The sequence below is a fragment of the Pseudorca crassidens genome, chromosome 12 (genome assembly GCF_039906515.1).
Source record: "Pseudorca crassidens isolate mPseCra1 chromosome 12, mPseCra1.hap1, whole genome shotgun sequence".
NCBI lineage: Eukaryota > Metazoa > Chordata > Mammalia > Artiodactyla > Delphinidae > Pseudorca > Pseudorca crassidens.
In genome coordinates, this window is record NC_090307.1 from 64,427,325 (window position 1) to 65,000,253 (window position 572,929).

General features: G+C 47.7%; 7 protein-coding genes, 1 long non-coding RNA gene and 1 pseudogene across 20 annotated transcripts; 6 read left to right on the top strand and 3 right to left on the bottom strand.

The window, feature by feature from the left end:
- Positions 1-15,650: 15,650 nt before the first annotated feature.
- Positions 15,651-326,019, top strand: LDLRAD4 (low density lipoprotein receptor class A domain containing 4). The gene is given in 8 exon segments (XM_067699835.1): positions 15,651-16,037; positions 59,772-59,863; positions 162,746-163,208; positions 203,911-204,051; positions 305,113-305,264; positions 318,050-318,100; positions 319,172-319,639; positions 319,641-326,019. Coding segments are annotated over 6 exon segments (969 nt in total). The 5' UTR covers positions 15,651-16,037; positions 59,772-59,863; positions 162,746-163,111; the 3' UTR covers positions 319,701-326,019.
- FAM210A (family with sequence similarity 210 member A) lies at positions 316,021-369,362 on the bottom strand. 8 transcript variants are annotated; one of them, XM_067699826.1, is made up of 11 exons: positions 368,735-369,362; positions 347,534-347,717; positions 343,875-344,388; positions 337,589-337,700; positions 335,340-335,635; positions 330,288-332,986; positions 329,794-329,859; positions 322,889-323,597; positions 321,170-321,371; positions 319,714-320,568; positions 316,021-316,830 (listed from the first exon to the last, which is right to left on the bottom strand). In XM_067699826.1, exons 2-5 carry the CDS (start codon positions 347,682-347,684, stop codon positions 335,402-335,404), a joined length of 1,011 nt encoding a protein of 336 aa, XP_067555927.1. In that variant the 5' UTR covers positions 347,685-347,717; positions 368,735-369,362; the 3' UTR covers positions 316,021-316,830; positions 319,714-320,568; positions 321,170-321,371; positions 322,889-323,597; positions 329,794-329,859; positions 330,288-332,986; positions 335,340-335,401. The 8 variants fall into 8 exon arrangements, with proteins under 8 accessions (XP_067555927.1, XP_067555929.1, XP_067555928.1 ...); XM_067699827.1 differs by lacking the exons at positions 316,021-316,830; positions 319,714-320,568; positions 321,170-321,371; positions 322,889-323,597; positions 329,794-329,859 and having other exon boundaries at positions 330,288-330,384; positions 330,605-332,986; XM_067699828.1 differs by lacking the exons at positions 316,021-316,830; positions 319,714-320,568; positions 321,170-321,371; positions 329,794-329,859; positions 330,288-332,986 and having other exon boundaries at positions 323,477-323,597.
- Positions 369,363-369,407: 45 nt separating this feature from the next.
- Positions 369,408-395,926, top strand: RNMT (RNA guanine-7 methyltransferase). 3 transcript variants are annotated; one of them, XM_067699840.1, is made up of 11 exons: positions 369,408-369,470; positions 371,942-372,400; positions 374,802-374,937; positions 378,054-378,179; positions 380,642-380,757; positions 381,804-381,985; positions 382,511-382,675; positions 385,668-385,785; positions 387,195-387,296; positions 388,226-388,259; positions 389,273-395,926. In XM_067699840.1, the coding sequence occupies exons 2-11, from the start codon at positions 371,984-371,986 to the stop codon at positions 389,290-389,292; spliced, it is 1,416 nt and encodes a 471-aa protein (XP_067555941.1). In that variant the 5' UTR covers positions 369,408-369,470; positions 371,942-371,983; the 3' UTR covers positions 389,293-395,926. The 3 variants fall into 3 exon arrangements, with proteins under 3 accessions (XP_067555941.1, XP_067555938.1, XP_067555939.1); XM_067699837.1 differs by having other exon boundaries at positions 391,388-395,926; XM_067699838.1 differs by lacking the exon at positions 369,408-369,470 and adding an exon at positions 369,832-369,856 and having other exon boundaries at positions 391,388-395,926.
- A 6,199-nt stretch (positions 395,927-402,125) lies between these two features.
- On the bottom strand, positions 402,126-403,660 carry MC2R (melanocortin 2 receptor). Its single transcript, XM_067699836.1, has one exon. The coding sequence runs from the start codon at positions 403,564-403,566 to the stop codon at positions 402,673-402,675; it is 894 nt and encodes a 297-aa protein (XP_067555937.1). The 5' UTR covers positions 403,567-403,660; the 3' UTR covers positions 402,126-402,672.
- A 5,032-nt stretch (positions 403,661-408,692) lies between these two features.
- Positions 408,693-409,917, top strand: LOC137203512 (PRELI domain-containing protein 1, mitochondrial pseudogene; annotated as a pseudogene).
- Positions 409,918-454,539: 44,622 nt separating this feature from the next.
- Positions 454,540-464,167, top strand: LOC137203516 (uncharacterized). The gene is made up of 2 exons (XR_010933159.1): positions 454,540-454,678; positions 455,651-464,167. It is a non-coding gene; the product is annotated as an uncharacterized lncRNA (long non-coding RNA).
- A 309-nt stretch (positions 464,168-464,476) lies between these two features.
- DGCR6L (DiGeorge syndrome critical region gene 6 like) lies at positions 464,477-474,825 on the top strand. 2 transcript variants are annotated; one of them, XR_010933158.1, is made up of 6 exons: positions 464,477-464,652; positions 464,739-464,899; positions 467,577-467,718; positions 470,849-470,949; positions 471,816-471,956; positions 472,488-474,825. XR_010933158.1 is itself a non-coding variant. In XM_067699844.1 (5 exons), exons 1-5 carry the CDS (start codon positions 464,543-464,545, stop codon positions 472,569-472,571), a joined length of 597 nt encoding a protein of 198 aa, XP_067555945.1. In that variant the 5' UTR covers positions 464,487-464,542; the 3' UTR covers positions 472,572-474,825. The 2 variants fall into 2 exon arrangements, 1 of the variants encoding a protein (XP_067555945.1); XM_067699844.1 differs by lacking the exon at positions 467,577-467,718 and having other exon boundaries at positions 464,487-464,652.
- Positions 473,524-492,542, bottom strand: PRODH (proline dehydrogenase 1). Of its 3 annotated transcripts, none has more exons than XM_067699842.1 (14): positions 492,252-492,542; positions 488,353-488,561; positions 484,550-484,584; positions 484,039-484,188; positions 482,158-482,222; positions 481,842-481,958; positions 481,341-481,420; positions 480,722-480,803; positions 479,548-479,640; positions 479,313-479,459; positions 478,629-478,804; positions 477,934-478,032; positions 474,174-474,232; positions 473,524-474,064 (listed from the first exon to the last, which is right to left on the bottom strand). In XM_067699842.1, the coding sequence occupies exons 1-14, from the start codon at positions 492,522-492,524 to the stop codon at positions 473,877-473,879; spliced, it is 1,773 nt and encodes a 590-aa protein (XP_067555943.1). In that variant the 5' UTR covers positions 492,525-492,542; the 3' UTR covers positions 473,524-473,876. The 3 variants fall into 3 exon arrangements, with proteins under 3 accessions (XP_067555943.1, XP_067555942.1, XP_067555944.1); XM_067699841.1 differs by having other exon boundaries at positions 474,144-474,232; positions 492,252-492,541; XM_067699843.1 differs by having other exon boundaries at positions 473,524-474,232; positions 488,353-488,544; positions 492,252-492,372.
- Positions 492,543-519,250: 26,708 nt separating this feature from the next.
- RTN4R (reticulon 4 receptor) lies at positions 519,251-543,590 on the top strand. Its single transcript, XM_067699845.1, has 2 exons — positions 519,251-519,534; positions 541,887-543,590. Exons 1-2 carry the CDS (start codon positions 519,513-519,515, stop codon positions 543,308-543,310), a joined length of 1,446 nt encoding a protein of 481 aa, XP_067555946.1. The 5' UTR covers positions 519,251-519,512; the 3' UTR covers positions 543,311-543,590.
- Positions 543,591-572,929: the final 29,339 nt, after the last annotated feature.

The following is a 572,929-nucleotide window of genomic DNA, read 5'->3' on the forward strand; positions in this document are numbered from 1 at the left end:
TTCCCTGTTTTGTTTCCTCTTTAGATTTTTCATTTCATGCCCAGGGAAAGATCTGGGACAGGGAATCCTGTAAGTCTTTAACTGCGCCCTGAGCCCACTGAGCACTGGGCCGTGTTCCCATCTCTGACGCCCGTGGACGCTCGTGCAGACGGGAGGGGTGCGGCGCGGACGCCCCGCAGGGGCAGGCACGACCTCGGAGCAGCATGGGCTGTGACACGAGGTGAGGAGAGGCCGGTGGTGAGAGTGTGGCTGGAAACGCAATCCTCCCAGGGGTGTTATAACCATTACTTCTCCTGCGCCCGGTGCTGACCCCAGAAGATGCACGGACACATGTGGAGGTGATTGTGTGTTTGCTCCATGAGCAAGGCTGACCCAGGCCCAGGGCCACTGTTGTGCTGACCTGCCCTCAGGTCGGTGGGAAGCCCCACGCTGTTCGCTTGAGGAGGTCCTCCCTGCGTTTGGGATGACCCACAAAATGGCTGTTCTGTGGGGTCGGCCTGAGGAAATGCCACGTTGTAGACTTGGCTGCATGTGAGACTTGCTCCCTGAGAGCTGTGAGGCCAGCAGGCACAACGCAGACCCCGCCACGCCAGATGCCAGGGTGCCACCCACAGCCGCCACCATTGCCCTTGTGCTTTCGGGCACAAGGGCAACTCTGCGTCAGCTTCTCTGGAGCCATCTTCCTAAACTCAGGGGAGACCCGTGTGCCACCAGAGCTGGGCCAGCTCGGATCCTCCTCCTTGGCCTGGTCCCCCCTCCCTTGTGCTTCCACAGGCCCGTCCTTCTTGGTAGGGGGAGGGGCACCTCCCAGCACTGCCCCTCCATGGGGCACCTTCCCTACCTGCCTTCCAGGTGCTCGGGGAAGGTGCCCAGCCGACTGATGGGCACCTATGCCGAAGGCGGTTCACCTCTGAAGCCTCAGTGGGTAAAGTATGGGGGTGTGGGGGAGAGGGTTCATGCTTTGAACAAGTGGATGCATCCACTGAGCTTCTGTGTCTAAGTATTTCCATGGAAATATCAAGAGCATATGGATAATATTACTATCTTACAAATGGATGACAGGTTGCTTCACACAATAATGTTTTTATATCTCAAGTCAAAAGCAGGTTGTGCGAATGGAGAAACGCTGGAAGGGCTGGTCAGGAGCAGGCCGGGACTGCTCAGCCCACTGCTGTATGAGGCATGGCCCTGGGGGCTGCCCAGCGGCCAGTGAGATAGACAGGGAGGAGGCGAAATGCACAGGACAGTGATGTAATTGTCGACCTGGGATTCCAAGAGGGTTTCCTTTAAAGATCATAAAAAGAATTCGGTAATGTGACTGGATTACATGACTGATACACAAAAATCAACAGTTTTTCTATATAAGAAAATAGTAATGGAAAAAATAAAACCCCTATGAATAAACGTATAAAGAAATGTAAAATTTACGTGAAGAAAACTTTAAAATCTCACTGGAGGTTACAGCAGGTTTGGGCAGGGGGTAATGTGTCCACATTGCTGCCGGGTGCTCCTCTGTAGCACGAATACCCCTTGAGATCTTACTAACGACAGGACTGCAAGTAGCTGGGTGAGACTAGCATGTGCAGGATGAATCCGAAAGCCCCAAATACGTACAGAAATTCAGTGCAAGGTAAAAGTGGCACCTCAGTAGGGAAAAGATGGGTTATCCCAGATTAGCTTCCGGGTGAATCATAGGTTAACAATGAAAGTATAAAAGTCCCAGGAGAAAATATGGAAAACAATATCAGTTATTAATTTCTAATTTTGGAATAAAAACTGACAGTCACATAAGAAAGAGATCAACTCAACGACATACAAATTAAAATTTTCTGGGTGGAAAAAGCATAACCAAAATCAAAAGATAAATGACAAACTGGGAGTCTTAATGGACACATTGGCCATTTCAGTCTTTCTGCTGCAAACAGTGACACAGACTCTCCATCTGCAGCTGTCACTTCATGTATTTCCAAGGACACCTGTCGGGTAAAGCACTGAAGCATGGACAGCGGGTGGAAGGCAGGGCAGGGGCAGTATAATTTGAGTGGACATTGCTGACTTGTCTCCTGCCTGTTTTTCTACATCCTTGCCAAAACAATGTTAGCAAACTAACTTTTCCTACTCTAGTAAGTGAGTAATTGCGTCTGGTCTGATGTGCGCTGGCTCTGACTCTGTGGGCAGAGCCCACCTAGGCAGGTGCAACGGGTGGCTGCCAGGAGCCACCCTTCCCCTGCTTCTTTTGGGAGCCTCCAGCAAAGAGGGTGGACCTGCTCAAGGCCACTTTCTTGGGGTCCCCTGCAGCTGAGCCCTGAGGAGACCCCTGTGGAGGGGACCCACCTTCCTGTGGACACCAAATGTGCACGGCAGATGGCTCTGGGAGTGGCAGGCAGAGGGTGACGCCCGGGCCCCCCTGGGTTCTGTCCTCACAACCCTGCCCTGAGGCGGGAGGAGGCCTGCCTTCCACTGGCCTGTCTCCACTTCCCACCAGGTTCAACTATTAACTATTTTTGTAATAAAAAATGTTTTAAAGAGGTAAATGTAACAAAGGAATTGTTTTAATAAGAGATTTAAAAATCCAAACATCACTTTTTCTGCCAATATTCAGTAAACTTAATGGAATATCACTTATTAATTAGGGTATTGACAGTAGTCTTTCTCAGAAGGTTTTGAAATGACACCTCACAGTAAAGTTCTACCTTTCCTTCTGAAGAAGCTCAGGCGTGGAGACCCTCGAGGTCCTTACAGGTGTCGCGGCCTCTCAGCAGATGCTCCCCCTCGGCTTTGCTGTGACGTGTGTTTCAGTTTGGTGTCCAGGAAGCAGGGCCGGTCCCCCAGGGGGCCTTTGTGGAGTAGGTGCCAGCGGGTCTGAGGTCTGAAGGTTTCCTGTCAGCCTCACCTGTAGGGCTGCCGCCCGCACCTGCCCTGCCTCTGGGAGGAGGAGGGTTAACCAATCCTGTGCCTTCTGTTCACTTGGGATCACTTGGTCCCACTACAAGTTTGCTTTCCCCTTTGTTATTTAATGTCGATGTTAAAGCCACTAAGAGGGTTGCCTGTTTCTACGCCGAAGTCACTGGACATGAAGAGAGCCCATTTTTATATTTTATATAAAATATATAACGTAAATTTGTATTTCTGTATTTTATAGGTTTAAGTATATTTTTAAATTTCTATATATACACGTACATATCAGGATAAAGCAAATAGATTGAGGTTGTTAGCAACCAAGGTTTTTAGTAGAAGACAAATGTGATGTTATAATTCAAAGATAAGTCAAGATATTAAGTCCCTTTGAAGTTAAATTTAAATCAGAAATATTAGCTTGCACTCATGATTTTTTAAAAATCCATATTTCCATCCTTCACTGAAAATGCCCAAAGCAGTCTTAGCTCATTGGCAGTAGCGCCCCTGGAAAGAGACATGGGACACGTGTGCCGTGGCCACACGCCTACAGTTGTATTATTTTAATTCTAATCTTGTTCTGTTAAACTATGAAATGAAGAAAATTAAAACATGAGGTTAATATTCAAGAGTGATTATGTTGTATATACAATATAAAAATTGATCTGTTGTAAGTTAGTGAAAGTAAATAATCCAAGACTCAACACTCATTTTTTATCATTCATACTGATTAATTGGCAAAATTCAACTTCATTTTGGTTACGTAAGTGCAGACTTTAAGGAAAATACTCTTCATCATCTGTTTAGAAGAGTGCAAGTTAATTATCTAAAGGATAACTTCACTGGGCATGATTTAATTTATGTATATATGTGTTTGTTTATTTCCCTAAGAAGAGTGATTAGAAGTCCTATCAATTATAGAAATCTCATAGTCTGCTCAGAGAAAATAACTTGTTGACTTTGGTAGAAAAACAGCAATTTCTAGTTATTACATAAAAATAAAGCCAGAAAATAGATGTAGTAATGGAAATAAAGAGAAATATCAAAATGGTATAATTGACAAACAGCTGGAATACCACTACCTCATACCATATGTACAAGTAAATTCCAGATGGATTGAAAATTTTAATGTAAAACCTATAAGATTAAACTGTATTAGATTTTATATGTCTGTAACTTTGGATGGGAGTGAACTTCCTAAGCAGGAAAGGAAACCCAGAAGTTATAAGGGAAAGTCAGATAAATTTCTTTTAATTGTTGTAAAATATGCACAACATAAAATTTACCATCTTACCGTTTTTAAGTGTACAATTCAGTGGCATTAAGCACATTCACATTGTCGTGCAGCCATCACCACCATCCATCTCCAGGGCTTTTCCATCTTCCCAACAGATGTATTTTAACACACAAGTTTAACATATTGAACAGCAAAAAGACACCATAAATAAAGACAAGAGACAAACCATATGTTGGGCAAAGACGTTTAACAACACTTTATTTCTAGCACCCCGAGTGCTAGAAATCCTATAAATTGGTAGGGAAAGGCAATCCAATAGAAATGTGGATAAAAGAACATAAATAGACATTTCACAGAATGATAATTTTAGATGGCTAGTAGACATCTGAAAATTGGTTGAGAAAATGCAAATGAAAGCAAGAATGAAATACTTTTTTTTTAATCCATGAGATTGAAAATTAAAATGTGTCATGCATCCCTACATTGCTGGTGAGTGAATTGCTGGAAATTGGTATGGGAAATGCTAATTATAGTAATAAATACCATTTTTTTAAACTCATCAAATTGACAAAAATTAAAACGAATAAGAAATATCCTTTGCTGGTAGGAATGCAACTGCTAAAACTTTTGGGGGATGTAATCTACAAATACCTACTAAAAATTAAAATCCTTTCACCCAGCAATCAACCTTTGGGAGTCTATTTTATAAAAATGAAAGCACCATTACATATAGCTATACGTATGTATACATATACATATATGTATGTACGTTAATACCACGTAAGAGATGCAAATACAGTATCCTGAAAACATCCTACTGTGAGAAGCTGTGGAGGTTAAGAGCCCTGTCGGGAGAGAGAGGCCACAGGCCCTGCAGTGCCAACAGGTGAGCAAGAAACTGTCTTGCACCTGGGTCATCCTGGCTGAGTGCTCCCCAGATTCCTGGCCCACGCAAATGTACACAAAATAATGTTTTAGGGTACTTTGTTATGCAGCAATCTTGGTTTCTATAAGGAAAAAGTCTCTTTCTGCTATTCCCTCACATCATTTAGTTCCTTTTTATAGAACATGTGAAGGTACTTTTTTTTAACCAAAAATCTCTCTCTATTTACTAATGGAGTCAAATAAGCAATTTACATTAGGAAACAAAGGAAAAAGTTATTAAGTTTTATGTAAAAAGTATTATAGTGTTGATATTTGGGGGAAAAAACTCATAACCAGAGGCAACAATCTTCTTTTTGCAAAATAAGCTACATGGCCTATTTGGTAGGCAGTACATTGTAATTGCTTTGTTTTTATTATCCCTTTACATGTTTTAAAACTTTGCCAGTAAAGCTTTTCTAATAGTGCTGAAGAGACGTTTTTCCTGCTTACTTGGCAAAGTTTGCTCTCTGAATAAAATAAAAAGCAAAAGTTGTGTTGATTCTCCTCCTCTCTCCTCTTGCTCCTCACTCTTCCTCTTTCTTTTTCCCTCCTTACCTCTCTGCTTTCCCCAGAATCAATCAACCAGAGTTCTCATTTGCCAGCGACAGGACTCCACGCCGCACTCAACACAGCGGGGATTTGTTGGTGCATGTTCTCGATGGCGGAGCCAGAACTAGGCTTGGACACAGACAGGGGGCCTGGGCACAGGGAACACAGCTGGGGCCCAGCAGACCTGCCCCTTCTGTGATGAACTGGACATCCAGTTGTGTCCACTTCCTTAAACCCGCATGTAAGCCCCATGGGAGCATCTGATTTGCCTCACCTGGGGTAAGTGTCGCCCCCATGGTGAATGGGGTGGGAAGGGAAGATCTCCAGCAGCAGGCATGATGAAAGAATATCCAAAAAGGAGATGGGGCTGCCGGTAGGAAGGCACACAGATGGCCACTAAAAACGTAATTTCATCAAGGTTCTGCTTAGAAAAAAGCAACCAAAAATTGAAGATGAACATAACTTAAGACCCAGAAATCCCATTCTAAATGTCTATATACTGCGTGTCTAAACACTAAGAAGTCTCCCACCTGTGTGCAAAGAGACATTAACAAGGATGTTGATTGTAGTAATGGAGTAAGAGTGGAAAAAAATGGCAACTCTTAAATGTCATCAAGAAGAATGTGATCTATTCACGTAGTGAAATACTATTACCAGTTAAATGAACTAAAACGATGTGTCAATTTGAATTTTTTTTTTTTTTTTTTCTTTTTTGCGGTACATGGGCCTCTCACTGTTGTGGCCTCTCCCAGACGCATAGGCTCAGGGGCCATGGCTCACGGGCCTAGCCGCTCCGCGGCATGTGGGATCTTCCCGGACCGGGGCACAAACCCATGTCCCCTGCATCGGCAGGCGGACTCTCAACCACTGCGCCACCAGGGAAGCCCAACTTGAATAAATTTTGACGCGTAAATGAGTGAAAAGGTCAAATGTACACTATGATAGCATTTATATAAAGTTTAGAAACATACAAAGCCATATAAGCATGTATATAGTTTCAGAATATGTTTATATGCAGCATAGGTATAAAAACCTGGATGGAGAGGAATGGACCGATGTCCAGAGACAGTTCTCTGACTTTCTACATGTCAGCACATCTTGCAGGCGAGGCCCTGCCTGCCTTGTGTTCTGCACTATCTTTAGAAGGATGTTCATGTAGGTAACAGACTTGCCAGACAGAGATGTGTCTCCTTCAGCTCCTCTCCTGTAACACAGCCCACTGTGCTGGCAGGTGCCATCTGGCCCTCTTGGCATGGCCCTGTGAGAATTGGGGCTCAGAATATTGGTGCAAAAATGCTAATACTGCTATTGCTGTGGGCAATGAATGGTCCCTTGTCTCTGACCCTGGAGTCGCATGCCTTCTGCCAGCATCCAAGAAACTGTAACAGGCGATAGTATCAGCTTACAAATGGGGTAAAATTTCAGATTCTTCATAACTGTTGACAATTACCTTCAGGCTAAGAGTTGTCTCTAGGAAGGGAGGAAGGGGCCTGGAATAAGAGGGGTCAAAGGGAGGTTGTACATTTCATTTCTCAAGAAAAAGCTCTGAAACAAACATGGCCATGTGATAGTATATATGCCCTTATTATATTCTCTATATTTTTTGGTATGTCTGAAATATTAAATTAAAAAGTGAACTTACATTTTAAAAATCCCAGAGAAATGAGTTTTTTTAAACAATAATGAGTTTTCTTTCTTAAACCTGTAATCTATAGATTGGATCTCCTTTCTTTTTTACTTCGTATTACTTTTCATCATGTTCATCTCTGTGTTTTTTCTCTACTTTCTAAAAATTTTGCTTCAATTTTCTTGTTGAGATGAAATTTACATAAGATTAGCCATTTTAAAGGGAACAATTTAGTGGCATTTGGCACATTCACAATGTTGTGCAACCATTACCTCTATCTAGTTCCAAACTATTTTCATCTTTCCAGAAGAAAACACTACTTACTAAGCAGTTACTCTTCTCCCCTTCCCTCAGCTCCTGGAAACTACCAACATGCTTTCTGTTTCCATGAATTTAACTACTTTGGATACGTTTTAAAACAGCATCATGCAATATGTGACCTTTTGTGTCAGGCTTTTTCCATTTAACATAATGTTTTCAAGGTTTAGTCACGTTGTGGGTTTGAATTTCTGTCTGGGGTCATTTGCTTTTAGTCTGAAGAAATTCTTTTATTATTTCTTGTAAGGTGGGTCAGCTGCAACAAATTCAGTTTTTGTTTATCTGGAAATGTCCTATTTCATCATCAGTTCTGAAGGATAGCTTTGCTGGACATAGAATTCTTGGTTGACAGTTTTCCTTTTGAGCCCTTTGACTATGTTATCTCACTCCCTCTGGCCTCCATTGTTTCTGCTGATAAGTTAGCTGTCGATCTCATTGGGGCTCCCTTGTAAGTGAAGAGTCGCTTTTCTCTGGCTGCTTTCAATATTTTCTCCTTGTTTTTGACTTTCAGCATTCTTGCTATAATGTGTCAGTTTGTGGATCTCTTTGAGCTTATCCTACTTGGAGTTTGTTGAGTTTCCTGGGTGTTTAGTGTTTTTTTTTTAATACATTTGGAAATTTTCAGCTCTTTATTTCTTCAAATATTTTCCACTCTTTCTGATACTCCCATTATGCATAAGTGGTTTGCTTAATGCTGTCCCATATTCTTCTTAGGCTCTGTTCATTTTTCCTCATTTTTTTTCCTCTCCATTCTTCAGATTACTAATCTCTATCAACCTACTTTCAAGTTTGCTAATTCTCTGTTTTATCAGCTCAAATCTACTGTTAAGCCCCTCCAGTGAAAGTTTCATCTCAGTTATTGTACTTTTCAACTCTAGAATTTCCATTTGGTTGCTTTTCTTAATATATAATTTCTATCTGTTTATTGGTATTTTCTATTTGATATGACAATGGCATCATACCCTTCTTTACTTCTTTTTTTAATTAATTTATTTACTTTTGGTTGTGTTGGGTCTTCGTTGCTGTACACGGCCTTTCTCTAGTTGCGGCGAGTGGGGCTACTCTTTGTTGCAGTGCATGGGCTTCTCATTGCGGTAGCTTCTCTTGTTGCGGAGCATGGGGTCTAGGCACGCGGGCTTCAGGAGCTGTGGCACGCGGGCTCAGTAGTTGTGGTTCACAGGCTCTAGAGCACAGGCTCAGTAGTTGTGACACATGGGCTTAGTTGCTCCGCAGCATGTGGGATCTTCCCGGACCAGGGCTTGAACCTGTGTCCCCTGCATCGGCAGGCGGACTCTCAACCACTGTGCCACCAGGGAAGCCCCTGCTTTCATTTTTAATCTCTTTCCACATCCAGTGCAACACGTCCTCAGGACCGTGTGAGGGAACATCTTTATGGTCCTACTGTGCTGACTCTTCTAGAAGCCCCCAAATGTCAGTGCCCCCATCAGGCTGCCCGGGGGCCTCGTCCTCCTTTTGCATCACTCTCCAGATCCCATCCTGCTGCCCTACACGAAGTTGTTGTGGACACATCAAGGCTTTGAATTGGTTTCTGTCAAAAAGGCTTGCCCGCAGAGTTCAGAGAAAGGAAATCTTCACTTTGTTAAAGGCCACTGGGTCTCCTGGGCCAGCAGCTCGAGCCCCTGGCCCTCCTCTAAGCTGAGCAGCTTTGGGGCTGCACTCTGGATGCGGGGGGAGCGGCGGTGAGGTCCCAGCATCGTCCTGGGGCTCCTCTCACACCCTACATCCGATCAGAAGGACCTTGGAGTGGCATAGTGAGTCCTCGGGCATCCGTTGTAGCTCGTGCTTCCCGCCCAGTGTCCACCAGCTGGGCCTGAGCTCCAGCCTCCCTGCCTGGGCCTCTCACAGTGACCTGGCCCAGCTATTTGTCGGCCCCTCTCCTGGTGGCTCTCAAACACTCGGCCGCATTCCCCCGGCCCCGGCCCCGCCCAGCAGCCTGAGCCCGGACGGTGCCGGTTCCTGGGCACCTGGGTCAGCTGACAGAAAACCAACCTCTGTGTTGGGACGAGTGTGTGAAGAGTACAACACAAGGCGGGTGAGGACAGGGGTGAGGGTGCCAGGGGAACAGGAGAGGGGACTGGGCAAGAGCAGCCTGGCTCCAGAGCCAGAGGCCAGGGTGCCGGGCTGGGGGCAGGACTTTGGGTTGGGTCCCAGGAGATGGGAGCCCCCGGATCTCCTAGTATGGCCTGGTCAGGCTGCCCATGGGGACTGAGCACAGAGAGGAGGGGGAGGTTCGGGGCTGCTGGTGGGAGAGTCGGTGGCTTGGACGAGGGAGATGGGGGTTGCTGCTGAGGAGCACGCGGATTCTGGATGTAGCCACCTGAGTTTCCATCCAAACTAAGTCCACAATCCAGCCAGGGGAAACTTTTAAAACTCAGAAAAATAAAACCTGAATCATTGCACATCACTTCCTCGTTTAAAACTGGGCAGGAGACTGGGGTGTGGGGAACCCCACCCACAGGGCAGCAGCAGTCAGCTCTGGCCCTGCCGCCGCTGGGAATGAAAGGTTGAGGAGCTAGGTCTTCGCATTTCTCCGGAGAAGCAGAAATTTGAAATCTTTAGGTGAAATCTTCCTACTTTTACCCTTTAAAATAATGGAGGTCAAATGACACATGTTTTGAGGATTTGACTTCTGCTCATAGGAGGCAGTCACGAAGTTTGCTGGATGGAAAAACTGATACTCCTACAGCTTAGGTATCTTTATTATTATTGTTGGTCTTCAGACTTTCCCCCTTGACACAGCGGAGGGAAAGTATATGGCAGTGGTGGTGGTTATGAGGGGAGGGGTGACGGGGAGGGAGGTGGGGACGACCCCAGGGTGGGGGATGCTTCAGATCCTCTGCCATGGGCTCCTTGCTCCGTCTGCAGTCGCTGGGCCCTGTCCATGCCTGACTCTAGGAGGTGAGGATGGGGAAGGGGTGGTGGTGAGGGCAAATGACTCTGGAGGGACTGGATTTGCAGCCCGGGCTCTAAAATGATGGGCTCAGAGGATGTTCCTGCTCCTGGCCCCAATCTGGAATCAGACACTGCTCGTTGTGAATGACCAATACTGAAGCATCCACAGTGGTTTCAGCAGCAAGTTATTTTATTGGTTTTAACTGCTTTTTCTTCCAATAACATTATGCTACATGTGTGTGTGTGAGGGGAAAGTGATACCCCAGCGTTGGAGACGCCAGGATGGGCAGCCACTATGGACTGTCCTCCAGCCGTGGTGTGGCAGAAGGACCGGGGCCCAGCTCCCCGGACGTGGTGGTCATGTGATTTGACACATCATTTAATATACGTGAGATCCAAGGTTTGCTTTAAGGATGAAATAAGTATGTAACTTCTGGTCGGGGTGCCTCTGTGCTCAACAGAGGGCATCGGCACAGAATTATTTTAACATAATGGACCTATTTCTTCCTCTTGTACAACAAAGACTCTTACCAGAATTCCCAAATTCTACTTTGATTTCGCACTGATACTTTGATATACTGTAAATAATATGCTGTCAGCCATTGAAATATGAACCTCTCAGCCTACAATTCACCCTGTCCTGAGTATTTACAGGACTAAGATGAATTTTAGGACTGCTTCAGAAGGGCAGCTGCTCATGCCCAGTGATTACGGGAACGTGAGGAAGTTTGCCGAAGAACCTTTCCAATCAGTTTACTGACACCTGAAAGGTCAGAAGGAGAGATTAATTTATTTTTGTTTCCTGTTAATCAGTCTCCTTGGATTAAACTTTGCAGTCATTTAAAACCTTTCATTATGGTTTTAATTTACATTTCCCTAATGAGAGAGTACCTTTTCACGTGTTTACTGGCTATTTCATACCTTCTTTTGTAAAGTACCTTTCAAATAGTTTGACTGTTTTGGGGGGACACCTTTCCTTAAAGAAGCTAGATTGGGGGTTATGTTCTCCGCAAACAGTTGATCTCTGGCTGAGACGGGGAGATACCCTGGCCCACGATTCTGTGTCGGTCAGGGTTGGATCACAAAAGCAGAACATTTGTAAGTGACACGGAGTCGGTACTTACTACAGGCAGTAGTGGTAGTGAGCAGCGCACGGAAGGGCACTGAATCAGGGCCTGGCAGGACTGGCAGGTGGGCAGGAAAACTGGCTGTGAAGGGGGGGCAGGGATAGACGGGCACTCACAGCACCACTTGGGCCCACAGAGCAAACAAACCCTGTCTGTCTTTTGTCCCTTCAGCCTAAAGGACACAGGCGACTGGCAGAAGGTGCTGGCGTCCTTCGCCACGAGGCTGTGAACGCACCCCTGACCCAAGACAAGGGGACGAGGGGACACAGGGAGAGCAGGTCAGGGGTGTGCGGGCTGCGTGGTGCCTGGCGCCCTGCGTTCCTGGCAGGTCCTGGCCACTGCTCGACCCCTCCTTCCGCGTCGCCCACAACTTTCTCTATGGCATCCCTAACCTGCCTTAGAAAAAGACTAAAGAGGACAATTCAGGTAATACAAACTTTAATGTTTTATGAAGTGGACCTTTTAAATTGCAAAATGGGGCAGAAGGCAAGAAGCTCTCACAGGATAAAGAATAGAGAACGAAGAAGAGACAAAGAGGAAGCACGCAATCAGTGGGGGCTGCAGAGCCCGCCTTGTTTGGGGTGAGGAGGCCCAGAGCTAGTAGTGCATCTGGGGACGGCTGGCTGGATGCCCTGCATTTCTGGTCAAACGAGTGCTTGTAGGATATGAAAGTCATCTACGTTTCGGTGTGCTGACAGGTCACCCCAGGCATGAGTGTCTCCATCTTCGGCCTAGAAATTTATTTCAACACTTGCAACCCCAAGGAAGGGAATTCCGGGGAGCACGGACCCCTGTGGCTAAGTTGACCCAGTACAAAGTCACCGGAGAGCCTGTCCTTGCTGGCAAGGATGAGAAAAGGTGAAGGAAGCTGATAGTTACTGAGGACATTTTGGGCCAGGTTCTGTGCTGAACACTGAACTCACTGACCATTTGTACCCCGCTGACTGACCGTGTGTCAGAAAGCAATGTGCTAGGGTGGGGGCTGCAGCAGCCACCTTCTACCCAGCTGCTGGTCACTGCAACGGAGAGCAGGCCCCAAACTCAGCAAGGGACCAGCCAGCCCTGAGGGGCTCTGCTGGACATGGGGGAAGTGGACGGGGGTCACCACGGCACCAGAGGAGGCAGAAGCTGTGAACTGTTGTGGCTTTAACAGACCAAGGAAACTTCACTACACTTTACTATCTGCAGGTGGTTTGAAAATAACGTTCATCGCTCAGGAGTTGTTCCATCATTTTTGATAACTGATGCGTAGCAGCCACACCTAAGTGCATCTGGATGGACAGTCTTTGAGGTGATTGTTTACATCTTTTACTTGCCGTATTCTTCCTTTTCCTATACCCGCTCCCCTTCAAAGAGAGAGAACAGATGTTTTTTGTTTGGCCCAAGGAGAGTATTGCAGCAAGGCTGAAAGCAGAAGTCGCCTGCAAAATATTTTCCTTTCTGTCTTTGGTGATTTAAAATCTACACTCATAGAGGGGGGAGTGAGGTTTGTGGGTCCTGGAGCAGTGGGGGCAGCCAGATCCCAGAGCGGGTATTTGCATGGAGATGCGGACATGGCCAACCTCACAGCAGATCAGGTGAGGAGGGAATTGTTATCTACAGTTTACAGATTGGACACTGAGACAGTTTGATGGTGCAGACAGCACAACAAAATGTGCCCGTGACACGGCTGAGACACACGGGACAGAGGCCTCCCTCCTGGAGCTGAGCTCATCCGTGTCCCGTCCCATGTATTTATCTGGATGGGGTTTCGCTTCCCCAGCAGAATTATCCTCAATGCAAGCATCTCTCACTCCTTCTCCATTTCTTATTAATTTAAAAGGTACAGCGAGTAGGGTGGATCTTTTTTGGATAGCTTGAGTCCCATCCAAATGTTATACATGAGATCCAAATAACCGAATTATATTCTCCGATTCACATTTATCTTGCGGTTGGTTGGGGCCCTCAGAATCTTTTTTCAACATTTGCTCATGGTTACCCTTGTATTTTTGTCTCCTTGGATGACTGACCTTCTTCTGTAGACTAAGTACAGTCGGGATTTAATGGACACCAGGTAAACTGCAGTGGATTTATACTGAGAAAGAATGTTTCTCACATCCCACTCCTTGAAACCATTTTCAGTTGATTTCCACCCAGTTTAGTGATATTTTACCTCAATATTATTTCTTGTCCATCACAATACGAGGCTCCATTCATTTCCCCGATCTCTCTGGGGCCCTTCCTAAGCAGCAGGTGCAGTTCTGGCCGCCACGGACACATGTGCTCCACTCTTCGGAGCAGAAGCAAGTGCTGCTCTCCTGGCCTCTGCCTGGGCCCTTAGCATGAACACAAGAGGTTACTAACGGTCAGGTGAGCTGGCGGATTTTACAGAGAGCAAACGTGCATCCAGACGCCTCTGGCTCTGCCACTGCTGTGGCGAGTGTGTGTGTGTGTGCAGGGCTGTGGGAGGGGGCAGCTGAAATGCAGAACAAATATGAGGACAGCGTTCCTCCCATAGCTGTTTTCCAGAAATAGAAACAGAGACCTGCACTTTCTAGTTATAAATTAGGGAAGACAGCAAGAAATGGGAATGCAGAATGAATTAAGATTCATCATAAATGGTAAAGCTGAGGCTAAGATGTAAAATTCGGGTCTCAATTTAAGAGGGTTAAATCGTACGCAAGGAAATGATGCCCAAGTGAAATAGAAGAACGAATTGTTTCCTGTTCTTGGAAAAAACATTTTCTCCACTGTCCATGGGCAGTTTCAGGTTTAGAAGGAAAACGCCATTTCTCTGTTGACCTCAAGAGGGCAAGAAAACAGTTTCTCCAACCCCATAGCTGCTGTTAGTTGGCACATTAAATATAGGCTAGCAAGTAGATGCTTGTCAAGATTCAGATTACCTGTATTAAGCACTGATTAGCTCACTTCTCATTTAAAGAAGTTTTCCGTGGAGGCCAGATTCAAAGCTGTCCCACTGCTGTAGACACTCCTCATTTGCCTGGGGCCTGGGACTCCCTGGGAGCTGGGCTGAGCTGAGCAGGAGGGATGTCAGCGCGGCTGTAGGTGGCAGTATGGTTCAGCTCCCGCACTGTGCATAGCCAGTTCGGGATTTTGTGGTCTGGAGACAAGTTAATCTTTCACAGCCTCAACTTTCTCATCTGTGTAATGGGGAAGACTAGCTGCCACAGTTGTCCTGAGGATTGAATTAGATAATCTCCGTAAAATTCCTAGCACAGGGCCTGGCACAATAAATGGTAGTTAATATTGTATCACCTATGAGCACTGATCAAATCCTACACAGCAGTTACCATCATAGCTGAGGACAGCTGAGGACTGTTTAAAGGAAGTTGAATTAAGCTAACATTTCACTAACTAAAATGTTACTGATAAGTTAATGTAGATTTCGAAAGATTCTTTTCTCTGATATTATGGAAGCATGAGCTGGTCAACTTTTGGCGGGGAGGTGGAGACATTGAAAATTAGCTGCTTTAATTAGCTGCCCTTCTGTTATACCAGGCCTGAAACCCCAGACTGGTATATTTTGATATGTCTGCTGGGGGGTTAATTTTGGCAATTAATTTGTCTAATTTTGGTGGCTGTAATAAAGCTGGGTTAAAATGCCCGTATGCTGTGGCAGTAACCAAACCCCTATCAAACACAGTCAGGTTGGCCAGTGTGAATGCTAGTACTTCTGGAAGACAACATGTATACTGTCCGCACTCAAGTGGAGTTTAAGTCCCAAAGGCCTTCCTAGGAGAGATGTAGGTCCTCCAAGGAGAAAGGGTCGCAGTGGTAAGAATCCACCTGAACTCCCCATCTGGGAAGGGGCTGACTAGGTGGGGATAGAAGGATTCATCCGTCCCACTAAAGGCCCTGCAGCCCTACTGTGCATCTCAGCTAGTGCCAGAAGGCCGGCTGCCCGCGGCGCAACCCCCCCCCCCCCCCCCCCGCCGCCGTCGTCTCCCGGCTCCGGGATGGAGTTCCCCGTCCGGCCGGCGGTGGGCGCACGCCCAGCGAGGCCGAGCCGAGCCGCGTGCGCAGCCGGGGGTCCCGCGGCCCGGGCGCCCGCTCGCCCAGCTCGGTGCCCGCGGCCCGCGGAGGTCAGCGCGGCCCGCGCGGGGTCCGGCCAGCCCACTCCGCCCCCGCCCGGCCGCCGCCGGTCCAGCTTGGAGGGGGATGGGGAGAGCGGAGAGGCCGGCGGACAGCGAGGCAGACGGCGCGGAGGCGGAAGCGGCACCCGCGGCACCGTCTCCCGCTTCCCTGCTCGGCGCAGCGGGCCGGCCGGCCGGCCGGGCCGGGAATCTCCTGCGAACCGGGGAGGAGCTGCCGCCGCCAGGCCGGCTGAGCGTCCGGGGAGCGTGGAAGGGGGCGGGGAACGCGGGGAGCCGGGGCCGATCCCGGCCCTTAAAGCAGCCCCCCCCGCGCCCCGCGCGCCGGCAGCCTCACTACAGAGCCGCGGCCGCAGGTGAGTGCCGACCCAGAGCTCCGGCGTCCGGCCAAGTTCGATGCCGCGCGGACCGGGGGCGCGAGCGGCAGGACTGGGCGCCGGAACTGGACGTCCGCGAGCCAAGCCGTCGGCGGGCCGCCCCCCACCCCCGCGAGTCCCGGCGGCGTCGCGGTGGGCACGGCGGCGCCCGGGGCGCTCCCGGGGGCGGGCGCAGGAGGGCGGTCCCCACCGCACAGTCTGCTTCCCGGTGCCCCGCACGGTTGTGCGCCACCGCGGCGGGGGACGGCGTCTGCGGGCAGGTTGTGCGGGCATTGCCAGAGTTTGCGGGGAGGGAGGCGCAGAGCGGCGGGACCCTGGACCCCGCGTCCCGGGCACCCCGCGTCCCGGGCACCCCGCGCGCTGAGCAGGGCGCGGGCCGCAGGGGCTCCAGCGGCGGCTGGGAAGCAGCTCGTCCCGGCGCCGCTGGCCCTCAGGCTGAGCCCCGAGCCCGCAGGAAGCGGGCGTGGGCAGAACTTCTGTGACCCTCACGGCGGAATAAACAGGAAGCGACGAGCACCCAGCCCAGCCGCCCTGCCTTTGTTGTGCGGTCTGCGGGGCGCAGCGCAGAGGACGCCTCCCGGGACCCCCGCCGGCCCCCCGGGGGCTAGGCGCGCCCCGTAAGTGCGTCGCCCGAGACCTGGGCTCGGTGCTGGGCAGCTCGCCGCGCTGGCCCCGAAGGCAAATCCTTGGTTTTAAACTTCTTTTTTTTTTTAACTGGTAAAGGAGGAGGCTTCCGATTAGGCGGAGGTTTCTGGAGGACGACGGGGACCGCAGCGGGGTGGGTGGCACCTGGAGAAGGCGGGTAGGTCGGGCCGCTTCCCGGGTGAGCGCGCGCGGGTTGGCACAGCGGGAAACTCGTAGCGAGCTGGGACCCAGACGCAGGAGTGATTACTGAGTGCTGGTGGACACATAAACTAGCGTAATTTTTGTTTTCCCCAGAGACTCTTTTAATTAACTAAAATTGGATAATCCTGATTTGCTTCTTTTCTCTTTCTCTGTGTTCCATCTACTCCCTTCTCCTTCTCCTTTCTAATTTTTTTTTGGCAACTTCGCATTCCTGGACCCTTCGCTTGTAGTTCAGTGCTGCTTTCTAAATGTTAGTTATGATGGTGGTAATATTTTTGGATGACCTACTGTGTGTAGGTGTTGTGGGATGAGGTGAGGTAAGCTGCACCGTGTTGATTCCAGAGCTGCTGTTAGTAGGCTTCTTGCAGTGGAGGTGGGTGGCGATGGTGAGCCACCCTGGCTCTTGGAAATATGTGGTCCTGTGGCTGGCATGGAGGTTGGTGCAGCCCTGGGGGCTAGACCAGGAAGATTCCTTTTAAAATGGTCCTTCCGCCTGTTTGGCTAGCTAAGAGGGTGTTCTCCTAGTCTGTCTCCCCTGAAGCTGCAGGACAGTGTGAGTTACAGGACAGGTCCTGGAGGATCTGCACTGAGAAACTGCCATTGCATCCAGTCAGGTCTGCATTTGCATAGGAGTGTTTAGTCTTACCAGGACTTGTATTGCTTCTACTGTCACCTGTACATTTGCCCTTGTACTCTGCACTGTTCTCTTGAACATGTTCTTTATGTTCAGTGAAGGGTCATGTCAAATTTGAGTCATTGTACAAAGGAGTAGATCTGATTATTATCCATGTACATGTATTGAATTATAATAGTTGGTTTCCTATCCTTGGATGCTCTTTGATGGCTCTTGCAAAGAAGTGCTTTTTAAAACATGGGGGTATATTCCTCATTATCTTTGAGAGCTTAATTCTTTTAAGAGCTTCACTTTGCTATTGACATTGAGCACACTGTTAGGAATTAGGGCTGAGACTGTAAGTGCCAGTAAGGGATTTGCTGCAGTGGACTTGTAGCTGCCTTCCTCCCTTATTTTAAAAGCCCCCTCTAATTTCTTAACATTCTGCTGTTACCCTCGAAAGAGTCTTGGCTGTGGTTCTAGTTTGTGGAGGCTTGTATTTACGATGGAGAAGGCTTTTCCCAGCAGGTATTAGGGCTGTCTCTAGAATCCTCTCTGGGGCCCTTTGCATGACCACAGTCCTGCAGAGGAACCCAGCCAGTGCCAGCTGCTTATTAAGGGATTTTGTGCCCATTTGTTGGCGTATTGTTTGAGTCAAAGTCTCCTGCCCCCACTTGCCAGAGTATATAGACAAATATTTATTCCCACCCCCCCCCAATGCTGACAGTGCTCTAAGAATAGTTTTCTTGCCTGGCGCTGGGAGCAGGACCCGCCCGCCTGCAGAGGTGTTTACAGTTTGGGCCTGGGCTGCAGTGTGGGTTGACTTAGCAGCCTGGCATAGCGGCCCGCATCTCCTGGGACGTGCTTGGCTTTTCCTCAGGGCTGTTGGAGGGTTGCCTCCCAGCCTGACAGGAGCATAGGGAGGTGACGGTGACTTAGTGCCCTGGGTGCGGTTCCTGGCCTGTGGTCCAGCAGAAACCCCTAAGCTTGTCCAGATCCCTGTGCAGTCACCCCCATGGTCTGGGCAGGAGGTCATGGCTTTTTGTCATCACGTAAAACCAACCACTCAGCGCTCAGGGCAGGGACACTGGCAACTGTGACTGTTCAGATCTTCCTGGCGGCCCTTTGCAAGTTTATTCCTATCTTTCTTCTGTGTCTGGGCTTATGGCGTCTCTGTGATGTGTCTGTTCTTTTGGGTGAGAGTTAATAGAGAAGGAAGAAAGAAATGAAAAGATCATTCCATGTTAACCTGGAAAATTTTTAGAAACGTTTGACGTACTTCATATAGATTTGTGGCTATTCAATGTAAACGGTGTGGAATGCTACGGGGTCCCCAGTGCCCTCTCTCCCTGCTTCCACCCCCTCCTTTTTTAGGTCACAGAACACTCTCCTGGAAGCCAGTATTTTCTCATGTCAAAGTGACTTTCTGCCTACATGGGATTTGTTAGCTTAGAGTTACACCGTGACCTATACCATGGGTGTGATGGAAAGTGAATCTTCAGTTTTTAAATAGCAATGTATAGCTTCTGACTCCATCTGAAAATTTAGGCCACAAGACCTGCCATGTATTAGGGAGATTTTTTGGTGGCGTTATTAGCTTTATTTTTAGGCAGCTAGGGGACACAGGTGAGCACCTGTACTATTAATTGCTGTAGAAATATTGGGTTCGTATTTCCCATTAATACTGTTTTTCTCTCTATCATAGGAGGACTTGAAAATAATGTTTGTGTTGTCTCCTATCCATGTGATTTGAGTATGGATTGCTTTTCTTTGAATTTCCACTAAAAATGGTACTTTGGCCTTTTAAGCTGTTTTTGTAAGGACTTTTCTTTCCACCAGGCTTGTTTTCCAGATAGGTCTTGGAAATTACGAAGAACATAGCTATAATTTCTCCCTTGATTGGCAGCAGAGCGCTTTCCCGGACAAAAATAAGGCTGCTCTGTGCCAAATGGTTGACTTTTCTAGAATAAAAACTCTAAAGGGTTTGCAAAGAGTCCTCTGGTTAATATATTGGCATTCCCAGAACCCACTAAAACCCCGGCAGCCTGCCAGACACCACTTAATGAGGACGCAGAGTGTCTGGCTCAAATCCCCACGAGCAGAAGCGGGTGGAGGCTGCTGTCCACACCCTTTATTAATTTTTAATGACCGTACTTTTGTTTTGCAGATTTTGCTCTGCACCCCCTCAAGACCAACAGACACGGGTGCCACCCCTCCCCCACTCATTTACTCATTTCCTTGGCATTGGAAAAGTGTTGAGACTTTCAAGGTTTAGAATCCTGCTGAGGGATCATTTCTGTTTGCATGAGTTCTTTTGTGGTTGGCTTTCTTTTTTTCCCATTCTTTCTCTCCCAGCCCTGCCCCCACCCGCCTTTATTTTGGAAGAGGAAGAGAGAAAAGGAACAGAAAAGGAGATAACTTTTTTTCTTATGATGCTTTATTGTCTGCTGGAAAAAAGAAGCACTTATGAAACTTTAAGTTTGTCAGACAGTTTATATGACAGTGCAAGTTGGTGCTTGCCAAGCTTCAGACAGATTGCTAACGTTACATGACGGGGATAAATAAATTACCGCTGTGAGCGGTGGGCAGGGCCTTGGGCACCCAGGAGCATGCAGGATGTGCAGTACGTGGGTGTGTGGAAGGTCTCTGCGCGCTGCCTGGAATTCTGTGACTTGCTTTGGAAGCGAAAAGGGTGTGTCTCTTGCTTTTATTTTCGCCAGGGCTGCAGGCGGCAGAATCCAGGGAGCAGCTCTGTATTTTTCCCGGCCTGGTGGCCCTGCCTCTCGATGGCCCCTTACCCCCATGTCTCCCCTCCTCTGCATCAGGGGACATGGCACCTCGTCTTCCATCCAGGGTCCAGCTTCCGATGAAACTAAACTTTGGCTGCTGTTCTTTCTGCAGGTGCAGGCATTGAGAACAAATTGTCTGACATAAGTGTGTGAGCTGCCTGGGAGGGGGCTGGGTGACACTCCTTGGGCACAGTGTACTTTCATCCCTGGCGTGTGGATAGTCAGCTGGCAGAGTGACAGGTGTAATGAACTTAATGGTCTTGCTCTAGTTGCTGGCGGACACACTGCTTGTATTACAAAGCCACCTCCTAAGTTGGGCCCTGGCCAAATGACTCGCAGGATCTTCTCTGTGCAGACAGGATTCAGAGCCTGGACTGGCTAGGAATTGGGTGGGTGTGAGCGACATGGTCCCTAAATGGACCTAGAATTTCTCTTTAAAGTAAGCCTGGGGGCTTACCTGCTGGCGCAGTGGTTGAGAAGTCCGCCTGCCGATGCAGGGGACGCGGGCTCGTGCCCCGGTCTGGGAAGATCCCACATGCCGCAGAGCGGCTGGGCCCGTGAGCCATGGCCACTGAGCCTGCGCGTACCGAGCCTGCGCGTCCGGAGCCTGTGCTCCGCGACGGGAGAGGCCACGACAGTGAGAGGCCCGCGTAACGCAAACAAACAAAAAAGAAGTAAGCCTGCTCTGTCCAATTTGCAAAAAGGCCCCATCCCATCCTACCCCCCCACCCTGCTATCCAGCCATATTGTGGGGTGTGGCAAGGTGCCCCCCCATCCCTGGGGTTGTGGATTGCAGGCTCCCAGTGCTGCCTCCTTGGTTCCCCAGAAGTGGACTGGGCCTCTGGTGGCTGGTCCATGGCCCTGGGACCAGCAGCCTCTGCACAGAGTTGGGAGGGAATTTCGAGAGTGAAATCCCACTGTTCGAAAGGCGGAAGGCCAGGCCGTGCTCGGGAGGGCTCCCCCGGGCAGTGGTCAGAGCGACAGCAGCACCGCCCCTGTGCCAGGCTGTCCTTAGTGTTATATTAGCTGATTGAAGCCCCCCAGCAGCCCTGGGACGTGGGCACCGCCACCATGCCATTGGCACACAGGCAGCAAGAAGCCTGAAATGCCAGAGTGAAGAATCGCTGTCTCGTGAGCAAAGGTGGAGGTGGCCACGTCACGCTGGGGCCTGGGCTGTGACCCTGGGGCTGGCCCTTCCTCAGGGACCACTCACGGCGGGCGGAGGGAGACCAAGTCTCTCCTCGTCCCAAGCAGGGCCCAGGGCTCCTCCTTCTTTCCTACCTTTGTCCATGGCTCTGATTTACACCCCACCTCCCGGCCCCACCCCCATTTCTAAACCCTGCTCCTGTGCCTGTCCTGCCTGTGCTCACAGCCTTGGTTTCAAGAATTGGGCCATTGGTGGCTCTGTTTTGTCCATGTTGAACCTCGTCATCCCAGGAGGAATCAGCCAGAGAGTTGATGCCTGTGGTCCTGGGCTCTGTGGAACCACCTCCGCTGGTCTTCTCTGGGTGAGGTTTGTCGGATGTCGGTCCTGTCTTCCGAGGGGTACCCGAGGCCTGCGGGGCTGGACTGAGGTAGCCCAGGCCCTCCCGGCTCAGCAGGATCCAGCAAGTCCCTGAAAGTGGGGTGAAATGAAAAGATGATACATCTCTCAGATTCTCTGTCTCACTCCGAGGGGGCGTGGATTAATCAACCACATGTATCTGCGTGCAGTTCTTGTGTTCATCCCAGACAGACCTAAGTGTTTGAGGTTATGGGGCCTGAAGTGAGGCCCCAGGAGGTGCGGATGTCCAGGGTCCTGCAAGACGGCTCCCCAGCCCTTTGCAAACCTTCCCACGGCAGCAGGTGGGACCTGGCCTCTTCACACCCCTGAGTGGCTGCGTGATGCCGTCCCCTCTGAGGGGATTGTGGTGGCCACACACTGTGGGGCCTGGTGGGCCTCTGTCTAATTTGGTCCCTGGGGTGAGGTTGGACGGGTGCTCTTTTGCGTTGGGGGCTGCACTGGCCTGGGAGAGTTCCTGTCTGGTCCCCCTGTCAGGCATATAGGGGCCCGGGTTGGCCCTAGACCGGGTTCCACCCTCTATTTGAACCTGACTTTATTCCAGAGATTCTTTCAGGCCTGGCTGAAACCAGTGTCATGGATGTAGTCTCTGAAATCCTTTTTTTTCCTGATTATATACTTATTGAAGATAATTAGGAAACTATGAAACGAAGAGGAAAAAAAAAAAGAAACAAGAAGAAAACAAAAATGACTACAATTACCTATAATTCCACTACCTTTAGAGATGACCTCTATTTACAGTTTTGTAGATTCTTTCCAGACTTAATTATAAAATCATGCATCAAACTTGTATACTTTTTATAAACTTAACGTTCCATCCTGAACATATTTTCATGTAATTTAAATATTCTCCAAAAATACCACTGCTGATGACTATTAAATTCTACTCTGTGGTTATATTGTTTTTTTTTTTTCTAAGCCCGTTTTGGGACGCTGAGGCTGTTAGCAGTTTTCCCTATTATAAATAATTCTGCACTGGACATTCTGATTACGTCCTTTGGATAGCTTCCTCAAGGAGGAGGTGGTGGGTATAACTTTTAGAGGCTCCTCCAGAAGTATTACCAGTTGCTTCTCAGAAAGGCTGGGACACTGCACACGGACACGGGGGTGACTGTAGTCTTGCCAGTGCTGAATATTGTTATGAAAAAAATCTTTTCAAGTTTGGCAATGAAATGGTATGTTTAAATTTTTCTTCCCATTCTTCTGTTGTGAAAATCAGGGCGTGGCATCTGGGGATACACAGGTGAAGAGAGTTTTGCTGTTGCTAGAGCTTTGCTGTGGGCAGATGCAGTGATTTTAGTGGATGCTTCCAGCATGGAGATAAGACCTTTGTGCTGTTTTAAATTCGAATTAAATGTACTCAAGAACTTTGTGCTATTTTAAATTGGAATTAAACCTGCTCAGGTAGGTTAAGGGCACGAAACAGTCTAATAATACATTTTAAAATAAAATTACGGGATTTTATGGCCAAAGACTATGCTTGGTCTTTCCCCAACATCCTCACCCTAACCGGCTGGGTAACGTGGGCCCCGGGTGGAGGGATGAGGTGGGGGAGGGGTGGCTCGGCAGCAGCTGCTTGAGGAGCTGTGTGACACTTCCCTCAGTCCTTCCTCTCCCTTCTCAGCGATCGCTTTTTGAGATCAAACTCTTCCCTGGCCTTTTGCCCAAGGATACCAACATAAAATTCATTTTCTTACTGTTTCACTCGATGGCTGACGGGGAGACACCTGGCCTGGATGCCCTCTGCTGGGAGCCTCTCCCTTGGTCCCCTCTATGCTTTCGCAGACTTCTGTTTCTAGCCTGAGGGTGTTGGCGCCCACACTGGCTGCTCTGGAAGCTCCAGAGAAGGAAAACCATCTCAGTATCTTCAGTACATTGCAGTTAACTAAAGTTGGTTTTGTTTTCCTCGAAAGGCAGCCTTTTTGGCTGAAAGGTTGGGAACAGCTGGAGGGAGCAAGACATGACACCTGCATCTTGAGGTAATTGAGCCCCAATTAGCTTGTTCTGGTCACACACACCTTCGTGCGTCGGTGCTGGGGCAGGTGTGGGTGCTTACCACGCCCCGGGGTGCATGCTGGGAGCGCCCGGCACTGTCGGGCGTGGCCTGGTGAGCAGAGAGTATGGTCCGAGGGGCCCAGGTGGGCGCTGGTGCTTGGGTGAGTGACCCCGGCCCTCCAGGCACAGCCTGTGGGGAGCACCCTGGCCGTTGTCTTGTCTGCTTGGTCCCCCTGCTGGCCATGTGGGCAGCCACACCACGCTTTCCAGGTGCAAACACACCCTGCACGTGGCTAGCAGGGCAGACGGGGCCAAAGCCCTGGAGGTGGAGCGAGCAGAGGAGTTCCCAGGGAGTTGGTCATGGAATAGATGTCATGGAATAGGTTGCTGACACCCCTTGTGTCCCTCCGCGTTGTTTGCTGCTGGCTCGTGTGTGCGCGGCTCACACACTTGGGTTTAATCCAACCTGGTGTGCTCCTTCAGCAGGATGATAGAATGCTGGAATCTTCCAGTTGGAACAGAGGGCCTTTCTGGACATAATGCAGCATGATTTCAAGGTTGGGTAATGTTTACAGCTGGATGGCTTGGTTGAACTATTATATTTCTATTACTTTGTCTATTAAGATAAATATTGCCCCCTTCAGAACTTAGCTTTCATCCTACTGGTATTTAAATATAAGAGTCACAATTTTTTACTTCCAAACTAGAGGTAGGTCCTGGGATTGAACTTTTTTTTTAATCTGAAGAGTAATGTAAAAATAATAAATATATATACACAGTCATAACTATATAACTTATGTAGTAAATTTAGTCCAGAGAAAACATAGTGTTTATTTCTGATAAAAGAAGTTGGCTGTTCCGTGGATTGGAGATTTTGTTATTTGATGGACCTCTGTACTGAGTGCTTCGTGTGAATGTTCACGCTTTTATTGTTATAACGTGGTTCATACAATGGATTTTAGGAATTGGGGCACATTTATGTGCCTGAGGGAACGGCTCCCGTTGTGTCCTTGGCCACCCAAAGAAGCAGCATCAGGGCCGTAGTGTGGGCCTGAGCCGCCCAAGGGGATTTGTTGTTCATAGCGCGCATACGCATCACCTCCTGGTTTTGAGGAAAGTTTTGCTGTAGGGGGTTGCTTTTGTCTGTGGCTCACAGCCCCCCTGCCCAGCCAAGCCCCTGGAAGGCTTGTGACCTTGGGGAGGTCAGTTTGCCCTTCCCTAAAACAGCCATTTTCCTGCCTCTTAGGTTTGCAGGGGATCAAACGAGATAAGGCTCATGTAGACCAGCAGGGAGGGGCCCAGCGCTGCCTCAGTGAGAGCTCGGTAAAGTGTGGCTGCCTCCAGTCAAAGGAGCATTCGGGAAGCACCCACCCAGCCTGTGAGGCGGGGACCCCGCTCCTTCCCCCAGGACTCAAGGAGCAAGTAGTCTGGCACAGGAAGCAGCCAGCAGTGAGGACAGGCACTTGTAGCCAAGCCCTGGGTTTAAGAGCGGGAAATGCCATCTGAGCCGTTCGTTCATCGGGAAAGATTGTGTACCTGGGGGAGGGGGGGACAAAGGCCGCTGGGCCTATGAGCTCTGACGGCCTCACGCGCCCTCCCTCCCCTCCTCCTCTGCTCCACGGGGCCCCGCGATGTCCGAGCACACGGTCCGCTCTGGGCAACCTAGGAGACTTCAGGGAGAGGCTGGCTTTGGGCTGAGAGGTGGCCAGAGACCGGTTTGCGGGGCGGACAGCAGGGAGAGGGTTTCCCTGTCCAGGGCTCTCAGAGCTGTGCACGCTGGGGTCTAGAAGGCACAGACAAGGGCGTAAACCTCAGTACAGTGTGTGCGGGGCCCTGCTTCCGTCCTCACGTGTGTAGTTTATAATCAAGTACGCATGACCCGTGTGTGCTGCCCACACTTCTTTGCTCATAGGAGGACGTGTGTGAACAGTTGGGGCCACTGTTGGCAGCGGGACCGCGTGTTCAGGACCTGCCGCGAGGGAGCAGCTGTGGTGGGGAGGGCTGGCACCGCGGGTCCACAGTGACCATGTGGCTCCTGTGTTTAGGGCTCTAACACACCCCTGCGGGAGGGCGCAGGGAACCCTATGCGGTGGTTCGTGTGTAAGGGCTGGCGACACAAACTCCATGGCCCCTCCCCCAACTTTGCAGCCCTGGCTCCTGTGTGTGGCCCCTTTTCCTGAGTCTCCAGGCGGTGGGAGCCGGGCGGATTTTGACGCGATTTGGTAATGTGCAGTGCCGGCAGGACAGATTTGTCGAGAGCTGACCGTCCAGAAGGTGAGATGATTTACTCAGTGGAGCAGGTCAGTGAGTACATTGGGTTGTAAGGCCGAGAAACGCTGGTTCTCGTCCTGCCCAAGCAGAACGTGGGTTGTGGCTGGAGCTTTGCTGGTGAGACCCCATCTGGACAGGCGGCGGGAGTGGGTTTGGGCTGATGTGGCGGTAGAGGGGGCTTTCGGGGGAGGGGCACAGGTGGTGGGAAGAAGTGGCACTTGACCCGTGACCGTGACCTGCGTGGTGGAGGGTGGAGAGGCAGGAAGAGGGCTTGCGGATGAGCATGAGCAGAGATGGGACTCGGAGGCGTGTGCGGCGAGGCGCCGTCACTGTCACCAGTGGGGACCGTCGTGGTGCTGCGGAGAGGTTGGCAGACTGAGTCTCTTGCAAAGTTTCCGCCCATCTTTGCTGAAAACCGAATCAACCAGCCATGTCGGTGAAGAGAAATGGGTCCCTCGGGACACCTGATTGTTTGCCCTGGGGGCCCTGTCCTGGCCTCAGCTCTCCAGTACTGGGTACTTGTTCACATTTCACAAAATGCGAAAATGTTCGTGCTCCACGCAGCTCACACCAGGGGGCCAGGCTTGTCACTTTCATATGGTGACAGTAGTGGCTTCTATTTGCAAAACACTAACTTTTTAAAGCTCTTCACAGACAGCATCTAATTTCATGATCCTTGGCTTTAAGGAACAAACAAATAATGAAGCGCATGTGGAAGTGTAATTGATCTCTAATGCGGCTGTTTGCTGAATGTGGGATTCACATCAGAGTGTATCTTAATGTGCAAAACCTCCTGGGAAGAGGTGGCTGGCAGTCGTTCAGGCCGCACGGCGGGTGGTTTTTTGAAGGGACAAGGCTTTGCAGCTTGCTGGATGGGCAGGAACCTGGGCAGCATGATTTTGAGAGGTTAGGGCAAAACACTAGTCAGACTCAGAAGTACAAGGCCATTTGAGGGCTGTGCTGAGCAGTCGTTTCCCCGTGGTTGTGCAGAAAAAGACATGGGGTGAGGCGAGGTGCGTGGGGCAGCCGCTCTCACCTCTGTTCTTAGAGGAAGGTGTGCTGGTGGCCCTTTGTGGCACTTAAACTACAGCAGGTCCTGGCAAACCTGGAGTGTCGCCCGGCGGTCGCAGTGGAGCCGACGTCCAGCAGTGTGTCCAGTGTCCTTCAGCCCTGGCTTCTTTTCCCTAACATGGCGTGGCTGCTGTCCTGGTGTCCGTCTGTTCAGCTGTGGATGCAAGTTACTGCCGGTTCTGTCTCTCCGCTTCTAGCAGAGTAGTTTTCGTGCTGCGTTGGGGCCCTTTTCAGGTGCCATAAGGCAGCCCCAGCCCTCACGGTGCCCGGCCTCCCCTGTGCCTTGGCCTCCGGCAGTTCTTCTCCACTCAGTTCTCCTCTTCTATGGGCACCATGCGTCCTGTCCCCTTCTTGGACCCCAGGCGGAAGCCACGCTTGCTCTGCAGTCTTCTGCTCTCTCGTCTGCAGTCCCCAGAGGTGCCATGTTTCTCCCCCAGTCCAAGTGTGTCCCAAGCTGGTGATGGAGGCAGAGGCTGCAGGGTCTCCTGCTTGGACACCCACTAAACCACTAATGAGGGGTAGGTGTCGCTCAAAGGTTTAGGCAGGAAGGAAGTGCTTTCCGCCCTCCTTGGGGTACTGAGTCTGTGGGATCAGTAACTACTGCAGAGGGTCAGCAGCCCACGGGGCATTCGGGGGACGGCCCGACCCTGAAGGATGGTGCGGGCAAGATGGCCCCTCCTTGCTGAGCCAGGCGCTTGTCTCCTGTGTTGTTTGGATGTTCTCTGCTGTTGGGTGGAGTGGTGACTGTGGAGAGAAGGGGGCAGGCGGTTGGCGGGCGTGACGGGGACAGTGAGCAGAGCCTGGCGAGCCGGCGGGGGGACCGAGTGCCCCTTATCTGAGCCCTCCTTTCTTTGACTCTGCCACTGACTCTGGCGTGGTTTTATTAACAACTGCCTTGTGACAAGACGTGGTTGGGTGCTTGGTGATGTGGCCAGGAGTTGGGGTTGGTGTCAGAGTGGCCCTCAGTGCGGTCTCCCCCTCATCTGTCAGTGGGGAAGCTTTCTGATCCCAGAACCTCCCACCCACGCCTGGAAAGCTTAGAATTCTGTTGTGTGGATTGAAGTGGGCTCTGTATTATGTGGAGGCTCTTGCCCCAGACTCTGACTTCACACTCATGCCCGACTGCCCAGTGGGGATCTCCAAGCCTGTGTCTAGAGCCATGTACTTGCCCCTCCCCACCCAGTGATTAACACACACATCTTGGAGCCCTCCTGGGCTCCCCCAAATCTGGTCACTTGTCACCGCCGCTAGTAGCTCAGCGTGTCCCTTCCATGGCCTCATGCGGGGCCTCCCGACTGGCCACTCGCCTCCCCGCCACACAGTCTGCTTTCAGCCCAGCGGCCGTGTGAACCGGGCCAGGGAACCTGGGATTCGGCTGCTCCGCCTGGCCCGGGGGTCTGGCCGCCATCCCCTGAGGCTCCTCACCATCCAGCTTCACCCACAGGGCCTTGTGGTTGCTGCTGAAACCCACCCGCCAGGGCTGTGTGTCTGTCTCTCACTTCATTCAGGCGTCTGTTGGGCATCCTGCCCATACGCTGTCCTGGTTTCCTCTGTTTGTGCAGGGGGAGGTGCCCAGGACCGTGATGCAGGACTGGGGAGCGCGTGCTGGACGCGGCAGGACGGCAACTCCTGGGGGCCAGTGTGGGCACCGGGGGTCCCACCACAGTCGTCAGGGGTCAGGCCGGGCCTCCCTGCAAACACACGGTCCTGCCGGAAAGGCTGAAGCAGAGCTGCAGGCTGGGGGGTTGAGTGGGGTCTGGCACAGCTCAGCATCCACATTGTCCCCCTCCCCTCGCCCCTCAGGTGTTTCCTCACCTACATTAACTTTTATTTTACCATTTTCCCCCAAAGTGACCTACCCGAGAGAGAAGCGATTGTTTGCCTGACCTGATCTCGCTCCCCTACCCGCCCTCCCCGCCAGTTTAACCCGCTGGCCAGATAAACTGCAGATGAATGAAATATTATCTATTTGTTTCAAGCAAATTAATCAAACTATAAAAGATCATCAGACTTGTTAACTTTATTAAGATCATCATAGGTAGAGATTTTCCCTTTAGACAAAGTGTCTTTATTATTTTCTTGGTTCTCCTTAGCTGTCTTCTTCTGTTCTTGGGATCCGGAAAAGTTCAAAGTAGAGAAAATTATCATCTGTGCGTTGTTTTTCCATCTTTTCAAAGAAGACTAAGTTCTTGACAGGTACTTGGGAGCCTGACTCATCCTCCAGACACCTGACTGTGCTTTTATTCTGGTGTTAGATACGTCTTCTTGAGTTGTGTTTTGTTGCCTTGGATTTAAAATCCACAAGGATGTGAAAACTAAGTATTTAGTGGAACAAGGAAAAAATCCTGAATAAGACAAATTCCAGTTAGTGGCAAGTAACACTGTGGTTCATTTCTGCTGATGGATTTCAGCCCGTGTGATGTGTCACCACACACTAGCTGTGCCTATGGTGAGGTGGGGGGTCTCCCCACGTCCAGGGGACACATCTGCGGTCCTGCCCCGACCAGCGGGGGTGGGTTGTCTCGAGTACCGATCTCCACTTTCTGCCTCCATCAGGAATCTGGTTGGACTGATGCGGGCACACGTGCCTTCCTCTGGAAAACAGGCTGCAGGGAGATGCACCAGGACCTTAAAAATGGATGTCTCCATTGTAGCCTCGAGGGAGATTTTGAAATCCCATCTTTTTACCTTTTCCGTATTTGCTACAATGATCTTTTTTATAGCAAGAAAATCACCAGTGAACTTGATTTCTTCAGGCCATGGAACAAAAAGTCAGTTTCTGAAAAACTGTGGAAAACAATGTGATGTGTGTCTTTTTAAGCATCTTGGAAGCATGGAGGGAGTTGCTATGGGGACGGTGAGGTTTACTCTAACGGAGAGCGGCTCCATCTGGCACCACACGTGCCCCCAGCGCCCTACGTACAGCGGACTTTCTCCTTGATGTGAAAACAATTACATGCAGAATCATGATTCCATCTTTTCCCCTCAAATCACCATTTGGCTTTGATCTAAGAGCAGCCTTTCCCTGCTCTGTGCCTGGGTCAACTGGGGTCACCTGCGAGACCGCCCTGCCTGCCGTCTGAGACTCCATCTTCGCTGCTGGAGCGTCCTGACTGGGTGCCCAGCGTCCGGTGTGGGTAGAATTAGCTGCTGCTTCTGCCCCCGTGCTGGCATCTGCACCCCTCCCGCAGCTGCTCAGAACCAACATGGTCCCACCTTGATCTAGAGAAATGGTTGTAAGTGTCTGTCCTGGGTCACGGTGGGGACGTCGTGACTCGAGCAGTAAAGTTGTTTCCTGTTTGAGGGAGAGCAAGGCAGAGCGACACAGAGAAGGGGGAGGGGCGTCCACAGCTGCCCCAGAGGAAGAGGCTAATGAGCAGGTTGGAGGCGGGGGTCCTAGAGCCCCGGTGGGGGACTCCCTGCCCCCCTGTGTTGGGGCTGTGCTTGCTGTCCATGTGGGGTGTGGTCTTAGGTCCGGCTGAGTTCCGGTTCCCCCTCCTGGAAGGTGGGGTGATCGTGACCCTCAGGCGTCTGCTTCAGGGACTGGGGACTGGGCTTTTGGGAGGCGCCTTGCCCCATGTCCTGCCATCGACTTGTCCTGTGCTTCCGCAGTGTCCTTCCCATGCAGATGCCCTGGTGGCACCCACTCCTCTCGTCTAGACGCCATCTACAAAGGAAGGCCGTGGTGACCGACGGGCTGGGGCAGGGACTGGCCAGCATGCCCTGTCCTCCTGCCTTGGAGACGCCGTGGTAACTTCCTTTGGAGCTGCAGGGTCTGGTGGAACGAGGGTGATTCTGCTTTAATGGGAAAAGCAACTGGAAGACATTCAGGAAATGTGGCTTCTTGTTCCCAGCCCCTTCCTTCAGCGGACACTATTGCTCGACCACCCTGGGTCAGGCACCAGTCACTCAAGACCTCTGGCCTCAGTTTCCCCACTGAGAGCCCCGTGCCAGCCTCCCCCCAGCACTCCCCACACAGGATTTCTCTTGATGGATTTTGTTCATTTGTGGGGCTGCGTTGTGTGACGATCATTCGCATTTTACAGATGAGGGCACTGAGGCCCAGAGAACGTTAGCAACTTGTCGAAGGTCACATGTTGTTAAGATCTGTCTCCAAAATGAGCGGCTGCCGTGGAGTCTGGTGCTCCCCGGGGAGCCTGCTTCCGCAGAGCCCCGGTTCCTGGGCTGTTTATGTAGGAAAAACGGGTGTCAGGGCGGAGCTGCTCGTGCTCCATCCTTGCCCATGCAGCATGTGCTCTGGAAACCCACCCAAACCCCAGGAACTGCTGGGAGGTGCAGACATGACAAGGCTCCCAGTATCTGCCTTTCCCGAGTTGGAGGGGCTTCTGGTCACGTTTACACTCAAGCACGGGACGGATCCAGGGTTTCTGTCATTATCTGGGGCAGAGACCAGAGGCAGAACTCTGAGGACGCCTGCTGAGTTCACAGAGAGGCAGAGACTCTGCTGTCTGGCTCATCCCCAAATGTGTCACGTCCTGTTGGTACCTCCTTTGCTCACCTGGGAGGACACTGGAGTTGCCTTGCCTGCAGTCCTGGATGTCCGTCTCTGAAGCTCCTTTGGATGGAACCGAGTTCTTTATTTGGGCGGCAGATTTTCACACAAAAGGAAGACTTCTGTATCTTTGCTGAGTTTCCGTGATAAACTGGGTTGTTTCAGAGTTGGTGGTTAGTCAAGAGCAAAGGTGAGTGAGAGAGACCTTGAACCAACGGGCAGTGCGAGGGGGCGGCGCGGGGCCCACCGACCAGGTTCCCGTCTGTGGAAATGCATACCCAAGGTGCGGTACTTTAAGGGTCCTGCAGAGACCGAACAAGAAGACCTCTGGGGTGGGGCTGAGACCGAGCCTGTACTAGGAGTGTGGACCCAGCGCTGCCCAGCACAGCTCCTGAGTGTGGATGAAAGGTGTGTGTCCTCGACTGGCTGGCTGGCGGGGGGGGGGGGGGGGGGGGGGGCCTGGGGGAGGGGAGCAGGGACTGGAAATGTTGACGCAGCTAATCCAGTGAGAACAGCCTCCTGGGCTATGGGATTTGAGGGAATAAAGAGTATTGATGGGACCACTTAGAAGTTTAAACAGACTCAGTTCTCCTTTCCCCCCATGTTTTGTGTAAGGATTTTGGTGGCTTCTAAATGAGCTGCCCTGAATGGCATTGACGCCCTTGTAAATTCTAATTAGCTGGTGAATTACTTAGTATGAATTTTGATTAGTTAGGATGAATTATAGGTATTAATGAGCAAATGAAAGTTCTGGTGTCCAGGGGGCTTTGAATAGTCTCAGAAAGGCTGTGCTCTCTTTGCACACTGCGTTCTTTACCCTTAGAACCCAGTGTGGGGTGGGGATGCCTCGCTCTCCTTGCTGGTTTGCGGGGCTCCAGAGCCCTGTGTGCCCCCCGCCCCCCAGTGTGCCGCGTTGGGGGGCTGCTTCTAGTGGGCTGGTGAGGAGAGCTCAGAGGGTATCAATCTTCCTTCGGCCTCGCCATGTTCCAGACAGCCTTGCCCTGTGTTTAAAGAGGAGTGGTTTGAAAGACCCGAGCCAGACCCATTTCAGTGATGGAGACGGGTCCCATGCGTGGCCAAGGAAGGTGTTCTAGGAGGTCACAGGTTCATTTACACGCAGAGCAGCTGGGGCGGCCTTGTGTGGTCCAGTTGCAGGTGCTGGGGGTGCAGGCTCCTTGGCCCGGCCCCTCCCACGTGCCCTCTGCAGGCTCTCACTCCCCCCCACCGCCCCGCCTTCCTTTGCGTTCTCTGGGAGGTGCTGCCTCCCCGCCCCTTCCCATGAGGTGCCCCATGTCAGCATCCCAGGCCGGCATGTCCCTGCCCTCCCCTGTGCTCAGAGTTTGACCATAGTGTGTGTGTGCACGCCTGCTCACACTGTTGTTTCCCACTTGACTGTTCTCATACCTGCCTTCCGCACAGACCACGACCTCTGAGCCCTCTTCTATATTCCAAGTACCCGACGCAGGGCCTGGCGCGTAGTGTGTTTGCAGAGATGCTGGAGAACAGATGGAGGAGACACGGCCAGCGCTGGGGATCAAGGCAAATGGTGGTTTTCTCGTGATTTCTGCCAAAGAAAGCATCAGCCTTGCTTCAGGCAGACCTGGTCCGCGCTCCTTCCTTCGTAACCCTGTTCACACCTCACATGTGTAGCGACCCGAGGACAGTAAAGTTCCATGGGGGCCACAGCGGGTCCTGTGTAATTTCCCGCCGTCTGTGGTTGGCGAGCTCATCCTGAGTGCTCCTCAGGGGTGAGTCCCAGCAGGTGTCACATCCAGCATCAACCTGACGAAGAGGTTCTGATACTTAGAGAATTCACATGGGGCAGAGATCCCACCCAGGGATGGAGGTGGCAAAACCTTGGCAAAATTGACTTCCTTGTGGTGAGACGGTGTCTCAGGAGCAGAGCAAGCAGCCGGTGGATTCAGGCCCTGAGGCCTTCCTGCCAAAAGGCTGCTGTCTCTGGGTCTTGATGGTCAGCCAGCCTTGCAGCTTCTCACCCCAACCGACTGGTGGGCAGGTGCAGGGGCGACCCTCGGAACCTTGGGGTCCCTTCGAAGTCGGTGCCAGCAGGGGCAGTTCCTTCAGATGCCTTGCTCCATCCTGGCCCCCGTTCCCCTCACACCGGGCCTCCAGAGGCTGGTATCCTGGGACCTTACTGAGCACTCTCACTGGGGGCCCAGGTTACAGAGATGATCACCTGCTGTCTGCTGTGTCTCCGTATTTTACTGTCATTTAACATGAATGTTGCAGGCGTCATGGTTCAGACTCTCATGTCCACAGAGGTAGGCTGGGCTCTGGGGACATGGATGGGTATACACGTCCCGTCCGCTACCTGCAGGAGACAGATGTCCGGAAAGGCTCCCGTGGCCTGCCGCCCTCTGATGTGGGCATAGGGCTCAGACCCTGTAGTCTAGCTGGGGAGTAGCTCGTGTCGTGTCTCTAGAGGATGCATTGCGGAGGTCTTGGCCTGTCCCTCTTGCACTGGTGGCATTCTGTTGATTTCCTTGTGCACGCCCAGCTTCTGCTAGGAGTGATTTAAAGATAGCTAAAAAAATACGCATAAACTTAAAATCGTAACAAAAGATGGAAGGTTTTAGGGAAGAGAAAATATGAGTTTGAATAAGCAAAGTACTTCAGACATGTTGACTTGCAGGAACCCTTTATTTATGACTGTCTGGGAAAGTCCATTGAAACAATTCTGTTTAGGATTTTGGTATTTCAAGTTTTACTCAAGAGAAGGAAATGTCAGGTCACCGCAGCACCAGTTCACATTTCTTCTACAGTTTAGGAATTGAGGTTTGAGATGCAGAGGCTGTTTAATTCCTTCTGGTGTTGTGGTTTCAGGCCTGGAACTGTTTGGGTGATTAGTGATGTCTGATCATGATGGGTGGGGGCACAGAGAGGCAGGCAGGAGCTTCATAACTTTATTCAGATGCAGAAGCACCTTCAAGCACTTCCTAATGATTTTCATTGAGAAATGGATCTTTCAGAACAATGATACAGAGATTGTTAGTATTTTACCTTTAAAATATGATAGTTGTGGCAGAGATGTCTTTTATGTGGTAGGTAGAAGAAGTGTTTTACTTGACTCTAATAAAAGCAGCTTTCCAAGTCGTTTAGTTCAGTCTCTGGCCTTTCACTTGGCTTGATATCCGGTCGGAGCCCCGGTCGCCCCCCTTTGCTCAGGGAGCAGCAGCCCCAGCCCCCATCCCCGAGTGAGGCCTCGTCTGCTGTCTGGCGGCCCCTCTTCCGAACCCTTCACCTTTGTGTCTTTGTCCCCACACCCCTTGTTCTGAAGCCCCTCTTTGAGTGGCTTGGAGCTGCCCTTTACATCTGAGCACTTTGTGTCTGATCCCAGCAGCTCATAATTTCCCAACCACTTTACACCTGGACTTTCTAAGGGGCGAGGCCGCCTTGCTGAGGGCCAACTGTCCTGGCTTCTGCCACCTTCCGGCTCTTAACCTTGGGTGCACTACTAACTGTCCACTGGGCATAAAACCATCTCTCAGACAGTGTGGAGGAACAATGAGACAAAATATGGGCACAGCCCTTGACACTATGTCAGCATCCATTCATCCAGTCCACCCACTTAGCTAGCTATCGCTTATTAAACTTAACTGCCATAAATTAAATTGATGTTATGGTAAAGGCCCCAGTTTTCTCTATTACCTGCCCATTCTCCTCTTTTTGTTATTATAGTTACTAATTAACCTTTGAAATCTTTAAAAATTATTTATTGGTCCACATGGAGTGTATTGTGGTTAATACAATCACTTTTACACCTTCAGGAGTTGCCATCAAAAGCTTAGGGGTGTCTTCCTGATACACACGTACACACACATGCAGACGCATACATTCATGTATATGTTTAGATTCACACACACATACACACACAGTTGCGCACACGCACAGCAAGCCTTATGTGTGAGTGCACCTGTGTGGAGTTTGTACTTCTTGCAGAGCTCACGGGTGGACCCTGTGGTTGGGATTCTGTAGAACTGGTTGGAGTGTTCATTTAAGGTTACATTTAATAAGTTTTTAGAAAGCATGTATCATATGCCTCACTAGCAATTTTGTTAGGCATCCTGGGGAAACAAAAGAATGAAAGCTCATGAATTATCCGTGTCCCCTGGACCTTCTCATTTTGGGGGCTTTCCTCTCATGCACACGAGGTGCTGGGGCGGTGCTGTCGCTGGCTCACCTCCATGGACCGCCCCCCCCACTTTATTGGGTGGACTCTGGGGGTCCCGTAAGTGGAGCTGTGCCCGAGTCAGGGCCTCAGGGGAGGTGTGGGTAAGGGTGTTGGGCGTTTACTTCCCTGCCCAGGAAGAGCCCCGTGTTGTACCCGCCCCCCTGCAGTTCCACACCCTGCAGGGCTGACTGTACTATGGCCCCACCACGGGAGGGGGCCAGCCTGATTCTACCCAGCCCACCCCTGGTGGGTCCTCGGTCAGTGCCAGTCTCTGTGGGAGGTTTCAGGTAAGACAGGCCAGTGAGGGAGACAGGCCCACGCGTTGGATTTAAGCCATGTCAGTTTTGGGGCCACCTGAGTTTTTTGCTGAGTTTCTTCTGGCAGGAAGTACTACTACCCCTAATTAACATTCACACGGGCCTTGGCCAAATGCTTACTGCACGGGTAGCAAGTGTCGTTATCCTTGCTTCCAAATGAGGAAACTGAGGCTCAGGCTGAGTGCCTGCCCCATCTGCCCTGCCTGCCTCCCGAGGAGGGATGTTCAGCAGAGTTCCTGCAGGTGGGATGGGAGCCAGGCTCCCACAGGGGCTGAGGGACCGAGCCCTGACAGCTCTGCCCAGGGTGCGTGGGGCTGGCTGGGAGGACCGGGAAGGGGCCCAGAACCCAGGAGCTGTGGCTATTCTGCCACAGAATAGTTCTGCCTGGATTACGAGGTAGGTGCCTGCAGTTGTATAAGTAGATGCTCAAGAGCGAATTAAAAATGCGTTGTTGAAAATGGGTTCAAGTGTGAACAAAGATGGGCATGAAGGTTGGTCCCTGTATTTTTAGAGGCTAATTAAAGTGCGTGAACGATAAATCCAGATAACCCATATCGTCTAAAATCACCGTTAAGCATTCACTGAAGAACTCACTGCATAGGACACTGTGCTGGTGATCCGCAGAGAGTCCTGAGGTCGTGGCCGTCATGGCCATCAAGCCCTGCGTGCTTTTGCCCATGCTGAGAGCAGACTGTGTCCAACAGCTGGCCCCGGGGATCTTCGCTTCCCACACTCGTGCATTTCTGCAGCCCTGTGTTGGGACACGTGTGGGCTCTCCCATGGCCGTGTCTGAACCACTTGCAGAAATCTGTGGTCAGGTGTCTGTAAGGTGTTCCCTTCAGTCCCCCACATAATGCAAAACACAAATGCCTCAGCCCCCGCTGGACAGCTGGCCGCTGCTGACTGGCTGGCTTAGGCGTAAGAGCGGGCTGGGTTCTGTAAAGAAACGTGATCCACAGTGACAGAATCCCCGTTTTTGTCAGTGACTTGGAAAATTGGCCTCTGGAGCTGAGCCGTGGAGGGAGCTGTGTTAGGGACTGTCGTCTCCTAGTGCAGTGTTTGGCCAGTTTGTTCGGAGGCCCAGGTGCACTCCTGATGTTCTGTTAGTCACACTTAGAAATGAAAACATTTGCACTTAACCCTCAGGGTTAAACAGTCCTGCAGGTAGATCACAAGTGATGTCGAGATTTTAAAAACTAGGTTAGCTTTGTTCCTGAAAGTCTGTGATGCCTTTTTATCCACAAGCTCTTAAAAATTTTTCCTAACAGCAACTGCTTATTCATTGCAGGCAGGTACAGTGATGACAAACTCAGGATGAAAAAGGCCCAGGGAAACGCAAGGTCTCCAAACATCGTAACTGGAAACACATCCATTCTCACCACACAGACTTTCAGATTCCAACCTGGGCAGCTTTTTTTTTAAGATTTTTTTTTTTTTGATGTGGACCATTTTTAAAGTCTTAATTGAATTTGTTACAATATTGCTTCTGTTTTATGTTTTGGTTTTTTGGCCAGGAGGCATGTGGGATCTTAGCTCCCTGACCAGAGATGGAACCCACACCCCCTGCGTTGGAAGGTGAAGCCTTAACTACTGGACCACCAGGGAAGTCCCCAACCTGGGCAGCCTTTTAGGTGCCAGGAGGTAGTAGGAATTATGGGTTATGTTTTCAGGATGGCTGCAGGGTTTTAAAAGCCACATCCCTTCCCTTTCTACCATTACGCCTCTGCTTTTTTTTTTTTTTTTAAAGCTTTCTATCAATGACTTTGCAGTAATTGTATATTTACAGAGGAGTTGCGAAGGCGATGCAGAGTTCCTCTGTACCCTTCACCCAGCTCCCCTCAATGTTGGCGCCTGATACCACATCAGGCCATGGTGATTGCGTCACAAGGCACAAAGCGGCACAGGCTTACTTGGGTCTTAACCACTTCTTCTACTAAACCCTCTCTGTTCCCAGACTCAGTCCCATATGTGTGTGGCATTCAGCCACTGCTGTTTTTCATTCTTCCAACTGCCTTATTTTCAACTTCTTACTACGGTAAAATTTCAAACTGAATGTAGAGAAGAGCAGTGAGTCCGAGTTGGTCCCCTTTCTCAACTGCGATCGGCATGTGGTTTATCTCACTTCTGTCCCCATCAGTAATCATGTCCTGCTGGACGAGCTGGCCTCAAGCGAGTGACTGTGACCTCAGGGGTGCCCTTCCCGTGTGTGCGCAGGAGGCCTGTGGAGTCTGTGCCTGGCCGCATGCTCCTCGTGTGTCATCACGGGGCCCCTTCCTGATGCTCTGCAGTTGCTCCTGAAACACCTTGAAGTGAGAACCGGGTCGGATCCTTCCCTGCTTTCAGCTAGTTTCCAGGAAGAATGCTCTGAATGGGAGGGACGAGCAGCACGGTTTGCGGGCAGACACCCTCACTCCAGAGCCTTTGCCACGTTCAGTTTACGTTTGTTGTTCGGCGTGAGCACCCCCAGCTCCACGTCACTCCACTGTCTCAAGTTGTGTGATTGTAGGCGCCAGACCTCAGCTCAGAGAGGAGAGGTTCTCTCTTTAACGGGAGAACCGTGGCCTGGCTTCTGTGCCCACCTTCCCCAGGTGCCGGGGATCCCTAAGTCACCCTGATGCCCTTGCTCCGATGTGCTCCTTTTTTCTTGTGCTTTTCCCCAGTTATTGGCTGGTGCCTGACACAGACATCTCCCCCATTAGCATTATCTGGTAATTGTTTGTTGAGTGAATGAATGAACTATCAGCCTATCAGTAAATAGGTCTATAGGTTTAACTGCTAAGCTACTTCACACCAAGGTGGTAATAGCGATAGTGTTATCAATGTTGATCCCTTGGGGTTATTTACATTTTAAGGAGATGTAACAGTTCCTTTACCCAGTTGTGGAATTCCAGACCTTGTGCCCAGTGCCTGGAGGAGGCCAGACGCTTTTCTTACTGGTCTTTAAGGCAAGTTAGTGTTTGTATGAAAACTCAGCCCTGGTGACCAAAGAAGGCAAATTGAAAAGAATGCTTTTCTTGTGGATCCATAGAAATCGGATAGTCTGAAGGGGACTTGGGTCTTCCAGCAGGGAACAGTGCGTGTTGATGGAGTAATAGGTCTGCTGTTGTGAATGAAGTTTGACGAAAAGCTGATGTCATTGCTGAAGCTCATCTGCAGATGTGCGTTCGTCCCTGCTGTGGTCACTTACTGTGCTGGGGACCTGGGCAGCACCCCAGCCCTGTGCTGACTGGGGGACTGGCCTCGGGGGCCTTGGATGCCCACCGTGCGCTTTTGCAGGCCCTGCTGATGTTGCAACTGTGGGTGGAAACCCAACCTGGTGGGTCCTAGTGCATCAGGAAGGGGGCGACAAGGCCCGGCGTCTACACTTAATCATCTGAAGTGTCAGGAGTTCCTTATGGGTAGATGCTGAAGCATCTGTCACATAAGTGTGGGTCACACTGTCCTCATGGGACCGGGTCCACACCCCACAGGGTGGAGCCTTGGACGATCATGAGGCGTGTGGCAACCACTGAACTACATGGGGCAAGGAACTGCGATGCCATGGGCTGGTGTGTGAGTCAGGCGGGGTTGGGGGGGGCCCTGCATGGGGGGTGGGGGTCTGCAGGGGGGTCTGTGGAGGGGCTGTCCTTGCTCCTGGCATTGTGTCGTGTAGTCCTGTCAGGCTTTTCTTCTGTTTATTTTGTGTCTTGGCATTTTGCTCATTTTCCAAACCTCTGCCTGGGCCTCGAGGCCTCAGGGCACAGATGGTGTAAGACCAATGTGCACCCGGGGGTCCAGGGCCCAGGGTCCTGGCCTGCACGCTCCTGGCCACCGCCTCTTCTGGCCTGGGCCCCATCCCAGAGGGGCACCGCCTGGATGCACTGTCGGTGCCATAGGAGAAGGACGGAAGGAAGGAAGAAGCGATGGGCATTGCAGCCTTGTGGACTCAGGGAGCTGCCATCCTGGGGAAGTGGCCTCCCCTGACCGGAGGCAGCCTCTGTGGGGGAGGCAGACAGCCTCCTGTGTCTTCTGCCATCTCAGCAGGAACACGCTCAGGTCTTCACTGACAGTGTCATTTCCTCCATTTCTTTTTAGAGACTAATGTGGATCTAGAAAGAGGGATATTTAAAGCCCTTTCTTTCTTCTCCTTTTCCCCACTCTGTGAAGGAATTCCCAAGCCTGCAGGGTAAACTGGCATCAGGGTGTCTGAGACATCTTTCTTGTGACTGATTTGTTTTCAGCAGGCAGATTCCTCTGGGTTGATTATGACTGGTAAGGGGAGGTGTGGTGTGTTGCCCTGTAAATCCTGCAGGCAGGAAGGAAAGAGGAATGGATTCAGCGAAAACAGAACACCCTGGAATTCAGAATAGTCTTTCTAATATTCTCCTAAAGCCCTGTTGATCAGAATCTATCACGTTTTCATTTTCTGTAGGAATGAGCACACTTTCTTGACTGGGCACAGGGCTGTACCTGTCCCTTTACGCTCTGTGAGCTCAGCCTGCCTCAGAGCTGGCCGTCAGGTGGGGGGGCGTGGTGACCAGGCAGTACTGTGAGTAAAGGTGGACCTGCCCCTTGGGAGAGCCGGGAGGGCATGAACATGGGAGGGGTCCCCTGGTTCCCTGGGAGGGATGTGCAGGGGGGGAGAGCTGCCTGGGTGCCGGGCTGGCTAAGGGTTTCCCCTCCTGAGACTGTGCAGTGGATGATGAACTGTTTTCTCTTGGCCGCAGTGGGGAGACTGGCAGGGGGTGTGGGGAGGCTCTCCCGGGCACAGAAGAGGGAGGCCGGGTGCAGACAGGGCCGGGCTGCTTGGGGGCCGCTCGGCTGCCTGGGGCAGAGCCGGGCCTAGAACTCCAGCCGTGGAGTTTGTTCTCGCAGCCACGTCCAAAATTGTCTTTCCATTCGTGGCTGGGATGGAACAGGATGTGCGCTACTCTAGCCAGAGTGACCTGAACCAGCAAACATGCTCACAGGTAACGAGATGAGAACAGAACATTTAGAAGAAAACCCCCTGATTCTTTTAACTTCAAAACCTCTACTGTTAAACATAAGGTGGGTTTCCATGGCTGGGGGACAGGGCAGGCCTCCTCAGTGAGGCGGCATTTGAGCAGGGACCCCTGAGCGGCCCAGATGGCATTTGGGAAGATCCTAGGCCGAGGGAGCTCTGTGCAAAGGCCTGGAGGCCAAAGCTTGTCTGAGTGTTGCAAGTTGTGCTACGGGAGAGGAGCCGGGAGGGCGCCCAGGTGCGCGTGTGCAGGCATGTGTGTGTGCATGTTTGTACGTGTGCACTTGTGCATGCATAGTCCTGGATGGCCCCCAGGGCTCTGTGGAAGGAGCCGGTCCAGGCTTTGGGACAGCAGTGTCTTGTCTTAGGACTCACGGGGCCTCTGGGTGATGTCGGGACAAGGGAGAGGAGGCTGTCACAGTCTCAAGTCCAGGAAAAGGGCGCCATGTTCCCACACAGCTCCAGAGCCCTGCGTGCTGTTGGAATTAGAGCAGTGGTTATGTGTCAATGGGACAGAGATCCGGGAAGCGCCCCGAACAGCAGCGGGAGGCTGGGTGGATCTAAGTCTGCTTCCTTCCTCTGGAACCTCCTTCTCTATTTGAGGTGGGGCCTCTCTGTGTTGGGAGTAGAAATCGCTCCTCTTAAATTCAGGCCCCTTTCCTTCCTCTGTTATCTGAGTCACTGATTAGAAATGCACATTGGTCCCCACCCCTACCCACGGTCAGAATCTACCTCCTAACAGGGTCCCGGGGACTGGAGGGGCTGAGTGAGGCAAGTCCTGCTATCTCCCCAGGGATCCAGGCTTAAATCCCCTGGATGCCAGCGGGTCGTAGGGCTGCTGTGAGCAGGGACCCCCACGGCATCTCTGGTGGCCTGGCAGCCACAGATGCTTTGAGCCTGGTGAGCCGGAATGGGTGTTGGCACGCTGGAGGGAGCCCTCTCTCTTCTACGGAAAGGGTCAGGAGGGGGACTGCCCAGGGGGAGCCCAGGTGTTGGCACCTGTGTCGCAGCTGCACCTGCTGAGGTGAGAGGAAATTGCTGAAATGCAATAGCTGTTTGACGAGTGTTGGTGCGCTTATTTGGAAAACCTTGCCCATAGATCTCAGAACTGTTTGTTGCGCTTTCCTTAAACGTTTCTCTTGTCAGAATGATGAGAAAATTGCCTGTGTGGGAGCTCAGAAGTGCAAATTTGTTAATACCTCCTTTGACAGTGGTTTGTGTTCAGAGCTGTTTATGAGCTGTCACAAATCATTTCTAGTTAAAGGTGCTTCTGCTAAGTGCAGGAGCAGCGGGGAGCTGTGGGTGGGGTGCGGGTGACCTGCCGGCCAGGGGCCGGGCCCCAGGCCTCGAGGCCTAGTGAATTGAATGGTAAAGAGTGAAGAGGCCTGGCTCCTGTGGAAAAGGACTGTTTTGAAAATCTCCCTTTTAGCGGTCCCCAGAAGCCTGGTGTGAAGGCATGCATTTGAGATGCAGCCCTTCTTCTGATGGCCAGAGAGGAATCCCACGCCTGCCTTTGTTCCTTTATGGCCGCGTGTGTTAGACTGGCCTTTGGTAGAAGGTGCCACTCATGGTGGTGGATTTGCCCTGACCCACCCACCTGTTCATGGCAGGCATCTGCAAGATAACGTCCTGGGGTCCAGAGTGCAGCCTGGGGCCTCGAATGGTGAGAAACTAAGCATCATGAGGGGTGCTTTTTGTGGCTCTGGAGGCTTTATAACACAGATCCTACTGGAGGCGATTTTGCCTCCCCGTGTCAGGAGGACATCTTTGGTTGTCGTAACTGGTAGTCGGGACGTGTTCCTGGCATCTTGTGGGTAGAGACCAGGGAGCCTGCAAACGTCCTACAGTGCACAGGACACACCCACAACAAGGAATTATCCAGCCCCAGATGTTAGTACTGCCGAGGCTGGGAAACCCTGCTCCAGTGCTGGTGGCAGTTTTGACAGATGATAGCGAGTAAAAGTTAGCACACACTGGGCTTCCCTGGTGGCGCAGTGGTTGAGAGTCCGCCTGCCGATGCAGGGGACACGGGTTTGTGCCCCGGTCTGAGAAGATCCCACATGCTGCAGAGCGACTGGGCCCGTGAGCCATGGCCGCTGAGCCTGCGCGTCCGGAGCCTGTGCTCTGCAACGGGAGAGGCCACAGCGGTGAGAGGCCACAGCGGTGAGAGGCCCACGTACCGCAAAAAAAAAAAAAAAAAAAAAAAAAAAAGTTAGCACACATACATTGGCCAGGTAGCAGCTGAAAAGATGTGAGAGCTCCAGTGTCTGCTTCTATTCCTTGTTGTTTACTTAATATTCAGAAAAGAAATTCCATTGTCCGAAACCCATCTTTCTTTTTAATTTAAAAAATTTTTATACAATTTTTAAAGGTTACACTCCATTTACAGTTATTATAAAAATAATTAGCTATATTCCCGGTGTTGTACAATACATCCTTGTAGCCTGTCTTATACCCAATAGTTTGTACCTCCCACTTCCCCACCCCTGTGTTGCCCCACTCCCAAGCTGGTAACCAGTCACTAGTCTGTTCTCTATATCTGGGAGCCTGCTTCTTTTTTTGTCATATGCACTAGTTTGTTGTATTTTTTTACATTCCACATATAAGTGAGATCATATAGTATTTGTCTTCCTCTGTCTGACTTTACACAAATGTTTAAACATGACTAGAGGGAAGTTCAGGGTATGGACTCTGTCACGGGCGCCCTCAAGGTTAAATTCTTTCTCACAATTGCCTTTCCGTTCTTTTACCAGGTCCCTTAAAAGCTTTTGTGATCTGATTACACCTCATAGAAGTTTGCAGTTGATAAATTTGTTGTTCATCAATTCAGTATTTAGGCCAATAATATTTCTTTCTAGCCTGTTACTAAGGCCGTGGTTTGGTCTGTCCAGAGGCGTATTTCCTCTTTCCTTAGCTGGATACGATAGTGTTCAAAGGAGGCAGAGAAAGGATTGGGTCAGAACCACTGGCCTTTTAACCTCTGTAAAACAAGGTCCCAGAAAATGCTCTCTGAAGGAGACTCACAATTTTGTGCAGAAAGGGCAGGTCTGCCGCTGTTCACCCCTAGACACAGACAAGTGACCCCTGGGGCAGGGGGGTTGCAGTTTGTCATATTATCCTCAGATCAGGATGACCGTGTGTTCCTGAAATGTACTCTGGTTTTGGAGGCTGTTGTTTTCCTGGAGTGCTTGTATAATCCCATAACACCTCCTTCAATGAAAGGTGAATTTGCATAGTTTGTGGGTACTTCCTAATTTCTAATTGACTTTTGGGTAAAATGAACCTTAATACTGAAACGTCCCACAGTTGTAGCTCTTAGAGGGGCACTAAGTGAAAGGAACCACAAGCCTTAGAATGTTCTGTTAAGTGTGTCCTATGTTGTTATACACTTTTGATTCATTTTCTTCCAGTTGTTTCTTTAGCTTGTTTTCTGATTTTATATCTGAGTCATCTTTATCATCTATTTATATCCACCTTCTGTCTGTTTATCTATCAATCATCTCTATCATCTTTATCTGTTATTTATATCTATTTCTGTCTACTTATCCTGCCTGTCTGTCTGTGCTGTTCACACAACTCAAGGGGTACTCATTCCATCTTCCCCTCTAAGAGAAAAGGCTATACTTTATTTTTGAATAACCTCTTGAGAGCACATGCTGATTTTTATTGAAGGTCATTGCTTGGCCGTTGAGCGGCCCCTGTACTACAGCCGGTAGATGTGTCTTTGCTGCCTCAGCTTCTTTTTTTTTTTTTTTTTTTTAATAAGGCTTTTTTGTGTGTGTGTGTGGCTGCTTTGGGTTTTTGTTGCTGTGTGCGGACTTTCTCTAGTTGCAGCGAGCGGGCTACTCTTTGTTGCGGTGCGCAGTGACGTGGTGGCTTCTCCTGTTGCGGAGCACGGGCTCTAGGTGCGTGGGTTTCAGTAGTTGTGGCACGCAAGCTCAGCAGTTGTGGCGCACAGGCTTGGTTGCTCCGCGGCATGTAGTTTCTTCCCAGACCAGGGCTCGAACCCGTGTCCCTTGCGTTGGCAGGCAGATTCTTAACCACTGCGCCACTAGGGAAGCCCCTCAGCTTCTTTTGAGCACAACAGCTAACGTTTTCTCCTGGCTGACGCCCCTGGATGTCTGTGAACAGGGCACGCCCCCAGCTCTTCTTTGCCCAGGACCCTGGCTTGGTCATAAATGCTAACATGGATTAGAGCACTTGGCAAATCTTTCTCAAATTTGCTTGACGAATGGCTGAGTAGTAGTGGTTTTACACAAACTTGTTACACAAACACAAATTTGCACATGACAATAGTGGCAAATGGCGAGATGCTCCGTGTAGCATCTTGGACTTGGCCGATTATTTGTTGCTGCTCTTCTTTCTCCCACGATTTCCTTCCCTCTGCAAAGATGTCTTTCTCTCCAGGACTTGCCTTGTCTTTTTTGACCTTCTGCCTCATGGACAGGAGTCGTCACCTGCACCATCAGTGTGACGTCCCTCTGTCCTGTCACTTGACTAAAAGGAGCCCTCCAGCCATGGCTGGAACCTCCCTGCCGATGGGGAGCTCATCACCTCAAACACCGCCCCTTCAAGGCCAGTGCAGATGGGTTGAAACGTGCCTGTGATTCAGAGCAGGTTGGCTTTCCTTCCACGTGGGTCCCACAGCCGTTTGCAGGCACCACTGAGGCCCCAGTGAGCCTCCTCTTCTGGGCTGGGTGGCTTGCCCTCCCCGTTCCTTCTCTGGCTTCCTGACGGCCCTGCGAGCTCTCTTCGTGGATGGCTGCGCTCACAGATAGTGGGCCTCCAGCCAGGCGTACTGCGGCTCAGCATGGCGGGCACAGTGAGGAGGAGGCAGGCCTTATGGTCCTGCTGGTCCCAGCTAAGCCACCGAGGGAAGGATGTGGCCTGGAGACTGGATGGCTTCCCAGCTCCCTGGAGTCACATCCTCAGAGTGGGCCTTGCTCCTCTTCAAAAAGAGAATATTCAGAACATTAGACACACCCAGATTTAATGATAAGTGTAAAATCATTTTATAAAGCCAGAAATGAATGATTTTTGAAGTATTTGCCATTGTTCAGTTACACAGTGTCCTTCATGAGTGTAGCTAATTAAGAATGGACGTTTTTTATACATATCCTGAGCCCAATAACTTGGGTAAATGACATTCTTGGGCAGAGAAGCCTTTAACATGTGTTTTGTATTAGACAATGTGCTGTTTCCTTTCTATTCAGAATTAGGGTGAGTGTCAAGCATTGTTTCCTACTTTTCTCTGCAAGTGGCTACACTTGGATTGTGTGAAGTTCTGTAGCCTTTCTCTTCTTCCAAGACTGAATCTGGATTGATTTCTGTTTATGAAGCTTCTCGAGATCCTTGCTGGAGAATGTAGCTGGAGAAGACACCTGAGTGCGTGTCACACCTGTGCTGTTGTATAAAAGCATTTAAAGTACAATCTTCCTGAATCTGGAGGATCCCAAGGTGGCTTGTAACAGACTTGAGTATTTCAAAGTTGAGGCAGACGTTGGCAGGACTTGTCTGTGCAATGACATAAAAGCTTTCTTTTCTTTGGCCTGACCTAAAGCTGGGTACCCTAGCCAGGCTCTGCCCCCTCCTCCCTGCACGTCTAGTCTATCTCCGTGTCACCAAGTCCTGTGGTTTTACTTCTGAGTATTTTTTCACCTGACCATTTCCATTCTTACTCGTTACTGCCTTCGAGTCCCAGTGTTTCTTGCTTGGACTTCCGCAACAGCCTTGGGACAGACCACTGTGCCTTTTTTTTTTTTTTTTTAATTAATTAATTAATTTTTGGCTGCGTTGGGTCATTGTCGCTGTGCGCGGGCTTTCTCTAGTTGTGGCGAGCGGGGGCTATTCTTCGTTGCGGTGCGCGGGCTTCTCACTGCGGTGGCTTCTCTTGTTGGGAGCACGGGCTCTAGGCACGTGGGCTTCAGTAGTTGTGGCTCACGGGCTCTAGAGCGCAGGCTCAGTTGTTGTGGCGCATGGGCTTAGTTGCTCCACGGCATGTGGGATCTTCCCAGACCAGGGCTTGAACCTGTGTCCCCTGTATTGGCAGGCAGATTCTTAACCACTACGCCACCAGGGAGGTTCCAAGACCGCTGTGCCTTTGACCTCTAGTTTTTCTCTCCCCTCCTTGAGTGTCTTTTATGTGCTTTAGCAGAGGATCTCAGATTTCAGTGTGTGTCAGAATCACCTGGAGGGCTCCTTAAAATGCAGTTTCTGAATTGGCAGGTGGCGAGTGGAGCTTGAGACTTTGTTCTCATGTGTTTCCCAGGGAAGCTGATGCTCCTGGTCTGGGACCCCCAGAGCGACACTCAGCTGACCATGCGGTCACAGTGGCCTGGCTTGGGGCTCTTTCTCTGGGCCCCGCTCCCTCTGCAGCCTGTGGCACCCTGTTTCTCTAGCGCCACCCAACGGACCACACCCTTCCTGGCCCCTCTGTCTGGAGGCCACCCTCCTTGGCTGTGCAGCCGCATGTCGCCTGGAGAGGAGCGTGCTCCTCTAGGCTCATCTTCAGCGGCTGGAATGAGCTGCTCCAGACACTCAGGGCAGGGCAGGCCTCTTCCCTGTTTTTCCAGAGCAGTTACATCACCAGGAAAGGTAAGAGGGCCTCCCTCAGTCATTTGGGGATGGAGTGTGTACCCAGGATGTGAACTCCCCCCTCCCCAGTGGCTTCCTCGGTCTTTTGTGGGTCCTGGGGTCACCCAGGCGGGGTGGCTCGGTGTCAGTCCTCACTCAGCTGCCCCGAGCCCCGCATCTCCTCCCACCTCTGACTGCTAAGCTGCCTGCCTCCCTCCCTCCCTCAGGTCAGTTTAATTTGGGTTTAGACCTCTGTTTTCCACATGTCGGTATGTTGATGAATTATTTGGTGAGCTTGTTGAAATTCAGATTCCTAGAGATTCTGACTCAGGGGAGCTGAGACAGTGCCCAGGAGGTGGGGTCCGGGCCGGAGGGAGTAGCACTTGCCCAGACCCCACCCCCTTCTGGGTCCCTTTGGACCCAGAAGCATAAAAGGCCATTTTGCTACAAAGTGTTAAATCTTCCTGCTACTGGCTGGAGGCTGGAGACTCCCAAGCAGATGGTGGGCTCCCTGAGGGCAGGACATTTGCTTTATTCTTCTGCTCAGATAGTCTGGGCAGTGCATGCCACAGACTGAGGAAGGCCACACACTGGGGCTTTCGCCTTTTCTTTTCTTTCCTGCGTGATGGTGCTGTGTCCAGAGGCCGGAAGAATTATGAGGGTCTGCGGTGGCTGCCGACTCCAGGTCTGGGCTTCTGCTGGGCGTGGCTGAGAATGAGATGTTTTTAAATTGCCAAACAGTGGTCTTAGATCAAAGGAAAGCTGCCGAAGTGATGTTCACATTGAGATGGTAGCTGGCGACAGCTTGTACATGGAAAGCAGGGAGCTGCTTTAAAGTACACTCAGCCGGGAGGTCCTGCAGGGCTCCTGGCCCCTCCCTTCTTGGGGTTGCCTTCCGGCATTATCTACAGTTTCATCCCAACCCCAATGGGTGGGAGTCACTGACTTGGTTGTAGAATTGACATGAACGTAATTCTGAGTAAGAGCAAATCTGACTGCAATTGTTCTGTTTCAGTGAGATTGAAAATCTTCTGTGCTTACTGCCCAATAAATCCTCTTGCACATGGAATAACCTCATCTCCTGAGTCCTGGCCGAGGTCTTGGCCGCAGTCAGCAGGGTGCCTGTGGCAAGCGGGAGGCTAGTAGAAGCTCCTCGGACTGCAAGTCTGAGTTACAGAGATGACTTCTGAAATTGAGTCACGGTCTTCAGTTATACCTGTATTTGCAAAAAGACCCCAATAATTAAGTGTATTTGAAACAGCTTCTGCATGTGATCATGTAGAGTCATGCACTTTTAAATTATCAAAGAAATGTTTGTTACTTTTGGAAACTGTACTTGCAGCCCCTGGAGGCGTGTGCGCACACACAGGCCTGCAGCACAACAGTCACCAGAAGGTGGTCTGTCTCGCTTGTTTGGAAGCAGCAGCACCAGTCCCCCTTCACACGTGGTGGGATTTGAGCAGAACAAGGACAGTTTTCTCAGGAATTGTGGAGGTTTCCAGGGGCAGCCTACGCATGATAATTCACTTTCTAAAAACAACCTGTGCAGCTCAGATGCCTGGGATGCTTCCCTGCGCTCAGACCTGGCTCCTGTTGCCTTGTAGCTTGAGACCAGCCACCCTCCCTTCAGACGTGGGTGCCCCTCAGCCTCGTCCCCGTTCATCCTCGTTGTCTGTCAGCTCTCGGGAGGTTGGGGCCACCCCTGTGCGAGCAGCAGCGTCCAGCGGCAGTGCTGGGGCCCAGGTAGTGGCTTGCTTTGGATTGTGAGTCACTAACTGTTGGTTTTTTGTTTTGTGTTTTTTCATTAAAGTATAGGTGACTTACAATATTGTGTTAGTTTCAGATGTACAGCACAGTACTTCGGTTTTGTTTTTGTGGTGTTTTTGTAGGTTATATTCCATTATAGGTTATTACAAGACGGTGGCTACAATTCCCTGTGCTAATACAGTAAATCCTTGTTGCTTACCTATTTTATGTATGGCAGATTGTAACAAATTTATGGATGTCAAAGGGAAGAGGGAGGTGGCGAAGTATGGGATTAATGGATGTAAACTAACTGTCCTTTCTGAGTTTGGGTTTAAGTCTCGTGCAGACCAGGGCATTCTTTCACCAGACTTTTTATTCTCGTGCTTTTCAAGCTGAGCCCCCAGCGTCACGATGATTTCTGTGATCTTCGTCAGTGGCAGAATACTTTGTGCCTCTGGGGATGGGTGCAGACAGGGCTGACTCCTGGCCTTTCCCCTCAGTCTGTTCCTCTCCCTATGCCTCAGTTTTCTCCAAATGGGGGCATCTGGTCCCTTTCCTGTGGCTTTCTGCTCTTGGCTTGGCCCTCCCTTCCTCTCCCCTCTCGCTCCTGGTCCTGGCAGCCACTGTAACTGGGAAGTTGGCCAGTCGTTTTGTGTGTTAAGGTCTTGTGGTTGTAATGATTTTCCTTCTCACAAAAATTCCAATTATTTGAATTTCTCAGCTGTTTGGGTTCTGGCTAAGTGGATTTAATTTCATCTGAGGATCTGAAAACTTGGTGCTTATCTGAGTTTACTGTTGAAGACGCTGAGGAAGGGAGATTTTTGATAAGTCAGTGGATGCAAAATGTTATGCTTTCAAAACTACTCTTCCTTCTGGTACTTCGCAGCTGAAGCATCCCGCACACATCGCATCCTGCCCTTGGCTTGATTCTCTGTAACTAGCGTTGCTGTGCTAAAGTCACTTCCTGCTTTCCCTATCTCCCCTCCCCTCACCTATGTCATTAATCTTAGCTTGTACTGCTTTGTTAAAGGCTAAAGTAATGCACAGAGTAAAACTCTAAAACGTTTAGAAGCTATGCAGTATTATATTGTAAACCTGTATAAATTCTTAACAAAGTTAGTGGTTTGGAAGGATTTTCAGGAGAACTCCTTTAGCTAAAAGGTAGTAAATTCCTTAAAATAACTGAACTTTGGCTTATAACAAGGTCATTGTTTGGCAGTGTTCATGTTTTTAAAGCTTTCCAGAACTCAGAGGAGGAAATGATCTGAGACAATGTAGTGATTAAAATAATAAAGGTAATAAATTAACATTTGCATTATTTGCCAACGATTGATTTCCTTTCTTCCAACTTTTTACCCCACATTCTGAATAAATTGGACCATGTGAAGAACTAGAAGATTAGCTTTACTTTTTTTTCTGGTTGAAATCGGTTTTGCAGAAGTGGAAATTTGGCAGCAAGTATGGAAACTAGCAAATCAGTTTACAGTGTCCTGTGCTTAGTTTAATGAAACCCGCAAGAACGATGAAAGACTCCATGGCCTCAAATAAGAGAAGGCTGAATTGTGTAGGTTTTCTGGAATTTTATTTTTATCCTTATTAATTCAGTAGCATGTAGAACAGTATGTCCAGGCTCTAGTTGGTTAATAGTTGCTTCCAAGTGGGTAGAATTTCAACTTCAATAGTTATTTTTTGATGATCTCATGGAGAAAATGTTGGGAAATATTTTCTAAGAATAGTCTAAAATGAAGAGGAGTGTGGTAATTTTTTAAGAAAAAACTGTGACCTAATGGAATATAAGCAATTGGCTGATGACCAACCAGTCTTTACCACCAGACGTTGACCTCTAACGAACTTGACCTCTAATGAGGTAGTAGAACCATGTATCTATTTTCAATTAAAATGATTGATTAACATGGGAGTATTGGGAGCATCTGTATTTCTTTCACATAAAATGGGGTAGATGGACGTTTCTTTGAACAATGGTTTCATCATCAGCATACGTTTTCCAGCTGCTGCAGCTCTCGCGAGCCCATCTGATGGAACGTGGCTCACGTGTAGTGTATCCGAGTTGTTGTGTCTGAGTTACTTACAAACAGATGTCTCTTTTCATTCTTGGGCGGTTTATAGGTTTCTGCACTGGGCCTGGCCCTGCATTCTTTCACTCCTTCACCTGGGTGCTGACCTCCACTCTGGCCAGGTGGCCCTTCCATCACCGTCAGTGGTGCTCCCGTCACCTGAAGCCAACATGAACATGCTGTGGGTGTCACCTGAATACCTGCCTTCAAGCAGGTGCTCTCTGCTGAGGGGTCCGCTGTGCAATGAACACATATTATTAGGGGGCTAAGGGGGGGATCTTGACCTGACAACGACCAGGGCTGTCTAGTGCTTTGTTACTGGGTCACCGCAGTGGGACCCCTGGGAGCTTGTAAGAAATACAGACTCTTGGGGCTCACTGCAGACCAACTGAGTGTGAATCTGTCCTGTTCTAGGGTACAAAGTAGTGCCCATGCTGGGCCTATTTTAATGACCATTTACAAGTTTATCGAAGCATTGAAAGCCAAAGGCAAAGATCCTTTAGCAGTAGAATGTGTTTTCATTAAGTTATTTCAGGATACTGGATCCCAGACTTTATGTGAAGAGCTTATGCACAGATTATGCAGATGGGTGACTTCTGTTTGGCTCCTTTTTGCTTTCTGGTTAGTCTGCAGGGCTGTGCTGTGAGGGATGGTTCTTCAGGATACCCTGAAGTTTTCCTGGTAGACTGGAGTTTGCTGTTCTCTGTGGGTTGGGAGGGTAGGGGGGACAGGAGGGGACAGCTGATGTTGTGATGAACATGGGGTTATTAATTCATTAATAGTCATTAATTAAGTGCCTTAGTTATTTAAGTGCCCAACCAGGGTTTGAGAACTACCTCCCAACTAATTGGCAGGTCATGAACTCATTAGTTCACAACCAGCAATTAAAAAAAGTGACTTGCAGTGGAAGGTGGAATGTAGGTCACATAGTAAGGCTGAGTAGTTTCAGAAACTTTTAAGCTATACATGTGATAAGTGTATATAAATATTTACTATCACATATATATGCATGTGTATTTATATATTATGCATGTGTATATAGGTGTGTATGCATATACATGCACACATATATTGCATTAAAAATGAAAGTACAACGTGACTAATATTATGGAGGGGTTATGGAGGAAATATTACAAGATATAGTCTATGTAGTTTAATGAAGGAGAAAGACCAAGCATAGATGTTTATTATTGGCTCAATTTACCAAAATGACAAATTCGTATCTAGATAGCAGTGAACAGTAAACATTTTTTTGCTGTTCAGAAATGTTGGGAAATAGGATGTTATGATTTTCAAACCTTTGTAGTTAATATAGAACTAGCATAACTACCGTTGATAGACTTAAATATTTAGAATTCAGTTAGGTATAGTCAAGACTAAAATGATCTTGAACTTAATTTGCTTCATGCTGGTTTGGACACCTTTAGGACCTCCTGTATCTCTGGTTGCGGTGAAGGCTCAGCATCTGTATGAGTAAAGGGTGGAGAGGAGCCAACAGGATGCTGGCTCCCAGGCCCCCAGTACTCAGCCCACTGAATAGAGACCGTAGCCGCCACTAAGGGTGGAAGAGCCTGATTTTGCCTCTTCCCGTGGCCTCAGCCATCTGGCCCAGGGCCCGGTTGTTGAGCTGTGGAAGCCCTTGTGGAATGACGGCTCCTCCTTCCTCTCCAGTCAAAGCCAGTCCCTACGACTGCATACGAGCCCCGGGCCCACGGCCTCTCCGACTTCATCTCCGGTACCTTCGTCTGCGTTCAGTCTGATCAGCACCTGTCCTTGTTCTGGAACCTCGTCCCAAGACCCCCCGTCAACCTCTGGCCTCCTTCCAGCCTTGCGGGGATGCGCCCGCTCACCCCGCCTGCACGGGCGCCTCCACAGTCTGGCCACCTCCACCCCCAGGTGCCCGGGGGTGGGAGTGAGGCTGAGTCGCATCTGGCACTCGTGCACCTGCCTGCCTGATGCTGGTCCAGGGGTTCGGGTGGGTTTGGACGCGCTCGGGTTGCTGCTTCCCGCCTCCCGTCTCTTCCTGGTGTTGAGCATCCGCTCCCTCCCAGGACCAGGGACCTGGCTCATAGGAACAGCTCTCTACCAAGAACTGGGTTTGTTTTGGATGTTAACTATTAACAGAGGTCGGTAAAAAGTGGAGGACAGTTTTTATCTCTGGCTTATGAAAACCGGTCTTGACATTTTATTATGACAGCACAGGCTTGCTTGTGTCTGTCCTGCTTCCCGTTACATTTTGGGTTATCAGGGGAATGACAACCTAGATTTTCCTTATTTTCTGAGAGCACGTTGCAGGAAGTTTGGGACATAAGAGGTCTTCAAAATGCCGCTGCTTCTCCAGCCTGGGTTGAGCCTGCTGTGGCCCCAACCCCACCCAGCCTTTGGGGGTCAGGACTTTGGCCCACCCACGTGGTCCACAGCATCTGCATTTGGATGTGTGCAAGGCCTCTTGTACAGAGGACAGCTGGACGAGAGGTCCTTCCAGGAGGCCCGGACACCAGACAGCACGGCTCCAGGTCAGAGAAGGACCTTGACGTCCTGCGGTCCTCGTCACACTTTCGTTCAAGTGCTTGGTGATCTTTTGTGGAGGCGTCGGGCTTTGCCTTTCTTCTTCCCTTGAGTTTGGAAATCAAGCTTCTGGGGTTGGGGCGCCAACCCGCGAACTACCCCCGAAGCAAAGGGATGGACGGGTAACGGCCCAAGGGCAGGAAGATGAACAGTTTGAGTGGAATCAGGACTCGGACCCTCCTCCTTTTGATTCCTCACGCTGTGACCTCTACTCCAACACAGATTTTCCCCCACACTTAGTGACCTTAAAGATCTGTAAAGAGGAAGCTGGGAAAAAAACCCGCATTTGAGGGGACCTGCCGCTCAAACCCCTGTTGTTCAAGGGTCAGTTGTAAGCAGGAAGCTAACCCCCTTGGACCAGAACATCACTTAAAGGAAACCAGCATCTTTTTTGATGTTTCCTTAAGGTGCTCTTTCTGGCTTTGCTGAAAACTTTTGTTCTTCTGGCTTCGGAACGTTTACGTATGGCTTTTGGGATCTGGAAGGCTCCGCCCTAAGGGCTTTTAAGACCCTGCTGCGTGTGCGCAAATGCGTGCGCGCCCCCGTGTGCGCGCTCCCCTGGGGGCGTGCGTGTGCTTGCGTGCTTGCGCACGCCTCAGAAGCGCCGCACGGCTGCCATGTCGGCCATGGTGTGGCTTCGCAGTGCAGCGTTTCCCTGGTGGCCATGGCCTGGTTGCCTAACGGGTGGTTCTGGCCTGTGTAAGGTTGGGCGATGGAGCTTCTGAACAGCTCAAGGCAGTCGGTCCGGAGCGGAACGGAGACAGAACACCATCCTGTGCAGTTTCGCCTCAGGTGACCGGCTGTTTGCTCTGAGAAGGCCCGACATTTCTCTGGAGGCAGCTCCGGCTGTGGGCCCGGCCTGTGCAGGGGCTGCCCTGGGCTCGGCTTGGCTCCCAGGAGGCCGGCACCACCTCGGTCCATTTGCTCTGGAACAGCTTGGCCCCAGGGAGAAAACGACCCTTGCGTGGTCAGAGGACCGGATGCGGCCTGCGCCTGGTCCTGCGTCCGTTCGGGCCGTGCCACTGGCCGCCTCTGCCTTCCGCGACAGTTTAGGTAGGAGAGGCCTTCTGTTTCCCTCATCTCTCCGTAACTGAAGTCCACATCTACGGCTTCGTGCTCGTCCCCGTCCCACAGACCGGCCGCCCATGGCGGAGACCCTGCCCTTGTCCCCGGGGACGTCATGTTCTCAGGGGCCCCTCGTCCTGGGGCCCAGGATCCGCGGCCGGGCTTCTCTCCCAACCTCAGTATTCTGTTACCTTAGAGAAAGCGAGGAGGTTGTGAGGGTTAAGAAGGATCGTGCCTCACTTCCCCCGTGAGTTCAGCCTTCTGCCCCTCGTGTGGGCCCCTCCCGTGCGAGGGGCTCTGTCCGCGTGCTCCTCAGCAGGGATACCAGCGCCCCGCCGCTTCTCGCCCTGCTTCTTACCGGCTCCCCAGCTGTAGCCACTGACTGCTGGAAACGGGTCAGGAGGTGGCTTTCAGGAGGCGGTTTGGGGCTGGTGATATCCTCAGCCCCGCAGGACCACATGCAGGTGATCGGAGCACGGGGCATGGTACAGGAGGACCGCCGCCAGCTCCTTGTATGAGCGCCTGTGCTTACTAATTCTCTTGAGTGAACCACTCTCGCAAAGGCTTAGTTTCCTGGGTGTGGGCGTAATATTCTTGCGCAGTTTTCTTTCTCTGAAGCATTGGGCTTTGTGTGGAGCTGTGCTTTGTGAGATGATGGAAAAGGCCTGCACTTAACTAGAGATGAGTGTGGAGGGAACTGGGTGGGTTCTGTCCTCTGGGCCTGTTTCTTCCTCTGCCTGGGGAGGGGTTGCTCAGTGACCCCTCCTGTTCCCTGCTGTGGGTCATTGGCTATTTTCACACATAGAGATGGGCCCAAGAGAGTTAAAATTATGCCGAGAAGTGGTGAGTTTATTGAAATTCTCTGCCTCATATGTCATGGAACTGGTGTTTTTAGTTTTTCTTGGCTTGAGTGTGAGCATTCTGCTGCCTGAGAGGCTGAGCACCAAGGGGTAAACGTTGGAGATAATGTTCAGGTTTATTGAGTGATTTATGAGGGAGTAGGAATATATAATAAGATTTCTTTTTTATAATAAGATCTTGAATATAGATTTTAAAAGAGTATGATGTGCTTCTGTAATGAATGGAGTTTTTATTTTGTACTCCCTTCAGTAATTTAACTGATTTGAATATTTTAAAATCTCTCTTTTATTATACTAGTTCTTTTGACATCTAAAATAGACACAACTTGAGTTGCAATATTCTTTGTAATTAAAAAACCAATAATTTATCTCTCGAGGATAGCAGAAACTGGATGATTTATGCATTCAACTTTTATTTTAAGCAGAGCTTAAATAAAATCTTGCTTAAAAGAATTACAAATCAGCAGTTTAAAAATAAAAAATCTTAAAGAACCTTTGAAATAGGTTGTCATGAAGTTGACGTTAGCATTTTGTTTCAGAATTAGAGTCAGGGGATTTGACCTACACAGGTTTTTCCGTTGTGGTTGGGAATGAATTATCAATACAAATGGAAAATTAAGAGTGATTCACATGGGCTTCCCTGGGGGCGCAGAGGTTAAGAATCCGCCTGCCATTGCAGGGGATACGGGTTCAGGCCCTGGTCCGGGAAGATCCCACATGCCGCGGCGCAACTAAGCCCGTGCGCCACAACTACTGAGCCTGCACTCAAGACCCCGCAAGCCACAACTGCTGAAGCCCGTACGCCACAACTGCTGAAGCCCGCACGCCACAACTGCTGAAACCCACGCTCCACAACTACTGAAGCCCGTGCTCTGCAACAAGAGAAGCCACCGCAGTGAGAAAAGCCCGTGCACCGCAACGAGGAGCAGCCCCCGCTCGCCGCAACTAGAGAAAGCCAGCGCGCAGCAACGAAAACCAATGTAGCCAAAAATAAATAAATAAAAATAAATTTATTTTTTAAAAAAGAGTGATTCACACATTTTTACTTCGGAAATTTTCTTAGGGAATTTTTTTGTTTTTAACCTTCAGCTGATAGCTAAATGCCCAAGAAGGGGCAAGGATATTTGGCTAACGTGGTAACTGCAGAGCAAAATTTCTAAGCAGTGACTCAGGTTCACAGGTAAAATGACATAACCAGTCCCGGAGAAATTGTCCATTCATCATTTGGGGGTAGAATATGAGGCTTAGTATCTTCCACCTATTTTGACATTAATTTTGTGGCTCTGAGCTCTGCTTTGAAGGATTGCACAAATTCTATTGTTTTGGCCTTATTGCAGTAATGAGAGATTGACAAATCATAACTCTTTTTTTTTTTTTTTTTTTTTTGCGGTATGCGGGCCTCTCACTGCTGTGGCCTCTCCCGTTGCGGAGCACAGGCTCCGGACGCGCAGGCTCAGCGGCCATGGCTCACGGGCCCAGCCGCTCCGCGGCATGTGGGATCTTTCCAGACCGGGGCACGAACCCGTGTCCCCTGCATCAGCAGGCGGACTCTCAACCACTGCGCCACCAGGGAAGCCCCATAACTCTTTTAATTTGGCTTATTTAAAAAAATATATTAAGGGCATCCCACGTGCCACATACTCTTCACAGTCTTGGTGATGCCAGGGTCATGGTGATGTTGGTTCTTGCCCACAGAGAGCTCATAGTCAAGTAGGAGAAATGAGTTTTTGCTTATGGAGGGATGAGGCAGGTAGGAAGGGCTGTTTTGATGTGTTAGTTATGTGTGCATTTAATATATACGTATGTGTTTTATATACTCCTATATTTAATTAATTGCCAAATTAAATTTATTTGCCTTTGTTGCAAAACAAATGACCAAAAACTTAATAGCTTAAACCAATACTCACATATTATCTTAACAGTTTCCATGGGTTGGGAGTGCGGGAATGGCTTAGTTGGTTCTCTGCTCAGGATTTCAGAAGGCTGCAGACAAGCTCTCAGCCTGGTTGTGTTCTCTTCTGGAGGTGTGAGTGTGGTAAGAATCCACTTCTAAGCTCATTTAAGTGGGTAGAATTCAGTTCCTTGTAGCTGTAGGTCTGATGTCCCTGTTTCCTTGCTGCTGTCAGCTGGGGACTGTTCTTGGCTCCTAGAGGCCCTTGCACTTCCTTGCCATGTGGCCTCCAGGCCCTTCAGACATGGTCGCTCACTTCTTTAAAGCCAGAAAGGGAGTCCCTCACTTTCTAGTAGGCTGACGTGGAGTCTTACATAGCGTAACCTGATCAAGGGGATGGCATCCCATTACTTTTGTCATGTTCTTTTGGTTCATCCCTTTACTTTTGTCATGTTCTTTTGGTTCTGCCTGCACTCAACAGGAGGGAATTATGCAAAGGTGTGGCCCCACTGGGGGTCACCTTAGAATTCTATCGACTACATACATTTCTGGTTATTCCACTGACTTCTGTTCCCTCAAAATCAGCATTTGAATCTCAGGAAGACTGATGAGAGTAGTCCCAGTTGAATAATAAAACTATCATCCGGAAAGTCAGAAGTGGGTTGTTTTCTTCTCTCAGTATAGGTAAAAGTCAGGAGGACAAAGTAATGTCTGTAGGTTCACCACTTTGGTAGGAAGGAGTTATATAAAAACAGTGGGGTGTCTGGCTCATATGTTTGGGGTGGATGTCCACAGGAATTTCACAGGGGTCCTCTGGCTAGACGCAGTCATTTTTTATCTGAATGTCTTAGCATTGGCTGATCACTCAGGAGTGACATATGGCAGGAACATGCTTCGGGGGGGCAAGTCTCCTGGAGAGTACATTGCAGCACACAAACTAGACAGATGGTGGCTTATTCACCCTTGGACCAGAGTGTAATCCTGCACATTGGCCAGCTGGGTGCTGAGAGGTGCTTGTGCCATCTGAGGCAGAGCCAACTGAGTTTACCTGGAACTGCTTTGTCAGGCATGAGGCGGTCACCTGACATGACCTGGAGTGGCGAGAAGGACAGTGTACTCATCAGGCTGAGAGGAGGATGCTGGTGACAGGTTGTGTGAACTGGAACCAAACAGAGTCGGGAGGACGTCCTGCCAACAGGGTGGAGGGCAGGGGTTAAGATAGCCTAGCAGACACAATCACGGAAGTTGTCACCTTAGCTAGGTCTTCACTAAGCAGGGGTCACTGTTGCTCCCACAAAATTAAACATGTGTTTCAGGGGAGGAAAAAGTGCTGCTGGGCCTGCCTCCCTTTATAGTTAAGGATCAGTGGATCCATGTGGTCGACAAGATACTTTGGGTTCTTAAGACAGCCATATTTAGGATGTCTATAATTTAAAAAATCCCTAATCCAATAAAGACATTGTCAATTACATGTTCATGACCCCTCGTTGAAGAAAAAGCGTGTGACTTTGAAGGAACAAATGTGTGTCCTTTGATTGGAAGCTGAGAACCTGTGGCCCTGTGGCTGCTGGAGAATTTATCCCCAGTTCAGTCATACCCCGTACCCAGATTGTGTGCTGGGGGTCTTCTCTCTTCTGTTTATTATATGATGCTTATTTTATTCATTTTGGTATCTGTGCCTTTTATTGTGACAGTCCTCAAGTATTTTTCAGAACTTGGAGAAGGGGATGGTACCCTTAAAGAAACCAAGAAATGGTTCACTGGAATTCTTTATTTTTCCTTTCAGCAGTTCAAGCTCTATATCTGTAACATCAAAGTGCCGTCTCCTGATTGGACCGTTTTCAGGAACTCGCATCAGTTTTCATAACAGCTTAAAAGGTGAGTAGAGCTTGAGACTCTTCTCTTTGATAATGTTTGTGAAGCAGAGCTTGTCACAGCACTGACTGTTCTGAGATTGTGTCCCTCTCAAGAAAGTGGTCCCAACTCCAAGGTGCAAAAACTATCTTCCCAATGTAACTTTTTCTGATTGGAGGAAAGTTGCATGATATCAGATTAAATGTGACTTTTCTTTTTTGTTTAATACCCAAGTGTATTCATAGTGGGCTGTGAATGTATATAAAATACATATTTCTAGATTTACTAGAATATCTGAAGGAAAATAATCTTACTATTCAATTTCTATTTATTGCTGAGCCTGAGCATTTAATACCCAGATGTTTAAAAACATTTAAGATTGGTGAGAAACGGGATTCTTTCTTTCTCATTCTAAATTTTTTGTTCTGCTTGGTTTCCAACTTCATAAAATGGGAATAATCACGGGATTGCCGTGGGACGTGATGAGCCACCATGCTTCATACAGCACCTGGCATGTAGTGCACACTGAACGGATGTCAGCTTCTCTCTGTCCTGGCTGTTGTAACAGCAAGTGAGCAGGTTTTCCTCTCTGTGTGTTGGTAGCACACGTGATCTGTACTGTAGGGGGGCGTTGACCTCCTAATTTGCTGTGTTTGTGTTCCTGTGTGTTTCTTCTTGAAGGGTGGGGAGTAAGTGGCCTGGGGTATAAATTTCAGGGTATCTGGAAGTAGAAGCTTAGATGACCCACATGTTTTGGTCACCTCTGCGCATCCTCAGACCCAAAGCCCAATTCAGAGCCAGCCCCAGTTGGGGACAGTTAGTGAAGGTGCCTGGCGGGGGGTGGTACCAGGAGCATCCTACCTGCCTCAGCTTACCTGCCCAGCTTTACCCTTTAGCATGTCTCTTCACCTCTCTTTGCTTCTATTTTGTCAACTCTTAAGTATTTTAGTGATTCCTGTCCTGCCTAATTGCCAGGCTGTGGAGAACATCAAATGAAGAAATATATGAGAGTCTTCAGCAAAGTAAAAACATTCTATACAACATAAGGTTCTTTTCCCCTAAATTTTTAAAAAATTTATTTATTTTCTTTATTATTTTTGGCTGTGTTGGGTCTTCGTTGCTGTGCGCGGCTTTCTCTAGTTGTGGAGAGTGGGGGCTACTTCTTGTTGTGGTGTGCTGACTTCTCATTGCGGTGGCTTATCTTGTTGCGGAGCACGGGCTCTAGGTGCGCGGGCTTCAGTAGTTGCGGCACGCGGGCTCAGTAGCTGTGGGTTGCGGGCTCTAGAGCGCAGGCTCAGTAGCTGTGGCATACGGACTTAATTGCTACAGGGCATGTGGGATCTTCCCAGGCCAGGGCTCGACCCATGTCCCCTGCATTGGCAGAGGGGTTCTTAACCACTGCACCACCAGGGAAGTCCCTTCCCTAAATTTTTAATGTGCCAGGCATGACTCATTGTTTATGCCATATTCCTTACTAGAATGTAAGCTTTATAAGGGCAAGAATGTCCCTCCCTCCCACTTGTTTTTTCCTCCAGGGCTTGAAACAGTGCCTGCTAACTAGGAGGAGTTCAATGAGACTTTTGTCAGAGGAAATGATTGATGGAGATCCCCCGGAGGCTTTCAGAGCTTACCCAAGCCTTTTTATTCATGGTGATTGTTGGAAATAGATGAGGCAGTTGGAGAATCACAAGGGATTTAATGTGCTTCCTCACTAAGGCACACAGACCCTTGAACTTGTGTGGACTTTTCATAGGTTGGAAGCTTCCTGAAATTGTAGGTGCTCAGAACCATGCTGTACTTAACAGACTCCCTGAGTCACTGTTGGGTGCAGTTCCTACGTAGTTCTTTCCTGAGTGGATTTCACAGTCAGGGATATGCAAATGTGGAGCCCATTCAGTAGGGTCTCACAGGGTCAGTGGTAAGCTTCTGTGGGGGGCACTCAGGCCGCACGCCTCGCCAGTGGTCAGTGACTGATGGAACACTTTTCGTTCACGTGGTTCTTCATTACCTGACAGGACAGTGTGATGTTTGAGAATCCCTTACCTTCCCAGACATGGTATTGCTGAGGTGCGCCATTTTTCTTCCATAAATTGGCATACCCACCACCAGCTTGAAGCAGGAGGTGGCAGCTTGTCTACACCAGAGCCAGAGAGAGTGTGGGCACAGCGTGGTTTCTCATCATCATCTCAGATGTAGTCCTCTTTGACTTTGCCCACCACAAACTAGAACTGTCTTCATGTAGAATTCTACTGGGTAACTGAACACACCACTGATTCTGCCCCTAAGGACTATGCAGCTTGATTTGCAGAATTTTGACAGAAGTAGAAATCTTGCAAATTACATAACTACCCTATTCTCTCCCGTATATGGAGTTACCTCATTCTGTCAGCTATTTTAAGCAACTTTCAGAATTGGTAATGGAAAACTTTTTCTTGACTACATTACTGTATATGGATTTTAAATTAAAAGTAAAGTGCATTGCTCCTTCTGAACATAACAGTGGTTAAGAACAGATTCCTTTCTGCAGAACTGCATGTCACCTGGTACAGTACAGGTCATTTCCAGGTACATACTTGGGTTCAGAAGTGTTGTAAGAGCTTTCGCACCTCTAAGATAGGTTCTTACAGCTGATTGTCCTGGAATTTATATTTGTTCCGTTACTTGTAAAATTCTGTCCCTTAAAGCTCACAGCTGGACCGGGAGACATTCCTACATGCTGATAGGACAGACTGGAGGCATTACCACTCTGCTCTGTCTGCTGGGATGGGAAGGCCCAAGGAATTCTGGGCTTTTTGTTAACTGCAGAATGTGCCTGTCTTACTGTACAGTGGATTTTTTTGGACTTGGTTTTAAAATCGGGTTGGGTCCCCATGTCTAGGTTGTTATTAAGTGTATTTCAAAAATTTGACCTCCTTGATAAATATGAAGACAGGTCCCTCTTTGCCTTATCATATCTGTAAGGTATATTTGGAAACATGGCCTTTGGCCCGAATTCTGTGCTTTTACTCACTTTGTTACTCTGGCAAGTCCTAACCTCCTCTGAGTCTCAGGTTTTCTCATCTTTAAGTAGGATAGTAATTGTTTTGTGGAATTGTTGTGAAGATGCCTAACTTAGCATTCAGTGCGTAGTAGGAGCTTGATGAAATGTCAGTTATTGTTTTCCATCGAAATGCCAGCTCTTACCCAAGGACCATGGCTGGCTGGATCCGAGGAAGAGAGCAGGGGCGGAGCTTTCTGTCCTCTTGCAGGACTAAGGAGGTTTGCTGAGTAATTTCATGGGGCATCTTGCTGGAGTCAGGTGGATGGAGTGCCTGTGCCCTGGCCAAGCACAAAGGCGGCTGGGATGGAGGTAAACAAACCATTAATTCGAGCTTTTTGCACCTTTTCCTGTCCTCTTTGTGAGACTTAGACCCGGTTGGCTCTCAGCACAGATGTGAAAGGTTCAGATGGGGAAAGTCCCATCTCTTTTTTTGGTTTCCTTCAATGTCCTTAAGGGATCTGAAGTGGATGGTGAGGACCAGGGAGCCAAGTGGGAGTCCCGCATTGTGAGACCTGTGGTCCCAGTGGGGAGATGCTCTAGCAGTCAAAAAATAACCGTAGATACAGGTGATGCAACCTGACCTGAACTTCTGTCTTTGTGTTAAATTTAAACTTTCAAGGTACATCACAGAGGATCAGTAGTGTTGCGAGAAGCATAACCTCTGAGTGTAGGTCTCTGCTGTCTACACTGTCTACAGGAATGCTTATTTTCTCCAAATGTATTTTTGCCAGTGTCCAGTAAAGTCGATTAAACCATGAAAGGTTTGTGTTGGGAGTTCCCTAACTTGAAGGAGGATTTAAACTCTGCCTCACAGTTAGGTTGGGGTCATTCAGAGGCTGCACCAAGACATACTGGCTGTGTGAGAAGCTGGGCAGTGGTGGGTTGGTGCCTCTCTGGCCTTCCAGGTTGTCATCAAGGAAGTCAAGGTGAGCACATTGAAACCAAGGTGACACCAAGGTTTCCAGTGGGAGGGGTCCTGGGACAGATCCCAGGTAGACTAGTTCCAGGGTCCCTCTTGGCTTGTGATAGAGTTTCTGGGTTCTCTAGGCCTCATTCAGGCCCTTCCACCTCCTGCTTCCTCTCTCTTCTCCTCCTCCTCCCTTCCTCCTGCCCACCCCATGTCTGTGCAGCGTCAGGGGATTCAGATCTGAGCCCCATCTCACTGCTTTTCCCTCATTCTTCCACTTTAAGGTTAAGAGTGGCACTGAGAAAAATTGGAACTCAGCAAGGGCATCAGGGATGCCATGTGCTGTGTTTGAGTTAGGAAAACCCAGCAATGCAAAGAGGAAGGCCAGCAGGCAGGACACCACTTAGAGGCTGGGAAGAGAACCTCGTTACCTCTGCTGTTTCTGCCTGTGGCCTGGGAACTTGGGAATTTTCTCTGCCTGTGTGTTGGACGCTGTCCTTCTATTGTTAGACTATATTATTTTGTTATTAAGTAGACATTCAGAGTTGTATTAGAGAAACACCTTTATGTTTCGCTTTAAACTGAAACACAGCAACTTCATCAGTCAGTGCCTAGCACAGCGTTAAACTGCTAAAAAGCTAGCAAATTTTCCACCTAAAAATTTTGTCGGGGAGGTAAAGGTGGGGGGCATGGGGGAGAGTATAAAAATAAATCTTTCAGAGATCCTGGGTTGCTTGGTGGCGTGTGTATTTTTCCATGGTGCAGGAGGTTAGAAATAGCATTGCTTTTTATGGGATTCTCAGCAGCAGCTCAAAAATGTGGCTTCGTGGGCTCAATCTGTGTGTGTGGGTGAGACGGCTCCTGCAGCCCGTGGGGTGGGGGCAGCGCCTATCTGTCTTCCTGCCCGTCCGCCCCGGCGGGTGTCACCCGGGTGAATGGCGCTCACGTGTGAATGTGCTCGCCAAGGTCAGGCTCTTGTGAGGATGTGCCTGTGGCAGCGGATGCCAGCTGTAGCAGACGGAGCCTCAGTGATCCCCACAAAGTCACACTGGTGCACGTGCGAGGGCAGGTGCCAGGCACAGGGGTCGTGATCTGGGAGGGCGTCCTCCAAGGCTTCTGAGTGTCTGACTGTCTGGGCCTCCTGAATCTCTGTGAGATGGCCTCCCCTTCGAGCCTTAATACCAGCGGGTTTGGTGGGCCACCCCTTCAAAAGGAGTCCTGAAGGATTCTTGACATTTGTTAGAGTTACATAATTCTTACAGATGGAGGTCGGTTGCCCAGTGTTTCTCAGATTCAATGCAGGAAGGAAATGGAAGGAGGCAACCACTGGGCAGAGGCTTTTAACCCCCATGGGACCCAGGACATATGTGAATTCCTGGAAATTGTGCCTGTTCCTGCAGAGAAGGCCAGGGCTTTGATGGGATTCTCGGTAAGATTTTGACCTCCAGAAAGGTTAAGAGCTTTTGCAATAGAGCATAAGGTAAAGTTCATTTAACTCGGGAAGATCATTTTGGAAGCATAGTGAGTGTCGGGAGAGGGAGGTGTTGGCAGGATTGAAGAGGACGGGCAGAGGAGGAGAGGGGTCCGCTTAGTAAATTGTGTGACAACACAATTGGGGGTTTTCTTTGTGGGCTTTCTTCTTGAACTTCCTGTAATATTGTGTTGGGGATGGTTCCTGCCGAAGGCCGCTTGCCAGTGCTTGGTTACCTTCGCAAGCTTGGTGCTTGGAAGGGGGGCCGGCTGCTCGCAGGTCATCTGGGGTCTGTGTGGATTCAGCCCAGCATTTAATCAGCAGTTTCCCCCTCTTTCCCTGGATCTGCCGTGCCTTGTTCTCTAGTTTTTCTGGCGACTTGCTTGGGGGTGATTATGATAGGCCAGTAGCTGTCCAGAGGACAGTGGAGGAAACCTCAGGCAACGAGTGCTTCACCTCCTCATCCACAGCTCGCCGTGGCTTTGGTGCTACTCAGTGGTGCCCACTTCAGTGCCTTCTGTCTGAGTGGCCAGTCGCCTTTGGGGGACAGGATCGCTGGATAAGTGTGCAGATCACTTGCAAACACAAAGCGTTACAGCTGCCCGAAGACCGTGTGGGCGAGAGTGCCTCAGCCAGGTCAGGGGTGGTGCCCCTGCTGCCTGGGCCTCACGGTCCACCAGGGGCAGAAATGTTTCTCTTGAGTCCTCGGGTGGAGCCGGAGGAGCCGGGAAGGTTACCCAGGCACCTCTCTTTCGGAGCAGGATGTCAGGGGTGCCCTGGAGCCAGAGCAAATTAGAGCAGGGAGGACTCGTCCCAAACACGACCTGTGTCTACTTTTGCTTTTTAAAAGTTCCAAAGTTGCTACCTGATATGCAGGTTCTGTTCTGTTGTAATATTTCACCTATGCAGTTATATTCCAAGAATAATGATGCTTTTGGCTTTCTTTATTTCTCTGCTTGGATTGATCCATGTTTGCCCAGTGCAATGACTGGGCAGGGAGTTCTGCTTCCTGTGGTGCTAGTCTGGCAGCTGCCACATGTCCTGTCACCTCAGTCCCTATCTCTCGGTACCCCTGTTGACTTCATAAAAATAAGAGAATGTGCTGAGATTCTTCAGTCATTTGAGAAAATTTGTTTTACAGGTTCAGGTGGGTTTGTGAAGTATTTTTTAGTACTTTGCAAGATATAAGGATGCTTTTGAGTCATCATTAAAAGAACTTTTTACCACTTAGTATTGTGGTATTTAAATCAGTTGTCTATTATTTGATCTTTAATTGGTTCTCAAACATCCTGCTGCTCCCCTTTTTCAAAAAGTGTGGTGGAAAATATATAACAGAGAATTTGGAACCCTGTTGGTGGTTATGAAAGGTAGTGTTGCTGTGGAAAACAGTATGTTTTAACCATTTTAAAGTGTACAGTTTAGTGGCATTAAGTACATTCACATTGTTGTGCAATCATCACCTCCATCCATCCCCAGAACTATTTTCATCTTGAAAAACTTGAACTCTATTCCCATTAAACACTAATGCCCATTCCCCCCACTCCCAGCCCCTGGCAACCACTTCTACTTTCTGTCTCCAGGAACTTGACTGCTCAAGACCTGATACAAGTGGGATCATAGAGTATTTGTCCTTTTGTGACTGGCTCACTTTACTTAGCATAGTGTCCTCAAGGCTCATCCATGTTATTGCAAGTGTCAGAATTTCCTTCCTTTTTAAGACTGAATAATATTCCATGGTCTATATAGACCACATTTCGTTTATCCATTTGTCCGTCAGTGGACACTTGGGTAGCTTCCACCTTTTGGCTGTTGTGCTAAACATGGGTGTCCAAATATCTCTTCAAGTCCTTGCTTTCAGTTCTTTGGGTATCCTCATTTTAAAAAAATACTCCCCAAACTTATTTTTAAAAGCAAACTCTCGATTAGACACCATTAGGAATCCAAAAGAAAGATATGCTGAAGTATGGAGGTGATCTTAAAATTACAAGATTTGAAAATGTGAACTAATTAAAGGGAAGTGAAAGAATAGAATTGAGAACTATCCTTTCCTATAGAGGTAATAAATATTATTCGGGCCAGCAGGCCTCTTGTACATGTTCTGAGTGAAGCATTATTCCCTACACAAGACTCCAGGTAGGGCCAACTTCCAGGAACAACGCACTCGGCCTGCATGTTGCTCTTGTGTTGTCAGGGGTGCTGATGGGGAGACAGACAGGAAATGTGAAAAAAAAGGAAAAACGGGAGAATTTCTGGTCAGACTCTTGTTTTTCCTGAGAATTGGAAAAATTTTAAATTGTGACCTTTTATGGATAACAGTACATTATTTGTGATAAGAATTCCACAAGACTTTTACTGGAATGACTTCTAGAATCCTGTGCAGTGGGAAGGTTTTCTACAGTGTTAGCGCCGTCTGTGTGCATGGTGGGAGCCTCACCCTCCCTCCTGCGCCTCCATTGTCTTTAGAGCATGAATTGCCTGGTCAAATCAAGAAAGAAAGCTAACAGGTGAGAGGATAGGGAAGTTCGTCTCAATCTGGGCAAACCTTGGCTTTCAAAAGTGTGGGAAGACAGAGAAGCTGTTATTGGAAGAGGAGCAGTGGGACAATGAGCAGGGTCACCACCAGCTGTTGGTGATAAAGTTTATCTTTAACCCACATCAGAGCTCCAGCTGTGTGCTGGCCCTCTGGGGAGCTTGAGCACAAAGATGACTGGGAAACAGGCCCTGCCTCACAGAGGGACTCGTGATCTGATGGAGGAGACCCACAACATGTCCCTGGTCACAGTCCACAGTGACTTGCGCTCAACACGTGGTGCCGAAGGGGCCCAGGGCAGAGAGGGCCGTGTGCACCCTACTGGGAAGGTTTGTGGATACACTCACGGAGGTGGTGACGTGTGAAGTGGGTCTTAAAGCACCCATTGTAGTCTGCAGGTGGGCAGATTAAACATTTCTGGGTGTGTCTGTGAGAGTGTTTCCAGATGAGTCAGACTCAGTAGATGGCCTCCCCAGTGTGGGTGGACATCGTCCAGTCCGTTGAAGGCCTGCATAGAACAGAAGGCAGAGAAAAGGGGAATTTGGCCCTCTTGCTTCCTGCCTGCCTGCTTCAGGTGTGACATCCTGCCCGCGGACTGGGGTTTACACCGTCGGCTCGCCTGTTCTCAGGCCTTTGACACCACTGGCTTCCCTGGATCTGCAGCTTGCAGACGGCAGATCGAGGGACTTCTCAGGCACCATAATTGTGTGAGCCAGCTCCTCATGATAAATCTCTCTCTCTCCTCTGTGTGTGTGTGTGTGTGTGTGTGCGCGTGTGTGTGTGTGTCCGTCCTTTTGGTCCTGTTTCTCTGGAGAATTTTCAGCAGCTTCTTCATTAATCTGATTATGTTTATATTCTAAGTCTTCTCCTACTATCTCAACATCTACTTCTTCGCATATCTAACTTATTTTGGATAAAATAATCCTGAAGTCATTAGAATACTATCCAAACTTTGCTTGGCTAGAATTGATAACTAATAAAGATTCTATTTATTTGCTTTCTACAGTTTTATCATTTTCTTTATTTATTCTCCAGGCAAGTATTCTTAAAAAAAAAAGAAAAGGGTTTGTTTTAGGCATCTTTTTATGCCTTATTTCTGTATGACTGTGTGTGTATTTTCTTTTTTGATAAGAAGCAAAAATCACAGTATCTTGAAAGAGTTCTGTTGTCTACCATCAGATGTGTGACCTACTGCTTATTCGTGGGCAGCAGCAAAGCACTTAGTGAGATATAAAACTAAGTAAAAGTCAAATGCTGTGTATATTCTAAGAAGTTACCGTATACCACACAAATGAAAAAGTCTCTTATTCCTAAATTTAAACCATAGCTGATTTATACCAAACCTTTGCCTCTAAGGTAGGCCTGTAAGAATATAAGAGGGTACAGTCACTGGCATAAGGACTGTCACTGCCAGCATCAGTGGGCAAATCGGAGGCCTCGCTCTGCACTGCGGCCCCCTGAGAAAGTCAGCCCACGCAGGGGCCACATCTGGACCTGTTGTGACACACAGGGATTTTAATTTCCTGAGGCTAACTAAATTCTGAAGTATTTTCTCAGTTTCCAGGCAATAAGAACCTAAACAAAACTGAAAGGGACCGTGTATCAAGCGTGGATGGAGTTTGGGCCCCTCCAGGGAGTATGTGTGAGCAGGTGCGTGAACACCCTGCTCCTCCTCCTACCCCAGCCAGTCTGTGTTCACAGAAGTCCTCACACCTCGCAACTCAGGCTCAGCCTCTTGTGCTCCAGCAAACAGAATGATGAACAGTATAATCGGCAGCAGAGCACCTCTGCCACCAGGAAAGGCATCTGAAGGCAAAATCGGCTGTTAGTTTTTTCATTCTTTTTATATGTTCACTCATGCATTCACTCAGCAAATAATTACTGCGTACTTGATTGAAACCATACAGTATTAGTCCTGGCAAAGGCCTTTTACAAATGGAATGAAGTGGTTAGAGAGGCTGTGGCTCCGGCAGGTGCAGCGATTTGCTCGCGGCCACAGCGCCCTCGAATGGAGCTGCAGGGACCTGGCTCAGGTCTCTGGGGCCCTCGGGCATCTTTTGCCTCACCTCAGGCTCAGCCCTTCTTTCTCCCACAGAAGACCCTGTAGACTGGCCTAGTCTGAATCGCAGCTGCTCTGTTCCAAACCTTAGCCACTAAGATCTTAGGATTCTTGGGAACAGTGAGCATCACATTCAATGTAAATGTGGTTTATCTTTAAGAATTACTGAATTTTGACAAAGCAGTGTTTCTGAGGAATAGAAATGTGTCATCTCATGGCCAGTGTAATTTTCTCTTCCATTTCTCTTACAATTCTGTTTTTGAAAATCGTGCTTTTTATGCTTGAGGTGGACAGGGTGTCGCCAAGTAGAGGCCACAGCATAGGGCATTTCCTGTTTACCAGGGAAATATTGCCCCAAGATCTGTTGGTCTAGCTGATTATGGTACTTTTGAGCCAATCAGATGAAATTTTGGAAAATATCCAGTAAAATAAAACTTTCCCTTCTAGGGTACCAAAAAGAAATGCTCAGCGTTGGGTGTTTTAGTTTAGTCAGTCCTCATGCACTAGTTGTGTGCCATCAAGGGCTCAGCAGGTGATAAGGAAGTGCGGTGGGGTTCAGAAGTTTCCTGGCCTCAGGGAGCTATTTGGCTGCTGTTTGGCTGGATGGTAGAGTGGATAGAGAGAATAATGCAGCATTTCTGAAGGCCTGATGTTTTCCTTGGCTCATTGTCTTAGGTGTTTCAAAAGCAGATGGCAAACAGTAACAACAGTGTTGGGTGCGAACATAGGTGATCCGTGAGTAGGCTGCTGACATTATTCCTGGGTGTGTTCTGTGTGTATTTGTGATTCTGTGACCCATACTCTATTCCTGTTGTTTTCGCCAGCCACTTCAGGTGATCATATGGCTTGAGATGAGTATAGATGATGGAAACTTGAGTTATAAAACATTTTTAGCATCTAGAAATGTCCTTAGACATTTGACTTAGGATCAACAGTCTTGATCTAAGATTTTTTCTTTGCTACCCCTTTGCTTGTTCCCTGATCATTCCGGGGTACAAAGACCACTGGAGAGAGATCTGGGATCTTTCCAATTCAGGGGCCACTTGGGAATGGGATGACAGTGGAGGCAGTGTGGACTCTAGGAGGTCAATTCTGGGCATTGGTGGGGTGGCTCCTGAGGCAGATGCTTTGGTTCCTGGGCATTGGTGAGGTGGCTCCTGAGGCAGATGCCATATGTGCTTTGGTTCTGGGGCTTGGGCACCCCATCAAAGGAATACTGTGAACCTTCATTGCTGACTTCTTTTAAGGTAGACACATAATGAAAATGTGAACCTGAAATCACTGGTTTAGGTCTTGGCAAAGTTACGTATTTTTTGACAAGTTGGCATGGGTTGGCATTTCTTGTAATTCAATTTTACATCCTTTCTATGGTCTCTGTAGAAGTAATCAGTTTTCCAGTTCTGGAAACCTGGTCTTTTTGTGGACAGAGTAATTTGGTGGAGAGAAGACATTATTTCTAGGTTGCTGCTGGGAAGCTGTTGCCATGTAGACTACAAACTGTAGCTGATCCTATGTGTTGGTGTATGTGTGTGTGCATTTTCTCTAAGTCGGCAGTAGTTTGTGGCATTTTACAGATATGGAAATTATTTAATTAAATTTAGATGCATGGGGACTTCCATGGTGGTCCGGGGGTAAGAATCCGTGCTCCCAATGCAGGGAACCTGGGTTCGATCCCTGGTCGGGGAACTAGATCTCACATGCATGCTGCAACTAAGAGTCCGCATGCTGCAACGAAGACCCAGTGCAGCCTAAATAAATAAATATCTTAAAAAATACTTTAGAAAATTTAGATGCATGACGAGAATACCTACTCATGCAGAAGTTATGCAAATACATGCAAATCCTGTACAAATGAGCTGGCTTGGCTGGACTGGAATATTGTTTCACACCAGTCCTTCATTGTATCACAGAAGAAGAAATATGGGAGTACAGTTATCTTATGGTTCACTTTTGGATTAAATCATAACTTTAGGATACTTTTTCTTTTAAAAAGTGACTGCCTAACTAAGTAAGAAGTCTTAGATGGATGTCACCTTCCTTCTTCATTTTTTTCACATTGCATGTGAATTTTCAGGTGTCAGTATTATCTCGTTAGTCATTGTCATCTCTCCTGATCACCTTTGAAGCTACTTTTAAAATTTCCTTTTACGCATTTTTAAAAATTGCATTTTACCTTGCTTTCAGTCCCAGAAAATCACATGTAAATTGTTGGAAGCTTGCTTCCACGTGCACTGTTGGAAGCTTGTCCCATCCTTCTTAGGGATCTTGGAGGAGTCAGGCTCACAGGCTGGGGGCTGGAGGAGTCCTTTAGAACAAGTTCAGTGCTAGCTCTTTCTCAGTTTACACTAAATGATTTCTGAGGTTGGAATGACAGATTTGTCCTAGTGGCTCTACTTTTAACCTCTGGCTATTTAATTCTATGAAGTAAGCTGAGGAATATACATGTTAAACACTAGTTTCTGCCCATGCTGAAAGGGCTGATGATGGTCAAGGTGACTGTCACTTTGAGGCTCTAGGCTGGGAGCACATCAGAAGGATTGGACCAGAAATGGCTTAAATAGGAGATAATTATGACAAATGGTCTCTTAAAAAGTCTTAATAACTCAATCTAAATACATAGCAAGAGATTTTTCTCATCAGAAGGATGAGGTCTGTGGTATTATTATTAACTGGAAAGGAAGTTATGTCTTTTTCTTTAGAGGGAAAGAGACCACAGCTATCATATGTATTCAGAAACTTCATTTACAAGTAAGGAAGTGGAAGTCAGAGACCTTAAGTGACTTGCCTAAGGTCAGACCCTTAGTAAGTGGTGGAGTAAGCCTTGACGTGAGAGGCTTCATTGGAGCCTCTGCCCTTGTAGACCCCATCCTACACTGGAGGATATGGATGGAGGATGTTGTAAGGCCAGCTGAAAATGGTATTTTTTTTTTTTTTTTTTTTTTTGGGTTCGCGGGCCTCTCACTGCTGTGGCCTCTCCCGTTGTGGAGCACGGGCTCTGGACGCGCAGGCTCAGCGGCCATGGCTCACGGGCCCAGCCGCTCTGCGGCATGTGGGATCCTCCCGGATCGGGGCGCGAACCCGTGTCCCCTGCATCGGCAGGCAGACTCTCAGCCACTGCGCCACCAGGGAAGCCCTGAAAATGGTATTTTTAATGGTTGCTAGGAAAATTTTGGTTACACTCTTTTTTACATTGTAATTGATGTTAGAACAGCCTACCTACTTGTCTGCGTGCCAGCCCATTGTTTAGAGTAGTCAAAAATGTGTATCTTTTTAGTTTGGTCTTACATGGAATAGCTGTGAGATTGTCAGTACTCTCAAGGGATATAAAAGTGAATTCTGTCAGATTTGTTCATTAGTTATTAGAAAATGCTTAGGAGCAAAGAGCATTTTGGTAACTGGCTGGTCAGATTTGGGACATGCATAAAAATATAGTAATCAAGCACAGTGAAAATCAAGCATTTGATTTGTAGGTAAACCTTCCTTCCCTTAAAGAAATGAGCTGTGCAATCTTTGTTTGCAACTGAGGAGTTAAACACCAACGCTTTTCTAAGGGAAGTGGCTTCGACAGAAGCATCAGCAGTAGTGAAGCCCCTGTTGGCATCTGGACTTTGTAGAAGCTCGAGACATTTACTCTCTCGCTTGGAATTTTCCCTCATACAGGGGACCTTCCCTCAGCACCTGTGACCTTGCGTAATGTGCCCAACATCCTGGGGGGCTGTGATGAACCTGGTGACTGGGGAAACCTAGAAGTTGACCCTTCTGTAGACTCATCCCCCCGGAGGTGCCCGAGCCCTACCCAGGAAAAACCAGCGGCTCCTGCCTCTGGAGTCCAAGTGTGGGCACAGGGCAGCCTGTAGCTGGGATTTCACTCAACATGAAACATAGGTCCAGATGGCTTGTATGTGAGCTTAGACCTGTAGAAGTAGAATGAATTTTAAAGGATCAGCTGACACCTTGAAGTGGTCAGCACTGTATACTTAGTACACTGTGGAGGGGTGGGGGTCTGCTGGCTTCTAAGTGGGTAGAGAATCTTTATACTGTTGTTTTGGGTGATACCTGTTCTTGAATATCTGGAACAAAGGGCATAGCCACTGTTGTTTAATATACATATTCTTATGAGGCTCTAAGACTTCCCCAGTAAAAGTGAACTCTAATGTATATTTTGGTGTGTGTGCTTTTAATGATTGTACAAAAAGAGTTTAATTTGTGTTTGTGTGGAAGATTGAGCACTGCACACACTGACAAAGGCAGACATTATAAAATTAAAGTTTCAGAACTTGAAGTAACTGTGAAGGTCACCGATTCCATCTTTTGCATTGTACAAAGAAGAAAACCTGAAGCCTAGAGAGGCTGAGTGAGAACTCCATCTGATCAACACATTTCCACGGCTGAACACCTCTTCTAATCAGAGATGGATGTGGCAAGGAACAAAGTGTGGTGGACTGGCAGCTGGCCACTAGTTTGAGCTCTGAGACCAGCCAGTAATTATCTGCATGGCTTTGAGCCGCTCACCCCTCAGAGTCTCAGAATCCTCAGCCGTGAGTGCCTGGAGGCCCGTTTGTCTTCTCCATTTTTGTGTCCTCAGCAGCCACTGTGTGCCTGGCTGGAATGGGTGCTCAGCAGATGTTTGCTCGGCAGTGAAGGTGGCTGGAGAGCGTGTGGCACTCAGAGGAGTACTGGTCTCAGGAGGTGGCAAAGAGAAAAGATTTCTAGTCCATCAAGTTTATAAAAGTTGCCTGTTAGATCTCCTTCCTGGAGATTCTTAACGTACCTTTAGCATATTAGAGGCTCGGAGAAGTTTGACGGAAAAGAAAGCTGTAGTGTTGTTTAACCCAGAATCTCCTAAATTTCTCTCTCTCTCTCTCTCTCTTTTTTTTTTTTTTTTTGCTGCACTGCGTGGCATGTGGGATCTTAGTTCCCCAACCAGGGATGGAACCTGCGCCCCCTGCATTGGAAGTGCAGAGTCTTAACCACTGAACCGCCAGGGAAGTCCCTCTCCTAAACATTTTTGACCCAAGAACACTCTTCCTATGGCTTTGTTAAACCTGGGGGAACTTTTGCTGGAAGAGATGAGCTTGAAGGAGACTTCCTGCTGGAACATTCTGAAATTTGAGAGCTGGGGTGGGAGGATGGGACATATTTAGAGGCATAAGGAGGTGGCAGTAGGTTTGGGGCAGGGGTGGGGCGCGGTGGGTTGGTCTCTAAACAGGGCTCAGACTCCAAATTCTGCAGTTAAACCTGTAGGCTCTGCATCCATAGCACAAATAGGAATCTGGGGTGAGGTGTTCATCCCTTGAGTTGCACTCACACAGGGAGAGGTGTGCATCTTGTCCTTAGGGAACCGAGGGCAGTGGCATGAAATGACCATGTTTCTGTTGTGCTCTTGCACTTTCTCCTGTTTTTCTCTTTAGCAGATTGTTTCTTGAAAGCAGGACTCTAATCTAAATTCTGTAAAACTCGCTAGGCACCATTGCTGCTCATCCACCTACCACTCGGAGTAAGTGCTGAAAGTGCTGAGACACTTTGTCGAGATATGGTTACCTTTGCCCCCCTCCTTTCTCCATATGGTCTGAGATGGGCTCCACTGAGAGAGCAAGCAGGAGGGTCCCTCTCTGTCAGCCACACTGTTGGTGGGTTTGGTGATGCCGGTAGACGTGCCTAATCACGGCTGGTCAGCTCTCCCCTGGCCCCCACTGCTGTCTCTGGGGACCCATGCCCCAGCCCCCAAGGTTTGTCTCCACCTACTCCCCCTCCCAGATAAGTACATATAAATGTGATTATGTTTAGAAGCTGAAGCATTTGAATAAATCAGATGCTTTTGCCCAGCCCTAGAATAAAGGCTGTAGTTATTTTAACAACAACAACAGCAAAAATCCTGCAGTCTTCAGCTATTTCTGGAAGTAGACTGGTAATTAGCATGCCATTTGTAATTCATTGCTGTCTCCCTGCTGTTTGTTTCCTTGTTCCAATGCAGCCCAGTTTGGGAGACTGGGTTTATTTCATTTGGAAATGCGATTTTGTTGAGACCTCCAAATGCCATAACGAGATTAATGGTTTTCTGGAGCCGAAGTTTGCCAAACCTGGTGTTGGCAGCTTGGGGACTCGTTTCCAGCAGCTCTGCGGAGGGGAGTAACAGCTTGCTTGGGTGGTATTGACTTTCCAAGAAAACTGTTAGAAGCAACTGCTTCAGGATGGTTTGATGCTACCTGAGGAGAGTGATTCTTGAGGAGGAGAACAGGTAATTTGGGGGTAGGGTAAAGAGGCTTACATTGTTTTATTTGCTGCACTGTTATTCCTGGGAGATGTTTCACATTTGTAGTTTATATATTTACTGATGTTCGTGGAGGCCAAATGCAGATGAGTGCCTTTTGGGATTTTGTTCTCTGGAGTGAAAGGAAAATGTTTGCAGTGGTTCCTTGGAAAGGGGCAGGCGGGCAAGAGGCCCCTGCGGGGCCCCTGTGGCCTCTCCCTCCGGACTTCATGCTAGCCCTCCAGCTGCAGAGGGAAAAGAGGAAAATATGAAGTGACCGTTTCTATTTTGGAGTGCTGGGATCTGACTATAAGAGAACTCAGCCATGGTCCCAAAGGAAAGCTTTTGGTTCCTTCTTTTTAGAAGATTTGTTGGGGTAGTCTTTAATGAATAAAGGGGTTCTCTGGATTTCTCCAGGGTGTGTGCTGTCTTACTCTGCTTGCTCTGTTGACCCCAGATTTGCCAACAGGACAGGCGGGCGGGAGTAGAGCACAGAGCGAGCATGCCTTAGGCCCAGCTGTCTTGGGGGTTCCCATTTGTCTTCTCCTTTCCACTGAGAGGGAAATAAAGTAACTTTGCCCTCTGAGGACTTAATTCCTTTTTTCATTCATCAAAAGCTATTTTATGCATGAGCTAAATCTTTCTAAACTGACCCTCCTGCCGTTACTCTCCCCGACTCTACAAAAGAGGGAGTAAGTTAAAAAACAAACAAAACTCTCTAGTGAAAGGGATGCATATGTATTGTTCTGTGCAGCTCTTGATAAAACGGTTTAGATGTATGGGCGCTAGGTTCTAATAGTAAAAGAATTAAAATGGTCCTAGTTGTTCTGTAGGATACGATGATAAGAAGGAGCTAGCTTAGATTGTACAGAGGCCATAGGCAAAAACTATGGCCTGAAGTGTTGTTAGACAGTGCAGTTTGCCAGCAGGGAGAGTAGTTTCTGGGTTTTTAAGTAAAGGTGAATAGTTGGAAAGGTTTGAGTGCAGTTCTGTGGTGTGGGGGAAGATGTAGGCACCTGCGTCCTGGTGGTCGTCGTGGACCCCAGTGCAGAGGCTCTCCCACTAGGGGTGTGGACGGCTTCCAGGTTTCTGTGCTCAGCCCCAGTCTTGGTTGACATTGTTCAAGGCATTGGACCTTACATGTCCCTGAAGGTCAGCACGGTGCAGGCTGTGGGTTAGAGCTCCTGGAAAAGTTCTGGGTAGGATGGGTGTCTCTCAGACTCACTCAGTGTAAGGAGATCAGCCAGCTGCTCTCACGATTAACCCAAGAGGGTTCAGCTCTTTCAGGTTTACCTGGTGCAGGCTTAGGAAAAGGGATTCCTTCTGTTTTAGTTTCAAATTATGATATTCAAGAATAATTTATGTTTTCTGAAAATCCTTGTCATAGAAACAGACTTGAGGATAGAGGACTGGCAAACCAAGTACTGTGAAAGGATGTTAAGGGTCCCCTGCGGATGGGGGGCTGTAAACAATGTGGGAGACAGAGGGTCGTCTGAGGAAGGTGGACTCAGTCGTTTGAGCCGCAGCTTGCTGATGTGGAGTCTGGGTTGAAAGACAGCTATCATGTCATGTGTAAAAAACTATTATTATTATTTTATTTTCAATTAGGCAATATCATCTCATGGTTCAAAAATAAAATCAGTTGTCAAAAGGTATTGATTTGGGACTTCCCTGGTGGTCCAGTGGTTAAGACTTCGCCTTCCAATGCGGGGGGTACGGGTTCGATCCCTGGTCAGGGAGCTAAGATCCCACATGCCTCACGGCCAAAAAACCAAAACATAAAAAAAAAAAAAAGCCAGGAGCAATATTGTAACAAATTCAATAAAGACTAAAAAAAAAAAGTATTGATTCAAAGGTCTACTCTGTCCACTCTGTGCCTGTCCTGTCCCACAATCACTGTCATTAGTTTCTTACGTATCTTTCTAGAATCATTTTAATCATTCATGACAGACTTGAAAGTGTGTTGACCATCACCACCTCTGTTTATCTAGAACGTGTCACACCCATTTTCCTGCACCGCTTTTTATACTTAACATGGTTTGGAGACCCTTCACATCAGCACATAGAAAGCTTCCTTCCTCTCCTCTCTCCTCCTTTCCCCTCCCCTCCCTTTCCCCCTATTTACAGCTGTCTGGTGTCCCATTTAATAGATGCACCATAATTTATTGAACCAGTTCTTTATTGATGAACGTTTGACTTATTTCCAAATTGCTTATACAAACAAAATACAGTAAATATTTTATTTTGCTTAATTTCATTGTACTTAATTATGTGCAAGTGTACCTTTAGGATAAGTTACCAGAACTGGAATTGTCAAGTCGAAGAGCAGGTGCATTTGTGGTTTTGGTTGACATTGCCAGTCAAGCTCCCTGAGGTGGCACTAGCACACCCCATCAGTCAGCAGTGGATGAGGGTGCCTGTTTTACCACATCCTCAGGAATAGAGCATGTTACCACGGTTTTGGAGTTTACCAACCCGATAGGTGGAAAATGTGATCTAAATGTACTTTTAACTTACATTTCTGTTTTTATGAGTGAGTGTGCATCTTTCATATGAGTTTTAGAGCCGTTTGTATTTGTGGGTTGTTGTACTTTTTTTTCTCTCTTGGATTTCTAGGAGCGTTTTATATGTTAGAGAAGTAGATTTTGTGATGAAATTTGCAAATACTGTTTCCAAGTTTTTGTCATTTGTCTTTTAACTTTGATTTTTACCAGGCTGAAGTTTTTGATGTTTATGTGGTTATATTATCAATCTTTTGTGGCTTCTGGATTTTGAGTTATCGTTAGGAAGGAATTTCCAATATGGCTGCAGAACCACCCTGTTGTTTAGGATTAGCTGGTTTTAGATATTTTGTTGGTTTCCCCAAAATAACACAGGTTATTCAAGTTATATTTGCTTTTTGTTTCCTGTATACTTTGCTTTTGTCCTCTCTGCTAGACTTTATCTAATATAATAAGATATCTTTGCTGCATTTTTCCATTCCCCATAACTGGAAAGAGATTGTAGTTGCCACCCAGAGTAGAAACGCTGTCAGTCTGGTGGATTAGACTTGTTGGTGTACGTGGCCAGGAGGCCTGTGAGTGACTCGCCCTGCCCTCCATGTGCCCCCTGGCGTGGACAGTGCAGTGTCACTGGAGAGACCTTCAGCTCTGCTGGGGAGTAGGCTCTGAATGTGGCTCTTGAGGCCTCAGAATGCTGGTAACAAATACCTAACAAGTGGCTTTGGGAATTGATAAGTTGGATGAGGATGATTTGCCAATGAAAATCTAATTCCAGGTAGGTTGTTCTCTGTGCAGTCTGGTTCCAGTTTCTCTTGCAAGTAATTATTAGATGTGCCAGCCTGTTATGTTTATTACTTATAATTTTACTTTTCTCTCTGTGAGTTAACTGAGGACTTGGGAGTTGCTTTGTGGGGATGAGTCTCATAGGACATAGCACCCCACCTCCAGCAGGCTCTCAGCACTCTTAATACTATGTATTAAAGATGTTAAGGACCTTAAAAAACAAATTAACATCAGTCGGAAAACTGTTTAGATCTTGACCACTTAAAATAAGATCTTATGTAGGATCTGTCTCTGTGGAGTAAGCATTTTCTGCGACTTGGAATGTTGGATGAGAGTTGGGTCTCAGGGACACAGGGAGGGATGTGGGAGACATGGGAGAGATGGACTTTGGGATGATTGTATTTAAGACTTGAAAAACACTGGGTGGTCCCGTGCCTGCCTTTTTGAAGAATGATCTGTTGAGGACTCAGCTTGTCCTTGCTGGGGCTCCTGTCAGCCTGTCCTGGGCACTGTTGTGTCACCTGTAGTGAGGTTCTCTTGCTGTGCTTGTCTGTTAGCAGGCGGCCCTTTTAACTGTATATCATTTAACCAAATACAATGACAAAGCAACAGAAGGTTGTTTCTCAGTGTTAGGCTTTGAATTCCTACCACAGGACAGCCAGAACTAAATTTGTACACGGTTGAATGTCAGCCGTGTGGTGCAGTTACACGGGTGTAGTTGAGCAAGCCTCTGGTCCATCCTCTCCTGCTTCCTCCTTCTCTCACTCCCTTCTTCCTGCTGTCCAGGTAGCATTTCTCCACTGGTGAGCAAATTTAGGTAAAGTCAGTAAAATTCAGCAAGGACGATTTTGCTGAGGACAGCACTCCAGGCAGCAGCAAATTTTAGGGGCTCGGTGGAGGAAAGATGCTGGTGAGGGTGTCAGAGACGCGGATGATCAGAGGGAGGCGACGTGGAGTCCTGGTGACTGTGGAGGGCCGGGCAGGTGCTGTCAGCGCATGAGGTGCTTCTGAGAGGCACAGGTGACGGGGGACCTGATGAGGCTTTTTGGGTTTGGAGCTTAGGAGGGTGCCAGAGAGCTTTGCCAGAGCACTTCCAGAAGCCTGGCTGTGGGATGAAGGCTGAACATCCTGCTCAGTTTCATGATTTCCTGCCTCACAGACACTGTTGAAAGGAAAGGCTGACCCGTGGAGGCCATCGTTCATTCAAGAGTGTCCGTGCCTGCGAACTACTCCGTCAGTGCTCACAAAGTTGTCATTGGGTCTGCTGGTGGAATGTACAATTCCCATGTGATTTACCTCCAACCAACTGCCAAACATGGAGTTTAAAAAAATAGCTTCTATTTGAGATTTATGAGGACACCCAGGAGTGAATTTGGGTGGATTATTGCCCTTTGTCATGGCCTTCACTCTACAGGATGTATATTCTCCAGAGAAGCCCATCACTGAACTTTAAACCATTGATAGAATGATGACAGGTCACTGAATGATGCATCAGGACACGTCACAGAGCTAGATAAATGGCCAAGATGATAGTGTTTGTGGTCTTCAGACTGACATTACCCACTTCTTTACTATCAGAATGGAGAGAGGAGCTGAGGGTAGGCCCACTTGGGCTTGCGGTCAGGGCAGAGGGAAGAGCAGGACTGTGTTTGCTCTAATAACCAAAAGAAAGCATAACCCTTTCAGTTGCCAGTGAGCACTTCAGTTCTTTCTTGCTTTTACTTTATTCGATTTGCTTACAGAGTTCACCATTCATTTATTCATTTGCTAATTCTAATCCAACTGTTTTTGAACCTTTGTGATATGTACAGTGTGGTGATAGATCTGGTCAGAAAAAATATATAGGTAGAAGACACAGTTCTTACCCTCAGAGATTTTACAGTCTGATTTGATCAGAGAGGCCATGGGCACTGGTGTGGACCGATCAGTAAATTCTCCCTCAGGGAGGGTGGGTGGAGGCAGCCTCAGCCATGCTCCTTTCTCATCCCCTAGATTCTTCCTCTTCATTCGCCCAGACCTGAGTTCTTCCTCACTGGGCCTGAGGTTTCCAGGCTTCAGTTGCTGTTCCATCTGGAATAACAGCTTCCAGATGGGCCTTTTTTTTTTTTTTTTTGCGGTACGCAGGCCTCTCACTATTGTGGCCTCTCCCGTTGCGGAGCACAGGCTCCGGACGCGCAGGCTCAGCGACCATGGCTCACGGGCCCAACCGCTCCGCGGCACGTGGGATCTTCCCAGACCGGGGCACGAACCTGTGTCCCCTGCAACGGCAGGCGGACTCCCAACCACTGCGCCACCAGGGAAGTCCCCCAGATGGGTTTTGATCTAAGTCTTGTGTTTTGACATGTTTTGGTTTATATTATTATTATTATTTATTTATTTATTTATTTATTTATTTTTTGCGGTACGCGGGCCTGTCACTGTTGTGGCCTCTCCCGTTGCGGAGCACAGGCTCCGGACGCGCAGGCTCAGCGGCCATGGCTCACGGGCCCAGCCGCTCCGCGGCACGTGGGATCTTCCCGGACCGGGGCACGAACCCGTGTCCCCTGCATCGGCAGGCGGACTCTCAACCACTGCGCCACCAGGGAAGCCCCTGGTTTATATTATTTACAGTGGACAGTATGAGAAATATTTTTTAATTCTGAAATTAACATATTTACTTTGCTTATTCTTTTGTTTTACTTGGGAAACTTTGCAGAGTCATACTTTCATTAAGACGATTTGGTATATTGGAAAGGTGCAGGTTTTGGAACTAGAGAGATATAAATTCACATTTGTGTTCTACCGCGTAGCATTACTGTGGCCTTAGACAAATTATTTAACTCACTGAGCCTCAGTCCCCTACTCCACAAAATGGGGAGAGCAGTGCCTACCAGGAGGGCTATTGTTAAGATCGGAACAAATTAAAAGCTATGACTATATTTTCGGGGAAGGCAGAGGGTCCACATGACCTTTCCTGTTTTACATTTCAAATCCATTCATTCATCTATCCATTTTACTGTTGAGTCAGAGTTTATGGGGAGCTTCCTATATGCCAGGATCTGTGATGGGTGGGACACAAACACAAATGAAATTCTGTCCCACTGACAAAGAGATACTCAGGGGACTGACTTCAGTCTTGTCAGCGTGGGTCAGTGGAGTCCCCTCCGGGCCCTGAGACACTCTCTACCTGTAGAACCGTCCTTCATGGGGGAGGGTCCTTGTGTGTCCTGGTGACAACACCAGGCAGGGTGGCGGCGGCGAGAAGCTCTGATGTCCATCAATTCTCGTTATTCTTCCCGGTCGTAGGTGGCACTCCTTTCATTGGCCAGCGGAGGTGACTTTTACTCCAGTGTCATCCTCAGGAATGCAAACCACTGAATGGAATGCTGTTTTCAGTTGGTTATTACAGTGTTCTCAGGGGAGATTTCAGAATAACCTTTATGGAGGTCTTCAAAAGCTGACTGTGTTGGCGCAGTGACAACTGGCTGTGTGTCTGGTTTCCTTGTCACACTCTGTAGGGAAGGTGGTGGATTAGCCTGGTGGTGGAGGAAGTGCTCACAGGCCTGTCCAGAGGGAGTCCTGCATGGTCAGGTTGCTGTGAAAAAATCCTCCTAGTCGTTCAGGCTGCCTGGGCTAACCTGAAAATAAAAGTCCATAGGAATAGCTGTGTACTTAAAGGAGCTATAGGAGAGCATCATTTAAAAAAATTAGTTCAGGGGCTTCCCTGGTGGTGCAGTGGTTAAGAACCTGCCTGCCAATGCAGGGGACATGGGTTCGAGCCCTGGTCCGGGAAGATCCCGCATGCTGCAGAGCAACTAAGCCCGTGTGCCACAACTACTGAGCCTGGGCTCTAGAGCCTGCGAGCCACAACTACTGAAGCCCAGGTGCCTAGAGCCTGTGCTCTGCAACAAGAGAAGCCACCACAATGAGAAGCCCGTGCACCACAACGAAGAGTAGCCCCTGCTCGCCGCAACTAGAGAAAGCCCGCGTGCAGCAATGAAGACCCAACGCAGCCCAAAATAAATAATAAATAAATTTTTAAAAATGAGTTCAGGGTTAAAGATAACACTGCATAATTTTCCCATTACATTTATATGAATGAGATATCTTAAATAATCATAATTATAAAACCACTGGGGAAAACTCTAAGCCTCAGTTGCATTATATGTGTCTTATAAGACATTTTTTTCCTGCGGTACGCGGGCCTCTCACTGTTGTGGCCTCTCCCGTTATGAAGCACAGACTCCGGACGCGCAGGCCCAGCGGCCATTGCTCACGGGCCCAGCCGCTCCGTGGCATGTGGGATCTTCCCAGACCGGGGCACAAACCCGTGTCCCCTGCATCGGCAGGCGGACTCCCAACCACTGCACCACCAGGGAAGCCCACAAGACATTTTTTGACTGTTTAAGCCTAGAGCTTGAAAAAGATGGTAATAAAATAACACAAAGTTCTGTTTGTGTTTTTCATTTTTGTTTTTTACCTATGATCTTTTTACTGACTTGGTTAACAATGGTGGGGGTTGGTCTGCTTTGCATTCAGCTGCAGGGCTTGGTCTACACAGGGAAGGATTTTTGAAGGCTAAGTGCTAAAGAGGGCCACGTGCCTCATAGAATTTTGGGGCCACTGGAAGGGATCTGTTACTGCGTTCATTTTACACCACCTCTAGTCTCTGGAGGGAAGGACAAGCTTGCAAAGCTTTTTGTGTCCTTATTTGCACAGAGACTGAGTGAGTCAGCGTGTGGTGTCCGGCCTTTCTGTTTGGGTTAGGACGCTTGCCTTGCTAGCCTGGCAGCAGAGACTGGAGTCAGTTATTCCAGATTCTTACTGTGCCATAAACAGCCAGCTAGCAGGCAGCTTACTGAGTCCCCCGGGCCTCAGCTGTGCAGTGAAAAGGAGGTGGATGCGGGCTGCAAGTACCATTCAGACGTGGCGTTGAGCCGTTTTCTTCCTGTGTCAAGAGTGCAAATTTGGGGTGTTTCCATATCTGGGTGACCCTGATTTCCCCGAGGTAAACAGCTGTTTAAAGGACTGCCTTCTTCCCTGTCGGGGAGCATGAACTTAGTTTCCTTGGCACTCTTGTGTGCATTTCATTTGAATAAGAACATTTTGCACCTGTTGATGTACTGCTTTTTAATTGTTCACAGCTGTTTTCTTTGAATTTTTTTCCTCTCCTAAACCACAAGGACTTTGAGGACAGTGACGGTTTGTGACGGTTTCATGCCAGTCTGCATGGCTGTGTTCTTAACCCAGCTGCGTGCTGGGGTGGCCCGCTCCTCTCCTCCCTGCATATTTCAGTGCTTGGGTTCAGGAGAGTTGTTTCTTTTTCCAGTTTTTATGTCTGAGAAATCAGAAAGGGAGGAAAGCAGGAGAAATCATAATTGTTTTACTGTGAACTAAATGCAACCAAAAAATGTCTTTCCACTGCTCTCTATCCATGCTTTAGTAATGTGGCCTGAAGAGATTCAGCCCAAAGTCAGTATTTAAATGTCTGTTATCAGGTGAAGAAGCAACACCTTCAGGTCTTCTCTGTAATGATTTTGGGAATCAGTGGGGCTGAACGGGAAATATCTTGGTGCGATTTATGGTGGTTTTGTTGCATTTCCTAATGGCTTGGGATTTCTCAGTCACCAGTGGTTTGTCCCAAGGGACACTTTAAAAGAGACTGTTTTGACCTGACTCAGTGGAATGTTTTATGAATTAGAGGTAGCAAAGAGCTGTGAGTTGTTTTCTGGAAAAGTTCTAAGTAATTGTTTTTATATTGTTCAACCATGCCAAATAATTTATTTTAAAAGTGCTCTCTTAATTTTAACACTTCTATGACATGGCTGTTACTCTTATAATAATATATATGTATGTGTGAGGAATAAAAATGACTTAACTGTATTTTTTTAAATTTAATTTTGTTTTTATACAGCAGGTTCTTCTTATTTTATACATATTAGTGTATATATGTCAATCCAAATCTCCCAATTCATCCCACCACCCCCACCCCCACCCATCCCCCCACTGCTTTCCCCTCTTGGTGTCCATACGTTTGTTCTGTACATCTGTGTCTCTATTTCTGCCTTGAAAACCAGTTCATCTGTACCATTTTTCTAAATTCCACATATATGCGTTAATATACGATATTTGTTTTTCTCTTTCTGACTTACTTCACTCTGTATGACAGGCTCGGGTCCATCCACGTCTCTACAAATGACCCAGTTTTGTTCCTTTTTATGGCTGAGTAATATTCCATTGTATATATGTACCACATCTTCTTTATCCATTCATCTGTTGATGTGCATTTAGGTTGCTTCCACTATTGTAAATAGTGCTGCAATGAACATTGGGGTGCATGTGTCTTTTTGAATTATGGTTTTCTCTGGGTATAATATGCCCAGTAGTGGGATTGCTCAGTCATATAGTAGTTCTATTTTTAGTTTTTTACGGAACCTCCATATTGCTCTCCATAGTGGCTGTATCAATTTACATTCCCACCAACCGTGCAAGAGGGTTCCCTTTTCTCCACACCCTCTCTAGCATTTGTTGTTTGTAGATTTTCTGATGATGCCCATTCTAACCAGTGTGAGGTGATAGCTCATTGTAGTTTTGATTTACATTTCTCTAATAATTAGAGATGTTGAGTAGCTTTTCATGTGCCTCTTGGCCATCTGTATGTCATCTGTATGTCTTCTTTGGAGAGATGTCTATTTAGGTCTTCTGCCCATTTTTTGGGGTTTTTTTTTTTTTCATATTGAGCTGCATGAGCTGTTTATATATTTTGGAGATGAATCCTTTGTCCATTGATTCTTTTGCAAATATTTTCTCCCATTCTGAGGTTGTTTTTTCGTCTTGTGTATAGTTTCCTTTGCTGTGCAAAAGCTTTTAAGTTTCATTAGGTCCCATTTGTTTATTTTTGTTTTTATTTCCATTACTTTAGGAGGTGGGTCAAAAAAGATCTTACTGTGATTATGTCAAAGAGTGTCCTTCCTATGTTTTCCTCTAAGAGTTTTATAGTGTCCAGTCTTGCATTTAGGTCTTTAATCCATTTTGTGTTTACTTTTGTGTATGGATGTAGGGAGGGTTCTAATTTCATTCTTTTACATGTAACTGTCCAGTTTTCCCAGCACCACTTATTGAAGAGACTGTCTTTTCTCCATTGTATATTTTTGTGCCGGTACCATATTTTCTTGATTACTGTAGCTTTGTAGTATAGTCTGAAGTCAGGGAGTCTGATTCCTCCAGGTCTGTTTTTTCCCTTCAAGATTGCTTTGGCTCTTCGGGGTCTTTTGTATCTCCATTACAAAATTTAAGATTTTTTTGTTCTACTTCTGTAAAAATTGCCATTGGTAGTTTGATAGGGATTGCATTGAATCTGTAGATTGCTTTGGGTAGTAGAGTCATTTTCACAATATTGATTATTCCAATCCAAGAACATGGTATATCTCTACGTCTGTTTGTGTCATCTTTGATTTCTTTCATTAGTGTCTTATAGTTTTCTGAGTACAGGTCTTTTACCTCCTTAGGTAGATTTATTCCTAGGTATTTTATTCTTTTTGTTGCAGTGGTGAATGAGATCGTTTCCTTAATTTATCTTTCTGATCTTTTGTTGTTAGTGTATAGGAATGCAAGAGATTTCTGTGCATTAACTCTGTATCCTGCAACTTTACCACATTCATTGATTAGCTCTAGTAGTTTTCTGGTGGCATCTTTAGGATTCTCTATGTATAGTATCATGTCATCTGCAAACAGTGACAGTTTTACTTCTTCTTTTCCAATTTGTATTTCTTTTTCTTCTCTGATTGCCGTGGCTAGGACTTCCAAAACTATGTTGAATAATAGTGGTGAGAGTGGACATCCTTGTCTTGTTCCTGATCTTAGAGGAAATGCTTTCAGTTTTCACCATTGAGAATGATGTTTGCTGTGGGTTTGTTGTATATGGCGTTTATTTTGTTGAGGTAGGTTCCCTCTGTGACCACTTTCTGGAGAGTTTTTATCATAAATCGGTGTTGAATTTTGTCAAAAGCCTTTTCTGCATCTATTTAGATGATCATATGGTTTTTATTCTTCAGTTTGTTAATATGGTGTATCACATTGATTGATTTGCGTATATTGAAGAATCCTTGCATCCCTGGGATAATCCCACTTGATCATGGTGTATGATCCTTTTACTGTATTGTTGGATTCTGTTTGCTAGTATTTTGTTGAGGATTTTTGCATCTATATTCATCAGTGATAGTGGTCAGTAATATTCTTTTTCTTGTAGTATCTTTGTCTGGTTTTGGTATCAGGGTGATGGTGGCCTCCTAGAATGAGTTTGGGAGTGTTCCTTCCTCTGCTGTTTTTTGGAAGATTTTGAGAAGGATGGGTGTTAGCTGTTCTCTAAATGTTTGATAGAATTCACCTGTGAAGCCACCTGGTCCTGGGCTTCTGTTTGTTGCAAGATTTTTAATCACAGTTTCAGTTTCATTACTTGTGATTGGTCTGTTCATATTTTCTGTTTTGTCCTGGTTCAGTCTTGGAAGGTTATACCTTTCTAAGAATCTGTCCATTTCTTCCAGGTTGTCCATTTTATTGGCATAGAGTTGCTTGTAGTAGTCTCTTAGGATGCTTTGTATTTGTGCGGTGTCCATTGTAACTTCTCCTTTTTCCTTTCTAATTTTATTGATTTGAGTTCTCTGCCTCTTTTTCTTGATGAGTCTGGCTAAAGGTTTATCAATTTTGTTTATCTTCTCAAAGAGCCAGCTTTTAGTTTTATTGATCTTTGCTCTTGTTTTCTTTGTTTCTTATTTCATTTATTTCTGCTCTGATCTTTATGATTTCTTTCCTTCTACTAACTTTGGGTTCTGTTTGTTCTTCTTTCTCTAGTTCCTTTAGGTATAAGGTTAGATTGTTATTTGAGATTTTTCTTGTTTCTTGAGGTAGGATTGTATTGCTATAAACTTCCCACTTAGAACTGCTTTTGCTGCATCCCATAGGTTTTGGATCATCATGTTTTCATTGGCATTTGTCTCTAGGTATTTTTTTTTTTTTTTTTTTGTCTAGGTATTTTTTGATTTCCTCTTTGACTTCTTTAGTGATCTCTTGGTTATTTAGTAACGTATTGTTTAGCCTCCATGTGTTTGTGTTTTTTACGATTTTTTTCCCTGTAATTGATTTCTAATCTCATCGCATTGTGGTCAGAAAAGTTGCTTGATACGATTTCAGTTTTCTTAAATTTACTGAGGCTTGATTTGAGACCCAAGATGTGATCTGTCCTGGAGAATGTTCCATGTGTACTTGAGAAGAAAGTGTAATCTGCTGTTTTCGGATGGAATGTCCTGTAAATATCAATTAAATTTATCTGGTCTGTTGTGTCATTTAAAGCTTGTGTTTCCTTATTAATTTTCTCTCTGGATGATCTGTCCATTGGTGTAAGTGAGGTGTTAAAGTCCCCCACTGTTATTGTGTTACTGTCAATTTCCTCTTTTATAGCTGTTAGCATTTGCCTTATGTATTGAGGTGCTCTTATGTTGGGTGCATATATATTTTTAATTGTTATATCTTCTTCTTGGATTGATCGCTTGATCATTATGTAGTGTCCTTCCTTGTCTCTTGTAACATTCTTTATTTTAAAGTCTATTTTATCTGATATGAATATTGCTACTTCAGCCTTCTTTTGATTTCCATTTGCATGGAATATCTTTTTCCATCCTCTCACTTTCAGTCTGTATGTGTCCCTAGATCTGAAGTGGATCTCTTGTAGACAGCATATATATGGGTCTTGTTTTTGTATCCATTCAGTGAGCCTGTGTCTTTTGGTTGGAGCATTCAGTCCATTCACATTTAAGGTAATAATCGAGATGTATATTTCTATTACCATTTTCTTAATTGTTTTGTTTTGTTTTGTTTTGTGGTACGTGGGCCTCTCACTGTTGTGGCCTCTCCCGCTGCAGAGCACAGGCTCCGGACACGCAGGCTCAGCGGCCATGGCTCATGGGCCCAGCCGCTCTGTGGCATGTGGGATCTTCCCGGACCGGGTCACAGACCCATGTCCCCTGCATTGGCAGGCAGACTCTCAACCACTGCGCCACCAGGGAAGCCCTCTTAATTGATTTGGGTTTGTTTTTCTAGGTCCTTTTTTTTTTTTCTTATGTTTCCCACTTAGAGAAGTTCCTTTAGCATTTCTTGTAGAGCTGGTTTGGTGGTTCTGAATTCTCTTAGCTTTTGCTTGTCTGTAAAGCTTTTGATTTCTCCCTCAAATCTGAATGAGATCCTTGACGGCTAGAGTAATCTCGTTGTAGGTTCTTCCCTTTCGTCACTTTAAGTATATCATGCCACTCCCTTTTGGCTTGTAGAGTTTCTGCTGAGAAATCAGCTGTTAACCTTATGGGAGTGCCTCTGTATGTTATTTGTCATTTTTCTCTTGTTGCTTTTAATAATTTTTCTTTGTCTTTAATTTTTGTCAGTTTGATTACTGTGTGTCTCAGCATGTTTCTCCTTGAGTTTATCCTGCCTGGGACTCTCTGCGCTTCCTGGACTTGAGGGGCTGTTTCCTTTCCCATGTTAGGGAAGTTGTCAACTATAATCTCTTCATATAGTTTCTTGGGTCCTTTCTCTTTCTGTTATCCTTCTGGGACCCCTATAATGTGAGTGTTGGTGCATTTAATGTTGTTCCAGAGGTCTCTTAGGCTGTCTTCATTTCTTTTCGTTCTTGTTTGTTTATTTTGTTTCGCAGCAGTGAATTCTGCCATTCTGTCTTCCAGGTCACTTATCCGTTCTTCTGCCTCAGTTATTCTGCTATTGATTCCTTCTAGTGTATTTTTCATTTAGTTATTGTATTGTTCATCTCTGTTTGTTTGTTCTTTAATTCTTTTAGGTGTTTGTTGTTTAATTCTTCTAAGTCTTTGTTACGTATTTCTTGCATCTTGATCTTTGCCTGCATTCTGTTTCTGAGGTCCTGGATCATCTTCACTGTCATCATTCTGAATTCTTTTTCTGGAAGGTTGCCTATCTGCACTTAATTTAGTTGTTTTTCTGGGGTTTTATTTTGTTCCTTCATCTGGTACATAGTGCTCTGCCTTTCCATTTTGTCTGTCTTTCTGTGAATGTGGTTTTCCTTCCACAGGGTGCAGGATTGTAGTTCTCCTTGCTTCTGCTGTCTGCCCTCTGGGGGATAAGGCTATCTAAGCGGCTTGTGCAAGTTTCCTGAAGGGAGAGAGTGGTGGTGGGTAGAGCTGGGTGTTGCTCTGGTGGGTGGAGCTCAGTAAAACTTTAATCCTCTTGTCTTCTGATGGGTGGGGCTGAGTTCCCTCCCTCTTGGTTGTTTGGCCTGAGGCGACCCAGCACTGGAGGCTACAGGCTCTTTGGTGGGGCTAATGGCAGACTTCGGGAGGGCTCATGCCAAGGAGCACTTCCCAGAACTTCTGTTGCCAGTGTCCTTGTCCCTGCAGTGAGCCACAGCCACCCCCAACCTCTGCAGGAGACCCTCCAACACTAGCAAGTAGGGCTGGTTCAGTCTCCTGTGGGGTCACTGCTCCTTCCTCCTGGGTCCTGATGCACACACTACTTTGTGTATGCCCTCCAAGAGTGGAGTCTCTGTTTCCCCCTGTCCTGTTGAGGTCCTGCAGTCAAATTCCACTAGCCTTCAAAGTCTAATTCTCTGGGAATTTCTCCTAGTGTTGCCAGACCCCCAGTTTGGGAAGCCTGACAGGGGGCTCAGAACCTTCACTCCAGTGGGTGGACTTTTGTGGTATAAGTGTTCTCCAGTTTGTGAGTCACCCACCCAGCGGTTATGGGATTTGATTTTATTGTGATTGTGTCCCCCCCACCATCTTATTGTGGCTTCTCCTTTGTCTTTGGATGTGAGATATCATTTTTGGTGAGTTGCAGTGTCTTCTTGTCAGTGATTGTTCAGCAGTTAGTTGTGATTCCGGTGCTCTCGCAAGAGGGAGTCTTAACTACATTTTAAAAATTAACATAGGACTTCCCTAGTGGCGCAGTGGTTAAGAACCCGCCTGCCAATGCAGGGGACATGGGTTCGAGCCCTGGTCCGGGAAGATCCCACATGCCGTGGAGCAACTAAGCCCATGCGCTGCAACTACTGAGCCTGTGCTCTAGAGCCCACGAGCCACGATTACTGAACTCAAGTCCCGCAACTACTGAAGACTGCACGCCTAGAGCCTGTGCTCTGCAAGAAGAGAAGCCACCACAGTGAGAAGCCCGCGCAGTGCAGCGAAGAGTAGCCCCTGTTCGCTGCAACTAGAGAAAGCCTGCATGCAGCAACAAAGACCCAATGCAGCCAAAAATAAATAAATAAATAAATAAATAAACAAACATGAAACCCCATATATTTGATGGAAAAGTGTCATGAACTGTCGGCCCAGTGCACTTTAGAGCTGCTTGAATGGTAGCTCATCGTGTTGGGTGCACGTCACAGAGATGACCATGAAACCAGCTGTTCAACTTCCCATCAGAACGTTGTGCCCTCTGCGTCTAGGCAGCAGAACTTTGCTAAGTGGGGCACAGACTGGCTCTGTGTGACCCAGCAGAGCTGCTCACCTTCCTGGAGGATCTCACAGCGTCTTAGCTCACTGGCTTGAATAAAGCAAGCTTCACCGATTTTTTCTTGTGTATTTCCTTCAGGCCATAAGAGTTACTAATGAGGCACCAAGCCTTCAAAATACGAGTCTGCTGACTCCCAAAGTCCCATAGAACTCCTGTTTCTGTGATGTGTAAGGCAGGCTTTGTAGCCAAGTGTGTGCACTAGTGTATGTGTAGCACAGTGGGTTCACTAGCAGAGGGAATGGTGCTTGGAGCAATGGACCACAGGCTTGTGTGCCTTGGAGTCCATGGGGAAGAAGAGACCTGCTTGAGGGGTGTAAACAGGTCACTGCTGCTCCCCACCCCTCCCAACATTGAATTCATAGGAACACGTTCTCTGAGGCTTCTAGGTGGGTAGCCAGAGTCTGGAGTCGTGCGAAGTGTCCACAGCCTCCCTCAAGGGGAGGCTGTGGACCCTTTAGCTCCCAAGCTCTGAGACATTTCTCTTGCCAGGAGCTTTTTCACCTGGCCAGAAGGGAGTTGGATTCATATTCAGTTTTAGTTCCTTCCCTTTCCAGTGTTCCACGTGTGAATGTGGACCAGGAAATGCATTAAAAAATTCTCACTGTTGTCTTATGTCTCAGGGCTCCCCCAAATGTTCCCTTGGGATTCCTTCTCCTTCGCTTTTTCAACAACTTCAGAACTGGGGCCATATCTGCCTTCCCTGGCAGGTGGTGGTTAAACTTTGAAGACCTTCTTCCTTCCCTCGTCTTTGGGGTTGATGTTAATTTAATGGTACGGCTGTTAGGAGGCTCTGAATGACTTTCAGAAGGTGTTTTGCTATTTGTCCAGTCAGCTCAGACTTTAGCCATTTGGGCCTTAAAATAATCCAGTGGCTGTCGTCTTCCAGATATCTTCCTGCATTTTGACCCTATCTATAGGTAATTTTTGTTTTTCCTTTGGAATCCTCTCAGTACACACATCTCTTAGGCGGAGGGTTGTCGATTCACTTACCACATAGATGGTGACCTTGGGTACTAAGGGTGTCAGGGCAGCAGTTGTGTCCACTGATTTATAGAAAGTAAACATTGTCAAGTCCTTAGGAATAATGTCCTCAGAAACATTTCATAGATAAAGAGGCAGCGATGTGCTCAAAGTGATAAGACCAGTGACAACTGCTCAGCACAACTTGGTGATTAGAAAGACCCCTTCTTGGGTCAGAATTCAGAGGAGCGTCTTACCTTTGAGTAAATCTTTTCAGCCTATGGCTGACCTACCAGTGCTATTGTGTTGGGAAGTGAAATAGGTCGTATCGCAGTGTATTGTCTGTCACGAGCCTTTCTTGTCAAATTTGGATTGTGGTCTTTGGAGAAATAGGAATGTGTTTTCTCTTATTTTACCCAAACCTCAATCCACAGTACCTAGTAAAATAATGATATACTCTGATTCTGTTTTTAAAGGTGTTTAAATTGATTGCAGAGCGAAGTCAAGACAAACAAATCGCCAATTTTGTGATAGCGTGGCCTCGTGCATGTTATACAATAAGTACCTTCAAGTATGCACACCTTACCAACAAGGGATTTCTGTGCACACAGAGGAGAACCTTCATGTGTCAGACTGAGATGCAGATTGTGATTACCTTTGCTTAATTTCAGATTAGTGAGGGGCACCAGCCTTACCACAGAAAAAGGGGGAGAGAAGTCCTGGGCATAGTTGGCAAAAGGTCGGTTCCAGGAACGTACGCAAATAAGACCCTCAGAGAGCTTATTTTATTCTCCTTCCCTTCACCTCTACCTGTATATATAGCAGCCTGGAAGGACTCTCACTTGAGAATCACCCTTGCTTAAAGGATCCTGTGACCCTGTGATCCACCTATATAGACCTCAGGCTGTGGTTGTAGCCTTCTCAGTGCAGCCAGCATGACGAAGTGGCCTGCACATTTGCCAGCAGCGGCAGCCTGCTCCTTGCACCCTGGGGAGGTGACACCATGTCACAGCAACTCTGAGGAGTTCCTCTGACAAAGGCCCTTGTCCCCAGACAACTTTGTGACATTGAGGACCTAAAGCCAACTTGAATCCTTGGGCTTTAGGGATGAAAGTCAGTCCATCAAGTTATTCCCATATGTGTAAATGAGGATTTCTGCCGTGGTGGAGGACAGAATCGTGCTCAAACGACTGCTGACTCCCTTAAGTTCAGCTTCCTGAGCAGTTTATGAGAAGACCCTCAGGTGTGGGATACACTGAAAAAGTCCAGTCTTGAAAAACAAAGAAAATAAGGATTAAATTTCTCCATTTATTAGAAAATGGCATAGTCTGCCTGTTAGATATAAATGGGAAAAATTTGGCAAACCTTAGAACACAGTTGCTATGTAATATATGGGTTAAAATATTTTTGTATGTTAAATATTACTGGTGCTAAAATCAGTGTTATTTAATAAGCATCAACTGTGTAGTATATTACACAAAATATGAAAGCACATATTTTCTAGGCTCAAAAATGCCTTCATTCTTAAGACAAAAGTATAAATATATTTGTTTTTATATTATATATGGTAGGGGGAAAATACAAGATTATTTTTATCTGGCTCTGGAATGCTCATGTTTTTTTGGAGGGGAAAATGTAGTGACTTTTTCAGTTTATAGTTAATGTTAAAATTAATTTGTGTTTCTTTTTATACCCCAGTTGTTAGAGTCTTTCATTTTCTTGGTGAATGGCAGCCAGAGGGAAAAAACACACATTATCTTAAAGAGGCTATTATAAGACTGACAGCTGACATTTCAGAAAAAATCAGAAGACAATGAAATGATTAATCTTTTAAAAATTTGATGTATATTTGACTTAAAATATATTAGTTTCAGATGTAAAACAGTGATTTGATATTTTTATAGATTATTCACTGTACAAAGTTATTATAATATTATGACTGTATTCCCTTTGCTGTGCATTACATCCCTATGACTTATTTTTTTAATAACCGGTAGTTGGGACCTGTTAATCCCCTTCACCTATTTCACTCATTTCTCTTCCACTCACCCCTCTGGAGACCATTGATTTGTTCTCTGTATTTTTGAATCTGTTTCTGTTTTGTTTACTCATTTGTTTTGTTTTTTTAAGATTCAACATATAAATGAAAACACACAGCATTTGTCTTTCTCTGGCTTAGTTTAGTTAGCATAATACTCTCTAGGTCTGTCCATGTTATTGCAAATGACAAGATTTCATTCTTTTTATGATTGAGTAATATTCCATTGTATGTGTATATATATATATATATATGTATATATATACCACATCTTCTTTAGCCGTTTATCTATTGGTGAGCACTTGGGTTGCTTCCATATCTTGGCTATTGTAAATGATGCTGCAGTGAACATAGGGATGTATGTATCTTTTCTAGTTAGTGTTTTTGTTTTCTTCTGATAAATGCCCAGGAGTGGAATTGCTTGGTCATATGGTAATTCTGTGTTTAGTTTTTTGAGGAACCTCCGTACTATTTTCTATAGTAGCTGCACCAATTTACATTCCCACCAAAAGTGCATGAGGGTTCCCATTTCTCCACGTTCTTGCCAACTCTTGTTATTTCTTGTCTTTTTGATAATAACCATTCTGAGAGGTGTGAGGTAATATCTCACTGTGTTTTTTATTTGCATTTCTCTGATGATTAGTGATGTTGAGCATCTTCTCATGATGTGTCTGTTGACCATCTGTATGTCTTCTTTGGAAAAATGTGTAGTCAGGTCCTCTGCCCATTTTTTAATTGGGTTGTTTGTTTTTTGATACTGAGTTGTGTGAGTTCTTTATATATTTTCAGTATTAACCCTTTATTGCATATATTGCTTGTAAACATCTTCTCCCATTCAGTAGGTGGCCTTTTCATTTTGTTGATAGGTTCCTTTGCTGTGCCAAAGCTTTTTAATTTGATGTGGTCCCATTTGTTTATTTTTGCTTTTTGTTGCCCTTGCCTGAGGAGATAGACCCGAAAACAATATTGCTAAGACTGATGTCAAAGAGCATACTTCCTAAGTTTTGTTCTAGGAGTTTTATGATTTCAGGTCCTACGTTTAGGGCTTTAATACATTTTGAGTTTATTTTTGTATATGGTCTGAGAGAGTAGTCCAGTTTGATTCTTTCGCAGGTAGCTGTCCAGTTTTCCCAACGCCATTTGTTGAAGAGGCTATCTTTTCCCCATTGTATATTCTTGCCTCCTTTGTTGTAGATTAACTGACTATATAAGTGTGGGTTCATTTTTGGGCTTACTGTTCTGTTCCATTGATCTATGTGTCTGTTTTTGTGCCAGTACCATACTGTTTTGATGACCATAGCTATGTAGAATGGTCTGAAGTCAAGAAGCGTGATTCTTCCAGCTCTGCTCTTCTTTCTCAAGATTGTTTTAGGGTATTCAGGGTCTTTTGTGTTTCCATATAAATTGTAGAATTATTTGTTCTAGTTCTGTGAAAAATGCCACTGGTGGTTTTTGTTTTTGTTTTTGTTTTTGTTTTTTGTGGTACGTGGGTCTCTCACTGCAGTGGCCTCTCCCGCTGTGGAGCACAGGCTCTGGACACGCAGGCCCAGCGGCCACGGCTCACGGGCCCAGCTGCTCCGCAGCATGTGGGATCTTCCCGGACCGGGGCACGATCCCGCGCCCCCTGCATCGGCAGGCAGACTCCCAACCACTGCACCACCAGGGAAGCCTGCCACTGGTGTTTTGATAGAGATTGCATTGAATCTGTAGATTGCCTTAGGTAGTATGGTCATTTTAATGGTATTAATTCCTCCAGTCCAAGAACATGGTATCTCTTCCCACCTGTTTGTATTCCTTCAATTTGTTTCATCAGTGTCTTATAGTTTTCTGAGTACTGGTCTTTTACCTCCTTAGGCAAGTTTATTCCTAGGTATTTTATTCTTTTTGATGTGATGGTAAATAGGATTGTTTCCTTAATTTCTCTTTCTGATAGTTCATCATGAAAAAGAACACAAATAACAAATGTTGGCAAGGATGTGGAGAAATGGAAACCCTCGTACACTGTTGGTGGGAATGTAAATCGGTGCAGCTACTGTGGAAAACAGTATGGAGGTTTCTCAAAAAACTAAAAACAGAACTACTATATGACCCAGCAATTCCACTCCTGGGTATATATCCTGAAAAAATGAAAACACTAACTTGAAGTGATACATGCACCTCAGTGTTCACAGCAGAATTATTTACAATTGCCAGGATATGGAAGCAAGCAAGTGTCCATCAACAGATGAATGGATAAAGAAGATGACACACACATGTATACAATGGAATACTACTCAGCCATAAAAAGAAAGAGATTTTGCCACTTGCAACATGGATGGACTTGGAGGGTATTATGCTAAGTGAAATAAGTTAGATAGAGAAAGACAAAGACTGTATGGTAACACTTATTTGTGAAATCTAAAAAATGCAACAAACTAGTGAATGTAACAAAAAAGAAACAGACTTACAGATAAAGAGAACAAACTAGTGGTTACCAGTGGGGAGAGGGGATGGGCGAGGGGTGGGAGAGGAGGTGGGAAAGGGGGTGGGAGAGGGATGAGAGGGGATGGGAGAGCGGGTGCGAGAGGGGCTGGGAGAGGAGTGGGAGAGTGGGTGGGAGAGGGGACATATAGGGGTAGTAGATTCAGAGGCGCAAACTGTTACATATAAAAGAAGCTACCAGGATACATTATACAGCACAGGGAATATAGTGAATATTTTATAATAACTGTAAATGGAGTATAACCTTTAAAAATTGTGAATCACTGTATTGTACACCTGTAACTTTTATAATATTGTACATCAACTACAAAAAAATTTTTTTTTAAATCAGATAATAACCTTATGGAGTTTACCTTGTATGTGACTGTTTGTTTTTCTCTTACTGCCTTTAAAATTCTATTTCTGTGTTTCACTTTTGCCATTTTAATTATGATTTGTCTTGTATCTCGTTGGTTCATCTTGTTTGGGATTTTTTGTGTTTTCTGGACCTGGAAATCTGTTTCCTTCCCCAGGTTAGGGAACTTTTCAGCCATTATTTCCTCAGATATGTTTTCTGCCCCCTTTTCTCTCTCTTCTCCTTCTGGGATCCCTGTAACGTGAATGTTAGTATTCTTGGTGTTGTCTGAGAGGTCCCTTAAGGTAATTTAAAAAATTATTTTCTATTTTTGGTGTTTTGATTGGGTGATTTCCACTATTCCGTCTTCCATATTGCTTATGCATTATTCTGTATCACCTAGTCTGCTGTTGACTCCCTCTGGTGTACTTTTCTAATTTCAGTTATTGTATTCTTCACCTCTGATTGGTTCTTTTTTGTGTTTTCTAATTCTTTGTTGAAGTTCTCACTAGTGTTCCTGTGTTCTCCTGAGTTCATTGAACATTTTTTTAATTTGTATTTTTATTGACGTATAGTTGATTTACAGTGTTTCAAGTGTACAGCAAAGTGATTCAGTTACACATACATACATATATACATATGCATATACATATGTACACACACACTTTTTCAGATTCTTTTCCATTGCAGGTTATTACAAGATATTGAATATAGTTCCCTGTGGTATACAGTAGGTCCTTGTTGTTTATTTAGTTTATATATATATATGTAGTGTCTTTTTTTTTGGCTGCATTGGGTCTTTGTTGCTGTGCATGGGCTTTTCTCTAGTTGAGGCAAGTGGGAGCTACTCTTCATTGTGGTGCACAGGCTTCTTATTGTGGTGACTTCTCTTGTTGCAGCGTGTGGGCTTCAGTAGTTGCAGTATGTGGGCTCAGTAGTTGCAGCACGTGGGCCCTAGAGCACGCGGACTTAAGTAGTTGCAGTGTGTGGGCTCAGTAGTTGTGGTGCACAAGCTGTAGGGCACGCGGGCTTCAGTAGTTGTGGCACACAGGCTCTAGAGAGCAGGCTTATCAGTTTTGGTGCACAGGCTTAGTTGCTCCGCGGCATGTGAGATCTTCCCGGACCAGGGATCGAACCCATATCCCCTGCATTGGCAGGCAGATTCTTTAACCACTGTGCCACCAGGGAAGTCCTTATGTATAGTATCTTTTAATCCCAAATTCCTAACTTATCTCCCCCCTACCCCTTTGGTAACCATAAGTTTGTTTTCTGTGTTGGTGAGTCTCTTTCTGTTTTGTAAATAAGTTCATTTGTATCACTTTTTTAATGATAAGTGATATAATATTTGTCCTTTGTCTGACTTACTTCACTTAGTATGATAATCTCTTGGTCCATCTGTGTTGCTGCAAATGGCATAATTCCATTCTTTTTTATGGCTGAGTAATATTCCATTTTATATATATATATATATATATATATATATATATATATATATACACCATATCTGCTTTATCCATTCATCTGTAGATGGACATTTAGGTTGCTTCCATGTCTTGGCTATTGTAAATAGTGCTGCAGTGAACATTGGGGTGCATGTATCTTTTTGAATTAGAGTTTTCATCTTTCTGGATATATGATATGACCAGGAGTGGGATTGCTGGATCATATGGTAACTCTAGTTTTAGTTTTTAAGGGATCTCCATACTCTTCTCCTTAGTGGCTGCACCAATTTACATTTCCACCAACAGTGTAGGAGAGTTTACTTTTTTTTTGTTTGTTTGTTTTTTTGCGGTACGCAGGCCTCTCACTGTTGTGGCCTCTCCCGTTGTGGAACACAGGCTCCGGACGCGCAGGCTCAGTGGCCATGGCTCACGGTCCTAGCCGCTGTGCAGCATGTGGGATCTTTCCGGACCGGGGCACGAACCCGTGTCCCCTGCATCGGCAGGCAGACTCTCAACCACTGCGCCACCAGGGAAGCCCGAGAGTTCACTTTTTGATGAGCATTTTTATGCCTGTTGCTTTGAACTCTTTATTAGGTAAACTATCTCAGTTTCATTAGGGTTCCCCTGCCCCCCGTAGGTGTTTTTTTTTTTGAGGTATAGTTGATTTACGATATAAGTTTCAGGTGTACAACAGAGTGATTCACAATTTTTAAAGGTTATACACTCCATTTATAATTATTATAAAATTGGCTATATTCCTTGGGCTACACCGTATATTCTTGTAGATTATTTTATCCTAATAGTTTGTACCTCTTAATCCCCTACCTACTTTCCTTGTTCTTTCATTTCAAACACATTCTTCTGAAATGATTAACCTTTAAAGTGATGAAGAAAGTGTCAACTTGGAATTCACTTCCTTCTGAAAATATCTTTAAAAAATGAAGGCAGGACTTCGCTTGTGGTCCAGTGGTTAAGAATCTGTCTTGCAATGCAAGGGATGCTGGTTCGATCCCTGGTTGGGGAACTAAGATCCCACATGCCGCAAGGCAACTAAGCCCGTGTACCGCCACGACTACAGAGCCCACGTGGTCTGGAATCCACTCACCACAACTAGAGAGAAGCCTGTGCCCATGCACCACAACTAGAGAGAAGCCCGCGCACTGTCATGCAACTAAGAAAGACCTGATGCAGATGAAAATAAATAATTAATTTAAAAAATAAATAAAAATAAAAAATGAAGGCAACTGAAGGCCATTTTCATACAAACAAAGGCAGAGAGAATTTTCAGAAGACCTGTAGGAAAAGACATACTAAAGAAAATTCTTCAGGCAGAGGGAAAAATGGTCCTAAATGGATGATTGAAATGAAGGAAGAAATGAACAGTAACACAAACAATAAATATGTGGATAATTCTGCATGAATATTGAACATAGAACAACAACTGCTATAATGTCTTGTGGGGGTGTAATATGTATGTAGACTTAAAATACTTGATAATAGCATAAAAGATGAGAGTGGAGTTGAAGGCACTTCCATTGTTAAGAGAAGTTGTTAATGTTGTAATCTCCATCGTAATCACTGTGATAATCATGTATAATTAAGGTAGTAATAGAAGGGAAATTGAAATGGTAGGAAGTACTTAATCAATTCAAAGAAAGTAAGAAAGGAAAGATAGAGAAACAAACAGTGTGACTGAACAGAAAACAAATAGCAGCATGGTCGATTTTCACTCAGACATGAAATGCATTTAGACTAGATACTTTGTTTACTTGACAAAGATTGTAGATCTGGGTATTTAAACAAACAATTGTTGTTTAGTATAGGTATACCTTAAATAAAAGGTATTTGACACAGAAGGATTTGACAGTAAAAGGATGGAAAAAGATACACTATGCCAGTACACCAGCCAAAACAATGTTATAGCTGTACACTAATGCCAGATGAGGTAGACTTTAAGGCAGTGAACATTGCTAAAGATAGAGACATTTTATAATGAGGGAAGGTGAATTCCCAAGGAAGATAATTTAACCTAAAGGCAGGATCTGTAGCCACACAGGGATAGTCCTTAAATTTCTCCCAGATATACCCAGCTCTTAGGGACAGTTTCAGTCAGTAAAGACTCCCAACTTCTTCAGCCTTAAGCATAGTGCACACATCCCTAAAGGCAATTTGGATAGAAGAGACTTGCCTGCTCAGCTATTGAGATTATTTATTTATTTATTTTTAAAGGAGAAAGAGTGTTTCAAGTGTGTCTGAATTCATTTTGATGGATTTACAAACAGCATTTCTTCACTGGGAGGCATGTATCACTTAAAAAAAGTTAACAATTGAAATTGGTTATCCTCTATCTTTTTAATAAATTCACAACAATTAGAGATTGGTTGAGTAAACCTGTGTCTGTTCTGTGGCACTGCTAGAAAGACCTTACAGTATTGTTGATGTGTAATCTTTGAACATGGAAAATGTTAAAAGAAGCAAGTTACAACACAGTATGTACACTACGATCCCACTTGAGTTAAAAATGTGTCTGTTATATTCATATAGAAAAAAGTCTGGGAGAATGCACCAAAATAGAAATAATGTTTCTATCTGAATGAAAAGATTATGGGTGATTTTATCTTCCCTGTTTTCTGTACTTTTGTATTTTTTCCAACAAACATTTATTACTCAGGTGTTAAATATAAAAATTATTTGAGAAAAAAACACTTTATTATATGACACCAGCTATTTCTACCAGGAGAATCTGTCTTCTTTTAATCTTTATTAATGTACATAGTTAGATTTCACATTGTGTTAAATATTTTTCTGTTAATGTCATTTGGAAAAATAGAATATTTTGTATTATCACATAGTTGAATATCTGCTGTTTTGAATGAATTGACCCATTTGTACAATGTACCTGACCTCTCCTCATGTCCCTTGCTAAGCGGATTGTTCCTTTAGCTGTCAGTGTTAGGAGTTTTCTCTGACACAGGAGTGGAGCCCCTCAGAGGTGAGGCTATGCCCTTGTCTGTAGCTCCCAGTTTATAGCACCACTCCTGCCTTCCCTTCTGCCTGTGGCCATCTGCGTTTTGAGGCATGGAGCTTTAATTCTTGGTGGATCTTCAGTGTGTCCTCAAAAATTAGAATAAATGCCCATCAGTAAGGCTAAAAGTTCTTATTTTTTCTTCATCTGACTGTTAAATGGACCTGGATGAAAATGGGAAGCTTCGTGCTACTTTTTTTTTTTTTTTTTTGCAGTACGCGGGCCTCCCACTGCTGTGGCCTCTCGCGTTGCGGAGGGCCTCTCACTGCTGTGGCCTCTCGCGTTGCGGAGCACAGGCTCCGGACGCACAGGCTCAGCGGCCATGGCCCATGGGCCCAGCCGCTCCACAGCATGTGGGATCCTCCCGGACCAGGGCACGAACCCACGTCCCCTGCATCGGCAGGCGGACTCCCAACCACTGCGCCACCAGGGAAGCCCCGTGCTACTTTTAATATGATGTTAGGTGTTCCAGTGATTCCAAACCAATGTGGTGATGTGGTGTCACAAAGGCCACAGACCCAAGGAGGATGCTGGGTCCTGAGTTGTTGCTGGAGTTGTTGTCAAGTGGACTCGTGGGTGAACGTGGGCAGTGCTATTGCCACCCAGGTTAGAAAAGCCCTCTTGCTTCGGACTAAATCAGGTTTCCTCTCCATCAAGGATAGTGGTCCCCTCTTTTCTCTGGATTCAGTGTCCCCTTTTATCTCTGGGGGGACATCAGAAGCTTGTTTTTCCTGGTTCTGGTTACTGGTTCTGAGTGCAGCTCCCCTGCAATCGCATCTCCTCCGGGCAGCTGGAGTTCCACACTTCCTCCCGAAGAGCTCAGTTTGTATGCAGAGAGTGATGGCTGAAGGAACGTCTCTTCATTTGAGCATTAACGGCTTTATTGATTCCTTAGCCTGGCCCTGGCCCTAACAGTCACCCATCTTGGCTTGGAGTTGGAGGAGGACTTGACTATTGCACAAAGTTCTCAGGGTCTAAATGAGGAAAGCCCAGAACTAATAGGGAAAAATGCTTGCAAGAATTGTTGGTGGACTCGGGTCCTACTGCATCTGTAACACATCAAGCTTATTAGTGTGTGAGGTCATTCACTGGTTGGATTTTTTAAAATGCTGTTGCTGCTCTTATTCTTCATAAAGCCCTTAATGTTGGTTAAATATTTTACATGTATCGATTAATCTGTTGCTACTCCTCTCTGCAGCACCACCTTTTGTGTGTGTGGGCTTTATGGTTTATAAAAGCATGAATTGATCCTCACAATGAACAACAGCCCTGTGAAGTAGCGATGGGAGGTGTTATTAGTCCCAGTTCACTGACAGGAAACAGGTGTGCGGGGGTAGAATGGCTTGCCCAGGGTCCTACAGCCAGGAGTAGAGCCTGAGTTTTCTAGTTTTGGTCTGATGATACTTTGTTTGCAGATATCAAGCTGCTTCTGGACCCCCAGTGGATCGGGAAAGCTGGAGTTTTAGAGGTTGAAGAAAGCAGGAATTGAACGCTCTCCCTGCAGAGAAGCCAAGTTCATTACTCATTTGAGACACTTGTTAACATTCAGTTTAAGTGTTTCTTCCTAAAAGTTATTACTGGATTTTTTTAAATTAATTTATTTATTTTTGGCTGTGTTGGGTCTTCGTTTCTGTGCGAGGGCTTTCTCCAGTTGCGGCGAGCAGGGGCCACTCTTCATTGCAGTGCATGGGCCTCTCACTATCGCATCCTCTCGCTGCGGAGCACAGGCTCCAGATGAGCAGGCTCAGTAGTTGTGGTTCACGGGCCCAGTTGCTCCATGGCATGTGGGATCTTCCCAGACCAGGGCTCGAACCTGTGTCCCCTGCATCAGCAGGCAGACTGTCAACCACTGCGCCACCAGGGAAGCCCTACTGGATTATTTTTTTCATTGTTATCTGTTTTTAGATTTGCTTTTAATTTATGACTGGTGATACTGGATTTCTGTTTATGGTACTGATAGCTCCCTTTTTTTGGTATTGCAGCCAAGATCTTTAATAGAAACTAAATGAGGGAAATGTCTCCCTATGCGTACCCTGCCCTCCCCAGGATTAGTGGTTGGTGAGGATGGTTCTGAGCAGTCCTCAAGTCACAGGCAAACCCAGTGGTCACTGCTTCTCTGCTCCTGGCATAGGAAGTTCTTGGGGGTATGGTTGGAAGAGCTTGACTTCCTGTGTGGGCTCAAAGCTGTACTTTCCTAGGAGCTCAGGATGAGAAGTCCTGTCCTTGACATCCTTCTTGAAGCAGATGCAGCTGCTTCCGAAAGAGGTGTTCAGCCTTCACGGGTGCGTCTGTGCCCACTGGGGTGGGTAATTCACGCAGGGCTTGAGGCTGAAGCCAGTCAGCTACGGTACCACTAGCTCCGGGAACAAGAACTCTTCTTTTACATAATCTTATTTTCAGCCAGAAAGTGATTAGATTTATAGTAAATAGTACACTTGGTCTGTAGCTATTGTAGAAACAGAAAAGAGGGCACCCAAGTGACTGAAATTTTGGGAACCTTGAATGAAATGACCTCTCAGTGTGTGTATTTCAGGACGTGGTTGGTTTCTGGCTCTAAAACTGATGTGGTTTAATGCTCAGATCAGGAGGCATTACTCAGGATCACTATGTTGAATTGTTACTATTTTTTTAATGATAATTTTACAAATAAAAGAATTCTTGACTTATACTCCCCAGTGAAAGAGGGGATGAAGAAGAAAACAAGACCAAAAGAGCTGTATATGGCTAATTCATGGGCCATAAAAATATATATATATATATATATATATATATATATATATATATATATATATATATATATATATATATTTTAAATTTGGTCGCACTGCGTAGTTTGCGGGATCTTAGTTCCCTGACCAGGGATTGAACTTTCGCCCTTGGCAGTGAAAGCATGGAGTCCTGACCAGTGGACTGTTAGGGAATTCCTGAAATATTTTTGTTTTGACTTGAAACAGTGGTGTCCACATTGTTGCAGAATCAGTGTTACTTCTTATGCTGTCCTGGGATATCCTGTCAGTGACACGTGATTCTTACCCAAAGTCCTTAGTTTACATTACAGTACACTCTTGGTTTTGTACATTCTGTGGGTTTTGATAAATGTATAATGACACGTGTCCACCATTATAGTACCATACAGAATAGTTTTACTACCCTAAAAATATTCTGTGCTCTGCCTATTCATTCATTCCTCTCACCAATCCTTGGTAACAACTGATTCTTTCATTGTCTCCATAGTTTTGTCTTTTCCAGAAAGTCATAATGTTAGAATCATACAATATGTAGTCTGTTCAGATTGGCTTCTTTCACTTAATAATACACATTTAAGGTTCTTCCATGTCTTTTCATGACTTGATAGCTCATTTCTTTTTAGTGCTGAATAATATTCCATTGTACAGATGTACCACAGTTTATCCATTTATCTACTGAAGGACGTCTTGGTTGCTTTCAAATTTTGGTAATGTTGTATAAAGTGGCTGTAAGCATACATGTGCAGGTTTTTGTGTGGATATAACATTTCAACTCATTTGAGTATATACTAAAGAGTGCAATTGCTGGATCATATGGTAAGAGTATGTTTAATTTTGTAAGAAACTACCAAACTGTCTTCTAGAATATTGTACCATTTAGCATTCCCACCAGCAATAAATGAATGTTCCTATTTCTCTACATCCTCACCAGCAGTTGGTGTTGTCAGTGTTTTGGGTTTTGGCTATTCTAATAGATGTTTAGTGATATCTCATTGTTGTTTTAATTTCTAATTCCCTAATGACATATGATGTCGAGCATCTTTTCATATGCTTATTTGCCATCTGTATATTTTCTTTGGTGAGGTATCTGCTCAGGTCTTTTGCCCATTTTTTAGTCAAGCTGTTCATTTCTTACTGTTAAATTTTAGGAGTTGGTTGTATATTTTGGATAATAGTCCTTTATTAGATATGTTTTTTACAAGTATTTCCTCCCAGTGTCTGGCTTGTCTTCTCATTCTTTTAACAGTGTCTTTCACAGAGAGAAGTTCTAAATTTTAGCAGAGTCTAGCTTCTCAATTATTTCTTTCATGGATCATGACTTTGGTGTTGTGTTAAAAACTCATCACCATACCCAATGTCATTTAGATTTTCTCCTATGTTATCTTCTAGGAGTTTTATGGTTTTGCATTTTACATTTAGCTCTATAGGCCAATTTGAGCTAGTTTTTGTGGAAGGTGTGAGGTCTGGATCTAGATTTATTTTTTGCATATGGGTGTTCAGTTGTTCCAGCATCATTTGTTGAAAAGAGTATTTTTTCCCCTCCATTGTATTGTGTTTGCTCCTTTGTTAAAGGCCAGCTAACTGTATTTATGTGGGTCTGTCTGGGCTGTTTATTCTGTCCTGTTGATCTGTCTGTTTATTCTTTAATCAGTATCACACTGTCTTGAGTACTATAGCTTTATAGTAAATCTTGAAGTCAGGTAGTGTCTATTCTCTGACTTTGTCCTTCTCCTTCAATATCATGTTGGTTATTCTAGTTCTTTTACCTCTCCATATAAACTTTAGAATCAGTTTGTTGATGTCCACAGAATAACTTGCTGTGATTTTGATTGAGCTTTAATTGACTCCTTAGACTGAGCTGGAAAGAACTGACATCTTGACAATACTGAGTCTTCCTTTCCAGGAGTATGGACTATCTCTCCATTTATCTAGTTTTTAAAAATTTCATTCATGAGAGTTTTATAGTTTTACTCAAATAGATTTTGTACATATTTTGTTAGATTTATTCCTAAGTTTTTTATTTTGGGGGTGCTAATCTAAATGATATTGTTTTTAATTTCAAATTCTACTTATTGCTGGCACTAGGCAAGTGATTGACTTTTATATATTAACCTTATGTCCTGCCACCTTGCTATAATTGCTTATCAGTTTTCAAGAGTTTTTCATCTTTTTTTTAAAAATTTTCTACATAGACAATTTTATTTCTTCTGTCCCAATCTGTTGACCTCCCCTCCCCCTTTTTTTTGGTCTTACTAAATTAGCTAGAACTTGCAGTACAATGTTGAAAAGGAGTGATGAGAGAGGACATCCTTGCCTTGTTCCTGATCTTAGCAGGAAAGCTAGTTTCTCACCATTAAGTATGATGTTAGCTGTAGGTTTCTTCTAGATGTTCTTTATTAAGTTGAGGAAGTTCCCCTCTATTCCTAGTTTGGTGAGAATGAGTTGAATTTTGCTTCATGGCCTCATCTGAAAAAATTTTAAATTGGTGAATTAAGTTTATTTACTTTGTATTTAAGTTCATTATTGATATGATAGGTATATTTGGTTTAAATTCTGTTCCATTATATGTTTTTATGGTTTTCTTTAAGTCATTTTCATGTGACCTATTTATTTATGCTTATATGTTTGGCCTGAGTTCTGTCATGCTATTTTATGTTTTCTGTTAAGAAAATTTTAAGTCTCTTGTTATGGGGTCTTTTTAAAATTTATGTTTTATTTTTTGATATTTACAGTTGTTTGTATCTTTTTCTAGTAGTAACTTTTTTGATTATAACTTAATTAAATGCCATTACTCCTCTCTTTTGTTGGAGAGAAACTCCTACTATGAGCAATGATGTTTAGCACCCGTCTTCCTCCTTGTCCTATCTGTCCCCTTCTGTGCTTGATGTTAGTCAATTATATTATCTTATTAGTATTTATTTTCATATTGTTACCTATGCTTATCTGTCTATTACTTTTTTGTCAAATTTAAATATCTTTTGATTCTCAGCCACTAGGCAGTGGCATTACCGTGTCTCCTACCATCTTTCACTGCTCCCCTACACTGTCATAATTTTTGTTTGTTGTATCATTTTTACATTATCACACATTATAAAATTTACATTTGGCTTATCACTTTAATCTTTATATTTGTTTTAATCTTAGTTCTACAGTGAAGTGAATTCAGTTGCCAGTTCTTTTGTCTTTGCTTCCCCAGTTGTCTTTTGGGTTCAAGGGGACAATAGTTTCTGAGTTCCAATGTGTTCAAAACTATTAGTCTGTGGTCTTTATACTTGAAGGAATACCAGGCTGGATATGAAATCCTTGGCTCACACTTTATTTTCTTAAGTATCAATATTTTAAGAATTTTGAAGATTTATTCTACTGATATATGGCATTGTATATTACTGTGAAGAAGTATGAAGCCAGATTAATGCATTTACCTCTGATAGGTGACTTGATTTCTTTCTTTTTGACCAGCTGCCCCAAGGAGTTGTTTCTTATTTTGGAAGTCCAAGCTTAATAAGTCCAATTTTACTAGAATATGTCTGGATCAGTTAAATTATTCTGGGTCAGTTTCCGTGTCACATGGGATGTCCTGTGTGCCCTTTCATTACATGGATTTAAGTCTCCTAGTTCCATTGAAAATGAAGTTTGAGGGCTTGCCTGGTGGCGCAGTGGTTGAGAGTCTGCCTGCTGATGCAGGGGACGTGGGTTTGTGCCCCGGTCCGGGAGGATCCCGCATGCCGCAGAGCGGCTGGGCCCGTGAGTCATGGCCGCCGGGCCTGCGCGTCCGGAGCCTGTGCTCCGCAACGGGAGAGGCCACAACAGTGAGAGGCCTGCATACCGCAAAAAAAAAAAAAAAAGAAAGAAAATGGAGTTTGAAATTTCATACAACTTTTTTTCATTGTCTTTTTCATATTCAGACGAAATAGGAAACAGTTTTCTTTCTTTTATTCTAGATAAGGAAAGTAGTTTCACAAACATTAAGTAACTTGATCCTTTCAGCCAGCAAAAGGCAGAGTGAGGATTCAAAACTGAGTTTAAAAGCTTATGCTCTGTTACTGTACCATGGTGTTTCTTTAGGACTGGAAATATAGTCATAGAAGAGAGCAGTTATATGGTCAAAGGAACTTTAGTCTCATTGGATATTTGTCACAGAGGTAGATGCATCTAAGTAGCAAGTGATGGTCCTGGAACATTTTTGAAATTTCATTTAGTGGACCACTGAGAACTTCATGGTCTTCTATAGCTTCAAGTTTCCTCTCCTCTCACCACCCGCCCCCACCCCCACTTTCATTTTTTCGTTCCTTCTGTGTGACCCAAAAAGGAGACTACAGGTAGATAAAGCTCTTCATTCTCATCTTCTATTTTCTTTTGATTTTTCCTTTTTCAAACTGGACTCATTAATATGTGTTCTCCCTTTGATTTGTTAAAGGGGAACTCCAGTCAGACTTTCTGTGGAGCTGCGGGATGAGTGGGTAATATCAGATTTCTTTTCTTGTCTGGTTTCACAAGTTTAGAGTGGTTGAGCTTCCTGAAACAGAGAGATCTAAAAAGAGTAACTGCTGCTGTTGACTCTGACAGGCTTCTCAGTCCTGAACATTGCTGTGCCCTTCTTAAATACAGTGCTGGTGGATTTGTTTGTGAATGTTTCTGAGAGTATAAAGGTTACTCTCACACATATGTTTACTCTGTAAAGATAAGGTTCTGGTGAAAATAGAATTGGACTGTGCCATGTTCTCCATCTTAGTATTTCTGTGAAGAACAGTCTAGTTTTCAGAGACTATTGGTGGTTGTTACTCTATTTTAAGAAAAAAAGGCTTAATTGCTAACACTTAGGGTCATTGTAGGATCAGACTTAGTTGCTTGTACGTACGGGTCCTGTATACAAATTTTGGCTTGTGTTGTTTTTTTGTTTTTAGCTGGGTAGATTTGTGAGAGACTCAGGTGGACAGTAGACAGAGAAGATGATGGTGTTTCAAAACCATGCTTTCCATTGACTTTGTTTCCTCTGAAGAGGACAGAGGTGAGTCTAGGGTATTATTATTTTTTGTGGGTATGAGTCTGTTTTGGGATTGGATGAGGGAAAAGACACAATTTTTAAGAATTCATAAAATAATTTAAAATTTTGTTTATGCTTAATTTATAATACTTATGACATAGCTGCATATATCGGTAGGTAAGAGGGAAACATTTGATAGTTTTATTTCCCATATATCAGGGACTACTTTCCATTGCAGCTGAGAATAACATTCACTGATGAAAATAATGGCTTTTTAAAAATTAATGCATTATATGGTGAGCATGCCATCTCTTTAAATCTGTTTTCCTTTTATATATCTATTTCTCAATTTTGTGCCCTTTTCGTATATAATGGTAAAAAGTTAGCATAAAAACATAAGTAAAGGGTTTCCCTGGTGGTGCAGTGGTTAAGAATCCACCTGACAGTGCAGGGGACACAGGATTGAGCCCTGGTCTGGGAAGATCCCGCATACCACGGAGCAACTAAGCCTGTGTGCCACAACTACTGAGCCTGCTCTCTAGAGCCCGCGAGCCACAACTACTGAGCCCGCGTGCCACAGCTACTGAAGTCCGTGTGCCTAGAGACCATGCTCTGCAACAAGAGAAGCCACCGTAGTGAGAAACCCACACACCGCAACGAAGAGTAGCCCCCGCTCGCTCCAACTAGAGAAAGCCTGCGCGCAGCAATGAAGACCCATTGCGGCCAATAAATAAATTAAATAAATTAAAAAAAAAATAAAACTACATATGGCTAGAAAAGATACAGTGCCAAAGTGTAATGCTGAAATTTTTTTTTTTTTTTTTTTGCGGTACGTGGGCCTCTCACTGTTGTGGCCTCTCCCGTTGCGGAGCACAGGCTCCGGACACGCAGGCTCAGTGGCCATGGCTCACGGGCCTAGCCGCTCTGCAGCATGTGGGATCCTCCCAGACTGGGGCACAAACCCGTGTCCCCTGCATCGGCAGGCGGACTCTCAACTGCTGCGCCACCAGGGAAGCCCTGAAATTGTTTTTTAAAAAGCAATGAAACAAAACAAACAAACAAAAAAAAAATGAAGAAACAAACAAAGAAAAAAGCAATGAAACAAGAAGGTTTTTTCTTTTATTATTAAGATGATAATAAAAGATTATGAAAACATTTTGAAAATAGAGTAAACGATTTTAAAAAGGAAATAATCTTACTTCTTGGAGGTAACCATCAATGTTTTTTAAATTGTTAATTTTTTAACATTGTGATTAAATATACATAACAAAATTTACCATTTTAACTTATTTTATTTTTATTTTATTATTTATTTTTGCGGTACGCGGGCCTCTCACTGTTGTGGCCTCTCCCGTTGTGGAGCACAGGCTCCGGACGTGCAGGCTCAGCGGCCATGGCTCACGGGCCCAGCCGCTCCATGGCATGTGGGATCTTCCCGGACCGGGGCACGAACCTGTGTCTCCTGTATTGGCAGGCGGACTCTCAACCACTGCGCCACCAGGGAAGCCCCATTTTAACTATTTTTTAAAATATTTATTTAATTAATTTATTTTCCTTATTATTTATTTTTTTGTTTGTGTGTTGGGTCTTATTGGTGGCACTCGGCACATGGATCTTTGTTGACGCATGTGGGATCTTTTTTTTTAAATTCTATTATGGTTCACGGTCTGCTCAGGTTTCTCTCTAGTTGTGGCATGTGGGTTTTCTCTCTCAAGTTGTGGTGCGTGGGCTCCAGGGTGTGTGGGCTCTGTAGTTGTGGCGCATGGACTCCAGAGTGCATGGGCTCTGCAGTTTGTGGCACGTGGACTCTCTAGTTGTGGCTCATGGGCTTAGTTGCCCCGCAGCATGTGTGATCTTAGTTCCCAGACCAGGGATCTCACCCATGTCCCCTGTGTTGGAAGGTGGATTCTTTACCACTGGACCACCAGGGGAATCCCCCATTTTAACTATTTTTAATTGTATAGCTCCATGACATTTAAGTACATTCTCAGTGTTGTGCAAATACCACCACCATCCATCTCCAGGACTTTTTCTTCTTCCCAAACTGAAACACAGTTTCCATTAAATACTAAGTCCTCCTTTCCCCCTCCGCTAACCCCTTGGCAAACACCATTCTTCTTTGTCTCTATGAATTTGACTACTCCAGGGACCTCATCTGAGTGGAATCAGGTAGTATTTGTCCTTTTGTGTTTGGATGTTTTACTTAGCATACTGTCTTCAAGGTTCATCCATGTTGTACCAAATGTCAGAATTTCCTTCTTTTTCTAAGGGTGAATAATACTCCGTTGTATGTATATACTATGTTTTGTGTATCCATTCATACTTTGAAGGACACTTGAGTTGTTTCTACCTTTTGGTTACTGTGAATAATGCTGCTATGAACCTTGGTGTAGATATATCTGTTCAAGTTTCTGCTTTCAGTTCTTTTAGTTATATACCCAGAAGTCAAATTTCTGGAGCATATGGTAATTCTGTTTAATTTTTGTTTTTAATAGATTTTATTTATTTATTTATTTATTGGCTGCATTGGGTCTTCCGTTGCTGTGTGCAGTCTTTCTCTAGTTGCCACAAGTGGGGGCTACTCTTTGTTGTGGTGCGATGGCTTCTCATTGCAGTGGCTTCTCTTACTGTGGAGCACAGGCTCGAGGCACACAGGCTTCAGTACTTGTGGCATACGGGCTTCAGTAGTTGTGGCGCACAGGCTTAGTTGCTCCATGGCATGTGAGATCTTCCCAGACCAGGGCTCGAACCCGTGTCCCCTGCACTGGCAAGTGGATTCTTAACCACTGTGCCACCAAGGGAGCCGCTATTTAATTTTTTGAGGAATTGCCAGACTGTTTTCCACAGCTGTACCATTATTCATTCCTACCAGCAATGCACAAGTGTTCCTATTTCTCCATGTCCTTGTCCACACTTGTTACTTTCTGTTTCATTGTTTTCTCTTTTTTTTAACATCTTTATTGGAGTATAATTGCTTTACAATGGTGTGTTAGTTTCTGCTTTATAACAAAGTGAATCAGCTATACATATACATATATCCCCATATCTCCTCCCTCTTGTGTCTCCCTCCCATCCTCCCTATTCCACCCCTCTAGGTGGTCACAGAGCAACGTGCTGACCTCCCTGTACTATGCGGCTGCTTTCCACTAGCTATCTGTTTTACATTTGGTAGTGTATATCTGTCCATGCCACTCTCTCACTTCGTCCCAGCTTACCCTTCACCCTCCCCATGTCCTCAAGTCCATTCTCTACATCTGCATCTTTATTCCTGTCCTGCCCTTAGGTTCTTCAGAGCCATTATTTTTTTTTTTTAATTCCATATATATGTGTTAGCATACGGTATTTGTTTTTCTCTTTCTGACTAACTTCACTCTGTATGACAGACTCTAGGTCTATCCACCTCACTACAAATAACTCAGTTTCGTTTCTTTTTATGGCTGAGTAATAATCCATTGTGTATATGTGCCACATCTTCTTTATCCATTCATCTGTTGATGGACACTTAGGTTGCATCCATGTCCTGGCTATTGTAAATAGAGCTGCAATGAACATTGTGGTACATGACTTTTTGAATTACGGTTTTCTCAGGGTATATGTGCAGTAATGGAATTGCTGGGTCATATGGTAGTTCTATTTTTAGTTTTCTAAGCAACCTCCATACTGTTCTCCATAATGGCTGTATCAATTTACATTCCTACCGACACTGCAAGAGGGTTCCTTTTTCTCCATACCCTCTCCAGCATTTACTGTTTGTAGAGTTTTTGATGATGACCATTCTGACTGGTATGAGGTGATACCTCATTGTAGTTTTTTTTTTTTTTTTTTGTGGTACGCGGGCCTCTCACTGTTGTGGCCTCTCCCGTCGTGGAGCACAGGCTCCAGACACACAGCCTCAGCGGCCATGGCTCACAGGCCCAGCCGTTCCGCGTCATGTGGGAGCTTCCCAGACCAGGGCAGGACCCGTGTCCCCTGCATTGTCAGGCTGACTCTCAACCACTGCGCCACCAGGGAAGCCCCTCATTGTAGTTTTAATTTGCATTTGTCTAATGATTAGTGATGTTGAGCATCCTTTCATGTGTTTGTTGGCAGTCTGTATATCTTCTTTGGAGAAATGTCGATTTAGGTCTTCTGCCCATTTTTGGATTGGGTTGTTTGTTTTTCTGATATTGAGCTGCATGAGCTGCTTGTAAATTTTGGAGATTAATCCTTTGTCAGTTGCTTCATCTGCAAATATTTTCTCCCATTCTGAGGGTTATCTTTTCGTCTTGTTTATGTTTTCTTTTGCTGTGCAAAAGCTTTTAAGTTTCATTAGGTCCCATTTGTTTATTTTTGTTTTTATGTCCATTTCTTTAGGAGGTGGGTCAAAAAGGATATTGCTGTGATTTCTGTCATAGAGTGTTCTGCCTTTCTTTTCCTCTAAGAGTTTTATAGTGTCTGGCCTTACATTTAGGTTTTTAATCCATTTGGAGTTTATTTTTGTGTATGGTGTTACGGAGTGTTCTCATTTCATTCTTTTACATGTAGCTGTCCAGTTTTCCCAGCACCACTTATTGAAGAGGCTCTCTTTTCTCCATTGTATGTTTTTGCCTCCTTTATCAAAAATAAGGTGACCATATGTGCGTGGGTTTATCTCTGGGCTTTCTGTCCTGTTCCATTGATCTATATTTCTGTTTTTGTGCCACTACCATAGTGTCTTGATTACTGTAGCTTTGTAGTATAGTCTGAAGTCAGGGAGCCTGATTCCTCCAGCTCTGATTTTCTTTCTCAAGATTGCTTTGGCTATTCGGAGTCTTTTGTGTTTCCATACAAATTGTGAAATTTTTCTTTCTAGTTCTGTGAAAAATGCCATTGATAGTTTGATAGGGATTGCATTGAATCTGTAGATTGCTTTGGGTAGTAGAGTCATTTTCACAATGTTGATTCTTCCAATCCAAGAACATGGTATATCTCTCCATTTGTTTGTATCATCTTTAATTTCTTTCATCAGTGTCTTATAGTTTTCTGTGTACAGGTCTTTCGTCTTCTTAGGTAGGTTTATTCCTAGGTATTTTATTCTTTTTGTTGCAGTGGTAAAAGGGAGTGTTTCCTTAATTTCTTTTTCAGATTATTCATCATTAGTGTATAAGAATGTAAGAGACTTCTGTGCATTAATTTTATATCTTGCTACCTTACCAAATTCATTGACTAGCTCTAGTAGTTTTCTGGTAGCATCTTCAGGATTCTCTGTGCATAGTATTGTGTCATCTACAAACAGTGACGGCTTCACTTTTTCTTTTCCAGTTTGGATTCCTTTTATTTCTTTTTCTTCTCTGATTGCTGTGGCTAAAACTTCCGAAACAGTGTTGAATGATAGTGGTGAGAGTGGACAACCTTGTCTTGTTCCTGATCTTAGTGGAAATGCTTTCAGTTTTTCACCATTGAGAATGATGTTGGCTGTGGGTTTGTCATTTATGGCCTTTATTATGTTGAGGTAAGGTCCCTCTGTGCCTACTTTCTGGAAGGTTTTTATCATAAATGGGTGTTGAATTTTGTTGAAAGTTTTTTCTGCATCTATTGAGATGATCATGTGGTTTTTCTCCTTCAGTTTGTTTATATGGTTTATCACAGTGATTGATTTGCATATGTTGAAGAATCCTTGCATTCCTGGGATAAACCCCACTTGATCATGGTGTATGATCCGTTTAATGTGCTGTTGGATTCTGTTTGCTAGTATTTTGTTGAGGATTTTTGCATCTATATTCGTCAGTAATAGTGGTTGGTAGTTTTCTTTTTTTTTTGTAGTTTCTTTGTCTGGTTTTGGTATCAGGGTGATGGTGGCCTCATAGAATGAGTTTGGGAATGTTCCTCACTCTGCTATATTTTGGAAAAGTTTGAGAAGGATAGGTGTTAGCTCTTCTCTAAATGTTTGATAGAAGTCGCCTGTGAAGCCATCTAGTCCTGGGCTTTTGTTTGTTGGAAGATTTTTAGTCACAGTTTCAATTTCAGTGCTTGTGATTGGTCTGTTCATATTTTCTTTTTCTTCCCGATCCAGTCTTGGCAGATTGTGCCTTTCTAAGAATTTGTCCATTTCTTCCAGGTTGTCCATTTTATTGGCATAGAGTTGCTTGTAGTAATCTCTCATGATCTTTTGTATTTCTGCAGTGTCAGTTGTTACTTCTCCTTTTTCATGTCTAATTCTATTGATTTGAGTCTTCTCCCTTTTTTTCTTGATGAGTCTGGCTAATGGTTTATCAATTTTGTTTATCTTGTCAAAGAACCAGCTTTTAGTTTTATTGATGTTTGCTATCGTTTCCTTCATTTCTTTTTCATTTATTTCTGATCTGATTTTTATGATTTCTTTCCTTCTGCTAACTTTGGGGTTTTTTTATTCTTCTTTCTCTAATTGCTTTAGGCCCAAGTTTAAGTTGTTTATTCGAGATGTTTCCTGTTTCTTAAGGTGGGCTTGTATTGCTATAAACTTCCCTCTTAGAACTGCTTTTGCTGCATCCCATAGCTTTTGGGTGGTCGTGTCTCCATTGTCATTTGTTTCTAGGTATTTTTTTATTTCCTCTTTGATTTCTTCAGTGATCACTTCGTTATTAAGTAGTGTATTGTTTAGCCTCCATGTGTTTGTATTTTTTACAGATCTTTTCCTGTAATTGATATCTAGTCTCATAGCATTGTGGTTGGAAAAGATACTTGATACAATTTCAATTTTCTTAAAATTACCAAGGCTTGATTTGTGACCGAAGATATGATCTATCCTGGAGAATGTTCCATGAGCAGTTGAGAAAAATGTGTATTCTGTTGTTTTTGGATGGAGTGTCCTATAATTATCAATTAAATACATCTTGTTTAATGTATCATTTAAAGCTTGTGTTTCCTTATTTATTTTCATCTTGGATGATCTGTCCATTGGTGAAAGTGGGGGTGTTAAAGTCCCCTACTATGAATGTGTTACTGTCGATTTCCCCTTTTATGGCTGTTAGTATTTGCCTTATGTATTGAGGTGCTCCTATATTGGGTGCATAAATATTTACAATTGTTATATCTTCTTCTTGGATCGATCCCTTGATCATTATGTAGTGTCCTTCTTTGTCTCTTCTAATAGTCTTTATTTTAAAGTCGATTTTTTCTGATATGAGAATTGCTACTCCAGCTTTCTTTTGGTTTCCATTTGCGTGGAATATCTTTTTCCATCCCCTCACTTTCAGTCTATATGTGTCTCTAGGTCTGAAGTGAGTCCCTTGTAGACAGCATATATATGGGTCTTGTTTTTGTATCCATTCAGCCACTCCGTGTCTTTTGGTGGGAGCATTTAGTCCATTTACATTTAAGGTAATTATCGATACGTATGTTCCTATTCCCATTTTCTTAATTGTTTTTTTATTGTAGGTCTTTTCCTTCTCTTGTGTTTCTTGTCTAGAGAAGTTTCTTTAGCATTTGTTGTAAAGCTGGTTTGGTGGTGCTGAACTCTCTCAGCTTTGCTTGTCTGTAAAGGTTTTAATTTCTCCATCAAATCTGAATGAGATCCTTGCAGGGTAGAGTAATCTTGGTTGCAGGTTTTTCTCCTTCATCACTTTAAGTATGTCCTGCCAGTCCCTTCTGGCTTGCAGAGTTTCTGCTGAAAGATCAGCTGTTAACCTAATGGGGATTCCCTTGTGTGTTATTTGTTGTTTTTCCCTTGCTGCTTTTAATATGTTTTCTTTGTATTTAATTTTTGATAGTTTGATTATATGTGTCTTGGCGTGTTTCTCCTTGGATTTATCCTGTATGGGACTCTCTGTGCTTCCTGCACTTGATTAACTATTTCCTTTCCCATGTTAGGGAAGCTTTCAACTATAATCTCTTCAAATATTTTCTCAGTCCCTTTCTTTTTCTCTTCTTCTTCTGGGACCCCTATAATTCAAATGTTGGCTCATTTAATCTTGTCTCAGAGGTCTCTGAGACTGTCCTCAATTCTTTTCATTCTTTTTTCTTTATTCTGCTCTGTGATAGTTATTTTCACTATTTTATCTTCCAGATCACTTATCTGTTCTTCTGCCTCAGTTATTCTGCTATTGATTCCTTCTAGAGAATTTTTTTTTTTTTTTTTTTTTTTTTTTGCAGTACGTGGGCCTCTCACTGTTGTGGCCTCTCCCGTTGCAGAGCACAGGCTCCGGACGTGCAGGCTCAGCGGCCATGGCTCTCAGGCCCAGCCGCTCCACAGCATGTGGGATCTTCCCGGACTGGGGCACGAACCCGTGTTCCCTGTATCGGCAGGCAGACTCTCAACCAGTGCACCACCAGAGAGGCCCCCTTCTGGAGAATTTTTAATTTCATTTATTGTGTTGTTCATCATAGTTTGTTTGCTCTTTAGTTCTCCTAGGTTCTTGTTAAACGTTTTTTGTATTTTCTCCATTCTATTTACCAGATTTTGGATCATCTTTACTATCATTACTCTGAATTCTTTTTCCGGTAGACTGCCCATTTCCTCTTCATTTGTTTGGGCTGGTGGATTTTTGCCTTCCTCCTTCATCTGCTGTGTGTTTCTCTGTCTTCTCATTTTGTTTAACTTACTGTGTTTGAGGTCTCTTTTTCGCAGGCTGCATGTTTGTACTTCCCGTTGTTTTTGGTGTCTGCTCCCAGTGGCTAAGGTTGGTTTAGTGGGTTGTGTAGGCTTCCTGGTGGAGGAGACTGGTGCCTGTGTTCTGGTGGATGAGGCTGGATCTTGTCTTTCTGGTGGGCAGGACCGTGTCAGGTGGTGTGTTTTGGGGTGTCTGTGACCTTATTATGATTTTAGACAGCCTCTCTGCTAATGGGTGGGGTTGTGTTCCTGTCTTGATAGTTGTTTGGCATAGGGTGTCCAGCACTGTAGCTTGCTGGTCATTGAGTGGAGCTGGGTTTAACGTTGAGGTGGAGATCTCTGGGAGAAATTTTGCCGTTTGATATCACGTGGGGCCAAGAGGTCTCTGGTGGACCAATGTCCTGAACTCGGCTCTCCTACCTCAGAGGCACAGGCCTGACACCCGGTTGGAGCACGAAGACCCTGTCAGCCATATGTCGTAGAAGAAATAGGAGAAAAAAAGAAAGAATGAAAGAAAAAATAAAATAAAATTATTAAGATAAAAATTTTTTAAAATTATTAAAAATAAAAAGTTAAAACGTGATAGAAAAAAGAACGAGGATAGCAACCAAACCAAAGAACAAATCCACCAATGATAACAAGCTCTAAAAACTAAACTAAAAAAAAAAAAAAAAAAAACGGACAGGTAGCACCCTAGGACAAATGGTAAAAGCAAAGCTATGCAGACAAAATCACACAAAGAAGGATACACATACACACTCACAAAAAGAGAAAAAGGAAGAAAAAATCTATATATAAAAAAAAAAGGAAGAGAGCTACCAAATCAATAAACAAATCTGCCGGTGATAATAAACTCTAAATAGTAAACTAAGATAAACATAAAACCAGAAACAAATTAGATGCAGAAAGCAAACCCCAAGTCTACAGTTGCTCCCAACGTCCACCACCTCAATTTTGGGATGATTTGTTGTCTGTTCAGGTATTCCAGAGATCCCGAGTGCATCAAATTGATCATGGAGGTTTAATCAGCTGCTCCTGAGGCTGCTGGGAGAGAGTCCCCTTTCTCTTCTTTGTTCGCACAGCTCCTGGGTTTCAGCTTTGGATTTGGCCCTGCCTCTGCATGTAGTCGCCTGAGGGTGTCTGTTCTTTGCCCAGACAGGACGGGGTTAAAAGGAGCAGCTGACTGGGGGGCTCTGGCTCACTCAGGCCGGGGGGTGGGGGTTGGGGGAGGGTGGGGTATGGAATGTGGGGCGAGCCTGCAGCGGCAGAGGTGATGTTGCATTAGCCTCAGGCGCGCCGTGTATTCTCCTGAGGAAGTTGTCCCTGGATCACGGGATCCTGGCAGTGGCGGGCTGCACAGGCTCCCGGGAGGGGAGGTGTGGATAGTGACCTGTGCTTGCACACAGGCTTCTTGGTGACTGCCGCCGCAGCCTTAGCATTTCATGCCCGTCTCTGGTTTCCGTGCTGATAGCCGCGGCTCACGCCTGTTTCTGAAGCTCATTTAGGTGGTGCTCTGAACCCACTCACCTCGCGCACCCTGAAATGATGGTCTCTTGCGTCTTAGGGAGGTCCAGAGTTTTTCCCGGACTCCCTCCCAGCTAGCCGTGGCACACTAGCCCCCTTCAGGCTGTGTTCACGCAGCCAACCCCAGTCCTCTACCTGGGATCTGACCTCCGATGCCCGAGCCTCAGCTCCCAGCCCCCACCCACCCCAGTGGGTGAGCAGACAAGCCTCTGAGGCTGGTGTGTGCTGGTCTGCACCAATCCTCTGTGCGGGAATCTCTCCGCTTTGCCCTCTGCACACCTGTTGCTGCGCTCTCCTCTATGGTTCTGAAGCTTTCCCCCTGCCACCCCCAGTCTCTGCCAGTGAAGGGGCTTCCTAGTGTGTGGAAACTTTTCCTCCTTCACAGCTCCCTCTCAGAGGGGTAGGTCCTTTCCCTATTCTTTTGCCTCTGTTTTTTAGTTTTTCTTTTGCCCTACCCAGGTACGTGGGGAGTCTCTTGCCTTTTGGGAAGTCTGAGGTCTTCTCCCAGCATTCAGTAGGTGTTCTGTAGGAGGTGTTCCACATGTAGATGTATTTCTGATGTATTTGTAGGGAAGAAGGTGATGTCCACGTCTTACTCCTCCGCCATCTTGAAGGTCTCTTTTCTTTTTGATAATAACCAATCTGATGGGTGGTGAAGTGGTGTCTCGTGGTTTTTTGTTGTTGTTTTGGGTTTTTTTTTGTTTATTTGTTTTTTATGGGATCAAGCAAAGGCTATTTATTCAGAGCTTGCCATTACAAGTGAGTCAGCCACCCATCACTTGTGTTTGGCAGAGTCTCAAAAGCAGGCAGAGGAGAGGGAAAGCTTTATATAAAGCGAAGAAAGGTGTGCTGGAAGGAGGAAGTGTTGGCTTGGGGAAATTGTAGGTGGGCTAACTAGAAGCTGTGCATCATATGTGATTGGTTAGGCATATTTTGCTTTCCCAGTTGTTCCTCAGTTGATATCAGGGGCAAAAATTAGCAAAGCTGTCAGTTATTAATCAAGTCTTGGCCATTTTGTGTTGATTGCTATTGGGGTTGTTTGGCTTCCTGGACTGATTGCTGCAGACTGTAGATCGGAGTTGTATTTTTATTTTTGGTCTGGCTATTGTCTGTATATTCAATCTCTTGGTCCCTGCTTTTGACCATTCTCTCATTTCCTGGAGGTTGACGAATTCAGGGAAAGCCAAAGATCCAGATCTTCAGTGCTTGGAGTTTGCTCAGCTGTCTTCATGGTCAAATGTATTGCAAGATCTTCTTGCCCTTTTTGTTGTATCATCATGGAGATCATCTAGGATCTTTTCCACTTGCTCTATGGGTGGGTCAAAGTCCACTGGTTTACTGGTGCTCTCCTTTTAACCAGTCTAGAAGGATGTGCAGGTCCATGCATGCCTGTCCCGTGAATATAGGTAAATCCTCCCCTCCTTCTCCTCCTGAGGCAAGGCCCCTGCAGTGTACTGGTGGAAGCTGGATGCCACAGCCCCTCAGAACCCGGGAAGCCTTTGGGTGGCCCCTGAGCTTTTTTTGGCCCAGGGTTTGGGTCCGCTCCGGGGTGGCCCACCCCCACAGCCCAGTATTAGGCCAGACCCAGGCCCAGGTGGCTGGGATTTGTGGAGGGCGCACCTGCTGCCGGGCGGATGAACCCCGTGATGCTCACTGTGGTTTTGATTTGCACTTTCCTAATGATTTGTAATGTTAAACATCTTTGCATGTGCTTATTGGCCATTTGTATATCTTCTTTGGAGAAATGTCTATTCAAGTCTTTTGTTCATATTTTAATCAGGTGGTTTGCTTTTTTCTGAATTTTTGAGTTGTAGTGTTCTTTATATATTTTGAGTATTGTTAAAAAAGAGACAACAGGCCTAAAGTGGAGTCACTTGTGCTTAGTCCTCATCACCAAACCAAGACTTAATACCTAAGTTAATTACAGTTTCAGCCTCTCCCAGGAGTGGAATCTTAAACTAGCCAATTTTGAATTATCTGAGGTAATCTGACCAGTAGACCCCTGGCACCCCTAAAGTAAGGGAACCCCTGTACCACACTGTTTTAATTACTGTAGCTTTGTAGCTTGTTTGGAAATCAGGAAGTGTGATGAGATCTTCAACTTGGTTCTTCTTTTCCAAGATTGTTTGCCTATTTGGGGTCCCTTGATGTTTCATATGAATTTTAGAATAAATTTTTCTATTTCTGCAAAAACTGTCATTTAGAATTTAATACTGATTGCATTGAATCTGTGGGATCACTGGATTATATTGACATCTTGACAATAATAAGTCTTCTTGGGACTTCCCTGGTGGCGCAGTGGTTGAGAGTCCGCCTGCCGATGCAGGGGACATGGGTTCGTGCCCCGGTCCAGGAAGATCCCATATGCCGCAGAGCGGCTGGGCCCATGAGCCATGGTCGCTGAGCCTGTGCGTCTGGAGCCTGTGCTCTGCAACGGGAGAGGCCACAACAGGGAGAGGCCCGCATACCGCAAAAAAAAATGAATAATAATAATAAGTCTTCTTAAAAATATTAAGTCTTCTAATTTATGAACTTAGTATGTCTTTCCATTTATTGGTGTCTTTCATTTCTTTCAGCATTGTTTTTTAGTTTTCAGTGTACATCTACTTGGTTAAGTTTATTTCTAAGTATTTTACTATTTTTAATGCTATTGTAAATGGAATTTTTATCTTAATTTCCTTTTTGTGTTGTTCATTGTTAGTGTATAGATATGTAACTGATTTTTGTGTGTTGATTTTGTATCCTACAGCTTTGCTGTATTCATTTATTAGTTCCAGTAGTTTTTCTTTTTTGTCTTTATGTGGAATCTTTAGGATTTTCTACATGTTAGTATCATGTCATTTGTGAACAGAGATAATTTTACTTCTTTTCCAATTTGTATGTCTTTTATTTATTTTTCTTACCAAATTTCTTTGGCTAGGACTTCCAGTAGAAGTGGTGAAAGTAGGCATCCTTGTCTTGTTCCCAGTATTAGAGGAAAAGTTTTGTTTTCAGTCTTTCATCATTGAGTGTGATATTATCTGTGAGTGTTTCATAAATGGCCTTTATGATGTGTGGTATTTTCCTTCTGTTCCTAGGTTTGTTGAGTGGTTTTTTTGTTTGTTTGGTTTTGTTTTGTTTTTAAATCATGGATGGGTGTTGAATTTTGTTAAATCCTTTTTTTCTGCATCAGTTGAGATGATCATGTGGTTTTTTCCCTTCATTTTGTTAATGTGTTGTATCACATTGATGTTTATCAATTATGTGAATAATCTTTGCATTCAGAGAATAATCCTACTTTGTCACGTTGTATAATCTTTTTAATATGCCGTTGATTTTGGTTTGCTAGTATTTTCTTGAGGACTTTTGCATCAATGTTCATAAGGGGTATTAGTTTGTAGTTTCCTTTTTTTTTTTTTTCTTATAGTGTCTTTGTCTGGCTTTGATATCAGTAATTCTGTTCTCATAGAATGAGTTAGGAAGTGTTCCTAACTTCATCTTCAATATTCTGGAAGAGTTTGAGAAAGATTGGTGTTAATTCTTTAAATGTTTGGTAGAACTCACCAGTGAAGACATCTAGTTTGGGACTTTTTATTTTAATGGGAGCTTTTTTGATTAATGATTCAGTTGTCTTACTTGTTATATGTCTGTTTAGATTTTTTATTTCTTCCATGATTCAGTCTTTGTTAGTTATGTGTTTCTAGGAGTTTGTGCATTTCTTCTGTGTATCCAATATGTGGCATATAATTGTTCATAGTACTCTTTTATGATCCTTCTTATTTTTGTAAAATTGGCAGTAATGTCTCCACTTTCCTCTTTTATTTTATTATTTTGAATCTTTTCTTGGGTAGTCTAGCTAAAAGTTTGACAATCTTGGTGATCTTTTTGAAGAACCCATTTGGTTTCATTGATTTTTTTTTGTTTGTTTTTCTATTCTCTGTTTCATTTATCTCTAATCTTTATTGTTTCTATCCTTCTAGCTTTTGGGTTATTTTGTTCTTTTTTTCCTAGTTCTTAAGGTGTAAAGGGAGGTTGTTGATTTGAGATCTTTTTAAATATAAGTATTTATAGCTATAAATTTCTCTCTTAACACTGCTTTGCTACATTTCACAAGTTTTGATACGTTTTTCTGTTTGTTTGTTTGTTTTGGTTTTTTTTTTGCGGTACACGGGCCTCTCACTGTCGTGGCCTCTCCCGTTGTGGAGCACAGGCTCCAGATGCGCAGGCTCAGCGGCCATGGCTCACGGGCCCAGCTGCTCCGCGGCATGTGGGATCTTCCCGGACTGGGGCACAAACCCGTGTCCCCTGCATCAGCAGGTGGACTCTCAACCACTGCGCCACCAGGGAAGCCCTTGATATGTGTTTTTATTTTCATTTGTCTCAAGTTATTTTCTAATTTCCCTTATGATTTCTTCTTTGACCTATTGGTTGTCTAATAGCATGTTATTTAGGTTCCTCAGGTTTGTGAATTTTCCACTTCTGGTATAGATTTCTAGTTTTTTCCCACTGTGAGCAGAAAGATATCTTGAGTGATTTCAGTCTTTTAAAATTCATTACCTTGTTTTCTGGCCCAACAAATGTTCTATCCTGAAGAATATTCCATGTGCATTTGGAAAAATGTGCATTCTGCTGTTATTGGGTAGAGTGTTTTGTACATGTCTGCTAGGGTACAGTTGGTCTGTAGTGTTGTTCAAGTCCTGTATTTCCCTATTGACTTCTTTGTATCTGTTATTGAAGGGGGGTATTGAAGTCTTCTGTTATTGTAGAGCTGTCTAATTCTTCTCTTCAATTCTGTCAATATAGATTCATATTTTTAAGCTTTGATGTTTGGTCCATATATGTTTATAATTGTTATATCTTCTTATTTTATTTTATTTTTTAATATTTGTTTTATTTTTTATTGAAGTATAGTTGATTTATTTATTTATTTGGCCACACCTCGTGGCATGCAGGATCTTAGTTCCCTGACCAGGGATGGAACCGGTGTCCCCTGCATTGGGAGCTTGGAGTCTCAACCACTGGACTGCCAGGGAAGTCCCTCTTCTTAGTTTGTTGACCCTTTTATCATATGTAATGATGTTCTTTGTCTCTTGTAATTGTTTTTAACTTAATGTCTTATTTTGTCGGATACAGCCACTCCTATTCTCTTTTCATTTGTATTTGCCTGCAATATCTTTTTCCATTCTTTCATTTTCACTCTGTTTCCTTATATCCAAAGTAAGTCTCCTACAGACCGAATATAGTTGGATCTTGTTTTTTTTTTCTTTTTTTATTCCAAACTTTGCCAATCTGTGTCTTTTGACTGGGGAGTTTAATCCATTTAAGGAAGGACTTATTTTTGTTTTTTTAAAATTTGTTTTCTGTATGTCTTACAGAATTTTTGTCCATTATTTCCCTTTGTGTATACTCTGTAGATTTTTTTTGTCAGTACCATGGTGATTACATAAAATATCCTCAAGTCATAACAATTTATTTTAAATGGACATGAATTTAACATCAATTGCATATAATTACTCTACTCGTTTGTATCTCTGCTCCCCACTTTGTTTTTTTTTTTTTTTTTTTTTTAAGGAGATGGAGCAGTCTGCTCTCTCTCTCTTTTAAAATTAATTAATCAATTTTATTTTTGGCTGTGTTGGACATTACTTGCAGCATGTCGGATCTTTCATTGCAGCACGGGCTCTTCGTTGTGGCATACAGACTTCTCTCTAGTTTTGGCGTGCAGATTTTCTCTCTCTAGTTGTGGCGCATGGGCTCTGTAGTTGTGGCACGTGGGCTCTGTAGTTTGTGGCACCTGGGCTCTCTCATTGAGGCGCACAAGCTCAATAGTTGCCCTGCAGCATGTGGGATCTTAGTTCCTTGACCAGGGGTCGAACCCGCGTCCCCTGCATTGGAAGGCGGGTTCTTTACCACTGGACCACTAGGGAAGTCCCAAAAGTTTTATCTTTTTATTGTAAAATAAAACAGATAAAAAACATATAAAACAAACACATAGTTTAGTAAAATGTTCTCTGGTGATTATGCCTGTAACCACCACTGAAGTCAAGAATAGAACTTTGCCCCCCACCCCGAAGAAGCCCCTATAGGTGCCCCTTTCCCATCACATCCCATTCCTCCCCTCTTCTTTCCGAAAGTAGCCACTAGTGACTTTTATAATAATGACTTCCTGATACTTCTTTATGATTTTATCATCCAAGTTTAATCTTTCCCAATTAAAAAAAGTGCTATGTCTTTTAAGTTTCTTTTAATATACAGGTTCTCTCTCTATCCTTTTGTTTTCCTTGAAGATTATTTGTTAAAAATCTGGGGCCTGATGACCCATAGTTTTCTTCACTCAGTGTTGTGCTACCTGCACAGCCCTAGTGCAGTTGCACATGTTTCTTTTACCTGTAATTCTTGTAAATTGTAGCTGTATCCAGGAGCTTGATCAGAATTTGTTCACTTTGGCAAGATTAGAAGTTATGCTGTTTTTCTTTCATCAGGAGGCATGTAATGTCTTTGTGTCCATGTTTTTATGTTATGTTCCTTGCTCTGTTATTTATTGGACTATAAACTGGTCAAGTTGTAATTCCGTTATTTTGGTTTTTTATTAGCCGGAGCATTTTTGTAAGGAGATGCTTCCCCTCATTTACCCAATGGTATAGGTCATATAAATGCTTGATACTCGTTTTAGCTACCAAGTTTTCCTGTCATCCTCAAAAGATGACTGATTAGTTTTTAAAGTATAGTAATTCTGAACTTATGGATTTAAACAAATGGTTTCAATTCACTATAATTATTACTGTTATTAAAGTCCAAACAGTCCCATGCTTGACCAGTGTGAACCTCTTCCAGTTGTCTGCTGAGTTCTTTTGATGTGACCGCAGTGGACTTTGGTGGTTTCCTTGTTATCTGGTATGACAAGGTGTTCTAGGCTCATCTTGCACATTTTGCAAATTAGACTTGGAAACAGCCATTTTTTCCAAAAATCCCTGGTTTCTTTTAATGGAAAATTGCATTTCAAGAGCATATAGTTTGAGTACTAGGGATACTCACTATACTAGGTCATTGTTTTTAGGCCTTTCCAGTGGACAGAGCTGGGCATATATACATATCACAAGATGAAAGATCTTAGGAATTCATATTAATGTACTCAACTTAATTTAGGATTTCACGATTACTGGGTTTTTACCTAAGCTTTTCTGTATTACATTTATCTCCTTCCTTCTCCTATTATCAGTGGAGAAAAAATCGCATCTCAGAGCCACTTTGGAAACACGTTTATTTTAGGAATGAATATCCTGTAGAACTTCTTTGGTCAGAAAAATGTGTTTTCTGCCTTCAAGAAGGTTGTAATCTAATGAGGGATATAGGAAGGTAAATACAGGTGAGGAGATACACAGTATTACACTGTACCCAGCAAAGACAGGTACTGGCCTTTACCAGTGATGATCCTGTTGAGTTGTTGCTCTCTGTGCTATCGTGAGTTTCATTTGGTTGGGTCTTGGGCCTCTGTTACAGATATCAGCACTAAAATCAGTCAGTATGCCAAAAGATCTGTGAATTTTTAAGTCATGGGATTTCCAGGTTACACATACAAAATGATGGTAAATAGTCATGGAAAGGATATAAGTCAATATAACGTGCAATTTTCCTACCTTTAAATGTACTGGCCATCTAAAGTTATTTACAAAGATAATTTGACCCAAAAAGAAATGTCTAGTATCATGTTTCAAAAGGTGAAAAGGCCACTGAGAGGCAGGGCAGTTGGACAACTTCTCACACAAGGCCTCTCAGGAGTGGAAACTGAGCACAAGAAGAGATGGTAGTACAAGTGAGAGGGGTGTGGAGGTGTCCGTTCCTGGCCCTGGGGAGAACTGGTTATTGTTCTATGCCACCATTTCCGCCATTTTATCCCCACTAAATTTGGTCCCTTTTTCCCCAGAGGAGGAGGCAGATGGGTGGGAGATGAGGATAGCAACCCCACTGAATTTTGCATTAAGAGTTGCCTTTAAGGTTTGCAGCAGACATTTGGGTGTTGAATGCGTTGTAGATACTGGCTCATAGAGTGTGGGGGAGGAGTAGGAGTGCAGGTGTACACTTCTGGGCAGCAAGCAACCCTGTGAAAGGAGCCCATTGCTCGTCAAGAAGATCTTCACTGAGGCCACAGACTTCCCTTCTGTAGTTCACTCAAAATGGGCCTCTGAATGTACATTCCCATTTCTTCCGTCGTTCTGGTGTGTGCTGCCTGCCAGCCTTCTTGGGGACACTTTCTACTAGGGGACCCTGGGTTTGAAGAGGTGCGTGCACTTGCTGGGGCACTTCCCTTTGGGGGGTGTCTCCATGGCTCTAAGGACAGGCCCCAGGCAGGACAGCCATGTCGCCATGGCCCCAAGCCTCATCCACTGGGAGATGAGGACGTCAGCTCTCTGGCCTGATCTCTCAGGCCGTCTGGATGCTCCTGTGCTGCCTCCCCATGTCAGGTGTGGTCGCGGTGATGAAGGCCACACGGTAGGGCTGTGGAGCCTTGGTGGTGGTCCGGTGGGTGAGGAGTCAGGAGGCACGTATTTCCCATTCAGGGCCTCTCTCTGCTGACGTGGTGTGAGCCGCACACCGTGCTGTCCTTCCTGGGCTTCGCCCCGTCAGTTGTGGTGGCAGCAGGTGTGTGTGTGTGTGTATGTTGTGGCAGAACCAGACCCCTGCCCCCATGCTGTGGCGGCAAGCTAATGGAGTAGGCTTGTGTTGACCACATATGGTCTAGTGGGCAAGCAAGGCGTAAACATGTGCTTGTTTGCCCACAGAGGTGTATTTGGACTACAGTGTGAGCAGAGGTGTGAGAGAAGAGAGGCCGCTTTGGGATTTGTTGTAGGTACTCTGCCTGATACACGAACTTGTGCTAAGGCTGCTTTTGGGCTGTGCTGATGTGTGTAGTGGGACCGTCAGGCAGCAGTTCTAGTCCGACATTCTCACGGCTTGTCAGGGAACATTTCTTGGGCTCTCAGCATGTGAATCACGATTTTACTTTCATACATTTGTGTCAGGTTAGTGTTCTAGTGACCTTATCATTCAGAGTCTTTTGCAGGCCCAGTAGACTTATGCTTGGAGCTTTGGGATGTGCCAATAACATCTGTGGGTAGAGAGACTGACACATATGAGATCAAGGTGCGATTTGGAGCTGCTGTTTAGGAATAACCCAGAGCCGACCTATTGTGGCCGTCTGGCTCTGAAGCCACTGTCCTGGCGGGACATGGCCCAGAGGACCTTTGGGCCTCTATCTGCTTGTGTCAGGTATGCTTCCTCATGTTTCCAGTTGGACCTTAGTAGAAATGTGAACACACCTTAGAAGACAAATTGAATAAAACAAGTAAAAAATTCAGAAGGTGAATATAGCAGAAAACAGCTTGACAGATCTAACTGTATGGAAACCAGTACAATATAAATGAAAAGGCGAACGCAAAGATGATAAATATAAATTATTCTTGAGTGATATTTAGTTTTTAATTGTGTTAAGGGCAGGAAGGTTCTTTCTGACTTCCATTATGAAAATTACATGAGAAGCTGGTGGATCACTGTGTTAGAGCTTGCTGGATATTTTATGCCTTCAGAGAAGAGCTTAATTGGAAAACTACTGTTTTTTTTTTCTTTGCTTGCACTACGAGAGACCAACTCATCTTTTGGGGAAAACTAATCATGTTTCTAACCAGTTCTATGTGCTGTAGTTATCAGGTTAACCATAAAAATGCCAACTGGCAGGGCTTCCCTGGTGGCGCAGTGGTTGAGAGTCCACCTGCCGATGCAGGGGACACGGGTTTGTGCCCCGGTCCGGGAAGATCCCACATGCCGCAGAGCGGCTGGGCCCATGAGCCCTGGCTGCTGAGCCTGCGCGTCCGGAGCCTGTGCTCTGTAACAGGAGAGGCCACGACAGTGAGAGGCCTGTGTACCGCAAAAAAAAAAAAAAAAAAAAAAAAAGCCAACTGGCAGAAAGTCTTGAGAATAAGAATAGAGAATTGGGGTGGGTAGTGGACAGGCTGCAAGTTACTTCCCTTAATGAAATTCTTTAGGACTGAACCAGAGGAAGATGATAGTAGAAATTAAAATGCAGATTTCCCAAGTGTGTCTGTGTGGTTTAATTATTCCAGCATCAAAAAGAGCTTTGTTCAAACAGAGCAAAATCTGCTATGCATCATGTCAGAGGAGTCTAGGAGTCAGCTCTGAGGGCCGTTTTGCATTTTTTTTTAACATTTTTATTGAAATATAATTGCTTTACAGTGTCATGTTAGTTTCTGCTGTATAACAAAGTGAATCAGCTATACATATACATATATCCCCATATCCCCTCCCTCTTGCATCTCCCTCCCACCCTCCCTATCCCACCCCTCTAGGTGGTCACAAAGCACCGAGCTGATCTCCCTGTGCTATGCAACTGCTTCCCACTAGCTATCTATTTACATTTGGTAGTGTATATATGTCCATGCCACTCTCTCACTTTGTCCCAACTTACCCTTCCCCCTCCCCATGTCCTCGAGTCCATTCTCTACATCTGCGTCTTTATTCCTGTCCTGCCCCTAGGTTCTTTAGAACCATTTTTTTTTTTTTTTTTAGATTCCATGTATATGTGTTAGCATACGGTATTTGTTTTTCTCTTTCTGACTTACTTCACTCCGTATGACAGACTCTAGGTCCATCCACCTCACTATGAATAACTTAATTTCATTTCTTTTTATGGCTGAGTAGTATTCCATTGTATATATGTGCCCATCTTTTTTATCCATTCATCTCTGTTTTGCATTTTTAACTATCGTGTTGCCTTCGACTTAGTGTTGACTTATGACCTTGGCTTTCAGGACGTGTTTTGGCAGCTGACAAAGATAATAGTAGTTCTCATTTCTATGATAAAATATGTAGTGTCAGGAGTAGTACTTTAATAAAAATAAAATAAATATTGGTTCTGGCCTCATAGATACCTTAAGTCTTTATAATTAAGTATCATTTTAAAAAATGTGAAACATTTTAATTGCCAAATTAACAGCACTGGAGCGCTCTTTTAAGTGGAGTCATTATACAGCTCTTTTAAGTGGAGTCATTATACAGCTCGACACTTCACTTTTTGCAGTGCCCGTCAGTGTTGAAGTTCTCTTAGTAGTCATGTACTGTGCCTGTTCTCTACCAAGGCCTGGTCTTGTTATCAGCAGTGAGTGAAGATCAGTTTTACTCTGAATTTTAAAAGTTTGTCCTCAGGACTTCCCTGGTGGCGCAGGGGTTAAGAATCCACCTGCCAATGCAGGGGACACTGGTTTGATCCCTGGTCCGGGAAGATCCCACATGCTACGGAGCAACTAAGCCCGTGTGCCACAACTACTGAGCCTGTGCTCTAGAGCCTGTGAGCCACAACTACTGAAGCCCACATGCTTTAGGGCCTGCGTGCCACAACTACTGAGCCTGCGTGCTGCACTACTGAAGTCTGCCGGCCTAGAGCCCGTGCTCCGCAACCAGAGAAGCCACTTCAATAAGCATGCGCACCGCAACGAAGAGTAGCCCCTGCTTGCCACAACTAGAGAAAGCCCACGTGCAGCAACGAAGACCCAACATAGCCAAAAAAAATAAATAAATAAATAAAATAAATTACAAAAAAACAAAAAGATTGTCCTCAAATATACTGAGGTCATATAAATGTTCTGTTTCAAAGAATAATTAACGTAGAATGAGTTTAAATATATATTAAATGAAGACATTCTACAAGTCTATAATATGATACTACTTTTGTTAAAAGTATATATATTACACACATAGTTAACTGAAGGATACACGTCATGATACTAATACTGGTTAGCTTTGGTGATGGGATTATATGTATTCATTTTAAAATTTATCTGTTTTTTTCCATTGTTTTCCCCACTGAACATTATTGCTTTTTTAAAAAAAGTGTTCTTTAATGACAGGTATTATTTGATTTTTTGTGTTGGAGCACATGTTATACAAGTAGCAAATCCATTTAAAAATTCTCAGCAGAGGCACTTTGTTCTGTTTCCTGCATTCCCACAGATAACGGTACTTTGAATAGTATTGTTTATGTAGGAGTCTCTCAGTAATTCCTCATCGGAGGAAGGTTGGGAGTCCGGCAAGCAGGCCTATGGAACTGTGTGCTTGAAGTGCTCACAGGGAGTGGCCGCAGAGCATGAATGAATGTGGCGCAGCTCTGCAGGTGGCGGCCGAAGGTGAGGGCATGGAGTCCCTGGGAGTCAGCTCAGTGTCCAGAAGTTCAGAGAGTTACTAGGGTGGAAAGTTTTATTAACCAGATCTGGGTGCTGCCTTTTTGTTGACCCAGGGAAGACGCTGTCCCCTCCTGCATCTTCACTGATGCCACCTGAGAGTGGATGTGGGGTTGTGGGAAGCAGACGGATCATTCCCACACAGTCATGCCGCTTTTCGTTCTGGAGTCACTGTGACAGAAATGAGCACTGTCAGGATTTGTCGTACTCTGTGGAGGGTGGTGAAGTTCATTATAAAGAACGTTTTTCACCCTTCGCTTGTAAGAATTCAGCAGTGTCGCTTAGAAGACAGCCTGTGCATATGAATCCTTCCCACGGACAGTTTCCTCTTCTGAAAACACCCATTTGTATCTAGACATGGGGAAATATCATAAGAGTAAACTGATAGAACACTGAAATGTACTTATAGTAAAAGCCTGTTAGATTGAAGTCGCTTTGTTCGAAGGCTGTCTGTCTCAAAGTGACAGAGATTCCCTGGCTGGGTTTTATTATTTTTTTGACCATAAGGATACACTGATTACTTGAAATTCAAAGTAAAAATCTGTTCCTGTAAGTCCTGGACTCACAGTAAATTATGTGTTTATCTCAAAGCCAATGAGTTTTCTTTCTTTTTTTTTAATAGATCTTTATGGAGTATAATTGCTTCACAGTACTGTGTTAGTTTTCTGTTGTACACCAAAGTGAATCATCCATATGCATACATATGTCCCCATATCCCCTCCTTCTTGAGCCTCCCTCCCATCCTCCCTATCTCACCCCACTAGGTCATCGCAAAGCACCGAGCTGATCTCCTTGTGCTATGCTCCTGCTTCCCACTAGCTAACTATTTTACATTCGGTAGTGTATATATGTCGATGCTACTCTCACTTCGCCCCAGCTTCCCCCTCCCACTCTATGTCCTGAAGTCCATTCGCTATGTCTACATCTTTATTCCTGCCCTGCAACTATGTTCATCAGTACCTTTTTTTTTTTTTTTTTAGATTCCATATGTATGCGTTAGGATACGGTATTTGTTCTTCTCTTTCTGGCTTACTTTATGACAGTCTCTCGGTCCATCCATCTCACTACAAATAATTCAATTTCGTTTCTTTTTATGGCTGAGTGATATTCCATTGTACATATGTGCCACATCTTTATCCATTCATCTGTTGATGGACATTTAGGTTGGTTCCATGTCCTAGCTATTGTAAATAGTGCTGCACTGAGCATTGTGGTACATGTCTCTTTTTGAATTATGATTTTCTCAGGGTATATGCCCAGTAATGGGATTGCTGGGTCATATGGTAGTTCTATTTTTAGTTTTTTAAGGAACCTCCATACTGTTTTCCATAGTGGTTGTATCAATTTACATTCCCACCAACAATGCATGAGGGTTCCCTTTTCACCACACCCTTTCCAGCATTTAATGTTTCTAGATTTTTTGATAATAGCCAACCAGCATGAGGTGATACCTCACTGTCATTTTGATTTGCATTTGTCTAATAATTAGTGATGTTAAGCATCTTTTCATGTGCCTCTGGCCATCTGTATGTCTTCCTTGGTGAAATGCCTATTTAGGTCTTCCACCCATTTTTTAATTGGATTGTTTGGTGCTTTGATACTGAGCTCCATGAGCTGTTTGTATATTTTGGAGATTAACCCTTTGTCTGTTGTTTCATTTGCAAATATTTTCTCCCATTCTAAGGGTTGTCTTTTTATCTCGTTTATGTTTGCTGTGCAAAAGCTTTTAAGTTTAATTAAGTCCCATTTGTTTATTTTTGTTTTTATTTCCAGTTACTCTAGGAGGTGGGTCAAAAAAGATCTTCCTGTGGTTTATGTCAGAGTGTTTTTCCTATGTTTTCCTCTAAGAGTTTTATAGTGTCTCGTATTACATTTAGGTCTTTAATCCATTTGGAGTTTATTTTTGTGTATGGTGTTAGGGAGTGTTCTAATTTCATTCTTTTACATGTAGCTGTCCAGTTTTCCCAGCACCACTTATTGAAGAGGCTCTCTTTTCTCCATTGTATGTTCTTGCCTCCTTTATCAAAAATGAGGTGACCATATATGCGTGGGTTTATCTCTGGGCATTCTATCCTGTACCATTGATCTATATTTCTGTTTCTGCGTCAGTACCATACTGTCTTGATTACTGAAGCTTTGTGGTATAGTTTGAAGTCTGGGAGCCAGATTCCTCCAACTCCATTTTTCTTTCTCAAGATTGCTTTGGCTATTTGGAGTCTTTAGTGTTTCCATACAAATTTTAAGACTTTTTCTTCTAGTTCTGTAAAAAATGCCATTGGTAATTTGATAGGGATTGTATTGAATCTGTAGATTGCTTTGGGTAGTATAGTCATTTTCACAATATTGATTCTTCTAATCCAAGAATGATATATCTCTCCATCTGTTGATGTCATCTTTGATTTTTTTCATCAGTGTTTTATAGTTTTCTGAGTATGAGTCTTTCACCTCATTAGGCAGGTTTATTCCTAGGTATTTTGTTCTTTTTGTTGCAATGGTAAATGTGATCATTTCCTTAATTTTTCTTTCTGATTTTCCGTTGTTGGTGTATAGGAATGCCAGATATTTCTGTGCATTAATTTTGTATCCTGCAACCTTACCAAATTCATTGACTAGTTCTAGTAGTTTTCTGGTGGCATCTTTAGGATTTTCTATGTATAGTATCATGTCATCCGTAAACAGTGACAGTTTTACTTCTTCTTTTCCAATTTGTATTCCTTATATTTCTTCTTCTTCTCTGATTGCTGTGGCTAGGACTTCCAAAACTATGTTGAATAATAGTGGTGAGAGTGGACATCCTTGTCTTGTTCCTGATCTTAGTGGAAATGCTTTCAGTTTTTCACCATTGAGTATGATGCTTGCTGTGGGTTTGTCATATACGGCCTTTATTAAGTTGAAGTAGTTTCCCTCTATGCCCATTTTCTGGAGAGTTTTTTATCGTAAATGGGTATTGAATTTTGTCAGAAGCTTTTTCTGCATCTGTTGAGATGATCATATGGTTTTTATTCCTTAATTTGTTAATGTGGTGTATCACATGATTGATTTGTGTATATTGAAGAATCTTGCATCCCTGGGATAATCCCCCTTGATCATGGTGTATGATTAATATGTGTTGTTAGATTCTGTTTGCTAGTATTTTGTTGATGATTTTTGCGTCTATGTTCATCAGTAATATTGGTCTATAATTTTCTTTTTTTGTGATATCTTTTTCTGGTTTTGGTATCATGCTGATTGTGGCTCCATAGAATGAATTTGGGAGTGTGTCTCCCTCTGCAATTTTTTGGAAGAGTTTGAGAAGGATGGGTGTTAGCTGTTCTTTAAATGTTTGATAGAATTCACCTGTGAATCCATCTGGTCCTGGACTTTTGTTTGTTGGAAGATTTTTAATTATGGTTTCAATTTCATTACTTGTGATAGGTCTGTTTATATTTTCTAGTTCTTCCTGGTTCAGTCTTGGAAAATTGTACCTTTCCAAGAATTTGTCCATTTCTTTGTGGTTGTCCATTTTATTGGCATATAGTTGTTTATTGTAGTCTCTTGTAATCCTTTGTATTTCTGCAGTGTCAGTTGTGATTTCTCCCTTTTCATTTCTAATTTTATTGATTTGCATCCTCTCCCTTTATTTTCTTGATGAGTCTGGCTAAGGGTTTACCAATTTTGTTTATCTTCTCAAAGAACCAGTTTTTATTTTTATTGATCTTTGCTATTGTTTTCTTCATTTCTCTTTCATTTATTTCTGCTCTGATGTTTATGATTTCTTTCCTTCTGCTGACTTTGGGTTTTCTTCATTCCTCTTTCTCTAGCTGTTTTAAGTGTAGGGTTAGATTGTTTATTTGAGATTTTTCTTGTTTCTTGAGGTGAGATTGAATTGTTATAAACCTTCCCTATTAGAACTGCTTTTGCTGCGTCCCATAGGTTTTGGGTTGTCATTCGTGTTTTCATTGTCATTTGTTTCTATGTATTTTTTCATTTCTTTATTGATTTCTTCAGTGATCTCTTGGTTATTTAGTAGCGCACTGTTTAGCCTCCATGTGTTTGTGATTTTTACAGTTTTTTCCTGTAATGGATTTCCAATCTCATAGCACTGTGGTCAGAAAAGATACTTGATACGATTTCAATTTTTCTTAAATTTTCTGAGGCTTGATTTGTGACCCAAGATGTGATCTATCCTGGAGAATGTTGTGTGTGCACATGAGAAGAAAGTGTATTCTGCCATTTTTGGGTGGAATGTTCTATAAATATCTATTAAATCTATCTGGTCTGTTGTGTCATTTAAAGCTTGTGTTTCCTTATTTATTTTCTGTTTGGCTGATCTGTCCATTGGTATAAGTGATGTGTTAAAGTACCCTACTATTATTGTATTACTGTTGATTTCTCCTTTCATGGTTGTTAGCATTTGCCTTATGTATTGAGGTGCTCCTATGTTGGGTGCATAAACGTTTATAATTGTTATATCTTCTTGGATTGATCCTTTGATCATTATGTAGTGTCCCTCCTTATCTCTTGTAACAGTCTTTATTTTAAAGTCTATTTTATTTGATATGAGTATTGCTACTCCAGCTTTCTTTTGATTTCCATTTGTGTGGAATATCTTTTTCCATCCCTTCACCTTCAGTCTGTATATGCCCCTAGGTCTGAAGTGGGTCTCTTGTAGACAACATATATACGGGTCTTGTTTTTGTATCCATTCAGCCAGTTTATGTCTTTTGGTTGGGGCATTTAATCCATTTACGTTCAAAGTTATTATCTATATGTATGTTCCTATTACCATTTTCTTAATTGTTTTGGGTTTGTTTTTGTGGGTCTTTTTCTTCTCTTGTGTTTCCTGCCTAGAGAAGCTTCCTTAGTGTTTGTTGTAGAGCTGGTTTGGTGGTTCTGAATTCTCTTAGCTTTTGCTTGTCTGTAAAGCTTTTGATTTCTCTGTTGAATCTGAATGAGATCCTTTGCTGGGTAGAGTAATCTTGGTTGTAAGTTTTTCTCATTCATCACTTTAAGTATATCCTGCCACTCCCTTCTGGCCTGCAGAGTTTCTGCTGAAAAATCAGCTGATAACCTTATGGGGATTCCTTTGTATGTTATTTTTTGTTTTTCCCTTGCTGCTTTTAATAATTTTTCTTTGAATTTAATTTTTGTTAGTTTGATTAATATGTGTCATCTGTTTTTCCTAGGGTTTGTCCTGTATGGGACTCTCTGTGCTTCCTGGACTTGGGTGACTATTTCCTTTCCCTTCTTAGGGAAGTTTTCGACTATAATCTCTTCAAATATTTTCTCAGACCCTTTCTTTTTCTCTTCTTCTGGGACCCCTATAATTCAGATGGTGGTGAGTTTAGTGTTGTCCCAGAGGTCTCTGAGATTGTCTTCTTTTCATTCTTTTTTCTTTATTCTGCTCCTCAGCAGTTATTTCCACCATTTTTGTCTTCCAGCTCACTTATTTGTTCTTCTGCCTCAGTTATACTGTTATTGATTCCTTCTAGTGTATTTTTCATTTCAGTTATTGTGTTGTTCATCTCTGTTTGTTTGTTCTTTAGTTCTTCTAGATCTTTGTTAAACATTTCTTGTATTTTCTCAGTCTGTGCCTCCATTCTGTTTCCAAGTTTCTGGATCATCTTCACTGTCATTACTCTGAATTCTTTTTCAGGTAAATTGCCTAGTTCCTCTTCATTTATTTGGTCTTGTAGGTTTTTACCTTGCTCCTTCATCTGTGACATATTTTTTTGCCATGTCATTTTTTTTTTTTATTTTTATGAGTCGGATTGTGTTCCTGTCTTACTGGGTGTTTGGCCTGAGGCTTCCAACACTGGAGTTTTTAGGCTGTTGGGTAGAACTGGGTCTTGGTGCTGAGATGTGGACCTCTGTGAGACCTCACTCCGATGAATATTCCCTGGGGTCTGAGGTTCTCTGTTAGTCCAGTGGTTCTGACGTGGAGCTCCCACCATAGGAGCTTTGGCCCGACCCCTGGCTCATGAACCAAGATCCTGCAAGCCAAGTAGGGTGGCCAAAAAAAAAAAAGAGAGAACAATAATAAAGCAAAAAATAAAATTAGACTAGGAAACTAACAATTATGTTAGGAAGAATATAAAAATAAAAATATAGATGAATCAATAACCAGAAGGTACAACAGTACCAAAATAGTAAAAAGAGGAGAAGGGAAAAGAAAAAAAAAGTGGGCGGGGAAAAGCCTTGGCTGTGGAGGGTGGGGTGTAAGCAAGGGTGAGGTTTGGGTGGTGGGCGGGGCCAATGCTTAGGACCCACAGGGCTGGAAAAGGCCCTGGGGGCTGTGGGGGGTGGGGCTTAGGCTCAAAGAACAAAAGGGGCCCAGGTGTGCCTCCTACCCCTGGTCTCAGAGGGCGGGGGACCTCACCTGGGAGCCCAGCAGGCTTCCTGGGCTTGCGTGGGTGGGGCAAACAGCCTCCATTCCTCCCCTCCTCCCTGGCTCCTCCTGGATGGCTCCTGATCCACTTCATTTATGCTATTTCTCTAGGCACTTTCTTGTACGTGTTTTGGGACCAGGTCGTTTAGGAGCACCTTAAGTTTTGGAAGGCCTGTTTGAACTTTATAGAGACTATTGATAAGTGCTTTAATTTGCGCTGTCCATGGATTTCTTCTTTCATGCATTTTGGGGTGGAAAGGACCTCTGACAGGCTTTCTAGTTCCACCTGGCCCTTTACCTGGGGGGACACTTGAAAATAGAGAAGTTGGCTTCATTGTCAAGGTCACGGGGAGGGTGGCAGGAGCCTAACCCTCAGTGACCCGTTGTCTGCACTCCTAACCTGACAAGTGCCTTCTCCCTCTTGCTTGCCCCCTCTTTCACCTGAATTTGTTTGTCCAGCAAAGTGCTAGGACTTTCTTCCGTGGTTTTTTTTTTTTTGTGCTGTTCATGCTGTCTGGACTACTTTAGTTGGAGAGGTAGAGGACAAACTGTATGTCTTTCTTGGTTTATTTCTCTTTATTCTTTGTTACTGTGGGTGTTTGGCCAGCTGCACAGCTTCTGCGTAGACATGGTCGCCAGGGGTGTGGAGTGCAGAGGCTGAGGGCCTGAGTCCCCCGGGCAGGGGAAGGGCTCTTATTCTTCTCTTTTGTGGTGGGGAGGTCATGAGGGTGCTGCAGCCTGGTCCTGCTTCTCTGGAGAAGCCACGCTGGTGTGGTCCAGAGGCTGGCTTTCCAGTGGGAAGAATCCTGTAAGTTGAATCTTGTGACAGTCTAACCTTGCAGCCTTCAGCTTTCTGACTCTGGTCTTACCTGTCTATAAAGGAGAGGTGGGTAAAATTACTTGACTGTGGGGAAAGACCAGCCATGTAATAGATGTGAAACAATATTACAGTGTAAAGAAATACATACAGATAATCAGGTATTATTTTGTTATTATTTGAAATGCCCATCAGAACTTAGAAATGACTCAGGGGTCTTCTTTAAGATGAGGTGTTTGACAACTTGAAGTTCTGTGATTCAGGGAGTCTGTATGGGGAGCGTCTGGGGATAGGTGACTGGAGGGGGTCACCACAGAGGCGGGGACTGGGAAGGAGCGGAGCTTCTACTGAGCCCCACGGAGTGCATGTCCGCCTCACCCCGCACTTCCCTCCCCACCCTGGAGGCAGATGTGGCAGGAAGCTAGGTGGGGCACAGGGCAGGAAGCTCTGAGATGCCCTAGCGCTGCTGATCATGCTGCTGCTGGTGTGCAGAATGGTTTGTAGCTGAGTGCCATCCTGAACAACCCCCTCTCCCTTTCCTTTGTGAAAGCTGGCAGGGGTTAACAAGGGTTCCTAAGTGCTCTGAATCTCCATGGATAAGTGTGCTGCAGCAGGGAACATGGTGTCCAGGCTCTGACAAGTCACGCACTGGATTAGACACACTGAGTTTTCACCTGTGTTGGGGGTTTGTCAGTCCCAGCTATGGGGGCAGCTCCTGTTCCTTCTTGTCTTCTTGGGTAGTAATATCCCCTGTCCTTAGGAAGAAGCAGGCAGGGTTTCCCCTGTGGGTTGGGACCGGGCCAGAAGGGTAGGCTTGGCCCATCATGGGCGAGAAGATAAGATTTACTCTCTTGCTTAAAAGTTCTCCTGTTTTAGAGACAAGGACCAGGAGCCAGGCTCTCCTGTCCTTTAATCGCACGCAGTCCTTCAAAAACAGGTCGGATTTGCCTTCCTGCCCATGGCCCACCCAGGTGAGTGAGTGGCATGGCTGAGCAGGTGTGATGAGTTTCCGCTTCCCCAGAATGTGGGCAGAGCAGGCTCGTCACGGGTGAGAGTGCCATTGGGAGCACGATGGCTGGGTGGAGTCATGTTGCGTTGTCCCCAGAAGCTTGCCAGATACAGGTTTGGGGTGTTTTTCAATAATGGCTTTGTCATTTGTAATGGCTGCTGTTTCTAATGTTTATTGTAACTTCACAAGAGTCAGTTGTCTGTTGGATTTTGGGAATGAATTTGTCATCTTGTTGAGATGAACCTGGTATGTGTGACTGTTTCTCCCCAAGCCATGTATTAATTCATCATTATTATTATTTTAAATTTATTTTAGTTATTTTTTGTTGCTGCACGCGGGCTTTCTTTTTTCTAATTGTGGCGAGCGGGGGCTACTCTTCCTTGCAGTGCACAGGCCTCTCATTGCAGTGGCTTCTCTTGTTGCAGAGCACAGGCTCTAGGTGCGTGGGCTTCATTACTTGTGGCATGTGGGCTCAGTAGTTGTGGCTCACGGACTCTAGAGCGCAGGCTCAGTAGTTGTGGCGCACGGGCTTAGTTGCTCCATGGCATGTGGGATCTTCCCGGACCATGGCTCGAACCCGTGTCCCCTGCATTGGCAGGCGATTCTTAACCACTGTGCCACCAGGGAAGCCCAGTTCATCATTATTGATGGGTATGTTTTATCTCTGTCTCCACACACTCACATACTCACATAATGCTCTATGTATATAATACATAATGTACAATATATAACATGTATAATTTGTACATAATATACTGTCTTTATATGTCAGGAAGATGTGTTCACCTGTTCCCTGTAACAGTTCTTACCAGCTCAAGTCCGTATCTCTGAGATGTGTGTTGGCCTTAGGAGCTGTCTGTTCTCTTTTCTGGTCACCCCATTGGTGTGTGTTGTGACTTTCTCTCAAGGTGGGGCAGAGGGTCAGTGGAGAAGGAGGCCACAGTTCTTTCTGTGAGAGAGAGCTCAAGTCAGTGCATGTGTGTCCAACAGTGAGCTGGACATCAAGATGAAGAATGGAGACCAGCCTGGCCTTAGGCCAGTGGACATGAACTGGATGCTGAGGCCAGGCTCACACAGGCCGGGCACGTGTGGACTGAGGAATGGCAGCCGCTCACCCTCCTTCTCAGGGTTTCCATTTGTTTTTGTTTGTTTTTAACATCTTTATTGGAATATAGTTGCTTTACCATGGTGTGTTAGTTTCTGCTTTATAACTCAGGGTTTTCATTCTGCTCAGCATTACAGAGCACCTGTTATCACTGGAGCCCTGTGTTTGGTGCCGGGGACATAGGAATGATGTGTATTTCTCGCCTTCAAGGAGCTACCCTGCCTGGTGGAGACCGAAAAGTGGAAAGTGAAATGGGGTAGCAGTGCTATAAGAGAGGGCTGCGTGTGATGGGAGCCCTGCAGGGCAGAGGCCCAGGCTGACGGTGGCGTGGGGGCCAGGTCCAGGTGAGGGTATTGCTGGCAGGGGTGCCTCGTGGAGATGCTTAGGATTGGCTGGAGCGTGGGGGTCGCAGTGGGAGTGGAGGGAGATGAGAACCAGAAGGGAGGCAGCGGCTGGACTACAAAAGGCCGTGGATGCTCCCGAGGGTGAGCTACATCCTCAAGACAGCGGGGAGCAACTGAGGAACATTGAGCAGGGAAGCAGCCTGATGAAATTTGCATTTCAGAGAGCCACTTCTATGCCCCAGACCTTTGATAAGTGCTCTGGTTATCTCTTAATAAGTACTGGAAATGAACTTCATGTTCTGTAGATAAATAGCCTTTCCTTGAGTGTCTTTCCACTGATGTCAGACTTCTAATAAACACTGAGTAGGCTTGTGCAGCCAGACTGCCTCATTTTCACATCAGGGGTAATTGTGAAGATTGTCCCTTTCAGCCCAGCTCTGCTGCCTAGGGGCAGGCTCAGCCTTGGAGCTCTGGAGGTTCTGGGGCATTTCTGAGCTCTTGTCACTACACTGTGTCCCCATTAGTCTGGAGTAGTTGGTGCATGGACATCTTTAATACTCAGCCAACACAGTCATCAAATTCCTGATTGTAAGTGACTGTTCACTCAGAGATCTGTGTTGATAACATAGTATTTATCAGTGAGAAATGAGTTTTATATCCTGACCAAGATTCACAGTAAGAAATAAATGTTATGTTGTGACCCAGTGCGCACATACCAGTCCCCACATACACACCACTGGATGGAAGTTCCTTCCTTCCTTCCTCCCTTCCTTCTTCCCTTCCTTCCTTTCTTCCTTCCTTCCCTCCCTCCCTCCCTCCCCCCTTCCTTCCTTCCTTCCCTCCTTCCTTCCTTCCTTCCTTCCTTTCTTCCTTCCTTCCTTCCTTCCTTCCTTCCTTCCTTCCTTCCTTCCTTCTCTCCCTCCCTCCCTCCCTCCCTTCTTTCCTCTGCATTGGGTCTTAGTTGCAGCATGCAGGATCTTTGTTGCTGCATGCGGAATCTTCATTTCAGCATACAGGATCTTTTAGTTGTGGCATGCGGGATCTAGTTCCCTGACCAAGGATTGAACCTGGGTCCCCTGCATTGGGAGCGTGGAGTCCTAGCCACTGGATCACCAGGGAAGTCCCCTGGATGGAAGTTTCTTGAAGCAGTCCTCACTCTTACTTACTAAGATGTACTCTTTCCCTCTGTTAGAAAGTATTGGTTATGATCTACTTCGTTAATTTCAGAGCTCACTAATGGATCATAACCCAAAGCTGGAAAACATTGTCCTGTGGGACAAGGGTCCCCAACCCCTGGGCCATGGACCAGTACAGGTCTGTGGCCTGTTAGGAACCCGGCTGCACAGCAGGAGGTGAGAGGCAGGCGAGTGAAGCTTCATCTGTATTTACAGCCACTCCCTGAGCTCTGCCTCCTGTCAGATCAGTGGCAGCATTAGATTCTCATAGGAGTGCGAACTCTACTGGGAACTGTGCATGAAAGGGATCTAGTTTGTGCGCCCCTTACGAGAATCTAATGCCTGATGATCTGAGGTAGAGTTGAGGTGGTGATGCTAGTGCTGGGGAGCGGCTGCAAATACAGATTATCATTAGCAGAGAGGTTTGACTGCACAGAGACCATAATTATTCAATTACTTGCAAACTCATATCAAAACCCTATCAGTGAGTGGCAAGTGAAAACAAGCTCAGGGCTCCCACTGATTCAGCATTATGGTGAGTTGTGTGATTATTTCATTATATACTACAATGTAATAATAATAGAAATAAAGTGCACAATAAACAATGCATTTGAATCATCGCAAAACCATCCCCCTGCCCAGGTCTGTGGAAAAATTGTCTTCCACGAGACCGGTCCGTGGTGCCAAACAGGTTGGGGACTGCTGCTGTAGGAACGTACAGTCCTGGGTACCGGACACTGCTGTGGCGTTTCCTTGTGTGTGTGGGCAGAGCGGAGGATGCAGGGGGACATGTGCATCTGTGTTAGATATCACGGGGAGTCTGAGTTGGGGCTGAATGCAGTTGTCAGTGAGCCCACGTGAACACATTTGAAAACAAGTTTTCACTTTGCCTTTATTCACTTGAGTTGACCATGTAGACTGTCCTGGATGATTCCTGCTGTGCTGATGCTCAGTGTGATAATAATACTGCCGAGCGATTCCTGTCAGGCACTTAACGTAGACCCTACGTAGTTTAGTGTTTGCATCAGCCCTATAGGGCCACTTTTATATATTATTCATAATGAAAGTGCAAGAGGCGATGCTCTGTCCATTTTCTCTTCTGCCAGAGTGGCCAAGAGAAAGTGTAGAATGGTACATGGAGCTGTCTGCTTTCTGTGACATCAGGACTTGCCTCATTTTTAGATGTGGGCAATGTCTCCTTCATGGTTTTTGGTCCTTCTACCTTTTCTCATCAGAATATGCTACCAAGGTGTTCAGACTAAGCTAGTGGCACCAGGAAGGTTTTGCTCTCCTTGAGAAACCAGGTTTCAATGGAGGAAGTAGAGATGGCTGTTGGGGAGGCTTTCCTCTGGGGTTTGGATGGCTCCTGAATTGCTGCCTGTGTTCATCTCTCTCTGATGCTTATTGGGAACAGTCTACAGAGAAATGGATATTGAGGAGCCAGGTCTGTGAAATGCAGCTAAGACACGGGATGGTGTAGTGTGCACTAAGATCAGGGCCGTCCCCAGCGGCACAGCATTCCATCCCTGCTGCTGCTGGACCCCAAGCCACAACTTGATGTCATCTCCTATGCTTCACTGCGGACTGTCCTAATCCCCTGTGGAAACACTGCCTTCCAGTAGGCAGACCTAGTCTGTCAGAACCTAGATTCAAGGAACTGCTCAGTCAGGGAACAGACATCTTTTTACTAATGCATATGTTTTTATTTTATTTTATTAAAAATTTTTTTATAAAGTATGAATTTTAAAATTTTTAATTAATTAATTAATTTATGGCTGTGTTGGGTCTTCATTGCTGTGTGCGGGCTTTCTCTAGTTGCAGCGAGCAGGGGCTACTCTTCTTTGTTGTGCGTGGGCTTCTGATTGGGGTGGCTTCTCTTGTTGTAGAGCACAGGCTCTAGGCTTGCGGGCTTCAGTAGCTGTGGCATGCGGGCTCAGTAGTTGTGGCTAGCGTGCTCCAGAGCACAGGCTCAGTAGTTGTGGCACACGGGCTTAGTTGTTCCATGGCATGTGGGATCTTCCCAGACCAGGGTTCGAACCCGTGTCCCCTACATTGGCAGGCAGATTCTTAACTACTGTGCCATCAGGGAAGTCCCTTAATTTTTAATTTAAAAAAATTTTAAAATTGAAGTATAGTTGATATACAATGTTATGTTAATTTCTGGTACACAGCAAAGTGATTCAGTTATACATATATATACATTCTTTTTTTAATATTCTTTTCCATTATGGTTTATCATGGATATTGAATATAGTTCTCCATGCTATACAGTAGGACCTTGTTATTTATCCGTTTTATATATACTAGTTTGCATCTGCTATTTCCAGCCTCCCACTCCATCCCTCCTCCAACCCCCTCCCCCTTGGCAACCACAAGTCTGTTCTCTATGTCCATGAATCTGTTTCTGTTTCATAGATAAGTTCATTTGTGTCATATTTTAGATTTCACATATAAGTGATATCATATGGTGTTTATCTTTCTCTTTCTGACTTGCTTCACTTAGTATGATAATCTCTAGTTGCATCCATGTTGCTGCAAGCATATGTTTTTATTTATGAGGGGAGATTCATTATAGGATTCCTTAAGACATCAGGAATTTCTATACAGGCATACCTTGGAGATATTGCAAGTTTGGTTCTAGGCGACCACAATTAAGTGAATATCACAATAAAGCAAGTTGCATGAATATTTTGGTTTTGCAGTGCATATAAAAGTTATGTTTACTCTAGACTGTAGTCTATTAAGTGTGTAGCAGCATTATGTCTAAAGAAACAAGGTATATAACTTAATTTAAAAATACTTTATTGCTAAAAAATGCTAATCATTATCTGAGCCTTCAGTGAGTCATAATCTTTTTGCTGGTGGAGGGTCTTCCCTCAGTGTTGCTGGCTGCTGACTGATCAGGGCAGTGGTGTTCAAGGTTGGGGTGGCTGCGGCTATTTCTTAAAATAAGACAGCAATGAAGTTTGCTGCATTGATTGACTCTTCCTTTCAGGAACGATTTCCTTGTAGCATGCAGTGCTGTTTGACAGCATTTAACCCACAGTAGAATTTCTTTCAAAATTGGATTCAGTCCTCTCAAACCCTGCTGCTGCTATATCAACTAAGCTTATGGAGTTTTCTAAATCCTTTATTGTCATTTTGACAGTCTTCACAGCATCTTCACCAGGAGTAGATTATATTTCAAGAAACCACTTTCTTTGATTATCCATAAGAAGTAACTCCTCATCTGTTCAAGTTTTATCATGAGATTGAAGCAATTCAGTCACATTGTCAGGCTCCACTTCTAATTCTAGTTCTTTTGCTGTTTCTGCCACATCTGCAGTTATTTCCTCCGCTGAAGGTTTGAACCCCTCAAAGTCATCTATGAGGGTTGGAACCAACTTCTTCCAAACTCCTGTTAACATTGATATTTTGACCTCTTCCCATGAATCATGAGTGTTCTTAATGACATCTAGAATGGTGAATCCTTTCCAGAGGGTTTCAGTTGACTATGCCCAGATCCGTCAGAGGAATCACTGTCAATGGCAGCTATAGCCTTATGAACTGAATTTCTTTTTTTTTGATCATTTATATTTGATTTGATTTGATTTTGATTTAAAAAATTTTTTTAACATCTTTATTGGAGTATAATTGCTTTACAATGGTGTGTTACACAATGGTGTGTTAGTTTCTGCTTTATAACAAGGTGAATCAGCTATACATATACATACATCCCCATATCTCCTCCCTCTTGTGTCTCCCTCCCACCCTCCCTGAATTTCTTAAATAACAAGACTTGAAAGTCGAAATGACTCCTTGATCCATGGGCTGCAGAATGCATGTTGTGTTAGTAGGCATGAAAACATTAATCTCCTTGTCTGTCTCCATCAGAGCTCTTAGGTGACCAGGTGCATTGTCAATGAGCAGTAATATTTTGAAAGGAACCGCTTTTTCAACAACTGGCTTAAAATATTAGGTAAACCATGTTATAAACAGATTTGCTGTCATCCAGGCTTTGTTTTTCCATTTCTAGAGCATAGGCAGAGTAGATTTAGCATAATTCTTGAGCACCCTAGAATTTTCAGAATGGTAAATGAGCATTGGCTTTAACTTAAAGTCACCAGCTGCATTAGCCCCTAGCAAGAGTCAGCCTGTCTTTCGAAGCTTTGAAGCCAGGCAATGACTTTTCCTCTCTAGCTATGGAAGTCCTGGATGGTACCTTTTTCCAATAGAAGCCTGTTTCATCTACATTGAAAATCAGTTGTTTAGTGTAGCATCTTCATTAATGATCTTAGCTAGATCTCTGGATAGCTTGTGGCATCTTCTATATCAGCACTTGTTGCTTCACCTTGCACTTTTATGTCATGGGATGGCTTCTTTCCTTAAACCTCATGAACCAGCCTCTGCTGGCTTCAAATTTATCTTCTGCAGCTTCCCTACCTTTCAGCCTTCATAGAATTGAATAAAATTAGGGCCTTGTTCTGGATTAGGCTTTGGCTGAAGGAAATGTTGTGGCTGGTTTGGTCTTTTATCCAGACCCCTAAAAATTTCTCCATATCAATAGTAAGGCTGTTTTGCTTTCTTATCATTCCTGTGTTCCCTGGAGTAGCACTTCTCATTTCCTTTAGGAGTTTTACTTTTGCATTCATAGCTTGGCTGATTGTTTGGTGTAGGAGGCTAGCTAGCTTTTGGGCTCTCTTGGCTTTCGCCATGCCTCCCTCACTTAGCTTAATCATGTCTAGGTTTTTTTCTTTTGCAGTACGTGGGCCTCTCACTGTTGTGGCCTCTCCTCTTGCGGAGCACAGGCTCTGGACGTGCAGGCTCAGCAGCCATGGGTCATGGGCCCAGCCGCTCTGCGGCATGTGGGATCTTCCCGGACCGGGGCACAAACCCGTGTCCCCTGCATTGGCAGGCGAACTCTCAACCACTGCGCCACCAGGGAAGCCCATGTCTAGCTTTTGATTTAAAATGAGAGATGTGTGACTCTTCCTTTTACTTGAATGCTTAGTGGCCATTGTAGGGTTACTCATTTACCTAATTCTAATTCTGTTGTGTCTCAGGAATTAGACCTGAAGAGAGGGATGCGGGAACAGTGGAGCAGTCAGAACACACACAGCATTTACCAGTTAAGTTTGCCATCTTACATGGGTGTGGTTCATGGCGCCCCAAAGCAATTGTAATAGTAATATCAAAGATCACAGATCACTGCAACAAATATAATAATAATGAAAAAGAGTGAAATATTGCAAGAATTACCAAAATGTGACATAGACACGAAGTGAGCAGATGCTGTCGGAAAAATGGTGCCGATAGACTTGCTTGATGCAGGGTTACCACAAATCTTCCATTTGTAAAAAGTACAGTATCTGCGAAAGCACAATAAAGCAACACGCAATAAAACGAGATATGCCTGTGTTATGTTTAAAGGGCATTGGATTTAGCGCAATTTTATACTCTGTTCTAGACTCAGCTCTGCATGACTTGTGATATCTGAGCTGTAATTTCTATTTACATGGGACGATGAGTTGAACTGGATGATATCTTAGAGCATTTTCTCTTCCCAGATCCCACAGTTTTGTTCCAGTGTATGAAGTCAGATTAGTTCACCATGCAGTTCCCCCTCTACGTGTGTGTTGTTGAACTCAGGGGGTGTTTCCACGAGCAGTAGCCTCAGGACCTTCACAGGGTAGACCTGCCATCATCCTCTGCCGTGGGTGCATGGGAGTCAACATAAAAGGTGGTGGTGGTTTTTTCTGTTTAGCCGTAGTTTTACCTACCCTTTGAGAAGAAGGGAGAATTTGTCAGCAGTATCTTTTGCTGAATATTAGGCTAAATTTGGAGGGAAAATGCAAATAAAAAAGCCTTGCCCTTGAGACTGTTAGAATCTGTGAAGGAGATGTGATAAATGAAGAGCACAGAACACGGCAGACCATCAGATGTCCATCAGTAGAGGCCGCGCAGGGCTGGGGTCCCAGGGAAGCGCGGGGACACTCGGGCTCCTGAGAGCCCAGGGGCTCCTGGGGCAACGGGAACCGGATCTGAGACAGATCCAGCAGCCTCCCCCACCCTCCCCGTACCTGAAGCTGTGATGAGGAAGTCGAATGAGACATTCCCCCCAAAGAGGCAGTGTGCCGTCAGAGGCCGTGGCCTGGCCGCTGCTTGTCTGACTGAAGTGAGTCTCCCTGTGACGCGTCGAGCTTGTGCTGTGTGGTCTGCACTGTGAAGACAGTGTTGGGTGTAGGGACAGAGACTGCGGGCCCTGCAGACCAGCTGCAGTCCGGCCATTCACAGGAAGTGTTGCTTCTTCACGTCAATAGGGAGTAAACTCACGGACCCAGTGAACACCACCGCGGATTCTCTGGCCAGTGTCTTGGACTCCCAGGGTTCAGGAAGCAGGGTGTGAGCATGTCTCTGCATTTATTCCCAGCTGTTCTTATCCTTTTTAATGGCGCACTTGATAGCCCACACCCCAGCGGTGTCCTCTACTGTGGCTGTGTCACCCGTGGTTTTGTGGGGGGGTGTTTATTGTCTTTTAAGCAAATGCAGAAATCCCTATTTCTGACTTCATTTTCTCATCACAGCACTTGTCACACTGGCTTCATGTGCTTTGGGAACTTTACTAAAAACAACTGAGTCTCGAAACTAACTCATGTTTATTTTAAAGTTTATGTGTGACATTATACATGCATGTATAAATAAATATATGTATATTTTTGCCTCATGGGAATGAAAATGTGTGTCACAGACTGTGTGTGTGAAGTTTTCTTTGGCGGCCCGCAGTTACAGGGCTGTGCAGACGCTGAGCTCTCTTTGTTGCTTGTGTGCTGACTAATCAAAGAACTGATTTTTTCCCTTTTACATGTTTAGAATTGGAAGATTACTTTTCAAGTAAGCTACAACATAATTCAGTGATTTATAGCTGGATTCTTTGTTCATATTTTAATTTTCAAAGATTGGTATATGTTATGCTTTTCTTTCTTGGCCACGCCGTGTGGCATGCAGAATCTTAGTTCCCCGACCAGGGATCAAACTTGTGCCCCCTGCACTGAGTGCAGAGTCTTAACCACTAGACCTCCAGGGAAGTCCCTATGTTATGCTTTTTGAAGAAAAAGATATAAAATGTATTAAATGAAACAAACTGAAAGCTCCCTTTTTATATATAAGCAAAATGGAGATTTCTTAAAATATTACAGAAAATCAGTAGCTTGCTTTTGAGTAACACACTGGCATTTTATGTGGTTTAAAACTATTTTGTGGGTTCAATATTGAAATAACTGTTACTTTTGATTACTCTGCATACTTTTAGCTGAAAAGTGCAGTCTGGCTTGTTTACTGTCTTTTTTTAGGATAGGGATTTTAAGGCTAGCTGAGCTACTTTATAATAATTGTACAGTTTTTCAAAATTTTCATTTCTTTTAAAATATGTGAACACTTCCATTCTTCTTTGATGATACATCTATATTTATAAATATTCTAACTATTTACACATTTTCCACCACTAGTGTAATCCTCAACTACGCAGAATTTGCTTTTACCTTTCTTCGAGGAATCAGATTTAGAGGAGGCAATCATGTTTTCCCTGATGATTGTACATAAATTTTGACTATTCTGTTACCTTCTTTTCCACACAGGATTGTCTCTGGAGGCTGAGAAAACAGGCAGAGGGAGGGTAATATGAAGCATGGCTCAACTCCTCTGTAGGCCCTGACCCCAGAGCTGTTTGCCTTTGCGGCCCAGCCCAGTGTGGACTGATGGCTGAAGATGGGAATAGGCTGCCCCATGGGAATGGCTTGAGTCTTGGGTCTGTGAGAAGGTTCTAGAGCCAGACTCACTGGAGTCTAGATCCTGGCTACTCAGATGTGGCCCAAGGACCAGCAGTATCAGCATCCTCTGGGAGCTGGTTCGAAATGCAGACCTGCAGACCCAGAATCTGCATTTCACCAGGGTCCCCTCGGGTTGCATGACTGCCTCAAACTTCAGGAAGCTCAGGTCCAGATCATTGGTGTCCCAGACGGCTGAGTATCAGAATCACCTTTGGAGCTGGTTAAAAACTACAGAATCCTATTCCCAGCCCCCTGAGAGATTGATTCAATAGGTCTGGGGTGACCCAGCCAGAGGTGGAACTGCTGGTCTGAAATGGATCACTCCTGGCTGGTGAGGGCCCTTTGAGAGAAAGGGTGAATCACCTTCTGAGTGTGCGTTGGGAGGGACCCACGTCTAGCCTGCTGTGAGCTTCCCTTTCTCTGGGCCTCCATCCCTGAGTGGACGTGTCACTCCTGAAGAGCCCTGGAGGCCTGCAGGCCACTGGACCAGCGTGCCAGCCACCATGTGCAGCTCACCTTATGGGAACACAGATTTACAGGCACTCCAGCTACCCAGCCTCCATCCCCTTCTCTTCTAGTTCCTATGGAAACAGATTGCAGGGAAACTGGGCACAGTGCTATCTTTACTCTGTTTTGGGGATCTGAGGTCTGTTTGTTACCATGGGAACCAGAAGGGAAAGGGATGTTAGTGGAATAGCTAGACTGCTTTTCAGTCTCAACAGCAGCCTCGTCCTCACACACAACCCTCTTCTGCCCAAGTGTACCTCTGGGCTCAGGGCCTATGTGGTTGAGTGTGGCTGGGACTCACCCGGGGACGGTGGGTCAGGGAGGGGAAAGACAGGGCTCATAGAACACCCTTGAAGGTGCCAGTCACTTCATTTTCTCCTAGGCCACCATTTCTAGGTGTTGGTTTAAGTTACTGAAGTGTCACCCTTAGCTATTATTTCTTGTATGGTTCTGTTGAACTTAACAACATGTTTTTATTCAGAGGAAGTGAAGAGATGAGTCATTTCAATAGTGGTGATTTCTCTGATGTGTGGAATCCCTACGGTTGGTGGATGAGCTGTGAATGTTGCCTGGCTCGTGTGTTGGGGTGGAGATGAGGGCCTCGTGGGGTGAACAGTAGGGCCAAGTCAGATGGAAGTCTTGACCTGTGGTAAGGAAAAAGAAGCGTACCTGATGGCGACCTATTTAAATAATTGTTTGAAGATGAGAATGTTAAATTTCAGTCTAGCACGCCCTAGATTTTAACTCTGAGTGGTCGTCCATGGAGTGGCATTCAGTGGACCCCACCCGCTTACAGCCCAGTCGACTGACCACACCATCTACACGGCTCCCAAGGGTCTGACATCCAGGGCAGTGTTGCCCCTGCCCTTCTTCCCTGCTCCCCGTTCCTCCCTTTGCTGTGTTTTGAGGGCCTGTTGGGTGTTCTGAGGCTGTGTCCATGCTGTTGTGTATTTTCTCAGCACCACTGCCTTACAGCTACATTAATGTCCCACTTGACAGATGAGGAGACTGAGGCTCAGAGAGGCTGTGTAGCCTGCCCGGGTAGGGTGGCAGGCTGCTCAGCAGAATGGTCATTCTGAGCCCCGTCTGTTTGACCCCAAAGCTGTGCTTGCTCCTCTGAGCACAGCACCTCTGTGGAGTGAGCGGCTGTGTCAGAGTTTGTCAGCCCCGACCCTCATTCTCTCTCTATCGTGGCCTCTGACCCCAGCCCAAATAAACAGGCAGCTCCTTGCTCTTTGACATTAGTCTTGTGTATATACTTACGGTTATTTTCCTATTTCAAATGTATTTATCAATGGATTCAGTTTTTCAGTCAAAACAGGCAAAATTTAGTTTTGATGATTGCATGTTTCCTCTAGGGACATTAGGGGGAACACTGGCTTAGAGAGAGTGTTTGGGTTAAAAGCAGTAATAGCTTGCCGTTCTGTGAGGAGCACGATCACATCCTCCTCCTCGCTGTTAGAGGGCACAGTGGGGGCCAGGGGACGGGAGGTGCTGCTGTGATTGTGGTGAGGCCTCCTGTTGCCCCCCCCGACCTCCACCCCACCACTGCCGGAGGCTCCTGAGGGCCCACTGCAGAGCAGGAGGGAATGGGTCACTTCCTACTCATTGGCTCCAGAGGGGAAGGGAATAAATAAGGGCTGGTTTTAGAGGGAAAGGAAGAACTGAAAGAAGATGCTCTTTTCAATGGGAAGAAAGTTGCCGGTCATGCTGGCGGGGCCACAGAGTACTTAGTCCTGCAACACCATCAGACACTGGCCAAGTATGGGGAGTGATGAGAACAGGAGCAGTGATGTCAGGCTCCAAACTTGGTGCTTAAAATTTCCTCCTGCAAGGGCTTCCCTGCTGGCGCAGTGGTTGAGTCTGCCTGCCGATGCAGGGGACACAGGTTCATGCCCCGGTCCGGGAAGATCCCACATGCCGCGGAGCGGCTGGGCCCGTGGGCCATGGCCGCTGAGCCTGTGCGTCCGGAGCCTGTGCTCCGCAACGGGAGAGGCTGCAACAATGAGAGGCCCGCGTACCGCAAGAAAAAAAAAAAAAAAAAAATTTCCTCCTGCTGCCCAGAGCCCTGTGGTTTTCTTGGGTGGTTTCATAGGAACTCTCTTGTCCAGATCTGATGGTGGACACGTTAAACAAACAGCTTCACTCAGTGTCAGGAACACTGACATGGGCTTGGTGCACTGTTCAGGGTGGGGTGGTTTCTGTAGCGGTGGTACGTGCTCTGAAGCTGCAGAAACTCAGCGGACTGCAAACACACAGGCCTAGGTGCTGCGGGGCACCGTGTCAGGAGGGCCAGTCCTGTGTTACAGGAGGTACGTCTCCCCCACTGGGGACGCTTGGTGGGACACATGGTACCTGCGGTGGTGGCTCCCTCATGAATAACACCTGTTTGCTTCTGCTGTGACGAGCACACGCGTGGGCCTTTGTTACCAAGGCAGCGGAAACTGGTCTGATGAGCCCTGTCTGCTTGGCTGGAGGCCTCCAGACACACGGGGTTGGGTTGTGTAGTCCCATTACTCAAATACCACTCAAGCTCTCCCCTGAATTCTCTGCCCCTTCAGCAGCTGCTCTTCAGGACAGGTGCACTGTCATGGCCCTGCCCCATCCAGCCTTCCAGGAGGCCGGGAAACTCTCTCAGAGTTTCCCTAACGGCTGTGGAGTTGGGCACCACTCGTCTGTGGCTTAGTGTGCTGGGGCCTTTCCCAGAGTGGGAGCTCACTCTTGTGCTCCACTGCCACCCAGAGCCCCTGTGTCACACTCTCGGGCCAGCTGCTGCAGTGACATCAGCTCCAGGGGCCAACCTCAGACTGTACCATTTTGTGTTGTATCCTTGGACGTCTGCTGAAATGTGTCCTTGGGCTTCTGTGATCAGACTGAGTTGTTCCACCAGTGCTGACTGGGCTAAATGAGTTCTGCTTCCAGAATTTGGCGTGGCTCCCGTGGTGGCTTTCTGGGTTGAATTCCACGTCGTCTTGGGAGGCTGGTCCAGAGATGATCTTTGAGTTCTCTGTGAACCTGTGGTCTGTCTGGGGCAGTCACAGGGTCTTCCTCCTCCTCGGATGGTGGATACGTGGCGTGTGCTGCTGCTTCTGCTTCCCTTAAACGAGAGAGGCAGCGGGGTGGTTAAGTGGAAGGAAGTGCAGGTCCTGAGAGGGTGCAGGTGGGTCCGCGTCCATGAGCTCTCTGCCCACCTCCTCTCTGCAGAGCTAAGCGGGCTCCTCCTCAGTTTCGTTGTCTCTCTGCCAGGGCACTGGTCACTAAGCAGCCCTGTGTGTGTGACCTTCAGTGCACCTGTGTTAAATTGGCCTCTGGTCGGAGCCTCGTGGGCCCCAGTGTGGGCAAGTGCCTATCAGGGCTCACAGCACGCATCTCCCTTCTCCCATGTCTGTCCCAGACCATGTGGACCTTTCTTTGGAAACATCTAAGAAGAATATTATTGGAGTGTTCAGTCCACTACCACCCACCTCAAACAGGTTATTGAATTGTAATATAATGTGGAAAGTTTTCTTTTTCCTAGAGAAATATATTTTTCAGAAAATGAATATGAGCATACAAGGCAAAGCTACTTGATGAACGTTTAGGTATCCACTGTGTGATTAGAAAGCAGATGTGGAGCTGGTCTGGGGCTTCGTGCACAAGGGACACTTAGGAAACGTTTGCTAACACGAGTGCCTGGCATTGTGCAGATGGTTCGTTTCTGTAGGAGCACCGGCTGTTTCATTGTTGGTCATTATATTAGCTTTTCAGGTGCCAGTGGCCCTGTTCCAACACTTCCTGTCATGCAGAGGGCACTTGGTGAGATGTCCTCTCTGTGCAGAATTTCATTCTTGAGGCCTTGGGAAAGCTTCAGAAATATACATAAAAGGACTTAAAAAGTCAGCACTTTACAAAGGTACAAACCAAACAGGGTGAAGGACAGAAGAAAGGCAGATTGGACCCTGCATGGTTATTTTCTAGTAAGGAGATGTAAAACCTGGGTCAACTTTATTTATTACCATCTATTGCTGTTTTTAAAATTTGATATTTCAATATGTAAACATTTAGAAAAATTGAATATTGAGACTCTTTTTCCTTTTAAAGACGAGTTTCTTTTTTGTCATTTGTTTAACTAAATAATAATAACAAAAGGTTATTCTACCACATTTCATACCAAATACCTCACCTACACATTTTCTTTACTTTTGTATCCTTTCCCTTTTCTTCCTTTTATTAACTTTAGCTGACGTAGGGTGTTTGTGAGCTTTGTGAGCTTAGATTTTTATCTGTCAAGAACTTAAAAAAATATCAAGACAAATCATGTGAGGAAATATGAGGTCGAACGCTCTGTCGTGTCCGGCTGGGTGAGATGGAGCTGGAGGAGGGAGGGTGGGCCATGCTCTCCAACCCTGCATCAGGCATCTGCCCAGGTGCACTGTTCTTTAACATTGATTGGAGACCAGTGTTTTGTACATGGCCCCTCATTAAATGCACAATAAATCTATGAGTGTCATTGTTGCTTCCACTCTACAGATGAGGAAGTTGAGGCTCAGAGTTAAGTAACTGCCAGAGTTGCATGTGGCCTAGAATGAGGTGCACCCAAGGCGGTCTGCCTCAGAGTCTGGCCTTTTGTCCTCTGGCCTGTTTGCATGGAAAGCTCTCCTTCCAGTGTGTTTTAAGTGGTGGAGGGTTGGCCTTGCCTGTGCTCCAGACGCCCAGCCTGACCCTCCCACAAGGAGCACCCTCCCGGTGTATATGCCCTCTGGCCAGCAGCCTCCTTGGTCGCAGGCCCTTGGTGCTTCGTGCAGCTGAGGCAGGGCAGAGAGAGTAGAGTGACAAGGGGGTGACCCAGCTGAAGCTCAGATGTGATTCAGTGCAGTATAACCAGCATTTATTGGGTACCTGCTGTATGCTAGTCCCCATGGACAGTGCTGTGGATGCAAAGATTAGCAAGAAAAGGTTTCCGTTAGAAATACCTCCATAGACAGAGATAGGAGAGTGCAGGCACCTCAAATAGTGCCGTGCTAGAGTAGTGACCCCACAAGCAGCTGAATGAGAAGATGCAGCTGTGTGGTATTCTTTAGGCCAGAGAGCAGGGAGGAGGTCACGGGCAAGGTACCGGGGTGCAGGCGCTGGCCCAGCAGCCCTGATGGGTGACAGGGGTGCCAGGAACATGTGCAGGGAGGGTGGAACTGTGGGCCCATGTTCCCTTCTGCTCTCAGCCCCCTTTCCTTGCTGTTCATACTCGTTACCCCTGCAGGCCCCCCTTTTCTTGGCCTGCCATGCCCATTGTAAGCTGGTTTTATCTGAAGAAAATTGGGGTGGAGGAGAGAGCTAAGTGCTAAGCAGAGCCGGTCTGCATCCTTCACACCAGGCTGGGAGGAGTGACCTCTGCTCAGCTGGCATCCACTGTCGAGGTGACTGTGACGTGCTCAGACTAGGTCAGGGGACCTCCGGTCAGTGCACGTCCGCCCAAGGACTCTGACTCTGCCCCTGCCCCAAGGCCCTGGCCCTTCTGCGCCTTCTCTTTGGGGTGTATTGGTGTCATGGGCATGGCCCGATCTGGGCCTGGGAAAGTGGGTATCGTTTCAGGATCCCCTGAGCCCCACAGGCAGGGGTCCATGTGTGCCCTGTGCCCCTTTCTCAGCTTCTTCCTTTGACCAGTTTGCATCTACGGGAGAGCCTGGAGCTTGGGCCCAGACTGACACCTGGTTCTGGTCCAGCTTTGCCCTCATCCTACAGTGTATTCCCTCTTCTCCCTGGGCCACCGTCTCCTCCTCCATGAAATGAACGGCGACCCCATGGCCTCCCCCTGCCCATAGGTAGTGTGAGGAGGTAGTGGTACCTGTACTGATTATTAGGGGCAGTTTTCCTACTTAATTATCTGGGGGAAATGTTCTCCAGCTTGGTTTGAGTAGAGCTCAGACTGTAGATTCTTCAGGTTTTATCAAGTGTCAGATTTTCGAGGTGACATTTTAAAGGATGGTCTAATAGAATTGCTACCTTCCCTGTTTGCATCTTGTGTGCATATTTGAAGAGGGTTTTAGATTTTGTACTTGCTTCCTGAAGTGGTGACCTGAGTACCTGGAGCCCATTGAGCTGCCCAGGGCTCGATGGCTTTGAGGTTGTGTTATAAAAGCTGCAATTGTCATACACCCCAAATCACAGAAATTAAGAGCAGTGAGAAGGATCTGTACTGCTGTGCAGATGGCCCTTTGTCTGAGTTGTTCTCAGACTTGGTTTCTGTGCAGATTTTCTGTGCTGGTTCACAGTGTCCTTTTCATGCACATCTGTCCTGTCTCCCTTGATTGGAGACATGAGCACTGGGGCCTGCTCAGATCAGAAGGGACCTCGAGTTCTCACCCCTCATGGTGCATGAGGATGTGGTAGCCTGGCTGAGCCTGGCCCAGGGCAGGGCAGAGCCAGTGGCTGCCATGAGGAATACCTAGACTGACCGGCACTTCCCAGGTCTGCGTGTCTATTCACAGGGCGGAGGGCTCCAAGCTTGGGCAGAAGCAGACCCTCAGGTTTCTTGTCCCACTTTTCCTCACCTCTGTCTCGCTCAGAATCCATTGCCACTTTGACCTTAGGTGAACAAGCCAGTAGTTGAGTTTTTTCCAGTAAGCAGTGTGGCACACTCTCAACCTATTTCTGTTTTCTGAGTTTTGCAACAGTGTCATGGTTTGTCGGGGTTGGGACCATCCCTTCACCTCTCCATGCTCCTTCTTCCGAGGGTGGAGCAGCGCCCGTCCTCAGACAGGTGGGACCTCTGCGGCCTGGAGCCTGCGGCTGCTCAGTCTGGCAATCACCCAGGTGGCTGTCACCTAGGTAACCAATGTACCAGCGAGGCAGTCTGTCCATGGTGCGAGGAAATCAGAAATGAAACTGCGGTATTGATTCTTTTTTTTTTTTTTTTTTTTTTTTTTTTTGCGGTACGCCGGCCTCTCACTGTTGTGGCCTCTCCCGTTGCGGAGCACAGGCTCCGGACGTGCAGGCTCAGCAGCCATGGCTCATGGGCCCAGCCGCTCCGCAGCATGTAGGATCTTCCTGGACCGGGACACGAACCCGTGTCCCCTGCATCGGCAGGCGGACTCTCAACCACTGCGCCACCAGGGAAGCCTACGATATTGATTCTTTATGCACTACACTTATACTAGTGTTACTAGATTTTGAGAAAAGGTTGTTTGACTTCTCTGTTGAGTTGACCTCTGTGCCCAGCGTGTGACCCTATGTTTCCTGAATCGCAAGTTTTTCCGCACTGAACTTTCACGATAGGTGTCATCTGTGGAATGCAGTTCTTTTCACTCCCCAGTGATTCTAGAGAAGCTGTGTGTCGTATGAGTTTTTGTGAACAAGTGGTAAAGCAAACATATTCCTATACAACTTATTTGGTTAGGTTTCGTGGGCGTTCATGTTTTTAAGAACGTCCCTTGTTGTGGGGGTGTTTTTCCCTTTTGTGTGCTCTATTTCCTTAGTAACTGTTGCTCCATTATGGGAGGGACTTAACAACATGTTTCAAGTGCAATATTGAATTAATTTATTTCCTGGTTAGTCCTGCCCATCTTCCCAGTGTGAGTAGAACATGTGTGTGTGCGTGTGTGTGTGTCCATATGTCCATGACAGGATGGTGGTAGTGTGCTTGCTGTAGAGGGGCTCTTGAATGGGTTCAGGGTTAATCTGTGACCTTGCATCCTGGGTAAGTTGCCTCTTTCTCTCTTTATTTTTCCTCTTTTCCCCCCTAGATTTTCCTGATTTGAGCATTACCAGCGTTAAGGCACTTCGGTTTAGGAAACTACCTGAGATTCAGAAGTAGCATGGGAATAACAGTGGCTGGAGGGGCAAAAGACCAGGTGTTAGTCCCAGTTCCTGAGCGCTAGTTTGGGACTAAGTCATGTAACCTCTGTGGGGCTAGAGTTTTCTCTGTGGCTTGAGAGGATTTAGAGCAGTGACCTCCATGGTCCTGTGCTGGGTACTTTGCTGTGAAGTGTGAGTGCAGGGGAGTCACTGCTCGTTATCCTTGTCTCACCTTGACTAGTGGGGTGGTAGCAAAAGCCTTGCCAGTTCAGAGGCTCAGAGCCAGAGGTGTGAACAGCCTCTCAGCCCAGGGATGGCATCCATCAGCATGGCTCGGGGCAGTGGGTTGGTTTGCAGGGTCTGCCGAGCCTCTCTGTGTGCCTCGTCCAAACACCAGCAGCCTTGGTCCACCCATCCATCGTTCAGTAGACTCGTCCTACTGACGTCCACTGGGCACCAGGCAACGCCTTAGGTGCTCAAGGGAAACGTCCCCGTGGGGCTTACAGCTCAGCGGAGAGATGGTGCTGAGCGATCAGCACCCCTGCATGCAGCCACAGCTGCGGCCAGGGCCAGCGAGCCAGGTTACTGGGCTCTGCATTTAGTCCCAGGGGTGGGCGAGGTGCCACCTCTGAGACTAGAAGGTAAGCAGGGCCCTCGAAGGTGGGAGGCAGGCAGGACAGCGATGTGTTCAGCTTCTGCGCCTTTTTCCTGACTCTTGGTTGGCTGCCGAGCTGTGAAAGCCGACATGTGGTACCTCTGCCAACTCTAGGTCCCAATTACCCACCTGTTCTCCAGCCTGCTGGATCATCTGTACTTTCCTCCTGAGCATGGCTGCCTGGCCCCGTTCCCTTTGGTCAGTCCCTCGCTGAACAAAACAGACTCCAGGTTCTGGGGACCCGCTCCTCTTTTTTGTGTGTTTCTAGAAAGGGTATCTTATCTGTGTTGTTAGTGGTGAGAAAAAAACATTTTATGGCAGTTACAGGTTCACTTTCACTTGAAAATTGCATATTAAGGAGACTCCAAATGTATGTAGGAATATGCACGTCATCAGTTAATGAAGATAATTAAAATAAATTTTGGCCCTTCAGCCTGTATTGGGAACCACACATGTCATGCTCTAAACATCCAGGCCAGGACCATGCCCAAGACCTCAGGGGGAGCTGTTACACACCTGTCGTCTTCCCTCTCTTTTAGAAGTAAAGTTAAGTATTGGTGAGTGTGACAGAGACAGTAAGAGAAAAAAAAGAAGAGTTTGTTGTTTCTTCTGTTTCTATCCACATCAGCCTCAATCTTTCCCATAGCCTTTTGAAATGTATAGCTTGGTTTTTTAAAAAATTGTGGGAGCATGCCTTTTGCAATGAAACAAGATAATTAAGCAAAACCCCTCAATAAAACAACAAAAACATCACCACACTTTAGTTTGTCTTTGAGTTCAGGAAAAGAGAACAAATACAGTCTAGTATTTCTGTGCGTTGAAAGCATCATAGAAAGAGTAAAGAGAATCAAGGTTTTAGGGCAGGTGGGCTTTCATTTTTAACTGGCAATTCCATTCCCTAAAGTAGATAACTACAGTGCACATGGTCCTTTACTCTGGATGTTGGTGTAGGACTTTGGGACATTGATAACTGTACTGGTCATTTGATACAGAATGTTTAAATTCAGAGAACAAACATTTTCTCACATTTTCAAGCACTTCAGAACCACCATTTACATAAATGATTTTTAATTAAATTTTTTACCTATTCATTAAACTTGAGGACTCCTACTGGGCTGCACTTTATTAACTGAGATTGTTACTGCAAGTACATGAAGGCAATGCAGTTGAATTTCTTTCTTAATGTAATTAAGGTGCTTCCTTAATCCAGTAGGGCTTCCTTCCAATTAGTCTGTATTAGTGATGTTTTACTTTATTACCTTATGTTTACAGCAAGAGGGCTTTAACAGAGGGTTCCTTTCTGTTATGTGCTGTTTTCTTAAATTTTTTTCTTTTCTCTAGTTTGATGGTGAAAAAGAGGAATAAAGTTACATTTTTAAAAAATTAGCTATAAATTGTTTAGGATGAAGTGATAATAATGGAAAAGGTTCCTTTTCTCTAATACCAGAGATTCATATTTGGGATTCTATTTTAAAAGTCTGGTCCTATGTAGAGAATGGACTTGAGGACACAGGGAGGGGGAAGGGTAAGCTGGGACGAAGTGAGAGAGTGGCATGGACATATATACACTACCAAATGTAAAACAGATAGATAGTGGAAAGCAGCCACATAGCACAGGGAGATCAGCTCGGTGCTTTGTGACCACCTAGAGGGGTGGGGTAGGGAGGGTGGGAGGGAGACGCAAGGGTGAGGAGATATGGTGATGTATGTATATGTATAGCTGATTCACTTTGTTATACAGCAGAAACTAACACACCATTGTAAAGCAATTATACTCCAATAAAGATGTTAAAAATAAATAAATAAATAAAAATAAAATTGAAAAAAACAAAAGCCTGGTCCTTGGGCTGGTGCAGTGGTTAAGAATCCGTCTGCCAATGCAGGGGACATGGGTTCAATCCCTGGTGCGGGAAGATCCCACATGCCACGGAGCAACTGAGCCTGTGTGCCACAACAACTGAGCCTGTGCTCTAGATCCCACGAGCCACAACTACTGAACCCACGTGCCACAACTACTGAACCCACGTGCCACAACTACTGAAGCCCATGCGCCTAGAGCCCATGCTCCACAACAAGAGAAGCCACTGCAATGAGAAGCCCGTGCACCACAATGAAGAGTAGCCCCCACTTGCTGCAGCTAGAGAAAGCCCGTGCACAGCAATGAAGACCCAACGCAGCCAAAAAAAAAAAAAAAGTCTGGTCCTTTGGACTTCTAACATTCTTGTAGTTAATGTTGCTAGTATAACAACATTAAAATATATGATAAGTATTTGTAAAATGCTTTTATTATTATGGGATATGTAATATATATGGAACAGTTTATATTGATAGATTAAATTTGCTTTTCCTTCCTATTCTTTTAAAAAAATTATCACTGACCTTTTCTTCCCACTTAAGTGTCACTTTAAAAAATTTATTTATTTATTTATTTATTTGGCTGCACCGGGGTCTTAGTTGGGGCATGCAAGATCTTTAGTTGCAGCATGTGGGATCTAGTTCCCTGACCAGGGATCGAACCCGGGCCCCCTGCATTGGGAGCCCGGAGTCTTAGTCACTGGACCACCAGGGAAGTCCCAAGAGTCACTTTGTGAAACAGCTCAACCCAAGTCCTTTCTGGCGTGCTGACAGCAGTGGGCATGAACCTCAGATCCCACTTGTAAGACCTCAGAAAACTGCTTAGGAAATGGATTTCTCCTTCAGGTGTCTGTGGCCTAGGGTAGCCTGGGGAGTACATTTGAATGCGTGTGACCTTTGTAACTGTTCCTAGAATGGCTCAGAGCAGCTGGCCCCATCTTGTTTTGGGTGCAGGAGTCCCCCCGGCCCCCCACCCCTTCTCGGGCAGCAGGAGAAGTGCTACACATGCCCCACTTCCCACACAGTGTGGTCATGGGCACAGCTCTGGGGGCTGCTTCTTTTTCTTTTTTGGCTTCTGTGGGTCTACTGAGTTTCATGTTCTACTGGTCATCAGGAAAATGATCTCTTTCTTTTTAATTTCAGCAAGGGGAGAGGCGAAGCATAGAGAGCTGCAGATCAGACCCTCCTGAACCCCCCGGAGCAAGTGAGACCCCTGGAGAATGCTGGCTTCCAGGCGGCTGAAGGAGTCCTTCCTCTGAGGTGGGTAGGCCGGTGTCCGTGGGACAGCTTCCTCGCTCCTGGGCCCACCATGGCCTCCACTCTCTGGCTAGACGGCTGATGTGACCGGTGCCCCAAGCGTGCACACTGCTGGACTGGGTGCCGTCCCAGCTACCACCTGCTCTCAGAGGCTGGGAGCAGGGCAGGTTGGTGTCCGATGCTACCAGAAACCAGACAGGCAGAGTGATGGCCTCCTGCAAGCTGAGATGGAGGTGACCTGAGGCCTCCTGGATGTTCCTGGTGACGGGACAGCTGACAAGTTGGAACACAGGCCTGCCGGGGAGCAGTATGCAGGAAGCTGGCTTTCAGGCCACAAATGCTTTCACAGGTGAGAATCCGCCACTTAACTGAAAACTTTATTTCATCTCTTAGTCGATAGGTAATAAGATACCAAACAACTCTATGAAATGAATATATGTCTACATTTAGGAACTGAAGCCCACACAACGTCAAGGGGCTCAGGCTGCCGTGGTGACTGATTTTGGCAAAACTTTGGCATGTTCTCCTTTTCTGTAGAGAGGAATTTGAAAGCGCATCAGACATTTTACGATTCTGCTTTGTTGAGTTGTAGGGCGCACATAGTATCTGGCGAGCCACCGTTCCTTGAAGAAAATCCATCCCTTGCAGAGCGGTGTGTTGGGGTGTCTTTCTGTCCAGAGCTGGGAAGACTTGGAGGGAATAGTTATGGCTGATGAGTAACCTTTCCCTCTGCGTCGTTAGTTTTCTTCCTGAGACTCGCTCGTGTGCAGACGGTAGTGGGGTGGCGACTCTGAGCACTGACCTTCTCCTGTAAAGGACTCGTGGAGAAGCCCCGTGTCACTCTTCCACGTGGATGTTCTCCCCCCAGGTCTGATTTGCTCCCTTCACAGGGAACCACTCAGTCTGGCTGGTGCCCAGAGCCAGGGCTTGAGCCACGGAGCTTTTGAATTTGGATCCTGGTTCTTTGTCTGATTCACTTAACATCCCAGGAAGCCACTAATGCTTCTGGGCCTCTGCCTCCTTATTTATAGAATGTGGGCCGTGAAGTTGAAGGACCTCGTGGAATCCAGGGAAAACAATTTTATGTAAAAAGAGTTTTTTTTTTTTTAAAGGAAGGATGATAGGAAAATTACAAGAAGTGCCTGTATTCTCTGGCCCTGTGAGTCCTAAAAGTTGGCAGGTTTTCCAGTCGTGTGTAGCGGGCAGCTCGGGTTGCTGGGGAGAGAGCGTGGGGCTCTTCCTCCCTCCGGCTGGAGCTCTGCTGCTGATAGTCACGTGTTGTTCCTGCTCCCCTGGCTGGTTTGACAGTGAATGTGGTCACGTGCAGCTCTCACAGGAGAATGAGGGCTGGAGGAGCCGGGCATGTGTAACAGGGGACCCCCCTCCTGGGGGCCAGTTGGGGAAGGTCCCCCAGAGTGGTCAGGGCCCAGGAAGACGAGTGAGATGGCTGTTTCAGAAGAGTACGTGGAGCCCAGCTCTCTAGGCCCTCCTCAGCTGGCCAGCCCAACCGGAAACCCCCCCTCCGGTCCTCCCTAGGGGTCGTGCCTCAGCTGTCCATCCCAGGAGCTGCAGCCCTGGGACGCAGCTGCCGAGAGAGTTGCCTGTGAGGCCATGGAAGGCAGCTCGTAAAGCAGCTCCAAGAGGAAGAGGGAAGAAGAGAAGGAAGAGGGTGGGACAGAAAGAACCTGAGGAGGGGCACGCAGCTCACAGTCCAAAATGTAGACGAGCCTGTCCCCACACTCCTCAGCTGTGTTACTGCCCCCGCAGGGGTGAAGAGCGTGCCCCGCCTAGCTCCCGAGGCTCCCAGCTCACTGCTGGTTTCTCCTAAGTGGTCAGCTCTTCTGCCCCCTGGGAGGGGAAGCCCCCAGCCCGTCGGGGGGCCTTGGGATAGTAGGCGCTAAAGAATGGAAAGCAAGAATGGTTCAGCCTGGAGAACTGGGGGTAGTTAGGACAGTGCCTGCCCCGTTAGTTCAGGCCCAGGTACGTGGTTGCAGTTGTGACTGTTCCTGCCCCAGTTGTGGGCCATGCACACTGCCCTCTGTCAGCTCTCCACACACTTGCCCTGAGCCACCGTCTTGGAGCTCCTCCCCAGCTCTTATTTTCTTATCTGCTTTTAACTCATAGTTTTCCCAAGAACTCTGTTTCTTTACAAATTTGGCCTTGTCCCAGCTGTGTCAGCCTACCTGAATAATAATCATACTACTGGCAATTGTGAAACGATAACTGTGGCCGACCTAATGTTCTAGCTGTGTTGCCCCGCCCTTCTTCACCGCAGCTCTGAGGCCGGTGTTGGTGTGCCGGTGTCACTGCGCAGGGGGCACACTCAGAGTAGCCAGGAGTTAGATTGAGCCGGTGGCCTTTCCAAACCTCCTAGTGGTATGTGCGACCCTGGCTGCACACGGGGGTCACCTGGGGAGCCTTACCACTGACTGGGTCTCATTCTCAGAGATGGGAAGCTAACTGGTCTCTGCTCACTTAGTCCTGCTACGTTAGGGCTGCATCCTAACAAGAGCTCAGGTGCTTGGGGCACAGGAAAGTCTGGGAAGCACCGGGAGCATCGTGGGGCAGGTGTCAGAGTTGAGGGGCAGGTTCCAGAGTCAGTTCTTGATAAAAGAAACCGACTTGTCCTTATTCCTTCAACAGGAATGATTGAATTAACTAATCGGCCCACCCTTCAGAAAGCTGTTGAGTGCTGACTGTTATTTATCAGAGCTGGGTACACCGGGGCAGTGGTTTTAGCTTCCCAGTATCTCTAGGAAGTAACAAGTGATAAAAGGAAGGAGACCTAAGTGATGGCCTTCTCTCGGGGTGGGTCCCTGGGGACTCAGCTTACGGATTTGTTCTCTGTCTGCTCTTCGTCAATCTTTGTCCGCATAGTTGGTAACAGTTACTTACGGTGGCGTAGGATGAAGGGGCTGAACCTGCATCCCTGCCCCGTGGGCGGGTTGAGCTGTGGTCTCAGATGGAGGTGAGCAGGGGGCTTCCCCTCCCCGCCTGATTTACTGTTCTTATGTTTTTTGACTTTAGTCTTTCTTATCCCAGGGCAACTGAAAACTATCATCTTAGCTTCTGGAATTGAAGATGCTAATGAAAAAAGTCTTGCCTTACGTATCTTAAATGATAAAGGGGTTAAGGCATTTTTCCTTGGCTTAAATCTTGTTTTTGCTAGACAAAAGTCACTATACAGTTAACCATACCTCCACTGAAAAAAATTTATCAGTTTGTATTTTATGTTCTGATTCTCTTGGAAGTAGGGGTGGGAGGGGCTCCAGATTTCTTAGGATGTAAGGAAGGGCTTAGCGGCTGCAGTCTGGCTGGGAGGGAGCCTGGGAGGCCTGTGTGAAGCTGTGTTTGCATGGCAAGTCCATGCTTGTTTGGAGCGTGTGAAATTACCTTGAAGGTGGTAGAAGCTGGGAAGTCCCCTCCCCCATGCACTGCTGGCTGCCTGCCTGCCCACGTGGTTAGAAGTCCCCTCTATGTCTTGCTCCCTGTGTGCATGCAGGTGTACCCACGTGGATACGTACTGTAAAGTCAGCTTTCTAATTATGATTTTCTTTGGCTAATCCTTGCATACAGGAATTTATACATTGTTTTAAATTTTCTCAGCACATGTAATTTAGAAATTATTTTAATCACTTAGATACTATTCTTTTTAACAAACTCAAGTTTTTCCTTTTACAAGTAATGCCTGCTCATTGTAAGAAAATTTGGAAAGCACAGAAAAGTTGAATGAAGACAAATACTTGGCCACACACAGTCCTGCCATATGAAGCTTTCCCATTGTTAACATTCTGGCTTGTGTCCTTTCAATCTTTCCTGTGCAAGTTTCTTCTTACAGAACTGTGTTCATAATATATATTCAATTTTGTAATCTGCTCAATCCCTTTTAACTTTACATTATGAGTATTTTCATTATAAGTTTGATTTTAAATTGTTGCATAATATTCTTTTATGTAAGTGTACTTGAGTTTCAAAATTGTGCTCTTATTGTTGGATATTGCAGTTTTGGACAGCTTTTATCCTTATAAATAATGCTTTGGTGAACACCTTTGTGCAAAAAGCTCTTCTGTATATTGGGCTATTTCCTTTGGATAAACTCCCAGAAAAAGAATTATTGGGTCAAAGATGTGAACTTTATTAAGGTGTGTGTTTGAATTTCTGAAGGGATTGGTTGGTCCCAGCTTCTGAGGCTGGCTGAGCTCAGTCCCCAGGTGCCCGTCCACGGCGGCTGCAGCCTGTCCTGAGAGTCACACATGTTGGTGACTCTGTAGCATGCCCCCCCCAGGAGGGTCTCCTGAGTATGGCAAGGCCCAACGACAGTGCTGCTATTTCATTCAGGCAGGTGAGAAGGCAGGTGACCTGGGGTCTCTGCTTTGGTTCCTCCCACTGAGCTTTGGTTCACACAGGCAGTGATGTAAGTGGATAGACTCCTGTGACATCAAACCTGCAGCGCCTCTGGGCAGAGAGAAATGGAAATCCTTCCAGCGGGGTACAGCCAGCCCTCTGCTGAAGCGTCCCAGCCGTGGGAGATTTCCTCTGAGGTTCACTGTACTCTGGTGAGTGGAAAGCATCCTGCCTGGGTTGTCACCTAAAGCTGATGCGGGTTTGAGACCCTGCTCCTCCCTGCCCCCAGGGCCGCCCTTAGATGCTCAGTTAACCTTCTGAGGCTCTGAATCTTTCCATTCAATGCAGAAAGACGTTCAACCTTGGATAACTGGGTAGATGAACCAAATTTCTGCAGAGTTTACAAGTCTTTCTTGTGAAAAGGATAACCAGACCTAGTTGTTAAATAAATTAAGGTTATTTTACTCATAAAGGAGAAAGATGAGAGTGGATATAAGTCTTCAGGCATCTGAAAGAGAGCCATTCTAGGATGCTGCTGACGAGGTTTTCTTAGCCTAATGAGCAGAATGCAAGAAGCACTTGAACTGAGCTGCTGGGATGCCTGTCCGCACCCCCACACAGTGGGATTTTTCTCACACCAGCAGGGGCGCGGGACCCTGCTGGTGGCCTGAACAGGTCTGTACTGTTCCAGGCGTGGAGCAGCCCTGTGGGATCCTGACCACCCGCTTCCCGTCACCCTGACCTTCAGCTCATTACTCAGCCCTTCAAGGCTGCCGGGTTGGTTATTAGCCCATGCTTTCCAAAGCTGCCTGGAGGATGCTAGTTTTAGGAGATAGAGAGCTGTTTTTCAATAAAAGGGATTGATGGATTGATGGCCAAATTCTAGAAGAAAAATTGGTTTCTTTACTGCATAACTTTTTTCAGTTCTTTATTAGGAAAGAGACTACAGTATGAAAGTATGAAGGTTCCAAATGGGCAGCCAGTGGGCAATATTTCCCAAGTGACAAGACCTTGAAGGCTTTTTAGAAAGAAAACCATAGAGGGACAGCTCCCCACAGCATGTGCTTCTCTTTGTGTCTGTAGTTCAGGCGACCCTGTCCTGCTGGTGCTGGGCCGTAGGGGGGCTGCTTTTACCCAGGCCCGTTCAGGGAGCTCTTGCCAGACGTGTGTAGGTGCTGCCAGTAAGACCTAGGCAGCTTTACTGTCTCCATTCTCCCCTGTCTGAGTTCCGCCTATATTCTTGAAAGTGCAGCTTTAATTATACCTGCTCTTGCCCCCAAACTTTCCGTGGCTTCTTCTTGCTTCCTAAAGAGTCTAGACTCCTCAGCCCACAGTTCAAGGCCCCCTGGTGATGTCTTTCTTCGTTCTCTTGCTGTGACTGAAGTTCTGGACAAAGTGGACCCCTTGTCCATTCGCAGATGGTTTCTGCATTTTGAAATACCTTGATACTGTTAGTGATGCTTTCTCATCCCCCTAATGAAATCGGAGGGAAGGGGGCAGGGCACAACCTCTAAAAGAATGACATAGCCCTTGAGGGTGTGACATAAACTGGTTAGAACCAATTAGGTCCAAGATGGCGTAAGGTTCAACTTGTAGTGGACCTTGAACTCACTGTAATACATCAACTGCATGACACACCCACCAGTGCCATGACAGTTCTGAGGCCAACCAGAAAAGGCCAAAAAGTGGGTGGTGGCCCAATTCCTGGAAATCCCCGTCCCTTCCCCGAAATAGTTGGAAGAATCCTCCCACTCGTTAGCCTATGAAATAACCCAGCCTGTAAAAACTAACCACCCCTTGGGCTTCCCTGGTGGCGCAGTGGTTGAGAGTCCGCCTACCGATGCAGGGGACATGGGTTCGTGCCCCGGTCCGGGAGGATCCCACATGCCGCAGAGCAACTGGGCCTGTGAGCTATGGCCACTGGGCCTGTGCATCCGGAGCCTGTGCTCCGCAACGGGAGAGGCCACAACAGTGAGAGGCCCGTGTACCGGAAAAAAAAAAAAAAACCCCAAAGCCCTCCAAAACCCAAAACTAACCACCCCATGTTTTGGGATTTCTCGCCTTCTGAGATGGCCTACACTCTGTCTGTGGGGTATGTTTCTCCCAGGGCTGCTCTCACTTTCTAAGATGACCCCATACCCTAGGGCTGCTCTCACCGTTTGAGACAGACCACCTGTCTGTGGAAAGTGTTTCTCTCTAAATAAATCCACTTCTTACCTATCACTTTGCCTCTTGCTGAATTCTTTCTGTGATGAGAACCTGAGCTTCTGTGATAAAGAACCTGAGCTTCATTAAGTCCTGAGACCAGGTGTATGATCTCAATTAAAAGACAGAGGGTTCAAGTCCCAATCTGGGTTGTGCAGTTTCACTTAGACTCTGTCCTTCTGCCATCTTCCTCTCTGTCTCCAAGGTCTGTCTCAGGTCCATGGAATCTTTTGTGATGTGCATGGGAGAAGCCCAGGTGATCTTCTTCATTGTGGTTTAATAGATGTAAAAAGATAGATGACAATGGCATTCTGTAAAATCTCACATGCTCTGGCTTGAAGGAAGTGAGTTTACTGAGAGATGTCAGAGCACACTGGTGCGTGCCTGGTCTTAGGTCACCCCGTATAGGCTGGCATCTGGTCCTCGGTTACAAACCTGCCCCTTCCTTAATAACGTCGTTTCTTTGTGTAAGTAACATAATTTACAGTCCCAAACGCAGCCCTACTGTCTTCCTTGTAAATCATTCACCACTGTTCCCAGGGTTTTCCTGCTGTGGCAAGTGTGATTATCTTCTTTTCTAGAGGCATTATGGTATTACGGTAGCCTAATGTCTGAGGAGAGTGTGCATACCCATTTTAAATAAGGATAGGAAGAAATTGCAATGTTGCCTGAAATTGTATTCATTTTAAGGTTACTTAAATATGTACAACATAAAGATAATTATAAACTCCTTATTTTTATAGCTCTTAAATAGCTATAACATTAAAATAAATATTATAAGGATTACAAGGTCAAAAACATTCAAATTATTATTTAGTCTGACAGATGTTTTTGTTTTGCTGAAACCTTCCATTTTCTAGTTCTTTTTATTTATAACAGTAAATCCTAAAGGGCAACTCTAATCTAGCAACTCCTTGCTAGATTTTAGGATATATACACAAAAGTCAGGGCTTTTTACTATCAGTTAAGTTAATCAGTGTTGGTTTAAGATGAATTCCTTGTCGTTGGATATCCAGGGTCAAAAATGACCTACAAATTTCACTGGGTTCTTGGAAAAATGTTGGCTTTTGTCCATCATATTTCTGAAACTTGGATGTCAAAGTTACCCCTGAAGGGAGCCATTTAGCTTGGGAGAAGTCAGAGACGTGTGCAGAAGGCAAGCGACTGCTTCACCGTGTGGCCTCCTGAATTTTTTTCTTGGGTCCTAGACTCTTGCTTTGTTGGTGCGCAGGTGTTTCTAGAGTCTTCACGTGGACTCTCCCGTGGTTACTGTTGCAGGACGAGCTCCGAGGCCAGAGAGGGCCTGGCTTCCAGCAGGAAGGTCCTGGGTAGTCCTCCCCCCAGTTCCTGCTCTATGACCTTGACAAAGTGGCTGACCTCTCAGAGGTTCACTTTTTACAACAGCCAAGTGGAAATAATAATAAGTACGAAGTAATGTTTTGAGAAGGATTGAATGAAGTGGCATGCAAAGTATCAAACATAGAGCCTGGCATATAGTTGTTGCTCAGTAAATGTTCTTTTTCTCCCCTCACCACCTTCAAGAGGTTAGTTACACATAAAGACCTTAGAAAAACTGGGGGCTCATTGAGCCAATGTTTGGTGGGAGCTCACGCCATACCTGTGGGGGGTTCACGACCAGCGCTCTGACGCCTCTCCCTGAGGTGCCCGCTCTGATGGCATCCTGAGCTATACCGTTACCTGGTGCAGTGTAGTCGTGTCACGTGCTGTCCTGGAGCTGGGAGCGTGGTCCAGAGGGCTGAGGAGTTTGCTCAGACCCCGGCCTCTGCTCCTGGAAATCTCCAGCGCATGGCTTCCTCTCTCATTCACTTATATTCCATGTGGTAGGGTTTCTGCCTTCACACTCGGGACCCTCGACCTGCCTGTGCTCAGAGATGGCCATTGGAGGATGGTTTCTCCTCCAGAGGCCTTGGGGGCAGTGACCCTATACAGGTGTCACACAGGCTGAGGGTGTCATGTGCCTCGTTGGGCCTAAGATGGGGTCACAGATCTCATCTGCTACTTTTTGGGACACCATATTCAAACGTGAAAACCCAGAAACGGGATGCAGAAATAAACACGTTTACCGTCTGGGTGGATGTTTTGTGGTTCCATTTTAAAATTTGAACCAACAGCAATGAATCTGGTAACAGAGAATAATCACTTTGGTATTATTCTAGAATGTTTCCAGAATAGCGTAAGGAAGGCACCTCTTGGCTCCAGATGCAGGAGGGCAGTGGATGGTCCACACCTGGTGGCAGTGTTTGGGCTCAGGCTCCTTCTGCCAGGAGTAAGACGGAAAACTGTCTAAACTTGTTTTCCTTGCCCTTTTGGAATTATGCTCTCATTGAGCTCAGATGTCATATTTCACAGGGCTGATGGGAGTGAACATTAATTGTCACGCCAGGTGCTTTCACACACGTGGTCTCATTCACCTCCCTTGTGACAGCCCTGGGAGATGTGCATAGCGACCCAGGTTTATCAATGAGGGAGCAGCACAGCCTGAAGCAGGCCTGCTTGAGGCCACGTGGACCAGCAGCCGCAGCTCTGCCCGCGATGGAGCTGGATCCCGGTGTCTCCCACCTGCTGCCTCAGCTCCCCCGAGACTTGGGTCCTTCAGAATCCAGTGCAGAGTGGGGTGGTGTGGGGAGAGACAGGTGGTGACGCCCCACGCTGAGCTCACTGATGAAGCGCTTGTCAGTGTTCCATCTTGGAAAACACAGCCGCTTTGTGGCTGCCTCCTGATGTGGCCTTCCCAGGCCATGTCCTCCTGCTCCTGCAGTGCTGAGGGGTGGGAGCAAGTGTGGACCAGGGTGGTGGTGACTGCCCAGCCTGTGAACGTGCTTAGTCCACAGGGTGGTATATTCCTGAAAGTGGTGAAAATGGTACATTTTGTATTACGCATATCTTGCTACAATAAAAACAAAAAGTTATGAAAAAAGAATCAGTTCTGGCTAGTGCTGCCCCTGTCCTGGTGACTGAGGTGCTGGGACCCATAGGCAGACGGGGTGAGGGGCTTAGATATGGATGCATTTGACGGGCAGCTTTGTCTCTCTTAAATCCATCCAGAGTGGCTGATGGCCCCACAAAGGAGCGACTCTCCTCTGGCTCTGAGTATTGAGGAGTAGTGTCTCTCCTCTGGGCTCTCCTGGCCTGTCTTCACTCTGCCTCGTCAGCAACAGCCATGTGTGAAGATGGCTTTCTCAGAAATAAAGGTTTCTAGTCAGTGAAGCATTTGTAACTGGGAGGTCAACTCTCAGCAACGAGATACGGTGGGAGTGGTGCTGACCCACCATCGCAGCATCCGGGCCCCAGACCAGCTGTGGCGGTGAGAGTGGGGTCCACCCCTGTACCTCAGGGGTTTGTCAAAGTTCCCAGCAGAATGCCTTGCATAAGCACATGTGTGTGCAAGTAAATGTTAGTTGGAATTAAAGTTTGGTTTTTTTTAACGTTAAGAATTATAAGCCAGGGCTTCCCTGGTGGTGCAGTGGTTGAGAGTCCGCCTGCCGATGCAGGGGACACGGGTTCATGCCCTGGTCCGGGAAGATCCCACATGCCGTGGAGCGGCTGGACCCGTGAGCCATGGCCGCTGAGCCTGCGCATCCAGAGCCTGTGCTCTGCAACGGGAGAGGCCACAACAGTGAGAGGCCCGCGTACGGCAAAAAAAAAAAAAAAAAAAAAAAAAAAAAAAAAAAAGAATTATAAGCCAAACTATCCACTAGGTAAGTATGATGTTCCACTTTGACTGAACTGCTGAATTGGGTGCCTGGTCATGAGTAAGGGGAGAGGCAGCCGAGGGGAAGCGCCAAGGAGTTCATCACGAACCACAGAAACTGCTCAGTTTGTTTTTGCTTCATCAGCAGAGGCCTTGGTCTTGCTTCAGTGCCTAGTGCCACTGTTTGCTTGTTGCCGGCCTCTGTTGATCAGCTGTGCTTGGCCAGAGACGGAGGAGCAGTGAGGAGAGAGAACCAGCACAGTGGACAGAACAACTGCAACCTGAAGCAGAAGGTTCCGGGTGCGAGGCAATGCCCTGATGCGGCTCTGCAGGCTCCTGGGGGCTCAGGGAGGAGGAGGGGAGCCCGGAGCCCTGAGAGGGAGAGGCAGGCAGGAGCAGGGCAGGCACGTGGAGGCGGGCTCGGGGTTCATTCAGAGGCGAGTGAAGAGCCTTTGAAGATGTCAGGTGCAGTGACTGTCTCAGAGCTGCCGTGGCAGCCACGTCCCCAGAGGGCACAGGGATGGAGCCCGGGCAGGAGGGAGGAGGTGCTGCTCAGCTCAGGGGCATGTTTCTGTTCCCATTCACCTCTCCTCCACGTTCCTAGGCAAGGCTCAAAGCTGTGTCTCTCCATCTCAAAGGCACACACTTCTTCTGAGTGTAAAGAACCTGTTTTCCCTCTTGCTCAGAGCCAGAGCATGACTAAGATTGGTGAAGACCTGTCAGCATTCAGAGAGTGGTCAGGATGAAAAACAGTTAAGATACGTACATCATAAATATAATTTTTACCCCGAAGTAGAATAACCTGCAAATAATAAGTTGTATAAGTTTAGCTAATAGAATGGAACGCATTGTCTTAAAAGCACCTTTTATCTGGTTGTTCAGGTGGCTGTGAGATGGCGGACAACTCTGGGCGCTTCACTCAGCTCAGTGTTTTGGAAGAAGGAAGTGGGACGGTCAAAACCAAGTTGGGATTAATGTTCCTTTTTTTTTTGCGGTACGCAGGCCTCTTACTGCTGCAGTCTCTCCCGTTGCGGAGCACAGGCTCCGGACACACAGGCTCAGCGGCCATGGGTCACGGGCCCAGCCGCTCCGCGGCACGTGGGATCCTCCCGGACCGGGGCACGAACCCGTGTCCCCTGCATTGGCAGGCGGACTCCCAACCACTGCGCCACCAGGGAAGCCCAATGTTCCTATTTTTTATTGGTAGACTTTGTGTATCTTCCTTAAAAAGAAAATTGCTCAACGAAGTTATCAAAATATTAGAGGCTCTCGCTGGAGAGAGGACTTTCATATTGAAGAGTATGTGCGTGGCCTCAGCTCATCCACGTTAAACGCCACTGGGAACAGTGGCTGCACGTAGGTAGCCTGGTGAGGAGGGGTGACCAGGCTCCCTTCTGCTGCAGGGGTGTGCAGGTGTGTAGGGTGTGAGAGAGGTTGAAGAGGGAGACTGCTCCCGTCCCCATCACCCTGTCCAGGCTGCGAGGCTTAGCTGGTAGGGTCAGCTGCACAGCATCAGGGCATCAGGGAACAGAGTTAAAGGTAGGCCTTGACCTAGTGAGGGAGTGGGTGGGGTAGGGGGATCCCGGGAGGAGCAGAGTTTGCAGGGAGGTAGGCTGTGAGCAGGGCCAGACTTTGCTGGCGCTGGGAAGAAGGGGTGTGAGCGAGAGACGACCAACTCTGGGGCAGGCGCTCATGCGCAGAGACTGCCTGGAGACGGCTACGAGGGAGAGGACATGCCAAGGCTGGGGCGAGATGTCTAGCTGAGCTGCCTGGAGGACAGATGGGGGTCTCCTGAGCCAGGTGGGACGGGGAGGACAAAGTGTGGCAGGGACGCCTCGTATAGTCACGGTTGAATTGAATCGAGGTACTTCGGGACGTGTTGGTGGAAACGTTGGGCATGTGGTGGGGTGTGAACCTGCGTGTCCAGTTGTCATCAAGGCTGGGCGTGGGGTTTGGGATGGGCAGTGTGTGGCTGAGCACTGTGTGCACCGCAGAGGCCTGCTCGCCCCCCACCCCCCACCGCCTCGATGTCTCCCGCAGGCGAGCCTGGGGCTGCCCTCCAGCCGATGCCCATGCTGACCAGCCAGCCGTTCTCGCAGAGGTGAGGCCAGCGCTTTACCAATGACTGCAGGTAGCGGTTGGAGCTACAGAATAGGAGGAAAACATTTACAGTGCGCACTGAATACATCAAATAAGGAGATCTACAGACTTAGGCAGAAAAGCAGGTTGCAGGCTTCACAGGTGACCCTCTCACGGGCACAGCCTCCTCCTGCTGCCTCCTGTGTGGACGCAGCTCTGTCTCTACCTCTTCAGAGAGATGTCTGAGGCCTTCCCTGTAAAATGCCTTCCTCCCTTCCAGGAGACCCCACTTCCTGCTTCCGTCACCCTGGGATCCACGCCCCCCCCATCATGGAGCAGGACCCACGAACTCCACCGTCAAGTGGAGCCTTGCCGCCAGGTCCCTGTGGGTGGTGCCCCAGAGCATGTTCCCCCGTGGTCTCGGGGCCATGGGAGCTGACGCTGCGTCCCCATTTCTCCCGAGTCCTCGGCTCTCCTTGCAGCCATGTGCACATGTGCGCACACTCAACGTCTCCCGAGGACCCTGCATTTACCGCCCAGAGACCGTCAAGCCCATGGGCTCTGTTGCTGCCCATCATCACACACATGCTTCCAGACCTCGCCCAGAGCCCACTGGCATCTGAGAGGTGGAGCCTGCACTGGGCCTTTCTGAAAGAGACGTCCACTCCATGGGCCTCATCTTGGATAACACGCTTCATAAGCTTCATCTTATTTCTAGTGCTTCTGCATGGAAGCAACAGGGTACTTTTCATCGGGTAATCAGTGAGGGCAAGAGGGGATGAAGTTACAGAGCGATGGCTCAGAGCCAAGGAGAGAGGGGCTGGGGTGGAATGTGCCCCATGGAGGGTTCAGCAGGGCATGGGCTGTTCAGGGCAGCTGCCAGGATGCGGCCCAAGGGGACTGGGTGGATGTGGGGCTGGGCACTGAGGAAGCAGAGTCAGGGAGTGTGCACAATGCTGTCTCTTGAAGTTCAAAGCCGGAGGAAGGGCTGAGGGGGAGGGCTGGGTGAAGGAGGTACGGGGACCAGGCTGCCAGAAAGCACATGTTAGATTCAGACACACGGGGTCATGGGTGCCCTCAGAGCAATTGGCGGCCAGATCGTTGCCTCTTCCCACCTTCGCAGAGGAGGCTCCACAGGGGAGCAGCATGGCTGTGAGGTGGAAATGAAGCCCTTCCCTAGGCCGGAGGGAGAGAAAAGACCAGATTCTGGGAGGGACTGAGACCCTCCTTCCCAGCGTTCACCTCACGTCCGGGAGCTCGTTGGCAGACAGGCAGGCCGTCTGGCCTGGAGCAGGAGAAGGAATTCCGTACCGGTGCCCCGTGTGTTATTCCAGCCCAGGCAATCCTTGGCTGCCTTTGAAGTTAGCAGAGAGTAGCCTTTGTTTCTGGGCCCTCCCATTCAACCCCTACAGCTGCCACAGCCTCCTCGCTCTCTTAGGAAAGGTCCGACCAACCGGACCTGACCGGACTCCTCAGGTCCACGCCTTGGTTCTGAATAGCTAAGGAGAGGTTCCGTGTGTGGCCATGTGTGCTGGAGACAACCCACCAACCCCTCCGGGTCTGGAGAGAGAGGTCCTGGGCCAGCTCTGCCCTTGCACCACCTCCTCACTGCCCGCCCCGCACTTCTCAGCCCCCAGTGACTCCAGCTGTGGTGGACAGAACCACTGTAGAGCCGATTCATGGGAATTCAGCAACATGACAACATGAGGTTGGCAGTCAGGCAGTGTGGGGTAGGGGGAGTTGTTTTTTCTTTGTTTAGTGTATTTTTTCCTGAAAGATTTGCATTATACTGGAAATATTTACAAATAGTGTTTATGGAAAGAAGGGCATGTGTGTATGTTGTCCAGTCAGTTGTTAGAATGTGTGGACTTCTGTCTCTTTCCCAGCACCCATTCCTCATGGGCGCTGTCCTTCTGGCCTTCTGCCTGGTTCTAGGGAGCTGTCAGCCACGGGCCCCAGAGACCAGCTACGCCAGAGCGGTCAAGAGCACAGACATGCAGGCCGGGAAGGCAGTTAGAACCAGACCATCTGATGGCAGCTCCTGCTGTACAGATCACCTCAGTGCCCGTGCCTGGCTCTTCAGCCACCAGACCATAAATCCACCTGGCCAGCTTGCTTGTTCTTTCTTTTTTTCCTCTTTTCTTTCTTCTGTCCTTTAGTTAGCAACTGAATTTGTTACTATTGCTTGTAGCTAAGGAATACTGATATCTGTATTATTAAGCTTCTTGTAATATTTTTCCTCATAATATTTTGAAAGTTTATGTACAGTTGGCTCCTTGTCCATGGCCTCTGGATACTGAATCAAAAGATGCAGACTCCTGACTGTGGGACTTGAGCATCCGCAGGTTTTGGTGTCTGCTGGGGTCCTGGAACCAGTCCCACGAGGATATGGAGGGGCGACTGTATGTAGATCATTTAGCTACAAAGAGGACAGTGGGCTTAGCTTGGTGAACAGAAAAGCATTACTGTGTTTGCCAGAAGTAATGGTGAGAGGATAGGACATTGGGTTTTGTTCCTGTTGTTTTATACCAGAAACTCTCTCTTCCAACACAACCCCAAACCTAACCTAACCCTGATAAAATCTCTCCATTGGTATAACATTTTGGACTCTGAAATGAGGGAATTTAAGAAAAGACAAAGATTGATGAACAGTGAAAGGAATAGTTAGAGAGGAAAGAAGAGAGTGAAAATGAGAAGGAAAGTATGAATCAGTTATATCGAGGGCAGACTGCACCCACTAGAAGCGCGTGTCGGGTAAGGCTGTGTTAGCTTGGCCAAGGGGGACCGGCCCCTTTTCACCACAAGCCTGTAGTGGGAAATGGTATAAAATGTGTAGACAGTATATATATTAACTCTCTCTCCTCACTCTATGCATCCACATACAAACACACATACATACACACACCATATATATAATGTCTGGAAAGTCAGTTAACACATAACTGTCTTTATCCAATTCATCCTTCAGTGGACACTTAGGTTGTCTCCATGCCTTGACTATTGTAAATAATGCTGCAGTGAACATTGGGGTGCGTGTATCTTTTCAAATTAGTGTTTTCATTTTCTCTGGATGAATACCCAGGAGTGGAATTGCCGGGCCATATGGTAGTTCTATTTTTAATTTTTTGAGGAAACTCCATACTGTTTTCCACAGTGGCTGCAGCAATTTACTTTACCACAGCAGTGCACAACTGCTCCCTTTCTCCACATCCTTGCGAACACTTGTTATTTCTTTTTCATGATAGCCATTCTGACAGGTGTGAGGTGGTATCTCCTAGTTTTGGTTTGCATTTCCCTGATGATTAGTGATGTTGAGCATCTTTTCATGTGCCTGTTGACCATCTGTATGTCTTCTTTGGGGAAATGTCTGTTCAGATCTGCCCATTAAAAAAAATCTGATCTGTTTCTGTTGAGTTGTATGAGTTCTTTATATAGTTTAGGTATTAGCCCCTTATCAGATAAATGACTTACAAGTATTTTCTCCCATTCCGTAGGTTGCCTTTTCATTCTGTTGATGGTTTCCTTTGTCGTGCAGAAACTTTTTAGTTTGATGTAGTCCCACTTAATTTGTTTTTGCTTTTGCTGCTTTTGCTTTTGGTGTCAGATTCAAAAAATCATTAACAAGACTGATGTCAAGGAGCTTACTGCCTATATTTTCTTCTAGGAGTTTCATGGTTTCAGGTCTTGCATTCAAGTCTTTAATCCATTTTGAATTGATTTTTATGTATGGTGTAAGGTAGTGGTCCAGTTTCATTCTTTTGCATGTGGATATCCGATTTTCCTAACATCATTTATTGAAGAGATTATCATTTCCGCATTGTATATTCTCAGTTCCTTTGTTGTAAATTAATTGATCATGTATGTGTAGGTTTATGTCTGGGCTCTCTGTTCTGTTCCATTGATCTGTGTGTCTGTTTTTATGTCAATAAATACCACATTGTCTTAAGTAAATCTTTGTAATATAGTTTGAAACCAGGGAGCATGATGCCTCCAGCTTTGTTCTTAAGATTGCTTTGATTGTTTAGTGTTTCTTATCTGCCTATAAGATTGGTCATGCTAATTCTCACAAAACCAGGATGTAAAGCCCACCAGTGAGATGGTGGCTAGATTCTTGGCCGCCTTCTCAGGAGTCTCACTGGAAGAAGAAAGAGCTCTTTCTACCCACTCCCCAACCATAACATACACATATCTCATTTATGACCCTTTTCCACAAGGTATCTAAAACTTTGATATCTAAATCAGTGATATTCTAAGTAGTAGTCATCTTAAGTCATGCCATGTATGTGTGTGTGTGCGTATTTTATTTTTCTTTAGAGAGAGTTAGGACAGTAGTGTGCTTAAACATACGTGACCTCTTTTCCAGACTACCTGGATTCAAATCCTAGCTCTGCCATAGCAGCCTGTGTGGCATGGGGTGAGTAACTTAACCTCTCTGTGCCTCACTTTCCTCACATATAACATGAGAATAATGATAATATTCATTATCATTGTTGTTTGGAAAATGCATGAGTTTATGCAGGTAAACACAGACATATGGTAAATATGTGATAAATAGTTACTGTTATCTCAAGGATGCTGCTGTTACTCAACACCTGACTGTACGGCAACAGGCAGTTGTTAGCTGTAGACTCATCTCATTTACACGACTTGGTCTCCAAATGAATTTTGCTGCCTCTGAAAACCTCAACCCACTGTCAGTGGAGTTTGCCTATGGGATCTGAGGACATTTCCAGAAGAGCTGTTCGAAAGGGTTTTGAATGATGGCGACGGTATTGAAATTTGTGGTGTGAATATACCATGTGAATATATGCCTTTCTAGTTCATTTGCTAAGCAAACCTCTGATCTTGGTTACTCCTTGTAAGTTGAACTTAATATTCTCACACAGTTAATTGTCCTGAATGAGTTCTATGAAGATGGATTTCCCCCCACAGTGAGAACCTTTAGTACATATTTGTCATTTAAATACATTTTTGCTATAGTTTATAATAAAGCATAAATGTAATTTAAACATACATGCTGCTAAGCAGTTTAGATTCTATATCTTTCCTGTTACTATTCTTCCTGCTTGATGTGCAGAAGAACATTCCTGGGTTGGAGAGCCAGCCCATCAGCGCTAGTTCTCTCATTGATTTTTACTGAATTTCATGCAGGCACCAAGCTAGGCACTGGGACTATAATGGCGAAATGACTTACAAAACAGGACAACGTTTTATTTAATAAAAGCACTGTATAGTTTACTTGAACGCAGGCTTCTCCTGGGCAGCATGCCCATGTCATATACGTTTGTACAATTAAGTTATTCTTAACTGCGGAAAGAAAGAGAAAGAGAAGCATGCACGATCTGGTGATATTATTTCTGCATTTTAAAAGAGCGCCATGAGGGTTTTTATGTACTTCCCTATGTCCCTTTAAGATCCTGGAGGCCTGTAGGAATTTCCGTTGCAGCAGGAATTTGGGCTTGGGTCAAAGTCCAGAGGGGTGAATTTCGGGTTGCACCCCCAGGAAGCTGGTACTTGGTGTGGAGCCCAGACTTGCTGGCACCGGGCGAGTCCCTGTGTTTAAGTAGCATCGTTCACAGGTGAGCAGACAGGACTCTTAAGTGTTATAACAGGGAAGGAGACACTCCAAGAAAAGAGTTTTTACAATGGGAGCCCATGGCTGGAAATGAACCAGGTGCTAACAAACCCAGTTGTGTTCACCTGTATTTTTATAAGTTGATCAGGATTGAGACCGTGTGTGGGAGCAGATCTTTCTTCTCTCGTACGTTCTCTGAAAATGCTTTGACCAGGACAAAGCCCTACTTTGAGGGATGATGGAGGAATGGGCTGTGACTTACTTATGGGTCCACAGCATGAGGCTCACTCTTAGATTTATCTGTTTAACACATGTTTATTGAGCACTTGCTGTATATCAGGCACTGTAGTTGTACTGAGGATACAGGGGTGAACAAGACAGAGAAAGTCCCTGCATTCAAGGAATTTACCAGTTGACCAGGGAGACAGATAAATAAGCAAATCATGTGATTTCAGGTGGAAAATCAAGTGGGGAAGGAGATGAGAGATGGTGAGGAGTGACCATTACTGAAGGGGTGACCAGGGAAGGCCTCCCCAAGGAAAAGGGAGGGAAGGAGTTCTGGGCGGAGGGCTCGGGGCACTGTCCTCTTCAAATGCGGGTGAGAATCTGTGGATTTTGGCTAGCACTGTTTGCTATATGTTTAGTACATTTAAATTATGTCTCATTTTGAATCATTGCTGTTTAAATATTGTCCATCTCCCAAACACTGAGTTCACTAGAAGGACTTATATATTCGAAGTCAGTTCTTGGCCTTCAGTCTCTATTTTCTGGCACTTTCCAAGCACACTGCTCAGGCAGTGTTGGTACAAGTGTGAGATGAACAAGCGCATGTCGAGGCTCGGCAGTGTCTCTTCAGTCCCTGAGACATGGGCGTTAAGACGCTCGTGAGGGCTGGGCAGAGGCCCAGGGGCAAGAGGGCCGGAAAGACACTTTGATCAGGCCCAGAACCCCAACTTTGTCCCTCAGGGGCAGGGGCGTCATTTTGGACCAGATAGGTGGAGAACAGGATTTGTTTCCAACTCTGGTTCTCTTCCAAACCGGGCCCCTCAGCCAACACCAAGGCTGTCTCATTATGCCTCCTTGCAGACGCCACCCTGCTGGCAGGTAGCACCACCAGTTCACACTGGATGTGTTGCTCTTGGGCTGCTGGACTGACCTCACAGGCAGTTTCCAAGCGTAGTTTGTCCTTATCCGGGGAAACGACATCATAAAATAGTGATGGGAATCAGCACCAAGGGACTTTGCCAAATCCGTTTTTAATCTTGCCATACTTTGTCTCTTTTCAGTTAAAATGAGAACATCTGATGCACTTTTCATGATATTTTCAGGATTAAATACTGCCTTTTAAAGAGATATGAACCAAAAATATTCTTTGTCCTTCTCTTCCAGCTCTTCTCTCGAGGCTTTTGGCTCTTGGTTCCTTTTTGCCTTAACCATGTGAGTTTCTTTGTTTCTTTGAAGAAGTCGCTACAGCTTGTTGCCCTTTTTTCAAAAACAAAGCTGTAGCTCTGGTTACAGGACCTTGCTACTGTGGTCTGAATTCATGCTTTCATATAATCACCCATTTCCAGAAGCTCATGGCTTAGCAATGGTAGTTGCCCAATAGCTAAATCTTGAATTATAAGATTTTTATCTCTAGTAACTTGAACGATTTTAATAATCTAGATATGTTTCCAAAACAGTTTCTGGCATTGCAGGGATATTTTTTAATCAAAAAGACGTTTATGAAAAAATTTTTAAATCTCTTTGATTTTTAAGTGAAATACATTATAACTTTTGGAATGCCAAATCTGGGTGTATTTTTGTGATCAGGAGCCATAGAAATTCTCATTTATGTAAGTATTCCTGACACTTTGCAGACATTTTTATAGCTCCTATGTCAGTGCTCTTTATAGAGAGCAGTTAGTACATATAGTGAATGAATGAAACACCAGATACTTGTCATGATTGGGGAACTCTTGCATAGTTTGAATTCCTAACTGGTGATCCCAAAGCATGTCGATGAATGAATAGCATCAATCAGGCAGGGACTCTCTAATGGCTGCATCCCCATGCTTTCGTCAAGCACTTGGGCGAAGGTGATAAAAAACATGCTTATCAGATTTGCAGATGACAGGAGACTAAAAGGAATTGCTATCACTGGTGACAGAATTGAAATTTAGAAACATAGCAATATTAAAATATGATGAACCAGTCCCAGAATAGCACATGGTTAAATAATAATGGTACGTCCTTATGATGAAACTCCCTGCAGCTATTACAAAGGATGTTTGAGCAGAGTATCTCATGTCCTGGAGAAACACTTATATTTTTAAGCAAAAAAAGTAGGTCATAAAGCAATATGAAGAGGATGATCCTTTTATTTTTTTATACTCAAGGAACAAAGACAGTATAGATGGATGTGCACCAAAACATTACTAGTGGCTACCTCTGAGCGATAGCATTAGATGTGAGGTTTACTTTCTTAGACTTACTTATCCATATCCTCCAAATTTTTTTTTAAGTAAAAATAAAAATGCTTTACAAAAATAATGAGCCAGTAATAACTGTTCCTTTGTGGTAAAAAAACAATCATTTGCATGTGCCTAGTATAGTTTAATATTATTGCTTTGTAATATTATTATTATTAAAAGAGTACGTCTGAGAACAGATACTAAAACCCTGGCTGTTTGCTTTGGGACCGGAGGACAGTGAGGGGTATGTTGGCAGTTCTTTTCTTACGTAGTTTTGTGAACTTGGGTGAGTTACCTAACTTCTCTGGACCTCAGTTTCTCTGTGAAATCAGGCATTAATATGATGGTGAACTGTGTGATTTGTATGATTCTGTACCACTGTGTCCCGACCTTCTGCAGTTGTCTTTCATTGGGGGATATCTTCCTGCTGTGCAGAAACCTCACGGCTGTGTCTTTATAGGACCCGGAGTATAAGCAGCAGAGCTTAGATTCTTCCTCATAGGTTTTATTTCTACAAGAAAGGCATGGGGAGTATGTGGCCCTAAAGTGGGTTTTGCCTGTTGTGTGTAAGCCCAGGATGACGGGAGAGTGGCAGGGCCCGGGAGGAGGACGAGGACGTCCGGGTACAATAGACTGGCCAGCCTTGGTGCTGAATGCAGGCTGGTGGCCAGGGCTCGGGTTTTTGTTGGTAAAGGAAAGAACTCTTCTGTTTTCCGTGTGTACACACAACACTCACACTTCTGGCCGCCACATGTGTGGGTGTTTCCCACACCAGGCAACTCTGCAACACAGCTGGCTGTCCTGCGACTTGTCAGTTCAGACCCTGTCTGCCCGGAGTGGCCCGGACCCCGCAGGTCCGGGGCTCGGCTCCACAGCACTGCCCCCTTCAGACTCCAGTCGCAAGTCCGGGTTATCACCTGTGCTTCTGACCAACTGGCTATAAATTGGAGGCTCCTGTGGCCCCTCCTCAGATTCGATAAATTTGCTGGAACAGCTCAGAGAACTCTGGAAAACAGTTTACTTACTAGATTACTGATTTATTTTAAAGGATGAAACTCAGGGAAAAACGAGGGCAAGGTAGTATAAGGAAAGGGTGCGGAACTTTATGCCCTCTCCAGGCACCACCCTCCTTAAATCTCCCCCCTTCCCCCCACCCCCCGTGTTCACCAACCCGGCAGCCCACCCACCCTGTCCTCGGGGGTTTTGTGGAGGCCTCATTACACTGGCAGGAATGGTGAGCTCACTGGCCATTCGCGACTGGCTCAGTCTGCAACCCCTCTCCCTCCCCAGAGGCCTGGGGGTGGGACTGAAAGTGCCAACCCTCTCTGATCACAGGTGGTTCCCCTGGCAACCAGCCCCATCCTTAGGGGCTTCCGAAAAGTCACCTCATTAACCAGGGCCTTTTTATGAATAACGAAGGATACCTTTACGGCTCTTATCACTTAGGAAATTCCAAGAGTTTTAGGAGCTCTGTGCCAGAAACTGTGACTAAGACCAAATATATATTTCTTATTATAAATCTCAAGGTCACAGTCCCAGCCCTCACCCCCATGGTTAGTGTGGTCTGGGAAATGACTTTTACTTCCCCTTCTAAGTATATTTTACTAAGAAGCCAGAGATTTCAAATTCTGTTATTTCTTGATCAATGTCCTATAGGGTTGAGAGGTGCCTTGGAGACTGGAATCCGTTCTTGAACATTTTGGATGTGTGATTTTACATTGTGAATTGAACCCTCTAGTCAGAGGTGTGTTCTGTGTCTTAGGCAGCTTTGCTGTCACTTTGCTCCTTATCTGCGCTGTTTGCTGTGCCCCCTAAAGCCGTGTCCAGATGTCTGAGGGCATGGGGTGCGGTGACCTGTGCCCTCGACCTGGGCTCAGCATTGGCACCCTCCCTGGCCTGGCTTGTTCACGAGAGCGTCCACTGTGCCAGGCGTGGAGCTGGTCATGGTGTGAGTCAACGGACATGCTCACCTGTCAGAGCATGGTCCACGGGAACTGTTGTTTCGCAAGATTTTCTCCCAAAAATCTACGTTTAGTTGTTATTTTAAATTTACGGGGCTTCCCTGGTGGCGCAGTGGTTAAGAATCCGCCTGCCAATGTAGGGGACACAGATTCGAGCCCTGGTCCAGGACGATCCCACATGCCGCAGAGCAGCTAAGTCCGTGCGCCACAACTACTGAGCCTGCACTCTAGAGTCCGTGAGCCACAATTACTGAGCCCGCGTGCCACAACTACTGAAGCCCGTGTGCCTAGAGCCCGTGCCCTGCAACAAAGACAAGTCACCGCAATGAGAAGCCTGTGCACTGCAGCGAAGAGTAGCCCCTGCTCGCTGCAACTAGAGAAAGCCCGCGCGCAGCAACGAAGACTGAACATAGCCAAAAACCAATCAATCAATTAATTAAAACAAAAAAAAATTTACGTTTAGATTTTTTTAAAGTAATTATACAAATTCAGGAACTATTGAAATGTTCATTTCAGTTGTCTGTAATATTTTAGAAATGCATGCAAAGAACAGAAATCACTAATACATGGGTTATAAAAGTAATGAAAGAAAAATGTAGTGTGAGAGAAACCTAGTGAAGACATACTTTTATTTGATATAAAAGTAGATGTGGGCTTCCCTGGTGGCACAGTGGTTGAGGGTCCGCCTGCCGATGCAGGGGACACGGGTATGTTGGCAGTTCTTTCCTTACATAGTGCCCCAGTCCGGGAGGATCCCACATGCCACAGAGCGGCTGGGCCTGTGGGCCATGGCCACTGAGCCTGCGCGTCCGGAGCCTGTGCTCCACAGCGGGAGGGGCCACAACACTGAGAGGCCCATGTACCACAACAACAACAACAAAAAAGTAGATGTGATGTAGCAGCCTTGTTCTTGAAGGATGGTACTGCCACTCCTGATGCAGAGGGAACCACTGGGGAAATTGCATGGATGTCTTAACTGTAGCTCCCAATTTGTTTTTTGAGGTGATGATAATGATAATATCAAATATGTTGTTATCTTCCATTTTATTGTACATGTGCCATGGGTCAGACACTGTACTGGGCACTGCATGTATAGTATTTTGTTTAATCTTCGCAGCAACCTTAATAAGTAGGTATTTCATTCACGAAAAAAACTGAGGCTTAAGGAGACAGTGCAGTGCAGCTTGTTGATGGCAGAGTTGGAATTTGTATGCAGACCCATAACCTTAACTAGTATATATGATGTTCTGAAAGAATGGAGGCTATAAACTCACAAGAGGGTGTCACCACCTCTTTAAAGACAACTCTGTCACAATAATTTGATCTCAGCCACAAGTCTTTTTCTCTATCTCATATGTCAGTACCATGGGCACAAAAGTTACTTTGAGTGAGAGAATGTTGGTGTGTGGGTTTGTGAGTGTTTCACCATTGACCTGTTTGGCCTTTGCCCACCTGGAAGGTGTGTTATGGTGCCAGGGTGGGCATGAGCACCCAGGTGCTCCTGGACCCTCTTCCGTTGACACTTCTTTTCTTTCCTCTAAAGCAGACGGTTTACTTCATTGTGAGAGATGATTCCTCCCTAAATCCTTTTCTTTGGACTGAGTGAAGGTTTTGTGATGATCCTTATGCAACTTTCAAAACACCAATTTCACGTGTCTTTATGGCAGCTGATAAAGTCGCCTCTGGTTGTACAGCACATTTCATGCTGTGGTCTGACTGGTACCCAGATAGACCCGTCTTCCTGACCGCTGACACCTGGCGAGTCCCCAGTCCCCAGGTGACCTCGAGACCCCAGCTGGTGAGGATCGAGTGTCTTGACTGGGAAATGGTCCTGAGGTTTTGTGGTTTTCTGAAATGACAGTGGCCTGTAAACCCATATTTATTAAGAGGTGACACGAGCAATGCCAGCGGGACATTTCTTTGTTACAGGGACGACGGAAGGTCTAGCATTGTGCAAAACCCAGACAGCATGGTATGTTGAGAGAACACTGTTGTCCGTCCCACCCACGTTGGGGAGCACATGGAGACCTTGCTTTCTGGGGAGCGTGCTTTCCTGTAGTGCTGGACCTGCCCACCCTGGAGCCCCAGACGCGCTCAGTTGTCCTGCTGCCCCGAAGGGGAAACTTGCGTGGGGCTGGGGCAGAGCCAGCCACAGAGCCGCCACTCTCCGCAGTGACTCTCGCCTGCCCCTGCTTGCCCTGGGACCTCAGGTGCGGTCCCCACGTGCACTGGCGAGGGGACATGTGGGAGGTGGCTCACAGGGCCAAGTGCGTGTCCTCCAGGCCGTCGGTCTGTGAGGTGAGTTACGATTGTCAGGGTGCTAAGGATCAGGTGGTGCAGCGATTGAAGGTGGATTTGAGTCCTTGACCTTTGGAGCCCAGACACTGATTCAGCAATAACAGCAAGTGACTGTTTATTAATGGCAATTTCAGGCCAGGACTGTTGGCCTCTGCTCTTCCATGTGGCTCATAAATTTAACGTGGTCTGAAGCACTGCGGAGGATAATAAACAAAGCTCGTGGTGCTGTGGATTTTAAAGACTCTGACTGTTTTTCCTCTGAAGAGGTTGTTGGAGAATCTGAGAACAAGTGTGGGAGAGAGCTCTGTGGACGGCACCCAGGCTTGTTTTAAACGCATGTGTTACTGTGCATCACTGCTGTACATCACCTGCTTACCATGAAGGCCGACCTGAGTGTGGTTCCACAGCTGCTCTAGTTTCATTTTTATTAGAGACATACACGTAATCTAGCTTACAGGGAAATGCCACGGTCCCCCTTCTGGTAACAGTGGGTTTATTGAGGGTGGTGGGGTTGTCTTGGGTAGTTTTGACCCAGTTTCTGCAGCACTCCGGCAGTGCTGAGGCTTTGTGTTAACCCTGCGATGGGCTACACAGGTGTCTCCAGTCACCCTTCTCCATCCCCGGGAAGGGGCTATGCCAGCGTCTCTGTCCACGGTCACCCTCCTTTGGTGTAACTGGCCAGTCAGAGGTCAGAGGGCCGCTCTCGGGCCAAATGACAGGAATGCAGCTGGCCACCAAACCATTTTTTCTACTTTGGCATGATGGCCTAAACATATCTCTTTATTTGCAAATAATTTAATGATTTGAAATATTTCAAACCACACAAAATCATGCCCTCATTGCAGTTGCCTGGAGGTGTCAGGACTCCTTTTAGCTCAATTCATTTATTGTAGGTAATTTTTTGTGTGTTTCTTTTTATCTACCTTCTTTACTGTACGTTTTACAACATGCCAAATCCTGATGCCACTGGCCTGGTCTGTGTTGCTCGGCCACACTCACCCACTGAGGAGGAGAGGCCTCGGAGATGAGAGGCCTTTGCAGACCTCAGCTCACCTCTGTTTAAGCATCGGTAGTCCTGGAGTTCTGCTTCCCAGATGGTTAGGAGTCCTGTGTCCCCGCTGAGCCCTGGCACTCCTGCTGGTCACCCGAGACCCTCACAGTTTTGTCCCACCCCGTCTGTAGCCTCTTCCCTGTGAGTCTCTCCTCCGCCACCCAGCCCAGCCCTGGGGGTGCTCGTGGTGTGGGGGGCAGGCTCCGTGGTACTCTCCATTCCTGGCCACTGAGTCTGTGCTAGGACTGCAACCCTGCCTGGACACTCGCCTCCAGGGGCCAGCTCGGTTCCATCTTTATTGGTTCCAGGCACCTGGTTCCAGTGACTCACAGGCCCTGTGCTCCATCTGACTTGCCACATGGGACATGGAGGCTCACGCCATGGCACCTGGCCTGAGACAGGCCTCTTCCAGATCATTCTTTCTGCCTGAAGGGCCCTTAAAACTGTGTCTTCCATTGCTGCTCTGGATGTCTTCTCATATTTTCTCTGTCCCCAGCCTCATGTCTTATGGTTCTGGGTCTTTCGCTGCAGGCCCTTGTCCCTGTGGAGAGCCCTCAGGGCTAATGTGGTCAGCTTTAGAATAAGCTGAACTCCTGCACATTGCATGTTGAGGCCCCTAAGCCACCTTTGGTGTGCCAGGTTCAGAGTTTAACAGCGGCTGATGAACACGCATTTTGAGCATGGTTTGCCAGCATCCCCTGCCAGACAGCAGTTTGGTTTCAGAAGCATCTATTCGTGGGCCAGAGATGGTGTGCAAGCCAGTCACACGTGACTCCCACCTCGGGGCTCTCAGTCCAGCCCTGCCGCCTTCAGACTCTGTATGGGTCTCAAGACCAGAAAATAGAAATTTTGTATAAATGAAAGCAAAGATTATTGAATTCAGTAGTGGCTTGATTGTATGACAGAAAAACTTCCTCATGTACTTTTGTTGCCAACAGTATAAACTTGCAATAAATGTTTCAGGTGGAATGTGTTTTATTAGCTTCATAAATTATCTTAGGGCTTTATTTATAGAATCATTGTCTAAAGGGGTCCCTTAAAATTTTCAGTTATACTTTGCTGCACTTTATTGGGGAAATAATATGCTATAGTGGTATTTGGGAATACACGTAAGTTGTGGGGCAAGGACCTCTGTATACAGACATGAGTAACATGGATATACGCTTTGATGTTCAGTCTTTGTGTCATTTTACCACGTTTGTGCATTATAAGTGATGATCCAAGTAGAAAAGCAGTTAGCCTGGAGGTCATTGAAAAATCAAAGTTTTGGATCATGGTTTGGCCCAAACTTCATTTCAAGTTTAATATTGTGTATCTGGGGGGGTCTTCTAAGTTCTTTACATGAATTATATAATTTTATCCTTAAAACATTCCTGTGAGGTAGAGACTGTGGTCTGTATTGTCCAGGCATGCAGACTGTGACCTAGAGAGGTGACCCAGCTTGCCCAAGCTTGCACAGGTGAGAAAGGTCGCTCCGGGGTTTGAGCCTGGCAGTTTGGTTCAGTTTCACCGTGTTCAGCTCCTCCCTTCTTTGGGCCTGAAAGTCCTCATGTCTGAAGTGAGGGAGTTGGGTTGCACAACTTCAGGGGCTCCTTCCAGCCCTGCTGTTGTGGTTCTCAGGGGAGGACGGGCCATTCCTTTATTCATCAAATATTCATCATTATCGAAAAACACCTCAGCGCCCTGGTCCCAAGGGGGTCTCACTGGTAGGGGAAGGGGAGAGCCACAGTTAGAAAGGGGCTTCTGGTTCTGATCTTCGGTGACCTCGGCATATGGCAGCTTGAAGCAGAGTTTCAGTTCCTAGCCAGAGATTGAAGTCAGGCCGTGGCAGTGAGAGTGCTGAATCCTAGCCACTAGACCACCAGGGACAAGGCCCTGGCCCATCAGCTGAATAGAAATGAATTTCCACATAGAGGCAGAAACTACTGAAATAAGTAAAGTGTTTGTTAGGAGGAAAAAGAGTACATGTGGATAGACACATTGGGTGGGCTCAGAGAGAGAGTAGCGCCCTCGTGGTGGTCTGAATCACTTATGTGTGGCATTTCTTCCGGGTTTCCTTTGGCCAGTGATCTTGCTTTGCCTGGTTCTGAGTCTGTATTTGGTTTATCTCAGGTTCTTCCTCTGTGTGCGCACGTATGCACTTAAGTTACCTTCTAGTGTCTCTTGGCTCCTGGTTTGGACATGAAGTGCAGAGGAGGCGTGGATGCTAGTTTGTGTGATTACACAGCTCTGACCCCTCGGATTATCAAAGATAAATGGCCCTGCTGGTTCAGCCTGAAAGTTGTGGCGTGGGGCACATCCTGCTCTCTTGACACCCTTCTCTTTACCTGGTGTGTCTGTGTGGAAGGACAGATTTCAGGTGAAAGAAAGAAAACTGACCCCAAAGTGCATTTCTCTCTGCCCCGCCCCCCATGCTCTTGATTCAGTTAAGTCAAAGCAATTGTTAATTACCTACCGCGCTAGAGGTGAGGTACAATGATGTCATGTATTCTGGGCTCTGGAGGTCTTGCCGTGGGTGAGACAGACAAATAGAGAAATAATGACAGCCATGTGACAAACGCTGTACTGGACGGATGCACAGGTTGCCATGGGTGCACAGAGGCAGCCGTGTTTAATTGTGGATGGGGTGGGGAGGTTGGGGAAGGTGTCACAGACACGCCCCCCCCTTTTTTTTTTGGCTGAAAGGTGGTCAGCATTTGTCAAGTGGGGGGAGTGAGTCACTCTAGGCAGGAGCAGTAGTGTGCACTAAGGCACTGTGACAGGAGCTGTATGTGCTGAAGATCGTCCTTGTGTTCTGGTGTGTCTGGCTTCCAGGGCATGTGTAGAGGAGCTGGAAAGTAAGGTTGGAAAGATGGTCAGGTCCATGTCAGGAGGAAGGCTCTTACGTGCCCAGCTAACACAAACTACGTGCTGAAGGTTTAAAGTAAAGGGATGACATGATATTTATGTTTTAGAAATAACAATTGATAGAATAAGCTTTCCTTCATCCACCAAAAATTTTTTTAAATGTATAATTAAAGTCTGTTTTTTTAAAAAAATATTTATTTTATTTTTGGCTGCGTTGGGTTTTCGTTGCTGCTCACGGGCTTTCTCTAGTTGCGGTGAGCGGGGGCTACCCTTCATTGCGGTGCGCAGGCTTCTCCTTGCGGTGGCTTCTCTTGTTGCAGAGCATGGGCTCTGGGTGCATAAGCTTCAGTAGTTGCAGCACACGGGCTCAGTAGTTGTGGCTTGCGGACTCTAGAGCGCAGGCTCAGTAGTTGTGGCACACGGGCTTATTTGCTCCGCAGCATGTGGGATCTTCCCGGACCAGGGCTCGAACCCGTGTCCCCTGCATTGGCAGGCAGATTCTTAACAACTGTGCCACCAAGGAAGTCCCACCAAATGTTTTTTGAGAAGCTGTTACATGCAGACGTTCTAGGCCTCAGGAGAGTAACAGTAAACAATAAATGCCCTATGTACATTGAGGTGAACTTATAGTTTAGTGAGGAGAGACAGTGAGCAAAACAGAATAATTATGGGATTTATTAAAAGGTGTTAAGTGCTACGGAAAAATAAAGCAAAGAATGTAGATAGGGAGTCTTGGACACAGGTGATAAGGGGTACGTTTTTAATCAGGGTGCTTTGTTATACTTGAATATAAAGAAAAATTACTTTATTTTGTATTTTTTCAATGAATTTTTCAGTGTGTGTTTTAGAACTCAGATTCTACCCACATTTGTCTCTTTTTCACGTCCATTCTTCTTGCTGTTTTATAACCATGTTTACAGAAAAAGTATTGGGAAGACCTCCTCTACTGGCTGTAAAATAGAATTAGACCCTGACTCTGTGTCTACTTTGTGTGTTTGCTCCTTCCAGTGATGTGGACAGGATGACAGGTTGGAGTCTGGAGATAAGAAAGCGGAACTGTGTTCGAGGGAGGAGTTTTCGGTCTGGACAAGCTATTCTGTCTGCATTAAGGACAGAACAGGATGGAAAGGGCTTGCTTCAGTGGGAGTGTCGAGGCTGGAGTGAGGACAGACGTGTGTTGTCTACACAGGAGTGGGTGGTCATGCTTCCACACTTAGAGGGTCACTGTGAACTGCTCTGGTGACCAGTTCAGCTGATTGGGGCTCAGCCATAGCAGCAGTGAGTGGGTCCCTGGAGTTGGGCATAGAGGTATTTGAGGCCCGTCCTGTCACAAGGAGGCCAGCAGGGAAGCCGGGTGAAGGTGGAGCGTGGTGACAGCCTGGGATGGGACACAGATCCAAGAGGGCGGTCGGCGGGAGGAGATTTGAGACCAGATGACCAAGAGCAGCAGGATGCCCAGAGCTCTGGGTCCTGGGTGTCAAGTCACACCACCCATGGAACAGGACCCTGCTGGTGTGCCGTTGGGAGAGGTGAGCAGAAAGTCAGGTGGGCTGTTAATTTCAGAAGGTAAGAATGTTACCAGCACGTGCTCTCCACTGGGGAGGGCAGGTTTAAGACCCTGGTCCTGATTATTAGTCAGATTGTTCTGAAGTCTCCTACATCTTCTACCAGAAGCAGTCTCTCTGGTTACTGGGGAGACGGGCAGAGGGGTTCCAGAAATCCTAGATTGGCCCACGGTGCTGTAAAGAAAAGTTCTTTATGAAAGGCCTCAGATGAGCATGTTCAGGGCACAAAAGTCTTGTCCTTGTGAATGTGGGATTCTAACCTGGGCTAGATCATCAGACATAGACCGTTTTCTCCAGTAAAGCAGTGAGCATGGGGAGGGGGTGGTGGAGTGCAGGGCCAGAGGGAGCCTCTTCCCTCTAACGTGTGGCATTCAGGGAGTATAGCAATGGCTTCCCACCCACACTGATCCCTGACTTGGAGTTTGATTAGTTATGGAAACCAAAGGCCATTATTTTCAGTATTTGAAGGTCTCCCTTGGGGGACGAAGGGACAGCTCTGTCTACCAACATCCCTGAGGGCCGTGTGTGGTGGGGGAGCTTGGGGACTTAGCTGGGTGGGGCGCCATCAAGAACATGCAGCCGTCAGCGTCTCCTGGGGGACAGGAGGGCTGAATAAGGCCTGAAGTAGGAAGTTTATCTGAGGGGACAAAGAAGGGCTTCTAAGGAACCAGTAGGGGAAATAAGACAAAACGGGGCAGGGGAGTTCTCCTCGCAGTAGAGTGCCATGCTGTCCATCGGAAAGCACGAGGATACCACCGCACACCTTCAGGTGGCAGGGAACACAGGGGTTCATGCAGCACTTGGGCAGCCAGGTCTGATTCTGTGGAGTTCTCCAAAGGTGGACGTTTTCAAGAAGGGAAATTCGTAAAGGGCGAATTTGATGGCAGCTGGAGAACCCAAGGCAGACAGCCACAGGAGGCTCAAGGCAAGAAGGTGAGGCGGTTTTCACCCAAATAGTAAAAATAGCTAGGTGGGGTCACCTTGAGGACGACGCAGGGTCAGCAATGCTATGAATCCTAAACACCTGCCTTGCTCCCCGGCCCCCGAGCCTGTTTGTGGCAATTAAAAGTAAGACATGCGGTGGCGGGCCGGGGGGGGGCGGGGGTCGGTGCCCACGCCCAACTCTCTCTCAGAATGCTGGCAGCTGTGTGTGAGGGGCTGCTGCTTCCTGGGTAGACAGGCCAGTGCTTCAGCCAGAACACATGGGTTGCCCTGAGAGGGAACTCTGTGATTTAGGAATTAAGCAAGAGGACAGGGAAGGGACAGATGGGAAAAAGCCTAAACGTTTATGACATTGACAACTAGAGAGAGATTGCTTCCATCAATGAAGACCACAGGTAATTAAAGATCTATTTTGGCTAATAATTTTAACTAACCCTTTGCTTTAAAAATTCTCGTGTAATTTGCTAATGATAGATTTGAATTTTATTTTCATCTTTTTGTCTTCTTTCTACCTCATTTTTCATATGTGTACACACACACACACACACACACACACACACACACACACACACACACACACACACACACACACACACACACACACACACACACACACACCCCTCCCTATTGAGGATATATGTGCAGAGAGAACTTTTCTCACTCAAAGGGATAGCAGTAGTAAATTGTGGTTCCTGGAAGAACTTCCTGACAAGCTTTTACTTTTGCTCATTGATTTATTTAACGAATACTTATTGAATGCTTACTGTATACCAGGCCCTGTTCAGACTCTGGGAATTCATCAGTAAAACCAGGCAGACAAAAATCCCTACCTGCCCTCATGTTCTAGTGGGAAAAAAAGGTAAGAAATGTTATGCATGTCATTAGATGTAATGTTAGATGGAAATAGAGAGCTGTGGAGAAAAATCCAGCAGGAAAGCAGGATAGGAAGGGCCAGGAGTAGGGGTGGGGTTTTGGGGAGGGGATCCAACTTTAAACAGAGTGGTCAGAGAAAAGCCCACAGAGATGTGACGTCTGAGCGTGGGCCTGACGGAAGTGAGGGAGTTATTAGCATAGCAGATTCCTCGGGAGAGAGTGTTCCAGGCAGAGGAACAGCGAGCCTGAGTGAGCCGGGTGTGTTCAAGGGACAGCGAGGAGGCCCGTGTGCCCAGGGCCAACTCGGGGACAGGAGAGGCCAGGGAGTGGATGGGGCCTGTTGATGGGAGGTTGTGTGGGGTTCATTGTAGGTACCCTGGTTTTCCCTCTGAGTGAAATAGAAGAAGCCATTTGAGAGTTTTGAGCAGAGTCGTCCTGGGTCCCCTTTCGGGACCAGACTCTGGTGGGAAGGATACGGGGAGCAGCTGGGGGGCTGGTCAGGAGACTGTTGGGGTCATCCAGGTGAGCGGTGATGGCCCTTAGACCAGGGTGACTGTAGTGAGATGGTGGGAAGGGGCCGGTTTCCAGACATATTTTGAAGGTGAAGCTAACAGAATTTCTTACTGGATTAGAGAAAGGAAAGAGTCGCAGGTGACTGCACTGTTGTTCCCTGAGCAGCTGGGAGGATGTGTTCTTGAGACATGCGGGGTTGTGAGCAGAGCCAGCTGGCACGGGAAATGGTGCTTTGGGCTAAGCTGTGGTGAGTTCAGGTGTGTTACACCACCTGGAGATGCCAACGGGTGACATGTGGTCATCGGCATGGAGAGGCTGGATGGCTTGAGACCACAGGGCCTGGGTGTATGGCAAAGAAAAGAGGGCAGCAAATCAGGGAGGGAGGGGGATTGGTGAGGGGGTAACATGTCCTTGGACCCACCAAGCACTTGGTTCCAGGCGGTAGGAGTGGCTGGCTGTCAAAGGCGGGTCTAGTGAGATGCGGCCTGCATGGCTGCACTGGAGTTAATGACATGGAGGTCATTTCGCGGCCTGGAGAAACAGTTTTGGCGCAGTGATGGGGGGTGTGCAGTGATGGGGCCAAAGCCTGCACAGCTACAGGCTTGAGCCTTGGGAGTGGAGACATGGAGAGTGGGGCCCAAAGCATTTTTATTTTAAAGATGGGGGAGGTTATAGCATGTTTGTAAAGCTGATGCGAAAGATCCCCTAGAGGTGGTATTGATACTCAGTGTGTAACCAAATGTCCAGAACTCAGAAACTTTGAAAGCACCTGTTATTTGGATAATCATTAGAATAATCAAGAGTGGGCAACAGAAGTGCCAAAGGGCTCAAGTAGAATTTCTTTCTTTAAAATTTCTTTCTTAAAATTCTGTTGAATCATGGATCCTAAGAACTGAAAGGACTTTTAGAATGTAAGGCAGTAGGTAGCTTTCAGATTTTTTAGCTGGGGGATGCTGTTTTCCAGTGCAATCTCACGGAAAGGTACCCTGCACACAGATTTAGCAATCCTGCAGGGACTCCTCACTGACCCTGCAACCCACCTCCTGCTGGAGACCCTGAGTCCTCAAGGGGTCCCTGGGGCTGTCAGGGAAAGATGCAGAACTACTGCTTTAATCCAGGTACCACATTTACCAGGAAGGAGTTTAGAGGTTAAGATTCTTATTCTTGCCTGAGGATAAACACAATATTTAGTTTAAGAGCTGGAGGAGAAGCCAGTTTCCTGAGTCTTAGGACAATGGACTGTCTATTCTGTCCTTGGCATCTGTGGCCATGCTCCTCGCTAGAGCAGTGGAGGACTCTTGAGTGAAAGAATGAATGAAAGAGTGGCTTGAGGGGAAGAGTCCCGAGACTCAGCAGTTTCAGTACCTGAGAATCTATGCCACCCTTTCACCCCTGTGGTTCCCCCTTGGGGTCCAACTTTGTGCAGTAAACACCTGTACATCCATCTAGGTGGGTCCTGCAGTGTGGTCCTCACGGCCGTGCACCTCAAATGTGTATGTCACTGGACAGCTTAGAACTCTTGTTGCTGCTCCGTGGAGCTGTATTGAGCGGGGTGTGCAGGGTTAGTCTTTACAGGTGTGCATTAAATGCTCAGGGCTGTGCGGTTACATCCTGTTCAGAGGCCTTTACTTAAAGCCTGTGGATGGAGCACTGGGCCTGCTCCTCAGCAGGGTGTCCAGGGCGCTCCATGACCGCACATCTGGCCCTCGGCCTTACTTCCACATTGTGGGCTGTGGCTCTATGGGACTGGCCCCCCCACCCCCCAGAGCTCCCCCAGCAGGTCCTCAGGTGGGAACTGCCAGCTGGTGTGTGTGCTGTTACTGCTGCTCCGCCCGTGGGGGTGTCCCACATGTGCTTCGTGCTGAAATGTGACTGAGATAGTGGGGCTGGAGCTGTATGTCTGGATTTCTGTTTGGATGACGTCGTGGGGAGTTAGGTACTTCATTATGGTGGATTTAGAGTTCTACAAATACTTGGTTTTCACAGAGATTTCCCTCTTTAAAATAGGCTTTTTATTTTCCTGATTATAAAATCATACATAAAACTCACAAGGAACTACAAATTACTAATGATCCCAGCACCCAGAGGTATCATTGTTTGTATTTTGCTCAGCGTCTTTTCAAAGTATTTTCCCATGTGCGTTGCATATATTGATACACCTTTTTGTTCTGCAGAGTATTTTAAGGTGTTTCTTACCTGCTTCCAGTACTGTTCTAAAAAGCTAATTGAGAACCCCTCTTCGCATTTTATATACAGAAAAGCGCAGAAAAGAATTCATTCATTCAATGCCTTTAAACATAGAAAAGAAATAGTGCTATTTGCCAATTCAAGTCCTAGAGGACTTTTACTGACTTTTAAAATACCTGATCGTTCTTTGATGAAAGTTGGGTAAGTTTTTCAAGCTGCTCTAAAGGATAATTTTAAGACTGGAAGTCTAAAGCCAAAGTACCTTGGACTTTTAAAGGCACATTTTTCACTCATGGTTGTTAGAGAATTTTAGACACATTAAAAATGTTTTCAGCACCATCTTTCCAGCACCATAGTGAGAGCAATAAGCCACATCATAAAATGGATTGAGTTAAAAAAAATTTTATTACTACCTTTGATGGGAGATTCTTGTCTGTTAATCTTACTATATGGGCAAATGTTCTTTTATCATGTCACAGTCATCTTTCTGGAGGATAACTATGGTTTCAATAGCACCACTTAAGATACGACTTTTATTAAGTGCTTGTTAATTTAATTCATTACATAGAATGTAAACCTTCAAATTAAATTCTCCTTTGTTTCAAATTTATGACCGGCAAAGTCAGCACCGTCTTTGAGTGAGGGGAGCACGTTGTTAGTGATGCGCAGTCTTCATGTGTGGCCTTCGGTGTGCCGCTCAGGTCACCGTGTGATGCCAGGTGAGGCACCCACGGTGTCTCAGACGTCTTTCCTCAGACGTGCATGGAGATCAGTGTTGATGTTATGCGAGATACTGAGTCTCTTACGGGTTACTCAAAATGTATTCCTTGTGTTGAAAAATGTTGCAGAAGAACATGCATTTATCATCCATCTGCCTTTCACATGCTGTCAAAAGCTGACATTTGAGATGAATAGCCCTAAGGATTAACTTTTCATTTCTGAAGAGTCTCGAAGCTCTATCTTCATAATTTGCTAAATAGCTACTTTCTGGACCCTGTCATTCTGGCTCCTTCAATAGAAACCAGTCTAATATTCCAGCCTCACAGGAGGTCACACAGGAAAGAACAATCTGAGGAGCACTTTTCCCTTTTTGGACAAAGTTGGTGTCAAGATTACCTCCGTGTTGTTGTACAGCGCCCTGTAATAAGAAGAGTGATCCTCTCAGGTCTGAGAAGCAGGAGAAAGTCTGTTTCCGACTGACTGCAGCGCCTCCTGCTGTGGGCCAGTGAGCGCTCGCCACCGGTCCTCTGGTCTCCACCGGTCCGCGGCAGCCCCTTTGCTTGGAGCTGGGTTTAGTGACTGGTCACTAGAGCTCTCTACGGTCACAGGTTTCCTCCGTCCCCTGCATTTCTAGGTTCGTGGTTTTTGTCTTTTACTCACTGTTTTCATTTCTGTGCAACTTTGCTTTTATGGTAGATAATCTTGTGCCTTGCAGGGGAGTAGGCAGTGTATGAATAAATCAATAAAAGTATTGTCATCGCGATAGTAGGAAACTTATATTGGTCGTGGTAAAATTATTTGTGCTAATTTTAGAACCTTATTAGTCCTTCACTTATAGGTCCCTAGCAGCTAAGTTTAGTCTCTGTTATCTACAATGTAAGTATATTAAGAAGGCCCCATTACTGAGAGCAAGTTCTAGATTTAACATCAGAAATGTTGGAGCCAGAATCATTCCCAGTTTTCTGGTGTGTGAGTGACGGACACGTGAGCTGAGTGAGCCCATGGTGCTGTATGAACTCTCACAGAAATAGCTGCCGTGGACCGCTTTGCCTGTTCACAAAAGAGGTTGATTCTATGGCTGTGATGCAGTGCTGCGTTACTTTGTGACTGAGGTCATATCTGAGAAAACTAAGGCTTTAAAAAGGGCATAGGAAAAATTGAGAACAACTTTTTTTGCCCTTTCCCCCAGCTTTATAGAGATGTGATGGACGCACAACATTGTGTAAGTTTAAGGTGGACAACGTGATTTGACACACGTGTATATTGCAAAATGAAGACCACAGTGGTTAGCTGACACCTGCATCATGTCACCTAATTACTATTTCTTTTTTTGTGGTAAGAACATTTAAGATTTATTCTTAGCAACTTTCAAGTACCTGTTTTTTGCCTTTTAACTAATAGAATGTTGACTCTACCAAGTGGATTAACTTTGGCTTCTGAGATGCAGATTTGTCCTCCTGCAAGTCAAGATTGAGTATTTACCCCTGTCCAAGTTTAGTTTTAGAATATTCAAATTGTTAAGCTACTGGTCCTTAAAAATTTTCTTTAATATAGTTTTTTTTTTTGTGTGTAAAAGTTTGGAATTCACAGACCACTCTAGGATATTCCATTTCTTTCCTGCTTTCAGGGCTCTTAAAATTGCTTGTTTTTTTCAACGGTAATAAAATTCAAAGTAACAAAGGAAATTCTCTTAATCATTCTTTTCCTTTCTCCTTTTTCACATGGTATACTCCAAATGGTTAGTACTAGTTTGTACCTAATAGGAATGACATTTAGGACAAAAAGTGTTTTTCCCCAAATTCGGTAGAAATTGTGGGTGTTAAGTTCCATTACAGGAGGTTTGTTCCCTGACTTTGGGTGAGTCAGGAATTCTCTCATCTGTGACCTGAGAGGGCGGTCCACTGTGTCTCTAGGGCCTTCTCAGCGCTAGAATTTTATGAATCTGTGACAATTCAAAGTCACTGAAATTCATCAGAAGCTTAATGTAGGAGTGTAGAGAAGCTAAAGAATTCTCCAAATTTGGAGAAAATTCTGTATTACTAAAAGCAAATAAAGTGATCCTAAAATCTATTGCTGATTCTAGATTTTTAAAAATAAATCAAATAGAGAATTATGGCAGAAGGGAATGCCATTTTCTTTACCTAAAAAACCCTGACTTTAAAGAAGAGGAATTATTTAAATATTACAAATTTTAAAATTAAATATATAGCTCTTGCAGGAAAAGCTGGTTCCTGGTTGTTGATTCTATATTCTGTTCCAATATTATACATCTGAAATCACCATGAATTTGTAACCAAAATGTTTCTGATGTTAACAGTCTTTGCTTTCCTTCAACTTCTTGCTTAGCAGGAATACTCAACAAGCTCCACAAAGAATGGACAAAATAAAAGAAAACATTTGGAAAAATTCTTCTGTCTTTTTTCTCTGACTTGTTTTATTTCATTGAGGATGACTCCTGACTCTATAGTGTGTCAAAATGTAGTTTGCGGGTCATACTTGTAGTCCCAAAGTTTCTGAAACATCCCATTGACAGTACAAAGTTATAGCAACCAGGCCCTATATCCTGGAGTCGTCAAAATACCTGCCCATTTTAAGATATTAGGTGTTTTTTTTTTAAAGTAAATTAGCAAATACCAACTAAACATTCCAATACTAGCTACACAGTACTATTAGCTAGAGTGAGGGCTTCATATGAATGAGTTCTCTGCTTCTTACGAGGCAGTGGCTTTTCTTGGCTGCCCATCAGAATCAGTCTAAGGATCCCTAGGAACCACCCACTATCCAGGCCACACTTCACGCCAGGGAGCACAGTGGTCCAGGCTGGTGTTGAAAGATCAGCCCAGGGATTCCATAGGCGGCCATGGTTAGAGCCTCTCATTTGGGGTTCTTAGTTTGTTTGAACTATCACAATAACCTAGTTACTAGGGACCACGCCTAATGTCTGAACACACTGGGCTTTGGGGTAGAAAGTGTGGTAGAGATGATCTTGCAGGGTGAGTCAGGACTGAGTTGGAAGCCTGCCTTGATCAATACAATTAGGTTACCTTGGACAGGCGTTTGACTCTGGTCTGCAGTTTCATTCCAGCTTTAGCATTAATCTTTAACACTTAATAACATTATAGCAGATTTCTAGATATATCAAGAAGCTGAAGTTGGTGCAAAATTTCAATTCAGTTGTTTTGATTCAAGTGGCCATGAGATGGAGAGATTTTTTAGTTTGATATTCAGCTAATGACTCACCACTGAGAAGATTTAGATATTATGAAATTGAAATTCAGTGGGTTGATGTTGGTATTTCCATTATCTAAGAACTAAAAGCTTTCTAAGCACATCAGTAGCACAGGCCTTTTTAATGCATTCTGAGTAATGTTAAGCCTACTTAAGATAAACTGTTTTGAGAACTTTGTTACATACATGTCATCCTCATTACAAATGAATTTTGCACATTCATGAAAACAGATTTGGAAACTGAGAGGCAGCAATTAGAGAGCCTAAGACCAGAGGTGGTGGATCTGGACACACGTCTGCATTTTCCCATTTATTCGCAGTTTAATTATGGGCAGGTCACTTAATCTGAGTCTTAATTTCCTCATCTGTAAAATGGGAATAATAGTATCTACCCTAATAATTTCACAGGGTTCTTATGAGGCTCAGATGAGGTCATATGTTTATTCAACAAACAGGTGACTCACCAAGGGCCCGTTCCTCGCTGGGCAGCGGTCTCACTGTGAGGGACACAAAGAAGGAAAATGGGTCCTCGGAAGGAGTGAGCACATGTGTTAGTTGCTGCTCACATTTACAAAAGTTCGTGTTGTAGTCCTTTGAAGAGGGCTTGCTCTTTCATCTCTGTGTTTCTGTGTCTCTGGGCCTGGCAGTGAACACAGAAGGAGCTAAAATACTGGTTGTATGAATAACTGAATCACATAATTCATTTCCTTGAAAATATTTTGTAACTCTAGACAGGGTCTCCTTTAAACAAGCTGAGATCAGAGTGAAGTGTGGATGTGGTTTCGTTTCTGCACTCATTTAAAGTTCCACACGAACTTGAACGTGGGAGTTTAACCTGGGATCCTTTCAAACCGCAGCGGTGCTTAACTTTTTACTTGGAGTTCGATTCAGTTTAGGTTAGTGTTCCCTTCTTTCCAATCACTGTTTCAACAACATCAGGAGTACTGTTTTTGGCTACTGTCCTTTTCATGTTGGGTAGTAATCCAAACTCCAATATTTCTTTTGGAAAGGAAGATAAATTCTTTCCTTGACATCCATTTTCTCCATTAAGTTAAAAAAAAAGAAAGTCACTTCATCAATGTAATTTCAAGCAGCTGGATTTGAGTCTGTGCCACTTATGGCAGCAGAGTTGGGCTTCAGCAGAGCTCCTGACATGTGGCCTGGTTCACAGTCAGCACATGGAATTTTCACCTGGACGTTGCAGCCAGTCACCAGCTGTGGATGTGCATTTGGGGGGTGTTTACGTGTGGGTCTGAACTAGGTTAGGGCTTTGGTTGTTGTCTCTTTCTAGACTCTGTTAGGAAGATGTGAACACAGAGAATTGTGATGGCATTTTCATACTGGGTTGCAGAAATACTGAGGATTTAACTTGTCTCTTTACTGCAGATAAGGGGTTCTCTTTGCAGCCCCTCTGTGTCGTTAGCATAGTGGGTGGAGGTCTTGTGTGCTGATGTCTAGCTTTTTATTATTTATTTGAATAATGGAATTTTAGAGTGGAAAGGACCTGCCACCCATGTTCTAGACAGACAAAACCAAGGAGAAATGAAGAGGCTGTGATGGTCAGTGTCAGTGGGGGTCCTGGTCTCTTTCTGTGGGGTTTTTTCTACTGGCTGCTCACTGAGTGGGATGTCCTGTGTGAATCCCACCAGCTTCTGTGGGTGCTCCTAGGGAAAAGCTCTCGGTCAGAATTAGGGTGATAGTCGATGTAAGATATACATAGATGTTTATGCGCCCATGTGTATGTAATTTCCTTTATCCTTAATTGCTTAAATTTATAGTAATGTGTTAAGTTTGCAAATTTATTTTGTCTTATAAAAGTAAATTCTATTTTCAAATACTGATTTGCACAGGTTGCAGACATCCCATGCTCAGTGAAGCCTACAGGCATTGGGTTGGGCTCCATCCTGTTCTTTAAGTCACTTACGGGGCCCTTGGTACGGATGCTTCTCAGCAGAGGGCACATGTTGTGTTCCCATGTTTTATGTTATAAAGTCAGTGCTGCCCCTGCCTGGTAATAAACCTGGTTCTTCTTAGTCATGAGATGAACGAACACCAGTGAGGTTAAATGTTTTGCCCAGAGCCTCACAACATCCAGTGACAAGTTGGAAATAAAATGTATGAGCCTCCTTTTGTCCAGCCTGAGCTCCTGAGTCCTGATGCCGCCCGGGCTGCTGCTGCACTAGCTCCCTCATCCTTGGTGGCGGGGAAAACCGCCAAGGATTTTTTCAAGCAAAGGAAGAGTCCCATAGTCATGATTTGCTGGGCACATCATGTTACTATTTTGTGGGTCAGAAGCGTGGGGTGAGTGAGGTATGGCAGGCCCCGAGTGCCCCTGAGCTCTTAACGGAAAGAGTCCGTGTCTGCGTTCTGCTCCCTGGACTCTCCAGGTAGACTGAGTGCCCAGACCATCACGGCACACAGATAGGGAAGGAGAAGTAGCAGCTGAAGAGCATCAGGCTGGCATTGACAACTGCATGCTTTATATTGTGCTTTTTCAGAGTGCAAATTCACCTGCACCAGCGGGCAATGCTTGTATCTTGGTTCACTGGTCTGTAACCAACAGAACGACTGTGGGGACAACAGTGATGAAGAAAACTGTCTCCTGGTGACTGAACATCCACCTCCGGGCATCTTCAGCTGTAAGTCCCTCCCGCTCACCTTGGTATCATTCAGTTGGTTGTGTTTGGGGATGGTTAGGAGGCAGCGACCTGGGGAAGTGGGAAGGATGTTGTTTTTTGGTTAAGAGAAGAGGTTTGTGTTTTCACAAAGGGAATGTTTTCTTTTAGGATAGAAATATGGTGTGTCTGAGAGTCAGAAGTTTCTTCCACTTTGAGCGGCCTGTGTTTTGGTAGAGGCTTTCTACTGCTTATCTTAGAAGCAGTGACTGATCCCAAGAAATAATATATTGACTTAGTGTTCTTCCTACTGGTTTTGTAGAATTTTTTAGAGTAATTTTAAACAGTAATTTAAAAATAATTTTAAATAAGCAAAGAAAGGTACATAGAGGGTCCACAATTAAACTTGTAATTAAAATAAGAAAATAGAAAAAGTTTATATGGGACTTTTAAAAAAGGTTGCGATGATGTGTTTTTCTATTTGGTATTGGATGGAAAGCAACCCTGAGTGAGATGTTTCCCTGTGTGAATTCCCAGACTGAGGCTGTGAGCATTTCTTGAACTGGAAGAAGGTGAAATCCGAGTACAAAGTTCATTCATTTTTGATCTCATGGCTTTTATGAAGCGGAAGGAGCAAGAAGGTGGTTTGGAAACACTGCCGAACTTCTCTTAGGGAAAACTTCTCGTAGGGAAGTGGCTTGTTGCCTCCTGTGTTTCCTGGGCTGAGGGAAGCGGGTTGCGGTCACGGATGTTTTACAGCACTGACCCTCGTCAGGGGTCTTCCCACTGAGATCATCTCAGGAAATATGTGACTTCTCTCCCCACTTTTACTGACATTATTGTGAGAAGTTATATTTGTTTTTATTTACAGATTCTAAAATTTTTGTTCTAGAGATCAGACTATGTAATACTGATCCTATAATGTGAAATGGGAGGGGATTTTAAAAGAGAAGCAGTTTTCTCTATTCCCACTGTGTTTTTATGTTGGGGGAAAGCTGTGAGTTTTAAGCCTGCTACTTATTCCTGCTAAATCGGGAGTCTAATTGTGCTGTCGTTTCTGTTGTGTCAGTTTGCATTTTCTTATATTGAGCCTTCTTATAGAGTCCCATCTTGATACTTTGAGAAGACAGTTTAAGGTGAGCTGTGTGCTTCCTTGGTGTTTAGTCCATATGCTTCCTCTGGCGATGTTTTCTGCAGTAGCCTTTGTGGTCGTCAACACTGTAATTTGCTCAGTATGCCTGCCTAGACCCAGGGGAGGAAGGGACCCCTCAGTGGCCCCGTCCGGCAGCTCTGAGCCTCATCTGCATGGAGGGTGTGAGGATTAAGTGGGATGGTCCACAGGAAGCACTTAGAGTCTGGTTGGTACCGAGCACTTGATACAGGCCAGTCAGCCTCAGGCCGGGGTCTTAGAAGGAGAAGAGCAGAGTGGAGGCAACATCTCACTTGTGTTCTCTGGACTTGAGTAACGTACACACTTACACAGCAAATGGTGGGTAGGACATGAGGACCCTGCGTGGGGTCTCGCCTGGTCGGAGCTTCTGTGAAAAGCAGGCAGGACGCACCTCTGGCCTCTGCCCAGGGGCACTTCCCGGAGGTGTTTCCCCTTCACGTAGGTCGTGCCACTGCTGCAGTCCTGCGGTGTCCCTTCCTCCCAGCCTCTTCCCCTTTCTCATCAGTATTTCCTGGTTTATAAAGCGGATTTCCAGATCTCTTTTCCATTCATTTTTTAAAATGTGAACACTTTAATTTTGCTTAGAAGCCAGGTGAAGCTGTTACATCTGTAAATGGCTCAGCGTTGCCCAGGGAGCTCTGAGAGTCTGTATAGTTGATTTACAATGTTGTGTTAATTTCTGCTGTACAGTAAAGTGATTCAGTTGTACATATATATATTCTTTTCCATTATGGTTTCTCGTTTCTCACAGGATATTGAATATAGTTCCCTGTGCTGTACAGTAGGACCTTGTTGTTTATTTTTTTTATATATAGTAGTTTGTATCCTAATAGAGGAATCTTAAGATCCTGTTGGCAAACTATTGGTCCCTAGTGTTCAGATGTAACTAGGCTTGTGCCCTTGTAGCCAAAATGGGAGGCTGTTTACAATATGCTGTCTTTTAAGAAGATTGGAAAGTCAGGAGACACAATGACAAAGGGCAGGATGAGGGCTGTGGCTTCAGGTTAACCTGGGTTCTAGTTCTAGCTTAAGGAAGCACCTGAACCCCTTTAAGGCTTAGTTTCTCTGTCTGCAAAATGAGAATAATTTCTGCCATATAAGGTTGCTATGAGGATTTACATGAAATAACACACATGAAGAGTGCGGTCTGCATCATCGTCTCATTGCTGTCTTCGTCCCTGCTTGCCGTTTGGGACGTCTTGGGGAGGGGACCTCCGTGACTGCTGCCGTCTGTCTGCACGGCAGAGCCTCCTTCAGGTGGAGCATGGGTTCCAGGCATCCACAGGCGAGTTCATCCTCAGAGGTTCTGGGCATTTCCCACTTCCTCTGCCCCTGCAGAAGGCCTGCTGGGGAGCCGCCAGCTGAAGGGGGTTTGCTGGGCCTGGCCCACAGTCCTCGCTCCCCTGCTGGCTCAGGGGCCTTTCATCACATATGGGTTTGCTGTGGCTGCTCTGTCCTCTGTGCTGCTGGAGGGTGATTGGGTACCGAATGACTGTACTCTCCTTCCCTTGGTCTGCCAGGCAAGAGCACAGAGCAAAGGCTGTTCTACTCCTCCTCAGCTGCCCAGCAGGGCTTGGATGCTCTCCACTTGGGAGGGGGTCTGCAGGGCCCACCAGCCTGCGGCTGCAGCAGGCGTACCTCTGTTGGGGGCGCCACTTCCTCCCTGCCTTGGGAACTTGGAATATTACAGGACTTCTTGTCTATAGACTGATGCATTCTAAGAAAACAAAGAGTGCTTTCTCCTTATTCCTGTCTAAGAACAAGAGTCATTTACTTGATCTGCTTTGTACCCAAGTAAGGGAAACACTCAGTGTTCTACTCTTTGATCGCACTTAGGTTCAAGCAGGGTGGAATCAGTTTTCTGCCTGTGTTGTTGGCTGTGGGCATGCGCCCTGGCTCAGGTGTCTTGGTCCTCTCTCTCATTTCATATTTGCTAAAATTTAGAATGAATTAAGGTTAGAAAGAAAATGTCACTGTCATTTGTGAAGGCAGCAGTGCTAATGATAATAGAAGCCCTTATAGTAGCTGTAAGAAACTTTTCCTTCCTGAGTGGTCTCACTGCTTCTCCGCCTTGCTGATCCGTGGCCTGAGGTGAGGGCCTGGTTCAGTGGGCCCCGAGGCCCTGCACAGATGTGGGGACGGGGCTGTGCCGAGTGTTTCACGGGGAAGGCGTCTTGCTGGTTCATCTTTTTACAGAAGAGGGGAATGCTGTGGCCAGCTTTTCCCATGTCTTTTCTGTTCCTCCATCAAAACATTGTACTTCTGAGGGACTTCCCTGGTGTCACGTACAGTGTACAGAGACATCCGCACAGCGAGTCACTGAACATCAATGCAGGGGGCATGGGTTCGAGCCCTGGTCCGGGAAGATCCCCCATGCCGCGGAGCAACTAAGCCCATGCGCCACAACTGCTGAGCCTGTGCTCTAGAGCCCGCGAGCCACAACTACTGAAGCCCACGCACCCAGAGCCCATGCTGTGCAACAAGAGAAGCCACCTCAATGAGAAGCAGTGTCTTTTGGGGAACTGAAAGACACTCGTACAAAGACGACTCAACATGAACACAGGCTGCCAAGCCGAGTGGTCCCAGCAATTCGTGGTCCAGGAGTCCACAGAGGACCGTTCTGCTGGGACGTGGTCACGGTGGCTTTGCAGAGGAGGTGTGCTGGGTGTCAGGGCCAAGGACGGTGGAGTGTGGGTGAGCGAGGCCTTGGCGGGTGGCTGGAGGCAGAGAGTGAGCCAGTCACGCCACACCTCCTGCCCTTGTCACTGAAGGGACGGACCTCGGGTCCCCAGCTGCACAGCCTGCCTGTCGCCTGTGATGCTGGCCCTCCTCACTGGGCTTTGGCTCCGCAAATCCACTACTCTTTGAAGCCCCTGTGCCACATCTTGGTGGCGGGAGCAGTTTCTCTGACTTCTGAGAAGCAGGCATTGGGCAGCCTTGAAGGAACCATGTGCTTTGAAGGCATTGGCAAGAGCAGGCCTTCCTCAGTCACTGCTCAGGAGTCATGCCCTGGAGCTGGTGAGCACAGAGGGGTCCCTGCGACAGCTTCACCTCCAGTGAATGAGGGGGTCCGACATGGGGCGGGCGGTGGGAGGAGAGGGTGGCACTCTCACCGTTACTGGTGGCTCTTTGCTTCTTTCTTCATTGGTGGCCTAGTAAACCTAATCTCAAAGTCAGATGAGCAGATGCTAATAAAGTTCCCCGATTCAGCCAGGATTTTAACTTCAGGACTTTTCAGAAGGAAACTGTTTTTTTGCCCAGGGCTGTTTAGGGTAATAACTACCAAATAAGATAAACTCAGCACATTAAAATCTGAGCTGAGTGTCTTTCTTCCCAAACCAGCTCTCCAGCTCTTCCCACCTTCGTCAGTTTTTTCCAAAGGGACTGGCACTCTCCTTGTCACCGAGCTGTGCTCCCCTGTGCCCCATGTCTGGCTGTCTGCTCCCCGCCTCCCCAGGACTTTATTCCTTCACCCACTCACTCAGCTTTGTCAAGATAGAGTCGACACACAGCACTGTGAGTTCAAGGTGTCAGCGTGACATCTTGAGTCGCGTGCAGTGTACAGAGACATCCACACAGTGAGTCACTGAACATCAGCACTGTGTATTTGGGACCATGTTCGTAACCATGTAGAAACCTATTCACAACCAGGCTTCACAGAGACCGGACCTTTATTTTTTCTGTTTATTTCATTAACGATAATTCTCTAATAACATTCATATTCCTCCAGCTGTCTTATAAATTGTTTTGTTATGTTTACAGTTTGTTTGAAGCAGGATCCAAAGGGGCCCTAAGCGTTGTTCCAGGATGCTGTGCTGTCCCCTGAGGAGTGTTTCCTATCTGGGCCACGCGCGCGTGCGCGCGCACACACACACACACACACACACACACACACACACACACACACACACACACACACACACACACACACACACACACACACACACACACACCCCAGCCACCGCCTTGATCTGGGTGGAAGGTCTGGACTGTCTAGTGGCAGTGTCTCACGCTCCAGATTGTGCCCCGCTTCCCCAGGACGTGTGCTCACCACCTCTCAGGCTTCCTGTCTGTCAATGGTCGGGTCTCCAAGTTTGGGGAGGCTCAGGTGTGAATGAAGGCACTCTGAGGTCCTGCTGTCCACTTCGGGGGGCTCGTTCTGTTATGTGATTATCGTCAGTCATTGGGGGGTTGCAAAGCAGTCATGACCTAATTCTGCCCTTTTTTCTCCATTTACTAGTGGGGATACTTCTATAAAGAGAAACTCCCATTTGCTATGTGATTACCAGGAAGTAGATCTCATATTGCATCAGTTTTCTTAATAACGAGAAGGTTCCCTCTAGCGCTTCAGAGGTGATCAGTGTCATTCTGAACGGATGAATTAAAATGTCTAGTTGTGTACATGGAACCTTTTTAGGAACAACCTCTGCTGCACTTGGGTGTGACCAGCTCCCAGGTTTTGTCACCGAGTCCGAGCTCGCTCTGCTCACCACATGACAGGCCAGTAAATTGGGAGACGAGGTGTTGAGGCAAGGAATACGACTTTATTCGGACAGCCGGCAGACAGAGAAGATGACAGACTAGTGTGTCCGAAAACCCATCTTATCGGGGTTTGGATGCCTGTTTCTTTCATAGAACAGAGAGGGGGAGGAGATGAGGAAGTAAAGTAAAAAGGCCGTAAGTTTTGCAAATATCTCCTGGAATGGCCAGCCTTGGGGAGGGGATGTGTTAATTTCTTCTTCCTTGCAGCCATCCACAGGTGGACAGGGTCCGAATGCTTCGCTGAATAAAGGCACTTTGGTTTAACGTTCAGGCAGAGGGACAGGGTTCCCTGAGGCAGGCCACTGTGTATAGACAGTATCCTTTTTTTTTTTTAACATCTTTATTGGAGTATAATTGCTTTACAATGATGTGTTAGTTTCTGCTTTATAACAAAGTGAATCAGCTATACATATATCCCCCCATATCTCTTCCCTCTTGCATCTCCCTCCCTCCCACCCTCCCTATCCCACCCCTCTAGGTGGTCACAAAGCACCGAGCTGATCTCCCTGTGCTATGCAGCTGCTTCCCACTAGCTATCTATTTTACGTTTGGTAGTATATATATGTCCATGCCACTCTCTCACTTTGTCCCAGCTTACCCTTCCCACTCCCTACGTCCTCAAGTCCATTCTCTAGTAGGTCTGCTAGACAGTATCCTTTTAGTGAACAAAAGCAGCGGGCAGCAAAGGTTAAAGTAAAAGAAACAGATCCAAGATGGAGTCAGGATTGGCTCCTCCCTGTTACAATTTTATCTAGGATTCTGTGATTCTCAGTGGCCTGTTTAACTTCAAGGAAGTGAGACTCCAGGAGTGCAGAGTCCTGTTCCCCAGCACTAGGGGTCTCACCAGCCGCTCTGTCACCTCCCCTGGCTGATCCTTCCTTCTCCTCCAGGCCCCTCACCTTCACCTTCCTCCCTCTGACTTCCCCAAGTGCCTTCTGACCGCCCTGTGCCTCTGAGCCCACTGCCCGCTGCTGCATCAGCCTCGCAGACCCAAGGGCAGCGTGGCCTCTGTTAGGGAGGGCCCGAGCAGCCCTCAGGTCCTTGCCATTCCTGGGTGGAGCCCTCCCCTGCCCTCCCCTGCGCTTGCCCTGGCTGGGCCTGCCCTGTCCCTTTCCCTCCCGGAGCAGCTCAGCTCGCCCCGACCCGCCCTCTCCAGCCCCTTCTTACTCACCACTGCTCTCCCCTGGCTGCTTTTGCTGGGTTGCTTGTTCACGGCCAGATCCCATGGATTTTTTTTTTTTTCTTCCCATTTCTTCTCTTTCTGGCCTTTTCTCCATAGTCGGTAAGGTTTATCATCCCCTCTTTGAGATTCTCCGTTCCCTTAGGGTCCAGGTCTCCCTGGACACCTCCAGCTGCTCCTTCTCTGTGGCGGCTCCTCTGTCCACCAGGTTCCAGCCTGGTCCTTGCCCTTGTCTGTGGGATTCTAGACACCACTTGCCATCAAAGCCACGCCCGTATTCTTATCTCCAGCTCAGACGAAGTATCCAACTCTGCTCGTAAGGCTTCTCCCAAACCTCTCCAACTCCTGAGCATTCAAAGCTGAAGCAGTTATTTCTTCCTCCACCCCCAGACCAGACCGTCCTTTTGGTATTTTCTGTCTCTTAGTGTTTTGCCAGTTACATCAGGTTGGTCACTTTCCTGATTGGTCACTAACCCTTACCAGAAATAATTTCTCCTGCTTGGAACCCTACAACATCTTGTGTCCCTCTTAAGGTGTTGACTGTTCTGCTTCATCATCACATGTGGACAAGAATGATTTCAAGTGTTAAGCTCTTTGAAGACAGGGGTTGTGCTCACATCTTTGGAAGCCCTGACACTCCTAACAAAGCATGGACTGTACATGTCGGCACTTGAAAAGGATCTGTTGAATTGAATTGAAAACCATTTATCCTTCCTTTGTTACTTCCCAGCAAGCTGTCAGCATGGCCCTTAGTTGAACAGTGACTACAAGGGTTTCAGCTGTAGCCTTAGTGCCTCCCATAGTGCGTGGCATATATAGTATACGTTGCATGGCATATATAGTATACAGTGTGTGGTGTATACAATATTCAGTGAGTGGCCCTGTAAATACGTGCTGAGTGAATGGATGAATGTGATTTTTTTTTTTTACTTTATGTTTTTTCAGTTGGCTATATATCTATCTTTAAACAGCTTTTGTGGAATAATTGACACACAGGAAAGTGCACATATTTAGCAATTACAATTTGGAAAGTTTTACATAGGAATATACCCATGAAACCATCACAAGTTAACCATGGTGTGTCCATCTGCCCAACATGTTTGTCACTCTCCTGTGGTCCCTTCCTGTCTTAGCTCCCTGTCTGCACCCCAGGCGACCACTGATGGATTGGTGTCTTTATAGATTGGCTTGTATTTTCTAGAGTTTATATAACTGGAATCATAATGTGCACACTCTTCTGTTTGGCTTCTTTCATCCAGCATAATTATTTTGATTTTCCTCTGTGTTATATGCATCAATAGTTTAGAGATTATGTAGAATTGCTATTATTTCTTCTTCAAATATTTTATAAAATACACCATTGAAGCCATCTGGGCTTAGGGTTTTCTTTGTACAAATGGTTTTAACTACAAATTTAATTTCTATATTAGCTATAGGGCTCTGTTCCTATTTGATAAGCTTTTTAAAAATTAAAGAAATTTTTTTATGCAAGTATAGTTGGTTTACAATATTGTGTTAGTTTCAGGTGTACAGCATAGTGAATCAGTATTTTTGCAGATTATTGAATGTGATTATTTTTGAAAACTCAAGTCGGACCAGAGGATGAAAAAAAACTTGCGTTTTGCGTGGCCTAGTGCCCTGCAAGTAGACCTGGAGGGTGAGAATACTTATTCAGCCCTGGAAGCCTGCGTGATAGGACACAGAGAGAGGGGACATAAGGTCTGTTCCCCAAATTGTCTGTCATTACGGTGTATATTGGTTACTGCCAACACCCAAACTCACTGGAGTATGTCCCTACTCTAGTTGGGGTTCATTCTGTGGCCAGCAGTGTGGCAGGATGCCCTGTGCTCTACTGGGGTCTCGGTTTCCCAGTGCAGAGCCCCTGGGAGACAAGCCCTCCTGGGGCACAGGAAGGGCTGGTTTGTGCGGGGCCCAGAGGTGACTTGACTAGATTAGGTGCGCGTGTGCTGGCACGTGTGGGTGTGCTGCTTGTCGCATCAGTGACCTGGTCAGTCTACCAGCGCAGGTCCCGCTTCCTGCCAGTGTGTCCCTGGGACCGGCTTTGTACTGCTGCTGGCTGTGCTGTAAACAGCCCTGCAAACGGTGCTGGGCCTGCAGTTTGTTCCAACTAGAAAATCCAAGATGAGGCCCTGAGTTACAGTCTGCAGTCCCCACTCACTGATTGTGGCTTTAGGCAAGTTGCTTAACCTCCTTATACCTTGATTTTTCTCCTGTGTGAAACAAAGACAATAATAGTATTGGTATCTCCCTCAAAGGATTGTTCTAAGGATTTAGTAAAATAGTTTAGGTAAAGCAGTTAGAATAATGCCTTGCACGTAGTAAGTTGCAGGCACCATGTCTCTTCACCCAAAAATACTTAAATGTGTATTTCCTAAGAAAAAGACATTCTCTTCCATAACCATAGTATAGTTACCAAAGCCCAGAAAATGTAACGTTGACACAGTACTACTTTCTGACAGACAGTCCACATTAAACTCTTGCTGTTGCCCTCAATCTTGTCTTTCGAAGTAGTTCGTGTTTCTCAGCAAAGGCCCCGTGGAAGAGTAGCCCGAATGCTGCTGCGGAGGGCGCTGTGCTGGGCCAGCCCTCCACTCCCTCCTCATCTTATATGTTGACAGCCGGGTGCCAGGACGCACCAGCCGGGGCTTCACCCGCTGCTGCTTCCCACTCATCTCATCACCACTTACCAAAAGCAAAGCAGCAACATAGCTGTACTTCTCTGATGATTAGCGGTGCAAGGAGTTTATCTGAAGGCCTGTGGCTTCTTAGGATGGGGATGAGGTGGGCAGAGACCTGCCATTTGCTGAGTGCCGGCTGTTTACATGCATCATGTAATTTATCTCAAAACCTAGAAATCTAGCCTAGGGAACAGTGCTCAGAGAGGTTAAGTAATTTATTCAGGGTCACCCAGCTAGAACATGTTGAAGCGAGGAACTAAATTCAGGCTGTGGTTTTTGTTTGTTTGTTTTTGCTTCTAGGTGTTTGTTTTTTCATGATTTTTTTTAGTAGGATAAGGATTTACGCATCAGTTTTTAAAGGTTTGTAGGGTGGAGATCAAACAAACAATGTATTATTATGAAGGCCCATAGAAGTGAGGGCTCCAAGAGCAATTGTTTATATGGCAGTTTTTAATTGATATATAGACGATGGTAATCTTCGTTTCATCCTGGATTTTCAAGTAGATTCCAAAATATTAACCCAGGATCCCTACTGTATCAGGGATCATTGGTTTTGTTGAGTTCCTTCAGGTTTCCTCTACAGATTGTTGGAGTAATTAATCCCTTCTTCAGTTCCGCCCGGCTGTGTCCTATATATATATGACCTGCAGGAAGTCAGTTCCCCTTTCCGTTTTCCTTTCTGATCAGGAGGGTGGAAATGTGAACACGGGAGCTGGTGGGATCCAGTGAACAGGGTGCCTCCATTTCTGCCACTGCTTACTCCCCTTCACCTGCTGTGAGCACAGAGCCCCCCCTTGGTCAGACGTGGACTGTTAGCCCTGTACCCCTGATGCACCGCTGGGTCTTGTGAGCTCTGTGGCCCCTCCAGATGCCCTCAGTGGATCACACTCTGATGTGGCCTCCACAGGGAGGGTGGGATGGTCTCCCAGTGCGTTGTGTTGCCCCAGGGCAGGGATGTTGGGGTGGCTCCTGCCTTGGTCAAGGTCAGTAGTAGAGGCCGCTCGGCTTGAACCAAGCTGTTCTGCACAGCAGTGTGTGTTCTTTTGACAGGGCTGCCCACCCCTTTTTCAACTTAAAAAAGGAATCCATGGCAAAACAATTACTGGCTTGTGTGTAAATGACCCAGGATGGCATTTAAACAAGGTCAGGGTGCAGCAGCTACCCCGCCGCCCACAGAGGGGCAGGCTCACCCTCCTCCTTCATGCCAGAAGGGCCCCTCCCCGCCCGCCCCTTTGGTTTGTGCCTCTGTTTCTCCAAGACGGTTTTCTGTCAATTAAAATCTTGTAAGAACTTGGAAGGCAACTCTGCCTTTTCAAATAAACAAAGGCAGAGAACAAATGGGAGGGACTTTCAGTAAACCCTAGGCTTCCTTTCCTCCTGCTGTGACACTAAATTTACTGGATAAAAACTACCTCTTAGATTTACATTTTGATTCTGTTACTGCTTTCATGTGTACGGGGCTGTCCCACTTCAGATGAAATTTATCCACTTCTTTAAATATTTAGTAGTCTAGCGTGGATGTTAATGAAAGTCTGGCAGTGCTATTTTGAGAACTGCAACAATGATAGTAATTTTCAGTGTCAGATTCCTGCTTTGCAAAGGGAGAGCGGGTGGGAGGCGCGGCTTCAGTTCTAATAGAGTTTGCCGTCCGCAGGCCTGCCAGACAGATGGGTCATGAATACTGTCTAGACGGCCCTGCCTGAGCGGAGCCCGGTCTCTGAGGACACGCACTGAGACGCCGGCTTAAGTAACGGGAAAGTCAGGGCAGGCCCTCGTGTAATCAGACAGAAATCAATGCGAGTCTGCTTCCTGGGGGAGGGGGATGCAGTGTCGGGGGAGAGAAGAGGCCCTCTCTTTCGGATCAGTTTTCGTACAAACTCAACTAATATCAGGCATTAGAGAGAGCGTGAAGGGAGAGGTGTAAGTGGATGGTGCTGTTGATTTAGACTGCGCTCCGCCGCTGCAGGATGCCGAGTGATCTCACCCAGACACGCCCTGCCCTGAACGGTGGGACGCAGACGAGGGACCGGATCAGTCGTGTGTGTTGCTGAGCCTGGTGCTGCTCTGGTTGACACCGTGTGTCCTGACTGTTCATTTCCAGGGTTTAGCTTCTTAATTAGGGAGGGTTTTAGAGACTCACCTGGCATGCTTTCTTTTCTGATGAATCTCTGAGAACGTTCCAGAGCTGGCTCTTTTGACCGGCCACTCTGCTAATGGTGCTGGAGGCAGAGAGGTGGAGCCCTCACGAGCACCCACTCGGCTGCACCCTGGGACACGGCACCTTCCGATGGTCGCTTTGCTCAGTGTTTCCCCAGTGCTAGGAGTGGGATTTATGTGACATAAGTAGTGACTTTATACCCATGAAAACTCACAGTCTGAATGGGGTGGGGGCGGGGTGGGTCTGTGCTCTCAGGATGAAGTTATGGGGGGAGGGGCACTGACAGGCGGAGCAGATGCAGCTCAGCTGGGAGGGGCCTTGTTGTTGGACTCCATGTCCTTAGTCATGTATTTGCCTCAGAAAAATTACCCAAAAGGGTCTGCAGTAAAGCTTGGAAGGGACCCTCTTTGAGGAACTGCAGAAATAGAACTGAGATTCAGTCATCACAGCATGTGTCCTGTCCTGCAGAAGGTACCCCCCACCCCCCCGCCCCGGAGGCCCAACCACGGAATCAGCCACCTGGCTTGGAGCTCTTTTAGTTACGTCTCAGAGCAGACGCCAACATAGGCTTTTGGTTTGGAAAAAACTCCCAGCAACCTAAGTTTAGCAATAATCATTTTTTCACTCCTTCATCCATTCTTGTCATGTCCCAAGAGCTAACAGCAGCGGGAAAGCTAGGTGGTCTTTGCTTCATCCTGCCTGGAAAGAAAAAGGAAATCAAAGGTGAAAACTAATCATGAAGCACACGATCCCTGGAAAAGAAGGAATGAGCTCTTGTGTTCGGGAGCTGGAGCCACAGGCAGCAAGCGAGCCGACCTCCCAGAGTGGCTCTTAGAAGTGTCTTCTGGGTCGTCCCGAAGGCATAGCCATCTCTCAGAGATGCTTCGCCCTTCCCTGAATCTCTTGCCTGCCATCCCCTCAGCTACATGTAGGGCATAAATTCTCCCCGTTTTGGACAAGCTGCAAGGAGCGCTCATCGTCATCTGGGTGCCATGCGGGGTGTGATGCCAGCTGACAACAGCCTGGGTGTCTGGAGAGTGAACCGCAACACCTCTTGGTTCTGTTCACATCATCAGAGGAGCAGAACGTTGTCTGCCCGTGTCAGGGGCCCCCGAGATTTCCTGGGGGGACTTGGCTGGAACAATGAGGTGTGGTTCCCCTCTTTGGGAAGAGGCCCCACCCTCACATTGGCAGAACCTGTTTCCGAAGGGATGCCTGGGCGTGTTGCCTCCTTATCTTTATCCCTTCATCTTCACTGGGGCTTCTGGGCTTCCTTTATTCACTTATTCTAAAAAATGGGAGAAAAAGGAACTTGAACTAACCTCTGACCCTTTTCTCCTTAGATCTCTGGGGGAACCCAGATGTTGTTCCTGGGAACGTGCTCAGACCGGCAGTCTCTCCAGCCATCAGGGTTGGAAGCAGGCTGCTCTCCCTGTCTTGGGAGGTGCGGGCGGCTGAGCCAGGCAAGGACAGTGATATACCTTCTGCGACTTGATTCAGGTCTATGTCTGTGACTTGATATAGTTTCTACAGAAGGACAACCAAGAAAGTGCAGCCCCTTCCTGTTATGTGTGCTTGGAAGATAGAAATTCCGAGTGTCGTCTGCTTCTTGCGGAGGGAACTTGCATGAATCCAAGTTCTTAAAGGCCAGTCTGACCTTAAAAAATGGAGAGGGTTTTAAAGATGTCCCAGGGCACCTGCAACCCCACAAGGCCGCAGGAGCAATGGCTGCTGCCTCCTCAGTCCCTTGTGGCTCTGCATTCGTTCTCGTGTCAGGACATTTAACCTGGAGTAACAGGGACTGATGGACAGTGCAGGTAGCTTCTCCCAGAAAAACCAGGTGCCAGGACTAATTTTCAGAACAGGACAGGGGGCTGGAGAGTGTTCTAGAGAAAATGTGTTTGGGGTGGTTACTCATAGAAAATGGTACCCTAAGTAGTAGCAACACATCCTTTTGGGGGGTATATTTCGTGGAGAGTATTTTTGTGAGTGTTGAGCATGTGATGGGCACAGGATGCAGAGTATGGGGGCGTGCCGGGGTACAGGATGTGGTCTCCATCTAGTGGTAAACTGGTGCCCTTGAGAAGATCCATAGAGGTTTGGGGCAATTTCTCCAGTGCCAAGTGTGGGACAGCACTGGTGCGTGGGTGCACAAGGCAGACCCATCGTGGGTGGGGGCCTTGGAGAACTCTCTTTCCTGAGCAGCCTGGCATGTGGGGGAATGGTCACAAAAAGCCAACTTGCTTGGAGGTCAGGGCTGATTTTAAGGAGCATTACTAGAAAGGTAGATTGGGGCCAGATTACAGAAAGCCAGGATGTCGGGCCAAGTAGTTTTTATTCTCTATTCTGAAGGAAGTCATTGAAGGGTTTTGAGTAGGAGAGTGAGGCTGTGAGACAAGGCAGTTATACCCATGCAGGTCCTGAGAGAGCACGTAGCTCTGAGCCCCACCTTATAGGCAAGGGAAACTTATAGACGGAGAACAGAGGGGGAGCCCCTGGAAGGACCCTGCCTTGTCCACAGAGCAGGTGGCCTTCAGGTGAACTCGAAGTTGCCATCTGAGACACGACAGGGAAGGTAAAGGGGGGAGGGGTCTGGCTTTTCAACAGGTTTTGAGAAGAGTCTTATTGCTGTGATATGATTATGTAAAAAAAGAAAAAAAAAGAGTTTGAAGGAATGGGTGTGAAATCACATCAGGAGTTGAATAGATATATAGTCAGAGCTGCACCAGCTAGGAGGGGTCCCCCCCCAGCCCGCCCCCATTCGGGGGTCTCACTGCTGGGGAGTGAGGGAGGGGAGTGTGGTTATTTCAGGGCGGAGGCTGTGGAGTGGAGTCACTGGAGGGTGATCCAGCCTCCGAGGGGAGAGGCCTGATCCCGGGAGACTCGGGCAGACGCTTAGCTCATGGGCTGGGGGACGAGCGGAGCCACCAGGGAGCTTGGGTCTGGGGTCTGCGGTTATCAGTCAGCCAGGGCTGGGAGTTGAAGAAACACAGTCAGAACAGTCAAAAGTCATGGTTGTACTTTGCAGCTTGCTTTAAATTTTTTAAAACATCAGCCTTATTGAGGTATAGTTGACAAAATTGTAAGATGTTTAACGTGTACATTGTGGTGATTTAATATATGTACACATTGTGAAAGTATTCCCGCCACCTAGTAAATTACCACATCTATCACCTCACATGTTTACCGCTTTTGTCCCTTTTTTTTTTTTGGTGAGAATATTTAAGTTCTACTCTTAGCAAAAGTTTCATTTGTACAACAGTGTTGCCACCTGTAGTCACCGTGTTGTACGGTAGGTCCTCAGACCTTGTTCATCTTACAGCCGGATGTCTGTTTCCTTTACCAGTTAGTTCCTCCCTGTTCCCCTCCTAACTCCTGTGGTGTGTGTGTGCACACGCATGTGTGTGAGCACGCATGTGTGTGAGAGTGTGTCACAGGGTTTTATTGTGTGTGAATGTTAACATTTGAATAACAGCAGGGGCTGTATTTGAGGAAAGATACACGTCCAGTTCTTTTCCCTTTGGAAACAAGTGATGGACTTTGTTTCGCTGCTGCCGTGTTGTTCAAGTGCCCACATTGTAGAGGTAAGGAGGCCTGGGAGTTGTTGCAGTGTGACATGGTATCATGGTGTTACTTGGGAACTTTGGGTGTGACGTTTGCAAGGGGAAGGACCCTTAACGATATTTTTTTGGAGGCCCAGCACTGAAACTTGTTTTTATCGTGGATGACAATAGATTTGTGCATTGCTCCTGTCACACGAGTGGCTTAGAATCAGAGTCAGAGGCTCTGTCTGCTACTCTGGGCAGTGATCTTGGTTCGTTACCGCCTTGGGCCTGGGTTTTCTCCACCTGGGCAGGGAAAACGATTGTGATCCCTGGAATCCCCGTGGCTCAGAAAAGCACCTGAATCAGTGACTTTATGTCTGTTATTAACTTGAATGAGATAAATATTGGACACAACATTTATCCAGAAGAGGTGTTTCTTTGTAAATCATGTGATTATTTTCAGGTGTTTGCTGGAAGTCACCAGGCAGACAGCATTTCCTGGTGTCACACAAGTGCCTCCCTGTGCCCCTCACTCCGGCCGTCGTCACCGGGTCTGCCTTTCCCACTGTGACCCCTTTCATCACTTGCCAGCCCCTGCCCGCAGTGTTCTTGTGTAATCTGTTTCACGGGGGACAGTCAGGATGCAGTGTGTGAATCCAGTCTGGCACCTAGCTGCACAATGGCGGAGATGGAAATCTGTGATCGCAGCAGTGAAATACGCTCAAGCCGCGGGGGCTCGGGGCTGCTGTGGCTCGAATGGGGCCGAGCAGGAGGGCGCCACTCCCGCCCCACGTTGGGTGGTGGGTTCTGTTTACGTGGTGGTGGTCTCTGAAAGGGACCGCCCAGCTCCTTGATGAGCTGTGCTGCCTTTCTGGAACTACGGAGACAGAAGAGCCTCTTAGTACGACTGTTGGGGCTGAAGGCAGTTGACGGGGAGGAGAGATGTTTGCAGTGGCGACAGGAGGTGGCCTTTTGACCAAATAGATCAGTTTCTGTCCTGTTCGTGGTTGATGTTTCTCTAGATGACATGTTGATCTGAGTTATAGAAAGAGGTTCTAAATGTGTCACTTAAATGCGCAAAAGAATTCCAGTATACCAAGTTTAAAGGGATGATTTAAATGCCGTACAGTAAATTAAATATATAGAATTTTGAATTTCTGCCTTGCAGTTTTGTCCTGGCTCATATTAACCAATGACTCCATTCTGTTCATAATCTTGAACACCAAGATGCACCCTCCCCTATTTGCTTGCTTTCACTTTGCAGTAGTCAGTCAGGTGAAAGACACCCGAGTGAGTGGGCGACAGCCAGGGCTTGTCTGCTGAGATCGCTGGGTCTGTCGAAATTGGAGGATGGCTGTTTCTGCGGGGAGGGTGCAGGAGCCCACCTGGCCCTCCCCAGAGCTCACCTGAGCCTCAGGGCCTGGCACCTGACAGAAGTGAGGTGGGCAGGGTGCCGCGTGCATGGCATTTAGGGCTCGGGCATACCTGCTGGGGAGTGAGGAAGCCCTGCTTTCGTACAGCAGCCCTGAGGCCACAGCTACAGTCAGGATCACCTGTGGGTCACTCATCCATTCATCAGGTATTCCTCTTGGTGCACGTTGCTGGGTCCCCAAGGCACGCATAGGGCATGGAAACTCGCAGGTATCCCGTCAGTGTTCAGTGAGTGGGTTCGTGTGCACCCGTCACTGTGCTGGGCGATCCAGGTTCTGTTAGACTTGGTGGTCCTCACCTGCAGAGGATAGAAAGTAGAGTGATGCTGGGTTACCTGTACACACACACACGCACACACACACACACGCACGCACGCACGCGCACGCGCACACGCACGCACGCGCACGCGCACACACACACACACAGCGGAGCCGGGCGGAGGACCCTTCAGCTGCTGTGCGTCCTGGCTCCAGGACCCGGGTTTCTATCCGAGCAGGATGCAGGCAGAGAGCCTGGAGTCTCCAACCTTTTCGAGGGCCCATGCAAATATCGGAAACAGGGAAAAAATGATACTGCCCCACGAGAGGAGAAGAAAGCTGCAAAATGGAAATGAACACATGTAACGAAAGGTCACAGGACTCAACAGCACATCAACTAGTCAACCCCAGCCATCGTCTCCCATGGGATGTGGTGTGGCCCCCGAAAGTGCTGGCGTGGCCCTGAGCAGCCTGCAGTGCCACCTGCTCCCTAGGGAGGAGCTGCCCAGCCCCTCTGGGCGGGCATCCAGGCTTCTGCACAGCTCCACCTGCCCAGGAAGGTGTCCTGGGTCCCAGCACCCAGCCCGGCCCAGGCACACATCAGGGGGTGGGAGAAGGTGCCCCTTCACCTGAAGAGCAGGGACAGAAAGGGGCCACTGCCAGCCTGGGTCTGTGCTGGGAGCCAGCTCTTCTGGAGCATCTCTCTACAGAGAGCCCCACCTGGAGTCAAGTCACTACTGTAGTTGAGGAAACTTTTTATAGGGCTCTACTGTGTGTGGGAAACTCATCGTGGATCCTGGTCAGAGCCCAGGCACCCCTTCTCCAGGCTCTCCTCACACATCTTCCCAGTGTTTTGGGAGGAGGTTTTGCTACAACACGTCTAGTTTTCTGCTTCCTACCTTCCTGCACCAGAGTTAAACTTCAAAACACACATATATTCCCTCATCTTTTTCCTCTTCCCTCTCTCCCATCTGACTCTCCCCTCCACTTCTCTCTCTCCTTCTTTTCCTTCTTTTTTTCTTAAATGGGATAGTGATATCTGCCATCTGCACTTTGGGCTGTTTCAAACGAAATGTGTAAGGAGGGCTTCAGCAGAGGCGTCAGGGCACAGGGGTAAGGGGAGATGCCCAGAGGGTGTGCGGCCCTGTATCAGTGCTCCTCAACCTCCAGGGAAGGAAGTCGGCCCCAGGAAGCCCTGCGCCCAGCCTGCCCTGTCCATGGCCTCTGTCCTTTTAGGATCTTCTCAGACACTGTCAGTCAATAAATACTGAGAAGTGAGGTGTGGTCTGAGATGAACATGGCCGCAAAGCACAGCAGGGAGGTGGTCCAGGAGGCCAGGCAGACTGGGTACTGGTGGCTTTTCAGGGGCGGAGCGGAGACAGTAAGGATGTGGCCAGAAGTACAGAGACCCCAAGCAAAGCCCCATCCAGGAACTCTTGTCCATTGAAGGAGCCAGAGGGCTCAGACCTTTTGGTGAACAGTTCGCTGCCAAGACTGGAGGAGGGCAAAGGTGCTCTCTGGGGGGAGATCCTGGGGGATCTGTGTGGAGGTGGGCTGCCCTGAGGGCCTCCCTGGTTCTTGGGGGGCAGCTGACAGGCAAGTGCAGCCCTTTGGCGGCAGCCCGAGGGTGACTTGCTGCCCTCAGGCCCGTCGCCTTTCAGAATCTCTGAAGTGATTGATGGTTCCCTGCAGACAGCAGTTTCCAGATTCAGTGCCGTGTGTGCTTGTTGGGGAGGGCTGACCTCTTCCTGGACCTGCATGGGCAGGACAGACTCTCGGGCCCTCCTTTCCCCAGGCCTCTATTTGGTCTCCGAAGAGAACGCCTTTCTCTTCCTTCATCTATGGAAGGGCACAGCCTGCCAGGCCCCGCCGTCCAGTTGTTGGCACCATCCCCCAGCCTGGGTCTGGAAGAGCCAGGCAGCCAGCGGCCGCGGGACTGAGGACGAACAGGATGTACTCCCTTTCTTGCCTGTGAACAAGCAGCTCTGTTCTGTTGTTTTATTTTATATTCAAACAGGCTTAAAAACACTTCTTGACACTCATCTCCCAAACTGTCATTTTTTTTGAGATAGTTGACGAGCATACATACACCGTGTCTTCCAGAGACTCTGATTTACACCCTGTGGTGGGCACTCCCAGCACAACTCTGACGCTTGATCCTGACTCGGCACGGTTCCCTGACACTCCTGACGACCACTGGCAGGGTGCTAGGTTTCAGACCATCCTGACAACTGCCCCTCCATCCTGGCGAAACACAGCAGCTAAGGAAAATGTGCTGCAGAATAAGAGAAAAGGACGCATGATCTCTTCTTTTAAAAATGTGTTTCTCAGCATGTTCTCTGGCATAATTTCTGCACTTGTGGATAGTGCCTCTCAGCCTTTCATGAAATTTCTGCCTCTTACAAATGTGGAAAAAGTAGAGGCTACTTTAAATTATAAAGACAAGCTTTAATCTAGTCCAAGAAGCTGGGGGAAATAGACTGCTTTTCTTGCTTTCAGCCCCATTTCCCTCCCTAATGTTAAATACGGGTTTTTCTCCCATTTTAGAGGGTTTTCTTTGTAGAATATGAATGAGTTATTTACTGGGTAACAAAAAAACAAGCCTTTTAAGTACAAATGGAGCTTTGGAGATCTCTCAGTTTGAAAGACTGATCTCTGCATAAACACAACTGTTTCTCCATATTGCTGGGAACTCTGCATCCAGCTGTTGGGCCACAATTTTCTATTACGATTTTTATAATATGAAACACTGGCTAATAGCTCAGCAGAGAAGTGTTTGGGCACAGTAGCAATAGGGAAGTGTTTACATTGCCTTATCTGTGTTGATGAGCAAAGAATAGTAATTTTCTACAGAGTTGCTCTAATCTGATTAATAAAATTAGGCATTGCATATTTTCATTCACCTACATTTTTTTGAGCTCATGTCAACCAGTAGCCTCATTTCAGTGCTTCAGTTTTCCTTATTAAATGTCTGGTTGTACTTGTTGCCTTTTAAAGCGCAAAATCTTAACAGCAAGTCTTTCTTTTCTCTGTGTGTAAATGAACGACGTAACCAAGACTGTCTGCCACGGGGATAGTTTGGAGGTCACTGTGCACCTAGGGCCTTCCACTCGGAGTGACCGGCTGTGGAAGGATGGAGCCATTACCTACAGAAGTACCCTTTGGGGCCTTCAGAGCCGGACTGCTTGAGGTGTACATCCCTGTAGGTGGGGCCTGTAGATGGGGCGTGTGAAACCCTCCTTCCCTTCAGCCCCACCCCACCCCAGGGTTTTAAGACAAAGCTGGATTAGTGAATTCATGGCCTGACGGGCTACACTTCACATCCCCGCGTGCACCTGTCCCTGGCGTCGGCCTGGCCACGGGGCTGGGAAGTGCAGTTTCCCGTTGCTCATGGCCCATCCTGCCTGCTGTGATGGGAGAGAGGAGAGTGAGCTGGAAGAGGCTGAAAGAAACATTGCTCAGATGCAAAGTCAGATGATTGTCTTCTCTAGGAAGCTCCCTATTAAAAATCTACATGGCTATTGAGAAGTATGCTGCTGTTTTGTAATTGAAGTTAGGCCATGTTTAACCTGTATAATATCTGCTTAAAAACCCTGGATATATTTTCTGTCTATTTCTGTGATTCACTTAATTGGCACTCCGTTGCAGCTTCCATGTTAAAATCAGTGTATCAAACAGCATGCCTGCTCTTCATTCTCATGCTATATTTTTCATTTATTCTGAAGGTCAGATGAATATGTTCAAATTCTGTTAGCATGTTGGAGTCAGAAATGAAAAGATGACTTAACTTTTTATAACTTCTAAAAGAATCATTCAGTGTCAGGAAACTAGCCTGTGGGAGTTACGGACAAATGCACAGTGCTGAATATTTTCAGCTATTAAAAATAAGTAAAAGGGATGACAATTAGAAGGGTGGGTTATGATTTTGGAGACCTACTCTTTTATCACTTGATGGATTCTGCATCCTTGTTCTGGTTGTGGAGGGCAGTATTTTGTGCCATTTATGCCCTCACTGGCTCACAACACACAAAACCCACATTATATTTGACATCAGGCTCAGTACCTGTTGGTGGAGGACATGGAGCCAAAAGGAAACGGGATTTCCTAATAAGGCTTTTGGCTTGGCAGGGGATTTTTGTGGGAAAGACACTACATTTGTTGAGGCAATTTCTTCCTCTTCACTAAGAGCGTTTTTCTCTATTTCTCAAGCAGTGCTGAGTTATGGACATGTTTGTAAACTGTAATGTTGCAAGTTAGATAGCCCTCTCTATCTAAAATCTCAACCTCGTCATGCTCTCTGCCCCCTTTGCTGCTTTATATTCTTTCCTTATCACTTGTACTAATTAACATACTCTGTATTTTACTTATCTTTCTTATTTTGTCCCCTCTCCCAGATGTTACTCCAGGAGGGTAGATATGTATGTTTAATTTACTGGTGTGAACTACAGTCAGTACTTAGAACAGTGCCAGAGTGTACAGTTAACATGTGTTGAATGAAATAATGATGCTCAGAGCATAGTTTTTATATAGTAATACATCTTTTGAAATTAATTATCTTTTTAAGAAATAATGAAATTGTAGTTCAACATAAAGAAGTCAACCAGTGTAATACACCACATTTTAAAAAATGAAGGAAAAAAACACGCTTATCTCAATAAACAACAAAAAAGGCATTTGACAAAATCCAGCATCCTTTCATAATATAAACACTTAAAAAACAGGTGCAGAAGGGAACTTCCTCAACAAAATAAAGGACGTTTATTAAAACCCACAGCTAACACCATACTCAATGGTGAAAGACTGAAAGCTTTCCCCCTAAGATAAGGAACAAGACAAGGATGCCAGTTTCACCACTACTATTCAGTATCGTACTGGAAATTCTAGTCAGAGCACTTAGATAAGAAAAAGAAATAATAATCATTCGAATTACAAAGAAGGAACTAAAACGATCCCGATTTGCAGATGACACGATCCTGTTGCAGAAAATCCCAAAGAATCCGCACAAAAGGTACTAGAGCTAATACACAAATTCAGCAAAGTTGCAGGGAAGAAGATTAACACAGAGGAACCCATTGTTTCTATACGTGTGCAGTGAACAATCTGAAAGGAAATTAAGAAAGTAATTTTATTTAAAATAGCATCTAAAAGAAGAAAATAACTAGAAATAAATTCAACCAAGGAGGAAAGACTTGTACAGTGAAACCTATGAAACACTGCAGACAGAAATTTAAAGAAGCCTTAATTAAATGGAAAGCCATCATCACATATTCATGGGCAGGAAGACTTAATATTGCTAAGATGTCAGTACTACCCAAAACGATCCACAAATTCAGTGTAACCCCTACCAAAATTCCAGCAGCCTTTTTTTCCCACAGAAATGCAAAAGCTGATCCTCAAATTTGTACAGAATTGTAAGGGGTCCTAAATAACCAAAATAATCTTGAAAAGGAACAAAGTCAGAGGACTCACACTTCCCAATTTCAAAATTTATAAAGCTACAGTAATCAAAACAGTGTGGTACTGGTATAAGGATAGACATAAATTCTATTCTCAGTGGAATAGCATTGAGAGTCTGGAAATGTATACCCATACATCTATGGCCAACTGATTTTTGACAAGGTTTCAAGTCCATTCAATGGGGAAAGAATAGTCTTTTTAACAAATGGTGCTGGGACAACTGAATTTCCACATGCCAGAGAATGAACTTGGAACCCTACCTCACGCCAGATGCAAAAATTATCCTAATAAGAGTTAAAACCACAAAACTCTTAAATGAAAAGATAGAGGGAAATCTTCATGATCTCGGATTTGGCAGTGAATTCTTAGATATGATACCAAAAGCATGAGCAGCAAAAGAAAAAATAAATTGGTCTTCATCAAAATTAAAAACTCTTGTGCATCTAAAGACATTATCAAGAAAGTGAAAAGACATCCTACAGAATGGGAGAAAATATTTGTAACTCATATATCTGATAAGGGCTTACTATCCAGAATATATAGAGAACTACTAAAACTTAACAAAAAGACAACCCAATTTAAAAATGGGCATAGGACAGCAAAGAAATGATAAATAAAATGAAAAGACAACGTACTGAATGGGAAAAAATATTTGCTAATGGTATATCTGATAAGGGGTTAATATCCAAATGTCCAATATAAAGAACTCATATAATTCAGTAGCAAAAACCCAAATAATCCCATTTTAAAATGGGCAAATGACCTGAATAGACATTTTTTCAAAGAAGATATACAAATGGCCAACAAGTACATGAAAAGATGCTCAGCATCACTAATCATAAAGGAAATGCAAATCCAAACCACAGTATCACCTCACAGCTGTCAGAATGGCTATATCAAAAAGACAAGAGATAACAAATGCTGACGAAGATGTGGAGAAAAGGAAACCCTTGTGCCCTGTTGGTGGGAATGTAAGTTGGTCCAGTTTCTATGGAAGACAGTATGGAGATTCCTCGAACAATGGGAAATAGAACTACCATATGATCCAACAATTCCACTTCTGGGAATATATCTGAAGGAAATGAAAACACTGTGTCAAGGAGATATCTGTACCCCATGTTTATTGGCATGATTTACAGTAGTCAAGACATGGAAACAGGGGCTTCCCTGGTGGTGCAGTGGTTGAGAACCCACCTGCCAATGCAGGGGACACGGGTTCAAGCCCTGGCCCGGGAAGATCCCACATGCTGCGGAGCAACTAAGCCCGCGTGCCACAACTACTGAGCCCACGTGCCTAGAGCCCGTGCTCCTCAGCAGTAGAAGCCACTGCAGTGAGAAGCCCACGCACTGCAACGAAGAGCAGCCCCCCACTCTCCACAACTAGAGAGAGCCCGCGCGCAGCGACGAAGACCCAACACAGCCCAAAAAAAAAGTCATGGAAACAACCTAAGTGTCTATCAACGGATGAATGGATAAAGATAATGGGTGTGTGTGTGTGAGTGTGTGTGTGTGTCTGGAATATTATTCAGCCACAAAAAGAAGGAAATCCTGCCATTTGCAAAATGATGGATGGATCTTGAGGGCATTATGCTAAGTGAAATAAGTCAGACAGAGAAAGACAAATACTGTATGATTTCACTTATATGTGGAATCTAAAAAAGAAAGAAAGAAAAAACCCTCAACATAGAAACAGAGATCAGACTTGTGGTTACCAGAAGCGGAGGGTGGGTGGGGGAATGAGAGGGAGGTGGTCAAAAGGTGCAAACTTCCAGTTATCAGATAAATAAGAACAAGGAATGTAATGTACAACACGACTGTACTTAACACTGCTCTATGGTTTATATGAGAGTCGTTAGGAGTGTAGATCCTAAGAGTTCTCATCACAAGGAGAAAAACCATTTTCTTTTTCTGTTTTTGTCTGTGTAAGATGACAGATGTTGGGCTTCCCTGGTGGCGCAGTGGTTGAGAGTCCGCCTGCCGATGCAGGGGACACGGGTTTGTGCCCCGGTCCGGGAAGATCCCACATGCCGCGGAGCGGCTGGGCCCGTGAGCCATGGCCGCTGAGCCTGCGCGTCTGGAGCCTGTGCTCCGCAACGGGAGAGGCCACAACAGTGAGAGGCCCGCGTACCGCAAAAAAAAAAAAAGTGCAGTTGCTGTGGAAAAGTTTGACAGCTCCTCAAAAGCTAAATGTAGAACTACCATATAACCCAGGACTTCTACTCCTAGTTATAGACCCCAAAGAGTTGAAAACAGGAACGTGAACACATATTTGTATACCAGTGTTCATTGTAGCATGATTCACAACAGCCAAAAGCTGGAAACATTCCAAGTGTCTATCAACTGATGAATGGATAAATAAAATGGGGTATAAACTGGAATATTACTCAGCCATAGAAAGGAATGACATTCTGATACAGGCTACAATATGGATAATTCTTGAAAAACTTCATGCTAAGTGAAATAAGCCAGGCACAAAAAGACAATTATTGTGTAATTCTACTTATATGAGATACCTAGAATAGGCAAATTCATAGAGACAGAAAGTAGATTAGAGGTTACCAGGAGCTGGGAGAGGGGAGAGTGGGAACTTACTTGGTTGCAGAGTTTCTGTTTGGGATGCTGGAAAAGATTTGGAAACACATAGTGGTGATAGTGGGACAATAGTGTGAATGTAATTAATACCACTGAATGTATACTTAAAATGGTTAAAATGGCAAAATTTGTTATATATATTTTATCACAAAAGATTAAAAAAAGAACGGAATTATTTGGAATGGAAATAATAACATTGAGTTTTATTTCTCCTTCTCCAGTCTGTCTCACAGATCTGGGGATCGAAAGAGATTGAATAATAAACTCCTTCTGCTGTGACTATATTTGACAAGAAAGTAATATTCTGTAGACCCTCGACATCTGAAGGGATGTACCTGAAGACTTTTGCAGATCTCCGAATAGGAGGCTGCAGAAATGTTTGTAGAGTCTCCTTCTGTCCAGAATTTTCAGAGAAATAAGTGTTTCCTGTGTATTTTCTCACCCTCAAGTTTAACGGTCATGTTTCATGAAGAAGAAACATTTTCAGCATTTTGCAAGTGTGTGTAAGGATGGTTAGAGAGTAAAATCGTCAGGTTGAAATGCAGGTCCCAGCCCTCCAGCCACTCCCTCGCCAGCCTGGGGTTTGAGCACAACCCTCACAGCTCACGACTCGGATTCAAGCTGGAGCAAAATGGCCCAGCCTGAGGCCCCTGGGTCGGAAGCTCCACGAAGGATGCGGTCACCTTTGCCCTGCTGGGCGTGGGACATGGAGGTACCTGCAGTGAGTGGATGGCTCCTCGCTCTCGAGGAGCTGAAACCTCAGCCCTCAATCTGTGCCTGCTCGTGGTGGTTCTGTGCAGGATTACTTTCCAAGGTTCTGAGTGGAAATTAGGAGTGTGATCTGAAAAGCTCAGTGTTGCCGTGGGGACACAGCTTCTTGCTTCTGTCACCCCATGCCAGTGCTGAAAGACAGGGTGTGAGGAGGTCATGTCCCCCTCCCCCAGTTGACGCCTGCCCCTTGGCCGCAGAAGCATCTTCCTCACTGGCCGGTGCTGACCCTGCCTTCAGCTTCCATCTCTCCCCAAGGTGCTGGGAGGCCAGCAAGCCCACTGCGACCCCTCCCGGGACACGTGCCCCTTCCTCTTGCTGCTGACGCTGCAGCCATGCTCAGTGCTGCCCGCTCCCTGCCCCCTGCCAGGCTGACAGGCGGAGAAGCTTGTCTGCACGCCCTCCTCCGGGGTGCTTTCCTGAAGGTGCTGAGCTTTGTGGGAAGTCCTCTGGATCACTGACAGTGGCATCATGGGTATGCAGCCCTTAGTGTGTTCCAGCGACGGGTGCTGGTCTCCCTGTGGGCTGATCTGTGGCCTTTCAGTGGGTCCTATGCCTGTGTCTTACCACCAGTGTCTGCCGCAGACTGAAGGCTGCCTTTTGTAGCCTCAGAGGGGCCCAGCATAAATGGGCATCTCTAAGACTCAGGCTCACGACCTTGGTCTGGTTGAGGCCAGGTGCAGTCATCATAGAACGTGGATCAGGATCCCACCGTAACAGTCTGTCGCTGCATGAGTGCCGCACGCATGAGGGTGTGAAGCACTTAGCAGGCTCCCCCACAGAAGGCGGCGGCGTCACCATCAGGAAGAAGCCAAGCACTGCTTTTCTATTTTAAGGGGGAGAAAGAGGGAGGAAAGGGCTGAGGCATTTTGGAAAAAGGTTCTCCAATTTTCCATGCATCAGCTGACTCCATCCTCTGAGATTCGGAAGACCTGGGATGTTCTGAGCGTTTGTGTTTCTTACGAGTCTGCAGATGCTGCTGCTGCCGCCACCGCCATGTTGCAGGGACCACGCTCGACAGACTACTCGGCAGAAGGGCAGAAGCACGAGGGAGCTGAGGAGGCAGCAGAAGAGGGGGTGCCCGACGTGTGGCTTCCGTTCTGCCCTGTGAGACACACTGGAGTCTGAACAAAGCAGCGGCGCCATGGAAGCTGCAGGAGCCTGACCTGCGGAGGCTGGAGACGAACCTGAGGGTGTGGGCGCCCCCGGCTGACGCACAGCCCCCGAGATGAGACGGGCTCCTCCTCTGTTCCCGTCCTCACTGGCTTCTTACCTAACATGCACCTGCCTAGCGTGCCGGACCTGAATGTTGGCAGAAGGGGATGGAGAGGGAAGCCCATGTCTACCTGTTTTTAAAAAATATTTGGGGAAAAAAAAATATTTGGGGGCTTCCCTGGTGGCACAGTGGTTAAGAATCTGCCTGCCAATGCAAGGGACACAGGTTCGAGCCCTGGTCCGGGAAGATCCCACGTGCCGCGGAGCAACTAATCCCATGCACCACAACTACTGAGCCTGTGCTCTAGAGCCCGCGAGCCACAACTACTGAGCTTGCATGCCACAACTACTGAAGCCCTCACACCTAGAGCCTGTGCTCCGCAACAAGAGAAGCCACTGCAATGAGAAGCCCGCACACCACAATGAAGAGTAGACCCCGCTCAGTGCAACTAGAGAAAGCCTGCACACAGCAACGAAGACCCAACGCAACCAAAAATAAATAAATTAAAAAAAATTTTTTTAATAAATAAAAATGTTCAAAGATAATGTTTTTAATTTACTCATAATCTTAGCATGTCATTAACGTTCTCTGAACAGCATTTGTTTGTAGAAATCAACATTAATTAAGCTTCCCAACTGAAATGAAAATACTTTACAGGAGTATAGCAAATGCCCCACCCCACCCCATCCCCGCCCCAGGGCATCAGATGGATTTAAATACTTGAAGGCAGAATATAGTTAATGAAAACCCAAAACTAATTATAGCTTAATGATCACATGACAGGTGAGTTGTCATCTTGCCCCACTTGCAGCCCTGGGTGGGAAGGGACGCGCATGCTGCCTGGGTGCTTCCTGCCCTGTGCCCTCTGCCCTCTCCGCCTTCTCTAGTTTTGTTGTAGGCACTTGTCCATCGTCGGGGGTTTCTGAATGAATGCAGCATCCCAGACAAATTCAAACAGTTTCAGGGTTTTGGCATCCATAGGTCAGGCGGGATGTGTCTGACTCAGCATATGCTCTGGCGGTTCTGAGGACTCAGGCTGATCTAGGAAATGGGTGACCGGGGACTCCGGGTGTGGGGTTGGCTCAGGATTCCAGTTGAGTCTATTAATTGGCAAGAGCATGGGTCCTGTTTGGTCTGGGGTTAAGGGGTTCATGGTCTTTGGGCAACCGCAGTTTTGGGGCCTGAGTTTGCCCTGGGTCTGCCATGGTGCCTTCTGGTTTCTGGAAAGTCCCTAACGTTTAGACCAGTCAAGCGCTCACCTGTCTCCAAAGGGAAATAGGGCAGGTGGGCGAATCCAGGGGCGTGGACGTGGTGCTGTTTTCAGTTCTGTGCTTTGCACTGTTAACCAGACCTTTTTCACATGGGCTGGACAACTCTGCCTCCCACTTGAGGGAGTGCCAGGTTAGCTGTGGCTGATCTCTTCTGGGTTAATTAACGTCGTGTGTTTTGGGACTCATGTCCCAGAGGCCTTCATGTCATAGGGTGCATGTGGATCCTTGTTACCCTCTTAAAAAACATGAGACCTTACGAATGGCCATCTAGACCTCGCCCCACCACCCAGAGCTCACAGCTTTGTCAGGAAAGAATGAATCCACGTGAAACGTCCCAGTGGATCTGATGAGAAAAGGTCTGTTTACCGAGGCGTCATGGAAAACTGTGTGATGGTACCTCACGACTGGAGGTGGGGAGAGACCACTTCTGGGAACAAAACAGTATGTGGGGAGGAACAGAGTTGGAAAGGAGGACGGCGTGTTGGTGGTGGTGAAAGGCTGGTTTCACCAGAATGGAGTTTGTGGGGGAATAGGCACCATAAATTGGATTAATCCGGGGCTCAGACAGTGAAGATCTTCCAGCGCATGACAGCATTAACCCTCGATGTGGCCACTGGACGTGGCTTCTGAGGATGGGGTCGCTTTGTTGTGAGAGGCTGCACACTGGCCTCGGGCCACTTCGGATCCAGACACGTGTTTGGTTTACTGTATATGCTGTTGTCTCTGAGGGTTTTAAAAATTATGAATAAACTGTCAACATTGAAAAAATTAGGAGATTTAACTTTAATCTGGTCAAATTTCTCTTTTGAAAAATGGGCAGATGTAGTAGCCGTTGGGCCAGCTTTGTTGGTGGTCCTGGGTGGGGGTTGAGGAGCAGCCGGTTCTCCTCCACGTGAACGACAGAAGCTAAGGGTGGGTGTCATGGGGAACATGTCCTCCTGTTCCCTCCCACCCAGCGCACCTCACTCGCTGAATCGCGGGCCGGACAACTGGCAGTGAGTGCATCTGGCCCTGCATGTGTTTGCCTGGCCTAATATTTCAAAATAAGAGAATGAAGTGATGTGGATAGTATTTGTTAGATTAGATCATGCCTTATATGAGAAAGGTTCTCTACTGACTAACTTTTTTTGTCTTATCCTTTTGGACGTATCAAGTAAAGTTGCTTATGCAAAACACATGAAGGGGGTCAAAATAAATAAGCCCTTGGATGTAACACACAGCATGGTGACTGCAGTTAACAAAACTGTATTGTGTACTTGGAAGTTGCTAGGAGAGTAGATCTTAAAAGGTCCCATCACGAGAAAAAAAATTGTTGACTGTGTGTGGGGATGGATGTTAACTAGACTCACTGTAGTGATCACTTCACAATAAATACAAATATAGAATCACTGTATTACACGCCTGAAACTAATGTTACGTGTCAACTGTGTATCAATCTTTAAAAAAGGTTATTACTTAAATCAATTTTTACAGACATGTTTGAACTTAACCCCACAATTGGACTAAGCTTTTTAGGAGACTAAATTTATATTAATGCTTTAATAATTTGGTGGAGTTTTTCTGAGGTAAAGAATAAAAGAAGGAACACCAGGAGTGAGAAACCCTGATTGTGCCCTGATTTTCCCCAAGAGGGGAACCCATTTTGCCTTCCAGCAAGATGGCTATGGTGTTAGATTTCCTTTCCTCGGTCTGGGTGAAGCAGGGGCTCTGATGTTCCCAGGAAGAGGTGTTTGTGGATGGGAAACAGGCCTGCCTGGGAAAGTAGCACCGCAGCTCCTCCCCACCCACCCATCCACCCTTAGAACCAGTGCGGAAGCAGGAATGCTTCTGGGGAGAGTAGTTTGTGCACCACCTGGAGGCTGAGAGCTGTGAAGCCGACTGAGCAGGCAGAGCAGCCTATGGGAAGGTGCTTAGGGCAGAGGGGGGGGCTTTCGAAAGCTTTAGGACTATGGACAGAAGACTGGAGGCATTTTCTAGTCCAGCCCCCCTTTTTTCATAGCTGAGAAAAGCTGTGGTCTGGAAGCGAGGTGGTGAGCCCGGGGGCTGTTCAGGTACAGATGTGATACCACTGTTCTGACCATCAGGTCATCATTCCTCTTGGTGAGCTTATGCGCACATTTAGGAGGGAGAAAGGCACACGCCCTCCATGATGGGCAAGCTAGGGCATCCTTCACATCAGTGCAGGCACCGTGGTTGGGGGGACGGCAGCGGCTTTTCCTTGGTCCCTGGCTCTGATGCCCCGTCTCAGGCCAGCCAGGGGCACCAAAGGCGCGTTCCCTTCATCCACTGTTCACAGACCCCCTGGGCTCCCTCTGTCCTGCTCTGGACCCACTTCTAAGAATCGGGTGCAGGGGAACAGCATAGGGACAAGGCAGTGTCCCCTCCTCCCTGACTGCCTGGGCTCGGACTGTGCGCTCTCTCCCCGAGGCCTGGTGGCTCTGTGTCATCTGAGAACCTTGTTAGGAGCCCGGAACCCTGGGCCCCCCCCTCAGACCCACAGCATCCCACTCCTCCCTTGAACATGGGCCCCGGTGGTGAGCATGCACATCCAGGCTGAGATATGCCACCCTGGGTGAGCCCCCAACTCCTGTTTTCCTTCCATCCCCTCTGACCATCAGCCAGGGTTCTGGTTGGAAAACAGTCCAGCTGTGCCAGTTCCTCGCCTGGAATCCTCACCAGGCTCCGTGTTGCTTACCACACATGAGCCCCTTGGCAGTGGCCCCCACCTGACTCCCCGGCACCCCTCATCCCTCTGTGATCTCCTGAGTCCCTTGCACTGATTGGCTTATGGAGGACTCCCCTCCCCCCACCCCTCAGCTCAGCACCCATCCTGCTTCGAGGCTTTGCTCAGACTTCACCCTCTGGAGCGACATGCCCTCGTGGGCTCTGTGCCTGCTGTCCACGTGGCCCTCGGGCTGCTGTGATGCCAGCATGTATGTGCTTTCTGCAGGGTCACAGGCTGCTCTGAGGGTGTGGTGACAGCCCCCATAGCTGAGTGGGCTGTTTCAAAAGAGCCACAGCAGTGGATTATTAGACCCCAAGTTCAGCATCAGGTTTTCCGCGAGAAAAGCTTGAGAGTCACTAGTGTTGTGCATCCCTCTGCCTGGAGAGCTGCCTGGGCCTTTCAGAGGTTTCTGGATGAGGATCTTCTGCAGTGGCGCTGGGTGGCCTGGCCTGCCTTCATGATGCTGGTTTGAGTGGCGACCAAGATAAGCCAAGCCCCTGAGCTCGGAGATTCTGGGAAGTTCTTTGTAAATGTCTCACCTCCTAACAAGGTCTAAACCAATATCCTCTGATTTTGCCTTTTTAAAAATAGAAACTTGGGTGCCCAGACCTCAGGAGGAAGGAAAAAACTGTTCCCAGAGCTTTGAAGGCTGTGGTTGGAGTGGAGTCTGATGTGGCTGCGGGTTTGGGGTCGTCCGGGGACTGAGGAAGGAAAGGGAGAGAGGCTGGGCCTCGGAGGGGCAGCTCTGTGTCATCATCCCTGATGCTGAGTGTTCGGGGAGCACAGAGGCCCGCGTGGAGGGGACGCGTGCAGACAGGAGCTGCGGACTCACAGGAAGCACAGTAGACGGATAGGTGTCAAGGTGAATGACTTAAAGAGTGGACTTCATCATATAGTACTTTTCAGGATTTAAAAAACTAAAGATTTGTTCTAACAAGCAGGGTTAGGTGCTTTTTTGGCTTCTTTATTTTAGGGAAAATAATCTCTCATGATGAGATTATATGGCTTCCTTGCCTGAAAGTTACTTGGGGTAAGACACTGTCAAACCACGCAGGCACTCACTTCGGCTCTCATGGCTGGGTCTTCTGGGTCCAGCCGACTGTCCCAGGCACATGTATCACCTCACGCGGGGGCTCCGGCCATTTCTGCCCCTGGGGCTAGAATGCCATGTGCAGTGTTGTTGCTGTGGTTATTGATTTCTATTTCAAATGAGTCTGACATATAACTATGTAATTGTAATTTGGAAAATCAAATTAGGTTTCTTATTCTCATTGGGGAAGTATTTGATTACTTTGGCAAAGGAGGGAATCATAGAGTAACTTATACCAAAATAAAATTACTAAAAATATTGTGTAAATATTTACTATCATGTAAAAGTTCAGTATTTTCAAATTTTTCCTTTTTTTTTTTTTCAAATTTTTCCTCTTAATTAACAACATCCTGAATAGAGCTTCATAATGTAGAATAATTTTTTTTAAGTTAGATTTGGGCCATGACATGTGATGACACGTGTCAGAAACAAAGGACCTGAAGTAGAACATAGAAAGTCACTTCAGCTGCATACACACCCACATCCCCTATGTCCAGGCTGTCGCCACGTCAGCCAGAGGGGCGCGGCCAGCATCAGCATCCAAGGAAGAACACACAGCGATCACCTGAGCAGAAATCCAGCATTTGGTGAAGCCCTGTCAGCCTTCCCAGGAGATCTGACCTGGACGCAGTGAGTGCGGGTCTTAGGGCCAGAGGCAGACGTGTCGTGCCGGCGGGGAACTGGCTTCAGTCCTGAGCATGTCCAGCTGTCCCCCGACTCCTTCCACAGCCGTCCTGAGCTGGGTGGGCTCACTGCCTCCGGGGAAGAGGGCGTCTGGCTGAGGAAGCGTGGACGAGGAGACCCTAACCCATGACTGCTCGCTGGACAGATGAGGTGATTTGCACGCAGCCCTGAGGAGCAAGGTCTCTGTAGATGGAGGCTGAGGTTGGACTCCGGCTGTGCTCCCGCAGTGGCCTGACTTCTTAGGTTAACCCTGGGGTTAACCTGGCCCAGCACGCCTGGGTGCCCTGCCCGCTCACTGGGTTCTCACTGCTGACAGGCTTAGGTGCTTCAGTGCTAGAAATGTAATAATTTTCCCCATACGTCAGAGTACTGTGTGATATAATTTTTATATTAAGGACCCAGGATAAATAATATCACCACAAAAAAGAAGAACAGGAATCATCAATTGTGATTGAAAATACAAAAAGATAAAGTCTTATTAATTGCTTTAAAGGGAGCCTTTTCCCTTCTTTTCTCCTGGCTTAGTGTTGTAGTAATCCAGAAGCTGCCTCTGCTGAAGTAGCTGTTGATAATTACCCAGGGTCTGGAATGTGCCAGCCACTTGGAAAGATCAAGAACTAAGAAGTAATCCTGGAAACTGAATTTTAACCTCACTATCTGCTCTCCAAATACTAACCAGATGGAGCTTTGGAGACCATCTAATGAGGAATTAGTTACCAAATACACACCGTTATTTCCCCAGGCACCCTGAGCACTGTTAGCATGGCCAGTGCCAGGTATGAAAGCTCTTGCATGTTGCTGACGTAGTTCCTGGGGATATGTGACATTATAGGTGATTTTCACATACAAAATAATTTTGCTACACATTTATTTTGGTTATTATTACTTTTTTATGAGCTGTCCCTGAACTGAATGAAACAGTTTGCTTTCTCCAAAGAATTGGAAGTGTACTTGCAGCTGACTGAAAACAAAAGCCGTGTGGAAAAGGTTGCAGATGGGTTTTGTCACATGCACAGAAAACCCATAAATTGTTCAGGAGAAGGGATATGATGTAACCAAAAGTGACCAAAGCTTGTTCTGCCAGGGAGAGTGAAGAAAGGACAGAGAGATGGCAAAAGAAGAAGTACCGCATGTGCCTTGTCCCCGTCTGCAGTAGGCGTTCTCCAAGGGCTGGAAGCAAGGAAAGAGCCCTCATTCCCATTATGTCTCTCTGTTTTTAAATTTTTTATTAAATTAGTGTATACATGAGAAAAGTGCATATATCAAACCCTGTATTTTTTATACATTGAATACCTGTACTAAATGCCACTGAAATGTTCACTTTAAAGTGGTTAATTTTATATTAATGTGAATTTCACCCCCCAAAAAAAAGCAGTAGCAGAACTGGACCAGCCACCTATGGAGCTCCCTCGAACTGGGTTTTTCTGGGAATATGGGAGCAGAATTGCGGGGGCCAAGTGGTGTCGGCGTCCCCTGGGGCGGCAGGCGCAAGCCGGGTGTCCTCAGGCCTCATCCTTCAGCCGCTAGTGGGGGCGGCAGTGGTGTTACACTGAGGCTTCATTCTGCATTTCCTAGATGACTTAGTGACTATTTCCTATGTTTATTAGTCATTTTAATTTTTGTAATTCTGTTTTAAATAAAGACCTTTTTTTCCTTTGTAAAATTTCTACGAGGGCAGTCATTTTTCTTCCATTTCCCAGCCAGACTCCAGCTCAGCAGACTTACAGACTTTGGTCCCCATCTCCAGGAAGCATGGCACCGGCCTCCATGGTGGCCTGGCGCCCATCCAGCCTGGTCGGCCGTTCACCCCTCTTACCTGCAGGATGCCTGCAGGTGGGCGTTTGGCTGCAGGCATCCCTCAGGCTTTGCTGCTTGGTTGGAGCTCAGGAACGTGGGGGAGAAACACGGAGATTCACCTTCTGAACGAACACCTGGGTCTCCGAGAGTCACCCCCACCATTGAAGGAACATAAACATGACCTTTTCCTGGCCAGATTTGGCCTGTGGGGCCGCGAACCTTACAGAATGACGAACTGCATGTCTGAGTCCTCCCTGGATGCCTGTCCACCTGTATTCACTCTGCTGTAGACTGACAGTGAATCGGGGTCAGAACTATGCAGCAACGTCAGTGATCTCTATTGTGTTGTTATATGCATAAAAGATAGTATGCGGTGCTTGATACAGCCAGTCAAACCACTGGCCATCCACAAACTGGTGGTGGAAACACCTCTTTTTCTCCGTCAGTGACTAATGCAAGCCCCTTTGTCCTGCACAGCCAGTGACCCAAGAGCACCAATGTGCTCATCAGCTTTGGCTGAGAAGGCACAGACCTTCACACTGTCCCCTAATACTGGACTGAGAAAGAGGAGATCCATTTTCTTGCCCTTTAGTTCTAGATCCTATTCCTTGTCTGTAAAATGGGTATAAAACTCAACCTTTGGGCCCTGTGACATTAATTTTATTACTGCCTATATACAAACCTCGGTACACTCCAGCACTGCTTCTGCTGTAAAATCAAAGGTTAGCATCTTAACCACAGGTTACTATATTACACTTTCCACACTACTGATCTTTAAAGGAAACAGACACAAATTAGGTTCTTTTGTTTTTTTTAAATAAATTTATTTATTTTTTAAATTTTTGGCTGCGTTGGGTCTTTGTTGCTGTGCACAGGCTTTCTCTAGTTGCGGTGAGCAGGGGCTGCTCTTCGTTATGGTGCGTGGACTTCTCATTGCAGTGGCTTCTCTTGTTGCAGAGCATGGGCTCTAGGCGCACAGGCTTTAGTAGTTGTGGCACACGGGCTCAGTAGTTGTGGCTCGCGGGCTCTAGAGCGCAGGCTCAGTAGTTGCTCTACGGCATGTGGGATCTTCCCGGACGTGGGCTTGAACCCATGACCCCTGTATTTGGCAGGCGGATTCTTAACCACTGCGCCACCAGGGAAGTACACGAATTAGATTCAGTGGTTTTCAAACATATAAAGTACTGATTCAGCTTTAAATGTGTCTGTCTTAGGGCATCTGACCAAAGCCTCTGTCTTCAAGCTGGACACACACACATGCTTGTAAGTGAACATGATGGATGCATTCTATGAGAGTCAGTGACCACCAGCCACCAGGCTTGGGTCCCAGAAAAAATAATTCTTGGAATTTTAAAATTATCCCAGGTGCCTTCCAGGTAGACATTTGTAACAAAACAGTCTCGTATCAACACAGCACATCTCGACCCTTCATCGTTAACGTCCCTACGTGGTGTGCAGCAGGCTGGACAGGGTCTCTGCCTTTTCCATTGTGGGAGGGGGGCCCCACAGGGAATGAGGGACGCGCCATCTGTGAAGCACAGGGAAATGAGTCCTGAGTCCTGAAGACTGTCAGGAATTAGAGGAGATTGTTAAGATCGTGGGAAAACAACCACCTTAAAGTCGGGCGGCCTCCCTACCCAGAATGAGTGTAGTGGGGTCTTTGTGTGGAGGTCGGGGTGACCCAGGTGCCCCCCATCCTCACTCTCAATTCTAGTAAAAGATTTTCATGGGCTGAGGTTTCACAGTCAGTAGTGCAGCCTCATGCTTCACAAGTCTTTTGTTGACCTTTCCATCTGACCTGAATCTTTCCTGTGGAAGTTAAGCCATGTTTCCAGTGGAGATAAAGAATCTAGGAGATAGAAATTCAGCTTTAATGTGTCCAGTTAAATTGGGGGTGTTTAGAGTTAGGGGACTCGAGTCCACACTGAACTGGGTCCCATCATGTGATGGTCTCAGAGAGAAAGACATCACACGAGTTTGACTCTTGGTTTTGGTGTTCGAGTCGAGGTCTCCGTGTTGAGGTCAGTAAAGGAATTGGGAGTTCGGGGGAGAGTGTGATTTCAAGGTTTGTGGTGGTTACGGCCACGCTGCTGTGTTCCATTGGCCCGGGCTGAAGCCAGCGTGTAGAAGGTCAGGTGCACAGCCACCTGCTCCAGCACGTCTGGAGGCGGCCAGGCCTGCAGCACCGCCGGGACATGGTCACCAGGCAGCACGGGATCCAGCCTCTTCATTAATAATCTTAGGACTGTGTTTTTATTAGTTTAAAAAAACATTAAAAATGTGCATATGTTCAGGAAACGCAGTTAAGTAGGGTGAAACGATGAGTTTTAAAGCTCTAATGTTCAATTAATCAGTAATTTCCATCCAGCCTGTCGCCGCCTCATACTGGGTGTTCTCCGGTCTAAGTAAAGTTTAGGCTCTCAGCTCCTGGGAACTTCCTATCGCTTCTCTTCATCACTGCTTTAAAAAGGGGTCTTTTAGCATTTTTAAAAGGGTGAATGCTGTACACTTTCAACCTTTCTTGTCATAACATGAGATCAAAACACATTTGGGGAGCCTTAATTTTCTTTCATGTGGCAAAAGTCCCCCTCTGGGGAAGAAAGGAGGATGACTTCTAAAAACCAAAGCTATGATGAGAAGTATTTTGTCAGCTAGGGGGTTGGAGGTGGGGGCAGGAGAGGTCCTTTCAGCTGTCAGGATAGAGGAAGCCCTGGTGAGGGGGCCATTGAAGAGACCCTTCTGCCCACGTGCCTTCCCAGCCATGGGGACCCTCCTGGGCCCTTCCTCTTTCATTCTCAGCTCTCTTTCCAATGTTCTTCTTGGGACGAGCAGCCAGCTCTCTGTTCTGCCAGTGACGCAGTCGTCCCCTTTCATCCACAGGTTTGCTCTCTGTGTTTTCAGTTACTGTGGTCAACCGTGGTCCAAAAATATTACATGGAAAATAACAATCTATGAGCTTTAAGTTGCGCACCGTTGGAGTAGCTTGACAAAACCGTGTGCTCTCCTTCCCAGGATGTGAATCACCCTCTGTGCCCCTGTCCTGCCTGTTAGTCACTTAATAACCATCTCAATCAGATGGGCTGTCATGGTATCCAAGTGCTTGTATTCAAGTAACTCTGATTTTACTTAATAATGGCCCCAAGACACATGAGTAGTGATGCTGGTAATTCGGATATTCTCTTACTGTGCCTAGTTATAAGTTAAACCTTATCACAGGTAAGTATATATAGGAAAACACAGAGTATTTAGGGTTCGGTGCTATCTGCGGTTTCAGGAATCCACTGGGGTCTTGGAACATATCCCACTCGGATAAGGGGGGATGATGTGAAAGACAGCACCTTAGTCCCGTTGCTTCCCACCTCCAGTTCCTGTTCCCGTTGACAATGGATTACCTTCCATTACTTTCCTGATTCATAGGGAAGTTTGGTTTCCCACTCAGAGGCACACCTCTGGTGTATAGACATGTTGTCCAAGACTCTGAAATTTGGACAAGTTAGGAATGACTTGAGACTCTTTCTGTATGGAGGATGTTTTGCTCTTTTAAAAAACATTCAGGAACCACTGTGCACGTGGTCTTAGCAGCTGGCTGGGCTGGGCAGCCCTGACCAAGACCCTTGGCACATGTGGGGAGTGGGCTCCTGGCTCCCTCTCCCCATGCGGCAATGTAGGCATGTCAGAGTGCAGACGCAGATGGAGGGTTTCGGGCCTCAGGTGTTTGTTCCTGCAGTTCACACACAAATTGCCCTCAGTGCCTTTAGGGGAAGATTTTGCCTCGATATCACACTTTCTTGCCCCTTCCTGGAATAATACCTGTGGGAGGGGAACATTATTCCCCACTCTCTGGTGAGTGGAGGTGAGACTGGTGAAGGCTTTGACTGTGCCTTGTAGTGGGTCCTTCGTGAACTTGTGTGAAGATGGGCACTTAGGTGCTGACTCCCAGAGCAGAAGTCCTGTCTTTTTAACTGAACTAAGGCTGATGTCAGAGGCCTCATCCAGTAACAACAGGGAACGTTTAAATTAAAGAAGCCTTGAGCATTTCTGTCAATGCTTCTTCTCTAAGCTGATCTGCTACAGCAGAAATGTGCATTGTTGACGGTAACCGCAGAGATGGACCATCAAGAGAGGCCCGTGGGTCCCCGCACTGTGGTGCTGTAACTTGTGAGGCCATAAAGCAGGTTGTCAAAAATGGATGGTGGAGCAGATTTAGATTGTTTTCTGGACAGGAGAAGAAACTTGGCAATCTACTGTGTTTCCAGATATTACAACTATCAAGGCAGCTTGAAGTAGGTTTCAAGACCCTCTCCCATTCTCACCGAGAGGATGAAATGGAGGAAACCCCAGCAGTTTCCAGATTTATAGCCACTAGGACAGGCAGTTGCAGGCAGGGGGAGAGGGGTCTGTGTTCGACCCAGGGTGTGTGAAAGGGATTGCAGGAGGCCAGAGTTGCCTCCCTCATCGTTCAGGGAGACTGGAGGGTGGGGAGTGGGGCGGGAGGCTGACTCTTTTCCTCCCATACCTGCTAACGTGGTTTCAGCAAAACCCTGACTTTCCCATCTTCAGTCTTAAACAGGTACAGTGGTTAAGTATTAATATTAATGAGCATAATAACAATAATAAAACTGGCAGCAGCATCGAATGAATGTGGTCTCCTGTGGTAGAAATATTTACCCAATGTGTCCTGCCAGTTAGAGAGATTTTGGCATTAAACCTAGACATTACCTCATCCTCCTGGGCAGACAGCCGATTGCGATGCTAAGCAAGTCTGCAGAAGTGAAGAGCTGCGTGTACCTGCCTGATTGGCTACATAGCCCAGACCCTGGTGGGAAGCTATTTCTTTGAGCGTCTCTGTCTGTCTGTCTGGGTCTTACCCTTAGTTCCTTTCTTTCTCCCTCCAGCCCTCCTTAGGGTTGTCATTGTCTGTTTTCAAATTGCTGATTTTTTTTTTTTTTTAATCTTGAAGGGCACATTTTTTTAATCTTGAAGGGTACATTGTGAAAAGATCTGCCAGCCAGGTGGGCAGGTATTAATACACATAGAGAGCTGAAAGATCAGAATTAATGGGAGGAAAGTGAAGTACCTGTGTGTGTGTGTGTGTGTGTATGTGCATGTGTGCTTGTATGTGTGTGTGCAGACGTCCCCACACTCAGGCACATATGCTTCTCTCACTTTGTAAGAATCAGAGACAGGTTAATGAAACAGGTTTCTTGTTTTGTTTTGGTTTGTTTTAATTCATGATAAATACATGGGGCATTCCACAATGAAGGAGGTTTAATTTCAAGATAATTAGCAACTAAAATAATATTTTGAAACATTTGTAATTATGCTAAAATGTGTTTTTGATACTTCTAAGAAAACATAACAGTTAAAATAATTTATTCCACTGGCCTCAAACCTCTCTGAAATTAGTACTGTATACTGTATAGAAGTTCTAGGTAAGCACAGTAGGCATATCTGAGCTAGAAAGTAAAATCTTTGGGTAATATTGAAAATATTGAGAAGCCTTTGAACTGTCACTAAAGTACCAAATATTTTGTAAATTTTCCAAAAAGGTTATGGAAAAACATGCTTCTGCTCCTAGGACCAGCTTGCCTTTTGTTTTCTTTAGATCTTGACTCAAACTTTCACATCACATAGGTTTTGTGCTATTACTACTAAGTGACTTAGTTTTATCAGTTGGTGTCACATCTTCTAAAATTCCTAAATCGCCTCCGTGTTGGCCCTGATTATTAACCAGCTCTTAGGACTGTATTGAGGTGCATTTTGTGAAAATTTTTTATAAAATGCTCTTATTTGAGTTTAAGTTGTACTAATTTCTTTACACACCCACAAGTGAAGACTAATTATTGGCCTGAGTATTACCAAATTTTTGTGTATGACGTTCATTCCGGCCACTAAATCATTAAAAAAAATGTTAGTAATGTAAGTACTAAGCTCATAGATATACAAGATGGCCATCTAGTAAATTCTTATCTTATCTTTTCTTTTTTTTTTTTTTTTACTAAGTCTTAGTGCATGTGAAGGTACATATGTTTATACAGATCCATTCACTGACGGTATTACTTTTTAAAAAATTTATTTATTTATTTTATTTTTGGCTGTGTTGGGTCTTCGTTGTGGTGCATAGGCTTCTCATTGTGGTGGCTTATATTGTTGCATAGCATGGTCTCTAGGCATGTGGGCTTCAGCAGTTATGGCGCGCAGGCTCAGTAGTTATGGCTCATGGGCTCTAGAGCACAGGCTCAGTAGTTGTGGTGCACGGGCTTAGTTGCTCCGCGGCATGTGGGATCTTCCCGGACCAGGGCTTGAACCCGTGTCCCCTGCATTGGCAGGCAGATTCTTAACCACTGCGCCACCAGGGAAGCCCATAAATTCTTAATTCTTAATCACTCTTTACAGAAGACAGATATATCTTGGCGAAAAGATGAAGTCACTTCCTGCTGTTGGCAGAGTGGGCCCAGCTCTGGAGCTTGCTTCTCACGTGTTCTCGGCCATCTTGGGAGGGACTGCCCGTGGGGAGGGTTGCCAGGCCCAGCCTGTGGAGGTGATCTGCTTAAGGAACAGGTCTTCCCGATGCTTCGGGCGGATTCCGACTTCCCCAGGGGCCTCCGAGAGCTAGCTCAGCTGTAGGACATCGTCCCTGGAACGGGTGGTCGTCCCTGGAGCGGCCCCAGGTCCACAGGCTGAGCCCCAACCTCCTCAGACGGCTCCCCAAGGCCCCATGGGGTGGGTCCTTTCTGTCCTGCAGGGACTTCATGTCCAGATGGTGGTTGTCGGTCAGTGGACACAGCAAGCGTCTGCTGTTGTAGAAAGAATTTGGAGGAAATGTGTGAGAATGAAGGGCAACAGCAGAGTTTGGTGTATGAGTCAGGGTTATTTGCTTGTATTGACACGAGTGTGAGTGCTGAGGGTGTTATGTGGAGCTTTAAATTTTGGCTGTGTGTGAATTCTGTTTCTGCGGTTATCTGTGGCCACTATCAACTGATGATGTGTGATAAGAATGTTTACAATTTATATACTGGAAAGGACACTAAGAGGGTTTTTGTTTAAGTTACTTTACTCCATGGTTTTTCCCCTCAGTTACATGGAACATGCAGCATACTGTTATAAATGGTGTTGTTGAAGAACACTGAACCTTGTGCTCCGGCACTATTCCTGTTCTGTGCAACCTTTGGAAACCCTTTTCTGCAGACGGTTGGCAACGTGCATCCCATCACCAGGTACCAGAACACGAGCCGACACGTGTGAGGTTCCCTCTCTAAGTAAAAATGTCTTAAAGACTCTAAATGGGAATTGAGACTTTTTAATATCTTCTGCATTTTTCTTCTTTAAGTATCAGATAAGGGAAACAGATATGAAAAGGAAAGAGGAAGAAAGATCAGAAGGGGCTTTCTTGCTGCAAAGGAGACTGTGGGTTCAGTTTAAAGCAGCTCCACATAAACAGAAGGATCGAAGGTGGGGGGAATCCATGTGGGCTGGAGGGACCAGACAGCAGAGCCTGGGCTGAAGGGGATTTTGTTTCATTCTGGGAGAGCATTGTAGACTATGTCAGCAGAAGATGACAAAGGAAAGGCCATGCTTTAAAGCAGAGTATCCGTCGTCTTTAAGTGAGCAGCTGCGTACTCAGAGGTAAGGAAACTGTGTAGAAGACAGATTTTTTCCTTCTGTGAGAGGCAGGAGTGTGAGACCTGGCCTGGCTATGGGTTAATAATCCGGTGGTGATGTTCCCATGAAGATGCCCCGTTCCTTGCCGTTGCTGTTTGTGATGGATTCTGATTTGGGAATATCCATGCTTCCTGCCAGAGGATTGGGCTGGCTGTGGGCGGGTGGGCAGAGAGGATGGCTTGGAGTCTGGAGAACTGGCTTTGGATTCCAGCTCCACCATGTGGCTTGGACAAGTCTCCGAGTCCCTGTCTCACACGGACACGGTGAGACCCGGACATGGTGGGGACTCCAAGGTATGGTGGTTTCTTCTGAGTAAAGAAATGGAACAGTGTCTCTCTGTTGCCTTAGGCAGTAGGAGCAGGTCACTCCTAACTTCTGTCTTGGCTTCTGCAGTTGTCCCCGACCCCTTCTCTGTGACGCCAGGCTACCTTGGCGGGTCCCTCTGGCTGCCCGTCTCCCCGGCCCCCGCAGCTGTTTCTTCTGTGCCTCCGTTTATGGTGGAGTCACATCTCACTTCAGGCATGGGCACTTCCATTTGCTTTTATCTTAGTGGCCGGTTCTCTCTTCTGATTACCCATCTCTGGGGAGCGTCTTGTGTGTCCCTGGGAGGCGGGCACAGCAGCTACCGCTCGGCTGTTTGGGTGTCGCGGCGGCTCCCAGAAGTGCTGTGACTGGTCCCGGTCATCCTCCTCATCGGCTGATCACACAGCGACCTCTGGGCCCAGGAGCTGGCTGTCCGCTGGTGCTTCCTGCAGGTACAGTTACACACCCTGACGGCTGCAATCTGAACCCTGTTGCTAGGCATGGTGTTATTTAACTAAACTGTGGTCACTGAAGTTTCTTCACATCTGAACTGTGTAAAGCAAGGGCAGCCTTTCGGTGTCCGTGTGCAAGAGAGTCACTCGTGTACCTGCCATGAATGATGTTGCTGGGATGCGGGGACAGACAGTTGTGAAGTGTTTTCCAAAGGGCCTGTGCCAGTTTACACTCACCAGTGGTGAGTTCCTTCTGTGCCTCGCCAGCACCGTGAGACTCTGATTTTGCCAGGCTGTCGAGGATGAAAGAATGACTCACTGCAGCTCTAATTGGCATCTACCTGCTATGTTTATTGGTTCTGGTTTTTCTTATGTGAAATGCCTCTTCAGGGCTTTTTGCCCATTTTCTTGTGGGTTGTTTGGGTCAAGATCTGTGAAGAGTCTGAGTTCTACTGTAGTCACCAGTTTTAGGGATGCTGGCAGAAGACCCCAGACTCCTGGGTTAGAGACTTTATTGCTCATAGAACAAAGAGCATGAACCTCGGCAGATTCTCAAGTTTTCCTCATCTGGGACCCCCGGGGGTGACCACTGTTCACTAAGTTCAGGGACAAATTTTGTTCCACTTTTTCTAGTTGGATGACTCCCCTTGTAGGATCCATGTAAATAACATACCGGTTACTCCTCCAAGAAGTCCCCTGTGTAACCCAGGGAAGCTTCATCTTGGAGAGAACCTGCAGGGACCTGAGGGTTACAGGATCTACTGCTGGTGTTTCCTTAGACATTCTGAGGTCTCCTACGGCCACCTCTAAGGGGCAAGTGACAGTTTTGGAGAGGGTGGCAAGAAGCATAGTCCTGGAGGCACATGAGGGGCCCCTGGAAAGAAAGTGGTGTTTACAGTTGTTGGGCAGTTTTTCTCTCCAGCTGTTTTTAAGGTCTTCATATATGATACTCTGTTCTCCCTATAATACATCTGCATAGATTCCTTTTCCTCAACCTCCTCCTCTTCCTCCACTCCTGCCTTCCCCAGCACCCCCCCACACACCTTCACCTTCTTTTCCTCCATGTTTTGTGAGATTCCCAAATCTGTGGACTGATATCTTTCAACAGTTCTGGAAAATTCTCAGCTTCTGCCTCCCCACGTACTGTCCCTGCCTTGTTCTTTCTTGTTTCCTGTGATTTGCTGTTATTCCTTCTGACTCTGTCCTCCATGGCTCATCCTCTTCTGTGTTTTTCATTTTTGTTTTTCTGTGCTTCATTCTGGATAATGTCTTCTAGTCACTCCTGAGCTGTGTCAATATATTACTAAATCCATCCAATAAAGTTTTGTTTAATTTATTATATTTTTCATTTTAGAAGTTTTTTTGGGTACTTTTTCAAATTGGATTGGTCATTTTTAAAAATTATGTCTTGCTCCTTATACAGAGTTTCCAAATCCCTTCTTTTTAACATACTAATTTTACCTTCTGGATCTGATACTTTTCATTTCTGAAGTCTTTGTGGGTCTTATTCAACTTTATGCTTCTGCTGGCTATCATTCATAGAGCTTTGTTTCTTGTTTGTTATGCAATTTTTTTTTTTTTTAATGTGAGCTTATATTTCTTAGAACTGTATCTGTGGGAATTCCTGAGGCCTAGGCTGAAGGTGGGTTCTTCCAGGGGCTACATGCATCTGCATCCTCCAGATACTTCGGTGCACCCTCACTCAGCTTTGGATCGTACTGTTTTTTCATTATCATGAGCTCCAAGTTGTTGTAAGGGTATTTTATAACCAAGTATTCTTGTGCAAAGTAGATATCTGGAATCTACTAGGTAAAATGAAACGTGCTAGCAACAGGTGATGAATACATGGGAACAGAGTAGGAAGGGTGTATGAGTTTGAAAACAAAGAATAGTCCTTAACTGTAAGTATCCTCTAAAGGCCCTATAGTTTACCAGTTCTTTCTGAAAATACACTTATTAGGAGCTTGGGCAATGAAGTAAGCTACTAATAATCCCTCAGAGGAATTCAAGAGGATGAGTCCAGGTTTCTTAACCGTTAAGTTGGAGGCAGCTTTCCAAGTCTGCTAAGTACTGTCTTCCAGTGTCAGTGGAAAGCGGCCCAGTTGGGTTTCTCTGGTGACGAGAAGCATGAGCTGGACTAGTGGTGGAGACAGAGTGGCAGTCAGCACCTCAGTAGTTCCTGTCTGGGTTTTCCTGAGCTGTGTCCCACCAGCCTTTAGCGCTGTTTGCTGACGTGTTAATAGGTTTCTCCTGACAAAGGAGTGCCATATTCACACAAGGTGGGGACAGTGGGAATGCACCCAGCTGCTCAGGAATGCCACCTGGGAAATGCTTAGGGGTGGCTATTCTTGTTTTTGTATAAGCATATTTATCTTTTTTCATAAATGATACACTATATATAGTGTTCTACAGCTTTTTAAAAATTGAGGCATAGTTGAGTTAAATATTATATGTTTCAGGTGTACAATATAGTGATTCACAATTTTTAAAGGTTGTACTCCATTTATTATAAAATATTGGCTGTATTTCCTGTGCTGTACAATATATCCTTGTAGCTTATTTTATACTTAGTATAAAATATGGGGTGACTTAATCTAGGAGTGCCTTTTCTTTAGGACAGCAACTGAAAAATGCACTCACATAGAGCTTTACATGAGACTAAGAAGACAGTAATTTGGCAAAAAACAGAGAGGATGTTGCTGATGGGGAATACGCACTCCCCTCGGCCCCGTCCCAGCCCTGCCTGCTGGTGGCGCGTGTATACAGGGTCTCACTGGAGCCAGACTTGGGACGAGCGTCCTGCACTTGTGCCCTCCCCTCCCGGCATCCTTTTTTTACTCCCTTCATGTGCCTGTGATGGATCTGGATCCATGCTCTCCACGCAGGACTGACCCTTATCCTCAGGTTCTGCTTTTGTATCAATAGATTCCAGTGTTTCTGTGGTAACGAGATAGCGAGAGAGAGAGAGAGAGAGAGAGAGAGAGAGAGAGAGTGTGTGTGTGTGTGTGTGTGTGTGTGTGTATTCTCTGAACCTCCTCAACGGAGCTGTTCTGTGTCTTAACTATGAATCCTTGTTTGGGAGATGGGTTGGGAAGATGGATTCTCGTCTTGTGAAACACACTGACACCAGTGGGAGACGTTCCGCAGCCTTGAGGGCTTTGGCTCCTGCTCTCGTCAGAGGTGGGAGGCGCTAAACCAGACCAGGAGATGGCAGGTGCCCGCTAGTGCCTCTGTCCACCTCCTCCATGAGTCCTGTGCTGGGCCTCCTGCCAGGGGCATGAACGGGGTGGTGGGAGCAGAGTCACCAGGACACAGTCACCCTTGGTCACTGCTCTGGTGTATGGTGAGTGGGCGGGGGGCAGGGGGGGCCTCTGGTCTGGGGCCGTCCTTGCCCCGGGGTCCACAGCAGTGAACACACCACCAGGAGTCATATGCGTTACCTCAGCCCTGTTGCTTACTTGCTCTGTGTTTTGGACTTTTGAAAATACCTTAAATTTGGGAGATAACTTAGGACAAGAATGAGAACTGTGGAAAAATTAAATTATAAAATAGTAACAGTCATTCCTGGAGCTGTAATTTGAAATTGCGTAGCCATCCTGCTTTCTCTAAGGCTGGCAAGGAAACCTCTCTGACCCGGGGCTTCGTTTCTACGGACCATGCCCGGGCCTCCTGTCCCTCCTTCATGGGGTCACAGGCAGTGGCTCCCCTGAAGCCCTGCTTGCTCCTGGCTCTTTCAACACACCAGCAAATGTTACCTGTTGATTATGTTGGCTTATGTCATTTTTACCTAAAGCAGGGGAAAAAAAAAGATATTTCTGATCCGGTTCTTTTGTTTGAAGTAAGAAATGCTTCCATTTTCCTGTCTAATCTACTCTTTAGCACTGGTGGCACCAGGCTGAGTTCTTGCTCCCTGGATAAGCTTGTCTGATGGCCGTGCTGTGACACAGAACGAACGGGCCTCTGATGCCACTGCCCAGGGAGCCCCTTGAGATGGAACATTATCCACAAATGGGTCTAGACAATCTTCTACAACAGACTAGTTTTTTATATTTGTGTAGATGATACTGCACTTAACAGCATGTGTGTACACATCCTATTTTCCAAGATACTTGGAGGGCCAGTCCTCATGTCTGCACTGGGTGGTACTGAGGGCTGAATTCCAGTTAAGAAATTACTGTGCAGATGAGATGTGTGTTCTGAGGCGTTGGGGAGCAGGGCACCTGCTGGAAATACTCACCGGTCCTTGTCGACGTCGTTCAGGTGGAAGCTTGCCCACAGCAGAAAGGAGCCAGTGATGCGACGTCAGCCACAAAGCCATATCCTGTATGTTTAGACCTGTCTTCTTTATCTGGGCCAGAGGTAGCTTTACTTCTTTGAATGAGCCCAAGTTCATAAAAACCCAGCAGTGAATTCTAGGGTGCTTTTCTTTGGGGGGGGGGGATACGCGGGCCTCTCACCGCTGCGGCCTCTCTCTTTGCAGAGCACAGCCTCTGGACGCGCAGGCTTAGCAGCCATGGCTCACGGGCCCAGCCGCTCCGCGGCACGTGGGATCTTCCCGGACTGGGGCACGAACCCGTGTCCCCTGCATCAGCAGGCAGACTCTCAACCACTGCGCCACCAGGGAAGCCCTCTAGGGTGCTTTTGATTTTAGTTTTGGTTTTGGAATTTTAGTAAGAAACTCATTACCAACCTTTTTTGTAAATAATATTTTACAATATTATCTTAAATATATAAGGTATAGAACTATGTGTTTAATACATTTATTAGGTGTTTAAAGTTCAGAAGCATAAAGAAGAAAACTAAACGTCTTCTAAACCCACTGCTTGGGTGCAGGATTGGACTCAGATCTTCATCTGGTTTCTCCACCTTCCTGCTTAGGTGGAGCATCCCCTGCCTCTTCATTTTCAGGCAGTAAACAGGACCTTGGTCAGTCACAACCAGTGGTTGAAGGCTATACCCATCCCCTGCCCCGCCAACCCCCCCCAGCTGGTGTGTGTGTGTGTGTGTGTGTGTGTGTGTGTGTGTGTGTGTGTGTGCGAGTTGGGGGCGGTGGAGGGAGCATCTATCCTTCCACCCCCTGCCCACGTCCTGAGCACATGGTGGGGGGGGCGGGGGCAGAAATGCCCTTCTTGCCTGGCGAGGCCCTGGGATGGTTTGCAAGTTGCACTCTTTGGGTCTCTGTGTGTTTATAGCTGACTCTTTTGTGTGCTTTCATGGTATGTGAGGCAGATTTCTGAGATGGTCCCCAACATTCCTGACTCTCCCCTGAGTGTGGGGTGGGGGCTGAGACCGTGACAGGATTGTCACTCCCGTGATTGGGTTATAGTAGTTGGCAGATGTGAGGAAGGTCCTGTCTGAGCCTGGTCTCATCAGATGAGTCCTTAAAAGAGACAAGAAGCAACTTGAAGAAGTGAGATGAGTGAGGACCTTAGTCCTGTGACAGCTGGGAGCCAGCTTTTGCCACTAGTGTGGAGGAGTATGGAAGGGAGTCCTGAGTTCCAGCCGAGAGGCGGCCTCAGAGACCCTGAGCAGAGGGCTGGCCTGCAGCACCGTGATTTGAGAGCTAAGCACCGTGTTTTGGAGACTGGTTGTGCAGCACTGGGAAGTCGCCCCGCTGCTTCTGCAGGCCCCACTGGGAGCCTTCTCCTGCCCTTCCTTGGTGTGGCCACACCCCCGCTGTTTGGATGACCCCCCTGCAAGTGGACCCTTTCTATCGGGATCCCGTTGCTTTTCCGGTTGGACTGTTTGGGGAGCATTTAATCCCTCGTGACCCTCGTCTTTTGCTTTGACAGATTGGGAAACCCTCTGCCCCACCCCAGGCAGCAGGAGCAGCTGTTTTCCTTCCCTGCCTCCAAAGCAGCCAGTCAGCCCGGTTCTCTGTCTCTAGATTTCTCAGGTGGGAACCAGGCAGCAGTCCACTGAGCCTCCCTGGCCTGTTGGAAACTTTCTGGATGGTCCCATGAGCCTGTGCCCTGGCAGGGGTCCTAGTGAGGCGCACGGCACACGTTCTCCAGAGGAATTTCTCTTCTCGGAGTTCTTCCAGAGTCAGGGCCCCTGGATTAGTCTGGACCCGGCGCCCCCTCCTCTTCCCCTTCGAGCGCCAGAGAAGCCTTCCCAGTCGATGCTGTTGGCCCTTCCGTGCTTTGGTGCAGGTGGGCGTTGAAGGCTTTTGCAGCTGTCTGGTGCTGATTGTTTATTTTTAATTTATGCTTTCCTTTGAAAATATGCACTTGATCTGTACCCTCCCTTTGACATATTATTGCATCTTGATGCTTCATTCAAAACTTCCAATTTCACATCCTGTCATACTTGTTTAATTTTTTTTTCTAAAGAAAACTAATATAAGTTTCTTGATGTTTCTAAAAAATGAAGCCAGTTAAATAGAGGCATATCTTCTGATTCGTATTTTAGCAGAGTGGTTACTCCTGTTTGGCAGTAGAGTCTGAAGAAGGCTGGCCCTGACTTGCTGAGTCGTCTTAGTGCTGGAAAGGGAAGCTTCTGTCTTCCAGCATCAGCATCACTTAGCTGGTACCTCAGTGATACCACGTAGCAAACCACTCCAGAAACCCTGGGGCCGGGGCTCATAAAAAAAAGATCATTTACTATCACTCAGTCACCACCCCCCCCACCCCGGCTTCATTGCAAGTCCTACTCATTCCAGCAGGAGCGGTGGCGTTGGATCTGGGGAGAGGACTGTGTAGCACCTCACCGGGGGCTGCTGATCGATGCAGGACCTCTGTGGTTGAAGCCCTTCACTCTTTAAGTCACAACTAAGCCCACGATTTTATGCTCAGCTTCTGAAGCTTTAAGTGTGACTTGATCTTCTTGATGTTAAAGAGAATTAAAATGACAGTTAAGTTGGCTTGTGTCGCTCTCCACCCTGCCCCAGTTCTAAATTAAGGCTGCCCTAGTTACAGCTGCTTTTCCTCCCGTGACTGAGTATCGGTTTGAGAGGATGAGTGTGCCTGGTTTGCATGGGTGCATGCTCGTGGCAAGCATGGACACACTGGTGCTCAGGTGCACTGAGCTGTGTTCCTCTGGAAAACAGTGTATGGTGGTGGAGAGAGAGTGCTCTGGGAGTTGGCAGACCTGACTTCTTATTTTTGTCCCTTTCAGCAAGTGACTTAACATCCAAGAGTGTTCGTGTCCCTGTCTGTAAAATGGAGACACGAACATCAACGTTGTGTTTTGCTGGATGATGAAGAGTGTAGTGTTCAGTCAGCCCTTGGAATCTCCCATTGAAGTCTCAAAATTTAAACACTTTAGAAGGTCTGCCTTTGACATCATCCCAGTAATCCTGGACAGCTGGAACACTAGCCAGTCAGGGTCCCCAGGCAAACATATTCCCATAAACTCGACTGGTCGTAGAGAAATGTTACCAACACCATTGGAAGTTAACGGGCTAAAGAAGCATGAAAGGGGTAGGTGGATGGCATTGGAGTAAGGACATTTGTCCAAGGAGTTAAACAGTCAGGCAACCAGATGACCTTGATAACTAGTCTGATCTCACCCCCAGATTTTGATGCTTATTGCCTCGAATGTGGTTTTATGTTCGTGGAGAAGACTCAGCCGCTGGCAGACTTGGCAGAAGCAGAAGAGAGGTGTGTTCATCAGTGTAACATCTTTAATAGCAGGAGTGCTTATAAAACATTTTGGATTCCTAGCCCCTAGGGCATAGCCCTCTTTGTGCCTGGGTTCCTACCACGCAGTGGCACACTCGGCCCTGGGCCCCAAAGCCAGGGCCAGTGGGTCCCATCCTGGGCGGGGGCGGTAGCAGGAGCCCTTGGTCAGGAGCTCAGAGTCCCCCTGTCAGATCTGCTGGCTGGAAAGCAAAACAAAACAGTGAAATAGAAGTGAGCTTCACTTGACCAAAATAGTATGCATCGTGTTTTTCTTGGTTTTGGTTAATAACAGCTATTAATTCATCCATTGTTTCCATTAATTCATCCATCATGTTTTCTGAGCAACTACTGTGTGTCAAGGATTAAGGGATAAGCTGGTGAACAAAGGCCCCTCTAACGCTCTTTGTTCTAGTTATGGGCTCAGGTTTAGTATCAGCCAGAGGAGCCTCTGTCTGAATGAACTTGTGTACATTAATCTGCATAGAGGGATTTTTTTTTTTTTACCAAAATTGATTTGTCAGAGTGATAATCCATTCATTTTGATACATTTTTGGTCCCCAACTGTTGTCAAACATTTGATTGCTTAGCTCTCCATGATTTCTTTGAAAGAGTAAGGAAGGAAGGGAAGATAAAATAACATTGAAATTAGTAGATTTGGGGATTGTGGAACATCTCAAGGAGAAAAGGCTTAATGGGAAAGAAAGTAGAAACAGAATTAAATATTTACATTTAGCTTATGATCTCAATTTTTCACATTTTTTGCACAAACTAGAGCATTTCCCCACTATGCCTAGCAAGTTTTTAAATATCTGGCTTTAATTTGAATATTAATTTTATTTATGGGTGGTACCCCCAGTTGCCCATGACCATTGATAATTTGGAAGGGATTGTGCTCTGATCCTTACCATCAAGTAGTATTCCATGTATCTGAATTTATATAATAGAGGCTTAAAAATGTCTATGTCTATAGCTGGAAGGAGGGAGGGAGGGAGGGATGGGTAGGCTTTTTTTCAATTGAGTTTAAAGACTTGCCTCAATGATGTTCTATATTGGGGATTAAAGGGACTTCTCAGTTTCTCTCTTGAACATAATGTGTCTTTCCCTGAACTGAGGGAAGTCTAAGGAAACTTGCACAGCTCTCTTACTTGACAAGAGGCAAAATGGAATGATGCTGTAAAAACTGTATGAAACACAGTAATTTAAAATGCAGTTTTAAGGTGCATTTAGTTTGAGTGGTCCGTGAAGCTGTTGGGTTCCTGTTTGTGTTTGTGTTTAGTTCCCTGGAGTAACTTCAGGTGTGTCTCCTGGATGTCCAGCTGCCTTCCTCCTTGTAGTTCCTGTGGATTGTTAGGACCAGCCATTACCTTCTGGTTTCTGCCACTGAAACTCCCGGCGTTTTTATACTTTGCTGCCTTCTTTAGTTTTTATAGATGATTATTTCAAGGCAGTTCTTACCTGCACTTCCCTGTAACTCTCTTTCTCTTTAATGTAGCATTTGCATGAATATATCAACACTTTTTAAAATCAAAGGGTAGTTGGCTCACTGCAAGTCTGGGTATGTTTGCTATTTGGGCTTCCTGGTGATGCTCCACGTGTCAAATTTATTTTCAGAAACCTGATTAAATTTTTAATGGGACCCATAGTTAAATTACCCTGTAAACAGAAACTGTTTATATTTTTTGTAAAGAGGAATGTCATTTTTTAGCCTAAATAAATGAGAAGGTTTGCTTATATTCCTTTGCAGTTTGAAGGAAAATACCCTGAAATAGGGAAGACTTCAAGAAAGAGGACTAGAAAGTTTTATGATCTCTCTTGAAGAGCAGCAGAAATGCTCCAGCAACACCTCTGATGGTTGAGGCTGGAGTCGATCCCTGTCTCTGCTTGGCTGCTCCACACGGGTCCAGTCGAGCCGAGGGGGAAGTGGGGCAGCTGGAGGCATGGCTCGCTCTCTCCGTGAAGGCGTCAGGCCTTCTGGATCCTCATCTCTTTTAGTTACATGTTAGTTGGCTCCTTTAAAGGAAGGAAGGGTAGGCAGAGAGACAGACATAAAAGCCTCTGGTTAGCGTTGAGAAGCCACCCTGTCCACTGAACACTCCGGAGACCCCCAGAGGGTTACTTCCTTTGCTCTTGACCGTGGAGACTGTCACTGACTGAACAGATGGGTTTTTAACCACAGTGGTCACTGGGCCAGTCAACACATACGTGTTTATGTTTGCTCTCTGCCTTTGTACTCACTTCCTCCCCTGGCCCCAGGCCACTTCTGATCTGCTGTCTGTCACTCTCTTTTTTCCTTTTGTAGAATATAATATAAATAGAAGCATACATTATGTCATCCTTCTAGTTTTACTGCTTTCATTTAGTATGACATTTTGAGATTCATCCATGTGATGGTATGTATCAATGTTTTTTCTGTTTTATTGCTGAGTAGTGTTCCATGGTACGGCTATGCTGTAATTTGTTTATCCCTTCATCAGTTGATGGATATTTGAATTGTTTCCAGTTTGGGGCGATTATGAATAACGCTTCTATAAATATATGTTTTGTGTGGACATATATTTTCATTTCTTTTTGGTAAATACCCAAGAGTTGACTGGCCAGGTCCTATGGTAAGTGTATGTTTAAGTATATGTTTTTAAAAAAAGGTAATGCCATACTGGTTTTCAAAATGGCTATACCATTTTGCATCCCAACCAGCAATGAGGGAGAGTTCCAGTTGCTTCACATTCTAACACTTGACATGGTTAGTCTTTTTACTGTTAGTCATTTTGGTGGTTGTGTAATACATCAAGCTGTTTTGGAACACATTTCCCTGATTGAGCATTTCTGATGTTGAGCATCTCTTCATGAGTTTATTGGTTATTTCTGTATTTAGTTTTGTGACGTGTCTGTTAAAATCTTTTGCTCATTTTTATTTGGGTTGTTTGCTTTTTTATTGATTTGTAAGACACCTGTATATGCTCTGTATATAAGCTTTTGTCAAAAATATATTTTGCAAATAGTCTCTCCTAGGCTGTGGCTTGGCTTTTTGTTTTCTTAGCTGTGTTTCAAAGAGCAGAGTTTAATTTTTATGAAGTCTATTTTATAATTTTTAAAATACAGGTTGTAGTTTTTGTGGCTTATGTAAGAAATATTTGCCTAACCTAACGTCACAAAGGTTCTCTTCTATATTTTCTTCTATAAGTTTAATAGTCTTGGCTCTTGTGTTTAGTTCCATGATCCCTACTGAGTTAATCTGTGTGTGTGGTGTAAGAGTCAAATTCACTTTTATCCATACATTTCCATTTGAAGAGTCTGTCTTTGCCCCATTGAAAAACCATGGCACCTTTATTGAAGCTCAGTAGGCCATATAAGGATGGGTCTTTTTTTGGACACGCTATTCTGTTCCATTGATCTGTATATCTATTCCGACACTAAATACACTTTCTTGACTACTGCAGCTTTATAAGGCCTCTTGAAATTAGGTAGTACAAGTCCTCCAACCTTACCCTTTTTCACGATGCTTTTGGCTTTAGGTCCTTTTCCTTTCCATATAAATTTTCAACTGAGTTTGGCAATCTGTTCGAAAAAGCATGCTAGGATTTTAATTGTAATTGACTGAATTTAAATATTAATTGGGGAAGAATCGCTATCTTAATAATATTGAATCTTCCAGTCTGTTAGCATTGTATATCTCTCCATATTATGAGGTCTACTTTGATTTTCCTATGTAAAGTTTTCAGCATACAGGTCATTCATTAAATTTACTCCTAGGAATATTTTATGCTATTGTAAATGGAATTGTTTTAAAATTTTCATTTCTAAAGTCAGTATTGCTAGTTTAAAGAAATACAATAGATTTTTGTACATTAACCTTATACCCTGGGACTTGGTAAATTCATTTGTTTGTTCTAGCATCACTTTGGTGGATTCTGTAGAGTTTTCTCTGTACAAAGTTATATCATGTGCTCAGAGAGGCTATTTTACTTCTTTCTTTCCAACCTATATGCTTCCCATTCTTTCTCTTGCCTTATCACACTGGCCAGATCTTCAGTACAATGATGAATGACAGTGGTTAAAATAAAAAAAGGACATCCTTACCTTATTCCAAATCTTAGGTAGAAAGCACTGAACCTTTCACAACTGAATATAAAATATTAGCTGTATGTTTTTTCTAGACACTTTTAATCAGGTTGAGGAAATTCCCTTCTATTTCTACTTTGCTGGGAGTTTATTTTGTTTTTTAATCATGTATGGATGTTGAAATATGTCACATACTTTTTCTGCATCTATTGAAATGGTCATACGGTTTAAAAAATGTTATTCTATAAATGTGATTAATTACATTGATTTTCAGATGTTAAATCAACCTCCCATTCTTGGGATAAACCCCGTTTGGCACTTTGTTATAAAGCAGAAACTAACACACCATTATAAAGCAATTATACTCCAATAAAGATGTAAAAAAAAAAAAACAAACCATTTCGGCAGGTGTAGTATTCTTTTTATATATTGTTGGATTCTATTTGCTAATATTTTGTCAAGGATTTTTGCATCTGGGTTCATGAGAAAAATTGACCTATCATTTTCCTTTTTTTGTGATGTCTTTATCAGGTTTTGTATTACACTAATATTGGCCTCATAAAATGATATGAGAAATGATCCCTCCTCTTTTTTCTGCAATAATTTGTGTGTGGTTGGTATTGTTTCTTCTTTAAATATTTGATAGAATTCATCAGAGAAGCCATCTGGGGCCTGGAGAGGGAGGGCGGGATGAGGGAAGGGGGGAAGGGAGGGAAGGAGGGAAGGGGAGAGAGAGAAAAGGAGAGAGAGAGGGAGGGAGGGAGGAAGGGAGAAAGATATTTAATTACATATTCAAATTATTTAATTGATGTAGGGCTCTTCGTTTTTTCTGTTCTTTCTTGCATTCATGTGTCATTCAAGAAATTTGTCCCTTTTCATCTACATTGTCAAATTTATTGGCACAGAATTGTTCATAGTGTTTCATATTATCCTTTCAATATTTGTAAGATCTGTTAGTGGTATTTCCTCTTTAATTCCAAATATTGGTAATTTGTGTCTTCTGTCTTCTTGACCAGTCTAGCTAAAGGTTTATCAGTTTTATTGAACTTGGGACTTCCCTGGTGGCGCATGGTTAAGAATCCGCCTGCCAATGCAGGGGACACGGGTTCAAGCCCTGGTCCGGGAAGATCCCACATGCCGCGGAGCAACTAAGCCCGTGTGCCACAACTACTGAGCCTGCGCTCCAGAGCCTGCGAGCCACAACTACTGAAACCTGCGTGCCTAGAGTCCGTGCTCCACAACAAGAGAAGCCCGCACACCGCAACAAAGAGTAGCCCCTGCTCGCCACAACTAGAGAAAAACCCGCATGCAGCAATGAAGATCCAACGCAGCCATAAATAAATAAATAATTTTATTGAACTTGTCAAATAACCAGCTTTTCTCTTCATAATTTTCTGTTTTTTATTTCATTGATTCACTTCTTATCTTTATTATTTCCTTCCATTTACTTACTTTGGATTTAGTTTGTTCTTTTTCTGATTTTTTAAGTGTGAACTCAGATTATTATTTTTATATCTTCTTTTTTTTCCATTTTTTTAAACATCTTTATTGGGGTATGATTGCTTTATAATTGTATGCTAGTTTCTGCTTTATAACAAAGTGAATCAGTTATACATATACATATGTTCCCATATCTCTTCCCTCTTGCGTCTCCCTCCCTCCCACCCTCCCTATCCCACCCCTCCAGGCGGTCACAAAGCACCGAGCTGATCTCCCTGTGCTATACGGCTGCTTCCCACTAGCTATCTACCTTACGTTTGGTAGTGTATATATGTTCATGCCTCTCTCTCGCTTTGTCACCGTTTACCCTTCCCCCTCCCCATATCCTCAAGTCCATTCTCTAGTAGGTCTGTGTCCTTATTCCTGTCTTACCCCTAGGTTCTTCATGACATTCTTTTTTTCTTAAATTCCATATATATGTGTTAGCATACGGTATTTGTCTTTCTCTTTCTGACTTACTTCACTCTGTATGACAGACTCCAGGTCCATCCACCTCATTACAAACAGCTCAATTTCGTTTCTTTTTATGGCTGAGTAATATTCCATTGTATATATGTGCCACATCTTCTTTATCCATTCATCCGAAGATGGGCACTTAGGTTGTTTCCATCTCTGGGCTATTGTAAATAGAGCTGCAATGAACATTTTGGTACATGACTCTTTTTGAATTATGGTTTTCTCAGGGTATATGCACAGTAGTGGGATTGCTGGGTCATATGGTAGTTCTTTTTGTAGTTTTTTAAGGAACCTCCATACTGTTCTCCATGGTGGCTGTACCAATTCACATTCCCACCAGCAGTGCAAGAGTGTTCCCTTTTCTCCACACTGTCTCCAGCATTTACTGTTTCTAGATTTTTCGATGATGGCCATTCTGACTGGTGTGAGATGATATCTCATTGTAGTTTTGATTTGCATTTCTCTAATGATTAATGATGTTGAGCATTCTTTCATGTGCTTGTTGGCAGTCTGTATATCTTCTTTGGAGAAATGTCTATTTAGGTCTTCTGCCCATTTTTGGATTGGGTTGTTTGTTTTTTTGTTATTGAGCTGCATGAGCTGCTTGTAAATTTTGGAAATTAATCCTTTGTCAGTTGCTTCATTTGCAAATATTTTCTCCCATTCTGAGGGTTGTCTTTTGGTCTTGTTTATGGTTTCCTTTGCTGTGCAAAAGCTTTGAAGTTTCATTAGGTCCCATTTGTTTATTTTTGTTTTTATTTCCATTTCTCTAGGAGGTGGGTCAAAAAGGATCTTGCTGTGATTTATGTCATAGAGTGTTCTGCCTATGTTTTCCTCTAAGAGTTTGATAGTTTCTGGCCTTACATTTAGGTCTTTAATCCATTTTGAGCTTATTTTTGTGTATGGTGTTAGGGAGTGATCTAATCTCATACTTTTACATGTAGCTGTCCAGTTTTCCCAGCACCACTTATTGAAGAGGCTGTCCTTTCTCCACTGTACATTCCTGCCTCCTTTATCAAAGATAAGGTGACCATAAGTGCGTGGGGTTATCGCTGGGCTCTCTATCCTGTTCCATTGATCTTTCTGTTTTTGTGCCAGTACCATACTGTCTTGATTACTGTAGCTTTGTAGTATAGTCTGAAGTCAGGGAGCCTGATTCCTCCAGCTCCGTTTTTCATTCTCAAGATTGCTTTGGCTATTTGGGGTCTTTGTGTTTCCATACAAATTGTGAATTTTTTTTGTTCTAGTTCTGTGAAAAATTCCAGTGGTAGTTTGATAGGGATTGCATTGAATCTGTAGATTGCTTTGGGTAGTAGAGTCATTTTCACAATGTTGATTCTTCCAATCCAAGAACATGGTATATCTCTCCATTTGTTTGTATCATCTTTAATTTCTTTCATCAGTGTCTTATAGTTTTCTGTGTACAGGTCTTTTGTCTCCTTAGGTAGGTTTATTCCTAGATATTTTATTCTTTTTGTTGCAATGGTAAATGGGAGTGTTTTCTTGATTTCACTTTCAGATTTTTCATCATTAGTGTATAGGAATGCCAGAGATTTCTGTGCATTAATTTTGTATCCTGCAACTTTACCAGATTCATTGATTAGCTCTAGTAGTTTTCTTGTAGCATCTTTAGGCTTTTCTGTGTATAGTATCATGTCATCTGCAAACAGTGACAGCTTTACTTCTTCTTTTCCGATTTGGATTCCTTTTATTTCCTTTTCTTCTCTGATTGCTGTGGCTAAAACTTCCAAAACTATGTTGAATAAGAATGGTGAGAGTGGGCAACCTTGTCTTGTTCCTGATCTTAGTGGAAATGCTTTCAGTTTTTCACCATTGAGGATGATGTTGGCTGTGGGTTTGTCATATATGGCCTTCATTATGTTGAGGAAAGTTCCCTCTATGCCTGCTTTCTGCAGCGTTTTTATCATAAATGGGTGTTGAATTTTGTCAAGAGCTTTCACTGCATCTATTGAGATGATCATGTGGTTTTTCTCCTTCAATTTGTTAATATGGTTTATCACATTCATTGATTTGCGTCTGTTGAAGAATCCTTGCATTCCTGGAATAAACCCCAGTTGATCATGGTGTATGATCCTTTTAATGTGCTGTTGGATTCTGTTTGCTAGTATTTTGTTGAGGATTTTTGCATCTATGTTCATCAGTGATATTGGCCTTTAGTTTTCTTTCTTTGTGACATCCTTGTCTGGTTTTGGTATCAAGGTGATGGTGGCCTCATAGAATGAATTTGGGAGTGTTACTCCCTCTGCTGTATTTTGGAAGAGTTTGAAAAAGATAGGTGTTAGCTCCTCTCTAAATGTTTGATAGAATTCGCCTGTGAAGCCATCTGGTCCTGGGCTTTTGTTTGTTGGAAGATATTTAATCACAGCTTCAATTTCAGTGCTTGTGATTGGTCTGTTCATATTTTCTTTTTCTTCCCGATTCAGTCTTTGCAGGTTGTGTATTTCTAAGAATTTGTCCATTTCTTCCAGGTTGTCCATTTTATTGGCATAGAGTTGCTTGTAGTAATCTCTCATGATCTTTTGTATTTCTGCAGTGTCAGTTGTTACTTCTCCTTTTTCATTTCTAATTCTATTGATTTGAGTCTTCTCCCTTTTTTTCTTGATGAGTCTGGCTAATGGTTTATCTATTTTGTTTATCTTGTCAAAGAACCAGCTTTTAGTTTTATTGATGTTTGCTATCGTTTCCTTCATTTCTTTTCCATTTATTTCTGATCTGATTTTTATGATTTCTTTCCTTCTGCTAACTTTGGGAGTTTTTTGTTCTTCTTTCTCTAATTGCTTTAGGCCCAAGTTTAAGTTGTTTATTCGAGATGTTTCCTGTTTCTTAAGGTGGGCTTGTATTGCTATAAACTTCCCTCTTAGAACTGCTTTTGCTGCATCCCATAGGTTTTGGGTCGTCGTGTCTCCATTGTCATTTGTTTCTAGGTATTTTTTGATTTCCTCTTTGATTTCTTCAGTGATCACTTCATTATTAAGCAGTGTATTATTTAGCCTCCATGTGTTTGTATTTTTTACAGATCTTTTCCTGTAATTGATATCTAGTCTCATAGCTATGGTCAGAAAAGATACTTGATACGATTTCAATTTTCTTAAATTTACCAAGGCTTGATTTGTGACCGAAGATATGATCTATCCTGGAGAATGTTCCATGAGCAGTTGAGAAAAATGTGTATTCTGTTGTTTTTGGATGGAGTGTCCTATAAATATCAATTAAGTCATCTTGTTTAATGTATCATTTAAAGCTTGTGTTTCCTTATTTATTTTCATTTTGGATGATCTGTCCATTGGTGAAAGTGGGGTGTTAAAGTCCCCTACTATGAATGTGTTACTGTCAGTTTCCCCTTTATGGCTGTTAGTATTTGCCTTATGTATTGAGGTGATCCTATGTTGGGTGCATAAATATTTACAATTGTTATATCTTCTTCTTGGATCAATCCCTTGATCATTATGTAGTGTCCTTCTTTGTCTCTTCTAATAGTCTTTATTTTAAAGTCTATTTTGTCTGATATGAGAATTGCTACTCCAGCTTTCTTTTGGTTTCCATTTGCATGGAATATCTTTTTCCATCCCCTTACTTTCTGTCTGTATGTGTCTCTAGGTCTGAAGTGAGTCTCTTGTAGACAGCATATATATGGGTCTTGTTTCTGTATCCATTCAGCCGATCTGTGTCTTTTGGTGGGAGCATTTAGTCCATTTACATTTAAGGTAATTATCGATACATATGTTCCTATTCCCATTTTCTTAATTGTTTTGTGTTCGTTATTGTAGGTGTTTTCCTTCTCTTGTGTTTCTTGCCTACAGAAGTTTCTTTAGCATTTGTTGTAAAGCTGGTTTGGTGGTGCTGAACTCTCTCAGCTTTTGCTTGTCTGTAAAGGTTTTAATTTCTCCATCAAATCTGAATGAGATCCTTGCTGGGTAGAGTAATCTTGGTTGCAGGTTTTTCTCCTTCAACACTTTCAATATGTCCTGCCACTCCCTTCTGGCTTGCAGAGTTTCTGCTGAAAGATCAGCTGTTAACCTTATGGGGATTCCCTTGTGTGTTATTTGTTGTTTTTCCCTTGCTGCTTTTAATATGCTTTCTTTGTATTTAATTTTTGACAGTTTGATTAATATGTGTCTTGGCGTGTTTCTCCTTGGATTTATCCTGTATGGACTCTCTGTGCTTCCTGGACTTGATTAACTATTTTCTGTCCCATATTAGGGAAGTCTTCAACTATAATCTCTTCAAATATTTTCCCAGTCCCTTTCTTTTTCTCTTCTTCTTCTGGAACCCCTATAATTCGAATGTTGGTGCGTTTAATGTTGTCCCAGAGGTCTCTGAGACTGTCCTCTGTTCTTTTCATTCTTTTTCCTTTATTCTGCTCTGCAGTAGTTATTTCCATTATTTTATCTTCCAGATCACTTATCCGTTCTTCTGCCTCAGTTATTCTGCTATTGATCCCATCTAGAGTATTTTTCATTTCATTTATTGTGTTGTTCATCATTGTTTGTTTCATCTTTAGTTCTTCTAGGTCCTTGTTAAATGTTTCTTGCATTTTGTCTATTCTATTTCCAAGATTTTGGATCATCTTTACTATCATTATTCTGAATTCTTTTTCAGGTAGACTGCCTATTTCCTCTTCATTTGTTAGGTCTGGTGGGTTTTTATCTTGCTCCTTCATCTGCTGTGTGTTTTTCTGTCTTTTCATTTTGCTTATCTTACTGTGTTTGGGGTCTTCTTTTTGCAGCCTGCAGGTTTGTTGTTCCCATTGTTTTTGGTGTCTCTGTGTCCAGTGGCTAAGGTTGGTTCAGTGGGTTTTGTAGTCTTCCTGGTGGAGGGGACTGGTGCCTGTGTTCTGGTGGATGAGGCTGGATCTTGTCTCTCTGGTGGGCAGGTCCACGTCTCGTGGTGTGTTTTGGGGTGTCTGTGGACTTATGATTTTAGGCAGCCTCTCTGCTAATGGGTGGGGTTGTGTTCCTGTTTTGCTAGTTGTTTGGCATAGGGTGTCCAGCACTGTAGCTTGCTGGTCGTTGAGTGAAGCTGGGTGCTGGCATTGAGATGGAGATCTCTGGGAGATTTTCGCCGTTTGATATTATGTGGAGCAGGGCGTTCTCTTGTTGACCAGTGTCCTGAAGTTGGCTCTCCCACCTCAGAGGCACAGCAGTGACTCTTGGCTGAAGCACCAGGAGCCTTTCATCCACAGAGCTCAGACCAGGTACGTGGGGAGTTTCTTGCCTTTTGGGAGGTCTGAGGTCTTCTGCCAGCATTCAGTAGGTGTTCTGTAGGAGTTGTTCCACGTGTAGATGTAATTCTGGTGTATCTGTGGGGAGGAAGGTGATCTCCGCGTCTTACTCTTCCGCCATCTTCCCGGAAGCCCTATATCTTCTTTTCTAATATAAGCATTTAAAGCTATAGATACGCCTGTAAGTACTGCTTTAGCTGTATCCCACAAATTTTGAAATGTTTTATTTTTATTATTATTCATTTCAGAATATCTTCTAATTTCCCTCATGATCTCTTCTTTGACCCATGGATTACTTAGAAATAAATTGTTCAATTTCCGAGTATTTGGGGCTTTCCTAGTATCTTAATGTTGTTAACTTCAAATTTAATTCCATTGTGTTCAGACAGTGTATTTTGTATGACTTTGGTGTTTAAAATTAATTGCTACTTGTTTTTAGGCCTAGCATACGGTCTTTCCACATATACTTGAAAAGAATGTCTATTATGCAGTTTTAATGTCTTTAAAAGTCCTGGCGGGGGCTTCCCTGGTGGCGCAGTGGTTGAGAGTCTGCCTGCCAATGAAGGGGACACGGGTTCGTGCCCCGGTCTGGGAAGATCCCACATGCCGCGGAGCGACTGGGCCCGTGAGCCGTGGCCGCTGAGCCTGCGCATCCGGAGCACGTGCTCCGCAATGGGAGAGGCCCGCATACTGCAAAAAAAAAAAGAAAAAAAAAAAATCCTGGTAGCTGATAGTGTTTTTCAGATCTTTTATGTATTTGCAATTTTCTTCTTCTTCTTCTCCTTCGTCTTCTCATTTTTAGTATTAGTATTAGTATTAGTTTAGGAGTAAGAAAACTACAGGGCTACATGTATCCTGCTGCCTATTTTTATAAATAAAGTTTTATTGGAATACAGCTACACTCATTTTTTTATATATCATCTCTGGCTGCTTTTGCACTACCAAAGCTGAGTTAAATAGTGACAGAGACTGTATGGCCCAGAAAGCCTATGATATTTACTGTCTGGTCCTTTATAGAAAAAGTTTGCTGGTCTCCAAGTTGTCCCAGTGACTGGTGAGAGGAAGGATTAAAACCTTATTTTAATGATAGTTGGAATCATCTCTCTCTCCCTTTGATTCTGTTTTTGCTTTGTGTGTTTTGTTTTTCTTTTTTGAGCTGCATACACATTTATGATTGCTGTGTTCTCCTGATGAATTGACCTTTTATCATAGTGAAATTTCCCTTTTTATCTCTGATGATACTTTTTGTCATGGAGTCCATGTATTTGATATTAACATTGTCCTTCCAGCCTTCTCACTATTTGTGTTGTATATCTTTTCAGTCGATTTACTTGAAGCTGTTGTTTATTTGTGATATTTGGTTAAAGAATTAGATGGGGTATGGAGAAAAATGAAAAGTGTCTTATGGGAATGGAGACTGAGAAACTGCCTGGAAACTGAGGGAAGTGAGAACCGGCATTTTGGTCAGGGTTTTCTTTTTTTCTTTTTCTTTTTTAAAATAACTTTATTTATTTATTTTTATTTGTTTATTTTTGGCTGCACTGGGTCTCTGTTGCTGTGAGCGGGCTTTCTCTAGTCATGGCGAGCAGGGGCTACTCTTCATTGCAGTGCGCGGGCTTCTCATTGAGGTGTCTTCTTTTGTTGCGGAGCACGGGCTCTGGGCACGCGGGCTCAGTAGTTGTGGCTCACGGGCTCTAGAGTGCAGGCTCAGTAGTTGTGACACACGGGCTTAGTTGCTCCGCAGCATGTGGGATCTGCCCGGTCCAGGACTCGAACCTGTGTCCCCTGTATTGGCAGGCAGATTCTTAACCACTGTGCCACCAGGGAAGCCCACGTCAGGGTTTTCTGGACCAAGTTCATCAGGCATCCTGGTTGCTGCAATCCAGGATAAATATAGTATGTGTAATCTTGATCATACTCTTGATCCTTGATTTCTTCACCTGTGAAGTGAGGATAAGAATACATTTGTATTTATCTCAAACCAAATTCATGTATGTGGGTAGTTGTGCAGATTACCAAGCACCATTAAAGAATTATTTTAAAGAGTGGGACAGTATAGTGTAAATGGGAGCAAAAGACAGCTTTCCATTCATAGATTTTTTTTTATGTGAAGGGTGTCATTTAAATTTCTGATTTCTTTCTTTGACTCTTGTTGTGACCGTGAAAAGCTTTCTTTAGGGAAATTTGGCTCTGGTTAGTGTTCAGGGCCGTAGAGTTTATCCACTTAATGAAGCCTTTGAAGGCGTGATGACTCATCTTTTCCTTATTTGTCCCTAAAAGGTACATTGAGGTTCTTAATGAGAAATTCAGTTTCCTTTGGTGTAACTTTGCTTTGGTTTTAATTCTCCTCCCCTGATCACAAAGGGGAAAAAAAAGCTCAAGTGGTTCCTGCCACATTTTTTCTCAAGGTAGATTACTCTTACAGGTCTGTTGGAGTAGTGAAAGCCTTCGTAATGCCTTCCTAGCAGCACTTTATTTTGAGGCCTCTGGAGGGATTTGGGGTCCTGAGTGCATGTGGAGACCACACCATGAGCAGCTGGGGGCCGGTCTGAGGAATGAGGAGCTGAAGGAGGAAGTTTAGTAGAGTAGTTTTTCAGTCACTAAATGCAGTTCAATTTCATCTTGTTTTATTGGCATAGAAATAGAGCTACTCAAGGGAGGGACCAGAGCTTGAAGAAGCTTGAGTTTTGCCAACAGGAAACGCAGACTCGAGCTCTTCTGACTCAGCGTCCTTCACTGTAGAAAGCTCTGTGTGTGCTGCAGATAAACAGAGATTATTTTCCACCCCGGTTCACCTCTTTAAAGACAATCTATACTACCTCTCCCACCTCCACCTATTTCAGTATTCATCACTGTTAGAGTATTTGCATTTTCTTTTTTGCCCAAATAGGAATAACACATGAATTAGATATTGTGATCGCTGTGTCTTGTTGGAGGAAAGAAGTTACATCAGAGATTTATGGGACTAACATCAGGATTAATATTTGCGTGTTTGCTTAGTCATGTCCTGGATTTAAGTGCATGCAACAGGTAAAGAGTCCACACTCTAAATATAATTCTTATTTCAAAAAGACAATCTCAGGTGCGTGAAAAGGAAGTATAATCAGTGTCCTACTGGAGAGGAAGAATAGGTGCTGAGATGGTAGACAGATGTCCTGATATGAGGGCAGGCGGCTGTGCCCTGGGCTTAGCTGTGGCCTACTGGGCCCTTGAAAACCACGGCCAGGCCCACTGGGACAGCTCTGGAGGCCCTGACATCCCTGAGGGGTGTGGGAAGACCGAATGGCAGGCATCAACATGCTAGGGTTCTTTCTGGCCCAAGAACAAGGAAATAAGAAAAACACAATTGAAAATTGCATGACCAGCTACCAGTGGAGGTTACGTAAAACAGGGTTGGTTTTTTGGTTTGGTTTGGTTTGGTTTGATTTTTTGGTTTTTGCACCAGATCTTTCTGATTTATCTGTATTTATTTTTTGTTAAAAGATATAAGTTAAAGAAAAACTGGTAAGAGCCCTGGGCCAAGAAACTGAGAACTCCATAATTCTTTGTTTAATCTCTAAGGTAAAGCAGATCTGTATCTAAAATTAAGTGGACATTGAATAAACTTAGTGTGTGTAAGGGCACTCATGCTTGCAGATGTCTGCATCTGTTAAGGGCAGGGTAAGGGGAACTGGGACTTGTATTTTTTCTGGAAGAAATCGGCATTCCAGATGTGTCCCATAGAGTCTTTTTTCCTTCATGTATGTTCCTAAGTAACAGTTTCTGAAAGAGATTCAGTCCTGGTTGGGGGCTGGAGATGTGTTTATGCTGTGGGTTGTTAAATATATTTACAGCTTTCTGAAAGTTCAGTGGGGCTTCTACAGCTGGGCTTCAACAGCTGCTGGCTGGAACTAAACCAGTATGATTCTTGGGAACATTGTAAATCGCTTCAGACTGTAAGGAGCAGTAGGAAAGGTAATTTGAAGGAAACTGCACATGTTGTTAGTGTTCTTAGTTACAGTGTGTCAGGAGAAGGATCTAAGATGGGAGTCTCTGTCTGTGTCTCAGCACGGTGTTTGCTCTTACTCCGGGGCTGCCAGGAGATTTGCCCACTCTGGTTCCGTCAAGTCTGTTGACGCTCCCACCTGGGGACGGGGCAGAGGCAGTGCCGGCTCCTGTTCGTGGGCGCTGCCGCCGCCTGTGCATGGGGTGGAAGGCGCCTTTGCATGGGGTGGAAGGCGTGAGATGCACGGGGTCTTCACTGTCCACTCTCTGTGACGGGCTTGCCCCTTGGGGTCCCCCTCCAAAGGCAGGGAGCCGAGGTCTCTCCCTCACCTGCAGGACCAACCTGACCCAACAGGCATTCCCACCAGGGTATAAACTGGGGCTGCCATTTTTGAAGATTTGGGGAAAGGTGTAGCAAAATGTAAAATATGCAGTTTAGACCAGTGCAAAAAGATAAATATTTAATGGTGCTTGTTATAACAGTTTAAAATGGTTCCCTTTAAATTACTGAGAACTCATATTCACACACCAGTGCCAACAATGGGGACTTGGTTTAGGAAATTACAGAAAGAGATTCAGCACAGATTGTTGAGTGGAAAAAAAAAAAAAGGCAGCAAGAGCCCTTTGATCTCTTATGTAAAAGTGTGTGTGCACACAAGTGTGCACAGAGATGTGAGGAAGAATAACCACCAAACGTGGGTGGTGGCTTTTTCAGGTGGTGGGAGTGCCTGGCTTCCTCTGAGATATGAGCTCACGGAGACCTGCACTGATGTTTCCCACTGGAAGTGCCCAGTGGCCATCGTGTTTCCAATTGACACTGGGCGCTGCTGCAGCTGAGGTGTCTCGGGACACTCTCCCACCAGCACAGTGCCTGGAAATGCTCTCAGTCTGTAAAGTGTGCGCTACCTTTGGACCTCGTCTGCTTTGAGAAGTTTAGCATATGCAATATAATGTGAAAAAATAATTTATCTCAAATCCTACCTCCAACAGTAGTGAGGCTCTACTCACAGAACTGATGTTGTGTGGTTTACATTGGGGATTCAGTTAGTGGTTTAAAAAGTTGTTTGATTCAGAACGTGAGCCAGTGTATTTCGTGGAGAAGTTCTTTAACAGCCACTTTGGACCAGGCCTTGCCATCCACAGCACCACCTCCCTTGCTCCCTCTTGTCCACTTGCTTCCCAGGCGCCTCCCCTCCACCCCATGCACCTCTTTCCCCCAATGGGATCGGGTCCCGTCCTTGGCAACACTGTCCCTGACCCTGCAGGCAGAACCGGCTGGTTCCTCCTCGGTCTCCACGGTGTCTAGGACGATCCTGGCACCGTCTCCCTCCAGACCTGTGCTCTCCGTGGCAGCCTCAGGAACAGCTGGGGTGGGGGTGAGGGTAGGCGTTCTGCTCCAGAAACACAAAACCCCTTCCATCCTCCTTCTCGTGTTGCTCTTTCTTGTGAGTCCTTGGTGTTTTTAAACAAAACCTCTCCCTGGAGTTTTCCTTTGGCCAGTGAGGCTGGTTCGAGCACAGATCTGCTGGTTCTCTGTGTTTGCAAAGAGAGAGGCCTCTCGTGCGTCCAAGCTCCAAGGCATAGAAGGTGCCTCCCTTTTCTTTGCCCGTACCCCCTCTGAGTCCCTCCTGATGTTGTTCCCCTTTCCATTTAGCCTGGTTGCCCAGGTGTTAAGGGAGAATCACTTCTCTGGATGGATCAGGACCGTTACCTGGATGATAGGGCACCCCTGCTGTGCTGGGGGGGTGCTCATGGAGGCAGGTCAGGGATCATGCGTTTATGTTCCTTGCAGGTTTATTGAGTGTGGCTCTTCCTATTCAGTCCTACCAGTTAAATCTCAGTCCCCCCTTGGAAGCTGTCGGATGAGGGTACAAGTGTGCAGGCGAGCAGCAGATTCCTGTGTCCTGGTGCCCTCCCGAGACAAGCACAGGTCTGAGTCAGGCTGGAGCTGAAGGCCTTGGGCACCTGCTCTTAAAATACCTCCACCTGCCTCTGCAGCCTTCTCCTGTTAGGCACACTCCCAGCAGCTGGGAGCCTTCTGGGTGCGGAGCCATGTGAATTCCAAGATCATCTGGCTCTTTCCTTAGGGTTTTATCCATTTGCTCCTGAGCCCCTGGACCGACCATGTGCAGCAGTGCTTTTGTTTACTGAATGTGGGCGGGTGGGGCCAGGGGCCAGGGACGTGGGTGGTTAAAGGGTCTAAAAGGTCTGAGGACCTTGAAGGAGGCTTAACAGACTGAAGAAAGAGACCTTTTTCAACTGGAGAGAATTTGCACTTTTGCATTATTGTTAAACTTAGTGTCCCATCCCTTGATGAGCATTTATAAGCTGCCTTTGTGCCTTGACCCTCTTGGTCTGTGTTACATCACGTCTCAGAGCTGGATTGGTGGAGTCACCTGGAATTTGTTGGTGAGTGAGAGGCAGCCTGTGGGGTCAGCCAGACCCTGGTTCAAATCCAAACGCGACCCTTTATCATCAGCTTTGCACCCTTAGGGAAGTCAGTTAACATTTCTGAGCCACAGTTTCTTCAACAACCTAACGACTACCTCCAGCAGGGCTGCTGGGACGGTAGTTAAGGAAACGTCTGTGAGGGGAACCAGCGCAGCCCTGACATGGGGTGGGTGCCCAGGGAGGCGAGGACGAGGCCGGCCGAAGACGCCGGCCCACGTGCGCGCGCGCTGGGAGTCGCCATGGGACCAAGCCCAGCCCCGCGCACCCTCAGTCCTGGCCCAGAGTCTAAATTGCTGGGCCTGGACGGAGCCACACTGCTCCTCAGAAGTAAAAGTTGGGGAGGGGCTTGGTGAACTTTGGTGAAAATGCAATCCATTGTTTATTTGAGTAGCATCCATTTAGAACACATGGTTCTTTATACCTTAAAGTTGGAATTACATATTCCGGTCTTTGAAAACTACAACTATCTGAAAAATTAACTTTCTGCAGAAGCTACTCGAGCATGAGAACAGTTTTAAACTTGTTGGAAAATCCATCAATGTCTAGCAGTTAGTCTGTGATAAGTCCTAGATGGCATCGTGGAGGGAGTACTGCATGCTCCCCTTTCTTCTTCCCCAGTTGGGGCTCTCGTAAGCATTTCCAGTCTTAAAGCAACTTCCTGAATTTCCCCCAAAGCAAGCAGCCGCCTAGTTGAATTTCACTGTCGTTGTAAAGTGGTGCTGAGGCAGTCACATTTGGGGGGTGCCTGGATGGGAGAGCACTGTGGTGCCTCAGAGAAGCTGAGTCTAGATAAGAAACATTTGCATCAAGGCACAGAGGGAGGCACCATGCAAGCCTCTAATTCGCTAAGGTCCCTGCTGGCAGTTTTTAATGCCCTGTTGATTTTATTAAACATTTATAATAAGAAGTTGGAGTTTTGTTTAGGCTAAAACCATAATGATAACAGCTGTCTTCATCTCTCAGAAGCAGTGAAAGTCACACGGTGGAGGAATCAGCACTGGATGGGGAGCTGGCACAGGCTGAGATGCAGCTCCTGGGAGGTGCTGGGGGTATGTCTGGCCAGGGCGCCAAAGGGCAGGGGATTTTGTGAGTAAAATTCAAAAAGACCAGTGGTTCTGTTGAATTTATTTTACTCACAGAGAGGTATTTAAACTGAGGAACAAATACATAATTGTGTTTTTACGCATCTAAGCAAAGGGAACTGAGTCTGAGTATTTGGGCTGGAAGAGTGACACGTTCAAAGGCTGTGGCCGCGAGGCTCTGTGAAGCCCCGGGGGACAAACTTAGGAGGACGAGGGCGTCCAGGTCAGCCGGGGTGCGGGTGCTGACAGTGCCCTGGTCAGGCAGGGCTGTCATGGGTTAGCCTGTGGACTTTCACAGCTCCCAGCTTTTCTAGTTCTTGCTTTTTGGGTTTTTCCAGTGGAGCCATCAGCAGGGTGGTCAAGAAGGCAATTTTGCTATCAAGCAAAACTAAGTTCAAATTTGGGCCCTGCCCTTGAGAAGCCAGAGAACGTGGGCAAGTTTCTTAATTTCTCTGGGCTGTGTTTACCCTGTAGGATGGAGATGCTATGACCTGCCTCGTGGGTAGTTCTGAACTGTTGCCGTCATCCAACCAGCACCTCTTCATTATTCAGACCTTCCCTTGGGACTGTTGGCCATGTCCACAAAGAGAAATCAGACACCATTGCTGCCTTCAGAGGGCTTATTATCTACTTAATGTAAGACTTGAGAACAGTTTACATCAGAAAGTGAGAAAGACCACATAAAAGGTTCCAACAGAATGTTGTGCTGGTTCTGTGGAGAGTAAAGCATGGCTTTGCGAGGAGCTAAAAACACAGCCCTGAGCAGAGACTCTGCTCATTAACAGGGGATGACTTCACCCACAGAATTGTTTAATTTCTGTAAGAAAGCAAAAGCCAGCAAAAGAAAAGCTTCACCTGATTTGTGTTATGCAAATTTTGATGGATAGAAACGAAGATCTGGAACCTGTAATGGATCTGTGGAGGGATTTGATGCTGGCATAAGTCAAAGCTGGTGGTATTGCCCTGTGGGTTTTCTTTCCCTGAATTTATTTCTCTCTTGTTAAGAAAAAGTAAGAGTTTGCTGTGCCAAAAGGACATGGAGTTAGGTTGAAACTAACCATAATCATTTTATTTGTTTCATTTACTTTATTATGTGGATTAGTTGAGAATTCACCCATTCTTAAAATATTCTTAAGGAAGGATTGAAAAATGATAAAAGGTTGGTATTTTGTTATTTTATATTTTTAGTAAGTGTGGTGTTCTAGTTAAGTCTAAGACTTGGAACAGTGTTGAAATTGTTTATGAGTGGGAAATAGATGGAAGTAAATAAAAAAGACTTATAGTTAGTGATTTGTTCAGTATCACTTAGCAACATCAATATTTTTGTCCACAAATAAAGGTCCCTTGTTTTGTGCATGTTGAAAATATTTGTACACTGAAGTGTTTATGACCTTGTGTACACACTATATAAGGCACTAGGACATTTTGGTCATTGCTGGGTTTGCAGTACTTAATTTGGGTGTCTAGACTCTGGTTATAGTGACAGAAAACCGTCTGAAAATATGAGACAGGATTTTAAAGAATGACACTCTTAAAATATGTCTGCAAACTGCCTCTTAACACAGAAGTAAATTAAATTACAGACCTAGAAATATCTTAAATTAAAAGGATTTGTGTCTTCGAAAATAATTATTTGCATGGTTTGAACATCACTTTTTCCTCTTCTGAAGCTGAAACATTATGTTCCGTGAGCTGAACCAAGAACAGGGGCAATTACTATTAAAAACATGGAAATTGATTAATCTTCAGTTCTCTGGTACCTTGATTATCTGGATCCTGACCAGCTCAGACACAGTGGCTCTACTCCATTTCTCCTGCTGACAGCAGTGTCCTTCAACATAAAACCACAGCCTGGGTGTCAAGACAGGTGGCAGTCCTGGCTGCTCTCATGATGTGGTCTTGACCTGGGAGCAGGTCAGGTTAGCTGATCTGTCCCTTTTGTAAGTCTATCTGGTATTTGTTCACTGAAATTGCCATTCATACGGCAAATTACTGAGTAAGTCTCACCGTCCAAGGCTCTGTCTGGATGTCTCTGCCTAGCCCATTTTCACCCCCAGGATGTTTTATTTCTTCTAATTATTCTAGTCACATGGCTGGAATTTAATCCCATTATCCCACTTGTTGTCTGTCTTGTGCTTGAATAGATCATAGAATTGCCTTATTTTTCTCTGCTTCCCTGAGCCTGGTGCACAGTGGGCGCTCATACACGAATGATTATTAAGCCAATAGGCTGATGGACGGGTCAGAGACCGTGCAGGCATTACATACATTCTGTATTCCAGCTGTTAGCTCAACATCAGGTGTTCGAACTTAAAAACATAATTCCCGTGTAAAAATATTACAAATTACGGCCAAAATTGAAAATTAGACCATGGTAATGTATATAACTGAGAATGTAACAGATTAGTTGTTTATGTGTTTTTCTAAGTCAGGAAGCCCATGTATGTTCAATAAAATAGTTGTACATTTTTAGTGCTATTTCAAGCATTTAGTTTCAAACATGGCTTTAAACGGGGCCTCTTCTGTTGATAGTTCACCTTCAAGTCTGATTTGGAAAGGGAGTGTGTGGGCTGTCTGGACACCAAAGGCTCAGGGGCCAAGGACACCTGCAAATGAGCTATTTAATTTTTGCTACAGTGAACTATTGCCCTTTAATATTATTATTTCCTTTAGGGAAAACTGATGTTCAGGAACATGATAACAATTTAAATTTTGGTACCTTGACCACTAAAAATAATATTTTAATGAGTAACTTGCACATATTTGCAAAAGGTAATCAGTAATTTATGTAAATGTTGCATCCCCAAGGATGGAGCCTAACTCCTTACTCCTTAGGGAGGGGCTATACGTACTGCCTGCCTTCCAAGTGTGTGGCACACGAAGGGGGAAGAGGAACTTCACGGTGGAGAGACCTGACAGCCACAAGCTCGGCCAGGGCAGGATGGCAGTGATGAGGCATGTTGAGAGCACTGGCTTTTGATATGACATGACAGAGATGACTCTGGGCTTTTATGGTCTTCCTCCACAAGACCCAAACATGCATTCTAATCACACAGGGGAAAAAAATCAGACAAATCCCAGTCAAGGGGAATTCAACAAAATACCTGACCAGCCCTGCTCAGAACCGCCGAGGTCATCAAAAACAAGGGAAGTCTGAGAAACTTGTCACAGCCAGGGGAGCCTAAGGAGATGTGGTGACATAATGTAACATGGTGTCCCGGACGGGGTCCTGGAACAGAAAAAGGACATTATGTAAAAAAGGAAATATAAATACACTGTGGACTTCAGTTGATTTTTCTTTGAATTGTGATCCATAAGAGGAAGGCTGGCATCCAGTTGAGTCCTGCTGCCTTTCTGAGCTAGTTCGGGACGCAGCATCCAGAATGGTTGCGATAAGATCCGTCGTGGCCCGCCTCCTCCCACCTCCTCCTCATCTCTTTCTCTCCTCTTCCTTTTTTAAGAAATTATTCTGCTAGATTACTTCTGGTGAAATGTCTTGATGTTCTCTTACCTGTAGGATGCAATATTAGATAAACTGCTGATTTTCAGGTTACTATTTTCATTTGAAATGGGCTAGAAGATAGTAGACTCCAAGTGTCTAAATTTTGTTGTGTGTCTCAGTAAGATGGAAAGCAGTTGTTACCTTAGGGCACAAAGAAATGTAGATGAGCTGGGTTTTGAGTTGAAAAATTACTTGGTCTGTCCTAATAAACAAGCCAGGCATGCCTCAGAGAAACTCACTGTTTTCAGACAAAGACTCAGAATTATAAGTTGAGAGAGAAGCTTATAGGGTATATAGTTGAATTATCTTACTTCATAGGTGGAGTAAATCCAGAGTTAGATGATAACGTAGAGCTTGTTTGGCAGTTGTATTATCTTCTGAGAAGGTGGGTAAGTAGTTTTTTGTGTATGGATTAGTCTCTTGCATCCTGTTTTAATAGCTTCATCAGAGTCTTCCTTGTGGCTTCATTATTATAGAGAGAGCGTGAGTCTGTGTTAAGCGTTAGACTTATTACCCATCTGGCCTGAGGCAGATGATGGTTTTGGAAAGCATTCCTGCCCTATCTGGTCAGTCACTGAGAGCGATAACTTGCATACTCATAAATTGGGTAAAAACACCCTATCTTCTTAAGCATCAGTGTATGTTGTTTTCTATAATTCGTCATGTCTGGAAACTTGATTTAAGTATGAGCTATTTATTTTCACTTTGAATTTCTGAAACTATTGGTTATCATTTCAATCAGGGAACATTTTTAGTGAGCAGAGCTTTCCTTCTTGTGATGGGGTCATCATCCTTTCTTCATGTTGTCAGGAGGTCACAGGGCCTCACTGGAATGAGTACGTTTGAATTGGCAGAAATTAGATAGGTATAAACCCTGCTTTCAAGAACTTTGCAGTCCAAAGAAGCACATGATTACTTGTAATATATGTCTCCTGAAGCGTGTGAAATACATAGGTGAAGAGTAACGAGGATGCTTTGGGAGAGGTGGGCTTGGCTCTGCCTGAATCAGATAAGGTTTTCATAAGAGGAGGAGTTATGGGCCTAGATCAGATGGCCACATAGGGACTTCTTTCTGAGAGCAAGGATGGCTCTGTGGAGCCGGTGGCCTGGAGGCTGGGTCTTCAGTGTCAGTAGGTTTCCAGAGGTGCAGGGTGCCTTTGGAGAGAAAGGAATTTCAGCTGTTAAAGAAAGACATACCACTGGGGAAAGTTGAAATATATTTGGAAAATTCCATGATGGGGGATTGGCTGTTGCTGAACCTCCTAGTCTTCGTACATGAGATCAAGGGTGATATTGCCAATGTGATTTATGACTGTGGATGCTGGCCCTCAACCTGGTTGAGGTCGTGTTTGTCAGCTCGCTTCACTGTAAAGTTACTGTCTTCCCCTTATCCAAAGGGAGCCACCCTTTAAGGGGTGGTTAATGCTCTATAAAACATAGGTATTATCAACATATTGTGATGAAAATCATGGATATTCCAGACCAGTTATCAGGCCTAAGAAAATAGTAAACGAACACTAAACTTTACGTACACTTTGAAAAAGATCCTCATCTAAACTTGACCTTCTCAAAAACTAGTACCTAAAGGTAGTTTCCTTTAGGCAAGGTTTGTTATAGGGAGACAAGAAGTTGTTAAAGAAATGAGTTAAGAAATGACACTTGTCTTAGCGACTGGTGTGGACTCATTACTGTGTAAAATGTCAGGCTTCATTTCCAACATCACCTTTATCATCATCATCATCCTCGCTCTCATTGAATAGCTGAAGCTCCCAGATACTGGACACCAGCATACCCAAATTCTTGATAACTAATCTCATTATTTCCACTTTGAATTTGAATTTTTAAAAAAGTTTTTAAACAAAAACAAAATCTAATCATTTTTCAAGGTATAAGGAATTTCATATGTTGAAGCCATTCATATAATGAATGGTTTTTGCAAACTTTGGCACTTTAAAAGGTGTTGGTATAGGCCACTCTGGGAGATTGCCTGTTGATTGCACTGTTAATCAGTTCCTAACCAACCACTGCCAGATTTATCTGCACATCATACAACTTGTATGTTATCCAAGCTGGTTGAAATTTTTACCCTTGTACAAATATAGACCAGGGAGAATGGAACAGGACTGCACTCAAGCGTACCTTCCAGGAGGCGTGTCTCTGGAAGAAGAAAACAAGAAGCAATGAGTTCTCACGAGGAGGAACACTCCCTGGGAGACCACCCCAGGATGGGCACTGCTGTGGCCCTGCTTCTCAGTCCTCACCCGGCTTCTCTGGCCAGCGGGGCAGCTGCTGAAGTGCTGGGGAGAGGCGCTGCTCCTGGGGAATGCGGTTGCCTCTGCTGTCGGCAAGGCCGCCGTGAGCTCTGTAGCCGAAAGGAACCCACGAGTCTAGACGGTAAATCACCAATCGTTAGTGGCTCTGAAGGTCTCTTGAAAAAAAGAGCGAATCCCTACTTTGATTTTTCCTCAATAAATAATTGTTGACTAATTACTAACGAAGGGTTCCTCCAGAGCCCAGTGGTGATTAGAACAACAGCAGCTTCACGACAGGGCTCTGAGGCGTTGCCAGCTTCTTGTGGGAGTCACCCCTGGCCTGGGAAGGGATGAAGGAACAGCAGGGACCTGGGAATGGCACCTGCCTTAAAACAGCATTCATGGAAAATGTCTAGATGCTTCAGCCAAGTTATTTTTATAAATTGTTAATTACATATGAAGCCCAGTCCACTAAAAACTGCAACAGGAGTATTAGCCTCTATTTGTCTAGATTTGGAATTTCTAAATATATATATGTGTGTGTGCATATACATGTTTGTATGTATATATGCACATATGGATAAACACATGTCTGTATATATGTGTATGTGTGTGTGTGCATATATGTACATATAATCTACATATTACTTCCTCGAAGTCTGGATACCAAGGTCACACTGCTTGAGCATTAGGAAACTGAGTTCTCATAGCAGCTCCACAAATTACTTTTTCAATGATCTTGGCTAAATCATGCCTTTTCCTGGCCTCAGATTCCTCGTCTCAGGAGCTGATAGAGATCAGTGAGGCCTCTTCTAGTTCCAAGATCACATGGTTTTTGAGATTACTCCTGTATCTGGGCAGCGCCCTAATGCCCTCTAACCAGGGCAGGGTGTCAGTCTCTGCCTGTGAAATGTCCAGTTTGCCATTCGGAATCTACCGGGTTGGGTGTTGAAACCTGCAGCAAGGATCCCTTGACCAGTCCTTCCGTCTGATAGTGTTCTCATCTGCTTGGCACTTTCTAGCTTTTAGGTTAAGTGTTAGCAGAAAGGGTAGAACTCCTCAGTTCCTGGTTTGGTTTTATTTTTTCTTTCCAAAATTATGTTGTTCAAAACAAATAGAGGAACCAGGGAATTATCTTCAGGGATTTGAAGCCCTCAGTAGGTGAGGTGATTGCACGAGTGTCCCTTTGCTTTTGTGTCTGTTGGCAGGTGCCAGGCACGTCCCCAGATACTGTAGGCCAGGCGGCTACAGCAAGAACCCCAAATCACTAAGAGTCTGTTTGGCTGCTGGCTTTTCCTCTGTGGCTTCTGAGCAGGTTTTCGGAAGTGATAGGTAACTCGGCACAATCTCAGAACCAAAGGGAATCTGGTTCTTACTTCCTGGGCCGTGATTCTGTCTTTGCCAGCCCCCAAAGAGCCTGCATCTTAAGTACTGTCTCTGGACTGGCAGGAAGAAGTGGGGCTCGCTCCTCTTCCAGGGGACCCCTGAGGACGTGCATTTCACATGACCCAGCAGGACTAAGTGGGTCATTAAAGTGACAGAATTTTGAAAACAAAAATTTTTTTTCCTCTTCCATGAGTTTTGAATTTAATCTTTTTTCCCAAGACAAGAAATCAGACAGTTTATCTTCTTAGCTTGTCTGTGAAAGGGTCTTAATGAGATCAAGCCTCCTTTTTCAATCTTGACCTTTTATTTTGAGAATAATATTTAAAGAAGACTCCAACCTCAGCATTGATGTGCAGGAAGCAGCAGCTCCTATTGATGTGGTTGATGAGATGTGGGGCCTAGAACGTGGAGCTGGGGTTGAAGTTACCCGTCAGAGTCTGCGGGTGAGCAGTGAGCTGGTTGGTGCTGTAACTGTGGTCTCTTGACACAAAGCTGTCAAGTATGTGTGGAATAAAGGAAGACCATGAATCTCATCCTATGTTTCCACGTGACCTGTATGACCGTAGGAGAGTCCAGAGAGCTCTGTTTTCTCACTTGTAAAATGGCTTCTGATTGTGTCCTGTGCCTCGGGGGTGTGTAAAACACCCCAGTTTGCAGGTCTTACCGTCTCAGGGGACGTCCCAAGTAGGTATTAGGGGCCCTGCTATTCTTTAGGTTCTGTGTTTGAAGGGCTGAAAGACTTTAGGGTTTTTAACTGGACATGAACTGGTAAAGTTATTTAGGGGACAATAAGTAGATAATTTGTTTTGTTTGTCCTTTTGAAATGGGCCTCTTAGTGTACCTGTTGCACTTTACCCTTTCCTTAGGGCACCACCCACTTATGTTTCCTCAGGTCATAGAATTTGGAATTCTGAAAATTTCTCAATGAGAAATAGATGCACACTTACAGCTCCTTAAGATCTTGTGCTTGTAATTAAATTTTTGAGCACCATTTTTATATTGGAGTAGATGAGATAATTAAGATTTTTCAGGAAGAAGTATATGAGAGGATAAGCGGTTTCTGCCATGTGATTAAACAGTGCGGCTGAGATACTTGATGAGCAGAGGAGGTGTTTTTGGAAGTGCACTTCACCACCATCCCAAGGGCTGTCCTAATGGTAGTTCAGGACAGCTGTCCAGAGACCTAGAGTGTGGTGACGCCCATTTACGAGCACATGCCGTGAAACTTACCTTTATTTGATGGAGGATTTACACTGATGGTCCTTGGGCCTTGTGGGAGATCAGGCATGAAAATGTGCATGGTTTACTCTAGTGATCCAGCATATTAGGAGGATACACTATGAACCTAAAGGTTCTTCTGACTGTCAAATCCTCGTGTAATTATAAATAATTATTGTTTTAAATACTAGAAAAAACTTTAAAACCGAGGATGTACAACAACGAATAATAGTAAGAAAGAAAAAGTAGAAAGTCTAAAATATCTAGTGAGCGTTATATACGTCCTTAATTTCACTCAGCTGTCTGGCATCACCTCTGGGATGGCAGAGTGATTGAAAACCTTGGGGTTAAGGAGATTCAGGCCCCAGATTCATGACTTTGTGTGCCCTCAGGCAAGTTGTTTGGTACCTGTACACTTCTGTTTCTTCATCTGTGAAAGGTGACAGCATGCCTGCTTTATAGGTAGACCGTGGGCATCGATGATGATGAGCCCTGTGTTTGGTCGAGGGGCTGCCCTGGATGACATCATCCCTGGCCCCCAGACTGGCCACCTTGGGACTTTGAAACTGACGTAACTCAGTTCAATCTGAGCTCCTCTCATTTCTCCACCCTCTTAATTATGTCCTTTCCGTTTCAAATTTGTTTTCAATGAATTTCAATTAAAAAAAATTTCAGTAAAGGCCATTGACAGGATGTTGATGAACTTATGAGAGATGCAAATTCTGAGTTGGCGCCCCCCCGCGCATGGAACCCCTGTTTCTCCCAGGCTGTGCCCTCGTGTGTGAGCTGAAGGCGGGAAGTGGTGCGCTGGCTTCTGGAAACGTTCAGCTGCCAGGTTTCCTGTGCTGCAGACTTAAAGTAGATGAGACTTGAACAGCTCTCCCCTCTAGGCTGAGACTGTTCCGCTTGCTCTAGTGTCCCTAGCACGGTCATTCCTTGGTTAGGAGTGGAGGAAGCTTAAACCCCAACTTCCCATTTCTGACTGTTTGGGCACAGACCTGATGGCTTACCCTGGGTACCTGAAGGGTTACTGTTTCTGGTCACTCTGTCTTTTTTTTAAAATAAATAAATTTATTTATTTATTTATTTTTGGCTAAGTTGGGTCTTTGTTGCTGCGCACAGGCTTTCTCTAGTTGCAGCGAGCGGGGGCTACTCTTCGTTGCAGTGCGCAGGATTCTCGTTGTGGTGGCTTCTCTTCATGCGGAACACGGACTCTAGGCGCGTGGGCTTCAGTAGTTGTGGCTCGCGGGCTCAAGAGCGCAGGCTCAGTAGTTGTGGTGCACGGGCTTAGTTACTCCATGACACATGAGATCTTCCCGGACCAGGGCTCGAACCCGTGTCCCCTGCATTGGCAGGCAGACTCCCAAACACTGCGCCACAAGGGAAGCCCCTACTGTCTTTTTTTTTTTTTAAACCATGATAACTTCTTTTTTATTGAGAAATAACTAATGTATAACATTTTATTAGATTCAGGTATACAAAATAATGATTAGCTATTTGTATATTCAGGCATACCTCAGAGATATTGCAGGTTCGATTCCTGACCACTGCACGAAAGCAAATATCACAATAAAGTGAGTCATGAATTTTTCAGTTTCCAGTGCATATAAAAGTTATTTTTACACAATACTGTAGTCTATTAAGTGTACAGTAGCATTATATCCAAAAAATACATAATTAATATACTTCATTGCTAAAACATGCTAACCATCATCTAAGCCTTCAACAAGTCACAGTTTTTTGCTGTTATAGGGTCTTGCCTCGTTTTTGCTGGCTGCTGACTGATCAGGGAGGTGGTTGCTGAAGGTTGGGTGGCTCTGGCAGTTTCTTAAAACAGCCATGAAGTTTGCTGCATTGATGGACTCTTCCCTTCATGAACGATTTCTCTGTAGCATGCAATTCTGTTTGATAGCATTTTACCCACTGAGCTTCTTTCAGAATTGGAGTCAGTCCTCTCCAATCCTGCCCCTGCTTTGTCAACTAAGTTTAGGCAATATTCTAAGTCCTTCGTCGTCATTTCAACACTAGTCATAGTATCTTCACCAGGAGTAGGGTCCATCTCAAGAAACCACATTCTTTGCTCATCCTTAAGAAGGAACTCCTCATCTGTTCAAGTTTTGTCATTAGATTGCATCAATTCAGTCACATCTTCAGGCTTCATTTCTAATTCTAATTCTCTTGTTGTTTCTACCACATCTGCAGTTACTCCCTCCACTGAAGTCTTAAACCTCTCAAACTCATCCTTGAGGGTTGGAATCACCTTCTTCTAAACTCCTATTAATGTTATTTTGAACTCTTTTCATGAATCATGAATGTTCTTAATGGCATCTAGAATGTAAATCCTTTCCAGAAGGTTTTCAATTTACTGTGCCCAGATCCATCAGAGGAATCACCATGGCAGCTATAGTCTTAAGAAATGTATTTCTTAAATGATAAGCCTTGAAAGTCAAAACTTACTCCTTGATCCTTGGGCTGCAGAATGTTTGTTGTGTTAGCAGGCATGACAACAACAGTGCAGAGCTCAGCGGTCACCTGTGGCTGAGGCAGTGAGACGTGACGCATCCTGTAGTTGTCTGACACACGCACACGTGGTTTTATTTGATCTTTTATGACACTCTTAGTGCATGTAGGGGTGAAGAGGAAGAAGGTTGTGTGACTCATGCAGGTCAGACTATCATCAATGTATTTATAGTACGTTTCCCATGAAGATGGAGTTTTGGGGAAGAAGCTGACTTACCTTGTTTAATTGGAAGAAATGAAATACTTGAATAGTCAGTTACTTTTTCAATGGGTACCTTTCAAACTTTTTTAACCCTGACCTACAGTGAGAAATACATCTCTTATCCCAACCCAGTTCAAACACAGATGCATACATGCAGAGCCCAAGCACACCTTCCACAGTGCTTATCCTCACTATTTGCTCTCTGATATTTTCCATTCTATTTTGTGTCTTGAAATGCACTATTGCACTGACTGCCTAGTGGATAGCGAGCCTGGGCTTAAAAATCACTGTTCGGTTTCCTTTCTCTCCACAGCCACGTGGGAAGATGTGCTTTGGGCCAAAGCATTAGTAGTATTTGGTAAAGTGTATAAGATGTATTGTCACTTGTATGCTTGATGGGCTTGGCACTGGGTGGTCAACTAGGCTTTTAACCCTTTTAAGGAAAATTCTTACACGATAAAGAGTGTAGGTATGATTTTTCCAAGGTGGGATGATGAACGGCGTGAGCCCTTCAGTTTTTAATGTTACATTTAACTCTTGGAAATCCAAGATGAGAAACAGGGCCACAAAAGATAAAATTTATAATCTACAAATAGTTTAGAAGGAATTTAGTTTCTTCTGGAAGTCATGGTTCCCAGTTGGAGTACAGAAGGAAACCAGAACTTGGTGAAGTGATCTAAGTTCGAGCTGTTTCTTATGAATTTATTATCTGACTCTTATAGTTTAAAACTTGGTTGTAGGAATGAGCATTTACATGTAGAGATATTTTTAAACTTATGAAGTGCTATTTGCAAAATAATAGTATTTTTTAAAATTTCTCTAATAGCTTGACATTTTTTGGGGGGGGCCTAATATTGTTTCCCCAGCAAGACTGTGAGGTTTTGTGAGCTCGCCTGGCCGTGGCAGTTCCTGTTCGTCCACATGCTGCACGGTGGTGGTTACAGACCCTGGGGGTCTGGCCTATAGGCAGAAATGGAGGAGGGTTGTGCAGGAGCACAGGGTGGGGGCATCGGCAGCCTTTCTACATTTTTCTTTTCCCTCCGAACTTCCTTATACCCTGATTTTCCATCACTGACCTCATTTAACCTTCGCCCATATCGTATGTGCACACCCGTCCCAGGGTCCCAGAAAGCCTGTATCTCCAGAGCGGTACTGGGGGGCCGCTCGCCCCTCCGAGGCAGCTCCTGGTTCCGTCCCTTGGTCCGTCTGCCACTCAGCTGACACTGCCAGCCACCACGGTGGATTCTGACCCTACTGGTTCAACTAGACCTTCCTCTAAGCAATGTTGTTTAATTTATACCCTTTGTGAACCACTGGTTAACAAAGAAACACTAATGTTGAAATACTAGTGAGGATGTTAAAAATCATAATCACTCTGCAGATTTCTTTCAGTGTGGTCTCAGGTCTCTGTGTTCCATGATACTGATAATGGAATATCAGAATAATGATACTATTCTGGTTTTTCTGGTTTCTGATTTTTCAAAATTTAATGTTAAAGAGGAAAAATATGTTGATAATTATATGCAGGTTAATTTTATATTTATTGAGAATAAAGATCATCCACAGCTTAGAAAGATGCTCGCAATCAATGGCACAAAACAGAAATATTACAAAAACAAGCCCATTGATTATTAAACCTGGAAATACAAAAATTGTAAACATCAATTAAAAGTGATTGTTAATTGTTAGTGTTTAAAGTAATTTCATTTCATAGTTCTTTTTTATTATACCAGCTTTATTGAGATATAATTCACATATGCCATACAATTCCCCCATTTAAAGTGTACAATTCAGTTGTTTTTAGTATAGTCACAGAATTGCACAACCATCACCATGGTCTAAATTTAGAACATTTCTGTCAGTCTAAAAAGAAACCTCCAGCCCATTACCAGTCATCTACCTTTTCTCCCAAGCTCCCAGCTCTAGCCAACCACTCATCTACTTTTTGTCTCTGTAAATTTGCCTATTTGGGACATTTCATATAAATGGTCTTTTGTGACAGGCTTCTTTCACTTAGCATGATATTTTCAGGGTTCACTCATGTGGTATCATGTATCAGTGCTTCATTTCTTTTGATGGCTGAACAATATTTCATTCTCTGGATATGTGACATTTGTTTATCCGTTCACCTGTGGATGGACATTTGAGTTGTTTCCACTTTTTGGCTGTTATGAGTATTACAGGATTTGTAAGGACATATGTGTTCATTTCTTTTGGGTGTATACCTAGAGTGGACTTGCTGGGTCGTGTAGTAACTGTCTGTCTAACTTGGTGAGGAGCTGCCAGACTGTTCTCCACAGCAGCTGCCCCGTTCGCACCCCACACATGATGCAGGAGGTTTCCAGTTCTCCATGTTCTCACCAACACTTGTTACTGTCTTTTGATTCTCGTCATCCTGGTGGGTGTGAAGTGGAATCTCAATGTGGCATTGATTTGCATTTCCCTGATGAGTAATAATGCATCTTTCATGTGCTTGTTGACCACTTGTACAGATTCTTTGGAAAACTATCTATTTAGAACCTTTGCCCATTTTTAATTGCACCTTTTTATTATTGAGTTGTAAAAGTTTTTTATATATTCTTGATATAAGTCCCTTATCGGCTCTATGACTTGTAAAAAAATTTTCTCATTCTGTGGGCTGTCTTTTCCCTTTTCCTTGATGGTGTCCTTTGAAGCACAAAAGATTTTAATTTTGGTATAGTCCAATCTATTTTGCTTTTGTTGCTTATGCATTTTGTGGAATAACTAAGAAGGCTTTGCCCGATTACAGATCACAAAGATTTACTGGTGTGTTTCTTTCTAAGAGTTCTAGTTTTTTAGTTTTTCCATTTAGATCTGTGATCCTTTTTGTGTTTGGTGTGGGGAGGAGACTCAGCCTCCCTCTTCTGAGTGTGGACATCCGGTTTTCCCGGCACCATCTGTTGAAGAGACTCTCCTTCCCCAAAGACCGGTCATGGCACTTTTGTCAAAATGAACGAACTGCAAATGTGAGGGTTTATTTCTGGACTCTCAGTTCAATTCCATTGATAATGCTCAGCCTTATGCCAGTACGTCATCATTGGATTACTTGTTTTGGCTATTCTGGGTCCCTTGAATTTCCATATGAATTTTAGGATCAGCTTGTCAATTTCTGGGGGGGAAAAAAAAAAGCCAACTGGGGTTTTGATAGGGATTATGTTAAATTTCTAGATTAATATGTGAAGTATTGGCATCTTAGCAACATTAAGTCTTCCAATCCATAAGTATGGGGAATAATCCGTTTAATTGGGTCTTCCTCAGTTTCTTTCAATGATATTTTGCAATTGGAAGAGTATATGTTTTATACTTCTTTTGTTAAATTTCTTCCTGAGTATTTTCTTCTATTTGGTGCTATTGAAAGTGGAATTGTTCTCTTAATATCACTTGCAAGTTGTTTATTGCTAGTGAATAGAAATATGCTTGGCTTTTGTCTATTGAACTAATGTCCTGCAACCTTGATGGGCCTATTAGTTTTAACAGTTTTTTAGTGGATTCCATAGGATTTTTCACGTACAAGATCATGTCATCTGTAAATACAGATAGCTTTACTTCTTCCTTCTTAATCTTGATAACTTTTATTTCTTTTTGCTGCTTACTTTCCCTGGCTGGAACCTCCATTAAAATGTTGAATAGAAGTGGTAAGAGTGGAGATCCTTGTCTTATTCCTGATCTAGTTAGAAAGCCAACTTTTCACCACTAAGTATGATATTAGCTATGAACTTTTTATAGATGCCTTTCTATTCCGGGTTTGTTGAGTGTTTTTATGATAAAAGGGTGTTGGAGTTTTGCCAAATATTTTCTCCATATCTTTTGAGATGATCATGTGGTTTTTGTCCTTTGTTTATTGATAGTAGTGTATCACTTTAATTGATGTTTGGGTGTTAAGCCAACCTTGCAGTCCTAGAATAAATCCCAGTGGGTCATGATGCATAATCCTTTTTATATATTGCTGGATTCAGTTTGCTAGTATTTTGTTGAACATTTTTTTTTTATAATAAGAAAAGCAATTTTATTTTTGTCTCCCACTGATACTTTTTTTTTTTAAACATCTTTATGGGGTATAATTGCTTTACAATGGTGTGTTAGTTTCTGCTTTATAACAAAGTGAATCAGTTATACATATACATATGTTCCCATATCTCTTCCCTCTTGCGTCTCCCTCCCTCCCACCCTCCCTATCCCACCCCTCCAGGCGGTCACAAAGCACCGAGCTGATCTCCCTGTGCTATGCGGCTGCTTCCCACTAGCTATCTCCCTTATGTTTGGTAGTGTATATATGTTCATGCCTCTCTCTCGCTTTGTCACAGCTCACCCTTCCCCCTCCCCATATCCTCAAGTCCGTTCTCCAGTAAGTCTGTGTCTTTATTCCTGTCTTACCCCTAGGCTCTTCATGACATTTTTTTTTCTTAAATTCCATATATATGTGTTAGCATACGGTATTTGTCTTTCTCTTTCTGACTTACTTCACTCTGTATGACAGACTCTAGGCCTATCCACCTCATTACAAATAGCTCAATTTCGTTTCTTTTTATGGCTGAGTAATATTCCATTGTATATATGTGCCACATCTTCTTTATCCATTCATCCGATGATGGGCACTTAGGTTGTTTCCATCTCTGGGCTATTGTAAATAGAGCTGCAATAAACATTTTGGTACATGACTCTTTTTGAATTATGGTTTTCTCAGGGTATATGCCCAGTAGTGGGATTGCTGTGTCATATGGTAGTTCTATTTGTAGCTTTTTAAGGAACCTCCATACTGTTCTCCATAGTGGCTGTACCTTTGTTGAACATTTTTGCATCTAATTTGTGATTTTCTGTTCCTGTGATGTCTTTTTATGGTTTTGTTATCACGGTAATATTAATCTCATAGGATGAATTGAGAAGTGTTTTCTCCTTTTATATTTTTCAGAAAAATTTGTAAAGACTTAGTGTTAATTCTTCTTTAAATATTTGGTAAAATTCACCAATAAAGTCATTTAGCCTGGGCTTTTCTTTGTGGGAAGTTATGAAATTACTAATTTAATCTCTTTTTATAAGTCTATTCAGATTTTCTATTTCTTCTTGAGTCAGTTTTGGTTGTGCCTTTCTAGGAATTTTTCCGTTTTATCTGTTGTCTAATTTGTTGGCATACCGTTGTTTATGTATATTCCATTATAATCCTTTTTACATTTGTAAGATAGATACTTAATTTACTGGAGGGCAGGTCTAACTTAACAGGAAGGAAATGCTCACGGGTACAGTTCATTCTGCGTCTAGCACTGTCTCCCCTGAGGTGTGCAGACTCCCTTCTCCACTGCTGGAGGTCAAGGTTCTGTCTGTGCAACTCCAGCCCACTCAGGAGCCTGGGTCTCAGAGGGGTGATTCATTCCTTGAATCTTCTACACGGGGCTTGTATACCAGGGCCCTTCTAAAAATAGGATTTGGCTCAGGGGTCATCCTGGGACCTGCCATGAGCAGAGCCATTCTGACAAGTGGTCAGGAGTAGATGCCAGGGGAGACTTCTGGTTCAGGTCCCGGCACGGCCACAGTCACTGTGTGACACCGGGCAGGTCACACGTTCTCTCTCTGTGAGACGGGCAGTCACGTGTCCTCGGTCTTCTGAGACACTCGTAGGGGTTCCCTGGCTTGATTAAACGAGTCGAGTGCATTGGAACACTGCCTGACACAAAGGAAGCACTGTGCCCGTCGTGCGGGGTTTATGTGGTTGTTTAGGTTAAGTGTCCTGCTTTGTGCTGCTCCCACGGGACCCTCACCCACCCGCCCACTCACCTGGACAAGGAAGAGGACAGCTGTGTCTCTCTTTGTACCCCTGTCCCCTCACACTGATTGGCACGTGGTCACTGCTCGGCTCTGGACTGACCTCCCGTTTTCAAAGGTGACTGAGACCGGAGAGCCGTGCTTCTTGTCTTGGAGTATCTGTGTGACTCGCGGGGCTGGAGGAGCCGAGGGTGAGAGCAGAGGGCAGGTGTCCAGTCTGGGGAGACTGAGGTTAACTCGGTATTTTGGCCTGTGATTTTTCCAGTGTTTGGCCTGTGCTCTAACACAGTAACTAAAACCCTGGAATGTGCCATGACTTTATCTCAACTTTTGAAGAAATTAATGCTTTTGCCAAAACCAGGAACCTAAAAGGTCTCAGAACTGTCTGGACACGTCCCAGAATTTATAAGCAAGATGAAGAGGAGCCCCAGAGACAATTGCGGGCACCTCTCTCCACATTCAGATCCTCCGAGAAAGGCTTGTGGTTGAGGAGTGACCACTGCCTTAGAATCTTCCAGAGTAGCGATCCCAGCGCTGCTCTGTAATTTAGCAACAACACACACCAAACGTGGACACGCGCGTGCCACAGCCGTGTGTGCAGAGTCACGGCACCCACGTGGAGTGCAGGCTAATGCAGTGGGTGCCGGCTCTCCAGGGACAGTCGGAGTTCAGTGGGAACTGGCATAGTTGTGTCTAGGATCTGAGTTACACCATAGTTATGGCCCGCCCAGACTTGTGAAGGTTTTTCAGCCTTCCAGCTTTTGGATGAAATTGAGAAATGTAATATATTTGAAAAGCAAAATAAAACATTTTTCTGAATAGCCACTTTGAATATTTTAAATATTAAAATATTCAGTGTGTTTTAAACTACGATACATATACCTTTCACCTGAAATGTGAAGTGGCAGAGCAGACCATTTCCACCACCTCTTGAAAGGGCCTCCCTTGACCCTGGTGTCAGTTTAGAGCCTCCCTTGACCCTGGTGTCAGTTTTGTGAGGGCACCACCACACAGCCCTGCTGGTGGGGAAGGCAGCTTGGGGGTGCCCTGAGCTGACCACTGGCAGAACGCATGCAGCAGACGTGGAAGCTGTTTCTGGAACTTTCCAGCCAGGACTCTACTTTCCTGGCGTCTGGCTTTCTCAGGCTGGGGAGGCTGGTGAGAGAGCTAGGCCGGTTCATAGGGGTGGACCGATGGCAGCTGCATAATTCTGTCTTTAGAAAGAGTCTACTTCTGGCAATTGAGTTTTTCCAGAGGCAAAATTAGAATTCTTCCTTCTTTCCTGAGGGACTTTTGGAGTTCTTATGAAGAGTGCTAAATATCCCAGAAATTGTATTCCGACACCATAGCCTCTGTTACCACAAGCTGGTTGGCTGTGCCGTTCTCGTGAGCCCTGACAGCACCGTCCGCCCAAAGGGTGTGATGGGTCAGCACGGTGGGAGGACAGCGGGAAACACCTGCCCTGTGGAACAGGGCTGCCCTCGCAGCATGCCCAGTTTACACGTGTGCACACAGACGTGTGCATGCTGAGCACCACTCTTGAAAATTGTGTTGAGTAGCAATCACTTGGGCCCTGATTCTGCCTCGTTTCCTCTGTGTGGTGTGCACAGGTCACAGATTCTCCGAACCCCAGTTTGCTAATTTAATCCAAGGAGTTTGGATTGGTCCAAAGTTTCAGAAGCAACCTGGGGGTTTTGTTTAAACGCACGCTCTGGTTGAGCCAGGGTAGGGGTGGTGCCCGAGATCCTGCATTTCTAACCAGCTCCTTGGACCACACTTTGAGTACAAGCCTTAGATGGGTTGTTTTATTTCACCTTCCCAATGGCTGTTTGATGGAGGACTCTTAGTCTCATTTTACAGATGAGGAAACGGGCTTCACAGCTGATAGAGTCAGGTGGCAGGACTGGAACCCAGACTGGGGTCTAACTGCCCTGAATTTATCCACTATAAAGACTTCATACTGCTTTCCATTTTCTTCTGGGTTTGCAAGAGTAGCTGCTATTCTCACAGGAGTAAAAGCCACTTAGTAGGGAGTAGCTTAGCTGTTGTGAAAATCAATACTGCCATAAACGCAGAATAACAGTAATTTTTTTTCCCAATAGAGGGAAAAAGTACCATAGTAGCATCGACAGTGTGTAGGTAAACTCCATGTTCTGTTAATATAGGGGTATCGTTGCATGTTAGGAAACTATTTAGGGCTATTTAATTTAGACTGATTTATTTAATAAATGTTTAATCCGCCGTCAGCTTGCTAGCTCTGTCATGCTGCATGATATTTCTACAAAATGAGGGGCGTCAGGTGCTGTGGTCGGAGCACGTATAGGGCATTTGCATTTCTATACAAGAACTTCTCTGTGTTGCAGTTTTTTAAGCACTAAGAATACATTAGTGAATTATTCCCTGCTATAGGCTGAAGTCCACAAATATCAAATAAACTATTACTGTGTTTTGAGTCTGCAGGAATATAAAGTTTGTGTTCTTTTAAAATCCTCATTCATGACTTTAAGTGTCGCAAACTTACTAAAATGTACTGTTTTGTTTTTTAAAGGCCAAATTCCAGGGCTTAAGTTTTATGTGGAAAATTTCATCTCAGGGCAGAATTTTACAGCGTAGTCATAAACCTCAGAGAACGGGAATTTGTAATGGACAGAGGCATCGACTCTTACTGGAGTCGCGTTAACAGGCATACGAGACACGTAAGTGGCTCCAAGGGCCTCTGGCAACATGTAGAGATACAGAATCTTTAACATGGTTTTGCAAGTTAGTGCCTCAAAGGAATACAAGTAAGTCCACAGCGATCTGCTGACCTCCTCCGGTTAGTTTCAGGGCCCTTCGTTTGTGGTTGGGGAATTCTGAGCTCCCAGCCTGCCTCTCGGCAGCCCTTGAACCTTGGACAACATGCTCACCTCCCCGAGCCTCGCTCCTTCCCCTGTAAGGTGGGAATGAGGTGATGTGCCCTGCTTGAAAGTACCTAGAACTGAGCAGTGCCTCTTCCTGAAGGTTTACAGATGCTAATTTGCTATGCAGCCACGTAAAGACATTCCTAACTCTCCAAATGGTGTTTACCTGTGAAAGTCTCTGTGGGACACCCATGGGGTGTGGAACTTGGTGGGGACACAGGAGGCAGGGCCGAGACGCCCATGGTGAATAAATGGGAAGATTGGACCAGGGTGGACGCCGACCCAGGTTCTCTGTGACAGAGATTCCGGCCTAGCAGAGCAGCTCTTTGCCACCCGAGATTTTCTCTGAAGCTTCTGAGCTCTGAGGTAAAATCCCTGCCCTGTGCTGCCTCGTTTGGCGATTCAGGTCACTCCGCTTGTCATGTTTGGATCTTGGCTGGAAGCCAATGCCTGGAGCTTATTCAGTTCCTTAGATCAGCAGTTGTCTGCAGACAGAACCCAGGACGAGTCCACCCGACAGCGACTGCCTGCCTGTCAGTCACGTTCAAGGTCCATACGTTTCCTCCTAAGGACTGTCCACGTGGTGTGTATGTGTCACACGGATCAATGAATGGAGGACCTTTGCAGAGGGAATCTTGGGGATGAAGGCAGAGGCTTTGGTCCTGGTTGCCATCGCAGCCCCTCGTGAAAGTGTGTGTCTTAGGTGCCCCTTCCTGGCACCGTCTCCAGGGCCTCGCTGCACATAGGCAGCCTCAGGCAGCTCGGAGACGTTTTGTCACATCAGTGAAATCAGCCCATCAGAGCACTCATTTTAAAGATGTACATGTACAGTGAGGAGGGAGGAAAGAGTTCTTGGCCGCGTGTGGTTTTACACTTTCCTGCTTGTGTGTTTGTGTTCAGCTGAGCACTTTCCCCACACCCTTCTTGCATGGGTGCTGCTGTGTTCTCTGAGTGAAGGGAGAAGAAATCCTGGCACCTGTCAGCTAAAAACATGTTGTCAGGGTCAGCGGGAGTGAGTGACTGTTAGGGCCGGACTGCTGGATCAGGTCAGGCAGTCCTGCGTTCCTCCCGAAGCGTCCTCCTGAGGCCACTGCTTAAAAGGGCAGAGGAACAAAAGTGAGACCAGTTCCTGAGGCTTAGCCCTGCCAGTCTTCACTGAGGCCAAGGAGCGGGGCCAGGCCCGCATCAACCAGGCAGCGAGGCTCACAGGCCAGACCGGCCCTGCTGGGCTCCCCTCGGCCGGGCGCAGCCAGACAGCGTGCACCTGCTCTGGGGTGTGGGTGCCTGCCATCCATAAAGACAAGCCTATTTAAGTGATTTTTAAACGATTAAACAAAATGCACAAGGAGCTTAATTTAGATAGACTCCCCTGCCTCCAAATGCCCCGTGGTGAGGAAGCTAGCCCAACAAGTGGGTGTGTAAAGGCAGAGGGGGCCCAGCAGCCACCAAAAATGAAAAAATGTTGATTGTTTTGATGCATGAAATATACATCTTAAATAATGTTAGGGCTTCCCTGGTGGCGCAGTGGTTGAGAGTCTGCCTGCCGATGCAGGTGACGCGGGTTCGTGCCCCGGAGGATCCCACATGCTGCGGAGCGGCTGGGCCCATGAGCCATGGCCGCTGAGCCTGCGTGTCCAGAGCCTGTGCTCCACAAAGGGAGAGGCCACAACAGTGAGAGGCCCGCGTACCTCAAAAAAAATAATAATAATAAAAATAAATAAATAATGTTAAACCCCAAAGTGGACTCTTTGCAGCCATTTCAACATGCAATTATGTCTCTCAGCAAAGGACAGGTTTTCAGGTCTCAAGTTGATGAAACCCCTACTTTTCAAGAACCAATTCACTTGGGGTCTTATGAATGTCCCTGCCTGAGCTGACCAGAACTGCCGGCCAGGAGGGTCAGCTGCAGGGGCGGGAAGGGTCCTCACCCAGCCTGTGACTGCGAAGAAATCAGGGAAAGTGTAACACAGGGAAGGGAGTTACGTTTTAGGATTTTTGCTCAAGAAAAGTCAGGCTGGGGCTTCCCTGGTGGCGCAGTTGTTGAGAGTCCTCCTGCCGATGCAGGGGATGTGGGTTCGTGCCCCGGTCCGGGAAGATCCCACATGCCGCAGAGTGGCTGGACCCGTGAGCCATGGCCGCCGCTGAGCCTGTGCTCCGCAACAGGAGAGGCCGCAACAGTGAGAGAGGCCTGTGTACCGCAAAAAAAAAAAGAAAAGTCAGGCTGTGTTGAGTGGCACGTGCAAATGTGTACAACTGTTAATTTTCCTACTGAGATTCCCATTTCTTTTATCCACGTGAAATCTCTGAAAAATCTTCTAGATGATCCTTTTGTACCTTCCCTGCCTGTCCCCCAGTAGTTAGAACAGAGGGGTGGTGTCTCTGGCCCACCCGGGACCGGTGGACATCAAGCCCCTGACGGCTGACCACGGGGCGGGGCCGACTCACTGTCCTGTTTCTCTGCTGGTTGTTCCAAACGAGTTTAGTTTTGCTTTGACCACACGTCCTATGGCCCACGTGCCATCGCTATATACCCTAAATAAGGAAAACAGAGGCTCTTCTGGGCCCCGAGCAGTGCTTGTGGCGGCGTTACTGGGCGGGGGCTGGCCTGATGCCCTTTCCCCGCAGCCCCAGGGTAGCAGAACCACTGGAGGTATTTTCTGTGCATGAAACAAGCTGTCTAGACCCTGGGGAGAGGGAGAAGTCTCCTCCGGGGACAAGGTCTGCTCTTCTCATTACCTGTGGTTCTTGTAAAGTAACACTGGGTAGTAAGGAGAGTCCTCACTGTATCACTTCTCTGTGGTCTATTTGTGCTCCCCGAGGCGGGGGTGGGGGGTGGAGAAAGGGGAGAGAGAGAGAGACACACGCGTGGCGGGGGGAGGGAGGAGGGGGTGGTGGGAGGCAGCCAGTGAGGGTTCCCTGCTGTGGCCCTGACTTTGCCAGCTGGGCTGCGGCTGCCAGAGCTTAGCTTAGCAGGGGCCTTACAGCTGCTCTCAGCGGCGAGCGGCCCTGGGGCATGAGGAGCCGGTTGGCCAGGCTCTGGGCTCCGGGAGGGATGCCGTGCTCACGCAGCCAGGGGACCCAACCTGCCAAGGTTAGCGCTCCGTGGGCGCTCTCTCCACTTCTCCAACTCGGCGAGCTTCTAGCGGAGATCAAGGGCAGGAGTGTGGTATTTGATGGGCAGGTTCCCCCTTTTCTGCCTTGTCTGGCCCGAGGGAGGTCAGGCGGCTGGTGCAGGCGGGTCCTTGCTTTGTGTTGTCAGCCTGTCGCCGGGTGGTCAGCTGCCCCGGGGGGCGGGGCGCTCCGAGACCCTGTGACACCCTGCTTCCCGCCACAGTCCTGATTCCTGGGCGGCTGTTGATAATTGGTGGCCATGGCCTGTGGTTGGAGCCACAGCGCTTGAGTCTGGCACCCGGGCTGGGCGCCGATATGATGTGATGAGGTGAGGCGGGGACAGGCAGACAGCTCCCTCCCCGCCCGCCCGCCGGCTCCCACTGTAGCTCCGAGAGGCGAGCTGGCTCCCACTGTAGCTCCAAGAGTCGAGGAGGTGGCCTGGAGCCGAAGGGATGCTTTCAGCAGGGGGGTAGGGGGCTGCGTCAGGGCAGGACCCCCGGCAGAGGACTGATTATGTCCACTGAGCCCCTGGGCAATGGTACCCTGAAGGAAGCCCCATTTAAAAACCTGGTCTTGAAAAAAGGTACATTCCAGACCAGCCGGGGAGGCTGCTCTTGGGCTTGCGGTGGTTCTCAGAGTTTGGTCTGAGAACAGAGCTGAGAAGAGTAGAAACTCTTTCCCGAGAAGCTGGCGTCTGCCTGGAGGGTCTGTCGCCCTGGGAACCCTGCAGGGCTGGCCCTCCTGAGGAAGGTGTGCTCTAGGCTCTTTGGTTCCTATAGTGGGAGGAGCACAGTGCACACGGTTGTCAGTTTGGAGTTTTGTTTGTTCAGATGCTCTGTGCCTGAGGCTGAAACCTCCCCTGGAAATTCTGTCACTTGCTGCCACACGTGTGGGTACTGTTCTTTTCACCCTGACTCTTTGAAAACAGCATTTTAAAGGAAAGATGCATTTCTCAGGATGTGGGGGGTTATTGGGCAGTTTCTCAGGTCAGCAGTGCAGTAACAGCAGAGGTTAGGAAGGAGAACCGTGACCCTGACAGGGAGAGACGGACAGACAGATGGATGCCAGCTGGGAGCCCTCAGAGGCGACTGCTCTTAACCGTGAACAAGGCGGTGACTTGTGCAGCTGTGTTTCTTCCTGATACACTTTCCTAAATTAATGATGTGGGGGTGGAGGTGAGGGTGGATTTTAAGTGAACGCTGTGGAGGAAATTATGGTTTTATGTATGCATTTTCCCCTATTGATAGCAAAGGGATAGACATTTAAAAGGTTTGTAATTGCTTAGTCCTCTTCTGTGTTTTCAGAAAATCCTGTCAATCATCTTTGATGGGAACATATTTAACTAAATTTCTTTCTGAAGAGATCATGAAGCTCTAGATTATAAAATGCATGAAGAGCTGTATTGGGTGCCTGCTTGGACCTCAGTAGATTAGAAAGATGCTCTTCTAGCTAGATGGACTCGCAGTGCAACTGTCACCGCCTGCCCGCTGGTGCGTCCACGTCCCCCAGCCTTGGCCTGGAGTCAGCAGGTGTGGTGCGGGCACACCTGCCCCAGTGGCCCTGTGCCATCCCTGTGCTCGGCTCCCCTCTCTCCTCCCACAGACAGTAGGTGTCACCTCCCACTTCTATTATCAGGCAAGACATTTTAGGTAAACATATGAATAGAAACAGTAACTTTTATTAACCATGGGGTCCCGCGGAGTAGCAACAGCATAGCGGGATGGCGGGATGGTGGTTACAGGTGAGAGGCTTTAGCAAAACCTGAGCAGCACGGAATTTGTCAGCGAGGGTTTGGTGGAGTGCGGTTCTGTGCCAACACTGTCCAGAGCAGGTGGCATTTCTTCCTCGCTTTGTCTGTCACAAGCCCTGAGGTGTGCTGCCTGCCGGGGACCCTGCAACAGAGCGCAATGTGTCCCAGGGTCACTCCATGCTGGCGCTGGGCCGGGGCTGCAAGTCCGCTCTTAAGGGGCCGTGAGGGGGCGTCTGAAGGAAGCGGAAGCCAGGGTGGCACCGTAGCTGGGGTTTTGGGGGTGGCTCTTTGCCCCTTGTGTTGTTCTACTTGTCGTAGGATGGATGAGAATAGCCAGCCCACCCCAAGGAAAAGAAAATTCAAAGTATGGAATATAATCATCCTGATGATGGCTCTTAACTGTTTTGCCTTCTGAACTTCAAACTGTGAAGTTATTCATATAACACAGGCTGAATTTCCCTCCTTGACCACAGTGTATAATGAGTGTGAATTTTCATTCAGCCGCTAAAGTCTCCAAGAGTATTTTTATACTGAGTTCACAGACTTGAGGCAACTTTAGTCTGTAGACTCCACCCCCTGCTCCCACAGTCTTCCTGCCCCCCACTGCCCCATGTCTATAGGATCTGGGAAAGAATTCACTGGCCTTTAGGAACATCTAGCACTTTACAAGTGTCACAGAGCCGTAAGAGTAAGACACCCCAAGGCTGTCATCACCACACCCATGCCCAGGGGGACAGGGCACAGTTCCTGTGCCCCAGTGGACACGGGGGCCTGGGAGAAGCCACCTGGAGGGTAGCCCTGGGGTCTCCATGTCCCTGTAGGTTCCAGCACTTGGGGGAGCGATGGGGGTGCTGCCATGGGGGGTGGGGACAGCAACCCCAGGCCTTGTGACGTCACCATGTTTTGTGTGATGCCTCCTCTGAGTGAGGCCGAGGTGTCCGCCTGCCCCCCGCCCCATTATCAGGGCTGTAAGGGCATAAACTATACATCTGGGGCTTCAGAGTAGTTAAATGTTGAGAAGAGGGCGTGTGTGGAGGATGATGCGTTCATTGGGGGACAGGCCTCGTGGGATGGGGGGTCCACCCTCCCGAAAGCAGAAGCGAGTGTCGTGTTGGGAGCCTCAGGCAGCAGAGCCAGGCCCCGCGTTCTTTAAAAATAGCTCAGACACTCGTGCCTCTGGCAGAGTCAGCCCAGCTTCTCCCTGGACGATGTGCTTCTCTTGCTGCTGGAATTCTCCGTGCAGCCTGGAGTTTCTTGGAGATGTCTCCATAAAAATAGGGAGATGCCATCATCACCTTGTCCCTGTCACTGTGAGAGATGAAATCAGGGTCTGAGATGTCTTCCTGTGAACTTGAGACGCGATGCTGTAAAACCCCTGGTTGGGTGGCAGTGACTCATCACTACAGCATCATCAGCCTACAGCCCCTGGAAAGCAGGGGGCGTAAACATTTGACTTTGGTCTAAAAGTCTTCCCTTCATGGCCTGCTTTTTGGCGTCCTTCTGCTGACGTCGGTGGTTGTTGGAATCAAGAACTGCCCAGTGGGCTGTGTCCAGACTCCATTTTGAAAATTTGGAAACCCTGAGGGATCCTATTATTTTCTCAGAATGCTATGATTCCTGTATACTTGTTTTAACAGTTCTTCCAGAATTCATTCTCTTCTTCCCCTGGCCTCCCCACCCTTCCTTTCCGTGTACCCCCATTGCACATCCCCTCCCGCGCCACATCCTGCGGGGCCGGGGCGCGGGCGGACAGGGCGGGAGAGGCAGCAGGGCCCCACCTGCCACACTTCTGTGTCACCCGGGCCCAGGGCTGGGTGCCCCCTTGGTTCTCGGGAAGCCGTGGTGAGCTCGAGTCTGTCCCATGGGCGCAGCTCTTCAGGGCCTGTTGGGAGTTCCCCGGGGGGCAGGTGACAGGCCTCACCGCACCTTCTGCAGCGCTGTGCCCAGCCGGCACCCTGGGCCTCCTGGGCTGGGGGGAAATTGGGCAGAAATGAATGCGGTGTGAGGTGGCGGGGGTGTGTGTGCGCCCGCGTGGGGAAACTGCTCCTGAGGAGGGCGGTGGTCTCAGAGGACGCGGGGAGCCCTGACTGCAGTCCAGGGAGTGGCTGGGCTTCGGGCCCCAGAAGCCCCACAACGTCTGTGGTTGAGACCAGAAGTGAGAAATCTGGAGACGGACACCGTGACGAACAGGTGTGCTGAATTTCATCCGATTCTTGCATTCAAAAGTGGGGAATGCAGGGCTTTGTTTTTGTTTTTTAATGGGAAGCTTCTTCTACTTGTTCTGTGGAAGTTATTTTCTTGAGAAGGTGTAAAATCAGGCCGTTGGCGACAGAGCCACATCTGGGGGGCTGGTAAACACTTTGGGGCTGAGTGCCTCTGAGCCGTCTCCACAGCGGGGTGGCGGGAGGGGGAGGGGGGCTCAGGAATCGTGAAGGAAGAGGGGACAGGAGTCACTCATCTGTCACTGTTACTACAGAATGTATGCGGGGGTAGCAGCTGGCTTTGGGGGTCTCTGAGCCCCTTCCCACCTACCATCCCAGCTTCAGATGTCCTGCCATGTGTGGTCTTTACATAGTTGGCCTTTTATGAGGTGTTTTTAGTAGGATGTTCCTGCTTAAAGTGAAGGAGGCCGTGGAAGGACAGGGGTGCCCACACACCCCCTCCTAAGCTCGGAGGGGCTGTTGGTAGCACAGGACCTGGGTCTGGATGACACCGTGCTTCTCCCCAGGAACCGTCTCTATTTCCTCCAGTTTTCACTCTGGACCACTCTTGGGGGGGAGGGAGGGGGAGTATGTGTGGCCCCAAAGAGAGTAAAGCCTCGCACTTTCCAGTCGTTAGCGTTTGAAAAAGCAGTCTGTTTTCATGGACTGGTTCACCCAGAGTTCAAAGTGAAGGGCTTCTGTCACCCAGGGCTGCCGGCCTCAGCTAGTGGCACCCTGGGGGCCGGTTCCTGCCATCCTGTGCCCGGGCTCCCAGGAGCTGCTCTGAGCACATCTCGAGTCCCGGCGTTAGCATTTGTACTAGAGGGCCTGTCATCAGTCCGTGTGGACCACCCGTCCTCCAACTGTGGCCACAGGACCCCCAGGAACCCCAAGACCCTCCCAGGGGTCAGTGAGGCAGGACCTCCTCCTTGTACCTCAGCCACATGTCCCGCCGGTGCAGGTGAAGCAGAGGGGAGGCCACTGGGAGTAAAGAGGTGAGCACTGTGTAAAGTGTGGCAACGGGAAGTTATTTTGTTACATGTGTTAACATGTGGTGAGTTTATTTTTTAATGAATAAATATTTAACATCTTCAAGTTTTAATTTCAAATATGGCAAAGACTGGTAGACGTCATCCACACAGAGCTCTTTGGGGTAATTGGTCATGTTGGGGTACAGAGCAGCCCTGGGACCAAAGCCCTTGAGGGCGGCTGATCTCAGAGCAGGAGGGAGGGCCTGGGGAGGAAGCTCTGCCAGTCTGGACACGTGGGGGCGGGGGGACACTTCTGGTGCTGGCGCCTCAGCAGGGACGCAGCAGGGCCCAGGGCACAGGGCACGCCGACCACAGCCTGAGAGCAGGTGGTTCCCTTTGAAAGAAAGGTGGGAGCTTCTATAACAGTTTCCCACAGCTGAAGTCTGTCTTACCCTTGTTTGTGCTGAACTTTTTAGTTTGATATTAGATCAGAAGATTCATGCCTATCAGACAACATAAAGGGTTCTACATGCTGTCTCAGACCAGAAGAAATAAAATCCAGAGCAAGTAAAGATCTGAACAGAAAAATCTTGGAAGAAAAATATTTTTAGAATACTGGAGAGAAGACCTTCCTAATCAATGGGAAGCTTAGAAGCCATAAAGGAAAAAGATTGAGACAATATTTGATGACATAAAAATTAAAAAAATTTATATCATCTACAGAGAAACTCACACCAAAGTTTAAAGAAGTGACAGACCAGGAGAAAATATTTGCAACGCATGTAGCAGATAAAGATTTATAGCCATAATATGTAAAGACTGTTTACAAATAAAATAAATGAGAAAACTACAAATAAACTTATATAAACTAATATTATGAAAAAGAAAAATACAAATTTACCAGTAATCATAGGGAAAGATCACAATCACTAGTAACCAGGGGAATACAAATTAAAACAAGATACGTGTTTTTGCCCATCAGATTAGTACATGTGGAAAGGACCGAGGGTCTGGGGCCATGAGGCAGGAGACGCCCTGCCCTCTCCTTGACAAGAGGAGCATTTACAAGGCTGTATCAGTTTTTGGAATTTTTTCATAGGGATGCTTACAAATGTGGGTCACACACAATCTTTTGGTCACGGTAGAAAAAAAAACAAAACCCAACCACCTAACACCCATCGCTTGGAGAATGCAAGTCCCAGTGTTCTGTGTTTAGGAACTGGCAGCACCACAGGGGAATGATGTTGGTTCACGTATTTTCTTGTTTAAAGGTGTCTGTGATGTATTGAGTGGAAAAAAGAACAATATATTTGTACAGTGATTCCATTCATTAAAAAGAAGAAAGCCCTTATTCAACAGGCAACACACATATACACACAACGGGTGAATTGTGCCCCGGACGGCGTGGGTGCGGGGGTCGCAGTGAGAGCTGCTGGCCTGTGCAGGGGAACTTACACATTATACACTATTTCCATCTATGTTCTTTGAATTTTAAAGAAGTCTTCATTATTTTTATAATAAAAATGCTTTTCAAGTGAAACACATATATACCCCCAAATGTGCATAGAATTATGAAAATGTAATTTGATTGTTTTGCTGCAAATGGTCATCTGCATAGCCTTCCATATTCAGGAAAAGATGACCTAGAATGACATCCTCCCAGTGAAGAATTAACACGCAAAGATGGGTGCGGGGCCCCTCGTCGTAATCATCATCCAAAAAGCAAAGCAGTTTTCTTAAGAAGAGGAAACATTTGTCAATTCCAGGGCACGATTTAACCTGAAAGGCAAGTTTTGAATACTCTGCTGTTCATTCACAAAATAAAAATAAAAGTTGGTAAAACAAAGCATTATTTTGGGTTCAGTCTTCATGCTGCATTAGTCGCCTTTGACTGCCTGCTTCCTATCTGCTTGTCCCTGGAACAGGGGTCCGTGGGTTGGTGGCTCACCCTCCATTCATCTCCTGAGATGCCCCCTTGTGCTTGGCAGCCAGGGTGGGCCTCACCCCTGCCTGCGGGAGCCGTCCTCTAGGTGGGCACCTGTGCAGTGGGCTCCAGAGCCTGTCCTCAGTCCACCTCTTCATGATGACGCTGGGCCCACCCATGCCTGATGCCAGGAACACAAGGTGATGGAGGCAGGTCCCTCATCGCTTACGCACACAGCCTCATCCTGTGTCGCCGATGACGAGGTTTGGGGTCCAGATGCGTGGACACCTTGTGACACAGGGTGTCCTGGACACGGGACAGTTGTCTGCAAAGGCAGGGGGTTGTGAAGACGTGTTTCTCCCTCACAGGTGTGTCACACACCCCATAGCGCATGAGGATAAACGAGGTCACGCTGGTATCTGTACTCCAGCTGCAAAGTCCCAGCCTAGACCCTCCGACAGAGAGTGATTTCAGTTTCCAGGAGACTCCACCTTGAAGATTCTGATCGTCCCTGGGAGGCACTTGGGTGGCTCCCTCCCCAGAGGAAGTACAAGCGCAATCTCCTGCCCATCAGTCACGAGGCCTCTGGGCGTCCAGAGCAGAAAACTATGGTGGGGAGCCCAACGTGTGGGCCCAGCGGCCCCGCCCCTCCTGCTGCTGGGGCTTTGCCTCCTGCACCTGCTCAGCCTCCAGCCAGGGGTGCGTCCAGCACACCCGCCTGGGCCCTGCTGCTCCCCACGGGGGGCTGTGGGGTCCTCAGGCCTCACACTCATCATCTGTTCTGCAGCGCACCCCCTCCCTTGCCTGGGGCCACTGGCCTTCCCGCCCGGTCCAGCAGGCATGTTTGTCAGTCTTTGTCCATCAGGTGTGCGGGGTGGAGGGCTGGGGTGGAGGATGGCTCCACAGGACAGGACACAGTGGGATCCAGGAAGACCCTCCCTCTACCCCAACAGGGTGGATGTGGGGCGGCACCCAGCCCCTGCCTGCATTGCGCAGGTGTGAGCCTGCACTTGAGAGCAGTGTACCCACTGGCCGGTGGCCTGAGCCCTGCTGCAGCAAGAGGGTGTGCTGTGCGTGCACGTGTGTGTGTACGTGTGTGCACGTTCGTGTGCCCGTGTCCACACGTGTGTGCGTCCCAGGCAGCACCACCGCAGACAGGGCTGTCCCCCTCTTGCCCTTCCTGCACTGTGCCCACCCCCTGCACAGCCACTTCCGCTCCAAGTGTGAGGAGAACAGGGCAGCACTCGGCCCGGCGGGAGCGGGAAGTCTGGACTGACCTTGGCCCTGGGCTCTGCTTCCCCTGAGAAGCCGAGGGCTGGCACCCTCTCCTCGAACTGCCCGTGAAGGTGCCCAGTGGGGAGCACGTGGTAGCGGTTTAGACAGGCTTCTGTAACGGTGTGGTCAGAACCCAGTGGTGCCACAGGACTGGAGACCATGGGGATGCGTCTCCTCAATCACCTCCCCTGGTGGGGCCTTCTCAGAGCGGAGCTGGGGCTCTTTGTCAGCGTGTTTTCCCTCCAGTGTGCTACACGGCCCCTGCGTGGAGGTGCTTTGGGAATCATACTTTCCACCCCCCTGGGGGTTGGGGGATCTGGCAGGGATGGGGCCCCAGAGCTTCTTGTGTCCCAGGAGATGGCACCCAGGAGCTGCCTGCCCTGGGGAAGGTCCCTGTGTGGTGGCTCCCCATGCTGTGCACACGGGGCTGGACCTGGTGTCCTGTGTGATGCCGGCCCATCACAGCGCAGGCCTTCGGGAGGTCCCATGGGGCCAGTGGGACACGCTCGACCAGGCCCTTCTCAGGACAGAACCGCAAAGATGAGGTCTGTCTGTGCAGCTGGGCCTCCCTCCATCATCTGCTAGCCACACAGTGGGGCTCTCGGGCAGCAGGCCTGGGGGAAGTCGTTTCCGTCCCAGGACGGTCTGGGGAGCAGGGTGGCCCTGGGCCTGGCTGACGCATTCTCCTCTTCGTCACAGCGGAGCTGGAGTTCGCCCAGGTGGTCGTCGTGGTGGTGGTGGTCACGGTGATGGTCGTGGTTGTCGTCTGCCTGCTGAACCACTACAGAGTCTCCACCCGGTCCTTTATCCACCACCCGGGGCAGGGCCGGAGGCAGGACCGGCCGCAGCCGGTAAGTGTGGGCTGAGCGGGGCCGGGAGCCTGGGTGCAGGACGGCCCTGGGCTCGGCGTGTGAATCCCACACACAGAAAGCCCAGTCCGGGGGCCCGACCATGAGGCCAGTCCCCCACCCCCACCCCCCAACACAGTCACCACTGCCTGGACGGCAGTCAGCACACTCATTTCTCCTGCTCTGAACTCTATGGACCGTGCAGTCCCTGCCCTTCCACATCTGGCTTCCTTCCCTCAGTGTCATACGTGTGAATTCCATCCATGCTGGGACATGGCCCAGGGTCAGCGACGCATCCTGCATCCCCACCTACGCCCATGAGACAGGGGCTCAGCGGGGCAGGACAGGGAGGGGGTTGGACCCTCTGGGGCACAAGGGTGGGCAGGTTGTGTGGGCCTCACAGAACAGCAAGGCTCTTCAGGTTGGTTTTTTAAAAAAAAAAATTCCTAGCTACTTCCTGCCCTGAATCACTACCCTCTTCTGGGAAATAAAACACTGATATTCAGCTAAACTGCTCTATGATCTAACGCAGGAGCCCAGGGGCCATGGAAGGTTCAGGTCCAAGCTGGCTTTGCTGTCTGTGGTTCCAGTGGCTGTCAGTGAGAGCTTGGGGACACTGAGTTTAAACAATTATATATTCTTGGCTTCTGTGGTGGATGGAGGAGGCTGAATCCCCAAGCATGTTGGGACCAGGGCTGCCTGGTGACTGGCCTAGGGAGGCTGCCCTGAGTGTGGGGGCAGCTGTCCTGGGGTGACCCCCTCACACTTCATCGGGGCCAGAATCGCTCGGCCAGCCTTCGGGTCTGCTGTCCCCATGGGTAGAGCTGAGGTTTGCCCAGTGTCCTGTGTCCATGGCAGGCAGAGCTGGGGGGAAGGGTGAGGCTGCTGTGTGCCGCCCCCAGACCCACAGGGACGAGATGGGTGCTGGGGGCTGCAGCTCAGCCCTGAGGAAGACGCTCTCTCCCTCTGGCTTCCCCTCATCCTCCGCCGTCCCCTCCCTGCTGTTTCCTCCGTGCGGCCCGGCCAGTGCAGGGCAGGTGTGTCCCGAGGCTTGGGTTTTCCTTCTGATAAAATGAGACTGTGGATACTGCTCACCAAGGTTTCACAAACTCATGATGTACTTTTACACGGTGACCAGAGACAGTTTAGGCGCAGGCCGGACCTCCATTTCATGTCTAGTCCAGAGGAGAAGCCTCACTCTCCTGGACAGGGACATAGATCCAGATCCCAGGAGCACTGGGGGTCACTGCCTGGGAACGTGCCCCCCACCGGGCTGGGCTTCTTGCCTCCTAAGTACCTCCTCCTCCCTCTCGATTTCTAAAAGATGCTGCTTCCCTTCATCACGCTCTGGGAGAGCAGTGTGATCCTTTCATACTCACTGTCCAGGGGACCTTCGGCGATGCGGGGAGATGTTTTTGGCTGTCATAGCTTGGGGACGGTGTTGCAGGGATGCTCTGAACGTCCTCAGCTTATGGGGCGGCCCTGCCCTCCTCCCCGGGGGCCCTTCAGCGTGAGACGGGGATGCTGTTAATACACGTGGATCTCATGGCAGGCTCAGGGGCGTCAGCAGAGTGAAGAGAGCCCTTGCTGACAGCTCGGTGGGGGTGGGAGGTGTCCACAGGGAACCTGCCCCATCAGACGGTTTTGGTCTGGGCTCTGTCTTCCTTTGCTCACTGTCAATCAGTGGATATGAGCCTGGCACCCACCAGACAAGGAAGAAATGATGCAGCGAGCCCCAGCCTCTCCCCATCAGCAGCGCCCACCTGGCTTGGTGGTATTTTCTCAATCTCAGGGGAGGCCAAGGGGTCTCCAGGGGCCATTTGTGTGTGGGGAGGGGTGTACATCAGGAAGCCGTAAACCGTAGAAGGGTGTGGGGTGGAGCAGCTTCAAGGTGCCCTTCTGGGTGGCCCCCTGCCCCGCTCCCAGCATCCAACCAGCCTCCTCCCGAGGGGCTGAGAGGGGCAGGCTGCCCGTGGCCTCGTGTGGTTTGTGCTCTCCTAGGGAGAAGGTGGCCGAGGCTGGAGGTGCCTGGGGTCGCCGTTGTCAAGGTGGTTCCATGTCTGCTGTCAGAGCATCCCAGGAGCTGCTGTGCCTGCTGTTTGGCAGCTGGTGGGTGTGGGGTGCCCCCTGCCGGCCTCACCGTGGATGAGCATCCATGGCTCTGAGCCTGTGCGTTGCTGGGACCCCCACGCTTCTGGGGGCCTTTTGGCCCGTTTGTTCCAGAACTGTGTGAGGTCTCCACGACCATGTCAGTAAAAAGTGTGTTTATTTTAAACTGCTGTGAGAAGGGCTGGGCATCTAATTTGTCAGCTTCTAGGTGATCTGGCTTAACACTATTGGTTAAGGTTACTTTTATGTATTTCCTATGGAAGGCTTGATAGTCAAGATGGAAAAATATAGGACAGTAATTGGGATTTTTTTTTTTTTTTTTTTTTTGGCTGTGTCAGGTCTCAGTTGCAGCACACAGGGATCTTCGTTGCGGCACGCGGGCTTCTCTAGTTGTGACACGTGGGCTCTAGAGTACGCGGGCTCTATAGTTGTAGCGCACTGGCTTAGTTGCCCCACAGCATGTGGGATCTTAGTTCCCCGTCCAGGGATCGAACCCATGTTCCCTGTGTTGGAAGGCGGATTCTTAACCACTGGACCACCAGGGAAGTCCCTGGCCTTTGTTCTTGAGAAAGAGGCTGAACATGTAGATGTTCTGATGTGGTTGAGGAAACATGACTCCCTCTCTGCACTAATGGGCTTTCCCTGGTTCCCAGGGAGAGTCCTCTGGAAAAAGGTGGGTTGGACCAGTTGCCCCTTTGGGCCCAGCTTGCTCTGATTCGGGGGGTTTGCTTTGTGCAGTCACAGCCCCTTCCTCACGTGGCCCCTTGCCACCTCCATTGCCTGTGGGCGGACACACTTCTGTGCCAAGGGAGGGACGGATGGAGTCTGTGTTGGCCGAGGCCAGTCGGCCTGCATCACCACAGCGTCCCTGAGACGCCATTCCAGGGGAGCAGGGCGATGGGATGGACCGGCCCTGAATTTGGTGGAAGCAGCCACTTCTGGATGAAAATGAAAAAGAGTGATCCGCTTCAGTTAAGTTACGACAAAAGTAAATGCTTAAATAGTGGCAGCAGCAGTGAGTGGGTTTGTGATAAAAAGCCGTACGTGTTCTTTCTGAGGGAGCCTTGCCTTAGTGTTTAGAGCCTGGCTTATGTGAGTTCGGCACTTTGAGACTGTCTAGGTTTCTTTTCATCATCTTAGACCGCCAAGTAATAGGAAAACAATAAAAGGGCATAAATATTCCAGACACAGCCCTGAGAGATGTTCACACACGTCGCTGGAGCCTTTCTTTCCCGAGCCAGGGGAGGCCCGCATGGCCTTTTCTGACAGCCTTGCCTGTAGGCCACCCCGCAGGGCCCACCAACCTGCCTGGACGGCAGGCAAGGCGGAGGTGGCCGCCCATCTACTAGGAACAGCAGAAGGATGGGAACGTTTTACTTAGTTTGAATCATATAAAATTGTGGGTGTTCAGCCATTTTGACCTATAAAAGCAGCAATTTCAATTTTAAAAATCAACAAAAGGAGTCACATCAGGCATTTTTCTTCATGACCAAATGCTACAGGAATTAAATCAATTGTAAAAGTGCGGTGCCCGGTGCCCGGCCTCCCTGGAGCCAGAGCAGCGCCTGGCGGGCAGTGGGTGCACCAGCCCCGCGGGGAGGGACGGGTCTGTGGTGCAGAAACTCAGGTGTGGGGGAAGTCCAGGCCCAAAGACCCTCCCTGCAGATGGCCAGACCTGGGCGAGGGTGTGGCCAGTGTGTGTGTGGTTCCCCCCGCAGGGTGTTTTGACAAAACTTGATCCAACTTGAAAAAACTGGGAGATTTCACGTAAAAATAGAAATTTACATCTTTCCTTGAAAAGTGAGCATATCAGCCACACTGGCCTGTATTCCCGCTTGGCTCCCCCAGGCCAGGGCTGCCAAGCAGCCTGTGCTCACCTTCCGCTGTGGTCCCAGCCCCTGCACGGGCCTCAGAGGTGGGCCGGTTTGCACAGAGGTGATTGTTTTTGGAGCAAACATTCTTCTGCATTCATGCCTCTACCACAAAGGTGAAAACAGATGGACCAAGGGGGCCACTGGCTTCCGAAAAATGGGGAAACTTCTTTGTGGAAGTAAAGATCATTCCTATGAGATGAGTGGTTCGGCCAGGTGAGGTGAGTCTGGGTCACAGGACAGTGTGTCCCGGGCCTGCTAACCAGTCCCGCGCTCGGAGCAGGGCCCTCCTCTCTGACGGGGTCTGGGCTCCTCTCCACTGGCCCGGACGCCTTGCGAACCAGGGCCGGCAGTTCCGTGCAGGTGTGTCCTGGGGCCCCACACAGCTCACTCCCACTGTGGCTGAGAGCCCGGCAACTGCGCACCTGCCTAGTCTCATTTCTACCTACTTCAGCCTGTGTTAGGAAAGCATTTCTAAAACGATAGGAAGGAACCATTTTCAGGAAGGCGCAAAAAATGAGCTGAGGGCCTGCCTGATAATGCAGGTGGAGCAGGCGAGTCTGTGACCGTCTGAGTGTAGCATCGGCTGGTCCAGGGCGCAGGCTCCCTGCGAGCAGGTGGATTCTTGCTGCACTGTGAGACTGGGGGGGTTGCTGCCCACCTTGTTTCATGAGCATTTCCAAGTGTCCAGAGGCCACGGGCAGCAGGTCAGGCCTCCTTTAAGCATCAAGCATGGGATCCTACTGTCTACCTCCTGTTTGTCTCAGCAGGAGCAGGGCGTTTGCAGACTGGCCATTTAAAAGGTTTTACCCTTGAAGCATTAGAAGATAAACAATTTTAACAGCTTGAAATGAGAATGTCTCCTTCAAGTAAGAGAAAGGAGGCCAAGTTGCTGGCGAAAATTGGATAAGGATCCTGGGCCATAGCTGTTACACAGCAGAATCTCTGAGATCTTTAAAGCTAGTAACTTAGATCATCCTTCTGCTGTTGATGGTGCTCAGAAGAGTTTTTAAATTACCTTCAAAGCTTACAGGTCATTTTTAGTAAAATTTTCAAGAGACATTTTAAAAAAATTCTCAATGTTGGCAAGCCTTCCTTTTTTTACTTTGTTCTCTGAGGCTGGGTTTGATTTTTGGTACCAGCCAAAATCCATTTAGATGTAGCTCATCAAGTTACTGATACAATTTTGGTGCAGAGTCAAGTGTGACCATTAGTAAGGCTGATGTTGTTTACGCTGCAAGCTGATGGTGCAGAGAAAGGCCAGGAAGGACCCAAGAAGGGGGAGGTGGACAGAGGGCCTGGTCTGTGTTGTTAAGGCTCTTGTGATGAGGATATGTTCATGCATTACTTTTGCCATTAAAAGACACACTATGCTCACATAAACTGATGCTGAAGACAGTTTCAATAACATTCTGAGCATCTGTAATCTGTAGACTCCCAAGGTAACGCATTTGAACACAGCTGGTATTGTGACAAAGGTATGCTAAAATCAGATTTTTTAATAAAATTGATAAAAAATTTTATAAACAATTTTTAGTAACCTTCTAAATAGGCATTAGCATTAATAATCTAATGGTAAAGTTTGTTTTGTTTTTACTTAGTCCTTAAAAACTGGTGTGGTTTGTTCTGGGGGGAAAAAATGGCTCTCTAAATTACCCTAATTCTGAGAGGCCCTTGCTGGGGAGGTGTACAGGGCCGTCAGAGACTGCATGGGAGGAAGCTGGGATCCGGCTCTGTTACTCCCCTACCAACTCCGAGACCGCGGGGAAGGCACTTGGCTTGTGCCCCTCACGCGTGAAAGGAGGCTCACAGTGTGTGGTTCCACGTTGCCCTGAGCTTTCTGATTCCAGGCTGCTTTCTCTTGAAGCCTGATTGCTCACTCTCCCCCACCACCAACCCCCGGAGGCATCACATTCCTCCTTTTCTGCTTGCTCTTAGGGGCCTGTGGGCCTCCCTGAGGTATTGATTGTTGTGGAAATATAAAGGATTCCCTTTCTTTTCTTCCCAGCAGAACTTCCTTCTTGATTTGTCTTTCTCTTAAGGGACGTGCCCTAGATTGAGTAGAGTTGGGAGGGAAATAGTCTTGAGAAGTCTGATGATGGAATCCCAAGGAGGATAAAGGGGAAATGCTGGAGAGAAGAGTCATTGGCATCTAAGCTGTTACTGCTGTCAAGGGTGGAAAAGTGAGAACTACTAAAGCATCTGGATGGTGGAGAGGTTGCCTGGGAAAAGGGAACAAACAAGAGAAAAGTGATTTTATCAGAAGGCAAAGATGTTGCTGAATATCCAAACATCATTTTTACCTATGCTTTGAAATTCACCCTGGGAAAGGGAGTAAAATCGATTTTCAAATATTTGAGGCCATATGATATGTTCATTCGCTGGGAGGAACCCTTGGGTAGAAGCCAGAATATCCAGCAATGGCCTTGCTTTACACAAACTGACCATGTCACCTCCAGTGAGTCGTACACCCTCCTTGGGCTTCAGTTTCCTCCCATCCAAAATGAGGGAGAACTGGCTTAGATCAGAGACCTTTCAGATTGTTTCTGACCCCTCTGACCAAATGTGTAGGAAACACATTTTACATCACAATCCACAATATTCACATGCAACTGAGGCAGAACTTTCACCAAACAGTACTTAAAATGTACTCAAGATGTTTTCTGTCTGTTTTATCTCTGGAATGCTGGCTGTGACCCACCTAAATTGATTTTCCAGCTCTCTAAGAGGCTGCAGCTCACAGTTTGAAAAACACTATATTGGGTCTTTCCACTCCCCAAATCTGATGATCCCTGCGGTCCTTTGTGTGTGGAAAGGAGAGTTTAGCAGCTAAGAGCTAAACCAAGAAAGTTCAGAGCATGGGGTGCTCTCACATGTGGTGCCCAAGGACCCAAGGCAGCAAGCAGGCTTCAGCCGCAGCTCACAGCAGAAGCCCGTGAGTCATGGTCACAGATGACTCTCTTTCAACGCTCTAAGCATTGTATCCTTTGGGTGGAAAAAGATCTAAGAGATACAGAAATAAAGATTATAAGAGTACTATGAGCAATTGTATATCAACAAATTGAATAACCCAGATGAAATGGAAAGATTCCTAGAAACACACACTACTAAGACCAACTCATGAAGAAATAGAAAATATGAATAGATCTGTAACTAGTAAGGAGATTGAATCAATAATCAAAAACCTCCCAACAAAGAAAATTCCTAGACTAGATGGCTTCACTGGTGAATTCTACAAAACATTTAAAGAACTGACACCAGTCCTTTTCAGATTTTTCCCCAAAATTGAAAAGGATGGAACACCTTCTAACTCATTTTATGAGGCCAGCATTACTCCAATACCAAAGCCCCAGACAAAGACATAACAGGAAAAGAAAAACCAAAGACCAATATCCCATATGAATACTGATGCAAAAATCCTCAACAAAATACTAGTAAACTGAATTCAGCAGCATAATAAAAGGATTATACACCATGACCAAGTGGGGTTTATTCCTGGAATACAAGGATGGTTCCACATTATGAAATCAATCAATGTAATGCACCTCATTAATAGAATGAAAGGAAAAAAACTACATGATCATCTCATCGATGCAGAAAAAGTATCTGACAGAATTCAACACGCTTTCATAATAAAAACATTCAACAAACTAAGATAAAAAGAAACTACCTCAACATAATAAAGGTCATCTATGAAAAGCCCACAGCGAACATCATACTCAATGGTGAAAGACTGAAAGCTTTCCCTCTCAGATCAGGAAAAAGGCAAGGATGCAGGCATGCTTTCACCACTTCTGTCTAACATAGTATTTATTATAAGTTTTAGCTAGAGCAACAAGGCAAGAAAAGGTATTCAGTTAGAAGGGAAAAAAAGTAAAATTATCTCTCTTTGTAGATGACATGATCTTATGTGTAGAAAATCCTAAACATTCCAATTAACTAATAAACACACAAAAAGCTCCACTAGAACTAATAAATTCAGCAAAGTTGCAGGACACAAAGTCAGCCCCCTAAAATCAGTTGCATTTCTTTACACTTACAATGATCAATCCAAAAAGAAATTAAGAAAACAGTTCAATTTACAATAGTATCAAATAGAATAAAATACTCAGGAGTAAACTTAACCAAGGATATGAAGGGTTTGTACACTGACAACTATACAGCGTTGCTGAAAGAAATTAGACACAAATAAATGGAAGACATCTTGTGTTCATGGACCTGAAGACTTGATCCTGTTAAGATGTCAGTACTACCCAAAGCAATCTACAAAATCAGTGTAATCCCTGTCAAAATCCCAATGATGTTTTTCTGCAGAAATAGAAAAGCCCATCCTAAAATTCATGTGCTATCACAAGGAACCCCCATCCCCACCTACAGCCAAAATAATATTGAAAAAGAATAACAAAGTTGGATGTTTCACACGTCTTGATTTCAAAATTTACTACAAAGCTACAATAACAAAACAGTGTGGTGCCAGCATAAAGACAAACATTTAGACCAACAGGATAGAATAGAGAGCCCAGAAATAAACTCTCCGATGTATGGTCAAATGATTTTCAACAAGGGTGCCAAGACCATTCAAGGAAAAAGGACAATCTTTTAAAAAATGGTGTTGGGAAAACTGGATATTCACTACAAAATGATGACATTGAACCCTTATCTGCTACAATATGCAAAAAATTAATTCAAAATGTATCAAAACCTAAATGTAAGAACTAAAACTATTAAACTCTTAAACAATAGAGCAAAAGATTCATGACATTGGATTTGGCAATGATATCTTGGATCTGACACTAAAAGCACAAGCAACCAAAGAAAAAAATAGGTAAACTGGACTTCAAAAATTAAAAACTTAAATTTGTCAAAGGACACTATCAAGACAGTGAAAAGGCAACTCATAGAATGGGAGAAAATATTTGCAAATCAGGTATCTGATAAGGGATTAATATCCAAAAAATATAAAGAACATTTACAACTCAGCAACAAAATAAGTGAACCTAATTTTAAAATAGGCAAAGGACCTGAGTAGGTATTTCTCCAAGGAAGATATACAGATGGCCAATAAGCACATGAGAAGAGCTCAGATCACTAATTGTGATGGTTAATTTTATGTGTCAACTTGACTGAGCTAAGCAATGTGTCTATGGGAGTAATTCCGGAAGAGATTACCATTTGACTCAGTAGACGGAGTGAAGAAAATCTGCCCTCACCAATGTGGGTGAGCATGATCCAACCCCTTGAGGGCCTGAGTAAAAAAAAAAAAAAAAAAAAAATGGAGGAAGGGCAAGTTCTTTCTTTCTCTCTTTTCTTGAGCTGGGATGTCGATTTTCTCCTGCCTTTGGACATCAGAGCTCCTGGTTTTTGGGTCTTCAGAGTCCAAGACATACCAGTGGACACCCCCCCCCACAGTTCTCAGCCCTTCGTATTTGGACTGAATTATACCACTGGCTTTTCTGGGTCTCCATCTTGCGCAGAGCAGATTGTGGGACTTCTCTGCCTCCAGAAACAGGCAGCCAATTCCTATAATCAATCAATCAATCTCCTATTGGTTCTGTTTCTCTGGAGAACCCTGACTTAATACACTAATCATACACAAATCAAAACCATAGTGAGAGGGGCTTCCCTGGTGGCACTGTGGTTAAGAATCCACCTGCCAATGCAGGGGACACGGGTTCGAGCCCTGGGCCGGGAAGATCCCACATGCCGTGGAGCAACTAAGCCCGTCCACCACAACTACTCAGCCTGCACTCTGGAGCCCGTGAGCCACAACTACTGAAGCCCACGTGCTTAGAGCCCATGCTCCGCAACAAGAGAAGCCACCACAGTGAGAAGCCCGCAAACCGCAACGAAGAGTAGCCCCCGCCCGCCACAACTAGAGAAAGCCCGCGCTTAGCAACAAAGACCCAACTCAGCCAAAAATTAATTATTTAAAAAAACCATAGTGAGATGCCACATCACACCCACTGGAGTGACTATTAGCAAAAAACCAGAAAATAACCAGTGTTGGCAAGGATGTGATGAAATTAGAACCGAAATGGTACCACTGCTATGGAAAACAGTAGTGGTTCCCCCCAACCCCAAATTAAACATAGAATTACCGTATGATCCAGAAATTCTACTTCTGGGTGTATCCTCAAAAGAATGAAAAGCAGAGATTCAAAGAGATATTTATACACCCCTGTTCATAGCAGCATTATTCATGACAGCCAAAAAGGGGAAACCACCAAGATATCTATGAATAACAAAATATGGTATGTACCTGAAATGGAGTATATTAGCCTTAAAAAGGAATGAGATGCTGCCACAGGCTGCAACATGGATGAATCTTAAAGACATTATGCTCAGTGAAATAAGGACAGTATTGTATGATTCCACTTAGACAAGGTTCCTAGAATAGTCAGATTCATAGAGACAGAAGGTAGAATGGTGGTCACCAGGGGATGAGGGGAGGAAGGAATGGGGTGTTAGTGTTCAGTGAGTACAGCGTTTTCAGTTTGGGAAGAAGACAAATTCTGGAGATGGATGGGGGTGATGGGTGCGTGGCAACGAGGATATACTTAATGCCACAGAACTGTATGCTTTCAAATGATTAAAATAGTAAATGTTATGTATAATTTACCACAACTTTAGAAAAGACAATTTTGATTTTCCACTCACCACCCAGCCCACAGAAAGTGCCAAACAGATTTAAAAGGAAAAACTCCAGTCATTGTATTCCAGGTCTGCAGACGACACATCTGGATCGTTGGGATCATAAAGACAAGCACTTGGAAGAGCACGTGATTTTTTTATCTTTAATGCAGACGTTTTAGTGTCAGGCAGATTCAACTTATGGGAAAATTTTCTGGCCACGTGGCTGTTTACCATTCAGAAGGGGGAAAATACAATGCAGATTCCTTGAGGGTAAAGGAACCTGAAAATGCACATCTTCAAGCCTGTGAGATCCGGAGTTGTCCTGTGTCCCTTTTTCAGAAGATGCAGATTCACTAGAGCCCCTCAGGGTGGCCCAAGGCTTTCGTGGGCCTGGATCTTGGTGGCCATGCTCCCCGGGGCACCCACAGGGGTGTCTTCAGGGCCACCAGGAACGCAAGGGCGCCGGAGGTGCTCTGTGGACGCAATGCGGCATGAGGGAACAGTTCTCACAAGCAAACAGCTACGAAAGACGCAGTGTGTATGGGCCCGCAATAGCGATACTAGCAAGATTTTGTTCCTGTTGCTCAAAACTCTGTGAGCTGCTATCTTATTTCCCAGCTTATTCCGTCGTGGTCAGAGGACCCGGCTTCCTGCGAAGGGCGGTGGGGTGGCTGGGCCCTGGTCTCGCCGGGCTGTTTCTGGTGCACCAGAAGAGGCCAACCTCATGGCCTCCCCTGCGAAGCCTGAGCTCAAGGCAGCCGCCAGCGAGCAGCTGAGTGAGCAGTAGGGGCGGCGGCCGAGGAGCGGGTGCGTGCCCTGCGGAGGCTGTGGTGGTGCAGACCCGTCCCGTGACGATGGCCCCTGAAGAGGAGGGGGTCCCTGCAGAACCACAACATTCCACCTGTGCAAGGCTTGGTGTGGATCTCTTTTAGGCACTTTTCCAGTTTTGCTAATTTCTGGGAAAATAAAGCCATTGAGAATAGTTATTGCCGTTTTCAGAAAACGTGCTACTACCCGTCTTCTGGATCCCTTCCTGCCCACTTCATTTGGTGCTGTGATATCTGATTGTCAGGCTGCGCCCTGTGCTTTAATCTGCTGTTGGCAAGGGTGGAATTATTAGGAACAGTGGAGGATGCTCTGTGCTGTTCTCAACGCGGGAGTGACATCGCCCTTGACGCAAAGGAGCACTGCCTAGGGCTCGGACACCTGGTTAGAGCCACTCTGTTGCCGTTACATAGTTGTGTAGTCAGATCTAGGGATGCCACCTGCTCACGGCGAGGGGGGCCGTGGTGGATGCCTGCCTGCAAGGAGCAGGGGAGGTCGCTTTCACTTCTTAAGACCTGGGGCTGTTTGACCTCCCAAGTCCACCGGTGGGCACTTTCAGGTCACAGGAGGCCATGATGGCAGGAGGTCGTATGTGCACATTCCTGGGAATCCAAAAATACAGGCACTTCTCTACCCACCACCCCGTTCTTCTCTTAGTAGTCACAAAAGCCCCGCAGACCCTGCTATAGCCTACAATGGGGGTTCAAAAGGGATACCACACTGAAATGCTCTGTAGACAAGTTTATGGTGTTAGAAGTGATCCTTAATCATGCCTACTGTTTGCTCATCACCTTGCTGGTCTGGTTTTTTTTTTTTTTTTTTTTTTGGTTGCGCTGGGCCTTAGTTGTGGCTCGTCAGCTCCTTAGCTGCGGCATGCGAACTCTTAGCTGTGGCATGCGTGTGGGATCTAGTTCCCTGACCAGGCATTGAACCCAGGCCCCCTGCAATGGGAGCATGGAGTCTTAACCACTGCACCGCCAGCAAAGTCCCTGGCCAAACATTTTTGAAAGATTACTAAGCAACTAGATGTCAGGTTCCACACTCCTCGTGAGCATTTGTACTGAGGAATCAATTCATAAGAAGATGCACAGAGGGCTCTTAGGTTTGGGAAACTCAGTCTGAAAGCCAGCGGTGTAGATGGGCACGCCATTCAAGGCTACTGTGGGGAGACCCGAACTGTTTGACTTTCCTGTGGCCACGACTCCTCTGGGGGTGCAGGTAACAAAAGGCTGGGGCTTTGTGGTTCCGGGTGTTAAACAGCCTGCGCTCAGCTGAGTGTGATCCCTTGGCTTTGGGTGCTGCTGCATGAAACTAATGATCTTCCTGTGATGTCCCCCACCCCCCAACCAGGAAGGGCGCCTGTGGCCTTCAGACAGATCTGGACCTCGGCCCACCTCGGAGGTAAGGGGTTGGACACAGGTGGGGTGTGGGTGGCAGGAGATGCATAGAGGGGGATGAACAAAATTGGTGGAAGGGTTGAACGTGTCAGCACAGATGAAGATCAAGGCCTGTGCCTGTAACTTGGTTTAAGAGGTGCGGGAGGGGTCTTCCCTAGACTCTCCCAAGGATTCTTTGTGCCTGGCCAGAGCTCCTTCCGGAAAACAGGTCGAGAATCCAGGATCTTCACTTGATGCCTTAGGCTGCTGATAATGAGGTGGTGGCTGTCGGTGCAGCTTATAAACATCACCGCTTGATTCACCCCATCTCCCAGTTTAACAGTATGATTGTAAAAATAACATTTTTTGCCTTTAAGTGAGAGAAGTTGACAGATGGATGTATATCTTTATATACATATGTCCTTCCTCTAGAAGAAAGTGAGATGGTGGAATAGATGAGAAGCTATGCAAGAGAGTACCTGGATTCTTTTGGGGGGAAAAAAGTATAATTATACTTACTTTGGAATATAAAATAGTTTTCATGTCAGTTGCTAAAAATAACTACAGGAAACTTTTATCCAGAAAGAAAGTCACTTGTTTCATATTTTTAAGTAATTGATAGGGCAACAGCTCCTATAAATAACTCATAAATTGACCCAATGTCTTGTACCTGCTCCAAGTACCATCCTGTGAAGTTACAACTTACATTTACAATGAAAATTCTTCACCCTCTATACTCCTCTGAATCACAGGAGTGGGGCCCAGAGAAGGTCACATGGTGGGCAGGCCGGGGTGGGGGTGGGGGGGCTCCTGTGTTCTCCTTGACCAGTGGGAAATGTACACAATAACTCCATTAAACCTACATTTTCAGGTAACCGCAATTATCCGTTGCTGAACCGTCCTGGGTTTGGCAAGGTGAGTGATGTAAAGTCATTAGGAACGAAAAACCTGTTTTTCTGGAATAGCCTTTACATGTGTTTTGGGGGGGAAAAGTTTTCAGATGGGTGAGAACAGACGTGAATTTCCTTGCTGCCATCACGTCCGTGGTCATCACTGTGCCAAGAACATCTCCCAGGTGTTGCTCTTTTCCCTGCAGATCATGTACGCACCGCGGTCCAGGAATGGGGGGACTGCCCCAACCTTTCTCCAGAGGGATCGGTTCAGCCGCTTCCAGCCCACCTACCCCTACGTGCAGCACGAGATCGACCTTCCCCCCACCATCTCCCTGTCGGACGGGGAGGAGCCGCCTCCTTACCAGGGGCCCTGCACCCTGCAGCTCCGGGACCCCGAACAGCAGATGGAACTCAACCGAGAGTCTGTGAGGGCCCCACCCAACCGAACCATATTTGACAGCGATTTGATAGACGTGTCCGTCTACAGCGGGGGCCCACGCCCACCCAGCAGCAATTCAGGCATAAGTGCCAGCACCTGCAGCAGTAACAGGAGGATGGAGGGGCCACCCCCGGCCTACAGCGAGGTGATGGGCCACTGCCTGGGTGCCACTCTCTTCCACCCCCAGCACAGCACGCACAGGGGGAGCAGACTGCCACTCCAGCGGGACGGCCCTGGGGGGCACCAAGCTGCCCGTTCAGGGCAAGGACAGGAAGCCCGGGAACCTCATCTGACCTGCGTGCATACCTGACTTAAGAAAGGAGGAGGGAGGCGGTGGCACTGCTCCTCCGTCCCCAGCACAGAAAGTTCAGTAAAACAATGATTCCTTCCACAGGAGCCGCACGCAGGCTGAAATAGTACAAACCTCCTCCAGTCTGGCCACAAACGGTGTTCATCTGGGGCAGTGATTGATTGATAGGAAAGGGCAGGTTTTGGCAAAGGGTGGGCATGAGAACACAAAGGGGTGCTTTGAAGACATTATGAAATAAAACCCACAGAGGCATCTGACTTGACTATGAAAGCAGACGCAGCAGGGGAAGAGGCCAGAATGGCCTGTTTTACAATTAACTGAATACAGAGGAAAATGTTGTTATACATTATGGGGAAGAATCGCCAGTTTGCTTCCCACCCCTAAACTGTGGAACTTTTTTATTTTAAAAATATGATTCTAAATTCCTGTTTTGTGTGCCAAGGTATAAAGTGGAGAAGTCAGATGAATGCAAGGGGTTAATCAGTGTTGTGATGCTGTGTTTTAAAAGTTGCACTATCTTCATGTTTAAGATAATGAGGAAGCTTTACTCGAAGTTCTGTATGTTGTCTTTTCACCTGTGGATTAAAATTAGGCCCCATAATCATCTCCCCCATAATCATGCAGGAAAGGGTGTTAGGGGAGGTAGCCTAACGTACACCACTTACTTACATTCACCAAGAAAGTCACCACACAGCAGTGAATGCGTCACTGAGGCACCTGGAGACTCTGGATGGAGCAGAGGAAACTCCTGCATCCCTGGTGTGTTGAGTCCCTCCAGCCTCAGGCTGCGTGTTTTACACCTGCATTTACACACCACGCAGTGCTGCCCTGGCCCTCCAGCAGTGCAGTTTCTGTGGTAATTTAGATTTTTTTCACTGTAGCATGAAATATACTCAGATAATACACTATTTTATGCAATAAATTGTTTAAAATGCAAGGTGGCTATTTTTATACTGTTGAAACACATGACTTCAGTGTGTTCCTGCGGTCTCTCCTTCCCTGGATAGTGGAGTTCAGGCCTGGATGGCTGGTCAACAAGACTCAGCAGTCGCTTCTGTGCAGCCCACCGCCCTGTTATGTGCGTGACACTGGCTGCAGATACTGTGTAGAAGCCCCTGGGACTGAGGAAGGGACCCATGTGGCCAAGTATGCGGACCAGCACCCGGGAGGAATGCAGTGCTCAGAACCAGATGCGCTCCCAGGGGTCACTAAGCCTCTGCAGTGGAGGCCAGAACTGGGCGGGGAGCAACTCAGAGCACAGGGTAAAAAGCACAACTTGCAGCTAAAATCAACTAGAAAACTAACCTTAATTATTGTAACATTCATTCTCACCTAAAGTAACTTCCTTCACAGAAGCACCTGCCTTTGCTGCACCCAGATGGGGTGCTTCTGTGCAGCCCCTGCCTGCTCTCACAGGGACCGAGGGCTGGAGGGATGACTTGGGACCCTGACCTGCAGTTCCGGGTGTCTGCTGTTGTGGTCTCGGAGGTGGCTGCCCAGTGAGGTGCCCTCGTGCTGCTGGCAGAAAGCTCTCAAACTGCTTTCTGCTGCTCCTTTCCAAGGCTCCTCTTGGTTGGTAGGTCCCTGGGTTTTGTTTGGAGAACTGGAATCTTCATCCATTTCACACAGTAACATCCACACAAGTAGTCAATCTCTTAAAAGAAGATGGTGGTCAACAATTGTCACTCATGCTTCAGACCCTGTTGAGCAGTGTGCACGCTGAGGGCCATGGCAGGAGCTCTGGGACGGGCAGAGTCCTGGGGGCCTGACCAGAGGACACCCACCCACCCACCGTTATCAGATGGCCTCGACCTCAAGCCTATGCTTAAAGGAGGCTGGGACTCTGCGTGGTGTGAGGTTTCCCCTTGTGTTGCTGGTGAAGGTGGGAAACTGCCTGTTCTCCCCATCTTCGGGCAGATTAATCGGTCAGGCGTTCCCCCTTAGGTGCAGAATGAGGAGGTTGGCTGATGGTGTCGTCATTCCAAACCTCACCTGCACTTCTGGTAGAGTGGGTGAACACACCCAGTAGTTCTAGCTCAAAATGGTGAGTTATGCTTAGAAACTTATAAATTCCTTAGTCACTTTGCAAGCACCTGAACATTTTGCAGATGTTCACAGTACTGGTAAAACAATTATTTAATTCAAATAACTTTAATTGTTCTTCAAAACCGAGACTGCTCCCTTTTGGCCACCCTATTAGATAATTGCCTCTAATGTAAATAGTTATTTAATGATGCAGACATATCAAACCATGACCTGAATGGTCTCTGAGGCTGGGGCTCTGTAATGAATTAGTTTAAAAGCCAAGGTCATAAATTGAATTAATAGTCAATTTCCCTTCAACACAGGAAAAAGGTAATTTAGACCTCTGCTTTTTCGAAGGTTGTGGCTGACATGGTGTGGAAAGAGGCGTGACTGTGAAGCTGCAGCTTGATCAGTGGGGCCTGAGGGTCCAGGTTAGAAACCAGAGGGTTAGGGGATCAGTGAGCAGTAGGTGGGGAGCTGGGCTCCATCGTCTTAGCGACTCCCTGGATATGAACCCCAGGCACCTTGAGTCCCACTTATAGGAACACTCATGTGTCTGTTGGCTTTTTCAGCAAGCCTAGTGTTCCTCAGACACTAAGGTTGTCCTTTACTACAAAAGAGATTTTGCTGAAGAAATTGTGCATTTATTGCGCTGGCCAAAAAGTTCGTTCAGGTTTTTCCATGTTACAGAAAAACCTGAACGAACTTTTTGGCCAACCCAACACGACGTTCTATCTGGGACCAAAATTCAGTGTTAAAAAAGCTTGACAAGCATATACCCTCTGTCCTCCGTACCACAAATACACGTGGACACACAGCTCAGACAGCAGAGGAAAATGTGCAAAACTTGGGAAGGTTTGTCATGAGGATGACACTTAAGTCCGCTAATTGCAGCTGGGAGAGGAGGACACAGGGGCCAGCAGGAAGCGGGGGGCCTTCTACCCCAGCATAGGGACCTGTACTCAGATAAGCGTGTCTCTAGCTTCAAATTATCCCCCTCTTCACCTGTATTTTATCATCATAAGAATGAGATGGGCTCAAAGGCAAGCACTTTTCGAAAGCAGCTCAGATCTGGGAGAATCCATTCAAATCCCCGCCCTCCTCAGAACCAGTGGCTGCATCCTGACAGTTGGGCCTGGATCTTACCTCCACCTGCTCTTCTGTCCAGAGAGTCCTTGCAGAGACTGTCCAGGTCCACGAGCCCCTCCAAAGCAGCTTCCATTTGCTGCTGGCCACCAGGCTCCCACACTGGCCTGGCTGCGAGGCAGCGGCTAGGGGCTGTTCCCCAAGCCTTGTGTTTGCTGTGCCAAGGCTGCTGCTTGAGGTCTGCTGCTTAGAACAGCAACATGTTAGTGTACGGTTCATTTTTCTTAAAATTTCCAGAGCTGAGCAGTGTCTGTGAAGGAAAAACTAGGAAAGATAGTTGTGCTGGGCGCGGGGCCTTGCGGTGACAGCCCCCCACCCCCACCCCGCACCTTGGTGGAGAAGCAGGGACCAGGCTCCCCTTCTGCACGGTCACCTTGGCCTTGGCGAAATGGAGATGCATTGGCAAGTCCCCCCCAGTGTAAGGACGCTGTGTCTAAAGGGGCCCAACAAAAGCAGATGAAAGACCTGCTCTCACCCCGACCACAAGTGGGTCCCAGTAGCTCACCTGAATTGTGCGAATTCCGCAGGAATCAGGATTTCAGCTTTAGCTTATTTTACTCCCCAAGTGCTGCATCTTGCACAGTTCAAGTTTATGTTCACGGCCAGGGTTAGACGGCCACTTGCTGCTCCTGCCTTCAGGCTGGTGTGCAGGGAGGGACACCTTGTGAGCAGCGCTGTCTTCAGCGTGTGTGAGGTGCTGGGGTGAGAGCTGTACAGAGATGCAGATGGTGAAGATCCACGTCCTTTCATAGAGCTCAGCGTGGCAGTAGTTTTTAAGCAGCCAAGGTGTTTCATGTTCTAACTTCTGCAGATGCAGGAACCCAGCCCCCTTTGTTGTGCCTCACTCACAATGGTGCTTTCAGTGTCTGTCAGGCGTTCATTTGTAAGGTGCTGTATATAACTTGACTATATTACGCACATAATCCTACCCAATGGGTAGAACAAAACTTTGTTAATACTGCAATATAAGGTATAGATACCAATTTTAAGAGAAATGGCATAGAATTTGTGAATGCCTATGTGCTTTGTCCTCTTTTATAAGGAAATGTGCGAATGGATGCATACAGATAAAAGTCTATGTAGTTTATTAATAAATATCAGTATTATAACACAAGGGAAACAAGTCTGAACAGGCAAGCACAGCCTATGAACAACATATGTACAGCAATCAGAGTTGCATCTTTGCTGTGAAAACACTTAAGAAATAATTTTTTAAAATACCACAGCCTTTTGGAGCCACCAGATGCTTATTTTAATCCCTTCGATAATGTTCAGTTGGACCAGTATTAGCTATAATCAGAAAAAAATGTGGATCTTTCAACTTGCTTTATGAAAAAATATTCTGTTTCATGTTGTAGAATGAAGAGGGCAAACCCAGTGAAGAGTGCACTTTTCAATGAAATTGCAGAACTTAGGTCAGAGTGAGCACATTAGCGTGCAGCAGAGGACTGTGCAGTCCAGACGCCATTTGTGACCATCTGTCTTTCTGTGCCTTTTTGACAAACGGAAGCTGTGGAACCAATGAATGAACAGTAGCATTTGCAGGAAAAATAACTTAGGACAAACCAGTCCACTTGAGAAGACCCCAGTCTCAGAAAGATTTGTTATGGGTTATAATTAGCAGATTGGCAATCAGCCAGCCGAGTGAATTCTTATGTCCTGTCCCTTCCTTTTGGTGTCTCCTGGTGATTACGACCCCAGAAACAAACTAGGCTTTGCCACTGACCAGGGACCATGTCACACCCCCTGACTCAGCATCTGCTTACAGCTCTGTCTTTAGTGTCTGACGGTGACCTCTGCATTTATCTTCAAATATTCTAATATTGAAAATAGAAAAATGAAGAGCCTATGACAATGTTCATTAAAACCATGGATGAGGGGCTTCCCTGGTGGTGCAGTGGTTGAGGGTCCACCTGCCGATGCAGGGGACACGGGTTCATGCCCCGGTCCGGGAAGATCCCACATGCCACAGAGCAGCTGGGCCTGTGAGCCATGGCTGCTGAGCCTGCGCGTCCACAGCCTGTGCTCCGCAACGGGAGAGGCCACAACAGTGAGAGAGGCCCGCGAACCCCCCCCAAAAAAACACAAAACCGTGGATGAAATCGTGGGTGTGGGCATCCTTCCCAGTGCCATCCAGTTTCGTGAAATTCTGCCCACCTGATCCCTATTTCCAGTTTATTCTGTCATCAGAGGATGTAAATTCTAATAATTCCTTGTTTTTTATTTGTTCCGTGGTGTATGTTTTGATTTTGAGAATCACGACGGAGTCACACTCTTGTCCTTCACAAAACAATTACTGATTATCCTTAAACTGAAAACACCTCTGCAACTCTTGATGCTAATGGACCAGAGGTCAGCCCTTCTTTGACTGTGCTTTGCAAGGCCACAAGAAGATGGGGATCTGTGTTTTCTGTACCCACTGCCCCCGCTGTCTGCTCACTGCCAATGGCAGTGGCCCTGGTGGTTCAGGTCAAGGGTGGAGGCTCCTCCCTGTTAGAAAAACTCCCCCAGGCTTCATCTCTTGGGAGGACTGCTAAGCAGGAGTGTCATCTGAGGACGTTCTGGACTCAAAGGCACTAAATTTGTTACCACGTCATGGCTTTTCTACAGGACTAATAGAGGCTTAAACTTTACTGTTAATTATACTGGTTCATCTTAATGTGCTTGCTGGTATATTGCTATTCTTCATTTCATGGCTTTCAAAAATCACTTTCTGGTGTAAAAGCTATTTTTAAATATGTACAATACTATTCATAGCATTTAATTCACTTAATTTTCACTAGGCTGCTTTATAATGAAAAAGTACAACTTTATCTGAACTTTTCAACAGTTGTTCACGTGATCTATAATAATCTGAAGTTGTTAAAGTCTTTTTTTTAAACAGACATTTGTGCTTACTGTTCAACATAATTCCCACTTATACACAGAGAAAGATTTCCAGCTGTCATGTATCTGCCTCTTTAACTGAGCGAGGGGATGTAGTTCTTAGACCCAAGGTCTGTAACCGCAATCCGGACTTTTAAAGGAAGATGTTGCTCTAAGTGCTGTGTGTTATGAAATGAGCCTCTTCTGCTTGTTCTTAATGCTGTGTTCGAACCACAGCTCAAAATCATTAAAAAAGATCACTGATACACATGTCTCCTGTTTTTTTAAAAAAATATTTCACAGACAAAGCATATGTTGGGGGGTGGGGGGGGAAATTACTTGCATTTAAAAACCCGTCTCAGAAACGGTTCTTACGGTTCCCCAGGTAACCGTCCCATTCAGTTCTTACTCACTCTGACTTTTCAGAAATCATTATATTTGCTATAAACCCTGGCAGATCACATCATACAGTTCTGGGTTCTACACAGAACACTCAGGGATCGTCACCTGAGTTGAGGTGTCACCTTCAGGCTTCTGGAAGCTATCACAGACAAACTGAGTCAACTCAGCCCAAAACGTGAGCAAGACTTCTAAAGAGAATTGTTCAGCAGACACCCTCAGAGGCTAATAAGGTCATTGGCATCAGAGGTTTTCAGTTCGTGATGATGGAGCAAAAGGAATCTAAGTTTCCTTCACTGAGAGATTAGAATGCTATCTCTAAGCTCTAAGTGAGTATATGGATTCACAGATTACATAACTGTGAATGTATAAAACTTCATACAGGGCTTCCCTGGTGGCGCAGTGGTTGGGGGGTCCGCCTGCCGATGCAGGGGATGCAGGTTCGTGCCCCGGTCCGGGAGGATCCCGTGTGCCGCGGAGCGGCTGGGCCCGTGGGCCATGGCTGCTGAGCCTGCACGTCCGGAGCCTGTGCTCCGTGGCGGGAGAGGCCACAGCAGTGAGAGGCCCGCGTACCGCAAAAAAAACCCAAAACAAACAAACAAAAAAACACTTCATACAACCTACCAAACTACTAGAATAAGTGAGTTTAGCTTGGTTACAGGAAATACAAATAAAATATTTTTGCATTTCTACATGTTACTAATGAACTGTGGAAACAAATGAACTTTGGAAACTGAAATCTTAAAATACCATTTAAATAACTGTATGGGCCCCAAACTCTAGTTATAAAACGTTTTTTTTTTTTTTTTTTGGCCACACCGCGCAGCTTGTGGGATCTTAGTTCCCTGACCAGGGATTGAACCTGGGCCACGGCAGTGAAAGCGCCAAGTCCTAACCACTGGACCGCCAAGGAGCTCCCATAAAACCCATTTTAGATTCTGAATTAATTTTTTAAGACAATTTTGGAAAGGGGATTAGAAAGCTATAAGGAGGAAAACAGCTGTAAGAAAAGGATTTCTTTCTATTAAAACAGCAAATAGTCACTGATAAACCACATTATGCTCTTGAATAAATTCTATAATCTCTTATTCAGCAGATATTTGAGAAATTTTAAAGAATATTCCCCAAACTTATATCCCTCAGTGAAGGTAAGACCAGTATAAACTTTCGTCACAGAAGGAGAGGAGATTCCAGGCTTGATTCCTACTGGATTGGGTTCAGTAAACCCATTTCTATATGAGGTCGCCTGGTTGGCTGGGTCTGGGTGCAGGGAGGTTACTTGGAGCTGCTCTGAAGGAGGCAGGAGATGGTCAGGGTGGGCCCACTGGTGTCCATCTGGGCAGCGGGGCTCAGTGTGGCGCTGAGAAACCAGAGACTGCACTCTTGCAGGACAGGAGGCGGGACACTGATCTCCACTGTCGGGGGCCTGTGGGAGCCCTTCCCACAGCCCTGGCTGTGCACTGAGAAGGCTCTGAAGACTTCAGAAGAAGCCCCAGGCCAAAAACAGACAATAGGCCTGGAGGCTGCCCGTGACCCAGGAGCTGTCCATCAGGCTGGAGCTGAAGTGCCAAAGGCCAAGGAGCCCCTGTGGGCCCTCGAAAGCCGAGGCACCGCCAGCCAGGGAGAGAGACGCCAAGGTCTGGACCCACTGTTTTCTGCTCAGGCTACACTCAGCACAGGACATAACAGAGGCCAACACCTCCCTCCCTGGCGATAGGTTCCCTGCTGACCCACCTGGTACATGGGGAGCCCCCACTGCACTTCAGGGCCTGCACCGGATCCCATACCCCACCAGTCTCTGGCTTTCTTGGACCAACTTCTGTTCATTGGATCGTTTGTGAAACAGCAGAGCTGCCAACAGCTAAGATGGACTAGCAACTCAGGCAGCCCTCTCCCTGCACCCTCGAGGACATCTAGAAAAGCAGTGTGCTCGAAAGAAACCTCCAGAATCCTTCAGAGAGCCACTCACAGTGGCCTTGGAACAAACACTTATTTCTGACTCTCCATGATGACACTTGCACAAAACAGTTTATAACGAGCCTGTTACTTAAAACATCATAATTTCTCTCGTTACACTGTTTTGACGTTTTGCTTTGAATGGATTCTAATTAAAATACATGTTTTAAAAATAACAGCCAAAAAGGTAAAAGTTGTGCATTTGTAAATTTCATTGTTTTGATGGCATGTGTCTGTCCAGACTTTGGGCTTTTGTGCTAATAATGTAAACCTCATTCACCTTACTTTAAAAAAATCAAAAGCTACAGTCTTAGTCATTTGAACACAGCATGGTGTTAACTGCAATACAGACTTTCAAAAGGCTTTACCAGGAAGCAGTATATATACATTTACACACACTTGTGTATAGTATACTGCTCCTATATGACTTAACCTGTTTACAAAGCCATTTGCATTTATAGAGTTTACTGTGGTACTACCACCAGAATCTGGAAGCACAAAATATTCTAGCAGTCTACACTAGCAGACAGAGTAAGCATGCCTTCAAATCAAAGTGCTGACTTTGGCCTCTCCCACGTGGCAGGCCAGGGACCCATCCCCTTGGCCCCACCTGAGCCAGGCTGTGTCTGCCACCCTGGCTTCGGTGGGGGACCCTGAAGTCCTGCTTGAGATTTCCTGCTTACAGTTCAAGGGCAGCACAGGCTTTGGAGCCTACAGACCTGGTGGCCTCAAGTATTAGCTCTGTCTCAGGTTAATGTCTTCAAACGTCACGCATACAACAGGGTCACCTGCACAAAGACTGGAGGAGAGGGTGTGCTTGCCACATGCGGCCCCCACAGAGGGAGCTGTGCTGCTCAGCTTTCACTTTCCAGGTTCACCCAATTCCTACAGACTTGTAAATAGCACTCTGCCTTGGCATGCTCTCTACGCTAACACTGCAGCTTAAAATGCCAGTGACGGAAACGGGCCAAGTTAGTGCCAAGGGGGTTGGAGCACCTGTGTCAAGGCAGAGACTGAACCACCAGGACCCAAACCTCCTCGCCATGGTTTTAAGTAAAATACATCTGTTTCTTTTCTCATTACTCTAGATGTGGACAGTATTTTTGGTTAAAAAACCATGTTGTGTGTGTGTCGGGGAGTGTTCTTACAACCTTAGCAATAAAATGTGAAAATCTGAAGGGAGAATAGTTTTAAAAAAATAACTTCCCACCTTGCCCCCATTTTTTCCTTCTCTGGCTTCCTTTCTGTGAGGGGTGGGGGAGCTAACACTGATCTGAGCGCTGTCACAGCCTCAAGGAAACCGCAAGGACCCCAGGCTCCTGGTGCCGGGATCCTGTACCACGTATGCATCCTCTTCACCAATGCTGGCACACTCCCTTCCTTCCAGAACCATCCACGAGCACATGGTTTTGCCTCACTGTCAACCTCCCGTAAACCTCCCGCACACACATTCTCCACTCCCAGAGAGGCCAGCCTAACAGTTCTTAGTCGGGGATACACTGAACTTCCCAGTGAGAAAAGTAACCACAAAAGCCAGCTCCTGATGCTTCAGATGTTCCATCGATTGACCCCAAGGAAAAGGAAAATTCCAATCTGAGCTGTTCCAAGTGTCGCAAATGCAGGGTCAGGTGCTGTGACCACCACCATGACCCTCCACACAAGTTCAGTAGGAAAAGCAAACTCACTTTCTTACCACGGGAGGATGGGGTATTTTCTGAGGCTGAATCCTCTTTGGATAATGAAATATCACTCTAAAGAAAGAATTAAAGAAAATTATGATGCCACGGAGCAACTAAGCCCATGCACCACAACTACTGAGCCTACGCTCTAGAGCCCGTGAGCCACAGCTACTAAGCCCACAAGCCACAACTAGTGAAGCCCGCACACCTAGAGCTCGTGCTCCGCAGCAAGAGAAGCCACTGCAATGAGAAGCCCAAGCACCACAACAGAGTAGCCCCTGCTCACAGCAACTAGATAAAGCCCGTGTGCAGCAACGAAGACCCAACGCAGCCAATACAAACAAACAAATAAAAATTTATTTAAAAAAAGAAAATTATGAAGTTAAAAGGGAAAAGATGATAGAAGTCACCAGAAGAGGACAGAGGATTAGGAATATTCATAAATTGGCTTCAGCTCCAAAAATACAAAGAATTTTACAAGTTCCAAAGCAGGTACTTACTTTACCTTTCTTAGTTCCTGGATTTGAACGTCTGACCCGGCTCTCCTGTGCCTTTCTTCAACTACAGCTACTGGCCTCAACATTCTGAAGTGACCCACTAGAGGGAAAATTGGGTTTATGACTGAGAAAACTTCTATTAATCTAAAATGCTTCCAAAATAATGCAGTTACAAAATGATCTAGATTTCTCAACAGAAGTTGCATTAGGTTTTGTGGACAAGTGTTTTACTGATAATAATATTTTCAACTTTTTTTGGAAAGTAAAACTTGTCCCTTATTTCCAAACCAAAAGAAGTGAGGAATGCAATTACAACCTACCAGTATCTTCCATCTTCTTCAGGAGGGGAATAACAAGCACATGGTGATGGAGCACGATGGCAACCAAGCCCTGTAACTCTACCTCCAGACCAAGGTGAATGGCAGGGCAGTCAGTGTTTGAGGACTGGACAAACTGTGCCTTTGGGACCCTTGCAAAGAGAGAACCCAAACAGCCACTATTCTTAGAGAAGTAAAGCAACAGCCATAATTAAGTCGCAAGATTGCATCCAAAGAAAATACTGACTCAAACTCAATAAAATACAAATTAGTCAAAATGCGCTTCAAATCATTACAGAATCTCAAATCTCATACTTAGAGGTGCATACAAAATAACAGCTTAATATTTGTGTATATAGAGGAAATGCTGTATGTTCTTTTTTTAAAAACAAACAAACCCTCAATTAGTGTTAAGGAGCTGAAACATCTCATTGTTTTACCCTATTTAGATTATATTAGGTAGATTTCATGTAGATTATATTAGATATATTTCATATATGGTACACTTAAAAGTAATCTTACGAAATTACCCAAATGGAGTAAAAGGCTGACTTTCAGCAGGTACCTGATTAGAAAGTCAGGAAACACCTGCAAGCTTTCTGTCTCGCTCTTACTAAGGAGTGGGCCATAGCGCCTGCCCACCAGAGGGAGGGAGAACCACATACCGGCTACCGCAGGACAACCAGGCACGCTTGCATGCAAACTTGCCTTTTTCTTTTTCACTTCAAAGAGAGTTTTCTACCATTTAAAATGGTCAAAATTCAAAGCAGAAAAAGCTGGACATAGGGAGGGAGGGAGAGGTGAGGAAAGAAGGAAGAAAGGTTCTATGCATACCTCACAGCCAGGAAGAATGAGAATATATTGTGGCTACACGTGGAACATCTCTGACCTGTCCTACAACTTCTGCTCTTATGGACCATGCTGTCCCAGAGAAAACACAACGTGAAAGTGCTTTCTGTTCGTCTCAGGCTCCATGAGCCCTCTTACTTGTAGAGAGAAAACACAAGTGCTGAGGAGGACTTTGGGGCTGCCTGTGCACTTCCCACGAGCACTATCCAAGTCAGTGGAATAATGTCATACTCTGCCTTGAAGGCTTCTGAAGTCAAGCCACATTCTCTCTGCTGAGAGAATCATTCTTATCAAAATAGCCAGATAACTGCCACAAGATAATTATGATCTGTCATCATTACTGTTGGTGGCTGCCAGCGATTTACGGGGAAGAATACAGCTTGATTTTCAAAGCCTAACCCCGAAGAAGCAAGACAACCAAAAACTTGTTTTAATGAGTTAAAATGAACCAGCTTGACATGGAAGTCACAAAGGAAAAAAATCTCAGAGGGAAAACTATACCCAATCGGCACAAACTTAGCATTTCTCAAATGTAAGTTACAAGCTCAAAATGCAGGACAAATATCTTTCAAAAATCAGAAAGCCAGGCCAAAATTCACGGCTGAAGACAAATTCTGGCCAAGTCTCTAAGAGAAGGAGAATTCTTGCCTCTATCGTTCCTTTGGGTCAAGGAGGCAGAATCTTTTGGGTACTCCGTAATATACAGATGGACCAGGAGAGACCAAACAAAGCTCCTATTTGCGGAATGAATAATTAAAAGCACCCACCTCTGGTTCTGCAGATTTCTGGTTCAGGTGGTTAAATTCCAAGGCAGTAGAGAGGCCCATACTTTTTATGAACACTCCTGTGCAACTCCGGCCTCTAGGCCAATGTGACTGGACGCACCGTAGACCATGGCTTGGGAAAAGCCCACTGAGTAAGCATCTAATACCAAAAACCACTTCAAACCAATGGTGGTAACACTTAATCTAAATGTATTTTACTTTCTTCTAAACTAACTCCATATCTTCCCTATGGAGATTCAATTTTGAAAATCTGAAATAAATGAAGGTCCCCATTTTAAAAAGTAAGATGTAGCCAACAGAAGAAATATGTCTATATTACCATGAAAGCAAGTATTTTTCAGACAGAATCCTTTAATAATTCAGAAATGTATATCTCACCAATGCATTTTATAAAAATGGTATCATCTCAAAGGTATCAGGAAAGATGCACGTACTCTTTCTGACTCATTTGCTAAAACATTTTCTGTCCATTTCATTACCATCACCATACTCTACAATCTTCTACAGTGGCTTTGTTCAGAACATCTGAATTTGGATAAGAAATCCTGAAGATGAACCAAGTGGAAAGAACACAAGAAAGAGCTAGATATGTCTAACGTACAACTTGCTTCTTTTCTTCAAACACCTCTTCTGCCCAAACTGTTAAGATGTTTATAAAATTCCTGGAATTACCTTCTGAGGTCACTGAAATAAGAAAGCCAATAGCTCCACTGCTTCCTAGAGCATAAAGGACTACAGTAACGTCTTCCATCTGTAAATAAATGGAAGGCAGATTCTATAACAAATAAGCTGAAGATTATATTTGAAGGCATAGTTTTATTATTTTTACTAGTGGCAGGAAGGTGACCTTAATACATGAACTCTTTCTCCTTTGTTGGAATCTGCATATAGCACCCTACTGTATGCAAAATGTTGGTTCAGTAAGAGACATTTTTGTGGTACTTTAAAAGGTTGGTTTTGCTATTTTTCTTGAATAAACTAAGTCTTTTTTTACCTAATCTATTTTTCATTTCAATTGTTAATTTGCTGAGCAAACACTTTTTATCTATTTTATAGGTGTTAAATTAAATCTCAGCCATGGCTCCGTCTTTACCCTGTCAAAAATCCTACTTAAATACAGATGTGCACACCAGACACAGCAAGTATAAGGCTTATTGTAAATGAAATGGTTATGATATTTACCACACACACACACACGGATAATTTAACTCAATGCCCACTATGTGCTGCTGGCCTGCTATGAATACTCCACACGCATATTCCAGGGGTCCCCCTTTCGGCTCTTTGTAGCTTCCCTTAAGGACTAGGTTAGCAAGATGAGAGCAGCAGCATTTGACAAGATCAGATATTCCTGATACCAAATAATGACAAAAGAACTTCTTACACCTTCAGAGAATGTTTTACTAGAGAATTTCAAAGCACTCCCTATTATCTCACTTTCTGTAACTGGACAAACACAACACAATTATGAAACTGGATGGCAACAAATCTCAAACAGGCTGAACCAAAGGTGGAAACTCAGGGTTATTAGTGCTTCTAAGACCCACAATTTATCCTCATTGGAAAACACGCCCTATGCAATGTGAAAAGTAAAAAGAAAGTTTCACATAACACATGATTTTAAACCGAGCAGTCTCAGTGGTTAAAAATAAACAAACAAGAAATTTGTTAATATCCATCTTAGCATTTAATATATGCAAAAATGTGAATTATTTAATAAACAAGCTAAAACATGTTCACTGTTTTTGAATTTGAAAATGTGCTGTCAATTTGAAATCACACGTTTGATCTGTATCAGGAGACAAACCATCCTGCCTGATCGGGCCTGCATGTGGCAGAGTGAGCCCTGCCCCCTCACCACTCTACCCACCCCCACAAAGAAGAGTCCAAGCACAGCACAGCCAATATAATGATGAGACATATCAAATGCAAACATTTTTTTCCCTTTAAAGTATTCTCTAAATTTGGCCAAACTCAGTATTTAATACGGAAACCCTGCCTCACAGCAGTGATGCCTGCGACCTTATCAGATCACTCACAACAAAGACAATCTAGAAAGAGGCCGTTCCCTCTTTCAACTCAAAGGTTAGAACTGAAGTAAAGGCAGTTAGAGCAAAAGGAAACACACAAACACATCCTCAAACACACCCACACAAATTGTGGCAACTTTCACATCTGAAAACAACTGAATTTCATTCCAAGCAGGTTTTAATGACAGTTTGCTATTTAAAAAATTCAAGTAAAATGCTCAAGTAAGGATGTTTCAATGCAAGAGGAAAACAGCAGCCTACAATCTTATAATTTTACTGCATAATGGAATCAAGACCGACTCTGGCTGGTGGAGACCAGGTGGCAGGGACAGGCAGGTCCCATCCTCCCAAACCTGCACTGCCGAGAACCACAGCTGCAGGCACTGCTAAGCGTATCTGATCTCCACCATAAACTTAAGGTGTGATGATTTTCCCTTTTCCTCTGAGAGATCAGTTGGAGAGGACATGATGCAGGAATAACAGTTTTACATTCTAGGTGAGAAAGTGCTATGACCGCACAGATTTGCTTAAAAAATTTGATTATGGCAAGCTTCAGGTAAAAATCATTTTTAAAGGGTCAATTTTTCATTTACATATAACCAATACATCTTATTTACATATATATGACCCAATTTTCATTCAGCTTTCTTTATATGAAGTCTACATTTTAACTGGTATGTAACCGTTATATACTATCTTTAGAGAAAGACTAAATATCCTCTTATTCACAGGCAGTTCTGATGATAACAGTTTGTCTCCACATTGAGAAGTGAATATCGTTAAAACCTCAAATAACAAAAAAGATGAAGACCTAGTGTTAAATCTGTGTAGGGCCGCACCAGCTATTCAAGGAGTCAGCAGCTATCTAAACACAAAGCAAGGATGACTGAAGACATGGACCACTGCTTAACGCTGCTACTGACATGAAATTCTTATACTGGGTTCATTTTTTCTTTTCAAAAAACACTGATTTTTCTAGTGATGTTCAACTTTAAAAAGTTATCTTAGTTCTTTAACCCTCAGAGAACTGCTATATTTAGGCTGCTAACCAAAAATATAATCAAGAGCATGTACCTTTGTCCAGTCCCCAAGGGTTAAAGTGCAGGAACTGTCTATAACCTGGTATATAAGGCACCCTATTCCACTTTTTTCTTAAAAGAAACCTTTCCTTTGGTTTCTTGCAGTTTTTCAGTAAGTCTGTCCTTTGTCTCCTCCATTTTCTCTGTGAGGAGCTCCTTTGTCTCCTCCATCCTGTCCTGCAGATACTCCTTCACAGGGGGTGGTGTCGACATATAGCCACGGCTGCGCAGATACTTCACAGTGAAGGAGGTCCCCCCCAGGGTCACAGTGTACCGCGCGGGCGTTGCAATCTGTGGGAAAATGAAATGGACAGATCAGTACTGATTACAACTGTTGTCTAAAGCAAAAACAGTGTGACGTTAAAATTCTTGTTAATAACCAAACTATCAATTACTTTATTGCTTCATAAGGCTGTTACATCCTATATGGTTTTCCCTCCTAACATTCCGTATTTGTCACCTAGACACTGACCCAGGATTAGAGAACATTCACAGGGGCAGCACCAAAGTTCTGTACCCATGTGCTAGTGAACCTGGGGGGCAGACTCACTGAGAACCAGAGGGAGGGCTCAGGACCCTCCCTATAACAAAGGCACATGCGTTTCCACTCCCCAGAAACCCTGCCGACCTGCACACACTATTCATCTAAACCGGAACCAAACTGAGGGGCAAGCACGGGCCAAATGTTTATTCTTCACTGAGTTTAGTTTAGTTTCACTTCCAAATCTCTTTTCTTTGGCTTTTCCAGGCTTTATGCTACTTTCTCATTACAGTCCATGCTGGGCTTGGCATCCCAACCAGGAACTTCCATGAGGCCAAAAAGTGGTAAAATGGCACACATATAGGAGACATGTACACATGTCAACTGACCAGAGGTTTAAGGTCCCAAACTAACTAGTAGATGAACTGGTACAAAGGGAGAACTGTAAGAGCACAGGCTGCATCACATTCTGAGGCAAGAAACCTCAGTGTCTGCTGCTCTACCTGAGAAACCAGGTTACAGAAACCAAACACCCAGGTGGACCCTCCACACCTCTTTCCTTGCACAGGAACATGAGCAGAGCCCCTGCTGACGCCAGCCCACCTGCGTGCCAACCGTGTGTTTCAATTCCAAGCAGGCCAACAGGCACTGAGCACTGATGTGCCTCCAGAGCACAGCACAGGCACAGTGGAAATACAAAGAAAGAAGACATAACTCTAAATTCCTAGGAGCTCATGATCAAAGACAACAGACATTAAAAAAAGACTTAACACACAGACTGTGAAATGAGAGCATGGGATAAGGAACAGTTATAATTAGGGAAATGGTTTCAACCATCATGACAGTTGGATTAAGGTTAAATTATATACACTGTAACTAAAAACTTGATAATTTATTAATTTAATAAGTTTTAATGTTGAAAAACTCAGCAATTAAGCTTTAGCCCTCTAGTCAAAATTATCATATAAGAAATCTCCCAATATTTCAGAGGATTTTAATGAGGATGACAGAATAAAACAACATTATTTTTGAATACTACTATAAACCCATAATTCTAAGTATTTTCATAACAGTAGTAAAATAACATCTAGTTTCCCAATCTCTTCTACCTGTTTTCTTAGGATAAAGCTACATAGAACCTAATTTTTTGTCAGTTGAGAAAAATTAGATTAATATAGCTAAATTCCACAATTTACAATATGAGTCTTCTCTTCCAAAATAAAGACCCATAACTGTAAAAACTATCTATTTACAAAGATGTCATTCTCTGAATCCAGACAACAACTGTAAAGACAATGAACTCCAAAATGAAACATACATTACATCAACAACTAAGTCTAAGGTTTATCACATAAAACAATTTGATTAAACTTTACTATTTTACTGTTTAGAAAGATAAACTATTATAAACAGTAAAATAAATGCTAAATTTCACTAACATGTCAGGTGGCATGTGGATCTCTGAATAAGGAAAATTAATGTACTATCAATAGGAGAAATGTCACAGAGACAACCTGTTCATTAGAAATTCAGAAGTCTCACTTTGTCTCATCACAGCAGGTTATGAAAAACCTACCTATTCTTAAGGCAATTCTTCCTAAACCACCATTTTATTTACCCTTAAAAATTTTAGTTTACTTTTAATCATTAGACATGTAAGAGATGAAACACGGTATTTTAAGTTACAAACGTAACCCTGGGAGCAAGCACGGAGTGTTACAGAGGTTCAGTGTGAGGAGCCATCTACCCACAGCAGTACCTACCTTAAACAGGGCATATGCTGTCAGTGCATTTCCACTCTGGGAATTTTTCAGAATGTTTACTACGCTGTCAGGTAACCCAATAAGTTCTAGAAAAGGAACGACATTCACTCCTCTAAGAAAGAAACAGAAAGTAATTTATATATACATATAGATAAACTTTTAGGGATAAATATTTTCAAAAGATTATCTGAAAACATCAAAACCAAATTCTGTTTAAAAGTCAATCCTGCACCACCAAGCACTCTAATTTCACTCTAAAGGAACAACATGTGCATGAACAGCAGCGTCCTGCTGTGTCTCACTGTTCACAGCTTCTGTTCATGGACATCCCTAATTAGCACACTGAGAAAAATAGAATCATTTATCAGAGAAAAATTAATAGCATTAAGTAACCTAAGAGATGATCAGAAATGATTCTAATCATTCTCCTGATCTTATAATCTTTAGTTCCTTAGAATGATCCAACTCAAAGTTTAAGACCTAAGATTTTTTACCTCTAAAATTACATGTCAAACTATACTATTATCATAAAAACAAGTGATATTATAACACCACTTACTGTATTATGCAAAAAATAAATGATTCTATGGGTTTCATGAAAACTTCAATTATTCTAAAAAGATGCTTCTATTCTATTATCAGACTTAAAAGGCAGGTAAAGAAGCAATTACCATGAATTGCAACAAATTTTTGGAGGGAGGGAAAGAAGGCAGAAAAAGTCTCTAATCCAACTGGTAAACCCTAATTTCTTTTTAGTTTCCCTGAGTGTCAAGTTTGCCACGCCGGAACACTCGTGCTCTCCCACTCTCTCCCTCACTGCCTGTAGTTTTGCAGACATTGTGAGCCTTCACCTCAAATCACAAGGTTCTTGTTCTGTGCTTCTCCTTCATAAACATAATATAATCATCACAGCCAGGAAACTTAACATGTAGGACAGTATATAGTTAATACAAAAGTACGTTATTTAATGTTAAAATTCCCTGAATTGGGGCTTCCCTGGTGGCGCAGTGGATGAGAGTCCGCCTGCGGATGTAGGGGACATGGGTTCGTGCCCCGGTCCGGGAGGATCCCACGTGCCGTGGAGCGGCTGGGCCCGTGAGCCATGGCCGCTGAGCCTGCGTGTCCGGAGCCTGTGCTCCACAACGGGAGAGGCCCGCGTACCGCAAAAAAAAAAAAAAAAAAAATTCCCTGAATTGTCCGGAGAGTCCCTTGTCACTATCTTGTCATGTCTTCCAGTTCTTCTCCAGAAGCGCTGCTCAGCACTTTCTGTTGAGGAGGAAGGCAGGACCTCTTTTTTGATGCTGAGATTTTTGAAACTCCCAGGCCAGCTTTGTGGTAGAACAGCCTTTCATTTGGATTTGTCTGATTGTTTCCTCATGATTAAATTTGAGGTAAATGTTTTCAGACAGGAAAGCTGCAGAATTGATTCTATGTCCATCTCAGAGCATCACAACAGGAGCCACACACTCAGTCTGTCCTGTGAGTTTGACCTGGTGTTTGACCTGTGTGAGTTTGACTTGTGGTTAAGGTCGGGTCCACAGGTTGCTCCTCTGTACAAGTACTCTTTCTCTTTGTAATTAAGAAAGGGAACAGCCTAGATCCATTATTATTACAGTAGTAGTAATCTCCTAGTTTATTTTTAATAGTAAAAAATAATTTGCTTAACTGGGGAAAAGCTGTCCCTCTCTGATTTCACTATAATACTAGGAGATCAGAGACTAATCTCAATAGATACGGATGATCATCACCAGGAATTACTGGCCATCTATACAAGAGGAAACCAGATAACTGAAGGAAACTTTAAAGAGTTAGATTTAAAAATCAACTACAAGTCCAATCCAGTTTCTTTTATCTCCACCCTCATTTCCTTTTCAAATCTCTTAAACAACAGAACTCCACTGAAGCAAGACTTAGTACTACAAAGATTTAGCGATTCTGTGGATCTAATCAAGTCACTAGGTACAATAACATCCTACCATAACATGCTAATCATCTCTTCTGGTACCCGTACAATTACCAAATTATTTCATTAATCATTTCTTAGTTCAGACTAAGCCCTGTATGTAAAATCTACATATTTAACGGCAATCATGCAGGGGGGAAAAAAGACAACATGTGGCTAAATATAAGACCAAACCGAGTGATTTAAAAACACAAAAAAACAACTGGGACTTCCCTGGTGGTCCAGTGGTAAAGAATCTGCCTTACAATGCAGGGGATGCGGGTTCGATCCCTGGTCAGGGAACTAGGATCCCACATGCCACGGGGCAACTAAGCCCATGTGCCACAACTACTCAGTTTGTGCGCCTCAACGTGTAGCCCACGTGTCACAAACTACAGAGCCCACACGCTCTGGAACCCGTGTGCCACAAACTACAGAGCCCACGTGCCCTGGAACCCACACGCCACACCTAAAGAGAAAACCCGCAGGCCACAACTAGAGAGAAGCCCGCACACCACAACGAAGAGCACTCGCACCGCAATGAAAGATTCCACATGCCTCAACAAAGATCCCATGTGCTGCAACTAAGACCCAACACAGCCAAAAATAAATAAATAAATGAATAATAAATCTAAAAAAAAAACTATCATAGGGCTTCCTTGGTGGCGCAGTGGTTGAGAGTCCGCCTGCCGATGCAGGGGACACGGGTTCATGCCCCAGTCCAGGAAGATCCCACATGCCGCAGAGCGGCTGGGCCCATGAGCCATGGCTGCTAAGCCTGCGCATCCGGAGCCTGTGCTCCGCAACCGCAAAAAAAAAAAAAAAAAAAAGAACTATCATAAAAACAAATAATAATGACCAAGATATCTTGCACAAGTATCCTGTGTAAAATAAAGAAGCAACCACCTGGTCCCACTTTTTTCTAAACTATTGATTTGATGACTTAACTTTTAAAAAATAACTTTCATTTCCTTTGGAATTACTAAACATGAAGCATTAATGAGGGTCTGATCCAAATAGTAATATCCACTCTTGTCACAAAAGTTCCCTCAGCCTGACAGAAACCTGTGCTTCACAAACCACCAGCTTTATGGATGTTCCAAATGATGCAAAAGTATATCCACAGTCTGGATGAAGTGCAGTGAAAACCAGTCAGGACTGTGCCTCAAAATGGATCTGTAACTTTAGAAATTTGAGGCCCAAATACAAGGCATCTAAACGTGGAGACAAAACCATCCTCAAGGAGCTTCATTTGACCAGAGAACTTCTTGTTAGAAGATGAAAGATCTCTGCAACTTTTCCAGAGAGAAGCAACAACAAAGCTTAGTTTAACATAAAATGTATGGACTTCCCTGGTGGTGCAGTGGTTAAGAATCCGCCTGCCAATGCAGGGGACACGGGTTCGAGCCCTGGCCTGGGAAGATCCCACATGCTGCGGACCAACCAAAACTAAGCCCGTGAGCCACAACTACTGAGTCTGCGTTCTAGAGCCCACAAGCCACAACTACTGAGCTCACACGCCACAACTACTGAAGCCCGTGCGCCTAGAGCCCGTGCTCCGCAACAAGAGAAGCCACCACAATGAGAAGCCCGCTCACCGCAAGAAGAGTAGCCCCCGCTCGCCGCAACTAGAGAAAGCCTGTGCGCAGCGACAAAGACCCAATGCCGCCAAAAATATAAATTAATTAAAAAATAAATAAATAAATAAAATCTATGAAGACGCACAATTTAGATCTCCCTGAAATAAAATGTTTCAAAAGCCTGAGATCTTCATCACTGTGTTACCTAAATACAGAATGGCATTTTGCTCTGTGGTGCTGAGAGGCAGTAATGCTAGTTGTCCCTCAAGTTACAAACTATGTTTTCCCTTTTCTTTTAATAGTAAGTAGGCAACAAGCAAATAACAGAGAACTTTTTTCAGCTAAAACCAAATAAAATAAACCCAGCCTCTAGTCAGTTGAATTGAAAACCTGTAGTTAACACAATCAACTCCAACATCACAATAAAATCATCTCACAGTGAAAGATACAGTGCCATACAAGCATAAACTAATATTTTCTAAGTATCACTTCCCTTAGAACAAATCAACTTTCAATTTCTCAAGCATTAAGGACTTAACAAAACATTAGGGACTGTTCTGGAAAGCAACACATCCTACCTAATATAACTTAGCTATGTGATGCTGTAACAGAACTGGACCAGTGGTCACGGTGGGGCAGTAGAGCTGGGTCTGGGAACCAAATTTCCATGCTGACAAAGAGCCAAAGTCAGGCGGTGATGGATGAGGTATACGACTTTAAAGTGGACAGTCCCACCACATTTACACACAGGCATTCACAGAAAAAAGAGGGGGAAGGAAAAAACCAAGAAAGGTGGACTCCACAGGGGACAGCAGAACGTCACCACAACTGCATCAGTGCAGACACCACCGAAAGCGTCCTAAGTCTAATTAATATTACTAGGTTATTTGAAGGTCTGTTTTTTTGGTTATAGAACTCTTTTACTGAAGGCAAGGAAAAGTAAAAGGAACAAAAGTACTCTTTTTAATAGTCCAAACAAGAATCTCATATTCAATTATTAAAAACTTAGATTTCTCCCCCTGAGGCCAGGAGGCTGAATGCTTATTAAAGGCAACCTAGCAAAGGCAAAAGAAACATGGAAGAAACTCATCATCATCCACAACACCAAATCAGAAAAATCCTAAATGGCTCAAAAAAGAAAATTCAATATGTAGAAAACTATTCATTAAATAGAAGAACTGAATGCCTATGAAATTTTTATTCAAAATGGTACACGATTTTAGGCTCTGTTAAAAAACTAAAGGCAGTTCTGAAGATTTCTATAAATATTTTTATACATGTCCAGAAAATGTCATTAATAAAAAGATAATTCCATAAAATGCACATATAAGAATCTCTGCAAAGAAAGGAATTCTTAAAGAAAATAATGATACATAATGAAGAAGGAAATAACTGAATAACAAGAACTAAATAGAAAGATATGAAAAGAAACAGAACAGCATCAATTATACAAGGTTAAAAAAAAAATCCTTTTATTCAACAGAACTTTTGTAAAGAAACATTTCTAATCCCATGTTTCCCAAGAATAAGAATAGTCTCCATTCCATCATCTTTTAATTTAATAAATGATAAGCTTTTTCCAATGAGTGAGCTTTACATTAAAATATTTAATACCTTACTGTCAAACCATTAAATATAACCCAAAACTGACAATCAGTGGATTTTTGGAAAGTATAAAATAATTCTAAACCCATTAGAGGAGTTTACAAAAACATCAAAGTGGTCTTCACTGTGCATCTCATTGCCTGCAGGATGGTGAGCATACTGTTCATAGGTCACACCCAGGCCACAGCAAGAAAAGCCACACAGCACTCGGGACAGGCACACGCTGGCACACTCAGTTCTGCTGGTGGCAGAAAGAAACTGGAAATCATTGATAATCTGTTTCTACGTGTACTCCTGCTCCTAAAACAGTGTGAATGATACAACTCACTTTAAAAGAAAGGAACAGTAATTAACAAGAAAGGTGCATTTAGAAATTCAACGTTTTATATACCTGGAGGCTAGGACCACTAAATTAACTTTTTGAAAAACATTTACTTTATTGTAGTAAAAAATACCTAACACGAGATATACCCTCTTAAGATTTTAAGCAGACAACAAATCAACTTCTGATCAGAACAAAAGACCTTACCTTGACATTCATCAGATGTAACATTAAAGCATAAGTCTGCAATTTGTTCATTTTTGTGTCTACAACAGATACAAGCCAGGCTTTGCAAAATCTTACTAATTTCCAACCAAAACCATACACATGGCAAAATAAGTTATCTTTTCACATTGATAAGCACTGTAAGAAACATATAAGTACAGAACTAACTCACGGTGCTGCCAAATCTCTGGAAACTGTCATTTTATTCCTATGCTATCCTATATGTTGATGGGACACAAGCATAGTGATTAAGGCTTGAAATCAGACTCCGAGTTATTTTGGGAAAAACTAAGTTATTTTGACTTATTCCTGCTTAATCTGTTTTCTCATTAATAAACTGGGAATAATTGCACTACCTGCTTCATATGGTTGCTGTGAGAATTAAATGAGATGATACAGTTATAAAAATTTTAGCATAATACCTGCTGTACACAGTAAGCGAATGTTAGCTACTGTTATTAAAATGTGGAAAACTGCTATGAAAAAACAGTCATCCTCTATCAATTGAAGACATTAAAGCATTTAAAAAACTACTTAAAGGCTTTCATTAGTACAATTAAGATTAACATTCTGATAAAACGGGGAAAGGCGCTCAATCAAGCAAAAACTTACTTTATGGCTGCATAATAAAACGTTCCAAACCAAACACCAGAAGTTATTAGATGCACTGGAATCAAAACTTTTCCATATTGTCTAAATGTTTTCTTAAATCGTTGATAAAGACTAATTGATCTGTCTTGTAAAGGATCAGGTTCTTCCTTTTTTTCAGAGGGAGTTCCTGGGGATGTAGCACTGGATGACAGAACCCTCTTGGATAAGATATCCTGCTCCCACTGTTTATGAAGGATCCCTGGTTGGGGTGGGTGAGCAATGAATGGCTTCCTTTCCTTTGCAACACACTGGGCAGCAGGTAAGTGCAGCCATCGTTTCTGAGGGCCCTGTACCCAAACCACTCTGGATTCTGAGGTATACAAAAGTAATGGTCCCTTCATGTTTTGACAGTGTCCCAAAAGACCAGCTTTATCTGGTTCCATGCATGTCCTATGTGCCAGTCGGAATACAGTCTTTGGTACGTTCCATTGCATTCTGAAGAACGGAGCTTGATGGATTTCAGCTTCTATAGAGACTAGATTAAAAAAAATTAGATTATACATAGATTTCCATTATAAACCAATCTACTTCAACATATATCATTAACTATTAAGAAGTAAAAGGATAGACATTGTTACCAAATCCACAGAAATTAATGTTAAGGTATATAGTTCTACCATACCAAATTTTAGAATTTCATTAAAACACATCATTTAAATATGATATAGTAAACCAGTCCAACAGACATCATGGACAGTAAGATTTCCAGGCTATTTTATTGCCACAAAAGGCATATTTGTAGGGCTTCTGTCATTCTACAAAGAAGCAGTATAGTATAACAGAAAAATCAGATCTGGAAGCTAAAGAGCTGGGCCCTAATGTTTTGGGGTCATAATTCTATGCAACTGTCTTTTAGATTTGAAGCCTAAACCCACTAGTAAAACAAGGATTACTTCATAGGTTTTTACAGGAATTATATGAAATGTATGATGAAAAGAAGTGCTTCTGTAAACTAACAAGCATCATATAAGTGTTAGTTATTAAAATATTAAGGTCTGATGAACAGTTGACATCAATACCATTTATTCTATAATGCTTTTAGACTAAATTATATAAAATTGTAAATTACATATGTTATTAACTGGTGAGAACAGACTTTTCCAGATAGCTACAACTTTGTTAAAAGACAGGATAGAAGGGCTTCCCTGGTGGCGCAGTGGTTGAGAGTCCGCCTGCCGATGCAGGGGACACGGGTTCGTGCCCCGGTCCGGGAAGATCCCACATGCCGTGGAGCGGCTAGGCCCGTGAGCCATGGCCGCTGAGCCTGCACGTCCAGAGCCTGTGCTCTGCAATAGGAGAGGCCACAACAGTGAGAGGCCCGCATACCACAAAAAAAAAAAAAAAAAAAAGACAGGCTAGTATAATTTTAAAAAAAATGGACTTTGAAATAAGATGGGCCCAATTGAGTTAATAGTGGTATTATTTTGAGCAAATTACTTAGCATCTCTAGACACAAAGTTTCCCCACTGGTAAAATAGAATTATTGTATGCATTATTATATAGCAAATCAGTTCCCTTCCCTCAACATCAGGCAGTGCCACCTAACCCCTAATCTTCACCCGCACCTTGCAACAGCTACCTCTCCAATTCTAATACATTGAGAATAGATGATCTTATTTTTTATAAACTGTGTACTTAATAAGAATCACAAGTTTTGAGTTAGCACCTCAGTAAATTAAGCACTCCAACAAATACAGATACACCATCTTACATGAATGTTTGTTACCTGGGATACAAAGCTGTCATTTTAAAACAACTACTAACAAACTGTCTCCTTATAAAATTAATCCCAGACTCATCCCTTCCTAATTAATAATTAACTTAGCTTCTATCAGGCTCTCACAGATGATCCAACAACACAAGGCAAATGGGCTGTGAAATGAAACTGCAAATCTTGCAAAACAAACAGGCTCCCAGGAAGCCTTTAAAGGTGATACTGGAGATGGCTGAATCAAAGCAAAGCCAGTGAAAAGTGACAGAAGACTCAGACCAGTTAATAACCAAAGAGAAAAGCTACAGGGTAATGACATGTGCTTCAAATAAAGAATGATTTAAACACTAAATGACTAAGGCCATTCAGAGAAATGATTAAGTCTGTAATTATTTTTACAAAACTGACTATTTTTTTGTTGTGAGTCAGACAGTAAGTAAAGGATATCTTACTGTGCTCGCCTACCACCCCTGTTTTATCTATAAATCCATGCCATGCCTATGCCAAGGGGAAAAAACACCAACTGGTTATTTATTCTAAGAATTAGCTCAGTTGGAATTATAACCTAAAATCTGTCAAATATAAAAATTCATTTAGAGACTTTTACTATGAATTTTTTGGTCTCTATTTTAGATGAATTTATTTTGAGGCTTTTCTCCAGCACCATTCATTACCTTTGAATGATTCCGGTCCCTGGTGTTAGTACAGGTGTTTTCTGAACTCAAAAGGCTTTCTTTTTCTCTTTTAAACTTATTTCCTTTACAGGGCAGTTTCCCAGGAGGTGAAGTTCCCAGAAGTCTAACTTTCAGATAACTGGATTATTATGTGTTTGTGTTAGTGAATAAAAAGAAAAAGGATTTTTTAAAAAGGCTCTTTCCAAGCTTCCAGTTTGCATCCTTTCCCCCGGTTTCAACTATTCCCCTCCCATTTTTAAAAACATCTTTATTGATATAATTCACATAATATACAAGTCACTTATTCAAGGTGTAAAATTCACTGATTTTTAGTATATTCACAGTTGTGCAACCATCGCCACAATCTAAATTTAGAACATTTTCATCACCCCCAAAAGAAACTCCAAATCTATTGCAGTCACTGCCCATTCCCTCACCCTCCCAGTCCCAGGCAACCACTAGTGTACTTTCTGTCTCTACACTTGTCTATTCTGGACACTTCATATAAATGGAATCACACTATGTTATCTTTTGTTCCGAATCATGGGGAGCTGGGGATGTTGTGGGGGGAGTGGAGGTGGTTTGAAAATAGATTCCTGGACTCTCTTAGACCTAATAAATCAGAATGTCCTGCAGTCAAGTCACACCTGACAATATGAACTTAAGAACCATTTCTCTAAGCCCATCAAATGGCTTCAGTGCCAGATGCAGCATGGCAGCAAAAATATCATCCATCATCACCATCATCATCATAATGGTAAGATGTTTTTGATTTTGAGCCCTTAGTATGTGGTTGGTGCTTTACAAACATTTTACACGTATTAACTCGTTTTATTTTTGTAACAAACCTATGACAGAGGGACTACTGTCATCACTTTACATTTGAGGACACTGAACCAATAGCTTGCCCAATGTCACTCAACTGCTGAGTGGAGGAGCTGGGATTCAAACCCAGTTTAATCCCAGGCCCATACATACTGGGTCACTAAGCTAACATGGCCACTTCTAGAAGGAAGAGACAGTGCCAATTTTCAGCAAACCAAGTCATATAAGACACATGGTCAAAGCTCTCTAAGGAAACACAGGGCCCAAAAAATGAGTCAAATTTTACATTAAAAACTAAAATTAAATCAATTTAAATTTAAATGGGTGGGTGATGGCTAGACTCCCAAAGGTATCCAATCACAATACTGGTGACATACACATTAAGACTCATGCGATTTCAAGGAACAAACCTACTTCAGATGAGTGCAAATAAAAGTAGAGGGCAGGGGCTTCCCTGGTGGCGCAGTGGTTGAGAGTCCGCCTGCCAATGCAGGGGACACGGGTTTGTGCCCCGGTCCAGGAAGATCCCACATCCACAGAGCAGCTGGGCCCGTGAGCCATGGCCGCTGAGCCTGCACGTCCGGAGCCTGTGCTCTGCAACAGGAGAGGCCACAACAGTGAGAGGCCCGCGTACCGCAAAAAAAAAAAAAAAAAAAAAAAAGTAGAGAGCAGGCAGAGACTGAGTAGTATATTCAATATTCTGGAGTGAACAGGCTTCAGGAACATAAAATGACAAAGTAGAAATTTTCTTGTCTCACAGTCAGCACCTGTGTATAATGGCCTCAGCTCACTGGCAGCTTCCATTTCTTGATTTTACTAGTCTGCTCATATTTTCAATTAAAGATAAAAGTTTCTGGTTACTGGCCAATAACGGAGGCGCCATTCCTCTTAAGCCCTACCCAGATCAAGTCAGCTATATCTGGACAGGTGAATGAGTGGGCCTGAAGAAATTGTGAACTAACAGGCACCTAAAATATTTCTGATACACAGGGAGAATCTGGAGAACTTAATTTTGAATTTCTTCCAGTGAAATACAGTAATTCTAGTAATAAATATTTAAATCATGAGACTTAGCTTATTTCCTACAGAACGGTGACACGTTATTTTCCTGCTCCAGCAGCATGAAACTTTCATGTCTAGAGATGAGGGCACTGTTCTGAATTGCTTAGATTAATTTCTAAGTAAAGCCTGGTTCTTTTAATGACCTACTTAATTTTAGTAAGCAGGCTATAGCATCTAACTTAAAATGGAAAGCTTGGAATCTGAGAGGTCAGACTGCCTGGGTTCAAATTCTGAAAACCTTATTTATAAACTATGTAACCTTTGGACAAGTTTATCAGCCTCCCTATGCCTCGGTTTCCAATTTGTAAAATGGAGTTAATAATAGAACCTACTTCATAGGGTTGTTGTAAGGATAAAATGAATGAATACATGTAAAAGGTTTAGAAAATACTTAGCATGCAGCAAGTGCTCAGGAAATGTTACAAGTTATTATTATAAGTAAGCAAAATAGCCTATTGCCCTTATTTGCAGTGGTAAAGCCTGAGGATCAGTGCTTGAGCCAAAAGGAGGTTCTATAGGATAAACAGTTGCTTAGGATGGGTCTGGCCCAAAATTTAAAATTTATATGAAACTGTAACTAATCAATTCCCTAATACCTAACCTTTCAGAGACAGGGCTCAGGACCAGGCATGAGGAAGCAGTAACACACATGTCTGAAAGTCAGGAGCCTCTCATGTAGTCCTGAGGCAGAGCAAAGTAGAGTGAAGACACAGTGGTCAAGAGTAAAGGCATAGGGGCTTCCCTGGTGGCACAGTGGTTAAGAACCTGCCTGCCAATGCGGGGGACATGGGTTCGAGCCCTGGTCCAGGAAGATCCCACGTGCCGCGGAGCAACTAAGCCCGTGCACCAAAACTACTGAGCCTGCGCTCTACAGCCTGCGAACCACAGCTACCGAGCCTGCGTGCCGTAACTACTGAAGCCCATGCACCTAGAGCCCGTGATCTGCAAAAAGAGAAGCCACCACAATGAGAAGCCCACGCAACAAAGAGTAGCCCCTACTCGCCGCAACTAGAGAGAGCCCGCATGCAGCAACGAAGACCCAACACAGCCAAAAATAAATAAATTTTTTTAAAAAAGAAGAAAGGCATAAGGAAGCAGTGGGAACCATGAGGGAGAGGGAGAGGGAGAGGGATGGGGAAAGGGAGAGGGGAGCTGAGTTAAAGGAATGAAGGGGAGGGTAGATGGACTGGAAACAAATGCCAGTGAGAAAGCACAAATATTAGAGTGCTGTTGGGATTCTAGGGCCACTATATCCTGAAATTGCAGTTCCATAAGGCCAAATGAGTTAGTTTATGAGACTCCTTTCCTCCCTCTATATCCTTACCATACCCATACTGCTCAAGGTTATATGAGCATGTTTCTGTTCCTCACACCTGGAAGCCTAAAACATTCAAGCAGCACTAGAAATACAATAGCTGCAAAAATTAACTAATTTATACTCTGTTCTTACATAAGAAATAAAAAAACAATGACTAAAAAGTTAGAGTTGAAGCAACAAATTTCAATAGCAGAACCTGGTTGTCTATTATGTGAATTCAAAGTAACTCTTTTGTCAAACAAATTCTTATTTGTAAGTCCAACAAAGGAAATAACTAGAAGCAAAGTTGCTCAGATTAAAGCAGGAGTGAGAGGAATGGAGCCTCTGGTTTGCCCCCACCTCCTCCAGCTCACAGGGCACAGCCACAGAAGCCCTAACAGTGAAAACAAAATCTCTGTGAATGTTGGTCCTACTTTGCCTAATTGCCAGTTTCCCACCAGTCACAACATAGGCACTTATTCCTACTGAAGCTCCTGAGCTCCACAGGCTAGATAAGAAACTCCAAGGAAAATTGAACAGATATTGGAATTTTCTTGGGGCCTGCCCACTAGCAGGACAACACAAGCTTTGCGACACCCCAGACTCCATACCCAACCGTGTCAGGAACCAGCCCCATCCACCAGCTATCTGACACTAGCTCTGAGACCCCTGGGCCCTGCAACCAGATTCCAGGACCTGGCTCTGTCTGCCAATAGGCTGGCACTAACCCCAGGACCTACCTTCACCCACTAGTGGGTGAGCAGCAGCCCCAGAGTCTCCTGGACCCTGACTCTGCTCACCAGTGAGCCAGCCCTAGCCCCAGGGCCCCCTGGGTTCTGCCGTCAGCCACCTTGTGACCTGGTCCTGCCAACCAGTGGCCAGCAGCCTCCACACAAGGCAGGGCCTGGCAACCAACCAGACCAGGGGCCAACCAAGCCTACCAGACTGCCCACATAGCCCACTACAACAGAAGGACCCATGCAGCCCTCATAGGGGGAAGCCCTAGAAAGCTAGGGTGATGAAAGGGAAGTACACTGCTGGGACACATAGGATGACTCCTACAAAAGGCCACTTCTCCAAGGTCAGGAATGTAACTAACTTATCAGTTATGTTACAACAAAAACAGCAACTTAGGCAAAATGAGGCAAGAGAGGAACACATACCAAATGAAGGAACAAGCTAAAACCCCAGAAGAAGAACTAAAAGTGGAGACAGGTAATCTACTTGATAAAGAGTTAGGACAGACAGACTTCCAGGAAGATGGCAGAAGAGTAAGACTCAAAGATCACCTTCCTCCCCACAGATACACCAGAAATACATCTACGCGTGGAACAACTCCTACGGAGCACCTACTGAACGCTGGCAGAAGACCTCAGACCTCCCAAAAGGCAAGGAACCCCCCACGTACCTGGTTAGGGCAAAAGAAAAAAATAAACAGAGACAAAAGGATAGGGACGGGTCCTGCACCAGCGGGAGGGAGCTGTGAAGGAGGAAATGTGTCCACACACTAGGAAGCCCCTTCGCGGGCGGAGGCTGCGGGTGGCGGACTGGGGGAGCTTCGGAGACGCGGAGGAGAACACAGCAACAGGGGTGCGGAGGGCAAAGCGGAGAGATTCCAGCGCAGAGGATCGGGGCCGACCGGCACTCACCGGCACTCACCGGCATTCACCAGAGGCTTGTCTGCTCGCTGGACGGGGCGGGCGGGGCTGGGAGCTGAGGCTCCGGCTTCTGTCGGAGCGCCGGGAGAGGACTGAGGTTGGCGGCGTGAACACAGCCTGCAGGGCGTTAGTGCACCGCGGCTAGCCGGGAGGCAGTCTGGGGAAAGGTCTGGACCTGCCGAAGAGGCAAGAGACTTTTTCTTCCCTCTTTGTTTCCTGGTGCACGAGGAGAGGGGATTAAGAACGCTGCTTAAGAGAGGTCCAGAGACCGGCGCGAGCCGCGGCTAAAAGTGCGGAGCCCAGAGACAGACATGAGACGCTAAGGCCGCTGCTGCCGCCACCAAGAAGCCTGTGTGCGAACACAGGTCACTATCCACACCCCCTTCCGGGGAGCCTGTGCAGCACGCCACTGCCAGGATCCGGGGATCCAGGGACAACTCCCCCGGGAGAACGCACGGCGCGCCTCAGGCTAGCAACGTCATGCCGGCCTCTGCCGCCGCAGGCCCGCCCCGCACTCCGAGACCCTCCCTACCCCCCCCCCCCCCCCCCCCCCCCCGCCTGAGTGAGCCAGACCCTCCCTCCGAATCAGCGGGCTCCTTTAACCACGTCCTGTCTGAGCGAAGAACAGACGCCCTCCGGCAACCTACACGCACAGGCGGGGCCAAATCCAAAGCTGAGCCCCTGGGAGCTGTGAGAACAGAGAAGAGAAAGGGAAATCTCTCCCAGCAGCCTCAGAAGCAGCGGATTAAAGCTCCACAATCAACTTGATGTACCCTGCATCTGTGGAATACATGAATAGACAACGAATCATCCCAAATTAAGGAGCGGTGTGGATGAAAAGCTCTTGGTGCTGCAGCCAGGAGTTAGTGCTGTGCCTCTGAGGTGGGAGAGCCAACTTCAGGACACTGGTCCACAAGAGGCCTCCCAGCTGCACATAATATCAAACAGCGAAAATCTCCCAGAGATCTCCATCTCAACGCCAGCACCCAGCTTCACTCAACGACCAGCAAGCTACAGTGCTGGACATCCTATGCCAAACAACTAGCAAGACAGGAACACAACCCCACCCATTAGCAGAGAGGCTGCCCAAAATCATAACAAGTCTACAGACACCCCAAAACACACCACGAGACGTGGACCTGCCCACCAGAAAGACAAGATCCAGCCTCATCCACCAGAACACAGGCACTAGTACCCTCCACCAGGAAGCCTACACAACCCACTGAACCAACCTTAGCCACTGAGGACAGACACAAAAAACAACAGAAACTACGAACCTTCAGCCTGCAAAAAGAAGACCCCAAACACAGTAAGATAAGCAAAATGAAAAGACAGAAAAACACACAGCAGATGAAGGAGCAAGATAAAAACCCACCAGACCTAACAAATGAAGAGGAAATAGGCAGTCTACCTGAAAAAGAATTCAGAATAATGATAGTAAAGATGATCCAAAATCTTGGAAATAGAATAGACAAAATGCAAGAATCAGTTAACAAGGACCTAGAAGAACTAAAGATGAAACAAACAATGATGAACAACACAATAAATGAAATGAAAAATACTCTAGATGGGATCAATAGCAGAATAACTGAGGCAGAAGAACGGATAAGTGACCTGGAAGATAAAATAGTGGAAATAACTACTGCAGAGCAGAATAAAGAAAAAAGAATGAAAAGAACTGAGGACAGTCTCAGAGACCTCTGGGACAACATTAAACGCACCAACATTCGAATTATAGGGGTTCCAGAAGAAGAAGAGAAAAAGAAAGGGACTGAGAAAATATTTGAAGAGATTATAGTTGAAAACTTCCCTAATATGGGAAAGGAAATAGTTAATCAAGTCCAGGAAGCACAGAGAGTCCCATACAGGATAAATCCAAGGAGAAACACGCCAAGACACATATTAATCAAACTGTGAAAAATTAAATACAAAGAAAACATATTAAAAGCAGCAAGGGAAAAACAACAAATAACACACAAGGGAATCCCCATAAGGTTAACAGCTGATCTTTCAGCAGAAACTCTGCAAGCCAGAAGGGAGTGGCAGGACATATTGAAAGTGTTGAAGGAGAAAAACCTGCAACCAAGATTACTCTACCCAGCAAGGATCTCATTCAGATTTGATGGAGAAATTAAAACCTTTACAGACAAGCAAAAGCTGAGAGAGTTCAGCACCACCAAACCAGCTTTACAACAACTTCTAAAGGAACTTCTCTAGGCAAGAAACACAAAAGAAGGAAAAGACCTACAATAACGAACCCAAAACAGTTAAGAAAATGGGAATGGGAACACACATATCGATAATTACCTTAAATGTAAATGGACTAAATGCTCCCATCAAAAGACACAGATTGGCTGAATGGATACAAAAACAAGACGCACATATTTGCTGTCTACAAGAGACCCACTTCAGACCTAGAGACACATACAGACTGAAAGTAAGGGGATGGAAAAAGGTATTTCATGCAAATGGAAACCAAAAGAAAGCTGGAGTAGCAATTCTCATATCAGAAAAAATAGACTTTAAAACAAAGACTATTAGAAGAGACAAAGAAGGACACTACATAATGATCAAGGGATCGATCCAAGAAGAAGATATAACAATTGTAAATATTTATGCACCCAACATAGGAGCACCTCAATACATAAGGCAAATACTGACAGCCATAAAAGGGGAAATCGACAGTAACACATTCATAGTAGGAGACTTTAACACCCCACTTTCACCAATGGACAGATCATCCAAAATGAAAATAAATAAGGAAACACAAGCTTTAAATGATACATTAAACGAGATAGACTTAATTGATATTTATAGGACATTCCATCCAAGAACAACAGAATACACATTTTTCTCAACTGCTCATGGAACATTCTCCAGGATAGATCATATCTTGGGTCACAAATCAAGCCTTGGTAAATTTAAGAAAATTGAAATTGTATCAAGTATCTTTTCCGACCACAACGCTATGAGACTAGATATCAATTACAGGAAAAGATCTGTAAAAAATACAAACACATGGAGGCTAAACAATACACTACTTAATAACGAAGTGATCACTGAAGAAATCAAAGAGGAAATCAAAAAATACCTAGAAACAAATGACAATGGAGACACGACGACTCAAAATCTATGGGATGCAGCAAAAGCAGTTCTAAGAGGGAAGTTTATAGCAATACAATCCTACCTTAAGAAACAGGAAACATCTCGAATAAAAAACCTAACCTTGCACCTAAAGCAATTAGAGAAAGAAGAACAAAAAAACCCAAAAGTTAGCAGAAGGAAAGAAATCATAAAAATCAGATCAGAAATAAATGAAAAAGAAATGAAGGAAACGATAGCAAAGATCAATAAAACTAAAAGCTGGTTCTTTGAAAGGATAAACAAAATTGATAAACCATTAGCCAGACTCTTCAAGAAAAAAAGGGAGAAGACTCAAATCAATAGAATTAGAAATGAAAAAGGAAAAGTAACAACTGACACTGCAGAAATACAAAAGATCATGAGAGATTACTACAAGCAACTCTATGCCAATAAAATGGACAACCTGGAAGAAATGGACAAATTCTTAGAAAGGCACAACCTGCCAAGACTGAATCAGGAAGAAATAGAAAATATGAACAGACCAATCACAAGCACTGAAATGGAAGCTGTCATTAAAAATCTTCCAACAAACAAAAGCCCAGGACCAGATGGCTTCACAGGCGAATTCTATCAAACATTTAGAGAAGAGCTATCACCTAACCTTCTCAAACTCTTCCAAAATATAGCAGAGGGAGGAACACTCCCCAACTCATTCTACGAGGCCACCATCACCCTGACACCAAAACCAGACAAAGATGTCACAAAGAAAACTACAGGGCAATATCACTGATGAACATAGATGCAAAAATCCTCAACAAAATACTAGCAAACAGAATCCAACAGCACATTAAACGGATCATACACCATGATCAAGTGGGGTTTATTCCAGGAATGCAAGGATTCTTCAATATACGCAAATCAATCAACGTGATACACCATATTAACAAATTGAAGGAGAAAAACCATATGATCATCTCAATAGATGCAGAGAAAGCTCTTGACAAAATTCAACACCCATTTATGATAAAAACCCTGCAGAAAGTAGGCATAGAGGGAACTTTCCTCAACATAATAAAGGCCATATATGACAAACCCACAGCCAACATCGTCCTCAATGGTGAAAAACTGAAAGCATTTCCACTAAGATCAGGAACAAGACAAGGTTGCCCACTCTCACCACTCTTATTCAACATAGTTTTGGAAGTTTTAGCCACAGCAATCAGAGAAGAAAAGGAAATAAAAGGAATCCAAATCAGAAAAGAAGTAAAGCTGTCACTCTTTGCAGATGACCTGATACTATACATAGAGAATCCTAAAGATGCTACCAGAAAACTACTAGAGCTAATCAATGAATTTGGTAAAGTAGCAGGATACAAAATTAATGCACAGAAATCTCTGGCATTCCTATACACTAATGATGAAAAATCTGAAAGTGAAATCAAGAAAACACTCCCATTTACCATTGCAACAAAAAGAATAAAATATCTAGGAATAAACCTACCTAAGGAGCAAAAGACCTGTGTGCAGAAAATTATAAGACACTGATGAAAGAAATTAAAGATGATACAAATAGATGGAGAGATATACCATGTTCTTGGATTGGAAGAATCAACATTGTGAAAATGACTCTACTACCCAAAGCAATCTACAGATTCAATGCAATCCCTATCAAACTACCACTGGCATTTTTCACAGAACTAGAACAAAAAATTTCACAATTTGTATGGAAACACAAAAGACCCCGAATAGCCAAAGCAATCTTGAGAACGAAAAACGGAGCTGGAGGAATCAGGCTCCCTGACTTCAGACTATACTACAAAGCTATAGTAATCAAGACAGTATGGTACTGGCACAAAAACAGAAATATAGATCAATGGAACAGGATAGGAAGCCCAGAGATAACCCCACGCACATATGGTCACCTTATCTTTGATAAAGGAGGCAGGAATGTACAGTGGAGAAAGGACAGCCTCTTCAATAAGTGGTGCTGGGAAAACTGGATAGCTACATGTAAAAGTATGAGATTAGATCACTCCCTAACACCATACACAAAAATAAGCTCAAAATGGATTAAAGACCTAAATGTAAGGCCAGAAACTATCAAACTCTTAGAGGAAAACATAGGCAGGACACTCTATGACATAAATCACAGCAAGGTCCTTTTTGACCCACCTCCTAGAGAAATGGAAATAAAAACAAAAATAAACAAATGGGACCTAATGAAACTTCAAAGCTTTTGCGCAGCAAAGGAAACCATAAAGAAGACCAAAAGACAACCCTCAGAATGGGAGAAAATATTTGCAAATGAAGCAACTGACAAAGGATTAATCTCCAAAATTTATAAGCAGCTCATGCAGCTTAATAACAAAAAAAACAAACAACCCAATCCAAAAATGGGCAGAAGACCTAAATAGACATTTCTCCAAAGAAGATATACAGATTGCCAACAAACACATGAAAGAATGCTCAACATCACTAATCATTAGAGAAATGCAAATCAAAACTACAATGAGATATCATCTCACACCAGTCAGAATGGCCATCATCAAAAAATCTAGAAACAATAAATGCTGGAGAGGGTGTGGAGAAAAGGGAACCCTCTTACACTGTTGGTGGGAATGTAAATTGATACAGCCACTGTGGAGAACAGTATGGAGGTTCCTTAAAAAACTACAAAAAGAACTACCATATGACCCAGCAATCCCACTACTGGGCATATACCCTGAGAAAACCATAATTCAAAAAGAGTCATGTACCAAAATGTTCATTGCAGCTCTATTTACAATAGCCCAGAGATGGAAACAACCTAAGTGTCCATCATCGGATGAATGGATAAAGACGATGTGGCACATATATACAATGGAATATTACTCAGCCATAAAGAGAAATGAAATTGAGCTATTTGTAATGAGGTGGATAGACCTAGAGTCTGTCATACAGAGTGAAGTAAGTCAGAAAGAGAGAGACAAATACCTTATGGTAACACATATATATGGAATTTAAGAAAAAAAAATGTCATGAAAAACCTAGGGGTGAAACAGGAATAAAGACACAGACTTACTAGAGAATGGACTTGAGGCTATGGGGAGGGGGAAGGGTAAACGGTGACAAAGCGAGAGAGAGGCATGGACATATATACACTACCAAACATAAGGTAGATAGCTAGTGGGAAGGAGCCGCATAGCACAGGGAGATCAGCTTGGTGCTTTGTGACCGCCTGGAGGGGCGGGATAGGGAGGGTGGGAGGGAGGGAGATGCAAGCGGGAAGAGATATGGGAACATATGTATATATATAACTGATTCATTTTGTTGTGAAGCTGAAACTAACATACCGTTGTAAAGCAATTATACTCCAATAAAGATGTTAAAATGAAAAAAAAAAAGTTAGGACAGTTATCATAAAGATGATCAAATAACTCAGGAGAAGAATGGATGCACAGAGAGATAAGTTAGAAGCTTTAAAAAAGAATTAGAAAATATAAAGAACAACCAAACAGAAATGAAGAATACAATAACTGAAATGAAAAATACGCTAGAAGGAATCAACAGTATACTTAGTGATACAGAGGCATAGATCAGCGAGCTGGAAGACAGAGTAGTGGAAATCACTGTTCTGAACAGGAAATAGAAAAAACAATGAAAAGAAATGAGAGCAGTTTAAGAGACCTCTGGGACAACATCAAGTGGACTAATATTCACATTATTGGGGTCCCAGAAGGAGAAGACAGAGAGAAAGGGGATGAGAACATACCTAAGGAGGTGAAAGACCTGTACTTGAACACTGATGAAAGAAACTGAAGATGACACAAATGGAAAGATATACCATGTTCATAGATTGGAAAAATATTTTTAAAATGACCATACTACCCAAGGCGATCTTCAGATTCAATGCAATCTCTATCAAAATACCAAGGGCATTTTTCACAGAAATAGAAAAAATAATTTCAATATTTGTATGGAAACACAAAAGACCCCCAAATAGCCAAAACAATCTTGAGAAAGAACAGAGCTGGAGGAATCAGTCCCTGACTTCAGACTACAATAATCAATCAGTATGGTACTGGCACAAAAAGAGACACAGATCAGTGGAACAAAATAGAGAGCCCAGAAATAAACCCCTGCACTTATGGTCAATTAATCTACAACAAAGAAGGCAAGAATATACAATGGAAAAAAGAGTCTCTTTAGTAAGTGGTGCTGGAAAACTGGACAGCTACATGTAAAAAAATTAGAACATTCTCTAACACCATATACAAAAATAAACTCAAAATGCATTAAATACCCAAATGTAAGACCAGATAGTATAAAACTCTTAGAGGAAAACACAGGCAGAACACTCTTTGACATAAATTGCAGCATTATTTTTTTGGCCCCATCTCCTAAAGCACAGGAAATAAAAGCAAAATAAACAAATGGGACCTAATTAAACTTAAAGCTTTTGCACAGCGAAGGAAACCATCGGTAAAATGGACAAGACAACCTCCTGAATGGGAGAAAATATTTGCAAATGACGTGACCGATAAGGAGTTATATCCAAAATATATAAATAGTTCATAAAACTCAATATCAAACAACAACAAAAACTACCACAACCCAATTACAAAATGGGCACAAGACCCGAATAGACATTTTTCCAAAGACATACAGATGGCCAACAGGCACATGAAAAGATGCTCAACACTGTTAATCATCAGAGAAATGCACAAAGGTTGGCGAGGATATGGAGAAAAGGGAACCCTTGTACGCTGCTGATGGAAATGTAAATTGGTGCAGCCAATTTGGTGCAGTGGAAAACAGTATAGGAGGTTTCTCAAAAGAACTAAAATTGAACTACCATATGACCCAGCAATTCCACTCCTAAGTATATATCTGAAAAAATGAAAACATGAAAAATATTGAAAAAATTCAAAAAGATACATGCACCCCAACATTCACTGCAGCATTATGTACAATTGCTAAGATATGGAAGCAACCTAAATGTCTATCAACAGATGAATGGATAAAGAAGATGTGGTATATATAAATGGAATACTACTCAGCCATAAAAAAACAAAATTTTTTCATATGCAACAACATGGATGGACTTGCAGGATATCAGGTTAAGTGAAATAAGTCACAGAAAGACAAATACTGTATGGTATCACTTATATGTGGAATCTAAAAAGAACAAACTAGTGAATATGACAAAAAAGAAACACAGAGAACAAACTAGTGGTTACTAGTTGGGAGAGGGAAGGGAGGAGGGGAAAAATAGGGGTAGAGGATTAAGAGGTACAAACTACAATGGATAAAATAAACTACAAGGATATCCTGTACAACACAGGGAATATAGCAAATATTTTATAACTATAAATGGAATATAACCTTAAAAATTGTGAATCACTATGTTGTACACCTAAAACTTACACACTACATCAACTATACCTCAATTTAAAAAAAAAAAAGAAGGAAATCTTCCCATTTGCAACAACATGGATAAACCTTGAGGGCTTTATGTTAAACAAAGTAAGTCAGAAAGGAAAAGAAAAATATTGTATGATCTCACTTATATGTGGAATCTTAAAAACAACAACAAAGACCCAAACTCAAATTTGTACATACAGAGAATGGAGTGGTGGTTGCTGGGGAGGGCAGGGGGGTGAGGGAAGAAGGCCTGGTGAAATGCATGAAGGTGTTCAAAAGGTACAAGCTTCCAGTTATAAAATACGTAAGTAGTCATGAGGATGCAATGCACAGCATGGTGACTATAATTAATATTGCATTGTATATTTGAAAGTTACTAGGAAAGTAGATCTTAAAAGTTCTTATCACAAGAAAAAAATTCTGTAACTATGTGAGATGATGGATATTAACTAGACTGTGGTGATCATTTTGCAATATATACAAATATCTGAATCATTATGTTATACAGCTGAAACTAACACAATGTTACATATCAATTATATCTCAATTGAAAAAAAGATGTTCATGCTCATCAGCATGTCTCTAGAGAATTGCAAATTAAAACAAGATACCACTACACATCTATTAGAATGACTAATATCCAAAACACTGACAACAAATGCTGCGGAGGTTGTGGAACAACAGCAACGGTCATTCATTGCTGGTGGGAATGCAAAATGGTACAGTCACTTTGGAAGACAGTTTGGCAGTTTCGTATAAGCTAAACGTAGGCTTACAATGAGTCAGCAATAGCACTCCTAGGTACTTAACCAAAATGAGCTGAAAATTTACATCCACACAAAAACCTGCACACAAATGTTTACAGCAGCTTAATTCATAATTGCCAAAAACTGGACATAACCAAGAAGTCCTTGAATAGATGAGTGGATAAACAAACTGATATACTGTATGATTCCAACATTCTGGAAGAGGTGTGACATTCTGGAAGAGGTGAAACTATAGAGATCAGTGGTAAAAAGATCAGTGGTTTCCAGGGTGGGGGAGGGAAGGGATGAATAGAAGGAGCACAGGACATTTTTAGGGGAGTGAAACATTCTGTACGATACTGTAATGGTGGATAAATGTCATTATGCAATTGCTAAAACCCACAAAAATAAATATACAACACAAAGAGTGAGCCCTAATGTGAACTATGAACTTTAGTTAATAATGTATTGATATTGTTCATCAATTCTAAAAAACGTACCACACTAATACAAGATGTCAATAATAGGGGAAACAGTGTGTGGGTGGGTGGGGTGGATAAGGGGGGAATTCTCTGTACTATCTCTGCGCCATGTTTCTATAAACCTAAACTTCGCTAAAATAGTCCATTCATTAATTTCTTTAAAGACAGTACACTGTGGCCTTACCCAATACAACTGATACATAGTATAACTTTAACTTGAAGTACAGGTATGAGAACAGGATAAACGTAGAACTCATCAGGTTGAAACATAATAAAAAGGATAAATGAAGGAAAGAACTGCCTCTACTTATACAAAGTCCTCAATTACCATCAAACAGGAGGAAATTCGAATTTTCTCCTTTCAACAGATTAATATTCTAATTTATTCATTTTGATCTCTCTCTTAATCACACCTTGACTGCTGTTTCAAATCAAATTGAGTTTGCTGTTTAGAAAAAGTAACAGGATGCAAATTTATTTGCAGCACTTTCTGGGCTGTTACTTTCCTGCTCCGTAAGGCACTGGATGGCTTCAACTTAATTTCTATTATATAATCCATCTTCTTCAATCTATTCTGCTTTTAAGCTTTCTATTACCAAAATTGAGCCACTAAAGCTGTGGCAATGATGAAGCCATTGTTAAATTTCTAATCTTCAGAAAAGGTTAAATTATGCCCCCTAGTGAATTCCCAAGGAATTTCATTAATGACTCATTGATTTCCCCAGCTTGTAAAGAAAATCAAATTTTCCAAAATTACTACACAAATATCTTAATTTACACAAAATGTTTCTCTTTTTTTATCTCTTTTCAGAGGCTCTAAGTTCAACAAGGCAAGTCAGGGTGATTTGTTATGGTAACACTGGTCCAGAATCCACGTGGTTCCAGACTTCCACCCACTTCCCTTTTGGGCTGTGGCAGGTGTTATCCCATTGCAATGGGAAGAATGCAAGCTTTACAGTCAGAAAGACTAGTTCCGACCTTTTCTGGAATTACTTTACTTAGCTCTTTTCCTCATTCCTAAAATGGAGTTAAATACACTTTTATCATATTGCATTTATATGATTAAATGAGATAAAGTATAGTATCTAGCACTTAATATGCTGGATCAATAATTAATTCTAGCTTTCTTTCTTCGTCGTCTCATCTACTGACCTGGTCAAACCAAGCTCACAGTCTTCCTTCATCTAAACTTCTGCCATTATTCCATTTGTTTGACCCATGCAAAATCCCAGCCTCTCTAGCAATACACTCCACTGGTCATACCTTTGTCACTGAAATAATGTTACTGACCCACAACTGAAATCCTCAAACTATACTATCCCACTCTCTTCAGCCTCTTCTTCTTCCAGCTTCCACTCCTTTACTCTCTCTGGACTCTAGTTCCAGGACCTTGTCCCACTCTACCCTCCTTTTCCTTCAAATCCAACAGCTCCTCCTGGTTTCACTCTTAAGTCTTTATCCAGCCTGGATTCTACAGTGCATTACTTGAATCACTACTTTGTCCTTCTGCAACACCAGACCACAAAATCTAATCCAGAGCCAGTCCAACCATCTGTTTTTCCCACAACTACATCCCACAATCATAGCTGAGCACTAACAAAAGCCACATAACTGAGTAAATTAGTACCAGCATACATTGATGGTACATCATTCTATCTCAGAAAGGCTCTGAGTGCTGTGACAACCGATGATGGTTTCTGATCAGATGAGCTTCCTCCACCATTCCTCACTTTTCCCAATCTCTTCAAGCCTCATACTTCACTTTCAGATGGTAAAATATAAAGTATACATCAGATCATGTCTCTCCTCTGTTTAAAGCTCCCCAATTTCTCCCAAGGTAAGTCCTTACAACTGCCTACAATGCCTTACACCAGCAGTCCCCAACCCTTTTGGCACCAGGGACCAGTTTTGTGGAAGACAATTTTTCCATGGACTGGGGGCGGGGCATCGGGGGTGGGGACAGGTGCAGGTGGTAATGCAAGCGATGGGGAGTGGCAGATGAAGGTTTTCACCGCTGCTCACCTCCTGCTGTGTGGCCCAGTTCCTAACAGGCGGTGAACCGGTAATGGTCCGAGGCCAGGGAGTTGGGGACCCCTGCCTTATACAACCTTCTACCTTTCCCTCACTGAATACATCACCTACTCTCAGTCTGTGCCTTGCTCACTTTCCTCCAGCCACACTAGCCCCCCTACAGCTCTTCGAACATGCTAAAAAGGCCCCTGCTTTAAGAACTCTGCATTAACTGTTCCCTCTGCTTGGAAGAGTCTTTCTCCAGATATCTGCATGACTAACTCCTTCACTTCCTACAAGTCTTTGTTCAAATGGTACCCGCTCCATGGGGTCACTGCTCCCAATCCTTTCTCTTCCAGCCCTGTCATCCCAATATTGCTTATCTTGCTCTATTTGTTTCTTTTTCCATAGCACTTATTGTCTAACACCCTACATGATTCACTTATTTATTATTGTTTTAGGATAATTATTATTCACTTATTATTATCATTTAAGTCCATTTAAGGACTGACAAGGACAGAATTTTTTTTCCCCTGTTTTGTTCACTACTGCATCTCAGGTGCCGACAACAAAGGTTGGCTGGCACATAGGAGGCACCTAATATTTGTTAAATGAATAATTAGATAAAGCTATCCTCCACTTCCCCTTAAAAATGAACCAAAATTATTAGGGGATGAATTTTCTCAACTTCAGCCTTCTCCCTTCCAGTTACCTGCATCCAAACCCATCTCAGCGTTAGTTAACTGCCTCCTCAGAAAATGAACTAGCCCTCCATTCAAAGCCCATTCCTCCATCTGTGTTCTAGATCTAAACTCTTCCTGTGTCTTCCAAGAATTCTGCTCAACCAAGTTTTCCTTGTATTTTTCTACTGCTATTCTTTTTCCTGTACTCCAACTGCCCTCTCCTCTGGCTTCTTTCCTTCAGCATATACATATGCAATTAAGAAAATATGTCTCTCTATAGTATCTGCCCAATTTCCAATTACCTTCACTTCATTTAAGGATCCCCAGTTTAGTGGCAGCAAAGTCACTGTAATTTCTGACCCACAGAGAAGAGCAATCATAGAGCTCTTCATGGATGCTGGGGCTCCCCTCACAAATTTAATTCTCCCAGTCATGGTGAAAAGTTTCTCTTCTGGACTCCCCCAGAGTGGGTGAGCTGCTCTTATGTGTTAAATCCACTCTACCATTCCAGTGTCCCTAAACCTTTGGACCCCTTCCTCTTTAGTGTACCAAGGCAGGTCTGGCATTTCAACTTCATTTAGCGTGGGTTACCTTTTGGTCCATGCTTCAGCCAACCAAACTGTTGAGAGCCCTTTCTAACCCCTCAAGCTATAAAAGTGAATCAAGAATCTCTGCTTAGTGGGCCTATATCAGGAAATTTAGCCCGGCCCAACTTTATGTTCCTTCCACCATTATCCCACATCCTTAATATCCATTCCTAAACATATCCCCCAGATTTCCATGTGTATAAACAAATAAACATTCCTGCCATTTTTTAAGAGTATGGCACACCCCCTCAGGTCACACTTTGTAGCTGACCCTTGAGGGCTTGTTAGGGTGGGAATCTACTTATAGGTCTAGAAGCAAAGAAGTGTGGTAGAGGTAGTTCTTGAGGAGAATCAATCAGCAATGTCTAGTCTTCAGGGAAGGTCATTACAGGTTAACTTCCTCAAACAGGAGTGGAAAGACTGCTTCTACCGCCAAAGAAGACTAATGAAAACTTAGGGGTTCAATACTCCATTCCAAATTTGAGGATCTCAACCTTCCCCAGTCAATGCTCTCATTTTAACAGCAGACACCCTGTTAGAATGGGAATTCACTTTGCATTGTAATCCAGCCACTCTGCAGGATAAGAGTTTGGTTTTCAGCAATCTCAGCTCTGCATCTATGTGAGAAGGGCAGACATAGAAACTTTCTGGTCATTTATACAGAGCTTGAGCTGGGAATTTCAAGACCTGAGCTCATCACTCTCCACCTCCCACCCCCCTTTCTCCGAAAACAGAGCAACCAGTCAGTCTCATTACACTTGTTCATCATCTGGGAAAAATGTTTTAAATCTTCAAATACATGATCACCCAGAACCTGGTCTTTCATTAAGTATCTGAGTAGTAGTATCCAATGGTGGTATTTTGCATATCTCTATTGTCATATCACATCGTGGGCTACAGTGCCTGCCTTCTTTACCACTGAAAATAGTCAAGGGTGCCTTTAAATCTAATCAGATTAGAGAACCAATTTCAGGAATGCCATAACCAATCCAGAAAATTCATCCTTAAGATTCTGTTCCTCTAGAACCACTCTCAGTACCAAAATCTGAATCAGACAGGGTTCTCCAGAGATACAGAACCAACAGGAAAAAACATATACATATATCTATATCTACCTATTGGGAATCTATTATTAGATTGTTTATTTAAATAGATATATTTATTTTAAGGAACTGGCTCACACAATTGTGAGGGCTACACATCTGAAATGTGTAGAGCGGATTTGCAGGCTGGAAACTCATACAAGAGTTGACGCCACATGCAGTGGTTGAGAATCCGCCTGCCAGTGCAGGGGACACGGGTTCCATCCCTGGTCCGGGAAGATCCCACATGCCGCGGAGCAACTAAGCCCGTGCGCCACAACTACTGAGCCTGTGCTCTAGAGCCCACGAGCCACACCTACTGAGCCTGATTGCTACAACTACTGAAGCCCGTGCGCCTAGAGCCCATGCTCCACAACAAGAGAAGCCACCACAGTAAGAAGCCGTGCACCACAACGAAGAGTAGCCCCAGCTCGCCGCAACTAGAGAAAGCCCGCGTGCAGCAATGAACACCCAACACAGCGAAAAATAAATAAATTAAATAAATAAATTTTTAAAAAAAAGAATTGATGCCACAGCCTTGGGATTTTTTTCTTCTTGAGGCACCTCAGTTTGAAATTTAGGTTTTCAATTGATTGAATGAGGCTCACCCGTATTATGAAGGGTAATCTCCTTAAAGTCAATTGATTACAGATGTTGACACATTTTCAAAATACCATCACAGTATCACTTAATAGGTACTATAGCCATGTCTAGTTAACATATAAAACTAATCATCACACATATAAACTTACAGATTTCTCAAGCAAATCTTTACTTTCTATTACAGGAAAAACCTTTTAAACAATAATATCTTATGTGTTCAAAAAAGGCAATAAAATTTCAGTAGGGACACTTCGGCTGAGCGGACTGAAGGAATGAACAGTTCTTCCAAAACTATCTGGAGAAACACAGCTTCTACAACCACCTCTCTTTCCTACCTCCAAGAACACTATCATTCCTAGGAAGCTATAATATTGTATCTACATTTTAAAAACAATTTTTATGTTTCAAAAATGTGATCTTCAACTCCACAACAGAAATGACACCTTAAAATTACCCACCTCTGAGTGCTCTCACTTTAAGGGATGGTATCTATTGAAACTGTTGCTTGCCTTTAGTCTGACCAGAAAACTTACAAATTACTACTTCATTTTCTCTCACTGACAAAAGTATAACATCTTATGGAAAAACCCAAACGAACTTTTTGGCCAACCCAATACAAACCAGGAGAAATCCAAACCAGTCTGGGTGAATAATGGACCAAATAATCAAAACAGCACATAAAGAAATCTTATAAATAGGCTGAAATAAATCCTGTATGTCCTTTCAAAAAAAAATGGGATTTTTAAAAACCTCTCTAGGCTATTCATTCATCCATTACCACCCCACTATGTGCCAGGCACTGTTCAAGGCACCTGGGTTAAACCACTGAACAAAATGATGATCCCTGTCTTGCTAGAGTTCATACGCTAGCAAGACAACATCCTTATCCAGCTATTTTCTCTCTGAACATAATAACCCAAGCATTAAGAAGTATCAAAACATTTTCTGAAAATCTACTATGTTTCAGTCAACTTCCAGTTCTGAGTCTGGCCTTAAACTGGCACTGTTTCATCATTAGCATAGAGTCTGATTTCTGGAGTCAGGCTGCCTGGATCCAAAACCTAGCCCACCACTACTTCCCAGTTGCATAACGTTGGACAAGTTACTTACCCCTCACCTATAAAACAAAAATAATCATAACAACTATCCCACTGAAAATGTAAGAGTTAAATGACTTCAAATGTATAAAGCACTTAATTTGGCACACAGAAGGTACTAAACTATCAGCTATTATTATTTTAATTCAACTTCCAGAAAACCATTTATTACTCAGGCAATGGTGGGAAACATAACACCAATGGTAACTTTTAAAATATTCTTATCTAGCCCATTTACTCTCTCCATCACTACTACCTTCAAGAGTTCATACTCTATTCTTGAAACCAGTGGGTAATCATTAAATCCATTTCACCTGTAACCTGCCTTACACCCTTTTCCAATCACGTTTCCCCACACTCCCACCTCAGACAGCCCTACTTCTTTATTCTTTATCCCATAAATACCCAGAGCCCTTCGCTTTAGGATAGATAGACTAGTTTTCCTGTCTCCTCACTTGCTTGCCTTGTGAATAAACCCTCTCTTTGCTGCGAACCTCAGCATCTCAGTGTTTGGCTTGCTGGGAGTTGGGCAAAACGAACCTGGTTCAGAAATATTCTCAACGGAATCTACTTGACTTCTAGTTAACTTTAATAAAAACTACAAAATGTGATCTCTATATATCTCATTCACAACATCAATTCACGGTAGAGTTTGTATAAACATATAGTTAGGAGGCTTTTAATCTAATGAGAAAATTTCTTAAAAAGTCAAAATTAGATTCCTTTTCCATAAAATTACAACAGCAACTATCATAAGAAACTTTAGCATTGGAACCAGCATATATGGATATGTAATTAGCCAGTTCTAAATGCATGAATATGCAATAACACATTCAATCTCTAGGATAACCTTTGCAGTTGTCAATAATAATGAACTCAGGTGGAGAGCAAAACAACCTACTATAAAAATAAACAACAAAGAGAAAAGTAAAAATATGCCATGTAGAAAAATATATTTTCCCAATACGCTGTGAAAAGTAACAAGTACTACTAAATCACACTGAGGAAGAGACATTTCGTCATAGTGATTTTCTACACGTCAGCTGTGGCAGGCCACTAATTTATGTTTAGAGAAATAAATAAGGATACATTTAACTGAATTTTTAGGTTTGATGCTTAAACTTTCTTGGAAGGATCACTGGCTATTTTGTATGCATAAAGAGTATTTACAGACACATACTCAAGTAATCTTACTTGTGTTATGAGGGCGGTAAGTATCAAAGGTGCATGCATCACTATGGTAAAAAAAAAAAATCAACCTCGAAAAAAAAAAATAATGAACTGGTTAATTCTCAACTTAGCTCACTGCATATAATAAAAAAAAATACAAGTACAGTCATCTGAAATGGATGGTTCATCCTCATTCATTAAAAACAGACTTCATTCTTGGTCCAAAGTTTATAAGTGGTCAACAACCTCAGAAAGGTTAGTGCCCACAATTTAGAATTTTGACTCGATTGTAAAGTACATGCTGCGAATGTTGCTTTCCCCCAGGCGAAGTCTAGTGGCTAATATAACTGCGTCTACTGACAAGTATGCAGGCTAGTGAACCTATTTCCAAAGCTGCTTTTAAACGGATCAATTTTGGTGAAGAATAATGGAAAACGTATTTCTGATCCCGTTTTACACCCTTCAGGTGGGAGGTGCTGAGGCACAAAACATCAACAATTTTAGGTCCACTGGCACAGTTTTGACCCTAGTCTGGGGTGGTAAGCAGGTACCTGCGACTCTCCAGTAGATATTTAAGGGAAAGGACAAACAAAGCGTGTTGACTCCCCAACCATCCCATACCAAAATCCAGAAAACACAGATACTACCAGGAAGGTGTTTCTCCTAAACAGGTGTGGGCTGCCCCTTCCTTCAGAGTCTGACAGATGAGAACGGCCCTCTCGAGAGAAGTCTGGCTGAACCTCCCGAATGCGGCGGTAGGGAGCGACACGCGGTCCCCGGGGAGAAGTAGGGCGCCGCGCGTTTCCGAATCAAGTCCGAGCGCGGGGGCTCTCAGGCCCCTCCCGGCCGGCGTCCAAGTAAAGGCAGAGCAAAGGGTGAAGGTGGCAGAGCGGAGGCTGGAAAACCGCTCCACAGACAGGGTTTGCAGGACACCGGCGCACAGCGAAGGGCGGGGTGACCTCTGTCCGCCCCGGGGGCGCTCACCGCCGCGTACCACGTTGAGGAGGCCCAGCCGACTGCCCGGCCCCGCCCCCAGAGGCCTCGACCCAGGATACCTCAGGACCTGAGGCCGCCGCCGCCGCTCCCCGCCGTGCGGCCGCTTGAAGCCCCCGCCGTGTCCCTCCGCAGAGCCACCAGCCGAGCGTGGGTCAGGGCGCCGAAAGCCGCGTGCTCAGGCGACCCAGCCTCCGGCCCGCCCGCCCAACACACCGGCCCCACCAACCACTGGCTCGCACCGCTCTTGCCGGCGCCCTCAGCACGGCGCGCGCGGCACGCCGGGACTCGGGGTTCCGGGACGCATGACCCGCGGTCTCCGGAAGTGGCGTCACAGCGTGCGCGTGGCGCGGAGCCGCTTCCGCAAACAGAGTCGCGGATGGCTGGACGGTGAGTGTTTGGTTGCAACGCTGGGTTTCGTACTCTTTGTGTGTAGCCGCGCCCGACCCGGTGGAAGAGGCCCTCAGACCGCTGGCAGTGCCGGGTCCGTGGGCGCTGACGCCCCTCCGCGCAGAGCCGGCCCGGGTTCGGGAGGCCCTAGAGCGGCTTCAGGCCCGCCGGGCTGCCGGAGCCGGAGCGGCCGGCCGCCTGGCCTGCGTAGTAGACTGGAACCTGAGCCGGGCGGCGCCGGGGCAGCTCAGTGAGTCCTCGGGCTCGAGGAGACCCGGCCCGCCGGCGGGTTGGGCGTGGAGCTCATCTGCTTGAGCTCGAGTCCCCAGGCCGGCGGTTCCCGTGAAACCTCGGGTGTGACTGCCGCGCAGGTCACCGAGATGCAGGTGTGGTCGTTCATGCGCATCTGTGTATCTGTCGACTCTGTACCTGAGTTCTTCCTCGAGGGTTCCGAAGGACAGCCCTCTTGGGTCTGGACCTTACTCTTTGTTCACCTTAGACGCTCGGCCTCAGGCTAATCCATCTCTGGGTTCGTTTGGAAATCCGTGTCGTTTATTCTGACCGAATTGTCTTTAGACCATCTCATCTGTGGAAATATCACAGATAAATATAAATAAACTTAACTTTTATTCCCAACAGTGAATTTAGATGTTACATTTACAGCTAAAATTATTTATAGCTAAGGATAAGTTACATTGGTTTATTTGAAATTAAAACCAGTTTCTATTTCCTTATTAAGAAATAAATGGTAGGGAGGAGAGGATAGGGACTTGATAATTTGGTGGATAGTTTTACTAGATAATCATTTTAAGTAGTATTCATAAAATTACATTTCTGGGTAATTTTTTTCTCTGTGAGTCATTTCTTCCTGTTTTGGCACGTTTTGGTATTTTGTTACCTCAAACCTTGGGTGGTGAAAGTTAATATCCCTTGAAACCCTTCCCGGTTTAGAGTGACTTGTTTTTACCCATTCCATTAAGCGACTTTATTTCTTATTCTGTTTCTTTACAGGGAACACCCCCTGCTTCATAATTTTCAGGTTCTGAATTTGCTGAATCTCACTGATTTTTGGACTTTTGCTTTTTCTTTTACATTTGGATTGAATAATACAGCCTAACATTTTAATAGTATATCAGCTGTAAACTTCTTGAAGACTAATTCACATAGTGTCTTATTGAGCTTCTCTGTAGTAGGCGTTCACTCAACTTGTTGAATGACTTAATAAATTCCTGTCCAATAAATAGCTCACTTATTTTTCTCCCCCTCCCATTTCACACATAGGCTTAAGAACATTTGAAAGAGACTAATGGTCATTAAGTTGCAGGCTGGGTCTTGAAACTTCTTGTCCACCCATTTCTACTTTCTTCACTTTCTACCTAGTTCTGACACCCATTACGAAGTAAGGATTTTAGAAGTCAACTGTAGGTTCCCAGACTTCTCCTGTTCTTGGCTTTCAGTGTCCCTAGGCCAAAAGAAATACCTAGCAGTTTCCCTTACTAAATAGTTTAGTCCAAACAATTTAATAAGCGTGTCCTAACAACTTTGTATTTAAAAATAATGCATGGATTGAAAAAAAATTGTGTTTAATTCTTAGCTAACCACGAATGCATACTAGTGGAATATGTACATCTGTTGAGTACTGGATATCTTCTCAAGCCTTGAGATAGGATTTGACATCAACTTCGTTTCCTGTTTTACACTGATTTTCTGTGGTACCACCAGTCTCAGCTTCACAAGGTTCTGGTGTCACATAATTTTAATAACTTAAGAATGTTCTTTTTTTTAATTTAATTTTTATTTTATATTGGAGTATAGTTGATTTACAATGTTGTGTTAGTTTCAGGTATACAGCAAATTGATTCAGTTGTACATATACATATATCCATTCTTTTTCAGATTCTTTTCCCATATAGGTTATTACAGAATATTGAGTAGAGTTCCCTGTGCTGTACAGTAGGTCCTTGTTGATTGTCTATTTTATATATAGTAGTATACATAAGAAATGTAGTGCAATCTACTCAGTTAAAACTATGCTCTATTTGAAGCTGTATCTGTGATATTTTCCAGATGTCAGATGTCACTACCTTTGCCTTAAATTTTGAAATATTCTCCCGTGCCCATATCAGTTTGTTATAGTGTCCATCGCACATTTGGGGAACCAAGGCTGTAGGGTAAGGATCAGGATAGAAATGGAACTGACTTCATTTACCACGACTTCGTCAGTTTTAATGCCAATGGTAACTTTTATGGACAAGATTGTAGAAGTGTTCCGGGATTATAATTAGTACTTCCACATTAGCATTTTCAGAAATTCATATGCAATATATATCAATATTGTTTTCAATATTCTTTAATGAGGTTTTTTAAACTCTTAGTTGATCCCTGAAATTAAATGACTAGTTTCTGGTTTAAATTGTTTTTAAAGTCTTAGCATTACGTTTACAAGTAATATGAAATTTTTGCCATTCCAGTGTTAGTTCATGAAGTTTTACCATCTATTTAAGTAATCAAAAATGGAAAATTCTGCAAAAGCAGAGGAATGTGAAAAGATCTCTCGTGAAGAGGCAAAAACATCAATAGATTCAGAAACAGAGTCTTCATGCATTGTTAATGAAAACGCAACCTCTCCTGGGACTGGGCTTTCTGAAAAGGCTCCTAATTGTGGGCAAGTAGACACTCCAAAAAAGAGAAAAATGGAGTTTGAAGATGATCTTGTAAAGGAAAGTTCTAGTTGTGGGGAAGACACTCCATCCAAGAAAAGAAAACTTGATGCTGAAATTGCCCCAGAGGAAAAAGGTTCTGGTGGTGATGAAGGTATTTCAAGGAAAAGAAGAATGGAAACTGATGGTTTTCCAGAAGATGAACCTACTGGAGATGGCACTCAGAAAAGGAGAAAAATAGAACTTGAAGATGTTCCTGAAAAGCAAAAGGTATTTTGAGTGTATTTTCTTTTATTCATAATAGAATATGTCAGATTGAAATCTGGAGCAGTTGTGAAATAATACCTTTTTTTTACATAATTTTAATAACTTAAGAATGTTCTTTTTTTTAATTTAATTTTTATTTTATATTGGAGTATAGTTGATTTACAATGTTGTGTTAGTTTCAGGTATACAGCAAAATGATTCAGTTATACATATACATATATCCATTCTTTTTCAGATTCTCTTCCCATATAGGTTATTACAGAATATTGAGTAGAGTTCCCTGTGCTGTACAGTAGGTCCTTGTTGATTGTCTATTTTATATATAGTAGTGTGTATATGTTAATCCCAAACTCCTAATTTATCCCTCCCTCCCACTTTACCCCTTCAGTAACCATAAATTTGTTTTCCAAGTTTGTGAGTCTATTTCTGTGTTGTAAATAAGTTCATTTGTATCATTTTTTAGATTCCACATATAAGTGATATCATGATATTTGTCTTTCTCTGACTGACTTCACTTAGTATGATAATCTCTAGGTCCATCTATGTTGCTGCAAGTGGCGTTATTTCATTTTTTTTATGGCTGAGTAATTTTCCACCGTATATGTGTACCACATCTTCTTTATCCATTCCTCTGTCATGGACATTTAGGTTGCTTCCATGTCTTGGCTATTGTAAATAGTGCTGCAGTGAACATTAGGGTGCATGTATCTTTTCGAATTCTGGTTTTCTTTGGATATATGCCCAGCAGTGGGATTGCTGGATCATATGGTAGTTCTATCTTTAGTTTTTTTAAGGAACCTCCATAGTGGTTGTACAGTTTGTACCAGTTTACATTCCCACCAACAGTGTATGAGGATTCCCTTTTCTCCACACCTTTTCCAGCATTTATTGTTTGTAGACTTCTTGATGATGGCCATTCCAACCCGTGTAAGGTGATACCTCACTGTAATTTTGATTTGCATTTCTCTAATAATTAGTGATGTTGAGCATCTTTTCATGTGCTTTTTGACCATCTGTAGGAATGTTCTATTTTTAATAGACATCATCTTAAGATAGAGTAGGGTTTTAACTCTTGTAATTTAGTTATTTTCTATGTAGGTACAACTTCTACTAATGAGATAATTTTTATCTTATTTCGGAAATCTTATTTAACTAGAAACTTGAAAGGTAGTTTTTATAGTTTGCTTTTTCTTAGTACTTTCAAAAACACAACAGTGTAAGGTCCAGATGATTTAATTAGGTGTTCCTAATTAATTTTTAAATTTTGTTTCCCTTTTAACTAGGTGTTCATTTTTTTCCCTTTTTAATTAGGTGTTCATCTCTTATTTTTTCTTTTAATTAGGTGTTCATCCTTTTTTTTCCTTCGTAATTAGGTGTTCATCTCTTTTGTGTCTGAAGTATTTGAGATTATCACTTACAATGATAAATATCAAGATGATACCCAGCTTTACATTTTTTTCTTAATGTAATTCCTTAAACTATGGTGTTTCCACTTCTTATTAGGGTAGTTACATACAATTTTAGCTAAGCCTGGTATTTAGCAAGAATATTATAAAGCAAGGGATAGCAAGTCATTTTCATCTGGAAATACTATATTGTGGCGGATCTGAGTTGGAATATGGATTACTCAATGAATGAGTAAAATTCTGCCATCACTCCTCAGGAAGAAAGTAGCAGATAAGCCACATGTTTGTCATTGGTGGAATGCAAATCTTTGTAACAGAGAGGAGCTTGTATCATAAATGTAGTTTTTAAACTTTTACTAGCAGTGGAACCCTTTTTTCAAGTGAAAATCGTAAACCTTTTACCTATTTTACATGTCAGATGAAACACTTTGGTTGAGCAGGGGAGTGGGGGGATCTGAAGCCCTTTACCTTCCTGGCATTTTTGCAGAATGCTTAGGGTCTTAGATAGAGAGCACAAATTGAAACTTGAATTAGGTTAATAGCAAATAATAGAAATCACTGACACTGAACATAGCCTGTTGAGTTCCCATCTCTTTGTGTATATTATCTCACTTAATGCCCACAACAATTTTATAGTAATATAATAAATGTGTTATTTCTATTTTATATTCTTGTAGGAACTTCATCCACTGACTGACATTTACTGAATTGAATAAATCAGAACTCTGGAAGAGTACTGGTTTTATAAATACATTAACACCAAAATTCTATAGATGAAAATCAAGATGAAAATTTTTTAAATCAGGAGATGTTTTTAAAAATAGGGAACAGGGGAAAATCTTCCTTGTGATTATAATTAGGATTTCTGTGGTTATGCCATTGCTTAATGAAGTTTACCAATTTCAGTAGTATTTTATCCGTATATAGGTCAGATGCTCTTTTAGACTAATTTTTTTCATGTTCAGCTTCTTAATTTTATTCAATTCTTTTATTTTCAGAACTTGGAAGAAGGACACAGCTCAGCAGTGGCCGCTCACTACAATGAACTCCAGGAAGTTGGTTTGGAGAAGCGTAGCCAAAGTAGAATTTTTTACCTAAGAAACTTTAATAATTGGATGAAAAGTGTCCTCATTGGTATGTTTGTTTTTTGATTTATAGTTTTGAATTTTTAATTTCAGCTTATGTCTCATTTTTACTCCCCAAATGGTTAATCATACACAAAGCTACTAGGTCTTTAGTTACCATTCATTTAATCATCAAAGCTTGGCTTTATAAGACTGGAGCCAAAACTGAAACTAAGCCTTTTAGGTAAATTTTTTTCATATTTACTTATGATTGACTACATAAGATAGCAATGAGTGTTTAATTAATATTAAGTTGATGAGTTAATCAGGCTTTCAGAAGGCAGCGTGCTTTTACATTTAGAATCAAGCTAACCTAGTGCTATTAAATAATCTATTTTACTCTAATAGTTTTGGAGCAATGATATATTGTTGAATTAAACATTTGGGTTCCATTAGGTCAAGAAAATGGACAGTGCCATGATCTTTTATCTCTAGGCCTTTAATGAGTTGGTAAAGGTCATCATGTGTACTGATTGTCCATTGAACTTGTTTTTTCTTCTGGGGAGAAATAAAGTTTACTTTGAGGATTGATGAAGACATTCAGCTTTTTAGACAGCATTTTATGTATGGAAACTCACCTTTGATATTAAAATGGAAGTCAGTGGAGGAAATATGATTCAGAATATATTTATTGCTTTGTGTATCAAGTATATTAAATAGTCACTTACCTGAGATTAGAGAATTTTTAAAAGCCAGTAGATTTTGGAGTTTTTCACAAAAAGGTTTTTTTTAAATTTTGGTTTCTGTTTTTGTTTTCTAAAAAGCCAACCTCAGAAAAAGTGAGAATGCTTTCATATTTACACTGAAAAGAATAAAGTGCTAATTATGGCTACTTTCTACTAGTTTTAACAATAATTTAGTAATTTTAAAAGACAAATTATCCGTTCTGAGAAGTGTCAGGAGTGGGAACTAGACTCATTATTTCGAACACATTTTAATATTTTTCTTTGTTTTATTATAAAAATAAGACTTATTTGACTCTGCTACTTGTCAGCCAGGGTAAATGAATAAACGAACTTCTTTTTATTTATTTATTTATTTTTTAGGTTACTTATTATGGCATTTTTGCTCTATACTCGTAATCTTTGGTTGCTGTTCCTAATTTCTTTTCAGTTTTTCTCTTCCTTTCCTCATCATCCTCAGTAATGCAGATAAGTTATCATTGAGTATTTTTCCTAATGTGTTGTTTATTTATGTATTTATTCATTGAGTAAATATTTTTAAGTTCACTATTTTTCACATTGTTAGTTGTATTATTTTTATAAACAGGGAAATGGGTAGTTTTTAAAAACACGTATGTCAGACTTGGCAAAAATTTATCTCTCTGCATATTTATGGTATTATTTCTTCTTCAGCTGTTCCAGCAACTCTCTCAATGGGTGCTTTGCTATCTGCACCTGTCTTTCTGGTCCTGCTGTAATCAGTGTGGCCTGTGCCAAATTCCCTTGCTGCCTTTTTTCTTTTTCTTCTCAACACCCATTCTTTGTCATTCATTTTCGCTTCCTTGTTGCTACTTATAGCTAGTGATAGTTGAGTATGATGCTTGAATGTGATAAAGATATCTTTGAATAATGTTTCATGAAGATTTCCCCTCTCATTAATCTTATGTGGAAATAAAGAGATTTTATAATTCTTATTTTCACTCTTTCCGTATTATATTTTATGCTGTTTTTTTTTTTAAGATTCATAGCAGAAAGTTGAATATGGAACACTTGTACTTCTGTGACAGAGAAAGGCAGAAGTACTTATACAGAATATTCTAGCAGTCAAAATAGTACACATAAGAAATAGAAAACATTAAACTCAGAATGATAGACAGGAAGAGTAGATCTAGGATTCAGTATTTTATCCAATTTTAGAATTGCTGAATATTTCATTGTCTAAGAATATTAATATGCCTTTAACTTATGTTTGAACCATTTGGCTATTGATGTAAGGGACATGCTAATGTTATTCGTTGGATCTTAATGTGATTTGGTAGATTGGGATAAAAGACTCCATTTTTATTTCAGAGTTTTAAGAATTCTGATGATAGTAAAATTAAGAGGTATGTATAGTTTTTTGACTAATTTAGAGGTAAGCTTGACATCTTTTATCAAAACCAAGGTCTCTTGTGATCCCATAATTGTTACATGTATAGTAAGCTAAACACTTAGCTTTGGAAAGAGAACTACAAAAAATTATGAATAATTTTTTTCTTATCATGAGCAAGTGTTGGGTATTCTTGTATTAATTAGAATTTAAAATGTTTGCTATTGACCCACCAAGGTCATGTGGCTTCTTTGTACTATTAAACTTCTTTTTAATAAAATGAGAGAGAAAAAATAAAATGTTTGCTATTTAATGTTGAATCAAATTCTGAAAATAACCTTCAAAAACCTGTCTTAGCTTCTAAAATACCAGACACATACTCTTTCATCTTTAATGCTGAAGGATCAAGTTAATTAACTCTTAGTCAAATTTTGAAATATTTTCTAGAAGTTATGAATTAATTACATAAATGAATGTGTTTATATTACACTAAGTCCCCTACACAAGAACGAGTTTTGTTCTGAGAGCATGTACATAAGTCCAATTTGTTTGTAAGGCCGACAAAGTTAGCCTGGGTACCCAACTAACACAATTGCTTTATAGTACTATACTGTAATAGGTTATCATAACTTCTCACACATATAATACATAAAAAACAAACATAAAATATTTTTAAACTTATAGTACAGTTCCTTGAAAAGTACAGTAGTACATTACAATGTACAGTAGTACATTACAACCCGCCCTTCTTAGCAGTACCAGCTACATCACCACTGCTTTTACAATAGCTTCTGGACCTTCGGGGCTTGAAATAATACTGTACTACTGTACTCTGTACAGTACTTTACCGTAAAATACACAAAAGCACAATCACTTGTAGAGCATGCATGTGACAATGTACGCCAGACACATGAACTAACTTACGTAATTGGACATAACGAACACACATTCACATCTTTGAAAGTTCTCTAGTTTGAATGTAGGGGACTTACTGTACGTGTCAGGCAGAAGTTAGTAGGTTATTAGGAGTAACAGTTTATGCTTTAGTAAAAATGGAGAAGAGATCATTTATTATGACTTAATTTTCTCTTTTAGGAGAATTTTTAGAAAAGGTGCGACTGAAAAAAAAACGTGATATCACTGTTTTGGACCTGGGATGTGGTAAAGGTGGAGATTTGCTCAAGTGGAAAAAGGGAAGAATTGACAAGCTCGTTTGTACTGGTAAGACAGATAATGGCATGGGAAAGAATAATTTGTGGTCTGTCAGGTAAATGTAAATAAGAAAGACCTCATTATGGACATAATACCAAAATACCTTACCAGAAGATGTCTGGGGGCTAGGCATGAGATGGGTGTTTTCTAAAATGAGTAATGAGACTTTACTGATGGTGTTAAAAACAAGGATGATTGGAGTCATGTTGGACTCCATGTTTGAAGCATAAACTTGGAAAGGCTTTCACTGGTCAAAGATAGGATAGTTTCTTCATTAAAAAAGAGAGTGATTACAAGGAACTTCCCTGGTGGCACAGTGGTTAAGAATCCGCCTGCCAATGCAGGGGACACGGGTTCGAGCCCTGGTCTGGGAAGATCCCACATGCTGCGGACCAACTAAAACTAAGCCCGTGCGCCACAACTACTAAGCCCGTGTGCCTAGAGCCCGTGCTCCACAACAAGAGAAGCCACCTCAATGACAATCCTGTGTACTGCAACAAAGAGTAGCCCCCACTCGCCGCAACTAGAGAAAGCCCGCGCACAGCAACAAAGATCCAACGCAGCCAAGATTAATTAACTAATTAATTAATTAATTATTTTAAAAAGACAGTGATTACAGTGGATTGAAACATGAAATAAAGGGGAAAAATCTCGTTCACACTTGGAGGGAGCAAGGAAACTTACTCATTCTGAAATTCATAAACTAAGGGAGGAAATGGCGAGTATTTATCTTCTCTAACCCTGTATAAACCATATTTCAACGTAACCAAATGGTTGAAAAGAAAAATACCTCTATTGAAAAATCATGATGAATAAATTTTTCCACTCTTGGTAAAATAATAGATCTAAGCTATTAGGTGAAAAGTTGATAGGAACTTAACTGGATGAATCAAGTGCCTGAATCTGCTGGTCAGTCTTAACCCTGAAGAGGGACAAGATCATGTCATGTTCCTTGCTGTGGGAAGTGCCCAGCACCACCTGTGGAGTAGTATTGCCTAAATCGACACTTGTCAGAGTTTTTGGTTTTATGACCACAGTACATTCTTAAAAATGATTGAGGACCCCAGAAAACTTTTGCATATGTGGTTATATCTGCTGATTATAGAAATTAAAACCAAGAATTTAAAAAATATTTATTACAGATAAAATGTAGTGAGAAGACTGGCATTTTAAAAGTACTTTTGCAAATTCCTTTAGAGTCTGGAATAATAGAAAACAACTGGATTCTCACACCTGTTTCTGCATCAATATGTTTTGATGTGTTATTTTATTTGATGAGTAGTTGTGAAATGGAGTATTTTAATAGCCTTTTCAGATAATTGAGGATATTCATCTTTGATACTACATCAAAATTCGGCAAGTGGTAGTTCCTTTAAAGGTTAGTTACAGTGTGGAATCTGAAACCATATTGGTGAACTTTTTGTGTTCTGTTATATTTAAATCCATTGGTCTATCTTGCACTTCGCCCTGCAAGATTTTGTAATATTTGGAAAACAGTGTTCACTAAAGTTATGCAAATCTTCTAAATGTTGACATCAGGAAATCACATTTGTTTAATATTACCATCGGTCAGAAAAGTCTCAAGTATTGGGAAGATGCCCAGCTGGTGGTGGTAGATAAAAGTTTATCAGAGTTGGAACTTTCACTTGAAAGCTCAAATTTATCATTGGTAACAAATACAGTCTGTAGTTTTCATGAAATGACAGGCTCATTTTTTTCACTATGAAGAAAAGGTCTGCCAAATTCCGAAGTCTGAATAACCAGTTTGTCTGTCAGTGGTTCTTTAAGTGAAACAATTTTGTGTGAAAAAAGTGGGCAGTACAGCTTACAGTGCAGTCACACCAGTCCTGTTCAGGCAGACTTTGTTATGTAGCAGAAATGTTTTGAAGATTTCATAAAATTAATTTTTACTGCTTATCAAGGACATTCTTAAATGAAATTGGATTTTTTTCCCCCTTTTTTCTTTCTGTGCTGGCTTATAGCAGTGAAGAATATATCAAGTATTACCAGTACCTTTGGTGCCCCTACCTTGTATTCATGACAAAGTACCCACCGTTGCTTTTGTACCTGCAGTGCAAATGTCAACACTGGGAAAAGGCAAATAACATTTTATTAAGAAACTATAAAGAGCTGGGCGTATAGTGTTAGGTTTTATAATCCAAATTGGAATTTAAACTTTCTGCTTTTAACTTTGAATAAGCATTTAAAAATCATGGTAGAACTTTTCTGTTGTCACTACCTATTGAGAAAGTGGTTAATTCCTTTTGAAAAATAAGAGGGCATTTCCATTGGAACAAAAGCCTTTCTTCTCTTTTGTTTTGAAGGAAATAGAACGTTTTTTGCTTTTCTAAGGCTAGATTCGCTGCCAAAGTTTAAAAGTTGAGATGAAGTCTAGATTTGTGCCATTTTTGCATTTCCGTTTTAACTCTGTGGGCCTTTGTTGACATTACTAATACCCGTCCGCCTTCCAGATATTGCTGATGTTTCTGTCAAACAGTGTCAGCAACGGTACGAGGACATGAAAAATCGTTGTCGTGATAATGAATATATTTTCAGTGCAGAATTTATAACTGCTGATTGTTCAAAGGTATGTATTTTTTTTATTTGTTTTTATATTTTAGTATGAGTAAATGGTTTGCTTTAAAAATCAGCTCATTTTTTAAAAATTTGCTTTGAAACATTAAAAATCTTTAGGACATGGATTTTGAGTTTCAACTAGAAATTCCATTAATGATAAATTTCCTTAAATGACCCAGTGAATACTTCTGGGAATTTTTAGCTTTTAATACTTTTACTTTGGAAATCATTTGTTGCTTCTCTGTTTGGACACGATTTATTTTCTAGTATTTTGAAATAGATCTGCACTTCATTTTGTTTACCTTGTAATTTGTTTGGGTGGTTTCCCAACATATCACAGTCTGGTGACACCTGTTTCCAAATCTCTTTAACAGCTGAAGTTCAAGACTATAGAGGCACTCGAAATGCTGGAAGTCCCCCCCTTGAACATTTCTTTTCTGACTCCTTAGCTCATTGAACTATTATAGATACCTGTAACCCTACACATTTTGTTTGCAGTTGTGAAAGTGGAAGGAAAAGTGCTAGAAAGTTGGAAACCTTTAAAAACACTTCTGCGTTTTAAAAAGATGTCCCAGGGAGTTCCCTGGTGGTCCAGTGGTTAGGACTCAGTACTTTCACTGCCGTAGCCTGGATTCAATCCCTGGTTGGGGAACTAAAGATCCCGCAAGCTGCATGGCGCAGCCTAAAAAGTAAAAAATGTCCCAAAGACCAGCTTTGTGTTTTTTTTTAAACCCAAGTTACTGTTCAACATCATTTTATTTAGTTTTCAAGTAAAGCCAGTTAAAGGTTCAACTCCTTTAAATGTCATGTTTGATATATTTTTTAGCATTATTTCAGAATCCCTAGTTTTTAAAATTACTGTGAAAATGGGAATCAAATTCTGTTGAATCAGAAAGAAAGAACGTTTTTATTATGATCTTTATGATATGTAATGAGAAAGAGTAGGTTGGTGGGAGGTCATGTCTACTTTTAAGGATCCTAATTCTAGAAATTAATTCACTAAATTTTTATGTCGCAGCCAACTTCAAAGTCTTGACCCATTTTAATTTGTTTCAGGAACTTTTGATTGATAAGTTTCGTGACCCAGAAATGTGCTTTGACATCTGCAGTTGTCAGTTTGTCTGCCATTACTCATTCGAGTCCTATGAGCAGGCTGACATCATGCTCAGAAATGCATGTGAGAGACTGAGCCCTGGAGGCTATTTTATTGGTACCACTCCCAATAGCTTTGAATTGATGTAAGTACTTTTATATGTTGTGGTTTATAAAATACTCAAAATTAAGCTTATTTTAGAGTAGCAAGTGTTTATTAGGAATAAAGTTTACAGAACATGCCGTGTTGATCTTATAAGGGCTGAGCACTTTGATAATGTATTTGAGTAGATACTCAAATTTTAAGTTAAAAAGTTAGATTTGCAGATGAACCTTTAAAACATCTTTCTGTGTAAGTTGGAGATTGATGGTACTTCCAGCCAAAAAGCCAGAGGTGGTATTGCTAGACAAACTCCAGATCAGATGTGAGGCATTGGGACTTAACCAGCTGTCATGATAGTGAAACCTACTTCCAGCATAATTTTATTAGTGAGATTGTTAATGATCTTTTAGTGTATCGCTTCTTAAAAGTAGCTCAAATCCAATTAAAAGCTAATCTTTATAAAATTGCATCATGTGTGTGTCCCCCCCCATATTTAATCTGATCAAAATAAATTTGACCTAATAACAAATTTAATCTTTTTGTTTTGGTTTGGGGATAACTTTTATAGAAGACGCCTTGAAGCTTCAGAAACAGAATCATTCGGAAATGAAATATATACTGTGAAATTTCAGAAGAAAGGAGCTTATCCTTTATTTGGCTGCAAATATGACTTCAACTTGGAAGGTGTTGTGGATGTCCCTGAATTCTTGGTCTATTTTCCATTGCTAAATGAGTAAGAATGTCATTAATCTGTTAACTATTCTCTTTTTGCGTAAGAGAGAAAGAAAAGGAAAAAAAAATCAGTATTTATGTTTGTTTCTTATTTTAAGTGGAATCCTAAGAAGAAGTATAGCCTTATTTAAAAAAAATAATAATAATAACTTCAAATCCAGGGTTGGTGGCATAGGTCTCTTGCAGCCTTACTCATTTAGTTTCTTTTATTCCTGGAATTATTTCATCCTGTAGGCAAGAAAGGGAGCCTGTTGCCTGCAAGTTGTGGAAGAAAATAACTGACACTATAAATAGCAAAAGACTTGTTTTTAGGTAACTGCTGGTACTTTGGTAACATAAAATGAGTCTTCCCAAAGTAGAGATCCTCCTTTTGACAGGGATAGGTATTAAAAGTTGTTTTATATTTCGCTATAGCTTGTGAAATGGCCTCTGTCTCACGGGCAATGGCAAGAATAAATTGATTATTCAGGAATGAGTAATCAGGAATTCCTGATTCAGGTATGTATTCACTCATGCACCTGAATTCCTAGGAGTCCTGGCAAACCACAGGCACAGGGAAAGCTGGGGTTTCAGGTAAGGCCCCAAGGCCTTTTCTTGGTCTTGGGGATCTCCCTGATAGGGAACGTGGAAGAGTCCAGTTAAATGCAGGCCATGTCACAGCTGACCAAACTGCATTTCCTTCTTTTTAAAACAAAGCCTTTATTAACTGAGGAAGAGGAAGAGCTTTACTTTTTTTACTTATATTTGGCTGCTGATTATTTGAATTGTGTCTCAGGCAGCTTGTAAAATTATGGGTGTAGGATTTTCAGGAGTTCTACAATATATAAAAATTATATACAATAATATGAGAAAATGAAGTAGCATGTGACTAAACATGGAAAATACTATGCACAATTTATAAATATGAACTATAAAATTAAAAAATTTATATCACATTTTCCTTATAATTAGCAAACTTTGGGGAAATGTTATGCTCTTCAACTTTATGAAAGAAAAATATTAAACATTTTTAGTATGTTGTTTTATATGTTTGGTATGTTAGCTTGGTGTTTGGGGTTGACAAAGTTGGTGATTTAAGTATACGCCAAAATATAAAGAATAAAATGAAAGTTTTTTTTAAAAAAATGCTAGGCATACACTAACAATTTTTTTTGCTTATATTGCCTAATGATTATAAACATATAAAGTCATAAAGTATCACTTTAATATTTTAAATTTTTTTAAATTATTTAAGACAGGTATTCATTCAGGGAGACAATCAGAAAATGCATAGGGATTTTGAGATACCCTTCTGCCATTTCGTTAATTAGCTTTTACATGGCAAACCTATTCAGATTGGTCAAATTGAGTCTCAGTTCTTTGTAATTATGGTATTTCTTAGGGTTAAAGCTTGGTTTCATTTGTAAAGTCTCATTTTGGATATTTATGATAGAAAATGAACTACCTGGAATAGAAGAGGCTTTTATATTTACTCATGTTGTCTTTCCAAGGAGGGCTAATGCTAATTACAGGGACTCCTGCCTTACGTATGCCTCTTACATGCAAATCCAAGTGGCCCGCAAATGTTTCCTTCACTCTGTCCCCTCATCTGTCACCTCACAAGTCCCCTTTCAGACTTTTTCCCTTTCTTCCTCTCCTCCTTTTGTGCTACCTGAAATCATCCTCAGGTTCCCTTTTGTTGTCTACAGCTACATAGTAATCAACTTCAGCAAATGCACTCGGAAAAAATAACACACGCAAAGCATAACGGGAGACCTAATGTCATTGAGGATTTAAGGAAGCCACCTTGGAAAAAGTGATGTTTAAGTCAACATCTAAAGGCTGTCTAGTTGGCCAGTTGGAGACTGGAAGGGAGAGTGTTCCAGGCGTAAGGGACCCCGAAGTGGGATGGACAGAGCTTGGCTAGTTCAAGGAGCTGAAGGAAAGCCATTGTGACTGGGCCTTAAGGAATCAGGGCCCAGCTGGCTCAAGATGAGGCAGCACTCCTGTATAAATGAGTGCCTTAGAGGCCATGTTAAAGGCTTTTGAATTGTGCCCTAAGTGTGCTGGAGAGCCAGTGAAGGGTGTGAAGGAGGGACGTGACCTGTGCACTGCTAAAAGCATAATCTGGCTGCAGTTGGAAAATTGGTTGAGGGAGGGTAAGAATAGCAGCGAAACGAGCGAAGTGGTACAGCTGTGTGGTGATGGTGTTGGAGCAGGATGGTGGCAAGTGACGGGGTCAGAAGTGGGCCTGTTTGAAGTGTGTTGTATAGGTAAATGGAGAGGACATAGTGGTGTGCTGAACACTGGGCATAGAGAGGGGGAGACGTGGATCGTTAGATAGATTTACTGAAATAGCAAAGACTGGCAGAAGAACAGGCTAGTGGGATTCAGCCCTGGAGGTGGAGAGTTAGAGCACACCTGTGACAGTCCTGGTGGAGATTTCTAGGGAGCAGTGCAGTGACAGAGGCCAGGACTGAGCTACCATAGCTGTTGGCAAGCTGTATACATCAGGGAGTGACAGTGAGCAAGGTTCTGGGCCACACTTTTCAGAACCATGACCTTTGGAAGTTGGGAAAAGAAACCTGTAAAACAAACTGTGAAGAAGCAGTTCAAGATGTAGGATAAAAATTAATAGTGTGTCTTGCCAGGGAATCCAGTAGATGAAAGAGACTATTTTAAGAAGGAAGTTGGCCACTATTTTCAATGCCACTGTGAGGGATCGAGTCAAATGAAATGGAGTTGGTAGAAAAGTGTTCCTTACAGCCTGTGGTCCCCATCTCACAGCCTTTCATTTCATTTCCTGGCCTGTTATGTTACTGGAGTTCCCTGTGACCCAGTGAGATTTAATTGCACATTTCCTTCAGGTCAGTGGTGTGTTGCCCTTCACTCATTTTCCATGGTCCTCTTGTGAATTTGTAAAGGTTTTTAGTTAAGCCCAGAAGGTGTTACTGTTGCGTGTGGAATTACAAATATTTTGGAAGCCTTTTCATTAAATAATCTTTTTTGGACAGAATGGCGAAGAAGTACAATATGAAACTAGTCTACAAAAAAACATTTCTGGAATTCTATGAGGAAAAGATTAAGAACAATGAAAATAAAATGCTGTTAAAACGAATGCAGGCCCTGGAGGTGAGTATTTAGAAAAGGTGTAAAAATTCCAGGTGGTAATAAACTTGTTTGGCTGTCTCTGAGATTTCTTTCAAGGCCATGTACACACTCAGTATTTATATAAGTTACACAGCTTATTGGTGCCAACTCTAGACTCTTCAGCACCTAGGACAGAGCTTTTTTTTTTTTTTTTTTTTTTTTGTTTGGCGGTACGTGGGCCTCTCACTGTTATGGCCTCTCCCGTTTCGGAGCACAGGCTCCGGACGCGCAGGCTCAGCGGCCATGGCTCACGGGCACGTGGGATCTTCCCGGACCAGGGCACGAACCCGTGTCCCCTGCATCGGCAGGCGGACTCTCAACCACTGCGCCACCAGGGAAGCCCTAGGACAGAGCTTTAACATAAGAGTTCTCAACGTCAGGACTGTTGGCATTTGGGGCTGCTCTGTGCCCTGTAGGATGTTCAGCAGCACCCTGGCCTCTCCCCACTATGGAAGTCCAAAAAACTAAATACTTTTTAAACAGCAAACACATAGCTAAATTTCTAATGTCTGATTTTACTGTAGGATACTTATAAAGGGGAAAAAGAAGATAGCAAGGTAAACATTCCTGGATCAGTTTCTTAAAAATTCTTCAGGAAGATGTACATCTAAAGTGGTTCCTTGCTAGCTAGTTTGTTGTAACAGGGCAAAGAAAGGAATTAAAAGAGTATATAACCTTTACAGAGCAGATGGTTGCTACATGAGTGTGTAATTCATTGTTTTTATTTACATGCATTACAAAGCACTTTGTAGTATAAAGAGATGTTAAAATGGATTAAAAATAGTGCTCAAAGTAATTTGAATAAACATTTGTCCAGCATACCTTTTAGAACAGCATTGTTTTGAGGCCCTTCTTCAGATTTTATGTAAATATGGAGACGACCTGTATTGGAGGCTGGATATTTTCCTTCTCTTCTGGAACTCCCAAGGTTCTGTTGACTGAGCATTTCATTTGTATTATTTCCAGTTGCTGTTCATACTTCCATGGCTGCTAAGTCACCATAATGTTCAAATGAATGTTTAGCCCTTCTGATAACTTCCTTCAGCTTAGAGTCATAACAGAAAAAGCCTTTGACCAGGAGTCAGGTAGGTAAAGGTGTTTGCAGCCAGTGGTCCTTGGTGGCAATTCAGGATGCTATTCAGTCCCTGTGTAGACTCTGTGATTGTAGATACTCTGATCATGCTCAGTGTTGACCATGGCAGCTGCTTTGTTCAGAGAGGATTCCCTTCACTCCTTTTTTTTTATATTTCAAAAGCATGTGTAGTTTGTATTCCTGAAGTAATACTTAAAGATAACTGTCTTAATTATTTTATTTCAGTGATTGTGTGTTTAATTCTGAATTGTAAATTTCAGTGTAATGTCTCAACTAGGAGTTTCACTTGCTTCCCTAGCCATATCCTGCAAACGAGAATTCCAAACTTGCATCTGAGAAGGCGGATGACTATGAACATGCAGCAAAGTACATGAAGAACAGTCAAGTGAGGTTGCCATTGGTAAGTTTTTATTTTTTAACATGCTTTATAGAAAAATGGAAACTTAGGAAATTATTTCACTGATTTATAATACTTGAGTTCACTGAGTTGCAAATCAGATATACAGTAGTCTGTTTCCCCTAAGTTGTGATAACTTTTTATAACTGTAGAATATAGAATAAAATGTACTTTAACGAACTGAGAATGGAGGAAATAAGGATGGGAGAAAAGTTATAGGCTTGGCTTGAGAGTTTTCTTGCTATACCATTGTATCTTTACCTGGACACTACTGACTCGTGGTGTTCCATAGATAAAATTCAGGGGCTTATGAACTTAGATGGGGAAAAATTACATCTTCATTTTCTCTGACTTCTATGTGGAAGTTCACATTTTCCTTAATTATGAATGCTACATAATTATCACTTCTTCAAAATTATATTAGTCACTAAACTTGCCACTGTATATCTTGTTACTCAGTGCCTTTGCAAAGTAGCAAGTACATCACTAAATACAATTTATTTCCTTTGTATGATACATACTTTATTTTGTGATTTCCTTTGTAAAAACACAAAAATCTTATTCCCTCCTGCAGTATTATTTGATGTTTCAAGATAGGCCTCTTTTTTTTTTTTTTTTTCCATTTTCCAAGTTAAAAATGTAAGCTAGATAATTTTTCCAGTTACACACGAATACCCTCTTTATGCAGATTCACCCTTTGGTTGAGAATCAGTGGTTTAGAGAATTGGCAGGAGCACAAAAGTGGTGAGAAGATGGCATTAAAGGTTAATCTCATTGATTTATTTTATATTCAGATCACAATAATATTAACAGTAAATTGTATGTGTATTTATAATGAAGTTAGGGTTTTGGAGACCTCTGTCCATTATTGAAAAATAAGTATATATGTACTTGCATATTCAATCTGAAATTTTCTTTTTTTTAAATTTTAGGGAACCTTAAGTAAATCAGAATGGGAAGCTACAAGTGAGTATATCATCAGTGTAGATTTACTGACATTTTCAAAAATTGCTTCAAAGTGATTGTTAAAATCTGAAAACTTTAGAATTTTTCTGACATATATTAATTTGTATGAGGGGGTGATTGTGTTATGCACAAAATTCCTATAAATGTCTAATTCCCCATCTTGCACGGCTATTTAGTGCCAAGAGAAAATATATGCAGGATGTTCCTTAACGTAAACTTTGACGAGCATTCTTAAACATTTTCATTGTCTACTTGTTACTGTGAAGCCATCTGTATTTGACGTCTTTACCTTACATTTCTGCTGGAAATTTTGGCTTATGGAGCAGTTCCGTGTATTTTATTTGATTCTGGCCTCTCTGGCGTTGACAGTGAGGTCATAATAAATACTAGAACATTTAGTGAAGCAGCACTGAGCAGGATGTTTTAGAGGGTGTGTGGTTGGGAACAGCCATGATGTAGAGACATTCTGAAGTGAGGCACCTGTCTTTGGAGGAGAGGTCAGAGGCCTGGCCAGTCTGTGAAGTCCCAGAGCCTCCCTGCCAGGATGGTGATACCCTTATATGGTTGCCCTGATGACTTAAAAGGTAGTTCCCACTCTTTGGTTAAATATTTGTTGATTATGTTGAAGGAAAAATCAAAGGTAATCAGAGATAACCCATTTGATAAACATTTTGAATATTAACTTACATAAAGATCTATGAAAGGGCTTTGGACGATAAAAAAAATAAATGTTACCTCTCTGCCTTCCAGAAGTGTACTATCCAGTAGAAGAAACAGACATAAATAAGTGACTTTTGGGCACACTGTTTTACATGCTGAAGTTCCTGTAATGGGGAAAACAGATGAAGGAGAGCTTAATAAAAACTAGTGAAATCTGGAAAATAATAATAGTTCGTATTACTGAGTGTTTAGCTTGGGCCCAGTCACTGTTCAAAACTTTTCCTGTGTTATGCCTCGTTTAATCCTCACAGCTTTGTCAGTAGACTACTATTAATTCTGTCTTCTTTTCACAGATAGGAAAGCAGGCAAATAGCTTGGCTGAGGTCAGAGAGCTAGCCCAGGTGCTCCACACTCGCAGCCATGGCCTCATGGACACCCACGGAAAGGAAAATTCTTAGAACTTGCTGAATTGGAGAGAGAGGAAAAGGGAAGAAGGCACACTTTGATCCAGTTTCAGAATATTGGTGACCTCGGTAGAAATGGGATTGGAAGATATTAGAGACGTAATCTCTGACAAACGTAGAAATATGTGCAGAAACCGACACATTTCTTTGGTTTCCCTGGAGTGGAGATATGCCAACTACCTTAGATGTCCCACCAATTCCAAAGTGCCGTGTAACAGAACGACCTAGGTCAAAGGTCGTGATGGTGGTGCTGGCTGCAGATGAGCACTGTATTTTTATATTAAGCATGGACTTTAGCAGTAATATACAAGTGAAGAATTAGATGCTCCCAGACAGTTGAAGAAGAGGTGGGTTAGAGAGGAGAAAAGCAATAGGAAAGGAACAATGGCCAAAGGGCAACCAGGGTCAGTGTGTCAGGGTCCATCTGCCCTGTGATGAATTACATTTTTCTAACCTGGAGGGCTTTGTGGGCTGGTGCCACAGTCTAAGAAGCTATATTTTAGACTCCTACTGGTCTAATCATTTAGCTCGTATTACCAGAGGCTGCTGCTCCTCTAGAAGATGCTTTAAATGTGGAAGAAAAGAGAATTGTTGCTGATCTGCTTTTAGAAGTGGTTTAAGTTTCTTTTGTTTAAATCCCAGTTGAAATGCTGGCACAGAAGGTGTTTTATATAATTAGTGAGACTTCCAGAATTTTTGAGTAAGAAAGGAGAGAAAGTTATTCATTGCTGATCTGAAATTAAGCGCTGGTTTTATATGACCCTAGATCCAGGCAGGTCAGGACTGCCAGGTTATCTGCAGTGGGTATAGATGTGTTTGGGGTGGGTTTGGCAGCGTTTGCTGCAGAAAGAGCACTTGGAGTGCACGGCAAGCTCAGCAATGCCGGCCTGTCCTGAGCCTCAGGACTTGCCAGTGAGTGCTTTAGGCTGCTCTGCTTCCTTCCCCTCAAGAAGAATCCACAGTGTTGATGATCACCCTGCCTATTTTCTCCCCATCTGTCTATTCTGCTGCCAGCCATATTTATTTCTCCTAAAAGACTCAGGAGCTAGAGAATGAGTAAAGAACAGTATGACCAGAATGATGTTAGGGGAGACTGCCGTGGTGCTCCTGTGCAGGCTGGGTTGGAGAGGCCGAGGACTCGAGGATTGGGAGGCCCTTATGTGGTCTGCTGTCCTTCATCCGTCCCCTGTTCTACAGTTGACCCAAGGGGCGAGACCTCCTCATCACGTGGCTTCTTATCTCGACTTGCTGGGTGAATGTTCTAGTGAACACCCTGAACATTTTTGTGATGTTTTGAGGATTTGTCTTCTCAGTCGTTTTCATAATCATAAAATCTATCAGTATCTTAAAAGAAGATATAATAAGTTTGAACTTCAGTGTGGTTCAGAATGGGGAACCATAGATGCATTTAGATGTCTTTGAGTGAACACATCAAAGCCGGAAACCTTATTTAAGGGAGAGTGCTCTTGGGGCTGGGACTGTCGATTGTCATGTGGCTTTTGGCTCACTTTCCTTACCAGGCCCTACGACACAACCACTGGATAACTGGATGAATTTTAACATGCACGTTATATGTGTTCCTTACCATTTTTATTAGGGTTTTTTTCCCCTCCTGAGTAGCAAACTTAGATTACCCCTGCACTCATAGTAGTGCAGTTATTCCAGGTAAAAAGAATTAAATCATAAGGTTTTCCAGTTTTCATTTTCTTTGCTTTTATACTTTTTTTTTTTCCTCAAACGGTCAGTAGAGATTTTTAGAGCTGTTAAATTGGTTTTCTCCAGGGCTGTGATGTGGAGTAAGTGGATATTTGTGTTCAAGTAAGCAGATATGATCCCATATCTGCCTAAGTATGACTCAAAATTATTGAAGAACTCCTAGAAATAATGGAACTTTTCCTTTTCAAAAGCTGCTTGAGAATTTTCACCAAATTATGAACAAGACCAAGATTGTTGCCCTGAGGATGTGAGAAACCAAGCTCTAACTTTTATTGGTTTTCTTTTCAGGTATTTACTTGGTTTTTGCATTTGAGAAGCAGCAGTGAGCACATCACATATGCAGTAGCACCAGAACAGCTGTGTTCTTTCTTGTACAGATTTGAATGGTCCATCTTCCATAGATCTGACATCCTTGTTTAATTTAATTATTCTCAACGTGCAGGATGCTGCTGGAAACTACAGTGTATAAATTCAACATTTGCTGTCTGTGACAGATGAACTTTGTGTGTGTATATAAGAGTGAGTCGGGACCTTTGTCTTTAAAAATCTATTTTTAAGTAATGTTCTAAGAATTCCATTTGCCTCCACTCTCTTAGCTCATAAAAATTATAAAATGACTTGTTAAAACCTCTGAGTTCTTTCGCCAGTGCTCTGCTTTGTCCAGTGTTTATTTACAGTATTAAATTTATTGCAGTTGTAGAACTGGTGAGAGAGTGTACTGATTCGGAGGTGTGTGTACTTATTTCCTTAGTTTTGTTAGTGTTTTTCAAGATTAAATGAATTGCGTTCTGTACAATTGAATGTAAGTGTTCAATATGTATTGCTAAAATTATAAGTTTAAAACTAAATTTTAGATGGTCATAAAAATTACCTAGAATTTTAACCAGTTATTAAATTTCATTATAAATAATAACTACTTCATTTGCTAATATGATGCAGTTTTAGAACTAGATAGAACATTTCAAATTCCAGCATAAAATTGTTTTGGATTTGGGGAGCTTTCTCTTAAGAGTTTCTTACAATAGCAATGAATGTTTCTAATTATCAAGGATGTAATTCATATTTTTACTGAACCAAAATGCCGTAGGTGCTTTTCTCAACGTTTGGTGAACCTCTCCCATGTGAACCTGTTTGCACATTTTCTTCAGCTTTATATATGGAACTGCAGTTGGGGTGGCGGGGTGGGGAGCAGGCGGCAGCGTGGTGGTAAAGGAAGCTGACTGAGAGACTTCGTAGGAATTCACCCTGATGATGGGTCTGGGTTACGAGTGCTGCATGCTGTAGATCCGTTACCCCCTTTGGCCCAGAAACAACCAGTACCTGCTCCTCTGTCACCACGTTGTACTTGGCACAGTGGGTCTGGCGTCTCGTCCCCATTCACAATTTGCATGTGCCATTTCAGAACCCTTAAGAGTTATCAGCCCTGGCTTCTTGTGTGACTCTTCGGAAACTGACACCAGTGTGAATTGTTTTTCTTAATTTATCACTGTTTAGAAAACTTGCCAGTTTTTTATATGTAGTGAAAAATTTAAAGAGCAAAGCAGAGCAATTTATACATGCTCCTTTAAAAATCACTTATTTCATGCATGGTTTTTAAAGACATTTCTTTCTGTAATTATCCAGAGAACTTGTTAAAAAACTGTAGTCTCTTAATTTGTTTATGTGTGTTGATTGTTCACGGTGTTAGAGTAGCAGACCTTCTAGCAGGACAACACAGGTTACCTAACTTCCATTCCTTCCACAATCTGTCCATCTCCAGACTGTTACCATTTCTGACAGAGATGGTCATTTGCCTTAGTGGTGGTTCACCATAAGTCATTGGGGAAAATAAATAGTAGCAGTTCTGCCTGGTGGCTGCCATTCACCAGCTACAGTTTGGTGCTGGTGCTGGGGAGGTAGGGGTGGTGAGCTCTTGGTGTTACATGCCCAGGTTCATTTCAGTTCTGGGGGAGGTGCCAGAAAGTATTGTGATAGTTTGGGTAGAGTATGAAAAACTTCTCTGTTATTTCCTACCACTGTCCTCATGTAATGGTCTTAGTTTATTCTAAGCAAGTCATAAGGCATATTTTTAACCTTCTGCTCTCTCCTACTCCATGGGTAATTTGGGAGAGAGAAGAATCCCCAAAGGATGGAGTAATTTGTGATGGCAAAACCAAGAGGAAAGGAAGGTGGGGTCCCCAGGCCTTTAGTGGATAGAAAGGTGCACAGAGAGCTGGAGTGGGCTCTCGGTCTGAGCGGTCTGGCATGTGTGGAGGGGTGTGTGGAGCCTCGCCAGAGGGTGCGGCATCCCAGCCATTGCCCTTCGAGCTTTGGTGGCCTTGTTGCCTTCTCTGCTCTTCCTTCCTGACGTCTCCTGCTGCAGTTAGGTGTCTGGGCAGTGATTGACGAAGAACTGCCATCACCAGGGTAAAAGCTTGTGGGACGATTCCACACACATCTGCAGTCTAAATATTTGGTGATTTTCTATCCAAGACTAGTGGAAACTGTTAGGAGTGGTAGGATGGCTTTTCATTGTCAAGCCAGTGATGTAAGCTGCTCTTGGAAGTGGCTCAAGGGCATTTTCAGACCTGCCATTCAGTTTGTCCTCTGCGGATGAAAGTAGAAGTGAGAATCAGCTACAGCATTTGTGGAAAGAAATCATGAGGAATGGGCTGGGAAACTGGCTGGTTGTGGTGTAACTGAGAGCATACAAATGGAACTCTTTGGGCCTGGAATCCAATAAAGCAAGGGCCCCACGTAGCCAGTGTTCACGGAGAGAACCTGGCCGTTTCCCACTGCATTCTAAGGGGGTTGTCGTAACCTGCGGGTGGTGACTGTGCACTTGGGCCACCAAGCCTCCACTCCATTGTGACTCCCCAGAGAAATTTGCCTTCAGAGAGAGAAGGATTGATTAGAGACTGTGACTTAAATTAACTAATCTTTGTGATGACTCTGAAAGGTAGATTATCAGTACAGGGTTTCCTAGCCTACCCCTCCCCAAACTTGGAAATTGAGGAAGTATGATTGCTGCCTGAATTCACGTTAATAGTATTTATAGGGCATCAGAGCAGAGTGGTGGGGTACAAGTGAGATGGGCTTGTAGGTGGGAGTGATGTGCATCAGCAGAGGAGAGACCACAGAAGCATTGTCAGCTGTCAGCTGTCTAGATCTGCAGTCCCTTTAGCTCTTCTGGGTATTTATTCAGCCTGTCTTAGTTTATTGCATTATGTTATTTTGGTAAGTCTTCAAGTATCCTAATGAGGATTTGACTTCTTGTGCAAATCTGCCTGTGGGGAAGTACTGCCAGTGTAAATATTCTAGCTACTGAACATGATTAATAGGAAGTGACTTTTTGTTGTCTACCTCAGGTTTTCAAAGTAGAGGCCAGACCCAGGGACCACGGCCCTGTAGTAACAGTTGTACCGTAATGCCCATGGCCGTTTGGTCAAACAGGAAGCATGGATGTATGATATCACCACCTCCCTGGTCGATGTTACATCAAATGCTACACACCTGGTAGGAAGTTTCTTCATTTCTCAACCTCTGACAACAGCATTTCATTGAAGGCAGTCAATAACAGTGGCTGATGCATGCATTTATTTAATGATAGACTTATTTAGTAGATATACGTGGGGCTGGGGGACAGCCAGCTCTTCTCCACCTCATGTCCTTCCCAGTTCCTCCTCCGTTCCCATTTAGCCCTGGAGCATGTGTGCCTGCTTCTCACTGCACTACCTAACAAATATAGGGCACACAGAAGTACTCTCCTGGGTTTGCCTGGCGAGACTTGGGTGAGCTCCAAAGCCCTCTGCTACCTAGACTTACCCTAGGCCATGTGTTCTTGGGGACAGTGTACCCTGGGTAAAGCCATGTTGACAGCTAACATTTACTAAGTTCCTCCCTTATGTCAGTCACTTTTCTAAATGTATTATATGTGATCCTTACAACAACTGTGTGAGGTAAGCACCATTATCCCTGTTTTAATGATGAGGAAATCGAGAGACAGAGAGGACACAAAGTTGCCCACGGCAAAGCCAAGATTTGAACACCCCATAACCCCCAGGTCGGGCCTGCACTGCAGTTGCACATTACATGCCTCCAGGGCGTTAGGCCTAAAGGACTCCTTGCTCATCTGCTACCTGCAACTGGAAACATTAACTATTGGAGCTCCATCCTTTGGGTGCAAAACTGATACTTACTTAAATGTTCCCTGAGAGGAGCATTTACTCCTGAGTAAGGATTTGGGGCAGAGAGAGCAGGAGGGCCCTTGAGTGTACTAGGGAGGAGGGTAAAAAGTGAATAATTCATAGGCAGGAAGGCAGAGGTTTAAACTAGGATTTCACATTTTGGTAGGCCTATTCCTTTAGCAGCCAGACCTAGAGCAAATCTAGTTTGTTAGGGGCTGACACCATTTGGGAGTGGCAGTTAGGAGTTGAGAGGATGGCCGAGAGGAATCATCTCTTCAGTCTGAGCTGATTATCCAGGCAGAGGCACATTATTTTGTTTTAACTTTTTATTGAAGAGTAACATATATATATATAAGTTGGTGTTTTTCGCAAACGGAAAACATGCATATGGTCAGCACCCATATCAAACAATACAGAAGCCCCTCCTGCTCCCTTCCAGTAGCTGCCTCCCAAGGGTAACCGCTATCTCAACTTCTAAGAGCATAGGTTACTTTTGTCTGTTTTTGGATGTTATATGAAAAGAATCAAACAGTATATATTCTTTTGTACTGGCTTAATTGGTCTACAGTGTGTGAGATTTTTGTTGCATGTATTTGTACATGGTTCTTTTTCGTGGCTGTATAGTATTCCATTGCGTGAATAAACCACGTTATTTATCCAATGGATGTTTGGTTCATTCCCAGTTTGGGAAATACTATTAATAGCACTGCTTCAAATATTCTAGTCCGTGAACTTGGGGGCACAGGTACTCCTCTCTGCCTAGGAGTAGAATTGCAGGGTCATAGTACAGACATCATGCTAAGCTTTATTGGACTCTACCCAACAGGTTTTCCAAGTTCCAGTTGTCCCACTTTTCACCAACACTCAGTAGTGTCACATAGTGGTATCTCATTGTGGCTTTAGTTTTCATTTTACTGATTCTTAATGACATTGAGCACTTTTCATATGCTTATTGGCCTTTGTCCTTTGTGAAATATCTGTTCAAGTTTTGCCCATTTTTATATTGGGTAGACTATCTTTTTTGTGTTGACTTGTTGGTTTTTAAAATATGTTTATTCTGGATATGAATCCTTTGTGGAATGTATCATATTGTGAGGATATATTTGGTGAAAAGAAGCTCTTAATTTTAATACACAATTTACCAATGTTCTCCTTTATAGTTGGCATATTTTGTTTAAGAAGTCTTTGCATATTCCAACCAAGATCATGAAGATGTTCTTCTGTGTTTTCTTCTAAAATCTTTTTTGTTTTACCTTTCACTTTTAAATCAGAAATCTTACTGAATTTATTTTTGTTAATAGGATTTAAGGTAGAAGTTTTCTCTTATGGATTTCCAGTTGTCCCAGCATTATTTATTGAGAAAAACCATCCTTCTCTTACGATACCAGTTTTCCACCTTTGTCATGTAAAAGGTGATCATATATGTGTGAATTTGTTTCTGGACTCTATTCTGTTTCACTGATCAGTTTGTTTTTCCTTGTACCAGTACCACACCATTTTAATTGTATCTTTATAATGGATCTTATCGATAACAGAATACAAGGATAGCTTTAGCTTGCTAATTGAGTTAATTGAGCAAAGTGGAGAGTGGTACATGATGAATGCATAGAGATAGGTAGGAGTGGGAGAAATCTGTTATTCTAAAGTCAGTAGAAAGCCACAAGAGGATTATATGAATGAGGTCATTTATTCTGTTTTTAAAAGATAACCCTGATCCAGCAAGGATACAGAAGACTTGGAACAACCCTATCAACCAACTTAAACTAAATGTCATCTATAGAACACTTCGCCCAACAACAGCAAAATGTACATTCTTCTTAGGTGTACATGAAATATTCTCCAGAATAGACCATAGAACTAATATCAATACAATTAAAAGGATTAAAACCATACAAAGTATTTTTACTACCACAGTAGAATTTAATTAGAAGTCAACAGCAGAAGAAAATTTGGGAAATCCACAAATATTTGGAAATTAAACCAAAAAAGATTTTAATAACTTGTAGGTCAAAGAAGAAATCACAAGGAAGATCGGAAAATATTTTGCACTGAATGAAAATCAGAACACATCAGGATGTATGGGATGAAGCCAAAGCATTGCTTAGAGGAATATTTTTGGCTGTAAACACCTATATTGGGAAGGAAAACAAAGATCTCAAGTCAATAACCTAAGATTCCACTTAAATAATGAGGGGGTGGGAGAACTAAACGCAAAGTAAGAAGGATGGAAATAAAGATTAGAGGGGAAAATAAATGAAATAGAAAACAGAGAAACAATAGAGAATATCAGTGAAATAAATCCTTTATAAACATCAACAAAATTGACGCACTTGACCAAGAAAAAAAGACAAGTTACCAAAATGAGGAATGAAAGGAATTTACTATCAAATTTACAATATATAAATGGATTATAAGGGAATAATATGAACAATTTTATGTCAACAAATCAGACAAATGAAATGGACCAATTCCTACAAAGACAAAAGGACCCCAAATACTGAAACACTCAAGAAGAATTAGAGAATCTGAATAGTAAAGAAATTGAATTAATACTTAAAAATCTTCCACAAAGAAAAACTCAGGCCCAGATGACTTCACTGGTGATTTCTATCAAATATATAAAGAAGAAATAATGCCAGTCCTTCACAAACTCTTACAGAACACAAAGGAGGGACTACCCTGGTGGTCCAGTGATTAAAACTCTGAGCTCACAATGCAGGGGGCCTGGGTTCGATACCTGGTCAGGGAACTAGATCCCACATGCTGCAACGAAGATCTGGTGCAGCCAAATAAATAAATATTTTTTATAAAAAGAACACAGAGGAGGAGGGAATACTTCCCAGCTCATTCTTTGAGGCCAGTATTTCCCTGATACCACCCAAAGCCAGGAAAAGACATCACAAGAAAAGAAAACTACAGACCAATATCTCTTATGAATATAGAGATTAAAATCCTCAACAAAATACTAGTAGACAGAATCTAGCAGCATATAAAAAGGATTATACACCATGATTAAGTAGGATTTATTCCAGTAATGCAAGGAAGGTTTAATATCTGAAAATCAATATAACACTATTAATAGAATAAAGGAGAAAACAGCGTGAACATTTCGATAAAGTATTTTAAATCCAACATCCCTTCATGATAAAACTCTCAACAAACTTGGGATAGAAGGGAAACTTCACTGTGATCAAAAAGGCATCTACAAAAACCTACAGCTAACATTATGCTTGTTGAAAGAATATTGAGAATAAGGCACTGATGTTCACTCTTGCTACTTAGGTTCTAGCCAGTGTAATCATGCAAGAAAAAGAAATAAAAGGCGTTCAGATTGGAAAAGAATAAGTGAAACTGTCTTACTTGCAGATAACTATATATAGAAAATTCTAAAAACTCCATCAAAAAACTATGAGTTCAGCGAAGTTACATAATACATGATCAATGTACAAAAAACAATTATATTTCTGTGTGCTAGTACTGAACAATTCAAAAATGATCTTAAGAAAAAAAATAATAAAATGCCTAGGAATAAATCTAACAAAAAAGTATAGGTTTTGTACACTTAAAACTATAAAATATTGCTGAGGGAAATTAAAGATCTAAGTAGGGCTTCCCTGGTGGTGCAGTGGTTGAGAGTCCGCCTGCTGATGCAGGGGACACGGGTTCGTGCCCTGGTCTGGGAAGATCCCACATGCCACGGAGCGGCTGGGCCCGTGAGCCATGGCCGCTGAGCCTGCACGTCCGGAGCCTGTGCTCCGCAACGGGAGAGGCCACAACAGTGAGAGGCCCGCGTACCGAAAAAAACAAACAAACAAACAAAAACAAATAGTACACATGGAGCTGGGATTTGAACTCAATGATGTGAATTTTGAATCGTTCTCTTACCTCTCATGACTGTGCTTTTCTATCTGTAAAAGGAAGTTCTTGCCACTTTTAGACATATTCTATGAATTTACTTGATCAACATTTTAGCTTTATTGGTATTGGGACAATTTTCAATGTGTCCAACACTCTTGGGTTGGATATCATCAAAGAATCAGGAGAAAGGGAGCAGGAGAAAAGTTTCAGCGCTCTTCAGCAAGGGCTGTAAGGGGTCCTGCTTAAAGTCTGTATGACATCACAGTCTTGTTCAACAAACCCCAGACTGCTAGAACCTGTAGAAAATTGAAAAGGATTAAGTAGGGACAGATAAAATGAAGACTTTTAACAGATTTTAAGCTCATGGGATTTGTTATCTCAGATATAGTACAGCTTCTACTGACATAAAACTTTCTTAAAAAAATTAAATTAGGTACATTTATTAATATCCTAATGGAAACAAGGGACACTCACTGTTCTGAAGGGTATTCTTAATCTTTTGTGGGTCCTCCTGCCCTCTGCCCTCCTTATTTTCAGAGTTCTGAGGAACATGGTCGAAGTCTGACCTGAGACATTAGGGGATGTGACAAAAGATGTGCTTTCTCTGCACGAGGGTATATAGGTATTTAGGGGCTCTTAACATACTATCAAAAATTTTAATTGTAATACAGACTACACTTATGTGGATAAAGAAACATGTATGTAGGGCTTCCCTGGTGGCGCAGTGGTTAAGAATCCACCTGCCAACGCAGAGGACAGGGGTTCGAGCCCTGGTCCGGAAAGATCCCACATTCCGCGGAGCAACTAAGCCCGCGAGCCACGGCTACCGAGCCTGCGCTCTAGAGCCAGCAAGCCGCAACTACTCCGCGCGCCCGGAGCCCGTGCTCCGCAACAAGAGAAGCCACCACAATGAGAAGCCCACGCACTGCAAAGAAGAGTAGCCCCCACTCGCTGCAACTAGAGAAAGCCCACGTGCAGCAACAAAGACCCAACACAGCCAAAAATACATAAAAATAAAATTTTTTAAAAAAGAAACATATATGTAGATTTGCAAAGAGGAGTTAACTGGATTCTTTTTTCAGCAATACTTTGCAAATAATAGATCTTAAATATACAACACATGTTGGCAAAATAAATAACAGTTGTTTGCTGTTTCTTCAATGATCATATTGTAATGTCAATGGGAGGTTGTCACCTGAGTGTGAGAATTTCTAGCTACAAACTGTTGCATGTGTAGCAAATAGGGATCTGCACAAAATAGATTTTAAAAATCACTAAATATACGTAAAGGAGTAGCCAACTAAATATTCCATGTATAATTTCTTCTCCTTTATTTTAAAGGGAATATTTATGGAACCCACATATCTGTTTATTTTTTTGGCCGCAGTGCACAGCTTGCAGGATCTTACTTCCCAGACCGGGGATCGAACCTAGGCCCTGGCAGGGAAAGCCCTGAGCGCTAACCACTAGACAGCCAGGGAATTCCCTCAAAACCACATATCTTGAATCTGTATTTTTTGGTACTGTTCTCATTTTTCATAAAATTCACTAGAGGTCATTCATGAAATATAAATTAAATTATATCTTTATAGGTAATTTCAAATATGTAAAAGTATAATTCACAATAAGTTGTTTGTCAAACAGTATATTTTAGCTTTGTAAATATGACCATGGTTGGTATACTACATATCAATCTTCATTTGAAGTTTGCAAAGATAGCCCAACTGTTAAAAATCTATTGTGATATACCACCTTAAGAAATTAAAGGAGGAAAAACTGATCATCTGATAGATGCTGAAAAAGCATTAAATAAAATTCAACATTGATTAGTGATTAAAAATTACTGTTAAGAAACTAGGCAGAAAAAGAACATTATTAACTTGATGAAAGGTAATTTTCAAAAAGTAAACTTATTGGTGAAATTTTTAAAAGCATTTCTATTAAAGTGAAGAAAAGCGTAAGGAATCCCTCAATCTTTGCTTCTTTTTGCCTTTGTCCTGAAGGTTCTGCCAGAGAAATAAGAGGAGAAAAAGGGTATCATCATTCATTTGGTGAGAGGGAAGGACCAAAGAAGGATTTCTAGAGAATGGAGGACCAGAAGACACACTGTGGGTTTCACCTTCAAGCTGTGTCACAGGCTTTCTGGACACCTGCCCACAGCTGCCTTCCCTTTAACTCTGTGCTTTCTCTTCTGCTTCTTAAGCCCCTGTCCCTCCCCACACCTAATATCCAACCCATCACCCAGCCAGCAGTCCTGCTTGTGGCTTGCTACTCCTTTCAGCAGCTCAGGGAAAACTCCGAGGGCCAAGAACTGCCTCATCCCGAGACGCCGTCCCTCACTGTGGATCCTGAGCATTTCAGCTCCATGCACCTGCAGACCTGGCCTCTTTCTCTCTTCCATCTCAGCAAGGACTTAGGATCAGAATTTGCTTCCTCTTTAAGCTTTATCTTTAGCTATTAAAAACATATGAACTTGCAATTTATGCTTCCTTTACCCTACTTGGGATGTTGCTTTTCGATATCTGGCATCTTTCCTGTGGATGATGGTAGGATGAAGTTCTCCAGTGATGTTATCTGCCTCTCAGACTCATCTGTGGAATGAGTTTAAGTGTTTTTCATCACTCTCTGGCTTGGGTCTCAATAATAGCACTGTCTTGAAGTATGTTTTGGTCTTGGTTTCCACCATAGTCCAAAAACATGGTGAACACACACACTCTTGACTTAGTCCACAAAATGCATATTGGGGGTTGGGACGTCTTTTCATTTACTTCTGTGTTTGGACAGATACACAAGGATTGATTATATCTTCTACAAACTTCACAATTTTCCTCTGACCTTTATTTATTCCTACATAGGAACCAAATGGATTAAATTTTTACTTCCTCCTTTGAAATTTATTCTCCTAAAGCTTGAGGAGTTTTAACCAGGAAAATACTTTAAGGCCAGTGGGATACTGAGTTAGCAAAGAAGACTAACGGAGAAGGTTTCTTTATTATTGGAAACTCAACACTGGTTATTTGACGTTTATAATGTGCATCCTGCCTGCCTCCAGAAAGATCTGAGATGGCATACAAGAAAGCAGGCAGGCAGAAGGGAAAGCAGGCGAGCAGGGATTCTGTGTGGCAGTCTGGGACAGGCAAATTCAGCTACAGCAACTTAATGGCACCTTGGCTTACAAAGGCCCTGTAGTTTATACACTGAGTACTTGTCCTAGTACTTTGGAAAGGCCACCCCAGTGATAGGCTAGCTAGATATCTATAGAAGAACAACTTCTTCCTCAGCCCAGAGTTCTCATATGTGTATTGCTGTATGTGCTTTGTATCTTGTCCTTCTTTTTAGTAAATATTTTGTCTCTCTAGCTATAGAAGTTGTACCTACAGCAAGGCTGTGCACAAGGAACTGAGCTATTACAACACAAGTCAGTGAGATTCTCCTCGTGTGCTTTAGGGAAGGAAAGAACAGTTGGAGCATTAGTATTGTTGGTATGTCACGTTACTCTGTCCCTTGACAGTATTTCCCCATGGCTCCTAAAATCAGGGACCAATAATTCTACTGGTACCTGTTGCAGAAGGTCATCTTTTTGAATGCGTCCCTGAGCTCTGGGCTCCGGAAAGCATATATGAAGGGGTCAATGACGGCGTTACACATAATCAACACACCGTTCACCTGGAAGAGGGACATGTAGCAGGCACAGTAGGGGTCAGCTGGGCAAAATGTCATCAAGAGGACATGAAGGACAAAGGGCGCCCAACAGAAAATGAAGACCCCAAGCAGAACAGTCAGTGTGACAGCCCCTCTCATGTTGGCTCTGGGAAGCGTGGAGGTCCTCCTGGCGTGGGAGCGTGCCAGCAGGAACATGTGCAGGTAGAGGCACAGGATGAAGGCCAGCATCAGCGGGAACAACGCTGTGAAGGCGATCACCGTGGGGACATGATGGGAAAAGGTCACGATGGTGATGCCGCAGCCCATGCAGCACGTCCAGATGACCATCAGGACGACAAGGGCACGGCGCGGGGTCACGATGCGGTGGTACCTCAGAGCGTGGAAGATTGTGATGTAGCGGTCAGCGGCGATCACAGACAGGCTGCAAATTGAGCCAAGGAGGGAGAGGATGAACAGGGAGTCCACCACGTCGTCTGCTGTGGTTTCAAAACTGCCTTGAGGCTCGAGGTAACCCATGTTTCTGAACATGATCAGGATGTTTTCCAAGATCTTGTACAGGCTGCCCAGCATATCGGAAATAGCCAAGCTGCAGATGAAAAAGTACATGGGTGACTGAAGATTCTTATTCTTGATCACAGTCAGAAGGACCATCAGATTCTCCAAAACCCCAACAATGGATATCGTGAAAAATATCTCTTCTGGCAAAACCACAGGAGGACAGTCTGAATTATTTCTTGCTGTACTGTTGAAGCTTTCATACAGGTTGATAATGTGTTTCATCTCTCCTGCACGTGGTTAAGACAGGGATGTTACTGGGACTTGACAGAAAATTTGATTGATTCTTCAGAATCTTTTCTTCTCTGTAGTTCTTGCTGAAGACCTGAGGTGAAAACCACACAGTCACCTAAAAAAGTGTATGTAGGAATATCAGTTGTAAAATAGATCACAAAATAAAAACAAGCCATGTTAGCTTTGAGGAAGCTCTATTGCCTCTGCAAAATATAATGGTGGAATATTTAAATAAAACAATTTACTGGACCCTCATCTTTTTAAAAATCTTTCCTAAATATATTTTTATTTTTAATTGAAGTATAGTTGATTTACAATGTTTTGTTAGTTTCAGGTGTACAGCAAAATGATTCAGTTATATATATGTGTGTATATATATATTATTTTTCATACTCTTTTGTTTATTTTCTATATAGTAATGTATACCTGTTAATCCCAAACTCCTTTTATTCCTCCCCACTTTCCCCCTTGGTCACCGTAAGTTTCTTTTCTATGTCTGTGAGCCTGTTTCTGTTTTGTAAGTTCATTTATATCATGTTTTTAGATTCCACATATAAATGATATCATATTTGTCTTCCTCTGTCTGACTTACTTCACTTTGTATGATAATCTCTAGTTCCATCCACATTGCCGCAAATGACATTATTTCATTCTTTTTTATGGCTGAGTAATATTCCATTGTATATATATACCACATCTTTTTTATCCATTCATCTGTTGATGGACACCTAGGTTGCTTCCATGTCTTGGCTATTATAAATAGTGCTGCTATGAATATTGGGGTGCATGTATCTTTTTGAATGAGAGCTTTCATCTTTTCCAGATATATGTGCAGGAGTGGGACTGCTGGATCATATGGCAACTCTATTTTTAGTTTTTTAAGGAACCTCCATACTGTTCTCCATAGTGGCTGCACCAATTCCCACCAACAGTGTAGGAGGGTTCCCTTTCCTCCACACCCTCTCCAGCATTTATTATTTGTAGACTTTTTAATGATGGCCATTCTGACTGGTGTGAGGTGACACCTCATTGTACTTTGGTTTGCATTTCTCTAATAATTAGTGACGATGAACACTTTTTCATGTGCGTGTCAGCCATCTGTATGTCTCCTTCGGAGAAATATCTATTTAGGCCTTCTGCCTATTTTTTGATTCAGTTGTTTGGGGTTTTTTTTGCTATTTAGTTGTATGAACTGTTCGGTTTTTTTTTTTTGGCTGCATTAGGTCTTCGTTGCTGCACATGGGCTTTCTCTAGTTGTGGCGAGCAGGGGCTACTCTTCGCTGTGGTGCGCAGGCTTCTCATTGCAGTGGCTTCTCTCGTTACAGAGCACGGGCTCTAGGGCGCGAGGGCTTCAGTAGTTGTGGTGCACGGGCTTAGGTGCTCCGCGGCATGTGGGATCTTCCCAGACCAGGGCTTAAACCTGTGTCTCCTTCATTGGCAGGTGGATTCTTAACCACTGCGCCACCAGGGAAGCCCTGTTCGTATGTTTTTGAAATTAAGCCCTTGTTGGTCATATTGTTTGCAAGTATTTTCTCCCATTCTCTAGGTTGTCTTTTCATTTCGTTTATGGTTTCCTTTGCTGTGCAAAAGCTTGTAAGTTTAATTAGGTCCCATTTGTTTATTTTTGCTTTTATTTCTTTTGCCTTAGGAGACTGATCTAAGAAAGCATTGCTACAATTTTTGTCAGACAATGTTTTGCCTATGTTCTCTTCTAGGAGTTTTATGGTGTCATGTCTTATATTTAAGTCTTTAAGCCTTTTTGAGTTTATTTTAGTGTATGGTGTGAAGGTGTGTTCTAACTTCATTGATTTACATGCATCTGTCCAGCTTTTCCAACACCACTTGCTAAATAAACTGTCTTTTCTCCACTGTTTTCTCCTTTGTCAAAGATTAATTGACTGTAGGTGTGTGAGTTTATTTCTAGGCTCTCTATTCTGTTCCATGGATTCATATATCTGTTTTTGTGCCAATACCACATTTTTTATTACTGTAGCTTTATAGCATTGTCTGAAGTCTGGGAGTGTTATGCTGTAAGCTTTGTTCTTTTTCCTCAGGATTGCTTTGGCAATTCTGGGTCTTTTGGGGTTCCATATAAATTTTAGGAATATTTCTCTAGTTCAGTGAAAAATGTCATGGGTAATTTGATAGGGATTGCATTAAATCTGTACATTGCTTTGGGTAGTATGACCATTTTAACAATACTAATTCTTCCAATTCAGGAGCATGGGATATCTTTCTATTTCTTTGAGTCATCTTTAGTTTCCTTTATCAATGTTTTATAGTTCTCAGCTTGTAAGTCTTTCACCTCCTTGGTCAGGTTTAGTCCTAGGTATTTTATTTTATTTTATTTTATTTTGGACACATATTTAAAAGGGATTTTTTAAAAGTTTCTCTTTCTGATATTTCATTGTTAGTGTAAAGAAATGCAACAGATTTCTGTTTGTTAATCTTGTATCCTGCTACCTTTCTGAATTCACTTATCAGTTCTAATAGTTTTTGTGTGGAGTATTTAGGTTTTCTTTACAGAGTGTCCTGTCATCTGCATATAATGACAATTTTACCTCTTCCCTTCCAATTTGGATATTTTTAATTTCTTTTTCTTGTCTAATTGTTGTGGCTAGGATTTCCAATACTATGTTGAATAGGAGTGCTGAGAGAGAGCATCTTTGTCTTGTTCCATAATTTGGTGGGAAGGCTTTCAGCTTTTCACCATTGAGTATTATGTTGGCTGTGGGTTTGTCATAAATAGCTTTTATTATGTTGAGGTATGTACCCTCTGCACCCACTTTGGCAAGAGTTTTTCTCATGAATGGATGATGAATTTTATCAAATGCCTTTTCTGCATCTATTGAGATGATCATGTGGTTTTTGTCTTTTGTTGATGTGGTGTATCACATTAATTGATTTGTGTGTGTTGAGCCATCCTTGTGACCCTTGGGATGAATCCAGCTTGATTGTGGTGTATGATCCTTTTTATGTGTTGTTGGATTCAGTTTGCTAATATTTTGTTGAAGATTTTTGTGTCTGTATTCATCAAAGGTATTGGCTTGTAATTTTCTTTTTTGGTAGTCTCTTTGTCTGGTTTTGGTATCAGGGTGATGGTGGCTTCATAGAATGACTTTGGGAGGGTGCCCTCCTCTTCAGTCTTTTGGAAGAGTTTGACAAGGATCAGTATAAGTTCTTCTTTGTTTGTTTGGTAGGCTTCCCCAGTGAAGCCATCTGGTTCTGGACTTTTGTTTACATGGAGGTTTCTTTTTTTGCGTTATGCGGGCCTCTCACTGTTGTGGCCTCCCCCACTGCGGAGCACAGGCTCCGGACACGCAGGCTCAGCGGCCATGGCTCACAGGCCCAGCCGCTCCACAGCATGTGGGATCTTCCCGGACCGGGGCACGAACCTGTGTCCCCTGCATCAGCAGGCGGACTCTCAACCACTGTGCCACCAGGGAAGCCCTACAGGGAGTTTTTTTTTTTTAATTACAGATTTTATTTCACTTCTAGTTATTGGTCTGTTCAAATTATCTATTTCTTGATTCAGTTTTGGTGGGCTGTATGTTTCTAGAAACTTGTCCATTTCTTCTAGGTTGTCCAATTTGTTGGCATATAACTCTTCACAGTATTCTTTTTTGTTTTTTTTGTATTTCTGCCATATTTGTTGTTATTTCTCCTCTTTCATTTGTTATCTTGTTTATTTGGGTCCACTATTTTCTTCTTGGTGAGCCTGGCCAGAGGCTTGTCAATTTTGTTTATCTTTTCAAAAAACCACCTCTTGGTTTTATTGATCTTTTCTGTTGTTTTGATCTCTTATTTATTTCCTCTCCAATATTTATTATTTCATTTCTTCTGCTGACTTTGGGTTTTGTTTGTTCTTCTTTTTCTAATTCTTTTAGGTGGTCATTTAAGTTGTTTATTTTAGATTTTTATTGTTTTTTGAGGAAGGCCTGTATTGCTATGAGCTTCCCTCTTAGGACGGCTTTTGCTGCATCCCATAGATTTGGTATGGTTGTGTTTCCATTATCATTTGTCTCAAGGTATTTCTTTATTTCCTCTTTGATTTCATCATTGACCCATTGGTTTTTTGGTAGCATGTTGTTTAGTCTCCATGTAATTTTTTTTCCTCATTTCTCTTTCTGTGGTTGATTTCTTGTTTCATGCTGGTGTGGTCAGAAAAGACGCTTGAAACAATTTCTAGCCTCTTAAATTTGTTGAGGCTTTTTTGTGTCCTAGTATGTCATCTATCCTAGAGAATGTTCCATGTGGACTTGAAAAGAATGTGTATTATGGTTGTTTTTTGTTTTTGTTTTTATTTTTTGGATGTAGTGTCCTGAAGATGTCAATTAAGTCTAACTGTTCTGTTGTATCCTTTAGGATCTCTGTTGCCTTACTGATTTTCTGACTGGAAGATCTGTCCATTGATGTCAGTGGGGTGTTAAAGTCTCCTACTATTATTGTATTCCCATCAGTTCCTCCCTTTGTCTGTTAGTATTTTATGTATTTAAGTGCTTCTATATTGAGTGCATATATGTTAATGAGTGTAATATCCTCTTCTTGTATTGATCGTTTTATTATTATATAGTTGGACCCTCATCTTAACTGCTCTGTGAAAACATATTTAGTGGAATTTTGAGCCTAGAGATAAAGATTATCCTGTGCTTCTCCCCTTTCGCTCCTTATCTTTCTCCTGACTCCAATTGCATGTAAAGTGGGTTAGAACAAGTAAAGAAGTAAATATTCAGAACAGGAAAGCACACGGTCACCCTTCCTCAACTTGGAGGTGGTGGTGGGTTCCATGAATTGACAGGATGTTTAGGTCCTTTCTTTCCACTGCTTGCCTTTCTGGGTCACTGCCTGACCCTACAGCTTATGGAAAAGGCAAAGATGTTGATGTACTATTCCCATAGTTGATGGTGCAATATGTGTTTCACTTCTGTTTCAAAGGGAGAACTCACAGATTTCATTTCCATATTTTAGGGTAAAAATATATTTGATTTGGTAATACTGTTTATAAATTTGTTTTCTAATTTGGTGGAGACATAGACTACTATGGATGCTCAAATACTATTAAGAAACTACCCCAGGGCTTCCCTGGTGGCACAGTGGTTAAGAATCCACCTGCAGACAAATCTTCATGGCGGCGGTGGCGCCTGTTTGGGTGCAGCGCTGGAGTGACTGAGCTGCTAGCTTGGCGGCCGAGCGTCGAGCTCCAGCCCGGTCTCCGTGTGCCCCCCGGGCTCCGCACCCCTGATGTTGCGCGGGCACTGAGCCCGCCCGGCCTGGACAATGGTGAAGTATTTCCTGGGCCAGAGCATGCTCCAGAGTTCCTGGGACCAAGTGTTCGCTGCCTTCTGGCAGCGGTACCCGAATCCCTATAGCAAACATGTCTTGACGGAAGACATAGTGCACTGGGAGGTGACCCCTGACCAGAAGCTCCTGTCCCAGCGACTCCTGACCAAGACGAACAGGATGCCCCGCTGGGCTGAGCGACTATTTCCTGCCAATGTTGCTCACTCAGTGTACATCCTGGAGGATTCTATTGTGGACCCACAGAACCAGACCATGACCACCTTCACCTGGAACATCAACCATGCCCGGCTGATGGTGGTAGAGGAACGATGTGTTTACCGTGTGAACTCTGATAACAGCGGCTGGACCGAAATCTGCCCGGAAGCCTGGGTCTCCTCTAGCTTGTTCGGCGTCTCCAGAGCTGTCCAGGAATTTGGTCTCGCCCGGTTCAAAAGCAACGTGACCAAGACTATGAAGGGTTTTGAATACATCTTGGCCAAGCTGCAAGGTGAGGCCCCTCCCAAAACCCTTGTTGAAACAGCCAAGGAAGCCAAGGAGAAGGCCAAGGAAACGGCACTGGCAGCTACAGAGAAGGCCAAGGACCTTGCCAGCAAGGCAACCACCAAGAAGCAGCAGCAGCAGCAGCAGTTTGTGTAGCCAGCCCAGGCCCTAGGGCCGCAGCACAGCAGACCACTTGCTCCAGTCCCTGTGCTCTTTCCTCCTTGTACTTTATTATTAAAAGTCAGCTTCCAGTCCTGTCTACTGTCTGGGTGGTGGGCTGGGGGTGGGTGTGTTGTTTGGCCTCTCCAGCACACCAGGCCGTTACCCATGTCTGAGCTGGGCCTGCTTATTCCTGCATCAGGTGGCTGAAGATAGAGGTACAGTGACTTGCGCAGGGTCACGTCCAGGTGAAGTGGTCATAAACGCTAGACTGTAAGCTCCATGAGGGCAGGGACCTTTGTTTTATTTTCTGATGTGTCCCAAGTACCTGAAACAAAATCTTGCACATAACAGGCTCTCAATAAACACTTGTTGAATTCAAAAAAAAAAAAAAAAAAAGAATCCACCTGCCAACGCAGGGGACACGGGTTTGAGCCCTGGTCCAGGCAGATCCCACATGCCACGGAGGAACTAAGCCCGTGCACCACAACTACTGAAGCCTGCGTGCCATGCTCCGCAATAAGAGAAGCCACTGCAATGAGAAGCCCACACACCGCAAGGAAGACCCAACGCAGCCAAAAATAAAACTAAATAAAATAAATTAAAAAAAAAAAAGAAACTACCCCAGTTTAACATTCAATATAAGAGGTAAAGTTAAATTATTCTTCATAATAGGAGAATATAATGGGTGTTTTAAAAGTTTTGGCTATTTCTTTAAAAAAAGGAATGTGTCTGGTAAACATTAAAAGCAAAACAACATTAACTATTTATAAGATCTTTAGTAGAAAATGAAAACAATCCAGTTTGTGCTCTTTATCACCTAACAAAATATTATAACTTCATTTTTCAGATTCTATGGGAAAAAAGTACCAAATGGGCGATTCTTTTCCAAATTAATAGTGGAACTCTTACATTCCTTGAGACAGCAACCATCTTTACTTTTCCCACTTGTCTCTGAAAATGCCTTTTAGACCATGGAGGTCTGGACTTCAGTGAGCGCTGAATCATGGCTTCAATGCCACTGCCAGGGAGGGTGGTGCTCCCCAGAGTGCTTTCAGTTGGTGAAAACAATTGCTAAAATGATGGCCAAAAAAGCATTTTAGAAAATGACACCAAAAATTATTATCCTGCAATAAAGAGAGAATCAATGTATTCTTAAACCAGCAGGTGTTTTGGTTTTGATTGTGTTTTTTTTAATTTTTCTTTTTGCTTCCTGCTGATTCTGGCCTTGCTATGAGTGTGAGTTTGTCAACTGATTAGCTCTTGTGCACACCCCCAAGGAGGTCACACTCAGTGTGGAGCTTGACGGTGGCCAAGTCTTGGTTTGTAGAGTGATCTTTTACATTTCAATCCTTCTTACATTATTTTTCACCTCCAGGATTAATTCCTTGTCTGAAGACCAAGCTCTTTGATCTTGAGCGTCAGCAACCAGGGTCTAGAAGTCTCCATCTCTGTCTATGGTGTTGCCCTGGGAGTCATTGAGGGGGAAGGGGCATAATGGAGGACGACCAGAATCTGACCCAGCAACAACTTTTGTTCACTCATTTGGCTTGAGGGGTAGGTTTTGGGCACAAAGAAGAGAATTGGGAGCAACAATAATCACATAAGGACCACAAAAAGCAAAACTGAGGAACACAAGTCACCAGAGTTAATGGCATCACGGGGCAAATGAATGTGGCTCCAACAACTGTTATGCGGCATAACTGGGCCGATGTTGTTTGCAAAAGCAAAGGGAGCACGGGCAACTGTAAAATGAGATTTTTATACTGATTATTGTCTTTGACCAGAAAATGTAAAAAATCTAATTTTCATATTTTTGCAGGGCTCTAAGAGAAAGGAGAAGGCTTTATTATTTGTTATTAAATTCCTGTTATGTGCCAACCGGTACAATGCCACGTGCTGTGCATGGCATCTTATTTTAATCCTCTTGTCAACAGTATAAGGTAGTCTTATTTTCCCCAATTTGCATCTGAGGAATTGAGGCAGAAAGGCCAAGATACTGGCTTGAAGTTCCATAAGCTATAAGAGGCAGAGTTGGAATTTAAATCAAGGTCTGTTTGGCTCCAGAGATGAGTATCTGCTAAAAGAAATCACTTAATCTTAGTGCTTCTATAAATATTTATCGGATAAGGAATTTTTATTGGCTTTAGTAGAAATGAAAATAAAATAACTTAAAAACCTTAAACCTGTACATATGACCAAGTCAGGATTGTTTTTCCAATTCTCTCTCAAAGATTATTAAAGAAATTCAGAGAAGAGCAAGGCCCCGCAATCCCCTCCTTTAGTTGAGAAGGGAGAGTGATGGCGCAAGGCCTTGAGTAGAAGGGCTGCAGGCATCATGGAGATGGCGGGCAGTTTGAGGGGCTCCCCTGAACCTTTCTGGAGACAAGTCAGCAACACTGTGCCCGTGTTCTCTGTGCTCCTGGGGGTTGTTGTATGGCTCTTTGGGAGAACAGCTGGGAAGGAGGGTAACATGGCTTATTTTTCTGTTGAGTGGATAAGTGGTTTTTGTTATAGGGCTTCCAGGCTTTTCCAGCTGATGGAGTTTTAGAACCTAGGCTTCAGAGAGAGCCAGTGAGGAACTGAGGTCTGGGTTCCCAGGAAAGATTTTTCCCAGAAACTTTGCAAACCCCCTCCTCTTGGGTTTTTAGGGAGGCTTCATTACACAGGCACAGTTGATTGAATCACTGGCCATTGGTGATTGACTCAACCTCCAGCCCCTCAGGGGTGGAGTTGGGTTCCCTGGCAACTAGCCCCCATCCTTAGGTTACCAGCTTTCTAAAAGTCACCTCATTAACATAACAGAAGACAACTTGATTGTTCTCCCCACTTAGAGAATTCCAGCTGTCTTATGAGCTCTGTGCCAGAAAAGAGGAGGAAGACCAAATGCATGTCTCTTATTATAAATCACAATGCCACAGGGCTGCTGTCTGCATCCCAGGTCTGTGCTGCCCTCTGTTTTCACTAGATGCATGTAACATTTTTATTTCATTCTTGAATAGGTACTGCAGTCATATATATTTATATACGTATATTTGTGTATGTGTAGATATGCATAAATAGTAAAAAGTCTCCCTCCCAACCCTCTATCCTGTGTGCCATTACCACTCCTCAAAGAGGTGATCGATCTTCTGGAGTTTCTTTATGCCCATAAAAGAAAATAGGAGTATGTGCATCTTCTCCCAGGTATTAGTTAGGGTGAAGGGGAGAGGCAACAAGAGCAACAGGGGAGCCTTCAGGCTGTGAGGCAGGTCTGACTCCTGGGGGCAAATAAGAGGAAGAAAGGGGGAGCCTCAGACCACAGCACAGATCTGGGAAGTTTTGACCTGGCCAGTGGGGAGTCCTTGAGCCAGCTGCCAATTAGAGGAATCCTAGCTCCAACAGAAATAGACTGTGCCCAGTCATGGAATGGGGGCAGCCTGGAGGAAATAGGACCTCAGTAGGAACATGGTGGGATCCAGACACAGAGCGCTGGGCACCAGTCAGCCCTACTTCCCACAGCAGATCTGAGAGGCCCATTTCCATGGCCAGCATGATCCCCTGCCCTTTGTGTTCAACAGTCAGTGTATTGTACATAGTGTTTTGTACCTTGTTTCATCTTGGAGACTTTCCACAAAGTAGATGGATCACTTTCTCATTCTTTCTCCTCCTCCTCCTTCTTCCTTTTTTAAAAAACCACTACATGGTATTCCATTGGGTGGATATGTCCTAAGTTATTTAATCTGTGTGTATTGATAGTCACTTGGGTTGTTTCAGACATTTTGCTGTATAAAGAATGCTGTAATGAGTAATCATGTAAGTATATGATTTCTCATGTGCATAATGAATCGGATAAGTTCACAGAAAAGGAATTGTTGAGTGAAAGTGTATATGCATCACTGGTCTTCATAGATATTGTCGAACTGCCTTCCAGAGGGGTTGTGTCAATTTACATCCTCACCAGCAGAGCACTTCCCCCCCATAGCCTCCTCAATACAGGGTTATCAAACTTTTTGATCATTGCCAACAAAACACCTGGTAGGTTTTCGTCTACATACTTGCCATGCATGTTGTTACCTCCCTCTGTGTTACTCTGATATCCCATCTCGGGCAGACTCTCCACTGCTCTTGTGCTCTCAGGGCATTTGAGACTTTCTGATCTTACTTCCTACCTCTGTCTCAGTGCCGACAAACACAGCAGACCCATCCTCCCTCGACATGTAGCTGAAAGAGCCACCCAGAATTTCCTGTTTGGGTACAAACTGTCCTTATAACTGATTTCTATTTCTTGGTCTTAAATTCAAAAACAGAAGAAAAAGAGTGGAAAAAATGAGTAGTGAAATAAGCTAAAGATGATCCAGTAAAAAAAGAAAAGATGAAAAATAGGGGGGAGGGGGAAGGGTAAGCTGGGACAAAGTGAGAGAGTGGCATGGACATATATACACTACCAAATGTAAAATAGATAGCTAGTGGGAAGCAGCCACATAGCACGGGGAGATCAGCTCGGTGCTTTGTGACCACCTAGAGGGGTGGGATAGGGAGGGTGGGAGGGAGGGAGACACAAGAGGGAAGAGATATGGGGATAAATGAATATATATAGCTGATTCACTTTGTTATAAAGCAGAAACTAACACACCATTGTAAAGCAATTGTACTCCAATAAGATGTTAAATAAAAAAAAAAAGAAAGAAAGAAAAATAGGAAAAACAGTAAAATCTTAAAAACCAACATGCAGGAACAGGTTAGGTTTTACATAAATTTAAAGTAGCTGAATGGTAGACTTTGTCTTGAATGGACCAGTTTACCTTAGTGTCGGGTTGTGGGGGGGTCAGTGTCCTCTGGCATGTTCTAAGTATTTTGAATATTACTCTGATTGCATGTTAAGATGAAGCCCACTGAAATGTTGGAAGCCACTCTTCCGAAAGGGAAGAGTTATTTGGATTTTCACCAGAGCTTAGTGGCTCTGGCTGAAACTTAAACCATGGAGGGTGAAGCACAGGAATGGGGCAGGGTGGAGGATGTGGGTTGGTCCGGGAGCTTCCTGCTTCCCCTCGAGCAGACTCCCCAACCTCCCTGCTGCCCAGCACCCAACTCCACTCAGCACTGGCACTCCTGGCAGGAGTCTGTGTGATGGTTGGAATATGTGTAACCTATCAGCTGTCTTGCCAAGGCACTTGCCCGCTTGCCCCAAGGAGCTGAGCACCTGCCAGTCCACACCTTCAATCCCAGGTGTTTGACTTGAATAGGGCAAAACACTTTGAAGGACTTCTCATAAAAGTAATTGAACTAGTGAACAAATTGAAAAGATTCTGCTTTTTGTGAGGGACCTTGTAAGTGATGGGAATCTTCAGTCTGTGTGGTGGGTACCCCTTTCCCCTGGCACCTTTCTACTTCAGTGACTGTGCCTTTTATCTTCATTTGCATTGTATAATGTAACTGGAGAAAAATCAATACTCAATTAATTAGTTGTGTGTATAAAACTCAAAATCTCCTATTTTGTTAGTAATTCAATTGAGTTTTCCCTGGCCAGCGAGACAACACGTTTATATCAAACTCCAAAGTACATAAAAATGGTAAGGACAGCCAAGTGACAGTTGAGACTAGGTGAGATTACTGTTACCTTAAAGGGGAGGAGGGGGAAGCAAAAGCTATGATAATTAATATAAAGCCCCCTTTTTTTCAACTGATGGGAAAGACAAGCAAAAAATATCTCTTAGTGAAAACATTCTCAGCAGCATACCTGACAAGCTTAGGTGTCTCCAAGGCCCTTCTGCTTCAGCAACTCAATTCTGCTGCTCATTGTAAATACTGATAGGGCTCTAAAGTAAAGTTAGCAAATCAAGGAGCTTCAACATGGAAGTTCTCTACGCTTCAGGTGATTCTAAGGGAAGAAAATGCACACTGGGAAAGAATCACTTCTCTGACTTTTAGTAACAGTCCTAGCATTCTTCAGATTCCTCACTACCCCACACACCTGCAGTGTAACATGCATCACTTTGGGCCATCTGTCAATCATACAAATAAATTAATTCCAGAAGGCTGCAAAGAATTAAACCAAGTAATAAATCAGGCTAAGCCTTCACAAACCACTCCACAGCAATCAACAGTCTTCGTGTCTAAAAAGCATCAGCTCAGTGTCAGTGAAAAGGCTGAATCACTGAAGTGGAGGGGCTGAGTTTGTAGGATATTTAGATCTGCCACCTTGTTTAACTATATTCCAGAGAAATGGTGCACTTTTCTGGCAAGAGAGCTAGATATGTTCATAAGAATACAGTTGAAGACGCTCACCAGAGAAATAATCATTGAAATCAAGAAAAAGCATCAAAGAAATAGATATCCTTGAGCCTTGTCATATTCAGCTCCCCCACATGCACATGGGGACAAGACTACTTAGTTCAGAGCTCTTGCGTTACGTTTGGGTTATATATGACACTACATGTAAATTACCCAGCCCAGAGCCAGGCATGCAGTGTGGGCTCCATAAAGGAGTTCTCACTGTCTACAGAATAAAATCCCATTTTTAAGGCACTTGGCATTTACGGCTGTCTACAATCTGTCCCAGGCTAACGTTTTCTTGCCATGTTTCCCGGTATTCTATGTAGAACCCACCTTCCAGCCCAGTTTTCTTATCATCTCCAGGAAGCTTAGCACATTTTTACTTCGACATTTTTACTACTGTCTTCCCTCTAGAATTCTGCAATCTCTCCTCTAAATCTTACTTTTGTTTTAGCCCCAAGTCAAGACCAAACGTCTAGAGTGTCTCTGCCTACCACTCAACCCAGGTGGCCTTTCTGCTCTCATGTCCTGAAGCGTGTTTTGTTCTTGCCTTGCATTTGTCATGTGGCACCCTGTGCCCGTTTGAAAGGTCAGCTTCCGGTGTTTGTGCTGTGTCTCCTGAGCAGCAGGTAACCCCCTGGGTCGGGGGCTGGTAGGTTCTCCCTCCTCCTCTGTGATCCACTTCAGTAACTCACTGAAGTGCCCAGTAACTATTTTTGATGTGTTAGAATGTGAACATCATCAATTGAATAATCAACAGTTTGTGTTTCTAGAAAGATGTGTTTGGGGGAGGTATATAAAATGTGCAAGAAACAGAGTTAGTGGTTTTATTTTTTCATTGGCAGACCAAATTTCAGTTCGAATTTTGTGGGAAAATGAATGCTTCTGCTAGAGATTAATTTTTTGGTTTCCTCTTATTTGAAGTAGCGCCTGTAAAATGAACAGCCTCACTCTCCTCGTAGAAAGGGTGAGGGACCAGCTTCCCTAGAGTCCAGGAAAACAGCTTTATCTGCAGGAGCACGTGCCTGGCCAAAGTTCTCCTGGGCAGTAAAAACAGAAAATAATGAGACTTTTTGTGCAGGAGAGAAAGGAAGAGGGTTTTTAGAAGGGGCAAGTGACTAGCCTTTGTCAGTAGAAAGGAGTTGAAATCAGATGTCTTACTTGTTGAAAGAAAAATTGCCCAGCCTCTGGGAATGTTTACTCAGGAAGAGAAAGAGACATTGGACAGTCCTTCTCTAGGAAGAGAGAGGTGAATGTCAAATCCAGTTTTGTCCCAGAGCTCCGGGGTGGCTAGTACTCCGGGGGCTGCTGTGATGGGGTTGAAGTGCTGAGGACCTCGGGCGGTGGTCTGACAGTCCTGGGAAGCAGGCTCCGCCCTGGTTGTCCTGGGAACCACGCCCACCAGGACCAGCACCTCTGCGAGCAGGTGGAGCAGTTCCCAACAGCGGCACCAAGTGGCAGTGAGGAGTCCAGACAGTACTAGATGGACCAATGCCAGGCTCACTGTTCAGTTTAGGAGTCCGTAAACCACTGGGGTTTTAGAACATTCAGGATAGGAGGCAGCCCAGAGGAAGATACTGGCCTGTTTTCCCTACATAGCAGGCTGGTGCTTGAACATTTAATTCAAATATCAAGAGATGCGACTATTTTTACCATTACTTTGTGGAGCAACCCATACTTGTTACATGAGGTCTATATTAAAATATGACTTCTATGAGATATTCAGGATAAAAAGCACTGTATCATTCTAATGAGTAAAAGGAAATATATACTGTGATCAAAAAGTATAAGCCCGATATTATCAATGTAATTTCAGATTCCTGGGGTTCCATTTGGTTCAAATCAAAAGGTAGGCAGGTGAGTTGAGAAAGGCTTCTCCTAGAAGCAGGTCAGCCCCCTCCTTCACTTGGTACCAAGTTCTTTTCATACAGGAGAAAATACTGATAGTTGGCTGGAGTGAAAGTTGGAGGAGGAAAAGAGAAATACATGATTAAAGCAAACAGTTTTCTATTAACATTGGAGCCTAACTGACCAATGACACTTCAGAGAAATAAAAATTGATCAAAAGACGAAAAAAAGTTATAAATGAAGGTGTTGTGAAAGATCATAATCACAGCTGATTTATTTAAGTTTCAATAAATATAAATTGCTCAAAATCCAGGTACCAAGTTTTGTTAAATTTAGGTGTCTAGTACTACTTCAAACCCCTGAATTAGAAAATGTGTCATCACTAAAAATCTGAGGATCCTAGTCACACACTCTAACCCAATAGAAGGTGACAGAGAGAGTTCCACTGTCACACTCTGCCTTTAGGACCTACAAACCTGACTGAGCTGACTCAGTGGCTCTAAACAAATCATCAATGATACGAACAAAGATGTACATACAATGATGCTCACTGTGTATACATGTTATTGATAATAGTGGGAAACTGAAAAACCATACATATAACCGGTGACTGAGGATTGGTTAAATAAATTCTGGCAGGCCCATGATGTAGACCACTACTCTATGGTTAAAATCATGGTTCAGTCGTGCAGAGTATATATACACTCACGCAAAGGCATAGAAAAATCTCTGAAAGACATATGTCCAATTTTAATTGGGTGATGGAGCTATGAACATTTTTTTAAAAAAATAAACTTTTTATTTTAGAACAATTTTAGATTCATGGAAAAGTTACAAAGATAGTTTAGAGAGTTACCATACACAGCACACCCAGTTTCCCATATTATTAACGTCTTACATTAGTATGGTACCTTAACCACAATGAACGGTACAATATTGACACATTATTACTAGCTAAAACCCATATTTTATTCATATTTCCTTAGTTTTTACCATATGCCCTTTTTCTGTTCATGCCCGCATGACATTTAGTCATCTTTACATTGAGTATGTTTCATTATGCTCCTCTTGGCTGTGAAAGTTAGACTTCCTCTGTTTTTGATGACTTTGACAGTTTTGAGTACTGGCCAGGCATTTTGTAGAATGTCCTACAGTTGGTATTTGTCTGGTGTTTTTCTCATGCTCAGACTGGGGTTACGGACTTTGGGGGGAGGAAGACCACACGAAATAAAGTAATATCCTCATTATGTCACATCAAGGGACGTATTGTCAACATGACTTTTCCGGCATCACCTGGCCGAGGTCGTGTCTGTCTAATCTGCCGCATGACCTCTTTGAAAGGAGGTCAGTATGCACAGCCCACATGTCAGGAGTAGAGAGCTGTGCCTGCCTCCTGTGAATGGAAGAGCCACGTAAATTACTTGGGAATCTGCATGGGAGATATGTCTACTGTCTTCCATTTATGATTTGTTCAATCATTGGTTATCAGTATGGATACATGGGTATTTATTTTATACTTTAGGTTATAATCCAATATTATTTTATTTATTTTGTTGCTTAAATTGTTCCAACTTTGGCTGTTGGGAGCTCTTGCGGTTGGCACATACCCTTTGAACATACCCTCACCACTGTGATTTTTTGGAACAATTATTTACCTTCTGCACTGCAAGATGTTCCAGGCTCATCTTGTTATTTTGTGCTATCGTCATGGAATCAGTCATTGTTCCAAGGATCACTGACTCCTTTTATTGGAGAATGGTGTTAAAAACCAAAATCTGAGGGCTAATGTGTATGTTGTTTCTGGGGTGCTGCTGCTCCTGAGCCCTTTCCACTAACAGAATAAGGAGACACATGTGTATACACTAAGCCATGTGTGTACACACATCTACAAATACTTCTCTCTCCATCTGTATCTACATGAAGCTAAGTATGAGCTCATCCTGAAGTTCCCAACTCCAGTCTGTTGCCACGTGGAGCCTTCTGACCTCCTCTCCTTGCTTACCTGTAACCTCCTGGCCCAACAGTGAGGAACTCAGCTCCTGCCAGGTGCAGGGCATCATTTAATTGCTGGGTCCAGATGCACACTTCCAGTGGTTTCAGAATTGTTAGGCCACATCCCTGTGGTGAACCGTATCAACTAGAGAGCAGATTGCCTTTGTCTTACAGTCTCTACTCATTTTCAAAGTCACTTATGTCAGCACCTTTCCCCCACCGCATGCATTGAGGTTCTTTCATGTATTTATGATACAATCAGATTCTTTGGTTGCTTCCATCCTGAGACATTCTAACCTCCTAAATGATTTTTTTTTAATTTTGAAAACCTAAGATTTGCACTTTATGCTGTAAATTTCTATAAGTTTTGACAAATGCATGGTGTCATATATTCACTATTACAGTATCATACAGAATAGTATCACCACCCTAAAAATCCCCTTGTACTACATCTATTCAACCTCAGTCCCTTCCCAAACCACTGGTAATATCTTATCTATTTACTATCTTATAGTTTTCCTTTTCCCAGAACGTCATATAATGGTAATCACACAGCACATGGCCAGACTGGTTGTGTCACTTAGTAATATGCATTTAAGTTTCACCCCTGTCTTTTTTAGGCTTTCTAGCTAAACGATAGTTGAAGGACTTCTTGGTTGTTTCCAAGTTTTGGCAAATATGAATAAAGCTGTTATAGACATCCATGTGCAGATTTTTGTGATGAACATGAGTTTTCAACTCAGGTAAATACCAAGGAGCACAATTGTTGGATCATATGGTAAGAGTCTGTTTAGTTTTGTATTAAACCACCACACTGTCTTCCAAGGTGACTGTACCATTTTGCATTCCCACTAGCAAGAAATGAGAGCTCCTGTTGCTCCACATCTTCACCATCATTTGGTATTGTCAGCATTTTGGATTTTAGCCATTCTAATAAGTATTTAGTGGTATCTCATGGTCATTTTAATTTTCATTTCTCTAATGATAAATGATAAGTATTATTTTTATGTTTATTTACCACCTGTAGATCTCCTTTGGTGAGACACCTACTCATATCTGTTGTTCATTATAAAATTGTATTGTTTGTTTTCTTATTGTTGAGTTTAATATTCCTTTGAATATTTTGGAAAAAAAGTCATTTCCAATATGTATTTTGCAAGTATTTTCTCCCAGCACTATCTGTTGAAAAGTCTATCCTTTCTCCCTCGCATTGCTCTCACACACTTGTTGAAATCAGTTGGCTACATTTGTATGGGTCTGTTTCTGGGCTCTCTATTCTCTTCCATTGATCTTTGTCTATTCTTCTGCCTTGATTTCTGCAGCTATATGGCTTTACCTAAAGCCATATAGGATTCCTTGTCTCCTGCGCAGGGCCCAAAATGTATGTTTAGCATTTTAAATTAATAATTTAACATATAAAAGAGCAAACTCCCCAATACACCAGCACATCCTTAAAATCTGTACTTTAAAAGCAGTCTGATTGTGCCCTGGCTTCTCTTACAATGGTCTCCATGTTAAAGGTCAGAGACGGTGCGGGGTGAGAGGTGTTCTTCAATGCTCCAGTTAAATATGAGGGGCACATTCTATTCCTGTTCCCTGCTCTCCCACCCGTTTCATAAATAAGAAAACTAAGGCTCAGAGAGGGACTTGCTCAAGGTCACTGAGCTACTGAGTCTGTCTTGCTCCAAGGCCCCACACGCATCGCTGGCATGTTGCCAAGTGCATGTGGAGCCCTGAGTGTAAATCTTCTTCTGAATTTTTGTATCATTTTAATATCAGCCAGACTTCTTGAGATGACACCCACGCCCTTTACACACCTTCTTGTCTCTCAGCTCTCAGAGCCTCAGGGCCACCTGGCTCCCTCCCGCCCCCCGTGCTTCCTCCTGGACCCCCCTTCTCTGGGCTGCCTTCCCTAAGCTGTCCTACCTGTGCTCCCGCCACCCGTCCTTACGTCCTGGCCCCGGATGCCACCCCCCAGCACAGACTTGCCAGCGTTTTTATGACAAGGCAGACGGATCTCACATGAGGTTAATTAGCCATTAAGTATTCAGGTGGGAAACATGCCTGGAAAACTAATGAGGTGAAGGTAGGTTGGCTTTTCTTTTTACGCTGAGCTGCCTGAGGTTGCCCTGAGGAATGAGAGGGTGATGGTGCTGGAGGGGGACACCCACACCTCCCCCCCCCCACGAAATCCGGGCCACTGAAAAGCCAAGGTGCTCCATGGTGTCCCCTCCACTCGCCGGGGGGTGTCCTACCCCATCTGCTGGGGGCCCCCTTCTCTGGGCTGCCACAGCCCCGTGGGGGTCTTCTCGAGGACTGAGTGTGACCTGCTGTCTCAGCCACAGCAGCTTCGCGGTCGCAGGCCTGGTGCCTCAGTGTGCATGGGCCTTTCCGGTCAGAGCGTGAATCAGTGAGGCTCATGACCAGCCCTCTGCACACCTGCCCCTCCCAATCCTGTTCAAGGCCCTGCTCTCAGCGTCGGCCTCTCATCACTCTTTCAGTTCTTTCCCCCTTGGCTTTGCATGTGTGCGCATGCATGTATGTACGTACAGGTATATGCATGTGTGTATGTGTGTGTACATGTGTATGTGTGTGTAAGTGTATGTGTTTGGGAGGAAGATGAGTGGTGGGATCATCTCAAGGCAGCTTAGGGGAATAAAAATAGGAAGAATAGCTGCTTTTGTGAAAAGACTGAGCCCTCCGTTTTGGGGAATACGTATTCCCCGTGACAGAGCCAACCAAGCAAAGAGTGAATGTCTCAGGTCTGCAGTGACTGCATGGCTTTCTAAGTGACAATCACTTTGGAGGAGTATGCGATCATGAATCTTCTTTTAATTCTCATTTATCCTACACCCTGTATTTTTGCCAAGGAAGGCAGAGGACTATTGAACTTGTAGATGAGAAAGGCAGAGTGTTAATTGCCCCAGAACCACAGAAAGTCCACATGTATATGTCGATGGCAGAGATGCTTATGCACCAGTACCAGGATGGAAACAGAAGGTTAATCAGGTAAAAGGGTGACTCTCAGGAGGTAAAAGAAACATGACGTTTTCTGCTCCTAATCCCATTAGGAAAAACCTGCTTGTAGTCCTGAATAGAGCTTGATGATGATGTAGAGACTAAAACTGTAGAGAAGCTAAGAAATTCATCAGGAGGGAAGTTTGCTTTGGTTAGACATACAAGTAAGAGATTTTGTTGTTACAGTTTAATTAGAAAATAATGTACTCCCACAGGAAGATGAAAGACCATAATTTAAAAGATGAGCTATTAGGAATTCTGAATAGAATCTTTTCTCAAGATTTTTCCCTAAGTGTTCTATTTATGATCCCAAAGCACTTAAGAACCTGAGAAATGAGTAGAAAATGTACTTACTTTCAGCTCTGAAACAGGAACTTTCTGGCCGAGATGACTGAGATCGAATGAGGTTTGAAAGAAAAGCAAGAGAAGGGCCTTGGGCTGGGACGCACAGAACAAATGCATCACTGGAGAGACAGTTGTTTGTTGTCATAACCTTGGATAAATGTCATTCGAAACGCACTGCATACTTCTGGTAATGCGAAGTCAGAGAAATGAAAAGAAGCGGTTGGATTAAGTCACAATTTCCATGGGCTCAACTGAGCAAGGCTGCTTCCAATGTTCATGACAAGGTTTATGGCAGACGGCAGACCCTGTGACCTTGCTCCTTTTTTTTTTTTTTTTTTTGCGGTACGCGGGCCTCTCGCTGTTGTGGCCTCTCCCGTTGCGGAGCACAGGCTCCGGACGCGCAGGCTCAGCGGCCATGGCTCACAGGCCCAGCCGCTCCACGGCATGTGGGATCTTCCCGGACCGGGGCCACGAACCCGTGTCCCCTGCATCGGCAGGCGGACTCTCAACCACTGCGCCACCAGGGAAGCCCCCTTGCTCCTTTTTAACATCATTTTAGAGTTAGTTTTCAACCAAGGAATTCAATAAAATTGGATTTTGAGGAAATGGTTTTGGAAGAATTTGTTTTAAAATTTTCAGCAAACTACTCAAGGCATCTTGCAAACATTTAGCTCATTAATCTCTTTAAGAAGAGGGGAATAAGCCCATCATCCATGTTTCACAAGACCAAACAGTGAGACAGGGGCTGTGTGCCCAAGGCCCTGCAGAGCATGGGCTGCCACAAGAAGAAAACCTCGTGTGCTGCCGATTCTCCTCTGTCATTAAACTTCACAGAATCCACCATCCAGAGCTCCATCATTCAAATCAAAATTGTTCAGTTTAAGGGTACAACATTGTTGGATTTCTGTTTGCCAGTGCCTGCAGGGGAGGACTCCTGTTGGTATCAGGCACATTGATGTGAGTATTTAAATGTGGCCTGGGGCCAAGTCAGGGTGGACCTGGGGCTTTGGGGCTGAGTCCAAAACAGTGGCCATTTCTGAAAAGAGCAGCTCCAGCCCTGAGCTGAATGATGTCCCCACGTGAGTGGTCTGGAGAGGACTGAGGACAGAGGTCTGAGTTTGATTTCCCAGGCAGGGAAACACTTTTTTTTTTTTTTTTTTTGCGGTACGCGGGCCTCTCACTGTTGTGGCCTCTCCCATTGCAGAGCATAGGCTCCGGACCTGCAGGCTCAGCGGCCATGGCTTACAGGCCTAGCCACTCCGCGTCATGTGGGATCTCCCCGGACCGGGTCACGAACCCATGTCCCCTGCATCGGCAGGTGGACTCCCAACCACCGCGCCACCAGGGAAGCCCAGGAAACACATTTTTATAAACTGTCTTTCCTCTGGCCTGTCCCTGAGGTGAAGCATGTTCTCCTGGGCGCTGCCGGCACCAGGGTCATTCTAGGCCTCAGAGCATTTGTGAACAGTCCTGAGCCCCACAATGGCCCTGGGGCCCACACGAGGCTGTTCTGCGGGCCTCTTTCCCATCAGAGCCACACAGTTGAACAGTATGTAAAAGCTGGGCAGTGCCCCCAGAAAGCTACCTAGGAAAGAAGAGACACCTGTCCTCAACCCTCAGACCTGCTGTTTCCAGAACCTTTGCCAAAGATCTGATTAGCTAGTTGGGAAAGCTGGTGGCAGGTCAGGGAGCGGGCCCCAGGCAGGTTGGCAGAGGGAGCGGTGTTGGAGAAGGCAAGTCTTGGGGGTGTCCCCTCCGTGTAGAGGCTTGGGCGGCTCCATGTAGGAGTGAAGAGAGATTTCAGGGAGGGTTTGCTAAGCCCTAGGAAAGAGAGGAGGTTTTGCCATTTTAGTTCTTTCATTTTTTTCTTTTTTGGCTCATCTCCCTCTAATTATGCAGGAAAATATTTGGATCATGAAAAACCTTGTATGCCATATAAAGGAATTTGATTTTTTATTTAGAGGAGCGTATTAAAAGCAGGTAAGGATTTTGACAACATGAGTAGCAAGAATAAAAAGTGCCTTGCATAGCGAATCCTTCATGACTGGCCTTTGTTTGTCGTGTCCTGTTCTTTGACTGGTGTGTATGGGCTGGCAGGGGGTGGGTACCAGTCACACCCTGAACTGAAGAGTGTAAGAAGGATCACGTTGATTGATTTGGGGAGGGAGATGTAGGGCGGTGGCTATTTTTGAAATTTGTTCCTGAGCCCATCCAGGTGCAGGGCACTGCCCTCAGGGTGGGGGACTTCACAGAATACAGTGAAGTGTGAGTTGGTCATAGCTGCAGCGGCATGGGCACTGGGGAATCAAGTTAGAGCCCTCCTTGTTTCCTAGAGGATGAAACTGACCCCAGAGAGGCTGACTTGCCCAAGGCCAAGTGGATGTCAATCTGCATCTCATCTTGCCCCCTGGCTCAGTCTTCAAGGGGCCCAGGCCTGATGACTGTCTCCCCACCTTCTTTTCTGCAAGGAGCCCTCCACTGTCCCACCTCTCACTTCATCCCAGTAACCACTTATTCTCTCCTCTTCTTGAACTTTTCTGGTATTCCCACATCCCTCCCAGATTACGGAGCTTCCGTTAGACAGGGAAACTGTTGTGGTCCTGGAATGGAGGCTCCATCATATGGGCTATTTGAGAAGAACTGAGTGAAAGGACTGTTTACAGAGCATGTAGGGAACCGCGGGGAAGCACAGGCCCTGGGGACACACATGCCTGCTTGTGCGTTTGCAGCCCTGGGTCTGAGGGGAGAGCGGAGGATGTGGTGACTGTCACCACCCCACGGGAGGAGCTGGCCCATCCCCCTCTCTCCTCTTCCCTGATCTACTACTGGGTCTCAGGGCCCAGGGATGGAAGGGGGGTGGGGAGGGGTCACACGGAAGCTTTCCTTCACAGACACACAGGTCCAAAAGAAGCCGGCTTGGGAGGAGTCTGCAGTGGTCAGGTGCGTGCCCCCGGCCATACCGGCCCAGCCTCCCAGCACTGCACCTGCATCTCAGCCCGTGTCCAGGGCTCACTTGTCTTTTCTTGGTGCCCCCTTTCACTCAGCGAAGCTCAGTGTGTCTGTGTCTCGCTTTCATCACACAGCAACAGGCGGTTCTGTAACAAGGATGCTCTTTGATCCTTTAGCTCAACATCGCGGATGGCGCCTGAGTGGTCTGCAGCTGGGACTAGGGCAGTTTCCGCTCTTAGAGGATGTTTGGAGAGTGTTCATGCTTAAATTGCACAGCATCCCAGGGTGCTCCTTTTGCCCTTAGCCAAATTGTCTGAAATGCTTTTCTTAGCACTACCTGTCTTCACCAGGGAGAGATTATTCCTATCAGAAAGCACAACCTACCTGTGTTACTTTATAGGGAAGAACAATATGGTTCCCCAGTTAGTAATGCCTGGCTCTGGCTTGGGCATGCTGTCAATCACTTTTGGTTTTGGATCTTCCCCTGAAAAGGAAAAAGTAGGCATTTGGCTTTGCTTCAGAGCAAGTCCACATGCCCAGGGCCAATCACTGTTGCTTTTAATGAAAAACCTCTCACACATCCCAGACCTCAGAGATGGAAAGGGACCCAGAGGTCCTTTGGTTTAGAAACTTTGATTTGCAGTTAAGGAAACCAAGGTCCAGGGAGGTGAGATACTCTTCCAGTGTCATTCTGTTAGGCCATAAGCTATCTTTCATACCTAAAACGTGTTTGATTGGAGGTCCAAATATAAAATATTAAATAATATTAAATATACAAATAAATTACTTCAGCTACCATTCTGCGATGCTGTTAGAAGTCTGGCTCCTTCCCCAGTTCCTGCTGGGATTTCGTAACCAGTGTTCCCAAGGTTGCTGCCAGCCTCCACTTGCTCTGAGCTGCTGCCTCCAGCATCTCACCTTTGCCTCGGCCCGTCTCGAGCCGAACTCTCCTGCACTGCTGGGAGCAGAGGGCGGGCAGCGAGTCCTCACCCCCCAGTGCAAGGCTCCTGTGTGGGACGCAAGGCTTGGGAAGAGCAGAATGGAAGCAGGAAAGCTCAGCTCATCAGCCAGGCTGCACTATTTATTCACTCATTTGTTGAGAGCTTCCTGTGTGACCAGCAACGTTGTGGGTGCCGACAGTTTGCAATTAACAAACAAAGTGGCCACCTTTGTGGAGTTTCTGTTCTAGGGCTGGTCCCCTTTACCCAAAAGACCCCTTTGTCTCTCCTTCCCCTGCCTGACACCACCTTGGTGCAGGGCTGAGCCCTCAGAGTAGAATTCTTTATGTTACGTTCTTTGCAGCTTGGATCCCTGGCCTCCCCAAATTCCTTTTATTCTCGGTGGGTCAGAGAAAAACAGAAAATCTCCTTGAACAACCAAAAAAAAAAAAAAATCTGTCCAAGAAAACCCCTCTTTGCTTGGTTTTGTCAAGCAGTGGTTCCTAAAGCTGGTCTTCAGACGAGCATGACCTGAAAACGTGTCAGGGACGCAGGGATCCGGCCACCCGAGTCTCACAATCCCTCCAGCTGGTCCTGATGTCCTGAAGCTTTGAGAACTACGGCTGCAGAGTAGCTTGACCCCCACCTGTCTCAGCCTCATGCCCCTCCCAGGCCTGGGCTTCTCATTAAATAAGCAAGGGATCCAATGAAGTGTTTCCCAAAGGAAAAAAAGTTACCCTCAGTAAGTGCAAAGAAAAAAAAAAAGATGTAAAATTTCTTACTTTTAGGAACACATTTTTCATGTATTTTTGAAAAGGGATCACAGGGTAGATATCAAATTGTATAGCATTTAGACATTCCTGGATATAAGTGATGTAACGGTTTTTTAATGTCAATACGTACAATATGCCAGGAATTATACCTTTTGCATTTCCTTAGGCACATGATGAAAAATGTTTGATGTCCCATGAGAAATGCACATGGGGATATAGGATTTCAAAGTCCTTTCAGTGGGCACGTGAGCAGAAATGTTCCAAGACTACTGATCCATAGCATGAAAGCTGCGCTTCTCCATGGAAATGTCCTTTGTGGTGTGTCTTCTCTTCCCTCTCCAGTTTCCGGGGCCTGGGGCTGGCACAGTCACCCAGCTCCACCCACCCTGAAATGCTCTCTTCCCACCTTCTCCTTGCTCCTGTGCAAGCTTCCATGTGGCCACCTCCTTCCTTCTGGAGGGAGGGGAGCACCCCGGCCACATGGGACACAGCACTTACCTCCCTGTGTTGTGATGATTTGCCCGAAGTTTTCTTGACTCCGTTATAAGCTCCTTAAGGGCAGGTGCTGTGGCCTCCTCATCTCACCCCCTCTCACCTGTGGGTGTTTTTGTTTGAATTATCCAGTAACCAGTTTCAATTCACCCTGGTGGCTGCTCTGTTTTTCTAGTTCCTAAGATATCAGTATACATCACACTTTGTCACTTTTCTATGTTTCTGTGTAAAAGATGTACTGCACATTTGTCGAAGTAATCAATTTTAGTGTGAAAGTATTTCTTTTGCTGAATGTCCATAATAAAGTTGGCATGTGTGCTCCAGTCTCTGCAAAATCTCTGACTAATCTTTGATTAGTCAGGCACTCCTTAAGCTGGGAACAAAGAGGTTCCCAGCCAGCCACAGACGAAGATCTACACTTGGATGGAAATTCCACATACCACGGGGGGGTGATTTTCTTATTTGAAGGTACCAAGCAAAGAAGCATTTATGTTTTAACATCCAATGGAGTAAACTCAGGTGACAAAATGTGTTTGTGGATTGTTGTCTGGAGGTACTGAACCCTGCATCTCTGAAGTTCCAGCTCTATAGCTGGTGGTGTTGACTCGGGGATGGGCCCTTCTTTCCGTGCAGGTGTACATGTTCTTTACATATGTGTGTAGTTACTGGACAACCTCAGATCCCTGTGGTAATAAGATGGTGTCTAGGGTCTTAAAGCAATGGCACATTACTTCCAAGCCATGATGGGTGTTGTGGCATGCCCTATGGGAATGTTTGCAGTTTGATGTCATTACTTATGTCCTGAGAGAAGTGGACCTCAGGGGACATAATATGGTTTTCACGGGAGGTGCCTGGGAAGGAGGCGGAACGGATGTGGAGAGAAAGCCCTGAACGAAGGGCCACCAGCAGGGAGCAGCTGGTAGCTTTGAAGTAGGTCATAACTACTCACCTCAACTACTGTTGTGATGTGAACGCAGTCACAGGAGACACAAAGGAATGAGCATGGCTGTGTTCAAATAAAACTTTATTTATAGACACAAACGTTTGAATTTTATATAATTTTCATGTTTTATGAACGATCCATTTTTTCCCTTTTTTTTTTTTTTTTTACCACTTTCCAACAATTTAAAAATATAAGGACCAGTTTTAGCTCACAGGCCATGCAAAAATAGAATCTGGCTACAGCTGTAGTTTGCTATCTGATATAGACTATTGTGGTAGATTGTATTACTGTTCAAAATATTTTCTGCCCCCCCGCAAAGGACCCTTTCTACGGTATCCCCTAGTCACTCTTCTCTAAGAGAGGGATGTATTTCCCATCTACTGAAGTCCGGCTTGGCCACATAACATGCTTTGGCCAATGAAATGTGAGCTGAAGTGACACGTGTGGCTTAAGAGACAGCTTTACAATCTGTGTCTTGGTTCCACCAACATACCTTTCTCTTTGCACAATAATTGCAACTTCTCCTTTGGGAACAAGATGCCAACTGTCTTCTTTATATTCCCATGCTGTTTCCATAGGCCTAGTTAATGGGATAAGAGAAGATAGTAAAGTATTGAAAGAGATAAAATATCAGTAGTTTGCCTTTGCTGATATTTTATACAGAGAAAATTCAATAATAAAAACTTACATAATTATTATGGAATTCTGGTGAGGTGATTGGATAAAAAATAAATATGAAACACTTTTTTTTTTTTTTGGCTAACCAGCAAAAATAAGTAATGAATTGAGATAGGAAAAAGAATTCCAATTCATAGTATAAAAAATGAGGAAATGATTAGGAATTAAATTTAATACTAAATTATAGATGCTATATGAAGAAAATAAAATCTTTTTGAAGGATAAAGCAAGATATGAAAACATAAAAATATTTACTATGTTTTTAGATATGAAGACAATGTGAGCTTATCAGTGACCCCCAAACTAATAAATCACTTTAATGTAATTCCAATTAAAATCCCAATTTTTTTGAATTGCATAAAATAATGATAAAATTTATGTGGAATAATAAATATCTGGGAGTAATCAAGAAAACGGTTAAGTGTGAAATTACTTTGCTAGCTTTTTTTTAATCAACTTAAGAAACCTGGAAGGTATAAATATATTTAAAAAGCATCTGACCTCTTTAAAATTTGTAAGGAAAAAGATCCCATAAAGTAAAATGACAAATTATAATTTCAGATAAAAATTTTTTTAAAGCCTAAGTCAGGTAGAGACTGCCTTGGGCATTTCCCAACTCTTTCTTGGCCTTGCCTTTCCTGCAGCACAACTCCATCAGACATGAGGTAATTTGCTGACCATCTGTCTGTCTGTCTTCCCACATCCAAGTGGAAGCCACGTACAGGCAGGGGTTTTTGTCTGTTTCTTCAGTGCCTGGAAGAGTGCCTGCTCTAGTATGTATTTAATAAGTACAGTTGGATGAACAAATATATAAAAGCATCTTACAAGCTGGTAATAAAAAGACAAACAATGTAATAAGAAGGAGGTCAAAGATTGTGAACAGGCCAATCGCAGAGGAGTAGACCTAAGAAATCAGTAAATATATAAAATGTTTTGTTCAGCCTCAGTCAGGGAAGTGGAAAATAAAGGCATAATTGGATTGGTGAAAATAAAAATGGTCATAACTACTATTCCTGTTGGGAGTATGTGGAAAGGACAGTCACATGTGTTGCTGGAGGAAATTAGAATTGTTACATCATTTTGAGAAAACAATCTAACATCTAAGGTATCCATTGCAGTATTGGTTGCAGTAGCAACAAAGAGAAAATTAACGTACATCAAGTGAGAAATGATTTTTAAAATTATGGTGTGTCCACATCACAGAATATTTATGGCATTTTGGAATGGAATAACCCAGCTATTAAAAAGAATGAACTACAGCTAAACTAGTTGATATTTCCTGATATTGTTGTGTCAGAAAAGCAAGATGTAGAAAACACCAAATTGGTAAAGCACGCAATGGAAAAACTAAACATATGCATGTGTGTGTGTGTGTGTGTGTGTCTGTGTCTGTGTCTGTGTCTGTGTCTGTGTGTGTCTGTGTGAGTGTATGACTGTGCTGAAGAGGGTGTGAAGGAAGGGAATGAAAATAAAAGAATTCTGTAAATCTGTAACATTCGGAAAGAGCAAGCTGCATAGCAGTATATACAATTTGCTTATGTTTGCACTCAAGACACACATCTATGTGTATGTAATACACACATGGGGTGTGGTGAAAGATGCCACACAGCAGTGGTGGACACCAGGGAATAATCGTTTATGGAGGCAGGTAATGAAATAAGTTTTCTGTTGATTTCATACAGGTTTTAAAGGTTTTATTCCTCACAGTGATAGCAGGTTACATTTGCAATAAATTTAAAAAATCAATAGTGAGGAGTGGGATTTGTCTTGACTCATAGTTTCCCATCTGGCTTTAAGATCTTAGGAGTTCTGTCTGCATCAGAATTTTCTGGGTTTCATCCTCTGGTTTGCCAGTTTTTGACCGGGTGGATGTAGGGGGAGGACCAAGCTGTGTGGACATGTTTGGGTGTGATTGTGCATGTGGGTACATGGCTGGGACTAGGGGTACAGTAGATAGTCACGTCTGAGTCAGATTCTACAGGCCCCATCTTCTCACGGGTGTATTTAAGGAAATGCAGCTCTCCCTGGGGCCAGCCGTGTGGAAGAAACAGCTCAGTCCCCATGGATGACAATTGCAGTACATTTATTGTATGGCACAGAAGTAATCCAGGGTGGGAAGGAAACACTCACACATCTGTCTTTCTGGTAGAATTGTGGGTTTTGCCATTAGATTGTCATTGTCTGCCTGTCAGCCCCTCCTGATTTCCCAGGAACTGCTGCTCAGGGAATCTGGGTAGTCATGGAGCCCTCCTCCTTAGCCCAGCTCTGCTGGTCATCTCAGGGTTTCACATTAATTCTGGCTGGTGTTTTTGGCAGTTAGGGCACAGGGCAAGGCTCAGAGGAAATGCTTACTCATTTACACATCGATTTTCTTGTTTATTCATTTATTTGTCCTTCCCACTACCCACGTATCAGAACATTTATACTTGACCAATATTTATGAAGATCTGTGTGCCAGTCTTGTCCTCTGGCTGAAGTTGTAATGAAGAATAAGACCTATATCTGCCCCATGGCACTCATTAGCTAGGTCTGAGTCAGACAGAGTCTGCTCTCTACTAGAATGTAACATGCACCATGAAATAGGTATGGGTAAATCAGACCAGACAGGGCTGTGGGATCCAGGAAAGCTTCCTGGAAGTGATGTGGTGCAGGATCTGGAATGAGGAGTAGGAAACTTCCAAGCAGAAAGAAGGGTGCATTGAATAAATGGGGTGGGGGGGTGTTGCACAGGATGGGAAGAGGCACCAGGAAGGGGAAGGAGCATGGACAGAGCATGAGGCCTGGATCACAAAGAGAGCCCAGCGGTTCTGAGCTGTACACCTGCGGCTGAAGGTCAAGGCTGGACAGAGCTCGGAAGGCGAGGGTGGTCACTGAAAGACTTTTGGTGAGAAAGTGTTGTGATCCAACCTGCATTTAAGAATAATGAAAATATAACTAGCACCATTCCTGTCTTGTCACCCCACTTCACTGTAATTTCCTTTGGTAAGATTGCTGTATAATATAAAAACAGGACCACAAAAGCGTAAGTTGGCCTAAGATCATGATATGAAAATGTTGTCTTGCTTAGTTTATGGCAGTGACAAAATTTCAAGAAGGACAACTTTCTACACACATTTCAGCACATCCGAGAGAGTTTGTGTTTCTCATCTGCTGGTCAAGATGGCTTTTTTCCCAAGGATCACCTCATTTCAAAAGTGAAAAAACAGAAACAAACTGGTTACCACTGCGAACACTTTTGATATGCAGAATAGTCCAGAGAAGATTTTGAAACTTTGACATAGATCCAGGTCTCTTTGGTTTTAAAAGTGAAGTGTGGTGGTTTTGCACTACATCAACTGGGCTAAATTGGAACTGTGTCTTTCAGAACCCCCTTTACTGTGTGACTCCAGGTCAGAGTTGGCTAAAGGAGAAAGTTACATGGGATTGAGAAGTAGGCAGGGACTGTTCTGAAGGTCGTCCTGGCCTTATCTCTCCCTTGGTGTCAGGCCTTCATCCTGACTGCTGGTCTGGCTCTCCCCCAGTGATCCAGGCACATGGTCAGGCCAGATACAGAGGCCAAGCTTACCATTTACTAGACTCGTTGCCTGTTCCCTTTGGTGACCCACCCTGGCAGCCTTCAGGAGGGCTGCTTGTGACTTCACTCTGGTCTCCGACTCCCCTTCAGATTCCTGCTTCTCCAGCTTTTTCTGAAATTTTGTAGGCTCTTTTACTACAACACATCATAATACTCCTTAATACTCATAACGGCTTTCCAACTCCGATTGAAGAATTTGATAGCTAAACACGGGGTGCTCAAGTAACAGAAACCTAAAAAAGGTGGCTTTCAGTCGGAGTAGTGGGCAGAGGGCTGAAAGTTTCCAAAGAGACTATTAGTGAAGGCTTGAAGGACAGGGAGAAAATTTTTATAAGAAGAATGGGAAAAGGAGATCCACGCGATATGGTGATGGAACATTTGCTGAAATTGTGGGCCTCAGCAACAAGGAAGTTAGAATAGATACTGAATGAGCTCATGGATCTGACTAAGGAGGAATTTGAAAACGCTGACTGGCTCCTTTCAGCTGTTTGTAATAAAGTACAGGGATAGCTAGATGGGCAGAGGCAACTGTTTACCTTTCAAGCAGAGTTTAGAAGAAATATAAATGAGCCAGGATTTACCATGTTGGAAATAAAACAATTTCTCATGCTCAGCCTCTCCAGATAGTAAGATATTCTGAAAGTAATAAATGGCCTTAAGGAAGAGGTAGAATCCAGAGCACCTCCAGCATAACATACCTTCAGAGTCAAGCAGCCTTGACTCTGATCAGACACAAGAGACTTAAAGTGGTGCCTTTACACTGCACCAAAGTTCTAAGAATATCAAGGGCATGGCTGTACAGCTGTCAGCTAGACAAACGGGCTCCTAAGAATCTCAAGGTCTATCTTCCATATCAGTCTTACATGGAGCTCAAGGTAGAAAAGCACCTTTCTCAGAAAAAAATGTGGCATGGCCTCTGTCTAATGGAGTGTGGTTGTGACTTTTGTCTAATTTTATACATAAGAAATGAACAAATGTTTTGAAGAAATTGTATCATCTTGGACTGAAAGGGAAAATTTATACAGTTTATAATAAAAAGGGGACTCTGGGCTCTCAAGCTCGTATCAGCAGGAAGCAGGCTGAGAAATTTCTCGGCTACAGCATGGGCTATTTCTTATGGGAAAGGAAGGATGATTCAGAGAATGGAGCCAAGAATGACAGAGAGCCACCCCTGGGCGGCAGCACTGGGTCCTAATCAAGGAACTGGTGCCGTGAGTCCAGATGGATTTCAGGGTGGCTCTGGACTATGTGCTTCCTCCCTCCCCCTGTCCCCTTTGGAATGGGACACCCTCTGCCTTTCTCACACTGGGAAATTGACAGTTTGTCTCCTTAGCTCTCAGGTCTTCAAATTAAGATAAACTACCCAAGAAGTTGCATCCAAGGAACCACAAAGGAAGAGATTTATCTTGAGATTTGGATCACAAGATCCTGGAATTAGAGTTCACGCCTCATGAGGGCAAGACTTCTGGGATTTGGGAGGGGTTAGTGTGTTTTTTGTATGGCAAGGACTTGGATTGTTGTGGCTAGAGGGAGCTAGTGTCCAAAAATAACCTTAAAAAGTCCTTTCTTCCCCATGGGCACACAGTGCTTCTCTCATGGGGAGCTTATGTCTCTGTCCTGGACTCTGGGGTGGGTCTGTGACTGCTTTGACCAATAAAAATATGGAAGAAGGGAGTTTCGGAATTTTGGAGTTAATATTTAAAGAATACCTGCAGCTTCAGCTTCTTGCCTTTTGAGAAAGCCATTATACTGGGAGGAGGGAGGCTCTGGCGGTTACTTGAAGAGGCCAATGTGAAGGAAAAGTGAGGCCCCTCGCCATGGCCCTGCTGACTCCCCCACAGCCAGCGCTGACCTGCCAGCCACGGGAGTGAGCTGTTTCTGGAGCGGCCGCTACAGGCCCAGTCAAGAGACTCTGACGCCAGAAGAGCAAAGGTGAGTCCCCACTATGCCTGCTCATGTTGCAAGACTATGAGCAAATAAAGGACTCCTTTTGTTTTCAACCCCTAAATTTGGGGATGGTTTGTTACACAGCAATAGATAACCTACACTAGAAGTAAATTTCTCTCTGAGAATTTCACTTATTGCTAGAAATTCTCAACAATGATTTAAAAACGGAAAGCACTGATGACTAAGGAGATTGCAAAGAGAACTAGATTTAAAAACAACTAAGGAATGGAGGCAGGTAGAGGCATGTCTGAGTATGGTTCTAGAGCAGAATATGTTTTGGAGCTCTTAAATGTTGAATATAAAATCGTAAAATCTGAATTTGATAGGTTGAGACTTGTGATTCATTTTAAAGGAAAAATCTTTGAAAAGTATGGGAAATATTATCATTTGAAAGAAAACACATGCAAAATATAAGGTCTTCACTGAGTATAAATCACAAACCCAGAGAATGGAAGAGACTGATAGCGTCGGATCCAGAACTGAGAGTACTTTTCTTATTTCAATGCATATGGTTCTGTGTTAGTTCAAACTGTAATCTTAGCAAAGCAAAATCTGCTCATTTTGGTTATGTTCATAGTTGATTCTGAAACTAGGCTGAATCAACCAAGTGTTGAGTTACGGGAAGGACAGGGATCTCTTTTCATTGTACACATTGGGATAAAGCGGAAAGTGAACGATCAACATCCCCACTGCATAGAAACTAAGGTTTATGGGGATGCATTTCAGCACTTCTACACCCAGGCCAGGGCCAAAAGAAGGTGAACATTTTGGCAGAAAACTAACATATTCGTATAATTGGGGATGAGGGTGTTTTAACTCAGCGCCTAGTGCCGCCCGCCTCTCCAAGTGCCTTCACAACTTCATTGAGAAACACTTATTCTTGCTTTGTATGAGTCAAGTTCTCCAGATGAAACTCTTGGAAAAATGGCAAAATAACTTTTGGAATAACCAATTTCCTTCTTGTCTTATTCTCTCCAAACCCTCTAACTCCCTTCAGACAATGGAAAATAATTTGGCTTCATAATTACCCCAATTTGATGTAATTTAGAATCACTGAGAACCATTGTCTTGTGTGGACCTGATCTTTGTCCTTGATTTCACAAACAGATGTCCTGCCAAGTTTGAGAGGGGAGTGTCTGGGGCTGCCCGGCAGCCAGTGTGTGGGAGGACATGCACTTTCATACAGTAGCAAACTGTCCACCCTCACTCACGCGGGACACCTGCCTTGAGGGTTCTGACTAAAACTTGTCTTCCCTCATGGACTCTGTACTGAGGATTTAGAATATTCACTTTGGCAGGAACTATACCTATTTATATACTGTGTACCCCAAAGGCTTATAGTTATAAAATTTCCAATGATTTTTTTAACAGTAAAATAAGGAATGAGGAGTGAATATGGGAACTCCATAAATCTTAATTATCAATGGCAACCAAATGCAGGGACCATCAACCAAAAGTGTGGGGGTTGGCTTCCCTGGTGGCACAGTGGTTAAGAATCTGCCTGCCAATGCAGGGGACACGGGTTCTAGCCCTGGTCCAGGAAGATCCTACATGCCTCAGAGCAACTAAGCCCGTGCGCCACAACTACTGAGCCTGCGCTCTAGAGCCCACGAGCCACAACTACTGAAGCCCACATGCCTAGAGCCCATGTTCCACAACAAGAGAAGCCACCGCAATGAGAAGCCCTCCCACCGCAACGAAGAGTAGCCCCCGCTCGCGGCAACTAGAGAAAGCCGGCCTGCAGCAACGGAAGACCCAACGCATCCAATAAATAAATAAATAAATAAATAAAATCCATTAAAAAAAACCCCACAAAAGTGTGGAGAACTCTGGCCTTGGCAGCAGGGTGGTGGCAGTGACAATGGTCAACATTTGGTAAATTCTTTTCGTAAGTGGAAAAGTTCCCACGCTAGTTGTGGGTCTAGAGGCCCTGAAGATTGGGAATAAGAAGAGTGCTGCAGAAGCTGTAGTTATGCACAGTCTCCCTATTGTCAGGTGAAGAACATTGTTAAAGAATCATTCATCAAACCAGCGCTCACCGGGATCTATGTACCAGATACTGTGCCTGGTGCCAGGGTGCAATTTTTCTCTGCCCCAAGCATTCATTGTCAGATGAGTTATAAGTATATCATTTTTTCTAATATGGTTAAGAATGATGTTTAAATGTATATAAATATTTGATAAAGCAAAGGTCATGAACAAAAAATATAGATCGTTACCTGGGTATTGTTTTTAGAGCTTGAGGACTGGTTATCCCATTGCTCATTAATCATCTTTTCTTACTATATCTCCTTCCAGCCATATAAGGAAGAGACTTTCTACTGAAATTTTCCATTTTCCTTGTTTCTTCTACTTACGTTATAAAATAATAGACAAATAATTGCCCAAGGTACAGCCTGCATGTTTATGGGGTGGCTTGAATAGGGGCAATATGGAGAGAGGGTTGGCACAACACAGTGGTGAATTTTGGGGTCTAGAGTCATGCTAATTTGTTTAAAAATATATTTGTGCAACTTAGTGGTCTTGAGAACTTGGACAAATTACTTTGTTCTCTAAGCCTCAGTTTCCTCACCTATAACATGGAAACAATAATGATAGTATTGATCTCCAAGGGTTGTTGTGAGGACTAAAGAAAATAGGTCTTGTGAAGTGTTTGCAATGGTGTCTGTTGTAAGCAACCCATAGATGTCCACCCTTTTATTTGTGCAAGAAAAATACAGGAGGCAACAAAGAGAACTTTTGTGAAATAGGGAAGTTTTGTGGAAAATTTAAATATTTTTAAAAGACAATTTAGAATAAAGGCTTAGAAACTATAGCACATTAAAATAGAAAAAGTCCCTAGAAAAGTTCAACCATTTCATTTTTAAGCTTCAAAGAACTTAGAGTGAGGTGCCCTTGGTCACAGAGCTGGTGGGGGCAGAGCTAGAACTACAGCTCGGCTCAGGTTCTGGATGATTGTCCTTATCTCCCACCAAGTCTGTACTGTCCACTTCTAAAGGGATGCAACACAGGACCGTGATATCAGATGTTCCACTGCTGTATATGGGCCTCCATTTTCTGGGGCTGGGTGCTGTGTCTTGTTAGTCTCTGCTTTACTGTGGCTACTTTCTGATGGTGGACCTGGAGGAGGAGAAAGCCCTGGAATGTGAGCTCCAGGACTGTAACATGTTACTTAGAAGGCAGCTAAAATTTTGACTGACTTTCAGGAAGAATTGTCAGAGTAAGTTGTATCCATAGATGATGGAGCAAAAGTACACAAGGTTTTTTGGCCCTAAGTTGGAAACTGGCACATCATCACTTCTCCCACATTCTATTGACCACAGTAAGTCTTAATGACTCAGATTCAAGGGATGGGGGAACAGTCTCTACCTCCTGAAAAGAAGAGCTTCAAAGTCACGTTGCAAAGGGCATAGAAGAATTGCCACTGTTTTTACAATAAATCTATCCTAGTTTGTATAATGAAGACAACATAGATTTTGGAATCAGATCAATATTTGATCACTTATTCTCTGCTTTACTAATTTTATCACCTTGGATAAGTTGGCCATAACTTAACCTGTCTTATAAATGGCACATCATAGATACGAATTTCCTTCCCATGTATGCTTTGTATAGAATAGATTATGACTTTCCTTGTATTATGTGTTATGGACTGAATCATGTCCTCCCAAATTCATATGTTGAAGTACTAATCCCCAATGTCACTGTATTTGGAGATAGGGTCTTTAGGGAGATAATTAAGGTTAATAAGACCATAAGAGCAGGACCTTACTCCAATAGGACTCATGTTCTTATAAGTGGAAGAGACACCAAAGGTCTTTCTCCCCATCCACACAGAGGGCAGGCCACGTGAGGACACAGCAAGAAGGCAGCCATCTACAAGCCTGGAAAGGAGGTCTCACCAGAAACCCACCCTAAAGGCACCTTGATCTTGAACTTCCAGCCTCTGGAACTGAGAGAAAATAAATTTGTTGTTTGAGCCAGTCTGTGATATTTTGTTATAGTGGCCTGAGCAGACTAATATGTAATGCATATAATGCATTAAAATATAAGGTGTTATATCTTCCTTTGATAGTCTTTAGGTACCATTAATATTTACATCTTATTGTGCCTTAATATCATTGTTATGAGCATTGTTTTTCCTGTGTTGTAAGCATGTGGGTTAGTTAATGAAGAATTTTATTTCACAGAATAACTCACAAAAAAGTGTAAATGCGTTTGATAATGACAAATGACCAATGTACATATTTAACAGTACATTTATGTATATTTACTCTTACATGTAACACACATATATTTAATAACAGTGCCTAAACTCAATGTACTACACACAGTATCTACTCAAAACATTTGTTGAGGTCTTCCCTGGTGGCACAGTGGTTGAGAGTCTGCCTGCCGATGCAGGGGACACAGGTTCGTGCCCCAGTCCGGGAAGATCCCACATGCCGCAGAGTGGCTGGGCCCATGAGCCATGGCCCCCGAGCCTGCGCGTCTGAAGCCTGTGCTCCGCAACGGGAGAGGCCGCAACAGTGAGAGGCCTGCGTACCGCAAAAAAAAAAATCTTTTTTTGAATGAAAAATGAGTAAATCTTGTATACTGATATGGAAGGGAAGGCAGTTTTCCCGTTCCAAGGGCTGTCCCTCCCAGAGGGGTAGCTGCTGAGGTCTCTGTCCAGCATCTAACAGGCTTCCGGGTCTGCTCTTTTGGTTTTCACAGGTTTCTCCCTCTGTGCTATTTCCTGTGTTCTCTTCGTGGCACCTTGGATGTTCTTAGCTGGAATATCTTGCCTGTCTCCCCGCCTGACCTAATTTTCTACTTCTTCCTTGTGTCTTCCTCTGGAAGAACCATGTGATGAAAATTGGGACTTGCACTTGTAGCTGCTCTCGGTCTGAGCAGGATGGGGTGGCTCTCTTGGCGAGTGACCAGACAGCAGGACAGCTACAGCCTCACTGGTCTTCTTCAGGACCAGATCCCAAGGTTCAGGGCCTCCTCTGACAAGCTCTATTGGCAGCAATAGCCTTTAAAACCAACCACAGCATGTGGCGGCATGCTTCTCTCTTACCTGGAAATGTAAGTGCTTTAGGGTTTCAGCATCTTGTGCCTGAGCGTTGGAGGCAATGCAGGTGAGCCAGTGTCAACTGGGGTGGAAGACATGGCTTACCGCGCTGAGCTGGGGCCAGGGAGGGCTCCCCCACCTTCAGTAGGGCTCACATGAGTCCTGATCGGAAGGAAGGGGGCTGCTGATAAGGGTGAGCTTGGGCCAGTTTCCAGGCAGCTGGTGGAGCAGTAATCGTTGCCATAGCCACCTGCAGGGCTGCAGGCAAGGTGAACTGAGTCTGGGTTGATGAACAGACGTCAGGGTCTGGAAAGGGCAAAGCAGGGTCTGAGACCAACTTGCAATGTGCCTCGATGGTCCATGGAATCTCGCAGCCAACAGGGTGTTTCATTTGCTGCACCTGAACACCTTCCTGGGGGGCAAATCTGTACGAGTCAGTCCTCCTTGGCCTCATGGGGCCAGGAATCCAGGGACGTTTTGGCAGCTCACACACCAGGCCGTCTTCTCCATGTCAGGCTGGTCCTCCCATGGGGACAGCTCTGGTTGGCCTTCCCTGCAGGATGGTGGAAGCCAAGCACCCTGGTCATGGGCATCGGTGCCGTCTTCCCACCCCTCCTGCCCCGTCCCCGTCCCTCACTCCGGGGCCTGCAGGTGTCACAGCTCCAGTCCTCCAGAGGGTATGTTTCAGACCTCAGAAGGCAGGAAGGACAGGCTGTGGTTGGCAGGTTAGCAGTGAGGAGAGGAAGGAACATGGTGACAGAGCTGGTTGTCTTGGAGGCAAATGTGGCAGGAAGGGGTCTTCTCCGTTCATGGCTGGGAGCATCCTCAGTGCCTCCTGCAGGATGGCCCCTCCCAGCGCTCCTCTTCCCACAGTCACAGAACCCGTCGACTCTGACATCGCAAGGGGGAGGATTCAGGGTGGTTAGGGTTAGGGTCAGAAGTTAGAAGTTGTAGAAATGAGACTCAAATCCAGACCTGCCTCATCCTAGAAGCCCTAATCTCAATCTGTGCCTTCATGGGACCCTGGCAGACAGCTCAGCCTCATGCTAAAGCTCGGTCAGGTTCCTGGGGGGGCAGCAGCTCTTATTTTCACCTTGAGTTTACCCTAGCCTCAGGCACTTAGGAGATTGGGGCTCTTGTCCCCAAACCGAGTGAAGCAGAGTGATCCCACGCTTCTCCAAAGTTCTTTCTTCGTTGTCAGGGGAACGCTCCTGACTCCCTCCTGCTTTGCATCCCGGAGCTAGTAAACCTTCCTTCCTGCTGGCTCCATGTGCCCCAGGTGAGTACTTTCTCTTTAGTCAGATATGACCCCTCAGCTTTAATTCCGTTTACACATCGAGGAAGGGTTTACCTAGACGCTGTGATGTGCTTCTTGGTGTTTGACATTTTGTATTGTTTTACTTAGTAGCATTTTAGAAACTGAAAGGGCCACTGCTGTCCACTTTCAATCCAGTTTGGGCTTCAGAGATATGTTATGGGACTAGGAGCAAATATCTATGTGCCTCAGTTTGTATATCAGTGAGAAGAAAGGAAAAATACAAGAAAAATAGTCTGTGTTTTGGTTAAAGGCAATGCTTACCTCTGATATGTTAAAGAAGATGTGATTCCCTACCCAGTTGTTTTAACTTTCCTCCCAAAGGCTATTTTTGTGCCGAGCCCCAATATCATTTTCCCAGAGTAATCAAAGCTCAGGACCATGTTCTATGGTGCATGAGAAATGCCATTTAAGGGATATTCAAAGACTAGCCTCTGTGAGGTATACCTGGGGTGTTAAGCCAAACAATATTGACAGATTACAAAACTGAGAACCTATTGTGTGCAAAGTTTATCCTCTAGAGACAACATTAAGTCCTGGACAAGAAAAGCAGGGGGTCTACGATAATCCTAGAACCACATGGCTTGTGTAGATGAAGGATTCTGCAGAGGGGCAGATCAGCTCAGAGTGGGGTTGTTAGAAGGTTTAGGGAAGGTGGGAAGAGGCATGGGCTTTAAAGGGTGGAAAGGAGGCCCTAGAGCGTTGTAGTTCTGTGGAAAGGCATGAGGGGAATGCAGTGCCAAGTCCCTGGGATGAGGCTTCATGCTGGGCCCTGTGGTTCCTGGAAGGCCCTGGAAGGCCTTCGAGGGTTTCATAACCTCCAGAGATTGTTTGTGAACTACCCTCCATATGTGTGTGTATGTATTTTCCTGTGAGAGGGCCCAGAGCTTTCATCAGATTATCTGGGGATCTGTCTGTGGCTCAAAAATGATAAGAAACATGAATTATCTAGGATCTGATTCAAGATGCCAGTGTAGGAAATCCTAAACCCACCTCCTCCTGCAGACACGCCGACTCTACAGCTGTACATGGAGAAGTTTTTTCTGAAAAAAACCTAAAAACTGGCAGATCGACCCTTTCCCATCGGGCAAATGAGAGGGAAGGCACACTGAAGGGGGTAGGAAATGCAGAGACACGATCTCTCCATTAACTCCACCTGTGGCCCAGCGACCCACAACCGGGAGGGAACTCAAAACCTGGTGCTTCTCCCTGGGGAGCTGAGAGTTCTACCCGACATCGGCAGCCCAACTGTTAAGATGGGCTCCTGAGAGAAAAGCCCCCAGCATCTGGTTTTGAAGACCGGCGGGGCCCAGCCAGCTGAGGAATGGCTCTTACAGGCCCGCGTGCAGACTCCCGCACCCCAGGGCCCAGCGCAGAGGCAGCCCTTTGAACAGTGCCCAGACTTAGGTGTGAAGGAGACTCATTCCGTAGTTAAAAGCATTGGTCTGAGGGGCAGAGGCCTGGTGGGATTCTCTCCAGGAATGGGAGCTGGCAGGCGCCATGTTTTGGGTTTTGTTTTTCTTTTTTCTTTTCCTTTCCTGTGATGCCATCCCTTTTATTCCTAGTTTGCCCAGGAATGGATGTTAAATTTTGTCACATGCTTTTTTGTGTCAGTTGAGATGATCATATGGTTTTTCTTTTTTAGTCTATTAATATGGTGAATTGCATTGATTGATTTTCAAATGTTGACGCAGCCTTGCCTTCCTGGGATAAACCTGAGTTGGTCATGATGTGTTATCCTTTATATACATTGTTGAATTCAATTTGCTAATACTTTGTTGAGGATTTTTGTGTCTGTGTTTATGAGGGATATTGATTTTTTTTTTTTATAATATTGCTCTCTGGTTTTGGTGTTAAAGTCATGCTGGTATCATAGAATGAGATAGGAAGTGTTTCTTCCTCTTTTATGTTCTGGAAAAGATTTGTAGAATTAATACTATTTCTATTTTAAATGCTTGGCAGAATTCACAGATGGCGTTTTTTTTGTTGTTGTTATTTGTAGGTTCTCAACTGTGAATTTAAATTCTTTAATAGATATAGGACTATTCAGTTTATCTATTTTCCTTTGAGTTTTTATTTATATCTTTCAAAGAATTGGTCCACATCATGTAAGTTTTTCAACTTATAAGTATATATTCCTTTATAATCCTTTTAATGTCTGAGAGGACTGTAGTGATGACCTTCTACCTTCCTGACACTGGTAATTTGAGTTTTGAGGGTTTTTTTAATATAAATTTATTTTATTTATTTATTTATTTTTGGCTGTGTTGGGTCTTTGTTGCTGCACGTTGCAGTGGCTTCTCTTGTTGCGGAACAAGGGCTCTTGAGCACAGGCTCAGTAGTTGTGGTGCAAAGGCTTAGTTGCTCCACAGCATGTGGGATCTTCCCCGACCAGGGCTCCAACCTGTGTCCCCTGCATTGGCAGACGGATTCTTAGCCACTGCGCCACCAGGGAAGTCCCTCTTCTAATTTTCTGAATGAGGTTTTCCACCCAGTAGAAATCTTTAATTTTATGCAATCCACAGAATCCCTTGTTTTTCTTTCTGGGTTGCTTGTTTGTGTTGTGTGTTAAAACCACAAAGCTTGTGAACTATATGATCAAACCCAAGCTCATGTCAATTTTCTTTTATGCTTTCTTCTATAATTTTGAATAGTTTTGCATTTAAAATTTGTCCATGAATAATTTTGAGTGAATTTGGTATAAGTTGTAAAGTTTGCGTCTACATTTATTTCATTCCATATGGTTTCCAATTCATTGTTCTTTAACTATTTTTAGAAAAGTTATGGGATATTGTCTCCATTTCAGTTTGAATTTCCACAGTGTAATGGATTCAGCCGTTCTGCCAGCAGGGGGTGGCAGTTCTGCCAGTGACCTGGGAGGGAGGCACGGCCTGCACTTCCCCCACTGACCACAGGGTGGCGCTGAGCTCGCATCTCTGACCCACAGCGCATGCGCGCTCTGCCGGCTCGGCTCTGAGCGCAGCGGAGAGGAGCTGTGTCTCCGCAGGCACCACGGGAGCTTTGGCTGGGGCGACGGGGTCAGCTTCTCTGCTGATAAGAGCTCAGTCTCCTTAGGACTTGCTGGGGTTTCGGCTTCAGGACAAAGTGGAGCTGCGTCCACGCTGACGGGAGCTGGGTTTCCTGACGACCCAGACGATGCTGGGAGGAAAAGGTGAGAAAAATTGAGAAGTGAGGAGAAGCTTCCTGTGGGTGGCTGACTGCTGAGGGGCGGGGGTCTGTTTACAGACGACCCAGAGGGGCTTGATGTGGAAAGCTGGTGTGCAGTGTAGCCGGTATGCAGTGTGCAGTGTAGCCGGTTTGGTGTGCAGTGTAGCAGGTATGAGTTATGGGGTGTCCAGTTTTCCCAGCACTGTTTATTGTGGGGGCTGTCCTTCCCCTTGGTGTGTCCTTGGCCCTTTGTCATAAATTAATGGACCCCACCCGTATGGGTTTAATTCTGGGCTTTCTGTCCTGTTCCTCTGGTCCCTGTGCCTGTTTTTGTGCCAATTCTGCACTGTTTTGGTGACTGTAGCTTCTCAATAGACTGTGAAGTTAGGGAGGGAGATGCCTTCAGCCTGTTCTCCTTTCTCAGGGTCGCTTTGGCTATTCGGGATCCTTTGTGGTTCCACACAAATATTAGGAGGATTTGCTCTATTTCTGTGGAAAATACCATTGGAATTTCAGGAGGGCTTGCATTTACTGTGTACATTGCTTTGGGTAGAATGGGCATTTTAACAACAGTAATTCTTGCATTCCATGACCACGGGGTTTCTTTCCATTAATTTGTGTCTTCTTCAATTTCTTCATCAATGTCTCTAAGTTTTCAGTGTACAGGTCTTTCACATCCTTGGTTAAATTTATTCCTTGGTATTTTGTTCTTTCTGATGCAATTGTAAATAGGGTTTTTTTCTCTCTTTCTGATGGTTCATTATTAGTGTTTAGAAACGCAATTGATTTTTGTGTGTTGATTTTGCATCTTTACATTTATTATTTCTAATAGTTTTTTGGTGGAATGATGTGGAAAATTGGAATTCCAAAATCCCACTGTTTCTACCACATCCAGGTCATCCACAACAGGGAAGAAAGGGAAGTCCTTTATATTGGGAAGTCCTAATATAGTTTCTAAATTACATGTGGACTTTGGGTGAACTGGATCTGGGTAAGGCTTGGCCTCTATATGGAAGTTCGATGTTTTCTCTGCTTTTCTGGCATGGTTTTGACATAGTGTTTTGAAAAGTAATTTACTTTCCAATAATTTCAAACATACAGACAACTTTAGATACATAAAAGCAAGTCTTGTATCTTGATTAAATATATTCCTAAATATTACTGTTGACATTATTTTAAATGGAATTGTTTTCATAAGTTCTTTTCAGATTATTTATTGCTAGTATATACGTATAAGATACGATTTTTGTGAATTGACATTTTTTTCCTATAACTTTGCTGAATTATTGACTAGTCAAATAATTTTTTGTTGTTATAGGAAGTTTTATATATAAGATGGTGTGATCTGTGTTCTGTGAATAGACAGTTTTAATTTTTCCATTCACACATGGATGCCTTTTCTTTCTTTCCTCAAAACTCTGGGTAGAACTTCCAGTACGTTATTAACAGTGGTGAAAGCCAGCTTACTGGGCTTGTTCTTGATTTCAGGAGTAAATCTTTTAGTTTTTAGCATTGAGCGTGATGTTTGCTGTGGCTTTGTATACTACTCTTTTTCATATTGAACAAATTTCCTTTTATTCCTACTTTCTTGATTGTTTGTGTCATGAAATAGCACTGGATTTTGATTATAGCTTCTTCTGCAATAATTGATATGATCATGTGTTTTTACTTCACACCTTTACAGTTGTTCAATACATTGCATAGTTTTGTTTTTTTAATTTTATTTATTTTTGGCTGCGTTGGTCTTTGTTGCCACGTGCAGGCTTTCTCCAGTTGTGGTGAGCAGGGGTTACTCTTCGTTTTGGTGCACAGGCTTCAGTAGTTGTGGCACACGGGCTCAGTAGTTGTGGCTCACAGGCTCTAGAGCACAGGCTCAGTAGTTGTGGTGCACAGGCTTAGTTGCTCCGCAGCATGTGAGATCTTCCCGGACTAGGGCTTGAACCCGTGTCCCCTGCATTGGCAGGCAGATTCTTAACCGCTGCGCCACCAGGGAAGCCCTTCTTGATCTTTTAACAGGGTTTAGTCCCACTCTGTCCCTGCCATAAAAATGTCCAATGTCCATTTATTTACCCTATTTCTGTTGCTGGTTTTTTCGAGGTGCAGATCTCAAAATATAGACAGGAGTCCAGTCATAAATCTGTAGTCCTGGAGCCCGTTTGTCTCTTGCTTCAGGAAATGTAAACAGGGGGCTGGTATGAATGTCTGGCCTGGAGCCCATCTTCTTCTCACCCCAAGAACTGTGAACAGGAGGCCAGTTGTAAATGTCTAGCCTGGAGCCCATCTATCTCCTGCCTGATACTCTAGGGGTAGCACTGCCGGATCATACGGTAGATCCTTTTTCATCTTTTATAGGCACTTCCATAATGTTCTCTGTAGTGGTTGTAACCATTTACATCTCCCTAGGACCATAAAAGTATTTCCTTTTCTCCATGCTTTCTCCACCGTTTATTCATTGTCGATTTTTGATGATGGCCTCTCAGACGGGAGCCAGGTGATCCCTCATTTTAGTTGTGATTTGCATGTCTCTGCTAACCGCTATGTTGAGAATGTTCTTATGGGGTGTCTATTCATAATCAGGTGAGTAGAATTTACCTGTTGAAATTGCCTTCTTGAAAGTGTGCCCTGTTTTCAGTTATTTTCGAACACTTAGGCCTGGACATTGTTTGAGGGCAAGTATCATTTAGAGCACAGCAGGCCTTGTGAAAATTAAGTGCCCCCAACCAATCGCTTTCAGGTTGCTTTTGTGAGAAACGGCCACAAGGTGGCAGAATTTCCTTGGGCCCAACTCTGGTTGCCCCGGCAACCAGAGCCTTAGGGGAAATCCTGTTGGGGGTTGTAAATTACAGTGGAATGTGCCAGAACAAACACTCAAATCTTGTGTCTCATTAACACTTTTTAAATTAGATTAATTTTTATTTTTTATTGCAGTAACATCGATATACAAGGTTGTGTTTGTTGTAGGGCTAGAGAATATTTTTCTGTTAAACATATACATATATCTATGCATGTTCGGCTTCTTTTCCCATAATGGTTATTAGAGAGTGTTGATAGACTTTCTTTGGTATACACAGATCCTTGTTGAAGATCTGTTTTATATGTAATAGTTTGTATTTGTTAATCCCATCCTCCTAATTTATCCCTTGCCCCTTTCTGTCCCCTTTCGTAACCATATGTTCGCTTTTTAAGTCCCTGAGTCTGTTTATCTTTTCTAAATTATTTCAATGGTGTGTATTTTTAGATTCCAACTATAAGTGATGTCATATAATATTTGTCTTTCTGATTCTGACTTACTTAGTATGATTATCTCTAGTTTTCTCTACGTTCCTGCAAATGGCATTATTTCATTCTTTTACATGGCGGAGTCATATACCATTGTATACATGTATCACACCTTTTTTATCTGTTCATCTGTCCATGGACATTTTGTATGTCTCCACATCTTGGGTATTGTAAATGGTGCTGCAGTGCACGCTTGGGTGCATGTGTCTTTTTGAATTCTGGTATTCTCCGCATATAGTCTTAGGGGTAGCACTGCAGATCATATGGTAGATACTTTTTTACATTTTCAAGGCACTTCCATAATGTTCCCTATAGTGTCTCTTACCATTTACATCCCACAAGCAACATAAAAACATTTCCTTTTCTGAATGCTCTCTCCACCATTTATCATTGTCGATTTTTGATGATGTTTATTCACACCGGTGCCAGGTGGTCCCTTGTTGTAGTTTTGATTTGCATGTCTCTGCTTATTGCTATATTGAGCATGTTCTTATGGGCTGTTTTTATTCATAATCAGTGTGAGTAGAATTTACCTGTTGAAATTGCCTTCTTGAAAGTGTGCTGTGTTTTCAGTTATTTTTGAACACTTTGGCCTGGACATTATTTGAGGGCAAATAATATTTAGAGCCCAGCAGTCCTTGTGAATATTAAGTGCCCATAAGCAATCGCTTTCAGGTTGTTTTTTGGGAAAGGGCTACCAGGCGGCAGTATTACGTCAGACCCAACTCTGCCCCGGCAACCAGAGCCTGAGGGGAAACCCTGTTTATGGCTTGTAAATTGGAGAGGAATGTGCCAGAACAAACACCCAAATCTTGTGTCTCATTACCAATTTTTAAATTCGATTAACTTTTTTTATTGGAGTGACATTTATATAGACTGTTGTGTATGTTGCAGGTATACAGAATCATTTTCATTTATACATATACGTATGTCTGTGCATGTTCAGCTTCTTTTCCCATAATGGTTATGAGAGTGTTGTTAGCCCTTCCTTGGTATACATAGATCCTTGTTGAATATCTGTTTTATATGAAATAGGTTGTATTTGTTAATCCCTTTCTCCTAATTTATCCCTTGTCCCCTTCGGTCCCCTTTGGTAACCATGTTTGCTTTTTTTTTTTTTTTTTTTGCAGTATGCGGGCCTCTCACTGTTGTGGCCTCTCCTGTTGAGGAGCACAGGCTCCGGACGTGCAGGCTTAGAGGCCATGGCTCATGGGCCCAGCCGTTCCGCGGCATGTGGGATCTTCCCGGACCGGGGCACGAACCCGTGTCCCCTGCATCAGCAGGCGGACTCTCAACCACTGCGCCACCAGGGAAGCCCCATGTTTGCTTCTTAAGTTCCTGAGTCTATTTATATTTTCTAAATTATCTCAATGGTACATATTTTTAGATTCCAACTATAAGTGATATCATATAATATTTGTCTTTCTGATTCTGACTTACTTCACTTAGTATGATTATCTCTAGTTTTCTCTATGTTCCTGCAAATGGCATTAATTCATTCTTTTACATAGCGGAGTCAGATACCATTGTGTACATGTATCACATCTTTTTTATCTGTTCATCTGTCCATGGACATTTTGTATGTCGCCACATCTTGGATATTGTAAATGGTGCTGCAGTGCACGCTTGGGTGCATGTGTCTTTTCGAATTCTGGTTTTCTCCGCATATTCTCTTAGGGGTAGCACTGCCGGATCATATGGTAGATCCCTTTTTACCTTTTAAAGGCACTTCCGTAATGTTCTCTATAGTGGCTCTTACCATTTACATCCCACAAGCGACATAAAACCATGTCCTTTCTCCACGCTCTCTCCACCATTTATTCATTGTAAATTTGGGTAATGGTGTTTTAGACCAGTGCAAGCTGATCCCTCATTGTAGTTTTGATTTGCATGTGTCTGCTAACTGCTATGTTGAGCATGTTCCTTGTGCTGTTATTCTTCATAAACAGTGTGAGTAGAATTTACCTGTTGAAATTGCCTTCTGGGAAGTGTGCCGTGTTTTCAATTATTTTCAAGCATTTAGGCCTGGACATATTTTGAGGACAAGTGTCATTTAGAGCCCAAAAGTCCTTGTGAATATTAAATGCCCATAATTAATCGTTTTGAGGTTGCTTTTGCGGGAAACAGCCACAAGGCGGCAGAATCTCCTCGGGCCCAACTCTGGTTGCCCCGGCAACCAGAGCCTTCGTGGAAATCCTGTTTGGGGCTTGTAAATTGGAGTGGAATGTGCCAGAACAAACACCCATATTTTGTCTCATTACCACTTTTTTTTTTTTTGGTTGCATAGAACTGATTGGCTTTTATTCATGTTACAAAGAGTTGTTTTCTTTACAAAAATTATCTTTCTGTCTTTTTTTTTTTAACATCTTTATTGGAGTATAATTGCTTTACAATGGTGTGTTAGTTTCTGCTTTATAACAAAGTGAATCAGCTATACATATTCATTTATCCCCATATCTCTTCCCTCTTATGTCTCCCTCCCTCCAACCCTCCCTATCCCACCCCTCTAGGTGGTCACAAAGCACCAAGCTGATCTCCCTGTGCTATGCACTATGCTATTCCCACTAGCCATCTGTTTTACATTTGGCAGTGTATATAAGTCCATGCCACTCTCTCACTTCGTCCCAGCTTACCCTTCCCCCTCCCCATGTCCTCAAGTCCACTCTCTAGCAGGTCTGTGTCTTTTTTCCCATCCTGCCCCTAGGTTCTTCATGACCTTTTTTTTGTTTTTTAGATTCCATATATATGTGTTAGTATACAGTATTTGTTTTTCTCTTTCTGACTTACTTCACTCTGTATGACGGACTCTAGGTCCATCCACCTCACTACAAATAACTCAGTTTCGTTTCTTTTTATGGCTGAGTAATATTCCATTGTATATATGTGCCACATCTTCTTTATCCATTCATCTGTCGATGGACACTTAGGTTACTTCCATGTCCTTGCTATTGTAAATAGAGCTGCAGTGAACATTGTGGTACATGACTCTTTTTGAATTATGGTTTTATCAGGGTATATGCCCAGTAGTAGGATTGCTGGGTCATATGGTAGTTCTATTTTTAGTATTTTAAGTAACCTTCATACTGTTCTCCATAGTGGCTGTATCAATTTACATTCCCACCAACAGTGCAAGGGGGTTCCCTTTTCTCCACACCCTCTCCAGCATTTATTGTTTGTAGATTTTTTGATGATGGCCATTCTGACTGGTGTGAGATGATATCTCATTGTAGTTTTGATTTGTATTTCTCTAATGATTAATGATGTTGAGCATTCTTTCATGTGTTTGCTGGCGATCTGTTTATCTTCTTTGGAGAAATGTCTATTTAGGTCTTCTGCCCATTTTTGGATTGGTTTGTTTGTCTTTGTGATATTTCATTACCACTTTTTAAATCACATTAATTGGGCTTCCCTGGTGGCGCAGTGGTTAAGAATTGCCTGCCAATGCAGGGAACATGGGTTCGAGCCCTGGTCTGGGAAGATCCCACATGCTGCGAAGCAACTAAGCCCATGCTCCACAACTACTAAGCCTGTGCTCTAGAACCGGTGAGCCACAGCTACTGAAGCCTGTGCGCCTAGAGCCCATGCTCCGCAATAAGAGAAGCCCTCGCAATGAGAAGCCCGCACACTGCAACGAAGACCCAACTCAGCCAGAAATAAAATAAATTTATTTAAAAAAATAATAAATTACATTAATTTTTATTTTTTATTGGAGTAACACAGATATACAATGTTGTGTTGTTTGTGGGTATAGAGAATCTTTTTCCTTTAAACATTTACATATATCTATGCCTGTTTGGCTTCTTTTCCCATATAGGTTATTAGAGTTGATAGCTCTTCCTTGGTATACATAAGACCTTGCTCCATATCTTTTTTTAAAATTTATTTATTTTATTTATTTATTTTTGGCTGCATTGGGTCTTTGTTGCTGTGCTCAGGCTTTCTCTAGTTGCGGCGAGTGGGGGTACTCTTCGTTGCAGTGTGCGGGCTTCTCATTGCTATGGCTTCTCTTGTTGCGGAGCATGGGCTCTAGGTGTGTGGGCTTCAGTAGTGGTGGTGTGTGAGCTCAGTAGTTGTGGCTCACAGGCTTTAGAGTGCAGGCTCAGTAGTTGTGGTGCACAGGCTTAGTTGCTCTGCAGCATGTGGGATCTTCCCAGACCAGGGCTTGAACCCGTGTCCCCTGCGTTGGATTCTTAACCACTGTGCCACCAGGAAAGCCCTCCATATCTTTTTTTTTTTTTTTTTTTCGGTACGCGGGCCTCTCACTGTTGTGGCCTCTCCCATTGGGGAGCACAGGCTCCGGGCGCGCAGGCTCAGTGGCCGTGGCTCATGGGCCTAGCCGCTCCGCGGCATGTGGGATCTTCCCTGGACCGGGGCATGAACCCGTGTCCCCTGCATCGGCAGGCGGACTCTCAGCCGCTGCACCACCGGGGAAGCCCCATATCTTTTTTATATGAAATAATTTGAATTTATTAATCCCATCCTCCTAATTAATCCCTGACCCCTTCTGTCCACTTTGGTAACCATATATTTTCTTTTTAAATCCCTGAGTGTGTTTATATTTTCTCAGTTATTTCAATGGTGTTTATTTTTAGATTCCATTTATAAGTGATATCATGATATTTATCTTTCTGATTCTGACTTACTTTATATAATATGATTACCTCTAGGTTTATCTATGTTCCAGCAAATGGCATTATCTCATTCTTTTACATGGCGGAACGATACCATTGTGTACATGTATCACATCTTTTTTATCTGTTCATCTGTCCGTGGACATTTTGTATGTCTCCACATGTTTGGTATTGTAAATGGTGTTGCAGTGCATGCTTGGGTGCATGTGTCTTTTTGATTTCCAGTATTCTCTGCATATAGTCTTAGAGGCAGCACTGCCAGATCATATGGTAGCACTATTTTTACTTTTTAAACGCAGTTCCATAATGTTCTCTGTAGTGACTGTTACCATTTACATCCCACCATCACCATAAAAGGCTTTCCTTTTCTCCATACCCTCTACACCATTGATTCATTGTCAGTTTTTGATAATGGTTATTTACACCGGTGCCAGTGATCCCTCGTGTAGTTTTGATTTGCATGTCTCTGCTAATTGCTATGTAGAGCATGTTCTGATGGGCTGTTTTGATTCATAATCAGTGTTGAGTAGAATTTACCTGTCGAAATTGCCTTCTGGAAAGAGTGCCATGTCTTCAATTATTTTCGAACTTTTAGGCCTGGATCTTTTAGGAGGGCAAGTATCATTTAGAGCCCAGCAGTCGCTGTGAATATTAAGTGCCCATAAGCAGTCATTTTGAGGTTGCTTTTGAGGGAAACGGCCACAAGGCAGCAGAATTTCTGGGGCCCAACTCTGGTTGCCCTTGCAACCAGAGCCTTAGCAGAAACCCTGTTTGTGGCTTGTAAATTGGAGAGGAATGTGCCAGAACAAACACCCAAATCTTGTGTCTCATTACCAATTCTTTAATTTGATTAATCTTTACTTTTTATTGGAGTAACAATGATATACACTGTTGTGTACGTTGCAGGTTGACAGAATCATTTTCATTTATACATATACGTATATCAATGTATGTTCGGCTTCTTTTCCCATATAGGTTATTAGAGAATGTTGATGACCCTTACTTGGTATACATAGATCCTTGTAGAATATCTGTTTTATATGTAATAGTTTGTATTTGTTAATCCCGTCCTCCTAATTTATCCCTTGTCCCCTTCTGTCCCCTTTGGTAACCATATGTTTGCTTTTTAAGTCCCTGAGTCTGTTTATGTTTTCTAAATTATTTCAGTGATATGTATTTTTAGATTCCAACTATAAGTGGTATCATATAATGTGTCTTTCTGATTCTGACTGACTTCACTTAGTATGATTATCTCTAGTTTTCTCTATGTTCCTGCAAAAGGTATTATTTCACTCTTTTACATGGCAGAGTCATATACCATTGTGTACATGTATCATGTCTTTTTTATCTGTGCATGTGTCCATGGACATTTTGTATGTCTCCACATCTTGGGTATTGTAACTGGTGCTGCAGTGCACTCTTGCGTGCACGTGTCTTTTGGAATTCCGTTTCTTTCTGTGTATATTCTTAGGGGTAGCAATACTGGATCATATGGTAGATTTTTTTTTTTTACATTTTAAAGGCACTTCCATAATGTTCTCTACAGTGGCTGTTACCGTTTACATCCCACCAGCACCATAAAATGATTTCCTATTCTCCATGACCTCTCCACCATTTATTCATTGGAAAGTTTGGTGATGGTGTTTTAGACCAGTGGAAGCAGAGCCCTCGTTGTAGTTTTGATTTGCATGTGTCTGCTAACTGCTATGTTGAGCATATTTTCATGGGCTTTTTTTCTTCAAAAACAGTGTGAGGGCTTCCCTGGTGGTGCAGTGGTTGAGAGTCCGCCTGCCGATGCAGGGGACACGGGTTCATGCCCCGGTCCGGGAAGATCCCACATGCCGTGGAGCGGCTGGGCCCGTAAGCCATGGCCACTGAGCCTGCGCGTCCAGAGCCTGTGCTCCGCAACGGGAGAGGCCACAACAGTGAGAGGCCCACGTACCGCAAAAGAAAAAAAACAGTGTGAGTAGAATTTACCTTTTGAAATTGCCTTTTTGATAGTCTGCCCTGTTTTCAATCATTTTGAACACTTACCCCTGGACATTTCTTAGGGAAGGTATCATTTAGAGCCCAGCAGTCCTTGTGAATATCATTACCCATAAACAATCTTTTTGAGGTTGCTTTTGTGGGAAACGGCCACAAATAGCAGGATTTCCTCAGGCCCAACTGTGTTTATCCCGGCAACCAGAGCCTTAGGAAAAATCCTCTTTGGCCCTTGTAAGTTAGAGTGGAATGTACCAGAACATACACCCAAATCGTCTCTCTCATTATCATTTTTAAATTAGATTAATTTTTATTTTATTTGGAGTAACATTGATATACAATGTTGTGTATTTTGTAGGAAAGAGAATCTTCTCTGTTATGCATGTACATATATCTATGCATCTTTTGCTTCTTTTCCCATGTAGGTTATTAGAGAGCATTGATAGCCCTTACTTTGTGTATATAGATACTTGTTGAATATCTGTTTTATATGAAATAGTTTGTATTTGTTAATCCCGTCATCCTAATTTATCCCTTGGCTTCTTTTTTTTTTTACGGTTTTCTTGGAAAGGTTTTTTACTGTATTTTTATTTAAGGTATGTATAACTCTAAATTATATAATTATAAATTTCACCTATTCTATTACATGGTTCTACCTATTTTGACAAATGTATATAGTTATGTAAAAACCACCACAATCAAGATATAGAACAATTGCATTATGCTAGGAAATTCTCCCATACTCACTTGTAGTCAGTCCCTCCCCCACTTCTTAGCCACTGATCTATTTTCTGTCCCTATAGTCTTATCTTTACAAGAATATTATATAAATGGAGTCATACAGTATGCATCCTTTTGAGCCTGGCTTCTTTCACTTAGGATACTATGTTAGAGAATCATTGTGTGCCCTTTGGTAACCATATGTTTGGTTTTTTTTTTTTTTTATTCAAGACCCATTTATTTTCTAGTTCTGCCACAGGGAGACACCCTCCTTGAAAAGGCGTTAAATCCTTCCGTTCACTTTAACACCTTGTGCTGAAAACACGTGTTCCAAGTTTTCAACTATGAGATCCACATTCTTAAAGCACTAATGCTTAAACCTCATCTAGATTTCTCCCCTTGGATGGGGGGAGATGACCCAAACACAGCAAAGAACAGCTCAGAACTGTGAGCCCTGCTCGCCCAGAAGACTTTGCAGCTCCCCTGACCACCCGGCTGGAGCCAGGATTAGGGCCTTGAGACGAGGAGCACCTGCTGGGCTGCCGCCACTGGCACCAGCCCCCTAACTCCTGTCCTCTTCACTGGCTTGCTGTCACCTCTAGTTTCCCTGGAGCTTGGGGATTCCAGACGGTCTCTGCTCACACTTCTGCATCACACCTGCTGCCTCAGCACTGCTGATCCACACCAAGGGGGAAAAGCACACAGAACTGCTTTTCAGCACACCAATGTTCCACATAAAAGTTATTTTATAAGCCTGCAGGTTCTTTTTCATCAGAGGACATTCCCAAGGCCATGACTTCCCCCAGCTCCCCACTGCCCTTGCCGGCAGACTGGGCATGCTTGGTCACGGTGCTGAGTCGGGCACACACCCCGGCTCCACTCAGGCGCACTCTCCTGGAGAACTGAGGGCAGTGCCCTGGGCTCATCAGCAGGATCTGTCCTGAAGCCAGTCCGAGAGTGACAAGAGCCACACCTGCAGGTCTGTTCCACTGACCAGCCGCACAGGACCGAGCTGGGACCACGGACCTTGGTCTGGATTGTGTTGACTGGTCATTCTTGCCTAGGTTCACAGACCAACAGCCAGTGTCCTTCCTTTCCTGCTCATCACTGCACCAGCGGCTCACTCCTACCTGCTGCCGTCACACGCCTGGCAACCTCGTGTTCCGGGGCCAGCCAAGAACTGAGACCCCAGCAGGCCCCTAGTTCCCAGCAGGCAAATTCCCCACTAAACTACTGCTGCCTAGCCGTGTTCTCGAGGCTTCAGAGCCGGGAAAGTGCGGAGAGCGTAGCAAGCCGCGGCGCCCCCATCCCCGGACCTGCGATGCACCGCGCAGGCGCCGGAACCTCGTCGCACCGCACTCCCCGCCCCAACACAAGCGACATCAGCGCCCACCTGTCCCGGGGACCTGGGCGCACCTCCGGCCACCGCGACCCTGGACGGAGACGCGGGCGCAGCGCTCGGTCGGCGGCGGGCGCTGGGGCGGGCGCTGGGGCCGGCGGGGATCCCGGCTCTGGCCCCGGCCCCAAGGCTTTGCGGACCCGCCAAGCCCACCTCCGTCCCCGCCGCCCGGGAAGCTATATGTAACTTTTTAATACCATTTTCTAGTAAAAGGAACCAGAGCTCTTCGAAGAAATGGCTGACACTAGGACTGAGACAGTAAATATATGAGCCAGGCCAATCTTGAATCTTGTATCAGAAAAGAATTACCAAGAAAACAAATCCACAGGATGAAATGATGTCAAAGGAAAACAATGGAAAGAGCTCTCAATAGCCAAAGTGGGAATGAACTTAGCAACCAAATCTGGATTGCTGGATAATAACACAAAGTTTAAAAAATAAAAATAAAAAAACTATCCATAGGTGTCCATGTTGGTAAAAATAAGTAACTGCATAGGGTTTTTTATGAATGGGGTTGAATAGAAATCTCCTATGTAGAAGAATTCCAAATAATTGATGTAGACACTCAGCCATCCACGGAGTGTGGAGGTGGAGCTAACTCCTGCCTCCATAGGTGCTGGTTCCCAGTGTGACTTCCTCCTAAGGAAGACACACAGTATGGAAATGGGAAAAAAATTAACTTCATTGTGGGGAAATCTGACAAGCACTACCTCAGGCAGGTAACCAAAGTTAATATTAACAGTGATAAGTTGCCTTGAGAGCCTGTTCCCTTGATATAAAGTGATGAGAAATCACTTTACCTCTGTGATCTGCTTACTCAAAACCCATAACTCAAGCCTAATCATGAGAAAAACACCAAGTAAATCCCAGCGCAGGACAGTCTACAAAATACCTGACCAGACCTCCTTACCAATGTCAGTGTCATAGAAACAAGGAGAGTCTGAGAAACTGTGAAAGCCCAGAAGGGCCTAAACAGACATGATGAGTAAATGTCACGTGATACCCTGGATGGCATCCCGGAAGACAAAAAGTTAGAATGAAGGAAACCTAAATGAAATATGGACTTCAGTTAATAATAAGGTATCGATATTTGTTCATTAATTGTGACAATTCTGTAGAAAACACTCTCTTGCAGTGTGATCTGGTCTCTCGCCAATCCTTTGTCCTGCTTTGGGGTGGCCCCATTCACAGGAACAGTCTCTCTCACTGCATCCAGGGCCTCCTGGAGCAACTCCAGGCTGATACCACTCAATGTCCATTTTACCAGAAAGGGTCTCTCCTTCCCATGAAAAGCCATGCTCTAAAATGCCTTTGGCTTGGGTCACATTCTCATTCTTGAACCCATCAGAGCACCAAGAGGATAGAACATAGGATTGGCTAGATGTGGATCAGAAGCCCATCTTCAATGTGGGTGGAATGTGGGGTCTGCCCTCTGGAAATGTTTGGATTGAAAGCGGGTAACAAGCAGTTCCCCCAAGGAAAGCTGAGCTGCTGGACTTGGCCATGAGAACAAATACCCCGTCGGGGAAAGCAGCTGCTTCTGTATCACTGACAGATCACTGCACAGCTGTGGAATCTGAAGCCCAAAGAAGGAAGGGGTTCAGTTAGGGTCAGGGGCTGCAGCCACCCATCCACGGCTCTTGCTGTCCTCCCTTGATGGCAAGAAGCTCTTCTACTTGCTAAAATAGCAACTTTGCTGTTGGTGGTAAACTCCAGGCTCTTGCTTTGGGCATCGGGTCCTCACATCAGAGACTGGCCCTGATTGCCCGTGTGCCTCAAAAGGCACACAGACTTCATTCACGTCCCTGGTGGTGGGAGCCCAGGAGTCACACCTGCCCCCTGGCCACATTAGTCACCCATTCCTGAAGAACAAAATTGCTAATGTTCCAGTCTCTTCTCTCTCCTTTACAAAGAGCTGAGACCAAATGCTGGGTGGTAAGTAAACTCTTGCTCAGTGAAGCAGTGGGAGCTTCAAGGGTTATTCCATGCCACACAATCCACAGTTGGCAAGCTTTCTGGAGGACACAGGGGCTGAGCCCTAAACTTACATGGCTCACTGAGACCATGTGGCCTCAGTGAGAAACTGCCCATTGGGAGGCCCAGTGGCCCTCATATCTTTGAGTCTTAACGAGTATGAGTGTCAAAGTTTATTACAACTGGAAAGCCAAATAATTTTAGGGTAATAGTCTGCTGTTTGGATGTTGTGACCAGGGCCACACTCCATGTTCGGAGGGTTATTACCTCTCTTGGCCGGCTACGAGGCTGTGAGGGAAGAGACACTTCTCTCAATCACATGCATGTAGGGAACGGAAACATCCAGGGGGATGTCTACGCTGCCCAGGTAGCTGTTCAGTTGCACAGCTGCATGGTCAGCTCAGTAATTGGCAACAAGAGCTTGACAGGGCCCAGGCTGGCCTGAGCTGGAGAACCACAGATGCCTGCCTGGATGCTCAGAGGTCAAGGGCTATCCTGTCTGAGACTTGATTTTCTACTGATGCCCACTCAGATGGGACAAAAGATTCATCAAGTCCCAGGAGGGCCTCAGTAGCCCTCAAAAAGGCAGCACCTGAGGGCCAGCCAGTCACTGCACCCAGTCCTGAATAAATCCACACATGTCTTCTGAGTGCCCTCACGTCAGAGCTGTGCTGGAACCTAGGTCTGCCCAGGCAGAGTGGGGCCAGCACCATCCTTTCCAGGCAGGAGGGAAGGCTGACAGAAACTGCTTGATTTCTGATGCCCTCCACAACCCTTGACTGAGGTTGAGTTGGATTCGAAACAGAGACAAGTACAGACATTCATTCTTCTCTCAGAGCCCAAGACTGGGGGGCAGAAACACAATGATACAGCTCACCTACCTGACTAATGTGTGACCTTGGGAGAATAATGTCCATCCTGGAAGCCTCAGAGAAGGAGAAGGGGGATGAGGGTGGGTTATGCTTAAACCTAAATCTAACCCTAACACCACAGCCTATAACCCTAAGCCCTAACCTATAACCCTAAACCTAACAACCCTAACCTTGGACTCTAGACCCTCGATCCTGATACCTAAACTCTAATCTCTGACCCTGACCCTTTAACCATCACCCTCTATCCTGATTCTCCAACTCTGACCATAATCCTAACCCTAACCCTGACCCCTAAGCCCTGACACTGACTCTGACCACAGACCTAAACCCTAGCAAAGTGGATACCGAGGGATGTCTCTATAATCTCTCAAATAAACCAAGGGAATAAATCTTTATCATCTTACATTTAGTAATAGTTTCTTAGATCTGACACGAAAGTACAAGCAATGAAAGAAAAAAATAGATACATAGGATTTCCTCAAAGTTAAAAACTTTATCATATCAAAAATGCTATCCAGAAAGTGAAGACAGCCCACAGAATGGAAGGAAATGTTTGCACATTTTATATCTAATAAAAGTCTATTTTTAGAATGTATCAAGAAACTTACCAGGGACTTCCCTCCTGGCACAGTTGTTAAGAATCTGCCTGCCAATGCAGCGGACACAGGTTCGAACCCTGGTCCGGGAAGATCCCGCATGCTGCAGAGCAACTAAACCCGCGTGCCACAACTACTGAAGCCCTCGCGCCTAGAGCCTGGGTTCCGCAGTAACAGAAGCCACCACAATGAGAAGCCCGCACACTGCAACGAAGAGTAGCCCCCGCTCACGGCAACTAGAGAGAGCTTGCGTGCAGCAACAAAGACCCAACACAAGCCAAAAGAACCTAATTAATTAATTAATTAACTTTTTAAAAAGAAACTTAACAACAAAAACACAAAGAACTCAATTTTTACAACGCACAAAGGACTTGACCTGACTCTTCTCCAGACAAGATATACAAATGGTCAGCAAGGACATGAAAAGATGTCAAACATCAGTAGTCATGATGGAAATGCAAATGAGTACCACGATGTAATACCCCTTCAAACACACTAGAATTGTTATTGTCAAGAAAAATAAAAAATAATGAATATTGGCAACAAGGTAGAGCAAATGGAATTTTTTTTTTTTTTTTTTTTTTGCTGTACGCGGGCCTCTCACTGTTGTGGCCTCTCCCGTTGCGGAGCACAGGCTCCGGACGCGTAGGCTCAGTGGCCATGGCTCACGGGCCTAGCCGCTCCACGGCACGTGGGATCTTCCCGGAACGGCGCACAAACCCGTGTCCCCTGCATCGGCAGGCGGACTCTCAACCACTGCGCCACCAGGGAAGCCCATTTTTTTTTTTGCAAATGGAAGTTTTAACCATTACTTGTGGAAATGTAAAATGGTGCAGGCTATATGTATAATATTTTGATATTTCCCCAAAAAGGTAAATGTACAGTACGATATGGTGCAACAATGTAACTCCTAGTTATAGACACCAAGGTATTGAAAACAAGGGTTCAAACAAAAACTTGCATATCCATGTTAAGGGAGTGGAATATGACACCCCATATATGCCTCTTTGGCATAAGGATTATTTTGAACCAATTAATTTAAAAAAACAGACACAGGAGAATCTCTGAAATTCGAGTAGAAGTTACCCTTTTGGGGAGGGAAATTTACATTTATAATGGAAATCTACATTTATAAAGGTGTCTCCCTCTCAGTACCAGGAATAGAAGGGTGACTATCTCAAGAAACTCTTATCAGTGGAGAAGGCCCGGACTTAAATCTGCATAACAACCATACTCTTTTTTTACTGTGCTTTGCCTGATAACCTCCTTTAACCGGGTTCCCCCCTCGCCTAACACCTTTCTTTTGCTTTTAGCGGAGGATGGCATTTGAGGAGCTGGCTTGGGCCATTTCAGGGACTTACTCAGTTTTCCTGGGTATCTCCCAAATTCACAGGATGTATGTACGTTATTAAGCTTCTGATTGTTTTTCTTTTGTTAATGTATCTTATAGGAGTGATCTCAACTAAGAACACAGAAGTATAGAAGTAAAATTATTTTTCCTCCCATACACATGCAATTAAATACTATTTAGCAATGGAAAGAAATGAACCATCACCCTATGCAAAGACATGGATGAATCTTACATGTATAATGCTAAGTGTGACAACCAAAAAAAAAAAAAAATTGCAGGAGACTGCAAACAGGAAAAGGGTTTATTTGGGATCTTAAGAATTGTGTTTGGGAGTGTCCACTGGAAAAAAAAAAAAGCACAACGTGAGAGTTGTGAGTTATGTTTTATTTGGGGGCAAAATGAGGACTATAGCCTGGGAGACAGCCTCTGAGATAGCCCTGAGGAACTGCTCTGAAGAGGTTGGGGTGGGGGTGGGGTCAGTATATATGTGATTTTGGTGAAGGGAGATACGTGCAATCAAGCACACATGTTGGCAGAAGATTGCAGCTGGTCGTGAGGCGGTTGCTGCTAGTCACAAGGAGCGGATGTCTCAGTTAATGATTTTAGTGCTTTTCTTTTTTTTTAATTAATTAGGCTGCATGGGGTCTTAGTTGCAGCACGTAGGATCTTTCATTTACAGCATGTGGGCTCTTCGTTGCAGCACACGGGCTTCTCTAGTTGCAGAGCAGGGGCTCGGTAATTGCGGCGCGTGGGCTTAGTTGCCCTGTAGCGTGTGGGGGTCTTAGTTCCCCGACCAGGGAATTGAACCCGTGTCCCTTGCATTGGAAGGTGGATTATTAACCACTGGACCACCAGGGAAGTCCCCTTCTCTCGATATGAGAAAATGCAAGAAATTGGGCTCATAAAATCTCCTGTCTGAAGACCTGTTCTGCGAGTTTTCCCAGAGCAGAGTGCCTCATTCCTGATCTCTACCCTGAACTCCTTTCAGGGTGTGTTTTGAGACTGAAGTGGCTGGTGACCTCATCCTTGCAGAGCCAGATGGCGAGTGACAATTTTTAGTTGGCAGGAGACACAGATTCAGGTAACCCTTAAAAAGTGTTCTAGGGAAGAGAAAGGGTCAGGGGCTTATAAAGACAAAAAGACACAAGGTTGTTAAAAGTTGCCTGGCAATAATTGTTATTGACTCTGGCGGGAGTAAGAAAATATTTGTCCTTAAGAAATCACGAGTCTTGGGGACTTCCCTGGTGGCGCAGTGGTTAAGAATCTGCCTGCCAATGCAGGGGACAAGGGTTCGAGCCCTGGTCCGGGAAGATCCCACATGCTGTGGAGCAACGAAGCCCGTGCGCCACAACTACTGAAGCCTACGCGCCTAGAGCCTGTGCTCCACAACAAGAGAAGCCACCACAATGAGAAGCCCGCGCACTGCGACCAAGAGTAGCCCCTGCTCGCGCAACTAGAGAAAGCCTGCACGCAGCAACGAAGACCCAACACAGCCAAAAATAAAAAATAATTAAAAATAAATAAATTTAAGAAAAAAGACATCATGAGGTTTTTTTTAGGATAAGGATTGTTGCAGCAAAACTAAAAATGAAGTTTTCCCTCTCCTAAGAACAAGGAAAATAAAGGGAACAGTGAACAGGCTAGAGAAGAAACATAACCTGGCCTGAAAGAGTTAATCCTAGTTTTATTTTAACTGTTACTAATCTGTAGTGTCTGTAGTTAGAATTGTCCTTCACAAAGCTAACCTGTCACCCCAATCCTTTGTAATTTACATTCTGCACCTGGTATTTGCTCCCCCTGTAACCTCTTGTAGCAAATCACCCCTTGTAGTTGTTTGCATTTCAGAAAGGAGGTCGCAGACCGATAACCCGGGCTGGGGGATGCAGTTACCGGGTTGCTTGACTCCAGCGGTGACTGTTTTGAAATAATGCAAGAAGAATGTATGACCTTCACCATTTTGATCCTTGTCACTTACTTCGGACTGCGAACTCCCCTATAAGAATCCCTGTAATTCCCCAGGAAGGTTGGTGGGATGGGGCACAGTTCTTGAGGCACTAGCCTACTGTCTTCCCTTTGCCTGGCAAAGAAAATTAAGCCTCGCTACTTCCTAACTTCCAAACCTCTGTCTCCATATTTTTATTTGGCATCGGTGCACAGGGAGCCAAGATTTTTGCAACAGGCTTGGGATTTAATCCTTGTGGAGGTAGATGGCAAGTGCCAATTTTTAGTTGGCGGGTTTACTGTTACCATTTTACTCTAGCCTTTGTGTAAAATTGAAAAGTCTGAAAAGAACCAATGTTTTAGAAGAAGCAGTGTCACTTGTAAACATCCTGCCACCTAACAGGACAGCCTCTTCTTCTCCACCCATGACTTGATAAAACAGGAAGCTCTCAACACAGGCCTGAAGAAGGTGGATTTCACAAGTCACTGTGAATTAAAACTGTTCTAATGCAATGGAGCTACTAAATACATATGCTTGTTCTTAAGAAAAATTATAAAACTAACAAATCCTTTACTCCAGATATAAAAAATAAAATCTATTAATCACTACTGTAATTTGATTCCAGAAAAATAGCCAACTGAAGCAAAAAAAAGCACAGGCTGCCCATAGCACGGTCTACAATGTAGGGCGGGGTGGGGGCGGGGCGTAGGTCCACGCCCACCGCGCGGGCGGGGGAGAATTCTCAGAAATCTCGCGATTTTGAGGCTGTGGAGTAACGTCTCCGAGGTCGCGTGGGCGGGGAGGCAGGGTAAGGGGCGGGGACAATGCGGGACGCTCCCCGGTGGGGCAGAGACAGCCTCCTTCTGGGTGACGCAAAGGCGGGCCGCGCTGTGCTCAGAACTGTCGTGAAAGGGGGCGGGGCGCGCCGCGCTGTGGACTGACGTAGAGGCGCGCGTCGCTTCGGCGGCGGCTGGCGGGGTGCGGGCGCCATGGAGCGGTACTCCGGCGCCTTGGAGGAGGCAGTGGACGGAGCCCGGCAGCAGGAGCGGCACTACCAGTTGCTGTCGGCACTGCAGGGCCTGGTCAAGGAGCTGCCCAGGTGCGCGGCCTCGGGGCACGCGGGGTGGGCGGGGCCGCGGACAGGCGGCTCGGCCCCGCCCCGCTCACCGCGCCCTCCTCCCGCAGCTCCTTCCAGCAGCGCCTGTCCTACACCACGCTCAGTGACCTGGCCCTGGCGCTCCTCGACGGCACCGTCTTCGAGATCGTGCAGGGGCTGCTGGACATCCAGCACCTCACCGAGAAGAGCCTGTACAACCAGCGCCTGCGGCTGCAGAACGAGCACCGAGGTGCGCGGGGGCGACGGGACGACCCAGCTCCCCGCGCGAGAGCTCGGCCTGCCCGGGCAGTTCCGGTCTCTGCGGGCGGAGGCCTTCCGCGGATACCGTTCGAAAGAAGCCCTTGAAATTGACCGGATTGAGGGCGCGGGGCCATTGATGACAAATGGGTCAAGTCGGTTTTACTTTGTCAGTTGCAAAGTCATATTTTCGCAGGACATCCAGAAACTCCCTGCTCGCGCTCCCGCGTGCCCTCACTCCCCTTCCAGGCAGGATGGCCCAAGGCCTCTGTGCTTGGTCAGCCCACTGGCAGGTCTGGTGTTGGCGGTTGGCCGCCCGCAGTGATGCCCCGCAGTGTTGACAGCTCTGCAGCGCCCTTTAGTGTCAGTTTCCTTTCCGCAGCGCATCAAGTTCCCTTGCACTGATCCCTGAGGCACCCTCCAGAATCCAAAAACTTTTCCACTTGAGCCACGCGTTTGGCCAAAGCCTTGGGAGCCCTGGCCCCTCCCAGGCATCCCTACTGGGAATGGGAGGGGCCTCCGGAGCCCCTTCCTGCGAGGTATGCTGGTCAGCTCTTCCCGCCCCCTCAGATTTCCCACCTTTCTTATTTTATTTTTTCCCAACTTTTTATTTATTTGAAAAAGGTTAAGTATTTAGAAAAGTTGGAAGTATAATATAATGAATACTTATACGTTCTCCAGCTACACTCAGTAACTGAAGTTTTGACAAAGTTCTTTGTGTCCGTAAGTATGTGCAACACCACAGGGCTTCACCAGGGGTCCTCAGCATTCCTCTAGACCAGGGTTTTCAACAGCAGCGCTGTTAGCATTTGTGGCTGGACAGGTTTTTTTTTTCCTTCTTCTTTATTTATTTATTTTTGGCTGCATTGGGTCTTCGTTGCAGTGCGCGGGCTTCTCATTGCGGTGGCTTCTCTTGTGGAGCGTGGGCTCTAGGCGCACGGGCTTCAGTAGTTGTGGCACGCGGGCTCAGTACTTGTGGCTCGCAGGCTCTAGAGCACAGGCTCAGTAGTTGTGGTGCACGGGCGCCGCGGCATGCGGGATCTTCCCGGACCAGGGCTTGAACCCATGTCCCCTGCTTTGGCAGGTGGATTCTTAACCACTGCGCCAGTCCTTGGACAAGTCTTAATGGTTCTTTGCTGAATGTTTAAAAGCATCCTTGGCTTCTAACTACTAGATTATAGTGGCACCTTCCCCCAATAATGACAGCCAGAAATGTCTCCAGACATCCTTGGGGGTCAGCCTTGGTCCAGTACTGAGAACCAGCGATCTAGAACAAGAACGCTCTCCTCTGTAACCACAATGGATAGAAATGAATCATTCCAGGGTGTGTTCTGACATTGAGTCCACGGTCACATACCGAAACTTGTCTCAAATTGTCAGTCCCTTTATAAGGATCCAGTGTGTGGTCATGCATTGCCATTGGTTACTTTGGTCTCTGCTTCTGAAACAGTTCCCAACATTTATTGTGGCGCTGACTTTTTGAAGAGTCCAGGGTATTCTGCCTTAGAACGTCCCCACTGTGGATCTGTTGGATTGCCTCCTCGTGTTGACATTTTACCTCTTCCTCCACTTTCTGTGTTTTCTGTAAACTGAACAACATGACGATACACACATTAAGCGTTTGTGGCAAAAATTCCTCCTAGTGATGTGAGGTCCCTTTCCTGTGGGGGCAGATGATAGACATCTGCCCCAGGATTAGTGTGTTTCTATCAGGAATGGATGTTGGGATTTGTCAAATCTTTTTTCTGCATCTATTGAGATGATCAAGTGGCTTTTTGGTTACGACGGTGAATTACATTGATTTTTTAAATTCCTGGGATAAACCGCATTCCTGGGATAAACCTTACTCAGTCATGATGAACTATTATTTTTGTCTGTGTTGGTTTGATTTGCTAAAATCTTAAGAATTTTTACTTCTATGCTAGTGATGGACATTGGCCTGTAGTTCTCTTGTAACATTTTTGTCTGGTTTGAGTATCAGGGTGATACTCGCTTCACAGGATGAGTTGGGAAGTGTTCTCTTTGGTTTTCCAGAAGAATTTGTGTATAATTGGTAATACTTCTTCCCTAAATGTTTGGATGGTTGTCTTTGTACATGTTTTTTTAATATAATTATATTTTATTTATTTATTTTTGGCTGCGTTGGGTCTTCGTTGCTGGGCACGGGCTTTCTCTAGCTGCAGTGAGCTGGGGCTGCTCTTCGTTGTGGTGCCTTTGCTTCTCATTGTGGTGGCTTCTCGTTGTAGAGCACGGGCTCTAGGTGCGCGAGCTTCAGTAGTTGTGGCACGAGGGCTTAGTAGTTGTGGTTCGTGGGCTCTAGAGCACAGGCTCAGTAGTTGTGGCGCACGAGCTTCATTGCTCCGCGGCATGTGGGATCTTCCCAGACCAGGGATCAAACCTGTATCCCCTGCATTGGCAGGCAGATTCTTAACCACTGCGCCACCAGGGAAGTCCCTGTACACATTGTTATTGAGGAATGAGATGCATACTCACAAATCCAAAGTACATAGCTGATGCCTTTTAACGCTCAAATCATGCCACATTTGGCCAGTGGAAGAACAGTGGGCTGGCTCCTGTGTCCTTTTGATGTGTCCCCCTCATTCTTGGAGCACTTCTTGCTTTCTGGTACAGGAAGGTGTTCAGGCTCATCTTTTCTTGTTCTTTCTCAGCCTCAGCCCCTCTTCTGACGGCCTGCTTCCAGCTTCCCCACACCAACAACCTTCCATCAGGATGGACCTTTCCCCTTTGCCACCGTAAAACTTTCCCACTCCTCCTGCCTTTGACTGGGTCTGTGCCAAATGCAGGCTGTCAGTAAGTAGTATTTGCTCTCGTTTTGGTGATTTTTGTTTATCTTCAGAGCTTAGTAGCTCAGGGAGCAAATCAGGCGCTCAGAATAATTTTTTTAAAGGGAGAGGGGGCAGCAAGGGAAAAAGCCATGTCTCCATGGAGCCCTGGTTCCTTTTAGTGGGGAGTTTTGATAACTCTTCAGACACTTCGCTTCTTGTCCTTTGGAAGGTTTTGTGCTGTCAGCAGCGGGAAAGTGCCTGTGACTTTCTGCTTTTCCTTCCTCTGACTTAGCAGGTGGTGGTTGGCTGCCATTGCTTTCCTTGGTCATTGCAAAGGCCAGGCCCCCGCCCGGGCAGTGGGTGCAGCTCTCTTTTTGCCTCTGGTTGCTTGCCCTGTGGAATCTGGAAGTTGACCTGAGATTTGTAGCGACGTTGATAAATGGGGTGAAGATGACATTTCCCTGCATTTATCTGTTTTCTTGCTTCCTGCCTCCACACGTTGTAAATGTTAACTGGGGAGTGTCTTTCTCATCTCTTTGTTTATGGAAATGTCTTGAGGGTGGCCCTCAGCTTCAGACTCACTTAGTGTGATAAATGCCATAGTCGAGATGTGCACGCACTGCGAAGAAACAGGAGATTGGGGAACCTCAGGGGTCCTCCAGAGAAGGGCTGTAACGTGAGGTCTCTGCCGAGGACCGAGTGGTGGCCTTGTGTCTTATAGCCGGGACCCCTCCTCACAGGGGAGATCTGGCCACTTGACACTTACTAGTCTAGGATTTTGGCTGCATAGTGTTGAGTGTTCTGTTTTGTGATTGGTTTCTTTCCATCCCATGCTACCTTTCTCTTCTGTCCAGTCCTGTACAATTAGTGGGGACTGTGGAAGCTTTCCTTGGTGGTCGTGGTGGCCCCTCTTGGAGCAACACAGACTCCCTGGCACATGGCCTCTGCCGGCTCATGCCATCTATTGAAAAATTAATCAATAGTCAATCTAAGAAAGAAATGGAAAATTATAGTCGATCCAACCTGAGGATTCTAACCTGGAAACAGTCTTTCCGAAAGCTCTGAGGACTGTTCCAAAGAGGTGAGGAGGGAGGCCAGTATATATGTGATTTTGGTGAAGGGGTACATGTAACCAAGCATGCAGCTTGGTAGAAGGTTACTGCTATTCACGAGGAACAGATAGCTTAGTTAATGGTTTTAGTGCATTTCTAAGTATGGGAAGATGCAACAAACTGTATTCATAAAATTTTCTCCTGAAAATATCCAAGTGTCTGAGGGCCAGTTCTGCCAGTTTTCCCAGAGCACAAAGTGCCTCATCCCGATCTTCACCCTGAATTCCTTTCAGGTAGGTCAGCGACTGCAGTGGTTAATGACTTGATTCTTGTAGAACTGGGTGTTGGGCAACATTCTCTCTGTTACAGTCCCTTCTCTTTCAGTCTTTTTTTTTTTAAATCAGTGTTACTTTATTCTTTTTTTACAGTTAATTAATTTATTTTTGGCTCTGTTGGGTCTTCGTTTCTGTGCGAGGGCTTTCTCTAGTTGCGGCGAGCGGGGGCCACTCTTCATCGCGGTGCGCGGGCCTCTCACTGTCGTGGCCTCTCTTGTTGCGGAGCACAAGCTCCAGACACGCACGCTCAGTAGCTGTGGCTCACGGGCCTAGTTGCTCCGCGGCATGTGGGATCTTCCCAGACCAGGGCTCGAACCCGTGTCCCCTGCATTGGCAGGCAGATTCTCAACTACTGCGCCACCAGGGAAGCCCCTCTTTCAGTCTTAATTTCGACCAAGGTTTGGGAGGCATTTCATGACCAATTTGTCCCACGGTGTTAGGAATGCTCATTCCCAGGTCAGGCGAGGATTTCCTTGATAGGCCACTCAATGTGCTGTTACCAGACTAGACCCCATTAACTAACAGTAGCCCAAGGCCTCCGGGCTGCCTGTCCTACTAGTCTGTTATTGCCCTGTTGTTGCTTCTTCCCACATCTAGAGCTACACTATTACAATCCTTGATCTTACAGAACTATATATTTGGTCAGTTGTTTCAGGTCTTATAGTCATCATTATCTTTATTGGAGGCTCAGCCACACATTTGGTCATTAAAGAAACAATAATCTTGTAAAATAGGCAGAAATATAGCTAGTGACATTAATAAGGTCATCAGTAAATATTTAAGCTGAGAACTCCAGCCCAGTGTCTCCCCAGGTCGTCTGACCAGTCTGTTCTGCACCAATCGCTGTCTTTAAGGGAAATGATATTGTGGCCTTGTCCATAAAGTCCACCAAAGACATCTGCACGTACAAGGCCAGTGGTGGGTCATCATGACCCCTTACAGGACTGAGAAAGGAATGTTACCTCCTAAGGAGTTACATGGCTGGCACCAGAAGGAGAAAAATTGATCTTTGTGGTTGAGCAGGTATTTCTGCCATTGGGGAGTCTGGTTCATGCTTAATGCAGATGCACAATGTTCAGTGGAGGGAAAGGAGGCGGCTCAAATGAGCAGAGAAAAAATTTTATTTAAATGTTGCGTGTCTTAACTTAAAATATGAATTTTATTTCATCACATCCTTGGGCCCCTCAGGGTCTGTGCTCAGGGTCTGTACTCCCTCTAGGAGCTGTGGATAGGGTACAGGGTGGCTCTGCACCCCTCACCACCACCAAGGGCAGCACTGAGGGGGAGTGACTGCCACACCCCAGGGCAGAGGCCACTCTCCTCGTCCTCCTTTCCCAGGCCTTTGCCTGGGTGGTCTTTTGGATGTCTCAGTGGATGTCCCTTGGATGATGGCAGGTCACGCTGGACTCCTGGCCTGTAGCCAGCATCTGAGCCTAGAAACCTCTAGACCGCAGTCTCCTCCCTCCCTATCCACAATTCTCTGAGCTCAGGCTGCAGCCCTGGCTCCACCCCCATAACCATACACTTGGCCTCACCCTTCTCTAGTGCCCTGGAGCCCTGCTGCTGGAGAAGGGCCGTACCCTGGGTGAGGGCCCGCCTGAGTGGGCTGGGGGCTGGGTGTCCAGAGCTCCACCCAGCTCCCAGTGCAGGCCTCCCTCACGTCCACGCCTCTGCCCTGCTTCCCTGTGGTGGTGGGACAGCTGGAGCAGGCCCCCTCCTTACCCCTCTGCCACCTGCTGATAACCCCTCTGGTCTCGTCCCCTTCCAGTGCTCAGGCAGGCGCTGCGGCAGAAACACCAGGAAGCCCAGCAGGCCTGCCGGCCCCACAACCTGCCTGTGCTCCAGGCGGCCCAGCAGCGCGAGCTAGAGGTAGGGGTGTGGGCAGGGTGGGCACCACCTGAGCTCTGCTGAGAGGGCCGTAGAGGAGGGGCTCCGGGTGGCTTGGGAGCCACTGGCCAGCCTGGGCCTCAGCCTGGGGTGGGCCGCGAAGGCTCCATGTGCCCACATGTGGCTCTTCACTGTCGGGGGTTGGGGTGTGCTTGGAGTGGATGGAGAGTGTGTGATCCCCCCACTCCCCTCCTCCTGCTCCTCGAGACAGCAGCTCCTAATGGGCTGGGCCTGTACAGGGCAGGTGTGAGTGGGGGCCATTGTGCCCCATGGCCTTGGGGATGAGGGCAGTGGTGGGATGATGGAGCCAGCAAGTCCTGCTCCCACGTTGCCTGGGAACAACGCAGAGGCCCACCCATAACCAAGAAGCCACCAGTGGTGGGGTGCATGTGGAGGCGTGTGCAGGGTCCCAAGGCAGCCCCAAGCCAGGGCATGCAGGGAGGAGGTGCTGAGCCGGGCTTGGCCGCAGCTCCAGTGGGGAGGAAACATACGCAAAGGCCCAGAGATGGTGGCCAGCTTGACAGTCAGCAGAGGTGGAGCCAGCATCTGGCCAGCTCATGGTGGTCCCGAGCTGTCAGGGCTGGGCGAGGCCTGGCACAGCAAAGGGAGGACACCTGACAGGAGGTGCTGGAGGAAGGGCATTTGGGGCAGGTCATCTGAGCCCCTCTGCAGGGTTCTGTGTGGCTAAGGAGGGACGGACCTGGGTGCAGTACGGGATCCATCCATAGTCTGGGAGCTGGATCCACTGGGAGGTGGGGAGGGGCCAGAGGAGGTGACAGGCCAGGAATGTGTGTGTGAGGCACTGATGGGCAGGAGGCTGAGCCCCTGAGCTGCCTTCACCGTGGCAGGCGGTGGAGCACCGGATCCGTGAGGAGCAGCGGGCGATGGACCAGAAGATTGTCCTGGAGCTGGACCGGAAGGTGGCGGACCAGCAGAGCACACTGGAGAAGGCAGGGGTCGCCGGCTTCTATGTGACCACCAACCCGCAGGTCAGTGGCACAGGCCTGCCCCGGCACAGCCCAGGGGATGTTGGTCCCCAAGGCTAGATTCCATATGGGGTTTTAGCTGGTCGCTGGGAGCCCAGGCCCAGGGTGTGTGGACACAGGGGACATGGTGAGTTAGGGAGGCTCCAGGAAGGGTTTCTGCGTTGTGCTCAGCATGGAGGCTGGTCACACTGCCTCCGCCACAGGAGGGTAAGCCACGTGACTACAGGGCATTGCCCACCTTCCCCGGGTGCGCTATGCCCTACAGGGCCTCGTGTGCAGTTCCCCTACATCCCTGCACACACCTCCACTTATGCCAAGCCAGGGCAACTGCAGGCCCTGCCACAGGTGGAGTCCCAACACCTGCCCCTTTCTGGCAGGCGGTAGCCAGGCTTCACTGGAAGTCAGCCCCATGGGCTCAAGCCTGGTGCTCTCTAGGTCCTGGTATCTGCCCTGGGTCCTTGGGTAAAGGAGGCTGCTTCCTGGGGCCTTTGCCAGGGCTAAAGGGGACCTCACAGTGGCCCCTCTGCATCCCAGGAGCTGACGCTACAGATGAACCTATTGGAACTCATCCGGAAGCTGCAGCAGAGGGGCTGCCAGGTGGGGAAGGCGGCACTATGAGCAGGCAGGGTTCTTGCCAGTGACCCGCTGCCCATCTTGGCTGGGAAGACGACCCTGTTCCACAGTCACCAAAGGCAGCAGAAAGCTGAGTGGCGCTCATCTTCTGAAGTCTGGCCACCACCCTCCCAGCTGCTTGCAGGAGGGGCACCCCGTGAGGAGAAGCTAGGTGGACCTGGGCTGCGTCTGCCACCCACCTTCACCTGGGCTTTTTTATCCAAAGCTAGGGTGGGAAGGTAAAGGGAAGAGTGGGCCCAGCCTTCCGGCTGTCTGCCCCAGGCTTCCGATGTGTTCTGCTTTCGGCCCCTCCCTTGGCAGGTGCAGCCCCCGAGTAGGAAAGGCTCATGAGCTGCATGTGACCCCGAGAAATAAAGACACCTCAGCATGGCCTGCACGTGGCTTGCATGACAGCTCTGTGGTGCCTGTCGTGACCAGGGCCTAGCTAGGGCCCTTGCCTGTGGGCTCCGTGGCCTACAGGGGAATCAGCAGAAGATGGCCCCACCCCCATGTCACAGAGGCCCCTCCCTGGGGCAAGTCTGAGGGCACTAGGGCCACATCCAGTCTGCTCTGTGGGGCGGTCAGAGCAGCCAGAGCCTGGTGTGGGTCACTGGGGCCGCTGGGGTGAAGGGCACAGAGCAGCAGGAAGGGTCTGAGGGAGGAAGAGACTGAGGATGGGGAAGCACCAAGCCCACTCTGGGGAGTGCGCTGTCTGCATTGGTCTGAGCCCCAGCTGTGGGGTTGGAGGTGAGGGTATCCAGTGCCCTGCGCGGCTGGGTCTGCAATACAGCTTGAAGGCAGGTGTTGGTGGGTCCACCCTGCCCAAGGTGTGCCGGGGGCGCGTGACACAGGAGAGGCTGAGCATGAGGCTTCTCGGGCCATCGGAGCCACTCCCTCTGCCACTGACTGCACATGAGGGCTCTGCAGGGAAGAACATCGTGGGCCTGGAGTCAAAGGCTCTTAGCTGCAGAAACAGTGGTTTATTGACAGGCCACCTTTCCCAGCCAGCCACTGCCCACCTGTGGGGCTCAGGGCCCATGGGTTGAACCCTGCAGTAGGTGGTTCTTCAGGCCCAAGGTCGTGGGGGTGGGCAGAGATGCAGCCATGCTCGCTCACTGGAGGGCGGTTTCTGACAGTTCCCAGCAGCTCTGGCAGGTAACGGAAATAGCCCGCACCTGGGTGCCCACGGGCAGGGGCCAGCGGGGTCTCACAGTTTGGGATGTAAAAGGTGTTGTGTGTGAGGTTGGGGTCGGGCTGTAGCCCTGGGTGGTCGCAGCCCAGGTGAGGATGCGTTGGGACGCAGCCACAGCACTAGGCCGGGCGGTGGAAGAGGCTGCCCGTGCGGAGCCTCCGCTTGAGCTCCTGCCAAAGCAGCTGCCACTCCCTCTGGGCACCCTTCATGACTCCGCTGTTCTCTAGGGCTCGGCGGGACAGGTAGGGCAGCACCTCCATCACAGGGCCGTAAGGCACGTACTTGTACACGGGGTAGCCTGCCTGTCCTGCACACAGGGGTGGAGGCGGTGAGTCCCAGCACCTCCGCCCCTGCCCCCCGCCCCCCCCACCGGAAGCCCAGCTCACCTAGCGGGAAGCTTATCTGGTCGCACATACCCAGAAGCTGTCCAAAGTACACCTGGCAATCGGCGGGGTGCAGGCCCAGTTCCTCCATCCTGTGAACAGGCAGGGTGGTGGATAAGACCCTCCCTCCACCCCCAGATCCCCACCCACAGGGTAGGGCGTGGGCATAGGCTGTCTCCTGCATAGACCAGGCCTCTTCCCTGCTGCTGCTGCCGCTGCCTCAACCCAAGGCCACCAAGTGCCCCCCTTCCCCAGCCAGCCTCCCTCTTGCTGTGCTTGCTCCCCGATGGCCCCTTCCCTGCTACCCACTATGACCCAGCAAGGCAGATTCACCCAGTGGCCAGCCCTTGGTGTGGCCTGGGAAGCTCTCAGCCCTCCCACCATCCCGTTCTCAAACCCCTCAGAGTAACGTTGCCTCTGTTTCCAGCCCTGCGACCCCACCTCCAGCTTCTCATCCTCCCCTTGCTGCCTGCCCTGTCCGTAAGGCAGTCACCAGGTACTGGTGGCAACTGAGCCTTTGGAAGGCGGGTGGTCTGAATTGAGGTGCACTGCAAGTGTCAAACATATGGGCTTTTGAAGACAGTGTGAAAACTGAATGTAAAATATCTCACTGTTTTTCTGAAAACATGTTTAAATGGTACTATTTTAGATATGTGGGGTTAATTAAAATGTATATCAAAATTAACTTCATTTTTTTTAACGTGGCTATGAAACATTTGGGGTTAATAGATGTGGCTCGAATTTCTATTAGTGCTACTCAGACGTTGAGGTGGGGGCCCCCAAATCTGTCCACACCCTCTCCTATCCTCACACCTCCCCTCGTAGGATCTTTAAAAAATTCCCAGGGTTTGAAATATCTGTGCATTAATGATTCCCACGTTTTTACCTCTGGCTTCCTGCACGTGCAGATACAGACTCAGCCTATCAGCACCAGCAGTCTATAGCCTGCCCCCATCCTTCCACCCCACAGGGGCGTGTTCCACCTGGGTCCTCACACTCACCCAGGCTACAGGCTGGGCCTGCTGGTCCCCATCCCTGCCCTTGGAGCCCCCCTCCCTTCTCACTGTCTCAGGACCCCACCCCAGGCTTCCAGAGCACTTAGCGCCTCTTACCCTGGGCCTCCACGTGAGGGGCATCCCAGACCGTTTCTCTCCTTCCCCCAGGGCTAGGCTCCAAGGTTGGGGCCCCAGTCTGCACAGTGTTGCCCAGTGTTGCCCAGCTTACATGTCTCTGTCCCCCGTGAGAGCAGGGCTGCCACTGTGTTGCTGCCTGATGGTGGTGGGAACACTCATGTGGCGTCCTGCAAAAACTGACTCCTCCCCTGCTGCTGCCCCTTCCCTGCCAGTGTCCATGCCTGCTGCCATGTGACTGTAGCTTTGCCCAGCACAGAAAGAGGTTCTCTCCATCTGGACGGCAATATCTGGGCTGAGCATGACTTCCTTTAGCCAACAGAACGATAGCAAATGTGACATGGGCAGAGGCTTGCCCCCTCCAGGGCTTCTGGTAGTCTGAGACCACCTGTGGAGAAGCCTAAGCTGGCCTGTAGGACAGTGCGCTTTGCTGTCCCAGCCACAAATGAGGCCATTTAGGGCCAACCAGACACCATGTGACCACGGATGCAGGATAGGCCCCAGGCAAGGCCAGCAGAAGCAGCCCGAAGCAGAGCCCAGCCCACACTGCTGGCTCACAGAACATACTGTGTTCAGGCGTCTGAATTTTGGGTTGGTTTGTTAACTCAGCCAAAGCTAATCTGACTGACGTCTCTAATGTGTGGCATCAGAGGCCCACACTGCTGCCCCTGGGAAGACCAGCCCAAGGTGTTCAAGGCTCTGTGGCCCCTGAAGCAGGTGCACAGGACCTTGGCCTGGCGTGGGCCGCGGAGCCTGTGAGACGGGCAAGCGCTCAGCTGGCACTCAGCATGGCGGGAGCCGTGTCTAGGGCAGGAGGCCACCGCAGCCAAGATGGGGAGGCCACACATGCTCCCAGTGGCAAGATCCAGAAATCAGGTGAAAGGAAGCCCTTCTGAGGGCAGGTTATACCTTTAGACGTTTCACTGTCCTCGCCTAGTCAGGCTGAGTGGACTAGCCTGTGACAAAAACCTAAAACGGGGCAACCACAGGCTGCTGAGATGGTGATGGAAACCTCAGGAGGTCGGCACTGCCAGGCAGGAGCCAGGGCCTCTCTGTGCACATCGTCTTGGGGTGCACCCTGGTGCCGCACGGACCACTTCTGATCACAGTTCCATCACAGAATTGTACTTTTAAGCCTAAGTGAGAGCCAGCTTTTAAAATTTTCAACTCAGCCCTGTGTTCCTTCAAAAGTCAAAGAAGCCAGAACTGGGGTTTCCCTGGTGATGCAATGGTTAAGAATCTGCCTGCCAATGCAGGGGACACAGGTTCGAGCCCTGGTCCAGGAAGACCCCACATGCCGCTGAGCAACTAAGCCCGTGCGCCGTAACTACTGAGCCCGCACGCCTAGAGCCTATGCTCCACAACAAGAGAAGCCACCGCAGTGAGAAGCCCGTGCACTGCAACGAAGAATAGCTCCCACTCGCTGCAACTAGAGAAAGCCTGCACGCAGCACCGAAGACCCAACGCACACAGCCAAAAATTTTAAAAATAAATTAAAAAAAAAAAAAAAAAGAAACCAAAACTAATCTTCCCCAAGCACAAAAGGTGTCCCTGGCCATCCCACGTCCAGGGGTAGGATGGGGCGTCCAAGGAGGCCCCAGGGATGGAGGGAAGAAAGCGAAACAGTCCACCCGGCTAGGACGCCAGTCAGAGCCAACCACCAGCAAGGAAACAGCCTGACCCCAGCCTAGCAGGACTCCAGAGGGAGCCTGGACACAGTCTGACCTCCACCTGGCAGCCCTGCTGGCCTCAGCGCTCCTGTTCACAACCAAGCAGCTGCAAATGCAGAGCATTAGAAATCGTGGCCTTTAGTTGCAGTTTCACACCATGAAAAAGCAGCCCCAGCATGAGAAGGACAAGCACGACATTAATGAATGGTTTAAGACGACCAGAGTCACCCTCCAGGCAGAGCCTGCAAGTGCCTCTGGGTGCACGCCCTGCACCTTCACTACTCGGCCCAAGCCTTGGGCTTGGGGTGCCCACTGTAGGAGGGGGGCCCCTGCCTTGCTCCTGGGGAAGGCAAGGGCCAGCAAGGCCACTGCCCGCCCAGCTTCCTGTGGCGGGGGGTGGGGGGCGGGGGGGGGAGCTAGGACCCCTGCTGTGGTCCAGTTTGGGTTAAGATATGAGATAAAAGAACGTGGTGATTGGAAATTCCCTGGCAGTCCAGTGATTAGGACTAGGCGCTTTCACTGCCTGGGGCCTGGGTTTGATCCCTGGTCGGGGAAATCCCAGAACACGGCCAAAAGAAAAAAATGTATATTTATTTCACCTCATTCCTATAACTGACTTATAAGGATGCTCCATGGGACAGGCATTTAAAGAGAAAACAGACTATCTTAAATTCTAAACAGTTTAAAGTGTTGAGAAATTGTTTATAAATGAGGCAACACATCTGAGGGCTCCAACATTTCACATTTAAATTTCACCTAATGAAATTTATTTTTTAATTTGAAACTTTAGTAAGTCTGGTATTAATGTTAAAAACCCAAGTAACTGCAAACAGCCTTTTGGCTACTGCAGCACAACGCCCAGCCAGCCTCAGGGGGTCTGGGGGCCCTAAAGCCGCCACTTCAGCTCGTTCCACAGATGTCCCCCCAAAACCCACTGCCTGCCCACGCTTCCTGCCCACCAGGAGCGCCCAGCGGGAAGGGGGTGGGGCCAACCTGCACAGCGTGAAGCGCACGGTGTCCTCATTGTGCGAGGCCACCATCACTGCAGCCCCGGCGTTGTGCTTCAGCTCCTCCAGGACGTAGTTGAGGCACCTGGGGAGGGTGACGCGTGAGTCAGGCCTGCACAGCCCCTGCAGGGGCAGAGGCAGAAGCAGGTGCAAAACAGTAGACGATCCTGGCGTGGAATTAAAAAGCAAACAGGGGCTTCCCTGGTGGCGCAGTGGTTGGGAGTCCGCCTGCCGATGCAGGGGACGCGGGTTCGTGCCCCGGTCCGGGAGGATCCTACGTGCCGCAGAGCAGCTAGGCCCGTGAGCCATGGCCGCTGAGCCCGCGCGTCCGGAGCCTGTGCTCCACAACAGGACAGGCCACAACAGTGAGAGGCCCGCATACCACAAAAAAAAAAAAAAAAAAGCAAACAGGCCTTGTGCCATTTGGGGAGGGTTGCCGGGGTACAGCTTTCATCTTTATCAACCCAGGCAGTTCAGTAAGTAGACTTTTATATTAAAAAAAAGAAAACCTTAATGGTTTTGGAAAAAGTAAAACAAAGGCAGAGGAGGTATTGGTTCTGACCCCCGGGTTGCTCCCACGTTGGACAGGGTCACGTCGGGTCAGCTCCAGCCCCTTCCCGATTTCTCCTCCCACCCCCCCGGGAAGCTCTGAGGCTCCAGGAGCCAAAGAGGGCAGCGCACCTGTGGTACATGGCGTTGGTGGCCTCATAGGTGGGGTTGATAGGGTCCTCATACCCAATCTCCAGGGCGCGGGCACGTTCCTGGGCCATGTATGCACCACGCACCAGCTTGGCCCCGAAACACCAGCCCTCTCGGCGAGCCAGCTCCACATCCAGGGTGACATTGTCGTAGGTGTCCTGTGGGCCAGAGCCGAAAGTTGAGGATGACCAGGATGGGCCCCCCTCCAGCCTGCGTCCCATAGGGCCTCCCTGGGGCCTGGGTGCCCCCCAGTGTGTAGTCAGCAGGGGCACTGGGGCCAGCAGCTGTGGTGACTTGGGGGCTGTCAGCACCTGCCTGGACCCCACGCACCCACTTCCCCTTGTCCCCGCAGCCCCTACACCCACCCTACCCTGAGTCCTCCAAACACCTGGCTGGTCCCTGAGCAGCCGCCAGAGTTTGTGCTCAAGGGTCCCTGAGGCACACGCACGAGGCTGGGGAGGGGCCCAGAGCCTTCATCAGACCCTTAGAGGGAACCAAGCTAAAAAGGGCGGGAGTAAACAGTCACTCGAAATCTGGCGATTAAGGCACGTTACATGGACTCCAAAAGCTCCTTCAGCACCCTGTCTGGGGTCTGAGGCCCAGGGGACGGGTCCGCTGGCAGCTGGTCCTGGGGGCCTGTCTCCCCACAGCAGACGCTGGGCGCACCTTGAGGTAGCACTGGTACGTGTTGAAGATGAGTGGCCTCTCCACATTGAACCTGCGCTGCATCTCCAGTGTCAGGCGGCTGATGGCCGGCTGGAAGTAGGTCTGCTCGGCATCCACCATCAGCCGCACGCCCACCTCGCTGGCTTTCTGAGGGGCACAGCGGGGAGAGAGGGTCTGTCTGGGGCCCGGGTGACACGGGTGCCCCCCCACCCCGGCACATCCCAGGGTCCTCGACCTTGGCCAGGACGTCCATCCTCTGCAGCATCCTCGTCATCTGCCGTTCCTCCTCCTCAGTGAACCGCGACAGCAGAGGCTCCAGCTGTCCTGTCTGAGGGGGCAGCGCAGTCAGGCCACGGCACGGCTCCAGACCTGGGCTCTCGAGGCCAGCGCTCCCCCCACTCCCGTGGGCAGCCTCTCGCCCCTGGTGCAGGGCCTACCGATACCCAGTGCCTGGTACCCGGGACCAGTGGGCCTCATCCCCGCGCCCCCTTCTCCACCTGCCACCCTGTTTGTGCATTAAGGTCAGTGTCCTGTCCAGGGTCCCGCCGGCCACACAGCGTCCCATAACCGCGCTGCCCACCAGCACACCCTTCCTCACAGGGCTGGCTGCCCCAGGTCAAGCCTGCACCCAAGGAGTCGGCTCCCACGGCCTGCACAGGATCCTCACGATGGGTCCCCCTTCTGTTCCTGTGCAAAGTTCAGGAAGTGACCCTTGACCCACCCAATCACCTGGAAAGACTCAGCCCCTAGCAGGCAGAGGACATGGAAGAAGAACTGTGCCTACAGGCAGACTTGGCTGGCCACACATCACAGACTGACATGCAACAGGGGGACGGAGGCATCGGCCCCAGATGGTGGCACTCAGGGCGCTGGGCAGGTCAGCAGTAGGCACCCACCCTGCAGGTCCGTGAAGCACGGGGGACCCTCTGCTCGCCCCGCTTGCCCACTAACACTGCCCAGGGCACTCCCGGCGAGGCCTCAGGCACACCCCTCCTGGGCCCTCCATCGCCAGGCTGGAGCTTGTTAAAGGCAGCGTCTGTGCGGTGTTTCCCAAGGCACCTCTGCTGCTTCCTCCCATCCCAGCTCAGTGGTGCGTTCAAGCACGGCCACAAATGCCCGATCACCCTCCCAGGGGCAGGTGGAGTCTCATTTTTCTCCCCCTAACACAGGCCAGTCCCTTTTAACAAACAACAGCGACTCCCTTTTAACAAACAACACTGGGCAGAAGGGACGGTGTGGGTCTCCTGAGGCTCGACTAGAATAGGTAACAGCTTCCGCCTGGCTTGTGGGGACACTCATCCTGGGGACCCAGCGCCACTCTGAGGAAGCCCTGGCGGTGTGAGCGGGGACCCTCCGTGACGACCCTGCGAGAACGGTGAGGTGGGGGGCACAGACGTGCACAGCGTCACCTGCATGTTGGGGACCACCAGGTGCCTGGAGAGCTCGGTCCTGCTGTCAATGAGGCTGCCCCAGTCCAGCAGGTCCAGGGTGCTGTGGGAGAAGGTGCGTCAGCATGTGGACACACGGCCTCACCACGGCCCCAAACCAGCCCCCTCCCTGCAGGAGCACCCCCAAACCCAACCCCACAGAACCTGCCTCAGTGCTCAGTTTTGAAAGACTGGTAAAATGTAAACATGGTCCTCTGTTTAAAAAACAGAAACCAAAACATGAATATTCTTACATGAGGGCCGAGACCACCCAGGCCACATCAGGCTCGCGGAAGAGCTGGACACGGGAGACCAGGCAGGAGGGGACGGCACACTGCCACCAGCCCCCAGCTCCTCACAATGAGGCTTGGGACCCTCCGGGATCTCAGCTGCCCTCACCCTTCACCCGCCTGCCAGATGGGTCCTGGGACGGCTGGGTGTGGCACCCTCACTCCACAGCCCAAATAATTCTGTAAGAAGCCCTAGGGTTCAAGGGGGCCCATGCCCTGGAAGAGGGCGACCAGGATTGGAGGAAGGCGTTGGGGCTAAGCCAGAACCAGGGCAGCTGCTCCCGAAATCTCAGCCTGGGGGCTACTCTTACCCAGACACGCCAAGGGTCTCCACAGTGAACCAGTTCTCAATCTCCATCCGGGACGCGATGCCCATCTTCACCACGCTTTCCTTCAGAAGCAAGAGGGTGTTGGTCCCACTGCCATCTCCCAGGCCTGCTCACGAACATCTCCTGCCCCTGCCTGCTGGCCTGTGATGCTAGGCTGACTTTATTATGCCAGTACTGAGACTGGCTACACTTCTGCCTTGGGTTTCTGCTCCAGAGATAGTCTCTCCCCGCTGCCCACCCCCCCACACCTGCCCATCCCTGCAGGTCCACAGAGCTCGGCTACTGGCAGGGCCAGCCCCGCTCCAAGCCTCCCACCCAGCACATCCTCCATCTCTGCTCAGATTCCCTCCCCACCGACCCAGCAGCTGGGGGCTGGGCAGCAGGCCCTGGGAACCCACCTCGGACACTGCCTGGCCAATGCCTTCTGGGCAGGGCTCCTCCCTGGCCCACCTTCTCACACCCACCACGGAGCGGCGGCCTCACCTGCAGTGCAGCCACCTCCAGCTTCGTGTCCACGGCAGCCAGCCCGGCCTTGCCCTGCTCTGCGGCCATTTGGTGGAAGAACCGTCTCCACTTGGTCAGCACATCTGAGAACTGCAGCTGCGGATGCGGGCCTGAGCTGCCATCCCAGGTGCACATCCAGCCCCCTCCCAGGACCCCCACGTAGCCCGAGCCACCCCATGCCACCCGTGTGCCTGGCTCCCAGGGCCAAGGCACCAGCACACGAGCTTTCACTTAACGCTCACGGCAGCCCCAAGTTCTTACAAACTCCCTGTGGGTGGAAGGTTTTGACACTTACCAGAAACTGGGGTCTCCCCAGTGCAGTGAGCTTAATGGCTGAGAAGCCATCCTCGCTGGCACCACCTATGAGAAGCCGCAGGAAGAGCCGTCAGTGCTGGGGGGTGTGGGGGGGGGACCCTGAGCCTGCGCCCGGAATCTGTGCCACTCAAGAGTTAGGACACTTCTTGGGACGTCCTGGTGGCACAGTGGTTAAGAATCCGCCTGCCAGTGCAAGGGATGCAGGTTCAAGCCCTGGTCCGGGAAGATCCCACATGCCGCAGAGCAACTTTGGCCCGTGCGCCACAACTACTGAGCCTGCACTCTAGAGCCCGCAAGCCACAACTACTGAGCCCGTGTGCCACAACTACTGAAGCCCGCGCGCCTAGAGCCCGTGCTCCGCAACAAGAGAAGCCACTGCAATGAGAAGCCTGCGCACCGCAACAACGAGCAGCCCCTGCTCGCTGCAACTAGAGAAAGCCCGCATGCAGCAACGAAGACCCAACGGAGCCAAAAAGAGAAAAAGAAAAAAAAAAAGAAAAAAAGAGTTAGGATACTTCTCATCCACATATGACAGACTTCAGGAGGCAGGCGGTGGCCGTTCTTCCTATTAGTTACCTACAACACATGGTACTGGGTCTACCTTGCACCTGGGCCCTGAGACCCCCCCAGAGCACGAACAATCCAGCCACCCGATGAGACGGTGCAGTGGCACCCGCGCATCTTTCCTCCCTTGCCCACCAGGCCCAAGCAGGCCCACAGTGGCCATGCTTCCCGGGCAGGCTGCCTGGCCGTCAGAAGCAGCTCTGGTGGCTGCCTGGCAATCTCAGGCCGAGGGGCGTGGCAACAGGAGGGGAGAGCCCACCGAGGACCCAGACGCCTGGGCTGGCTGACCACCCATGGCAGAAGAACAACGACCCTACGCAGCCCGCAAACACCCTACACTCGGCTGCTCCAGATGCCCCACCATGCAGGTGGGAACTGGTGACTCAGCAGGGTTTGAGTTTGCCACGTGGGTCCAGGAATGCAGTGGGCAAAGGAGCTGGTGATGCCTGCCCACTCAATCCCTGCCTGTTTCCTCTCCAATACCCTCGGCACCCGGGGCTGCCCCTAGGGGTTCACCGAACACAGACACGCCCAGCAGAGCACAAGCTGGAGGCAGGAGGCACTCAACCACCACCGCCATTCTCTCCTCTGGCTTCCGGAAGCCCACGACACATATCTTTGCTTCTGTGGGGCCCTCCCCGTCTGTCTGCCCCCAGACAGAGTGGGCAGGGAACCAAGAAGACGCCCCTGGCACTGGACACTGGGCAGCCGGGTGTCTGCCTGACCGCCCGGGGTGCCCAGCGCTGCTCCTAGGAGGCTGCCTCTGGGCGTTGCTCACTCCCACTCCTTAAAGTGTTCAGAAGGTGTGGGACCTACTAACAGGAGGGCTGCTGGGGACCTGATGGACGCTGAGGGCTCTGTGACCTCGCGGCTTAACTCACCTCCGTAGCAGGTGTTCCCACCCAGAGGCCACGCGGGGAAGAATTCTCTGTTAAAGAGGACGTGGCACCAGCTACCGGAATGGTGTGGCCCTCGGCAGAGCCAGGGGTCATGTGACAAGAGTCAAGCCCCTGCCTGGGACTGGGGGCCACTTGGCCCGCTGACAGGCCCACATCTGGACACCTGGTACCCAGGAGAGGGGAGGCGCCCTCCTGTAGGCAGCCAGGCTCCTCAGGAAGGGGCTGGACTCAGGTGTGAGCCCAGGTCACCCTCAGGACCGAGGCCACAGAGATGGGAACGGAGCCCTGAGCAAACACTCCAGGCCCGGCCTTGTGTTCCCACACCAGCATCTCCTCGAGTGGAGGTGAGCCCAGGCTGGGCCTGGCGGGTGGCAGGCCAGCGACAAGCAGGACCCCACCTGAAGCCTCGATGCAGCGCAGGAACGTCTCCATGTGGCTGTCACACTTGGCCTCGCTGGCGTAGAAGTAGGTGCGGGTGCTGACAACGCCATCCCTGCGGTCTCCGAATGCCCGGTGGGCCTGGAACTGCTTCTCCCTCTTCCTGGTGCCTGGAGAGGTGGGCATCCGGCCTGAGCCACCTCCCCACACCCCCAAGCCCGCATCCCGCCACCAGCGCCAGCCCCATCCCACCCCGAGCCCACGGCCCCCTGCCTGTGCTGCTCCCCAAACCCGCCCATCCTGGCGCCCACTCTTCCTTCTCCTTGGGTCACCCTAGTCATGTGGCAAACCCAGGGCAGGAAGGCAAAGCCCAGACCCACCGAGGGCCGAGTGCACCGGCCCCCCAGGTGGGCCGTAAGGATGTGTCAGCCACTCATAATGACGGCCTGGGTGCCCAGGGACACGGGGAGGAGCCGGGGGTGTGTGCAGGTGGGGAGCGGGCTCGTTCCTGAATGGCTGCCTCCCACTCACCATGGCCGTCCCTCTCCGATGCTGAGGTACAGGACCTGCAGGAGGGAAGAGAGGGAGAGGGTCGCGGTCACGCCACCTCAGGTACAAGTGACAAACGCGTCCCACTGAGGAGGCACAGGTGGGAGGAAGTAGAGGCTGAGCCCTGACCCTGACCCAGGAGGGTTGAAGAGGAAGGCAGGGTCACCTGGCCAGGTAAGAGTGACTCATGCCACCCCACCCGCCCCCAGCCTCCGGGGTCACCTTCTCTGAGCCTGGCAGCCTACAAGCCCTGCTCCGGAGGAACCTGGGTCTCCCCCTGGGTGAGGCCGCCTCCCTACACTGGGTGAGGAGGAAATAAAGCAATACACAGCCCAGGGTGTGGGTAGGTCCTTGAGGCCGGCTAGCCATGGGGTACTCCTTCCTGTGAGGAAAAGGCGGGGCGCGGGCCAGTCAGGGCTGAGGATGGTGGAGAGAGGGAAACCACCAGCTTCCTTATCCCCAGAGCCAAGGAGCGGGTCCCCTTGCTCTGCCCTCTGCCCACAGCCGGCCCCACCTCCACCCGCGCTCCTCAGGGTTATTTTCAAACCAGCAACCACAATTTATTTTTTTAATGCAAACCCTCCCCTGGCCTCCCCTGGCCATCATACCTGAATATACCCAGTCCTCATGAGGACAGGACAGAGAGGGCACCTGTAAGGCCCAACGCAGGCCGCCCTGCAGCTGTGGCCCACTGAGGTGGAGGCATGACATGGCACCCACCATCTGCACCAAGGCAGGGGCCTCATCCCGAGGTTGGCAGCTGAGGAAGGCTCGGGCCTGCTCTGTCACCACACAGCCCATAACCTGCAGGTATCCACCTTCTAGGCAGACTGCCCTCCACTGAGGGGACACCACTACCCAGAGGCCCCCAGGGGCCCGGGGCCGTGTGACGGTCCCAATTAGCATTTCCACAGCTGGCCTTCTACCCTCCAAGCCCCAGCCTAGCTCCAAAGGCACAGGGGAGCCAGCCGGCCACACAGCCACGTGATCAGGGGCAGTGGCCTATCCCAGAGCAGACAGCACTTAGCATGGGCGGGGCTGCACTCTTGACCAGGCCCGGTGAGTGGATCACGAGGAGACAAAGATGGCAGTTACCAGGCTGGGGGGAAGGGGAGTGTCGTGTCACCATGAAGAGAAGAGCATGCTCTGTACACACACACACACACACGTGCAGACACATGTGCACACATGCACACACGTGCAGACACATGCGTGCACATGTAAGTGCACGGGCCAAGATGTGGAGGAGGGAATGGAGTGCCCCCGGGGGCAGGGGGTTAGGAGAGGACCGCAGGAGCGACCCAGGGGCTTGCAGGAGTGGCAGGAAGACCCCAACCATCCCCTCAGCCACCTCCAAGCTCAGCTCTGCATCAGGTAATTTGTTGGCTGGACACCTTTTAGAAAAAAGTGAAAAGTGAGGGGAGACCACGCCGGCCGCCCTCACACCAGCTCTCCCCTAGTGAAACGCAGGAGGCAAGAGAAGAACACAGAAAAGCCTGTGGTACCCCAGGCCCTGGCTCCAGGCAGCACCCAAGGACCAAGGAGCGCACACCAGTCCCAAGGAGCGGCCTCCACCCTGGGGACCAAGGCCCAGGCCTCGCCCCCAGCCAGCCCTGGGTTTGCACAGCCAGGACACACACACCTGCTGGCCACACTGTCCCCAGCCATCCTCATCACAACCTCATCACAGCCAATCATTGAGAGGAACCCAGCCCTGCGCCCTCTCCCCACGGCCCTCAGCCTGCTGGGGGGACCCTGCGAGGCTCCTCTCCTAGAGTTAGGTTCCTGGCCTCTGCCTTCTAACAAGTGTTCTGGGAAACACCATCCCACCCCCTCCCTGGATGGCTATTCTCCCTCCTGCGCCTCTGGCCTCCTACCTCCAGCTTCCTAACCTGGGGAAGCCCCACGGACCCCCTCCTCCCAGGGCCACGTCCTCAGGGCACCTGCTGGGCCTCTTGCATGTTCAGACGCCCCCATCTTTTCTGTGCCTCTTATGGTTATGCCTGGGGCAGGGCCCCACCGCCTGTGCTCGCTCCCCGCCCCACCCCACTCCACTCCTGTGGCTTTAACTTGGGGCAGTGGCCTCTACATCATTCCCCAGAGCAGGGTCTAGGGGCTCCGCTCCCCACACAGGGGCTCCTGATGGAGAATGTGTGGCATCTCGACGGCGTGGATGTTCGATCAGTGCCTATGAGCCTGGTTCTGCACCCTCAGCCAGGCTCCACGGAGCACACAGGGCTGCCTAGCAGCAGCCCTGCCACTGGCATCGGACGGCGGCCACCAAATTAGGACAGGAAGGGACTGCCGTTCACGTCCCAAAGCCCACAAAGCAGGGCTCCTGCAAGACAAGGGGCACCAACAGCAGAGTGGCCCAGGGTCACAGGTTCCAGTGCCCATGGTAGGGCGAAGCCGGCCCTCCTCCCAGTGCTCCCCTGCAGGGCAGGGAGGAAGCCAGGCGGATTGCCCTGGGAAGGAAGTCTTTTCATACCAGAGAGAGAAAATCCCACTGTGAAACCACCAGCCCTCACCCAGACCCAGCGGGGATACAGCCCATTAGTTATTCAACAGGCAGCCTCAGTGCAGGCTGCAGCCCCAGCCCACAGCCCCCCTAGGAACACCGGGGCGCTGAGCTGGAGAACCCTGCCTTCAAGACAGCAAATCACAAGGCAGGGGCTTGGCTCCCCAGGCCAATCCACCAGCAGCTCAGCTCGGACATTCGGACATTCCGTTCCCAGGGCAGGAGCCTCATGTGACGCCTTCCCCTCCCCTCCGTGCCCCTCCCCTCCCCTTCCCTCCCCAGGCCAGAGCAAACACCAGAGCTTGAGACAGGGCAGGTTACTCAGCAAGCCTCCCAAGCCTCACACGGTCAGGCGCGGCTGCTGTCAGGACTTAGAGGCCCAGATGCCAGTGAAGGGTGGAGGGGTGCAGGCACCAGCCCAGGAACTGGGCGTTTTGCAAAGAAAGGGCTGGTTCTGCCTGGATCTCCCATAAGGCTCCTACTTCAGGAAGCAGAGGGTGAAATGGTCCTCGAGTTCTGTCCTATGGCCCAGGAGGGTGGGTCGGGGGATGCCCATCTGTCCCCATACTCACTGCCCAGAGAACGGGCCCTGCAGCCAGTTGGTGACCTCGGCAGGAGCCGCTGGGCTCGCCTGCCACACGTGTGCTCCTGGCAGCACATTCCCTTTTCCTCGGACCCCCAGGCAGTCTCCACACCCACCAGGTGGGGCCCACCTGCTAATCAGGAAATCATCTCAGGGGCCAGGCAAGGGTGGGACCGTGGGACCTGCCCAGTAGGTCAGAATCCCCAGAAGAGATGTTGCAGGAGAGCAGGAAGCCAGAGCACCTCCAACACCAGTGTCAGCAATCCTATTTTGTAAACTGCTGGGTAGCACCCAGCGGCCACCATTGAGTCACGGACACTCAATTCTGCCCCTGTAGGGTGAGAGCACTTTGAATTTCACATAATTTTCACGTGTCACAAAACATTACTCTTGCTTTGTTTCAACCATTTAAAAATACAACAATGATTCTTAGCTTGCAGACTGTACAAAACCAGGCTGATCGGGCAGGGGACCAGAGTCTGCTGACCCCATCCTCGCCCCTCCTCCAGCTTCGGCACACAAGGCCTCGGTGGAAGCCCAGAGCTGTCATCCTCACGGGGCAAGAACACAACCCCAGGCAGACCCAGGAGGGCTGCCGTTAGTCAGGTGGACAGAGCTCTCCCAGCCAGGCCCAGCCCAGCCCCGGTGTGCTGGGGCTGCCAGCAGGTGCCACGTGGGCCTTACTCCATCTCCTCGCGTTCGGCCTCCTCGGGGGTCAGGTCCTCCTCCACACCATAGTCCAGGATAGAGCCCACGCCGAAGGCCCTGTTGTGCTGGATCAGGGGCCGGATGGACTCCTGGTCCTCACCAGCCACAAACTGCCCGTAGAAGGTCATCTTCATCAGCCTGTCGAACAACCTTTGCCCCAGAAGTCTCCTGGCAAGACGGAGCAACTGAAAGGTAAAGGGCAGCGGCTATCCTGGGCCACCTGGCCTCCCATGTCCCCAGCAGGACACTCCTGCTCCCCCGCCCGCCCCTCACAAAGCCTTGACGTGCTCTCCCCAGGGCCAAACTCGGCTCATGGCCTTGGTTTTACGGTGACACCACCCGAAGCAGACTGCTTCTCTGCTCACAGTGACTGTCCATGCCCCACTCCTCATGCAGGGTGGCCGGTCCTAGGCGCTGCTCTTGCCTCCCTGCCCTCACGCTCATGGGTGACCCCAGTGGCACATGGCAGTCGCCTGACTACCGCTCGGTGGATAAAGAAGTGAACGGCAGCTCTCTCTGGGAAGAGCAGTGGGCGTGTTCATAACATTCTCTATATCGACACCTCTGCAGGTTATGCTGGGGAAGAGGGGGATTTGGTGTGAGTTTCTAGAAGGTGAGAACCCAGATTTTTCAATGTTTTGTTCACTGCTTATTCCAAGTCCCTAAAACAGTGCCTGGCAAGGGGCCGGCCCTCCAGTGGGTGCTGAACAGATGAACACACAAAACTCTGAGTGAGTATGAGTTCTGCCGGAGAAAGCATAGGCTAAAAGTGAGCCAGGTAACCACCCACAAAGGTCTGGGAGATGACCATCCACCCGGGACCAGCGGGGACTCAGCACACTCATCCAGGCCGCAGCAGGCCGGCAGCCCGAGAGTACGTCCCCCAGGGGAAGACAGCCTCCCAAACGACTCAGCTTTCTCCTCCAATCATATCTCGCCACACCCCAAATTTCTGCCATCATCATTCAAATGTCCCAAGCAACTGCCTCCTGCCCGACACAATTTTAGGGTGAACAAAACAGATGACAGGGCTCCCATCCTAGTGGCAAGGAGACCCAGAAGGAGGGAGGGGCAAGGTACCTCCATGGAATTCAGAATGGGGGTGAGGGAGTGCCGGCCAGGGCAAGGGCGGGAGGTGTTTGCTAACTTAGATCCAGGGTGCAGGGCTTGCCTGGCTAGGAGGTGACGCGGTGCTCCTGCACTGGGGACAGTGGTGGGAAGGAATGAGGTCAAGGAGGGGCAGGGGGATGACCACTGGGAGGACACACCCACCATCTGTCTGGGAATTCCCGTGTGTCTACTATCCCCGGCTCCAGCTCCAAGGCAGGAACAGTCTAAGGTTTCTCAAACCCAGTGAATAACAGAACCCCACTTTTTTGTGAGGAACATCTCTTGGGATCAGGGTCTCAGGGAGCAATCACTAGTCTAAGCAAAAGCATGAGTCAGTCACACACCTTCATCCACAAACCAGTCCCAAACAGCCCAAGCCTCTCAAAGGCCGACACACCTGAACCGTGGCTGGCACCCAGACGGAAATTCTTAAGGAGCCATGCGGCAACACGAGGGAGGGTGAAGGTTTCCAGGCCATCACCTGTCTGTGCCGTGTCTGATTTTATTGCATCTCATCATTTTTATAAAGAAGAAGAGAAATGGAAAGTGGAAGTGTCAACCCGGGAGACGGGCAGGCCTCCTCCACCTCACAAGAGCCCTAGCCAGCAGTCACGAGTCTGTGGGTCAGAGCACCCTAGCAGGAGGAAAAGCCAGGTCTTGGATATATCAAAGTTCACCCCAGAGGCAGGCGAGGCAGAAACAGGGACCTGAAAACCAGCATTCAGCTCTGGAAAAACCCGGACATCATACACGTCAATTCTGAGGACTGTCAGAAACACAGTGTGTGTGGAAGTGGGCCAACTGTCTACTCTAGGGCTGGCAAACTTTCCCGCCCAGGAACACGTGGTAAATAATTTAGGCTGTGCGGGCCACCCAGTTTCTGTCATAACTACCCAACTAGCATGAAAACAGCTCCAGCCAATGTTCATAGAAGGAGCAGGAGCAAGGCTGATGCTGAGATATGGTCCAGGGGTCATGGGCTGGTGACCTCCCGCTCCCCTCCTGTTCCCCTATTGTCAGAGGGAACAACAGTGAAGGCCACCCAGGTAACCTGAGCTGGTCACCGACCCTCTCACCCTGGCAAAGGGGAGGCCAGCCTGTCACAGAGGGCTATGGAAGCACATGGTGCAGGGCTGGCAGTTTTAAGCCAACTCCAGAGCAAAACAGCCCCTTTAAAACCATCCTGGCATCAGGCGTGCCCTGGGGTGCCACTACCTGAGAGCCCCACCTCTTCCCCAGGTAGGAACATCCTTCGTGGATTTAGAAACTTGCACCAGTAACACAAACACCGTAAAAGACTCAAAGACATGTCTGCAGAGCGAGGACAGGTAAAGCCGGTTCTCTCCCCTCCCTGACTGCCCCTTCCCCCACATTCTCCTGCACTGGCTCACACCCAAGCACAGAGGCTTTCATCATGGAAGACCTTACTTTTCTAAACCCTTCTCAAAAAGGCCTGCCTTCGGGCAAGTGCAGGCCCCCACTGGGTCCTGAGCCAATGCCACAGCTCAAACTGGGCTCCTGCAGGCTGACACTCCCTGGGGCATGAGCTGCACAGACCTGCACTGGCTCAGCAGGAGGAATTTTTGCTGCAGGCCAGAGCACAAGAAGGACCAGGTTCTGGTGAGCGGCCCACTACTCTGAAGTCTGGCCTCTGCCCCGTCTCCTCCAGCACCAGGCACCAAGGCCACTGTCACCAGTGGGACCACCAGCAATCATGACAGGGGGAACAGGTCCCACGGAAGACAGGCAGAGCACACCACACAGTTACCGGGCTCCTTAAGGATGTCCCCAGGGCACAGGTAGAACACGAGGGGAGCGTGGGAGACGCCTCCTTGCTCCTCCAGGCACTCACAGCACAGTCACAGTGCACTGGCACTTGCCCCAGGCAGGCACCCAAGGGACGGTGGAGCTGACATGTCCCTCCCATTGCTGCCCATAGTACCCGAAGACCCACAGCTCTGCTGGCTTCTCTGCTGGTTTTGAACCTAGCCCCTTCAGAGCCACCCAACTCTAACTCTGCCCTCATCACCCACCCACCTTTGGTGTCCTCACCTTCATGTATGCCCAAGGTGTGGCTTGGTGCTCCTCCTGGGTCCAGTCTCCCTAGCCTCTGCCCGGAGCTAAGGTGCGCTCAGCACAGTCTCACTGAGAAGTCCACACCACCTGCTTGAAGCGCCTTCAGGACCCTCAGCACCAACTGGACCCTTGCTTTTAAACTGTTCCCAGGATCACCTTGACCAAGAGCGGCTAAGACACTTCTGCTTTTCACTTCCCCAAAGCCCTCACACTTTTCAATGTAACTGTGTTAAAGTTTCAAAAGTCGGAAATTTGAGCAGCAAGCGTCCCATTCTCCCTCAACATTGTCTGTTCAGAGTGACCATGTCTGGGGATCCCCTGGGTCACAGCGTCCAAGAACTCCGGGGTCCCAGGCTATGAGCCGCTCAGTACGGCCAGGCTTCCCTTTGGGCAACATAGACGACACTCAATTTTAAATTTCGGGTGAACACTGTGTATTACTGCAAGCAGCATATAGCTTAATATTTAAACTAATCTTTGTTTTTAGCTTCCAGTAACTGACACGTAGTAAAATTCACGGGCCCGAAAGGGCGTGCAGGATACACCTTCCTTCCTGACTTCCCGGCCACAGGCGATGCTCCAGAGGCCCCGCTTTCCACTTTGAAACTTCATAACGGCTCCCAGGACCGGCGAAGGCCCGCGGGGCCCTGGCCGCACCCCACCCCCAGCGTCCCCGAGCCCCAGCACACCTGCTCGTGGCGCGCCAGCAGCGCGGGCGAGGCGCAAAGGCGCAGCACCAAAAGGCTGCGCGCCAGCTCCCAGCTGCGCCGGCTCCGGTATGCCTCCTGCGTGTTGCCGAAGTCCACAGCTGGCACTGGCGGCCGCGCGTCTTCGGCCGCCCCGCGCCCCCGCACGGCTTCCAGGCCCGCGGCGTGCTGCTCGCGGGTCGCCGGCGCTGTAGACAGAGGGGCTCGGCGGGAGAGGGCGGAGCGTAGCACGGGGAAGGCTCGCCTAAGACTCATGGCTGTTGTGCACGTGCCCCTGGGCTGATTAAGTACGCGCCGCCAGCCCCGCCCCGCGCTCGGCCCCGCCTTTTCCCGAGAGGCCCTGCCCCGCGCTTGGCCCCGCCCTCGGTCGCGCCCCACCGCACCCCGAGCTCGAGCCTCGCCCTCTCACCCGGAGGCTCCGACCCGCGAGTTCCTGAAAAGTGTGGGTCCCCTGCAAGGCCCCGCCCACCGAGCGGCGCCACGTGCGCCTGAACCCCGCCTTCTCAGCTAGTGGCCGCCCCCCCCCGACCCCGAGGAGACCCCGCCTACTTGGCTGACCACCCTAGCTCCGCCTGCTCCGCTGGAGGCCCCACCCTCCCCGCCCCCCGCACACCTGTACACCTGGGCGCCTCCCTGGGCGTTGAGCTGCAGGAACTCACAGCTGAGGCCGGGCTGCGGAGAATCCGGGAAGGCCGAGCTCGATGCTGCTCCTTTGTGTAAAGGGGCTTTGGGAAGCCCTCCGTCCTCTCCCCTTCCACCGGCCTCCCTTCACTCCTAAGGACCTTCAGGGCCTTCCCACCCTCTGTCCCTCTGCCTTGGATTCCCTTCCTTCCAATATCATGCTAGGCCTGCTGTCCCAGCCCCAGATTTCACCTCCTGGGAGGAGCATGTCTTGACCACCCTCCCCATCACTCCCCCTCCCCACACCTGCATCTCCTCAGGATGTTCCTGCACACCCACGGGTGCTGGGTCTGACTGTGTGTGGCAGCCTCACGCCATACTTTGCCCACCTGTTTCACCTGGTTCTCTGGGTGCTCCACGCATCTTGGTGCATTGGACACCCTGACCTGTTTGGCACTTGGGACTGAATAATTGTGCGTTGAAGGATGTTTATCAGCATCCCAGTCTTCTACCTGCCAGATGGCAGTAGCACCCCTCCCCCAGACCTTGCTCATGTCTCCTGGGGGATACCATCACCACGCCCTATATTGAGGGAGGCTTCTTGACATTGTCATGGGCCTCTTGCCCCCCTGCCCCCTATTGGAGTTGAAGAGAAAAAGGGAGAGACACAGGGGGCAGGTGAGTCAAGGCCCAGGGACAGGAACTTGGGGGTCCCTCCAGCAGCTCAGAAACTTAGCTCCCCAAGAGTAGGCCAGCCTTGACAGCTGGCCATGGCCACCAGACTCTCCCATTTTCCTGTCATGGATAAACTTCCCTCCTCCTGAAAACCCTTCAGGGACTCCCTGCTGCCATCTGGACAAGGCTGCTGGTTCAGCCTGGCTCATCGGGCCCTCAGTGGCCAGGCCCCGCCTACACCCACCTTACCTCTCACCGTGCTAGTCAATCTGCTGGCCCCTCCTCTGAGCTCCAGGTCATTTGCACACTGCTCGCTGCTCTGGGGCACCTGTCCCTCCCCTTGCACCCCAGCCCCCACCCTCCTCCTCCTCCTCAGGGTCGGCTTGGTGGGCACATTCCCAGCTGGGCACCAGCTTGACCACAGCTCCCTCTTCTTGCACTTGACTCCCAGCCACCTGCTGTGTCCCTCCCCAACTGCCTCTTGATGTGTCTTTATTGAATGAAGAAAGGAAGGAACACATTCGATGTGGGAAGTTCGATGCCAAGCTCTAGGCTGGTGACTGGGTTGGAGACGTCCTCCAGGCCCCGCCCTGAATCCTGAGTCGCCCTGGACCACACCCAGCCCTTGCCTAGCACCCTGGCTCCTGCTTTACAGGCAGACACCCTGTTGGTGCCATGTCTCTCCTCTGCTGGGCACACAAAGCTGGCCTGGGTTGCGTTCCCCCAAGAGCGTCTGCACCTGGTTACCAGGATTGGACCCAGGTTCCCAGCCCTCAGCATCATGTGTCAGGACAAAGTGCAGTTCTGTGGGCACCTGGTGACGCACACGCCAATCGGTGTTGGTACTTGGTCCCAGCTGACACACAGCGCTGGAGCTGACCCTAACCCCAACCCTTCCCACCAGCAGCCAGTACTGCGCTTGGCCCATCTTCAGGATAATCTTGTTGATCTCATCTGCCCCTGCCAGTGATCTCCCTCTAATGCACTCGTATAAGAGGCCAGGGTGGGGGGTACCACAGCAGCCCCAGCTGTGCCACGGCTCACTGCACTGATAGTGAAGAATGCTGGTAATCATCCACGTCACACACACTTTTGGCAAAATGATTGTGCATGTGAAATGCCAGGTCAGCTTGTGGGCTGACCTTCCCACGCACCTGTCCTCCGACATCTCCAGCCCTGCTCTGACTCAGGGAATAGAGGGTGGAGTCTAAGCCAAAACACAGCTGACAAGGTCAAGGCAAGGTCCAGGCAAATCTCACAGACCAAGCAGCACAGTCGTGGTCAGTGCTGAGCCCAGGCTGGTACCGCACTCCAGCCAGGGACAGTCCCCAGGGGCATGTTCAGCCCTGCCTCCTGTGTGGGAGGTCACACTGGGTTCCTTGCCTCACATCAGCGCTGGATTCCTGTCCTCCAGCTCAGGAGACTGAGACAGATCTGAGAAGGCCAGACCTCTGGGGTCTTTGCCATGTGGCAGTCACCTGCTGGTCACACCTGGATGATGGCGAGTCAGCAAGGGCTCCGAGGAGGAAGCAGCTGAGCGGCAGACACGAGTGGACGGGTCTGTCCCACTCAGTGGACTGACCCATCTCAGAACAGTCACTGACCCACTTTTGCCACAGTCGTGTGGCCCGGTTCTTCCCAGAGAGCACACCCTCTGAGTTCCCCCTGCACCTCGTCTCCTACGGATACCCGGTAAAATGTTTGTTTTCACCTCATTGGTGAGCATGACATTGGAACTCTGTCAAAGTTATTATTTTGTCATGGGCCGTATTTCCTGAAATATTTGTCTGCCCGAATCGTGGCTCCCTGTCAGAACACATTCTAATTTATTACAGTTTGCTGCTTGCTCTATACCCATTTTCACTGATATATTTGCTCTGTCTACACACAGAGGAATTCATTCACATTTGTTTAATTTGGGGATTGTCTTCCTGTTATCAGCCTGCACCAAACACAGGCCAGTATTTGCCCCCCCGGAGCGTAAATTCCCTCATGGGCACATCATCCCCTTATCCACTCCCTGCCAGTGTTCATAGACTCTGCCCGAGCTCTGTTTAACTCTGTGATCTTAGTCATTGTTTTTCAGAGCTAGTAAAATATGATTGCATTCCCTGACATTAAGGTTGTCTGCTCGATCGCAGAACACGCTGCTGTGTTTACGTGGATGCCATCACTCTTCACCACACAGGCCGCTTTGTCTGGTGACTTTCAATACATGTGAGGAAAGGCATTCAGATTTCCCCCCCAATTCTTTCTCTGTAAAATCAAAGTGTCCTCTGTGTGCTGACAAGCGTGGCTGTCACAACCTTCCCCCTCGGGAGCTATGATTGCTGACCCGGTTTATGCAGGAGAAACTGAGGCCCAGAGGGGAGGAACAACCTGCCCAGGGCCCACTACAGGATTGGAAGCCTGGGTCACTGTCCCCAGAGCCTTCTTCCACCTTTTCTGGTTGTCAGGCGTGCACTAGGTCTGCGGAGCACACGACCCCCGGTGACGCACGTGGCCGGCACCGGGCTGGGGACCTGCAGGCCAAGGAGGCAGGAATGTGGGGACCCCGGCCTGGGCTCAGGCCTTGAAAAGGGGCCAAGCCCAAGGGACCCGCAGCCCCTGGTGACAGAAGGGAGGGCACGACAGCAGAGTCGAGGCTAAATAAGCCTGTGCATCTGAGGTTAGTGGAGTGGAATCCTGCCCACGAAGAGGGCAGTTGGCTGGGGGCTCCAGACGCCTTTAACGGGACGGAGCAGGGACATGTCATGTGAAGGCCAGAATGACACAACAACAGGAACAGCAGCCCACGGCAACCCAGTTCAGGTTGTGTCCTGGGCACACCCACCCCTGGAGTGCAGGGACTGCAGAGGGAGGCCGCAGACTGTGGCTCTGGGCCAGAGAGAGTTCTGGACCTCTTCCATGGGGAGATGAGAACAACAGTAATCGCCCCCAGGGGTAACTGCCAACAATCAATGGGCACCGAAGGCGTTTAGCACGAGCCCTGGCACCCACCAAACTCCTGACAAACCAGAGCTCTGCTCTCGCCAGCTGCGCGGGGCACCTGAGAGGTGCGGGGAAGCCTCAGGAGACCAGGTTTCCCACAGGCTGGAAGGGGGCCCCAGGGGACCGCAGGACTGGACAATGAGCAGGTTGCAGGCAAGGATCCCGTGTGGAAGCGGATACCCTGCTGGCATCTGTCCTGGGGACACAGACATGGCAGTCCCCTCACACAGAGCTTCCTGCATGATGGTTGTTCCCTCGGGGGGCGGTGGCAGGTCACCAGGGCCCTGGACATTGAGGATGGCCAACGGGTCCTGGGCCAAGTCTCAGAAGCAAGGCCATCCTGGGAAGCTGTGACTTTGGTCCTCCTGCCCACAGCCCTCCCTGGGTGACCCACACACACCCTGTGAGTCTGGGTGGGATGTGAGAGACATGTCACCCATGGTCCTCTGCAGGCAACTAGAAGCCAGGACTCTTGGTGACACTGGGCCAGCCATACCCTCTCTGCTCCAGCCTGGTGATGGTGGCACCCCAGCCCAGGTGGAAACCTCCCTGGGGAGCAGGAGCCAGCTGCCCCATGTGGCTCCTTTGGGGCATCCACCTGGCTTCTCCCTGAGGCCATGGGGCATGATGCAGGGTGATGCCTGTGGTCTCTGCACGTGCCACGGGCCCAGCAGGGCCTCCCAGGAGAGTGCGGTGGGACAGACACAGTCACTCGTTCCTTTACACACCTGTCTACTTTGAGGTTTTTAATCCCGACAAGCAGGTGTGACTTCTGTAATTAAAAAAATATTTTTAAAGTGTGTAAATAATAGCCATAGAAAGAAAAGGCAAAGCAGGGGCTCTGGCTGAAGCCCTGGATGTTCGTGAGGAGCTGGCTCAAGGCAGGGTTACACGACTGGCCTTTCATGCCTTTGGACACAGGTGGAAATGGCCCTGGCCCTGCCAGGTGCCTCGCACACGTGGGACTTGCACAGCTCCCTGTCCCTGGCGGTGTCTCTCCCAAGGTGGGAGGCCCTGGTATGCAGGGATGAGCTTGTCCAGAGTCCCCAGGGCTTGGCCTGGCTACGTGTGCCAACCCGGCCACCAGCAACGGCCTCAGCGCTGGCCATGCTTCCTGGTCACCCACGCAATGACTGGTTGGCTTCCTGGAGGAGGTGACAGCTAAGTTGGAACAAGGAGGACGCTGGATTGGTAAGGGAGAGCTGGGGGCTTCAGGGGGTCACAGTGAGACTTGGCCCGAGATGCGGAGGCTTGCAGTCCTCCTCTACCAGCTGGATGCACCCTGAGCATCCTCCAGCCTGCGGGGCTCCTGGGGTCGGCTTGTAGCCTTTGCTTCTGACTTCTGACCCTTCACCACGGGTGCCCCCACGCCCCTTTGTCTGCCTTCAGCAGTACTGGGATGAGCCCCCGCCACCAGCTCCCATCAGTCCCAGCTCCCGAATTAGTGCCAAACCACAGCCTCTCCTGGGGGTCTCGGCATGGGGGGAGGTCGGGGGTTCCCTGCCCTGCCCCTCCCCCAACAGTAGCTACATCAGAACTTGCACCGGGGTCCCCAAGATGGGTTCCCTTCGGTAGGGGTCGGGGACAGATGGGGGCTTCACAAAGCATGACTGAGGGCCCCAGTTCCTCCTGCTGCCCCAGCACCTCTCGGGGACTTCAGGCCTCCTGCAGAGCCATCTCCTTGGGCTGCATGGAGGCATTTCGGCCCAAGGTCTTGCTGGGGGTTGCTTGGCGGCAGGGGCAGGGCCGGCCTGGCACACTGGGTCCTGGATGAGGTCTTGGGCTGGGATTTCTCACAGAGTCCCCTGATAAAGAAGGTTTGGGACATCCTTAAATGTCACCACAGGGGTTGAAGGGCTGGGAGCACCTTGGGGCATCCACATGATGATAAATGAGTGTCCTCTGTGTGTTGGCCACAGTGACACATGTCCCTAGTACACGGGGGTGAGGAAGGCCTGCACAGGTGAGGCTGCGTGCCCACAAAGGCCGCAGAAGGGGGTGGGAGTGGGGCAAGAACAGGTGAGTCGAGGAGGCCAAGACTCAGTGACTCTTGTCTTTTACAGTAATGTTTTTGTATCAACTGCTCTTTTATAAAGAGTTGCCATCATTCTTTTTCAAAAGTTATAACGTCGTAAAATAACCTTACAGTTTACTTTGTAACGTGTAATAATCAGGGCCAGTCAGAGACGGAGACGAGGCCCCCAGGCTGACCCCTCACCAGTGTCCTTCACCCAGTCCAGGCTTGCCGGGACTTTTTGGAGACTGGTTCAGCTGGTGTGGCTGGAGCTGGCCTAGGGCGTCTCTGGATCGCTGTTCAAGGCCCTCGGCTTCTCTCCAGATCCGCCCCAGTGCGTGGTCAGCAGTTCTGCTCCAGCTGGGCCAAGAGCCCGACCACCCCCAGGGGATATCCAGGGCCCAGGTGGACGGGCTCCCGGAGTGCTGTTCACCTGGCCGCCCCTTCCCCGGGTTCCCATGGGAAGTGGAAAGGCACAGGGGCCTGTGGAGCCGGGGTGGATCTGGCGCCCCCAGCCCTACCCCCAACCCTGTCCCCATTCCGCCCCCACCCCCATCCCTGCAGCTGCGAATAGTCCCTCAGCCCAACATTGATTTTCCTTCCTTGCTCCGGCCACACTTTGAAGTTGGTACGAGCTGTACCTCCAGGTGCTCAGTGATGCTGACCTTGGCCTCCCTGCCCCTCAGCAGAGCATGCTGACCTTGGCCTGCCCCTCAGCAGAGCACGCTGCTTTGTGCATCCTGCCGTCCTCCTGGAGAGGCAAGGCACGGACGACGCGGCCCCCTGGCAGTACACGTTAGACCCCGTATTGCAGAGAGCAGCGCAGACGGGCCTCCCCCTCCTCTGATTAATGTTTAAACACACGTGTGGGGGAATGTGGTGCGGGGCAGGGGGCCAAGGGGGAGAAGAGCTGTGTCCTCTGTCCACTCAGATGCTGCTGCCTGCTGAGGCTGAAGGGGAAGCAGGAGGCCGTGGGCATTGGGGGTTACATGCCTTCTCTGGGGACTGAGCCTGGGGAACGAGGGTGCCCATCCCAGGCGAGCTCCAGCAAGTTCCCTGAGGGCCAGGGGTGGGTCTGGAAGGACTAGGTTGGGCGCCCTGGGGCAGAGCAGACTGTGGGGCACAGTGGGAAGGCCCCACCTCCAGGCCATAAGGACATCAGCCAGGCGGGCCTGGTGAGGACAGGGCCCAGAGGTGCAGGGTGGCTGGTGAGAAATGCAGCACACAGGGCTTCCCTGGTGGCACAGTGGTTAAAACTCTGCCTGCCGATGCAGGGAACACGGGTTCGAGCCCCAGTCCGGGAAGATCCCACATGCCGCGGAGCAACTAAGCCCATGTGCCACAGCTACTGAGCCTGTGCTCTAGAGCCCGCGAGCCTAGAGCCTGTGCTCCACAACAAGAGAAGCCACCGCAATGAGAAGCCCATGCACTGCAACAAAGAGTAAGTAGCCCCTGCTCGCCGCAACCAGAGAAAAGCCTGCGTGCAGCAATGAAGAGCCAACGCAGCCAAGAATACATAAATAAATAAATAAATAAAAATAGAAAGAAATGCAACCCCCCCCACACACAAACACACACACATAAACGATACTAAAACAGAGCCCTGTGGGTCCCCCGAGTCCCAGTGCAGCCCCGCTTCTGCCTTAGCTGCCCTGCCAGGTTCCTGGAGCCTCTCTCTGGACCACCTGACCTTACCCTTAGCCTCTCAGAGAACTTCATGTGCTTTGAACACTGCCTGATGTTTTGAAAAAGCTGGTTTCCTTTCTGATTATAGAGCTAGCCTGTGCTTTCTGTAGACATCTTGATAAACACATGGAAGGTCAACAGACAGAACAGCACTGTCTGAGACCCCAAACCCAGGGCCGGAAGCCAGGGCTGAAATTCAGGCGTGTCTCTCTCCAATCTCTTCTTTGCAGGTGTGACACGTGTGCACACGTGCACCTGTACCCGAGGCACACTGGCCCCACCCCACGCATGTGTTCATGTGTGCACACCCACCCTCCCTTCTGGAACTTCCTGTCCCGCAGGGCTCGGGGCTCCCGTGCTCCCGGTGCTCTCAGAGTGTCCGTGTCCACACAGGGACCTGCCACGTGGTGCCTCAGGACGAGTTCTCTAGGCGCCCAACGGCCCTGCACCAGCTCACAGCAGCTCAGTGGGTGTAGAGGCCCCACAGAAGCCGAGAGACGCCTTCAGCTCTGTCCCCCCAGCAGTCTGCGAGGGTGGGTGGACTCAGGAGCAGCAGCACTGAGGACACGAGACTTGTCACCCCCACCCCCCGAAGAGCAGGGCAGGTTCTGAGTGATGTCCCGGGGGAGCGGAGCCTCGGGGGCGCTGAAGGAAGGGGGCTGTGTAGGGGGAGGCCCCGGGGCACTGAGGGCTCTTAGCAAACGGAATCGGCCCTGAGCCCTCCACAGCCCCCGGTGATCACAGGTGAAGACCTGGCCTCAGCTCAGCCCTGGGCTGGGCACAGGGTCAGCACCAAAGTCACTGTCCATCCAGAACAGTCCACTGGCCTGTTTTAACCACGTATCAAACTCCATTAGGATTGATGGAATTCATTACCTGTGTACAGAGCTCCGGGGCACACAGAGGAAGGTCTGCCATGAAGAGCGTCTGGGTGGTGAGCGCCCTCTGGGAGGGGCTGGGGGAGTCAGGCCACGTTCAGGGTGATGTTAGGGGCAGAAGGGGTGGATCCCCTGCCCTTAGCCTCTCCTTAGATCTCCCACCAAGGGCCCAGATGGGGAGCCACAGTGCCAGGTGCTTGGGGTGAGGCTTCCGGTCCTCCTCCTGGTGGCAGGGCACCTGTCAAGCTGGCCCCTGCTGTCCTGAGACCTTGGGTGGCAGCCCAGCCTTTCTGAGCCCTTTCCTCTCGAGCCACTGTGGGACAGTGGTGGCGGACCCCAGGCTGTCCCATGGAGTCCCCCAGGACCTCCTGCCCCAGCTGACGCTGGGCACAGGGGTCGGCACAGGCTCCCAGCCCCCTCAGACCTCAGCAAGTCAACCCCGTGCCTGCCCCTGGCACCGCCTGGCCTGGTCTCTTGGGGTCCATGCCCTTGGGGGTGTTGGGGAGCTGAGGGGCTAGGCCCGCAGTGACAGAGCTGGCCAGCAGAGGGCAGCAGAGGGCCATGGAGCCCCCTCTATAGAGCACCCCGCCCCCCCAAGGGGCCTTATCCCGCCTCTAGAACACACAGACCCTGACCCTCATCTGCAGAGGGAGATCAGGCCTCACCCCTCCCCCACCCCAGGCCACCTCTCCTTCAGGCCTCTATGCTACCGCCTGCCCCCAGCACAGAGCTCTCCCCCACTGCTCTCACCAGCCCCCACGCACGGGTCACCCACAGAAACTGTCCTGGCCCATCCCAGAGCCCAGCACAGGGTTTGCCTCCTGTACCTCTGGGCCCCCAAGGACCGGGTGAGGCCCCAGAACATTCCAGGCCGCAGCCCAGGGGCCATAAAGCACGTTTGTGTTGCCTCTGCACCACGCATCCTGAAAAACCCACCTCCCAGCAGCTCAGAGACCCCACGTGCACCCAGCTGCTGAGGCCACAGATAGGGAGCACCTCCAGGGAGCGAGACTGGGCCTCCAGGGTCTGGCCAAGCATCTTCAGGGGCCAACTTCTCCCACTGGGGGTCCCGACAGAGGTGGCTGTACCCTGCAGCAACGTGAGGCTCCCTGGACCCAGCATCTTGAAGGCTGCAGAGCCTTGTTGCCTCAGTGGGTGGTCAGTCTCTTTGTGTCCTCCAGTGACAGGGAGCTCACCCCTTCACGGCTGCTGGTTCCAGAACCTCCACAGCTCCTTCCCATAAGCTCAGGTTTGGTGGTATCAACACCCTCGGCCCCATGGGTGATGTTCTGAATTTGCCATCAAGCCCTCCTCCTCCCACTGCTAGATCCGGCCTCTGGCCTGGGACCCTCCCTTCACTGTCCACCTTCTTTCTCAGGTGAATGCATTGGTGTCTTGGCTGTAACTACAGTCCACAATGGTCCTCCCACCAGCCCAGCCACTCCCAGGACCCACCCATGGGCCCAGGCTCCCACTGTAGGCTCCACACAACTGACCCTCCTCAAACAAGCCCCGACCCCATCCCCCCAGCCACCACATGGCACCACTGGCCCTAGGACATCGAGCCCCCCATTCTTCTTCACTCACCCCAACTTCTGTCTCCCTCTCCCTCCTTCCCCAGCCCACTTGCTTGGCCCCATCCTGGACAGAAGCTCCTAACTGCCCTCCTGCCCCCAGCCATGCCTGAGAAACCTCCCACGGCTGTTCCATGCACTCAGAACCAGTCTGGGCTACCCTCCACCCCCACCCCTCCCCAGCCACACTGGCAAGAATCCCACCCTACCCCCGGCAGTTGTGACCTGGCTGGGCCTGGCCCATTCCCACTGTGAAAACTGGGGCCTGGCTGGCTCAGATTGTCAGCACAGACTTGTACCTGCCACAGAGGTTGATCTGGACCAGGCTGTGGCCTGCCCTGAGCATGGAAATGGGGCAATGAGGGTGGAGCCAAGGGTGGCTGCTGGACAGCTGAGGTGAGAAGTGCACTGTGGGCTTCCAGGAAGGTAAGCAGGCACACAGGGCAGCATGGCCGAGGGAACCTCTAGGAGCAGAGCGGCACCTGAAGCTTACATCGCTGCAAATCTTCTCAGTTACACAAGCCCATGAGTTCCCTTCACAGTCCAGCCCAGTTTGCAGTGGGTTTTCTGTTCTTTGAAGCCAAAGGCTCACTGTGGGTGTATCACCACTGTCTATCCCACCTCGCCCCCACTGCAGCCCAGAGTTTCTCCCCACAGTCTTCCAGGTATGTGTGGCCGGCTCGCCTGGGGATGATTGGGTCCCCACAGCAGCCCCTCTTCAGGCCCTCCGCCTCCAGAGGAAGCCGGCAAGGAGCAGGCTGGGTGGCACCTACCGCAGAGTAGTCACGCTGGCCCACAGTGAGCCCCAGAGACAGAGACACCCGGTGGCCCCCAAGGGCCAAGGGCGAGCCAACCAGAATGCCCATCTGGAGGGGCAGACAGGTGGAGGGCATGCTCCCTGGAGGTCACTGTGCCAAGGAGGAGAGTGCCCCCAACCAGGACACTCTGGTCTGAACTCTGGGGGGCTGTCTCCACAACCCACCCCAACACCCCTAGGCCTGCAGCCTCTCCAAACCCCACACCATGTCCACACACAGGGTCTCCTGCCCCAGCCCTGCCCACTGCCCCACACGGTTCCACACCCTCACCCTCTGGGGCCTGCAGTCCCCCAGTGCCCGCAGCCCCACGGTGCCCTTTGTCCAGCCCCCCGAGCCCACACTGAAAGTCGCAGCCTCCTACCTGACACAGAGGCACCAGGAAGATGGGCTAGGTCTGACGTGCCCTATGTGCAGAGCCGGGTGTGTGGCCTTGGCCTTGGCCGGGCGAGAAGCTGGTGAGACCTGTGAGCTCCCGCTGGGAACGGGCCCAGACTCCAAAGCTCGTCTCCCTCTTCAGAGTGTCGGGACAGACACCTGCCCAGGGTACCAGCTCGGGTGCTGAGTGAGTGACAGCCTGAACCAGCGAATGAGCCTTGAGCTGCCCCTCGTGGGGGCTCAGCCTGGAGCCCTGGGCCTGGTGACCGCAGGCCCCGTGTAGGCCAGGGGGCGGCCCAATTCTGGGCACTGTTTTCAAGGAGCAGCCCCAGGGGCTGAGGGCTGGCCGGGTGGGTGTCTTAGGCCCACTCCACCGAGGACAGACTTGAACCTGCCTCACGTTTCTCCTCCCGAAGCACATTGTCTTCGAGGATGGGGCATTTTGTAACGAAAGGGTTTGATGATCAATGGGAGCAACTTCCCCCTCACAAAATGTTGAATGGATTGTCACAGCGTTGTTAACTGTCTATACTCCAATATAAAATAAAAAGTTAAAAAAAAATTGAGGGACTTCCCTGGTGGCACAGTGGTTAAGAATCTGCCTGCCAGTGCAGGGGACACGGGTTCAAGCCCTGGTCCGGGAAGATCCCACATGCCGCAGAGCAACTAAGCCCGCACACCACAACTACTAAGCCTACATTCTAGAGCCCGCAAGCCACAACTACTGAGCCCACGTGCTGCAACTACTGAAGCCCGCGCGCCTAGAGCCCATGCTCCACAACAAGAGAAGCCACCGCAGTGAGAAGTCCATGCACCGCAATGAAGAGTAGCCCCCACTCGACGCAACCAGAGAAAAACCCGCGCGCAGCAACGAAGACCCAAAGTAGCCAAAAATAAATAAATAAAAATTTAAAAAAAACATTGAATAGAGCCACTTCCCCAGGCCACAGCCCCTAGCTCCTTCCCATTCAGAACAGAGGCCTCCTACCTGGCCCAGCTCTCTGGCAGGGGTAACCCTGCCATTGCCCCATCTGGCTATGTGTCCCCCATACCACCAGTGCCAGCCTGGGATCTCCCACCCTGTGACTGGGTTTCCTCAATGTCTTCACCTCCAGCGTCCCCGGGAGTGGCTCCCGCTGTGCCCTGCTCCATGGCACCCACTGATTCAGGCTGCCAAGGGGGCACTGGGGTCTCCAGTAGCCTTGTGCCCTTTCTCATCAAGGTGTAGGACAGGGGTCACTACTCCCAGCCTCTGAGGGAGGAAAAGAAGCATGTGGGGGCCTGAAGCTGTGTCCGGGGAGAGTCTGGCCACACAAAGGTCGGCGGGGGTGTGGCAGGCCCTGGGTGGCCTGGCCTGAGCTCCGTCTCCCCCCGCCCAAACTTCACTTTGCTGCCCCTCATCTCTGCAGGGGAGCTGATGTGGATGAAATGGGAGCGTGAGACACGTCTGGGGAGAGGACGTCCCCAGTGGGGTCGGAGAGGGTCGATGGGGATGGGGGGAGCAGGTGGCAGCCCCCAGCCCTTTTTCTGAGCATCAGGAGGAGCTGGGGCTTGTCTGGGCTGGAGCCCCACAGTGGTGGGCAGTGGCCGCAGCGGAACATGCCATTTGTTGCCCCTGACAACGTGGTCTTGGAGGGGGTGGTGGTTTGAGGAACAAGCTCATCCGGGCTCCCTGAGCTGGAGGGTCATCTTTGGAATGGGGGGTCCGGGGCTGTTCCAGACATGGTTCCCCTGGGGAGAATGAGCTCTGAGCCGGCCACCTGCTCCCCCCGGGCCCCCTTCCTCCCACTGTGTGTGGCTCTGTGCTGGTCCAGCCCTTGTCCCCTCCCTTTACCCTCAGTCCTACCTGGTTCCCTGGAGCCCTCACTCTCCTGTCTCTGGGGTCAGAACCCAAAGTTGAACTTGGGGGAGACAAAACTGAGCCAGACCCCACCAGGAGAGAGGCAGCCTGGCTTCGGACAGAGGTGGCTGTGACGGGGTGTTGTCTTAAGATGTGATGGGAGGAAACAGCACCAACTACCCTAAATTGCCCTGAGGCTTGAGCACGGGGTGCCAGGAGCTGTGGGAACGTGCAGGGGACAAAAACGCAGACGTACAGTGTGGGTCTCGGGACGGGCCCCAGGCTCCTGGGGACAGAGGGCTTGCAGCTTCCCAGGCAGGCCCGCCCAGATCTCGGGTGGAGGGAACGCGGCATTTCCCACAAGCCCCCTCAGCCCGCGGTTTGGCTGCTCGTTAACATCTGAGGACTGCGGTCGTGGGCACTCCAGCATCCCTCCCTTGCCTCAGAGGACATGCGGGTGACTCGTTGAACATACTGGGTTTGAATTTCCAGTTCGATTCTCCCAGTTTCATAAAATATTGACCCAATCTCAACATTTACAAGGAAAGGGCGTGCTGCTGGGAGGCGCGACGGGCTGTTGTGGGATGGGTCTGGGGGAAGTAACCGCAGGGCTCTGACATTCACGCCCGTCTCTCTCTCTCTTCAATCTGGCTCAGATATTTTAAAAAGGGAAATAAAATCTCTGCTTCACGATGGTGGTTTCTGCACTGCTTCCAGGTCTCTGGGGTCAGACTCCCCCTCGTGCACCCTGGGTGCAGTTCCCTGCATTTGGGGACTCAAGGAACAGGGTGTCAGCACTGAGGGGAGGAGCTCGGGAGAGACGGGGCTGGTGGCTGGAAGCCAGGAGTGGACGGTGGCGGCACCAGAAGCAGGCAGAACGTATGCCTGGCGGCCCCAGCCAGCGTCAGAGGCCTGGCGCCCATGGCCAGGTGGGTGGGGGGAGAGGCTGCAGGGGGCCGATCTGCCCCCTCAGGCTCCTGGCTTCCTGCCTACCCTTAGATTCCCGCAGGTCTGTCTTGCCTCAGGGCCTTCGCACTGATGGTTCTTTCTGCACATGCCTGGCTCTTTCTGGTCTCCTCTTCTGAGAGGACCTTTGGTAGCACCTGAGTTCGGCCACATTTCCTCACTGCCTGCACCTGCCCTAGCACCTGGCATGCACCTGTCCTAGCAAGTGTGCCATACAGACTGGGGTGCAGGGGAAGGAGGAGGCTCCCTCACCCCTGGGGGCCTCTGGGGTTGCTTCTCAGGCTGGATGTGTGCTGGACTCTCTCCAGCCTTGCTCTCGATTTGCCCACGCTCCATCCTCCCAGACTGACCACGTTGCTCGGGGGTGCCGGGCAGGTGCTGGCTCAGGGGCCCTGGCTATGGGGCAGAGGGCAGAGGCCTCAAGACCTCGGTCTGGCCACAGGCATGGGCGCAGCCCAGCTCCCCGACGCCCTGTCCCCACAAATAAAAGATTCCCTTCCTCCTCCCAGCCTTGCACAGCCGCCTGCAGCCTGCTCAGGCCCGGCCCTTTGTGCCCACACGTTGCCATGGAGACGGCAATTCAAAGGCCTGGCACTTCAAGGCTTCCCTCCTCTCTTGGCGGGCTGGGCGGGGGTAGCTGGGACGGTTGGTGGCAGGTGCTGCCTCCTCTCTCCGTCCAACTAAACGCCAGGCTCAGCCAGGACTGGCACCCACTCCCTCTCACCCAGGGACAGGTGCACTCTTACTGGGATCTTATTTGAAGTTGTATATAATGAGGGAAACTGAGGCCTGGTGGCCCCTGGCTCCTTTGGTCTCTCTGCAGCCCAGTGTAGTGCTGGGTACATGAGGGCTGCAGCGTACTACACGGCGGCCACAAGACTCTGCATGTGCCTTCTCCACTCCCCGGCCAAAATCACCATCTGTGCAGTGGGCTGTTCTCAGCCTGAGTGCCCACAGGGCGTCTGAGCCTCTGGGACCCAGGCCCAGGCAGATGCTGCCCCTCCCTCCATACCCACAGCACCTGATGGCCCTGGGACTGACAGGCAGGGGGTGCTGCAGGGGGCTCCTGATCCAGTACTAGTCCATCCTCTCCTTGTCTCCACGTCCGCCGTCTGGTGTCTGTCTCTGAGTCACCCCACTGGGGGTGTCGCGGAGTTTTTGAGGCTCTTGCGCTTTCTCTATGCCCTGTGCACTACTCACGCTTTTTATCTCCCCATAATCCACCCTTTAATCATCTCAGACTCATGCAACTAAAAAAGTCTACAGCAGAATCTTCTGGTTGCAGCCACTGCCCTCCCACCCCGTGGTGTGGCAGAGGAGGGATGACCATTTGGGTGTCACCCACTCACTGTGGCGCGTGGGGGCGTGTGGAACAACTTTGAGCCTCAGTTTCCTCTCCTGCCTAATGGAAGCAGCCACCTGCTCTTTAATACGTGTCCCCAGATGTCTGGGGGGCTGGGCTCTTTGGGGGCCTCATTTCTTTGGGGGAGACCCTTTGTTCCAATCCAGGAACTCTGGTGAGGGCAGCCCATCCAGACCTCACTCCCCTGCCCACGTTTCAGAGCAGGCCGGGCCAGTGAGGGACTTCCTGGGAGTTTCCTGATGGAGGGACGGAAGCCAGGGAGAGGCAGCAGGGCTGGCTGCACCCCAGGCTGGCTCCATGAGGCCCAGGCTTTGCACCTGCCTTCCTTGGCCTGGACCCCTTTTCACTTGAGCAGCTTGGCCCAGGGCAGCCCTCACCCTCACGGGCTGTGCCCATGGAGCCATGGTCCTGGTTTCTGGAGCAGGCAAGTGTTGTGAACACAAAGAAAGAGTATACAGGCCAGGGCCCTGTGACAGGGCACAGCAGGAGCCGGACAGCTTCACTAGGTGTTGCCCCAGCACAGCATCTAGGTGTCCCTCTATGTTTTACGTTAAACTCCTGGGAGCGGGTACTCCCTTCTGGAAAGATGCTGGCGATGGTCTGGTGTCCCTTTTCAGTAGAGAGGTTCCCATGACCAGTCAGCGTCCTCACACCCCATGAGAAGCTATGAGACGCAAGTTTGCGGGATCTAGTGACATATCTGGACCAAATCTTAGCAGAGGAGGGGCCATGGCCACCCCTAGGTGCTGCCCCTTAGTGTCACCAAATGGGAGGTTTTAGTGGATGTGTGTGCCTTGGGGCTGGGTCAGGGCTCCAGGCTCCCAGATGAGCCCCGGGTGAGTCCTTGGGCTGCGTAAGGAGAAGGAGGGGCAGAGGCTGGAACTGATGGAGCCTCTGGCGTGGTGGGTGCAGGGCCTGGCACACAGAGGTCAGTAACAGAGCTGGGTCCTCCACCCCATCCCCAACCCCTCGTTGCTCCTGGAGATGAGCACATGGACATCACCTAATTTGGACTAATCTGGGCTCCCCAGCCCAGTAGAGGAAACACCTGCCACAGGCAGAGCCCTGCTTGGCCCCTCGTTGGGTGGGCACAGTTAGCTGAGGACTGCTGCCCATGTGCCACCTCCCCGGAGCTTAGCGGGAGCTAACTGGTCCCTGTTCTATCACAGGAGCCCCAGCCTGGCAATGAGGTCACTCAGCTAGGGAGGGATAGGGCTACAGGGGTTGGGGTTGAACCCCGCCTGTCTGACCCTCAGGCCTGGGCATCACCCACCACACTCTTTTCTGCAGAAGAAACTGAAGGGGGCCACAGCCTCACGGGAAAGGGCCAGCTGGGCCCCAGCCCATGGCCCCCACACCCTGTGAGCTCAGATGGGGCCACCCCCTCGTCCCACCTGGAAAGGTGGCAGGGCCAGGTCCTAAGTGCAGGGATACTCTCTGCAGAGTAAGAGCCTGCCTAATTCAGAACCCACTGCCACGTCCAACCGTGTGGGGTTCATGGATTACACCCATCAGGCCTCACACGGCCAGGAAGAGGGGTTCAGAGGGTGTCCCAGGCGGCAGCAGGCATCGGTGAGGGGAGAGCAGGGAAGGGCAGCACAGGACTGGCCCGACGGGGTGAAATGGGCACACACGGCCTGGGTTGTCACTGGAGGGAGGGTGTCCTCCTGCTCCATTCTGTATATCCCAGACTTCTGCTGACAAATCCATCTCTTCTTCTCCTTTTTTTTTTTTTTAAATAAACTTTAAAATTTTAGAACAGTTTTATATTTACAGAAAAATTGAGAGGATAACCTAGGGAGCTCCCATCCCAGTTTCCCCTATTGTTAACATTTTACTTAGTATGTGTAATTGATGAACCAATATTGATAAATTATTATTATCAACTAAAGCACATACTTTACTCCTCTTTCCTTCGTTTTTACCTGATGTCCTTTTTCTGTTGTAGGATCTGCTTTTTAGTCATTGAAACTTCCCAAGAACAAAGGGACACAGAGGTGTGGTTTGGCACCTGGGACCCAGCCCACCGGGCATCCAGGGGACTACCCAGGAGTCAGGCCTGGACAAGGTGGAGACAGTGACCCACCACATATCTGGCTGTGGCCCTTCCCCACTCCTTACTTCCTGTACCACAGAGACCCTCCTAGACTTCAGTCTCCTTATCTGTGACATGGGCCCAAGCTGCTGCCACGTCCACATCATGCTCCACACCCGACAAGCACATGGAAGAGCCTTTTCCCCAACTGTGGCCAGATGCTCTCGGGGCTGGACGCCCCCCTCTCAGGAGCCTGGGTCCCCCAGATGGGGTCTCCCTGTCCTAAGACCTGGGTGGGACAGGGGCAGCATAGCCTGCTCCCTGAGGGGCACACAGGAGGCGTTCCTGACCCAGCAGGCAGAGTGGCTGCTGGAGGTGCCTCCCCCCAGTTCTCACCCCCCAAGTCTCACTCCTCCGCACCCGGCCCTGCTGCCATCCTCCCACCTCCAGTCAGCCTCAGCTGAAAAGATGACCTTTTCCCCAGAAAGCTCTGCCAGGACAAGACAAGCTGGTGAGTTATGGGGCAGGAGAGACCCATGCTCTGTTTCAGTGAAAACAGCTTCCGCCTCACTCTGGTCCTTGAAGCCCAGCCCCGGGGGCTGCCCAGAGCCCAGGCTGGTCAAGCATCCCCTCTTTGGTCCAGGTGGGGGGCGGGGAGGCAAAACTAGGCAAGTGGGTCCCTAAGGAGTGGACAGTCAGCCTTGGTTGCCCTGGCCCAGCACTCAGGGACCAGCTATCTGCCTCTTCCAGGGAACCCTCCTGGATTACCCACCTCTTCTCCAAATGACTGTTGTCTTTGCACCTCCCACATGGACATGCCTAGGCAGGACCTGCAAACTCAGGGACCCCCAACCCACTTTGGGACCCTGGGAGGGATGCTCTTCCCATGTCCCACCACTCCTGCCTTCCCTATTCTTGTTAATTCTACCTCCTAAGAAGTAGGTCTTACCCCATTTCACCAACAGGGAAACTGAGGCTGGGAGGGGAAGGGACTGCCCAGGGACATGTGGCCAGTCTGTGAGAGGCCAAGGATCTGCTAGCGACCTGTGACAAGTGGGGATAGCTGGGGTATGATAAAGCAATGTGGGTGAAGCTGACTGGACCCATGAGGAGGGGCAGTGGAGCTTCTGGTGACGGGCTGCAGTGGGAGCCGGGGAGCAGGGCCCCTGTGCACCCCTGTTAATCTGGCACTGCTGCCGAGAAGCAGGACAGCTGGACGACAGACTAATTAAAGCAGGTCTTGCTAGCACAGCGTCAGTGAAAACGAGGGTGGGGGGAGGCTCTTCCAGGTGCCTGGTGGCAGCTCCGCACAGGTGGGCACCAGGAGAGTCCCTGCCTGCCACCTTGTCAGTGGTGGCAGCCAGGAGGGGATGGGGTCATTTGTTTTCTTTGTAAATAATGCTTTATTTCCTGTTTTGAGTGGATCCCCAACCTGTAATGTAGATAAAAGGGGCACAAGAGTGTGTCTCACTCTCACCCCATCTCCAGCCATCTGACAATACAGCCCTACCTGCAGGTGCCCTCCCTCACTCCCCATCCCTTCCTACAGATGTCCCCCCACCCTCCATCCCTACCTGCAGGTGTCCCCCCATCCTCCATCTCTACCTTCATGTGTCCCCCTACCCCCATCCCTACCTGTGGGCCCCCCCAGCCCCCATCACTACCTGCAGGTGTCCCCTCTCTCGCAGAGTGAGTCCCCCAACCTTAATGAAATCTGTTGCCCTGTCAGGGGGTGGGGGTATTGCATCTTACAGCAATTTAAATTTGCATCTTTCTTATTTTGAGTGAAGTTGAGCCTGTTTTGATGGGTTCATTTCATATCTTGGTCATTTTTCTCTTGGTTTGTTGGTCTTTTTCTCACTGATTCGTAAGAATTTGTTATATGTAACAAGAAGTGGCCTTTTGTGAAATGTCTCCGATACTCCCACAGTATGTTGTTTATCTTTTTATTTTGTGCCCCCCCTCTCACTGCCATGCATCTGCCTTTTATTTTTATGAGGTTGAATATATCCATCGTGTACTTCATGGCTTCTGGTTTTTGTATAATTCTTAGAATGATTCAAGTTTACAGTTTTTTTTTTCTTCTTCTAGTAGTTTTATGGTTTTTTACTTTTTAAAGCTTTAGTCCATTTGGAACTTATTTTAGTATCGGGAGTGAGGTAGGGAATCCAAAAATTTCCCCCAAACGTCTGTTTAGCTGTCCTAAGATGATGTATTTGTTATATATTTTGAATTATTTGTTGAATAATCCATTTTTCCTCCTGAATTTCACCTGCTCCCTTCTCATATTCGCATTGGAGTCTCTTTCTGGGTTTTCCTTCCCATCATCTGACTGCCCATGGGCTGTGTTAATTATTGTGGTTCTAGAATATATTTTAGGATCCCACATGGCCCGTCTCCCTCGGTATGCTTATTTTAAAATTTTGCCTGGGTTTCTTTGCTTGCTCAGAATTGCTTTGGCAAGGCCTCTTGATTTAGTCAGAGAACCACCACTCAGAACTCCAGCGAGGCCCAGGACGCGCCCCAGGGCGCAGCGCCCGGACCACCTCCTCTGACCTGCGCCCGCGGCCCCGCCCCATCCCGGCCCCGCCCTTGCGGCAGAGTGCGCAGGCGCGGCGCTGTCCAGCGTGCTGAACAGTGGTTCTGCCCCCTGGCCTTGGAAAGGGAGTGTGCCAAGGGAGTGGCCCAAGCGGAGGACATTCTTTCTGGGTGTCCTCACTTGTCTATGGGAAAGCAAGTGGTCCTGGCCGAGCCGGGATGCTCTGCAGGCCCAGCTGTGGGCCCTTCTGCTCATATGCAGAGCCAGCCCACCCTGTAGGACGGGCTGGAGAGACCCAGTGGCCAGAGCAGGTGGAGAGCACTGGGCAGGGATGGCCGGGAGAGGAGCTAGGCCAGGGGCAGGTGGCTATGGCCACTCTGCTGACCAGTCATTCCAGAGGAGGCCTGCAGGCAGGTGGGAAGCAGCAGACAGTGGGCCCTCAGGCCGAACTTACACATCCTTAGCCCAGACCCTGGAGCCCAGACCCTGGGCATTGATTGGAGACGCCCAGAAACCCAGCTCTCAGTCTGGTCAAGAGTGGTGGCCGGGAGCCCAAGATTCAGCACATAGGCAGCCGATGGCTCTGCTCCCAGTCTCCCTTCACCAGTTCTCAGCTGCACCCTCAGGGCCCAGGCTCAGTTCCCAGAATGCCTGACCTGGGAGAGCCTCCCCTGGGAGAAACTAGCCACCTGACTGGGAAGGGCTGCAGCTGGATGGGCTGGTGGGGCGGGGGCCCTGAGCCGGGCTGGACTTGGATGGCAGACCCTGAATGTCCTGACGCAGACTGGGAGAATTGCCTCTGTGGCTGGCAGCAAACCTCGGCCAGCCTGGCCTGTCAGCAGGAATCCTGGCTAAAAATACCCCAGTCTCAGAGGCCTGCCTGCTGCTGCAGCCGCCTCAGAGCCCCCTCCTCACGCCAGGCATTGCAAACGTGCCCTTCAACCCCTGTGAAAGAGGCTGGTGATAGGGCCCAATGAACAGATGAGAAAACTCAGAACCTGCACCTGGTGAGTCCCAGCCCAGGACACTAGTCCTCAGGACTGGCCACAGAGACCTCTATCTCACTCAAAGGGCAGGTTTGACACCTGTCCTGCACCCTGCTTGGGACCCTGGACAGTGGTCAGGGTGAGGCTCAGTCCAGGATAAGCTGGGGAATGGGGCATGGCTCTCTGTCCCATGGCTCTTGGGGTGCAGAGCCACTTGCTGGGGGGTGGGGGAAGAGCCTCAAGACCTTGGACTGAGCCACCCCAGAAGAATGTGGGGCACCAGGTGAGTGCCAAGCCATCTCTGTCCCAATTGCCTGCCCCACTGTATCAGTCCCTGTGGGCTTCTTGGGGACCACTTGGCATGGGCACACCCTTTGTTTTGGGTTCATTAGCTGACTGACCCCAGGACAAGTTTGTCTTCCCTGGGGCTAAATTTCCCCATTTGTACCCTGTGAGAATGAGAGGAGTCGAGTCCATATAAGCGTGGACTGGAAGCAGTCTTCCAATGTGTTTGTTGAATGACTAAGTGACTGAGCAAGAGAGCAGATGAAGGCATTGAGGGGAGGATGGCCAGGGGGTTCTCCACAGTACACTTTGGGTGGGATTTCTGAGCTCCAAGTTGGACTGGGCCTTCTCTGCCCTCAGCCTCTCCATCTGAAAAATAGAGCAAATCTTCATGCCCTGTGGATCATGGCAGCCCAGAGAGGGTCTCAGGGGCCCAGGGAGCCCTGGGAAAAGCAAGACTGGGCACTAAGCCTGAGCTGGCCCAGAAGGAGCCTCTCACTGTGACTTCGGAATGGGTTTGCAATGCCCACCCTGCCCTCCACTCCAATCTACTCCAGCTGGCAGCCATGGTCACGCCTAGGCCTGCCTTCCCCACCCCACTGGGTGCTTGTGGGTCCTCTAACCAGGTGCCCCCCTCTCCCGACCCGGTTTTGACCGCTCGCTGGGCTCCTGCTGTGAACAGTGGCTCCCAATTTAGCTGTCACTGGCGGGTGGGTGGCTCTGGAAGGATCCGCATTCCCTGCAGGGGTGGGGGAGGGGCATGAATCAAGTGCTGATGCCTTGGGCACAGCCTGGGGACCCTGCCTTCCAGACTTTTGGCCCTCAGGGACCAGGAACGTCCTACTCAGCCCTAGGCCCTCAGGGACCAGGAACGTCCTACTCAGCCCTAGCCCCGGTCTCAGTCAGTGCCCAGACAGAGGCCACCAACCTACACTCACTGAGACAGGACCCTGAGCCCACCCCCCAATGACCACTAGGGAGCCCTGGGGACTCACCGCATCTTCTGGGAGTCAGCAGAAGGGGCAGATGCAGCCTTGGGTGCCATGTGCCAGTGCTGTGGGTCCCACTCAGCCTGAGTCCCCTACCCTCTCCAGGCTTAGGTTCCCGTCCTGGAGACCGGCCACTAGAAGCGGGGATGGGATGTGCAGTGAGGGCCACCACTGTGTAATACACACACTTCCTCGACCATGCCCGGCAGCCTCCCAGAGGTGGGAGGTGCTGGCAAAAAGAGCATCCAGCATAGCAGAATCCAGGATGCCATCCTGTGGGAGGAAGCCTCTAGTTGGTGTGGAGATTGGAGGCATTTGGAGATGGGCAGGCCCAGCGGGATTCTTGGGGATGCTGCCAGGGATTGGGCTGTCAGCCCCTTCCCTCCATTGGCCCCCATTGCTGCTGTGTGTGGCTTTGATGAATAAGAGATGAAGAAGCAGATTAATTATGGCCTAATATGCACCAAAGGTGGGCAGAGGGACTCCTCAGAGGCACTCCTCAGGCAGGCCTAGGCGTGGCCATGCCTGCCAGCTGGAGTAGATTGGAGTGGAAGGCAGGGTGGGCATTGCAGACCCATTCTGAAGTCACAGAGAGGCTCCTGCTGGGCCAACTCAGGCTTAGTAGTGTATGTGGCTTTACTGGATGGGTGTAGTGGGTGTCCTCAGGGGCACAGGGCTGATGACGGAAGGCCAAGACACCCTCTGCAGCCCTGAGGTTGGGGTGATGGGGGTTTCTGGGTGAAGTAGTGGCTGTGGGCAAAGGTCATCCTGGGAGGGGCTGCCAGGATGTGGGTCTACCTAAGTTCCCCTGACCTCCATTTTCTTGTCTGTAAAATGGGTAGTGGTGGTACTGTCTACACCATAGGACAGAATGGGATGATGCACTTAGCAGGCCTGGCACAGAGTTCTTTTGGGCCTTGGGCAGACAGCTGCCCTGTGCAGAGAGAGCAGATGGCAGGCTGGCGCCCCCCAGCTCCCTGGAACTGCGACCACATTCCCAGCCACCCACTCAGAGTGCTGGGAAAGGTCACATTGGAGCAGCACCTGGGTGGAAGCAGGTTTGCTGCATGCCCTTGGAGCTAACAGGTCCTTTCTTGCACTGCCTTGGGGTGGCCCAAAATGTGTGCAGCAGAGGCCATGGCCCTTATTCCCCCATCCCTCCCTGGGAGGGTGTCAAGGGATCACATGCCCATGGGTACCACATCAGCTGCCCAAGCAAAGCCACCACAGGTCTTTCTGTCCAAGATGGAAGCAAGCCTCTGGGAGCATCTGAGCAGGTTGACTCCTGTCCCTGTCACCCAGCACCAGCCACAGTGGAAGGGTCCCCTTGTCCAAGCTGGATTCTACCTCCAGTGGACCTGGAGGTTTGAGTGAGAATCCACGTGCCCCCTCAGGGCCTTGTACAGGCCTCTCAGGGAATAGGATAGGTTGGGCAAAGGAGGGACGGCGGCCAGTTGATCTATCCCAGGAGGTGTTAGTGTCGGCCTCATCCACATGCTGCCCTGAGCTCAGAGAGGGCAAGGGGCTGGACTGAGGTCACACAGCTGGGAGGGCCCGCTCATGCCTGACAGGCTGAACTTGGAGGCTGGTCCCCAGGGAGGAGGAGGGGGGTGAGGCAGCCCTGTATGTGGCTTTACTGGATGGGTGTAGTGGGTGAGCTGACAGAAGGCCATTGTGGTGGGTCTGAGGGGGACAATTCAGGCAGAAGCCCAGGCCAGGCAGGGGTGACAGGATTGTTCAGCCCCAAGAGCAGAGCTGTCTGCAGTCTCCAGGCCAAACCCACTCCTGATCCCCAGAGCTATGTGTGCAGAAAGCCTGGAGAACTCAGATCAGTGTGGCCCGAATGGCCTGTCATCTCTCCACCCTTGCTGGGCGACCCAGGGACTAGTCAGCAGTGTGCAACCAGGCTCTCCCCACGGTGTCTCTGGCTCCAGCCCTGAGCACTGACCCCTAGGGCTGGCTGTGCTCCTGGACCAGAGGCTGCAGCCCCATCCCTCATGCTTTCCTGGACCTGCCCACACCCTGATAAACATGGCTTACCATACCCCTACCCCACCCCCGCCACTGTCTCCAGCCTGAGGAGACAGCTGCATCCTGCTGGAGGCCAACTGACCTGCCACCCAGCCCTGCTCAGCTCCTCCTCTGCCTGCCATGGGCCCCCTCAGTGCTGGCCCACACCTACCTCTCCCTCCCCCCAGCCAACACCCACAGCAGACATTCAGGAGTCATCCTACAGGCTGGGCTTCCAGCGAGGAGGGCGCTGGCCAAGGTGCTGACTGGGGCGGGGGGCAGACGAAATCTTTCCCACAGCCTGCAGTGGCTGGCTTGCAGGTCTCAGCCCCACTCCCACCACACAGAACTGTAGGCCCAGCCCCAGGCCAGAACAGCCAGGACATCCGGGCTTGATGGATGAAACACGTGGGCCTGTGCCCCAGAACGGCTGCCCCCAGCTGCTGCAGGAGGGGGCTTTGAACCTACAGGCAGGCGGGGCACAATCTTTAGCAGTGGTGGGCCAGCCCGGGGTCCTAGATCATTATAGCCACCCAGGAGCATGGGATCGTGGTCCACACTAGCCCTGAGCCGAGAATGATGGCCAATGCCACATGGCTTGTCATCTGGTCTGACGTGGCCCTGTGGGGAGAACTCTTCCTCATCTGGGAGCTCCTGCATGCAGGGACCTTGGGGGAAGAGCTGACATGGGGGACAAGCCTCAGCCTCCTGCTGGCTCTGTGAGCTTGACCTCATGTTCCCCATTTACACAATGGGGGACACACCTCCATGTGGCTGTGGGGGGGATTCACTCGTGGCACCCAGCAACCAGTACCCACTGGGGAGGTGGCTCTGGGTGCATGGCCGGGTGCAGGCGCAAGTGCACAGGAGCTGGGGGTCTTGGTTCCCCCTCAGCTCCCATGTGTCTGGGAATTGAATGTACTCCACAATGACCTGGTAAGCCAATCCTAGGACAAGGGTGACAGGGACGCAACAGGCAAAGGTGTGGTCAGGGCCACAGTGCAGCAGCCAGAGGGGTCTGGGCAGTGTGGCCTGTACCCTAGGCCAGAGAGTTGGCCTGGCACGGGCACCATTATTGGTCTCCAGCCCACGAGGCTGCCTGTGATTTTGTGCTCAGATGGGAGCACTGGGCTCAGAGAGGTCCTACTTGCCCTTGGTGAGGCCAGCAGGCCTTGATCCCTTTGCTCTGCTGACGTCTCCCAGCCACATCTGAGGTCAGGAGGCCTGATGGGGAGGCAGAATGTGCCAGGCCTCCCAGTCACCAGGTCCCTCAGCTTCACATCACTGGAACACTGGCTGGGCTCCCAGGGAGACCACCAAACTCTCAGCCAGGATGCTCCAGTCACAGGGAGCCTGCCAGCTCAGGGCCTGCCCTGGGCACAGGGTCCTACAGATTGGAACCAACTCTCTCAGCCAGTCTCCATCCACGTGGCCCTCTTACCTGCCGGGCAGGCTCGGAGAGGCCCAGATCTGGCTGATCAGCTCCCAGCCCTCCTCCATGTGCAGGGCAGCCTGCAGGGACGCTGGCCTGGCAGCTGGCTGAAGACTCAAGAACTTACCTGTGAGGCCAGGTAGATCCCCGAGCAGCAGAGGGAGGTGGGACGCCTATGCAGATGTGCCTGGGGTGTGAGTGTGTGTCACTGGGTTCTCTGGCACTAGAGCCTGGCCTGGCTTTGAGGAGGGTGGGGTACTAAACAAGTGGGCTCAGAGGGGAACTCCTGGGCTGGAAACCCCATCCCACGGGAGGGAACAGGTGGGGGGCACCTGTGGAGGTAGGGGCAGGCCCGTGCCTGAGTCCCCTCCCTGGGTGGTGCAGAGAAGGCCACAAAGACAGGTGGGGACCTGGGAAGTCTCCTAAGCTTTAAGCCTGTTTTCTAACTGAAAAATGGAGCAATGCTACCCCAGCAAAGGGTTGCTGGGCAGGGGGGTTGGCCTCCAGGGTTTACTGAGGAGAGGAAGGGCGTGGGCCAGGCAGAGGCGCACCCCGCATTCCCAGGCCTGCGGACCAAGCCCTGCCCGGAAGCTGGCCGCTCGGGGACCCCCAAAAGCCTCCAGTCCGGGCCGCCACGCCCTCAGCCCGCGCTCTTAGCCGACTCGGGCCGGGCCGCCATTCCCGTCGCCGCCTGCAGGGGCCGCCGCCTCTTTAGAAACGCGCCGCCTTTGTCCTGGTCGCGCGGCGCCGCTGCACCGGGCGGGCTGAGCGCCTCCCGCGGCCCGGCCCGCGCCCCCGGCCCGCGCCCCTCCCGCAGTCCCGGCCCGGCCCGGCTCAGCGAGCTCAGGTGGGCGCCCCGCCCGCCGCCAGGCCCCGCCCAGGCCCGCCCCCGCCCCGCCTGGCCCGGCCGGCGGGGACCCGGCGGAGCGCTCGCGCGTCAAACCACATGATCCCATAAAACATTCATCCGCTCCCGGCCGGCTGCCCTCGCCTCCGCGCCGCCGCCCGACAGCCCAGCCGACCGGGCGGAGCGTGCAGCCTCGTCCCGCGGCCGGGCCGGGGCCGGGCCGGAGCTGCGGCGCCTGGATGCGGACCCGGCCGCGGGGAGACGGGCGCCGGCCCCGGAGCGACTTTCGGTCCCCGACGCGCCCTGCCCGACCCCTAAGATGAAGAGGGCGTCCGCCGGAGGTGAGTGCCGCGCCCGGGCCGGCCGGCGGGCGGGGACCCGGGCGCCCCTCCCTGAGCCGCGGGGCGCGCCCGGGCTGCCGAGGCTGCGGAGGGTTACCGCGCGGCCGCGAGGCCACCGCAATGCTGCCCGGCCCCGGGAGGGCGGAGCCCGCGGCAGCAGGAAAAGTTGCCGCTTCCCTGGAAAGTTGGCGGCGGCGGCGGGGCTAGTGTGGGGGCTGCTGGCTGGAAGGGTGGGGTCCTGCCTCTGATCGCCCGTCCGCGAAGGGGTTAATAAGCAGGTCTGAAGAAACCCGGGTACCGAGCAGAGGTGGGGGGTGTCCAGCCGCCTCCATCCTCGACCCGCGGACTCAGCTCAGGACATCTGGTTTTTCTGGGGTTAGACCGCAGCAGGATAAATGGGGGCGTTGGCGACAGTAGAGGGCGTGGGGGGCGGGGCTGGCCCAGAGCTGTCCCCCCCAGGGGGCGGGCGAGGAGAGGCGCAGCCAAGCACCCCCTATCCGCAGCCTGAGGGTGCCTGAGAGCCCCTGCGGGCTCCGCTGAGGGGCACCAGAGGTGGTGGGGCTCCAAGCACCCCCTCCCTGGCAGCTCTCATGGGACCCTTCCCCCCTACCTGGTGTGAGGTGCTGGGGGTGACCTCCTGTAGGGGGAGTTGGACATGCCTTGCCTGGAGGGTGCTCCCATCGTCCCCCCCCACCCCCCCTTTGCCCCAGGGTGCCCTGCTTATTTCCAAGGTGCCGCAGGCTGCACACGTTTCTTTGCACGTGCACATGTCTACAAGGGCTGCACAGTTGCACACCGCATGTGCACATGCATGCCAGGCTGCCCCGTGTGCACGCGTACACACACACACACACACACGCTGTGGGTGCACATCCATGTCCTCGCCCCCGCCTGCTCGCCCACGGCCATGCGTGCACATAGCGTGCCTGCTGTGGTCTCCACGCTTGGCGCACGCTGGGTCCCCTCCGAGGGACCCATTCTTGTGCCTACATGCACGTGTGTTAAGGGGGAAGCCCTGGGCAGCCAGAGCTCAGAAGGGTGAGAAACCGGCCACAGGATCCGACCCCCGTGTCCGGGATTCTCCCCTCCCAGCCCCCTGGGGCTGTGTATGTGTGAACTCGGTATGCGTCTGCACATGTGTCTCTGTTCGCATGACCATGTGTGCCGGTGAGCATATCGGCATGTGTCTCTTTGCCTCCGGACGTGGGTGCCCCTGTGTGCCCAGGCAGCCTGTGGCCAGGTTCCACCCAAATCTGTAGCAGAGGCCCAGGGAATGTGTGTTGGGGGCCCAGTGCCCCAGCCCAGGGTGTGAGGCCAAAGGAGTGTCTGATTCCTCCCCCTCCCCCCAGGCTGGGGCAGTGGTGGCTGATGGGGGCTGGGACCCACCTAGGCAGGGAAGGCCCATTTCACACCTCCAGGTCAGCACCGTGACACACAGGCCAGACCCCCGGCATGCTCTGCAGTCTGCCACTAGGTCCAGCTCAGGGTAGGAATATGCCCACCCCACGGCTGACCCAGGGTGACCTCAGGAAAGCTCTGCCCCCGGTGCCTAGGGGTCTCCACGGCGAGAGCCTTCTTGATGAGAGGTTCTGTGGTGTGTCAGCTGCCTCAGTTGCTGTGTGCAGTCTGAGGTAAGGGTATTGGTGACTCGCTCTCACTGTGGTGAGGAGGACCCCAGGCCAGGGCTCAGAGAGGCAGGGCCACACCACCTGCTCTCCCCCGCACCCATCAGTGTCCTTGTCTGTAGAATGACGACAAGTAGGTCATCCTTATAGGCTTGAAACAGAGGGGTGGGTCCCACGATGGGGTGGGCAGTGGGGCTGGCCACTCCCCTTTTCTAAGCCTCAGTCTTTCTATCTCTAAAGTGGGTATCATCACCGCTCCCACTTCTACTCCAGTTGAGGTGAGGAAGGAACCAGGTCCCTGCAAGGCTGTTCACAGACCCTGATTCCTGGGTGTGGGGTGGCAGGAGAAGAAGGGCCTGGATGTGGGTCCTGGCTCAGCCACCGATAGTGGTATGACCTTGGGTGTGCAGTTCACCCATGCCTTAGTCTCCTTACCTGTGACATGGTCAGTAATTGGGCCTCCCTCAGGGGTTGTTGGGGACACTTAAAGGGTGAGGCCCCCACAGGGCTCTGACCCCAGTGCTTCTGCCTTCAAAATACTGAAAACACCACCACCCTGCCCCACTCAATGGTTCCCACACAGGGAAGTCCCCCTGGAACCCTTGCACTGCCAGCTGGACCCTCCCTCCTAACCATTTGCAGATGGGAAATAAAGGCCCATCGAGGTCACTGGGGAGTTGGAGAAGGGGGTGGGCAGGTGGGGAGGCAGAGAGGGAGAGAGGGCCCTGTGGGAGGTGTGAAGTGGCCACCGATGTGTCCCCCACACTGGGGCAGCATCTTTACTCTGCCCCTTACCAGCTGGAAGCCTGCAGAAGCCCGACCCTTGGTTTCCCTATGTGAGGACTAACGGTCAGCTGGGGGCCCTTAGGTCAGAGCTGGCTTTCTCCCTGTGGTCATGGAGGAGAGCCTGGCCCAGGGGGTCTCAACAGCCAAGAGGGCTTGTAGGGGGTCCGTAGGAGATGTGCTCGGGCTCTGGAAGGCAGGGGAGGCTGAGGGCTGCCCCAGGTCCTTGGTGGGACCCAGGGTTTGTTTGCTCTTGTTCACTGTGAGTGACGGGCGGTGAGGGGCCTGATGTGTGCAGCTGTCCCCACCCCCACTCTCTAGACTCCGACCTCACCCTCCCTCCGCTGCCCTCAGGACAGCCGGCACGCTGAGCTGGCCCCTCAGTGCTCCCTGCCCCGGCCTTGAATTCATGGCTTTGTGGCATGGAGGCCTGTGGCAGCTGGGGCAGCACCAGGAGGGGCCCAGCTGGTGGAGGCAGGAGGAACTCACCCCCACCACCCCAGGGCTGTGTTTCCTGCTCTCCTGGGCCTGTAGCCAGAAAGTCTCCGTGGAGACTCAGTCTGTGCATCCAGAGAGGGGTCAGGAGCATGAAGAACCAGTGAACTGAGCCAAAGGAATGGGAGAATGGGGGTCTCAGTGAGCATGGGGAATAGGTGTGAGTGGCACTCTGGCCCCCAGGCCCCATCCTGGGGTTCCTGATGGCTCTTGGCCCCGCACAGTCAATGAGGTTCAGGCTGCCCTGTGCCCAGGGCTCTGACCTCTGACCCCTAGGCCAGGCTGCCCGACCTTCTGTGGCCCGCCTGCTCCTGCCCCTTCCAGCGGTCCATTCCCAGATACCACGTTTGCTTTCAGGAACCTGTTCGTTCACTCACTCACTCACTTATTCCTGGCCTGTCAGACTCCCTCTGAGCCAGGCAGGTGAAGGGATGTGGTCCTTGCCCACCTGAGTTTATAGGACTAAATGCTTTAAAGGACAGGTGGCCATGGAGCTGAAAATGGCAGCCCAGCCAGAGCAGCATCCACACCCCTGCATCTCCTGGTGCCGTTGCTGGATCGTGTGGGCCCAGCCGGGTGTCTTGTGCTGCAGTTTCTTCTTTGGTCGCTGTATTTTAAACATTTTGCACGTCGGAAACTGTTCTTGTGTATCATGGGTTTGCGGGTGTGTGTGGAATCCCTTCCCGAGGATGCGCCATCATTTATTTATCCAAACCTGCCTCGGCCTCTCACACTGCCCGCGCTTGTGCAGCTGGACAACCAGAGAAGTGTCCCTGGTGCAACCCTGCTATGTCCCCCGGGGGCGTGGTCAGGTGCCCCTCCCCCAGTAGGAGGCAGGGCCTGATCCCAACCCTTCCCAACCTTTTAAGTGGAGCAGGGCAGAGCCCTCGGGCCTCTCCCATCCCTGGGGTTGCATTTCTGCTACTCACAAGAGCAATCTGTTTCCTGGCCTTCATCAGGAATCCGGCTCTGCTGCTGGTCCAGCCCTAGTGCAGCCCGCGGCGGTGCTTTGGGGCTGTCTCTCTCCTGCCCCCTTCACTTAGCCTCCGCCCTAGCCCCGCAGTGTCCTGACAGTCCTGTCTCCTAGTGGGCCCGCTGCCTCTCCCTGCCTGGGGATAGAGAATGGGCCACGGCGGCCCAGTCCTACAGCCTTGCTAGTGCCCCCCCCACCCCCCCACCCCCGCCGCCAACCCAGGGCAGGAGGTGGAGCTGAAGGGCAGGGCTGTTGGAAGCCCTCCCAGAGGGGGAGGGGCCATGGGGAGGAGCTGTGCTTGTCTAAGGCTGGCCCAGGTGGGCCTGGCAGGTGGTGAGCCCCGGCCAGGCCCTGGCACGTGGAGCTGGGCTGATGGTGACACGGGGAGCCCAGTGGAGGAACCGGGGTGTCAAGAGCTGACTCAACTTTGTTCAGGCAGCCTCCTGGTGCCCCAGGGGGATGCTCTTTGGCCTAACGCCATCACAGATCATGCTCCATGGAACTGAGGTTCCACGGAATGTTGGTGGGGCTTGGACAAGTGTTTCGTGGTCAAGCGAATTTGGGAATGGCTGGGTAAGAGGTGCTGACAGAGCTCCTTTACCACCCCTGTGTAACACACTCAGGGTCTAGTGTATCCAGTAACCTATTTTGGGAAACAGTGGCTGAGGTCCTTTGGAGGACCTGGGTCCATCAAGGGCTCCAGGGTGGGTGGGCCATCCCACACAAATCCTGCAGCCAAGTACCTGGTGGGTGGAGGGACCATGCTCTCCTGGAAGCAAGGCAATGTGCAAATTTAACCTTTGGGTTTATGGCTCTATTTCTTTGCAGCAAATGTCACGGGAAATGTCAGGCTAAGGCTGAAGCTGATGGGTGAGGGGCCCATCGAGGAAGGGGGTGGAGTGCTGAGGGGCTCAGGCCAAGGCAAGGCTCTAAGTTCCTCACCTCCTCCCGGGAGCCCTCTCAGATTGCCCCTCAACTGCTTGGGCCCAGCACCATGTGCCCGGTCTGTCCCAGCCCTTGTGACCTTGTTGAGATGTTGCCTTTATTTACCTCCTGCCAAGCCCAGATGGGGTGGGCTCAGGGACCTGCCAGAATTCTCCCTGCCCTGAAGTCTGGGCAGCCGTTGGATCAGCCTCTGCAGTACCGGCTTGCTGTGTGACCTTGGGCAGCACTGCCCTTTCCTGGTCACCAGAGACCTTGTCCGTAATCCACGGCTGTCGACCAGAGGTGGGATTCCCACTCGATGCCTTCATGGGTGGGAAAACCCTCTGAGTCTGAGGTGTGTGGGGTGCTGGGCTCTGGGGGTGGTGGGGGTGGGTGGCTGGCTCATGGCATCCTGTGGCAGCTCCAGGCACATAGTAGGTGCTCAGTATATAGGGAGGGGCAAAGAGTGGACATGGTAGGCAGGGGAGGGCTCAAGCCCGGCAGGGAATCCACAGCCCCCAAACTTACTGGCCTCCTGGCCTGCCTGGCAGGGCCAGCTCTGAGACCTTAGCCTGACCTGTCATGGAGTTCTGTCTGGCCCTTGCATCCCAGTGGTTGGTTAGCAAACGTTTGTTGCCTCCCGGCTGTGTGCCAGGCCTGTGCAGCTGAGTGGGGGTCTCAGGCTCCTAGGTTGCCCCTGCCCAGCAGCTCCACACCACTTTCCCTACACATGCTGCTCTGCTCCACTGGGTGTCCTGGGTCCCTCAGATTCAGCCTGTCTGGTGGTGATCGCCCTTATACCACCTGCCCCTCCACCCCCTACAACTTGGCCAAAGGTCCATAGTCCTGGCCACCTCCCTCTACCCTTCCCCAAAGTCCAGTATCAAGTCTGACCCCTCCCTGCCCGTCCCCTTTTATCCCTCATCAAAGGTCTGCTGTGGACTAGCTCCCCTCCTGGGCCTGTGGCCTCAGACACCCATGTCTCCTTGTCTACCATCTCATCCTCCTTTCAGGCTCTGAGATGCTTTCCTAAAACATGTTGCCAGCCAGGCCCCTCCTGACTGAACTCTCCTGTGTCTACCGCCCGATGAGGCCTGGACCAGGGGGTCTGGTTTGGGAATGTCTCTTCCACTCTGGCTCCCTGGCTCCAGTGCCTGGCACACACACCTGTGTCTGCCTCCCCACGTCCATGTCCCTGAGTCTAGCTCAGGCCTGGCACCGGTGTGCAGGGAGCCATGAATGGTAGGGTGGCCTCAGGCAGTGCCCTGAGTCAGCTCCCAGGGTCGCAGGAGCTGGTGGTCCTAGCCCTCAGGGTTGGCCATTGGCCATCAGGCGCAGGCCAGTTGCCCAAGGTGGCTCAAGAGGGCGGTCCCCTCCAGGGCACAGGTCTGGAGAGAGAGCAGAGGTGCCAACCTGTGGGGGAGTTGCTCTAGCCGAGGGCCAGTGGGGCTTGCATTGGGAGCCCAGGACTTCAGCCCAGAGCCAGCTGTGCACCTGGCAGGCCACTCACCCTCTGAGCCTCCATGTCACACAGGAGTTTGCGAAGGGGGGTCAGTGGTGAATGATGCCCACAGGACAGCCCCTGGTGAGGGCTTGACTGTCCCAGCTTCTGGGGCTCCTTCCCATTCAGGTGGGACCTCCTGCCCTGAGCTGGAACTTGCCGTGGAAATAGAGGCTGTGATGGGGCCTCGTGGGGCCCCCATGTCCCAGGGGCCTCCTCAGATTCCCAAGTCCTTCCCTGCCCTGGGGACATCATGGTGGCACTCAGGCAGGTGTGTGATGGGTGTGGGCCCCACTGTCCTCTCTGGAGGAGGAGCCTCTGCTGAGCGCATAGGAGGAGCCCCTGTTGGGGCCTCCCTCCCCCCACCAGCCCTTCTGCATGAGGTCCTTGCCACTCGTCCCAAGGGGGGGTCTGTGACCTATTAGTTAATGCCATGGGGACCCAAGTGAGAAATGGGGCTGGGGGGACACAGTGGGATGGGGGTGGGAGGTGCAGGCCCAAGGCAGGGCCAGCGACTGGGGGAGGGGAAGTTGGGGCCCTCATGGGGTGTCTGCCTTTCTCAGTGAGAGGCGGAGGCCCAGCGGGGGCCTGGGGCAGGGGGATGCTGAGCCGGCTGCGGTGCTGACTTGGAAGGAGGTTCAGGGTCTCCCTGCTTCACCACGTGGGTGTGAAGCCTTGCCCCACAGCTCACTTTGCACCAGCCTTCTGGTGTGGCGAGAAGGAGGCCAGTATTCCTGCCCGGTCCTTGGGCAAGATGGGAACCGGGCAGAGGGAGGGTGGGCCATCTGCCCCCTGTGTGGCCTCTGGCCCAGAAGCATCTCCTGTTCCCAAAGATGTGGTTGGAAGCAGAATTCCAGAGAAAGACCAGTCCTGGCTGGCCACAAGGACGCACTGGGCATCAGAGTGGTCTCGGGAGGGCTGTGGGTCCCAAGGTCACACAGGACACCCCATACCCAGCTCTCTCACCTGCCTCCACAGCACACCCCAGCCAGGAACCTGCAAGTGGGCTCTGGTGTCCTGGGCCACCCTCACCCTTCCCAGAGCCCTGCTGTGATCCCTCCCATGCTTTCCACTGCCTCTTCCCTCCCTCTGGCCTGGCTGAGGCCTCCCTGCTCTCTCGGGACACGTCCAGCCCCCACTTGTCCTCAGAGAACACAGAGCTAGCCAGTCACACCCGTCCAGCCCCAGTTTCCAGGCTCCCCAGGGCCTCCCAGAGGATGAGGCCATGTAAGGCAGTGGCTGATGAACCTGGTGGGGACCATGCTCTTAGATCTCCTTGGGGGCTGAGGCTGTGGCCCCCAGGGCCATCTGAGGAAGCAGCAGGACTGTCATGTAGCCCTGGCAGTGAGCAACCCCCATCCCATGCGTGGGGACTAATGGAGGGCGGAGGGGGGGCCTGGGGCTGGGGTTCCTGAGTATGGCCTAGCAGGTGACCCCCCTCCCTTGGGGAGGGCCCTCCTCACCCCTGGTGGGGTTAGCCGTGCACCACAATGCACAATCCAGGTGTGGGCATGGGGATCCCTGGACAGGTCCCCGAGGGCCACTGCCTTCCACCTCTGTTCCCCTGCAAGTGCTTTCTAGCATTACTTTCAGGCCAGCCCCATGCCGGGCAGCAGGGACCTCGAGATTCTTGTGACATATTCAGCCCTCCAGGTCCCTGGGAGACACCCCAAAGCCCACTAGGTACCCAGGGGAGAGAAGTGAGGGCGTGGGTGCTGGCAAGCTGGTGAGGAGCCTGAGGCCTGGGTCCCCCACTGGGCCCTCACCGAGGCCACCCTGGGCCCACGTCTTAAAGAGGCCCTGGAGCTGCTGGCTGAGGGGGAGGGGGCTCCTGGTGTGAGCAGAAGCCCAGAGACTCCGGGACAGCCCAGTGCGTGCGCCGGGGCCCCTGGGGTGGGCTCAGGAGGCCCTGGGCAGCAGGATGGAGGGAGATGGGGTTCAGATGAGGAGATTGTGGGACCAAGAGGGGTGCAGAGGGACGGGTTTGGGGAGCTCGGGCTGGAAGGATGGGGTGGGGGCCGCAGAGGTGGATGGCGGCGTGCCCCAGCAGGAGGCCAGCCCGCTGCTCTGTGCTCCAGCCATGTGACACGTGGCCCTGCATTCCAGCCATGTCCAGGCTGTCTTTCATCTCCCTGCCTCAGCCCCAATTTCTGTCAGGCAGAGGCTGACACGGGGACAGGTGTGACAAGTGTCTGGCTTCCTTTTCGAAAATTGGCAAAAGAAAAACTCTCCCCATAAAGATATTCCATCTACACACCTCCTGGATGTCACCGAGAGGGCCCGTCATGGCTGAGACAGATGGTGGCCCTAATGGACTCTATTCTTCACCTGCTGCTGGAGTTGTGGCCCAGCCCCCAGGCTGGCCTGACGCGTGTGGTGGTGGCGTGGGGGGGTGTCAGTGCCTCTACGGAGCCCTCCCGACGCCGTGGCTGCCTCCCCTGACCCCCAGATCACAGGAAGCCTGATACAGCAGGACCATCCTTGTCAGTACAAGGGGCTCTGGTGGGGCAGTATGTCCCTGGGGTGGAAGGTGGGAAATAGGGAGGTAGGGCTGTAGGCCTTCATGCTTTGACTCCCGCAGCTCATTTCCTGCCGGGTGGCCAATGTGTACTCTGGTGGGTTCACTGTCCCCACGTTGCCCCGAGGCCCAGGTGGGGTCAGGCCCTGCCTGGCATGTCATGCGCACAGGGCCCCTCAGGCCTAGCTGAGGCCCCTTCCCTGCCAAGAACCCTTGGTGGGAGCCCAGAGACCGAGACCCCGGCCAAGCTCCATGCACTCTGCTTGTTCGCCTGCTCCCTCAGTGGCACCCTAGGGCCTAAGTCCAGGTTTCGGGGCAGGGCTGTGGTTGGGGAGGGGAGTAGGATGTGCGTGGTGGGACTCTGGGAAGAAGAGCCTTCCGAGGGGGGTGTCTGGGAACAAGGAGGGGGTGCTGCCTGAGCTCAGGTCAGGTCAGGTCAGGTGCCATCATGCCCTTGGTAGCTGTAGCTTAACTTCCCCTCCATCAAGGGGGACGTGGCCTCTGCCAGGGGCAACATGAGGTGCTCCCGTGGGGTGGGCGGGCCGGGCATTTCCTGTGCATCCACTGTGCGCACCAGGCCTGCGTGAGCTGTGTGGCTTCAACACCCTGTGAGGTGGGGCCTGTCATCTGCACTTTTCAGCCAAGGGAACGGGTTTGTAGAGGTTGGGAGACCGGGCGGGGACCCCACAGCACGGGGCTCTTGAAAGGGACTCCCACTGCCTGGGGTTGGCCTCACCCACCCTACCCTGGGCCAGCTTCCCCATCCAGTGTCAGCACATGAGACCAAACGGAACAAACTAAAAACTCTTCTGATTTTACCAGTTCATGTGCATTGTAGAAAAATCTGGAAAAATATACCGGAGTTTTAAGAAATTTGTTGTGCTAATCAGCTGAAGCTGTGATAGCAAAATGCTACAGACGGACACTCAAACCACAGAAATGTATTTTGCACAGTTCTGGAGGCTGGAAGTCTGAGATCAGGGTGCTGGCAGGGTCGGTTCTGGTGAGGGCTCTCTTCCTGGTTTGTAGATGGCCGCCTTCCTCACGTTGCTCACAGGAAAACAGTCTCTCAGGTATCTCTTCTTATGAGGGCACTAATCCCATCATGGGGCCCCACCCTCACAACCTCATCTAAACCTAATCACCTCCCAAGGCCCCACCTCCAAATACCATCACATTGGGGGTGAAGGCTTCAGCATATGAATTTGGGGGGTGGGGCACAGACATTCAGCCTGGAACAGAAGTGAAGCTGCCCTTGGCATCAGGCACTGCTGCCTCGCCCTGTGGGGATGTCAGTGCCCCATGGACTCTCCTGGGCCTGGACACCTTTGGGACAGCCATCTCCACAGCCTCACACTTCTTACATTCACGTGACGGACGTTTATGGAGCATCTCCTGTGCCGTCACCAGCCCTAGTCCTGCCCCAAGGAGCCCACGGCCCGGGGGTGCAGAAACAAGCAAGGTAAACCTGCCAAGTTGACCATTGAGGTGTGGGGCAAAGGGGGCACCTGGCAGCGGACAGAGGTGGGGGTTTCACGGACCCTGGGAGTGATTTGTCAAGTTCTCAGACATAGCCTCCCCCTTTTACAGATGACAGGCCCGGCTCTGAGAGGCGGAGGTTGCTCGCCATGCCTGAGCTGAGCAGGGCGACGTGTCTGGGCTGGGGTGACCTGGCTCATGACGGGGGCAAGCCTGTGACCAGGGAACAGTAGGAGGGTGGGCGAGAGGCAGCTGGCTGCCTGCCCAGTGGGTTGCTGGATTTTTCTGATGCATCAACAGAAGAGGTGCAGGGGCCTGGGCCACGGGGTGCTGCTCTGAGCAGGCGGGGCCTGTGAGGGCCGTGGGCACCAGCCATGGGCACCCCATTCCCCGCGCGTCTGCTTCCTCCTCCACACCGGGCTCCCCTGGCCCCATGGGGCCACGCGGTGAGGGGTCAACTTGAGGGAGGCCTTCGGGGTGCAACCCTTCTTTCCTTGGCTCAGTGGTTATTGAGCACCTGCTGTGTGCAGCCCCTCACAGGCCATCTGCAGGTGAGCAGGCCGAGGGCCTTCCAAGGGCACTGGGTGGGGAGCAAGTCTGTCTGACCCAGGCCTGGGCTCACGCTGGGGACACTTGTGTGTTGGGCTGAGTGAGAAGGGAATGAGGATGTGAATTCGTTAGGAAAATTTTTAGGGAAAAGGCAAATGCCTTCATCAGGCTTGAAGTCAAGCTGTGCCGGCCTGGGTGGGCAGGCAGGGGAGGCCAGCTGGGCGCTGGGTATGTCCTCTGTCGGGTGAAAGGCTGGGCTGCCTGGGTCCTCAGGTGTACACAGGGGGGATGAGTGGAGTGTGGCCTGCAGATGGCCCCCTGCCTCCCGATGCCTGGCCACGGCAGTCCCCAGCAATGCCTTGGGCCTTCAGGGACTCCTCCCCAGCCTGCCCGTTCCTCTGCCAGGAGCATCGGTGCCCTGGGTCCCGTGAGGCGGGGGGTGGGGTGGGAGAGGCCATGCTGGGAACCTGTCCCGGGGGCTGGTGCTGAGGAAATGAGGCCACCGTCCCAGCCCCGCCCCCAGGGCAGCCGACCCCCTTCTGCTGCCAGGAGCGCCTGGTGCATCAGCCTCAGGAAGTAGCCGAAATACACTGACCTGCTTTTCCAGGAGGCAGCGGCGCGCCTGGTCCTCCCACCCTCACTGGTGAGAAGCCGCCAACAATTTCCATCCCAAATTGATTTCAAATAAGGAAGAGTTATCACACACAATCATATAGGAATAATTTATCACGCGTTAATAAAAGGGCAATTACTTATTCACGGCACCCCTGCCTGCGTGTCATGCGTTTGGATGCAGAAACACGATTGGGGCTCTCCTAGAGGCCAAGGTCAGGGGATCCCTCCCAGGGGAGCCCTCCCAGGGCCTGCAGACCCCTACCCGAGGGCCCGGGTTTATCCGCTGGATCCCCTGCTCCTGAGGGTCCCCGGTCTGGGGTCAGGGTGTCGGATCTGTGACCCCGGAGCAGGCAGGGCTGAGGAGGGACAGTGGGAGGGGCTGCCTGGAGGTGGTAGGACTGTGAAAGGCCCAGGGCACACATGGATCTTCAGGTTGGAAGCTGTCCCTTCAGGAGTCTGGATTTCAGAGGCCCCTGGAGCCAGGAGCTTGGAGTGTCCCTGAAGGCTGGGGGCGTCCTTGGCCACCCTTGGCTGAGCAGCCGCTGAAGAGCAGCCAGACGCTGGGCTGAGCACCAGGAGGCTTCGAGAGCTCTCAGTCCCGCTTTCTCTTCCTGTACCTTGGAGACGCCTGCTGCTAACCCACGTTCGTCTTCACCTTCTGGCAGATATGCTTTATTTTCTTCTTTTTATTTATCTCTGTTTCTGAGATTTCATTGCCAAGTATGCAGTCTTTTTAAAAAGATAACACTGTGGTCGGCCATATCTTGCTCAAAGTGAAAGCCTGCACCCAGCCCTCAGAGGCTGGTCTGGGGCATTGGTTTGTAGCCCTCCTCCAACCCACCTGCTGTTGCCGTGTTCCCTGTTTTTCCAGGTGGTTACCTTCACATTTCCATGTCTCCTACCCCAGCCCCCTCTTCTCCAGCACACTCCCCAGTGTGGCTGTCTCACTACCGACAGTTACATTCATAACCAGTGTTTCCTAATCCGGGTCACATGAACGCTTGTCACTGCCTGACTACAGGGGTGACCCTCTCGCTCTCGTCTGGCCTTTTGTTTCTCCTGGAGTTTACAGTTGACTTTGTCTTTTTTCTCTTGTCCCATATGCCACCCTCACGTGCTTACTCTTCTCTGTGTCAGGCGTTCTACTGGGTGTCTCGTTTTCCCCAGGGGAAGTCTCCCTCTAGGCCTTTGTCCTGCTGTCCCCTCCTGGGCTGGGCATGCTGGGGCCCCCTCACAGCTGCCCCTGACTGCCTTTCATCACCCAGTGTTTCTTGGGGTTCATGTTTATGTCCTGTTTTAGGTGAAGCACATTCCCAGCTAACCATCTAAGGAAGGCACAGTGAAGAATCATTCTATGAGCCCTTGAATGTTAGCAAATCTATTCTAGCTGGATTGGCCCAGTCCAGAATTCCAGGTTGAAAATAGATTCCCCCCAGAGTTTTGAAGCCGTTGCAGTTTTGTGGTCTTCTGGCGTCCAGTGTGCTGTGGAGAAGTCTGCTGCCGTGTTGCTGTTCCTCTCTTGACCCCCAGAGACCTGAAATCGCACTGTGAATGTCACGTGTTGTGCCAGGCACACACCCAGGAGAGCCTTCAGCTCTGGGAGATTTTCGGGTATTATTTCTTTGATAACTTTTTCCCTCTATTTTCTGTTTTCTTTCTGGAATTACCTAAGACAGGTGTTGGATCTGTATTTGTCTTCTGAATCTCATCATTTTTTCCCTGTGTCTCTTTTTGTTTTTCTTCCTGGAAGACTTCCTTAACCTTGTTTTCCAACCTCTCTATTGATTTGGGGGATAATTTTAGCAATTCTATCTTTAACTTCCAGGGACTCTTCTAGTTTTCTGATGGCTCCTTGTTCATAGCACCCAGTTCTTGTTTTAAATCCTCTTCTATTCCTACGAGGACACTAATTAGATTTTCCCTAATTTTTATCTGTTCGCTGCACTGTCTCTGCTTCCTCTGGAGGCATTGCCGTGATTGCCAGCATTGGCACCTTTTCCAGACACCTGGTTTTCTGGTAGCGTTTACTAGGGAAGCATGGGAAGTGGCGGGATGCTCTGCTGATAGTGGGGCTTGTCGACTGGCAGGTGTGGGTGGTCAGGCAGGAGCTGCTCTGGGCACGCCGGAGGCCATGGTGGAGATCCTTCCTCTGGACGTTTCTCCGGGGGAACAGCCTCATCACCCTGCTCCCTAACCCCTCAGCAAGTACGGCATCACTGTCCTGGGTCTGGGGTGGGATGAACACAGATCTCTGACACGGGTGGAGGGTGGGCACAGAGGGGCCCGCCGAGTGTGCCCGTGCTGCGGGAGGAGCAGCAGCAGCTTGTGAGGCCATTCCATCTGTGCTGGGCTCCACGCCTGTCTCCGAGCCTCCTCCCTCCACTGAGGCTGAGCTCGGTGGAGGCAGGGAGGTTGCCCTAGGTGTGTTCGCAGCATGGCCTGGTTGCCGTGCCCTCCTCCCACCCAGACGCAGCCTCTCATGGACAAAGCAGGGCTATCATGCCAGGCAGGAGGGGCCTCAAGACAAGTAGAGAGATCAGCATGGCTGCGGATGCCACCTGTGAGCTGTGGGCCTCTCCTGCCTGGGGTCCTCACCTCAGACAGGGCTGCCCAAGGTCAGAACGGCAGAGGCCCCACACCAGCCCCTGGGGAGGCAGGGTGTTGGCCACAAAGCCAGAGCCTGGGTGGAGGTGCTCAGGGGGGTTCCAGGCTGGAAGCATCTTGGGGCCCCGGGGAGGCGGGTCCTGGCCTGTTGTCATCCTCATGTCACTGCTGTAGAGACAGCTTCCCCAGCCTCTTGGTGAGGGTGTACAGAGCTGGCATCTGAGCCCAGGGCTCCTGGACCCTGGGGTCCACCTCGGGCAGCCCATGGAGCAGAAAGCTTGGGGTCAGAGAGCCCAGAGCATGTGTTGGGGGGAGGGGCTCAGCAGCTCACCTGCTGCAGTGGGGCTGCTTCCCCTTTTTGTTATCTGGGTCACTTGGGGCTCAGGGCCTGCCCTGGTCACTTGATGTGGCAGGAGGGGGCTCTTGGACCCCGTTCCCTGGTCTTGCTGGTTCCCTGTGGTCACCACGCCTTGATAAGGCTCAGTGCCCTTGTCTGAGGAGTGGGGTTGATGGTCATCTCCTCGTTGTGCTGTGGGATGTAGCGAAACCTCCAGGAGGGAGGGGCATCTGTGACTTGGGCGTTCCAGGGAGGTGAGGGCCCCATCTCCCCCAGCTCTCCCCTCCACTGGTGCTTGGTGCTGTGTGAGGCTGAGATGTCAAGGTGGATGGACAGGGCCTCCCTGGGAGACAAGCTCGACCAAGAAGGCCCTCATGGCCTCAAGGCACTGCTGCTGGAATGCTCAGGGCTGTCTCGTGTCTGCCCAGCGCTGTCCACCCACTCACTCACCTCTGGGATGGTGGGGGTCTCTCCTCCTCAGGACCCCACACCCTCCTCTTTGGCTCTGTGGCCAGGTCACACAGGGGTTGGCTCGCTGGCCCACTAGCATCACACTGTCCACTTGGCTGGGAGGAGGGTACACAGCAAGTCAGTTTTGACGCACTTCCCAAGATGTTAGGATTCAGGCCTCGGCTGACAACTCTTCCCATTTAGGAACAAATAACAAAGGTGGGACAACTCGGTCCAGGAAAGGAGAGAGGCACTGGTGTGCAGGCCGCCTTGCCAACAGGCTTCCCCGGACCATCCTGTGGACCCACGGCCCCTGGATGCAGTGACCTCAGTCGGTGGTGACTCAAATGGGAGCGTCTCAGGCTGAGGGTCCTGGGCCCTGCACTTGCCTCTGGCCAGGGGTGCTCAGCAGACCATGCTGGTCCTCCCCACGGTCTCTCTTGGCGAGTGCTGCCCCCCACCCTCACTCTCCCAGCTCAGTTTCAAAGCCCCCAAGCACCCTGCCCATGTTAACCCCTTCTCGGGGCCCAAGCCACACTGGTCGGGAGTGTTTGCGAGAACTCGGCTCTCCTGGGACAGCGAAGGTGGGCTTCAGTCCAGCTGCTCCCTCCAGACGGGGCTAATGCGCAGCGGCCCAGAGGCCGGATGGGCTGATCCCCAAGGGTGAGCCGTCAAGGGCCTCCGGAGACCTGCATTTGTCTTTCCATAGCCAAATAGATGCTGCTCGGGCAGAGGCCACCGCCTGCCTTTTCGGTGATGTTGACAAGTGCCAAGGGCTCGGGAACACCTGGGAATGTGCCCACCCATCAACTCCCGCCACAGAGGAGAGCAGAACCCCTCGGCCTGGCTCCTGGCTCCTGGCTCCTGGGTGGGGCTCCCATGTCTGCCAGCCTCTGCACAGCAGCCCCTCTGCTGTTTGGCTGGCTCGCCTCTGTGCCCTGATCACGCGGGCCCCAGCAGCACAAGTTCCAAGAGTGCGTTCCTATTGTGTGTGCCCATGGCGTGCACACCCCCACCCCGAGTGTGCACCCCAAGCGTGGGCTCCTGCACTGCGTTTGCCCTGTTGGAGGCTGCCGTCAGGGCCTCGCAGGAATGGTCAGCTTCGTGTTGGCGGTAGATGCAGGGTCCCGGGAGGAGTGTGGGATGGATTGCGGGGAGGGTAGGACCCATGTTGGCCCTGCCAGGCTAGGCGTCCAGTCCTGGACAGGAGCTGGCAGTGGACGGGGATCTGGGCAGGCGGGTGGGCACAGTGGTAGGTGTGTGGCGGTAGGTCCCAGGCCCTGGCACAGGGAATGCCCCTTCTCTGAGCCTCCCTGGGGCAGGGGCATGTCGGCCACTGTCCAGTTTCTCATTAGCATCCTCTGGGGACTCGAGCCTATACTGGCTGCCGGATTGAATTAGCCTCAGGACCCTGGTGAGCTGGTCGTGGAGACAGAATTCTCCAGGTAATTAGGCAGTGGGCGTTTGTTGATGGCCTGATGGAGTGGGGGGTTTGCTGGGTGTCGGGGGGACAGGGGTGTCCAGCCTCTGGGGGGAGGAAATGCTGGCTGAGTCTCTGCTGCAAGTGTGGGCGTGGCCTGCATGGGCAGGGTCCTGGGGCTGGACGAGGCTTCAGATGCTGGTGTCATGAGCCCTCCATGTGGGGCTCCTGGGTGGGAGCCGAGGGAGGTGGGCTCTGGGTGAAGAGCATGTGGACTGGACACGGTGAGGCTCCAGAGCCTCCAGGCTGGCAGCCTGCCCTTGGCCAAGGATGGATTCCTGAGGCCTGCTGGCTGGGCCCAGTGTCCTGCCCATCAGAGGGTGTTCTTGGACCCGCACCCTGGCAGTGAGCTCCAGGGCTCCTCCCTTGACGTCTGCCTGCTGACCGGGGCCAGCTCAGGGCTCTTTGGCCCCTTCAATCCCCCACGTGACACCTGTGGTCAGCCCGCTCCTGGACCACAGGTGTCACAGCCAGGACCACATCCCGACCACAGGGCGCCCCCTGGGGAACACGCTAGTGGGTGGGCTCTGCATTCAGGGCCTCCAGCTCCCAGGCAGGCCAGACCCTCCCCCGCCACTCTCTGTTTCCTTGCCTTGTAAGGGCCCAGAGCTGCCTCCCAGGTGCTGTGTCGGCTGGAAATTTTGGGTTCCAGGTGGGGCTGATGGGTGAGGTAGGGGTGGGGGAGCTTTAACTTTTTACTGCCCAGCAAGGCTTTTCAGCAACTGGACACCACAGGGCTGGGAATCCAACCGGCTCCTGGGCTGTGAGCAAGAGACGCCCGCCATCCCCCACCAAGCCTCATTCCCTCACCTGTAAAACGGCTAAATACACTAGCCCCTGGGAGAGCTCACCAGACAGAGGGACCTGGCCTGCTCACCCTGGGTCCACCCGTGCACAACACAGTCAGGAGGCCGGCTCTGCCCACAGTGGGCCTCAGTTTCCCCCACTGCACGCAGCTTGGCCTGGTGTTTGGAACTGCTCAGCCCTGTGTCCAGTACCCTCCTGCCACGGTAGGTCACCTTGCCCATTATCCACCTGGCCAGCCCGCCCTGCCCTGCCCCGCAGCTGCGCCCTGAAAAGATCAATAAGGAGGGGGCCTTGAGGGGCACAGCCGGGCAGAGAGCTGGTAGCCACACCCCTGGAGACGCAGGGCTCTATTGAGGGTGGGCTGCCTCACGGGAGCGGCTGCCACCCTCCTCCCTGGCACCTGAGCCAGAGAAGGGGACCAGGAAACGCCCTGGCCACGTGTGCTGCCGCCACGCATGTCTATGCCTGGAGGACGGACGGAAGGTGGGTGGTGAGTATGAGAAACAACGATGACCAAGGGGGGACAGATGGACGACGGGGGTGGGTGGTGAGCCCATCGCGAGTGGGGGGCTGGCAGGGATGGGAGGGGTATGGGTGCAGCCGTGACGGGTGCCTTGACCCTCTGCAGTGTGTGGACGCCACTGGCTCCCACCCCCGCTCGGAGCTATTTCTGGCCTGGCTGTGCTGACTATGGCCTCCTGTTCTGCCTTGTAACTGCGATCTGTGACATGACCCTTCATGGGACGTACTTGGTGTTCGAGAGGGTCCTGAGCAGACTGATGTCCTAGCTATGCTACGGCGGTCTGGCCCCTCCGCGGACGGCTGACCCCAGCCTCCAGGGGGGTGTGCAGCAGCTCAGAACCTCCCGGAAACGTCCCCTCCCAGCCACCAAGAGCACAGGAGGGAGCTGCCCACACTCTCCTGCCGTGGCCGCATAGTGGCCGCTCTTCAGGCTTGGGCTGGATGTCCCTCCTGCCCCTTCTGGCAGCTCTGTGGCTCCTTCTCTTGTCCACCTTTCCTCCTGGACCGGCTCTGAGTGGGAGCAGGCCATGGTTTAACTGCTCACTGCCTCGGTTTCCTAATCTGTAAAATGGGCTCACGACACCAAAAAGAAAATTGATTCTTATGCAGCTCCAACTCATGCCTCATCATATCGGCTGGTGGACCCTTGTAATGACCCCCAAAGGGGGTGTTACAGCCACCCCATAGCCGCAGGGAGGCATAGAGGCCCGAGGGCACTGAGCCCGTGCTCTGGGCTTCCAAGGCTGCCAGCCCTGTGCCATCTCTTCGGCCTCGCTTGTAGGGGCAGAGGCATCCCCATGAGACCTCAGGGGAGCTGTACTCCTGCAACCTCAGCCCAGGCTGGGGGGCCCCGGGAGAGGCAGGGGCCAGGGAACACACTGAAGACCTCCCCGTGCCTGCAGCCTCCAGCACGCCCTGTTTCTGAGCTGCTGACCTCAGCAGCCGCCTGCCCACTTGCCCACTGGCTCCTGCGGCTGCTGATGACTCCCCAGAAGCCTCCACCCCTCCTGGCTCCCCTCCCTTCTGCTCCCCTCTCCTGCTCCCTCCACCTTCCTCCCCGCCCCCTGCAGTGGCCAGGAGCTGGATCAGGGTGAGCAATGCAGATGGCCTTTGAGGCCACACGCAGGCCTGATGCCCCCCAGCCTCCTGGGCCTTGTCAACTGGCCCGGAGGAGAGACCCTGAGCAGAGTCTGGTAGCTGTGCCCCCACCCCCAAGGCCGGAGTGGCTGGTCCTCCACCAACCATAGCCCTAGTGCCCCTGCCCCAGCTCCAGAGCAGACCAGGGCTAAGGTGGGGGCTCCTAGCCATGACCCAGGGGTCCCCTCCGTGGGGAGGGCACTAGAGAAAACCCCTGACCCATCCATTCTGTGCTGAGGCCCGAGGAAAGAGGAGGGATGGCAGGGGAGGGGCCGGCTTGGGTTTGCAGGAAGCTAGCTGAGGGGGCCTGGTGGCCTGGTGTGGGACCAGGACCCTGGTGTGCCTTGCGATGATTTCTGTGTATGAGAGCCGGGCGGGGCAGGGCTGTTTTCTCACCCTGTGTGCAGGAGGCAAGCTCCCACTGGACCCGGTGAGGCTGGGCGTGACTGGGAGGTGGGGCCAGGGGAATGGGCCGCTGTCTGGGGCCAGTGGGAGGGTTGGGGGGGAGAGAAAGGAGAGACAGGTGAGGCAGGATGCAACCTGGGGGCCTCTGATGAGTGGGCAGGACCAGCGAGTGCAGATCTGCAGGCCAGAGAGGCCTCAGGCTCCGGACTGCAAAGCCAAGGAGGATGGGTTGGGGGGTGGGGGCTGTGGGATGAGAGGATGGGCTGGGAGGACAGGCTGGGGACGGGGTGGGGGGACGGATGGGGAGGACTTTTAGGGTTGGGAGGGATTAGGTGAGTGATAGGGTCCAGGGGTTTGGGCCAGGGTACACCCTCCCACTACCTGGTGGGGCCTCCAGGCCCCTGCTGTGAGAATGAAAACATGACACAAAGTTGGGTTTGATTATCTCATAGAAAGATACCCCCTCTGCTTGCTCAGCAGAGGGGTTGCCATGGAGACCAGCAGGCAGGCCCCAAGGGGGCCAGGCTGGAGCCAATTACTGTGGCTGAGGCGAGGAGTGAGCCCACCGCCGGCCGCTATGCTGACAGCAGGGCCTGTGCTGAGGGACCGACCATCAGAAGTTGGTTTCCAAAAAGCAGTTGCCTTGGCGAGAGGGGAGCCATGTCTTCGCGCCTGTTGCCCACTTCCTGGCAGGGCCGAGCCACATGGCTGCTCTGCCACTTTCCCCCATGCGTGGCTCAACACTGGTACCTATCTCAGGGCATACATAGAGCGGGCACGGCCCCAAGCCCATGGCTTATAGCTTTCCGGGGGCCCCGCTTAGCGACGGCTGGAAGCTGGAGGAGCTGGCCGGTTCCAGTGGTCAGCTGACCCCAACCCAGCCAAGCTCACAGACCATGGCTGCAGGCCTGGGAGCCAATGGTCAGGGTGCAGTGGTAACAGTGCAGTCGGTGATGTGGTGGGTATGGTCATGATGGACGGCCGCTGGCAGCCAAGTTGGTGGTGTGGCCCAGCCCGTGGTGGTGAGGTCCAGAGTCTGGCCTGATGAGTAACTGGAGCCCCACCTCACCCTGCCCCAGATTGTCCTCTGCCACAAGGTCTCGGGAGCAGGAAGTACTGTTTTCATAGGACAGTCACATCCCGTGGCAACAGTGAGATGCCGTGGGAGCTGGCTTAATCAGGCCCGACTTTCCAAAGGAGGCCCATAAGGAGAGAGCCAGGAGAGGATGCCAGCAGTTTAAATAGAATAGCTGAGATGCCCCCTCATGGCCTCCTGTGTGCAGCCAGCCCAGGGAGGGGCACCCAGGGCTTGGGCAGGGGGTGGTCCTGGGGCTGTCATGTCCCCAGCAGCCAACAAATGGCCTAGCCTCAGTGGCCACCAGAGCACAGGGGACAGAGGAGGCGCCTAGGCTGTGGGGACGGTGCTCCCAGTCCCGGAGGACCAGAGTCTGGGAGGGCGTATTCCTTGTGACCGCTGGACATGCCCGGCTTGCTGGGCCTCTGGGCTTGGGGCAAGCGTCTGCACTGGCCCTGGCAGAGAGGACTTAGTGGGGGTTCGGGGCCCAAGGTCATGGTTCTGGGTTGGGGAAGGTGGCCTGTGGGCCCCTCCTTTCTCCCTCCTGGCTCCAGCCCCAGCACTTAGCCGGCCTTATGTCTGCAGAATCCTGCTCTCAGCTGACTGCCAAGGAAGGTGTTAGCTGTCAACGCAGGTGTTAGCTGTCAACGAAGGTGTTAGCTGATAACTCAAGTGTTAGCTGATAAGCCATAACCCTCCCAGGGGGATTCACATTTTCATAGACTTACTCCTGAAGGCGGAAAGAACCTTCAGCATTCAAAGCAGTGGCTCTAATGGTGGGATGATAGGCAGGGAGCTTAGTATTGGGCATGTGGCCCTGCTGGTGAGCCCAGCCTGGATACAGCACCCCAGGAGGGGTCTCCTACCCGGTCTAGGTCTTTGGTGAGACCCTGAGACCGGGGAGGGAAGAGGGGAGCTGCAGCCCCCTGGGCTGGGGCGGAACCTGCTGGGAGCGTGTCTTGGCAGGAGGGTTGGGGGCAGCTGGACTGTGCAGAGATTGGCCGGGAAGGAGTAAGCTCCTCGCCCAGGGAGGAGACCAAGCAGAGAATGAGGCCGAGGGGAGGAGGCTGCAGGAGGTGTTCTGAGCCAGGCCAGGAAGCAGTAAGCGGCAGTGAGGAGGGCATGTGCAGGAGGGAGCAGCCTGCCTGAGGGGCTCACGGGGCAGGACTGCAGTGCCCCCAAGCCCTGGACCTGCCTGCCCTGCTACGCCTGCCCTCAGGGCCTAGGCTCCTGGTCTGTGTTGGCAGAGTTGCTCTGGAGCCTGGGGCTGCTGTGGCAGTTTCCTGTGTCCTGTTGGTGGGACCAAGACTCCTGCAGGAGGGCCACTGGGGCTGTGGCTCCCGGCTTCACCAAGGCCCCTGCAATTTCTTGGTTAAAGCACAGCTCTCCGAGGTGGGGAGGCTCCCTCAGAATCCAGGCAGGCCTTGGCCCCAGGGGCTCTGGGGGCCTGGGCAGGGCACCAGGTCTGAGTCACAGCCCCACCCTTCCTGCAGCCCGAGAGGACCCTCTGGGAGGGCTGCTGCGGAAGCTGCCAGGAGGCAGGCCTGGCCATGATCCTTGGCCCAGGGCTCCTCTGCATGAGTGGAGCTGGCCTGGTGCTCCAGTGTTTACCGGGGCCTCTCTCTCTGCCTGGCCTGTGGGCTGATGGGACAGGGACAGGCTGGGTCAGTGCTGGGATGGACAGGGACAGCGGGCAGGCCCACGGGGGCTTGGTGTTCACTGGAGTCCGAGAAGGTATCTGCAGGTGTGCATGTCCATCCCAGGAGGCCTTCACTTGGGCCTTGGTGGTGACCTGCTAACCCCGAGTGGCGGCGGGTGCGGGTGTGTTAGCTCGTGTGTTTGAGTGCCAGGCAGGGTGACGTGGGCGTCTGCAGGCGACGTTTCCTGGTGTGGAGCTTTCGATCCCTTGGAGGGCTGTTGTGCAGCAGCTTCCACCTGGCGGGTGGGGCAAGGATCACAGCACCTGAGTTCCCAGGGGCGGCAGCATATCCTGGGCCCAGCCCCAGCCCCTCCTGCACAACCCCAGCCTTGCAGGAGCCCCTGCCCACGAACTGCCCTCTGCTCTGCCCACAGGGAGCCAGCTGCTGGCCTGGGTGCTGTGGCTGCAGGCATGGAGTGTGGCGGCGCCGTGCCCGGGTGCCTGTGTGTGCTACAACGAGCCCAAGGTAACCACAAGCTGCCCGCAGCAGGGTCTTCAGGCCGTGCCTGCCGACATCCCGGCTGCCAGCCAGCGCGTCTTCCTGCACGGCAACCGCATCACATACGTGCCAGCCGCCAGCTTCCATGCCTGCCGCAACCTCACCATCCTGTGGCTGCACTCGAACGCGCTGGCCCACATCGACGCCGCCGCCTTCGCTGGCCTGGCGCTCCTGGAGCAGCTGGACCTCAGCGACAACGCGCAGCTGCATGCCGTGGACCCTGCCACGTTCCGGGGCCTGAGCCGCCTGCACACACTGCACCTGGACCGCTGCGGCCTGCAGGAGCTGGGTCCCGGCCTGTTCCGCGGCCTGGCTGCCCTGCAGTACCTCTACCTGCAGGACAACGGGCTACAGGCGCTGCCCGACGACGCCTTCCGCGACCTGGGCAACCTCACGCACCTCTTCCTGCACGGCAACCGCATTTCCAGCGTGCCCGAGCGCGCCTTCCGCGGCCTGCACAGCCTCGACCGCCTTCTGCTGCACCAGAACCGTGTGGCCCGCGTGCACCCGCACGCCTTCCGGGACCTCGGCCGTCTCATGACACTCTACCTGTTTGCCAACAACCTCTCTGCACTGCCCGCGGAGGCCCTGGCACCACTGCGGGCCCTGCAGTACCTGCGGCTCAATGACAACCCCTGGGTGTGCGACTGCCGGGCGCGCCCGCTCTGGGCCTGGCTGCAGCAATTCCGCGGCTCCTCATCCGAGCTGCCCTGCAGCCTGCCCCCGCGCCTGGCTGGCCGCGACCTCAAGCGCTTGGCCACTGCCGACCTGGAGGGCTGCGCTGTGGCCGCCAGACCGTTCCGTCCCTTCTGGACCGGCGGGCCTGCCGATGAGGAGCTGCTGGGGCTGCCCAAGTGCTGCCAGCCGGACGCTGAGGACAAGGCCTCGGTGCTGGAGGCCGGGAGTCCGGCCTCGGCTGGCAACGCACTAAAGGGACGTGTGCCATCTGGTGACAGCCCGCCAGGCAACGGCTCTGCCCCACGACACATCAACGACTCCCCATTCGGGACCCTGCCTGGCTCGGCCGAACCCCCACTGACCGCGGTGCAGCCTGAGGGCTCCCAGCCACTGGAGCCCCCCACCACGGGCCCTCGCCGGCGGCCAGGTTGTTCCCGCAAGAACCGCACACGCAGCCAGTGCCGTCTGGGCCAGGCGGGTGGCGGGGGTGCTGGGGCTGGCGGGGCTGGTGGGGTGGAGGGCTCGGGTGCCCTGCCTGGCCTCGCCTGCAGCCTCGCCCCCCTGGGCCTCGTCCCCCTGGGCCTTGCGCTGGTGCTGTGGACAGTGCTCGGGCCCTGTTGACCAGCCACTGAGCGCAAAGCCTCTCTCAGCAGCCAGGTGTGTGTACATACGGGGTCCCTTCCCACTGCCAGCCAGCCCCGGGTGGCAGGCCCTCCCTGACGGCGCCTCCCGCCTGCCCACCTGCCCGTCCCATCTCCACCCCGTCATGTTTACAGGGCGTGGTTGGGGCGTTTGTTCCAGAACGCCGCCTCCCGCCTGGATCGCGATATATAGAGATATGCGTTTTATTTTACTTGTGTAAAAATATTGGACGATGTGGAATAAAGAGCTCTTTTCCTAAGCTGTGGCCTCTCAGGCTAGGGGTTGCTGTGAGCCGTGAGAGGCAGGTGGGCCCTGGAGGTGCAGCCCTGCCCCCGTCATGGCACAGAGTCCCAGGAAGGGAAGGCAGCTGCCTGGTGGTATGGCCTGAGCTGCAGGCAGCTCGACCCTTTTCAGCCCAGCACTTGTGGTGGCCATGAAGACTGACCTCAGTGTGCCTTGGCTCCCTCCCTCCCGGCTGGGCTGACAGCGGTGTCTGAGAGAGGTATGTGTCCAGCACAGACCATGCCCAGCCAGACAAGGCTGCCTCTGTGGGGACATCTGCTCTGCGGTCACACAGAGTCCCTAGAGGTCCCAGCCTTCCAGCCCAGCTTCGGCTGCCCCCCTCTCCCATGTGGGTTGAGGTGGTCCCAGGAGGAGCCTGAGGTCCAGGAGGACCCTGTGTGGGTGGGCTAGGGTGGTCCTGATGGAGTGCTGGGTGGTGAGGCTGACCCCACCTTCCAAGGCCTGGCAGGGGCCATGTGCCACCTTCATACCACTGCCTGTGGTCTCATGCCAGTGCTGTGGCCATGCCTGCTCTGGCGTGTGCCCAGGGTGCCGCATACCTACAACATACCGCACACACGTGCACGCACAGGCAGGGCAGGGACCACTTGTGTGCACACATAATGCATGTGCATGCGTGCTCACATGCAGCACAGGCAAACATATGCACATGCACATTTTCTCAGTCCTTACTGGGCATGAGGACTCAGTAACAAAAGAAGCCACGTGGCCATCCCACCATCCCCCTCGGGACAGGGGCCTGGGGGAGCAGGAAGAGGGAGGAACACACCGTGAGTTGGGCGAGGGAGTGGGGGAACGTTGCTGGTGGAGCCAGATGGCCGTGGGGGCGGCCAGGGCTCCAGAAGCCCAGGGGAGGGGGGAGGGGAGGGAGTGTGCTCAGCAGCCAGGCCCCGCTCCCCCACCTGGCCCCTCTGTGCCCATGGTGGGAGCTCAGACCCTCCCTGCCCCAGCCCAGGGCAGAGTCAGGGCACTGCTGGGGGAGGGTCCCTGCCTCTCCTGTCCGGCCCCTCCCCCTCCTCAGCCGGGTCCTCCCACATGCCCCATTTCTTCTTGTAAGGGACCCTTGGGCCTGGGGCCCCTGGTACCCCCTGTGTGAGCCCTGGCAGTTTGCCCCTCAGCACTGTGGACACGGGTACATCTGAGTTTCAAGACCAGGCCGCACTGCCCCCAGGCTCCAAGTGGGCAGCATGGGCAGTCCCCTTTGAGCCAGGAGACCCCATCACCACCTTGGACAGCCTCCACACACACAGCTCCGTGCCGTCTGGTGTGGAGGTATAGGGCAGCCTTGGCAACCATCAGCACCCCCGGACACCGTCCCTGTGACTGCACAGCCAGGCCGGGAGTCTGCCAGCCTGTGCCTGGGCGTCGGTGGGCAGAGGGAGCGTAGGCAGGAGTTTCTTTATCCAGTTTTATCCTGAGCAGCCCCTGCCATGCCCAAGAAGACACAGCCAAGCTGCTAAATCTGGAGAGGGTGCAGGGTTCTTGCTCAGCATGGTGGCCCCTGGGCTCCCACCACCTTCCTGGCAGCCAGGAAACTGCAGACACGCATTTGCGAAGATCTTTGAGGCACACCTGAGCTCCTCAGCTTGCACACCTCCTGGGATAGGGTGCTCACTACCTCTATTGAGCCTGCTTCTTACTGAGAGACACCCATCTGCCCTCAGGGCACTTTTCAGGCTGACTGTGCCTGTCACCGCCAGCTGGCCCTCAGGTGGGGCCTGGGAGACCCCAGCAACTCAGGAGGCTGCAGGGCCCCATGCTGAGCTGGGACTTGGCTAACCCCCAGATGCCATGGCTCCATGGCCACATGCTCCTCCTGGCACTGCCAGAGCCCCAGCCCGTCCTTTGGGGTCCCACATCCTCCCCTCCCCCAGGAGAGAGAAACCCAGGCCACAGTGGGGAATGGGGACAAGGGGCCATACAGGCCTTCTGAGGGTGAAGCAGGTGGACCTGGGGGTGGGGTGGGGTACAGATCTCGGGGACTTTGTTCTGAGGTGCAGAGATGGGTTCTGATTTCCTGAATAGACCCATCTGGCCTCTGCGAACACAGTGAAGACTTGTGAGTGGGCACACAGGTCTGGCCAGGCCCAAGGAGGGTCGGGTGGGGGACCAGGAGGGCTGCGGCCGTGTTTGAGTTGGACCCAGCAGAAGGCAGAGGTGGGCAGGGCTCCCAGCGTCTGTGCTGAGCAGCCTGTCCCTGAGGTGGGGGCCCCCAGAGCAGCAGCCCCCGTTGTCAAGGCCCAGGAGACATCTGGGTGGGGGTGTCGCGTGGGCTGTGCAGGCTGAGCTCAGGAGAGGGGCCCGGGCTGGAGGACAATTTGGGAGTTGTGAGTTTGGGTGATATTTACAGCCCAGGAAGCGATGACATCACCAGCTGGCACTGGGCCCGGGGCGGCAGGCTCAGCTCCTGCCTGCCCCACCCAACCCTGACCCCTACCTTTCACCGGACGTGCTGGTCCCCTGGGGTCAGGCGCACTGGACCCAGCCAGGAGGTGACCGATGTCCAGCCTCAGTCTCCCGGACCCTTGGACCTGGCTGGGCAGGAAGCTAATTCAGACCACGAGAAGCACATTGGGAGTGCCCACCTCCCCAGGCCAGCCGCTGGTTTACCAGGATGCTCCTGGCCCTCAGGCAACGATGCCAGGCCAGCCACAGGGCAGCCTGTGCACGGGATCCTTCCCAGCTCACAGGTCCATCTGTGTCACAAGCCCGGCCAGGCTGGTGCTACCGAGAGGAGTCAGTGGAGGGTGGCACCTGGGGCCTGTGCTTGCAGGGGTGAATGGGAGGTGAGCAGCGTGCTGGGCTCAGGCTGGGTTCCTCCCAGGTCACTTCTCTGCCAGTCCTGACCCTGGGGCCCTGGGAGGGCAGCGGGGCATGACTGCATGCCCACTGGGGACAAAGGGGCCCCTGGGGCCACCCTGTCCTGCCATCTACCTGCAGGGTTGGCCCAAGTCCTCGGACAGGAAAATCTGCCCCTGTCTATCTGGTGCCCAGGGCTTTGCACAGTAATTGGTAGAATTATTTTTTAATCCTTAAATTAGTGCTGAAATAATAGAAGCAGCAGTATATTCAGCAGCTGATTGTAGACCGATGTCCAGTGAGACTGAGAGCGTGTCGGGAGTGTGTCTATGAAAAGGAAGTATTTATTTGTTGGATGAGCTGGGGCCCAGGGGCTGCAGGGCAGAGGCCCTTCCTCACAGCCAGGGTGACCCAGCCCACCCTCACCCCCCACGACGCCCTCGCAGGAAGAGGCTGCTGACGTCCCCTGCGCGCACACAAGTACACTGAGGCCAGAGGTGTGAAATGACACGTTTGGAGCATTAGACCTGCCTGAGGCCGTGCTCGCTCAGAGCCGCCCACGGCCAGTGTGGCTCTGCCCCAGAGCGCCATGTGGCTCCCTCCTGAGCCTCAGTGTCCTCACCCCAGTGCTGGGCCTGCACAGGCCTGGCATAAATCTCTCCTCCTTGTGCCAGTCAGCCTGGGGGTGTCCCTCTGCCCAGAGCATCACTTGACACGGCACGTGGATACATCCTGACCCCACTGGCATGATGTGTCGCGCTGTGCCCGGCCCCTCTGGCAGCTTTGCCTTTGGTCCTGCCTTGCCCCCCTCTTTTCCCACCCTGCGCTGGGCTGAAGCTGCCCTAGAGCCCTGGACAGCTGGCCCGGCCGGTGCACGTAACAGCCCAGGGGCTTGGCCGGGCTCTGCACGTGAAGCCTGGGCAGCCCTGGGGGGACAGCAGCATTCTGGATGCAGCCCACCCCACGTGGCCAGGCTGGAATCCTGTGGGAATACAGGGGCCCTGCCCCATTCCCCCCCCACCACTACTGCCCACCCCAGCTCCCAGCCACAAAGTGCCGCAGGATCCTCCACCCAGCACCCTCTATTTATTTCAACACTCAACTCCGACACAAACCCCTCCTCCAGGAAGCCCTCTGTGATCCCCCCAGGCTGATTCCCACCCAGCCAGGCAGTCACGGAATGGATCCACAGTGCCCAGACCTACACGGCCAGGGCTTGGGGAAGTCCACGATTGGGTCCTGGGTCGGGGCAGATCACCACACCTCACTGGTCCTCGGTTTTCCTTCCTGTCATGAGGAATGAGTAAACCCTCATGGCACGGGTCCCCGTGGCTCATGGAGCCGCTGTGAGAAAGGCTCTCAGCTTGGACCAGCACCAGAGGGACTCCCAAGCCTCTGAGACGGCTGCGGCCGCCGGTGGAGAAGCGGATGGGATGTTCCTGCCACACCATCCTGAGGTCGTCCCTCCAGCCAACCCCCCCAGCCTACCCCCCACAGGCCTGTCTTCTTGGCCCTCAGACCTCGGCACAGAGCACACAGTTGGATTCCCAGGCCGGGCGGCATGCTGTGGGGCCAGGCTGAGCCACCTGAGTGCACCTCGCCCTCGGGGCTGCTGGAGCTGGCGGCTGGGAGCACCCCAAGAATTTCCCTTCCTTCCTGCAGCCTATTGCACACCCCAGCCGGGCAACGGGAAGCAGACAGATTCACAGCCAGCAGCCACTGTCAGATGAAAGGTGGGGCCTTTCATCCTGGCATCTACCGACTCATTGTGTGTTTATTAGGCACCTACTGTGTGCTGGGGGCTGGTAGTGGTGCTGCTGGGCTTTGGGCTTCCACCCCCTGGGCCACTAGGGAGATGGGGCTGCCTGGGATGGAACGTGGGGAGGCCGGTTATGTGGTCTGGCGTGTTGAATCCACACAGATGGAGCCCCAGCCTCTGTCCCCTAGAAGAAGCCCGGGGGCGGCGGAGAGCCCCTTCCCTTCCTCTGGGGGGAGTGCTAATTAAACCCACCGCCGACAAACACTGGGGAGCAGGAGGCCTCCGATCTGTCTTCACAAAGGGCTGTGCAGAGATTTATGGACAATAAAGGAACATTCATCTAGGGGAGGGCAGAGGAGCAGCAGCCGGGCAGGATGGGGGGAGGCAGCCCCCTCCCAACCAGCACAGCACAGGGGAGGATCACCGAGGAGGGAGAAAAATTAATGTGAGCAATCAGGGAACGATGAAGGCCTTGCAGGGGAAACACCTTGACACACACATCACGTGAGGCCAGCCTGGGTGGGCCTGGGGACGAGAGCCAACAAACCCAGGTCAGGGACAGCCTGATGCCACACAATTATTTTTGAAAAATGATGGAACAGAGAAAGAGCAGAGGTGGGGGTATGGGGGGTGCTGCAGGCTCCAGGATACCAGGGGCTTCTGGGATGCAGTCGCTGTGCCGCAAAGGGGAGGAGGGTCTCAGGGCCTCAGGAGCTCAAGGGGCTCAGTCTTAGGACCACTGGGGCTCCTGAGAACCAAGGGGGACTTCATGGCTGAGCCCTTCCTGGGGCTCCTTTGCCCCCCAGGAGTGGCTGCAGCCACACCTGCCCACCTCCAGGCTCTCAACCACCACCCATCCCTGATTCCCATCCTGCCCCTCCACCCCAGGACCCCTCTGCTCTCTCCCCTCTACTGGACCCGCCCATCAGCATCTGACTCTCCCTGACTGCTGAAGGCCCTGTCCACACACCCGTCCACCTGTTCTCTGTCTGTCCCACTCTGTCCAGCCACACTCCTCTGCTCTTCCCTCAACAGGCCCTGGTGGGGTGGGGTGGGGGAACGAAGGCTCTCCTATCCCCAGGTCAATGTCACTCAGGACACACACCTTGCTCCAGCCCTGGACCTCTCCAGACCTGCAGAGGGACACACTGGCCCCAAAGCCCTGTCCCGGGCCAAGCCTGACTCAGAGTGACCACCCAGGCCGGGGCAGTGTCACTGTCGCCCCCATGCCTTCCGTGCCCAGGGAAGACTGTGCACCGCCCCCCATGCCGACTGCTGGATCTGGACTGTTCAGGGGCCCAGGCTGGGGACATGCACCTTGTCTGTTGGGGACTGGTGTGCCCAAGTAGTGAGATGGCCCCCAAACCCACTCCTTCCGTGCAGGTGAACTGAGCACAGCGACGTTTGCAGGTTTCCCACACATTAGGCGTGTTCTGTGGAAACCAACCCTAATTAACACCACCACACAGAAGCACCCAGCTCTGTACTCCAGAAATAGGACGTGCGCCGGGGTGAGAACTGCCATGCGGTGAAGTGAGGGGGCGCCTGGCATCCGCTGTCCCCACAGCAGCATCTCAGCGAGCCTCTGTGTCCTCGCCGGCTGTTGTGGGCATCCAGGCAGCAAGCACGGTGTCTGGCACTCAGCATTCTCCACCGCGATGAGTCCTATGGATGCTCTAACACCTGGATCTGGGGCCACCTCCTCCTGGAAGCCGGCCCAGACTGCATCCACCCAGCCCTGGAGTCTGAGCCCTCACCCGCCTCCTGAAAGAGCCCTAACTTTGTTAGGTCTTGACTCAACCCCTCCAAACCTGGTCTGGGGTGACCCCGTCTCCTGCCTGTGACAAGCGAGCATCAGGCATGGGCTGACCCCCACTCCCCAGAAAGGCTTCCTTGGTCTGGAGAGGGAACGTGGGAACAACTGTGATGCCTGGAACAGCACCTGGTCCCTTCCTGGGACCACAGGGCAGTCTGAGGCAGAGTGGAGCACCGACGACGGACAGCACAGCTGAGGGGGCCTTGGCCTCCACCAGCCTGGAGCCGCCTACCACCGTACCTGCCGTTTGCCTGGGCCAGGGAGGGTCTCTCTCCTGCAGCCCCTGGGCTGGGCCCCACCGTCACCGTCACCATCACCGGTAGGGTACAAGAGGGGACTGGGACTTACAGAGGAGGAAAGGCTGGGGAAGGCAGTGGGGGTCAATGCCTCTTGGACAGGAGAAAGCTCACGCCCAGGGACCTGGCACCCCCAACCCCTCACCTTCCACCCACAACGCTGCCGAAAGCCAGAGGGGCCAAGGAGCAGCTGAGCCTTCAGTCAAGGAGATTCCGGCCCTGGAGAAACTAAAAATACACTCAGCCCGGTGGAGAGCCATGCTGTGGCAGTGGAACCCTCTCCTGCTGTGTCTCAGCTCTCAGTCCCTGAGGGCACCGTGGAAGGGGCGCTCTCCCCCTCATACCCCACACCCACCCTGGCTGAGCAGGTCCTGGCAGAAGGAACAGACTGTGCGGGAAAGCAAGAGGCTGACCTCCTACCCTGAGCTTGAGCAGCCTGGGTGGGGCCTGGGCTCACCTGTCAGGCTTACCTGTAGCCCGTGAGGGGTGGGGGCAGGGTCTCCCCAGGGAACCCAGTGAGGGGTGCTAGGCCGGGCAGGGTGAGGCTGAGGGCAGAGGGAGGTGACCCTGGGCACCCGTGGATGAGTCTGGAGGGTTTGCTGCACCTGCCTCTGGGGTCCCCAGGCCCCCATCATGGGCGGCTGCTGTCACGTGATGCCAAGCCTTCCCTGTTCCCAGCTAGCCTCCAGCTCAGCTGGCTGCATATCAAGCTAGGGACTCAATAATGAAGGATTTGACTTGCAAAATCGGCAAAACAGTGCTAATAAGAGGACGGGCTCACATGGGGTGGGGGCAGGGACTTGAAATCCAGGCATCAGGGCAGAACACCCAGGTCTGGCCCGGGTGCTCGTGAGGATGGAGAAAGTGGGGCTCAGGGGACCCTGGGCCTGTCACCTCGGCCCCTGCCTGCTCAGGGCCAAGGACAGTGTATTGTGAGTAGGTAGGCAGCCCAAATTGTAGGGACAGTGCCCCACCTGCCAATCCCAGAGACTTAAGTAGGCCCAGCCCTTCCCTGTGCCCTTGTGGGAGGGGTCTGGGGTGGGGGTTCTTGCCTGACCCCTCCCATACTCCATCTTGGCTCTGGGGGCCTCACAACAGAGTGTGGCTCTGAGTGTGGCTGTGACTGCTGTGGCTCTGAGTGTGGGTGGTCCTCAGTCCTGAAAATAGCAGCTCACCCCCCCCCTTCTGGGTCCCCCATAGGGACTCAGAGCTGGCAGGGTGGGCCTGAGGGGACAGAGAGCTGACAACCTCAGCAGGGGCTGAGCTGGGCACACAGACGGAGTGACCCGAGGGTAGTGTGGAGGGCATCAGGGTTAGATGTCTCCACAGAACAAGCTGCAGCCACGAGGCTGGGGGCAGGGTGAGGACCCCTCCCTGGGCCCTGTGCAGGGCAGGGCACGCCTTGCCCGAGTCGGGGCCACAAGCCACAAGGAGCTGCTTCGTGCACCCCTCCAGCGTGGGAGGTCTGTGGGAGGTGCCAGTGGGAGGAGGATGGAGGGAGGAGGGGGTCAGCTGGGGACCCTGCCAAGGCCTCTACCTTCCCAGAGCGTTCACATCTCAACGCCAGCAACATGGCTCCACGTGCCCATGAGGGCACAGTCCAGGCTGGTCGCTGTGGCCCACTGTTCATTTATAAGGAAATTCCCCAATTACAGCTCTGTCACTGAGACTGGCTGGCGAGCTGGCTGCGTGCATGTTGCCCAGAGGGGAGCTGGGCGGGGGCACCAGGGAGCAAGATGAGGAGGGACTCGGCACCTGGGAGAGCTCTGAGCCCATGAGCGCTTTCCCAGCAATGCTGAGTGGGTAGGAGGGGGGTCCCTGGCCCCCAGTGCGGCTGCCCACAGGAGGTCCTGGTCCTCCTGTGTCCGCCCAGGGACGCCGTGCCCACCCTCCACCTCCCCTCTGCACCTGGCTGGAGCCTGTGCACCCAGGTCCTACACCCAGAATGCACTCGGACACACTGGCTTGAGGGTCTGGCAGGCGTGGTACCAAGTGGGCTCCTGGGGAGAAAGGCTCCCTCTCCAGTGCCCAGCATTGTCACCACAGGGTGTGCTGTGCACCCGCTGGCACTGGTAGCTGGTGGCCGCGTGTGGCCGCCCCTGGCAGGCTGGGGCTGAGGGCTCACCCACTCTTGGCCGGGCCTGCCTCGCCCCCACACTTCCCCTCTAATTGGGCCTTGTCGGGGCCCACGCGCGCGGCTTGGTGCCCATTCTGTCAACGTCGGCACAATCTTTGCTCACCAAAGTCTGGCAGAGCCGAGAGGCCAGTGCAGCCGCCGTAGCTCCTGGTCCCTGGGAGCCACGGAGCAGGAGGGGCATGGATCCCAGGTGTGGTGGGGACAGCCTGGGGCCACAGACGTTGCCTGGACCTCCCCTGCTCAGGCCACTGCGCCAAGCCAACGTGCACGGTTATGGTCTCTGGGCACCTGGCCTGAGCAGCAGGACACGAGAGGCCCCAGGATCAACTGCCCTCCTGCCTGCTGGGGAAAGCACAGACAAAGGCTCCGAAGGGAGCACAGGGGGCAGCAAGGAGGCTGGGCGGGGCCGACAGCCTGGCCTCCCGCTGCTGGGGGACCCTGGGGGCCATTTCACCAACCCAGGCCTTGTTTTCTCTTCTGCGAAATGGGGTGATAGGGAGACCTCCTCAGGGAATCACCAAAAAGCCCCGGACCTGCCTTCCTCAGCCCAGCAGCGCACACTCTCCAAGGAACTCACTGCGTGCATGGGCTGTGCCCGGGAGGGGCCTGCCGAACGTGCACACGGACTCTCACGTGTGCACACGGACTCTCATGTATGCACACGTGTGCACAGTGCACAGAGCACAGCGCCCACACGTCACCCAGCCCTCCAGCTCTCCACCCTCTTCCGAGGATCGCGTATCCGCGTCTCCCCTCGTCCAGCCTAAGGCCTCCTCCCATCGCCCCACAGCCCACAGCAGCTACTGACAGCAGACGTATCGTCAGCCCAGGGACCCCCCAAGCCCTGAGCTGCCCAGGCCTGACCACGCAGCCCTGGGAACAGCCCTCGAGCCCACACTGGGCACTGTCAGCTCCAGACGCTCACTGGTGCTCAACCCTGGGACACGGTGCTGGGCGGGACGCCACCTCATAACCTGACCCCAAGCAGCTGCCCTCAGGCTTGGGTGGGTCTGCAGTGTCGCCCTCCTTCTCCTTGGAACCACCCACCCAGCTGTGGGGTACCTGCACTCAGCTAAGGGAGCGAGGGTGGCCTGGAGGGGCCAGGGCTTCTGCTCCTAGCTCACTTGCCCCTCATTGCCTTGTGGCGGGTTGTTCACAGTTCACTTGGCATTAAGGTTACAAGCTGCTGCTGAACCTCAGGCAAATCGCTGCCCCAAAGGGCAGTCGCTTCAGTGAGCCGGGAGCGTGGTGAGAGGGGCTGGATGGGTTTGGGGCGGGTGCCCAGCTGCCAGTGTCCACACCCAGAGCCTCCTGAGAGCTTAGGGCCTCTCCGGAGATGAGCTCAGGAGCAAGTGCGGTGGGAGTGACCTGGGGCCATTGCGCACAGGGCTCACCCGGAGAGCAGCCCAGGGCTCCAGGCAGCAGGAGACCCCGCGCATGCATGGCCCCGTGCTTCCCAGTCCCATGTTCCACAACTGTCACTTTCCAAATTCAGCAAGCATTTTTTGAGCACTTACCTTGTATGCACACAGTTGAGGGCGGTGCTGTGTAGCCCTCGTGGCAGGTATAGGCTGTGGAGCTAAAAGAGCCTTGGCCATGGCCAGCGTGGACCCCGGGCCTTTGCACCCCCACTGCACTCCCTCTGGGCGCAAGCTCCCTCCTCCTCTGGGCCAGTGCTCACAGCCCACTGTCTTGAAGGGCCTCCCCGACTCCCCAGCTGCACCCCACACTCTCCCCAAGGCAGTCCAAGCCACAGAGTGCTGTCCGCGCCAGGACGCTTCCCAGAGGCCTCGGCTGAGGGGAAGTGGACCTGGGGGTTCTGAGATGCCTCAGGGTCATGGAAGTGGCCCAGAAGGACATGGCCTGGCCCCCTGTGGCATCCTCCACCCCTCCTGAGCCTCAGGCCCATCAGGGCCCTTCCTCACACGTGAAGCCAGGAAGCCAAGGGGAGGCTGGCTCTGGTAGAATAGCCACCCCAGGGAGCAGCTCAGACATGCTGACTGTAAACAGCTGTTAGTCTCTTGGAGAACAAAATAAATTGTTTTAACAGCAGAGCCGTTATTCTCTGTGCAGTTTGGGGCTGAGGGCCTCGGGAGTTCCACGCCCTGCTAGCTGGCCCTTGCCCTGGCCCCGCCCCTGAGAGTGGGGCAGCCCAGCCAGCCTCGGGGCCTTGGGTCAGCCTGTCCAGCGAGTGATGGATCCTGCCCAGGCCTAGGCTGAGTCCCCAAGACCCTCACAGGGCCCGAGCCAGGCCTGGAGCCCTATTGTCTCCCTGCCATGGGCACATGGTCCTGGCCTGCAGCTCCCTCTCTTCCCCTCCATCTACACCCCTACCCCACCACTGCTGTGCTGGGGGATCTGGGGACATGGGAGCTGGGAGGTCTGGGCATGCCCCACCTCGGGGACCACACCACACAGTCCCACGTCCCAGGCTCCTGCTGCGGGGGCTCCCCACAGCTCCCAAGAACACTGTCGGGTGGGGATGGGCTCTCAGAGCCCCCTCACCAAGCTGCAGGCTGTTGTTGCCCTTTGGTTTTGGAGAGGGTGAGTCAGGCCCAATTACCAGGGACCAATTATCGCTGCAGCAGCTCCGATGCCTGCCCAAGGCTTCTGCTGTCCTCACTTCAGTCTTCACAGAAAGTTTTGTGTGTGTATCCATGAACTCGCTACGTGAGTGGGCACACCTGTGAGGTCGTGGAGTCAGCCCTCCTGGGCAGACACCCGACTGTGGTATCTGCCCAGTTTCCCTTTTCTCACCCCGTGTCCCCACGCAGCACCCCAGCCTTCAAGTGCAGGGGGCACTTCCCCCAGGGGCCTGGTCGCAAGCTGCCACTGCACTGTCCCCCACATGGGGCCACATGTGCGCCAAGCTCAGAGATTGTGTCCTGGTCACCCCAGCTCTGGAAAGGGCTCTGCGGTGGTGCCCTGGGGATGGGCAGAGTGTCCTAGCCGGGAAGGGGTCTGGGCTGGACAGCTGCCTGCACTGCAGGGTGGCGCTCGGTGCCCATGTTGGGTGAGGCTTCCCCGAGTCATGGGCAGAAAGAGGAGCCTGAGTTCTGGGCAGCTCACCCCACCCGGCCCTCCCCTCAAGAACAGAAAACCATCCCCGGGCCGGCCATCAGCTCAGCGCCTGCTCACAGCACATTGCCTCGGCGAAGACAGGAAATCCATACTGGGCTGAGCAATGCTTCCAGCGAGGTCAGACCTGTTGGTTGGGGCGGGGGAGGCGGAAGGAAGAGTGGGCCAGGCTGCCTACTCTCACCCGCTCATAGGCTGGAAGCGTCTGTGCAAGCGCCCGATGTGCTTTCTGTAGACTAAGCTGGGCCGTCCTAGGGCCAGGACCTGCAAGGCTCCACCTGCCCTTGGGGGGCACCCGGCATATGAACCCTGGGGTCAGGTCCTCGCAAGCAGGCAGCAGATCATAGCTACCACGCCACTGCCTGCCCCAGCACAGAGGCACCAGGACAGGGCCCTGGCAGGCCCCTCCCCCCCCCCCCCCCCACTCCACGGCTGGCAGATCTTCAAAGGCCCCTTCCAGGGTCCCCCTCCATTGCCGCCCAAGGCCACATCTCATCTCCACAGGGAGCCGTCACCATAGACACCACCTGCACCGCCTCTGCTGTGAGTGCAGCTTGAAGATGCTCCTCTTCTGGCCCCCAGGCCCTTTGGCCCAGAGGGGTGGCCAATGGGATTAGCACCCTCTATCCTCCAGGGGACCCACCTACCCAGTGTGAGCTCAGGCTGCGTGGTGCTGGGGGCTCAGGGGTGTTTGTGAATGAATGAATGGGAAAAAAAAACAAATCCCCAGGGATCCTCCTGCCCTAGGTGATAGCAGGATCCAAGAGGTGGGGGCTCCGTGGAGGGCCCTGAACCCAGCTTTGTTTGGGGTTTCTGTCAGTACCTGCTGGCCACTGCAGCCGGGGCCTCCTGGGTCCACCCTCTGTACCAGGTGGGCTGGATACGCTGTGTGGCCTGTGGAGGGCAGAGTCATGCTCCCCAAGCATTTCCCATCAGCACCTTCCTGCCCAGGAGGCTGGCCCTTCTGACAGGGTGACCCTGTGTGCAGTTCTGGCCAATCTGTGAGCAGGAGCAGGTGGAGCACATCGGGGCTGCGTTCAAGGCCTGCAGGTTACCTCTCTCCCTCGGCCGGGATCCAGTGACGTCCCGGGTGGTGGCTGCCCGTCAGCCTGGGCCAACAGATGATGTAGACCTGGGTCCCCCGCCAACCATGGGTTTCATGTGAGAAGGAAACCATCCTCTGTTGCTTTAAGGTTTGGGGCTGTTTGTTACATTTGTCAGCTTAACACGTCCATCTGATGGATACAAGGGACAAGCACAGGACGTAGAAACAGGTGACAAGCAGGGTCTGAGGCTGCCAGGGGAGGCACGGGTGTAACGCCCCCTCCCAGGCAAAAGTCCGAGCTTGTCGGCCAGCAGTCTGCAGACTTGAAGCCCATGAGGGGTAACTTGATGGGCAGGCCAGCAGCACGGACTGCAGCCACAGTCCCCTGGGCCTTGCAGGGCAGTGAAGGGCCTTGGGCTGCAGCTCAGTGAGGTCAGTCTCTCGCTCAAGAGGCGCAGCCCCGTGGCCCAGCCGGGCCAGCTCGGTGGCACATGCACCCAACTGTCCTCGGGGCTGAATCATGTGATCAGGATGAAGCTACCGGTCTTCATCCCCGCTTCCCTCCTCCCCCTCCAGGTCAGACCCCTCCCTGCTTCCCTGACCAGACTGTGGAAGGGTGGGGATCCTGATGACCAGCACCCACTGTTCACTCCTCCAGGCCAGGCTGTCTGTTTTGTCTCCTGCTGGGTCCTGAGTGCTAGAGCAGCCGTGCCTGGCACACAGTAGGTGTTCACTAAACAGCCTTGAGCGGGTACCTGGTCCCCTCATTTTACACAAGGGGACACCGAGTCTCAGGCCACCTGCCCCGGCCCCAAAAGGTCTGCCACACCGCGGCCATCGCCCCAGGGCCCTTGCCCTTGGCCAGGCTTATCTGGGAGCCCTGAGACCCCATGAGGCGCATGCTGCCTGCAAATGTATGTTTTCATTAGCAAGAGATGAATAATTAATGCCACAGCACCTTTGAAACTCTTTTGGTTTTTATTTTAAATCTTTTTTTCTATGTATAGAAACAGCGCTTCCGTTAGGCACCAAATTTATTCTTTAATAAACACGGCAGTTATTTATTCAATCCCTAGGCTCTCTGAGGTGGCCTGACACAGGGGCAATGTCAGCCTGCACCCCACTGGCCCAGCCTCCTGAGCACACAGTGGGGCAGAGGGCAGAGGGCAGAGGTCACGGGAAAGGTGCACACTTCCCAGAGCCCCCCCGGTTCCTCTCACGTCCCCCACTGCAGGCCCGGGATGGGGTGATAGGTGTGTGGAGGGAGCCCAGGGCCGGGTGGCCCCAGCAGAGTTCCAGGTGGGGGCTGGGCATCTCCTGGCAGGACAGCACGTGTGGGGAGCGTGGGCCAAGCAGGTCTTGGGGATGTGAGGCCACCGGCCCCCCGGCGAGCCCTGCTTCACGCCACGTGTGAGGCCTGCCTTCCTACACGCACCAAGCCTGGGACCGGAGCTGGTGGCCTGGTTGATTCAGCTTCGTGAGATCCTGGGCCAAGAGTCCGCGGGCGTTGATTTCTCAGCTCTGCAAGTCAATCTTCAAATGCCATTACTTGATGCTTTCTCGGGGATTCAGTCAGAAACACTGATTTCTTAAACTACAAACCACGGAGCATTCGGGCAGCAGAATAGTCTCCAAAGGCACCTTCCCTGGTCTGAGGCTCTGCTGGCTGAGTGCCAGCACGCTGGAGCCCCTCGGCCTGCCCACAGCCGGAGTCAAGGGGTGGATATCACAGCCTACACCCTCATCCTGCTGCCCAGCTCCCTATCCTTAGCTAGAACATGATGCTGAACCAAAGAATTAGAATGTAGGTATTTCTTTTCTTGCAAAAAGTCGTCATTAATTTTTTAAAGTGTGCAATATTGTCCTCAAGAAAACACATGAAAAATGAGTTGTCTGGGGCTTCCCTGGTGGTGCAGTGGTTAAGAATCCGCCTGCCAATGCGGGGGACAGGGGTTCAAGCCCTGATCCGGGAAGATCCCACATGCCACGAGCAACTAAGCCCGTGAGCCACAACTACTGAGCCTGTGCTCTAGAGTCCATGAGCCACAACTACTGAGCTCACGTGCTACAACTACTAAAGCCCATGTGTCTAGAGCCCGTGCTCTGCAACAAGAGAAGCCACCGCGATGAGAAGCCCGCGCACCACAACGAAGAGTAGCCCCTGCTCGTCACAACTAGAGAGAGCCTGCGCGCAGCAACGAAGACCCAACGCAGCCAAAAATTAAAAAAAAAAAAAGAGTTGCCTGTTCCTAATAAATATTTTCTAGATTAAGTATTTGTAACTCTATCAATTATTTATCTCCATATATGGAGAATACATAATTTGTAATAAAATGCAGAAAGGGTTTAATTTTTCTTCACAATATATGAAATTGAATTTTTGACTAATACGTGAATAAATTGACTCTAATCCCTTCCTGTCATAGTGTATGGTATTGTTTTAGGTATAAATCTCTTATTTTATAGATGTTTTCAAAAAATTAATCTCCAGTATTTAAGGATCAGTGTAAATCTCCGTAATGGGGCATTCCAGCGGATTCCCATTCATAAGGCTTGTCGTTTCCACATGCCCCCCAACCCCGAATCATCAATGGCACGTGCCAAAGTCACACCAGGGCTCCCCAAACACTCACAAATGTTCATAATTTACAAAACAGGTGCCGACTTGGTTGTAATGAGGCGACCTGGACCCGTTGGTGGCAGGAGGAGCAGCCCGGGCCCCGCACTGCAGGCCAAGGGCTCCACGCGGCTCCAGGCGCCCAGCCTGGTCCCGACGGGCAAACAGGAGGCTGGTCCATCCCTGCAGGCCTGCCCCACACGTGAGAGGGTGGCAGCTGAGGAAGCAGGGCTGGCCCGGCTTGTGTGGCCCTGAGGCTCGAGGAGGAAAGACTGGTGGGAACCTGGGAGAGCCAGCATGCGGCTGGGCACAGGCCAGCGAGGGGATGACAGCAGGGGGCAGCCCAGCCACAACCATTGCTCTGCTGGTCACTTCACAGTGACTGGGTGGAGGGAGAGTCATATGACCCAAGCCAGGCTGGCTGGGAACACAGACGGGGCCAAGAAGCAGTAAATGCCCCGAGTCAGATGCTTCCCTGGAATTTTTCACACTGAAGCAGGAGGTGGAGACCCTTTCTCCACCTGGTCTGGAGGTACAAGCCTGGCATTTCTGGGGCCACGGGTACCCACTAGTCGGGAAGGTTGACCGTGGAGGGAAGTGGCAACAGGGGCTGGGGGCACCTTTCGGGCACTCTGTGTCCTGAGGCCGCCTGGAGCCCACACCATCCTGAAACACGTCCCTGGGCCTGGGGGGTTCACAGCAGAGCCTGAGCTCTTGGCCCACGAGAGTCAGCTCAGAGGTTCTGTTAACTCGGGAGCTGGGCTGCAGAGGTGCCGGGCCCAGGGACTCCGGCTCAATCCGGATGTTGTCTGGGATGTCATTCCAGAGTCTGCAAGGTGGGAAGTCGCAAGAATCGCCTCATTACACATGCCTGATAATTGAAGAACCAGAGAGGCAGGTGTGTGTTTGAAAACCGAGACCTGAGTCCTCGAAATTAAGAGCAGGACATCCGTCTGCCTCACCACCCGTGGCTGCAGGACCCAGAAAACCCAGGTGCCAGGCAGCAAAAAGGCATGAAACAGACGGGTGAAATAGGCCAGACACCAAAGGACCAATGCTGCATGACTCCACTCGTATGAGGTCCCTGGAGTCTTCACAGTCACAGAGACAGAAAGTAGGATGGAGGTTGCCAGGGCTGGGGGAGGGGAGGGGGACTCAGTGTTTAACAGGGGCAGGGTTTCAGTTTGGGAAGATGAAAAGTTCTGGATGTGACGAAGGTGATGGCTGCAGGACAGTGTGAATGTCAGTGCTGCTGAGCTGTGCATGTGCACTTAAAAATGGTTAGAATGGGGCTTCCCTGGTGGCGCAGTGGTTGAGAGTCTGCCTGCCAATGCAGGGGACACGGGCTCATGCCCCGGTCTGGGAAGATCCCACATGCCGTGGTGCGGCTGGGCCCGTGAGCCGTGGCCGCTGAGCCTGCGCGTCCGGAGCCTGTGCTCTGCAACGGGAGGGGCCACAACAGTGAGAGGCCCACGTACCGCAAGAAAAAAAAAAAAAAAGGTTAGAATGGTAAACTTTGTGTTATGTGTATTTTACCACAATAAAGAAAAAAGGAATGTTCTCCCTCCAAAAAACCCCCAACATTGTAAGTCTGTATGTATGTATTTTAAACATTAACGTTTAAAGTACGTAAAAATAGTTCTATGCTTCATTCGAGGTTGACTGCGCAGGATCACCTGCAGAGAAAATGTCCTGGTTATGCAATCTTTCAACACGTGGGTCATCTCAGTTGAAGGGGGAGAGCATGAAACGGGGCCCTCAGGACTGGAAACCAAAGCGGACCTGGCACCACAGTCCACAGCAGCTTCCTGGAAGGAGGACACCCTCAGAAGGGACAAGCCCTCGGAACGCCATCCCCACTGCCTGCACTGCCGTGGGGAAGGGTCCCACGTGGTGGAGTCGGGGTTGGTGGGGGGACATGCGGGGCTTCATCCTGAGAGGCCTCTGCGGCCACACTCGTGGTAGGCTCCGGGACACAGTGACTAATGGGGCAGACAAGACATTCTCAGGGGGACACAGATGGGGCCAAGAAGCAGGAATGCCCCACGTCAGAGAGTTGCCCTCCGAGGGGACAGCTCCTCCTTCTCATACTTTTTTTTTTTTTTTTTTTTTTTTTTGCGGTACGCAGGCCTCTCACTGTTGTGGCCTCTCCCTTGGCGGAGCACAGGCTCCGGACGCGCAGGTTCAGCGGCCATGGCTCACGGGCCCAGCCGTTCCGCGGCATGTGGGATCTTCCCGGACCGGGGCACGAACCCATGTCCCCTGCATCGGCAGGAGGACTCTCAACCACTGCGCCACCAGGGAAGCTCTCTCATACTTTTTAAATTTCCTCAAACAAAAGTTGTAATGAAAAGCCACAATAACCAGAAAGCACGTGAAGGTAGGTCAGCCGGCTGCCAGGAGGTACCAGGCCTGAAACAGGGGGCCAGTCCTCGTGAGGCCCTGCCCCCCTTCCCAAACAGGTCGCTGGCCCTCAGGGATTCTAGCGGGTGACAGGCCCAGGTGGCTCAGTGGGGTAGGCAGCCAGGGTGGGCCCTGGGGTCCTGGCAGATGGGAGCCTGGGTGTCAGCAACTGCTGGCCACCCCCACTCCCTGCCCTTGGCTTTCCATGCCTTTTATTTTCTGTATTTTTTAAAAAATATTTATTCATTTGGCTGTACCGGGCCTTAGCTGAGGCATGCATGCAGGATCTAGTTCCCTGACCAGGGATTGAACCCGGGCCCCCTGCATTTGGAGCTCAGAGTCTTAGCCGCTGGACCACCAGGGAAGTCCTTATTTTCTGTATTCTGATGCTTTGTCATCCTGGTCCTTGCTGACCCTGGAGGGACTGCCTGTGCCCCGGGCTAGCCAGCTCCCAGCCCTGGGAAAGAGCAAACGTGCCCCGGTCTGCACATTTCATATACAAACCAGCCGATCCAGAGCCCACCCCCAGCCCTCCCCCGCCCCAGGGCTCCCACACTCCAGGCCACTTCCCACCTGCCCTAGTCACCCAGGGCCGGTGCCCCAGAGCTGACCCTGAGCCTGCTCACCTGCTTCACAGTTCTTTCACTCAGAAGCGGCAAGACAGGGTCCTGCCCACAGCTCCCCCGTCCCTCTGCCTCACTGACCCTGCAGCTTCCCCATGTGGCCCCCGGAGCTGGTGTAGCCCCTCCTCTTGGGATCTGTGAGTAACAACTCTCTGCTCAATGACGGTCGTCTCCTGATCTGTTGACTTTGCCATGCCTGAATAATATTAATAACAAGACCTACATTTGAAACCGGCAGCCCACGACGACTCTCGGGTCAGCCAGGTGCAGGGGTGGGCAGGGGCATGGGGGGCCCCATCCCTCCGGGGCAGCTCCTCCCTCAGGTGGGGCCTCCCAGGGACCACCAGCTCCCCAGGGTGACACAGATGCCAGTGGGCGTGGGGCTGCTGGAGGCACCCAGACTTCTGCCAGGCAGGGTGTCTGTGTGTGGGAGGGAGTGGAGGCCATGATGTGCCCTGGGCGCCCCACCTTCCAGGGACAGACGCCAATCAGCTGCCCTGTTGGTCTGGTCCTCCCATGTCTGCCAGGCACAGGCGGCGTCTCTGAGGCCAAGGACGTGGTGGGCTGAGTAGAGTAATAACCATTGGGGCTATATAGCCTCGATTTCCCTGGGGGCCTCCCCATCCTGGGCTTGACAGGCGGGAGAATCTGTCTCCACCACAGTGTCAGGCGGGTGGAGCAGCCAAGGCAGAGCCGAAAGGAATCGGTGGGAAAGTCAGTCATCAGAGAAGCCAGGGCCAATGGAGGCTCGGGGGCAGAGCCTGGGCACTTGGGGGCCGAGGGCTGGGGAGGGAGGTGGGCAGGAGCAAGTGTGGATGTGCTCCCCCCTCACCTCAGGCTGCCGGATGGGAGCATGTTTGACAGCAGGGGACTCTGCCCGAAGCCCCAGTGGGCTGAGACGAGGAGGTGGGGGATGCCCAGGGCCCAGGCTCAAGGACAGCGTGGGGCTGGGCCAGAGCTGGGACAGAAGGGAGGCCGGGCTGTGAGTGGGCAGGAGAGGTCAGGGGACAAGCTGCTCTCGCAGGTACACCTGACCTGGCCCCTGGCAGCCTCTCAGAGCCATGGTCTTGGTGGTTCAGTCCCCATGAGGGGTCTTGGGCAGGGGGAGGGGCGCCTGCAGCACAGCCGACGCAGTGCAGGGAGGCTGGCCAGGAGGGCAGGCTGTTGGGTGGACCTCCAGGAGCTGAGCATGTCCTTGGGCCTGGTGGGCACAAGGGAGACCCCACTGACTGGCCTCATTACCTACAGGGTGGCTGGGTGGACAAGCAGTGGGGTCCGACTCCTGGGGTGGCCCTTGAGTCTGTGGCCCAGGGGTCTCTGTGTTCAGCGGCACTCAGCCCTCAGAGCCCTGGCTTCGCTGGGCCCAGGCCAGGTCCATCCGCAGACACTGCCCCTCCTGAGCTCGGGGATCCTCCACCAGGCCTGAGGCACCTCCTCTGTGCCTTCTGCCCCTGCTGGGCAGGCAGAAGGACCCCTGCCATCCCCAGGCCAAAGATGGGATTCAAATCCCTGATTCGGACTCCAAATCCTGACCCTATGGGCTCCTTGCCTCCGCAGAGACCGCCTCGGGCAGAGGGAGGGCAGAGGGAGGGCCGGGCCCAGCCCAGGCCAGCCCAGGCCAGCCCCAACCCACCACCAGGCCTGATTTCCCTGGGCACCGCTGGCCAGTGTTCCCATCTGACCTTCCTGCCACCAGCCCCTCGTGTGTGTGAGTGTGTGTGCCTGTGTGTGCGTGTACATGCACGTGTGTGCACATGTGTGTGAACAGGCATGTGAACGAACATGTGTGGGTGTGCAGACGTTTGAACCGTGGTGGCTGCCCTGAGGACCAGCCCCAGGAGAGGCTCTGTCCCCAGGTCCTGGTATCATCATATACTTGGAGCATCGTGGGAACGGATTCCTAAGTGGGCAGAGGTCAAGGCAGCCCCGCACTGGCAAGGCGCCCTGCCTAGCCCGGGTGCAAGAGGACAGAGGCCAGGCAGGGCCCCCTCATCCAACACCCCAAGTCCAAGCTTGAGGCCACAGCACAGGCAGATGTAACCAGGCCCTGGGAAGCACTTGAGCTACAGATTCTGTCACTTGGGGAAGGACAGGTACATCCTGTGTCTGAGGGAGGACCCCACCTCAGAAGACAGTAGCCCTGCCCACCAGTGAAGCAGGTCCTGGACCCCCAGATGGGCGCCTTGCCTGCTGGGGGTGACAACACAGGACAGGCAGAAGCTAGAAGCCTGGAGAGGGTGGAGGGCACACAGTGATGATGCCCCGTTTAATGAGGGGAAACTGAGGCTCGACGATGGGGGTCTTGACCGAGGAGCCAGGAGCTGCTGTGGAACCTCAAATGGGACCCCTGCTCTCAGAGCCCCCAGGGAGGGCTGGGAAGGCTCATGACCCATGGCAGGCTCCCTTACCTGCGGAGACAAGAGTGGCTGTAGAGAGGCCTCAGAAAATCCAGAAACTGCACACATGTCACCCTGGCAGGGTCCTGGGGGAGCAGGTACCAGGAGGACACTGAGGCTGGGCAGGCAGTGAGGCCCCGGATAGCGCGGCTGCTCCGTGGGAGCAGTGGGATTCGTGCCCAGCTACCCGCAGGCTCGGTTCCAAACCCTTGTGGACCCCTGGGGGACCCGGGGCCAGTGCACCTGCTCTGGTCCCAGTCGTGTGTGTGTGGACAGCTCTGCATCCAGCCTGCCGCACGTGAGAACTGACAGGCACTGCTGTGAGCCCCGAGACCATCCTCTTGCCGTTCAAATCAAAAGTGCACATAGCTGTGATTCTGGCTGACTGAGCACCGGCCCGTCAGATCCCTGGCCACACAACTAAAGCTGAGTGGTCCTGAGTCCCTACTAGGCCTGCAGAAAGGCAGGCACTGCAGGGCCAGGCTGGACACGCCTCCCCATGCTGACCCACCTGGGCCCCAAGCCTCAGGCTACCCTCTCCTCCTTGTCTGGAGCCTGTGGACACATCCGGGTGGTCAGCCACAGGGCAGGGTGGAGGCACAGCCCAGCATCCCACCCTGCATTCCCCGGGCCCAGCATCCGTGGCCAGTCTTGCCCTTGGCTCCCTTCCCGTCCCCTGTGGGACTGCGGTGCTGGCAATGCCCCAGGGGCTGCAGGGTCAGCAGTGCCCCCCCCAGCCACTAGTCTGATGAGCCAAACAGCACCCAGCTGTGCCCAGGCACATGGCTTTCATGAGGGTGAAGCTGAATACTCCTCCGTTTCCTAAGACTTCTCATCACTTGGCTGGTGAATCGCCAGTGTCCCGTCTGCCCTTGCCATCCTTTTCCTTCTACGTCTCAGGAGCAGAGTGGAGCTCACACCGACCTGCGAGACCCTCAGACATCAAGCTCGTGGACCTGCTGTGCCCTGGGTCTTCCTAACAATCCTTGTGCTCCGACAGCCTTGTGTTCTGGCAGACCAGCCCCAAGCAAGGTTGGGAGGTGACAGAGGACACCGTGTCCCCCCCACCCCTGGGGACACTGCCAGAGGCTGCAGGCAACATATGGCAACAGAACAGAGTCTGGTAACAACCATGGCTGCATGGTTACCACGAGCCGCAGCCAGCCGTCCTGGTCTCTCCTCACAGCAGCCCGAAGACAGGATATGAGGGGGATCCGAGCCAGGGCCACATGGCTGGCGGGAATGGTGCCAGGATTCCAACCCACCTGGGCTAACCTCCTGGCCTGGGCCATCAGGCAGCCCACCTGACACGCGTCCCACACGCAAAGCCCCTGCCCCAGGACCAGCATGGGGCCCAAGTCCCCCAGGGGCCGAGATTGCCTCAGGGCCCCACCCACCAGCCCCTGCCACCCCCCGTCCCCGTCACTCTGTGCCCCCCCAGGCTAGAGCTGGCTCCCCGAGTGACAGCAATTAGGGCTGCGGCTGGCAGAGCAGCCCGCTCCCCCCAAAGCACCTGACGTGGCAGCAGCTCCCAGGGGGGCCGCTGTGCTCCGGCTTCGGCTTCGGCTTCGGCACTTGGATCTGCTGCTTTCTGCTGTAAAAATGGAAACATCCCCTACGTGAGACACAAGCTGGTGAGGAGACACCACCGCAAAATCTTGCACCGAGAAGGGCGGGCGGCGGCCAGGCAGGAAGGCTGCAGGGGGAGCCAAGAACCTGGGGGTGCAGAGGCGAGGCGCAGACCCCCAGCCAGACAGCCCCGCCTCGAGCGGCCGTTTTCCAAAAACGCCCATGGAGCCAGCCGCTCCCGGCTTTCGGCACCTGCCAGGATCTGCTGGAATAGCTGTGATGGAGGTGGGCGTGCGAGCACAGGCGGGGGACATCCAAACTGGAGGGAGAGCGCTCTCTCCCCACCCCCACCCCCGGCACCCAGAGACACAGCTGGCTGGGAGTCCAGTTCTCCTGCCTGGTGGGGAGGAGGGTCAGCAATGGTGTCTAGGCTGCGAGGCAGGCAGCAAGCTGCGCCAGGCTGTCCCAGCTGGGCCGTCGGAAGCAAACACACAAGCCAAGTGCACACAAGACCTTGGCCCGAGCCCCCCAGACACAGTCAGACCGGTGTGAGGCGCCCTGATGATCCCACCTGGCAGCACAGGGTCCTCCTTCCTGGCCCCCAGGCACTGCTCAGCTGCAGGCTCTGCACCTCGGGACTGAGATCTTCCCGCCGGCTGAGCCAGTGCCTGCCAACACCCACTGGCTCACGGAGCCATGTTGTGTGTGTGAAACACCCCCACCCAGCGGCTGCTCTCGCCCCCCCTACCCCAGATTCACAGTGAGCTCAGCTCAGTGCCTGTTTGCTCTGCAGATGGTGGACAGGCCCTGGGCTGTGTGTCCCTTGGGGGGCCAGGTGTGGAGGGGAGTCCCCGTCTGCCCTCTGGGGACAGGGAAGATGGCAGCCACCTCTGTGGGGTGTGGACAGGGCACCTGTGGCAGGTCCACCCTGTTGGCACTTTCCCTGCGAGTCACCGGTTATCAAGAGGCCCAGTGGAGGGCAGGGGTGTGGCCTCCAGCCCCGAGGCCCGCGCCCTGCTCCAAGCTGGTAATGACCTGGAGGCCCCTGTCCTCCTGAGCATGTCCTACAGGGCCAGGAGCCAGATATTCTGGCCTTAAGACAGCCCAGGGGCTCGGCTATCCCACGGGCTCGCTCAGCTTTCAGAGTCCATTCCCAAGAGACCAAGGCCATGAAGATGTAAGACCTGGATGGCCCTCACATCTGCACACAATACAGGCTGACTTACACGCTCATCACACTGTCTTGCTCACTGTCTCACGTGCACGAGCACACGTGCACACGGACATGCTCTCTCACGATTCACACACACGCACAAGCACAGTTTGTCCTTGGTTCTCTCTCAGACTCTTTGCACAGACCCTCCCTGGCCCTCAGAGGCAGGTGTCCCCCCGGGAGCTGCTGCCAAGTGCCCCCTCCCAAGTGTCAGGTGAGCAGCCACAGCGCCCCCTCGCCTCCAGACCCTCCCCTGCAGCCCAGGGACCCCAGGTCTCCCCTCCCCTCCGAGAGGCCCTGGGTGACGGCCCTGGGTGGGGCTGGCAGCCAGCTGGCATGCCTGCTCAGCCGGATGCCGTGATCCTGGGCCCTCTGGAGACCTCCCTGGACTGGGGCCCGGGCGGGTGTGTGGGGGAGATGGGGCAGGCAAGGACCTGGGCTCTGCCCCGTGGGACTCAGAGGGCAGAGACAGGCAGCAAGATGGGGGCAAAGCCCCTCCCCTCATGAAACTCACCTCTGAGATTCCTAAAGGCCTGGAAGACACCCGATTCAGAGGTAACAGTGTGATGAGTGGCCCCAGAGGGTGGGAGGAGATGCTGGGTGGGGAGGTCCTGGGCCAAGACAGGGCATGGGTCACGACCCACCGTGGGGCCCAGGCACAGGGAGTCAGACAGAGGGACACCGTCAGGTGGACAGAGTGCAGGGGGGAGTTGTACTCAGACCCCCTGCCTGGGGGTGCACAGCCACGGGGAGAGGCAGCAGACCCCCTCATCAGCAGGTCTGGGGGACCAGGAGGACCCTGCCCAAGGGCTCGAGGTCTGAGTTTGGGGAGAGGCTGGTTGGGGTCGGGAGTCTGGGGACTCTGAGGCCCTCTGTGCCTTTGCCTGCCAGTCTGAGATGACTTTGAGGGGGACGGCAGCTGGGAGGCCCTCCGGGCCAGATGCTGCCATGGAGGGACAGGCCTGGCAGGCCAGCTTTCCCGAGGCCCAGGCCACAGCCTTGACCACGGCCAAGGCCCAACCAGGAGGTCTCCTCCTCAGCCGGCGGCAGCCCAGACCCTCCATGCACTGGGCAGGAGCCCCATGGCAGCCGAGCCAGCAGGGCAGATGGGGAAGGGGTGGGTTGGGCAGGGAGGCTGGGACCGTGCTGATGGTTGGCTGTCTCAGGCAGGGTCCCCCAGAGCAGCCATGAGCGGAGGGGACACTCGGGGAACGTGCACAGGAGGGAAGCCGGCAGAGATGCGCCTGGTCTCGTGGGGGCGTCCAGAGCTGTCTGACCCCGGGCGGGGCCAGCTCTGTACCCTACACTAGTCAGAGACAGATGGCTGGTCATCTTGAGGGCAGCCCCTGCTCAGACCTGAGCCCCCTACCACCTCTCACCTGCTAGCCCCTGTCCACACCTCAGCGGCCCCAAGCCCTTGGTGCCGAGCAAACAGGTTTGTTTACCACATTTGCACTGGATTTGATCAGGGTCTGGGGACCCCCACAGCTGCCCACCTACAACTTCAGGCTCTCTCGTCCATCCTGGGCACCGGCTCAGGTGGGCAGCTGAGCAGCTCCACACAGTGGAGCAGGGCAGTGGGCAGCTCCACACTGGTACCCCATCCCAGGGAGCCCAGCCTCAGCATGCCCTCTGCCCTCCTGGGTCAGCACTTCTCCTGTTATCCATGGGGCCACTGGGAAAGGTCAGGGGCCACAGTCCTTTTGAGCCGCCCCTGATGACAACTGGGAGGAGCTGCCAGAGACCACTGGGTAGGCGGTGCCCAGGGGGCTCTGTCTCACCCTGGGCCAGGGTCAGCAGCCTGGGTGTTTAATCAGGGGCTCGGACAGCTTTGCTGCTTCATCACACCCCTATGCTCGCTCTGCTGGTCGGGTTGCCGAATACAGGGGGAAACCGAGGCCTGGGCATAACTGACATTCCCTGGGATCCCCGCCAGACCCTTAGAGATGGACCTGGTCTGTACCTGGAAACCTGGGCTGATGGCTGGGTAACTGGCACCAGGGTTTTATTTGAGGGGCAGAGTGTGTTGGGGAGTGTCCAGTGATGAATTTAACCCTCAGAGTCACCAAGGTCAGTCGTGCTGACACCACCCAACAGCCCCCAAACCACAGGGCACGGGAGCGCCTTCCTCTCAGGCGGCCCCTTCCAAGCCTCCTGAGGACTCGCCTGCTGCCTCCCCAGCCCCTCACAGCCTCCTGGGGTCAGGCCAGAGTGGGATGGCACGGAGACCAGGCCCAGTGCTGGCTCACCCTCTTTCTCAGCCAGGGTCCAAGGTAGGGCACAGTGGAGAAAATGCTCAGGAGCCGTCCTGAGCCCCAGCCTGGCGACCACAGCCCCAGGGCCAGCTGAAGTGCCGCGGGGTCCCAGACATATTTTCAGGCTCAGGCAGCAGGAAACAGAGGGTGGCTGCCCTGCCTAAGTCGATCCACACAGGGCCTCACAGCGCAGAGGGGTGGGAGGGCCAGGCCAGGGGCCGCAGAGCAGCAGGCAGAGGGGGTGTGTTGGGGTCCCTCCATGCTGAGGCCCCGCACACCCGGCTGGGCTGTCAACGCTGCTGCCGTGCGTCCCGTGGAAAATCATCACCACCCTCTGCCACAGGGCCTGGCACGTGTGTGAGTCAGTGAGTGAGCAAATGGTGAGTCTCCCCCTACACACACACACCCAGTTACACCAAGGCCACCGAGGCTCAGAGGGGCTGGGACCGGCCTGGGGTCCCCGCTCAGCCAAAGGAGAAGGGACTTCACAGAGTGGCTGGGCTGCAGCCCGGCCCCACCTCTGTCCCCAGGGCTGCCCCTGCCTAGGAGTTGATGGCCTGATTGAGAGCAACGTTTAAGTGCCCAGGGAAAAAATCAATTCTCCTGGGTCCACTTTAATCCATCAGTTCCTTTTCTGATGAATTTCCTGGTGCCCAGCGGAGAGTGGCTGCCAGGTTAGGATTGCGAGGTGACTGGGGCTGTGCTAGCGGTCCAGGGCTCACCGCCCTGCAGGGGCCACTCCAGCCACTCGCCTCAACCTCAGCTAGGAGGGTGGCAGGGCCTGAGAAGCACGTGGATGCCCCTCCCTCTGCTCAGGTGTTTCAGGGACGCTGCTCAGGCTGGCCCCAGAGTGTGGCGTCGGGGGCGCTGAGGCTGACATCTGACAGGGAAACTACCCCAGGCCCCATGCAGACCTGGTTCAGACTCCACCCTGCCATGGTCCCAGCCCTGAGCCCCCACAGGCACAAGGGGTTCACATGTGGCCCAGCAGAGGTGCTGGGCCCTGGGACCCTCCCCTTCTCAGCCCCTCTCTGGCCTCCTCCCCTCCACCTCAAGCCTGGAAGCCACACAGAGCATGCAAGTCCTGGACAGAACGTCTGAGGGGCAGAGGTGAGTGGCCCAGAGAAGAGGAGCTGCCAGGAGCAGGGGCGGGAGGGGCCTAGAGCACAGCCGTGAGCCCAGGATATCGGGGTCTATCTGCAGCAGAGAAGGGACCCTCACCAGGGCTGGCTTCGTCCTGGTCTCTGTCCAGCCACCCAGCCCTGCTGAGGTGCCCCACGCGGGCCTGGACTCTGGGCAGGGGCTCACCCAGCTTCCCCCAGGGTCCAGGCGGAGCCCCCGACCCCTCCCCAGCATGGTCCCCGACCCACCCTGTGTGGCCGGAGCCCCCCTCCCTCCCGAGGCACGTGCCATGGCTGTGGGGGACTGACCTGGCACAGAGGTCAGACCCCAGCTCCAGCCCCACCTGCCAGGAGCCTGGCCAGGCCTCAGCTCCCTCACCGTGACCCGGCAATATTGTCACATCGTCAGGGCCTGGATTAAATGGGTTGATTCGGCTGCCACGCTTGGCGCCTCAGAAGAACAAGCTGGCACCAGGGGCAGTGGATTAGAGGGCGGTCAATATTTGTGGAATTGAATTGAATCCGTCTCCTGGGGGCTGTGTGTGTTCTGGTTAGTTTTGTCGTTTCTGCCACGGGTGGGTAACCCAGCAAGAGAGCCCTCGAAGGCCCCAGTTGGAGCCTGACCCAGTGTCCTCCAGGCATGGCCAGCTAGGCTGGGTGGGCCGGGGGCAGAGGCCAAGCCTGGCAGAAGTGGGTGAGTCAGCTGGGGTCTCAGGCTGAGGGGGTGTCTGCCCTGGCCCCCGTGGTGCTGAGGTCCCACCACACAGGCCCTACCCCCAATCCTGGGTCCCTCTGTTCCTTCAGGAAAGGGGTGCATTGGTCTCCCAGCAGTCAGGCCGCAGGGACACACCGTGCACCATGCTCGCTGTCATTCAGGGCAGGCACACAGAGGGACGGTAACATGAGGGGGGCAATGGCACAGGGTGGAAGGCCTGCTCTGCCTCGAGGGCATCCTCACAGGGGTCCTCTGCCGCTGTCAAGTCATGGGGAGGGGACTCATGCCAACCCAGGCCCCGCCCCCTCCCAGGTGGTCTGCTGGCCGGCGCTGTCCACCTCCAATCCCCAAAACCCAAAGTGGATTAGTTGTGTTTGGAAAGCGGCAAAGCTGCTTATATTTGAGCAAGTGCAGATTATGCTGGGCCAAGAGGGCGCCATACTGCGTGAAGGCGGATCCGACGGGGAAACGGCACTAAAACAGGTGTTAATTGAAAATAAAGTCAAGGGCATGGTCTGCCTCCGCTTGGTTCAGCTCTGGGGACCACAGGGAGCAGGCACTGTCAGTCAGAGCTGCCGGCCCTCAAGGCCACACCTGGGGCCAGGATTGCCCCCAGGAGAAGGGGAGTTGGTCGACATGCAGCAGCTGAGGTCCCCTCCTGTGCCTGTGACCCTCTGGAGGGCCCAGGACCCGGCACGAGGGAATGTGGTTTGTGTTCTATTATCACATCCATTCCAGCATCTGGGAAGGCCGAGGTCCCGCAGGCCAGACCCCGTCTCGGGGCTTTGAACACAGGCCTGGGCCTGGAGGGGAAACTTAGGCAGCACCGGGTGCAGCCTGGGGGTCCTTGGAGCCTCCTGGCTGATCCTGGCAGCAACGCCCAGGGGGATCTCTTGGCCTCACCCTCCCCGGCCCCCTGCCACAGGAAATGACTCACCTGTGCAACCCCTCCTGACCCCAGGCCAGCCGGGAGGGAGGTTGACAAACTTTTATTTAATAAAAATGTGAATAAAATCCCTCCGTTGTAAACAGCCCGGCTGGCTTTGGGAGAGCAAAGTGAACTAGAGACGGGAGGGCAGGTGGGTTTGCAAGCCCCCCTTCCTGGAGGATTCCACCTTGGGTGCCAAACATGTGGTCACAGACAGCCCTGTCACCAGGAAAGAAAGTGGCTCAGTGTGGCCTGGGCTCCGACCCGGCGGCCTGTTGGTCCTGGCGGTGTGGCTCCTGCCCCCAGGTCCTGGCAGCTAAGCTCGGCCCCCATCCCCACCCGCTGGCTCCTTGAGGGCTCACTGCCCTTGGGCAGGGGAATGGTCCCCAGGCTGCAGGAGGTGGGGGGGCAGGCAGAGACAGAGGAGAGAGAGTGCATGCCGATGAGGACAGATGTGCACAGTGGTGGAGGGTGGTCTCCTCAGAGGGAGGCCAAGGCTGCCCGAAAAGGGATGCTAAGGGATAC

What these genes read in the sequence shown, in the direction of transcription:
- DGCR6L (XM_067699844.1), top strand. Translation starts at nt 464,543, where the DNA reads ATGGAGCGGTACTCCGGCGCCTTGGAGGAGGCAGTGGACGGAGCCCGG. An exon ending in GCTGCAGAACGAGCACCGAG is followed by an intron (nt 464,900 to 470,848) that starts GTGCGCGGGGGC and finishes GTCCCCTTCCAG; the next exon opens with TGCTCAGGCAGGCGCTGCGG. An exon ending in ATGTGACCACCAACCCGCAG is followed by an intron (nt 471,957 to 472,487) that starts GTCAGTGGCACA and finishes TCTGCATCCCAG; the next exon opens with GAGCTGACGCTACAGATGAA.
- PRODH (XM_067699841.1), bottom strand. Translation starts at nt 492,524, where the DNA reads ATGAGTCTTAGGCGAGCCTTCCCCGTGCTACGCTCCGCCCTCTCCCGC. An exon ending in GCCGAACGCGAGGAGATGGA is followed by an intron (nt 484,585 to 488,352) that starts GTAAGGCCCACG and finishes TCCCTCCTGCAG; the next exon opens with GTCCTGTACCTCAGCATCGG. An exon ending in ATCGGAGAGGGACGGCCATG is followed by an intron (nt 484,189 to 484,549) that starts GTGAGTGGGAGG and finishes CCACCTCTCCAG; the next exon opens with GCACCAGGAAGAGGGAGAAG.
- FAM210A (XM_067699826.1), bottom strand. Translation starts at nt 347,684, where the DNA reads ATGGCTCACGGGCCCAGCTGCTCTGTGGATGTGGGATCTTCCTGGACC. An exon ending in TTTGCACTCATCTGAAGTAG is followed by an intron (nt 344,389 to 347,533) that starts GTTTGTTCCTTG and finishes TTTTTAATCTAG; the next exon opens with TCTCTATAGAAGCTGAAATC. An exon ending in CAGCATATGCCCTGTTTAAG is followed by an intron (nt 335,636 to 337,588) that starts GTAGGTACTGCT and finishes ATTTTCCCACAG; the next exon opens with ATTGCAACGCCCGCGCGGTA.
- RTN4R (XM_067699845.1), top strand. Translation starts at nt 519,513, where the DNA reads ATGAAGAGGGCGTCCGCCGGAG. An exon ending in GAAGAGGGCGTCCGCCGGAG is followed by an intron (nt 519,535 to 541,886) that starts GTGAGTGCCGCG and finishes CTCTGCCCACAG; the next exon opens with GGAGCCAGCTGCTGGCCTGG.
- MC2R (XM_067699836.1), bottom strand. Translation starts at nt 403,566, where the DNA reads ATGAAACACATTATCAACCTGTATGAAAGCTTCAACAGTACAGCAAGA.
- RNMT (XM_067699837.1), top strand. Translation starts at nt 371,984, where the DNA reads ATGGAAAATTCTGCAAAAGCAGAGGAATGTGAAAAGATCTCTCGTGAA. An exon ending in TATTTTCCATTGCTAAATGA is followed by an intron (nt 382,676 to 385,667) that starts GTAAGAATGTCA and finishes TTTTTTGGACAG; the next exon opens with AATGGCGAAGAAGTACAATA. An exon ending in AACGAATGCAGGCCCTGGAG is followed by an intron (nt 385,786 to 387,194) that starts GTGAGTATTTAG and finishes TTGCTTCCCTAG; the next exon opens with CCATATCCTGCAAACGAGAA.